The following is a 535,317-nucleotide window of genomic DNA, read 5'->3' as shown; positions in this document are numbered from 1 at the left end:
CGGTAGTAGCACTGTTGACTGGCAATAAGACAAAGAATGTCATGAGCTTCACTGAAACCCTAGCGTGTGGCATTCATACTGGACAGACTGTGTAAGTCATAGAGGAACTCTGCTCCTGAAAGGTACCCTGTTCTGCTTCTGTGCAGGTCAGCTGGCTGGGTTTTGTGGTAACTAAGGCTTCCCAGCACACTCAGTAGAGCCAGGGTTACAGCTAATGGTTCTGATCTTTTGCTTTGCCTTTAAAGAACGAAGTGGTGTATTTATGCGACTGCTGCAGAGCTAACTGGCTCAGTGTAACTGGACCTCTAATGAGTTGCAAAACCAGACCAGATCGGTGGTCCATTTCATTTAGAAGCTGTACTGAGTTCTTCTGCCTATCACATCTTTGTCAGTGAGGTGGTATTTCTTTCTAATCCCAATTTTTAATGATTGTTTCAACTAAGTTGTCTAGTGTCTGAAGCAGGGCACAATGACTAACGGTTCCCATTATTGCCTTTCTTGAAAACAATATATTTGTTACCTTTGGTATCGTAGCTAGCGTTAATGAGTATTTTCTAGGTCGGCCACTGCTTCATCATTAACTTTCTCCAGAAATATTGGATGGAGACAATCTCAACAGGTCTGTTCTGTTCCATTTTTCCAGGTGGGTATGCAGTGTATTTTTTTCCATCCTTTGCATCGAGTTCCTTGTTCTGTGTGCTGTCAGGTCAGCAGGCTGTGGGGTTGATTGGTTAAACACAAGCTACTGTCCAGTGAGTGACTTGAAAAGAGCCTTTTTGGCATGTGGTAGCACAATAAGGAACTTGGTGCAAACAAAAATTATAAACTTAATTGAGCAACCTCACCACTCGTCTGATCAACTCAGGCACAGCCGGTGTCCTCGTGCCGCTTCTGGTGGGTCTGGTGTGCCTCCCCCAGGCAAGAAACCTCCTTGCTGTCATACAGACGGCCCTGGTGTTTTACTCCCGCGAATGTGTATTTACTCTGCACTGACTCCTGGCTAAGACAGACATCTGTCCCTCGTGCAAACTGAAGTTTGATTTCCAGAGAGGCTTTCCTGATCTGAACCCATGGCTACAGAAAGGCCGCAGGGGTCTCTGTAATCGCCTGTGGCGTGAGAGTGTGTCATCACAGTATCATCACACTTTTTTTTTCAGTCATCCAGGAGTTGAAATCCAGCTACAGCAGAATGGGCCTTCAGCTGTGAGAGCTGGCAGTTGGGTGTTGGTTTCCAGTATTTGCTTTGGTCCACATGGGTTAAGTACATGAGACTTTAATTTCAGTTTCCAGCCCTCTAAGTCACAGGTATGTCAAGGAGAAGCAGAGTTACGAAAACAATGTGAAGTCCAATCAACAGGATGGACTCCTGTACCATACCACACTGATGAATGGGATTTGTCCTGCAAGTTATAAGCTACATCCTACAATGCAATCACTTTATTAATTACCTGTGTATTGGCTTGTTCCCAAAGGCTTGCTTTCATATATACTGTTCCTGCAAAACAGAGAGTGATGCTATTGTTCAAGCCATAGTTTCCCCTTTCTGTGCATCTTTTTTTTGCCTATGCTATTTTGTGCCTGTTGTTTCAGCTACGCACTTTGTCTTGCTTCACCCTTCTGCAGAGGAAGGAAGGCAATGAGTAATTGGAAGACTTAGTGAGAAAATGCAATACAAAAGATCCAATATTCAATCCTGGGTCAAGGTGAAGGGAAGAAAAGTTTTTTTATGATTTCTTTTTAATGAGCAAAGATTTGAAGAAAAATATTCAGAAGAGCTCCAGCTGGGCTTATGAAAAGTCCACTTAAAGAAACAAAACCAAAAACTTTGTCCAATGAAATACAATGAGTGCCAATGATTACCCACCTAGGTATTTCAAAAGGGAAGGCTTTTGGTTAGGGAAAAAAACCCAAAACACACAACCAAAAAAAAAACCCAAAACCAAACAAAAAAAGGGGGGGGAATGGATGTACACCAAGTAAAACAACTTTAACCTGATTCATGCTTGCCCTGAAGTCCCTTTCGCCACCCCCATGATGGAAAGTGAAAGGAATCATCCAGCTCTAAAGCCAGTGACATGGTATCACAGGGTACCATCAGAAGCTGTTGCCAGCCTTTAAGTGGGGAATAACTGGAGTTTCTTTGGTGTTGTCTATGAAGCTTCTCATAAATTGATACCTGTCGCAACCTGCAATGGCATATCCCTTTTATCTGGTGTACCAAATTGCTTTCCATTAAATGTCACCTGCCCAGAAACGATGATTTGACTTTAGCTGTCACAATCCACCTGAGGTGAACTTTGATCAACGAGGTAGAACTGCCCCTTCTGGAAAGCTGAAGAGAAACCCAAGAACACCAGCCGCCCTTTAACTATGCTTTGTTGCTACTAAGTTACTTTAACTGTTCTCTGGACCTTGCAAACCTGCATCGTGGTTACCAGGGCTATGACCAGGATTCTCCATGGCCATGTAGCTTGTCTCGAGTATAAAACCAGCGTGGATGAGGCAGCGACATGGCTGAATGAGAACAGTAAAATGTCTGTTAGCTGTACAGCTGGTATGAAAGGTTATGCTAGATGCAGGGCACCAGATAATCTTGTCCCCTCAACTCTGTCACATCGCTGCAGTTACAACAAGGCCTACACGAGAGGGCAGCAATGCACGCTGGTATGCCTGCAGCAGCGCAGCCACGAAGCTAGTTGAAAAGCAGGTTTTATAGGCATATATAGCACATGATAGAGAATAATGTAAAATAGGCAACATTACATCTTTAAATATGTTCTTTCAGAAAGGATACAATAAGTCTTATAAGGAACCATGTCTCAGCCATGGTGTGCATGCAGCTGATGCACAAATGATGCGATTCCTGCAGTTTCCGTGAGGAGAGCTCAGGCCTGGTAGCTTTGTGAAACCTGTACGGATCTGGGTTGAAGCACGCCATTTTAGAGCTTACCCTGTGCCTGGCATATTTGCCTGGGAGCGAGAAGCTCTTGTTTCATTTCCCAGCTCTGCCACAGATTTCCTGTTTGTGACCTTGGCCAAGCTGCTGTAATCCCTCTGGATTGGAGTCCCCCAGCTGTAAGCTTTGAGATAATACTGCTTCATCCCCTTCGACTTTGTCTATATATACTGCAAGGCCTGTGGGGAACAGCATCTCACTTCCTATTCGTTTGGCAGATAGTACCTAGAGCAACGTGGTCCTGATCTTGGCTGTGCCGTCTAAATACTATTGAAATGAAGTATATTTTCATGTCGCACCAAGAGGATGACAAGAAGTTACTCTGAGTTAGTTCTACATTATGTTGAGAGCAAAATGTAGATGCACTAGGGGAGTTGGAGGTTTCTGAAGGTGAATTCTTGTTTAGTTTAAATGGATTTCTTTTTCTAAAGGGGTAAAAAGAAAAGGCAAGTAGAGGAATAAAACGTCCTCATTTCAACTTTTGCTCAACTCCATTCTTCTTGCAAAGTGATGCTGTTACAAGAGGCAGCCTAAATCCTTTGGCGAGTGCTACGTGGAAGTGTGTTGTACCTAATCGACAAAAACTTTGACTGAGCAGGCTGAGATTTGCTTGGTGGTCCTCACTGTTCCAGTGTTTCCACAAGTGTGACGATGTTCTAACAATGTGCAAGCAATCAGTAATCCACCACGACAGGTTACTATTTCACAGTTGTCTGTAGATACCTAAATGCCCTTTGGCATTAGTGGCTGAAGAGAAAAAGCGTGCAAGAGTTAGAATTTTAGGAGGGTGCTTTTTTTTTTGTTCGTTTCCCAATTCCAGTGTTTTCTACATGCTCCAAATAAATTATCAAACAACCACCTCAGCTGCACTTGCTCTGGAAGCCTGCACAGGATAAGCACCCTTCATCACGCCCAAGCGCAGAGACTCAACCTTGCTGATCAGTTCTGAGATTAAAGGTCATTTTAAGGTGTTGCCATCTGAACCCATTTAGGTAATAATTGGTGCAGCTGCTGGTATTTGAAAAGGCAATGAATAATCAGGCTCATCTTGTGTCCTGCTCAATAGTTCTTGCTGCTACCTTTGTCCATGGTCATCTGAGGACTACACAGCAAGAAGCACCTGCTTCTAGGAACACATCTCTCCTTTGGTAGGAAAAGTGGACTTGGTCTGCCCCAGGCATGCAGTCACACAGGACAAGCTCATACTTTGGGTGCTGTAAGCAACTGCAAAACCAGACTCGGTAGGCTAAGAAGCACAAGTACCCAGCGAAATTGCTTGTTTGACATATCTTTGTTTGTTGCTGGAACACAGCCTGACATTCCCAAGAAATCAAATCTATCTTCTTATGTTACTGTCACTGAATAACAATCATCCCAGGTATATACAGTTTTTTTATATATATGCACATACAGATAGGTGTATGCAGTCAAGTCATTGAATACCCCTTTTGTCAGCTTGGGAAACTCTCGCCCAGAGAGGTGAAGGGCCTTCACCGAAGGAGTACGTGCCCTTCCTCTCCCTGTACCTACTTTTGTGTATGGAACTTTCACTAAAAAGTCAGTTCTGATCACACAGAAATACAGAGCTGTCCAACACCAGTTCAGTCAGGCTCTATAGCAAGAGCTGAATGGGCACAGGCATCTCAACAGTGAACAGTACCCTGGTCTGGAATTACTAAAGCAACCTATGGGGAGGGGAAGCTTTCCCTAACCCTTCAGTCAGAGGTTAAACCTCTTCGCGATAGCAGAGGATTTATCTCCCTTCCAAACTAAACAATCTAAGCACTTCAAAAGAAGTGATTCTTAGTCTCTCCTTTTGCAAGTGTGGTACCGGGTTCAACCAACAAAGCTTTTACCTTTGAGATCTAATTATTCTGTTTCAAACTTAAAGCTGTACTCTGCAAAATTAGTGTCTTCATCTACCGTTGATTTTTAGCACACTGGTTTCAGCATATGCAAAAGGAGTTCAGCTCCTTGCAGAATTAAGCCCGTATGTTTTAAGTTCTTTGGCAAGGACTGCGAAGCAGGGAAGTGGAAATTAACAGCAATAATAACAAGCTATTCTATGATGAAGTGTCAGGTTTGTGTTTTCTGGTCGCACAGATCATCAGGACTCCAGTTACCTCTGTTTTTCACCTTCAAGATGTAAAATATTCTTAAGAGCCTGAACTAAGAATAAGGGAAATCTCCCTGGCGTTGTTCCATCTCATTTTGGCCACAGAAACACACGCGCTCTCTGATGCACAGGAGATGGGCTCACCGCATTTCGCTGCCTCCATGTCTGATTAAAACCAGAAGGTGAAAAAGTAACTGAAGGATATCAGTGAAAGGAGCTCTATGTGAGCAATGCAATTCTGGAGTGGCTGTGTTTGCAGTTAAAAATTTGAGCATGTTCTGATTTCTTCTTCAGGTAACTGTACTTAGTGCTTATTGCTTCTCTTGTCAGCATACATAAGTTACCTGTTTTGCTAGAAAAGCCATGCAGCGAAACTAGAAAGACCCAACTGTGATTAAATTTGAAGCCACCCATGACACTACAGTGGTTTGAAACCATAAATCCAAAAAAGTTGGCACTTCACAGTGGTGTTCCTGCTATGGATCGCTATGGCATGGCTGAACTGCAGTTTCACCTACCTTGCAGCACTGATTACAGGGAAGGATCAGGAAAAAAGGGTCTCAGCTGTGCAGCACGCTGTTGTGAGACCATGGTTCTGAACTGCCTTTCTGCTCCTCCCGGCCCAGCCATAAGGTTGAGACTCTCCTGTAATGTGGACGCACCTCCAGCCAAAGGGGCAGGCATGCTTCTTGAAGGCACTGTCACATGGGCTCATCAGTAACATCTGGGGAAAGGGAGGAGATCCCCTCTTTCCAGGCTTGTACAAATACATGTGATTTGACTACACCCACTAAGGAAAATGCTAGGGTGGCCCTAAACCACCAGCATGCCATTGCAGAGCAGGCAGCTTTGTTCCTGGAGAAGGTACAGATGATCCCTGAGTAAAAGAAAAGGGACACGCATAACCTTTTCACCGACTTGACAGGCAACTGAATTGCCCTCTACCCCTTTGAACTTATTGCCCTGGGGTTACTAAACTCAAGCAACCCCATGACCTTACTGTGTACTTTTAAAAAGTTATTGCAGACTCAGCAATCACAGCAAACAGCTGGACTCTTGGAAATACCCTCTGGGCCTGGCAGGACGCTGATGGGAACACACTTCCCACAGATGGCTCCTGGGGCATGGCACACAGATTACTTTCAAAGGTCATTTTAAATAACTGTACTTACCTCGTAATTTACAACACCGGAATTGGCCCCGTGACCGGTTGTGTTAGGCATTTTGCAAAGCTACTTCACGTTTTGCAGACAGACAGATGTATCTTTACTTTCTTATTTCTCTGCTCAGTAGAACAAATCACAATCCAAGCATACAACTTCTCCCTGTAGTGCCAAGGAGCAGGAACACGTGCAGCCTGGGTTTACGCAATCACATTTTTCTGATGGACTAGGAGTGCCCACAAGGGTTGTCTAATGATGGCAGCTTGTTACGCCATGGTAGCTCCTTCTCTCTCAGATGTCAGATGTTGAAGGATGCACAGGCAGCCTTAACTCTGGCCCTTGCCCATACAAATTCCTGTACTCTTCAGTTACCCTGGTAGCACCTGTAATAAGCAGTTTTTGCCTGTTCCACACATATTTCCTATTTTTTAAGCAGTCTGATATCAAACATTTTTTCCTGCTTGTGTTGGTACATACCCCTCTACAGATGCCCCCTTCCCCATTCACTCTGGAAACCGAAGTCCCGGCTGTAGCACGTTCAGCCTGACAGACCCAGCAAACTGCCTGGACTTCGAAACCGGAGCATCTTTAAGAGTCTGCAGCACTGGAAGAAACAGACCTCACATTCATGCTTCCAGTTCCCTAACGCTTAGCAGCTTCTCTCTAGAACAACAGAGGGCACCGCTCTTCACACAAAAAGCGGCAGCTGGAAGATGAGCAGCCCTGCATTTGAATAATAGTTTGGTAACTAGAACATTTCATTCTTTGTAGGTGATTGGGATTGAATATTCCTCCTCCAAGGAGGTTCACCTCTGCGTCTCCTGCTCCCTGTGGGAAGGCTCTGGCCAAAAGCTATTTTCAGAGATGTGTGTACTGTTTCTCTTGTTGATCTTAGATCACAATTAGGTCATTCTATGATTAGATCACATTAATCACAGAATAATTAAGCAGTCACTTACTGAGAAATAGCTTTATCTTATTGATTAGGGTCTTCACTTGGGGGAAGAGGAAACCAGAGTGCCAGTTCATACCCCAGCTCCTATGAAGGTCTGGGTGTGTTCCTATGGGTCTGTAATGTAAAATGCATAAACATTCTGCAAAGCAGGGCTAGAATCTTGGTTGCCCCTCTCAGATGACCATGTTACTTTCTGATCCTTCTGTGCTGTCCAACAGCTGCCTCCCGCTGCAGTCTCCCCTGCCACATGGGCAGTGCTGGCACTGCCAACAATTTTGAAATAAAGGTAGCAAATCTAGTTCAGCTGTTGAAAAATGCACTGATTTGCAAATCTACCTCTGGGAAAGGCTTTAGGGCCGAGATCCAAGTAGAAGGCAGTGATAATCCATCAAAGCCCAGAGCAGGCAGGGGGTACAGATGTGTCCTATTAACTAGTTTGTGTGGCTCTCTTCTGGTCCCACTGGCAGTAGTGAATTCATGTCCCAGGCAGCTGTCCGCAGGGCGGCTGTGGCTTTCATGCAGAACCCAGTGGCTCCTGTGTCCAGACTGTGTCGTGTGAGCAGCAGCAGCCAGGACCAATGACTGCTCTGGGGCCTGTGGCTGTGGTAGGAAACAAACAAGCGGGAGTTGCCTGAGGCTGGTGTCAGTGCCTTTCCCTGGCCCAAGCAGGAGGGTCTGTGGGATCCCACTCACGGTCCTCCAGCCTTGGGCTTTCTGAGGTATGTCTCAGAAGCACACGTATGTGGGAGTACTGGATAAGTGACAGGCAGGATAAGGGAGGACTGGCAGCTCCTAAATAAATTAAAAGTTCGGGTATACAAAATGCATAAGCAGATTCTGCACAGGTGTTAAGCACTCCTTGTGCTAAAGTCCTTTTGTGAAGCTACAAAAAGGCCGGGGTGCTTGAAAGCTAGTCTGGTTTTCCAGCAGCATCAGCTGTGCTAACAAAAGGTCTTACCTTCCCCTACAGACCAGGCTTAGCTTCTATCCACAGACCTTCACAGTAACATTACTGTTTGAGAAGCGTTAAAGTGAAAACACAGCCTCTGCTAAGGAGTTTCCTGATCATGGTTTATTAGCCTTCCAGCTGATGCCCTCAAGGGCTACAAACCTCTTGGTCTTTGTTATTTTCTATACAAGAAAGCCAAATTTTTCCACACCTGCATAATAGTGTATTCTGTTTTGCTCAAAATGCATTGAGCAAAACTCTTGAATGCCAGGACTCCTGATCCAGCTTGTCTTAAACCTTGAATGCTGTCCCCAGGCAGCGCTAAAACGTATCATTTCCCCTAATCTGCAGTGACATTGCCGGCGTTATTGGCTCTACGCACACAGTCCAAAGGCCATGAGTGCTGCTTCACCGTGGTGCACTCAGGGGATTGTGCGTGTGTGTGGGTTGTTAAGGCATTTTGTTTGTTTGTTTGCAAAGGCAAATTCAGTTTCCTCACAAGACGATCAACCCACCAAGCCCACACGGGACTGCCAACACCCAATCGATGCCGGTAACAGGCTCGCCTGCCCGGCGGCGAATTCTGGGTGAAGATTTTCCCGCCTCGGGTGGGCTCTCCCCACTGGGAGGGAGGCCGGTAGGACCCGCAGCCGCCGTCAGCCGAGGCGAGACACGGCCGGAGGGGCAGCCCGGAGCCGCCTCAGCACCCCGCAGCACTCAGGACAGCCGCTGCGGGGCCGCTGAGCCTGAGGTAACGCCCGCCGCTGCCGGCCGCCTTCAGCGCGCCAGGCGGGGCGTGCCCGCCGCCCGGCGCCGTTGCCGGTGAACCGCCGCGGCCCCGCCCCTCTCCCCACCCTCCCCCCCGCCGCCACCGCCCCGAGCCGGCGCCGCCCGCGCGCACGTGCCGGGCAGCGTGCGCGGGGTCACGTGGGGGCGCGCGTGAGGGCCGTTGGTGGCTGCCGCCGCCTGAGGGGCGGGACGTGCGTTCTGGGCTGCGGCGGGGCGGGGCGGTGGGGGAGCGGGACCGGGAGGGCTGGGGCGGTTCTTTCGGCCCTCCCGCCGAGCCGTGGGGCCCCCTGCGGGGCTCAGAGGTAGGCCCTATCGCGGTGGTCTCCTCTGTGAGGCGGGTCTGATCCCCTGCTGCCGCGGCAAACCGACTGCTGCCGGCGTCCTGGGTGCCTGAGCAAAACTGTAAAGGGAATGCAGACAGCGCTCTGGCAAAACAACCGGAAGGACCTCTTCCCGCGTCGGGCTCCGTGCCCGTGTCTCCCAGAATTGTTATCCAGCCCGAACGCGTGTGTTCAGGTGCTGGCTTTAAAAAACAGAGGTAGGTGTGGAGCCAGCCGTGCACTCGGAAGTACCGCAGCACTGCTTTACCTCTTCTACCATCGGCACAAACGCAGATTAGCTAAGCCAGTCTCTTGCTTTACAAGCCTAACATAAAAGATTTTTCATTTTTAGGAGGGCCATTCTTTTCAGCTTCTCGGTCACGTGCAGAAAAGAGTACAACTTGCACATTAAAAAAAGGCGTTCTGTTTCTCTGACTGCTACTCCTGCAAATATTTGGAGATCTTGCTGCCAAGAAAAGTGTTTTTTCTGCATCTCTGGCTGCCTTATTGTTACAGAGTCTGCCCTCGGTGGCTTATGAGTGTTTCTGTTTGTTTTTGGTGGAGGTACTCGTATTCCAGCCAAGGAGAAAAGTAGGTCCGGCAGCTGGAACCTAAGGGCCCAGTCTTACAACCTTTACTGGAAGCTGTGATCTCCATACCACAGAAATACAAGGAATACAGGGTCAGTGCTCGCAGGATCCAAACCTGAAGTCAGTTCAGCGGGCTCTAACCAAGTCCAAAGCCCTTAATGCTCTGACTAGGACCACGCAGATGGACGACCGCTCCCATGTATACGAGCTTCTTTGCAGACAACATTATATGTAAGCAAAGCTGTGTGCCCGCCTGCCACCAACTGCAGGGCTGTAGCCTTAGCAATTTTGTTGATAAAGTACAGTGAGAATAGAATCCACTTCAGTGTTTGTCAGCTGAGTTGGCTCTGTAGTGCAGGTATTACTCCAAACACACCTGGGGAGCCAATTTTCTGCTGAGTAAGAAGGTGCTGTATTTACATAGCTGCTTTCCTGGGGTTGTTCTTTAGAAATTGCTCAGTTGTGAGAGTGACTTGACCACAAGTGTTTCCTTTTTGATAACTGGCTCTCCAGGTTTTGGTCTGGATGGAAGTATTTTAGAATGAGAGCTAGACCCACCTTTGAGCTCTGAGAGCAAAACAAGCAAGATGAAATCAGGAGTTGCTTCCCTCTTCTGGCTGAGGGGCTTCAGTCATGCAGCCAGCAATACCCAGCAGATGCCTGCACTCAGGGAGCTGCTGATATCGGAGGACTGAGGGGACCAGTTCCCGAAACACTCGTCAAAGATTTGTGCTAGTTCGTGTTGTGTAGTTTCTGTTAGACCAAGCACCTGGCTGTGATGAACTGTGAGGGGAAGGGAATGTGGATGCACTTCTAATAGGGAACAAATCTGCATTTCTAATTAGATCCCAGAAGATCTCAGCTGAGGTCAAAAAAATCTGTAGTGAAAATCAGTGCACCTGCTTTTAAACTAAAACAGAACAAATGGGGACAGAGAAACTGAGCTTTAAAAATACATGGAAGTTAAAAAAACCCTGACAACCAGCGGGCCTTTATGGATGCAGAAGAACTCCCCAAGGCCCAGCAGAGCTGCCTGGGATGGCAGTCCCTGCTTTCCAAAACACAGGTGACATCTGGGGCGCAGCAGGAGTGCCAGCCAGGAAGAGGTGCACTTGCACCCCAGGAAAGGGCAGCGGCAGCAGCAGGTGTGATGCCATGGGGTCCCCCGTGAGTTCAGTGAGGCAGAACAGCTTCTGCTGCTCGGCCAGGGGCAGGGCAGCTCTGTGCAGCCCGCGGCACTGCTCTAATTGAGGCTGCGATGAGTTTAGTATTTGTGACAGACTGACAACCCTGGGGACTGAAATGCTGTAGCCACAGGAAGGATGCAGAGTGAAGCGACAGTGGCAACTCACCCTTGCTCACGTCCAGCCCACACGTGTCTAGGACTTGTGTGGCCGCTGCTAGTGGCAGCTGAGCCACTGGATTCTCTCTGCTGCTTGCAGTGAGCTACTGAGACTGCTGTATACCCAGAGATAGTAAACAGAGATTCGGACTTTCTTGAGTGAAACGGGCTCTAAAAGATCGAAGTCTTTTTTTTGCAGAGAGGAAATTTAGCATTTTTGTGACTTGTTCTCTTTGAGGTCATGCTTTCAAATTCATTCCTGCAACTAGCAGGCAGGAAACTTCTCAAAGAAGGCAGAGACTCCAGGGGCTGATGTTTGAAGGGAAAAGGAAATGCATTGCAAGACCCAGGGTACAGGGCAGACCATAAGTTTACCAGTGCTGAGGCGCATGTTGCAGACAGTCCCCAGGCGTGCTGGATGGTGAAGACATTCAGCGTGCCCTGACTAGAAGTGAAAATGAAACAAACAAGCCCCAAAAGATAGACTTAGGACTTACTTCAAAGCCCATTACGCTCGAGGACCCACATTGACTTAATTGGTAGGTCAGGCCTTTCTTAAACAGGGCTGAGAGTTGAGTTCTGTAACCGTAATCCTTGCAAACATAAAACTGTCATTGCCTTCAGTGGGAGGTACATTATATTACCTTCCATTGGCTTAACAGTCTCAACCGTGTTTATTTAACGCACCATAATGGAGCCTTTCATGCCGCTATAATATAGTGGGTAAATAAGACCTGTTTTCAAAGTTTATTGCTTAAGAAAATACATTTGCCAGCTTACATCCCTTATCTTGTGGTTTATGAGAAAATAGAGGATGTACTCGAGCGTATACAGTAAACGTAGCACCCATCTTGCCCTTGTGGCACTTGAGATGTGCAGATGAGAGTCCATGTGTCAGAGGGTTACGGAAAGTAGTCAGGAAATAACAAGTGTTGCTAATATGCGCTTCCACATAAGTGAATGTATATTTAAGCCTGTCAAGCTCTTGTCCATTGCTGGTATGATATTTTTAAACCTTGAGAAAATACGAATCATGCGATTTGGTTTAGGCTTCAAAGGGATCTGAAGAAGACTGGAATTTAATAATTAAAGCCGACTGCAGGGTCCCTCCTGTCATTTGCCTTTTGCCTCCAGCAGCAGTGGGTTATCAGCCTCAATTACAAACCCTTTTTTCCACGTGTTTGCCTTTGTTAGGCACTGGTATTATCTGAACACACATATTTTGTCTTTATGTTTTATGTAATAAAATTTAATACACTCCACTGATGCTGCAACTTGGCATGAAGTCATTTGGCACGTTTATTCCAAGGGCTAATAAAAACAAGCCTTCCTGTTATTGTACATGGTAAATACTGAAAATGATAAAACCCTAGGAGGATCTAGGTTTATAGCCCAATGAAATCTAAACTGATTCATATTCCCGAAGGCTGGAAGTTTGAGCAAGACGTAAAGCCTGGCCCACACTCGGGTTTCAAACCACCCAAGTTGTTCGTGGCCAGTGTGGTTCTTTTGAGAAGTAGAAGTACTTTTATTAGTACTCTCCTAATAAAACAGTAGGAAGGGCCTCGCGCTCACTGAGGCCGATTCCCTCCCTAGCATGAGGAGTTGGAGCATGTGAGCACCTTCATCTCAACATAACTCCGGACGCGTAACCAGCGTTAAGCCGTTCACGTATGCAGGTCAAAGTGAAGTGGTTGGCGAGTTACCGAGTGGAAGGGTTGAACCCGGTTCACTTTCGTTCCTGTGACTAATGCGAGGCGCGGAACAGGATTGAAAGCCAACTGGAGTCAGACGCAGGTTTTTCCATTACCTTTTTGATAAGCTTTGATTTCAGACCACAAATAATTGATTTCAACAGGTACGCTGATGCAAGGAGTGGCCTTCGGTCCATTATCATCACTTTATGAAGAAAGCGCTTCTGTGTGTCCGCTGGTATCTGTACAGATAGCCTGCCTCTATCTTATCGCTTTCTAATAGGAATTAGTTTTAGTATAGCTCCCGTGAGAAAAGGCATATACCTACTTCTTAACGATTCGAACAGTTTAAAAGGAGCGTTTCTTTTTCACCCAATTCGCAATTCCTCCTGTATTTCAAAGGACTGCCGGGATCAACATGAGTCTTGGGAGTTCTCTGTTGCATTTGCGTTCCAGCTTCATTCCTGGTCCGCGCAGCTGCCCGCGCGGAGCTCTTGGTGCCTGAGGCACCGGTAGAGGGAGCGCGAGACGCTTCCCTCAGGCGTCCCTCTTACATAAACATTGGCTACCGTTTGAGGGTTTTCTTAATTTTATTCCTCTGGAACAGGAGGAATTTTTGAAAGAAAAAGGTGATCGGCAGCTCAAACACTAAATCTGTGGAAGCCTTTAGGGTGCTGCGTTTCCATGCTGTGAATTACTTGCCTGTTCCCACCACTCTATTCCCCCTCCCACCCCCCCTGCCCCAAAATGTTCCGTTTTTCCTTGAGGATTTCCCAGCTGGGACCTACATCATTCCTCCAGAGTTTATGATACATCACTGGGTTGTCATACAAGTTGTAAAGTCTGCTCATTGTGAAAAAAAAGCTAGCTTCCATGCAGCACCAGGGCTGTAAAGTGTTAATTTTGAAAAGAAAATTAATATTTTGCAAAAAGAAGGGGAAAAGTAGATGGCGGGAAAAAACGCATACGGTCCACGCGCGTGCTTTGCACTTTGCTGTGCGAAACACGCCTGCCTCGAAGTGGAGTTTGCCAAAGCAAGTTAAAGGAAAACCAAGCAAATTCAGACCCAGGTTAAAAATGTGAAAAGGCATTAGATGATTATCGTCAGCCGCACGATCATACATTTTGAAGCTCAGTGCACCCATTATTATGTATTATCATAAGATTCTTAATTAGTAGACAACCCCATTTTGTGTATTAAAGTTTTTATTCCTTAGTAAGAATTTTTTTAATCACAAAATAGTGTGGAAATATTTAGATAATAGAATTCATGGAGTGCTGGAAAATACTGAATATAAAGATTGATTTCTAATATATCACGTACTAAACTGTTCTAAAACAGCTCGTTTCTTGCAGACAGGATTTATTTTTTTTTTAATAATTTAAGACAGCATAAGCTTGTATCAAGCATAAGCATCGTAACAAAAGTGCAACTTTTTCAGCAAATCCTCCCAAAAGATATTTAACTCAAAATATCATTAACACATATTTTCTCCCTACAAAAATAGCATGTCAGACATCATTAATTGGATGTATTAACAACTATTTACATACAGCCCCTCTGTAGGCCGGTAAGATTTTTTTTTTTTCATAACGTTGTTTAAACACAGCGTTTGAGGCAAACAGTAGCAACAGCAGCAGCAGATGCACCAAACGGACTGACAGACCCCGGATACGGCTTCCTGCGCGCTCCTCGCCAGGCTGTTGTGTCTCACCTCTTACATAACATTCAAGTGAGATTTCTCACAGTGCTACCTTGGCAACAAACTAAAAATATCTAGGCAAGGTCTTGGTTTAAGCCTTATTATAAAAGCTTTATCTGCGTGATTATCTGGCGTCTGGTTTGTCTCCAGAAAGGGAAATCGCGGTGTTTTGAGCATGGGATGAGGGGAGAACCCATACGGGAAACTTACCCCAACCGGTCTAATCGTTTCTGATTGCACAGTGAGGTGTTCACCTACGGCCTCCAGCTTGTGTCGTTCGGAATTTAGGATAAAATGATCTCAGGCTGACGAGTTGCTCTGTGTTTTCTTAGGGGATGGGGGTGGTGGGGTGGGTTTCTTTTTGTAGGTCAGTGCAGAAACATTCGTTTTATACAGCAAGGTTGGGGGGGAAAAACCTCTTGGGAACATACTGAATTAAATAAAGACAGGGTGAGAACAAATGCACTTGCCACACCTGTATAACTCAGCCAGAAAAAAAAAAAAAAAAAAAAAAGAACACAAGGTTACACGATGGGTCTGACCCTCCTTCCCTTGCACACCCAAAACTCGCTGGAGCCAGCGGCATCCCCGGGTGCTCAAGGCACTGCAGGTTTGGACTCAGGGTCCATCCGTCCTCGCTCCAGTTCTCGATAAAGTGCTAGCACAGGTGCTGGGGCCTGCCCTTCTCCTCGCCCCACCGCCCGCACCCCGAACCCACCCAGGGCTCCCGGACAACAAGTGCAAGTTCCCAAGTGGGACTTAGGGACACTGTATAAACCCATTCCAAATAAGGTGCAACATTTAAGTTACCTTATAGAGAGAACAAAAAAAGTATCCTTACTATTTTTTCCTTCCTTCCTTTTTTTTTTTTCCTTAACGTATTTATGCATTTATAAAGCCAAACATTAAAAAAATACTGAGTAGCAAATTTTTATCCATGACGGTCCTCTGCGGGGGCCGGGCTGTGCCCAGCCGCCTGGGCAGCGGGGCGCGGCGGTCCCCCGGGCCGGGCCCCGGCCTCCCGCCGCCCCCGGCCCCGGCCGCCCCTCGCAGGCGCCGCCCTGCCCTCCGTGAGGCAACCGGGGGCGCAGGTGCCGGCTCGACGGCCCCTCCCCGCCCCGCGGCGGGGCTGCCAGGTCCGAGGGGAGGGCGGCGGCGGCGGGGGGAGCCCCTCGGCGGCGGCTCCCGGCCGGCGGCGTCTCACGGGCCCTCGGCGCCGGGCTCCTCGGCGGCCGCGGCCTCCGCCTCCTCGCCGGCCTCGGAGGCGGCGGCGGCCGCGGCCAGCCCGGCGGCGGCAGCGAAGGGGTGCAGGAGGTGGGGCGCCGGGGGCAGCCCGGCGGCGGCCGCCGCCTTCTCGGCGGGGCCCAGCACGGAGGAGAGGCAGGGGAAGGAGGCGGCGGCCGGGGCCGGGATGCCCGGGTAGAGGAGCGGAATGGGGGCGGCGGGGTACAGATACTTCTCTAGGCTGCCTTTATCCAGGAAGGGCTGCATGTAGGCGGCGGCGGCGGAAGGGGAGATGAAGTAGAAGGGCAGGCAGAAAGGGGCCGCCGCCGCCGGCTGTCCGAAGGGGGCCCCGCCGCCGCCCGCCCCCAGGGCCATCAGCGAGCCCAGCAGGGCGGCGTCGGGTCTCACCAGCGCCGCCGCCGCCGCCGCCGCTGCCTCGGCGCCCCGCGCCGCCAGCCCCGGCGGGCCGGGCAGGGGGCTGCCGCCCCGGTCTAGCTTCAGCCGCTTGGGCGCGGGGGGCGAGTCGTCCCCCGACGGCTCCTGCTTGATGGCCAGGGCGGGCAGCGGCCCCCCGGACCCCGCCGCCACCGCCGCCGCCGCGGAGCCGCGCTCGGGGCGCGCCTCGCCCTCCCCGCCGTAGCCGCTGTCCGTGTCCGTGTCGGTCTCGGCGCTGAGCTCGGCGGCGTGAGTCCGCTGGATGACGGGCACGCAGTTAGCCTGGCCCTCCGGCTTGTGGCCCGGCGCGCAGTGTGGGGCGGGCGGGGAGGAAGAGGAGGAGGAGGATCCCTTGCTGAGGGGTCCCGGCGGCGGGGACAGGAGCTGGGGGCCGGGGAGGAACTGCGACGAGATGGAGTGCAGGTGGCCGAGGAGCTGGGCGCATCGCTGCTCTCGGGGGGTCCAGCTCTCGAAGCGGGAGAGGTACTGCAGCACTTCCTTGGCGCACGTCTGAAAGCCCGAGTGGAAGGCGTCCAGGTCGGCCTGCATGGGAGACTTCATGGACCGCTCCCCTGCGGGGGAGACCGAGAGGGGACAGCGTTTGCCCGCGGCTCCGGCGTGGGCTGCCCCGCTCCGCGCCTCCCCCCACCCGCCACCGGTGCGCCCCTGCGGCGGCGCCCCCCCGGGGACCCGCTTACCGTTCTGCAAAGCGATGATCTTCTGGTGCTGCTGCTCCGTTAAGGCTGTTAGAGCTTTCAAGTGTTTCAAAGTCAATTCCAGCACCACCGCTTTCTCCAGGTGGCCCAGCGTCTGCCAAGGCAAGGGAAAGCGGGGGGCGGCTCGGCTACCTGCCGGCACACGCTCGGTCACCCCCAAACGCCGCCCCCCTAACTTCGGGGAAACTGGTCCCCCGAGAGGTGATAGGGCCAGGGCCGCCGCCGCGGGCGGGCAGGCAGCCGCAAGCAGGCAGGCAGGCAGAAGGCAGGCAGGCAGGCAGCCTGGCATCCCGCACCCCCGCCGCCCTGGAGGCTACGCAGCAGCGGGCAGGCTGCCGGCGCCTGCATCTGCGCGTACGTACACCCTCCTCTGCACCTTACCGTCAATTTCAGATGCTCGGGCAGTAAATCCTTCAGCTGGGCAATGCATTCGTTAATCCTGTCTCGCCTCTTCTTTTCTATCAGTCTATGTGGCAGTTTATACGTTTCCTAATTAGCAAAAGCCGGAAAAAGCCAAGCGTTAGACAGAGTCCCCTCGGAACGCCGATCCAAACCAAAACAAATGTCACGCCGACCACATGTCGCGCAAATTATCGCCGAGGCACCGCTCTCCCCGCCGTGCCAGCCCGCTCGTAAACCCGCTCGCAATTCGGGGGGGGAAGTTAAAAGCGCAGCCCCCGGGGATGCTCTTGGGAGCGAAGCTGCGCCGTAAAATTCCGCGAACCCCAATTAAGCGCTGAACAGCCCCAGAAACTTACTCTTACCTTGCTCTCGTCCCTCTTCACGCCTCTTTTGGGTTTGCACATATACAGGGAAGGGTAGTCCAGCCTGGAGGAAAACACAAAAGATCCAGCATCGGCAAGGGCGAGAGCCAGCCGAGCACCACCTCCTCGAGTGGGCAAGCGGACCCCGAGCGCGGCGCCGGGAGCCGAGCGCTCTGCCCGGAGGGCCGGGCAAGGGACCGCCCGGGTCCGCCCGCGGAGGGCGGCGAAGCCCCCCGCACCGCCGGGGCTCCGGCCCCGCTTCCAGCAGCCTCACGGCACTTTCTCGAGAAGACGAAACGCCGTGGAGACCCGAGACGGAGACGCTGCCCTGGCGCCTTACCCTATAAAATCCCTATGCTCCAGTAGCTGCCTCTCCGGCAAGCGGGAGATTCCTTCATCCATGTCTGGCAGCGGCTGACGTTTCGTCGCTGCTTTTGACGGAGCCTGCGGGATGCTGCGACCAGTCTTGGGAGATCCGCGAGCGACGCTGCGCACATGCAGCCTCCGTCCCCCTCTCCCCGTGCAGTGGCGAAAGTCTGCGGCGGTGCGTCCCCCCCTGCCCCAGCCCCTGCCCCCCTGCCCCTGCCGCCGCCGCTCCCCTTGCCCGCCTGGCGCCCGCTCCCCACGCACACGCCCGCGGCACACGCAGGCTGCGCCGCCACTTTGCACCCGCCGCCCCGTGCCTGCCTGCGGGGCACGCGCGCCGCCAGCCGGCCCCGCACCCGGCTCACGTGCGGCGCGCGCCGGGCGGGCGGGGGGCGGGGCCGGGGGGCGGGGCCGAGGTGGTTGGGGGTGGGGGGACGGGGGGGGTGTGTGTGTAGGGGGGGTCCCCGCCGCCGGCCCGGGGGCCGCCCTGCGAGACAGCGGCTTCCCCCACCCGTGCTATCACTATTCACGCCGTTACCGCTCTCATCCTCGCGGTTACTGCCATAATTTTTGTGGTTTTGTTATTTTGCCATTTTTACCATTTTATTTGTATTCGTGGAGGAGACCCGCCCGTGGAAAATGTGCCCACGGTGGTGGTGGTGGTGGGATCGACCCCCTGTCCCGCCGGCTGCCCCTACGGCGAGGCGACTCCCACAGCGGGGCGGGCAGCCGCCAGCCTCTCCCGGGGGGGGGGGGGGGGGCGGGAAGGAGATGTCACGTTTGTTATACGTTTTATATACATTTACAGATGCGTGGGCTCTAACGCGCGCACACGCGTGCTGTTTGCGGTGCGGTGGTGGCCGCCCCGGGCGCTCCCCGGCTCTCTCCCCCCGCTGGTACCGCCCGCCGCCGACCTTTGGACGGGCGCCGGTTCCGCCTGCAATGCCCGACAGCGGCGAAATCGTTTCTGATGTACGTACGGATCTATATGTGCATATACATACACATATATGTATTAAAAAATACGTATGCGTATAAAATAAACATATCCGTGCGTTGACGCTGCCCTCCTGACGGGCAGCCCGCATCCCTGCGGGGCGCAGGGGGTGACATTGGGAGAGGATTTGCACCGGTGCAGCGTGACCGGCGGCGGCATCCCCAGGATGGGGCGGGGACGGGCGGGAACACCCCCCCCCCCGCTTCCCCCCCCGTCCCTGCGCGCCGGGCGCGCCCGCGCAGCCCCCGCTCCCCGCCGGCGGCGGCACCGGCAGCCGCCTCCCTAATCCCGTCTCACACTGGTACGAGCACAGGGCCGGCAACGTGACCCGACCTGCTGCCACATCACTGCCGCCGGCGGCACCGGGCGGCCCTCCCCCGCCGCACTCCCCCACCCACCCCCCCGCCGCCGCCACCGCCAGCAGGCGCCGGCACCCGGCGGCACCGAGCAGCAGCGGGGGCACCTCCCAGCTCGGGGTACCGGGCATGGCACCCCTCCGGCCCCGGGCGGCACCGTACCCCGCCCTCGCCGGGCAGCCCGCCAGGAATCCCTGCTAGCGGAACGGGGGTGCGTGTGGGGGTGTGCGTGGGTGTGGGGGTGTGTGTGTGTGCTGCTGTCCTGAGGAAATGGGATGCTCTTCCCCGTGCCCCGGGCAGCGGCGCTGCCTGTGCGTGTGTCTCTGCGTGCGTGCTGTGGGTGCACGCCGGCGCGGCATGTGCGGCCCTGCAACGTGGGGGGGTGTGGGGGGGTCTGTGTGTGCAGCAGTCCCCCCCCCACGTGCAGTGGGGGTGGGGGAGAGGAGCCCCCCCCCGCCCCCCAGGCCGGGCTGGTGGCTTTTCTCTCCGGTGTCCCCGGCGGGAACCGCAGGCGGGAAGTGTCAGCAGAGGCGATCCACAGAGCCCTGTTTATCCCCACTCGCCCCCGCCAGCCCGGACCGCTTGCCTTTCATTTAGTCCAGCTTTGCTCCCTCCCTTCCGCGGGCTCCGGCTCCCGGAGGCGCGTGACCTCCCATCCCGGGGCGCGCCGCGGGAAAAGGGGGAAGTTTCGGGCTCCCACGGCAGCTAAAAGGGAATTACCCCAACAAACAGAAAACACGCCCCCGCCAGCCAAAAGAGAGACCGGAGCCTCACATCATTCCTTTCTAACGATGGTGCTTTACGGGTAATCTTATCACAGGAAGGTAACTCGTGATTTTTACACGCGGGGGGCTGCCGAAGCCGCGCTGCCCGTATGTAAAGTGCGAATGAGGTTTCAGGAGCAGCGAAGGCTCTGATGAGGTGTTGGAGGCTCCTGCCCGGCAGGCAGGCGAGGGGCACTGCAGGCTCGTGTAGCTCTTTCCCTGTTTAACCTGATGGCATTTTCACACTGTCCGTGCGACTAAACTGGGGGCTAAAAATGACCAACATAAAGGCATGCCACGTGCCTATAGGTTATATTTGGGGGTATCAGAAGGAGAGGCTTGGGGGCTGCTACAGAGGTTGTCGGGAGAATCATCTGCTGCTGGTGCGAAAAGCGAACTGTTCGGTAGGCTGGACTATATAGAGCTGCTCCCTCGGGAAGGGGGACTGCAGGCGGCAACTGAAACTTGCTGGGTGTCGGCACGTGCCAGCAGTAGTTAGCCATGCGGGGTGGCGTCGGTTGCCCGAAGTTACACATCCATGTTGGAGACCTGAGATGGAGCTAGAGCTCTCTTGCTAGTCGGTGGAGGAGAAACAAGCACCTTGTTTCATGCATGCATGTTTCATGCCTGTTTCATGCATGCACATTTCAGGATTTCATGCTTTCAAGCATGAAATTCCTCTACTCCTGACCGGACTGGTCTTTGAGAAAGCATCAAGAAAACTGGAGGCACAGCCTAACCCTGAGAGAAAGCACATGGAGACCTTTTGGGGGAGTGCTGACTCAAAGGGAGCTTGAACTCTGAAAGAAAAGGCATGTTTCCTACAGCTGGTTCCTCCCATGGGCAGGAAAGCAGGGCTTTGCCTAGTTTCTGTAACTAATGTGTGGAGTGGGGTGCAGGGGGTGAGCATTTCTGGAGCACCTCCTTGTGGAGCACCACGAGCATTTCTGGAGCATCTTTGCCAGCTTCATCCCCTCTGGAACAACCTGCCAATCTTCAGATTATGGAAACAATGTCCGGAGTGAGACAGCTTCTAGGAGAAGTCCCAATTCTGGGATTCCTCTGGAATGAAGTGGGAATGGAAATCAAAAATGACCAAAAGATGCAAAACATGAGCCGAGACAGCTGGAGACTTCACAAAAGGAGTTCAAGCAACATCTGGAAGCTTCTAAGAGAGGTTTGTAAGAGGTCACCTGCAGACAAGGATGAAAGGCTTCCAGTGTCCAGAGAGAGTGTGAAATTCTCCTGGAAGATTCCCAGTTTAAAATGGCAAGATGGATCAAAGAGGTGATCAGCAGCATGACTATCATGGAAAATAATGTTTTCCAGAAAATAAGAGGCACAAGAAAAGCTTTGGCCGATTTACAAGCCAAGATGAACCACAGCAAAAAGTTAAGAAACTGAAAAAATCACTCAGAAAAGGAAATCAAAGGTTGGCAGGTCCCCACAGGAAAAACCAGCCTCCTGGTGTAGACAAGGGCTAGCCAGAACACTGCCTACTCCCAAACACTCGCCACCATTTGCAGTCTGCAGGAGGAAGGAATCAGTCTGTCCCAGCTGAATCGGGGCAAAAGCCACGGGCTTTGAGTGGAACACATTTGGGAGGTTTATTTGACTCAGTCTGTAACCATGGCGTAAGGGAATGGCTCTGAAATAGGGTGCCTAGGCACCAGCTTGATGGGTTCAGCTCTTATGGCAGTGAGAGCTTGCCTTCAGGACAAAAGATTGAATTATCTAGGCTGGCTGTATGACTAGAATCAACCATCAAATTAGAGAGAGCTGGTCAGCCGTGTGCTACAAAGTGGGGGACAAAGAGATTTCAGCTGAAGGGTCTGGATCATTTTGGTTGAATAACACGATAGTACTGAAGGCTTCCAGGGTAAATTGGACATTGGCCTATTAATAGATTTTCAATTATAGGATGACCAGATTGAGACCAAGGGAAAAAAGTTAAATGAGAGCACATAAAAACCTGAGCTGGGTGAGAAAAAAGGTTCAGCTGTCCTAGAGTCCAGCAGAGGATGCCTTGGGAGGAGCAGATGAACAGAGCATGCACGTAATGAAAGCTCCCCAGGCCAGTCTCCCAGGTCCCGCTGGCCCGCGGTGCAGAGACTTCCTGAGCCAGAAACGATATCTCTGTGTTTAATGGGAAGCCAAAGACGCCGTGAGAGGCAGAGGAATTTGCCAAAGTGCTTAAATCATGGGCTGCAGCAGAGCATTGGGCCAGGAAGCAGACACTGGTGAGAAAGGTGGTCAGTCACTGGGAGTCCTGTCAGCGCAGCTCTGTGGCTAATGCAGAGAGAAGAAAAGAGAACTTTCTATTTCAGAGAGTGCCACACATACCTCATGTATGTAAAACAAGAGGGGCAGCGGCCATGCAAAAACGCAGCTGAATTCTGAAGCAGAAATAAAATAGCCTGACTGTGGGAAGGTGGTGCGCCAAGACAAGACACGACGTGCAAAGAAGCCTTTGTGGTGTTGCAAAATGGGGAAATGGAGGTAGATCCAGCTTAAGGGGCAGAGCCAGGACCGAGTTTTTGTGCAGGACTGTTACAAAGACCATACAAGGGGGACATTAGTCACAGAGGCTCTCCCAGGCCGTGTGAAATGGGTGATATTAACAGAAATGGCCCGAGGTCTACCAGAGCAGCCAAGCTAGACCGGCACTTGGGCTAATGGTGGATGAGCTAATCAGCCTGAAATGGATAGTGGTGACAGGAGAGCAGAGATGCTTCCAAACCTGGGAAAGTCAGATAGGTGAAACGGGCACTGGAGCAAAAAGTCAGACATGATCTTGTCCTTAGTGCCCTGTGGCTGTAACTGTGTGATAAACACCAGGAACTGTGCCTTACCCCGTCGGTTTGGAAATCCCCTTTAAAGACGTATTTCCAGGGAAGCACACTATTTGCAGGTAGCTGGTCTGCAATGAAACGCTGTCCTGCCTCCCCAGGCAGTAAAAAATAAAGGTGGCTCCACTCTGAGGTCACTTCTAGCCCTGACTGATGGGAGGGTCTGAAACCTGCCTGGAGACCTGGGGCCTTGAGAGGCTCTTACCCAACAGGTCAATCAGATCTTGTGGATGTGAAAGAGAAATGATCCCCATCTGTCTGCTGGATGTTTTCCAGGACCAAGTAAAACCACCTTCTCCCTAAGTCCCCTCTCTGAAGTTGCTGGAAAGAAGCTGTGCCTGTGAATGAAGATACCTTGGACGATACCATTGGGTTCAGTTTGGCCATTCACAATGGATCTGAAAGCTGCATATTGACAGGCAGAAATGGAACTGAAAGATGGGGAAAACTGATTTCTCAACAAAGCCTGATTTGGCAAGTTAGTGATGGTCGGGGGCTTACGTAATGCACCAGCTGCACTGGAGAGGCTGCTGGGGAAGGTATGGCACTCCACGCCAACAGGAGGCCTTGGATGACCTCAGCCTTTCAAGAGGTCTGTTGTGCCTAGGCTGTTTATGGGTGCATGCTGAGACCTTTGACCAAGAAGTGGTAGGTGCAGTTACACACGGCTTGTGATAAGTTCAAGGCTGACAGTCTGTCACTGGTCCTAAAGGAAAGGGAGTTGTTCCAAAAGCAGGTAACATGTGTCCGCCACACAACCGGTGATGGGGAATTTCCACTGAAAAAAACAAAACTGAGACTGTGTGGAACTGGCCTGTTCCCCAGCCATTCGCAGAGGTGCAGGTCGGTAGGACTCTGCCCCTATTCCAGAAAGTTTGTAGATTTGCTAACATTGCAAAACCTTGCACAGGCAAGGTGACGGAGGAGAGCATTTCAGCGGCCAACAGGATGAGATTTAGCAGTTTCAACTAGTGCAATTCTTGCCAGTGGTTAAATTTACTGGTAAGTTTTGTCAATGTTTGCACAGGAGGAACACTACAGTAAGGGTAGACCATGCATCCCTGCAATAGCTCACTCTGTGGGCTTAGGAATCCCAAATGCAATTTGCCAAAGTATTAAGGAAAATAGGAGTTTTGCACCTGCACAGTTAATTACTCATCTGGGCATAAATGGAGTAGCAGTGATTGCTAGTCCAGGCAGCAGTTTTGGGGCTCAGTGCAAACAACGTCATGATGTGAAATGGAAGAGTTGATTCTTCAAGGGGATGAATGCGGAGAAGGGGGTGCTTTTTTCCTCTTTTACAACTCGTAGATGTGCAAATGCTTCTAGTTCACCCAGGAGAACAGAGGCAGGACAATGCCAGGGAGGGACTGAGGGCTTCTGAAACAGTCCATGCCAGAAGGTGCATCACAGAAAGGATCCCAGTAGGACACAATTAGGAAATGAGCTGGGAAACTCAACTGTCCTGGAATGAGGTATACCTTTGGAGCACAATGAAGTGTATCTTTGGAACCACAAGGGAAAAGCATTCTGGTCACGGTTAGAAAGTTTGGAGTGAAAGGTGAAATATTGCATAAAAGTTGTAGTGAATGGAAACAACCTGTAGAGCACCATGTTAGGTAACATCTGGAGCAGGAAGTTCAGAGATTATTCTTTTAAAACTGGCGAATGTTTTGCACCATACTAGGTTTCTATACAATTCCAAACAACCTTAGCTAAACTAAGGGAAAAATCCTGTTGGGTAAGATTCAGGAAGGATGTAGAAAATGTGCGCAGGAGACGAATGCCCCTGTTGCAAATGATGGTCCCACAGAAACACAGAGAGACACCAAGAAATAATATCTGACAGAGCAATTTAATTAATGGGCTGCATTGCCTGGTGGTTTTGGGTTTCTGTCTGAAGCAGATGCTGGGAGCTGCAGACTATTTCACAAAATGCCCTGAAGCTTGTCTGTTAGGACACTAGTGCCAGATGTCCAAGTGAAAGACATCCTCTCCCTCCAAGTCTTAGGAGGTATGGGAGGATTGCACAAAGCTCAAGGGAGATACGCTGAATCCAGAGCATTTCAGCAGATCTGTGAGGTGGTTGGGATCCCTAAAACATCTCCATGTGACCACAGCCTGAAGGGTTGGTTGGATGTTTTTTTTGCAGACTCTTCCAGTCAACTGGTTTGCTCCTCAGAACTACATCAATTGGTAAGACCCAGAGTATTCCAGTCCTTTTGAAGGCCTCAGGAGTAGCAAAGCACTTCCTCGCCATTTTGGTGAAAACCTAAGGACTCCATCATGCCTTTTTATGGAGTTTCAGGAGAAGAACAAAGGGTTTTGGTTTTGTTTTTTTTTTTAAGTGGAAAGCTGGGATATTTTACAGTCTTAGAAAAAACAGAATGAGAATCTTAAGAAGGATAAACCTAAAGCAACACTGTTGGACTTGCTGTACAAGAGCATACAGTACTGACCTGGATATTTCTAGGGGTATACAGAATACAGTGGGGTCCTGAAATCCCACGCTCTCACGAGGCCCATTAGAAAATGTATTAGGGAAAAACGTACTGGGGAAACAAAACTTCAGGGTTTCACTCTTCCTCTGCTCTCCCCTACCTACTGCAAATGTAGTTGTGAAAAGCCAAGGCTGGAGAAGCTGATGCACAAATCCCTTTCCTCCCAACTGGCACCAAATGGGCAGAGATTTGCAGGCAGGCTGCAGGCACACTGAACGCACCTTGAGAGCACTCTGGGAGTGGCTGCCTGGAAGGGAATCAAGGAGCAGAAAACTACAAGAAAGGGGAGTACAGATGGTTTGGATTTGCGATAGGAAAATACCTTACTGAAGCATACTGTGTAATTACAGGTAAGTAAGAATGTGTCATTCATCACTTCTTAAATGTTTTCCCCTCATTCTCTGCATGGTGGGTTTATTAGAGCCTTGAAATTTTGAGCTCCTTCAGGGTAGAGGAGGTGGCTGAGAGGGCAGATGTGGGAGGGGAGCTGAGTCCTGCTAAATCCACAGGTGCAGGACAGGCAGGACAGTTGCACTCCTCTATGAAACAGTAATTGCCCTATCCCAGACACTTGGCGGCAGACAGGTAAGCCTAGTGAGAGTTTTTGGGTGCAAGTGCTACTCAGAGCAGGGTGGCTCTGAGCGAAGACCCAGGCTGTTGTCGTACAAGTCCTCCTGGGTTCAGGGAAGAAGGCTTGGTGTGTTTTATGAACCAGGACCCTAGCAAGAGAGGCTCTAGATTCATAATTAGTTTTTCCTCTTAGCTGGGATAATCTTCAAGAACCCAAACTTTTGGTTTACCTTTAGGGGCAGAAGACATAATAGCGCTTTCTCTGTCCCTTTCATCATAGACCTTCTGCTTAAGATTGTCCTCAGGCCATCCTGCCTGTCCTCTTGCTACACGGCAAGGGTGCATAAGGGTGTAGAGGTCTGGAAGGTACTGGAGTGTTGAGCTTTTTAACTGGAAGGACAGGAGGAGAAATCAGTTCTGGTGGTGCCTGTCTGATTCTGTCACCACCCCAGATCTACCTGGAGTATGCAAGCAAGGAAAAGGCAAGCTGAACTATTCCTTGCTGGCCAAAGATGGGTACCAGCTGCAGTCAAGCCCCGGCCCATAAGCAGGTCTTGCCACAGACACTCAGGAAAAAGGACAGGTGCATTCAATGATCACTAAAAATCTGTTGTCCCAGAGGGAAGGATAAGACAGCCCTTCGACCCACCCTAGCTTGTCAGGAAGTATCCAGGATATCACTGGACCTTGCACCAACTGGGAAATACCCCCTCGACCATTGTGCCTGAATTCCCTGTTCCCTCCAGGGTGCCCTTTGCTCCTAGACCATGTGGCAGGGACGGTCACCTGTGCCAGTGGTGCTCCCTGGGGTGTGCAGTGCCACAGAGAGCTACCCCACAGCGTGCGGGGCTCTGAAGTGCTTGTGAAGCCTGCTTGGCAAGGGTTGCATGCCTGCAGTGTTATTCATCCCCCACTTTGCTTCGCCAGGCCAGCACTGCTGCTGCTGCAGCCTAGGCTTGAGCACTGACTCTGTGCAGTGCCTGGCTGCGTGCGAGCAGTGGCGGTGGCAGGCCTGGCAAGCCTCCCTTCTTCACAGGGAGACTATCGTCCCCTCGGATGCGCAGGTTTCCAGACAGGTCCCTTTTATGAGGATGGATTTCAGCAAGGCTCTAAAACCCAGCCTCATTAACTTGTCTCCCAGTCTTGTCCTTGGTGTCCTGCTGGGGAGGTATTGCATGACCCCCTTTAAGCTGTTGGCAGCCAGGCTTTCAATGTGGCAAGGGGGCCGGGCTGTGTCTGGGCAAATGTTTTCTTTCTGCGGTCAGAAAGCAGGGCTGGGCAAAGGCACCGTGCCCAAGGCACATCCTGACAATGAGCCCCTGCCCACCCAGGCCATGCCGGGTCCCGATCTCCCACATCGATGGCAGGGACAGTGAGGGTGGCAGCGACCTTGGGTCTTCCCCAGGGGTAGCACTTTTCCCTTGGGAGCAGCAGGGACCCTTGCACTGGTGGGGAGGAGCCCGCCCTGGTGGGAAGGAATGGGAGGGCACCAGAAAGAGAGCCCAGGGTGCATCGGCAGGACGGGAAAAAGCTTGTGCCACCCACACAGCCAACTTCTGAGGCATGCTGGCACCCGCTGTCTCCAGCGACTTGACTCAGCATTGACACCCTGCTAAAAGGTGGTGGGAAGCCTGTGCATCTCAGCATGACCGCTGGGGACCCCTGCTCTCAGGCAGTCATTGCTGAGGTTGCAGTTGCATCATGCTCTCCCACACACATGCACACACCCCGCAACCAAAAGGGTCCAAATCATCTTTTCATAAAAGTACCTTACTTCCCAGGCCCCAAGCACAAACCTGCAATGTCTGCTGGTGGCCTTGGCAAAGAGCAGAGAATTAAATCACCGAACCCAAGGCCATGCTTCAGCACGTACCTGTTAAAGCTCATGAATTTATGCCAAGGAAGTCTCACTTGTGAGCTTTGCTGTATAACACAAGCCCCAGTGTACGAAGTCCCAAGCAAGGCAATACGGCCTTGATCAAAATGGTGCTCTCTGAAGAGAAGAGACACCGTGAGGTACAATTACCTGTACCTGCCCTGTGAACTGAGCTAAGGTGGTGGGAGCTCAGCTGGGCAAGCAGTTGGGCAAGCAGTCAGACAAGCAGGACTGCTACTACATGCCCATTCCCCAGCCCCACAAACCTAATGGTGAAGGAGACAAGAAAGCCTGGATTTTTTTTTTATTACTTTCCCATTTTGCAGATAAATATCGTGATTCATGTTCTTTTTTTGGTTTTAAGCACCTTTTCTCAGTGTAGCCAAAACCATTTAGAGGAGTTTCCTGAGGCAACTCTATGCCAGGGAGCCCTTGGGAGTTTGGCTGTCCCATAACACTGTCTCTGCAGGAGAGGGACAGGAGCTAGGCACCGGCACCGGTGTAGTGGCAAGTGCCTGCAGTGGGACAGTACATCTTCTTCAAGTCTCCATCTTCTGTGAGGCTAAAACAGACCAAAGCAGCACCAGTCCACCCACCTCCAGGCACACTTCCCCAGGTGGCTGGCTTTTTAGCCTCCTTTCTGGGGTTGTACACTGGAGGAGTCTCCTCAAAGCACTTGGATGCATCTCAGTGTGGCAAAGTCTATGCTGGCAGTTTGAGATTCTACTAGCACCAGCAATGGATGCCAGCATCAGGCAAATTTCAGATCCATATCTCCATGCCTGTAGAGTTCCAGCCAGCTGAGAAGTGGAGATTTTCTCAGCAGAGGGAGGAAAAAGACCCCTAGATGCTGTGTTGACATTAATCACCCTGCTTATGCCACTGTCTGGCAGCTGAAACCCTGGCACTGTGAGAGCTGGTGGCAGTTTCCAGCCTGGTCCTGCATGCAACAAGGTGTCTTAGGGATCTATAAACAAAGTTTTGATTATTAGGGTAAAATAGATGGTAAAGAGGAAATAGAATGAAATGAAATGGAAGTGCAGCTATCAGCTTCCCTTGAGTTTAACTTGATCTATTTTAATGTAAATTGAGAACATCACATAACTTATCAATAACACTTTAAAGCACTAGTCAGGAACATATTGCCAACACTAGATAGTGGTACGTTTTAGCAGTAGTATCATGGACACAAAGTCCTTTAATATGCACGGAAAACCAAACCTCAAATGGTCTACTAAGAAAAACATTTGGGCCTCATCAAGAAAGTACAGGGCTAGGGGCAGGAAAAAATGCACACCGCCTAGTGCAGTGTCTCGCTGTGTACCTTGGCGTCTTTTTATCTGTTTCTGAAAGTTTTGAACGGCAAGAATAGAAAACATCCATCGCAAAGGTTCTGTGAGGCAAGTTCGTGAACGTGAAGCATTTCGAAACCCCCAGGAGCCTTGCCCAGCTGTCTTATGGTGACCTCGGGCAGGGGGTGAACGAGACGAGCTCCTGATGTCCCTTCGTCAAAATGACTGGAGGAGCTTCACTTGAGTGCAGCTTGCATTGCGGCTCCTGAGAGCAAAAGATCTCGAGCTGACAGGCTTCCCCAAGATTGTTTTTATGTTCATGACATATCACAAGTGGAATAAAATTCCCCTCCCCGGGCAAAAGCTTCGAAGAGGTGCACAGGGTTCATGCCTTGGGAAATACCCCCTCATGTGGAGCCGGTGCTCAGCTGACACAGAGTGTCCCCGTGTCCTTGTGCTGCAGCCCTGGGAAGGCAAACCTCTTCCAGCTCCCAACGGCGTGCTCGAGTTCCCACTCAACACAGAGAGCACTGAGGATGGTGTGGAGAGAGCTGCTTTGATGGCCTGGCATCAATATCAAAGCCAGGTACATGGCCTTATTTCTCACTCAAGGCAGCTGCAGGATGGCGCCTCTTTCCTCTGGAGGGGGAAGCTCGCGCACGGGGCAGGAAGCCATCATGGAACAGCCAGCTCAGGAAGGGGCCAGGGCCAAGATTTTGTTTTTAACCTGTTTCTTGTTTATTTAAGCCTTTGAGGAAGACGAATAAAAGCAGCCACTGACAGAGGCTGTCTGTGTCGCAATCTGAGCGGTGTGTGCTGGCTGGGTCGTGGCGGCGGCGGCAAAAGCAGCCTGTGTGACAGCAGAAACTGTCTCTCTGGTCGTTTGTCATCTTCGCAGATCCACCAGCATCTTGTGCAGGAGCCAGAGTCCTCAAAGCAGGTATCCTGAGCACATCTGCATCAAGCCAGCAGCAGCCATTCAACGCTGCTGCTTTAGTTGGCCACAGGAGAGTTGTGCTGCCTGCCAGGCGGGGCTCTGAAGCTGCCCAGTTCTCCACTGAAGGAGGAATTAGAGGCATGGATATTTTTGTCCTGACTATTTTGTGCAGAACAGGTAAAAGTAACTTGATCCCCATTGCAGAGAGGCATTGGTCCCAAATGGGTTTGCCCCAGGGGCTGATTGAGCCCTCACCTCTGCCACCTGTTAGAACTGCCCGTGCCACAGAGCTTGTTGCCTCCTCCCCTGAAAGTGGCTGTCTTACAGATTTTCTGGCCCTCTGCGCAGCACTGAGAGACAGAACACCACCACGTATTTGATGCTGCATGTGAAACAGCAACAGATTTGCCATGGTCAGCCATTTATGTTGCTGTTCACGTTTCCCCCTGCATTGTTCATGCTCCCCAGTTCGGACTCATGGTTTTGCTAAGTGCAAATTCCCACTCCATCAAAGCGGTGCTCACCAGTGAGACCAGTGGCCCAGATATGGGCTGTGGAGGAATGTCTGCCTCCTCTCCCCCATCTGAACTGGCTGCCACCTACCCTGGCTGTGATCCCACAGTGCACTAGTTTGGGAGTGCACTGGTTTGGGAACCACCAGCTATTCCCTCCCAGTGCTACAGGAGGTCCTTGCTATATGGGGCTGGCAGCCGAACCCAGGGCTGGGATCACTGGGCTTGAATTTGAACCAGAACTCAGCTGTAGAGCTGGCAGATAAACACGCGTTTTCCTATTGCAGAAAATGTAGGTTAGGTAGAGGCATCTTTCTAGGTTGTTTTTAAAGGGCAGAGGATGAGTGCCTGTTTGAAGCTATCCTGATTTTTAAAAAAGGTAAATAAGGTGTAAAAATTGGATTAAGTGAGAATGAGACCATGGGGAGGGCCTGACTGGGGGCTGGGGTGGGAATAAAGTGAGAGCACCCACCGTGGGTTTGGATCCTCTAACTTTTATCAGTAGGAGGTACCTTTTCCTGTTAATCTTATTTTGAAAGGACCCGTGAGGGACCCTTGGCTTAAACCATATGGGCCTGTGCATTTCAAAGAGCTCTAAGCCAATGTTAGGATGAATTTCTGAAATGCCCTGTCCCCTTAAGAGAACAGATGGACGTGCCCTAATCTATTTGTAATTCTTCTTCCAAGTTTGCTTAAAAAGTAAATGAAGACAGTACAAAAATCCATCTGACCAAAAAAACCAGCTCTGGCCAGTCATTTCAGGCTAAACTAATGCAATTATCATTCTTATCCATATTGTCATGCAGTTAGTCCCGCTGAGCCTAGCGCTCAACTGTCCTGATTTTTCATCATAAATTCTCTTTGTTCCTCTTCAAGTATTACTTCTGATTAAGGGCTGTGATTTGAGAAACTTAATGTCAGATTTTAAAGTGACAGCTGATTTTCCTTTTAGCAAGTTTTTTTTTGTATGGATAAGCTTTTACATTGAATTGACATATTTTTGACTCCTTTTTACTTTTCGGTTTCCTTTGTAGATATTCTTCTTAATGTCTCTGAAAAGATTGTAGAGCTTGTGCTCTCAGCAAGGGTAATAAACCCTCTTGCAGGTGTTACTGTGCAGGGGGTGGAGGGAGGGGGGAAGATGTGAAATGGAAGCAGGCACCAGGAATGCAAATTCCCACTGCAATTTGGGTCACATGTCCAAAGGGAATTATAATTCCTCACATGCTTTCTCACACAGCAGGATGCAGGAGCAGAGGGATTGCTTCCTTGGACCAGGCTCCCAGCTCATCTGCTCCCCTGTCTTGTCTCTGAAGGTGTCCAATTGCCAACTGCTGTAAAGCCAGAATGAGAAACTATAACTTGCCTATAGGAAAATATTTTCCTAACCCCAGGCATTTACCACTTGGCATGTTCCCTGAAGAGCTCTGGTTTATACCCCTTCTGCATTATTATCTCAAATGAGGTAACCCTGGAGACATCCACAACCTTTATAAATGCCCATGCACTTTTTTCAGACCTCCTGTACCGTTTGGATCGGCAATCTCTTGTGGCAGCAAATCCCAATCTTGCAATGCACTGCCGAACACACCCCCATTCCTCTGGCCATTCACTGCTCATTTTTAAAATCAAATCAAACATTCCTTTTCCCTTCTACTGAACAGTAACCTGGACTTTCTTGTGCCAGCCTCCCTTGGGCTTTGCTTTCTGCTCTCTGTATCAGTCAGTCAGTACCACCTTTATTAATATTCCCTTCCACCCCCTGGTCTACCTTTGCACAAAAGCTTTCCCATTATTTAGAGCAGGAGTCTCTTTGGCCACTGAGGCACAAAACTGCCTGTCCTCCTGAGGATCCCTCTCCCACCTTTACTGGTGGCCCACCAGGACTGGAGATGTGGTATAAATTATATTGAGGTCTGGGCACAGGGAATTGCACTATAGATACAACCGTGCTGAAATCAGGAGCTGTCTCAGCTGAGTTACTAATAAGATTTCCTCTTGTTACCCTGATCCAGGCCAGGACGTACAGCAGGGACCTCAGCCAGGGTCTGGCAGCTCCTTCCTGCAACTTGTATTTCACCCTGGCAAGGCCAGACCTCCCCCCTCACCATCCCCATGCCACTGAGGTCATTGACCTGCCCATGCCAGGACTGCTAACACAGCTGCACAAGGCCTCACTTGCACCATAGGCCTCATTTTGCAGTAGAAAAATGTAGCCCAAGAATCCCTGGTTGTGAGCCGCAGTGTGGGCAGCGGGCAGTCTGCTCTCAACCATGTTGGCTGGTAGAACACGTGTAAAATGAGGAGCCACAATAGGAGAGGGATTTTAAGGGCAATTAGAGCTACCAGAGACACACACAAAAATCTACAACAGACATGGTATTGTGGCAGGTCAAGAGCAATGGGAGTGAGGGTTGGGTTGGCAGCATCCCTTTGAAGATGCCTGTGAGAGCGAAAGCAGATCACTCAAGTGTTCCGAGTTCAGCCTTGGGCTGTAGCTGCCCAGAGGAGATCTCCTGGGCCCTAGACACCATGCAAAGCTAGCAAGGAGCTGCCAGAAAACACCCATTACTCCAGAGGAGGCTCTCTTGTTACCCATTTAGGCTGCTTATAGATGCGTGAGACAAAAGATTGTTTTTCCTTCTGCCTTGTAGTTTAAGCTCAAGGTTTGATAATCCCGGAGCAGCGGATGTCCAAGGGCACGACTCCCTGTGACTGTGCCCATGTAAAGTGGCCTGTGCTGGCAGGAGGTGGATGACAGTCAGAGATACCACTGACATCATTTTAAGGCTGGGTGAACACACCGCAGCTGGAAAAACACTAAAAAATGGCATTTATACACCTCATACAGTCAACTGCACTATAGGCAGTGCTGGTAGGGATGCTTGCTTTTCAAGTTATTCAAGACATCCCGTCATACAACCCCATTTTCAGTCAACTAAAGCTTTGCCAAACATTTTGAGGTGATTTTTTCCATGCTGTATGGCTGCCTCTGACTTTTTTGAGGGGCCAAATGGACTTGGCCAATGCCTGGCACGAAGCGCAAGAGACAGGGGCAGAAGAGGCTGTTTTGCACCACATCAAGTGCTTCTGGTAACCTTTCCACTGAATGGCTTGAGCATGCCCCTGCTTTGGAGCAGGGATTTGAAATTTGTCAAGAGGGCCAGGTGTTGTGTCAGGGATTTGCCATGGGTCTTTCCATCACTTCCCATCCGGGAAAGCCTCTGTGTCCCCATCACCTCCCACTTGGCCGCGGCATCTCCCTGCTGCTGCCAGTCCCCATGTTGTCTGAGGTGCCTGTCCTCTGCCAGGTGCCTCTCAGTTTTGCAGCCCTGCTAATGAGCCACGGGATTGTTGGTACGGTGTGAGACTACATGATTTCTGTCTTTCTGTGACTTGAAAAACTACATCCATAACGTTGTGTTAAAAATTACTACAGCCTCACAGTGAAATATTGAGAGGTTTAGAAGTGCCAGGATTGAACTGACCTGTGCAAATTCAATTCACTTTCCAAAGCTGGTTTAAAAGAGATGTCTATTGCTACTTTTTTCACCCCACACAGCTGGCCTCCCCATCTGAAGTTTCATGTAGTTTTAGTTACGGTGTATTGATAGCGCCCAAACCTTTTGTTGCTTCTTTCAATACAGCTTGAAGTGGAAGCGTTTGAAATCAGTTGAGATTTCACAAATATTACTGTTGCTGTGTATCCTAAAAGCAGTACTCTTCCTTGCATCTTGCAGAGTAATGAAATGAAAGAATTGTTAAGGACAGAGACCCAACTTTTGCCATTAACCCACCAACCTTTATCTGGATGCCCATGAATTCACGGACTGGCGCAGATGGGGCCCAGCTCCCTGATGCCCTGAATCACAGGATGGCACAGGATGGTCAGTGTGTTTCCAGCCACATGGACTGATCCCATCGTAATCAGCTTTCTCTGTCGTCTGATCATTCCTGTACCAGCATCCTTGTCAACTGATATTTATAAAAGAAATATGTCCACGGGTTTTCATAGTAACAGTGCTACATGAGCAGACAACTGAAGTTTACATTTCCTTTGGCATAGTATTTCTAATATACAGCTATTAATTCCTCTCCAAGGAGAGGATGTATGCATAAGGAAGGACATGAATAATCTTACTGTAAAGGCACTTGCCTGGATTCAGACGGCAGGAGTACAACTCCTAGTTCTGCCACAGACTGCCTGTATGACCTTGAACGGGGCTTGACCCAGCTCGCTGGGCATATTTAGGGATGCATATCCCATTGGCATTACTTGGAGGTAAGCACCTGAGTACTCTGGTGGTTCTGCTACTCTGAGGGTCCTCAAGAGAGCTTAAGCCCACAGAATTAAATTGCTCTGTGCCTCAGTTCCTGATTTTAAAATGGCAATACAAGCAGCTCTTGGTCTTTCTAGGGGCACCTTATCAGACTGTTGAACAACCTTACCTTGACGTTGTGCATCAGAACATCACAGAGACGGAGGGAAGGTACTCCTATGCTCCACTCTGCCCCAGATCCTCTTCCTGCAGGTCCCTGCCTGCAGGTTTTCCAAACGTGAGTGCACCCAGGCTGTTCCTTCAGCCAGTCCACAGATCCCATGTTGTGCATGGCTTTGCTTTGAGGTATCTCAGTCCTCCATTACTGTGTGTGGCAGAGACCGCACTGTCCTAGCACAAGCTTTTTCTCATTTTCTTCCTCTCACCATCTGGGTGGGCTCTGCCTCTTCTTACATAGCTTGTGCCCTCCACAACTCATCAGGCTGGGGACTGAGGTCTGCTGCTTTGCTATTCTCACACTGTGGGACTTTCTACAGAAAGAGAAAGGGCCTGGAAAGAAGGCGGAGCCTTCCTGAGGGATGAGTCCACAACGGCAGAACAAGACTTTCTGAAATTAAAGACCATCACCAAATATTGGGAAAGCCCATGGATACAGTGAGCTGGGATAAGCTAGAATGGGATAGACGAGGGCCCTGTTTTAACACAGGTCCTAAGGAATGGATAATAAGAAATTAAATCTAAGAAATGCAGAGGAACTCAGGCAGGAGGGAGTGACAAAACAAGACAGTTGCAACAACTGCATCTTTGACTCTACCGTCCTTGTTAGAAGATTATGCTCTCAGTCTTGTTCCATTAATAGTTTTCCTTTTGTTTAGCATACAGCACCATGGGTTTCACAGTTATTACTCATGGATGCCCAAGGGATTTGTGCAGGTGAGGAGCTTAACTGTCTAAGGTGTAGTCAGTTTTGTGGGTAATACTGATGTGAAGTGAGCAGCATTTGCAGCTAATTAAAATGCTACACTTTAAAATAATTTTTGCTAATTAATAATATTTAGCAGCACTATTTTAACTGCAATTTCCATGTTCCATGGGGATTTGAACTCTGTTAATTTCCCACTGACTCTCTTGGTGCCATTTAGCATATCAAAATGACCATGAAATTAAAAAAGCTTAGTCATTTTACTTCTCTAGGAATTAATGCTAGCAATAACAGGAAAAAAAATGCTGCAGGAAAAATGTGACCAAATTCAGGCCCTTTCCCCTTTTTTTATCCCCAAAGGCAATTATACTATAGTGCTGACTGACCTAGAGGAGTGCAGAAGCTGCTCTGGGCACAAGCTGTGTTTGCTCTGCCAGGAGGATGATGCAGAGCGCCATGTTTCCCTTACAAACAACACTGTTGTCCCATAAGGCTGGGCAGCAAGCTAGTGCTAAATAGCATTCTCTTGGCCTCCAAATGAGTCAGTCTCTGTCAAAATTGGTAGCCTGATCTTTTAACTCCCACACTGGGCACTGGCTGCTGAAATGAAGCTGCTACCCCTGTGCAATGTCAGACGCGAAACCACTGGCAGAACAAGTGCTAGACCCCAAGAGTGTTGTTTCTCAGGTTCCTGCTCTGCTTAACAGACCACACTGCCTGCCCCTGTAAGACAGAAATGTCCTTTAAAAAGGATGAAGAGAAGAGGGGGAATGTGAGACTTCTGTTTGGAATAAGGCAGAGTGCATTTTCAGCATCTTCACATCATCACAGCAATCCAAACACACAAATAACATCACTATGTGAATTTGCAAGAAAAATTGCTCAGTTATTTAGCAATAAAATCTCAAAATCAGCCTCCGACAGTCACTCTGAAAAACAACGTAAGCATTCAACACAAGAACAATCAAAAATACATCAGTTGTTTCTTTTTTAACTGAAAGGGAAGACTGGCATCCTTTCACTGAACGCATGTCTACACAGATCAATGTCAGCTCTTATTCATTTGCTACTTTTAACTATTTGCTTTAACTTTTAACTATTTATTCCTGATACTTGGGTCTTAGTCACCTAGTCATTGTTATAGCATTAGCATTGTTCTACATGCTTTGATTAAACTAAATTCTGGGTCTTTCTCAGGAGCAGTATGGTCCTCTGTTGTACCTCCAGCATCCTATACCTGACCCTGAACACAGCCCTCCCTAGCAGCCCCCCTCTCTCTCCCTGTTTGCAACAAGAGGGTAGCCAGAAGAGTTACCACCTTGGCTCAACCACTGGATTGCTTATCAACCCTGTGCGCATCATGTAACATTTCCTTGGCTTTTAGAGCCACGAAGCCACATCAATCCTGGTGGGATGAGCCTAGCAGCAAGGATTTGTTCTTCTGCGTTTGTTTTCCCTACTTGTAAACTGAGCATCATAATACTTGCCTAGATCAAAGGGGGTACAGGTAGAATTAAATAATTAATGCATGTAAAGCACTTTGAAAGATGAAAGCTGCTATATAAGTACAAAGTATTAACTACAAAAAAAAAAACCCCGAACCTGGTTACTCATGTAAGTCTCCAGATTATTCTGTAAGAAATGCATTAGATGGAAATAATTGCCACTAACAAATTAAGAGTTAGATTATGTCAAGCCCTAAAACAGCTATGTAGGGGGCCGAGAGCCTTGCCTCCTCCCGTGGCTGAGTTAGGGCACCTGTGTGAGCAAGGAGCCAAAAGTGTTCCCACAATGGGGATTTGGTAGGGAAGGCTCTTCCTGCATCACTGAATCATCTCAAGCAACCATTCTAAATGGTGTAATTCAAATATTGATGGTGCAGTGTCTTACAACAAGCTATGTTTCTTGCTGTTCCCCAGCCTGACTGCTCCAATGGTTAGAAACCTTCCCCTGGTTTCCAGGCTAAATGCACTCATGGCCATTTGTATCCATTTGTCCTTGTGCCAACATTGTTTTAAGTTTAACACAAGATATTTATAGACCAATCGTGTCCTCTCTAACCTTTAATGTTGTTAGGCTGAACAAGGCAATCCCTTCCAGTTTCCTGTGGTTAAGTAGGGGCTCAAGCACCCCACCAAGCACCCTACCAACACTTAGTTACGCTTGCTCCAGTTGCAATTTGTCTGTCTTGGATAGAGGTGAATACAGCTGTATGCAGCCTCCTCACAGGGTCCACCGATACTTGTTCTCCATCATTAATACTTTTCACACCCATGTTGGAAATACTTGATACAGCCTTGGTCACGTTTACCTTTTTCCATGTCCGTGCTATGCTGCCATTTCATAGTAACCTTGTGACCAGCCAAGGCGCTTGAGCCTTTTTGTTTTCCCAGAGAAACTCTGACACTTCAGCCTTACGTGCCAAACCTTACATTTGGCACAACTGAATTTCATCCTATTCCCATTGTTCCCATCCTCAAGGTCACGCAGTTCTTCCTGTTTGATAGGCTGGGGCCTCTCGTGTATTGACAAGCACTCGCATGTCTGTGTCATCAGGAAATGTCAAGATGCACTCCTCCCTCTTCTGTGCGACAGGCAAATATTAACTAAAAGCTGTCCCCAAGCAGCCCTCGGACAACTTCACTGGTAACTGCCTTCTAGATCTGCTTTCAGCACATCTTGCTTTCATCTCCCATCCTGCTATGTCTCACCTATCTTGCAGGGATGGATTAGGTTCTTCCAGAAGGAAAGATGATGCAGGTCCGTAGGGTTTGCTGGACCCAACCAGTGCTTTAAAAGCAATTGTGTTCCCTCGGGAGCATTGCAAAAGAGTCAGAGAAGTTGCGAAGCACTGACATTTCATAACAATGCTAAGCCAAGAAAATAGAATACTCAGGGTAACTTTGGATGGGAGGGAATATTCTTCAACATCTGGTGGAACACATGCAGTATTTCTGGCAGTGCAGAAAGCCTCATGTCCTCAAGAATCCTTTCACATAGAAGGTCACCAGTCTGTAAAAAAGGAGGACATGAAGCCATGTTGTTATTGCTGACCAGAGGGAAACTGAGTCCAAGGAGAGGTGGAGTGCAGAGACAAGGGCCAGGTGGTTGTTTCAGGGCAGAGGTGGGCAGATATCAGGATTCCTGAATCTGCTGTTATGCAGCTCTGGCCTGAGCTTCAGGACTCTTTTTGCCTCGGCTAAAGAGCAGGCAGCTTTGGTCTTTTATGGAGATGATTTACAGATGGTTTGCATCAATACAGCAATGCGGGAAGAAAAGGGATACTGTTTTTGGGGAGTAACCATCTTTTTGTGAGGCAGATTATGGCCCAGCATCTAGTCAACCATGTAGTTGCTAAGACAAACTCAGGAGGAGACTGGGAGAAATGTACCCCAATATACTCAGGTCTTCTGTCTCCAAGGAAGATCATGGGCTCCATTTTCGAAGCAGCCAAAAGGCAGGGGCAAATCTTAGCCACACTGAGGTCGGCAACAAACTTTGATTGGGCTGAAGACATGAGCTCCAGTGCCCAGCTGCTTCAGGGCTCCAAAGGCGACTCTGAGGAAAGCCACCACTTGTGGTGGGGCCTGGTCAGAGGAAAGTCACAACTGCTTGCTTTTGAAAGACTGAGACCTCTTCAGCAGATTCCAGCTGGTGCCTTCCAGAGGACCCAAATGTGTATTTCAGGCAACTGCAGCGCCTGTGAGTACATCAGACCTTGAAGTACAGCTGGAGCAGTGAATAATGTAGTGAGACTACCCAAGTGCCAGCATGAGACCTTGAGCCAGCTGCAGAAACAAAGCCCCAAGTGTCTGTAAATGCCAGAAAGGCTGAAAAATTAGATACATATGCATATGCACCACAAAGTTTGTCCTGGATTTTTGGAAAGAGCACCTTATTAGAGCTGCAGGTAGAATTACAACAACTCAGAAGCACTTCTTTTTCACATATCTCTTGAAAAAAAGGCTTTTCTAGGTTCATTGCAAAGCATTGACTGCACGGGACAAGCCGAGCACGTTTGGCAATCACTGCTATGAAAGAGAGTTCCTTGGCTCCTGCGCCAACTGATTCCTCCATCCTGGCTGTGAGTCCCACCCGTGCAGTCAGAGCTTGGGAGTTAGAGCTGAGCAAATCCAGAGCTTAGACAAATTTTAAATATTGTCTCTTCACCTGGGCATATTTCTTGCAGTCCATTCTGCCACTTTTTGTGGGCTCCTAGCTCTGTGTTCGGGGGTGTGTGAAAGGAATGGAGAGCTGAACAGTGAGAGCCATGCCTTCCTTTTCTTTTTCATCCCATCCTTACCCTGTACAGAGACAGTCCGAATCCTATGCTCAAAGCCCTTATCTGGGCTTCCCCTCTGCTTCCTTACCTCCATGGGTTGCAAGTACCAGTGAGGGGCTGCCTGCTGGGATGGGGGAGAGGCAACTGCAGTTTCTCCAAGGTAAAATGGAGATCAGGAGCCCATGAGGGCAATGCTGCTGCCAGCTGTGTTGGCTGTGCCCCCAGTGGGGTTGCCACCCTACAGCCACAGCATGGGTCCTTGTTCCAGGAGAAAAGCCAAAGAGGGGCTGGTGGTTTTTTTTCTACAGGGAGAGTTTTGCGCTAATTCTGCCTTGTTGCCTGCTGAGCCAGGGACATGGGCACAGGCGCTGCCCCACAGCAGGTGGCATGTGCCCTTGGGGCCCCTGAGCATTGCCTTCACCTGGAAATTGTGAGACCTGTGCCTTTAAATGAAAACAATTTGTGTTATGGTACCAGTAAATAATTATTAACGAGATTGATTCATATGAGGGTGTGAGTGATGGATGTGGCTGCAGCGGTGCTGCTGCAGAGGCTTCTTTCTTCCTCTTGCAGGGTCAAGATCCTTCATGTTACCCCTCTCATTAATGAAAAACAAGAACAGGAGCCCTTGCCCTTCCCTCTGCTGCCCATGGTGCCTGTGTCCTGGTGTGAAGCCCCGGGCAGGTTTCTGGCACTTCTGCATATTGTCTAAGGTGGCAGCCTGAGCCCCACATATGTGTGCGTGCGTGCATGTATGCATTTTCTTGAGCACATATACAGAACAGACCTAACTGTTATCCTTGGCAAGAACATGAGTAAGACGATTTGCCTCTGTTTAACCAAGGAATAATTAACACCTGGTGAGAAAGTATAATGGCCACAGCATCTTATTAACGTATTTTGATGGACAATATCCTCATCAAATACACTTTGAAGAAAGAGGACCAGCTTTCGGAAGGGAACAGAGACTGTAAACTAGTTGTCCCTCCTTTTCAAGCTCCATAGCTCTCTTCAGGGAGATGCAAAGAACCTTGGACTGGTATAAAATAGTTGCTAGAGCATGGCAATGTGTACACCAAGCTGCAGCAGTTAACTTTACCTAATTTCTCATCATACTGCAGCTTCTCGCCTCTTTCTGCTCCATAGTGATTTTGAGGGACTGTCAGTTGTAGCACCTAAGGACCAGCTCCAAGCCTCATACAGAAACATAATAAAAAATTACTTCCATTCCAAAGAACCTGCCATAAGAGTAGAAGGCAAGACAGAAACAGTCAGATCATTATGGACACCTTAACTATTGGTAAGTTTTCTGTAGGAGACCCCCGTAAATGCCTGGGCCACTGTTTGGATTCAGAGAGCCACAGCTGGAGGTGAGGAGCTCCAGGCACAGGACACCTAAAGGAGCTTTAGCAAAAGCAAAGATTTAGGAATTTAAATTGGTGTAGCACAGTCTTTGTAGAGGCTGCAAGACAAAAATTTCTTTCTAACCTAAAAAAAAGACCTGATTTCTTTTGTATGCACAGATTTACCTTGTGGTCAGATGCGACGGCTGGAGGGAGTAAGGAGCATTGTTAAATACACAGCCTCCGAGTGTGGAGTAACTCAACATAAAACAACTCCTGTTCTTCTTTCTGTATCTGTCACCCCATCCAGCTAAGCTGAAGTGCTTCAAACCTTAGTCTCACCCCTAGTAATGCCAAAAGGGCATATGGAGCACACACAAAGAATAATGTGGGTTGGATGCTTCCTCTGGAGGTCGTCTGGCCCAACCCAGTGCCCAAGGCAGAGCCTACAGACACACAAAATTATGTGAAGTGGCCTCAAAAGAGTGTGTCGAAAACAAGCCTCACCTCCAGATGACCTGAACTTTAAAAATGTCCATGTCAGAAGACAGCCTGAATTGCGTGTGTCAGACCCATTTCTAATTGGCCTTGTCTTTTATGTAATTGCGCTTTCAAGAGCTAGATATTATTGTTATCCACTGTCAGTGGGCATCAGTCTTCAGAAATCACAGTGGCTGTCTTCAGACCTCTGCTTTCAGGGAGAATCTTTCATCATTTATTTTAATGGAGAGCCCTCTGTTATTTAGCAGATCGCCAGCGTGCTGAACTTTGGCTACCTGGAGCGTTGGTGCTGCTCGGTCCAGCTCTGTGGTCCATGGCTTACTGTGGGGTGAGGGGAGCAGGGGCAAAAAGAGCGAGGATGAGGCAAGGTCTCAGATTCTCCCTAACGCAGATTGACTTGGCAGGTGGGTGAGCCTTTGGCCAGCTGTGGCACATTTGGTTCCTTCCCAGCCCCAGCCATCACGCTGGAGGTGGCATCTCCAAGGGAGTGCCTGGGTCAGCAGCCTTTTATGGAGCTGCTCTTGGGGCAAAGGGAGCCTAACACCCCACGGTCCTTGGGGCAATGCAGCGAGCTCCGTCCAAGCCTTTGTTCCTTACTAATTCTGCTGCTCTGGATTTGTGCTCCAACCTGCAATTGGCACTTGGCCGGACTGCTGATGCCTTGAAGAAACATCTGTATAAATGTGATTATGTGGGAGTGTGTGTCTGTGTGGGTTCAACCATGCCAAACTGACTTTATTTCCAGTGTAAAAATCGCAGTGGAGAAAAATCTGAGGTTTCTGGAGTCCCATGCAATGCTGTGTGTCTTCATGGGTAGCAGAAGAAATAGGAAAGACTGTGTCATCACAAAGCTGCAGCCCAGATCTTGCCATTTCTATGTCTGATGTTGTGTGTGCTGTTTGGCTTGTCATCACCACCCGGTTTGTGCTGCCTGTTGGCAAAGGGAGGAACAAGAGCAGGCAATGTTTTACAGAGGACAGTGTCTGGCAGTGGAAAAGCTGTGCAACATGACTCATTTTGTGTAAAGGACACAAAATTACAACTGCGTGCCACATGAGAGATGGTAGCTGGGCTGGAATCAAAAAACATCCTCATCCAGGAAGGGTATTCAAGCATGTGCTTAATTTAAGAACACACTTAATCAGGGCCTTTGGGCATAAAAGGGTAATGATTGGTCTTGTGTTGCCGAGAAAATCCAAGTGACATCCGGAAGATGTATTACTCAAGAAAATTCAGTGTTATTTCAGTGTCCTCATTTTATCTTTCAATTTCTAAAAAAGTAGTTCTTTTAATTTCTCATTGCTCGCCAATGCTGTGAATTCTTTCACAGCTGTTTTACACTCGATTGTTAATGCCAAATGGAATCAGCAAATACAATCTGGTTCAGATAATAATTATGGAAGATCAGTCCTGCATCCGCCTCTTTTCTCCATCCCCATTACATTTCCCAGCATGCAAGATACGCATGTTTGACTTTTCAGGGAAAGCTAGCCACAGTGAAAGAACCGTTTTTCCCTCTTGTACATATTGTTTAATCATTTCAAACAAACAATGTCCTTGTCCTCATTTTTTTCAATGTTTCTGGCGCCTAATTTTTTTCTCTATATAACTGTGTATTGCTGCAGACATTAGATATGGCATATATAATTTTAAATATGCAATATGCATTTTTTTAAAAAATTGCAAGTGGCTGTCTTTATTAACAACTGGTTAGCATCCATCGAAGTCCTGAAGCTGTCCTGGTAAAAGCAGGTGAGCTGTCATCCAATCGCTATGTTACTCAAATACCCAAGCAAACAGCAGGAGCAGCAAAGCAGAAGGTGGCTGAAAGCTGCTCCTGTCGGACCAGATCCTGCTGCCCTTCACCATGGGGATGGTGCCTCCCTGAGTAGGGACATTGTACTCAGCCTAGGAGAGGCTCCCTCTCAGCATGACCAGGGCAGATAGCAACTAATTCCTTTGGTTTCCTTGGAAAAACCAAGTGCTCTGAGTGGTGCAGCTACTCCAGACCCAATAGCTGTGAGAAGGCGAACTCTGGTCTACATTGACCACGTTTCATAGTTTCATACCCAAACCTTTCGGTCACTGTACAGAGGATGACCCCTGAGCTGGCCTAGACTTCTCCTGCCTTAAGGACTCTGGATACTGGAATTTTCGAAGGAGCTGCAGGAGGCTGGGACCCAAGTGGATTTCCCACCTGTACCCTGTAGGAGATATTCAGCCTGCTGCCCGTGGAGCATGGCCTCATTTTTGAGATACTTGCTGTGCAGAAAGATATTTGGGCACCTGTTTTAAGAGATATTCTTAGGCCAGGAGATAAGCAAGGTCTGTTACTGACTGTAAGGTAAGTGCTTGTTCATTTTATTGACTTTGGGTTAAATCCTGTTCATCCTCCTCAGGCAATTACTCCCCCTGAAACCAATATGACTGTTGGCACGAATAAAGCAGTTGGATTTTGGTCCCTTTTAGAAGACAATGATCATAAATCTAGCTGCCAGCACAAATCCAGGTGCAAAACCCAGGGATTTTCTTGGGGGAAAAACCACGGTAAAGTTCTGTGGCATAGAACTAGGGAGATGGACAGGCAGAAAGGAAAAGAAAAGGTAACCTCATTTAACTCTAATATTATTAGGGTGGATGTTCAACTGGGCATCAGTAAAATGTGTTCTCAGCTTTGCCATTGCTTCTGTATCAGACCTTGGTGATGATCCTCAAACACCCCACCCCTCTCAAATCTGTGGTTAAATATGATTTTGTGTGGCTTTGAGCCAAGGTACACCAGTGAGCACAAGCTCTCATAAGGGTGTTTAAAAAAGTGGACGATGGTGACAAAATGCCTTGGTGAGAAGCTATGAAAACACGGTACAGTAAACAACATGACTAGGGAAGAGGGTTTTTTTTCAGTTTTTTTTCCCACCTCTAGTTTCTTTTCCTTTTTTGAACAATATATCTTGATCTTGCTCTATGGATGTAGCACAAGAGTTATGTGTGCAGAAAGTGTCTGAAATCACTTTGTTTCTAGTTTTCTTTCATACATTCAGTAATATAAATAACGAAAGAGGATATTGCTTAACCCATAAAACAAAGTGACATCATAATTTATTAATACAGAAGGCACAGTTCATTGCCGTTAAATGCCATAAAGAGCTGGAAATAGAGTAGTTTCTCAGAATGCATTGCCAGTATGTCAAAGGAAAGATTTCCTTGATGCTATCTCAGCATGCGTAAGATCCTCCCCAAGTACTTCAACATTTTGGTTATTCCCCCTTAACTGCTCTGCAGCAAAGGCAGCTTTGCTGGTGATTTCCCCAACATCTGACATCTTCTTCCCACCTTCCCCACTCCTTCCAATGCTTTGCTCCTGTCATTTGCTCAAATTGACTCCTCTATGGGAAGGAAAATAAAAAAAAATACATAGCCAAATGGTGGGGACAGAGCTGGCTGGCGCCCATTTATGCTGCTCCCATTGATGTTGGTGGGGCAGCAGCACAAGCCCACAGGCCCTCCCAGCATCTCTGTGACAGTGGGGACATGAAGCTGCACACACAGAGGAGGGGTTTCAGTGCTCCACTGGCCCCGGTGCAGCTCCTGGCTTGTAGGAGTGCAATACATCAGGGTGTACACACTCAGGCCCTGGGCCAGCAAAGCATTTAAGCACCTGCTTACCCCTAAGCTTTTGAGTAATTCCTCTGGCATGAGCTAAGCGCAGACGTCGCCGCAGCCTCCCGCTTCCCATGGTCTTCCCTTGCGAGGACGTGTGTACCATGGCCTGGCTGAACGCACGGCTGCCAGCATCGCCCCCGGCACGGGACTGCTCACCACCCACCTCTTCTTGCTCCCCTCCTATTCACAGACCTAGTACTCGCTAACTCTGCAGATCCCAGTCCTGCTGACATCCCTGTGGGTGAGCCCCCGGGGAGCCCCACCAGCATCTGAGATGCTCTGCCAGGACTCCTAGCGCTGGATTCAGCTGCAGAACAATTTTAGCGTATTCCAGGAAAAAAAATCAAATACCATTTCCGTTGGTGTGCTGTCCCCAGGCACCAGCATGAGCCAACATATGGACAAAGTGCAGTGATCACATGTCCACAATAAGACATCCCTCTCTTTTTTAGGTAACATGAACAATCTTCCTGCTGCAGATGACTTGCAACCCTGGAAACTCGCTCAGCAGATGTTCAGCTCCATGCACTACCAGTACCTGCACAGAAGCACCAGTTCTCATCGCTGGTCCCTGTCTGCCTTATCATAAAACATGCCTAGCTGTGCTTTTGAAACTTTTGGAAAGAGGCAGGATTCCATTTGGGTCCCCAGGACATTAATTTGAATTTTTATTTGTGTTAATTTCATACTTCCCGTACGCATAGTCAACTCCCTCCCACTGAAATGCACCTATTTAATCTGATTCAGCCGGTATATGAACCGCGCCTGTTGTGTGCATGGTGCTGCGTGGATTCACTGAGTTACCCTCTGTGTGCCAGTAATCCCCAGGGGAACCACGGCGTGATGAGATCCTACCTGCCTGCTCAGTACACACACACAGACGCAGGCACTGGATCGCTCCCAGCTCCCTGGCGAGACAGATTTCCCTGCTGTTCATCAGCTGGCAATGCAGACTTTCTGCATGCTATTTGCCTTCCAGCTCCTCTACAAACATGCATGCACGTGTGCTCTCACACCTATGTAGCCGTGGCAGCACGCATGCTCAGCTGGGTGTGCACAGCCAGCCCCTGTGCAGAGCCGGCGCCTGCATGTTGGCAGTTCACTACCCCCCTTGAATCCCCCTCTTCTCTGGGCTATATGTGGCATTTCGAAGCTCTGACAATCTGCTCCAAATGTTTTCCATATTTGTTCAGCCTCCTTGATTCAAATACCAGGAACAACTCAGCCAGCACAAAGCGAAGCTTTGGGGGGCAAAAAAACTCACACCCCCATCAGCGCGCGCACACACACACGCACGTGAAAACCTAAAGTTCATCGGCATGGGAAAGAAGGAGAAGAAACCCCAGCACAGCACGTCCCTGAATAACCAGAGCCAGAGAGAGAAGGCACCCGAAGGGGAGAAAAGCACCGACTCAAGCAAGACGCAGGAGTCCGCGATGACGAAGAAGAAGCAGAAGAAAACCAAGGGGGATCCCAAAACTGGCCAGGAGGAGGAATCCCACACTTGTTGTGGCTGCCGTTTCCCGCTGCTGTTTGCTTTGTTGCAGCTGGCATTAGGCATCTCTGTAACAGTGCTGGGCTTCCTTATGGCAGGCATCAGTTCTTCTCTGCTAGTCAGAGACACTCCATATTGGGCTGGGATAATTGTAAGCATAAAGTCTGTTTCTCCATAAAGTGCCTTTGCCAACATTAATGCAAGCTGCATGACGCTCCACTTTAGACTAACCAACTGCATGCACAACACCATTTGAGTTATGCTAACTATAAATATTCCTGGGATTAAATATCTGGGTATACTTTCCCAAGGAAACTGCTCCTGCAGAATAACATGATCTTTCATCTTCTTCCCTGAAATACCCAACAGACCTTAAATAAAATATAGGGTTGCTGTTCACTAAATGTATGTATTAGCTTGTGCTTTGCAGTGAACTCCTGCCTGGTGATGCTGAAAAAAAAATGTTGATTACTTACGCTGCCTTCCCTCTTTCCCCACCAAACCATAACAATCAGGTTTTAGAAGTGAGAGCATAACTCTCAACTTTTAGCCGGGCTCGTTGGTAATAGTGAGAGGAGAGAAATGGCTGTCTTCTGAGCTTCCTCGCTGTGCTGTGTTGAAGAACTGCTGCGATTTAACCCCTTTCCTGCCCAGCGCTCCCTGACTTCTCCCGCACGGGAGGGAGAGACTGCACGTGGCTGTGGGGAGGGGGTGGCACTGGTGGATGCGTAATGTGGCAGGGAAAGGGAGCCCGTCCCAGGGCCTGCCGGTGGCTCCTGCCAAGTCACGCAGAGTTTCAAGTGACACGCCAGCCTTGCCGCACGGGCTGGCAGCGACGAGGTAAAGGGCAGGGTCCTGCTGGGAGTAAATAGGAGGCACCGCTGGTGGGGAAGTCCTGGCTGGTCCCCAGCGCCGGCTGCCCCTGTGGAGATGGGGAGGAGGTGTGGGGGACCCGGTGCCATGTGCGGTGCGGCCCCGCTTGTCCATGTGCTCGGGGATGTGTAGCTTGCCTGTGGCGAGACAGGACTGGTGATTATGAGCCTGGGATGTGCCTTGGATGTAATTTAGTATGCAGGTGTCTTCACTAGCAGCAGGCTTCAGGGAAATATATATTGATGTGTTAGCACTCTTTTGGGTGTTGTTAGACTGTAAGAACTCCAAGCAAATAAATAAAACAGCTATGGGAGTACCTCCCATAAATGTAATTCCTTGCCAGTTGGAGGATTATCTGAACACCTGAACTGTTTGGGGTTTGCTGTATTAATCCTGTGGGGTGACCCTCCAACGAGTGGGAGGAGCAGGGCCTGAACTCCCAAAGGAAGAGCTCCTCCTACTGATATTGCCTTTCTTTCTCTTCTGACCATAGAGGTATCTAAGGGTTTAGGGATGTTTCATGGGGTGAGAGCTGCCCTTGCTTGGGAGGAGAGCTTCCTCCTGGGATTTTTGCTGTTACAAGCCAGGGGAGAGTATGGATGATAAAATAGCAGCACGTGACATTTTAACTCCTCTTGTTTATTTTGGTGATTCTGGAGGTCAAATTATGTCTTTTCCGGACAGCACTAGTAGTATCCTAGATTTGAAATAGCTTTTTCACTAGAAAAACCTGGGAAAAGGGTGAGCTGGACTGAACTAGTGTATGGCCAGGGATATGAGAAAAAACATGGAAGCAGCCCCTGGCCCATGTGAATGTCATCAGTGTCCAAACAACACCCATCTGAGACATCCACATATGCCTGCTCTCCCTTGGGGAGGCCTGAAACCCCACCAAACTCACTACTTTCTGAAAACAAAGCTCTAACCCGTATTGTTTTTAGCAGCAGCTGCCAGCAGTAGTGACATTCAGATGCCCACGCGAGGCAAATCTCAGTTACTTTCAGAGTTCCCCCCTGAAAAACAGGCAAAACTCGACACGTGAGTTCCTGAGCTAATCCCCAAACTCAAAGCAAAACTCAGCTCTCAGTTTGGTGGTCATGTTTTGCACTTACCAGCCAGCCAGGACAGCCTCTGAGGGAACACATCTCCTGGGACTGTGATGGCTGTGGGGGTCAGGGCTTTGTTTTGCTTCACGTTACCAGGTGCCCTGGCTATTGGGAAGAACAGTGCACTCTGTGGGCTGCAGGCAGGGTCCCGTGGGGAGGGCTTACTTTACCCACAGTGTGAGTCAGACAGTGACTCTCACCTCGGGGACTCTGGTGGGGTATTGAGTCACCAGCACATTCAAGTGCGGTTTCATTCCTCCCTGGCTCAAAATGGCTTTTGGGGTCCCTCTACTTGCCCTCAGGGTGATGGCAGGGACTATGTGCTGGGGGCACGTGGACAGGCAGGCTCCTGGGGAACCACACTACTCTTCTGCACCCTCAGCCCAAAGAAGGGAAAGAGGGGTGTGATGTCAGCAGAGAGGGTGGTAAAAGTGAAACCAGTGTTAAAGAGGAGAGGTGGAGGTGCAGCCCCAGAGCCTCCCAGCACGACAACGTGTGTAAAGCACTGGCCATGGCTGATGCACCACAGGAGTAATGCAAAGCATGTATCTGAGGGACAAAATGCAGGAGGTACAACATGATGCTGCGTTCACTTTGTTGCTGTGCTGTGATATCTCCATGGAGGTACTTGGTGTCCACTGGGACATTGGACTGAGATGGCCAGGAGCAGCTGAGCTAGAGTTTCTGGGTGTGTGGGTCACAGGGTGCTGTTGGTGAGCTGTGGCGGGGATCATGCTGAGGACTGGCTTCCAGAGAGCTGGGGGAAAACTTGTTCATGAAGGAGGACCCTTGGCTAGGACATCCTACGTGTGGCTAGATGTCCCACAGGCCGGCTCTTGGGCTGCTGTGGGAGGCTGCGTGAAGGGCATATAGGTAGGGAATGGATGACCCACGTGCTGCTCAAGAACAAACCTTGTGGCAGAAAGTGATTTCCAAAACTCATTGATTCACACAGAAATGAGCAACAGAACAGAAAGACGTAGTGTAAAATACCAGAGCATATTTGTTTTAGTAGCATCCCACTCAAGTGCTCTTTTTAAAGGACTTGATTAGTATTCAGAATCAAGAACTTAAAAAAATCTATTATTGAGACCTTTTTAGTAACATTACAGAAAATGGACGAGGCTCATTCCTAGTGTTACTCCTTTGGAATTACACCAGGGTTGGATTTGACCCCATGGTTGTTAATGCAGAATGACAAAAAAATGAAGGAAAATTGCTAATGTGTTAAATAGACCCTGATTGATTGAAAGATTTTTTTTTTCTTCTTTATTAGTGGCAAAATGGTGACACTGTTCCTTGCTGAAAATCAAGAGCTTTAGTGCATTATCATGAATGAGAAAGAACTTATTTGGAGAAGCAGCTAGAATAAAAAGGTACCGAGGAAAACCATGCAAGGCAGTCCAAATTTAACCAGTTTAAAACCTAACTGCCGAGGCTTGTGTGGATAGAACAGGCCAGGGATTGGGTTCATCACCCTGTGGAATAAGTATGGCCAGTGATCCTCTGACGGGGAGTGGAGGAGGCCCCCAACACCGAAGGGGTCCCCCCCAGGGGGTACCTGGCACCTGCAGAAGGAAACAATGTAATTTGCATTGCATCAGAAGCGTTTCATTACGAAACCTGGTTAAAACCTACTAGTTTGAAATGCATTTCATCTGAAATCTGTGGTGCATTAGTCAGAAACCAAAGGAAAGGTTTATGGACAGAAACCACAGAGCTGACGTGATTTACCACTTCTGCCTCAGCTCCAACAACCTGTTCCCTGTAAAATGCCTCTGACACATTGCTAGGGACAGACAAATAAATGCAATTAAAACCAGTGAGGGTGGTGTTTGTTTCACCTGCCTGTAGTCATTTACAGCAAAGGTGTTCAGGTCTGAAGCAGTTGCCTGGCTCCCCAGAGAGACCTGCCCTGAGCACCTGAAACTACAGGCTGGACCACCCCAGCAGTCTCTTCCTTCTTGCTATTTTGAAGGAGCTTGGACAAACTCTTCACAAACCCACGCAGGAGTGCAGGGCTTTATTTTTTTCTGTGTCTTGCCACTGACTTGCTGTGTAGCTTTGGGCAAGTTACTTAAGCTTGCTAAGACTTTGTTATTTCCCCTGTAAAGTGGGGTTAATAATGGCTATCTGTCACCCTTTGCTTTGAGATCCTTGGATGAAAAGTGTTACAGAAGCAATAGATATTAATGGTATCCCTTTTATTCTTTTTCATTAGCTTGTGGCCTTTTGACACCCAGAAGAAGAAACGATGTATTTCTCCTTGAAAAATCTGCTCTTAGATTATTTCCACTGTGATCAAAAGTAGAGAGTATCAGAGCGTTCACAGGCAAGCTCCCTTGCAGCCCTGTTTTGCAGACTCAGGCAGTTAAGAAAGTTACAGAAATGCTCACCAGAAATTATTATCCAGGGTGTTTATTATTTCTGTCAGAAAGTTGTTTTAAATCCCTATATATGTATGGATGGACATAAAATCGGGAATTTTTAAAACATTTTTTAAAAAAATCTGTTTCTCCAGAAGCTCAAGGCAGCAACCGTGGCTCTAGCTGTCATCTACTTTATTGCAAAAATTGTCTCAAAATATATGCTACGGGCTGAGGCCCCGGCCCAGGAGCTATGATGCTTCTCCCTGCTCAGGCCCTTCAGGGCCACATCTCCCCAGGTGTTTCCCCAGGCCAGAGGGTCTCTGAACTTTACTTGAGGGGTAGCCATTCCTTGTTGCCTTTTGTCTGCACCATTCAAGCATTGGCTTCTCTGATGTGGGGCTTCATGGTGCAAAAGGCAGTCAGACCTTTAACTGATAAAGCAATATAATTATTCTTCATTTACCTGCGGTCAGAAATATTTATGTCTCTTTAACTTTTCATACCATTTTTTTAAAGAACCTTTAAAAAATTCAGCCAAAACCTTCACCTAAGGAAACAAATCTTTTGCTTTGAGCAGCTCACAGACAAGGGTGGGTGAGACAAATGAAGATCCCATAATGGCTGGAAAACCCAGCCGTGAGGGACAGTTTGCAGGAGACGAGGGACAAGAGTGACTGTGTTGTGTGGTAGCATCAGGGAACGGTGCAAGACAACCTGTCCATACAAGAGGGCTGGCAGAGCAGTTTGACTGGTTTTCGTGCTTCAGAGGTCTTTTGATGCTTAGTACAATGGGAGCAGCAAACAGCCAGGACTATCTCCCTACACCGTGTATCCCTATCAGATGCTGATGATTGAGATGTTTGTTTAATTGATATACTTCTGCATGAGAGTCTGACTCAGGTGGTGGGTCCTGCCACTGACTCAGTGTGCGTTTGCGGGCCGGTAAACCTGAGTGCCAAAATCAATAGCGGTGCCTGTTACAGGCAGTGCTGACCCAGCCTCTACCTCTTTAGCTTGTCAGGGTCTGTGTTGCTTTGGGGCTGGAAGGGCAGGAAGGGTGTGACAAGCTCCCCACAGCCAGCACCTTCTTTGGCTTGTATAGCTCTTGCAAAGTCATTCTGGCATCCCCAGATCTCAAGGAAGCAGCAGGGCCCCTAAAATTAAGCTGGACTTTTGAAATAGTAGAGGGAGAGGCCAGGGGTTGGGATTTTCACTCTGAAAATGGAGACAACGATGATGGTGTGTACAACTGTTAAGGAGGAGCTTCGAGAACATCGGTGTGAGACGCATACGGAAAGGATGAAACATTGTATGCAGGTGTCTGGGGCAAAAAGGACCTTGCCATGCTATAAAGCAATATAAATTAGAAATTTGGGCTAAGTGTGTCCTGATGATTAGCTGGGGTTGGCTAGGCCTGTGCTCCTCTGGATCAGAGGGGTTTGCTGTACCTGTAGCTGTTCCTATAATGTAGATGGTTTCCCCAGCTCAGTGTAACGAAGCAATTCAAGGGCCACGTTGTCTCTGACCATTTTCCCACAGATGAGGCTCTGTAGATATTTCCACCTAAGAGCCTTTCTGCAGATGGTCTCTCACATGATAAAACAAGACAAACCTGTATGGGTAAGCCCCCATCAGCCTCCCTGCCTTTCTCTTTCTGGATTCCCCCACCCGCTGGATGTAACGTTTTTCCATGGGGCTGGATGCTTTGGCTGCACAGTGGTGGCCCTGCCAAACATCAGACAACAGCTTTATGCATGAGGTAACCTTTTTATCTTCCTAGAGAGGGTCAATAATTGGGAAGCATCCCCAGCTCAAGCGAGAGGCAACCGATCCCCTTCCATATTGATATGGGGGATGACTGACTATTTAAAAAACCCTGAAATGTGTTCCTTTTTAAAGCCTGAAAGGAGAGAGACACTTTCTTGTTAACCCTGACCCCTTGCTGGGCTTTTTTGTTGTTGCTTTTGACACCTTTTCCTGCAGCAATTGTGGAGGTGGCTTTCAGTCAGGCTTTACCTCCTGTACAGCCTTGCCTGGTTTTTAACTTTTACTTGTTATTAGGGAAACCGATTTCAATTTTTAATAAAAGGTGACACTTAAAAACTGGTGCCATCAAAGCAGCTAATGGAAATTATAGTCATGCGGGCATCCATTTTTTATACAAGCTAGCTTCGATTAGGCATGGGCAAACTTCAAAAGGTTTGAGGGAGGACTGCCTTCAAGAAGAGCCTCCAAGTTTAAGTATTTAATTGAACCTTCTCCAAACTATTTGAAACTCTGGATGGTATGCAACGAGCTGTGCTGCATGAAATATGCTATGGTGAGGTTTCCAGTGCTTGTTTACAGCCCTATATGTATGTAGCACCACAGCTGTATTCTTCAGAGCCATTAAATCTCATAATTTTCTAAGAGTAACTATGCATTGATGCCTGATAAGTGAAACTGATACTTTTATTTTGATCAGGTATAGCGTGGAAAACTTTGACGGGAATTTTGTTGTTGTTATTGCTGAAAAATTTTGTTGATGAAATGTTTTCAAAGAATGGTTTGAGAAGGTAGCTGCACACCAGAGGTCTGTGTGATACCTGGTCTAGTGTTGATTGAACCCTGGACACCTCTCTGTTTCAGACCCCTGCTCCAGCTCCAGCCTCAAGGGGAAGGAGGGAGAAAATCAGGGTTCCTGGCTGGGTTATGTCTGTGCAAAAAGCCTAGGTAAGATTTGGAGAGGGAGATTGTTCAAACAGGTTTCCTCAGCCCAGGTAACCTTATGACTGTCGAGATGGTGGTTTTCCACAGCAGGTTTGAAAACAGGTGGTTTTCAAACCATGAGATGTGTTCACATAGCACTCTTAGCCATGCTACGCTTATGTTGCAAATCACTGCTGGCTCTGGGAACATTTAACTTTTTTGTTTGGTTCCCTCAGGATTTTGATTGCCTGGCACCGTATTTCTGACTTAACAGCAGTAATGGACTGCTGCTGCAGCTCCTGGCTTTGTAAGTGATGGTAGCCTGGGCAGTGCTTCGCTGAGGGAATGAAATCTTGCCATAGCACACGTGACCATTTTCACTGCTGGGCTACTGACATAAAGAGCAAAGCTCGTTACAGAAAAAAATATGGTTTCATTTTATTATGAATGTTCATGCAGGGTTTTGATTATTTTACAGAATTTAAAAGGAAGTTGTGTATCTGTCATGGTGCGTTATTGCATGGTTTGAAGGGACCTGAGGTAAAGACATCATTATCTTATTCTGTAGGTGGGGCAGGGATGGCCAGTTATCATTGGGTTTTATGGCTGTTAAGAGAATGGTTTCCTAGATGATGATGGCCTTTGCCTGCAGCCACAATATACATGTTTATCACTCTTATTACAGCTATTATTTCTGGAAGTAATTTATATGCAACTAGACTGTCCTTAAATCTAACAAGAAATCTATAAGAGGAAAAACCATTAAGGTGCAATATCTCTGTGTGGCAGATTGGCTTCTTTTACATGTGGTAGTGAGACCTAGGCTGACCCAAGGCTGATGAAAGCTAGCAGTGAAAGCTGCCTGTAGCACCCACTTTCATTGCCATTCCCTCAAAACTCATAAAGCAAAGGAACATCAGTGTCGCTGTCTGGAACAGGCTGTACAGATGTCCAGCATCAGAGATGATCCTGGTTCATGATGCCAAAGCCATCAGGAACATTTTCCTTATTGCATCAAAGTCTGTGTCCAGTGGGCTTATTAAATTCAGTGGATAACATGGCTTCTCCAGACATGTGGAGGGGAGCTAAGCCTTGCCATAACTGATAAGGCAGGCGAGCCATCAAGCCATGTATCACCTTTGAGTGTAAGCCGGGGAATTCAGAGGTAGCTACAAGAGATAATTTCTTTACCCTTGTCCCTACAGACAGGTCCATAGTGTCTTGAAGTGAGAAACTATGAAATAACTTGTCCACAACAGAAATTTCTTCCTAATTCTGTTTAAAGCAGTTTTCCCCCTGCAGTTTGAGAGTTTATATGCTTATTAAAAAGGAAAAGTCCACCTGTGGGCCTCAGCAATGCCATGTGGCATTGCACTGCCTATATTTGAGAGGTATTGTCCTCCAACGTGTTTGCTTTCTGCCCCTAAAGGTTGTTGCCGGAGATTCTTGCTAACCAGCTCCCATATAAAGAGCAGATGAGCTATACTATGTCTTTGTAGGTGTTTGCAGCATTTGTCTCATGGTGCGGTGTAGACCCAAGATGCTCATTTGAACCAGCTTTTTGCCTCCTTCTTTCAGGTCTTGGTGGATATTTCCAATTCTCCCACTTTATCAGCCTCATGTGCCAGGGTTTCCAAGATGCTCTGGGTAGGAAGTGCTTTTGCTGGAGAAAACCACCTATTCTGTAGCAATACTCAGGCTAAAACTGTAGTAATAACAAAAGAAAACATCAGTTTCAGAAATATACAAGGGAGAGATGCAGACAGATTAGAGCAATCTGTGGTTTTGAAATCTGTCGAAATAAAGCAAAACCACATTAATATGTCAGTGTGCAAAGATAATGAATGCAAACCACAGCGGAAATTTGTGCCCTAATGTTCATTTTTCACCCAATTCTGTACATTACATAACTGTCTTCATCACTACCACAGAGTGTCCTTGTGCCACTCTTACACCTTGTGCTTAGTCCTTACAGGACCAGGCGTGAGCGAGCTGCAGGGAGGTAAGGACAGGGAGAGGTGCTCCCTTGCCTTGACCCTCGTGGTCCTCACTGGGTGGCAATATTTGTGAGCTTTATCCAAACACCCTTTTGCATAGCCACCTATGTTTGTTCCTGTTGGAGATGACAGGCCTATTTTTCTCACTCGTGACACTTTTCAGAAGTGTATTAAGTTTAGTGGGAGGGACAGGGTTGGCCAGGGCAGGAGGATGCCCCGGCACTGGGCTGGGCAGGGTGTCAGCCCCCTGTGCTTCCCTGGCAGCTGGAGCTCTTCAACATGGCGAGACTGGATAAAGTAAAGCTGGTTATGAGGAATTTTGGGTACACAAAGCTTGAGATCGATCTTCTTTACTACTTGAGTTCTGGTTTTAGGATGATCAAGATATGTATAGAAATGCTCCTTGCAAGTTCTGAATGTGAGCTGTGGTACGGTTGCAGTCTCACTGTTGAATCATCTGTTTTACAGCATTGTGTGAAGGTCCAGGCTGTGAGAAACACCCAGTTGTGCTAGTCTGTGCACACATACAGGGAGAGTTGGTTTGCCAATGTCCTGAAGAGCCAAGGAATGCACGCTAGATCTCTGTGGGTGTGGGCATCCTCCCAGGCAAATCAACTGGGACCCAAGCCTAAATGCAGTCGGGATCGGGTCCTGTTCCTGCTGAAATCTATAGGGTCTTAATTTGGTTCTTATGACAACAGGCTCTATCCCTCTTTGGGATGGGGGTGACCTGGAAAATGTCTACTCCTACTTCGATTGTGGTTTAAGAAAAAATCATTCTTAAGTCACTTTTCAGCCTTGGGATGTTCCTGCCCAATGGAAGGAACATCCACTGCTTCCCGCTAAAAAGAAATAGTGTTGAAACTTTTCTAGAGCATAAACTTTTTGTTTTTTCAGTCAACTCTAGTAAAGAGCTGGTTTCCCTGGACTGTGAACTGGGGGATTTCACAGGGTATGCCTTAACCAAAACTAAATCTGTACCTTTCCTAAATAAATACATCTGTATCGCATTTGGGTCTTTTTCTAGACAGTACTTTTCTAAATTTAAATTCTTTCCTGGGCTAACCTTTCACATTACTACCTATTCAGCAAAGGGTGTAAGTCCTTCTGGAAAATTTTGAAATATAGGATCTTGAAATAAACTTGAGTTGAAATTTACTTAGCATAGAAAAGCATATTTCTAGATTTCCAGATAACAGTTACAAGAGCTGATCTAATTAACTGCTATTCTATAGCTCTTTTAGAATCTATTTTATTTGTATAACAAATGCATATTGATTGGTGGCAAGCAAGTGCTAAAGCAAGTTCAATTGCATTTTATGTTGTGTGCTTAGTTAATAAGGCATAGGAAATGTGTGCTCCATGCTGGGATATTGCAATGGCTATTGAAGCACTAGGACATAGGATTACCTAATGCTACTTAGCAATCAGCATCGACGGCATCCATAACGTGCCTGCTGTAATGCAGCTGTCTTAGTCACTTAGTGGGTCCTAACAAATATTTACCAGAGGATTTTTATAGTTTTTCTATTTCACTTCACAGGTATAATTCAAAACTGATCTATTAATAATGTATAAAACAGAAACATAAGGCTGTTTTCTGTATAAATGTTCCACACTTCTGTTTGCTGCAGTGAGTGAATTTACCTTTAAAGAACGGAAATGTAAAACATATATGGCTCATAAGTCTCAGCAACACAATTTTTTACTGTCACTTACAATAATACACATCTTTGATAAAAAAAAAAAAATGCTGATATATTGTTATAAAAGAAATACTTAAGCCTTCTGAAAAATCCTGGCCAAGACTTGCCAGAATCCCAACCCAGTGCAATATTTTATAAATATCTCTCTACAAATGTGCCTCTTCAAGTGTCCCTGAGTATATTATTTAAATCCCAGAGGAACTTTAGAAAGCACGTGCAGGAATGGAAATCCTTTTAAACGATAGTCTTTTGTATGGGAAGCTTTCTGAAGAGGGACATCTGATCCTGCCGCACTGAAAGGCAGCAGGGTGTTTGCAGAAGTTGTACAAGGCACTTGATGGTAGAGGGAAAATTCCACTGTTGGTAGCTGACTCTGCCCTTAGAAATGAATGCAGCTCTGTTGGCTTTCTGTGGGAAAATGGGAACGGGAGTGGGAGAGTGGGCACAGTCCCATGATGTCTCACGGGAGTAACCTGGAGGCAAATCTGGCCCTTGGTTCATGCAAGTGTAAATTCCCACTAGTATAGCTGAAGCAAAGCAAATTTGATTTATTGCTCATAACAAGATCCTTCAGCACCAGATCCTGAAAATACTTAGGTCTAGCTTTGACGTGAGCAGCCCCTTTGGCTCCACAAGAGTTTGGGGATGTAATGATAAGCAAGTGTATTTAAGCATTTTTTTTTTCAGTCCTTGCTGCAAGTTCTTTCCTTCAGCCACTACTGCCACCGGGGGAGTTTATCATTTGGATATTACTAGAGATATGATCTCCTTAAGATTTAAGTTTTATGGGCATGTTAATTGAATTAAAAGATTAATATACAATGCAAGGGACCAAGGACATAAGCGATTAATCCTGAGAAATAAAGCATGGTTGAGTCACATAGAAGCACTATAGGGCAAAAAAAGCCCCAGCACTGAAGGACCTTTGACAAGAAAGGTTATTTTTTCCCCTGACAACCCTGTCAGCTATGGCTGTCAACAATAAAAAGAAGAAAACAAATAAATTGGAGGCCGTGTGTAAGTCATAGGACCAGAATATAAATACACATGACATGGAGAGGAGTAAATAATAGTGACGCTTTCTTTAGAAATGTTCTCAGGCAATACTTCCTATTCATGTCCTACTGAAATGACATGAAATAAAACTTTATGGGAAAAAGTGTTATTAATCACACAGGTTCTTGAGGGACATGACTATTCGTGCGTTGAGAGGCACTCATCCTTTACAGGGCTGCTGTCTACTGCCTTACACCAACAATGCAGATGTAAAGAAAAATTTGGTAATTTATGCATCAGATCGTAAAAGAAATATGTTTAACCATTGCTGCCTTAAAGGCCAGTTACACGTTTTTTGCTGCAGGTCAAGCAGTCCCCTATGGAGCTGGAAGCCTGGATGTGAACAGCACTGCTGTAGCATGCAGGTGGGGATGGGGTTGTGAAGGAGCCCCGCACTCCTGCAGACACCTCCATGCATAGTCCCACCCCTGAGCAAAGGCAGCTTACACCTGGGTCTGCCCTGAGAGGGCAAATCCCACCGCTCTGGGAAAGCAGAACACCTCAAATTAATGCGAAGGCTTCAAAACCCCCAAAGTAAAATGAAGGGGGAAAAAACATATAGATTCTCTCTGTAGTCTCTTGGAATTTAATGCCTATCATTTATAATCAAGATGCTCCCAGAAAGGAGTCCAAAGCTTGCTCCTGGCTCTGTGTGAAGACAAGCCTTAGCACCTTTGAAGGCATGCTGGCTCATCTCAGCTAAGGTCCCCACTAAGGCTCCTCACACCTGGGCCCTTTTTAAAGGCATGATATGAAGTGGCATTTAAAAACACGTGCATGCCATCGACTCACCTATTTGTCCAAGGCAACCCAAACACGCATGGATTCTTCCAAGCGTAGCTCCAGCTGCCAACAGCGCCCTCTCCCTTTGCGGGCACAGCCAGGATCCTCACATGCCCTGATCTGGCCCTGGCAGCCCTATGGCAGCACAGGGAGCCCTCACGGTGCTCCTGGGGACCCGACTCCTCTAGTCCATGCGTGGGGGAAGCTGCCAGAAAGGAGCAGTCCGGTTGCAGAGCTGCGGCTCCTGTGTTCTCCTGTGAAGTCTGCTCACTGGTCCTCCAAAATTGTGGGAGAGGAGAGCACTTGACTGGACTGGAGTGCTTAGCACCAGGGACGGCCCAGAAAACAGTGCTTTGAAAAGGAAATCGTATTTATTGGGCTAGCTTCTCAGGGCAGGAGCTTCCCTTCTTATGTGGCTGGAAAACGTCTACCAGTGAATATGTGCCTCTGCAAATAAATCTCAATCTTCATAATTAATAATAAAGACAGCTAAATGAATAATGAAGTGCATAAATACTTTTCCATTACTGTTAGCCATCAGTAATTACTGCCACAGGGCTAAAATACAGTTTCAGATTGCAGGGGAGATGCCATCTTTGGTAAGGTGTCCACTCTAGGAAAGGTTCAAAGCCTCTGCTCTAAAGTGTGCTGCTTCTTATCCAGCACCAACTATGGTTACTGATTTACAGCCTGTACTGGTGGCATAAAAACCCTGTCAGCATCCAGTGGTACACAGAATGGTGCTTTTGGGGCTTGCAAGCTCAACTTCATAAGCCTTCTCCTTCTTGAAAGTAAGTGACACGGACAAAACCTCAAAACACATCCTGGAGGCTGTGTGCTGGGCTGTGTCTTTGCAGGTCTATTTCAAAAAGTCCCTCTGAGTAAGTTTTTTGTGCCTTGGTGTCTGCAAAGTGAAGGTTAAAGATCTTCCCTCCTCACAAGCACATTCACATATATGAGGCTCTTGCATGCATGGCTGTAGCCCCTACTCAAAGAACTTGACTTACACCCTGCTCCTTGAGTTACAGTCCTCTAACAAAGACAGGGTTTTGGCTTCAAAAAATGTTATTTTTGTGTTGTTGGTATGTTTGTTTGTTTGTTTTCAACTTTGACACATCTTAAATCTCTTCCCTTGCAGGTCTGCGTGGTGTCCTTAGTGGGATTTGTTATGCTTTGTATTTCGTACCAACCTGATGAAAAGACGTGTGTGCAGTTCACAGTAAAGGTACCTTGGCTTCTTTTTCATTTCTTTTTCTTCTCATGTTGTTAAATGTAATCAGAAAAGTTGATACTGGGGATATTTTTAAGACCACATGAAAAGAAGTGAAAATGCACCTGAAATGCAAGAATGATTTTCTGGTATTTTCCAGGCAGCTAAGGAAGAAACTGTAGCCTATAAAGGGGAAACTCTAATAACAAATATTTCAAATCAGAGCAAGATACCTTTTTATTTGCCACATTTTAAGAATTCAGATCAACAAAGCTGGAATAATTTGGGAAGTGTTCAGTGAAAGCTTGGGGGTTACTGATTAAGTAGAGATATTCATAGAGAGCCGAGTAAGAAGTTGGGTGGCATAAAATGGGTCCACTTAAATCAAGTTTTAATTTTTAAAGTGATCTAAGAAGCATCTCAGCAGCTTCTCAGCAGTTTTACTCCTCACTGTGAAATAAGACACTGCATAAGCACAGGCAGATTAAAAAGCATGGCTGGAAATCTCTACCTGCCTGTCTCCATGGTCAGGGAGAGAGAGAGGCTGTACCTGAGCACTGGCAACCGTGTCTCAGCTCACGGTGCCTTGTGTCAAGGTTGGGTATTAGCGAACATGGGAAAGCGTTAGCAAGCCATGGGGACAAGCATTCTTCCATGAGGCAGACTGCCATCTGAGCATCGCAAGAGAGGTGCATAAACCATGCACCATGCCCCACCTCGGTGCCTGAAACTGTGCTTCGCTGACATTGGTAAGCAACTAGAAAAGAAAGGCTGAGAATGCTTGTTCTGGATGGGACATTTTTAACACCATTTTCTGGGCTGTTCTTCCTTATTATTGTAATTTTCAGGGCTCTTAATATTTTGCAGACATATAATAACCAAGAAAAATACCAACGCAAGCAACACAAAAAAACAGTGATTATTAACTAAGGCAGAAGGAAATCAAATGCAAGGAGTGGCTTTTTGAAACCTGGCATTCACCCTCCTTTGGAAATTAGACCCCCATGTGTCTTTTGTGCCTCTCTCAAGCTTCTCCCATACTTACATAAAGAAAGGGAGAAGAAGAACAATCGTTTCTGCCCTTTGATTGCCTTTACATTCTCTCCCCGTCACCTTTACACCCACAAGTAAGCGTTATGGCTGCCCGGGGAACTGCTGGCCTGGGCGGGAGCTGCCACGCCAAGCTTTTTATTGCCTGCCCTGCAGCATTAAATTGAAATTGGCATCTAAGCAGGAAGGGAGTCATCCCTCGTGGTGGGAATGGCATGTCGGGCTGGGCAGCCCAGATGCCTCTGCCACCCACTCTGGCAGTGAGGAACGTGAGCCATCGCCTCCACAAGAAAAGCAGCATTTTTAAAGTGCTCCCCAGGCAACATAAAATGGGTTATTCCTCATCACCTGGCAGAATTAGAGAAAGTCTGCCATGAAAGGCTTCTGGTTCAGTCAATAGCCTATGGACTGTTGCCTACCCAAAGCACCCTCCTCCCCAAAATCCACCTTCCCAGCATTTCCTATTGCAGCATGCCATAGAAGTTGATCACTCCCAGGCTGTTCACCTCTCCTGTACCACATCCCCACCGGGAGCCATTATCCCACAGTGCCTCCCCTCCTTGCTGCCTCTCTGGACAAACGGCTTCTGGTTGCCGGGCACGTAGTACCTATTTTAAACAAAGTAGGAGCCACAAGTCTCCTCTGGGCCTTTGATCACACAGGACTCATCTAAATCTCCAGTATCATGTCTCAGATCTTCAGATGTCAGTAAAAGTCTGTCTCTGAATGCAAAAATGAACATCAGCTCTTCAGCGACAAGGCTGAGGACGCAAAATTACAATCATGAGACAAAGCTGAGCACCTTGTGTCATTCTCTCCTCCTGGGGAGCCTGATGCTTTGCCCAGTATTGTGGCTGGATTCAGCCCTATCTGCCCCAGCTGTCCTCCTGGGGACTTGCTCCCCAGCCCAGGACCTGCACCACGCTGGTGGCTGGTGCCCACCAAGGCTGCATGTAGCTGCTGAGCATCACCCTACAAGAAAATCTTGGCCAGGCTTTTCTGGAGTGCAGTAAGCACCCTGGAATCCTTTGCATAGCCCAAGGGTTACTTTGGGAGGACCACACACACACAGGCCTGGGGCATTTTAGTCAGCCCCCGAGGTGACCCTATGACCACTGCGAGTGACTCCCTCAAGGTACGAAACCAGAGGAGACCCATGCAGTCCTCTCTGCCTTCCCACCTCTCAACAACTGCTGCTTTCATTTCACACTTGCGTGAGCCCTGGATCCTGTTAAAGAAGGAGGTGTTAGAACTGCTTTCAGTGCAAGTCCCTTCCTGAGACTACCATGGGTATCCAGAGCACTCTGTGCATCCATGAAAGAGGGAGACTACCACCCAAAGGGAGGGCAAAGCTTTGCGGGGACAACAGTGAGTCTCCAGGTTGAATTTCAGCCCCTGCCCCATCTCTGCGTCTGCAGAAAACATGCTTTGCTGTACAGCAAAGCAGCATGCCCAGCTGTTATGTGTGTACTTAAAAGAGGAGATCCTCAGCCTTGGGGGAAAAGAAAAAAAAAGAAAAAAGAGACCACATAGGGAAATCTTGAGATCTCCTGTGGACTTCCTGGGCTATCTGCTAATATTTGACAGACCACTCACTGTGGTCCTCATCATGGCATCTCCCACGGTAGTGTGACACACTCTACTCCTGCCCACCCAGCCCCAGCAGCCCACGCCATGACACACACTACGGTTCCTGTTCCCTGCATGGGCCACCACCCCCTTCAAAAGAGGTTCCCTCAATCCACATCTGCAAACCCTTCTGGTTTCACCTCTGATAACTATAGGAAGCCTTTTCCATGAGGAACTCGATCCATCTTAGGTTATTTATTTTCTTTTTGGCACGGAGCAAAACTATTGTCAGTAAATATGGCTAAAATGTTTCTTCCTCATATGAGGAACCCAAAGGAGGGTGGGCTGCCATTCTCTGACCTCATCATATGGTGTCTCTTCCCACTTCCCTTTTCTCCTTCTATTTAAAGAGCAATCACAGTGCCTATCTCTTTGAGGCTGTTAAAAAAAGCATTTTTCCAGTGGCAAGTTCTGGTTCCCGGGCAAAGCTTACTATGCAGTTGCATTTGTGATGTTGAAGTTGCCTCCAGGTCTAGCATGTGATTAATCTGCTGATGGGATCTCAGCACTTGCTGTCTTGTGCTCCCTCACAGGCAGTATTTACATTTGCCTCACCTTTGATATTTGGAAATGTGTTCATTTTCAGCAGCCCGCAGAGAAATTCCTCTGCAAACATCTTGCGAGAATAATTAGCTATTTGGAAATTGCCCTATGTCCCTACGTCTATCTGCTCATCTCTGAGGACTGCTCTAAGAGCTGCCCGTGTATTTGGTGTGTCTTGAAGGGATTTTGAGGTTTCCTTCCCTTTAGGTACACAACAGGCAGATTCTTGTTTACTGTACCTGGTGTGTAGTAGTTTAGGTTGTGTTTTTCATGCTATTTTGTACTGACTTCGAATAGAAATTGGCAGCTAAATAAAATACCTACCAGGGAGAATCAGGCACACCATGTAGTCCTGGCTTAATCTCTCATTTATTAGGGAGGCCTGATTCTGTCTCCTGCTGGCCTGAATCCAGGGACTTCCAGCCAGTCCACTAGGACTTCTGCATCTCAGAATGACTTTCGTCTCTCAGAGATGAGGAACAGTCATCAATGTTTGTCCATTTTCTGTTTTCCCCATCAAACACACTTGTACCATCTTTTAAAATAATGCCACAGGCCTATGAATTACCACATCTTTGTTTGGACGGTGTCCATCGGTCAGTAGTGCTCCCTTCTGTATGCTTTATATGAGGACGTGTCCCCATTTTCCAACTTCACCTTTCCCATGGACCTTTACCTTGAAAGCTGCACGGATGAAGTAATCGTATTTAATAAGAGCCACCCACATTTTGAAGCTGCCCTTGGTTTAAGGCTGCAGGGGAAGTCATTAAATTTAATAGTAGCCAAGTGTTGGAAACTAAGATCTTGCTGTAAGAATTTGGTGATATGGGGGAGAAAATATATATAGTGCTTTAAGATCTGCAATGAGCCCAAATATTTTTTTTTCCAAGCTGGCAACTGAATAGGAAGATTGATTCACACTGTAGATATAAGACGAATACACCAGGAGTGTGAATTTTATCAAGACATACATACTTGGAGTTTCAAGGTCATAAAAAATGCTTTTATATTGATAGTTTGCTTGTGGTATTGAGGTTAAGAGAGAGAGAGAAAGAGAGAAGCTGCTGTTTAAAATAACAGATTCCCAACCATGCCATGTCTCTGACAGATAAAACGCCAAGAAAAACAAATGTTTTTACCATGCTGAACAGAACCAAAAATGCTATTTTGGCTAAACACAGCTTTTAATATACATTCACACATATTTTGTATGCAGCACAGCACCTGCCAGTTCCAGCTATCAAAAGCAAGGGAAGTCCATATGCTGTGCTATCCAAAGGTCTCAGGTGCAACCCGGCATGACAAAGGCTCTGAATCGCTGCTGGTTTCCACGCGTTTGTGGGGGTGGACTCTGCATAGCTACCCTTGATAAAAGCCACCCTATTTTAAAGCTGCTGCTGGTGTAAGGAGTAGGGGAGTAACAAAACAGACTCTTGCCCTTCAACGCCATAGCAGGGACGGCACTGGGAAATGAAAGGCCCTCACTGCTCTTTCATGCCTTTGAAAGATTTCTCCACCTTTATGGGGCAAGTTTTGGAAGGGGATGGATCGCTGCCTGATTTGCAAGTATAAATCAGATTTGTTTGGGCATGCAAACCAAGAGCCGGGAATAACACATAAGCAAAGTTTCAAAAACACCTACTTCTCAGCACAGCCTAGGATAATATGACAGCCCAAGACTCAGTCTGCTCAGCTCTGCTTCAAGGCAACTGCACTAATTTATCTCAGCTGATGACTGTAAGTCTAGCCAATGCAGGTACAACGGTAGAGGGAGATGCTCCCTCCCTCTCTATAAAGCTTCTGGGTGTATAGAGACACAGATTTCTCATCAGGTCTCAAAATTGCAAGGCAATACTAATGTAAAATATGCAAGGTAGGATTACTAGTTCTTGACATGACCTGCTGAACTTGGCATCAGCCGGGAGTTATAGCTGTCTCGCAATTTCTGAAGCACACAATGTCCAGATAGTCCATAGAATATATGGACTCCCTGTGAAGTCCATGTGCATGCATTCATTCTGTGTTCCTCCTTCTCTGTGGAGCTGGAAAAAGAGTGAGTTTTTTTCTTTTTTTTTTTTACTACTTTCTTTCAGCTGATGTATTTCCTCCTGAGTGCCCTGGGTCTAGTTGCCTGTGTTTTGGCAGTGGCTTTTGCTGCGCACCATTATCTGCAAATGACAAAATTTACCTGCGATACCATCCTCGAGTCCTGCCAGTGCAAACTGGACACTGCAGACCCCCTCGGTAGGACCTTCGTCTACCAGGACGCAGCCGACTGTGGCAGCCTCACCAGCATGCTAAACCTGTACTTACTTCTGCAGATGGTTCTCAATCTAATCGCAGCCCTGGTGTGTCTGTCAGCATGCTTCGTGATGTGGAAACACAGATACCAGGTCTTTTATGTGGGCGTTCGGTTCTACCCTTTAACTGCTACTGAAGGTCAGCAAGAGAAAGTATAGGGTCTGAGCTGGTGGGGGGTTGTAGCCAGAGAATGGAAAATGTCAGCATACTGCCACCATAGACACATGGATGGATGAGTGTTTATAAGGTTTTTGACAAGGAAAAACATTCACACAGTTTTAATGAATACATTTTCAATCATTTTAAGAGCATTTCATATGGCTGCTCTTGCAAAAGGTCCCTTGTGATACTATCTAGAGGTCACAAAGTCCTAAAGATGCAGCTGTACAAATACTCACCAAAGAGGATTTTTAATAGCCATAGACAAAATGAGAGCTTAAAAAATCATTGGGAACTCATCTGCAGGGCTACAGCCATTAAGAAATAGGGTCCGTTTCCCTGACAGGTAGATATCTGTTCTTGCCTTCAGAGAAGCTATACTGATTTACACCAGATAAGGATCTGGTCCAAACTGCTTAATTATAATTATGCTGATCATGCTTAGGGAATATATTGTGTCTTGGATGTTCCGGGTATAATCCACGCTAACCTGATGGGGATTTACCATACAGAAAAGTAATAAGGGAGGTCAAGACCTCTTCAAATGCAGGCGGAGACCAACAGCAAAGTGAATACATTGGCGATTGTCATATAAAATATACATAAGAATATTGAGAGTGACTAACGATGTAGGTTACCTAATCCAATTACTAACCAACGTCAGTATGAGTGTACTGACTAATGGTGATTTGGTGGGCCCTGCTTGAGACCCCAGAGAGATTTCTGAAGTATGAGCGCTCAGCACTCTGTGAGAAATGATCAGTTTAAGAAACCTCGAGTTGTACTGCTAAAGTGGGGGACCCTAAATCACTAGTCACATTGAAAGCTATGTTGACATTGCTGTAATTGCAGGCTCCCAAACCCGGCGTCTAGCCAGTTCCACCAATTATACTCCAAGCACAAAAGGCCAAATGCATTTTTGGTGTAACTCCTCTGAAGACAATCAACCTTATACACCAGCAGTGGAGTTGGGCCAACAGCCCTGAAAGATATATTGCTGCAACAATGAATGTTTTTAAAATGAGGTGGAGGGAGGGAAGCAAGAAGAGACTGCCAGTCTCCCAAAGACATCGTTTATAATGACGAGGGCAAGAGAATAATAATTTCTTAATAAGCAGCATAGAAAAACAAACCACATTCAAAGAGTGCTTCTTCACCATGAAAGTGTGGCTCTAGAAGTGCTCTATGTCTTGTTAGCCTTATACTGAGCCTTATACCGAGACAAGTATGTCAGTTTGTCCCTTGAACTGTCATTTCCACTTGCGCAGCATGGACTTCCAAATGTAGGAGCAATTCTGAACCAGAATCATTTTGTACTGCCTGCCGATAGCTGTGCAAGGGCAAGGCAGCTGGTGCTCACGCCCTGCCTTGACTAGGGATTTCCTGATCCCTGCCAGAGCAAGGGTGTTTCTGAGGTGGGGTGGAGCAATCACATGCCAGAAAAACTGTGCCACAATCATTAGCAAGGAGGAAGCAAATAAAATTTCTATAAGGCTTCAAAGAAGCAAAAACTTCCTTTTTCTGCAGAAAAAATACCCACCAGGGAGTCAAACCCCCAGTCTGGCAAAAGCTAGTTGTTTAAGTAGCTCTAATCCTACCCAAAAACTGTCTTTCGTATGGTGATAACACATCATCCCAGGGCTAGATCAGCATAGCTCCAGAATGTCAGAAATTCACAACATAGAAAGTCTCCCATGGTCCACCTAGAGCACTGCTCAGCGTATGTGCTCAAGTTCTTGTCATGGAACGTGCTTCTAGAGTAGATGTAGCATCACCAAGGTGCTCTCTGCCAAGCTGCAAAGTGAGGAGCTTCAGAGAATGAAGATTTTTGAGACCAGCTTCCAAATGGCCTTTTTAATGTACCTAAAAATAACACTCATTAGTAACCATGGCCATGGGGCACATTTGCAAGGGTGCCCATTCTCTTGCCCACGTGACGCCACCCATCCAAAGTCCTAAGCCTGACTCCCAGGCATGCTCGGAGCAAGCTGAGACAGCAGTGGGACGTGCAGGCGGGTTGGCGATGTGAGACCCAGCTGCCGGCATCGATGAGGCCATCCGTGCAGTAGCGAGAACCAGCCTGTCTCCCCCAGCTCTGGCAGAGTATGCTGTGAGGAGCACTCGTGGACCTGTGCCAGGGCCAGCCTCCCATATGAGATGGATACATAGGGGTGCCTCTCACCTGCTGCTTGTACTCAGATGTTGGTTTGTCCCCCATCCCTCACAAGACTGCAGCTGTGCTCTCTGTGGGGCAGAGGATATACCTGCCTACCACCTACGTGACCCTTACTGCACCCTCTCCTCCCTCCGGCCAAAGGTACGGGCTCTCCTCTCTGCAAAGAAGATAACGAGAAGTGGGAAAGGAATTGAGGGGAGGCTGAACGACAGCTGAGCTTTGGGCCTTCCTCCTGCCCTCGCCACCAGGTGCTGTGCCCCGATGGCTGGCGAAGCAAGAGGAAGGCTCTGCTGGCAGACCAGGTCATGCTTCCCACCCTGCCCTTCCCGAAATGTCCTTGTTGTTCAGAAGATAACTTGGTCTGCAACACTCTAGCTTAGGCTGTGCTGCGTGCAGGCTGGCAGCAGCAAGCTGTTGTGGGAGACGGCTGGCCAGCCCCAGCCGAGTGGCATTTCCACCAGAGCTGGGCTTTTGTCTCCTTAATCCTTTGACCTCCATCTCACCCACATGTTTTCACTCCCTGTCTCACATCACCTCCCAGGCTCTGGGCTCCCAGAGGCTAGGCTCGCGTTGCCTGGCCTCTGCCTACTCACCCCTGGGCTTAAATTTGCTGGGACTCCTCTAGAGCACAAAGGACGCAGCAGCGATGATCACAGAGTCACTGCAAGTGCCTTCAGTGCTGTGACAGGGAAGAAAACGGAGATCTGGAGAAGAGTGCCTGCTCCTCTTAGCAAGCTGTGCACCTCCGTAACAGCGCATCCTCCCCTTGGAGCCACCACCGCTGAGTTTGGTTCACTAATCAGCACGTTGCAGCTTAACCCTTTGCTCCGGAAGAAAGCAATATTCATCACATATTCTGTTGGTGTTTTAATGCTTAATGAATAAATATTGGACATTTTGATCTAGGAAAGACTTACTTCTATATTTCCTCTTTATATATCTTAAGAGCATAAAATCAAAACAGGAGAGACGGGGAAACAGACACAGTAGTGTTTGGAACCAGTTTCCCCCTGGGTATGGTTTTGCAACATGTCTTTTGCTCAGACCAAGGATTTTGGAAAGTACTAATTAAAGGATTTTCACCTACCACAGCATATTCAGACAACTCCCAGCCTTTTCCTGGTGTCAGAGTCCACACGGACTGCACCAGGAGAAAGGCTGGGACTAAAAGACTCAGAAAGGACAGAGGTGTTGAAGAAAAAAACCATTTTTTTCTGAAGTCTTGGAAATTTAGTCTTTGGGTGAATTCTGCAGAAAGGGGTAGGATTAAACCTCCGCGGACACACAGAATTTGCGAAGGGCTCAATGTAATTTACTCTCACAAACCCAGGTGAGATTATCATTTGCACCCTGGCCTCTTTACACTATTTTCCCAGTGTAAAGGGGTTGTAAAGACAGCATCAATCATTTTACACCTACTTTATGGCCATTTTACACAGCTAAAAGGGCCCTTTGTGTAAATGAGAACTCAAGCCCTAGAGAATTTAATAGAGAGGAGATCCTTTCTATAGACTGTGCTAGACCCTTTAATAGGGTCTATTCCTGGGATATAACTATCCTCTGGATTTTATAGCTTGGCTTAAAGATCATCAGTCTCAATTTAATTCAGTTCTGCAGAACTTTTCCGAAGGCCGCAACCCCCGGTGACATGCCTGCTCCCCCTCCCCGAGCGCACGCAGACAGTGGTGGTGTTGCGTGGATAACTGCGTGTTTTTTAAAAGGAGAAGCAGCAGCTACCACTTTCCTCTGGCTCTGAGGCATTTTGATGTTGTGCTATGCAAATACTGGAGCGACAATAACGGCAACAAAAAGGGAACTGAGACGAGGTGCCTTACAGTGAGCCAAAATGTCACATTCTCAACCCCACCAGGCACCGAGGTGGCACCCACTCCTGATGGGGGCAGCGGGGCTGCTCTTTGCACCCCTGTCCCTCCCCTGCTGCCACTGGAAGGACAGGGGCTGGTGGGCGAAGGGAAACCACTGCAGGGTCCCAGCCCCATGCCAGGGCTGCCACCAGCCCACTTTTTCCATCACCACCTTCACGTGATGGCCATCTGCACCTCGCTGGCCTGGCCAGCTCTGCGTGGGCACTGCTTGGAGTTTTGCCTTGGAGCTTTCTGGGTTTTTTCATGCTACCAACCAGTGCAATATTTGCTTTGGGGGCCTTTCAAAACAGAAAGCACGCTGCTAGCGTGTGAGAGAAGCCGCAGTTCAGGTCCTCTAAATTTAGAAAGCCAGGATGTCATACCTCCCCTTGAAATTTTCATAGTCCCCTGCACCCCACCCACCCACACACGTACACATGCTTGCGTCTGGAAAATGTTTTTCGGTCTTAGCAAAGGGTGTTGGCTTAGGGGGATTCAAGGGAGGTGCAGAGGAACAACAGCAGTTCAGTCCCGAGTGCGAAGCTCGAAGCCTCCTTAAGGCACTGGCCGGCACAGCAGGCAGTGGGGACCCACCACTCCCAGCTGGGCTCAGGCAGCTGAACTCAAGGATGTCTCCCGTTGTCAGCCTGTAACATAAATCCCAAGGCAGGGCCAAATTTTTCTGAGATGTATCGAAGCCCTTTGCCGTGTCATGTCAGACAGTGCTGTACCCTCAGGTGCCAGCCTCTTCCTGAGTTCATTTTTAGGTGGCCGTGCACAGACTGTAGCACCTGTAGCAAGGACTCCAGGAAGATGCATTTTGGTGCTAGCTTGCTCAGGTCTCTGCAGTCCCCCCTCCAGGGATTTTTGCTTTCTTCTCTGCTGCTTCTTCCTGTAATCACTAATCAGTAGCATTTATCCTTTGCTAAATTGGCTCTGTAGTCAAATATTATAAATGATGATTGCATCTACAAAGACTGGCGTACATTTTTCTTTTGGCATCTGATTTCCATGCCTTTGTCCAAGCAAACAGTTGAAAGGCTCATCTAAACTTCAAACTTGTTTGCGGGGGCTGGGGATTTCTTTTTTCTTTCTTTTTTTTTTTTTTTTTAAGACAATATGGGCAATTCACATTTAATTTGTTACCATAATGCTTTCCCACTCCACAAAGCCACGTTCACATTAGAGCATAGCCATTAAGGCCCACTTACAGTAAGTGACTGCAGAGACACCATGGAGCTGAGACCCACCAAAGCTCACAAATGACTCCCTGCTTCATCCAGGTGCACCCAGGTATTCCTGCCTGGCATAGGTGTCTGCGAGCCACCTTCTGAACGCGAGCGGGAGCCCAGCCTGAGCTGGGAGAATAATTTGTAGAGGGTGATTTGAATACACGCCTCTCCTTCAGTCAGATGTATTATGAATGACAAGCACTGGGCTGACCTCAAGTTAAGGGAGTTACAGAGAGAGACACCGATTAAGGCAGCCCTTGGCGGTGTTAAGAGCTCTGATTGTCCTGGAAATGGGATATTTGAGCAAGGCAGGTTTTTAGCCCCATTTCATTCTCTGTGGCCATGTAAAGAGAACTCTGTTTTTAGATGGCCCAAAACTGATTGAAGAGGGATTTATTCTTACTTCACTGTGGGATTTCTTTCACCAAAAGTTTGATGAGTCTTAGCCTGATCTGTCCTCCATCAGGCTGGCTGGGAGCATCACTGCTGGAGCCAGAGCCACATGCATGCAGAGGGGTGTGGAAGCCACCCTCATAGTTTTTTTGGGACATTTTTTTTCCAGCCCCACAGCTGTAAGTGCTGGCATAGGGAGGGCAGGGGCAGCCAGTGTCCCGGATCCAAAATGTGCCTGAGTCAACCAAGCCCTGCAGCTATCCCCATTTATACCGACTCTACTAGTCACCAGGGATGTGGTGGGATAGTTTAGGGAACGATGGCGATGAAAATAATAGAAAACAGACATTTACACTTTCCCTTCTACCTTGCGAATCCAAGGAGGCGAGTGGCACGTACACGAGGGGAACCAAGGGGAGCTGACGGAAAAGTGAAAACCTCCTGTCCTGTTTCACTACCCAATCCTGCCAGCGTGCTGAGAAACAGTGAAACAGCACAGAAAATAAATCACCATGAATTGGGCACTCTAAATGCTTTGAGTTTTCATGATCCAAGGTGTTGTTAGGTCAGGAACATGAAAAAGAGTATATTTGTATGAGCTTTCCCCTGCTGGTCCGAGTCTCGCAAACACCAGAGCGCTGCATCTGTCGGGGACCCAGCCAGCCAGGCTTTTTGCTGATAGACTTTGCTGTCGCCACAAGAATTGAATTTTGTAACCTAACTGAGCTGGGGGGTGGGGAAGGGCAGTTTACAGGCTGTACTCATATATCCGTATATATATTCTGTTAAGGCTACTGTTTTCAGATTCAGCATTTTTTCTTGGGTACAGAAGGAAATGCTGGGATCTCGGCTTACAAAATTCTGTGCTTCTGAATTAACAGGAGTTACATCTCCACTTCATTTCTAATAAAACTTTTCTCACTTGCTCCACCCAGGTTTCAGTGTTTCTCTTGCTTCTCCATTTTCCAAAGTGGCAAGGCTTTTCCTTGCACGTCCTCCACTGGCCCAGAAAAAAGCACCGGGTCTGCAGGCGAGCAGCCCCTGCTTAGCCAGGGCAGGGGAGGCACAATTTGCAAACTGGCTCAAGAGACTTCTCCTGAGTTCTCCTCCAAATGTGCTCCAGTCAGTGATTATGCTATTGTTCAGCAAAATGTCAAAAAAAATACAGAGACCCAGTGCTTGAAAATCACACAGGCTAATTTCCTGATAATAGGCAACAAGTGGATTTCATTAGCCAAAGCACCATGTGTGGCTATTGCACGGTGGGAGCCGGCAGGCCCTGGCCCTGCGCTTCCCACGCAGACCCCGCTGCCACCAAAGTCCCTGGAAATTTCACCTGAATAAGGGAAAATTCAGGACCTGCAGGCAGCTGCCTGGGGCCCGGCTGTGCTCAGGAGGTGTCATGCTGAGCAAAGGGGGCCTGTGGGAGCATGTGGGATCACTGGGCATCGAGGCTGACCCAGATCCCTAAGGGAAACTGACCCATTTTGAAGGGGTCTTAGACAACAACGTGTCGTATCGACCTACGGGTGAACCTGCACCATTTAGGAATGGATGGCAAGGCTCTGCTAGGATGGCTGTACGTGTGCCCACGTTGGTGCACATGTACATGTGCCCTTGCAGAGAGGGAGATGGGGAGGTGCTACATAACATGAAGCCTATATGTGTCCATACATGAAACTACACCAAAAACTGCTGTGGATAAGAAAGTCACAGCTTTATGTACATGCATGACCATGTGTGAGTTGCAAAAAAAGCCTGAATCGTGGCATGGCTTTACCTGGACAGCTGTGTGTCAAAATATCAAGCCTCGTGTCATGCTTCATTTAACACTCATCTCCCCCCCAGTTTATTGCAATATCCCACATTTCCAGACAGCTCTGGCCAGGGTTTGCTCCCCTCCTCACCTCCACACAGCTTTGGGACTGCAAATCCTCACCCCAGGAAGAAAAAAGCAGGTGGAGTAGAAGATGAATAAAGATTTGTTTGATTTGTCTTTGTCTGAGCACGGCACATCATACTGTAACTTTTTTCCCACTAAAAGAAAGGTACTAATTGGGGCTGGTTTGGAGTTTGATGGGTTTTTTTCTTTCAGTGGCTATAAGAACCTGATTCAAGACCACTGAAATGGATAAAAAACGTTGTGCTCAGTTCAGTGGCCTTGGATCAGCCCACATAGGAATTCATTTTCACTTGCTTCTAGCTGTGGGCTAACTAATATTTCCCAAGTGTCATTAGACCTGCTGCATCACACTAGAGGCAACACTAGCTACTAAAGAAAGTGGGTTGATTAAGGGATAGCCTTGAAGACTAAAAATAATCAGGGAAATAAGAGCCAATGCCGTATGAAAACAAACACGCAGTCACTTGTTATTACAAAGCTTTTCATGCAACGGTCTGCACACTGGTCTCACCTGAAGCATGTTTGTTTTGGACAATCTTAAATAGTACAGCCTCATGTATTGGCAGCGATATACACTGACCGATTCAAGAGCTCAGGCCCGACCCAAAGCCGATGGAAGTCAATGCATTGACTTCCCCAAGCATGCCCCAGAGGAATCATGCTGTGTTTGGAAAGATATGCTGCAGTTAAATACATTGGTCTGGGCTAGATGTAAATTAGCTCTTACAGTACATGTTTAGGGAAAAATGTACTGACATCGTCACTGTCAAATCTAGACGGAGACAAGCAAAATATGGGGGTTGTAGCTAATAGGTATAACAAAAAATAAGAATAAAGAGGCTGAAGGAGAACTTGAGCGGTCAAGGGGAAATGCACCCAGTTCAGGTGAACTCCCTTGGCCCAGACAAATTTCACAGTGCATGTAGTGAATTGAAGATGAAGAGAAGAAGGATGGCAGGAAGTCAGCATCTCACTTTTTCACAAGCCTCAAAACCATCGCAGGCAATGTGAGAAGAAAAAAAATACTGTCTGGAAACATGTGGCATAAACTGGGACAGGGGAGATTAAAATTGGCTTCACCCCACCTTTCCCCCCTCTTTTTGCTCCCCTGCTCTTTGCTAGCATTATCTGGGCTGCTCGGTCCTCAGCAAACATCCAAGTAGCCAAAATATGGGCAGGATTCTTGCCATAACCAAACCAGCCAATGAATGAAATAAGGCACTTGTTTCCTGGAGCAGCAGGAGGGGAAGGGGGAGGATTTAAACATTTCTCTGTGGTGTTGGAAACCCACCTTGAGTAGAAGCAGTCCCTCAGCTCGCGCAAACCACCGGCGCTCCTTTGACGTCAATTGGCAGCCAGCTGGTTTGCACCATCCCAGGCTGGCTGCAGCGGCGTAAGCAAACAGCTTGGCCCGGTAGGAAGGTAGACAGCAAGAGGCAAGTTGAAGTCCTGCACTCCTTCCCTACATTTTACTGCTTTCCTCATCACCTACGGCATTGTTTTCAGATGCATAAGGGCGCAGACCAGTTACTGCAAGCACCTCTCAGGCAAGTGGCACATTGGGTGGCAATGCACAGGTGGTGTGGGGCCGGTGGATGCCAGAAACCTGGCGGTGTACTGGGGCAGGTCTCTGTGCTGAGACCTATAGGACACAGGGCCACCCTGGACCTATGGCAGTGCCTGGGGCAGGCTGCCCAGGGGGAAAGCGATGCTCATGCAGTTACGTGAGAGGTGGGACCTGCCGTCCATGGGGAGGCTGCTGCCTCCATGAAGGGGATGGCTAATGTCCTCCAACCTCGATCTGGGGGCTGATCATATGATCTAATGAGGGAGGATTTGGGAGAGTTTGTTAAAGAAGGAGTGAGATAAAAACCGCCTGTGGGAAGTACTGGGGGCATTCATCTGCTCTCCCCTTTCAGTCTTCCCACCAACCAGTCTCCATTCCCAAAGAAAGCGGGAGCAGGAGAAACTTGATTATTTTTGTCAGACACCCAAGTCTCTTTGCAGAGCATTTCCTGCAGTGCACGGTGGGAGGAAAGGGAAGCGGCAGCTACACAGCTGGCTCCCTGCCCTCCCCGGACCAGGTTTCATACCACAGCCCCCCATCCCAGCCCTGGCCCAAATGCATCCTGCAGAGCATGGCACCAGCTGCGACGCACGGAAGCTGTGTCCTGCCACTGCTTGCAGAACGTGGTGGCCCTCAGTTTCGGGGGGATGCTGCAGCGCCGGCGGCGGGAGGATAAGGCCAGCTGCAGTGGGGAGCGCCTCTGGGGATCACGCACGGCTGCATTCCTGGACTGCATTTTTCAGCAGTGGCAAAGCAACCCACTCTTTCACTTTTCCCACCTGAAAAGACTTCAAAGCCCTTGACTTTCAGAGAAGGAGGGCTCTGCAGTCCCTGCAAGCCAGCTCTGCTGAAGCTGTCCTGAGACAAGCACGCCAAAACGAAGGCAGCCAGAATTGCTGATCAATTTTGAAAGCGAAAGCATCAGAGACCCTAACTCCTGGATAGCATTTCTTTTGCCTATGATGAGGGCTGATCAAGGGTTTGCAGTGTGCGGTGTGATGCAGAACCCCACTGAAGGGCCTGCACCTTCATTCCCACAATCAGTATTTGATCCCAGAAAGAGGGATGCTGTGTGGGGCTGTGGGCTGGACCTAAAAGGCACAATGGACATAGGAGGTTGGACATGAACTTTTCCAAGACAGAACAAGTTTCCCTGCAGTATGTTTGCTGCTTCCGCAGCCAAGAAGTGGGCTGTGAGGTTATGGTGTTATTTCTCTTTACAACACAGCTCCATCTTGAAGACCCCTTCGTGAAGCATCTGGATGCACTTTATAACAGATCTAAGCCCACCGTGGGACTTGCATCTTGAACCCCTTCATTTTATGGCATGGTGGGAGGATGTGAATCCCTTTTTGCAAACCTACTTTTACAAGTTTCAGTTAAAATGCCCGTAAAAAAGGCAGAGGGCCCAGCTGACCCCTGCAGTGATGGAGGAAGACCCAGTTTCGAGGCAGAACAAATTTAGCCACTGACCGAGGGCTGTGGGCTTCACGGGTAGGCACGAGCCCTGCTGGATGGGGGCACAGGGTGGGAGCACTGGCTGCTTGCCAAGCTCAGGGGCTGGCTGGGGTGAGCAGAACAGCAGGCAGGTGTTTCCACGAGCAAAACCTCTCGAGAGCAGCTACTTGCTAAAATAGATGCCACGCGATAAACCGAAAAAGAAAGCCCTACTGCCCAGCTGGTGCAGGCAGCCGCCTGCCTGTGTGCACGGCACAGAGGCGAGTGGTTATTTTTAATCAGAGACAGCCAAAGGCCGTGGGAGATGGTGGGGGCAGCTGGTGGAGGTCTTCCCTCTGTACTGCACTGGGGCTGCGCCCTGGCATTTCCCCTTGCACCTGGGCATCAGGCTGATGGTGGAGCTGGCTGGCTGGAGGGCTTCCCCTCCCCTTCCCAGGAACAGTCATCCTCCTGCAGCCCCTGTCACTGTTGGCAGCACGTTGTCCTTCCAGGATACCCTTGCTGGCAATGCCCGGCCAGCCCCACTGGGCAGGGGGAGTTGAGAGATAAACCAAACCAAACCGCCCACATTATGCTGGATGCAGCAGCACAGCCAAAAATAGTGTATCAGCCCCTCCTGCCTTAAATCATGAGATCAGCCTCCGGGTGACCAGAGTGACTTTTTGTGCGCGTGGCGCTTGGGAGCAGCCAATTCCCCATCCCCAGAGGCATCATGGGGCGCAGGGCACCCGCTTCAGGCTCCTCCACACAAGGGTATGAGTGCTTGTGCAAAGCAGCACCCTTGGAGCCAAGGCCTCGCCAAGCAAAAACACCACCAAGGTATTGTGCAAGCAGTGGGGAATGGGTGGCTTCTGGGCATGCCAGCATTTGCAGCAATGCAATGCATCACACAAGCAAACCTGTCTCTTCTGGAGCAAGCTGTGGCAGCAAAACCCTGAGCCATACACTCCAGGGTATGAAATCCAGCGCCTCCCCTAATTTCACTCCCTTGCCTCTACAAGCACCTGAGCATACCTGTTCTTCACATGCATCAGGAACTGAGGTGCAACAAGCAGCCCAAGCCCACCTTCTGAACCAGTGAATGCCTGAGCATGGCCATGCCATCTGCAAAGACCAGGATGGGCCCAGTATCCTGGTTTTCCCAGCAGACATAACTGCTTGAAACTGGTGGGGTTTTTTCCAGAGTTAGTGGCCATGCATGTTGCAATTCTCTCTCATAAGAAACCAGAGGAAGTAAAAAAAAAATCTACAAGAAAAGTAAAAAAACAGTGGAAATGCTTTTCTACTTCCTCCTCCAAGATATCCAAAATCTCCCTGCCAAGCCCCTGCAAGGAGCACCACCAGCAGGGGAGGCTGGCACTTGGCCATGCCAGTGGATGGTGATGGGAGGACCACCCTCTCTGGGGCACAAATCTGAAGCTGCTCCTCTGGGATTAAGAGATTAGCTGCTGATGGCTATTTGCCTTCATGATGATTATTTGATCCCACACATAGATCAAATGACCTGTGTGGCCCTGAGTACCATGGGAAGCAAAACTCACCAGGGAAAACCAGCCCCAATGCACTGTGAGAGAGGAAACAAAAGAGGGGGGATGACTTTGCCCATAGTGGCCCAAGCTCTCAGACATGAAAAATGTCCACACTGGTATCCAAACTCTGAGCAGGCTCAGGTCTGCCAGCCATCATTTCAGTCATTTAGAAGCCAGCAGGGCAATGCCGCATGTGCCAGTAACAGAGCATAAGCCTGGGAAACACAAACCTGGCTCCGCCACCAACTTGCCGTATGGCCCTGGCGAGTCATGCCATCTCTGTGCTCCTGCTTCCAGGTATTTCCCTCCCTAAGATACAAACATTTTGGCTGGGGATTCCAGTTTCATGTTTGCAAACAAGAGCGTGAATCATGTGGGGTAAACCCACTGGCGTCGGAGCATTTCTGATTTACACCGGTGTAAATTATTGCCTCTGCTTTAAAAAATGTTATTATGCTGGAAGGGGTCCCAGTAATTCCACAAAGGAGGTAGTGGGAGAAGTTCGTTGTAGATGAACTTATGATTTATTTACCGCTGGCTATCATGCAACCACTTCATTTATGCAAGGTTTGTGCTCCACAGAAGGACGACAGAGGACACAAGTGACCTGCAGCCCATTTGGTGCAACCACCTGTCACCAGGGCCATACAGCAAACCAGGCATGGCGCAAATGGAGGCCCACCTTCTGCTCTGGGATCCTGTCAGGCTGGCACCAGCAGGGCAGGGCTGGATAAAAGGCTCACCGTGAGCATCCTGGGGAGTGGGCACATGGGAGAGCAGGGCAGGTGGTTGCCAGAATCACTACTCTGCCCTCCGGGTAAGGAGGGCTGCTGTGTGGTGCAGTCCGTTAGCTGCTGCTCTTCAGCCTCCAAAGCAAGCTGGGCATCTTGGCTTTCTTTCGGCAACTTGTGGAGCTGCTTGGAGAAGCTTCAGCAAAAAGACTTTTTGTGCATGTTAATATTTGAGGTGTCTATAGCTCATGTGGCAAAAAAGAGGACATCCTTACAGTGGATGGTGGCTCCAGAGCACATGGTGCTATATGAACGAGGAATAAGTTGGCTGGTTCCAGCTAAGAAGAAGCTCACAAGGTGGTTTTACACCAGTGCAAGAGGAAGGTAGAAGAAATAAAAGGGGAGGGAGGACAGCTCACCAGTAAAACATACATTTTGACCTGAGGTATTCATTCATCCTTCTAGCAGCAGGACCAGCCACAGTCCTTTTGACTGAGAAAGAAAACTTTCCAAACATAGATTAGGGGTCAAATATGAAGCTCAGACATGAAAAAACTCATGCTGCATGGAGGATGAGGAGGGAAGAAGAAGAACATATGATGCGGGCAGGGCTGGTGCAGGAGGCACAAGCAGGCAGTCAAGGGGCAGCCAGGGCTGCAGCAGCCACCTTGGTACATCGTGCAGGGTGGCTCAGGAAAAGGTGCAGCCCCAGGGGGTGACCCTCCTGGTGGGGCTGCTGGAGCTGTCGGGCAGGCTTTGATTGCCTCTCCTTGAGAAAACACATTTATTCATAGGTAAAAATTAGTATCTAGTCTCCAGCCACCATCAATCTGCCATCTCTCGTTGTTGTTTAATTCACTTAAAGCAGTCTGAAAAAGACATATATAAAGAAAAAGACTCTTCCTTGTTAGTCACCTTCCAGTGATGTATAAACGCTCTGACAGATAATTATCAGTGATATTGATTCTACCTAGGGCAGAAAATGAACAGGTGAGTGTGAAATAGAAAGTTATTTATAAAGATGTAATTGAAACAAAAATCTATCCTGCAGGCTTGAGTGTTTAAGGGGGGAAAAAATGCCTTTGCTGGTATGTCTTTGCTGTCTCTGCTGGTGTTTGGATGCTTCCTTGGGAGTGGGAAGGCCACCTCCCTGAAAACAACTGGCATCACATCCTCACACGGGTGCCGGGGACAGGGGCTGCAAGGGGCCTGGGCTGGTCAGAGCTGGCCCCTGCATCCTATTGCCTGTGCGAAAGCAGGTCATCCTCTTGGAGCTGAGGTTGTTTATTACTCTTCTTCTGAAGTGCAAGGTTGATTTATTTTGATGCTGGTTTAATTTCCCCTCCCTTTTTTGTTAACTGCTTACTGGTGAAACCTGGGAGCACATCTCCAGCAAGCCTTTTTCTCCTTCCATCTCCTAAGCAGGAGGGATGATTACTCTGCGTCCCTGCCATCGTGGCATGGGGCAGAGACGGGGGACAGTGCAGGCAGCAGGCAGAGGCACGTGACTGCGCATGGCAGGAAAGCCACAGGAGCAATCCTTTTAAAGAGGAGGTCTGATTTGGCTATAGAGCCATGGACGCTGTATAAGCAACATCTCTTGGGCCTGCTCTAGGCTGAAATAAATAGCCAGCATGGCAAGAACTGAAAATAGGCATGAAAAGCAGCCACAGAAAGAGACCCTCAGCCCAAGGCAGAGAGGTCTGGTGTGATGTCCATCAGCCTAAGGCGGTGCTTGCTCAACTGTCTGCAGTGAGAAATCAATAGTAAGATACATTTTAAAATGGAAACCAAACTCTAACTGTTGCAAATGTGGCTGTTGGCACTTGCAGTGCTGGGACACGGTGAATTGCCACCACCACCAGTGAATCTCCTCTGGGCAGTGGCACTGGCCCCACTTGCCTCTACCTGCCTGGAGACGTTGGCCTTCTTAGGGCCGTGCTTTCAAGTCCTAGACCCTAAAAGCTGCAAGTCCCACCATTGCAATGCTGAAGCCCTTTTGCAGCTCTAGCGCTCTTGGCTCTGCCAGAGGCCCGTGGGAAGCTGTGCTGTGGCTGCTGGCCCCAAGTGCCGGGCTCGCTTTCTCTAGCAGCTCCACACATCCTCAGCTGGGCCAAGACCTATTTCGCTGGCTACAGACTGGTGGTGACGCTTGCTGGGGAGAGAAGGCTTTTGCCAAATTGTTATTAAATCACAGCTCTATTTATGCCAACATTAGGCTATTTGGGGCTAAATGCACAGAAAAAGTTACGTACCTGGATTGTGCCAGACAGCTCGGGGTGGTGGTGCAGTAAGAGGTGCGTCTTTGGGCAGGGCTCTCTTCTTGTGGCTGACTCGCATCCTTGCCCCGCTCAGCCTCTGTTGCTGCCAGCCTTATGGCTCCCACCCTGCATGTACTGGAGGGAGAGAAGACCTCTGGGGCTGTACTTTTGGAGCTAGCAGATCAGGACCCACTGCAATGCTGAAATCTTTTTGCTGCTTTAACTGTTGGTGTCCAAATCATTTGTCCTCACCCCACCTAGAGCAACCACTTCTGACAAAGATGTGACAGTGGAGAACTATATATAAAATGAGCAATGTGGTTCCCAGGACGCCCCCAAGGTTCCTGGCTGCGAGGAGCTAGGTGCTGAAGCATCACAGGAGGTCACCTCCCCTGCCCCAGTGATGATGGTGAGGGCATCTGCCTGAAGCCATGTCCCCCAGCGGTGGTGGTATACCTGTCCTTATGGAGGAAGAGGCTGCAGTTCCTCTGGGGCCGTCAGCCTTTCAGGAGTGGTTAAAATAATGCAGGAAAGCTTATGAACAGATGTGGTTCCTGCGCCGTTTCTGCCAAGGCTCTGCTCCACAGACATCAGCTGTGGAGAAATGTTTAAACTGAGCTGCAGCGCTGTATGCCTGGCGTTTGTACGTAAACAGCTTCTAAAAGCATGAGGGGGAGTGTGTAGCTCTTTCAGAGCCGACCGGATGGTTCTCTCGCTTGACATGTTCTCTTCTTGAAACAACATCACTTTGTTGAATTTTGTGGCTTTTTATATGGAACAACATTAGCTCATCCAAGTCTGTGGTTTATTTGAAAATGAAATTCCGGTAAGCTTTTGTACCATCTGGCAATGTCCAACCGAATCGGGTTTAACAAGAAAACACTGCACACGTGTGCACAAACATATACACACCAGAAACATTATAATCGTCATAATCAGTAATCGCAGGAAGCTCAGCATCGTCAGGGCAAGGGGAGGGGGAGAAAATCAGTGCCTGATTCAGCTCCCAGCCATATGCCTTCTGTGGGTCTTGACTCCTTCCAGCAGAGGGCATTTTGCAAGCCGTCCCTCCTGCACCACGTCTACCCCTTCCTTCTGTGGCAACGCCTTCGATGTGAACTTCCAAGTACAGCCAGATGTAAATGAAACACAGCTGGGTGAGCTGCAAGACAATGCACTGTGTCAAATTCACAGCTGATGTCAGGTCACCACACTGGTTTCAAAGGTGCGACTGATTTACACCAGCAGAGGACCTGGCCAGACACATTGAGGAGGGACTGAAGCATACAGGAGAGGTTCGGGGCTGAGGTGGTGGCTTCTTGGTTGCTCCTTGCAATATCAGAAGTGTTTTGTTAGGTGGGACCAGCCCTGCATTCCCTCCTAGCTCCTCTGGTCTGGGCTGGTAGCAGGACACACAGCAAGTTCTTGACATCTGGTCCATCCATTGCACTCCTTTTCTCCTCCTCCCACCTCTGTGCACACAGAGGCCTCTGACTGGCAAAGCTGAAGGGAGAGAAAATGTGCCCGTTGCCCAGGTACACAGGAGACCACCAAGCACCCATCTGTCATATTCTCCCCTGCAAAAGTTTTGCCCAAGCTCTCTCAGGCCTCCCTGCTCTTCCACGCTCGGCTACTGACAGACCTGTATTAAATATGCATGATGGCTGGGGCAAGGGAAAAGCAATGGTAGGGAATATGAGGTGCTATTTAGGACATGTAGGACAATTTACTGAGAGCCAAACATAAAGTCCATTGGAGCCAGTAGACTGCTCAGTAGACTGCAGCAGGCACAGCATCCCTACACACATTCACCTCTATAAACTGGGGGCCGGGGGAAAATAATGACTAAATATATGTATTGGCTTTAAATTAACCTCAAAATATGGCAGAGTTCTGCTTTTGAGAAAAAGCAGTGGAAATCTAATGCATGAGCTCTGCTGATGAGCCAGCACCACTGAAACACTTCAGAGCTGTGGAGGTCGCAGGCTGCCCTGTCTAAGGGGACTATTTCCAGCAGCAGCTTCGCTTTTGTATCACAGTCTGTAATTGCATGAACAGGACTTTTGATGGAAATCATTGTAGAGGTCTCCACTGAGGATGCACTGTTGCTTTTCAGTCTGCATCACATGCATTTAAAACTTGCACATGTGTGCCTGAGAGTATTTTTCCTTTGTGTTGGATGTGAGGAGAAACCAGTGACCCTGAGGAAGGTGAGATGCCCACAGCTGCAGCCTGACAGAGGCTGCTCTTGCCTGACCGGTGAGTCCCAGTTCCTTCCTCCGTGCCAGGTCACCAACACCTTATTATCCCCTGCCCAGCCTATAGCTGCTAATAAAAGCAGGAATTGGTTCAGCTGAGAACATCTCTTAGGTTCCTGATTAGAAGTATAAAATAAAATCAATTCCAGCAGTAAGGGCTTTTAACTGAGGAAGTGTTTCTAAAAGGTAGCACCAATGAGGTGCTTCACCGGCTGGGCTATGCATGGGAGGCTGTGATAATCTTGTGCTAATTCTTTTTTTACAAGGATTTTTTTTTTAAAATATATATAAAGTTTTGCCGCCGGCATATGCTGTACTAGCATAGCAGCTCTTCAAGTGCTGTGTTTTCCGGCATACATGTGAGTGACAGCACATAAAACTAGCAGCTGTTATATAAATAAGGCTGGCACTTCCCCTGCAAGCGTCGTGATGGCAGCAGGGAGCGGGGCCAGGCCCAGAACAGCCCAGGGGGGTGATGTCCCTGCCCGGGACAGAGGGTGACGAAGGAGAGGACAACCCTCAGGGCAGCACTGGTCATCACCAACCTCCCCTCCACATTAAGCCATCCATCACAGACCATCACCTCCCTGGGGGAGAAGCCGCTCTGTCCCTGCTGTTCATCACCAGCGGTGCTCCCCGCAACTGCTGTCCTGTAATACAGCAAACAGGTAAAAAAATTTACAAGTCTAAAACAAGAATTTGTGGCATCTCATGGTTATTTTGCAAATGCTGTGTATAAGGATTAAGGTAGCCATTGTTTCAGAACGATGTATATCTTAATGAGCAGCTTAATTGTTTAATTTAGCAGGAGATGGCCAATAAAGTATTAAGAAGCCAAATTTGGCACTTGGCTTCCTTTAATATTAAGATGCAAAAGTCTGATTTGTACTGCCTCTAAATTTGCTGTATCTCAGCATGCGAATACTCCTGAATAATTTAGGCTTTCTTTAAGAAAGCCTGCAATATACCCAGAAAAGATTAATATTCAACAGACGTCCATCATCTAAGTAAATACTTTTTTTTTTTTTTCTAAAGCTGTATTGAGTTCTCATAAATTCCCTTAATGGGACAGAAACCATCCTGGCTTTTGTTCATGAAATTTGTCTCTTTGCCTGGGTTTAGTTATTCAGCAGGAAAACTTCGCCTGCATAAGGCTTAAAAATGTTTGACCCCTTGAAAGAACATGAGGGGATGTTCTTCAAACACTTACCCAGCACCAAAAGAAAATAAAAAAAGAGGATGGCAGGAGAAAAGCCAAGGTCACAGGTCATATTTGAATTTGTAGGAAGAGGAGATGACCACGTCGTGTGGTCATCCCTGGACGGATACGGCTTTGCTCACATGCTCATTTGCTTTGGTGGACAGGAGCAGTGTGAGGACTGATGGCCGCTGCGGCACTTCCAGGCCATACATCACACATACTTGTAGTTTTTCGACACATTGCAGTTAGGTACCAGGACTCCCACATTTCCATTGTTACAATGAAATTAACTGAAATATATGAAAGAGAGCTGAAATGTGCTGTGCTTTAGGTGCAGGTATCAGAAAGACAAAGCCTTCTCTCTGATGCACCTGCATCTGATATACCTATAAGAAAGATGATGTGAGATGGTGTCAGGAAAGGTGTATGATTCAGCCATAACAAAGTGGGTTTAAAAAAAAAAACAACAAAAAAAGACTAGGCTGGGATTATAAAAGAAGCACCAGCTTTTAAATTGGTGTCTGTACTCAAACAAATAATTTCTGTTTGGAAACAACCAGACCAAAGTAAGAATGGGCCTTGGTTATGAAGGTTGACAGTTCAAGTTCCTCCAAAGTCTGAGGCAGTCTGTACCAGGTAGCTCGACCCCCCTGGCAGGTGAGAACCACATTTGTGTTTTGAACCCGGGGCTCAACTTTCTGTGGGTCTGGGTGCATTTGGGTATTAGCCTTTGGCTCACACACCTTTGGGTTCACAGCAGACCTGGCAAAGGATGAATTTCAGAGTATGACGTCACAGTGGTGGATATCAAGTCACAGCAGGGGAGAATTAGTCTCTAAAAACTATTATTCTAAAACTAAATGCCCAAGACTCTAAGGGCTGGAGGGAGTGAATTGCTCATTAGAAATTATATAGTTACATAGGGAAATGCCAGGCAAGCGGTTCTGGTATAAATCACACTGCTCAGCACTTTTAGGAGAATAAGCCAAGTTTCCTTAACTATGGGCTGACCCTTGGAGCATCTTCAGCCTCAGTTGCAGGTGGGTTTCTCAGGATGGTGCTTGTGGACACAATACCTTTTTAAAGAGCCAGAAATTTCCCTGTAAAAGCAACAGTTAAAGCCCCTGCCTCATCCTAGTAGCCTTGTTACCTTAAGGTATTTCTTGCCCAGGGCATGACTTCCTAGATACAGCTGGTCAAAAATCCTTCCTGACAGCAGCACTGCTGGGGAACAGGGCAGTGCCCCCTGGACTGGTTGGGAGTGGGCAGCCTGGCAGCAGGTTGAGCTGGGTGGGATTTGGGAAGGACTTGAAATGAGGGGTGGTGTGTTATGGCCTCTCCCAAGGTCAGAGGGAGTCTGCAAAGTGCAAAATGACTGTTAGTCTGTATTTGGAGAATGCTTGCTCTCATTTGGACGTAAAGCTGGTTGTGAGACCAAAGTGGTGCCAAGGGTTTTGTTTTCTCTCCCTTAGCCAGAAAATATGAACATTGATGTTTCCACAGCTGTGGGCAGGTAGCAAGGGGCAGGAAGCTGCTGCCGATGTTCATGTTTCCATACACTCTGTCACCACTGGAAATACTGCCTCCGTGTTGTTCCCAAATAACCAACATCAGAAGGTAATTTGAGTGCCTTATTATCATTAAAGGATAGTGCTTACATAAAAAACATGCTTCACAGAAATGCTTCATCAGAACCGTGTTGCTCTCATTGGGCTGTCCTCTCCAAGACATGGAACTGACCCTGATGCCTGCCAGGAGCCCCAGCACCTCTGGAGATGCAGGTCCTGCTCCCAGCTCTGGGACATGTGGGGCCAGGGGCACCTGAGCTCCCCTCAGGCCCATGGGCACTGGCTGCACCTGGCCAGCCACTGGGAAAGGTGACATCCATGACCACACACTCTTCCACCTTTCTCGGCCTTGTTCAGCCATGGGATAAAACAACCATAGGTGTTTTCCCAAGCTGTGTCCCTCAGCTTGACATTCCCGTATGATACAAACTTGCCTAAAGCTCGTGAGCGTTTGTAGGTCCTGAGCATTGCTATTTTTCTTGACTATGGGTATGAGGCAACGGGTGAGAAACTCCATGAGCCACCATCAATGGAGGTTTAAAGAAAGAAGAGTCCTTGGGAGTGTTTTGGAAACCAGGGCTTCATATTTCATTGAATTGCTGTGCCTGATGGGAAGGATATAAACACAGCCATAAAAGACATCCCTATGTCTAGTCCCTTCATTTCAAATTGCAAAGTCAGTAAGACTAGACTATTTATTTCAATAAATAGTCAAGGAAGTATCTTCAATCAAGTGACAGCTTGTTCCCATAATGTAATTAAATTTGAAGCTCAATTACTATTGTATAAGTCAATGGCATAGACAGGATTATTAGAGGAAAATCTCCAGGGATGCCAAGACTGGTACAGAGAGGTGGAGGGAGAGTTCAACATGGGCTTTTACCGCTGTGTTGTAAAGCTGAATGAAGCCTGGGCCAGGTCCTGCTGCTGGGCTACACTGGTCCTGCTGGTCCTGGGCTGCACCACCTGAGGTGCATATCAAGCATTAGTCATGCAATTGCAAAGAAAATCCTGCCTCCTCATTGCAAAGGCAGGTGCAAAAATGCCTGCAGGCAGGTGATAGCCTTGAGAAAATCACTGCAAGCTGTACATCAGCTCCAGAAGGTCTGGAGCAGGCACTGTTCCCCACTACATCCCTGGTGCGACTGTACCTGGTGCCCTTTGCCGTGCCAAGTGTGGCTGGGAGCTGCCAGGCAGCTGGAGATGTGGGTGAACACTCCAGCACGAACGTGCACTTGCATGCTATTAGCTTGTTAGCCTGACGGGTTGCTGAGCACCTCTTCTCCCGCCCAGGAGGATGGTTTCTCCAGCTGCGGCAGAAGCGCACAGCCACACTGGGCTGTGCTGAAGGGGCGGAGGGAGGCAAACCCCCAGCACCGCCAGGGCTGAGGGCCTCCCAGGGTGACGGACCAGCCCTCCCCATCGCTCCCCAAGGACAGAGCTGGACATGTCTGCTGGTCTCCAGCTTGCAGCTGTTTTCCCTCGGCTCATCTCTAGTTACTGCCCAAGAGCTTAACTTCATCCTTGGAGCTTCCAAGTCCTTCAGCTGCTTCTCCTGTTTGTACTGAAGAAAGAGAAAAGGGACCAAAACCTAAACTGTGTGTTCCCACTCCAGGGGACAAACAAGAAGAGTATCGTCACATTTATTTGGCTTGGATTGCATGAAATAATTTAAAAAGTGTCTTAAGTTTTGGAGAACCTGGGTGGTAGTCCTAAACATGGGGGTTCAGACAGCACGCTGCTGGGACGGTGCAGGGACTGTAACTGGCTCGAAGCCTCAGTGCAAGGGCACAAGTGCTCAGGGCACTTTTGACCGCAGTGCATGGCTTGTTGGAAAATCAGGATGGGCTTTTCTTCCCCATTTGAATTTGTTTCTGAAGTTCAAAGGAAACGGTGTTTCTAGGCTGCCAACAGATATCTCTAAGATAACGAATATACTTTTCACAAAAATCTGGTACTGTTGGAATAATTTATTACTGTTCACACACAAAAAAATCCCTGTTACAATGCAATCCAGAAATTACATGATAATTTTCTTTCTTAGAAAAAGAAAGGTGCCTTTCCTTCGTCCCTCCTTGCCAAGTTTTACTGTAATATGAAGTAGTCTCTTGCCCTTGTCTTTCCTTTCCAGCTGCCTGTTCATGTTCCAGGTGTTGCAGCTTCATGCTTATATTTCTTTCCAGCTCTGTGTGAAGCAATGTCAAGATTGCACAAAGCAACAGCTTTTTTCGTAAGCCTTTTACCCTCCTGCTTCGACTTTCCAGCGCGGCGCGCCGCTGAAAGCCTAAAGATAAGGGTTTCAGTGGAAGTCAGGGATTTGACCAGCTGCTCAGGAGCAGCCAACGTGACCACAAGCTTTACCACGCCACCACCAGACCACCACCAGTACTTGGTGGCCAGCAGCACGGCGTGCTCCATGCCCTGCTGTCTCTTCATGTGTGCCACTGGGTATGCAATGATGTCAAGGGTGCTGGGTACACATCCTATGGATGTGGACTTACACTCCAAAAGTCTTCTCTTCTCTGAGCAGAGCAGCAGCAACTGCTGCAGCTCCTCCTTACTGCGCTCTCAATGGGCTTTGGTCTCAGTGCTGGGGGATCACCTCCAGGCACGAGAAACCAGCCCAGGCCCCATTGTCTCCTCTGCACTTCATCCGCCGCCAAGGAAAGTGCCAATTAGTGCCAGCTGTGCTGGACTGCTTGTGGCAGGGCCAAGAAGGGGCCTGGATCCGGCCCCCGTCTCTTGTTTTCTCTGTGCAGTGCCTGACTCCCTGAGTCTGCCCATTGATATTCAGGGTTTTCTTAAAAAAAAAATTAAATCCTTATTCAGGCAGCTTGATGTTCGGTGCCCTGTTTTATTTTATATGTTTGAAATATAATAGATTATTATTAAGATGCAGTAATGCAAAAGTAAGTGCCCACACTATGAGGGAGCTGAGAAGCCAGAGTGGCTTGGCTTGGAGGATTTGTAGGCCTCTCGCCCCTCCGCGCTATCTGGTCCTGTGGCCAGTCAATGTGAGCACGCTCCTTCTGAGTCCAGCACAACTGGTGGGAGAAAATCAAAAGGCATCCTCTAAAGTAGATAATGCTGGTTTTCAGATGGTTGCCAGGGTCGGGATGCCACCAGCATAAGCTGTCTGAGATGTCACCAAACAGCAGCTTCACCTTTCCCAGCACAGGTTAGCTCGTTTAGCCACAACTCCCAAATGATAAGGCCCTTTGCTGGGCTTTAAGCTATCCCACAAGACTGAGGTACTTAACATAGGCCCATCGTCTCACAACTGGTGTGCTGGTGAGGGGTGTGCAGGTGTGTTTGAGCCTGATTTGGGACGTCTGTTCTCCTGTGAGATGTCACTCTCAGCCTCAAGGTGCATCAGGGTGCACTTCAGCACCAGGGCACCATGCACACTCCATGCCGTCCTGCCCTGCTGGGGCTGCCAGTGGGTGAGCAGGACTTGGGTACAGCCTGGGACAGTTTGAGCTGAGGCAGTACAAACCGGTCCTATTTCTAGAAAGAGCAGATTACCTTCAGGGTCACAGCACAAGGCTCTGCATCGAGTCTGGCAGAAAAGCTGGAGATGGAAAGATTTTGCTCTGGAGTGGGGGCTAAGCAAATGAATTTTTTCTAAAGCCTTTGCCTCATCAAACAAATTGCTTTCCCCAGCCTGTCAGTAATTCCCAGGTGCCAGTTAGCTCTTCTGGATTCATAAACAGCACGTGGAAAACACCTTAGCCAGTCATTTAGCCATAGCGTATTTGCAATTTATAGCTTACTTCCTCAGAGCCTTGCTAAGTCATTAAGCAGCCTTGTGGTTTGAGCAAAGGTTTAGAAGCCAGGAAAATCTGGGATGAGTCATTTGCTCACGCACTGGTGACCTGAGCAAATCAGTTGACCTCTTTGCACCTCAGGCGGGTTGGCTGTGAGACCAGCCACGAGGCGCTGGGTCCCCTGCAGACGTCAGGGGCTTGCTTGGCTCCAGCCAAGAGCAAGACCCTGGCCCCAGCAGCGACGTGCAATGTGCAGCCTCGGTGTCCCAGAGCCAGGATGCCACAGAGCTGCAACCATTCAGGCTCCCTTGGTGGGGGTGCCAGCCCCAAGCCCTTTGAAAGCCAGGGAAAGACTTTCAGAGATTTCAGTGCGCTTCAGCTCAGGACTCACTCGCTTCCCTCCAGCGTCTGTCTGGCTTTTGAATGGCTTGTATAATAAGTACTAAATGACAATTAAAACATAAAATGAAGAGGGGACCAGATGGCTCCAGGCAACATTTAAAAATACCAAGACTATTTCTAAATGCAGATCTCCAGATCCAAAACAGCCCTGGGCAGACTTAGCTGAAGGTTATTTTCTGGCCTGGCTGGAAGGACGTGTGTGGTCTAAATCAGTTCTCAGAAGATGCTGTTAAAATGACATTTGCTGGCAAAGGCGGGGGGAGGTCTCGGGCAGTCCTGATGACACAGGCGTTTGCTCCTCTCATTTAAGGGGGTTGCCAAAGGCTGTTGGGTGAACAGTGACAAAGGCAGGTTAGATTGATGCCCCTGTTTCACCCTGAGGAAGGTGAAACACTGTGCTGGCGGTCAGATCAGGGGAGAGGATCTGTACAGCATTCTCACTTCCCAACCATCTTCTCCTAAGGATGTGGCTGCTCACAGCATTGAGTATTATTGCTGTGGATACCTACCACCAGCAGTGACAGCACTTTGTTCCCTTCCTGCCATCTTAGCTGATGTAACTTCTGTCTCCAAAACTTTGGCCAGACTGGAAAAATAACAGGAACCTTATAAGATAATCCATCACTTGACTGGGGAAACCGTGGCTGTGAACCTCTGGCTGAGGGAAAGCCATTGGAAAGGGAGTCCTCACCAATAGAACTAGGCAAAATTAAAGGTATTTCCAGAAAAAAAATAGAAGGTGAGCTGGCACCACAGTACCTGCCTAGTGTCATTGCAGCTGAGCCACATTCAGCCCATAAGACAACTTTATGCATGCCCTCCTTGCCCTGGCAGCAATGGGCCTGGGAGGAGGTGGGCATGGGTCTGTCTCCACCGGCTCAGCGGCCAAACATCCCAGCCACCACACAAGGCCAGGTGCTTAGAGATGCGACCTGCTATTACAATGTCCATACTGCAGAATCAGCTTCATATCCAGAGATTCCATAAGACTGGATTCCCCTCCCCTGGAGAGATGGGAACCAGCATGGCCCATGGGGAACCAGGTTTGTTTGAACCTGGACATGGCACTTGGGTTGAAGTTTGAGCCAGGTGAGAACCACCTAGCAGATACACCCCATGTCTTACTCATGTGAAGACTTCCAAGCCAGGTTAGCTACCTTTTCCAGCTCTGTGCCTCAGCTTACAGAGAACCAGATGGATAAAACTCTATGGCCTGCACTATACAAGATGTTCAAGTAGATGATCACAATGGCCACTTCGATCTTTCTAATTGATAGTTCCATTCTGACATGTTAAAAATAAGCTTGATTATCATTTGCCTTTGCTTTTATTTTTCCTCCTTGTACATGCTCCCACCTCCTGCTTTCAGCTGAGCCCGGAAGCAGAAGTATCACATTACTATGAGAGAAGCTAGTTTTGTGGTATTTCCATCCCATCCAGAGCCAGGAAACACAGGCAATTTTGCAAGACAGCTTGTACTCAGTAAATTTCCAGCTCAGTTTATATTTCTGTATTTATTTAGATTTGTGCTAACCATGTAAAAGAGCACTCATCCCAAGTGAGGTGCTGTGGACAAACTTTCAAAAAAGCAGATTTCATAGACCAAGGACCCTGAGCAACAGGCTTTTCACTGGACCAGTAGCTTCTGGCTAAGCGTTGTCTTCTGAAAAGGCACCCAAGATTGACAGAGACATGGGCATTCCACTTCTGATAACAGTAAGTCTTCATAATAGCTCATGAGTAAACTTTCAGTAATCCCCTCCAGTAAAGCCACCATTTCTGACAACATTTTCCTGTACCCTTGAGGTCTTCCCCTGAACTCTCCTTCCTTCCCTTTCTTTTTCTGCATGAGAAATTGTATCTGTAACAGTAATGTGTTACAACCCTCACAGTCTTTGGCTAGGTGTGTGATACCTCTGCTAGCATCTTCCCACATCCCAGCTGAGCAAACAGGGACTTGGGCAGATGTTTATGTTTGCATGGGAAGAGCATGATGGCTCCAGGGACTGAACTCCCCTCTCTTGACTCCTCTCCTCCTTTAGCAGCAAAGTCCTGCCACAGGCAGAAAAATCTATATTTCCCATGGGATGGCAGTGCTCACAACACCAGCTGCTCTACTTGTTTAGGACTGCAGTCAGTGCACCCTTACCTCTGCACGCCAGTATTCCCAAGTACCCTCAGTCTGAGTTGCACGTGCACAAACCACACATGCTCTTCCATAACACATATACCCTCAACTCTCAGAAAGATGAAGGGTTGGGAGGGTTTTTTGGAGGCACCAAGAATTCTGCTGTCTTTATCAAATTAGGGTGAAAACTTTCACGCCAGATAAAGCCACCGTTACAGCTCCCTGGTGGGCTACGAATGGGCCTGAACCAACCTCAAAGCCAGCAAAAGTTGACTTGAAAAAAAACCCCAACGAACTCTGAGCCAACTGCCACCATCCAAGATCAACTCAAGACTAAAAATGGTGGTTTTTTTTGAACCCCGTTTCAAAGTTGCCCTGTGCTCTGCTGAACACAACTGCAGGTCTCTGCAACAGTGCCCAAGTTAACACAGTTCCTGGGCTTTTCATGCCATAATGCTGACAGGGCAGGGCAGGAAGGGCAAGCGAATATACCTTTATTTATTTGCTAAGAGAGCAAATGCTCCTAGGAGAGGATTGTGAAATTCAGGTTGACATATCACAGTTGAAGGCCATTACACAAAATTGTGACGATGTGCCAGAGCCTGTGGCTTATGTGGCAACTAGTGTTATTGGCAACAAAGCCTATAGAGCATGTTGCTGACTTTGGGGGCCAGAGGGGAATACTATAAAGGGATTTGGAACCTTTGGGCTGTAACTGTATCCCCACACTGCTCTTGCCATCTGGATGAAATTGCAGGGCTTTGAATGGGGGTGTGACAGGGCCCACATAAAGCAATGCCTCGGTTGACCCCACAGCCTTGCACATGGGTGTGAGCGTTGCCTCAGCAAAGGCCATGCGGCTGCTGCCCGCTTCCCAAGGCAACGGCGCAGCTGCGACGGTGACCTCCACCACTGCAAGCCACCACAGGGCCAGGGCTCAGCCTGGCTCAGGCAATGGATCTCTGCTGGCTCCCACCACTGGGGCACGGTTTTCTTCCAGCGGATTATGTTAAAATTTGGAACAGAAGCCGTTTATTTCTTCCTATCAACTTTGCCATCTCCACAGTTTGTTTAACAGGCTATAGATGGCTTCAAACTCCAGACAAGGGGTTGAAGATTGTGCAACAATTTACCACAAGAAGGGCTGTTAAAAAAACTCCTGCTCGTACCAAGTCAGATACTGAATGTGTTAGCTGACAACATAATCTACGACATTTAAACAGAGTTATTAAAATCTTAAGGATAAGACACTGACAGTTTGACTGTACTCCTACAGATTTAGCTTATTGGTTTGGCTTCTCAGGTAATGGCCCGTGGTTCTGGAAAAGGCCAGGTCTCACCTTACCTAAGTGGCAGCAGACAAAGGCAGAGACATGGTGAGGGATGGGGGTCACAGAGTAAGAAACCTACCGAACAAATGAAAAAGAGTAACTCTTGGCTGTTTGCAGCAAGAGAAACACATTGAAATAGCAAAGTAATAAAGGCTATTTGTCTTATGCCTTGCAGCTTCCTGCTTCGGACTAAAAAAGTACAGTATATAAATAGAGTGGACAAGTGTGACCCAATGGTAGCAATACACTACTCCACATTTAAAATCCCTAGAGCTTGAGTTTCTTTTGAGCAGTTTGGGGTGATTTTATGCAAATACGGGGCATTCAGTATGGGCACCTGCAAACAGGAGCCACGCTGCTGGTCACTCCTGTGGGCATCCCAGGACAGCAGAGAGGTTAGCAGCCTTAAATCTCAGTTTTCTCCACTTCAAAATAAACTTGGCGGCCCTCCCCAGAAAACAAGAATGCTCTTTCTGAAGGAAACATCCTCGCCTGCAGATGCTTTTGTCACAGCAGCAGTGATGGTGGAAACAGCGAGGCTGAATTGGCCTGTAGGCTACACTGGTGTGAGCCCACTGATGTCTACGCAGCTGATGCTGAGGGAGATACTTGCTCCCTGAAATGCTTTTTGATTTAAAATATACATTTGGGGAAAACATTTTAAAAAATACAAGCCTCGGCATTAGGTCCTCAGTTCTGCACGCAGAACTGCTCCCATTTGGGCTTAGGAGCTTAGTTGTGGTTTGAGGGCTTTTTTTTAAAAAATATGGCTGTAATCTTAGGTTGAAAGTTTACTGTATGAAAACCCATTTTCTCTTAGGAAATACTTTTTGCAGAACTTCCTATTTAACTTTAAAGTCATACCACAGAATATAAAAGAAAGTTAATTCTACCCAGAAACTCAGCAGGTTGGTATAACAAGTGCACAGAAACAACAGCATGCTCTATTTAATAGGATTTTTCTTATTAATTAATTAGTAGGCTTTCTCTCACTAAGAAGAGGCCTCATTCTTTTCCTCATAAATATTGACTTTCCGTAATGAACATAGGTGGAATAAAAAAAGCACTTGTATGTTGTAGTTCTCCTGTCACAGGTTTGTAGGACGCTTCCTTTTTTCACAAGACCACAGATTTCCTCAGCCCGAGTTGTCTTGGTTGAGGGAGACAGTGGGTTTTGGCTGCTTGCCTTCCTCAATCCTTCCACCTAGAAGAGAGGGGAAAACCCTCTCTCTAAGTGCTACTTGAAGGAGCTATATGAAAAAAAAAAAGAAAAACAAAGGCACCAAAAAACTCACACACACAAAAGCCCCCAACATAGTAAGACAAGTCACATCAAGCCTTCAAGCCTTTAACCTCTGCATCTGTATTATTTGAAGGCTGGATTCCCAAAATTAAGGACTTAGACTGGCACTGGGAACATGTGATGGACAGTGAGAGGCTCCTAAGCACCACCAGAAATTCTGTCTTGAAAGGCCGTTGGCTGATGAAGCCACAGATCCCCTACATGCACACACACACCAGCGTGCACATCACATGCTCTCTGCTGCTCACAAGCATGGCCGGCTGACAGCCCTGGTGGGACTGCCCTGCTGCTCCTCTGAGGAACACGAGGACGGGATGTCACCTCGCTTCTGCTGACTGCAGTACGTGGTGCTCAGGATGTTCAAAGCCTCGCAGCGAGTTGCTGATTCCTCCTGACAGACCCGAGGAGGCAGCGAGAGCTAACAAGCCTTAGGCACCAGCGGAAAACCCTGAGGCCGTTTGGCTTGAAACTGTTCCTCTCCACCAGTGACGCTCACATCCATCATGATCCCTGTGTCTGCCCACCTTCAACCAGGGCTGTCTCCAGCCTGCCAGTTATGGACTAAACCAAAAGCACTTGAGCAAGTTACACACCTAATTGCCACCCAACCTTCAGGAAAGGTGGCAATCCGGCCCATTCTCCTCAATGGAACAATTTGTCCCTGAATTAAAATTAATCTTTGTTTTCATTGCTGGATTCAGCCTCCATCCATTCAGGACTGTATGATGCCACCTGCTTTGTCACTTAGAAGAAATGGATGCATACCCACAACCTGGTCTGGTCTGCAAGACGACCAGCCTGGATATCCCAGCAGTCTTCAGTTCAGCAACACGCACTTCCCCGCACCTCTAGCACCAAGAATGAGTGAGACAGACAAATATAAAATGACACACTTTATTAAAAGTTACATTCAGCAGCAATGGACATATTTGCTTAAGGTGATTTTAACTGTCTAGGAGCTTATAATTATAAATCCCTCTAAGGCATTAAAAGCTCTTAGATGTTTTAACTTCTTTGCAATCATTTCATATAAATAGGTAAGGTAAATGATGCTTGACTAAGAAGAGGATACCCCAGCTGCATTAAACGAAGATATACATATAAATATATGTATAAAACAATGATTTTTTTTGTTTTGTTTTGTTTTAAACTCATTGATAGGGATATTTCACAATCTTTAAGGCTTAGGCTCTGGCCCTGCAACTATCATTCACGTAAGAAGTCTCTTCTTTAAGTTACCACGTGTGAGTGTACAGATTGCTCACATGGATGAGAGCTGAAGGGCAGGGCCTAAGCTTTGGCAGAATCAGCAAAAATGTCAAAATGCTCAGGGAAATATATTTACAATCTGTGCAAGTAGCATCACCTACTGTTATTGATTACGGAGGTCTCTCTCGGAAGCTATCAACAGCAGAAAGGCACCGTGGCAAAGGCTAATCAGCATCTGTAAGCTCTTTGATATTGTAGCTCTCCCTTCTGGAGAGCAGTATTTGGGCTCTTGAGCCTTGGGGACATCATCTGGGGTGCGAGACAGAGAAAGCACCAGCAGCACAAAACTGCAGGCCAGATCAGGGCACAAATGCATCGAGTCTCAAGTTTTTCCAGCTCCAACAGCAGAAACCTCCCTTGATGTGCAGTGGTTCATTTGCTTTTTCTGAGTGTAAACAAGAAAAATGCCAACCACTTCCAGTATTAGCCAACCCCCCAATAAATAGTGAGCGTTTAATTTATCTTCGTTCCATTAAACTGTGCTTTATACCTCTAACAAGCCTATGTGTGAGGAAGAGGAAATTGCTCTTGAAACAGAAGCTGTGACTAGATCTGATGAACTGCATAAAATAGTTTGAATTAATACATCTGCAGGATCTGATTCTCTACCAACTTACCGCTGACTTTGTGTGCAAGTCCTTTGGCTTCGTGATGTACAAAAGGTCTAGTCAAAAAGGCAAATCTGGCCTTATGTTACACTGGTGGCTGGTTACTGCACGGTGTGTGGCTGATGCAGACTCTCAGAATCAATTCACTGCAAGTCTCTCAGTGCCCAACACCAACTGGTACATGAAGCCCCATCCTCGCTGACAGATGAGGCTTACAGAAGGGGTTTTCACCACCACAGTGAAGCTGCAGCAGTACTATCAAAACCTCATACAGAGTAAGCATGAAGGGAAGGCACACTCCAAGGTGTATTCCTAAAATACCTGTCATTTATTGAAGACCAACACTCTTCTGTATTCTGCTTTGACCTAGCGGCTTTCCCACCATCAGCTCCCCATGCCACAGCCACATCTGCTCTCCAAAGACCAGGCTGTTGTGGAAAAGGTAACTCCAGTCTTGGAAGCAAACGCGCAGCTATTGACCAGCTCAACCCAGCTCCCATTGCCTCCACACACTCCCTCTGCCTGGGAAGCAGCTGATGTCTGGCTGCGGCGAGGCTGCGAGCCTGGCACCCGCAGAGGAGTTGTAGAAAATTTAGGCCCCCATCACTCACTTTCAGTGGCCTTGTGCTATTTCTGATCACCACCAATTACTCTTCACCTTAGCACGTGGAGGCAGAGCACTGGCTGGATTTGAGAGAATTTCTTACAGGAAAAATAGACCCTAAACTTGGAAATGGCCATCACCTCTCACAAGCGGGATGCTCTGTGGACTAAAGGGAAGTCAACAAGAAGATATTTTCTTTCCATAAAATACACAAATCTTTGCTTTCCACACAGTGTTTTTGAAGGACACAAGTGAAGCCAATGGGAAATGTTTTAACAGCAGAAGAATCAGACCCTAAAGTATATTATTTTTATCTCAGCCACCTCACTGGCACAAAAAAAGAGGCAGCTTCCAAGAACAGGTTGGAATTTGGGACGAAGAGAGGGAAATGCCCTTTCCTTCCCTTCACTCTAGGTCTGTTGGTTTGAACTGCGCCTTAAATAAGATGACTGCGTTTCTTCTGGGAGAAACTAGAGATAGTGGAGCCAATAATATTTTCGCCTTTTATCAAAATGGCTTTTATAACAAAATGGAAATGTTACAGGGGGAAAAATCATTGCAAAAATGGTTTGGTTTAAAAATTGACTCCACGTAACAGAGGTGTATTTTCAGATGCACTGAGGACAATCAGGTACCCAAAACCCACTGAAAACGAAAGTGAACTGGGACCACAACTCTCATTTGTGCCCCAAAAATCTTCTCCTAAAAGACAGAAGAGCCCTCTGGGGCTCTGTGGAAAACCTGCAACTTTTCTTTTAAAGCCATCCCAAGAAATATAGGACACAGCAGAAACCTGCACGGCTGTCTCGGCTGCTGCCTTTTGTAGAGCCTAGAGCTGGAAGGAACTCCTCCGGCGTTGCCCCCCGTCCCCCACCAGCCAGGCCACTCCTGCAAGCCCCTGAAAGCAGGAAGGGCAGGCAAAGGCCCGTGATCTTTAGCTCAGAAGAAAGCTGGCAGAATACGGTGCTTATTTACTCAAGTCAACTCTTGCTGAAGATGAGTTTATGGAATGTAATGACACCATTACAGCTCCATACAGAAAGACATTTCTAAGCTTTTTTTTTTAAAAATAATCCCATACAGGCTTTAAACTACAGGTATTTTTTTTTTTCCTGAATCCTCCATTGGAACTTGAATTTAAAACACAGTTTAACTCTTCAGTATGTGAAATCTCACGGCCACATTAATCGAGAACATCTGAAGCCAGGAGAAAGAAATCACTTCCAGTTACGTTGTCAGTGTTATGTGCATAACATTCCCACAGCTGTAGATCCATTGTGCTCCATGTTATAAATAAGAAATTGCATGGTGACAGCTAAAATTCAAAAGCGTTAATGTTTCTCTTTGCAGCTCTTTTTAAATTTTTTTCTTTTTTTTTTTTTTTTTAAAGTCTTTTGAGGTTTCTCCCCTTTCCCTCCTAGTAGAAGTTACTTGAAGCAACATTATTGCTCACCCAACTGACATATTTATGGTAATTAAAAAATAGTAAATGCCAAGCAAATATGACTAATGTTGCTATTTGGCAAATCAGCCAGAAACGACTTCTATTGATTCCGAACCAGGCTGTTGTATTTGCGTCAATAAACATTTCTCCTTCTTCTGCTCATCTTGGTTATCCCAGCGCTTTAGGGAGAAGTCTGAAGGCAGCTCTAAGGATGCGGCCAAACGCTGCCCCGACCTCCGCTGCGCACGGCAGCGACCACCGAAGCCATCAAGTTGCAGAGTGCAAACGCAGCTGAGCCGGCCCCGTGAATGAATACAAACGAGCTCCCTTGTATCTCTCGCATTCTAGGTTGTGGTCCCTTTCAACCACGAAAAACAGCTACAAATTGTTCCCAGAGCTAAACCACTTAACATCTTGGCACTTGGTTGTTTTTAACTTTGTAACAATAGGCACTGTTCACTCCTCTCAATCTCAGCTTTTTATTCTATAATAAAGCAGGAATACTGATGAAAGGCTAGTCACGGCTTCTCCCCGTGGTATCAGGGTGGTGGCATGTGATGATTCACATGGGGTGTGTTTGATCCAAGAAAGCCCAGCCTCTGCTTATTTTTTCTTTGTTCTGTCATCTAAGGTGGAAAGGCAGAGAGAGATGAGTTGAGATTTTTTTTCTTTTTTTTTTTTTTTCTTTTTACTATTATTTAGCACTCACAGAGCAACATACATATAAGCAAAACAACAGGGAGTGGAATTCTTTTCGTCAGCATTGAAAATTACAAGAGATGCCTTTGAAGTGGGAGGTCTGTTCCCTGCAAAGTATGGACATTTTATTCTGATTTGTACATTATTCTTCTCCAGCAGCAGGTCTTAGAGCGCATTATTTGTGCTGCTGTCACATTGTGTAGCCCTGCAGAGGGTCAGCATTTGCACTTGGTGCTGTACAATCATGGAATTAAAAGATGGTCCCAGCCCCAGAGAGTTTAAATTTAAGCCAGGAGAGAACAGATTCAGCCAGGGGAGGACGAAAAAACCACCAGGACAGTATGGGTAAGCACAATAAGCAAGGGTCTCATCACATCCAGCCTAAACCTTTGTCGAGTTTTTAACGGGGAAAAGGAGTTTTAAAGAGGGATTTGAAGAGGGATAATTAGGTAACTCTGCTGATGCCACTGAAGTGCTTCCCATAAAGAAAACACAAAGACGATTTTCTGAAACTGTAATGAGCAAACCAGAGGTGACCAGCATCTGCAGCAAAAAAGGAGCTGGCCTTTTGATACTGAAGTGGGAGAAAACATGTAGTGTGGTTTAGGCAGGAGCAGGGCTTTAAGGGAGGCCAGCAGCTCGTGCTCCATACAGGAGAGAAGGGGGAGCTGCAGGAGGAGCGCAAAGACAAGGGTGGCACAAGCAAAGCAACAGGCTCAGCAAATTGTTTTTGCAACAGCACTGTTGATATTCTTAGTGGGGGGAAAAAAATCCAAGTGTCAGATTCAGAAAGCTTTTCTACTGATTCCCATCAGTACGCAGCTATTTCTCATGCTACGCCTTTTTTATTGCTGGGTTATGCAGAGCCTGTCATCGCTCCTGCAGTTTTCCCTCTGTCCTCGCACACTCACTGGGAGGATTTCATAACTAATTCCCCCTCGGCTTTTCTCCTTACCTGTTCTTTGCTGTTGCTAATGAAGTACAATTTCATTCCAAGCCCATATCAGTGTATCTACTCAGAAAGCTTACTGGAAGGAAAGATGAAACCTTTCTAAGACAAAAGTCTCTTTTGTAACACTGTCCTGACTGTGACCTGAAGAAAGGTAGCATGTTCACCCACACCCGCTCAGGTTGCTACCCACTACAGGACACTTACCTGTTCCTTGAGCTCAGCAAGCTGACTGGAAAGCTGTTTTACAAGGCTCATCGTTGACTCCAGCCTCTCTTGCAGGTTCCTAATTTCATTTTGCTCATTGTCGCCTTCATTGCTAACCAGGGACATGGCTCTCATCCGGGGGAACCAGTCCAAATTCTTGTCCTACATGGGTATTAGAAAAATTAGTAATGTTAGTAGGGGTTTATGCAGTGCTACCAAGCTGAGACTGGAGAAAGAAAACTCAGAAGGACTTCTACTTGCCGGATGACACACAGCAAGTGACCTTAAGAAGCAGTAAATTCAGAAATTATTTAACACAAGCACTTTTATTCTTGGTTCTCCTTAGCTACAAAGAAGGCACCAACTGCAAAATCTTGGTTCCTCACAGCTGCACCTGTATTGCAGCGTGGGCAGTGTCGGCACATTCATCCGTGGCTCTGGCATGCAGAAACGCCCACTGGGTCAGCTCTGGGCAGACTTCTCTGGTACAGTAGCACAAGGAAAGCCTGAGTGCTCCCCGCGCTTTGCTCTTAAGTGTATGCAGGGACACATTTCCCCACTGTCTCTTCAGCTTGGCTGGCCTCCATCTATTTTGGCTGTCCTTGCAGCAATGTCAGTGAGCCAACATCAGGAAAACAAGATAAGCCAGAGTCCTCTCCAGACTGGCCTGGAGTGTGCCTACTGCAAGAGCAGAGGGACCCTGGATTGAGTTCAGGCGCCCATAACAGAAGATTTGGGGTCCTGGGAATGGCTTAGACTTCAGCATGCTATTCAGATTATACACCTTAGGCAAATGTAAGCGCAACCCCATGGCCGAGGGCTAACCTGTTAAGGACCAAGCACTGCATAGAATAGCACTCAGTTGGGTGTCCCTCTGTTCATGGACTCAGGCTATGAACTGAATCATCATAAAAATACTGTAAACAGATGATACAAGTCAGGAAGATGCTGTGTATCAGTATGAGCCTGAATTGTCTCCATGGCTCAGGGGCACAGATAATTGTGTGCGAAGCGTAACAGACAGAGGAGGCTGGAGGGTGCAAGCCTAGGAGGAGTGGCAACCATGTGGCAAGCAACCTGGTTTGCCTTAAGGCATGAGACAAGGGAAACAGGTCCTGTAGCTGGCGATGGGTTACATCAATGCATCTCTGCCCTCCACCTTGGGGGAAGTGGGAGGATGTGGTTAGATCATATGCATGGTGTTTTGCAACGGGCCTCTACGGACACATGCACTTGACAACTTTAGAAGAGAAACAGAATGAGCTGGAGCGTGTTTCTTCCAGACTCCTGCACTGTGAATGGCCCCACACAAATAGCACTGTATCGAAAAGAAAAGGAAGAAAAGAGGAGAGGAGGAGAGGAGCAAAGGAAAGGAGTTCTTTCCAGAAGTCCACCTACAAGACTCATGGCAGGCAAGAACTGTGCTACTTAAGTTGTCAGGGCTTGGTATCTAGTAAGGTTTTAAGTGCATTGAACTTACTGTAGTCTCAGGCTTTGCCTCACCATGAAAATACAAATGCCACCAATGATTCTGCAGTATTTATAGCTGGGCAGCCCAGGGCAGCTGTACGTGAGCAGGTTCTACACGGGCTGGCCTGGCAGAGCTATGAGCCCAGGGACACATCAAGTGAATACGGCTTTATCATGCTTCCAGAGAGAGTTGCTTTCATCTATGTAGTACTCTGCCCTGATCACCAAACCCTCCCCTCCTACAGCAGCATGGTCTAGAAACAACCAAGCTAACCCTCAGTACGCATGGAAGCACTTACGGTATTCATGTTTTTCCACTATTTGTGTTAGCCCGGTCCCCTGTGTTACCCTGGATAAGACTAAATGCAAAGCCATAAGAATTTTGGCTTGTTTTCTGTTTTTTAACTCAAAACTTCTACTGAGTTTTTGTCTGGCTGTGCAACCTCTGGTCCTGTCACTAAAATGACAAGATGTTCAGGGACGAAGACCCTCCATTACATTCTACAGCCCAGGGCTCAGTCAGCCGTGTGCGCTGGTGGAATGAGGCCTCCTTCCTTGCTGCCCACTTTTTTGAGCCTCGTGATCTCATTATGACAATTTACTGTGGTTACGCATGATGCCATTTTCAATGGGTCATAACTCATTCCAATCAAAACCTGTTTTCACCAGCTCCACTGGTGAGCTCGAAAGGAGCTCACGTGACTCTCCCTGCTGGATATCCCCAGTGGACGCACGGAGCAGCAGACTCCTATTTCTGCTGCATACGTTTCTGCTTACAAGACCAACATTCATTTTCTATGAGTACGCTCCGATATTTATTTTAAATTTATTTTGGCTAGGATCTAGCAGAGAATTCATCACGTGCTTAGCGTTAAGCACAGGTGCACTCATTTATACTAAGCTTAGTTTGTGCACAGTGCCTTTCTGGATCAATGCCTTTTTTTTTTGCAAAATGTTTGCCAGCAAATTTGTCTGCCACTACAGGCACAGAAAGTGAATTCAAAGGAGCTACAGTGAACAGAGCTGCGCTTGTATTTGAACAGTTCCTGGAAAGCTCTAGTATCTGCACCCATTACAGCTCCTCTTGCTTGAAGCACCTGAAGATACCAAACACAGGGCCACACGGTCATGGGAGCCAGCTGAGGGGCTAGGAGCCCTTTTTGGCAAGGCTTACCATAACACCAAAGTTTCCAAAGCCAGGCTGCACAGGGAGAGCAATCTGAGACTCCATCACTGCAGTTCTTATGTTTGAAGAGTATTGCTGCCAGGACTGTGAAATGCACTTTGCTAGTTTTGTTTTCCACCTGCCACTCCCTCACTTCTCCGAGATGCAAGGCAGAGACCACCAACTGCCTTGGAAAGACTTCTGTGGACTGACCCTCCACCGCACTGCAGCATCCAGAGCACCACACAAATCCGTGTGCATGCCAGATGTCCCAGCTCAGTGGGCTTGCCTCTCTTGAGGCTCCCAGTGTCACCTGCTTCCCTCCTCCTCAGCACAACATTAGACTTTCTGGGAAGAGGGATGACCAGGAGCAGGCGAAGACATGGACAGAGCACACAGGACCTCGTCTGTTGCCACACGACGCTGCGGTACTGATGGTGGTTCTTCAGCGGGAACCACTCTGAACCATGTGGCAGCCCATCTCAGCCACCAAGAGCCCCAGAAGCACGGGAACTCAATGACAGACTCTGCTCATCAGCGTGTGCCCAGCTTTGCCTTTCCAGCAATGCTGTGATAATCTCTCCCAAGACAGAAACCCAGTTGTGCTTTAGCTACAGACCAAGAAAATCCGGGCATCTTTTTTGCCAAAATGTGCAGGATCAAGCAAGGACTTGATCCAAGTTCTAAGAGAAGCTGATGGGTTTACATGGACGGGAGATCTCATGAAAAGATGCTACTGACTTCTATAGCTTTTCCTAGCAGCAGAGGGGCAACAGTTCAAACAGCTGACCATAGCTTGGTAGTCCCATGTGCTGTGTCGGGTGCAGGCAGGACTTTGCTTCTTGGTTCTCAGCTGCATATACCTTTAATGAAATCCCGTCCAGCTGTGTATATTGGTCATGCAAAGTATCAGAAAGATTCAAAATTCAGAAGGTCAGTAGGAAACACATTCTAGCCTGCCAACCTGTCTTTAAGTTAAAGATACTTATCTAGCTTTCACCGATAGTTCCATTATAGTGCACACAGTAGGTATGTTCCCTTGCTCAACTGCATGCTTTTGCCAGTCAATATTATCTTACTTTTTGATTGCATTATGAACTGCAGAACTTTATTAAAGGACAGCATGAAAATTAGCTCTGGCGGACAGCCCTATTTGCTGAGTCTATACCACAAACAAACAGCAATTGCTGCTGGGGACAAAAAACTTGATCACAAACCTGCCAGGATCCAGACGGCAAATTGGACAAGGCTCCTCTGCCGAAAACTTTAGTGATCTGTAAGTGTTCACGGGGGGACAGGCACTCTGTGACTGCTCAGCTATGGGAAAACTATTTTTACTTCAAGTTAATTGCTTGCCAATTAACTGGAGGTAGTTAACATGCTTGTACAATCCCAAACATTTGTTCTGGGACTTAAATGCTATGGGCTCAGCTGAGGGTTCACCTTGACCAACTAACACAGGTTAAAGCTGTAACAAGCCTCCACTACGCTGCCGGTGAGCTCCTGCTTCCCCTTATTTGACTGGTGGAGGGATGGGATTTTGCCGGGTGTTAGCTGTCACGCCTTAGCTATTACTCTTAGAAATCCAACCATTTTGCCCAGGATAGAGGTTGCTCAGACATTTTGAACCGGCCTGAAACCGAGCGGCAATTTGGACGAGGGAGGTAGGCTGCTGGCACGGAGCAGGGCAAACCTCTGCAAACAGCTGTCAGAGGACTCAATCAACAGCCACCAGATTAGCGAGAGGTGACATAACTGAAGCAGAAATGAGCTTGGAAAGGGTGAGGTATGTTTAAAAATGAAGCAGCCTCCTGGACACAGAATTAATTGTTAAAATGTACTGAAACCTTATTTCTAAACAACTGGGGCTGAATGCAGTATATTGTTACTGTTATTTCGTTCTTGCACAGGATAGCAGCCCAACCGCAGCAGCCCACCTACGGATCACAGCATCTTCCCGCTCCACACTCCCTCTGCAAGTGTAACGTGTGCCTTGCAGAATTCATATTTAAGTATACATCTGTGTCCAGGGCAGAGAGTCAGCCAGACAGGAAGGCTGCAGGGACAGAAAGGAGCTGCAGCCTCCTCTCTGTCAGTTCAGCCGGAGGGGGGGAAAAAAAAAAAAAAGAAAAAAAAGGAAAAAGGCAGGTGGGGCTAGCCAAAAGGCTGCCGGCCAAAGAGACTGCACATGAGCAGAGCAGACATTTCATGTTGTGATCCAGCACGCTCTCTCCCTTCGTCCTCCCCCCTCAGCTGGCAGGACTCCAGTGGGAATCACAGTTCACCTAGGGCAAACGCCTCTCTGCAAGGTACTCTGGGTACACCTAGCTGCGAGGTGCCAACGGTGAGGGCACACACCTGAGAAATCACAGGGCTTAGAGGATTTGCTACTTGCATTTTCTGAGAAACCTCAAACCCTTCTTCTCAGAGAGGCATGCTCAGAGCAAAAGTCTATGTGGAGTTTGCCTCCTGGAGTTTTCTATGAAACTTTCTCTTTCCTTTCTGTGGGCTTTCCAGGGGAAGGGCAGAGCTAGAGGCTAAGTCCTCCCTTCAGCAAAACATTGCCATTTTTCTGACTTGGCTAGCTTCGGTTGAGTACGGATGGAGAAAGGACTGAAGAAATTTGTTTAGAGTTTCTACACTTTGTAAAAAGTCTCTCCCGAGCCATCCCTGTCCTGTTGGCACAGCCAACTGGCTTCAATCAAGCTCTCATGCTGAGCTGAATCCATGCCTCCAGAGTAATTGGCAGAGGCACGTTTCTTTAGGAGGTGCTGGTTTCACAGGCTAGCAGTGAGATGGATCAGCTGCAACCAGCAGGAAACACTGGGCTGAGCCTTTAAAAAATAGATTACTAGATAACAATGAGAGAAAATAGGTCAAAGAGTAGGACAAGGGGGGTGAAGCAGAGGAGTGAAGACAACTTTAGGCTTAATGCATACTTTCTGCTGGTGCCACTGCCACGGGCTCAGAGTGCCATGCCACCGTCAGCTGTACCAGACTTTCATTTCTCCAGCAGACTCTAAAGCAGTGACTCTTAGCCCTTTCTACCCCGTGACCCCTTGTTGCAACATGAAAACAAGCCGTTTCAGGACTTCCCTCCTATCTATTTGAAAAGAAAAGCGGTGGTGACTGCTCATGACTCCTCCTGGGTTGTGACCTCCCCAGCTGCATGCATCAGAGCAGGAGACGGGCCTCCGCATCCCCAGCCCACTGTTCCCGTCTGGCACAGATCGTTTGCTCCTTGGTGACTCAGTGAGGCAAGTGAGATGGCCCTCTGGAGGGTTATTTGTAATAACGTAATAACGAGGCTGAGAAAACGAGTATGCTTAAAGCCCTCTGAGCTCCTCAGCTAGATGGGCACTGAAGGGTGCAGAAGAGGAGCATGGCCATGGCCATGGCGGTTTGCTACCACTGCCTCGGTGTGCTGCATTGGGCGGTTCGTGGCATCCCACCCTACAACACATGTTCCTTGGTACACAATGAACAGCATCCACCGTGGCAGCCTGGCAAAAGCCCCACATAGCTTTAGAGAGACTGTAGCCTCCCAAGTGCCCATTGGGGCTGTAAAACTCTGCTGCACTGGCGTTGCGGGGAGTCACTGCTTGTTACCCAGTGGCCGCCAGGCCCGAGGAGTGGCACTGCTGGGAAGCACGGCACAGCTTCACCCTCTGCAGCTCAGTTGTGCCCCAGGACCTGTGCCTCAGCGTGGAGGCAAACAAACAGTTGGCATTGCTGCTCTTCAGCAGGCAGCTCGTGTCCTGTCAGGCACAAGAACTTACAGGCCATTCACTCCCCCTTTTTGAGCCAGCACCTTGAATAAATACTTTAGCACCGGGTACAAAGAGATCTATTTACTGAGAAATTATTCTGTATGTCTGAAATGTAAATAAGTCCATCCATTCCCTTCCCAGATCTGTTGCCCGTATAAGCAGAGAGTGATCAGTCCAAAAGACCTTTTGAAAGCTATTACTTTTCTGCCTAGGGACAGAGTCTGGTCCTAAAAGTCTGTAGTTATGTAGCTCCTATAGACACCTTAAAAAGGGATTTTAAAGATTTAAACTATCTTGTGCTTTAGATGACACAGGGCAATAGCCACTTTGTGATTTAATCACAGACAATAATAATTTGGTTCAGTGCATGATTCAGCTAATCCACAATTTGATAAACGTTCATCCTAAACTACAAACCCAAATAGCTTTCTGCAAATCCTGTTTGACACTTTAATGTTAAGACTGCATTTGATAAGCAATCTGAGCTGTACAAGAATATAGGGAGGGAAATTAGGAATTGTTATGCATCTATATGCATTCACAACAGTAATGAAAGGAAAATAAAAATAAACCTTGGCAATTACAGATAAATATTTATGCCACAAGAAAACTTATATGTCTGGCTCGGTCTATACTGGACTGATACATGTTACAGGTTCCACAACTATGGAAAAAGGTAGAAATCTGTTTCCCCTGAAAGAAGGTTGGAACCACAACACAGACCCACCGTCTGCTTTAGCAGCGTCATTGATGCATTTACTTTCATTTTAACTTGGCTGAATGTTTTTGATGGCTGCAACAGAATATATCACCGTAATTCTGAATAATGGTGAGTTCTTCAAGACTGATACCCAGGCCAGTCAGTTATAAATGTCTCAGTGTTTCAGTATCAGCATTCCCACTTGTGATATCCCTGAAAAAAATATGGCGAGGAACGATAATAAACCTCAAATTGCAAAGAATATTCTCTGATGCTGTACGCAGCAGTTTCGATACTCAGCTTGAAACTGTGTAAAGGACCCTGCTTTTCCAAGAACAAACACCCCAAAATTTCTGCTTATCGAACACACCTACAGGACTTGGCATTTACCTCCAAGCAATGGAAATGATTATGAAAATAATTTTTTACAGTCGAGACCATAGGTTTGAATGTGATCTCACACTATTGTTGCGGGCAAAACCATATGCAAATACAAAGTACATGAGTCAGCAGCGTGCCCTTACAGTGAAGAAGGCCAACCACGACCTGGGCTGCATCAGCAAGAGCGCAGTCAGCACGTCGAGGGAAGTGATCCTGCTTCAGCCCCAAGCAACTTCACCCCAGAAGGTGGGAAGCAGAAACGGAACTAAGCAGCTTTGTCGCCAGCGCACTGAGACTGCACCTTCCAACTACCCTCCAGGTGGGAACCCGGGGGACCTGCAGGTGTGCAAGGACTGCAGCCGGACGGGGACTCACAACAGTTGCATGGTGCAACTTCTGGGTGCTTGGACGGCCGGAGCTTGTATCCCGCCCCAGCACTACTCTCCTTGAAGCCACGTTTGCTTCTTGCGTCTTCCCTTCCCTGCAGCACACATTCATTTCTCAACTGTTGATTTCTTCCGCTGTTTCAATCACTCTCTGCCACCTTATCTCTATCATAACCCTGAGAGTTTATATTCTCCTCTGCAAAACTTCAAGAATCCCAACACTACCATCTGAAGCGAGGATTTGGGGCTTAATATTTGTGCCCTTAAAATAGATATAATTATAGATTTGTGCAAAACACAAGTTTATTTTTCCACATTCCTATGTTTTTATGTTGTTAGTGGTTACGGCACATGCTTTAGGAAAAACACTTCAGATTATTAGTTTAAAATAATTAAATTATTTCTGATACAATCCCTGGATCTTGTGCATAACGAAACAACATCTGGTACAGAGATTAGAAAATAAATGTTCTTGGCTTACTTTTTTTTCTTTTGTTAAACAGATGTTGTTGATACAAAATGCAGAACTGTAAATCATAGCCTGCATGTGGACACAGACTGTCACTACTGAGCAGAAATTTACTGTGGCTAGATAGAGATTTGAAACAGCAATGAATCACTGGCTTAGTAACTTTATTCACGTGGGTATGGTTTCAATATTCTGACATTAAGTGCACATGTCCTTAAAAAAAGAACCTTTTAATGGCAGCATGGGAGGCTCTGGTTTAGTTCCAGCTGTCTTGGTGGGGGAAGCACAGCGAAACGCAATGGCAGCCTCTGTGCAGAGGCACCTGGCAGTTCTCCGTCTCCTCCTTCGCAGCACATTGCGGTGCTGCTATTGAATCCCGCAGGCTTGGCTCCCCCAGTGCCAAGAGCAGCCCCTCTTAGTGCCACAGCATTTAGGGCTCCTGTCGCAGGAGAGGGGCTGAGCTGCTCATGCAGCCCCACCACTGCCACCAAAATGCCCGCAGCTCTAACTTCTTTCTCCCTCTTTTTCCCTCACTGCCCCTGACATTGTTTCAGCAAGTGCACCATTCGTTTGCCAGGCTGGCTCATGCCTAGCTGAATGGTAACGGCATTTCTGCTTCCCATTGACTGCATTTAAAGTGAGCAGAATGACGATGCTTCTCCAGGCCCTTGCCATTCCTATCAAACTGCCTGCACTAGCACACTGAAGCCCCTCTTCTCCTGTTCTTCTTTTAATATTGATTTTCTTTTGCAAAACACGCTAGCAGGCGCACTCCAGATACTGAGCTCCAGACAAAAGCCAACGGCGTTAATCCCACTGCAATGTAAACATACCCTGCAGCATCACGCCACTGGTGGGGACAAGAGATGTTGTCTGCTCCTTAGAGACATGCTTGCCATTCAGCTGGTAAGGGCACCACAAATTTTTACCCATTTTTGTCAATGTAAGTGCTGGTCTGATCCAGTGGATCAGGGTCTAACTTCATGGTTAAACTCCAGACCATGACCTCCACTTCATATCTGTTGTAGCACAGGATCCAGGTGCATATTTGTTGAAATTTATGTGGTTTTTTTTTTTTTTCACATTTAGCTTTAATTCTCTGGTCCTGTCACCTTGGTTTTTTTGCAAGTACTGTCCATTTCCTAGCTTTAGCTTCAATTTGGTGTAACAGAATCTTTGGGAAATACAAAGACTCAGCTGGAGACTCATTTTTCAGAGGCTCAGGACTTGACCTTGTTCTCAGCTTTACACAGGCAGAGCTTCGCTGATTGCAGCACGATTGTTCTGGTTTAGGATACTGCCAGAGTCGAGGCATTTTGAATCCTGATCTGAAAGTTCCTGCTTTGGGCCCATTTTGACTCTGATGTATTTTGCACATGGTGTGGTATGAAAAGACAATTTAAAGAACAACATTTTCTTTTAAAATTAATAAGAATTATTACCTATCACCAATGGCCTAATCAGAATAGTTTTTTTAAGCAACAATGTGATCATGCATATGCCACGTATGTGCATGAATGCACATACTCGAGTATCAGCCAGAGGAGAGGAAAAAGATCTAGGTTTCTCTTTGAAGCGTCCCTTGACAAAACACCACCAAGCAATGGCACCTTTCAGCCTTACAGGCCTGAACACTTATCAACCTGCTCTCAGATTGCTTGCTCTGCTCAAATGCTTGCCCATGGGTTTTGTACATTCCTCTGCACGGCGAGCACAACGCCTTCCCTGCGCAGACACGATGGCCAGGGAGAGGCCCCTTGGCAGGTCTGGCTGTGGCTAGGTGACAGACAGATCCCACAAGGTGCCACCTGCCTACTGGGATGCACAGAAGCACTTTTATTCCCATTGGGAATTAGGTGGAAACCAGCAAAACCGGGCCCTCAAGGTGAAATGTCTATTTGTTCAGGTTCGTGTCTCCTGTGCACTGTTTTCAGAGGCTGCAAGCATAGATCAATAAAAGAAAAAACCACCATGGTACTTTGTGAACCTTTATCTGCCTATACTACATTTTCATTTTGTGCTCTTGCTCGCATTGCTAGGAAAATATTGAAATGGATCCTTGGTACAGATCTGCTTTTCCTTTGTTTTTTCAGCCCAGCATTTAAATACGGTTTGCTCTGTTCAATTAAAATGCATTTTCTCTTGAGAACAAGATGATGATCAGTTTCACAAACCTGGAGTTAAAATTTTCCTTCAGCAGCACCCAGCAAAAGGAGAAACAGAGACAAAATGTTTTAATCACATGTGTATAAAATACACAGGGTTCATTAAATATGATTTAAAGTTGCCTGCTTGTTTTGGAGACTCTTTAAAGCTCCTGCTACCCCAAACTCACAGAAGTGTAATGTGATTCCTGATCTATTGAATTTTGTAGGATGGCTGTAGTGGGTTCCATTATACATAAATTGGATGCAGCTAATTTACAATCTCCGATATATACTTTTATCTCAAAATGCCCTGTGAGGCAATTGTGTAAAGTACTTTATCAGGGATTGTTGTTGGTAATATTGCAAGATTTCATGATGTAAAAAATACATCAATGTCATTTAAATTGAACAAAATGGTTCCCGCTTTTTTTCCTGTAGAGCATTTTTAACCATCTTCTCAACAAATTTGTTCAATAAATACTGTATGAAACAAACATTTTGCACTTTGTCCCACAGATACAATTTGCCAACCTGATTGATTTCTTTCTCTACAACTAATCTGATTTCTTTAGGCTATATATCTTCCCTTTTATTAAAGATGATGCAATCTTAGCTTTTTATCATACACACATCCACCACACTAAAAAGAGAGAAGATTCCGTGAACTAGCCTTGCAACCAAATAGAAAAACCTGACACAAATCTCATAAAGCGGATCCCAAAAGATAAATGGCATGATGAGACCAAAGTTATACAAATTCAGAAACTTATCCATGCAGAGCAGTATGGGCCAGGGGATTTTTCTTCCCATGACAGATACAGAAAACAAGTCACTTCATAGTATCTATAATGCCTTGTTCAACAAGCTCACACTAATGTTGCACCCAACTCCCCCAGATACTGCTGCCTCTGAACTGTGAGAAGTCAGAAGCAGAACAACATTTTTTGTAACCTTTCCCTATTTTACTTCTTGCAGAATCTCACCAGTATGTTTTGAGCCCAACCAAAGTTATACTCATTTACTTTTAAATGGTGTTCCTGGTAAGGCAACAACCTCAAACTCATCTCCCTGTTCTTTTACTAATTGCCCACATGTCTTTCGGCAAACCATAGTCCTTCCTTTCCTCAGCATCTGCAGTTATCTGCCTTGGCTGTGGACAATTTTGGAGTCTCTCTCCCATTCAAGAAGCCAGAAGCTTAATACCAATGTAATACAAAGAACAATAATTGTTTTCAAATGTTGCAATAATATTCTCAAACAGCATTGAAGTGTTTTGTGTTTGTTACTTCTCCCATAGTGCAAAATCAAATGAATTCAGTTTACAAGCCTTGGGATCTGCTCATCACATTGTTCCTTTGGGGCTGAACTTCTTATCACTACCTGTGACCCCAGTTAAGGTCCAGTTTTCATTAGGCAAAGCCATACACAGCCAGCCCCCGGAGAATCGAGGCTCTGTTATTGCCAGGATTTTAAGCGCAACAGTAGGTGCCTATCCAGTGCCTTGGAGAGCCTTTCCATCATTTGAAATCATAGAATAAAGGTCTGCCCACACACAGATCCATCCCAGGCCATATGCTTCTTTAACAAAGGGATAAAAGATGACTTTTGCAAGCTGCCTGGAAAGTTAACAGCTCTAGTCTCTGGCAGGTCAAGGCGGGAGTGGATTCCAGCAGGGAACCGCAGCCCGTATCCTGCCAGCAGCACTGCTCGGCTTGAGGGCGCTCCAGCTGGAACACCTCCACTCCATGTTCGTGGGGATGTGCAAGTTTCAAGGAACACAGCCTCATGTCCAGACCCCTTCTCGAGTTTTTAAGGCCAGCAGCAAACAAACAAACAGGAATCCAACTCAGCTCATTTATTTTAATTTGCAACTTGAATGAATTGAAGTTGGAAGGAGGACAAGGAGGCTGTGCCTACACTGTATTATCAAGGCAGAACCCATCTTTACAGCAAACTCAGTCTTTGAAGCCTAAATACTGGTCAACAGACAGGTGGCCAAATCTTTCAAACACAGAGGAAATCAAGCTAAGCTTACAACTGAGCCACAATACCAGAGGGTCCAGGAAGACTAGTGCTGGGTAGTATCAAACCACTGATTCCAGACCTTGGGGGGAAACCCCCCAGATCTCAATGAATATACTTTTGGGGAGCTTTAGGCTCCATTCTGTAACTTGCAATTACTTTACAGCTTTTTATTCAGAAGTGATTTCAAAGGAAAGAGGAAAAAAGGTTTGTGAACAGGGTGCTGGGACCTGTCCCTTTAAGAGTTAACAAGAGCATGAGGGGCTGAGCATGGAGGCAGCGGGGACAAGGGCACCACGCAATGGCATGGCCATTCTCTCACCTAGTCAGCTAGGGGGATGAAGGTTATCAGCGTACCCTCACTACATGCAGCAAATCTGCCTGTGCTGCAGTACCTGCTGTTGATAGCAATCTTTCTCTCGCTCCAGCTAATGGCATCGTTTCTAAGGAGGCAGGATCAGATCCACGGTTTCCCATTCAAGCAGCAACAGGATAATTAATTTTGCCTGTCTGGAAAGAATGTATATAAACTTAAAGCCACTAAAACCTCAAGCTTTTACAATGAGGTACGAAATGAGGCCCACCTTTCCCTTTATTTACCCATACTTCACACATCACCTAGCCAAGCAGGCCACCTAAATTATTTATGGCAGACCAAAGAGCCCATTTCTGGTAGATGCAGAGCCCTTGAAGCAGAAAAGAAGATGCTCAGTTCTTTTGCAGAATAGGAGCTTTGTGCAAAGATGCAAAGTCCTCACGTGATGCTAACTTTTCATGCTTTGAGCAACACACAAATGAGCAGGAAATCAGCTAATTAGGCATGGTACTGTAATTGCTTATTTTATGAAGTGGAGAGGGAGGTGTTCAGCACTTCTATAAGATAATAATGTAGAGGCAAAATTATACAGAGAAGCAAAAATAGCAATGCACTACCTACAGAAATGAACGTTATTTCTGAACAACAGGAAAAGCAACAATAGAAAAATAATTCAATACCTAGCAGCAGGAAAATCAACAATGCCTCAATATATTCTGTAAATGTAAAACTGGATAACACTTGGGTATATGAGGGGAGGTCCTTCTCCCCTCATATACCCAAGCAGTAGTTGAACCTGTGTGAAGCACAATTCTAGCTCTATTTCAGTGATTTTTATATCACCACTTGATAGCTCTGCGATCTGTGAATTTGAGGCTGCCTCAAGAGGACTTTCTCTGCGACCTGGTACACCTAAACTGAAACCCTGAACTCCCCACAGGGCCTGCGTGCATGCAGAAGGATGTAGAGAGCTGTATTCTTGCTCACTCTTCTATTTTGAGCACAACAGAAAATGGAAGCAGTAAATCATCTATTTAGGCATATTTCTTTAATTGCTTATTTTATGAAAACCCAACTGCAGACAAAACCGACATTGTATTTCCTAGGAAATTAGCCTGTCAGAGAGACCTCAGATCTTATTTAGCAGCCGGCTTTTGTGCTCTTGGTATTACTGCCATGGTAAGTAATTACTCATAATGTGACATGCATCATATCAGTCTTTTAAAAGTAATTAAGAAAAAGTTGCATAGCTTAATGATATGTACATACATCTCATCCTTGCAAGTTTTGCTTTGATAACATCTGCTAGTTTTTGGAAGAAGGCCAGTTTTAGAAAGTAAAATAAATCAGTCTTAACAATGGGAGCATTATTAGCTTCCCAAAAGTTACAAACTCCATGCCCCACTCCAACAGAGCATTTGTGTGCACAAGTCCTGGAAGCATTTTCAAGTCTGTGAGTTGTCAGATCAGGAACTTCATGTTGAACTAGAATTTATGATAATGAAGGAGCCTTAAAAATACAGTTTATTTATAGTGAGCCAGTGTAAGAACTGCAGCTCACCATCCCGGGCAGATTTAGCTGTAGCAGTTGATAGGGGTCGCCCCTATCAGCTGTGTGCCCTTTCTCCCTGCTGATAAAGAAGCAGCAGAATCAGTAGCATGTCCTCTCCTCAACCTGTGCAGTTCAGACTGGCGTGACTTCCATGGCCATAAATTTTCACATTAGTACTCCGGGCTGCGAACTGCAGAAGCTCAAGAGCGAACAAACACATTGCTTGTCCTCCCCCCTCTGCTATTGTTGTGGTTAATTGCAACAGAAGGGTATGGTGGACATCTGGGGGAGGAAACTTCTTTAATTGTCTAGGATGAATCACCCGAGCGCATGTGAAAAACACCCGGAGTGTCTCCTGACAACCGAAGTGTCCCTTCTGCAGTATTCATGATACTTTGGAGAGACATTTCTCTGGTTTAGGTCATTCTCTCTACCTGTACCGTGTTTAGCAATCCTCGGATTAATAAGGATTATCTATAGACTAGAGATAAAAATTAGCAGGGAAAACTTTTGCCTCCAAAATTCAAAAAGATGGCAGATAACAGAATAGAAAAATCCTGGAAGTTAGAACTTTTTTTCTTCTCCAAAGAAGTTATATTTTAAGAGCCGAGGTCAACAGCCCTCTTAGTACATATTATTTTATTACGCTCTTTGACAAAAATCGACAGCAGTAAAGAACAGCTTGTTCTACAAACCCTGCTCCTCCTCGCCTGCCTGCTGTCAGCATGCTCTTCCCCTTTCCTTATGGCACTTTTCACTGCCTTCACCTCGCCTGCCTGTATTTCCTTTGGACCTGCCTCCTCTAAAGCCAGGGTTCTCCCATGGTTTTCTTGGGGATGGCCACTGAATACATTGGACATGAGGCTGTGGGTGCATTTGGCATCAGCATTTGGATTTACGTTCACTAACTAACCCTGGGACAACTTCTCACTGCCCCAAGGAGTGAAAGGACAGGCAGCCAGGCTCTCGACCTGCAGCTGTTGGGCTCTGCAGGCTCTGCTTGGCTCACGCTTTTGCTGTTTTGACAGTCAGCTACTTCTGCTGAGGCTGGCCAAAATGAAAATAATTCCTTTGCGGGCCACACAGTGGTGTACCAGGGACTACACGCAAGCAACTCCGGCTCCAGGAGGGAGCTTGTCCTGTCCCTGCTGCTACGCAGCGGGGGTCACAGCCACCTGGAGCGACTCTGGCCAGGACCTTGCACCATTAGTGCTGAGACCTGAACCTGGGGAGCAGCTACATGCTGCACGGCTCACATCACACCTCCGCTCCCAAGGTTGGGAGCACGGCAAAATGCAGGGCAGCGAGGCAGGAGAGAGAAGGATGCCGAAGGGGCAAGGCTCGCGCTGCCCAGCACACAGCATGGGCAGAATGACAACTATTGTGAGGCTTCTCAGTGGCTCATTTGGCGTGATTCCCAGCGCTGCTTCTGAATTTAATGCCCACTTCTGGGCATCTAATAGAAAAAGAAGGCAAAAACATGAGGCTGGAGGTAGGAAGAAAAGAGACAACACCACCAGCTCAATGGCGCACTAAATTCAGATCAATTTTCAAGCTTTGGTATTTAAAAAAAAAAAACCCCAAACCAAACAACTAGAATTTTTCAAAATGGGAAATGCATTTTACCTCACAACATGGAAATGACCATAATATTTGGTAAATACTTCCTTTATTTAATAATTTAAAACAAAAAATAATGGAAAAAGCTGACACTTTCAAAATATTTAAATGAAGTAGTTAAAATATTTTGTCACATTACCAATGACAGGTCATTGCTGTGACACAAAAGTGCTTTTAAGTGAACTGAATAAGAAAAATCACTGTTCAGAGTTTCAGGCTGGTGTTGTTCAAACTGTCTCTTCTTCTTCATACTTAAAATGTTGACGGGAATTTTGCTTTTGATTTCAGTGGAGGTGTTAGGATCCTGAGGATCCTGAAGAGATGCTTAAGATTAGGAATTTGCCTTGCAGGAGGGATGCATTTACAGATGAAAGATGTAAAGGAATACTTTTAAGATACTATCATGGTATAAAAGGCTCATGGTCCCAATGACTGCAACGGCAGGAGAACAGAAGCTTTAATTTCCCACCAAAGATCGCCTTGCTTTAGGGAGATAGTCTAACACATGGCAGCATCCTTTACTCTGATGAATGTAGGCTGGTTTTAGAGCAGTTTTCAGCTGATTGAGGAGTTATGTAATTGCACCAATTACATCCAATTACATAATTAGAGTAAATAAGTAATAATATAATTAGGTGCTGTAATTATGTAGTTATGACAGGTACCACTAATGCTGTTAAAATCCATTATGAAACTTGCTAAGAACTGTGGACAGGGCATGCGAGAACAAAACTTTTAGAGCTTCGTTTGTTGAAGTCTTTCATTCTTCCAATGGGCAAAATAATTAATTTAATTACTATGCCAATAGCCTTTTATTTTTGCAAATGAATGGAGGCACAAATCATAGGCTAATTCATTTGTCTCTGTTTTGCTGCAAAAAACCTCAGTAACTAATAATCTACATTTTTTGCCACCATTTATCTATTTGCAGCTACCAAAGCTTAGGTGAAATCTGCATGTACAAATTGCACCTCTGAAAAGAGAAGTCTAAAAATTTGGATGTTAACCTTCACCATACCCATTATCACATTAAACTGTCTCCTCTGACAAATGGACACAAGGAACATTCACAGATTGCTGTATCGATGTATTACAAGTTATGTGCATCTCTCTGGGTTTGCTAGGGATGGTATTTCTGGTCAAATGGGTCAGATAAGACTTTTTTTTCCGCAGGAATTAAAATTCAATAGGGGAATCATTCATGCAGCTTCTCAGTGCAAATGCAAGGCATGTAGCCAGCTTTTTAAAGTTTCTGTCTTTTTGGATATTGTATAATACCTGTCTGACTTCATAATAGAGGCCTGGATAACAAACAAGTAATAAAACCTACTGCCCTGATTTAATATTCATTAATATTTCACCCGATAACTGATATAAGATAGTGTGCAAGAAGAATGGGCATCACTGGAAGATCTGAAGTGCTTTATTCCCACCAACATCTCCATAAAGTAACTGTCTGAAAACCTAGAGGTGTATGAACTGTGTGTTATTTTACAATACATTTTACGCTTGATGCTTTTTTCTAAAAAGGAAAAATAAAAAGAAAAAAAAATACCTTGCTTTATGAAAGCAGGATAGCTACTGATTACTTCTGTCACTGCTCAGAGTGGTATGCTAAGCACTGAAGCAAATACAGAGCTGCTGGGAAAATCAAACATTAGGAGTTTGCAGCCAACGTCCACAGTCCAGAGGAAGAAAGCAAAAGAAGTCCTCTGCCCCAAGGTCTCTTGAGGCCAGAGACTTGCAAGACAATAGCAATGCCTTGAAACCCACCCTGCAACAGAAATACAAGTGAACTTGGAAACCTGCAAAAACATTGCCTTTGAGTGAGGGGTGTGTGTGACACCACCTACAATTTCTTTCCCCCTCTTTTCACTGGGAAAGTGAAGTTAGATGTGTAAACAATTCCCATCCCTTTTGGCATCCAGCCTTTCAAATAATATTGCAAAACAAGAAAACCACAGTATTGCTGTTTTTTTTTTCAGTCGTGCTATCAGCAAACCTTCAAACCAGATGCTTCACTGATTGGTGGACAAATGACACATAAAAAAGACTGGGAGTCATAATACAAACAGTCATGATTTGGATCGTGCTGGGTTTAGGCAATGGAGAAAAGAGACTATCAGAAACTGTAGACCTTTTCCCTGGTGCTTTGTTAATACTGATAAGAGCTCCAATGCTGCTTTTTGCAATATCTTGCGAGACAGTAGTGGACAAATACAAATAATAGTTGGTTTCTAACTACAGTTGTAGAGGCAGTGAAGATGATACTTGGAGCTAAACTCTACTTTCTATTAAAGAAGTTACTGTAGCATACTCTAAAATTTTGACCTACGTATATTTAAGGATGGATCTGAGCCCTGAAGACTGGATTTGGATGAAATTCTCCCTAAATAATCTGGCTGTGAAAACACAGAATTTGGGTTTGATCCATTAAAGCTACAGAAGCATCCATAAAGGGCATACCCAATCATAATAAAGACTAGTAGTGCTAAGAGAGTTTTTTCAGGAGTATGATTCATGGAGTTTTTTCAGCCATATTCTGTATCACCTGAAATATAAAATCTAATTCCACCTTGTCCGCTTCAAAGAGGTCGTGAGACTGCCCTGTTCTTCCAGCCACCCTAGAAAGATCACTCAGCTTTCAGCCCATTACAAAGTCTGAATCAGCTTCTCTATCTACAGGACAAAAACCATACCTCAGGCTTAATTTCTGCATGGAATGTAGTATGTCTCACATGCTACATTCATTACTATCATGCTGTGTTTCAAACACAGCAAACACATATGCCACATCAGCTCATACGGCCAACAGCTGTAAAACTACCTCTGAGTGTTTTCCTTTTAACTCTTCTTTTGGTCATAAGCAAAGCTGTATCTCTAAATCTCTTCTTCCAGTTGAATACCATACTTCCAGAATACTCACTCTTCCAGTCAGATTATTTTCTTTCATTTCTTAATATTCCTTGTACTATGTGGTATACAAGTAATCTCTGGCTCCAAGAGAAAGAGTCCTTTTTTGTTCACTTAAGCAGTTCCAATTGCTTCTGCCATACAGCACCAGTATCCCTGCAGCGCACCTTCCCTAGATTTTGTACTGGAGAATTTAAACTACACAAAGATACGATTGCGAATCCCACACCAGCCACTTGTAGTTTGTTCAAACATTTGTTTCTCTTTTTTTTCCCCACTCCGCCATTCCATGTAAGCTTTCCACTTCTAGGTCCATATGTACCTCTCCCATCACCCAGAACAACCATTAACTTTCTATATACCCACGGAAAACAAGCCTTCTTTCAGAGAGTTTAAAAATGCCGAAACCTGGATTACTACTAACCACTTAAACAACCGGCATTCTGCCACAGAGGAACACGGGCTTTGAGAAATCAGTTCAGTGCTTGAGGTCACATGTGTTTTGGTGCTCTTCTGTTAATATTTTAGATATTCGAACAGGAGTTCCCACCATTAATGCAAATGTAAAAAACATTAGTGAATTACATCAGAAAAGTCAAACCACTGCTGCCACAGGATGAATAGACTTGCTATGAATATTAATGTATCCCTTGGAATGAAACATTAATACTTAACAAACATACTTGCAAATTTTAAAATCATACAATTGCATACCATTGCAGGGAGAAGAGGAGTAGAGAAGGAATAGACATATGAGACAAGCTAGAGTCTGGAGACATTATTGATTCCACGAATTAAAGTGTGTTTCTGAGATAAGATGAAATATTTTCACGTGTAAGAGGACGACTTGCTGCTATGAATAATTTCTTGTAATGGAACAGGTGATACAAGCATTTGTTTTAGTTTTTCTCTCTTGCCGTCATAGTGCAGAAGTGTAGATCCATTACTGCCTAACAGTAAAAACGCCCTGAGCTGTGCAATGAGATTGACGGTTCAAAATTTCTATGGACATAGGCTGCTCCCCTGTACCTGAGCACTGAATTCCCATCACTTGCCACACCACCTTCCCACATAGTGGTAATAGAATTTACAAAAGCTCCATTTCATTGCATCATTCAGGCATGCACTCCTGTCTAAACCCGAGCTGTTCCACTAATGCAAGTTCTCCAAGGTAAGCTCTGCGTAGGCCTGCACAGTGGGTAGGAGTTGTCTCCTCTAACTTTGGCCAGCTCCCAGTTAGGCATCTTGTCTAAACTAATCATTTATGCTCCCAATGGAGTGAGAAAAGCAATGCCAGGGTGAGTCACTTCAGCTATCCTAGACACCTGTCTTAAGGCAGGATAAATAACCCAGCTTTCTGCACTGACAGGGCAGGGAGCTGGGATCGATTTAAACCAGGTGCCTGACTTGAAGGCAGCTGAAGTTAAAGGAGAAGAATCTTCCTCTTGGCTAAACTGAAGACTAAAAGGGCACCCAGCACTTCACTAGTGATGTTGGGTAGTATGTATAATCAAAGGCTCGATGAAGGATAACGGAGCAGATACTCTCAATAAGAAATATGGCTTCAGAAGTGCATAAACAGCGAAGCCTGATACGTGCTTGGTTACACCCTCCTCTGGGATTCAGACATATGCCAGCTCTGCAACCACAGACCCTGGCACAGGCCCTGAGCAGTGCAATACCTGCCAGGAAGTCCATGGGAAGAAAATGCTGCACCAGAATATCCCAACAGGTACGAAGAATTCCTCAGAAATTAAGGTCCAAGCCAGGCAGTCTTGATAAGCCATCCCTCTCTCTCACCAGAATAATCCCCCTTTGGTAGCAGGCTCGAAATGAAATGTAATCAAACATCTCTCTGCCCCAGTGTCATCAAATTCCTCTCTCTGAATCCAAGTCAATCTCACTGCTTCACGAGGCAGTTTCTGTAGCTCTTCAAATCCCTGCAGCAGCTCTTCTTGGTCTATTCAATAGCTTGTTCAGAGCAGTCATAGGAGAAAAGCACTAGCCCTCAACACTGACCCTGCATTTCAGTGTTCAGCAGGAGACATTATTTTTCTGGACAGCAGCCCAGAGATACTGGACAAAGCCGGAGCAGCAGCAGATGTTATGATGCATGCTCCTCTGCCCCTGGTTTGGCTAATGAGGCAGCAGAACCCACGGAGCATGAGAGCACGAATGCCAAACTGGAGGCTGTGGCCTGTGCCTTCATCCTTTTCATTATGTTTAAGACTGGGCTTTGTTGCAGACTAAGACAAGTGAAAAGATCTTTAAAAATACAGATCGATGCCTCCTATTGTCCAGAGAGAGGGAAAAAAGAAAGATATTCTCTGCTCTAGCTGCAAGGAGCATTTCTCACTTGCATAAAGCATGTGCCCAAATTGACTCACCACAATCATTTGCGCCACGTAGCTCTCCGGGCCAGTGTATTCAGTTGGATCTTTAACTTTGACAAGAACTATAAAGTACAAATAGTGCCACATGTTGTGTTCTGACTTTATATGCTCCTCAAATGAAACGGTCTTGTTATCAAATTTGTCTCTCTCCAGTCCTGCAAAAAGCCATGAACATAATGCAAAAAAATAAACTTCAACATAAAAATATCCAAATCTGTTAAATATGTTAGAGAAAGGAACCTAACTTAATTTAAAGGATCATAAATTTGAAGGATCTTAATTTAAAAGCTATAACCGCATACAGTAACTGCCAGGCAAGAAATACCAGGCCAGAAGGCATTCCTGACAGAATTCTTTCAGCGCAGCATTTATTCTTTTTTGTGATATTTCCTCTTAATAACAATAACAATACAATAAATATGTTACAGTTTTACAGTGCCTTCTATGCTGAGGGCTATAAAGCACTTTACAAGGGTTGGCTCTGATTCTTTCTAAATGTATACTGGTAAGCACACAGCATGCAATCTAGGTCCTGATCTTGCAAAGATTTATGCACACATTTAGCATCAAGCCTGTGAATAGTCCCACTTAAGCTGCGGTGGGATTGTTTGTGCGTTTAAACCTAGCAGCGAGGGTGAGTCTGCAGCTTTGTAGTCACACAGACTTTACAGAGCCGTAGTCATAAGAATTTTTTTTTTCATGTAACAGGTCAAATCTCCGAAGAAGAATACCACAGTGAGGAAGGACAGGATTCACAGATGTTTGCCTCAGTGTTTCAGCTTTCCTCCCTGGATCTCTTGTGGAGCCTTCCACAGACACTAGAGCAGTTGTGCTCAGCACAACCTTCATCCCTGTCAGTACAACCGTGGAAACACCACCTAGCCTACAAGAAGGTATTCTTGTAGGTAGAAGGTAATAGAAGGTATTTCTAAAGTCCCTCAGGGGAGTGAAGGTCTGCCCCTCTTTGTGAGTGCACCTCAAAATAACCATGATTTATCCGTGGGTTTTGTGGCGATGATTTTAGTTTAATTCTTTTGTTCCCTGTTTCGTATCACCTTCTGAAACAGGCAGATTTTGCCGTTGTTATCCTTCTGGAATGCACTGTCCTGTGAAATAGCAAGCTGTACTTTCATCTGCATCACGCTTTGTGAAATAAAGTCAGCAGCTGCACCATCTCCATTAGTGGTGATGATGCGAGTGTGAGACATGGCTCCTCTCCCTCAGATCCTGGATAGAGGCTGTGAAGCCACCTCTTAGCAAAGCTAGCTTTTGACTCCTAAACCAGATCTTTTTCCTACAGAGAGGGAATAAATTTGGAACCAAACTCTGACACATTTTTAAAGACTTCTCTTTGTAGAAGATAACCATCCCTTAGGTTAGGCTTTATTTATCAAGTAGTTCATTTTACTCTGCTCCCCATCAAATGTCTCAATAGCTCAGTAACACCTACCACAGATGAAACAGGTTGTCTTTAGTATTTCTTCCTTCTTCTGCTTTTCACTCCTGAGATCAGCAAATGTATCAATGATGACTCCAAAGATTAGGTTTAGAACAATAATTATGACAATGAAGTAAAACAGAAGATCATAAACAACACGCGCAGCAAACAAGGGCTCCTGAAACAATAATAAGGTTGCAATAAGATACAAAAATAGCACACCTCTGAAATATTAAACAACATTTTCACATTAGCTCAAGCAAAGCTATGCATCTTTCTCTTCATATGCCAAATTCTGCTAGCCTTACTCACAGAAATAGAGAGGGACTACCTATGTGACTAAGCAGAGAGGATTTGGCTTCATGTGCTCTTGTCACTTTGGGACTCTTGTTGTCCTTTACGTGTTTTACACAGCACAAAGGAGAGACCATTGGGTCTACCGGGTGCGTAGGTGCATTAGTGTAGTGCTTGACTGAAGATAATTACCTTGCCAGTACAGGAACAGGGAGATGCAGTTTCTAGTACCCACTGAGAGCAATGATAGCTCTTCTTAATACTGCCTTGTGGCATACAGGGGTATGCTTACAGTATGTCTTTGTGGAATACTACAGACTGATGCCAAGTTTGCACACCAAACAACTGGAAACCAGGGGAGCATGCTTGTGTGATGCTAAGGCCAGGCTACTATACTCTGTGCCCAAGGAGGGTATGCTAATGGTTTTAGCACTGTGCTAATGCAGCCATAAGGGCGTAAGCTGGCTCACAGTGGGCAGGCCAAGCTCGTGTCTTTGAGAACACAACATGCACATTCACACACACATACAGAGACACATGCATGCATACACACATGAAGTGCATTCCCCATTTCATCACACTATTTTTTTTTCACCATAACTACTTCCCTTCTTGTAAAGGCTGGACTGGACTCCCACTGAGTCCAGTCAATAGCAAAGTTCTTCTGTGGTAAACAGGAGACAACACTCAGTGTAAGGAGGAGGAATGTAAAACCCAAGTCCTTTTCTTCACCGTGATAGGAAGTCACTAATTTTCACAGTTTTCTACACATTCATTGAGATAATAGTGCTACCCTTTGTGAAGTGCTTTAATGTAATTAGCATTAAATAACTGCTAAGTGGCAAGGGTAATTTTCAAAGTCTGTAAGTGTTTACAGACTTCATGGGGATGGACTACGGTTCCTGTAGAACCTCCCATTCTATGAGATAGGACTTCCTACTACCAGCAAAAAGGAGCTCTTCCATCGAGGTCTGAGCTATTTGTCTCTGGACTCTTGCAAGCGCTGCTGAGACCCTACTTGTGAATTTAATCCTTGTGTTATGGTGTATGTCATGAAGGAAAGTACTGCTAGATTGCCATTATTTATGATGTTCTTTTCGAACTTAAACAAAAATGCATAAAACCACCCAAATATTATGAGTAGTCCTTAAATGAACTGTATTTTGGAAGAAACTTCTGGAAGAGGACACATACCATGACATATGAAAGTCTGTTTTGACTTCGATGCTAGCTGAGTACAAGTAAACAATAGGACCTGTTCCAGGGCAGATGCCATTCTGAATTTCAGCTAAAAATACAGCTTATGTACTATAGTGGAGAGTCTTGACATATACTTATCAATCAATTCCTTTCAAAAGTTTTCATTTTTAATTCCTAGTGTAATAGAACAGTGATCCAATCCAGCAACGCTTCTTTGCAGTGCTTGGAAGGTTACAATACGGTCCAGTTTTCCAGAAGGGGTAAACTACCACCCCTTCAAGAGTTCCCTTCTTGAAGTATCCTCATCACATCAAGCTTAGCTCTTCCCATTAAATATTCCATCTGGGGTGTAAAAATTACATGGATAAATCAACTGTGTGACATTAGAGCAGACTATATACAGATACTGTCTATAACCTCGAAAAACTGACTTTGGCATTCATGAGATGCACAGGGAGTAATGCATTTCCTCAGCCAAAACACTTACATCTTTGGAAGGCTTTCTGAGCACGTCTCCCACGCCACCACCATTTCGCAGGCCTTGGTTTAACACAGTCACAATGCACATGAGCAGGGTGTCACAGGTCCTCTCTATTCCATCATCCTCCTCCTCTTCACCTGCAAACAGGAAAGCAGCAGCTTTAGGAACCACAGCATCAAACGATCACTCATCAAACAAAGCCACAATTCTGTATTAGAGAAAGTAACTGCAATACACATCTGCCTTTCATATTCTTCAGCTAGAATTTCACTGATCATCCCTATCCATTTGCACATCGCTGCTAGTGACATACTTAGGCACATCAGGCATAATCAGCCTGAAGAGAGGCAGAGAAAATCCCAAGCAGTTCTCCCATAGGTAACTCTGTGCTGCCATCTCTATTCATGGGAGTACCCCTTTTCCTGGCAAGAACTCCCACTGCTTTCAGTATGACTGCTTTTTCAGCGGGCCTCCTAAGAGCACAGCTGACATACAGGAGAAGCAATACAAACACAGAATTAGAAGCACATTCGTAAAGGGATTGTCTTCCTGTGAAATCATTCCTCTACCTATTCATGTACAAGCCAAGTCATGTTAGCATTTCAAATCATTAAGGAGGGGCTGGCTTTTATATGAGTAAATCTGTCCATGATCTTTCCACTAGCACACGTGCCCAAGCACAGGTCTGATATACATTAAATGAAAAGACTCTCCCTGACCTCAGCTTGAAAACTTGGATTCTATTTCTTATCTCTGCTGCAGAGCTGCTCCGTGGTTTTGGCCAAGCCACAGAGGGTACTATTGTGCAGGAGTTACTTGAACGTGCAAGAGGAGCTGGGCTGGAACACCAGTCCCCGGTGGGACTTCGTCCACCCCAGCCAGAATTCCTCCCACCATGCAGTCACCCCCATGCTGCGGCTACATCAACAGCCTCCTTTTGAAGGGCCCTGCTTGAGTTGTTCCCTGTGTCCTGCTGGCTTGTACTGAAGGGTCAGGACCGCCATTTATCCTGCCTTCCTTTCTCCTTAGAGATTCATTTGCTTAAGTGGTGAAGGCAGTGATTCTCACTTGGTTTGCTTCATGTGCTTATTGTAACATAGTTTAATAAATAACAACATCCTGCTGTGATATGCTGTTAACTGAAACAGCATATTTAACAGTCCCAAACCACCACATCTGGGGCACTGAAGTAGACTTTGATAAATTGAATTGACTGAAAGCACTCACATTACAGACAAGCAATTTGGATTTAAAACATGGGTTCCCAAATTGTGGTGTAAGTATCATGATTGGTATTTGCAGAACGGAGCTGGTATCTGTTGCCTTTGCCACCACTGCTTTTGCTACGCAAGCAGATTAAACGAGAAAGAACTCCTGATTTAAGGAACTCTGAGTAAGAAGAAAAGCAAAAGTAAGACGAAAAGCAAAAGTAGACATCAGCATAGATTTCCCTGACTTGATGATCCTTATGGGTCCCTCCCAACTCAGGACAATCTATGATTCTATGGACACAGTTTAACGCTATTACAGACACTACTACCACTAATAACTTCAGATTTTTTAAAAAAATGCTTAAATACTGAAACTGAAAGGACTGAAACAATAAAACCTTTTTTCTCTGTCACATCTGGAAAGTTTTTACTAGTGCTGTGATCTTAGTCATATCAATTAATCTCCTCTGCTTTTGTACCCTGCCTTTACTTCCTTGTCCAAACATTACTCCATCAATTTTTTTTGAGCTAATATCTGTGCTTGAGAACATGACCATGCACAAGATAAATAAAAAGCCTTTATAAAAGCCACGGGTTCTGTTACACTTAAGTAACTACAGAACAAGATTTTCACTGTTCACAAGACCAAGGTCAGGTGCTGGAAACAGTAGATAGTCAGATTCTGGTGAACAGTGAGGATAAACCAGGGCTGTGAATGGGAAGCTGCAACACCAGAGAGAGTTATCTGGCAGACAACCTAACTCACAACTCTTCATGTCCACCAAGATGCAAGTTCAGGGCAAGCCCAGACACAAGATAGCACTCATCAGCTGACTGGCATATTTTTCAACACAGAGAATCAGAACCCCACACTGCACTCAGAAGAGCAAGCTCAGGTTGCTCTTTGCCAGAAAATCAGACAGCAGGCAGCCTGAAGTTGGCAGAAACGTCCAGTGCAGTAATGTAGGCTGTGGGGAGAGTACAAACATCTGCATGTCTACTTTACTTCCGTTCCCAGACATGGAGCAACAAGACCTACCTTCAGTCTGGGAGCCGGATAACCCTACGGGCACATATTCTGCCCCAGCTGGTTTGCCCCAGTGCTCAGCAGCACTCATAACCCAGACTCAGCCCGTTGACACAGACTACGCCCATCTGGTCACAACCCCATGCAACGCTACAGTCCTGGGGAGGAGTGGCTGGAGAGCTGCGCAGCAGAGAAGGACCTGGGGGTGCTGGTCAACAGCCAGGTGAACATGAGCCAGCAGTGTGCCCAGGTGGCTAAGAAGGCCAACAGCATCCTGGCTTGCATCAGGAAAAGTGTGGCCAGCAGGAGAAGGGAAGTGATCATGCCCCTGTACTTGGCACTGGTGAGGCTGCACCTTGCAGTTTTGCGCCCCTCAGTACAAGAAGGACATGGGTTGCTGGAGTGTGTCCAGAGAAGGGCAACGAAGCTGGTGAAGGATCTGGAGAGCAGGTCTTATAAGGAGAGGTTGAGGGAACTGGGGTTGTTTAGCCTGGAGAAGACGAGGCTGAGGGGCGACCTTATCGCTCCCTACAACTACCTGAAGGGAGGTTGTAGCAAGGTGGGTGTTGGTCCCTTCTCCCAGGTCACTAATGATAGAATGAGAGGAAATGGCTTCACACTGTGTCAGGGGAGGTTTAGATTGGATATTAGGAAAAATATTTTTACTGAAAGAGTGGTCAGGCATTGGAAGAGGCTGCCCAGAGAGGTGGTGGATTCACCATCCCTGGAGGTATTTAAAAGATGTGTAGACACGGCACTTCAGGGCACGGTTTAGGAGACATGGTAGTGTTGGGTTGACGGTTGGACTTGATGATCCTAGAGGTCTTTTCCAACCTTAACGATTCAATGATTCTATGAAATGTTGCTAAGGACCCAATGTTGACACTAGCTGAGGTTCAGGAGGGTTTATTTGCAACCAGTTCCAGCCTGGTTTGTTGCTCATTAGTGGCTAGAGAGCACTAGGTAGGCTGTCTTCTGTAATGTAGGTTAAGCACTAAGATCACCCCACAATGTTAATCACAGGGCAGTAAGTGGGATGATAGGAAGATTTACTTCAATGATCCTCATCTGATGGCCCCCAGCTACCTGGCTTCTGGGCCTGATCTCTAACACAAGCACAGGCAGGGGAGACACACGAGTGTCCGTCCACATGGATCTGGCTGAACTTGCACAGAGCGTTACCAGACCTGGGAGTGGATGAGCCTTTGAAAACATCTGCTTTTACAAAGAGGTATCTGTGCACCTTTCTAGCATATGTCTTGATGGGCTACAGAGTGCAAAGAGCCACGTACTGTAGGATGTGAAGTTCCTTTATGTGATTAAGCACTTCACCATGATATGGAAAGGCCTTTGGAGTGAAAGATGGGAGACTCCCAGGGAGATGAGACAAAATATTTTTATGCTGACTGCTCAGGGCAGCAGGGAGGAAGCAGGCTATAGACAGGGGACACTCTCTGAGTAGAGCAGAATGGCTCCCAAGTTAACTCCCTCGCCAGCATGAGCAATGACTGAGCACCTGTTCAACCAGTGAAATTCAAGGTGGAAGCAGAGTCTCACCAGAACAAATGATTAGTGGTGACCTGATCTGAAAAGCAACATATTTTTGTCTTCACTCTGGACCTAAGATGCCATTGAGAACTTTTTATGTTTCTTACAGACAGCTGTGGACTTTTTCATGCTGCTACAACATGAGTGCCACCAAACCTCAGGCTGAACTGCCTTTGCATTCCAACGTGCTCGTGCTCTTATCAGAAGATAGATTTGTCCCAGGAGAAGACTGAAGGCAGAGCACCACTTTTTGTCAGGTCATTCACCGGCTAAGATGAGCAAAACTGTTCTTGCTGATGTTGGTTTTTTTTAACATTACTGGATTAATAAACTTCTCCAAGAATAAGTGACAGTGCACTTAGAGGTTTTGTATAGCCCCTTTTCATTATTAATTCTAAAGAAATGGTATCCAAACAATAAGAAATGCGAGAATTCTGTCATTTAAGAGCTTGGCAAAAGCCACACTGCATCTCTTCTGACTGATCAATTACTCTTTGAATGCAGCAGCTTTGCCAATAGCTCCTTAGACCGTTTTCCCTATCTAGTCAGACAGCTTCCCATGTTGTTTATGAGGCCTGTTTACACACCAGCTGGGGAGAAAAAGCTTACTTTTATAGCCCTCTCCCTGACACCCTTGATCCTAAAAACTCAAAAATTAGTAGTGGAAGAATAAAGCATGTGAAACAGCATTATACTGGAACACAGGATAAAAAACGACCACTTACGTCTGCAGTTTCAGCCCCCAGCAACCACAGGCAACTGTGGCAGTAAATATTTGAATCCTGTAGACCATCCACTGTGCACACACCCACACTGCAAAGGCCACAACACCCTGAACCAAACTTAACATCTGTAGCGAAAGACCAACCATCACAACTGGACTGTGCCACAGGAAGAAAGTAGGAGCAGCACCACTGTCACAGGTCCCTGTCTAGCAGTGCATTTGGCCAGCAAAACTCCTGAGTGACCCTGTGGCCTCAAACTACAGAAGAGGGAAAAGCACTCAGTCAGCTTATCTAGGAAAAATTCTTTCCTCACCCAGTATCTGGTAACTGGTATCTGGTAAGTGTCCCAGCAGTATACACTGGTCAGACCTTTTATTTTAACTAAGCATATTTAAAGTTGACAGGGTCCTTCTGACATATAGATCAGACTCATAATGCAGGTATCAAAGTAAAACCAGCTGGACTCATCTGCTGAATCAGAGCAATTAAACCCTTCACTTGCCACAAGCACGAAGCAACACAACTTAGCTACCACAAGAAAGGCTTGCAAGAGTCTGCATTTCCTTGCATTTGCCACAAGCTAAGAATGCACAGATGGACTGCTGCCTCTGCTTAGCTGAGCCACAGTAACTCATTAAGACATAGTAACTTGGTCCTGGATCTGGGCTCTTAGGTCTTCTGGCTACACTACAACCTTGGCCTAGAAGCATGTAAAAAGTATATACAAAAGCTTGGTGATACATGCTGCGCCATTAAAATCAACTTATGTGGCCCTAAATGGATCTAATAGTTGCACAGTGTGTGCAGGTGAGGATGCTGCAGGTAAGTAGCAAGCTTTTTCTCTCAGCAAAGTCAGCTGGAAAGAAGCAACCTGTATGTTAAAGCATTACGATTCAGCAAGCTCTTTTGGTAACAAAATTAATGCCAATGCAAGTGGAAATCAGGTGTGGGAAGCACTCGCATTAAAGGCAAGCTGCCAACCAAGCTCCAAGCCTTATGAGAGTTGAGTACTTCTGACTTAGAACAATGATCAGCACTTCTCACACTAGCAAAAGTCTCTGCAATAATAATACACAAATCCCTCAGTTCTAACTGATCAGCAGTTTGGGGGAACTTTTGTACTAACCTGGGTTAATAACTGGGATGCTTGTGGAACAGTTCTCTTTCGCACAGGCTCCCACCATTGATGTGAGGGTTGTAGTGGGGACTTCACCAATACCTGCAGAAAAAGCAGGATATAGACAAAAAGACAAATACTGCACTGATACAAAGTTTTAAATCATTATTTTCTAGAAGTGAATTACTGATTTGAAAAGTTGAAAAGAAAAAGCAGAACAAATTATACCACAAATTCCTTCTTCCTCAAACAGTCTGCCTCAACAGCTCAAAGCAATCACAAGGAACAAAACATAGTTTTATATTTACCGTATAAGCACAGCTATTCCCATTTCATCTCCTGAAATTAATGAATCTACATCAAATGCTGCTACTTCTAGTTAGAACAAAATATATTCAAAGCAAGAAACAACTGTCAGATATGAGAATAATGTCAGTTTAAAAACCATTAGATAAATTATTCACAAAAGCTGACAAGAAGGACACCAAGCTGATGTTCAGTTATCCTGAACGTAGAATATTTAAGAGTTTTCAAGGATTATAACACAGTTTGGTACTCATTTGTAAATATGTATAGGTTTGTGTAAAACACTAATTTAACATTCCCAAAGTGGGTAAATGTGTACATCAGCTTGATTTTATCAAACCAATTTTATCTTGTGCTTCTTCAACATTTCTCTGCATTTCAAGTCAGATATACAAAAAGGCTTAAGGAGAAAAAAAATGAAGGCAAAATCATACAACCAAAGTAACAGTGTAAGACAATCTGTGTAACACAGAAAACATCCACTCTGACTTTCTGTTCACGCTACTTTATAAAGAAAAAATTTAAAGCACTTGTCTTGGGATGCATAATGTTCCATCAGTATATTGTCAGCATATTTTCTTGATGAGTTTTTGATCAGGAATGGCTATGTATAAAGCCAGCAAGAATATACCCACGCCACAAAAATCTGCCAAGAACCGAACAGAGAAAACACAAGCACGCAGGAACTACTGTACTGGACCCGACCAGTGCTGGGTGTAGCCTCGCAGCTGTCCTTCTGTGATGGCCATGATTATCTTTCAAAGTGAAACTTCAGATCGTAAGTTCTGTCCCCAAAATGAATGGTAAGTCACATATAAGCCACCTTAGCCCTTTTGAGCCAATCAGTGGGAAGAAGCAAGGTTTGTTAAAGAAATCCATCAGGTTCTTTTTTTTTTTAATATGGTATCAAACCAGCTACATGAGCACACCATGACCATGAGTCTTGAATGAACTTTGCCTTGTTTGTGTGCTTTAGGTCCTGAAATAACAAAGTTAGGAAAGAACTGACAAACACTGAGCACGCATAGTCCGGAGTGGACCCCCCTAATTTTTCTGTGCTCGTGTACAGGTCTGAAGAGCTCAGCATTTGGGAAAATCAAGCCTCTGTGAATTTAGTCACAAGCTATTCTCAGGTATTTATATGCAGTTACTTCTCTACCCATGCTCCCAGCAGGCTGGTTGACAGCGTATACAAAGATCTCAACAGACCAGACCTGGCTTTTTTCTCTAGCAAAGCAAGTCTGTAACACCCTATCCACACTAGTAAAATCTCTCATTCCAGAAAGTTGAAATCGCGGCCTTTCTAAAACTCGTTAAAAACATCCCCACTATTTTAGTGAAGCCAGGATTATACTCTAACATTGATGTTCATGAAATACACACTAAATTTAAAAGATGCTCCAGGAAATCTCCTGTCAGCAGGAGTGTGGATTCCGTAATAAATTTCTGCTGGATGAAGCTTAAGAAGTAATCAAATGAATACATCTACTGGACGTGTTAAGATCACATGCTTCACGCAGTACACAGAAAATACTATAAGGTGCTTTTAAGGCGGGTAGAGAATGAACAGAATCCACTTTGAGTTGCTCTTCCAAATGCTTAGGAAATGTAGGTTTCTTTTTTCTTACAGTAGCATGAGTTAGAAAAGAAAATGTAATAAATCAAGTATGTGTGTTAGATTTTAGCATTTCACAAATAAACCGAGGCTAAAACAACTCTACACATTAGATTTTACCCAGAGACTTAGTTTAGTCCTAAGGTATACAGAATTAGTTCTGCTCCCCCATATAAAAATAAAAAAAATTAAATTTCCTTAGGGGAAAGTTAGGTTAGACAGACAGAAAAGGCATATGTTGGAAGCAAATTTCACTATCAAAAACAATACCTGCAACAGGGGTCCTGATTTTCAATCTGTCAACCTCCATGATAAAGTCATCTTTCAAGAAGAGGAACCCAATGATAGAGAAGAGATAAACTAGGATGAGTGCTAGCACTGCAGTGAGGATAATGGAACGACCATTCCGGGTAACACTTTTTATCACGTTTAGCAAAGTCTCTTCTCTGTAGACCAGATCAAACAGCTGGGAAAAGCAGACAGTAGAGGAAAAATGAATACAAATGAGGCAATATATAGATGCTACATAGGAAAACAATCTAAACTACTGAAACATACATCTAGTCATGTTCTAAATTCTCAGCTTCGTAAGCACACAATTCACATTGATTTCAGGGGCAGCTGGGCATTCTTATAGGAAGAGGAAATCTAGCACAGAACTTTAAATTTTAAGATAGATTATAGCAAATTCCAAAGCCACTGTGTATATATTATATATGACCCTGATCTAGATGTGGGTAACTGTTACCAACAAGATCCATTGTTTCCCCATGTCCAAAACCAGCTTAGATTAAAATTAAGAAACAGTGTCTTCATACTATGGATCTACATGTACAAATTAATTTTTCATGCTATTTCCCATCTGATAAACATGCATGGGTTGCAACTCGAAAATGCACTCATGTATGCAAGTAATTACATGTCTGTAAACTGTTTCTTTGAGCTCATGGTATCATTTAAAAGTCACTCACATGTATGAGGATCACGGCCATCTCTTTTTAGGACAAAGTTAAATTCATTGCACTGTTTGTATAAAACTAGAAACTTCTATTCTTTACACAGCACTATATGCTTTCCTGGTATTTAACTTTAAAGAAAAGTATACATTAAGATAATACCGCTTTAAATGTCAAAGGCCTAAAATAGCAATTGAACGTGCTAAGAGCTTTTCAAGAAACTATAGCGGTTTTTTTCACTTGCAATTCCATTGATGCTCTATAGTGCTTTGGACCTTATCTATAATGTATGTATTTCCACTTCAAAACAAACAGATTACAGACATAAAGTGACACACTATGATTTATCAAAATGGTCCACAGAAGAAGGTATTAGTCACAATTCACAAGATCTGAAATCCACAGCCTTGTGAAAGGATCAATAATAAAGGAAGAAAGAGGAAAGACAGTTATCATTCATTCTGTACATGACAATGCATAAAATGAGGAAAAAATATGAGGGTTTAGAATATTTCCACTACAAAGCGAACACCTGGAAGTAACTTGGAATATGGACAATTATAACATCAATGAATCATGGATGTTTGTCAATAGCCGTCACTGAAAAAAGTAGGTATATAAAATGTTTCTTAAACTACTTGGCACCTTGGAAAGTATTTTAAGGTAGAGATCACCCTACTCATTGAAGGAATAAGAGGTAATTTCCTGTGCATTTTTTAATCAGGAGAGTAACGTCCATTTGAAAAGTGTCCTGCAGGTACAGCCACAAAATCTTGGGTTCTTTGAAATCTGCCCAAACTGTGAAGCTCATTTTAATATGAAGATCTGGAAAGCCTGACTCCAACAGAAGCCCTACCAGAGCAAGGACTGAACACCTGAAAATTTTCATGTGCTTAGCACAACTCTCTAAAATGCTGGGAGCTCACCACTCTTCAGGAAGCTGAGAAAAATACAACAGGAAAGTGAACCCGTGTAAATGACCACAATTTAGTCAGTCTCCCTACAAGTTTCACACGGTCCAGTATAAAGCAAAAGGATTAGAAAACAAGAGCAGTGAAAACACCTTTTACTGCTATTCAGCATGAAGGGAGCAGTTAGCTGAGTTTAGCATAATTTTGTATGATTCATTTTCATTGCACCTGTATCATATTATAAAAAGGCATTCCATCTGGGAAATGGCAACAAAAGAAAATGAAAGTGGGATACATTTAAAGTGATGAATCTTCCTGCTACACCAGAGGCATTCTGTCCCTGCTTCCCAAGTAATACATAGATATATGGGTTTTTTTATTAAGGCTGCAAGATGAACTGAGGAATGGGATCTTTTGGTATAAGTATGATGCACACACCAGTGGGCAACTGCTGTCCCAAAGAGATTATGACTGACACTAGATACAGGAACAACATACACAGAATATAGGTATGCTGGGGAAGGGCGGCAACAAGGAGTGGGCTGTATGATGATTGTCTGAAAGGAAATGAGCAAACTTTCAATTCTAACCCAGATAAAATATGTCCTAACAGAAACAGGTTCTAAAGAAAACAGCAGCTCCTAAGGGGCAGCAACACAACGGTATGCTAAAAATACACATGATTTGGCTCAATTGTCAGGAAGAAATTGAAGACAGCTGCATGGGTAAACGGTATTTTCTATTTTTGCAAAGTTTTCCCCTCCACAGAAGCACATACTTACCAGGAAACTATAGAAGAATTCATGCACACAGAGGCCCAGCATGCAGACCAGGACATACGCTACATGATAGAGAAAAGCCATGTCCATGATGACCGCTCTGTAGCCACGGGTAAAAGTTCCACGGTTCCCCACAAAGCTCACCAGAAACACTATTTTGTTACAAAGCTGTGGGGGGAAACAAAGGCTAGGTTTATTCCATCAGAAAACTCCTGGTATTTGTTTGCATTGCTGCAAAAAGTCTAGATAGGTTACTTTGACTAAATGCTCAACTTCTAGGTAGCTGGAGTCAGATGAGAGAAACTGAACTCCCAAGGTCCACTGGGAACAAGCCCATGAGAGTAAGTGGAAGTACATCACCCACTAACACTGCACTGTGCCTCATTACATTGTGATTTATTTCTATAACATTAGCGAGTAGGCAGGATGGGATTAATGTCATAAGGCATTAAAAAAACAACCGGGGAGTGAATTCCTAACAATTTTGAGTTTAGACTCAAGACTATGTAAGAGCAGCTAGGCATGCTACTATAAAGAGAACAATAGTAACACAACAGAAAGTGTGTGGGGGGTGTGTGAGATCTACCATTTCCTTCAGATCATGTTTTTCAATATAAAATCCCTAAAAATAAATACTGGGGGCATTTCTGGAGTATAGCATTTAAGCAACAGCCTCAGATTCTCCATTGCTCTGAGCTTTGCTTGCATGTGAACAGCAGTGCCGAAGTAAATACGAAAGGGGCTAATCTCATCTGTTTGGTAGTCTAGAACAAGCAGTGAGGACTCAACATGCTTTATTCTTTCACAAATTTGACAGGGGCGAGCACAGCTTGCTTGTCTTTACCATTGACTATGTCTGGGTTGGTTTAAGTATATGACATTCTCACAGAACTGGTGGCAAATATCACAATACTTTGATACCTGGTGCTAAGGTGAATTAGAGCTGGAGCAGTCAGGCAGAGATCTAAATAGATGACTTGTGAGCATGACTGTATATCTTACCAAGCTCAGTAAACATGCAAATTTATTAATGTCTGAGTTAAGAGATCTGGAAAAGGGCTGAGAGAACTTTTAATTTGAAAAAACTTTTTTCTTCTCAAAAATATGTTTAAGCTTGCAGAAACACCTCACAAATTTGTGTCAATTTTGCTGAGCATATTGGTAGAGAAAATTATTCTTTTAACACAAGAAACTGTAAATTTGATTCCCCTTTTTTGGCAGTATTTCATTAAATTTCATATTGTTTTTATTTTTAAAATATTTGCATATGCACAAAACCAAACCAGCTTTTTTTCTTAGCTTCCTATTTTGCTGAATCTGCTGTTTCAGGATGACTGGAAATGATTTATTTTTTTGGCTTAACCAGCGAACCAGAAAAATAAGTTCTTTGCACAGCTCTAATCAAAGGCTTTTTTTAATGGGAGACCCTTAATATCTCCGCTTCTGCTGAAAGGGAAATTCTGCTTGCTTTTTAAGTACTTACATTAGCAGCACCAAGAAGTATCAAGGTAGGACCGAGCCCTATAGTATATATAGACCTGAGAATAACAGACACCAAAAAGGGTCGAATACCAACAGGCTTGGAGATGAAAAACAGCATTGCTGTACAAAACGCCACTGCTATCCAAAGGAGGAGTGAAAACAACGGAGAGAGCGTGCCTGTATAGAGGAGAAAAGGCAATTTGAGAAAGGCATCTTTGGAGAGACCATTTTTCACCAAGAAACAGATCCAAAAGATCAATTCCTTTGCCAATATAGCTAACAAAAAGCGTGCATCACAACTGCTGACCACAACTTGCTCTAACTGCAGTAAGAACTATTATTATCATAGCGTTGTTGATTTTTGCACAGGTAATAATACGAGCAGCTAATGAAATTTCCATTAAAATCTGAGGAGTGCTCAGAGATGAAACAGTTTACCCTTCTCCTGGAGCAAGCTACTGATCAGCTCCCTTCTGCAGGGATCATTAGGGCTCCTCCGGCCTAAATCCATGATTGCTCAGCTACAGAAATAGCCGGTCCTTGGGGTGGCGCAGCAACTGGCACCGCGCTGCAGTGTCCCTGTTTTAGAAAAGCAGCTTTCAGCTGAACAGCTGCGGGTGATCAGCGGGAGCCTCTGCTTCTACATGGGAGGAAGGCACTTGCCGCAACGGGAGGCAGCCACGGGGACCTCAGCAGGAACAGGCAGCATCTGCATTGCCGAGAGCAGCTGAATAGCTGTGCCTTGCTCCTGGGGAGGCAGCGGGTCCCGGGTCTTGCTGAGCTCCTGCAGGCGTGTGCGCCACTGCCTTCAGAGTCAGTCAGTCTCTTTGCTGCTCTGCAAGATGCTGGCTCCAGGCTCTCCCTGAGTTTTGAGTGATGCCCCTGTTTTCCCTCCCTCCTCTGCTTAAAGCCCTGGAAACACAACCACGTTGCTGTGATATAAAAAGCACATTCAGATCTTGGGGCACTGTCACACTTGTATACTGACTTCTATTGTTATCAGATGAACCCGAGAGGTCAGTGACAGGGGAGAAGGGAATAGAAAATTTAGCTAGACTCACAATACAAATCATGCTATCTCTTTGGCAACAGACACACAGCTGAGAAGCTTCAGTGGGATTAGAAAACAATGAGATGGGGCCCTAGCCTCAATATTCAGATGGCATCCAAACTTTTCCAAAGTTCAGGAGTGTTTATACCCTTGGCAGGAGGTTCAAGGTCAGCTCCGTCAGTTTCTTTGCCAACAAGATTTGGAAACTTTTAATGTATCCTAAAAAACAACTTCCAAGTGGATCTGAAAGGTGATGCCAAAGCAATCAGTGTTTCTTTAACAAATAATTTTTCCTTCTTTCCTACTGCAGGTCAAACAATTTCACGTCGCAGGACCCACACCGGTAATGCGTGCAGACATGCATGCCGGAGGCAAGGAGTCGTCATCAGGAGCACAATTTCACTTATGTCATATGATGTAAGAACTGTAGAAATCTACTGAAAGGCAGCATTCTTGGGATGATTAGATCAGCCCAGGCACCTCAGATATCTGAGTATGGGGGGATTTACACAAGGCAAAAGGGAAAAATGGGAGGCTGTGAGATCAGGTTTTGGTGAAGAGGGAGGCTGGAAGTAAGGAGGCTGCCTCATGACCTGCTAATCCCATTTGGCCACACCTATTGTTTATTGTTCAGAAATTGCTTTTGCTTCTACAAGCACTACGAACTGCAATCCTGAAATTTGGTATCACTGAAATCACTGGATTACTGGCACCACTTAAACTAATACTATATAAATCTGCAGTTCAAAATAAGTATTAATGCCTACTGACTGCAAACCAGAGGATTTCCATGAGTATAGATTAGCTATAATTTAGTATCTTAAAAGGTTTCTTTCTAACTCTTTATTTCTCCTCTCATCGCGCATGGGCTCTAATGTGTGTGCACACCGAGTGACTCTTCAGTTTACAAACAGGAAAGCACTAAGTACAAATGCTTCCGTTTTACACAGCACAGCCCTGCAAACTTTGCTATGCAAGGCTGCGGAGATGCCTGTGCCGTGACCTGCAGAGACCACCCTGTAGGGTGAAAGGGCAATGCGGTCTCCATGCCAATATATTTTAATCTGCTGCCTTTCTGTTTAGCCAGCCAACAGGAATGTTTGCTGGTGCCAACTGGTGTTTGTGAAAAGCACATGTATCTACTAGAAGCTGGACTGCTTCCACCAGCCCAGTTCACATGCCATCAGACAGAGGTGACTTTCAGTCACATTACTGACTGGACTGGACACGAATCAAAGACCCAGAGGTGAATAACTCTACTCCCATTCCCAGTATTGCGAACTATTTAGTCTCCTTTATCCCAATTAAGCTTGTTTTGGATTCAAAGAGGCCTCCCGCTAGTCTGCTGTATTTATTTAATGAAAATTTATTATTTGCTGTATTTCCTGGGACATGTGATGAAGCAGAGACAGAATCACAGATTTTAAGCATATTTTTATATAATGCATTTATCCCCTGAAACAGTTAGGTCCTTTTAACACAACAAACTAAATAGTCAAAATCCAACAAGCTAGTTACCAAATCATTCCATTCTGTATGTTTTTAAGACTGCAAGTCATTCAAAATGGTCATTTTTAAGCAATCTCTGCCCCTCTGCTGCCAGGGACAGCCTCCTTAGCTCAAAAGCAGTAACTGAATGTGCACAGTAGTACACTGCAATATGGCAATATAAAAAAAAAGAATTAGCTCAGATTATCTAGATAATCTTCAGCTTAGCAGCTATGTTCCGTCCATTTTACTTCACATTGCATGGGACATGTGACATCCAGATCAGCTACCACATTTCAGACAGCATCTGGTACCTACTTAGAAGATGCTAAATGGCTTCTGCAGATGTGAGCATACCTGAAGATGCAGTTTTATAGAACTGTTACCTTAGAATTGAAAGCACCTAAAATTAAAAGGAAAAATAAAACCAAACTCCACTTGCCTTCATCTCCGTCATCTCCAAAAGGGTAGAAGAGAGCAACTGCTAAATTGATGAATACAGCAAGGTTGAAGGAAATGCTCCCCCAGAGAGAGATGTGTCTGGAGAACCAAAACAGGGGTGGATTATCTAGAAAGGGGAGAAAAGGAGCAATGAATGAAATGAAAGTAGGCAGGAACTCAATCAGTAATGGCCTCAAGGGAATTAAAAAATACAGATTAATGAAGAAAATATGCAGATCTTTAACTAAAATAGACAAATATTAAACACAGGTTTGCCTGAAACATAGTTTCAAGCAGAGCTTTTATCCAAAGATCCCCAAACAGTGTATTATATATCAGAGTTTTGCCTCTGCTAAGATTTTAGGACTGGATCTTTTGCGAAGGAGTCTTTTCACCTGCCTCTGAAACTGTAGCCTCTGTGCATGAAGACACAAAATCAAGCAAAAAAAAAATAGATTTTAGCATGCTCCATGCCAGTCAATCAGAAGACTCAGAATAGGTCATCCAGATGACCCATTTGGACCACATACACTGATGACTTTATTCAAAGAACGATGGCATAGGGAAGGTTGCAGAACAGCAGTATTTTCCCCACCACTGTCAAACTAAACACGTCTTGATCTAGTTTGGGGAACAGGTAAAATCTGGTCTGACTGGGATTTGGTTCTATGGAAGCTGACTCCTTCCTGCCTGATCCTCAGATGTCTAAGGTTACCTGCTGACAAACAGCTCTGTACTCCTGCTTAAAAGGACTCAAATGAAGCCAGGATCTCCCTACGTGAAGTGCTGACAAATACACAGAAATAGTCTATATCCCAAAGAACCTATAACCTAGTCAGAAAAGACTAAAAAAGGAAATAGGGCATGACAGAGTTAAGATTTTGTGTCCAGAGTCACATAAAAGGTTCAGCAAAAAGGCTACAAACAAGATCAGAGGGTACTAAGACCCAGGCAAGCACTTCATATATATAACTGCGCTACAATATGTTTAAATGAACATTTAAAACAAGACTCTATGTGCAATGGTGTGAAAAAATTTCAAGCCAGAGAGGTTTATTTGAAGATGTTGTATTCCTATTAATTACATTTTAAAGTACAGAGAAACTCCTGCAAGTATCCAGAGCATATTCTTGACTTCTTTGCACCCAGCTAAGTTTTTACAAACAGTAGACTCCTTAAGCTGCATATGACTGTCTCAGGCTTTAGTCTAAATAGACTTTAATTGTGATTAGGTAAATATTCAGATTTCATTGTGATAACCTTATGCTGTTGTCTGCTGAGATTTAAGGATTTGGAGCCATTGCAAATGACATGTGTCAATTTAAGCAATGCAGACTGCATGCTAACAGACACTTGGCTAAAGAATGAACGGAGCCTCAACCTGTATTATCTTTTCAAATAAAAAACACATGGAGACTCGTGGGCCATTCCACTGATGAAAGGAATTGAGGAATTTCTGTTCTGAATAAAAATAAACCAATTTTCTTTGCTTATATCATTAGGCAGGTCTGGTCTATGTAAGTGTAGGGTTGGGCTCTTTTATTTGTGTTTCTTTAAGCAAAAACCACAGATACGATTTTGTTACTAGAGTAATTTTTCGACAATATAGTGACTTTTATTCCCAAATAGACTGTGCAGATAGGGAGTTATTCTGGAATCATTTATTTTTCAACTTCTATTCTGGTCAGTTTGTCAGTACAGACAAGTTCTTACAGTGCCACCAAGGCAAGCGGACCCGGGCCGATAGGATTCACACTGAAAACTTACTACTGCCTCTGAACTTATAGCCCAGGAATTGACATTTATAAAAACGGCAAACAACGTTCATGTTTCCATCATATTAAGGATGCTACATTAAACCATACTGCTTTGACTATCCAAACTCCCTGCTGCTCTGACCATAGATGCTGTTCTTCACTTTTTTCCTAATCAGTCGCGTAATGCTGCTGTGAGTAGCTGATGTGTGTCACCCCAATGGCATCTACATTTTAGGAGCGAGTGAAGTGATCACTCTCGTTTATTTTTATATGTACACATGTATAAAATACAAACTTCTTCCTTATCCCTCAAGGATAGTGTAGATGCTTAATTGGTTTGCAGCCTTGATTTTCTGCTCCAAAAGCAAAGGGCAGAGTTGACAGTGGCTGAGCTGGCAGGAGCTTCCTGCCCCCAGGATATCAGTAGCGGCAGCAGCTGCATTCCTGGCAAGGTCTGGCAGCTGTAATGCCCACCAGTGAACTAAACAAGAAACTCAGGGTACCTGGCTTGGCTTCACTGTACCTCTTCTTTGGGTCCCTGCTTTGATCTCACCCCCATGATCTTGACCGTGCCTGTCAGATCTGCAAGCAGCTTAAGGAGGTACATATGCCTCTCCCACTACCACGGGACATATACGGGTATGGGCCAACAGACTGGGACATACTTCAGCCTAGTCAAGCAAGACTGATGTGAACTGGCAAAGGGGAACTGAGTCCATGGGAGTTAGGCAGATTTAAAGCAGCTGAGGTTCTGGTGAGAGATGTTTTTAAGTGACTGACATTTACAAGTTTTTTAATGATCTTTTCAGAATCTGCAAACCTCAAATATGCAGCTACACATGTTTTTGTTAAATATTAGGGGCCTTGGCTTAATTAGGTGCAACTCTATTGAGTTCAGTGGAACTACACCCAGTTCATCCATCCCTCAATTTAACTTTTGGAGTCCAAAACATCATCTTGAACACATTACTTATATTACTAACTGCTTCGTATTATGCCTTTTTTATGGCAGCATGCAAATGTCTCTGCTGACCTACACTCTCAAGCCCTGAACAGTTTTGCCTGTTGCAGTATCAGAGTGAACAGAGAAAAGTGTATCATTAAATTTGAAGGCTTAAAATCAGGTTTTTAGCATAATTAAGCTATTTTTTGAAATTGCAGTACTTACTCCTAATTTTCTTCTGCCATTTCATCTCATTGTACAGATCCTCTGTCTGTTGGAAAAAGTCGTTGACTTTGCTTCCTTGTTCATCTCTCTCTGTTGTGTTGAACACCCGACTTTTGGATTCCCGAGTGAGGAATTCACAAATATTGGGTACAGGGAAGACTATTTGTTCCATTGTTCTATCGTGGCGAACAATCTGTAAATAAAATGCACATTTCTTTCAGGATCAGTGACTTTCCAACCATTTTGTGATATTATTTCTTTTTCAGAGTTCCCCTTTTATTTATAAATTAATGCATAAATTATTTGAACTTTACAATGAAGTTGAACCAATCAATCCGAAAACAAAGTAAAACTGCTTTTCTATCTTCAAAAGCCTGCCTGAACATAAGGTGGCAAGTGTAAGTCTCAAGCAAAACCTAGTTCCAAACTTTCCCCAAATCTAAAAAATGTTCTACTTCAGAATGCTGTGATTTTGCAATAAATTGAAACAAATTTAACCCAGTAAACAGGGCAGAAGTTCAGGGGCCTTCTGCTTGGATTACAAAATTATTTTCTCACCTTGAGTCTATTTCCATGGTGAGATAAGTTGTGAAGGTGAACATGCAAAAATAGCTCCTTGTTACTCAGACAGCACCCATATCTTGTCAGTCTTTATATGCTTACTTGGCAAAATCCAAGGTTTTGCATTGTTTGTATTTCAGGGCCTACCAAGTTATCATCAAGTGAGCTAGATTTTATTCCACCTCACTACACTGTCACCAGACTTGCTTCCCCGTTCTGATCATGGACTCTGCATTATTAATAATAGAGGAATGGGTAGAAACTCATCTTGACTCTTAGACCCATGTCTCTTTACAGCCACCAATGAAAAAGAACCCACTATTTGACTTCCAAATCAAACAAATGAGATACTCTAATATAGCAGATCCATATCTGAAATGCCAAAGAGGCCTAGGACTGCCTTCAGTGGCCAGCAAACAACCGTTTGATGTAGCAGCAATGCTGGGTTCAGTTTCATTTTTCCAGTCACGGTCCTGCATTCAAGAATTCTCCTTTCTCTCTGTTAGTTCATATTTATTATGTGAACACACGAAATACCCACCTGCCTTCAGCCATTTTTAAGAGTAACGTATTCAAGCACATTTGCATTAGAGATGAAGGATAATTATGCTTGTGTCAACCCATGGGCACGTGCAGTACAGGCTATTTTGAAGTGTCCTAAGTAAATAGATTTATCTCAGGCCAGCAGTTGTGCAATGGGACTATGTGGCCGGCAGCTAACCTGGTTGGGTGGGTGAAGGAAGTTGATGGAACATCTTCAATTCCATCAGGGACTCAAATGAAGAGGTAGGCTGCATGTGCTGCTCTACAGAATGATATTTTAAAAGCCTCCCTGAGAATAGAGACCTCCTTATCTGCTCAAGGGACAGGCCATGAGGTTTTAGGAGATTTCAGAAACTACACCAGGAAGAAGCTATTGGTCACATAAAAGCAGACCACAGTGCTTGTTTAAAGCCTAAATATACAACCTACCCAGATAACTTGGCTGATAATTGCTAAGAGATACCTGAGGCGCAACCAAAGCATTAAAATATGTTAAGAGGAGCACTGAGCTGTCCTCTGGACACCCACAGCCATGGAGCTTCCATCTATCCTGTGGTGGATAGATGCCTGACCAGTATCAGGCAAAAAGAATGGTGGGAAACAGAAGAACCCAGCCGCAGCCTGTCTCGATGGCAGCCAGGATGATACAGACTTGAGGCGCTTGTGTTAGACTGCTCCCTATGCATACAAGGTCAGGCCCAACACTGATGGAGCCTGTGAGCCCACTGAAGGTAAAATTATTGGCTCAAATTCAGGCTGGGCCTGTGTGCAACCATACTGTGCAATTTTCATACTTGGCCAATTTTGGACTTAATACAGCATTTCCAAGAGAGAGCCAGATGCCTCTTCTTCCTGCAGTCCCTCACAACAGCTGCCTTTGTACCATAGAAATTCTTCTCCTTACTAAGGACTAGAGATACTACAGTGCCTAACTCCTACCTCAATATCTATAATCCAACGAAATCTGTAAGAGCACAGGAACTGATATAAAAGCTAAGAATCTAAATACCTCTGTGGATCTTGATCTAAATTCAATCCATGGCAGGGGTAAAGTTTCACATAGATAACAGAACTGATGAACCAGACCAAGCCTTGGTCTTTTAAACAAAAGCCATACTGACTGTCTACACCACTTCAAAACCTCTTTGTACTGCAGCCAGGCTTTTAATTTCATCAGTTAACATCACTGGCTTTGAAACTCATGGTTATTTATTTGAGTGATGTACCATACAAGATTATTCTTGACTTCATGACACAGCTACTATCCACAGTCATTACTTCCCTAACAAAACATGTTTGGTAACACACAGGAAAGCTACTGTAAAATGATTATTTGGAGCCACTTTTAACATAGGGGCATTCCTTTTTCTCCCATAGCCGAAAGCATATTGTTCAACCTTCTCCTCATAAATAATCTGCACCATTTGAATAAGCTTTGCTGTTCAGAAGCTTAAGAAGAGGTGATACACCATGCACAAGATGCAAACTTGTCTCACATTTAATCTTCTAGTGAGTAATTTTTTACCTCTATCTGTGCTGTATGATTGGCATAATACCTCAAGGCTTCATCTCCTTCATCTGGATCTGACCCTGGCTTCAGCATCTGTTGCAATGTTTTATTGTGACGAGCCAACTAGAAAAAGAAAAAAAAAAATCTGATTTATGTCCCGCTGCTGTATTTTCAGCTTTATCATCTCCACTTAACTAACACAAATCCTCTTCTCCCCCACCCCGATATACTTACATGCTCAACCCAGTGGGGCTCTTTCCACAGATAACAACAAAAATGTAATTACTTGAGAACAATAGAAATAATTTAGTCTTAAAAAGTCAGCAGCAAGTCTTCAGCTGAGATTTATGAAAGGCAGCTTAGCCTGCAGCCTAGACAGTTTTTGGAGGGCTTTTGACAAATGCCAAAAAATTAGACTGAATGCTTCTTTTCACTTAAGTTTAGACATAAAATTTGCATACCTCTGACTAGGTAATTACATTTACAATTAATTTTTTTCTGCGATTTAAAATGGCTAAACTGTGTTGTAGGTTGGTATATCAAGGCTGCCAGGATAACACCCATAACTATTTCAGAGGCAGCTGGACGGTAGAGGCGGGCAAATACATTCTTAACTGTAGAGTTTATACACATAGCACATACGTACACACACAGAGACACACAAATATGCATCTCCTACAAACCTTTACAATTTATATACTTTACATGATTCATAAAATACATCTTTTCTTGTTGAACAGTAAATATTTTAAATGTTTGATAGCTGCACGAAGTTTAAAACTGAGAATGTTGGCAAATGCATTCATGATGTCCCTTATGTCAGTGAGAAAAAAGACTTAATTACAAGAAATGTGGAAACACTACGGAAAATGCAATTTTGCCTACATCATTGTGAGTGGCTTTCATCCCGAAACTCTGAGGTGTTTCACCTCTTTTAAAGTGGGGGAAACTGAGGCAGGAAAGGAAATGTCCTCTTGCAGGCATGATCCAGGTGTCAATCACTACACCAACCTTACCACAACGGACTAGGCACAGACATCAGAAACAAGGCAGACACAGCTCTCAAAATGAGCACAGGAACTAAGCCACCACAGGTGGATTAGGATTGTACTACATGAAATAACACAGTAAGAATTATAAAATAATTGCAAATCTACAAAAAGAGTGTCAGGGATCAAGTCTAAAAGTAACAATGAATCTAAACAGATATTGTAATAATCTAGCCAGAAAATGATCTCACTCATTTATTTGCATGTCTTACCATCCCCTTTTTATCTATGAATGGCACGGTAAAGATACGTATAAAATTTACTCTATTCATTGAAGTTCCCTAGAATCTACTGATCAAAGTAAATTTTCTTCTGGATCTTGATACAAATGTATTAATTAAAGATGAATAATAAGTGGAATATCCAAAAGCAAGAGAACACCAGAAAGGAATATTCAGGAAGAATAAGTGTACTTCCTACAACCTCCTTGTGGTGAGAAGTCTGCTTTGCCCTGACAGGAGAGCCCTGAGCCAATGTGGAAGAACATCAGCCTTTTATAAAAGGGTCATGAGCAGATATTCAGGGAGACATGCAAAAAATCACATGAGGGTCAACTGCAAAGCAATATCTTTTCCATCTATAGTAGATTGAATAGTTACTTCTTTACTCTATCTAGCAAATGCATGGATAGTCTCATTACACATATTAATATCTTATGCAATTTCCATTTATTTTTAATACGAAAAAGGTTCTTTAAGACTACCTGACTAGCTCTTCCCCTTCACACAAGCCATATAACCCAAACCAGTCAGTAGTCTTTGCAGTATGCCCACAACATCCGCTTAGCAGGACAACCTGAATTCATTTTCTAGAGGTCATTTGCATCCCCCTCAACACATACTCTAGCATCATGGAGAAACAAGATGATCTTGTGGAAACAAGGTAGCTACTGTTTAAAACTTCCCTTTAAATGGTATTACTACTTTCGCCTTTCAGCTTTATTGAATGTCCCTCTGCTTCTGTACTTACAAAAGGGCAAGTAAGAGCACCCAATTCACCTTCTCTGTATCATTCATCATTCTGTACACTACTGTCACGTCCTCTCTTATTTGTCTCTTCTTTAAATTAAAACAATCGCTATCTTTCCCATCCCTCCTCAAACAGAAGAGACTCTGTGACTCAATTATTTTCCTTGTCCATCTCCAAATGTCCTTTACTTTAGCCATATCTCTCCTTTAAGATATGGAGAAAAGAACTGACTAGACAGAATGCAATCACACCCTGCTTGGAGTGATGAATTAGCATAACTAGAAGCAAATACATTCCCCTTTTTAAATCTTCTGTAATACAGAGGAACTTTGCCTGTATCTTGATCCTTTTTTTCTCCAATGTCAACCATTAAGATTTTGAGTTTTCAAATAAATGACAAGTCAAGGATAGTTCTTCTCATATGAGAATTATGCCAGTTTGGAGAAACTGACACGTATAGATTCAGAAATTTTCATTAATACCACAAAAAACTTGCTATAAACATACTTGAATTTGTATACAGAATAGGAAATGCCATTTTTAAACCATATGAAAACTCAAGGTATTGCTTCCTGATATGCTTCTAACCATCTGTAACTTTTACTGTAAAAGTATCTCTTGATAAATATCAGTAACAGAAGTTCCCTTGCCACATGAACTAGAAGGGAAAACCATCTCAGCCCTCTTGTGCTGTAATGGGACTGACTAGCACAGTGTGTTAACAGACTGCTGGTAATTTCAGACAGTGCTGATGCAGTGCATATTTCACTATCAGGTTTCATGTGAACAGCAGCCATGTACTTTAAAACAGTGTGTATTCAGTGATCTTCATTATACTTTATTAGACTGTGCTTTCAGGCAGTGACTGTCTTGTGCTGATGTGCGTACAGAACCTAGCACCACACAGCTGGGGCTTCCCGACACTAGCACTAGTCAATCTGAAGAACAGGCCAGGATCTTCTGTGCTAGCACCACAGATGCCAGCAAAGACACAGCAGAAACAACCAGGGACTGCTGACCAAGCTGGAGGAACTACGGCAGAATTCAGAAGGCAAACTTACCTAAAGGTGTCAGCAATTGTGCTAGGCAAAAGCGCTTGTAACTTCATTTCTTTCTGCTTCCCCATCTCTCTATATCCACTTACCTTCTGTAGTCTAGACCTTCAGACAGTAACCTCAAGGGCAAAGGGTCTATCTATTTTCTGCTTGTATTGCAGTTCCTATGTGGAATGGATTCCTCTACATTGCCACAATAATAAGCACTGCTAATTCTGTATTGTCACAGCTACGATGATGACAGAACAGTGTGGACAGCAATCTGCGAAAGCTCAGATCTGAAGCAGAGGTCCACAGTAAGACACCAAACAGCTTTAGAAATGCTATGTTATTTGGCAACTACAGTGTTTTCTGAAGCTCTGCTTTCATGATCCTTCCTTCGCCCTGTAATGAGCTCAAAGGCCCACACGGGCAAAGGGGACTGTGTCAACAGACTCCTTGATCAGCACAGAGCTTTTTGTGAGATCAAAGACATAGCAATGAAAAGAACAATGTAGTGACAAACTGTGAACCTAAAATATGGAAAGCTTATCCAAGCTGATAATACACCCTAGGTGACAGTCTGTGACTGGCATGTAAAGGCCATGCAAGCTCTGAATGACATTTTTTCATATTTAACTCCCATGATGTAGTTAAGTGTTATTTCTGAAGTGCTGCACAAATCTTCTGGGGCAGCTGAAGGACAAGACACTAGAGGGGCATGGACAATAGCAACTACAGTGAAAAGAACAGCCCCATTTTTTTTGCAAAGCAAAGCTCAAGAATACACAGCAAGCATAACTGATACAAAAAATAACCATTGCTAGAGCCTGAATTTACAAAGCACACCCCCCCCACCAAATCACCTCTAAGGAGAAAACTCTCTCAGACAGTCATTCACTCACCCATCAACCATACCAGTGACAATATTTTAAATGTCAACACTGTATTTTACTACTCATCAAGCCACGTAGGGACGAGGAAACAATAGCATACAATGGAACAGTGATTTCCAAAGAGGGGACATGTAGGGCAATAGCTATATGAATAAAGATCATATGGCTTTCAGTCAGTTCCCAAGGAAGGACTGTTGTTCATCGTGAAAGACTTCTACTTCAGAAATTTAGAAAACACTGTAATAAAGCATCAGCACAAAACGTGAAAGATTGAGGACAGACCAAGAACGCTGAAGACATTAATAAAGAAACAGTAGAGATAAATGACAGAATTACAAGTAATACTCAGTCTAAACTCCTCGCACAACATGATTATAAAATCAGATCTGCTGGTCATCTGGGATTCCATATATGATGAGCAGCACAGAAAACAACAGCAGACCCATCTTTTGCAATTAACAATATACAGACTTTCTGCAGGCTTTTTGTTTTCAAGTCAAGATTTCCTTGAACAAAAATGCAGTTATTTAAATGTTCTCAAAGAAAAAGTGATTTTAAAGCTGTGAACGTACATGTCATCAGCCTGTCAATAACTCATTGACTTGGGATACTAGATTGGTTTTCCAAAATATGTATGTACATATATGTATGCATGTGGAAGAATTGCTGGGAAAAGAGGAAGTAATTCTCCACTTTTCATTAACTCGGTAAAACACAGACCCCTTCCAAGAACATTTTTACAAGAACATGTGAGTCCCTGGTTATTACTTGTGAACTGCAAGGGTCTCCTCTGTAGCCCAGTCCTCACTGGAGGCGTGAGGTCTTACCCAGTACGCAGACAAGATGGTTATCTAAACTCCTGCCAATTTCACTAGGCTTTGCTTCAGGCCCAAAAAAGGACAAGAGTCCCAGAAATATGAGGTAGAAACAGCAGGCTGAAGACTCCCAAATTCTGTGATATCTATTTCACTCTCTAGCATTTTGAGACTGCCAAACCTGGGGGGTAAAGGTGACTTTTTATGACTAGAACAGTATAAAGGGGTCTAAATGGGTGAGCCTTAGTGCCCTCTAAGGGTTTTCATGAAAGAGTCAGTTCACTGGCAAAATGTCAAACATCTTAAACTGATTTGCTAGAAAAGGCCTACGGAGCATTACTATAAGCTCTTGGAAACTGGCTGAAAAGTACAAATAAAGACACTTATAGTTGCTGTGCCATGAAACACTTTATGTTTTAAGTATTACTATTAAGAAGTATTACAAACATCTAAAAAATAGAAACAAAATTATTTTAAAAATTGTTATCTTTATCACCAATTCTCTTGAGTTTCTTCTCACAGTTGCAAGGCAGCAGTAAGGCTGTTATCTAACGGGGGAGACACCTGGCACACAGGCACACCTGACAGGGGAAGGGAACTGGGTTAGGCAGCAGATGGGAGTGTGCCGGGGACTGGGACTCATTTTGGGGAAGGAGCTGAATGTGTGGTGTGCTTGCAAGCTATAGCACTGCACAGTGCCCTCTCTGCCCTTACCCCATGCCCCAGCTCACTAGCCAACCCTCTGATGTGCCAGTCAGCCCTGTCTAACATGTCAGGGCAGAGAGAGGCCAGTACACAGTCCTGGAAGTTCATGAACTACAGGTCTTAGGGAAAGTGAGGCAAGAGCTGTTTGTACAGAACTGATGTCCAATGGATGATATCTGATAGATCAGCTGTAAATTATCTTCATCTCTACCCTGTCAGTAACCAGACGTACTGTAGCACGGGTGTCCAGCCCAAAGGCCAGTGGTCCCTTACCAGGGAGAAATGAGACAAAATGCAACTTGCAGCAACAGCAGAATAACTGCAACTGTTCAGATTAGTTTCACCTTGCTGTGCAAACAGACTCATGCAGCTGGGGCTTATTTACAGCCGCAATCTCTTCCTCTTTTTTCCCCATCAGTCCCTTGGCTCCTGGAGCCAGGCAGTGTGAGATCTGGCACCACCAAACCCCCTCACAAGGGGAAACTCCAGCCATCTCACTGAATGCTTCATTTTCTGCTTAGAGAGCAAGAAAGGATAAAAAGTGTTGCCTGGGGACTGACAAGAAAAACCCCAAGGACCAAGAAACAACAGCAAAGAGAACGTCAAGGGAGTAGCAAACAGGACGGTGAGCCACAGACAAGGACGGGAGACAGAAAATGAGATCCTCTTCCTTGACATGCCAAGACCCTACCACACGCCAGCTCCCTGCCCAGGGCAAATGAGAACACTCCTATTCCATCAGTAAACAAGGAGAGAGAGAAAGCAAGGAAAAAGGAAATCTCATCTTAACCATAACTGAGCAGAAATTTTTATTCCAACTGGCTGTACTAACAGTAATAACAACTTCTCAACTTCCCACGTTCCAATCAAAACTGAATGGTGCTTTCTGCAATACACAGGGCAACTTCCTTTCCAGAAGTCATTACAGTTTTATAGAGCGGCACCTTTGCACTCTACCACAAAGCAATCTGTTAACAAACATTAGGAACAGCAGGGATGGAGCAATGGGAGACTCTCAAATCAAGTATTCATTGATTTCATTTAGATGATTATACTGTACAGAGCAACCAAAAGGGTTTAGAGTTAATCTTCCCCTGATGGCTTGTGGTACATGAGCAGGGCTCTGGGTGGTCCAGAAGCTTTGGATTCTGTTGCTGGGTCTTCCATGGCCTTGTGTAACCTCTGAGACACCACCTCTCCTCCCCAGCCTCTACATGGTGTGCACTACGAACTGTGGATAATAGTGATCTACCTCACTGGGAAGGGAGAAATAAAACACCTCAATGTTATCACATAAGAGAAAACAGTTAAGTAATCTCTATCACTATTATATTTGTAGCCCCCATAGTAATTTTATTGCTATTTTTGCTGTGGTTTTGCTGTTCTTTCATCCCTGATGAAAGCCAGCAGAAGACAAAATTACTTGCTAATATTTCAATGAGCTTTACTTCCATTTGTCTTCTTTGTAATTTCTTTCCAGGCAAAGCTTACTTATAAAAAAAATAAAGTGTATTTGTGGGGAAAGTACAGGTCAGATAAAACGTGTTGCAACAAAACAAAATTAATTTGACGGGGGTGGGTGTGAAACATCTCTGCAGGCTACTTGTAAACAGTCATGGGCAGCTGTGCCTACATAAGCCAAACCGGCTCAATGCATACATTGGTCACATCTGGTTTTTGGTGTACACTGACCATACTGAACATAGGATGTGCACAGCAGTACCAAACCAGAGTGTTCCAACAGGATGCCACAACTGCACTTGTAGACTGCCTCCTATCATTACTGTAATCAAAATTTTGGAGAGTACAGGATGGAAGGACATAAGGAGATGATGGAAGTGTCAGACATGATTATGGGAAGATAACAAGAAAGTTCAATGGAAAAGGAAGAAAAAGAGAACAGAGTTAGTGCAACTAGTCTTCAGAGCATAACAAGGAAGAAGATCCCAGCCACATGCAAATTCTGTGAAAGGCAGATAAAACACTGTGCCCAAAATAAGACCTTACTGGCATGCTCACCAGCATTGTACAGACCCAGTCTGAGAAAGACCAAAACCAGCAACAGACCAGCAAGCATATGGATCCCAAATCCACATAGCAAGAGAACTGTTCACATCTCAAAGCCACCAGCACTTTATATACATAAAAAAATATATGCATAATCCTGAGATAAAAGAGCTGTGAATGGCATACCCCTTTCAGGGGTATCCTTTTACTATCAAGCACTTTACTTTCTAGGTTTCTCTTATTCGGAACAGTGATTCTCTGCAAAATTGCTCTCTACTGCTGTCTAATATGTGGCTTCTAAAGAAAAGGAAGGTTAGCACAAACAAAAGGAGGAACTGATTATGACTCTTATTTTGGGGGCAGTGTGGTGAGGGGAACCACATTTTTAAGTGTTTAAGTGTGGACATATTTCCTTCTGTAAGCCATAAGACTAGAAGATGTTGACTGGCAGTCAACCTCCCTTCCTCTGGCACCCAGAAGGGGTTCATCCTCTTCTCCAGGGTCTACTCAAACTACAGGGAAACCATATCAGTCTCTGACCTGAAGTGTAAGACTTGCATCACTGGCTACCTCCTCACATCCTCCCACCCTTAAGTCTCATCTCACATATTTGCAGTATAGTGCCATGGTGTCTTTTGCACACTGTGACCCCTTAAGCTGGATGCAGTTCACCAACACAATCTATGATACAACCACCAGCTCTGCTACATGCAGGTATGGCTTGGAAGAAAGCCATTGTACATACACTGCACTTGCAGAGGCTGGGATAAGCCATCTACCAATCTTCAGTGAAGCACATTAAGGACGCTGAAGTCCTCAGTTGCAACTTGGTATCACGGCTCAGCCTCAATGATTCAAGCACTTGAGTACGTTATAGCAGTAGCAAAGTAAAAAGTCTGTTCAGAGCCAATCCTGTCAGCATCCCACCTCTTCAAATACCTCTTCAGGTATTTCCGCAACACACAGAAGACCGTAACTTGGTCATTCAGGGTCAAAAACATACGAGACTAAAGTAGCAAGTAAACTGCCGAAGCTGCAATCTATCAAATTCATGAAAGACATGCATTTCCTAATGTGGGGTACAAAATAGGGCAGTTATGAAGTGGAGATGGATGGGAACTGAGAGATGTCTCCCTTCAAATAATTACAGTGGTGAGATTTTCTAGCTTTTTCAATCATGCTGTTGAATGTTTGTCTCACCCTCTAATTAGCAGAGCAAAACATCTTTTAAAAAATAACTTAGGGGCATAAGAACAGAGAGAAGAGAAAGTGAAAAGGTGAGTTGCTCTTCCCAACTCTATTATGGCTACTGTCCTCAGGAGAGCACTTTCACATGGCACCTGTGAAGTAACGGTTCCTGGTGGGACAGCAAAAGGGTAAAAATTTCATCTCTCTCCTCATCAGACCTTCACAAATAATGCTGTTTTACCCAAACAACAAGCAGCTAAATGGTGCTTTGCAGACAGACTCATAGAAAGAAAAGGTTGGAAACACCAAATTCATTTAAGGCTACCACAGATCATCATTCATAAAAGAAATTCTGAAAGTCCTTGCCCATACGTAACAGCAGAGAAACCATTTCTTTAACCCCAGGTTGATTAGATGCTTTTCCGTGTGCAGGTCTGAAGGTGTTTTACTCCTGTAAAACTACTGGTGATTGTAAGAAACTGATCACCTCACTTTTGGTGTAGAAAAGCAAAATCAGCTGCTAAAACTAAATTTCACAGCTGGACACTTTTAATCAGTAACTCTTAAAGCTGCCTCAGAAAAAGTGCAAAGTGGACCTAATTTTCAGTTTTCTGAGCTGTGTTCAATAAGTGAAATAAAGAGGATGACAACTGAGGTAGCTCTGCCTGTTCGTAGATTACAAATTCAGATCTTGTCTATTCTGGAAAACTCTATGATGACTGACATACCTAATTAAATTATGACATCAGAGGAGATGAGAGTTAAAATTGAGCAACTCTGAGGAACAGACATATTTTGACATTCTGATTAATGCTCTTTATTATTGTTAACCTGTAATTACTTCAATGACGACTGAACAATTGAGAGAGATAAAAAAGTACGTCTTTGTTAAAGAAGACGTCCCCCTCTGTTTTTAATTAAGGTGTAGAATTTCACAGTGCAGATATCTGAGGCCCATTAGAACTTCAGTGATAATATTAAGTAAGACCAGACTTCACTTTCATGATATTTCCAAGGTTACCCTCACTTCCCCTCAAAACAAACAAAGCAAGTTCCTCCTAGCTTAGAGTAAAATGTTTTAGTTGTGCTTTAGATATAAGCAAAAGAGCACACCAGTTCATTTGAAGGTCACCTCTAATGCAAAACCTCTGCCTCCAGAGCAAGCCTTCACCTACAGTAGACTATTACAATTCAGCACTTCACGTAATTCAGCTTTCTTAATCAGAGGAGTTTGCTGTTATCTGAATGAAGTAAGTAGCTACATTACATATATCTGTGAGCAGACAGTACGTATACACTGCAGTTGGGGGCAACTGAAAGTACAGTCTACTTTGAAGAGTGACTTTGTAAAGATGGCACTGTGTGGTTCCACATTTATTGTCTCTCAATGGCTTCTGGATTGAGTTTATTCAGTTTACAAGTAAAATGATTTTCAATTTTATTTAACACTCCTCCATGCAATTTCATTCTAAAAGCTTTAAGTCAAGCCGTCCTCTTTTTCACCCATATATCATAACTTTTAATGAAGACTGTGCGTGCCAAATGCAAGTGGAGAGCTCTAGGGTAAGAGTACGGCTTGAGGGCAACAGGTCAAGTTCTCTGCTAGTATAAATCAGTATTGCTTGCCTACTTTCAGTGGAGGCATTCCCATGTAGACCAGCTGAGGATATGGCTAAATGATGATCTATTCCTAAAGCTAAGTAACTGCCCTGCTGGTGATACAGAACCAAAGGAGAACTAAAGTAATTCTCCCCAGCCCCTGCTGCTTCAGACAGCAATAAAAAGGTAGTATGTTTATAACTAATACAGGACTGCAAATAAAGCCTGAACAGAGAATGTCTTAAACAGTATGTCATTGCCGCACAGCCAATTTTCAGAGTAAAACCACAGACTAATGTGAAGATTTCACAATGCAGACATTTGACAAAGAAAGGATATTCCTTCTGGTGTAACGTTTGGGCCCCGACACCAATACAACATTATTTCCCAATGACAAAAAAATCTTGTAAACCACAAAACACAAGGACACGGGATTACAGAAGTTAAAGATAGAAGAAGAAACCCACAAAGCAGAAATATTAAGGCCACCTGTGCACTAGTGGAATGCACAGTCACCACAGCCAAACAGGATATACCCCTCATTCATATTACATATAATAAAACACACACATATGTATAATAGACACTTGATCCTACTCTGGAGAAGTAGAACCAGAACAATGGAAATAAGCTAAAACCTTTGTGGCCAGCCTGCAGTAAAGAGCTCTAGCCTGATCCTTGCAGCTATTAGCAGCCTAAGTCAACAGGACACCAGCGGGAAAACAGAGGTCCCCATGTAGGTCCCTATCAAAGTCACAACAGGATTCTGAAGTTAATGCTTCCAAGGAGAAGGGGAGAAAAAGAAAACCCTGAAGAACAAGTTGCCAAGGTTTTAACCCAAGACCTAACAACGAAGCACAAGTTGCCAAGGTTTTAACCTGAGACCTAACAGCAGCCACAGACATTTGTTTAATCTTTCAGGTGCTCATTAGTGTCAAGCCCCTGTGGCAGTCTCCATACTGTCTCTCTATACTGTAGCTGGCTGAAGGTAGTTATATACCATCCTAATGAGCCGCAAGGAGGGTGATGTGCGTCATTGGCTTCTGTTTCAATCTTGGCAATCTAAGTGTAAAAGCCTTGCAACAGCTTCTGATTCTGCTGACATTTAATTAGCTGGTGTCATTTTGATGCCATAGCCTGTCTCATCAGGATGATAACTACAAAACAACATGTGGAACATAAAAGTTCTATGAGAAGTTTCAGGTCTGGCAGCCAAGGATACGAGTCCCCTGACAGTAACAGTTCCTGGGACCGGTCCCCATTAGCCCTTTGTTTTGGCACTGCTATCAGCAAGAGCTTCTCTGTTTAGGAGAGAGAAACAACAACAACAAAAAAAATCCCAAAAATGCAAACCTCAGCAAAGCCTTGCGAAAAATCATATTCTTTACCTCGAAAATTCTACCTGTCCTGCAGAAAGGAACGTGCTTATTCCACAAACTCACAGCTATTCATCCTGAAAGACCGTTTTACCCTAAAAGATAGATTTGATCATCTTCTGGTGTCAAAAGGTAGTCCTGTTTATTTAAGTACATGTAGTATCTTTCTCCATTTGCCATCAGGTGCTTGGGAGGACAATCTCCAACACCATGTGCCAATGGCTGCTTGCTCACATCAGCTGCAAAATTTGAAAATGGTCATTGCTATACGAAACGTGAGTGATCTATATTTTTACTGAATATAACCAGTGATTCTGGTAAAGTACATCCATTTACACCAGACAAGCTCAGACCTTTTTTTATTTGGGTCTTTTTTCCAAAATCCTAATCTCATACACTAAAGACACCATTTTTTTAGTGTACCAGTCAGACAAGTATAAAAATTCAAATGAACCATGCCATTTTGTTCATGGAACAGAATCAGCTCAAAATCTTTGTCTGTAGAACCTAGGCACAACATAATGTGTTCTAAAAACAAGACACTTATGGGACTAATGGGTTACAGTTTCATTTTTGAGCAAAGCAGGTACCTGAGGGAGGATGGGCAGAAACAGGTCAGCAAGCTTAAAAATTCACTGAAGCAGTGTGGTCCCCAGACCTCAGCTCTTCTGGAGGATCCTTGCTGCAGCTGAAAGCTGCTTCCCAACTGGATGAGGATAAGCCTATCTTTTAGTGCAAAATGCTCTGGGAACTAGCAGCTCCCACAAGGACGGGGAGATCTCTTTTAGGCAAATGTTACGGGCCAGTAACAGTAACACCACCATCAAGGGTGAAGGTGTTCTTGCAAGACTTTTCCACTTGGCTTCTGCGCATCTCTTTTCCATGGTGTAACCACGATGTTATCATTTCAGCCGGTTAATGCCCACTGCGGACTGCTGGCGGTTTTAACTGGTTTCACCTGTTCTCCATCCTAAATATCTTTCCAGGTGTTTCTTTGCTGTGTTGTATAGAAGGTGCTTGTCAATGCACAGTCTTAAGTAATTAATTTTTGCCTTCACCATATACACTTCTTTTTAAACAGGCAAATTTCACACCAAATTTACCCCTGACCACAGTCACACTTACTTTTGCAGAATACTGTTTTGTCGGCTTGACACAATCCAGCCAGTTCAGAAGGCTTTGGATTCTCATACCATAGGAAATGTTACATGCAGTGATCCTATCTCACATTTGGAGGCATACATTCCCAGTGTTACTTCTTGTGTTCCCCATACATTAAACCATGGAAAATCTAATCCCATAATTTTAAGCAAGGTCTTACCCTGGAATCCTTTGTCCTGACTTGAATTGTATGTGGGTCAAGATGAATGGATGGGTACGAGAATTCACATTTACTTTATAGTATATGTTTCAATAAATGTATTTCATTTTATGCATGCACATACAAACACTAGGGAAAAGGAGGCCCAAGGTCTAAGTTTATCTGTCTAAATGTTAAAAAAAAAGCTAAGTGAAGGAAAGCCAGCAGCTGCTCCAAGCTACAACACCAAAAATAATTACCCACAAAAAAACTTAAGCCTTACAATACCTCCCTCACACACATGCACACACTTATCTCCATTTTCTTATGAAAGCTCTTCTAGCCTTAACAATCCATAATACTAGCAGCACAGGAAAGTTTATCTGAAAAATATATGTTAGCATGATCACTTTAAAAGACTCCTGGAGTACTAATGTGGTCAGTGATTATGCACTTCTCAACTGTACTACCCGATAAATGCCAATTCTCCTCATTAGTAAAGTAGCTGGGATCGAGTGAGCATAGGAGTAAATCCAATGCAGCAGTTAAAGCAAAGCACTAGGGATCAAACAAGCTGTATTTGCTTCCAATGACAGCTAATGACTTGCTGTCTACATCTGCTTCTGGCTTGGTGTCTTTACCTGTAACACCGGGTAATACCACCTACTTTAAGAGAGGGAGAAACAAAATTAAAAGCTTTTCTTAATTGTTCCAAAATCCTATAAAAAGTAAGATTAATTCTTTAAATATTTCTGAAACAACTATTATTATTGTCTTTTACTTGTTCTGCTGTAGTACATAGGCGTCCCAGAACCACACAGTTCTAGGCACAGCATTGATTGGAAAATAAAGCTGGTCCTAGCCCTTGCTGTACTCAAACCTGATGAAAGATACAGAATGACATGCTAAACGGAAACCCGCAGAAACAAAAGACTTTGTGCTTCTTAGAGTTTTAAGTATTCGGATAGCTGTTTTTTAAAACCGACTTCAGCTGCTCCTTAGTGAATGTATCATATCCAATCTCATTCTTAAACCAGTCCTAGTTCAAATGTCAAAACCAGTAACTTTTAAAAAATAGCCCATAGTGCACCACTACTCCCACTCTATAAATCCATATCAATTGTTACCATTTTAGTTGCCTATTTAGCAAATGTTCTTCATGTGCCTACACTAATATGCAACATACTGCATGAAGTAAACATGGCAATAAGACCAAGTTGATAAATAGATCTTGATTCTGCTACTAATATATTTAATATATTAACAAATATATAAGGCTGGATGACTTATTTTGCTCAGCCCATTTAAAATTAGCACCAGAGAGGAAGGAGTATGACTTACTCGTGATGTCCAATTGCTACAGTACACTTAGTATTACTTGCAGCAAGAACCTTAAAATTCACAGCAAATTCTGCCTCTTTTTTCTTGGTTTATTTTAAGAACTTATCAATGGAAGAACACTTCCAAATGTGTTAGTCTATCAGAAGATAGTCTGGATCAAATTCATGTTTGTTTATGCTGTATACCTGCATTGATATCAAGCAGTGTTTATTTCTTCTAACCTTATGGGGTGGAGGAAATGACGTTTCATTAAGCCTTGGTGCCACCAGGAAATTATATAAATATTTTTCATGCTCTGTTGGGATTTAAACAAATTTTTAGCTTAATCTCATAAAAACCTCTTCTGTTTACTTGGAGGTTAGAAAGATATTGTGGAATTCTAAGACCTACGCTCCCTCTCCGGCAAGGCATTTAAGCATATGCTTAAAATCGAGCATTTGAGTAAACATTTTGCTTGTCTGAGAGCCTCAGAACACACATCGTGAAAGGGGTGACATGCTAGGTCAGTACCTCTACACTCCTGCAACAGCTTTGGGAACCGGATGGAGGAAGTCACAAGGCATTGAAAATTTGAAAATTTTGCTACAGTATTACAACTTGCTTCCCTACTCCCTACCCACTCACATCCTTCTAGATCAAGGACATGTCTACACAGCTGTACAGGCAGATGAAAGTGCATTTTTCCCATGCTGCAAGCTGACTAGAAGCTATGTAGTTATTTCACATTTTTCTGAGCATCATGAATAAAGCCCCCGCTGAAAGGTACAGCATATTAGCTTGGGCTTCATGCTTGATTTTGACAGCTTGCATCTAGCTGAAACACACAAAGAAACACTCCGAAGTATTTTCTTTTAACAGAAGCACATATATACATGCATGCAAACTATAGGAGCCTGTGGTTATAACCAGTGCTTTATTTTACTTCCTAGTAAATGTAAAGAGGTCATGAACCTCACAGAAATGCTACTAACTCTAAGAAAGATTTTTTTAGTTTACAGACTACTGAAATATTTTGTTATAACTAACAGGTAGCAAGCTCAAGCAGTCACCTGAAAAAACAGTGGATTTCTTTAGCCTTTTTATAATCTTTTTTTTTTGGGTAGCTATTTAAAACTTGATTCTCTCACACCAATGCTTCTGCATATAAGAGGTGAGTAAGTATTAAACTTTATTGTGCTACTATGTCAAAGCTTTTGTAATCTCTACAGAGACATCACACCAAGATGAAGTCTCTTTGTGGACACCCTTACTAACTTTGCAAAAAAATGTGTAGCCTGCTTTAACAGGATCTTTTAAAAGGACAGCAATAAAAATACCACACCAATTTCTTTTGACTGAGGCTGGAGAAGAAGGGATGTAAGAGCTGATGGAACGATCCATAACATACCACTGCCATTCACCCGAGACTACAGTAAGAATTAGCAATATCAGGTTCAAAGTTTGGCTCTGAGCATGACATTTGAACAAAACAAAGAAAACAGGATCTTCTCCATGGATTTTCAAGAGAATTGTGAATGCTCTCTATCTCGCAATAATAGGCTTATTTTTCCAGAATGTGACCTCAAGCACCAGTTTGTGTCACTCCTCCATAAGCAGCTGTAGAAGAGCTATGTCTGGAAGGAGGCCCTACCCCAAAGCCAGGTTGCAGAGTAGGGGTACAGCTCAGGGTAGTTCCTCATGGATAAGTCAGTTCTGCTTTCTCTTAGTGGTGCTCCCTTCTCCCCTCTGCTCATAATACATCGAATAGGAAAAGTGAGGAGCAGCAGCATCCAGACAGCCTGGAGTCAGTGCAGGGGAAGCAGCACAGCTATGGCACGTGGCAGGCTGGAGGAGGATGAAGAAATAAAGGGAAGAAAAGAGGGGACAGAGAAACATGTGAAAGAGATGTGATAACTGTCATGACGTGGCATATTTAACAGTCAGTGTCTTATCATCATGTCCCAGGCTGCTGTGCCCACACACCTCTGTGTGGGGAGAGATGTCTGGGTGTGCACATGTACTTGCATACGCATACCTGAGTATGCATTTGGGGTAGGGGTTGGGAGGCTGTAAAGGAGATTTAGTAACAGAAATCTCAGCCTTGCTTGTGACATATTTATAACTTTCTATGCACTGTGGGTCAAACATTTACAAGAATGCCTTTTGCTTCTGGTAAAATCAACCACAGGAAGGGCAAGGAAGGATGTAGTGGTGGCAAAATGCAGAACCCACCATCGCCCTGAAAAGTGCAACGACAAAAACTGAAAGTCTGAGCTCCCCAAAATAAACTGTCTGTGTTTGAGGGCTGTAACAGCAAAAAGAGGAACTCTTGGTCTTTATTCTGCTGTTACAGAGGGACCAAAAAGTTGTAACTACAGCGAGTGGTCGCAAGCAAGTGTCAGGAAAGTGACTGAAGAGCCACACTGGTTGTAGAAAAAAATAAGTCAGATGAACTGTAAAACTGTAAGGAGCACAACAAAGAAATATTGTGTAAATCAGGTCAGCTAAGCCGAGCGAAAGGGCCAGCCACCAAAAAGCCACTTCAACATAGTAAAGCGTAAAGAGGGTGTTTGGAGAGTGGAGCCAGCAAAGGAACCCAGCAACAATGGCCTTATGGAGGAGGGACCACGCTTGTATCCTGCCCATCCCAGGATGAGTGAAAGGGCAGCCATGGAAAGAGTTTGGGGTCAAAGATCAGTAGTTGCGTGCCAAGAATCATAGCTTTTCATTAGCGGAGGAGAAAGAAAGGCCCCAGATTGCCTGCCCTTCCATTGTTTTGTTTTGATATGGGGCTTGACATGGGTGCAAAGCTATTGTAAGCAGACACATGTACTGTGTCACAGAAATGCAAGAAGAGGTTTTTTTTGTAAAAAGATGGATATTTTTGTAGCATACACAGCCAGTCATGCCATTTAATTCTACAGAACAGGAAGGAGCTTAGTAAATTGCTGTAAAAATATCCAGCCTTATGCAACCATAATGCAGCCAACTACAGATCAGGCATTTGGAATAGCTGTGAGGTGGCATCATGAACCTCCCCAGCACCCTGAATATGTATCCAGCGACAGAGCTTAATCTACACCTCAGCTAGCTAGTGTACCCTTGGTAGTGACCTTGTTTTGTAAAATGACCCCGGCAGTCACTTCATATACAGGTTTAGGCCTATATTCTACCCCCAAAATTTATTCTCCATTGTCACAAACCCTGTTAAGTCACTTAATACAAACTCTAGGCAGAAGACATAACATACCAACATTTCAATTTGGCAGGCATTTAAATTTTCATTAGAAGTATTCATACAAGGAGTAAACAGTCATACAAGGTAAGAAGCTACAGATGTTTTTTAAAAATTCTATCATCTTAGATGGGTGTCTTACGTACAGTCCTAAATACAGCACGGGAGTAGAACATGGTCAACAAGAACATAATAACAAGACTTAGTTATTTGAATGTGCTGCAAGCACGCAAGCATAACTCAGTAACTGGTTTTGCATTCCTTGCTTGAAAGAAACATTGCATAATACTAGTGTAACTACAGATTGCTTTCTTCTCTTTTTCCATTGAGTATTCAATTCCGAGCAACACTTAATAAGCATAATGAACGTAGAACACCCTCTATCCCCATCTGTTTATTGTTTCTTACTTAGTAAAAACATTTTTTAAAAATTTGACCCTTAAATGAAATACCAAATGCTATCATTTATGATATAATCAAGAAATATGAGGTCTTTATATTTTAAATTAAAAAAATAATCTTTTCAATACTCTTAACATAATTGAAAGATAAACTATTTTTGATACCAACTGTTCTGAAGAATTAATAACTTTCAGTGTACATTCTACCTTTACCAGTAAAGAAGCAAAAGTGATCGGAAAAAGCTTGAGGGCACTACAACATAATTCGAAATGAGAAAACAGTAAAAAGGCCCAATTATTCTTATTGGCTAACTAATATATCTAAAATAATAGGAATCTTCTCAATTCAAGGTCGCTTGGTATCACAAGTGAAGCTACTATTTCAAATACAGCAATAATGATAAGGTGATTTATGATTCGGTTGATATAAATGAGCTGTTAATGTTAGAAGAAGACAAAGCTAAGTGGACTTTATCTGCTTTGCTCTACATTGGTATTTCACAGCAATAGAGCCTACCATATCCCACAGTGCCTACTCATACAGTGAGACTGCTTGCTTGTCCTGCTTTCAGCAACTTTCCAGATAAAGTCATGTTGCACACAAACATGAGCCAGAAATCACAAGAGTGAAAGCTCCCCTTTTTGATCAGGCAGGTTTTGTGTGGAGTTTAACCATGTAATGCTTTTGTAGAAGGGAAGTAGTCACATAACAAATAAGACATACCTGATGTGCCAAAATATAGATATTATGGCCAACATCTTTTGGGGAGATGCCATCATCTCCATTCTCCTCCTCATGGTCACATTCAAGGCCTTGGTTATATGCATTCTTCATCACATCCACCTGTAACATAAACCCCAACAAGGAGAGATGAAATAACTGTCATTCTTGGGGAAAAAGCACCAAACACTGTGTTTGAACACACTCGCTTTGTTCAGCTTGTCTGGATGGGTGCCCTACAGTCCTGCAAGAAGAACAAGCAGTCTGAGGAACACTTTCTGAATAAAGACAAGCTTGAAGTATTTATGAAGCTCCAAACTGCTACATTTCTCATCACCAAAACTTCTGCAACTGTGAGAAAGGAACAGGGATGCTGAGCCTTTCTGAACAGGTATTTTCACAAATGCTTTTATGGACAGATCTACAGATACCACAGGTAGAGTCTTGTGGTACTTAGAGTGCAGCCACAATCTCTCTCTGGCTAGAGCTGGCTGCAACATCACTCAGCGTTCTCCACATGGTTTAACAGAAGAAAACCCACTAAACCAAAAGTAAAAGGAAGATACAGATCTGGGCAGGGTGCTGTGGTAATTCCAAAATATTCAAAGCCTCTTACAGGACCAATGCAGGGGAAATCCTACATTCCCCACACTGGGCCTGAACCTGCAGTTGTACCCTAGGGCCGGCCTCATCATGCTGACACGCCACCATGATGATGAGTCCCCAAACCAGCAGGCCACTGGGCTCTGGCCAAGTGCACACAGATCTCCCCACAAGACAGGTTTTTCAGTCACTGCTGTTGTGTGGCCTACTGGATTGGAAACAATTTGTCCAGATTTACAATCTATTTAAAATGCCTAGAGACCTACACAAGTATCATGGTTGTTCCAAAATACAGCAACAACTGTTTGTAACTCTTTCTGTTTGCTCATGAGACATATATATAAAACATACAACATACATACATATATATATAGTATGCCTACATACACACTTCTGTTAGCACTGTTTCACAAACTGTACAAGCTTAATTTCCCAGCCCCTGACAAAGTGTACTTGAAGACAGTCTACCAGAGTATGATAATTTAGTTAGGAAACAATTACAGAAAAGTGCTTGGAACAGGATAAAAATAATGAAGTCGTAAAGACTGAAATCATGCATGCTTGATCCTTTTAAAGTACTTTTTGTGAATTAGTACTATCCTGATACATTGTGTCACTATATGCTGCCAACACTTTTCAGCTTAGACGCAGATCATTTTAAAAATGTTTTAATGACAGATTTTTTTTTCAGCCAAAGGATTTATGAATATTCAGAAGTTTTCTCACCAGTTCCCTTGGTCTCATGTTGAAAAGGATTCTTTCCGCATTCTCACTGTCGTGCCTGCTTTCCATAATAGCCAGCAAAAGCTTGGAGGCATTGTTCTAGAGATACAAAACCAAGTTAATGCAAATTTTAAAATCTATTTCATGGATTAATGACCCTTGCATTTGTTTTAATTGAGATTACGAGTACCACTTTTTTAGCGGATAAGATTTTAAACTACTCACATCTTTTATCTTACTGACATATTTAATAGGGTTTTTTTCCTATTTTAATGTCCGCATACTGTAAGGCTAACTAACTCTGCACGCTATATTGGAAGAAGTATTTTAAATATTGAAAAATATTCTACTTAAATACAGAGCCTTGTTCTATACTGTGCACAAGAAATGAAATCCCATTTCCTTTTCTTATTGCCCACCTAGCAATTTTTGCCATGGCTTTTTTTTAAAACAATACTCAACAGAGGTAATTACAAAAAGTATTACACGAAAGGTTTCATCATTCAGGCAGGTTTCCTTCCCCTTTCGTTTTTATAAAGTCCAACTGGTTATTACTTGAAAGGCTATAAAATAAACTGTTTTCATACATTCTTGGAATTTTGTTTCATTAACAAATATTCCTGGGGGAAAATATAAAGATATTCTTTGTTTTGTCAACTAGCTGCTTTTACCAAGACCTCTCGCAAGGATTAAATAGCATGAGCTTTAGCAGCAGTAACCCAGTAATGCCTTAAACTTCACAGACCTGTCCTACTTCCAGTTAAATCAGTTATTGTGAACGGGACAGGAAGAATGGTTTTGGAGGTTTGACTGCTTTCTGCCAGAGCGTGGCTGCCTTGGTTCACCTGCCACAGCATCCCCTCATTGTGCCCCATTACAGACCAAACTGTGTGAATACTTGGAAGTAGACCGCATACATGAGGTAGGGGCCAGTAAAACCCTGAACCATCATACAACCTCGTTCTCAGCTGCTTGTTGCCAGACATCAGCAACTCAAACTGAAATTTCTCACAGTGAGGGTGTGTCTCAGACGATTAGTATGGGCAATTTCAGAGGAAAAGGGCTCAGCTGCTTTTGGGACTGAGGCAAAAAGGAAGATGTTCTTTTCTGCATGTTCAAGCAACTTCTGTTTTAAGCAGCCTTTGCTTTTCCAAGTTTTGATAGCAGAGCTGAAAATCTGGAGCACTAGAGGCCAAGATAACACAACTGTGCAAGTTGTAGTCAAATTTGTTCTACTCATAAGCATTTTTTAAAATTACATTTTGAGTACTATACTGTAGCAACTTGTTAGTTTCACAACTAAAAGTCCACAGAGTTTCTTCTTGGTGGGCACAGAATCACAAAACCATGCAGACTGGATCACAAAATCATGCCTTTGAGGCTCTCCTCTGGACTGATCTTTCAGCAGTCCCACACCCTGCTCAAAGCAGGGACTCAGGGTGCTGTCTGAAGAACTGAATGGTTCTTTTTCCACTGCAGTTTCCCTTACAATGGTGACCAAGTCAGTTGTGGTAGCATTGATGGGATCTCAAACTGAGGAGGAGGGAAGGGGACAAGACAGGCTGCCAGGGAGCTTGAGAAGGAAAGGGAAGAAACTGTGGAGGAAGGCATCAGTCTACTCCACTCACTCATGGGTGAGGACTTTGAAGCCATTTCCCAGTGCAGACAACCCTGGGGATGGAGAGAAGCCTGCTGCATTGAGAAAAGGTAAAGGTGGGTAGGACATCGTGTCATCAACAGCCAGCTTCTTGCTACTGACTCAGCAGAAGTGGCATGCCATAGCCTCGAATTACAGCAGGCAGGCACATGGCTCCAGTTTTTTCTCTCTGATCGCTGGCATCTGATGTTGAGATGCTCATCTGATGACATGTTCTTCATTTACTGCATGCTTTGAGACCCCAGGATCTGACCTCCATTCCCAGATATCAATGAGAAAAAGAGGTCCGTTACTTGGAACGTACAGTATAAAGTTCTTCATCACACATTAGTACTGCAAAAAATCTAGCCTTCATTTCTCTTTACCTGGGTTCTCATCTCACCTCCTTATAAGAATTTTGGAAAAATCATGTACGAAGCAACTAGATACAGCAGAGTAAGGTGCTATGAGAAAAGCTGAAAAGACACTCAGACAATGTCTCTTCATCCTGCCACTACACAGAGTGGCAGATATTGAGGTCATACTGTGCCAGGGCTTAAATACTAGTCAGTAAGGAAGGCCAGGGGGTCATACTCAAACTAACAAGAGGCAGAACAGAACACTGGCCATCTGTGCACTCAACGAACACCATCTACACCATACACGAAATGATTCGGGACTCCAGTGGAAAATATAATTCATGAAGATGTAATTAATACCACATCACAAACTATGTGCAAAACAAGCTAAATTAAGATGGCATGGGAAAATATAATCCTGTATTGCCTTTGCTGTGGTTGGGCGGTATGAGTTCAATATATAGTGTTCCCCGAAAACAGTGTCTAAGCTTGTTTGTATGTGTAAGTGTGTGGGCCTATACACTCTGCATTCTGTATTTTCACTGCAAAATTTATGTGTTTGCAACTTCAGAGTTGCATATGAGCACTGACAGATTGTCAATGTTAAACATTAACCTGGTAAACTCATGGCTATATTACTTGGATATGTTGCCACTCCAAATGAAAACGAGTAACTTCTTAATTTGGATCTAATTCTTGACATCACATCTGGCCCAGCACTGCGTCCAGTTCTGGGCTCCCCAGTATGAGAAAGATACGGACTTACTGGAACGAGTCCAGCAAAAAGCCACAGAGATGATTACGGGAATGGAGCATTTTTCATATAAGGAGCAGCTGGCACTGTTCAGCTTGGAGAAGGAGGATCTTATCAATGTGTATAAATATCTGGTGGAAGGGAATGAAGAAGAGGAAGCCAGACTCCACTCAGTAGTGCCCAGTGAGAGGACAAGAGGCAATTGACACAAATTAAAACACACATGAAATTCCCTCTAAACACAAGAAAACAATTTTTTACTCTGGTAGTGATCAAACACTGCACTAAGTTGCCCAGACAGGTTGTGAGGCCTCCATCTGTGGAGATATTCAACCAGACACAATTCTGGGCAACCTGCTTTAGCTGACGCTGCTTGAGCTGGGATATTGGGCAAGATGACTTCAAGATGTCCCTTCTAATCCAAATGACTCTGTGGTTCTGTAAAATCAGAATCATTTTCACACCATTCACCACAATTTTTGCTATTTAAGTAAGAGTAAGGCATATATAGTCTCTTATGAACAGGGCTAAACTGGTCCTTGCAGCAATGTCACTAAACTCCATTTTTTTGTTATTACATAGGAAAGATGTTCTCCAAACATTTGACAGCTTCATGATAATGGCAAACCAAAATGGCACTGGAGTTACTGCATCTAGGTCTTTACAGGGACTGAAATTTGGGCTTCAAAAGAACTGCCTGCACGTTCAAAGTTAAATGTTAAAAAAGCTAAGTGTTTTGCTTGAGGGGGGCCTGAATTACAGTGCCATTCAAAAATGTAATTACAGTTATTAAAATCATGTGTAAAGCACTGTTGATTAAGTGTTTCATTGTACATGATATATAGCCATATTAATTATTTTATTAGACATTCATAATGTTGCCAATATGATGCAATGCAGCTACCGTGAAGTATTTGCTGGTTTGGGGGAGGAAATAGGCCATTTGCAATGGAAATACTTCATTTGGAAGGCAAGAAAAGGCAATAACCCAAGGCTCCTCCTGGACAAGTTCTACCCTACTTGGCACACACTATAGCTGCAGAGCTCCTCTCTGCATGCAATGGCACACAGGCCAGAGAAACTATCTATGAGCCTATCCCACTCTCCAGAGAACAAAAAACAAAATTACAAGCCCTCCCACTCTACCTTTCACCCTCCCCCTCACAGGACACTGAGAAGGGAAATAAAATATAATTTACTTTAACCTTGTTTTCAACTTTATTTGACATTATAGGCAATCTGATATATTATTCTTTTTTCACAACATCTCCTTCTCAAGTAAATTTTAAGAAGTTCAGTATAAACAGAGAATGCCTGACTTGTTACATGTCTGTACAGTCTTGATATTTATCAGACCCATGAGATTTTATGCCCAGAACATAGACTCTTTATGCTAGCTATGCCATGTCTGTTTGATAGGATTTTTTTAAAAAAAGCTGAGGGCATACTCCCAAACACAACAGTGGGTCAAAAGGCCTATGGTAGAGAGCCTGATAAGGATTCAGAAGTTGAGCTGAATTAATTTGCAATGTTCGTTTTCAAAGGATGCTGAGTATATTATGCTATGGTAAGATTAAGTAAACGTCAGGCTGCCTAGATCTGTTGCATAGGTATGTCTTCTATTATTACTCAAATTTAAATTAAAAAAATTTACATTTACTATACCTTTAGCTGAAGCACCAAATCCATGCAGTATTTGCCAAGAGGGTTTATGTCATTCAAGATGAGTGCAATTATAATATCAATCCCATTAGATTCATGGGTGGCTATGCAAGTCTGCAAAATAAGAGAAGGGAGTCGGGGGTAGGGGGAAGGGGGAGGGAAGGAGAGGGGAAAAGAGGGAGACAGGACAGGCGAAGGGAGAGGGAGAGAGAATATGCACATCAGCAGATTTCCAAAACAAGGACTCAGAACTTGAAAGACCTTGTAACATCAATGAACCTCCCAGCCAAAGCAGAGCAGCCTGAAAATGTGCCACAAGGGGTGCTGGGGAATGCCTGTGTAACACAAAACTAACCCCAACACTACCCGTCGTGAAGTACAAAACTGGAAAAAAGGTGGTGCAAGCTAAAATATGCTTGCAGTGCATTATGCAGGACTTGGCATCAAGTGGTACAAGTCAGAGACAGCAGCCACAAAAGCACTGCCAGATTCAGCCGAACACACACACAGAGAGACATAAAAGACATGCTTGAATGTAGGCACAATCAAATTTGCACACTTAAATTCTTAATTTCCATTTAGCAGCGAGAGTCAATATTGCTCTTATAGCATGAAGTGTTTGCAAAAATTAAGGTTTTCTACGTGCGCATGCACAGAAGGACATTTCTGGACATGGAATTCAAAACTGTGATTATGACCAACAGTACTTCCGAAATGCTTTTACAGGGGGTCCAGGAGGACCTTCTGAGCCTTGTAAATAACTGTCAGTTTTACAAGCCTATGGTATTTTTTTCTAACAGGTTTATAGGAAAATAGGATAGGAAAAGTTTTCAAGAAAGAGAGAAAGAAGGGAAAAAATGAAAATGAGAGTGTGGAGCATTTGCCTCTGAAATACACTGAATCAGACTTGCAGTTGGTGTGGACAAGCGTAACTCAAATCCCAAGCAACTTCCCAGCAGGTAGATCTAAGTAATTAAAGTGTAACTAATCATTTCCTTCCATTATCAGTGTTATTCAAGTAAACTTGTTGGGGAACAAGTTAACTTGAAACATAGGTTTGGTTTTTTTTTAATCTCCAGTCAGTCCTGTAATTATTCTTTTTTGACAGATTTTCTTCCCATCCATTAGTGAATCAAATATCACTGTTTAAAATTTAGTCCACTAAAGGATTTCTATTTGTTTGTTTTAAAAACAGTAAGTAAAGACTGTTGATTACCAGCACTCTGCACTTCATTTGTGCATGTTAATGAAGTTGCATTAATACTGCATTTATTCCTTCAGCTATTTCTAGTATCAAGAATAGATTGCCTCTGTAATTTCACCCACCGCAATTTTCCCATTGCTAATGGGAACTGTGACAACTTTACTACAGTCCTCTTCGGATCAAATATAGCAACATGTAACTACATCCTTTACCTTTCTATACTGCCTCAGTACAGCACTAGAGACATCTACCAAAAGGCACAGCTATATGACTTAAAAAGGCTGCATCAAGCAAGGCACAGAAGATTAGAAGCATGATCTTTAGCCTCACCCATTTCACTGCTGATATAGTTAAATATGCTGATAGGTAGTATAGTGGGATGGTAAGTAAAACTTTGTAGCAGTTATGTGAATTAAGAAAAGTAAATGTTAGCAACCTATATAAACAGCAGCAAAGGCAGAATGAATGAAAATGAAGAAAACAAGATTATGTATGCAATGTACTTCCACAGCTGTGACTCAAAATCCAGGCCCACAAAGTGAGATTTAAGCCATGGACCCACTGACATGAGACACTAAACCCTCAAAAAAGGACTGGACGCCTTCCACAGAAGCTGACATACTACAGGAAGAGAGTATATTGAGTTCTGACTTACAAGAATTGCTCAGGCCTTATGAAAGCTTGAAAGGTGTAAAGCCTAGTCATAGCAATTACAACTGAATTTATGTTAAGAACAGCAAAAGGTTTATGACAAGCACACATATACCATACATTCAGGTACATATCCACAAGTTATTTGAGCCCTACCTGATTTTCATGGCATGGACCTTGGCAATATTCAGTCAAGCTTTCCAGTGTCTGGTTCACAAGAGCCACATTCCTCTCATTGATGTAAAGCCCCAATAAGCCCAGTCCACCTGTCGTGCTTCCACAGATACAGTCCAAAAACTGAAGGGTCTCACAAACAAGGTTGTAATTTGTTTTATTGTTCTGATGTCTTAAAAAATTCTGGTGGGTGGAGAGAAGGAACACCAAAAAAAACCAAAAAAACCCAAGAGTTAGAGACAAGTCAAACAGTCTTTTTCATGAAAATATTAGAGAGAACAATTTACGACCATATGACCACTGTACCTTAGATACTGAAGTACACACTGCACTGTAGAAAATATATTATGCCTTAGTGCAGCAGTTGAGAACCATTATCTGATTTAGTCTGGAGAAAAGGCTGAGGGGAGACTTTACCGCTCTGTACAGCTACCTGAAAGGAGGTTGTAGCGAGGAGGGTGTTGGTCTCTTCTCCCAAGTTACTAGCAATAGAATGAGAGGAAACGGCTTCAAGCTGCGTCAGGGGAGGTTTAGATTAGATATTAGGAAAAATTTCTTCACTGAAAGAGAGGTCAGGCATTGGAAGAGGTTGCCCAGAGAGGTGGTGGAGTCACCATCCCTGGAGGTATTTAAAAGACGTGTAGACGTGGCACTTCCGGGCATGGTTTAGGAGACATGGGTTCTATGATTAAATTAGTAGAGAAAGGAGGGCTTAGGAAAGCGAACTCCGCAAACATCTTCACTGGCCTTAAATGTCTTACATATGACCTGCGTACCTACCCCATCCACCTATTATGACCCTTCTCCTGGAAGCTTGTTGCCCCATGGCTGAGCAGGGATGGTGACACAATACAACTGCTCCTTGGCAGTGTCAGTGCAGAACGGAAGCTTAGCTCAAACCACGCCCAGCACTGCTTTGAGGGAGGCTGCTGGACGTGGCACTGAGGTATATTTGCAGAAAATTCATTTTGTAAAGGTTGCTATGGGGTCAGTAATTTTTACCAGAGAAATTGATAGCAGGGACACACATAGCATCTTAAAGCCTTCAGTCACAATACCTAGGGAAAGGAGCAGTACCCCAACTTTGCCCAGAAACTTCCTGTGGTCTTCAAGCCTGTGCTAAGTGATCTACCATTTGTGCACAGAAACCATACTAACAGGGACATTTAGACACTTCTCAATTCCATGAGGCTATGCTGCAGTCCCCAAGCAATTCTGAGGACATAAACATGAGCTCAAACAGAGCATGCAAGTGGTTCTTGAAACGGGTTATTTTATCCCTTGGACCAAAAGAACAACAACATTTCAGACACCCCTATACTGTAACAGGAGCCAGGCACAGGTGTGTTTTTCTTGCCTTATAAAGTTCCAGCTCCTGTAATACTTCTTTTGGAGCTCAGCTCAGAAACATTTTACCTGCAGCTCTCGGTTGTGGTTCTCGCACAGCAGCTGAAGAAATCTCAGTATTGGCTGCATGATTGCAATGGCAGGGCTCATGATTGCTTCTTCTGCAGACTTCTCTTCTGCATTTGCAGCATCTGTTCCTGAGCCCATAAGATCTACTTCTGGGTCCATTTCTCTTCTATACACAGAGTAAGCCTTGGACGTTGCAGAAGACGCTTCTGTTAACTGTCCTTTCATACCCTCTTTCAGATGCAGGGTGGAATCCTTTACTGAAAAGAAGATAATTTTCCCTCATTTTTGAAAGTCTTTCGCCTCGTTTGATTAAACAATAAGAAAACAATAATAATGAATGCAACTTTTTCTTTGTTGGTGCCTAACTTTTCAAAGACCTCTAGGCAACTTACAAAGAATATCAAAGCAACATTCATGCAGGGATAGCATGTTCCAAATAAACCACAAACCAGAGTGAAACAGAACATTAAAACAAAAAGCCCTACTATTTCTCTCCCATATACAATAAATGATGAGAACAATGGAAGGACCACAGGGTGGGAAATCAGTTCCTGTGCTTGCTCTTGTGAAATAGCCCCATTAGCAGCAGCCTCTACTGCTTCTCTAAAAATATGGTTCTATATCTTCTACTGGTGTAAACTGGCATAGCTTCACTGATTTCAAAGCTAATTCCTTGCAACCAGCTTAAGAGATGGCCTGTAATTTAGAGAAAAACAGGCAAAAGGTGCGAATTAGTGATGATTAATATTAAAGCTTACTGATCAATGCAGCATAGTATCAATGATGCAGTACATGCGGCTTGAATAATACGCACTTCTCCCCTCTTTTACATGGGTGCCTCCTTACCTCTCTTTTTGGGAACAGATACAGTTAGGTCACTATCATCATCTTTCTTTTTGCTCCCCAAATCAATAGTGTTCACTGTCACTGTCGATCGAATCTCCTGCTGAGCAGCTTTCATGCGGTCATACAGGACTTTAAAGAATTTTTCTGACTTTTTTTGCTCCTTAAGTTGCTGGTAAGTCGAATACTGCAAAAAATACATTCTTCAGTTATCAATCTTCTAAGGAAGAAATAAAACAATACACTGTTTTTTGTGAAACCAATGATGAATAATTACTTCACTTACACAGAACAAATGTTGGCCACTGCCTGACCAGTTCTTTCACAAAGTGATATACAAGGCTGGTAACAAAGATTGACAGCAACATTTTTAAATTTGGATAAAATGGTGAACACTGCTATTTGCAATCTTTAAAATGTCACAATATTACACTGGAAGTTAAATTACTTTGTGACACTCTCCATTTCTCCAGGCATTCTAGAGTTATAATATTCCATCTACAAATAATAGTGAAAAGTAATTGTTATTATGTAACAACAGGAGGAAGCATGTAACATCTAACATGTAATATTATAGCTTAGATTATATACATTTTTTGTGCTTCACACAGAATTGGAATTAATATTTTAGGTTATTAAGTCCAGTCCCTTAGTATTACTGTCAAGCAGGCTGCGTACCATTCTCAACAGTTTACAAACTCTATCTTAAAATAAAAGCCTTTTACAGCCCCTAACAATTCATTTTAGAAAGCTGCGACAAAATCTCACTTCTTTAACATTTTCTGGACGCTCTCTAAGGGTCACAGATTGTATTATCTTTTTTATAGAATAAAGATACAGGATGGGATTCCTCTCATTTAACTTTTATACTCTTGCAATGAGGTATAAGTTGGTTATATAGGCTCCCTTCACAGGCAATGATGAGATATGGGGAAATGCAGGGAGTGATTCATACCATCTCTCCTCTCTTATGATAACTCTACTGACCATAGAGTAAGAATAAAGAATCACCTTATTTGGCTAAAGTTGGGTTAGCGGGCTATCACTCACAAGAACTAGAATCTGTAGTTTAAAGCAGTTATTTTCTATGTACTGGGATACTGGTTTTCTCAAATGGCCAGTTTTTCTGTCTTTGGAAATTTTCATAAATGTCCCTAAATGTTTCCAGAAAATAACAATTTTATTGGTATTATGAACTTAAAATTATTGTATTTTTTAATTTTACAAAGAGAGATATGAAATAACTGGAGATAATAGTCATATGGCAAAAACCAGGTTAAAAGAAGCACTGTGCTACACAGAAAGGGACAGCTGAAAAATGTTTTTTTTTTCTGTTGAAGAGTCTACACTATGAGATACTGCATAATAGCAGGGCATATTTGTATTATAGCAATAAACTTTCCACAGAACACAACTCACAGCAAAAACGTTCTTTTTATTTATCTCCAGACTACATAGATTCACAGAATGGTAGGGGTTGGAAGGGACCTCTGGAGATCATCTTGTCCAACCCCCCTGCTTGAGCAGGGTCACCTAGATCAAGGGGCACATCACCGCATCCAGGCGGGTTTTGAATGTGTCCTGGGAAGGAGGGTCCACAACCTCCCTGGGCAGCCTGTTCCAGTGCTCTGTCACCCTCACAGTAAAGACGTTTTTTTCTCTTGTATAGGTGAAAAACTACATGCATTTAGGTGGAAAACTACATATATTTGAAAATCAATACGTGAATAAGTAAATTAAGTACCTGTGTTTGCGTATTTCCACCTTCAAGCAATGCAATACCAAGCAAAATGCCTTCTGAGAAAATTCTGTCATTTTTGGTGTTTACTATAACATCTATGATAAGTTCTGATGCACCTTCTTTATCCAGAAGGCACTGAATATCAAACATGGTTACCCCAGATTTATCTGAGTCTTGTCCTGAAAATCCACCTGCAAATTAGACAAATACAGACCATTCATGTTTAACATATGTATACAAAAATTAATCTATTAGTAATAATAATTTGTCTTATGCACACAGTAGCAATGTAATAAGTTTAATTTTGAAATTCTGTTTTAGGCAAAATTCCCCTTGATAAAGACAGGATTTTTGTGTGAAACTACAATGTTGGGCTCTAAGAATAAGAAATAAAACAAAACCCTGAACCATTGTTCTGTCGTGATATTCAGACAATAAAGAACTTGGAAATGACACTGATTTGTCCACCAAACCCCTTTTTTAATTCCACATGCTGAACTGTGTGTATGGTCAGTGCTCTGGGACTTTTGAGTCTGCTTTTCAATCTCAGGCCTAATCTATACAAAAACTGTGTACTGATAAATCCTCTCTGGTTATGGGTATGACCTTCTAGCTAAATGCTTTTGCCAATATAACTTCTAGACCATTAACATCACAATGATGTTATTTAAGAAGAGAGACTTGAGTTAATCCAAATTAGAGGTGTGGTTTTAAGGAGCTCTGTTAAATTGTATTAGCTCATTAAATCAACCATCTTTTATTATCACAGATTATCATCTTTCCTGCTATACTAACTTTTATATAGATTTAACTGCGTTTACTTCATTAGGAAAAATATAGTACTGCTTTAATCAGTCAGTACTGCTTTGATTAAACTGATTAAAAGGGTTCAGATTTTGTTTGTGATGAAGTCATCTACACACTTTTTCGAGAGAGAACTAAAAAACCAGTAAATCTTTACTCTCCGATTTGTTAGGGAGCAAAGTTTGGTGTATGGGATATTAAGACTGTAAACATTTCCAGTGTCTACACTGAAGTAGTCAAGGAGGATCAGCTGGGTAACATTTGGAAATACCCACAAATCTGGGCATACCTTTAATATATGCTGAAAATGCAATAGCAAGTATTTTGACCTGGCTCTATACCTAGCTTTTGCCTCATCTCCTACGACATACGCTACTTTGGGTTTTATTAGAAACCACCCTACAGTAACTTCCCGTGGCTTCTGTAAAAGATTCATACAAAATATTAGGTTATAAGGGACCTACAGAGATCATCCACTCAAAATTCCTGCTCACGGGTAGTTAGAGCAGGTTCATCAGAGTCTTGTCTGGTAAAGTTATAACAAGAACTGACACATTCTACAGCCTCTCAGGGAAATCTGTTCCATTGCCTAGCCAGTATCTTTGTGAGAAGCTCTTCCTTATATCTTTTTTTTTTCATGTATCAGTGAAGGATCTGGAATTAAAAAATTTTTTTTTAGTTTCCAGAAACAGCAACATCTTTGTTCAAATGTTTTGTGCTTTTCTGGATTTCCGAATGTGGCAAATTAAAATGGTGGTAACAATTGGAACTGAATTATTGATTGGGGGCATGGAGAAAGTCTCTACTTCAGTACCACCAAATGCACACTAGCCATCTGAGACAAGTTTGTGCAACTTAAAATAGGGGACGTCTGATACTACCTTTCTTCTGACTGGTTACAGAACGTGTTTGATTTATTTACCAACTGAATCCCTGGAGTACTTCCAATGTGCCTATTAGAAAAAATGGTTCTGCTAATTTTGTTCTCTTTAAATTATCTGTGTTGATTTACCTCCCACTTGTGCAGTTTTGCTGTAGCTGGCAGACAGAGGCCCATTCATACCACTTCCATATTCTCCTTTAAAGTAGCGATACAGGAGTATTTTCCTTAAAGTGTTGCCCTTTAAGAGAAAGATAAAAATAGAAGAGTTGTGGCCAATTTCCTTTGTTTGAAAAGCGAGCGGTTTAACACAGATACATAATTTATTAGGTCTTTCTGTTATAATTAGTAAGCATACAAATAGTAAAGCTATCCAGAAAACAAACATCTAATAATCTTATCTAAAAAATCTCATGGGAAGAATTCTAAAGTATTGTCGTACAAACTTTCTTTGAAGTTTCTTTTAAAATTATTGATTATGAATCACATACCTCCACCTCAATAATTTTACCTGGCTATCTGTAAGATGTGTATATTGAAACAAATTCTACAAAGAGCCAATGCTGTGCAGTCAGTGTGTCTGTGCCCTACCCTGCCATGGCAGTACTTTCTTCCTATTTTCTGCAGCTGAGTAGTATCACTCCCTTTTCTCTGATCTCAGATAATCCAGCTGATCATCTTGAAGACACCACATCACATGAAATATTAAAACAGAGATATGACATTTGATAGAATTGCTTAAAAAGCTTCTCTGTATCTCCTTGTTCCTTTACTTCCAAAACCACAACCAGTCAAAATTTGCATGCAGCTCTCTGAATACCTTCCCTTTCATTTTGCATGTGTTCTGCCACACAAAACACATTGAATTAAGAGTCGGGGTACCAATTACTTGGTGTTTTTATTTTGCCTTCAGTCTCCTGGGAACACCTGCAGTCAACACTCAGCTTTACAGAGGCAGTAGGTGACACAACAACTGTAGGTGTATGTGTAACCTAAGTTTTTATAAAGAAAAAAGTACGGCAAGGTCTCTGATGATTACCCACAGAAGAGGAAAAATTGTTCATTTCAACAGCTTGACAGTAAAATGGGACAACTTCTTCCTTACTTTTACTCACCTACTCATTTTAATGAAAAACAGTTCTTAAAAATACACGCACAAGAGCCAGTCTCAGTACTGACCAGCTCACCAGTGCCTGCACATTAGCACAGCAGTCACCTTTCAATAGGAACATCTCTGTGGCCACCACAGACAGCAAGGAGTGAGGAAGTAAGTCCCAGAAACACGTCAAGAAGCACTACTCACACTCCCACTTCTCTGTTAACTTAGCAATATTTCCAAGAGCAACCACATGCCACGGTGGGGCTTCACTGCTTCACAGACCTCAAGGACAATGGGCTTGTCCACCTCAAACAAGTACCAGAATGCAGCATTCTGTATGTCTAATCCAACAACACAAAACAGCCATTCTTTCCTAGTTCTCATATTTTGATGCTTTCATTTGATAATAGTCTAAAACAGAGTTCCTTCAAACAGCCAAGAAAAGTGCAAGGCCTATAGGAAAATATCAAAAGCCATAAATACAAAAGCAGCGAGAAAAATAAAAATCATCACCTACACATCCGCAGTGCCAGAGAATTTATTAGGTGGATTCTCCGGGTGAGCTTAAGCTAGCATGCCCTATGCTACAGAGGAAGACAAAGAACCGGAAGTCTCTGAGGACCTCACAGAGAGACGGATTCCTCCCCAGCCAGTGATGGGGTTTAACCCTGCATGCATGGACAAGGTACACTAACAAAGGTCATAAGAGATTTTGAGACAGCTAAGAGCACCAGCTCCTCCTGCTCAACATCCTGTCTCTAGCAGTGACCAAACACCAGTGTCTTAAAAGGAAAGTGAACCTCAGTTTCCACATCTCCTGAAGAAGCCAGACGTATTATTAAAGAGGAAAAAGTTCCCACCAGAACTGAGAAACATGGACTAAGAACCAAGATAAAGTCCCTTTTCAAACCTTCTCAGGCATATATATCACAGAATCATAAAATCGTATCACACAAATAGGATCCTAGAGCAGAAACCCTTCCTAACTCCAGACTAGGACCCAATGCAGAACGGGTACTGCATTGAGACAAGATCTTTTACTCAGAAAGGCTGGCATTTGCCATACCACTCAATTAACCACTCAGCTTGGGGCAATATCCTCAACCAGCAATCTATGCAGTCTGTTGATGACTAACAGAGCACGATAGTAAATTATACAGTCACAGTGCAGACATGGGAAGAAACACCAGAAGCCATCTATATATAGTTAAGAATAATACCTGTGGTCACAAGCTTTATTGTTCAATCAAAACAGCCTTTATTTTATCAGGAAGAACGTGTAAGACCATGAAATAGCATTTGACTAATAAACTAAATGATTTAGCACTTGGATCTTATTGCCTAGATGCAAGTTAACTGTTGGCAGATCTCAGATCTTCTTGCTGCCTTGTTACCTTCAAAGACACCAGGAGGAGCAGTGATATGAAGATGCTTCTCCAGCTGGCTATGGAATGGGGAATCCTGCTCCACCCATATCCAAACTAAGCTCCCTTTTAGTACTGGAAGGCTGCAATAAGGTCTCCTTGGAGCCTTTTCTTCTCCAGGCTGAACAACCCCAACTCTCTCAGCCTTTCTTCATAGGAGGGGTGCTCCACCCCCTCATCATTTTTGTGGTCCTTCTCTGGACCTGCTTCAACAGCTCCATGTCCTTCTTGTGCTGAGGGCTCCAGAGCTGGATGCAGTACTCCAGGCGGGGTCTCACCAGAGTGGAGTAGAGGGGCAGAATCACCTGCCTTGACCTGCTGGCCATGCTGCTTTTGATGCAGCCCAGTATACAGTTGGCTTTCTGGGCTGCAAGTGTACACTGCCGGCTCATGTCCAGCTTTTCATCCACCAGTACATACCCCCAAGTCCTTCTCTGCAGGGCTGCTCTCAAATCCCTTCATGCTCCAGCCTGTATTGATACCAGGGGTTGCCCCAACCCCGGTGCAAGACCTTGCACCTTGTTAAACCTCATGAGGTTCAAATGGGCCCACTTCTCACCCTTGTCCAGGTCCCTCTGGATGGCATCCTGTCCCTCAGGTGTGTCAACTGCACCACTCAGCTTGGTGTCATCTGCCATTGACCATTACCCTCTGGATGTGACCGTCCAACCAAATCCTTATCCACCAAACAGTCCACCCATCAAATCTGTACTTATCCAATTTAGAGAGAAGGATGTTGTGGGGCAGTGTCAAAGGCCTTACAGAAGTCCAGATAGATGACATTCATAGCTCTTTCCTTGCCCACTGATGTAGTCACTCCATTACAGAAGGCCACTAGGTTGGTCAGGCAGGACTTGCCCTTGGTGAAGCCATGCTGGCTGTCCCAAATCACCTTCCTGTCCTCCATGTGCCTTAGCATAGCTTCTAGGAGGATCTGTTCCATGATCTTCCCAGGCACAGAGGTGAGACTGACAGGTGGTCACAAACGTGATCTTCTCTTACAGTGGGAAGGACTTTGCTCCCCCAGTCTGTCTTGCAGTCCATCAACTCGAGAGGTGTGGGGAGATTGCTAGTGAAGACTGAGGAAAAAAATTTGTTGAGTACCTCAGCCTTCTCCTCATCTGTTGTTACCAGTTTGCCAGTCTTGTTCATGAGGTGGGGTATTACAGAATCATAGAATGTCTTGAGTTGGCAGGGACCCACAAGGATCATAAAGTCCAACTCCTGTCCATGCACAGGACAACTCCAAAATTCACACCATATCTCTGAGGGTGCTGTCTGAGTGCTTCTTGAATAGTGTCAGGCTTGGTGCCGTCACTTCTTCCCTGGGGAGCCTGTTCCAGTGCTCCACCACCCTCTGGGTGAAGAACCTTTTCCTAATATCCAACCTAAACCTCCCCTGGCACATCTTCCTGCCATTCCCTTGGGTCCTATCATTGGTCACCAGAGAGAAGAGATCAACACCTGCCCCTCCTCCTCCCCTTGTGAGGAAGCTGCAGGCCGCTGTGAGGACTCCCCTGTCTCCCCTTCTCCAGGCTGAACAAACCAAGTGACTTTAGCCACTCCTCATAAAACTTCCCTTCTAAACTCTTCATCAACTTCATGGCCCTCCTCCGGACACCCTCTAGCAGCTTTATATCCTTAATGTACTGTGGCGCCCAAAACTGCACACAGCACTCAAGGTGAGGCCGCAACAATGCAGAGTAGAGCTTTCTTTGACCTTCCTTTTCTGGCTGACATACCTGTACAAGCCCTTCTTATTATTATTTGCGCCCCTTGCCAAGTTTAGCTCCAGCTGTACCTTGGCCTTCCTGACCCCATCCCTACACAACTGGGCAATGTCCCTACACTCTTCCCAGGACACCTGTCCCTGCTTTCACTGCCTGTGCACTTCCTTCTTCCCCTTTACTTTGACCAGCAGGTCTCAATTCAGCCATGCCAGTATCTTGCCTTCCTTTCCTGATTTCTTACACCTGGGGATCAAAAGCTCTTGTAGTCTGCGGAAAGTGTCCTTAAAAATCTGCCAGCTCTGTTCTGCTCCCTTGATCCTGAGGGCTGTTTCCCAGGGGGTCCTATTGACTAATTCCTTGAAGAGCTGGAAGTTTGCTTTCTTAAAATTCACGGTCCTAACTTCGCTCTTCACCTGACCCGTATCCCTGAGGACTGCAAACTCCACCAGTGAATGATCACTGCAGCCCAGGCTGCCTCCAGTCTTGAAGTCACCGATTAGCTCACTTGTGTTGGTGACCATGAGGTCCAGTATCGCATCCCCTCTGGTAGGGCTGTCTATCACCTGGCTGAAGAAGTTATCCTCAATGTACTCCAGGAGTCTCCTGGATTGCTTACAGCTTGCTGTGCTACTTTTCCAGCAGCTGTCAGGGTGGCTGAAGTCCCCCAGCAGAACGAGAGCCTGTGAGTACAAGGCTTCCTGTAGCTGGAGTAAGGCTTTGTAAATAGACCCCCCTTGATCAGACAGCCTGTAGTAGATACCAATCACAAGGTTGCCTTTGTTGCCTCAGTCTCTGATTCTTAACCATAAGCTTTCAACCTGCTTGTGGCTATTCTTCAGAGACAGTTCTTCACACTTTATCCATTTCTTGATGCAGAGGGCAACATCTCCACCTCTCCTTCCTCGCCTGTCCCTTCTGAACAGCCTGTAGCCATCAACAGCTGCACTCCAGTCATAGGATTTGTCCACCGAGTTTCAGTAATGGCAACTAGGTCTTAAGCTTTCTAGCAGTATGGTGGCTTCCAAATCCTTCTGTTTGTTGTCCATGCTGCATGCACTGGTGTAGAGGCACTTCAGCTGGGCTGTCAGTTGTGTCACCTTTTTAGAGGAACACCCCTTAATTCCTTTGAGGTGTTTCACCAATGTTTCCCTCTTGGCTCCTACTACCTCAGGAGCCCCTGGCTCATCTCCATAAGACTTCGTGTGCTGCAGCGTAGCCAGCGCATCTCAGAGGAACAGGCTGAGGGCCCTCACTAGCACCCTGTCCCTCTAACCTTGGCGTTTCATCCCATAGCTTGTCATGGGCAAGCCTGATATTATCCCTCTCCCTCTTAGAGTCTAGTTTAAAGCTCTGTCAATGAGCCCTGCTAGCTCATGAGCATAGACCCGCTTCCCCCTTTGGGAAAGGTGAATCCCATCTGACACCAGCAAGCCTGGTGCCGTGTAGTCCATCCCATTACCAAAAAACTGTGAGGCACCATGCTAGAAAACACTGGAAAGACCCGGCTCCCAGAAGAAGTGCCAATCCTGCTGACGTAGGTGTCTGGGTATGCTTTTATGGGAATGCCAGAAAACATAGTCAAGTACAGCCCCATCATGTGGACAGACAAGACAAACTGCTGCCAAAGCAAGTGAGACAGCCATGCCATTGATGTCCTTGTAAACGGTTTCCTAACTTAGTACAGCCACAAAATTAATATTGCCCAAAAGCAAATGATCACTGCAGTAGCATGAATAAGCAGTTTCCAGCAACTATTACTGACACTCACGTTACTGAAGCAGAGGCCAAAAATAAAAGCACACTAGGCAGCACAGTGCTATCCTCCCTAACTAGGTTTCTACACGTGGCAGAAGTCCCCACCTTCCAAGCGGAATCTCTCCCCTGCTGGCTACAATACATTTTCCCTTATACCTCTTATTAGGGTATGGAAGTGGCATGTAAACATCACTCAGCTGACTGCAATCATTCTATAATGGCTAGAACATTGTATAGCTTTGAAAAAAAAACACAGTGAAACATAACAGTCTTATTGTTACCCATGAATACCACTGTATTGTCTCTAACAAAAGCTAGGATAAAGACTGAGGACACAAAAAAGAAACAACTGGCTATTGTTGTTGCAGTTTTAAATACCTAGGGATCGACAGATAAAAGTTTCCAATAGGGAAAAATTATTCCAATAGGAACACGTAGACACAAACAAATTATGTTTTCTCAGTCCGTATTTCATTATACTAGTCAGTCTTTAAACTTGTCTTAAATGCCTTAATACAATGGTTTATTCATTTTTCTTCTCTGAGCCTGCAAAAGGCTAGTTCCACATAAGGATGGGGTGTTCTCCGTGGGGAAGCAATGACTGAGAAAGGTACGTAAGGCTTATCGTGGATACCTGCATCAGCAAGAGCCCACTGTATAATACTACTCAGTGTATAACACTGCCAAAAATTATTTGTCCTCCCTTATATAACTTTGCACATTTCTTAAGGTATTGGAATTATATTTATGGCGTTCAGAAGGCTGAACTAGATGATCTGGTGATCTCCTCTGGTTTTCACTCTACATTAAAATAATGAAGCAGAACTGTGCAGATTATCCGTCATAACACAGAATAGGCAGCCACGTCCAACAAATATTTCTATACTACAGTGGATGATGTTGTAATTATATTCCAGTATTAGTCCACGAGGATGCACAGAATTTAGGCATGTTAAATCTTCAGATTTGAATAACTTGCAGTGAAGTATAAAAGAGGAGCTGGCTGGGATCTCTGGTTTACTAATATATGTTTTCAGAAAATTTGGAATAGAAACAAGATCCCAGAGAACCAGGAGAAATCTAACATGCAATGACACTCTTAAAAAAGTACAAGGGAGTACACTTTTTGTTTATATCAAACCCACTACAGTAAGTTCGATATCAGTTCTGTGAATATCAAAGCAATAGTTAATTTTGAGCTCTATTAATACAAAATTAAAGGAAGCTGCTGTGAACCAATGGCAGTTATAATACTGGAATCATGTGGTAATAATTGCCTCAATATGGATTTAAGAAAAATAGACCTTCTCAAAGTTCTTAAGATTATCTTCTGGTTTTGCTAATAATGAAAAAAGCACTCTAGTTGGATAAACTAGAGTGTGATGGTGGTGTGACAAAATCCTGTAATGCAAATTTTTTTATTAATAACCCCATAAGGCTAGTTATCAAATGCCTTGACAGCTAAGTGACTGACAGAATTCAACACGCAGTTTAAAGCAAGAAATCATAAACAAGAGTATGGGCAACCTCATGAAATATTTATTATCTGCCTGATTTTTTTTTTCAATGAATTGGAAGAATACAGAAAATAATTATTAATAGCATTTAGAAAGGACACAAGAAGAAACGGGGATGAGGTAAGTCACTGATAACAATTTAAGCATAATTTATTAAACTGACTAGAAGCAAACAATACGAGCCTCATTATGTCCAAACCTCTGTATGTCTAGTTATAGAAGTAGTAACAATAAAATGCCGTACACCATAAAATGGAGGAGACTGTTCTAGGAGGCCATGACTCTAGGGAAAAATGGATGGTCTTGGAGAAAAATCAGCGAAGTGACAACTCCCCAAAATCACATGACTCTGAAAAGGATAACAAGAGCTATTATGTAGGATTCATGAGACTATCTTACTTCTCCATATGCAGGGGCATGTCACTGTAGGAATACTGCATTGCAAGCTGGTGTCCCGAATTCAGGAAGGAGGCTGACAAATTGGATTAGGTTTGGAGAAGCTCCACAAGACTGATTAGAGAATAAAACATGCCTTCTCATCAGAAATTCAAGGCTTTCAATCTACTGCACTTATCAGTCTAAACATGAACTACATGAACTCTGTTTGTGACTATCTACATGAGAAATCTGCTAATGGATGACTTCAGTCTACAAGATAAAGGTGTAAGACACACTAGTGAGAACCTGAAGACAGAAATTCAGCTAGAAAAGAGGTAGAGGCAATTGGGTTATTCAGTTTGCAGGTTATGATTTTTTTATATATGTAACAGTAATGACATTTAGCTATTGGAAAAGCTTAAGAAGAGGTGAGATAGACTCTATTGCTGGCAGTTACTAAATCACGACAAGGTGGCTTCTCAGACAGAAACTATTTGAAGATCTCATGGTCTGTACTAGAACAGGCTAGGTGAAAAACATATGTCATCTCACATCATCTATGAAGACATCATGTCACCTCTTCCTGTAGTAAATACAGATGAGGTTAGAAGCCTGGCTTTCTAATAAGGCTGTTTAAAAAACACCTACTTTTACATGTTTCTTCTCATCATTTATAAATGAAATGAAACATGGTAGGGGAAGGGTGAGTTTTGTTCAAGTGGCTTCTGTGAAGATACCAGGCACGGAAGTTTTATAACCCTTGAAATTACAATTCAACTTGCTCTTGAAATGTAAGATGGCACAGACACCTTCTCATCTCCAAAATGGATCAGCTGAGGCACATAGCTACCACACACACGGTGTTGCACAACTGGGAGCTTGGAAGAAAGGCCCAGAGACTTGACCCCTACTATAGCCATAAATTGGAAAATTTCTGTGTTCATGATGCCAGCAACTTCCAGGGGGTTTGCAAGTTGGGGGAGGTTGTTTATTCTGGGGGGGGTGTTCATTTGTTTTTACACAGAGTAAGCTTTTCCCTGGTTTTGATCTTTTTGCAACAAGATGTTTTCATAGCCAACCGATAGTTGAAACGGATGTATTTTCACCAGTAAAATACTACACCCAACAGCAGAATTATTTGCACACTGGGGTGTTAGTTCACCCCAGGGAAAAAGCACGTTTAAATATGAGGTTGGGTCCAGCTGCTGTCCAGCTCTGCTTCCACTAAAATCAACAGGAGATTTGCCAGCAACTTCAGTAGGAGAAGGAGCAGACATGCACTTTGCCTGGCAAAAGTTTTTGTACAACTCTAAAGAAAAGAAAAAAAAGTATGCACCAGACTTCATGACACAGTTCTCCTAGGAGAGCAGAACTGGCCACCCACACCCCTCAGCTGTCCCTCATTAGGCAGAGACGCCCCACATTTTAAATGTGCCATTGTTCGATCCTACACAAATCTGGTATTAATCCCACTTGTCTTAATACAAATTGCCTACATCAGAAATGCTAACTGATAAACCTGAGGTTGTAACTGGTGCAGAGATTCATTAACAGGTTCAGATAAGATAAAGAATCACAAGCACGACCCTTCTCTAAAACCAAACTACAGTGGTTTTTTTTAAACAATTTTTTTAGTAGTCTCTTAATTCTTCTTTCCTTTGCAGTTCCAGGTTCCATAGAAAGCTGGAAACTTAAGTGCCAAAATATTGCAAAACAAATGCTATTGCCAGCCTATTTTCAATATGGATAGCAAAAAGAATACTGGAGACATTGCAAGAAAACCAGTTTTTGCCTGGTAACTGGCCAATTTTGCACCATGAAGAAACTCAGTAAAGTGTCATATTAAAAGAAAGATTTTTTTTTTTTGGCAGTATCTCTGAAAAGTGTCTCCACTATGAATACAGCAGGAGAGAAAAAACAGTTTGGATTAGTGAAAACCTCAGCATTGGGGCATTCAGACTTAGACTGAGAAGAAAACATTTTTAAAATACACTTTGATTTTGTATATTATAAAATTTTACTGTTGACCTATAAAAATAACTCTAGCTGTCATATGCCCATTTTTTTGTCCAAATAGAAGACCTCTACATACAGTCACAACATTTTTATATACAGAACAGGTCTTTGTTGTGGGCAAATATTATTGTTAATCTGTCACTTGTCCTGTTGCTCATTTGGTTACATGGTTTCCATCTGTAGTCATAAATCGTGCACTTACAAAACAGATCATGTTTGCACCTATGTAATTTTTCCTTTGCAACTTTCTGCAGTACAAGACAAAGCATTGAGATGCACAATAACCCAAGTTCTCCACCACTGAAAGAAAACAATGTAAGATTTGATCGTGATTATTTAGAAGCATTTATGACTGCGCCATCAATAACATACTGTAGAAAAAGACCAGCTCTGAAAAGCATACTTTTCAAAGACTAAAATTATCTAACTCTTATGCTACAGGGGGTAAACTTTCAAAGTGATGCACAGTGAGTTATGCACACAAATCCTATTATTTGTTAACAGGATTTCTGTGTGGAACTCCCCATGCTCTGCAAGAAAAATTTACCCCTAAGTGTCCTAATGTGAATATTTACCAAAACAGACACTTAATTTCCAGATGCATACTTATGAGCACTACTGTGCTTTGACGTTTTAATTGAAACAGGTAGCTAGGAAAAAAAATAATAAAAGTGGCCAAATAGTATTTTCATTACATTATTCTGTTTCACTGTGTTGCTACTATGTTGAATTTCAAAGCCAAAGCATTACAGATACCCGATCTACTAGATAAGGGATGCGCTGCAGACGTACTGACTCTCCTATTTTGAATTAGATATGCTAGAATCTTCACTTGTAGGCTCAGGATTTTCAAAGAGACTCAAGAGGCACTTCTGTATTTCACTTTTCACCTGCTCATTTTTACCCAGCACCAGCTCCACTGATTTCTCAGCTTCATCCTTGCCTACTAGTAAAGATTGATAAAGACACTTCAGAAATTCAGAATTTGTTCTAAGGCATTCCAGGTACTCGTCACCACTTACATTTGAAGGAACCTATATATTTTCTAAACCAGGTTATCAGGATTATTTTGCAATCTGAGTTAGCAGGCCTCTGGAAATTTTTCAATGGATTTGACATGAGTTCTGGGTTGTATCCAAATGAGTACTTCATGGTTTGGGATTTTACTGTGGAAATGTCATTAAACTGTAACCTGTGCCACTTTCTGCAATATATACAAATATTCCCAGTTGATGTTAATTACTCAGCTAGAACTGCTCTGTATGTTTATATTATTAAAAAAAAAAATAGTGGTATTAAAAGGAACTAATTCTCAGCATTTACTACCTTGCAAAATAATCATGGGACATGTGCCTTATCTCAGAACAATCCTGAGACCTCATTAAAACCAACCATTTTTCCTCTAACGCCACTCATTCCTGCCTGAACTCCACAACATTCAGTATATGTAACTGCCATTTTCTGTCCTCCTGTGATTTACAGATGTGCTTTTGACAGCGATCAGCAACCCCACCTATAGTGCCCTGAGAACTAGCCTGACAAAACAGCCAACACACCTCATGCTTTGGAGGAACACCCATTGCGTTCTCAGATGAAAACAGATACCAAATTATTGCTGATTTCTTGAACTTCAGGCATTAAGGAGAAAACTAAGAGTGAGGGGGTGTGTGTGTATGTCTATTTCCAAGTATACTTGCATTTTTAGGTGCTTAAAGGCTGTACAAAATCAGGCCTTAAACAGCTTAAAAGACCTGAATTTACTTTAAATTCTTGAAAGGCCAACATACAGAACTGGGCCAAGTGAGTTTGCACTCCTACAGTCTGGCACAGACTGCAGCTACTGCAAAGGAAAACAGCTGGTCAAAACATATTTAAACAGCTCCTATCCATGCAGTAAAATGGGAACAGCTAAAGGAAGCCAACCTTGTGGCAGCTGAGGGCAGCAGCAATATTTAAATTGCCAGTGTTATCAATGGTATATGGAAACACAGCCTTAGCATCCACCTTGCTGGAAAACGAGCACATATCAGCTCAAAAGAATAGCCTGGATGGGATCAAGATACAGCATGAGATGCCCTAAGTGCTGTTTGCAGTGACCGGCAGATTCTCGCTTTGCTCTATACTGCATAGCATGGCAAAGAAAACAAAACACCTTCCTCCATTTCTAGGCAGAGGAGAACAATTCCCACCTGGAGCAAAGACAGCTGCTGCACTGATTTCACTATACCGATGAAATCAGGAGGCATTCAGACTAAGAGAAAAGTAGAGCAAAGTTAGACAACACTAAAAATCCAGCACTTGGTCTTTATTAGCCATCCATTTTGACAAGGATGATTTGAAAATATTTATAATTCCTGTTCTCTGGTTTTAAAAAAAAGTAGTAGTTTGAATAATTTTCCAGTAAACTTAAGTGAGAATTTTCCATTAATGCCAACTCTCCTATTTTTATTATACTTTTCACGATAGCTGGAACTTTAAGCTTAGCACTTAGAGTTATGTGCTTGTATGAAAATTCAGTTAATCTATTAAAAAAAACCCAAAACAACAAAAAAAAACCTCAAACTACACACACCCTCCACATAATTTCTAGCGCTCCTGGTCCCAGAAACAGTACTTGGAAATGTCAAATCTGTGTGGCCAGAGCCAGAAGGCCAGAAAAACAAAAAGAAAAACAAAACCCAAAATATGTTGTTGGGTTTTGATCATTGAGAAACCAAACCAAGTAATTTCATCATTTTTAGGAGCCTGACTTGTGACTTTGATTGCCAGAGGTGGTAAATATCAAGTAAATATTAAGCAACCTTTTCCAGCATATTTTTTGATACTTCGTGCTAAGAGGAGCTCAGATCCTTGCTACTGACTCTCAGCAAGGACGTAGCTGCTGACACTTGGCTATCGTCGCAAAGCATTGCATCTCCTCTTCCTCAAACAGCAAATCAGCACATCTGCTGCCAGTAACGGAGCCCAGGTAACCAGGAATTAATGGTGACCCAGGATTACAAGGTAAGGCCATCCTAGAAGGAAAGGACCCCTTGACAAAGTATAAGAAATGGTAATCTTGCAACTAAAATGAAGTTATTGAAGACATGAGCTCTGCTTCTGTTCTGGCAAAGGCTGTGCTGCCACGTGGAAGAGTTGGGCTCTAGGATAATCTGAGTGGTGAATTCCTCGGGAGGCTGGAAAAAAGCGTTTGGCAGGTTTATTCCTCAGGAATAAGGAATCAGGTCTTGGTTTAGAGCCTAGGTTAGGCCACGCCACCTCAACTCCCATTAATGTAATCAATAAGTAAGCAGGCTAAGCACCTACCCATGGGCCGTGAGGGTATATCCTGGCTTTTACCTACTGATTACAAAACTGCAGTGACTTGATATTGGAACTGGTCTTCCTTGGCATATCTGAAGTTTTTATAACAGTCTCTCTTCCAAATGGCATACAAACATTCTGATTTTTTGAAGGCATCTTTTACCAAGAAAAACTTCTCTGTTTTCAAAGCAGTTCTCAATCTTCCCTTTTAAATTAGAGGCCAATATTAGCTTTCTACTGTTGGAGTCTAAGATTTCATCAGTTCAAACAAATAAACCTAATAATGTCCTTTAAAGAGTGCCATGGAAATAATTCTGGCTTTGCGTAACACTGCAGCAGAAGTTTCATAAACTGTTTCTGTTAGCCAAAGTCGCTGAATGAAACTGAAACATTATTAAGAGAGCAACATTTTGTTTTTAATAACTTTCAGAGGTATATTAGCTGTCATGCCAGAACTCAATAGCTTCTTAGCTGTTGTCTTATTTTAGGAGCAACAGCAATTTCTAAATGCTAAGTTTCACAAGATCAGGAAAAAGTTCTCTTCTAGGTTGAACAGAAATAACACCCCAAATTCAAGCAACTCTAGAATTCCTTGAAAAAATGACCAAAATTTGCTGGAAATTGCATCAGCTGTCCGAAGTTGGAGACAAGGGAGAGATGAAGACACATTTTCAGGAGGCTGTCTCAGCTTTTTACATTCCCACTACTAAAAGACAGATGCATGTTTATATAAAATTTAATATGCAAGCTGTTCAATAATATTAAATTGCCCCTTTATATTTAATATTTCCTAAAATTGCTGACTTATTTATGTCAGAGATAAGATTGCTGCACATGTGCAGTAGCTGTTTCATCATAATATATTTTACTATACATTTATTATGAAGCTGTTGCCATTATAATGCCTAAATTCCTATTGCTTCCAAGGAGAAATATATTATCACTGCAACGTTCCTACATGCACAGCACGTAGCTATGGAAATACAATGTCATATGCTTCTTTAGAGCTGTTAAGTACAGCATAGATTGACGGTGAGCCTGCAGAAAACCTGCTCTGGAAGTCCTACAACAGACTGCAATATTTTCTACTGTGTTTCAAGAATACTGATATCCCCACTAATGACATGTCTCTGCTAAATGCCATGCAACATCCCAACATTAGGGCTCAATGGCATTATGAAAATCAAGATGAACTTTACAGTTCCAATAACTGGAAATTAGACTGTATATGCATGCCAGCCAGTCAGTGCCTTGAATGAATACAAAACAAAACCCACCAACAGTCTTAGGGGCTACATGATTCACAGCTCAGGCTATTCTGATTATTAGTAAAATCCTCTGTTGCTGCATTTAGTTAGCATATCTCTGTGAAAACCTCATTAAAAGGTTGAGTAGGGTGGGATATAGCATAGACGAAGTTAGTGCCCTAAATTAGAGCAATGGCACAGTGTCATCTGGAGTTCTGTGTTTACTACAGGTTGCCATCTTCTAGAAGTTTCAGAGAAGTGCTGGGAGCACACAAAAGTGTGGAAAAACAGTGGTATTAAATATTGAGATTGCTTGCCTTGGAAAAGAACTGAAAAGATGTGACAGAAGTACAGAAATACGAATGGTGAGGAGATGGGGAGGTTGGGAATTCCTGTTTCCTCTCCCACCCAAGAAGGGGCCTTCAACGGAAAGTAAAGATGATTGATGAATAAGTGATAAAGAAATACTTGATAAACCACACGTAGTTAGACAGCAGAACTCATTACCATGGGAAGTCACCTAGGCCAAGAATTCAGCAAGACTCAGAGGATCTGGGCATTTCTATAGACAACAAGCGAAACCAGTTACAATAGCAAATGTTAAAAAAACAACTATGGGAAAGAAGACAAAATCTCATGCTTTACAGGCCACAGATTTATGATCTTGCAGTTAAGGATTACCCCAAGACTTCAGGAAGAATAGAAAACTTCAACTCTGCTTACAGTGGGGATTCTTAGACCTTCTGAAGCATCTGGTGATGGCCACACAGAGAGACAGCACTCGTAATCCTCTGGTCTGATCCTCTTTGGCAATCCGCATGTGTTTAAAAGAGAACATGAAGTGTACCAAGCCTATTTGTACTGGATCCAAAAACCAGTGCGAAGCAACGTAGATTCAAGAGAAACATTGTTTTTATGAAATCTCTGATGAGGAGACACCCAGAGCAGAGCACTGTAGTGACCCAAAATATCAGCTGGAACCCTACATTCAACAGGCAAAAAGCACAGTTCCCATAACAGGAGTGTACATTACTAAAATCCTACATGAAAAAGATCTGCATTTCATGTATCAGTCTTCATCTTTGCTTAGCAAAATACTACTGGTTTACATGAAAACAATGGCAGGTAGAACCACTTTAGCTTTTGACCAGAAGGCAGCTTCTTACAGAGAAGCTCTAGGCTCCCTTCTCAGCAAGACATTCTGCTGGTGTTGACCTGGGTGCCCATGCTCCCTCGCTCATCCAGGTAAGTCTCCAAACTTGCCCTTCTGCCTCCCACAGATGACTTTTCTGTTTTTGTACTAACAAAGTCCAAAATACTTCATCCTCTAAGACACTACAGAATGCCTTTGCATGGCAGAGACAGCCACAGCATCAGACTTCTCAGTTCTGATGACAGCCTACGAACACCAGATCCCTTATTTAGCCCTAAATAACACTGCCCAGAATGTCACCATCATTTAGTTCCTTTGATTAATTACAACTTTGCAATGACTTTGTTACATAAGTTGGTTTCCTATACATATTAAGCGCCTTTCTGTCTCACTGTGAGCCCACTTGATTATGAAATGGCTTTTTGACTGCTAAGGATTGAGTGTCATGCAGATGCTTCCACCTACATACTTAATGTCCTTCTCTGGCCTGAAATTCACTATACGTAAAAACAAGTATTAGTATTCTAGCTGTGGCACCCAGAGCTGCTGAGACTCAGCCAAAGCCTGACAGATTTATGTCGTGCAGAAGGGATGATGTAGAAGACCAGGAGAGGATCTGGATTTTGTCTCTCCTGCTTTGCTGTCTTCCATCTTTTTTCTTCCTTCTGTCCTCTCTGAATTTGCCTTTTTCCTCCCTGTCCCCTGGCTGTACCAATGACACATTACAATACATGTGACACTTGATTTGTAGCTTCTCCCACTCAGTAACTCTGGTAATCATGCCTCCCTGTTTGGTAAAACAGCTCTGGAGGAGACTGTAAAAGGGCAAGCGAGCATTTGGGAAAAAAGCATGTGATTAAAAGTTGAGCCTGTTCCTCCTCCTCCACACACACAAATCATTAACCTGAACACTCAGAAGAAACACACCTGATGATTCACTACAGCAATAGCACTGGAACTGACAGAACAAACCAAGATGAACTAAAATTATGTCAAAAAAAGGACAGGACAAACTTAAGATGGAAGTAAGCTGGCAGGTTAAAAAAAGTTCCAAGCATGGCATTCAGTTGCACAGCAAATTTTCCTCAGACTTTGGTATATGCAGATGAGTACCTCAGATGACGGAAAAAAAATCATTATAGATTAGAACAAACACAAATATTCAATGCACACATATTTTGCAAATCAGCAAGAGGATGGGGAAGGAAGGAGGATAATCTTAAGAGTCTAATCCTGGAGCACCCTCAACTACAAGAGAAATCAAAGGAAACTGAGTATATTGAGCACCTGACAGAGGACCTCGATGAAATCATGCTATTGTAAACTTCATATTAGGATGATTCTTTGGTGGTAAAGCAGAACCTTTAATCTGGAATTTCCTTGCTGCAAAGCCCTTAATGTTTTCAGCACAAGACTTAGGTTTAGTTTCAATAGGTCTGGGCAACAGACATTTACAGTGGCAAAGGCTTTTTATATTGGTTTCACTAGCAGAATGCAGAGGCTCAAATGGCTAATTAAATATGAAATTCTATTTAAAAAAAAAAGTCAGAGCCAGAGTCTTTTTAAAAATACGTGATGTTTTAAGGCAGACTAAATTGAGTCAGTATCTGGGAATGTGCATGCTCTGACCTGTGTGAAAAGGCAGCCAGGGGTACCGTGTACAGGCAAGACAGTTACCATGGATACCTCACTGCTTTAGGTGTAGAAGCTTAACATTACAAACAACTTTGCAGCATTAGGCTACTGGCCTCATAAAACCACTGCAAAATAACAATGAATTCTGAGATAACCATTATGATCTGTTTCTTGACATGTGAGTATAAATCTTGTATCATAAAGCAAAAGACAAAAGCAGGATTGAGAGGAAATGGCCAGGTCTTCCAGGCCTTAATTTACAGTCCACTCCTGAAAGACACTACGGTCCTACGCTCATACTGATGATAATGGGACCTGCAAGTAGGCAGCTTGTCTCAGAATACTGTCCTCCTGTCTAAAGTTTTACCTAAATTAGGACTCCAAACTTGAGCCAACACAACACAGGCAGGACACGCAGCCAGAATTATTTTAACTCAATTATTGATTACAAAAAGCTTTCCTTTTCAAAGTTTCCCTTTAACAGCACAAGTTACTCTGTAAATATCTACCACAAGGCTTATGGTATCATGCATGCTGAGTACATTAAAGGACAGCTGTTTCACATGAAATGTTATACTTTATTCCTACATCCTTCAAAGATCACTGGGTCTTTGTGAGGAGATACTAAATGTGCCTCTTGGGGAGTAAGCTGTGTGCCTACCGAATGCCTTCAGTAGTTGAGAGATGCCATAGATTTCTCAGCTGGACAAGCTTCATGACTGCAAGCCCATCTGTTGGCCTATACCACTCCACCTGGCAGACAGACACTCTCAATAGAAAAAGAAAACCTGCTTCATACCACTGTGTCTAACAGTGGCACACCCCTGCCCACCAAACTACCTGATCTACTGATCCAACAGGCAACCATTTTTCAGACAGTGAATGCATTTGCCTCATCCTTCACCTAGAGCAAAGGTTCACAGGAAATCACTTGGGACGCTTTCTCCTGCTTTTGGTATTAAATTAAATACAGAAGATGTTCAGGTGCAGGCAAGGCTAGTGTTACATTTCAGGGGATGAAAAATCCATCTCAAGGAGATTTATGATAATATAAAATATTCCACAACTAGGAGCTCACATAGATCAAATGAGGTGCTCATAGCTGGCTCTCAACATCACTAATTAAGATGCTTCTACAACAAGATTACAGATGTATTTATTGCAAAGCTGTAATCACAGAATCACAGAATGGTAGGGGTTGGAAGGGACCTCTGGAGATCATCTCGTCCAACCCCCCTGCTTGAGCAGGGACACCTAGAGCAGGGGGGACAGGAATGCATCCAGGTGGGTTTTGAATGTCTCCAAGGAAGGAGACTCCACAACCTCTCTGGGCAGCCTGTTCCAGTGCTCTGTCACCCTCACAGTAAAAAAGATTTTTCTCATATTGAGGGGGAACTTCCTGTGTTCCAGCTTGAGTCCATGGGCCCTTGTCCTGTCATTGGGCACTACTGAAGAGTCCAGCCCCATCCTCTTGACACCCACCCTTTAGATATTTATAAGCATTGATATGATCCCCCCTCAGTCTTCTCTTCTCCAGGCTGAACAAACCCAAGTATCTCAGCCTTCCCTCATAAGAAAGATGCTCCAGTCCCCTGATCGTCTTGGTAGCTCTCCACTGGACTTGCTCAAGGAGTTCCATCTTTCTTGAACTGGGAAGCCCAGAACTGGACACAGTACTCCAGATGTGGTCTCACTAGGACAGAGTAGAGGGGGAGGATAACCTCTCTCAATCTGCTGGCCACACTCCTTTTAATGCGGCCCAGGATACCATTGGCCTTCTTGGCCACAAGGGCACATTGCTGGCTCATGGTCAGCTTGCTGTCCACCAGCACTCCCAGGTCCTTCTCAACAGGGCTGGTTTCCAGCAGGTCAACCCCCAGCCTGTACTGGTGCAGGGGGTTGTTCCTCCCCAGGTGCAGGACCTTATACTTGCTCTTGTTGAATTTCATTAGGTTCCCTTCGGCCCAGCTCTCCAGCCTGTCCTGGTCTCGCTGGATGGCAGCACAGCCTTCCAGCATATCAGCCATTCCTCCCAGCTTGGTATCAGCAAACTTGCTGAGGTTACACTCTGTCCCTTTGTCCAGGTAATTGATGAATATGTTGAACAGGACTTGACCCAGCACAGAGACCTGGGGAACACCACTAGTGACAGGCCTCCATCCAGACTCTGCTCCATTGATCACGACCCTCTGAGCTCTGCCATTCAGCCAGTTCTCTATCCACCTCACTGTCCACCCAACTCACACTTCCTTAGCTTGTCCGTGAGAATGTTATGGGAGACAGTGTGAAAAGCCTTGCTGAAGTCAAGTTAGACAACATCCACTGCTCTCCCTTCATCTACCCAGCCAGTCATGCCATCATAGAAGGCTATCAGGTTGGTCAAGCATGATGTTCCCTTAGTGAATCCATGTTGACTACTTCTGATAACCTCCTTTTCTTCTACATGCCTGGAGATGACCTCCAGAATTAACTGTCCCACCACCTTTCCAGGGATGGAGGTGAGGCTGACTGGCCTATAGTTTCCTGGGTCCTCCTTCTTGCCCTTTTTGAAGACTGGACTGACACTGGCCTTCCTCATTGCATCTCTGCATACCCTGACAATGTTCCTATATTTCTCCCAAGTGGCCAGTCCCTTTCTCCACATACTGTAAGCCTCCTTCTTCCATTTGGGTTTTTCTAGAAGCTCTTTGCTCATCCATGCGGGTCTCCTGGCTCCTCTGTTTGACTTCTTCCTCATAGGGAGGCACCAATCTTGAGCTTGGAGGATGTGGTACTTGAATATTGACCAGCATTCTTGGATCTCCCTACCTTCCAGAGCCCTAACCCATGGGATTCCCCCACATAGGTCTTTGAAGAGGCCAAAGTTAGCTCTCCTGAAGTCCAGGGTTGTAATCCTACTTGTCACCCTGTTTCTACCACACAGGATCCTGAACTCCACCACCTCACGGTCACTGCAGCCAAGGCTACCCCCAACCCTCACATCTTCAACTAGACCTTCTTTGTTAGTAAAGATCCAAGAGCACATCTCGCGTCATTAGCTCCTCCACCAACTGTGTCAAAAAGTTGTCCTCGACACTCTGCAGGAACCTCCTGATTGTGTGTGCCTCACCATGTTGCTTTTCCAGCAAATATCAGGGTGGCTGAAGTCCCCCATGAGAACCAGGGCCTGCAATTGTGAGGCTACTTCCAGCTGTCTGTAGAAGGCCTTGTTGACTTCCTCTTCCTGATCAGGTGGCCTGTAGCAAAGGCCCACAACAGCATCACCCATATTTGCCTGCCCCTTAATTTTTACCTGTGAGTTCTCAACTCGTTCCTCCTCTACCCCTAGGCAGAGCTCAATACATTCCAGTTGTTCCCTCACATAAAGAGCAACTCCCTCACCTCACCTTGCTGGCCTGTCTTTCCTAAAAAGTATGTAGCCATCTATGGCAGCATTCCAGTCATGCAAGCTGTCCCACCCTATCTCTGGAACTGCAATCAGATTGTGGCCCTGAGATGGGACTGCACACAGATCTCAAGTTCTTCCTGTTTATTCCCCATGCTGCGTGCATTGGTGTACAGGCATTTCAGAGAGGTAATTGAGCACATGGGTTTCCCTGGTGGGGAGCACGAGGATCCAGTACAGCCATGCACACCCTTGAGGTGGTTGATCTTCTGATTGTCATTTTGTGAGGCAGCTACGGCACCTTCATCACTCCTCTGGTTGGCCTGGCTTATTCCCCCATTGGATGTGAGGGCATTAGCACTGCCACTTTGGACTGTACCCACCCCTTGCACCAAGTCCTCCAGTTTAAAGCCTGCCTCACCAAGTCGACCAGCCTGCTGCCAAAGATTCCCTTGCCCTTTCTAGCAGGTGGATTACATCCCTCCCTCAGAGGCTACGGTCACTGGGAAAAGTCCCACTGACATAAAAGCCAAAACCCTCGCAATGGCACCAGCCACATTGCCAAGAGTTGATTTGCATGATTCATCTATTATTGGCTGCCCATTTTTCTCCAACTGGTAAAATGGAGGAGATGACTTGGGCACCAGTATTTTTCACTTGCTCCCCAGGGCTTTATAGCCTTCCTTGGCTCTGCCCAGGCTCTGGCTTATAGCACAATTTGTGCCCAAATGGAAGAGGAACAGCAGATAGTAATCTGTGTTTCTGACAAGTTGTGGCACCCTCTCAGCAATGTCTCGGATCATAGCTCCCGGAAGGGAGTAAACCTCTTGTGACTCCTGTCAGGTCAGCAGATGGGCACCTCACTGCCTTTTAACAGAGAGTCACCCACTACGAGCACTCGTCTCTTCTTTTTATGGTATCCACTCTGTGCTGCTGGTAGAGTTGCTCATGAGTGCCTAGAGCTGTTAAAGCTTCGTATCTGGTGGTGGTGGTGGTGCTAGAGGGTGGAGACTGAAGCAGAGCCCTGTATTTGTGGGCCAGACCGTTTCATAAGGCACAGCTGCTAAACAACAATGCGCTGGAAGAGCTGCTAGTTATAAGCTAACAAGCAGAGAAGTTGGAGCTGATCTCAGACGCAGAGAGGTGTGCCTGTCAGGTGCACTCAGCTCATAAGATCCAGCTGAATACAGATGTGCATACCTACAACGTTTCATAATCAACTAACATGCGTTCCTCCAGCTTTCTGCAGACCTGTCTAACAGAGGGAAGTGGACTCCTTCCATGCTTTGTCAAATGTTTTTGGCAGTGGGTGAGTTTCCATAGACTGTAACAGATTTTGCACTGAAGGCACCCTAAGTTTTTGCTAGCACAGAACCCTCTTTCAGCCTTTGTGGCACACACTGTACAAATGCAAGAGGGGCATGAGCAAAACCTAAAGTCTCTTCATCCAAATGACTAATACCCTAGATCTGCCCCACAAGAGACAATTTTTTTAATATCAGCCTTTCCTTGTGCCCATAATTACAAGAAGGAATAATACAGATCACATAAATGCCAAAGTAACTGATTCTATCTGCAAATGAAGCAGGCAGATTTGAAAGTAACATGGCGCCAATGGCCCACTTTGCTTATTTGGGAGCATTGTGGGTGCTTAGGTCCCCACACAGTTATTGGCAAAAAATAATCCCTAGTTTTGATCTAAGCTCTCCCATTAACATTTTTACTACAACTACCTTGGTTTTGTAACAGTAAGGAGCAGATGCAATGACTGAGAAACCTCTAAACCAGTGAAGACCAGTTTCTTGGTGGGCAGGGGTGGAAAACTTCCTACTTTTTATGACTGATCCTTTTATGCTGCTCAGTTAACACAAAGGAGGGGAATCCAGACACCAGCCCACAGCGAACACTGAGCAGGCAATGCTAGCAGCAAGGGCACAGGGAAAGTGTGGCTGGGGTGATCCCATCATGACTCTAATATCATTAGAAACCTTTTCACTGGCTTTAATGGGATTTGGATCAGGTGCAATGGAAGGCACCTTACATTTCCCTGATCTGTTGCTCCTATAAGCACAGCAAACCAATCAAATCCCAAGCATCTGTTTTTGCATGTCTGCACTCCCTGAAGGACACAACCCCCTCAAAATCCACATACAGGCAATCTCAATAGTCATAAGTCAAGTTGATTCGTAATATATTTAGAGGAATTAGTAAAGTAGGTAAGAAAAAGAAGTAAAGAATTAAATATAATATTTTAACTTGGTATTTTCTCCTCTAACGATGTTCCTGGGTATTTTATGTAAACAACCATCCAAAAGAAGCCTGTAAGCGGCTAGGGCTATAATAGTAATCTAAGCATCCAGACAGACAGAAATGAGGTACTGAAAATGCACATTAAAATCTCACATGTAACAGAAGCTATGCTGCATGCCCAAAACCATCACTAACACTGTACAAGTTGTAAGAAGCGCCACCTGATTTTTCTGGATTCTGCCTATGCTACAGTTTAACATCAAAGAGAGTATTTTTAAAATATTTCATTATGTGCAACGTTGGCTGAGGTTTTTTGCTATTCCTTACGCTTCTAATGAAGAGATTAGGTAGATTTACAGCAAGATGTAAACTCCTTGGTGTTTTCCTAGAGAAAGAATCCCACTCCTCCTCATTTAAAAGCTTCTAGCCTTGCTGTAGGTGGTAATTATGTTGAGGGTGAATTGCTGTGGTTTCTGTCTGGCAACACACAGCACTGGCACATGCAATCCCCACACTGTCTGGAAACAGCATTACATCAAACCATCCAAGCCAGTGGCTTACACAACCAGCTACAGCCTTTGAAATCTGTCAGCTCCAGTGACTTGCTACGGGCACTTCTGCTTCTCAGACAACAGCTTCATCACGTTTATCACACAGGTATTGGGCTCCTTTAAAAATAAAATTTGGAAGCATCAACCTTTAACCTAACTTAAAATCTTATGAAAAAAATAATCTACATATCAAACAGCAAACAACTGCTCGATCTTAACAACAAATCTGAACTCTGTTCCTGAGAGCCTGTGGGTGCATCCATGCAACACTAGGGAGACGAACCTCAGAAAACACAAACAAGTCAGCACCAGAAAGGGAAGCTGCACAATGCTGCTAATGAAATTCGTGAAGCTAGGCTAGGGATCCCTAATGCAGGGCAGCACTGCATGCTGTAAGCAGGAACATTCCATAGTTAAATCTAAGAGCTACAGATCAGGTTCTTAATTAAATGGAGTTCTGCTGGGATCTCTGCATCAAAATTAAAAATCTCTGAGAAATCTCAAATCAAACATAGCATTCAACTTCATGTCTCCAGCTGTCAGGCAGTAACGTCACGTTATATCGAGACCTGTGAATAAGTAGTTTCCCCTGAAATCAGTGGGACCAGACACGAAGCAGGGAACTGCTCAGCCCAGGAACAGCTGTATCTGCCCCAGCATCATAGCTGTGTGTTAAGAATGCAACAGCCTAAGCAACAGAATCACTGCATTTTCTACATGATTTGAAAACAAACACGTTGTACTTTAACAAGAAATGCTGTAACTATGTCCTTGGAGGACTGTTGTTCTGTACCGAAGAATTATTTCCCTTCCCTCCCCTCCCCCACTTCCCTCCCCTATGAATTAGTAAATGAATTTCTGCCACAAACCCTCAAACCATATTCTTCCCAATCAAAGAGTAAAACGATACCCAAGAGAGCAAGGCAGCGCAGAACCAGTGAGATCCTGCAGACAGCTAGACTGGATGGAAAGCTCCTGCCACAGCCACACACAGATGGGCACACATGCTCAGAAAGCCTATGGGGGTAAAACAGGACAATACCAGCAAGAGGATTACATCCAAACGACATTGCTGGAAAATGTTCTCCTGGAACTGGACAGCTGAATCATCTGTGACCAGACCAAAAAGGACGATACACAACAAAAAACAGTACATGTAATTTAATAAGGAAGCACAGATTTTTTTTTTTCTTTTTCTTCCCCTGATCTGACACTGTAAGTTTGGAAACAATTCCTGAAGGACAGGGTCCATATTACAGGAGAATCCAGCGTATGCATTTATGGGCCAATATATTACAATCTGCATATATTTTCTGGGGAAATGAAGCCTGCAGTTTTGCTCAGGGTCTGCACTTCAGTGTTTTAGCAAATGGGGGATGTAATGTGTGCCTGTGAACTCAGCCAGAATACAGATCCAAGAAGATAGGATTCTTACAATGTTTTTTTTTTGTAAGATGTAGTGCTACAGGGCCTAAATAAAAAGCTTTTCAAAAAGTCATTGCACACAGCCTGAGAATAAAGTGCTAGTCCCAGCAGTAGCCGCACAGCCGGTATCCACATTGTACAACAATCGCACAGCTCAAATCGTGACTATGAAAGGACAGCCCAAGCAGCAGGTGGGATGGAGGGATGGCAGGGGAGTCCATACCCGAGCACCTCTCTCTCCAATCTGTCTGTTCATCAGCCATGTCACACGGGCTGTTCCCCTGAAAGGAACATCCAGAGGAACAGAGAAGCTAGAAACGCGGGTCCCAAGCAGGGGAAGCAGCTGGCAGGGATCTGTAATTGAATTCCAGGAGGACTCGGTCTATTTTTAAAATTCTCTGTAGGTAGGCTTTTTCTTTTTTTTTTTTAAACAGGTGAACATTTCCAAAACTTGACACAGTTTTAAAGTTTCATTACATACGTCTCTGAGTTCCAGCACCAAGTAAAAGTCATGTGATAGAAGCAAAGCACGAGCAATGAGAATCAGATTCTAAAACTGCAGGGAGGGAGAAGATGAATCAGTTTTATCTTTAATTGTATATTGTAAGGATAAATAACTTTCATTTTGAAGCACAAACACACAAACCTCTTCTACTGTATTTATACCCTAAACTAGAGGGACACTGGTTTTCTACCAACTCCAAAACAAAACAAATTTCATTGTTACTATTTGTGTGCTGTGCTTCTGCAGTATCTGCTAAGCCACGGCTCTGAGGGCACACTGATACCTAAGGAATGACACCCCTACGGAAACTATCAAGATGTGAAGATTTTCATTATCTTCTTTCCGTAAGTCATGTCCAAACCACGTGTCTTCGTTTGACCAGTCTAATGCCATACCAAATCACCGGCAGAGCTAACCAGGACTCCTGACCTGCTCGAGTTGTATTTAGAGCTTTCTGCACCTTTAGAGCTCCTTCGTCTCCCGTAACGCCTGTTAGACGATAACCGGAGTCCTAATATTCTCTCACCACAGCTTGGGAGAAGACAGTCATTTATTCCGAGAGGGATCATGTTGTTAATCTCCCGCTGTCAAGACCTCTGATTCTGCCCACCTGCCTTGGCACTGGCTCCACTCATGAGAGGCAGAGCCTGGGACCACTTCCTTACCCTTCCTTGGATGGGTTAGCGATGGATGGTAAAAGGATCCTAAATGCAGCTCAAAATGGCTAATATGAAGCTGGAGAAACCGAAGACTGCTGAAGCTGCACCGAGGAAAAGTTCTCGTTTCGTTCACAGCACAGTCCAGTCGGAGCTACACTCATTTATTTTCTGAGTTGCTGCAGCAAGTTAAATTCTCTGATGATAATGAGCAGTCACCGACTGCATCACCAACTCATTAAATCAACTCAGTATCCACTCGTTAGCAAACACATTTATATACTCCGGATTTAAGACTTGCCGGCTAGCAGAAATGTAGCATATGATATTTGTTGGCGTACAATTTGTATTATTTTGGTTTTGACTTGTGTAAAATGATCCTTATGTAGCTGCAGTGTGCCTCCCTCTGCCTTTTGGTAGTGCTAGATTATACACAAAGACTGTTACTTTTAAAAAATAGTCAGAGGATAAAGCCAGGGATCATTTTTCAGCGCTTTGCGAGACAGGGTTACGTAACTATACATCACAATGTATATTTAAACATCGGTCTGTTAACTGCGTACATAGAGATAAAGTGAAAGAACAGAGGAAGAGAAATAGAAAGAGAAAAACCTCTAAACACCAGAAAAAAATACCACCTGTGATGCTTATTAATAAAAAGTGACTCCAACAATAACTTCCTCTTGGAAATATAATAAATACAGGATAATAGAATGTGTATCGTATAAAGTAATATTATTTGCTGAATATTCCCCAAACGCACAACCAGTATACCTGATCTTATCAAACAACATTGGATTTTGTTGCAAGCACAGCTTTATAAACGGCTATTTTCTTACTATAGTGGTGGCAGGGGAAATGCTTAAGCAGAAAATGTTTTGACTGCCATGCAATCCGACCGCCTGTAAACAGTCTATTTGGGCCCTTAGAAAGCAGAGAAGATTTAATACAGCTTAAAATTTCAGAGGTTTTGGTTTCTTTGCAGCTGCTGGGCAGCAATATTATTTTTTTCAAGGGCAAGCCAATGAACATTAGCTTCCATCAGGGGAGGAACGATGTGATTTCAGAACGTACTTTGGAGAAAAGATGGGGTGAATGTTGCAGGGTGGGGATGGGGGAAATCGCTTCTCTGCCTTTCAGCTCTGCTGTGTCAATCTGCTCCTCAGCTGCTTATTAATAAAAATAGTTGCTTAAATTTTAAGCGGCCCCAGTTCCTTCACGTGGGGTTTTTTTTCCTCCCCCTGCAGTCACAGGACCTTCTTTTTGCAGAGAACTGGATAAAAGGCAAGAGGTTTATGGCAAGAACATTTGCAGCTTCGTACAGACACCCCTGCGTAACGCCACTAGGGAATCTCACATATAAAATAATTTATGAGAAGTCCTAAACAGGCCACCTGCACGCACAAACTTTAGCGTCTGCAAACCAGCATCCTCTGCCAAAACCGTCAGGCCTCTTGACGGCTAACGGCTAACGTGTCAATCACGCCGAAACCTGAAGTGTCAGCTTTGCTGCCTGCAAAGCTGTTTGGGAGGCAATGGCGAGCCAGGCGGGGACCGAAGCCCTCCGCCAAGCAGCAACAAAACGCTGTTTCTGTGATATTTTGGCGGCGGGAGGGCGGAGGAGGAGGAGGAAGAGCGATGGTTGTTTGTCTCCTTTTGTTGCCGCTGCTGCTGCTGCTGCTGTTCAAGCCAGGTTACATAATGCTCCGTTTCAGGCTCTTTTTGGTGGCACGGTGATGTATACGCAATGCAAATCTCCCCGCCGGAATTACAAGAGCGATTTATCAATTCATGTGCGGCTAATCAACCCATTTGCTTTCTAGTGTCTAACAGCGAGCAGCTTATCTCATGCGGGCTCACGATCGCTCAAAGAAATCTAATTGAATTTCAGGGCCGGGAGCACCGCGCGGGACACGTGACGCGGCCCCACCGCGGGGGGGGCGGGGGGGGGGGGGACAGCGAGGGAGGGGAACGCGCGCGCTGCCAGACACTGCGGGCGTTACGTAACGGCACGGTGCTGCCGCCGCCGCCGCCGCCGTCGGGGCGGGGGGGGCGGGAAGGGGTGGACAGGGGACACCCGGGGCGCGCGCCCCCGCCCCCGCGGCGGCCCTGCCCCGCAGCTCCCGCCCCCACGCACCGCTCACGTGCGCGGTCACGCGCTCCGGGGCCCCTCGGCGGCAGCCAAATGAAAACGGGACCGTTCCTCCAACCGGTCAAAGATCAACACCTCCCCCCTCCCCGCCTGCGGTTGCCAGGCGGAGGCCAGAGGTGTGCAACGTTAAAGGTAACACCCTGCGCCTTGTGCCCGCCCCCCTCCCCCGTCCACGGCCACCCGCGGCCGAGGGGGTGCCGCGGCTTCCTGCCCTGCCGGAAAGCCGCCACCCACGCACGCACGCACGCACGCACACCCCGGGCATCTCCCGGTGCCGCGGCATCTGCGCAGAGGCCTGCCACCGGCGGGCTGACCTCCCGCCCCGCACGCCGGGGCACCGCTCGTCCACCTCCCGCTCGCTCGCGGCCGTGGGCGGCTTTCATCCCGGGTGCGTGCAGCGGCGAGGTCTGGGTAACGGCCCTCTCCCGCTCAGCGCCTGCCTGTCACGCCAGGCATCGCTCACCTGCAGGGATTTTCGACGAACAAGGCAGGCACTACTTAATAACGGACCCAGATTAGCCCTTGGGGATGCAACATGCTCCTCCACATGCCAAAGACGAGGGCTAGATCCGCTTCGGGCAAGGGGCTTCCTACCAGGGCCACCATCTGCAGGTCCGCCTGGCTAAATATAAAAGCCACAGATTGCAGCTGAGTGTGGGGTTAACACACATCCCCGATTTGGGACGTTCTTACGCCAAGATCCAGCCTACCGGCTTGGAAGCTGCGAACCACGCCACCCACGTTCGGCATCAGGGCCTGTATACCACGGGCAGGATTGTAGGGCAGGGTACTACATACAGGTCCCTGTGCTTTGTCTCTTCTTGGATCGCCCTCTTGGGCTGCTGATTTTTGGAGCCACCTTGACCCAGAATTGTTCCTTCAGGAGAATGGGCATTGCAAGTCAAGTTGGCCAACACAGCAGGAAGAGTCTCTGCAGTCTGTACAACTCAAGAAGTGACTGTTTTCAAGTACGCCAACATTCCAGCAAATTTTAAAAAGCATGCTTTTTCCCAATAGAAGCCAACTTCAGAACAAGAATTTATGTAGATAATCCAAAGCCAAGCTTACTAAATCAGTGTTTGTTAAGATTTCATACCATTTTTTCAACAAATCTTTCATTCACAAAGCCTGGGAGCACACTGTTTGCTTGATTTAAGGAGGAGAAAACGGGCACCCTGCCAACTGCTAGGTTCTGCACTGTCATATGCAAAGTCCTGCTTCCACTTTCAGAGAGACCTTCTTTGAAGGTGAGTCATTCGGTCCTCTGGAGAGGAGCCCAAAACAGGAGCTAGCTTGTGATACTTAAACGTACCCTTTGCTGCACTGACACGTGTCCACAGCAACGGTACATCCCTGGGCGGCAGTCTCAGGGCAAAAAGTGATGCCATATACAAGTAGCCCATCGGAGGGGAGATCAGTTCCCTTCCCTTGACCTTCAGCAACCCTTCTCAAACAGAGCAAACTAAGTCCTGGGCCCAAGCGCAGTGTTCATCAAGTCAGAAACAAGTATTAGGGCAATATATCTATTCACCCAAAAAAATAAGAAGACAGGTTGTTTTTTTTTTTTTAAAAAAAAAGACAGTTTCCCCAGGGTGGCTCTTGCTCAAGTCAGATGGGCACTGTAACTTGTTTTAGCTGCACATGTGCTCTTCTAGCAAGAACGTGTCTGAAAGAGCCCCTTTGTGCACTGCTGCAGCTGCCCGGCGGCTGGTTTGCCACCTCCTGTGGCTTTGGAGGCCCCTGCTGGAAGATGGAGATGTACGTGCACGGCGTAGTCCAGGGCAATAAAGCAGCTACTTTTCAGCTGGCAAAGCTGCAGCGGGAAATTAATAGTTCAGAATCGTGCAGAAGGCTTGAGAAAACACTTTTAATTTACTCTGATTTTATTACCTCATGGTTCTTGTGTGGGGCAGAGCCCCAGCTGGCGCAATAGTAAAATCACACTACATAGGGCTTAGTAGCAAAACAGACAGATAGTGATCAAAGTACTGAACTTAAGACACAGAAGCCATAAACTGTTGGCTAGTTCAAAAGAAAACATTATCCCAGCAACACTTCCTCTCCTGCTCTCAAAGAAAGTCTTTCTTCAGCTAAAATTCAGAACAAAACACAGAGAAAAGGAAAAAATGGGAAAGATCGTTTTAAAAGTCAAGGGATTTTTTTTTCCCAGTTTCAAATTGTTTAGAGTTTAAAAATTAGGTTATTACATGTAGAATTAAAGTATATATCAACTAATTGACTTCCTGGTTTGTGTGGGTTTTTTTTTTAAAAAAAAGGAAGTAAAAGACCTGTATTTAGATTACCTGGTATGCTAGAAGTTGCTGCTGAGTTAAAACAAGCTCTTTCACTATCATAGGTATGGAAATAATCTGTTTATATAAACAGCTCCATTTAAGTCAAGTAATTCTCTGCAGATCACACTTCGGAGAGCAAACCCTTCTAACCAACCTCACCGAGCATCAGGTGGGACTCCAGAAGGAGCCAGTTCATCTGTCACCTCCTAATCCTTGCTCAACACGTGTGCTCGGCATGCTCAAACGCAGCCAGCACTGCTCTCATCTGACTCCCTTTCCTTTGGCTGTGTGGCATAGCAGGTTATTTGCACACACAGGCAGAAATAGGTAGCACTTTGCCCAGACTTCTGCAATAGAAATTACTTGTTTCTGACTAAGCATACCACAGACCAAAGTAATCTCTTGAACTTGTTACTCTGGCTGAGGTTTGGGATTTATTTTTCCCTCCATGCAGGCATTTCCACAGAGCACCAGAACAAAAATCCAAACTCACATAACAAAATCCGAGTTTTTCCCATGCATTATGTTATTCACTGTAGGAGTACTTAAATGGGTAGAAAAAGAAGAAAACGACAGCTTAAGCTGTTCAAATTCCATTTTTCAAAAGGCCCCTTCCAGGTCCTTATGGTCAGTTTTATTGTCAGAATTAAAATGACTACACGAACAAAATGCTAGCAACAACCAGGACAAATTTAATAAAGGCTGTGACACATAACCAGAACAATCCTCTGTGCTATCCAGGGTGAATTTACTGACCATCACCCACTTTATTGCTAGCAGTGAATTACCACTGTTATTTCCTCTGCCTCACAAAAGCAACTTAGTTAATATGGGTCTCTTTGCAAAATCAAGGGAGCGCAGGCTGTATATTCTATTCCTCAGCAACATTTCTAGCCCTTTTGAAAAAAACTGCCCTGACTAGTAAAAGAGGAGGAACTTCCCAACATGCAGGACTTGCAGCATTTGTTTAAATGCAAAGATTTTAATTTTTAGAGAGCCATAGTCAAATATTTGTATATTTAGAAGAGTTTGATTTCCTAAAGGGAGGAACCCTAGAGCTGAGAACCTCTAGCCGGTTGTAGCTGAGAAAACACCTGGTTCGAGCAAAGCTGCTTGTTCCCCTGGAGCCAGTAAGAAGCCTTCATACTGAAAGACCAGAGAGTCAAGGTTATCTAAATCTCTTTTGCAGCTGAGACAGACAGACTGGCACCCAGGCCTACTGGATGTGGGACTAATGGGACACAAATGCTACCATATACAACTAAGGAGTCAAAAAATCAAGTTTTCTGCAGGAAAGAAGGTGGTAGTAAAAACAAAGAAGTCTCACAGGAAAAAAAGAATATAAGGAGACATCACTAGTGTAACTGCTCAGTACCTGGGGACAAAACGTTTTGGACAACTCTGCCAAGAGGAATTTTCAGAGTGATACGGTCTCCTCCCCAACCCTAGGTGACAGCTCTGCATCTGGAGTTATCAACACCAGCCCAAACCTTCACAGCACGTTTCCTTTTCTCACAGCTCAGCCAGCTCAGAGCCAGCACAGCCTCTCACTGACATCCACGCCGTGTCAGCACGTTACGCTCGTGACTGTGTACAGCAGAGAGCCTTTGCACGTGTGCACTCCAAGCAAGACCCGAGCGATGGAGAAACTGCAGCGGGAAGAAAATGGATTAATCGGGCCTCACTGGCAAGGTGCCACGTGCTGCCCATGAAAAGCTGTTGCAAGGTAAACAAGGCACAACCTGCACAAAGTGTTCATTGCCATAAACTGAAAGAACACTTTCAGGCTCTGCCCAACAAAAAAGCTCTCTGCAAAAAGCCTAGGGGTCAAAGTGACACCAAGATAATTAAGCTCATAATCCTCAGGGCAATCACCAACTCCAGAACAGGCCCCTCATTGAGCAGGCTGGTCAACGCACATCATTTAGATATTCTGGTCTTTTCCCCGCAAACTGCAGAGGTCAGGTAACCATAAATGAACCTGGCTTTCGTTTAAGTAAACAAACACATTCGTAGTTCAATAAAGCATATTTTCAAGCTCTGGGATTTATAGAATAAAATTGGGAGAACAGACTAAGGACTCAAAGAAATCCCAAATAAACTACTTGTAATTAAAAAATCTCATGATTTCCAAGCCAAATCTCGTGATTTGTTTGTGGCCTGACTCAGGGTTTTCAGTGCTTGGGGTTGGCAACTCTGACTAAGCAGGGATATGAAATAAGAGCGAGAGTGACTGCCTGCCAGGCTTCTGTTTTCCTGGGACAGAAGACAAAGCAGCTCTGACAATTCCAGCTGGCAATACCATCCAGGCGCTCCTCCAAGGCCAAACATGCTGGGTAAAATCCTCATCAGAGAAAAAAAAAAAAAGAAAAAAGAAAAAAAATCCTATCAGAAGCAGTTAGTGTGGTTGCTTAATAGCTGTTTTCCAAAGTTCAATATAGCATATACTTTCTTTTTCTTGAAAAAGGGGGAGAGTGAGGAGTTGGACCACATTACGGACTAATCACTTGCCAGATGTCATTAGTGATGAAGTCCCTTAGAAATTACATCAGTATGAAACAAATCAGAAAACAGTGAGTTTCCATTTCCTCCTCATGTCTGGCTAGACAGAGACTTCAAGATCAGCTTTCATCTACGGCCTGGAATCAACCCTCCTCTGCATCTTGCTTAGTGTGGCAGGGGTGTTAAGCAAGTAATTGCAACCATTAAAAAGAAAGATAGCTCGCTCACTCCTGCTCCCCATCCCTGTCAAATACTGACTCTTTCATTAGGCTTCCCCAGCGCTCCTTCAGCACATTGCAGTAGCCTCTCCCTGCTCCCGATGGAGGTGCATGGCTCCAGCTGGGGTATAACATCTCCAGCCAGGACCCTTGCATCCTCCTGGGTGATGCAGAACCCTGAGCCTTCCCCTCTCTGCTGATAATCCCAAGTGTCCCCTCACATCTAGTATCCAGCAAGACAGTCTGGTCAGAGTAGAATCTAATTTCCACCTTCCTGCAATGCTTGAAACCTCCCTACCTGCTCACAGCGTGATAGAGGAGGAACAGAAGCACAGAAAGAGTCTCAGCAGAAGGGCCTTGCCTGTTCTTACTGCTTTTGCTTCCCCTAGAAAGGCAAGAGCGTTGCCCGTCGATGTCTGAGATACATCTTCAGTGCTTTGTGTTTGGACTGACAAAACCAAATAATAGTATAAACTGAGTTTTTTTGTAGAAACTCAGTTCCTGAAATACTTCTGAATCGTAAATCTTGGACTAAAGCAGTTTATGTAACGCCACCTAGTCACACTGCCCAAGCTAACCATAACTAACCATTCCATTATAATGAGTCCATTATCCCCTGCTTTATTGTATTTTCTCTTAAAACAGAGATCAAAGATTTGGATCTAGTGGCCTCATGCCGATTTCATTTTTATTACTGGCTCCCTAGGTCTATCATAAATATTCATTGGCCATCCTTAATACAGTGCATTGAATTCTGCTCACTGCTATCTCTGGTGCAACTGCAAAGTACAAACAGGGTTGTTGCTCAAACATATTAAATAAAGCAACAGCAAATTTCTGACAACAACAACAAAAAAGAAAACAAAAGAACCCTTTTCTCCTTCCAAGGAAATTCAAAACCAAAGGAGACATTTTCTCTTGCCCCCTCCACAACTGCAGACATTTGACTGCTGTAGGAATTCAGCTGCGGAGCAGCAGCAGATCTGCTCCCACAGACCCGAGACATTTTTGAAAAGTCCACAGTTGCCACACAGTGGTCTCTGCGATACTGCAGCACTCCTCTGTGTTCACCAGTAAAAATTATAAATGCTACCCGGCAGTGACACAGAAACTGCTCAGAAATGTGGACTCTTCTGTACAGCAGCTAATACTTAAAAGGGAGTAGGTGGTGTGTGGGGAGAAATATCCTCCAGGCTGACAGTCAGGAAAAAAGTTTATGCAGTTTTTTCTCCTAACTCCCAAGAAAAACTGCAACGATCCCAAACTTCAGGATGCCTGGATTCCCCATACTCATCAGTCACATGTTCCTTTGAACTCCCCTTTTCACTTAAGTCTAGCTCCTCCCAGCGCCAGACAGGCAGGGTACAAAACCCCCTATTGCGCCTATGTGAATTGCTCCTGCTCTGCGAATAAGCATGGTCACAGGCCTCTCGGGATGTCAGCTGGACGCTTTAAACAAGCGCCAATCACTAAAATTAGGGTGGCAATGGGAATGATGTTTTTCCTCATGTTAAGTAACTCTGAGAGCATTAACGCATATCAGACACTTTATATTCTAAGCAAGAACATCTACTCTGATAAAAACCGAACAATATGGTAGGACACAGAATGCACACTCAAATATTTATCTTCAAATATGACTCCACATGGAAGTAATACGCTGCTTGTTAAAAAAAAGAGATGGTATAGGAATAGATCAGCTGAAATAAATGTTTATATTTATGCACATGAATATATCCTCACACCTGGAGACGTGAACATATGATAAAACTGCTGACTTGTTTTACATATTAACCTACAAGATACATTTGGTCATTGACCTAGCCCCTTGCCAATCTAGTATCTGCTAGAACTTCTACTAAATACCTAAAAAGCTTGGCTGCTTTATTCATTATTTTAAAGCATACAATTAAAACCAGACAGAAAGCCTTGATCCTAATGCCTTCATGATGTAGAATTTGACTCAAATAGATATAGTAAGCATGGAATTTAACTTCTAGATGAACTGAAGTCTTTAGTGAAATCCTTCCCGCCTGTATTCAGAACAAGAACAAAAATAAAATCCAGCTATTGTTGTTCACATGCAGGATCCTGATCAGTTCCATGAATTTTGTACCTGAGTAGGGTGAGATGAATCATATTCAGAGCTCTCAAGGTTTCATTTGTTAAACAGCTCTCTTCCCTTGCGTTTTTTTTCATTTTTTTTTAACTTAAAGTAATAGAGAAGGATGCCAAACAATTTGCAGGCGTTAGGATCATCTTCCTGGTTTGCTGTTCTTAAGATCAGATCCACGGAAAAAAGAAATATGAAAAAAAGATGAGGAAAACAAGGAGCATCCTTATGTCACATACACTATGTAAAGGGGAAATTCCAGGGCAGAAGCTGGTCATTTGAAGTTCAGAGCAAGAAACAAGCTACGCCAGTTTGTTATTGTTTTGGCTGATGCTGTCTAAATTAGTATCTACAGAAATAAATATTTTACAGTATCAGATGCTCCTTTAGAGGAAGGATGATATATGTGAGAAAGGCAGATGATACAAGTTTCAAAACAATTTATCAAACAGGATTTGGGGCTTAATATTTCTGAAACAAAACTGGATAACAACATACCATATTCTTCAAATTTGATAAATGCGAGCTGCTGAGAGGCCACAGTCTTTCAGAAGAAATGTGTTTACAACCATGTGTTTTTTCAGCCTTGGCATCCAGCCAATAGATTTGTTTGTGACTTGGAGAACAATCAAACAAACAAAAACTAACCAAGAATTTGAAACAAAGAAGAATAAGTACCAGCGAGTAGCGAACAGGGTTGCTCATCCAGCTATCACCTGAGCTAAGTATCTTCAAGTCTCTGGGGATAATATATTTGGATCACAGTGACAGTTAACAATTATACATATAAAAGAGAGGACAAAATCATGGATACGCCCAGTCCTGCAAAGTAGTTAGGCACGTGCTTCGCTCCTCACCACATCAGATTAAAGTGCTCTTCCCTTTCACTAGGTCAGGACACTACACTTCATAAAAGGTCAGAAGGGTTGTCTCACACCTGTCCTTGGTACATGACTTTCAGTTTAAAGTTCTTGTCCATGTCAACAAGAGCAATGCACTCTGCCTGAAATTACCCTTTACACAGACCACTAGAAGCACCTCACAACCGGCCCAAGTAAAGTGGCTTTGAAGAGGCTTCTGAACATAAGCAGATGACAGTCCAAAGCTGGATCAAATCTCTGAGGACTGTTACTTATAGAATAAAAAGTCTCCCCTTAAAAAAAGAAGTCATGCTTTTCATATAGCAAGTACTTAGAGGTTTTTGCACTAGCAACAAAATAAATCTATGAATGTACACAATTGGAAACCCAGCAGAATACCTGGGGGGTGTCCCCCCCACAGCGTTGGGGATGTCCCCCCACAGCATTCAGCAATATTCTCCTTTAGTCCAGAACAATGCACATTACAGGAGGGATGAGGGATACCGCAAAGACGAGGGATGCTGCTTCAGAACAGTCTAGTTGATGCCGTGTGTCAAAGCGCCAGAAACCTGCAGCAGTAACAGCACGCCTAGTGGCTGATGGCCTGAGGCACTAAGCACTACGGCTAACAACACCTAGCTAGTACAAACAACAGTATCATATGCCTTGCGGTCTCCCTTTGCTTAATTATTCCAGCTTGAAGCCGAGAGGGGGGAAAAGTGAAACTGCGTTGGTTTGTTTCTCTGTAGGTTTTCTTTCTTTGGCTTGTAAAATGTCAGTGTATGGGTATAATGAGAAATTACCACACTTTAAGGGTCTGACCGCATTTAGCGTTTAGTCTTGCATATCTGAAAGCTCTGATGCTCCTGCCGCTGCAATTACTGGCTCAGAGGATTCACAGCAATAGCAAAGCTTGAATCCTCCACTGCAATGAATCAGCGCAGGCTTTGGTTCTGCAACAGATCACCTTTGCATAAACCATTGCACAGATGGAGGGGATTGTCCCAGTTGCGTTTGAACTTTCTGCCATACTTCATCAGTTAACTGTCGTGACAAAGCCCCACAACAGCGGCATCTGACCATACCAGAAGTACACGCTGGTTGCAGCAACCAGGCTGGCACTGCTGGAGGTAATCAAACATTATTCCTCCCTGCACCTCCACAAACTGTGGCTATTTTTTTAAGGAGAGAGTTTTTAATGCAAGATACTGCAAAAATGTCCTTCACCAGCTGAAATGTACAAGTGATTTTTAAAAAAAATTCAGTATAAACAGAATTGAGCTTAAACATTCTCCTATAGTATTTCTAACCCCTTATTACCCTACAACCACACTAACTTAGTGACACCAGGTAAAAACAGGCTAGTACATACGCATTTTTATAAATGAGCACAAAACAAAACAGACCGCAGAAAGGTTGAAAAATTAAATGTAATTCTTCAGAATGCCTGCAGTGCCACTAATCCAAAATTTGAGTAGTGGCACAAATAAAGGAATTTTGGATCCTGTTCTTCTTCCCATTTAAAATAAGCATTCTTTTAAGGTATAATACATTCAGCAAGCCCCACATATTCAGAATTATTCTCTTTTTTCCCATTTTATTTTCACCTACATATGCTATTTATCTGAATGCTGCCTAATTCACAGATGCAAATAAGTAAAATCATCTGGAAAAAAATGAGGCTGTATAGAATAGAATGCAGTTTAAGTTGAGAATGTCTTTGATTCAAAGGGCTGCAACACTGAGACACTGTAGTGGTTTCCAGCAACATCTGGCTTCGAAGACACATTGAGACGCACTCCCAGCAGAAAAAGACCTGCAGCTCCCACTGGTTTCAGCTTGACTGGTAGATCAATACATCCATGAGCTGGGACTATTGCTTTTGACAAACTCATTGGAGCTTTGTCAACAGCTCCCCATGAAAGGAGTCAGGTCTTCTGGCACAAAATGACCAAGAGCCAAGAGCGGCCATATCAGGGACTACATCTTACAGGAATAAAATACATTTGTATTTACACCAAAGCTGTACTATTTTTTTTGTGTGTATATTTGGTGCTGTTGCTGAAAACAAGGAGAGGATAGCTAACATTTCATGTCTAAGTGGAATGCAGAAACGTTAACAGTGCAAAATTAAAGGCTACAAAGCTACTTCTATGATTTTAAATCATGAAGCTAGTGTGGATATATAAGAGCAAGACAACATTTTTCATTAGTTTTTCCAGAAAAGGTAAAAAGCACAAATACTTATTTCTGACAATTAAGCAGCTTACACAGTCTTTGTTCCACTGACACTTAAAATGCAGTTTTCGATTATTTATACTGTAGTTCAACATCTAAAGCAGGAAAAAACTATAAAGTCTGCATTCTGCAGCACAAGTAACCCTTACTGAAGGGATCAATCTATTTATAATAGTGTTTCCCTTAGAGTTACCAGTTGGCAGGGTATATGGGCGTGGATTCTGCCATATTCTGTAATGCACTATCGTCCATTAACACCCTGATCAGCCAATAACGTTACAATAAACTTGTCATATGCACACGTTACCAGAGAGAGTAGGGTTTTTTTTTTCCCCAGAGACGCTGGCCTCATTTAAGAACAGTTGGGAAAACAGAAAGTTGTCCATGCCCAAGGCATTGACATGCCAGCAGCTAGAATGGGTTAAGAAATTGCTGTGTGAGCACACTTTAGTCAGGAGTTCAAAAACTTCATCCAATTCACTGAGGAAGGGTTTAATTTAAACTTCTGAACCCTCTTTGAAGCAGCTGGGAGGACTCAGCCCTCCTGGCCCACTAGCTCTGTTGTAGGGACAGTTGCTTTCAGCAGACTTAGCAAGATAATGTTAAGATTTCAAACTGCTCCAGTCATCTGCAAAGTAGTCTCATGTCTCAGGTGCTTTTGGAAATGTTACTCAGATTCAAACCTGAGACACGTAAGTAGGCGTAGAAGCAGCATTCACCCAGAAGTTAAACTGAAATCAAGCACTATGGTGAATGACAAAAAAGATTTGCCTAAAAAATTCAAAAATTCTAGACCAAGAGCCTTCTGGTTTTGTAAAATGGGTATAAAAATGGCCAGCAACAAAAAAACCAAACATAGATGGGGCAGGTCTAGTCCAACTCTGTCTCTCCTGTTTCTCTTCTTAAACAGTCAGTCTAAACTAGGATTTTATTTATACCACAGTAACAGTCTGAACAGAGGTAGTGTCGACTTCCCATACACATGGCTTTACCCAAGTGTTTTAACACCGTTCTGGAAGAGCCTTCTGTAAGAGAGGGGCTATAGATCAAGTTTCGTTCTCGTTAGTTACCTAATCAATACAAATAGGACTAAGACTTCACGTAGAACTCCCAGGAGATTGTAATAATCACCCACAATTACTTATGAAAGCCAATCAATGACCAGGAGGTTTTATGTGTCATTTATATACCTTAAGTCACACTTCTGAAATTAAACTTTGATTCCTAACACAATTAGATGTTGCAGTGCTAAGCAAAACAACGTACATGCAAGTACTGCCTCAAAGGCTGACTGCAAGGGCGACCAAGGATGGAGCTAGGAGAGCATGAGCAGCCCTGAAACACACCAGCAAGGTGTGGTGCAACAAGAGTTGAGACGGGATACAGGAACAGGCATAAAAACAGTGCAATAAGCACCTACAGCTGTCTTTTCCTCCTGTTCCTTCAATGAAACAGGCTACATTCCAGCGGTTAAATGAAAGATAAAGACAGTAGAAGGCAAGGTTCCCAGACCTGGATTTCAGCTGTGAGAGGTAGAGGGAAGAGAAAGGGATGAAGAATTTCTATTTCATTATTTAGTCCTTGTTTTTTCACTGTCAGAGAGTGTGCAGAAACTGGAGGTCTACCATTTCTGTCAAATTTGTCATACAAAATATATTATGACGGGTGATGAACACACTCAGGCTTTCTGTCGAAATGTCATGTGTCCCTCTGTAGCTTTGTTCTGGTATTACCATTACATATTTACAAGTATAACTTTTTTCAGTATCTGCATCACATAGTTGAAAAACTTTTCAGGCAGTGAGACCACAGTTCAAAACAAGTTGGAAACATGCAGAAGACACTATTAATTGCACTAGTTTTACTGTTCTGAAGTCTATACCATGAACAATGACTCATAAGAGTAGCAAGCCGGAGAAGAACTTGCAAATTCTATGAGCTTGTTTAAACATTTGTTTGCACTGATTCATTACTTTCCTCAGTGTAAAATCTATGGGACTCAAGAGGAAGCACGAGGGAGAAATTCCGTTTCCTGAAGAGCCCTTCCACCCACCATGGCCTCCCGAGATGGTTCGGGTCAGGGAAGGGGTCTGGGCACCCACTTCCTATGCCCACTCCTGAGAGCCTGAGCCTGGGCTGGCTGGGTGAAGATCCCCTGCATACCAACGAAGCACGCTCCCTCTGGTGGCTTCCCTCAGCCACGCTTTATCAGCATCCACAACAGGGTACAAAGAGCAATTAAAACAAGCAAATTTTTTGTTTGCTTGTTTTAAGTCACCCATTAAAGCGTTGATATTTTCCACCTGTAGTCCTGAGATGATGTTAACTTTTAGTGGGTCTACGCAATTATTTTGGAGAGGTTTGGCAAAGTTCATCGCAGCATGCAGTTACAAAAGCAAATCAGTTTTTTCCATGTGATGCGGTAGCATTATGGACCCAGAAATGTCTTCATTTCTCTGTTCTGCCTTGAGATTTTTTTTATCCTGTCTAGCAGGTTTCTTAGAAGCCTGGGCAATATGTTCCCATGTCCATATGTTGAAATCAAAACAAACAATATATAGTCAAAACAAAGACACTGTGAATGTATATAATTTCTAATATATGGCTCATCTATCATAAAAGAGTGTGTTGGTACTTTCTCACATCGTATGACAGGACCAAAACATTTAACTTTAAAATCTCAAACACCCAGAAATAGGTGTGGGCATCTTAACCACCATAGGCTTCATTTTTAAGGTTAGGTTGGGGATAAGATTGAATTTTATAGATAGTCTGTCTGAATGGTGGATAATTTTGCCAGGTACAACAACATGAATAAGCGCTGTTACTTAGACATCTGAAAATATTTGGGTGTAAAAGCCTAAGACAGTGAAACAGTGTGACACTGGGTTATAATCAATATTTTTTCTCAAGGTAAAGTGAAACCCATGAACATACTTGACTAAAACATGTCAGCTGTCAACAAATTAAAATGATGGCACTGAAAGATGAGAGAATAGCTCTATGATTCATATTTAAGAGTGAATAATAACAAAAGAGTTCAGGGAATACTCAGAAATACGGATAAGAGGAAACCACACAAAAGGCACAGGGATCAGGCTCAGAAAGAAGGGACAGCTGACATGTAAATCTGAATTTAGCTACTGATAACCAACGGCACAGGCAAGATGAAAGAGATATTTGAAAAATTTGGTTTTGCAAGAGAAAACTGGGCAATAAGGGGAGAGAGAGGAGTGCAAGAAATAATTAGGCACTTAACAGGGTGCAGACTATGTCACTTCTCCCCAAAACTGGCAGCTCTGCTTAAACGTTACATATTCCCCTCACACATTTCCGAGCATTAAAAAGTGTGTGGCATACAAGTCTGGCACCACAGGCAGCAGGGAAAAGCTGTACGCTTGCAATTAAAAATCCCTATATTTCCAATTGATCTTATGATAAAGCCAGATGTGACATAAGAAGACTAGTCTCCAGAAATGCAGGATATGCAATATATAATAATCACATATAGCAATACTCGCTACTGCTAATTCACGTCATCTTCCTTGCTTTGAATCTTGTTAAGTCCCTGATACAACACTGTGTAAGGCAGATAGCTTCTTTTGTTCCAGTCTTACTTTCTGCCTTACCACGTTGATCCTAAGTCATCGCATTATCTTTAAAACATGTATAAAATTTAAATCATGTCAGATTCTGTTACTGTCATAGAGTCAACATTTTAATACCATGCTATTAGTTCTATATTTAATACTAAAATGGTAGCAGTACCTCTTCCGCAAAGTTAGTTTTCTTGTCAAGCATTTCTCGTAATGTCTGAAGAATTTTAATGCAGAGCTTTTCTTCTTTCTCCATTAGCTTCTTTGTGTGATTAATCAACCTTAAAGTAAAATATTAAACCTTAAAGAGCATTGCACATTGTTGCTAAGCCATACTACAATTTCTTTATGCAAAAATTACCTGCCACTATATCTTTCCTCAAGGAAAGGAAATAAAAGTAGACAAGAGGAATCATAATTAAAAAAGGAAATAGGACTTTCAAGGTGTTGTGAGATTTTTGTGTCAATTTGCTTATCTTACTGCCCATCCAGAAGGCAGAATTCCACATCCACTTTTTACAAGTGCTTCCAGATTAAGGTCCAAACTTGCTATTTCATCCTTTCTTTATTTAAAGGTAACCATGTATTTATTTCAACCTTTATTCATAGGTAACCAATGTTCACCAGGCATCTTGCAAACTTTAAAAGCTACAACCTTCCAACTTTGATGACTGTTATATTTATTATACAATTATCAAATGCCATCCAGCCAAAAGGATCCCCAAAAACCTTACATGGAAGCGTTCAGCAATGCAGATATTTGTATGAAACCTGACCATTGTTTACATTCACACAACAACTTTACAAGACACTTTCAAGTCAGAAAATGTGGTACATTTCTGACTCCAGCTAAGACTGCAATGGGAGTTTAGGTTTCAGTGACCTTAAGCCAATACCAGAAGCAGCCTTTCTCTCTCTTTTCAGAGCAAGTCCTTGCACTGGCTCGCCTCATTGCTGGAGAAATGTTTGTGAAAACAGAAGAAAGGAGGAAATCTGAAGGCCTTGGACAGGTTTTTTTTTTTCCCCATCAGTACCACTGCTGGGTTATAGTGGATACAACAATGTTCATCAAATTATGGCCTATGATCAGCATACAGCAAAGGCACTGTGGCCACCAATTTACACTGAAAGATGGCACCATTAATAGTTCAAAATCACAAACAGTCACCAAAAACAGGGTTGGGAGGGATGGCACTGCATCATCTAGACCAGAGCTCCATATCCCAACAGAACTGATTATATTTCGATCACTGCTAAGTTAGTGTGTTAATGCCATCCTGGGCTCAGTGGAGACACCGTGAAGGACTCTCCCACTGTCAGCTTCACCAATTTAATGAGCTATGAGTCCAAAACAATGCAGTTCTCAGACCTACAATAGTAACAATACTTTGAAGAGTTACACCTTTATCTCGTGATTCCTGCATAGCTCTGCAAAGCATTCCTTTGCTACGGAAGCTAATTAAATAGAACAGAAAACTGTTTATTGCATTACATGGGCCACATCCAGCAACCCTCAACTTGATTTGATGCTGACTTTGAAAGGAGTTTGGACAGAGGGGGTGGGATGGGACAAGCTCAAAATTTAACTTAATTTTTCTGAACGTATAAAGTATATTGTTATAACACTACCTCTGCAGAATATGCAAAAAGCCAGGGAGTCAGGAGAGCTGCCAAATGCGTTAATTTCCCCCAAGTTACCTCTGTTTAAATTATAGTTTCTCAAGGGCAGCAAGGGCATCTCACTTGAGGGCTAATAAAAAAATTGCAAGACTATTCCAATGTGCAGACTGCAAATAAAACATCCAATGACTCAAGACTAGGCAGGGGTGCCAGTGAAATGTATTTTTAAAAGAGCTATTGGCAGTTTAAAATAAAAATCAAAATATTTATTTGCTTTACCAAAAAAACGTAGCCCTGAGCACCCAACCCCACCTCACTATGAATTCTTAAAAAGTCTGCCATAGAAAGTGTAAGCTTCTGCTGTAGATTTGGACACACTTAATAGCAAAAGTAGCCCATTAAGAAAACGGAAGTAGGTTGAGCCTGTTAGTAGTTTTAACAAGCTACTAACATTCAATTTCTAGTCAGCAAGGCAAGCAACCTCTCTCTCTACTCCACTCCAGATTCCTAAACTGCTGAGAAACATAAAACATGCAGCAAAAGACCTCAGTTTAAGCTTTCAAGATGAACTCAGACACCTACATGCTTAAGTCACTGTTGAAAATCAGAGGTAAGTGCCGCTGAAAATTTTAACTCCCTACCATCTTTTCCAAAGCAGCAATTAGGCCTCTCCTTACACCACTTACTTGGACATGAAAGCACCACATCTTATTCTGGCATCACTCCCCTCAGGAAAAAGAAGTTCTGGACTGTGCAGCACATCAACCAGCACCGAGAATTCAGCTTGCATCATGGGAGTGAACTGGTGCTCCAAGGAGGACACTACATCCTAGGGAAAAGAAGAATGTCATTCGTAACTATGTCTGGCCAAGGAAACCAGAAGAACATTGCTGCGGAGCTGCACAATACTGTGTGATGGGCTATTTAAGCCACTTCTGTCAGCCAGCAGCAAGAGCTCATGTTAACCCAGGTGACAGTAAAGCCTTTCTTCATGCCGCTCCTCAAGGTGGGAGAAGGTGCTCATTACTATCTACCTTGCTGTTCTCCCTCAAATTTCTCCTCTGCAGTAATTCCCACAAAACACACAGCAGCAGTCAAGGTGACGGTGTGCTGGAAAAACACTGCATGTCATACAGGATGTTACAGTGTATCACCCGAGTTGTTGCTTCCTGGGTAGTTAGGGCCCCTCCATATGTCTGGGTCCCAGTGTTTTCTTAGTTCATCAACTCCTGCTGTCATTTAACCACTACATGCGCAAGGTGATCTCCTTATAGGTATTCTCCACCAACACAAATCTGACATAATGGCTCCTAAAATCCCCAGTACCTCCTCTGCAGCCAGACATGTGACCATGTAAACGCAGGAAGGAGATCCTTCTCTGTGAACCTTTGGGGAAAAGAATATGCTTCCTACCCCTCTCTACTGACTTCTCTAGGAGCCGAATTCAGATCGTGGATCAAAAGGCCAGACATATGTTGGCTTCACTTTGCACTGACACCAGAGAAGAGCCGAGCCCTCTGCTCCCCTCACCTAGAAGTGCAAAGGTCACTGTAATCCAGCCCTAAAAATGCAATGAGTCTATTTCTGGTGTTTTCCACATCTGGCATGTTAGATAAATGCACTGCCACAACTACTGCCCAAGCCATTTGCTGCTTTTGTACCTGTAGTTTTTCTATTATATTCCTGTAATCCCAGGCAGGCCCACCAAGAGCTTCTTTAAAACGAGGTCCACTGCGGGCTGACATTCTCCACCCCATGGCTGCCCTCTGCACCATGTTAGAATGACTCTTCATGAACAAGGTGTTGACCTGGCTGTCCAAATCCACTGGAATTGCAATCCCACGGTTCTTTGCTTTAATAGGAAGAAAAAAGAAGACACGTACAGTGGTAAAAACTCAAAAATCTTATGAAGATCATGGCATGCAAAATCCTGATACTCTTGAAGTTAAGGGCTAGGGGGGTCTCACTTCAACAGGTTTTAAAATAAGATCAAAAACCTAAGCTGGTAGAAATCAGCCATAATCTAGTTAAAGAAAGCTGTACCATGTTAAATGATATGAGGATCATTTCCAGTATATATTTTCATAGGTACAGATGTTTATTTTTTAAAACAGAATCATTTTTTCCTAACTTAAAAAAAAGTTAGATCAAGAGATATTATAAGAGTAATAAAAAGAGTATGCATTATTATTATTTCAACAGCTAGTTTTACTCTATTCAGAAGTAAATTCAAAAATTCTTCTTTCTTGTGGACATATGCACATTTAGCCAATTTAACCCAAGTGCAATTTGTTGCTTTTCTGTGTATTTCTCTTGCAAAGACTGTGAGAAATCAAGTGCATACAAATTTTATTTAAAAAAGACTGTCTCCTCTTCTCTCTCCCTTCAGTTTCCTATACAGCCAGGGTTGTGAAACCATGGGGTTCCTGGATGCCACTGCAATATAACTGGCAGTTAATAAACATGTGATAGTTTAACTGATAGTTACACAAATCTAACCAATAGTTTAAAAAAATGCAATCTTTTTTTTTCTTTTAAGACTTGAGGGGCAGGAAGTGACAAAAGAAAGAATATCAGAGAAAAAAAAACCTGACAAAAGTCTTGCACAAATTCTTACAGGGCATCCACTATTGAACTACTATTGCATCCTGAACTGTCATTTGAAAAGTAAGTTTGAAAGACAATGTTAGAAGGTGTCTGCCCTCTCCTCCATGAAAATCTCTGTGTTAGCTACATCTCTCCATTCTACTGGAGATGAGAATGATATTCTTCTATGGTTCAGCACGGGTCGTCTGAAATTCAACAAATAAGCAAGAGATCGATGCAGCAATATCTCTGTTTGAAGGATTAGGTCACATTCCAGTGATTAGGCTTTGTATTCTACATAATTTCACTTAATTTCTATGGCACAGTTTAAATTTAATAAAAACTTACAAGTAAAATTGAGAAGCAGTTCTAGTCCATTTGTAATAATGACCAATAATAACCATTTTTATCAGTTTTCTGTATTGAAACACAGTGAATTTTTAGAAAAGCATTAGCCCATATTACAGTGCTCAACAACATTTCTCTGAGGCGTTTCCCCACCATTCTGCACTAACATGCACGCTTTCCACAGTAGCGGAAGGCAGCGAAAATATTCCACCCCTCCCTCCCAGTACTTAAAACATATACAACTTTAAGTGGTGAACTTGTGAAGTCAACAGATGCCCTTCTTTGCTAAACAGCTTATGCATCAGACCCCACAGGAGTACTTGCAAGCAGAGTCAGGCATACAGCTCTGATGAATGAAGGCTCGTGTGCTGCCAAGCGCAGTGAGTCACAGATCCCAGGCAGAAACTTTCTCTTCCCCCAAATACTCTATTGTAATGGCAGCATTTATTATAAACCTAAATCTGTCTGTGACATCTCAACCCCCAATCTCACGGACTATGGCAAGAGTGCTCTGTGACGCACATCCTCATCCCTTTAATAGCTCCCACAGGTGCAGGGTACACTCCTCTCTTCCCACTGCAAGGGTGTATCCTGATGCCGGACCAGGGCCTTCACCTGTGGATTAGGCTGCTTAACTGGGATCCTATTTCTGCTAGGCACTTTATTTTAAAGCGTTTGCCACAGGGAATTAAAAAAATATTTTTATTAGGTCACGATGGGAAGATACATTTCCCCACAACCATATACAAATCCTCAGCAGCAGATGTGGAGCAGTTTCCACACTGGCAACTGACTTTTCCTTTCCACTATTTGTTTTGAAGGCAAGGTTCCTGATTATCTTGAGGAAAATACCATGTATGGCTGGCCATTATTTCTAATGACTGTTTTTCCATATTATTTGACTGGGTTATTTTAGAAAACACACTTGCCCTGTTGCTGCTTACTGTATTACAGAAGTCCATTAATGTTCTGCCAGTGTGGGTAGGGTGTTGCAGCCTATTATTCCAATTTATTGTGTCCTAATGCCAATCACTGGAATGTTATCGGACAATGCTCACTGCTCAATTAAGTGGTATGTATGCAGAATCCTGATATATCCAGGAATAAATTTAGCAATGGGGAGCATGTTGTTCAGAGGAAAACCCAGACTTCTGCAGTCCTATAGATGCCATTTGAAGTTAACTTCCATCAGTGTCTGAGGAGCAGTCGAGGACTATGATTGTTCAAAGAGTTGCAGCTAATTAAAACTATCACAAAGAAAACCAGAGAGAGAGGAAAAAAATACTCCTTTGTTTTCAACAGTTCTTATATGTATAATTCCATTTGTAATTAAGATTTGTATTGGTTGTCAAAGGGCACTGTTGAAGTCTAAGCTATAAACAAAGCCTTTGTCTTATTTCTTTGCAGCTTGTAGAAAGTTTATCTTTCATTTGTTTCACATTTCATTATTTAAAACAACATGAAACATATTTTTACATTTCGGAAAGCTGATGAACAAATGTGAACATAAATATTTATTTTTAATTTAGGTGTTGTAGGCTGCTTTCCTCTTCAAACTGTGTCAATCTCCCTTAAAGTATGAACATAAAATATTTAAAAGCATGCCTATTTTTGTTCCACTTAGAAATACTTTTGGACGGCACTCAAACTTGCAAAGTAGGGTTAGAACTGGTAGACAGAGGAGTTAGGAAGGGGTAAAATTGTGTCTTTCATCTGACTAGCGAACTTGGGAAAAAAGCGTACTATCTGGCTACATATGTAAACTGGTACCATAGGTATCAAGCAGGATACTTAGCAGGATGGACTAGAACATGTCTTCAGCAAAGGTGAATTCTGACTTGCAGTGGAGGGCATAGTGCAGGCTTATATACTGCCCAATTCCTACCTAGGGCACCCTGCACAGGGTTAATTACACCCAGAATACACTATACTGTTTAGCCAGTCTCAGGAAATGCAATTTGCTGGGAAATCCTTTGCACAGCTAACTCAATCTGCTGCTTACAATTATTCTATCAGCCATAGCCACAGTAGAGCCAGGACAAGCAAGCAGTGGGTACCCATGGAAAGAGTAAGCCACACAGCGCCGCCAATGCAGCCAGGTCACAGTAGAATATCCTACTCTGTGCTGGATGGTTCTGTGTGTATCCAGTGCATCAGCACCTTTCCTCTCCTTTACTGTTTAAACCATGACAAAGTACTCTGAGATGGGGACTTAAAAGAAAAGGGCAACATCAATGTCGAGAATCAAGTAGCTAAAAATCAAGCCGCCCTTTACGATCGAGCTGGACTCCACCGAAGTCCCAAGAACATAGTCCAACTGCTAACAGAAGGGCTGAAACGGGCTGGCTGAGATGTCTTTTGTTAAATTACCTGCACGTAGTTCCCTTCACAGAAGTACAAAAACAGGAACTAAAAGGACCTATTTCAGGAATGCTTGCCAAAGCACTGTCCTTTCACTATACTGCCTGCCTGAGCCTTAGGATCAGTTTAGTACTAAGGATTTCCAGGAAGTTGCCCTTGCCTCTAATTTTTCTTGGAAGCCAATTCTTCAGAGAAATCTATCCTGCCATAAGGAAGCCTGAAGTTCTCCTTGATATTCCCACCTGGTGCTCCCTGATTTTAAATTTCACTCCATTAGCTTTTGTAGTATTGACAGAATACGACAGTATCTGGTGCCTTCACAGCTATTTAGTACACTTTGCACTATCCTAAACCATCCCTGGTGTGGTCTTTCCAGGGGACATGCAGGTATTTCACCCCTTAGAGTGCCTCAAGGAGGAGTGTGACAGGCAATCTGGGTCACAAAAAAGCCACAGCTGTACCTGGCTGTGAAGCCTTTACTCTTCTTGCTGCTTACGCCCCTCTGGTAGTTGCAGACAGCTATATCATGTTCGCCCACACTTCCCAGTTGTCACTTAACCGAGCGATGCATATTTAGTTCAATTAATTTTGCTCCATAAATCAGTCCCTCCAGCTCCTTAATCATTTACTGACTGCTTAACAAATGCATTTGGATGGAGAGACACTAATGCTAGCAACAGCAAGACTTTTTAAGGGAAATAAAAGCTTTGTGTAGACAAGACAAGCCTGCCAATCTTTTACCCTTCACTTGGATGTTTTTTCCCCAACAGAAAATATACGCTAAAATATTTATCAGTCTGTAAAAAGATCATCATTGAATTTTTCTTGCAATTAGGGAAACACAAACAGTTAAAATAGAATAAAATATGTGCTTCATCTGAAATGTATTCTTCTTGCTGTCAAAAAAGTAACAACAGGATAATTATTTTATTTGAACTAAAAATTGAAAATGAAGGTCTAGCATTTTATAAAATGGAAAAAAGATTTTAAAACTCAAATGGGAAGTGAAATAAAGTATTTTCAGGGCTGAATAAATTGTTAAAGGGAAGTTCATATATAGGGACATTAAAATACGCACAATAATTCCAAAGAAAGAATAAAATGTAACCTAGATTTCATGTTTAATGTTTCCTGTTTGTCATTTGACAGGGAAAAGAAAAGAGCTTTAGAGGACATAAAAGCATGGTCAAGAAGCACCACAGGAGAATTTTTTGGATTCTGTACAAAGGGGTATTGGTGAGCTGAAATAGGGGAATAAATACTCAACTAGAAAGGACCTCACTACTCCGTCAGACCATCTGCTCTCTGTTACAGACAACCCGTGCTCTTTAATATCTTTTGAAAAATATATCAAGCCCCATTTAAAAATGAAGCTAGCTTTTCTGCCAGACCTCCTCCCTCCATTTTCTCTTGGCCTGATGACCAAGGACATCCTTCCAAAGTTGGTTCCAAACCTCTGATTTACAATCTAAATTTACTTAGGTTATTTACAACCTAGCATAATTTATGTCCAGTTGTTTTTGGGTCCGGAGTGTCCTCTAGCTTAAACGTCTCTTCTTCATGACTATTTATCTTCCTAAGTACTTTTAAAGAACAACAACACAGGCCTTTGTTTTGCCAGGCAAAATACGTGGGGCTCCTGTATTCTCTTCTTGTAATACAGTTCTCCTTTCCCCCGACCATCACAGTAGTACTTCCTCTGCACCCATTCCAGTTTTGAACTGATGAAACTGCAATCTTAGATGACTCGCCTCCAATTTTGTAGGATGGAAACAAGGATTCTCCTTTTGCTTCTCCTGCACAGCATCCTAGAGTATAATCTGATAACAACTAATGTAATTGGGCTTGCTAACAGATTTTTTTTTTAAAAGGGTATGCCAAGAGAAATTGGCTAACAAAATGCAGGTTACTATCTGCCACTGTTTACTCATCTAAGAAATTCCAATTATTTAATTATTGGTGGTAAGAGCACATCCATACACATACTACATCCTTGGGATACACACACAGTATCAGAGGGAAGATGCAATTTGTAAAAACGTAAGGGAGAAAGCTAATGGATACTACAGAGACGAGTATAATACAACTAGATTCACCCTTGTAGCAGAAAAAAAAATTATGCTCGGGGTGAAGCTGTAAGAATCACCACTTTAATTTAGAAGCAAAGACAGTTCTTTGCATGGGTCCTGAAAGAGTGGTCAGCCCTGGGAGAAAGACCCTGCTCTGATACAACTTAAAATATAAAATCCAGATCTTTAGTTGTGAGGACAGGTGATATTCCCCAATTTTACCATATGGAAAGTCAGTAGCTGGTTTAAAATGCAAACTTTGACACTGGCTCCACCTTTATCTTGCAAAGATTATAAAATGTAGGAGCTGAAAGTCCTTTGATAATGAATTCATTTGAAATAAATTAAACTGTTAGACGTCTTAGTTCCTCTGTTTTCACAAAGATCTGGGGACCTTTTAAACATTTTTCATTTCTAGCTATTTTACCAGTGAGATGGAAGCTGTTCTGATCATTCATTTTTTGGACTGTATTTTCAAGCAAAAGCTCAGTCCTGTGTAATAATAGAGAAAAAGCAGAAGTGATATATCTATAATGTGTTAATTCTCATTACTGTGATAATCTGCTTCAGAAATCCAATAGAATAAGACACATTAATATACATATATTATTTCTTAAGTGTTTGTATTCGTGCCAGGCAGCCAAATGTTTACCGGGCAATAAAAACCTGATGCACGTTAGTATCTGTGTGTTCCAAATCTCTTGGAGGCACAGAAGGGTCTGCTGAAGAAGAGAAGCAAGACTCTATGCTTCTTGCTGAACTGGAGGCAGACAGCTGCCTGTAGACAAAGCAGCAAGTAAAGCTTGAAAAGTTTATGAAGTTTTTCCCTAGTGGTCAAGTGGAGTTGAAGTACCAGGGCTATAAGAAATTAGCTTCTGCAACATATCCTTTTGTTGACCTGGAAGATAATGCACATTCTTACAGTGCTCATAAGAAGACACATGTAATGATCTTAAGCTCTTGAGGCAATACTAACATCCACCTGCCAGCAACAAACTAGTAAGCGCTGAGCAGAATGTACGTTGCTTAAACTTGCTCTGAAATAGGTCTTTTAAAAGTGCATTATTATATGGATCTTGAATATCTTGGGAAATCTGTCTATGATCTTTCTTCCTCCTGAGAATCATTTCTAAATCCAGGGCTATGACACAAAACAAAAAAAAAATTTCATGTTTGTTCTTTCAACTGTATACTACATTTATTTTCCATCAAAAGTCTTTGGTCCCTGCTGCAAATCTGTCCAGTTCTCTCTCTCTCTGATATAGGCAAAATCTTTCTAGAGTGGTTTTTTTTTCCAAACCCTGCTGTGAAACATGAAGGCCCTAACATTAAAGCTGTCAGACTCTCAAGAAAAAAAAAAAAAAGCGCTCACAGATGCCTAGCCAAAATCCAAACCTAGTCCACATACACAGCCAGTAAGAGGCAAAAAAAGGCTGCCCTGTTTGTTTTATGGAAGAAACCTCTGCCTTTTCAAAGAGAAGCACCATTTTGTGCGGTAGAACACCTGATAGAGAAAGGCACTGAGCATGCATTGTAATCCCAAAAGGACCTCGAATTTAAAAGCTTCTTGTACCCCAACCTGGGACAGTTTTTCCAAAGCTTTCAGCAAGGCAGAGCAGCCCTACTCAATTAGCCCAGGCAAGACACATTTGGCACTGTGCCTAAAAATACTGAGTATCTCCGGTGGTTAAAATCTCCACTAGCCAGCCAAACTTTTGCACAGAGGTGTTTGTCAAAAACTCTGCTTCCACTTCTTCTCCAGCTAACTTGCTCTTTAGGGAAATCCCCCTCACTGTTCCATTATACTCCTTTTCTGCACTGTCAAAATAAAATACCAAATAAAAAATGCGTGGCAATTTGTTAATGCAACACAATACAATTTTACCATGCTTGATATTAATATTAGTGATGAATCCTTACACGGTTGTTATGATATGGAGAAGGAAATTGGCAATTTACGTGCTAATGTGTGCTTTCAGGGGACAGCTCTGAGGCTGCCAGGCCCATGGCACCCCCAGGTGATGCCTAGCCTCCCTGCCCCGTTTCCACTGCAGGTGGCATGAAGGTCCCAGAGGAGGACATGGGTGTTACCCTTCACCAGCAGCTCAGCTCCACTCTGCCACACCTGAAGGTGCCCAGGGCATGGCTGGGGTCCCATGGGTGGGAAGCCACAGCAGCAAGAAGGTTGGACCCATAGGACAGTGCAAGAGCATACTTACAAAAAACCAACTGTAAACCATCTCCATAAAACAGAAAAAGGAATGAAACAAAAGAAAAGACTACAGTGGAGGTAGAAATTAAATTCACCAAAGAGGGAACGTAGTCATGTATCTGAAGAAAACTCCAGACACCAGCCATGCCTTGCATCTGGCTTTCCCCTTGGCAGAAGACTTTGAAGCTGTATTCACAGACATTTAACTTAAGAATGAACTTTTGCCAGTCTTAGTTATGTACTGGTGAAGCATCTTTTTTTATTTTAGGACAAGAAGTTGTAAATCTTCCACTTTAACATGGTATTTAAATTTCTTTGAAAGCACGTAACTTATGAGCTACCCTGAGGAACAAATTTGGTCTCGGTGCCAGTGCAAAGCAACATTCCCCTGACAAGGCTGACTGTGTAACAGCAGTAAATGAGTGGGCCTGATGGTGAGGAGTAAGCAGAGAAGCTACGGAGTGGCACAATTGTGGTTTCCATCCCAAACTCCCTGATAGGACAAAACCTGAACAAGCCCAGGACCATGACAGACAATAATGAATGCATCTCCCAGGAACTGAGGGGAAAAGTGATGGGTGTTCTCCAATGCACAATTGCTACGCATCACTGCTTACAACAGCTTGTGCAAATGTAGCCCAGCACAACCAGGAATACCCAGGTTTCCTCAGAGCTTATGGTGTTTTAATATCATAACTTGCTTGAGGTAAAGTTCAGCCATTGCTCAACTTAGCAAACATCTCTCTGACCTGCAGGTTTCACCTAACAACCATATTCAATGGAACAGATTTGAACGGGTTATAAAAGGAATAATTTAGCTTCAGAAAGTGGGATTTCTGAAATCACCACTGTCACAATTTCAGGACAGTAGCATCAGATTAAAAACTGTTCAACTTTAGGTAAGTCTGATCTTAAAACACAGAGAACAATAATGAAAGTAAAACCTGACACTTACCCACTTCAGCCAAGGTCTTGATACATGACTCCACTGAGGCTTTCTGCGTTGGGTTTGGCCAGGTACAGTTGTAAATTCTAAAAGCAGACTGCAACAGCTGAATAAAAACAGGCTGGTGTGTCTGAAAACAAAAGGTAAGATAAACATGGAATTTTACCCTTTAGGATCTCCTCACAACTGCCCTAGGGTCTGACACAACAAAAACCACATGCAAGGGGTTTTCAGCTTGCAGACTTGGGCTAAAATTCCATTAAATTCTCTTTGCTCTTCAGGTCTGGAGGGAACAGATATCAATGCTGTACCCTAAAAAGGCCAAATGATACGATTTTTTCCTCAGATTGCCACTGATATCAGGCAAACACAGTACAGAAGAGAAGGACGGAGGGTTCTTCCCAGTTCTCAGGTATGCGTCCCTTTTGTCATAGGACACAACATTTTTCACATACTAATACAGAGATAGACCATTGTTCTGCAAGGATACGCCCTCCAATGAATTCACAGGAACCAGTAGTAAATCTGACCATATTGAGCTTTCTACTGGTTCAGAGCTTTAAGTGGTAAAAATTAAGAGTAAGTGTTTTAAAGAGGAATTAAGCTGCTAGCCGGTGGCATGAGAGGGGACAGAGAAATTAAAGGAGGATGTAAAAATACAGTATTCCTATCTGGGCAGCAGAAGGTATCTCATTAATGGTCTGAATAACATATTTGTCTGTGTCTCTTTTCCTTACCTGGAGGCTGGTGCTGTTATCTGAAAATGGTGAATTGAAGAAGCCACTCACAATGTTCATTACAGGCTCAGTGACGTATTTCTCCAGAGATGTGTCTGCATGTTTTCGATCTGTGGTTGTGTTACAAACCTACAAGGACGAAGGAGGAAACAATGAGATTTAGTTCTTTTAAATAAGCAAGCTTTACTTTCACAACACATATACTATTTCTTCTTAACACAAAACCAAATGATTTTTATACAATAATCTATCAGAGATAACTATCTTAGAGATCAAGCTGTATTTGTGATAGCCTCTCTCTCTTCATGGAGGTCCACGTTGTCTTTTGAATACCCTTCTCTTCTGAACTAGCTCTTTCTGGTTGGCTGTCTGTTCCTTTCCACACTGTGAAAAAAAGATCCCCCTAAATCAGCACATTGCATGCCACTTACACATTGAGACAGATTCAAGAAGAAAATGGGCCTTTCCTCCCATTGTGGGGCTGGTTGGAAGAGGCTTTAGAGACAGAGGAGACAAACACATTAGATTAGAAAGATTTCATGTAATGTTTAACTTCTCTCTGCAATCAATCACCACAAATGGGTGGCAAAGGTGAAGCTCATTTGCAGGAAAAACGTTTAAAGAAGAGGGGAAGAAAGGAAATAGCATAGTCAATACCAACAGCCTTTAGGATTGTGAACTGTAAGACAGGCAGCATTACTTAGGAAAGCCACATGGGGAAAATAGGAAAGACAAGATAAGAACAATGAAAAAAAAGAGTGGATAGTACTGGGACAACTCTGGAGCACATAAAGATGATTAAATGGTGGGAGGATGTGGGAAGATTTGTACAAAAGATTCCTGAAGACACCCTTTGGTACAACACTAAAAGTTTGTTGCTGCTTAAAGATGTCATGCTTAAAGAAAGCAAAAAAATTACTGAGGTGGATCATATCCTTCAGTATTTCTTTACTTCTTTTCAAAATTTGTGAATACCTATACAGAGTCATCCTGACTTTGCATATGTCAGTGTGAACAGTACTAAAGGGAGCCTACAGAGAGCCAAATGGTGAGAAAGGCAAGACTGGACAATAAGTATAGACGATACTCATACTACCTCTTCAACAGCCTTTAAATAAGCAGTTCTAGTCATGTTTAACAAGAAATGAAAGGCAAAGCTGTTCTCTCCTTCACCAACGGAAGCCACAGACTACCGCAATGTTCTAGGGAATCTGTGTGAGAACAGAATTCATTTTGTTTATAGCCTTCATATTACTATCCGAGCATTTAACAGACAATCAAGAACCTATGTGCTACATACTTACCGTTACATTGCTTTATGGATGGGGAACTGAGTCCAGAGAAGCTGAATGACTTGCTTAAGGTCACAGAGAAAAGTTGGTGACAGAAGCAGAAAGATAATCCACAGCACCTGAATCTCACACAGGGTGCTGTGCTCCCTAATTGCACAGTGCCACTGTCACACTTCGACACTACAAGACAGCAATTTCACCAGGATCATTTTAAGGAAGGTTACTGACGTGACATCCAACAGCACCCATGTTCAGGGGAAAATACAGCTCACAGGAACACAAAAGTATTTTGAGTATAATACACAAGCATTGCATATGGTAGGCCAAGGAATAACCAAAGATAACTTGAGACCTACAGAAATGAGGCATCTTGAGGATATTTGCTTGTCTGCTTTTCTAAAATGTGCCAGATAAACAAGTCATGGCCCCATGTAGTGCATTTTTTATCACCCCAGGAAAGGAAATATTTTGGTCAGAGCAGCAACACTGCTAAAATAGCAAACTCTTCAGCCCTTCCGTTTTGGGAAAAGTGTGACACCACCACCATCACCCTGAGTCCTCACAGAGGTAACAAAGATTCATATAATAATCCAAACTAAAAAAAAAAAAAAATCATAGAACTAAAATCCTCTTGAAGTTCTGCTTTTAATTAACCTGCATGCCAATTTTGGCTGGAACCAGTAGCTCTGAGGCTCAGCGCTTGTGATCCCAATGGGAAGACAGGGAGCTGTGCAGTGCTAGCACGGTGAATTCAGAAATTGCCAAAACTAAATTCCAGAATGCTTTTAAGCTCTCCCCTTTGCTTGTCTAAAAAGCAGAGCCATATGCTGGGATGCCACTCTGCTCCAACACCAGTCTGAAAAATTCCCAGCGCAGAAGGAATTCTGAAATCCTCTCATTTGTTCTTATCCCTCTGCTCTTTGGGGACTGAAAAATGTTTCCCTGTGGAAGAAAAAAACTGAAATGCATGAAATGGAGATGAAGATTGAGAAAGCAGTGTTTAAAAACCCCTTAAGAGGCTTTGGGACTGAAACTCACATGAATAATACTTCAAAAATTCTGCAGAGAAAGCCAGGATGACTTTACAGCTGTCAGATCCTGCCTCTTTCTTTAATACTGCTCAGACTACAGCTGCTGACTTACAGACTGGGCCACACACAGGAAAGGGAAGCCTTTCCTTCAGCAGCAACCACTTTGCTTAGTGCAATGCTTTCAGTCATACACAGGAGAAAGTAGGTTGGCAGAAACTGTAGAAACAGGGTGTCTTTGAAAGCGCGACTGCTTTTGGCAAACTGAATTTATACATGAATCCGCCTCATGCCTGCTTTGCAATGTATCACGTTGTTGAAAGAGAATGACAGCTGGGGACTAAATATTTCCTTCCTGGATCCAGAAACAGATTTAAAAAATGGGTTACTTTTTTTTTTAATAAAAAAGGAAATAACCCAACCTGAGGACAACACTCTCCATCTTTCACCTTAGTGCTCTCTAATAACAGACTCAAAGCTCACAAACTCACCCACTGACAGGCATTTGTAGCAGCTAAAAGAAAAGCATTTCCCCTTCCCCCACGCAAAAGCATCCCTTTTAGCTCACTGGAACACAGAGGATCAAAGGGCTCTTTTTCTAAATGCTTTGAAAGCTATTGTAACATCTTTCATGAGGCTGACAGCATTCTAACTGTCCTGATAGCTACATAACGCTGATATATTTATAACACACAGGCTCTGCCTGCGCCCCAGAAGACCAAACCTGAACAAATATACTCAATAACGTGGAAGATACGGCTACCCACGGGGACCTGGCTGAAGAGTGGGGCAGGCCAGCACACTTCTGACATGCTCTTTTAGCCCTTAACCAGGAAATTAAAAGTACTAATTAGGCACCTGCCCTGAGGGCTTTGCAGGAGAGCAAAATAAACCTGCATTTTGCCATTCAGTGCCAACAGCACACACACACAAAATACAGCATTAATAATACATTCACTCTTCACCTCTGAAGACCTGGAGTCTAATTCCTCTTGTGAGAAGGGGATGTGAAAACAAGCTCAGTGGTCACTAGCATCAGGACAACTCTGCATCATTTGGCATAGTGCAGTTTGTCTCCAGGCTCATGAAGGGAACTGTGGACAGAGCCCTCTTTCTACCTCTCTGCTTCTAGCCCAAGGGCAAAGAAAACTGGTCACCTTCAAGGGCTAGGGAGGGTAGTCTAGAGGGTCAGGGCAGGGACGTGTTAGGAAAGGGCAGCCCAGACAAGGATTAAACAGGAGAAAATACTCCTTCTGCTAAAATCAGCAAGGTTAAAAATCAAAATCCCCCTCCAAGAAGGTTTCTGATCTTAATTTTCAAACAAGCTTGGTTTGTTCAGAAGGGCTTTCACTGTAGAAAACAACCACAGAGACAAGAAAAACAGCAAGAAAACAGGGTTTTAGAGGTCTCATTACTGCTGAAAATTACCACCAAAAAAAGAGCACAAATGTCTGTCTTAACCTGTTCCCAGAAAAAAAAAAAAAAAAAAAAAGAAAAAACCCAACCATAAGTTCTCTTTTTCACAGAGAAAGGAACAGATCCCAGTGCCTATCACAAGTCTTTGCACTCACTCTTCTTTTGGCATAATCCATGGTGTTTTCTCCCAATCTGTTTCAAAGAGATTATTTTGTGGCACACTATTCCTTAGGGGTAAATGTCTGCTGCAGGACTGAAATGAAATTCTTTTACCTTTTTTTCTTTAATTTCAACAAAATTAAAAACAAGAGGAGTGAGAACTTAAGGATTATGAAATATAATGGACTGTGATATGGGAAAAGAGAGGCATGAACTATGACAACATGCTCTATAACATCTCCAAAAGACTGTCCAGCCTCAAGAATCAAATACAGTCCACCAGCCACCAAAAACCTGTGGTTCTACTTCTCGAGTAGAAAGACCAGCTCCATTAGTTGGTATTAATATTAGGCTTTTACAAGAAGCATTACCTGCTAGAAAAGGATATGTAATGTAAGCTGTAATCGTTATGTCACACTAGCTTCCCCTCATGGCTTTACTATTGAATTTTATCATTCCAGAAGTCATAAGACTTCCCTCATTTTCTGCCTCCAAAATACCAGGGAATGGAAGCTTAATTCAGCTTCTGACTTGAAACTTATTTCATCAAGTCATGACACCATGAAGCTCACTAGGGTCCACAGGAATTGCATGCCTTCAGTACTAACTGTGCCCCATCATCTTGCAGCCTATAGTTCGTGCATGAATTAGTATTCTGAAAGACTTCACACCTGCCTTCCGCATCAGCGGCGAAAACATAATGACAGTAGAATAAAAGACAAAGACGGGCCAAAGTGAGACTAAAGAAGGAACACGAGCCAAATAACTTCCTAATCCCCGATCCTCAATGTACCTACAGAGTAAAGCAAGAAGATTACAGATGTGGTGTTTTTTTAATCACCACCATAATGACATGTAACACACGCTCCCAGAAGACATACAGAGACTCTCAACCCTGTACATGCATCCAATTTATTTTTCTGGAAGAAAAGAGAAAGAAACATGGGTTCCAAGATGCCCTTTTAGAAAGAGAAGGCTGCCAGTAATTAGCAAGTTAAATGATGACAAATAACATAGAAATGACCATTTGCCTAAAAAACAAAAAACAAACCCACACTTGTTCTATTGTCAACTCTGAAAAAAATAGTTAATAAAAGAAGTTCACCAAAAAAAGTTATTGCCAGTTCAATTGCCACCCATGACTATACTGTAATATTTAATATCCCATGAAGCTTACCCTTGCCATATCAACAAGGAAGTTCTCAAATAACTTCCAAATATGGTTACTGGCATATATTTCTTTCATTTCCACTTCAGTGTCCACGTAACAGTGGTTAACAAAATTAACATAGGCTATTTTCACCTGTAGGAACAGCAAAAACACAAACAATATGAAATGGAACAGTAAAAACCATTAACATGATGTTTTCTACCTGCAAAAATAGTGAACAATAAAGCTGATCCTTCAAGTACTAACAAACACTAATAATAGTAATAATGCATAAGTTCAGTTCGGAAGATTTAAGGAGAAGCACACAACAAATGCATTAATGTACTTACTGAAAAATCACATGAAGAAAAATGGAAAGGTTTTGCAAACATTCTTACTCTAATGACAAAACCCCCACAAAACAAGCCAATAATAAATCTGACATTTAAATTATATTAAGACTACAAGGGCCTGCCTCCAAAGCCAGGAGCTGTCAAAATGCAGGACATCCCTGCACTTGCCGGCTGACTGCTGTGGGTTGATGCCTTGTGACAGGCTTGCCAAATATAAAAAAAAAAATGTCTTTAGCAGAACTGGGACTGCAATCCCTATATTCCCACAATCCTAATGCAGCACTTGCATTCAGGGTGGGTGTAACTTGGATCCAAATGGAAGAGAAGGGTTCTGCAATGCTGGGACTGCAGCCACAACAGCACAGGGCTTAACAGGAAAACTGCAGTCTCAGTCCTCTCCCGCATTACAGGTCTGCGTACGCGCATCATAAAAATGGGTATCCAGCACCTGAAATGTTTAGGCTAAATATAAACATATGCAGACACACTGAAAATTTCTTGTCACAGTCAAAGGAGAGGAGATAGTTGCATATGTTTAATGCAGTCAGGAGAAAACTCATGTCAGACATTTAGGTTTCATTTGTTTGGGCTTTTTTTTTAATTAGCGTCTGTTGAAATTAATGTCAGGAGGAACTTTTGAGCAAAGCAAATATTTTTCTTTTAAGAAAAGAATTGATCACAAAGGGAGTTTTTCATGGCATGAAAGGAGTCTTTACTCCTGCAGGTCCCAATCTATTGACATGAGCCACATTTTTCCACTAGACAGCCTGCAGAAATCCGTCCAACTAATACATGGGGCCCGAGCAAGCTCCTTGCAAAGACTGTGAAAAAATTTCTTTTGATCACATCAGGTTTGGTGCAAACAAACATTCTCCTCCTGATCAGTGTGAGGTATCACAGTCCTACTGAAGTATGACTGGTAGTAGCTGCAGAATTGGGCCTCAATATGCAGTATATAAAAAACATTTGCTGGACTGCAATCAAATTTAATAAAAAGAGACTTCACCCAAAACTCCCACTGACTTCAGCGTGACCAGAATGTTGCCTATCATTTCCAACAAATTCAGGCAGTGGCAAAACGTTGACTTGACAAACCACTCAGCTGAGTCTTCATCACAGCTACAGCACAAAGTTATCAGAGCATTAAACTCTGACAGTGGCTGGACAAACCCAGGAAAACAAAACAAGGTGTCTGCCCCAAAAAGCTGACAATCAAAGCATAAGGGACAAGGAGTTTTCTTGTTTAAGAAAATACTGGCTGTCCTTTCTCACTTACTCACCTTAACAAACACAGTTTCCAGCCTGTTTTCTGTGCAAATATTCAATTTGCCAATATGTTATAAACAACAAAACATTTTCTGAGATTCTTAAAACCATAAGTCTGCTTCCTCGTTCAGTGAATCTTACCTCGGGTATGCAGTCATCATGGGTCACTACTCTCACTATATCATCCAGTGGCAGAAGTGAATTGCACTTGATCTCTGTGTATACATTCTTTCCTTCTGTACAAGCCGCTAGCAATTCCACTAGAGTGATGTGATATGCTAAGGGTCCGCTCTCGTCTGCTCGATCTCGCTCTGAACACATCATTTGGAGTAGGACTGGAAATGATGCTCTGTCATTGTAGAATATCAACACATCTTCACCACCATTTATCAGCTGAAAAAGATACCACAAAGTTTTAAGCACCCTGCACTGCCGTCATTTTGGACTCAATGATCTTAAAGGTCTTTTCCAACCTAAATGATTCTATGATTTTCTTAATTTCTTATTTTGTTCTACCTTTAAGTATGCAAAGACTGTCTAGCTAAGAAAAAAAAAAAAAAAACAAACAAAAAAAACCCCAAACCAAAAAACCCAGCCCAAAAATTAGCCTGATGTGGCTTACCAAATACACATGTCAAAACAATATCCAAGACAAACTTCTGCTCTTTATCTACACAAGTGCACACCTGGAATAACTCACCAAGGAGTGAAGAAAGCAATTTCTATGTAGCTCTGTGTTTACCTAAGACAGCATGTCATCCTTGTTATTCCTACCATCTCAGTGTGTGCTTGAAGTTAATTAGTTACCCTCATCTCCTATAGTGAGGCCAGGATGCATTATTATCCCTTGACTTGAGGTGCAGAGGGATTAAATCTTCCATGCTACCTCGCACAAAAAACCTGTGGCTCACCTAGAATTTAACCAACCTCTTCCGTGCCCTTGCTCAGCATCGGAAACAAAGGATGATTCTTCCCAGCCTATGCAAATTTGGCAGGTGGTTCTTGACACTGTCAGTGTCATGCCAGCACTTCCATTTAAAACTGGTGTATGTGATAAATATTTGATTTTGCTACAAGCACAATGCTCGTCTCAAGGGGATCCAGTGTGGAGGTGGATGCTGGCAGTCCCATCTCAGCGGATCTCACAGAAAAGTTTTGCTCCAATGCTGTTTTGAACCCCCCCAGACAATGAATATACCTACTGCCAGTGCTGCTCGGTGAGCTCGAGTAGAGCTGGGACAGGACAGTAGTCCTGTCTTCTCTCCATTACTTTCCTTTTAAGCATAATACACTCTCAATGTGTGTGAAAATAAGCTCCCATAAACCCTTCCTAGTACAGAATACACCCTGGCAGCACAACAGCAGTACATATTTTGTAAATAAGGCTCTTAACACATCCAAGTCTATACCTGACATGAAATCCTAGCTTACTGAATTCAAGGGCAGAAATACAGGTGGAGCTGTTGAAAGAAATGGGAAAACAGCAAGAGCAGGAATGAAAAGTAGTCTCACAAAATAAAAAGTCAAGAAACATTTCGTTACATATTCCAGGGTTTCAACATTTCAGATTTTGAAATTACAAGTTTTCTGATTGTGTTTTCCCCGTTTCTTGCTTACTTAAAAATTGCTTTGACAATTGGATAGTGTGAATTATGCATTCTCTCTTTCTTGCAATTCCTATTTCTCATTTATCTTTGGGTTTCTAAAATGCTTCCACTCCTGAGTTTTCAAAACAGACATTTTCTGGGCAATCCACAGTACAGAAATAAAGTTTTTAAAGGCACAAGTGCTTGGAAAGGAGGAAGGAGACAGTGCAGGGACCCAATATACCATTAATTTCCCTGCACTCAATGGCAAAAAAAAAAAGGGGGGGGGGAGGGGGAATATGATTATTCAAAATATTAGAAAATTGACCTAACTTTTTAATACTGATGTCTGGAATACTATGCTCTCAGGACATTTCACATACAAAATCATAAAAAATTAATCCACACCAGGTCCTCTGGGAAAGTACATGGTCTGTCACTTTCTACTAAGTTGTTCACCACATTCCCAGAGTTATTTTCCACTTGTGTACATATTGCAGAGGAGAGGGAAGACAACTCTTTACAGGTTCCCCCAGAGTTACACATTTATGGCAAATCCAGACCTATCTGTACCAGTATTGCTTGATATTTTATCATAATCAAGTCAAACTGACCCCTCATCCTTTCATGTACTTATCGCTGATGAATGAGGAAGAAACACCAGGAGATAGTGAACTTGTGAAACATGATGCTGCATGGCATGCTTGCTACACACTGACTGTGAGGAACCACAAACCAAAGCAGACAATGTTGCATCAGCACTAGAAGAGCTAAGGGGAATGAGGTAATCATCGTAAATGCAAGGACAGAAGATGTTGTCATCCTTTTTCCCCAAGTTATCCACTTTTAAATGTGATTTCTGAAAAGCATCCAAACATTGACCCAAGCAGAGAAAATTAAGTCTGTTTAAAAGCAGAAGAGGAAGAGAAGTATCCAGTGCTAGACAAAGTTCTCACTGAGCACCATGAGCTCAGTGATGGGGGAAAATAAAAAAAGCCAAACAAAAAAACCCAGCAGCATTTTCTTCCACTAAAGTATATTTTCAATGAGTTAAGTCGTCTATGGAAGTATAATGAAGGTTGGTCAGTATTGGAGCAGCTGTTGATGCTCTGTGATGTATCACTCCAGTATACTATAGGTAATAGAAAACTCTACTGCCACATTGATCTGGTTCAAAAGTAAATTCTGCTTTCCCTTTTGTAGTAAAGTTTGCACTGATAGGCACTGTTCTTCCAAGAACCTCAAAGCATGCTTATAATGAGAAAAAGTGCCCTAAGGAACCTTTCACGTCAGTAAACATCATTACTAGCACTCTACAGACACGGGGACCAAGGATAGGAGAACAAGTGAATAAGCCAGGTTGGGAATGTTCAACATATCTTGTAGAAGTACTGTTTTGCAATGGTGCTCCTTCATCTGTATGCCCTAAAACATTTAAATATGATTAGCTTATCCCTTACTCCCAGTAAACAGGAATAAACTACAATATCGTTCCTGTGGGTAAAAGAAAACACAGGAGTAGGTGAGGCATGCTGTACACACACACTCTAGATAGTCTTGTGCTAAATTGCTTATATGCCCCATCTGGATGCACAGAAGTTACACCACTTGTTTAAGGTCACAAAGTACATCTCAGTTGTCTACTGAGAAACTGTCCTGACTCCCTGGCAAGTTCCAAGCATTTGGCTACACTGTTCCCTTTATATTCGATTGCCATTCAAGCGCCATTCAAATTTCACTATTATCATCCTCTTCTAACAAATCATAATTACTTACCTGTAATTTCCTACATTTCTTTAAAACAGATCATCATCTTACCCTCTTTCATCAAAATAGGGGTGCTCCCTCCCCCCAGCAAATTCCTGCAGGATTCACAATGTAAATGTCACATCTGAGTTCATTTTGATTTTCCTCATGCAGTCAGCTTGAAAATGTAATACAACAATTTATCTTTGTGCTATTATAGGTCAGTAACAAAATTTATTTAAATTGAGAAAAATCTAAACTTTTTGTTTGATGAAAGCAAAAACCTACAAGAAGTTGTGGTAGAAGGGGAAAAAATCTAAAAGCACAAAGGCACAAGAACTGTTTGAATTATGTAAATCAAAGGCTTGTAATTGATATTGCATGTTAAAACACTTCAGTCAAATTGAAAAGGTTGAGGTGGATTCCATTAAAGGTTATCCATGTAGGGTGAAGCTTTATTTTCTTAATGAGAAGTTTTTCCTCTTTGTTGCTGTGGAACAAAATTTCAGCAGGGTTTAGTTTTATTCATATGGCAACTAGAGCTTATCTCTGTTTTCTTTGTGAAGAGGTCTCTTAAAAAAAAACACACACCAAAAAAAAGCACTTTGTAAAAAAAAATGTTCCTTGGACTCTGATCCTACCTAGACTTTTCACCGTATTCAACTTTACCCACTTATTAATCTCATTGAACTGTTAACATAATTACAGTTAAATGCACGAGTGTCTGCAAGTTGAAAACTTCATTTATCATGCACACTATACATCAAATCCTAATTGCAGAGAAGTCAATTGGGTATTTTCCTAGTAACTTTATTGGCATAAAGATTTGTCCACAAACCACACTGTGGAATTTACCAGGTCAGACTCCAAATCTAGCTAGTTAAAGCTAGAGTAGCTTTACTGACTTTCACAGAAAAGCTCTGAAACAAAAGAAACAAAAGCAGAAACTTGTATCTAGAATTGTTACACAGTTACATGTTAAAAAATGGTCAACAACACTATTTAGATGAACCTATATGGCAAAACCATGCCACAATATAGCAAATTTGGTGCATAAGTGGGATCCTAAATTACAGTACAGGAAAGTGAAGGTTTATGTAACTCAGATTTCCATGCTACATAATCTACAAATAGACATCTCTGTATCACCATGCTAACACTCATGTTTTCTTTCTAGTAGTTATACAGATGGCCTTACAAAATTAGATTAAAGTCACAAAAACGTCTGCTAAAATATTCATTATTTGTGATACCATTTAAAATTTTAAAGCGATGATGCCATTATATCCCATTGGTATCAAGAGCAAAAAAAGCAACCTCAAAATACTAGTGTGTTAAAAAGACATCACACAAGTGATTAACAGGTGAACCCTTTATTTACCTCTGTCATTACCATGTCCTGGCATTTTTTCACATATTTGCCATCTGCTTTCACAATGGTCTGCAGGAAGCGCAGGTACTCCACATGACGGCCATGGGTCTCAATGCAGTGTACAAAGTGCTGCACCACTCTTTCACTAATTTCATTACACAGAAGGTAATTATTCATGAAGATGTGACGCATGGTTTCAGCTTCCAGGAGCTAAACAGATTAAAATCAAAACAGCCTTATAAGAAGAGCAGATTTGTTTTGAGACTGAAAGATTCACAGGACTCTAGACTAGAGAAAGGCACATTGGTAAAGGGAAACTGGAAAAGTCCAGTGTTCACCAGCCCAGTGATTAAGCAGTAACCTTAGGGCCTAGATTTCAATTATGATGGGATTTCTCCACACTTTCCTATTAGTACAAAATGGTCCTAGGGTGGACATAAACAAAATCTGCACCCACGTGGAAGGTAAAGACACACACATGCATACACACACACACTACAGGGCTAGAGCACTCTATAGGGACTCAGGTATACGAGACAGCTGAGACCACATTCATCCCACTCACCATCAAACTTTGCACTGAGGCAACCAAGTAAGATGATTAGCTACTGCTGGCTCCACAGCCGGCAAATAAATCATTGCACATACAGCCTGATCACTCTCTGAAGAACATCTCTTTCCACATTAACTACAGAGGGAGCCTAAGGCTATGTTTCTATCGGTGAGTAGCATGGTACAAGAGGAACAGATCTGCAGCAAAAAAGGGATGATGCTGAGGACCCAGCATCCAGACTTTACGCATTCTTGGGGATTTTGCTTCAAACTTGCCCTAGTTTGGTCCCTTGGACTAAAGGCTGACAAGGGTCACGTGTGCTGCTAGAGTGTATTTTTCTGTTTAGTGTCATCTGAAAGGAATCCACACCAAGTTTGCTCCACAATGTGAACAAAACCACAATAACTGGGACAATCAGAAGATCAACTTCAAAAGAACAGAAATGCAAGTGCAAGCAGGCTGCGTACTTGGCACCTGAGTTAAGTGTCAGTATTGGATAGGATGGAGTCTGGGCCCTAGTCCCCACTGTGGTCAGCTCAGCACCTTTCAGTAACACCCACATACATATACACACAAAGGGGCCATGACTAAGATTTATTGTAAAGACAATGATTTAATAAAAGATCAAATTTTAGATTAGTGGAATTAAATGGAAGCATCATCTACAAAAATATATGGGTCTCATTCTGCTGTCACACAAGCTTCGTGACAGCATACTCACAGCATCTTCTGCCTTGACTTATAGTCTGTGAGTGAGTTAGGATGAATAAGATCAGAGTCAAGCTAAACATGATGTGATGATGTGACACATGTTCATAGATACTTCCAGTAAATCCCACAGGTAATGTTGTTTTCCACTTTTAAAATGGCAACATTAAAAACAATGACAGAGAGAGCAACAATAAGGGAGAAAAGACAGGAGAGAGAAGACAGCAAGGGAGAAAAGACAAGGACAGAGAACAGAAGGCAGAGAAAGCATACTTTAATGAATTTATTTATTCAGCACTGTCATTTTTCAGCAAGACCAATCTTACTTCCAGTTATAATATTCTCCTTAAAATGTAACACTTACCCCTGGAGTTAAGAACAAGTTGAGATTTTTGTGGAGCAGAACTTGATTCTGAGGATTTCCTCGACAGAAATTCTGAAGAAAAGTGTGGGCTAAATTCATAACTTCATTCATCTTTTCATCGCTCTGCAGAAAGAAAAGACAAACGAAATCAGCTGGACGTACCTAAAACATACTTGTTAAAAGCGTACAACATTAATTCAGCCAGGAACAAACCAATTCTCCCTCTGGCAAAAGCAACTGATCTCGTTTCCTTCAGGGTCCATTAGTGGCTGTACCTTACTCTGAATCAAATTGACAAAAGGGAGTCACAGGTAATAGCACAAACTCAAAGTAAGATTTCCTTATGCATGTTTCTTATTTCCTAGTTTAAAAAAGTGCTAACTGACTTGATTTTCAAAACAAGCTCTCTACCCTGCGTTGATTATAAGCTTTTGAAAAGCTTTAACTTTTATATAGCTACATATGGAAACATATTTATGTGTGCATGTGTGTGTACACCTACATGAATATATATGTTCATACACATACTCCCACACAAATATAGATCTAATTTCATCACCATTTTATATTCCTCTCATATAATATTCTAAGTATGATTTGATGAACCACTTATACAGATAAGCACTATTTTACTGAAGACAGCTGAACCCAGTATCTATATGATGACATTAATGTGTAACACTCAGGAAAATGTAGGCCAGAAGAGGTTTTATCTCCTCTCAATGCTTCCTATAAGATCTAGAAAGATGTGCTCTTTAAAAGGCTATCTAGATCATTCATTTGTATGCTCAGTGCCACTAAATCAGTACAAAATCACATTATCTTCTGAAAAACTTGCAAGTGGAACTAGGTTAGAGGCTTCCACCACAGAAACAAAGAAATTATTTCAGACTTGATCCTTGAAAGCTTTTTATTCATCTTATGTATCTACGATTGCCCTCACATCACTACCCAACAGTGGAATTCAGATACCCTGCCAGGAGCTCCATTCAATCGATACTTCTTACTGTGCAGTGACTGCAGATCTAAGGTTTGCCTATTTCAGGAATGGGATGATAGCACAGTGACATCCAGGTACCCAAGGCAGCAAACATTAAGTTCTTAATAAAACCTGTTCTATACAGGCAGCCATATTTAAACTTAGGCCCAAACCCGTTATTCTTAAGGTAGAAAATGGCATCATCATTTCATGTTTGTACCAGAGTTGACTGAATTCAGTTTAAAAAAAAAAAATTCACATTGACTCTTAGGCCTTTTGAGGCCTTTCCTTTTATTGAGTTCATGTTCTTTAGCACTAAAATTATGAGAATAACCTTTTCATAAGGTATCTGCAGAAGGTCCAAGACTACCAAGTGGGCACCCATATTTTTCAGCAATCGCTGCTGTTGATTCCGACATTTTTTATTCTGAACACAAAGTTTGCTGAGTCGAATCAAAATCTGTAAATAAACAAACAAATAAATAAGCATGCAAGCAAGCAAAGAACCAGTAATGTCACACAAAACCAAACTAAAATACATTCTTTCAAAATAATTACTAAATCTACTTATCAAACAAGTATGTCAAGCAAGTTTCTTAGCAGATATACCAACCTCTTTAACAATATTGTAGTTATTGCTTTTATTGCTGTCTATCTGGGGTTTTTTGGTCCCATCCTCTATTGGGCTCAAAATATTTGACTCCTGTAACAAAGAACACACAACAAGTGGAGATCTATTGTAAATTCCTCAACATGAACTAACTTATTAAATAAACAGCAAGTGAAGATGTATTACAGCAGCTCATAGGGAACAGATAAAACACAGATAATAAAGAAAGCAAGTTGTTTATTCTTTATCCACCAGTCCGGTGAGTGAAAAGATTCACATTCAAGTCCTTCCTTTCTTTCAAATTTCCAACACAATGAGGCAATTACTCTATGCCTTCATGCTTCTGATCTTCCTAAAAAAGAACATGTCCCTATCACAGACTAGACTTCCCAAGGAATTTAGATACTATGAGAATAGGGACCATAAGTGTATTTCAACAGCCATCACTTGGTCCAAAAATCTCTATAACAGCTGGAAAGATTACAAAGTCTGTGTATGTGAACATTAAAAAGTCTGGAGAAAGAGCTTAAGATGATGTCTGTAGTTGAGATGAGTAGGGTGGGGTTCTCAGCAGTATGTGGAAGTAGCACATGGAAATTAGAGATGCTCCTCCAATGAAGAGGACAGGATTTAAAAACAAATGAGAACCTTATGTTAAACTGAAACAGCCAGTCATGACGCCGTATGCTTTGGGCCTTGGCTCTTAGAAAGCCCCAGCTGGGTATGACATATAAGAGAAATCAAGTCAGCAAGTAACTGCCAACACCCACACGCCTTTCCATGCATATCTCAATCAAAACACGGAAGAACATATACAGAAATACTGCCACTTAGAATACGGGCAGTGGTTTGGTTTTGGGTTTGGGGTTGTTTTTTTTCTACTGCCAGAAGTTAAATGGGGAGAGGCAGATTTCAAATAGCATATCCTTGGTCCTAAAGCCAGGAGCACAAGCAGGGATTGTAAGAAAGGTAAGCCCTTCTTAACTGGAAACATATAGAATTGAAAGATTGGACTTTGGATACTTAAATTATTAGGCATGTAGGAAAACTAGCAGATCTTGAGACTGCCTCACAGTATAACCACAAGGATGCAAACCAGTGTAACAGCATAAAAAAAGAACGAAACAGGTGCACTTCTGAGTTTCATCACGTCCTCAAACTTCCTACTGTTCTAGAGAAATATGCTAAAACACACATGTGCACACCAATCTGAACATTTATACCTCTTGAAACCTCAATCTGAGCTTTCTTAGCTGATGGTGAAGATGAGGAGTTCTATAAACCCCATCTGGTCTTAATTTCCAGTAGGGCAAGAACAGCTGCACCAGTTGGCCACAGAAACGGCTTATAACAGTGTCAGCATCACAGTTCAGCACGGTCATGTTGATCTATGCAACAACAGTGGATTTTTATTTGTTTAGGTTTGTTAGTATGCATGCTGCCTTCTCTCTAGCTGTTTAAATCAATACTTCGGAAGATATTTCAGGCTTTTGCTATAATTAACCACCCTCCTCTGCTCTGGGACTGTGGGTTAACCAAGATTAATTTACCTGTTACTTTTATCAGCATTCTTCCTCAATCAAAGTAGTTTTATAATCCATGTGAACTGTATGTCTTATCTGGAAGTGCTGATCAGCATTAAACTGCTGAATCTATCCTTTCTCATAACAAAATAAAAACCTGTTTATTGAACCCATAAGAGTATGCCAGGGGTGTAGTTATCAAAAGGTAATCACACCACTGGGATACCAGAGACACTCAGTTGCATATCTTGCCTCATTACGCCCCATGACAGACATTCTCTGTCACATTTTTCCATAGGGGACAGGGAGTCATAGAGATCGCAGTGAGAAAGGTTCTCATCTGAGTACGCCAACTTTAGGAAATGGTATTTTCTGAAACAAACTACTTTCTCTATTAATAAAATTCCTGGGATATCACTCTGCATCAGTCTTAGGATCCTTTCTTTCTAGCCCCCAAATCGAGGCCCAGATTCCAGCATTCAGTCCAACCATTTTCCCACTGCTGAAATAGCCTCACTCATCTCAGCAGGACAGCTGTGCAAGGCACCAGTCAGCATCACGCTGGCACAGTTTTGCCCTCCACAGGCTGTATTTAATTTCCAGGGACACAAGGGGCACTCTCAGAAATTTCAGTTTACAATCTCAACCTATATATGTTGTTTCAGGAGATGTTTGTTTAAACATTCCTAGAACCAAAGCAAACTGCCACAGACCAGAAAAGGAAGACAGCAAGGTGCTTAAGGGTGCTGCAAGTTTATATCACTTGAAACCTCGCTGAACTTTCTTAGCGGATGGTGAAGATGAGAAGCTCTATAAACACCACTGCACTGTATTCCAGCTTCACCTGGGAGTCCTTCCACTGAGACTATTTCTCCTCCTCAGAGCTATGTTTCTGCTGCTATACCACCAATGCGTCCTCCAGTGACAGGACAATAAAGACCACACTTTCCATAGTCCGTGGTATCTATACAGACTCAACACCCTTCCTAGAACTAATCAAGTAAACAGGCTTTATCTGCTTTTCCCTTCTCAAGTAAGGCTCAGTTCTGTGACATCAGTTTTAGCATTTCTTCCTAACCCTATGTGGTGCCTAATTCATGTCTGACCTAACTCCAAGAACTCTTTCCTATAACTCTGATCTCCAGTTCCTACCAAGATGATCCTGCATGGATGTAAGATTTATAGTTTTTCCTGTGGAAAACTCCGGATACTTTATTTAGAAGAACATGGCCTTTTTTCCACAAATCCCACCTCTGGAGTCACATGACTGGAAAAAAAACCCCAGTGTTTAGCCCCATCAGGTTATGGTAGAAAGGTGGAAACAACTACCCAAAAAGACTCAGAAGGCTAAGGACAAAAAAATATTTGCTTTTTTAAAACTCTTGTGACTATCTTACAATGTGCTTCAGTGAGGACAGAAACTACGGCTTAACATAAAACTGTTCTGGAATGTAATTTAATCCCATGTGCTCACTTTAATGTTGTTTGGGAAAAATTAAGCACAGGCAAATGAAGCATATTACCTAGAGGTTCATCCAGCTCAGTAGTGAATACCCAGCATCCATTCCACAGGGATGTTTATCTGCTTGAAGCTAGCCACCTGCTTCACACATTGTAGATTATGACCAGCACCTCACCTCTTACATCTGACTTAAGATCTCAAAGACCATCTAAAGAAGTTTTGCCAGGTAAAAACATTTCCTGACTGTTAAAGAAAAATGGACAAGATTCTGAGCTTTTGTAACCTGGCACAGCTCTCATGGAATTACTACCAGGTGATCTAACCAGTTGTGCAGATTACATATTACTGTTCTGATAGAATACTCTCTCAGATCCACCAGAGATAATATTGTGCATCTGCTGAAGCACTGATAACCTATACAGACCCACCGATGCCTCGTGGGAAAAAAAAAACCACTGAAAATATCCTATTTAGAGATGCTTCTGTTTCAAAAACATTGTTTTGCCTCTTCTTCCTGGAGTTTCTTTGTTATCAGGGCTATGTGTAGGAATAAAAAGGATCTCATTACACTTTTAAAATGTATTATATCTAAAAAACATTGTAAATATCCTGCTGCAATTCTGTATCCTGTTTCCCCATTACCTTTTCCATTCATTAAATACATAAAGGAATTTTTTCTTTCCTGCTAGAGCTATGCTTGAGGATAGTAAGAAATCCCACATACTTTAGCTCATAAAGGCCAGATTCTTCCCCTGTTCTGACACCACTAAATTCAGCTAAGTTGTATCAGACAACAAGTAGAAATTAGGATTCTCCCTTGAAGTGCTGGATTTTCTCCCCACACGAAGCCACCTAAAATCTGATTTCCCATCTGAAAGGCCAAGTGTTCATCATAGATATCTGCAAACAACCTGTATCTTCTCAATGGTTCTTTCTTTTCCTCAATGCACTGTTTTCACAATGCTGTATAATCTCCACTTGGCGTCCTAGTAAACTTCCCCTGGTGGCTTCCTTGCTCATTTTCTTTCTATTAGGGGAGACTACCATGGAAGAGTATAGGGAAAGTGCTATGTTAGAAATTGCAGTTCTTCAACTCTCCCCAGTTCCTCTAAAGAAAATGGAAATGTGGGAATAAATATTGGTGGGAAAGCATGCTTTATCTATTATTATGCCATAAACCTCAACCATAGCAACTCTTGCAACATTTTGCATTTTCGTAAAGACTCACACTGGAGTTTGGTGCGTACATGAGGACCTCAGCGTTCATCGAAAAACAAAATAAAAAATTTAAATTAATTTTTTAAAAGAAAAAAATCAGGTCTTCATAGTTCCCAATTCAAATCCTAAAGTTTCTCAGATCACGATATACCCCAAGAGTGTGGGGTGGCAAGAGTGAAAAAAAAAGTCTGTTTGCCTACAAAATCTCAATATTCTTAGGTCAGTCTTATGTTTGATGGAGAGTGGATTACTCATGATGTTTGAAAATACGGGTCTGATTGTGCTCCTCTCCCCTAGTTGCAGGAACAGCTCCTGCAACTTCTTTCTGCTCCTTCCTTCTTCCAGCAAGTCAACACAGCTGCCAACATGTGATCCCTAGATTACTTCCTTGGCCACAGAGTGATGCCGTACACCGTGGCTTGCTCACTAGCCAGAAAGAAAGGCAGCTCTGTGACATAAGAATGCAGCCACCGAAAGCAGCCAGAACACTGCACATTCTTGCTTTGCCACTTTCATTAATCAGACCACAAATCTGCAGTTGTTCATTAAACTACCTATCAATATTGAAACAATTCTAGCAGCAAAGGCTTTAAACCCACCTCTATTGGCTCTTCTCCCCCTTTGGTTTGGTTGTCGCCTGCCTCTCCACTCTCATAATTGCTGCTCTTCTCAACCCACAATTCTGATTTTTCTACAGTCAGACGTAGCTGATCAAGATCAGCCTTGATTTGCTTGTAGTTATCAACATCTTGATTAGACACCAGCAACTGAACCTGGAAATACAGAAAATTGTGAAGCTATTACAGCAGTAGCACCAGTGCTTACGCCTAGGTAATTTGCTTGACAGTCTCCATTCTAATCCCCTCTTTTCAGGTGCTTTATGTAACCTTTCCTATGAAATTGAAACACAGCACATGCAGGCTTTTTAGCCCCCATTCATCAAAAACTTTTAACAGAGCTGGAGACTGTAGTTGCCCAAAACAGGATAGTTATTCACAACATTCTCCTGCCTTCTTCAATACACTGCAAAACATTTTCAGCACAAGTACAGATTTACAAGCTCTTGAGTTCTATTCAGAGTTAGCTCTGATGCAGTGACTATGATCCTCACAGTACTAAAACAATACAATTATAAATAGTGTACCCCATCAGCACAGTACTTCAAAAGAAGGGAAAAAAGAAAAAAAAAAAAAAAAGAAAATTATATGACGAGGAATCAGGACATCCAAAGAAAAGTCAGAATGGCCAGTGACTTTAGTGATCACCTACATCACCATAATCACATATTGAAAAATAACATATATTCAACACTGTTAGGCCAGTTCAGAAAGACTTGTTTGAATAGAGCTCATGAACTGACTTTCAGGTTCATGTAATTTCCCACCATCTGAGTGGTTGCCTCTACTAAGATTAATCTCACTTCTTTTTCTGTACTGCTCAAAATTATCTGGGTTTTTTCACTGTTATTTGTAGTTCTTGATTTAGCACGATCTACACATTTCCTTTCTTTGTAATGCTCTTTGCTCTCCCAATATTATTAATGAAAATAATATACAAAAAACCTAACAATAATCTTTACAATAAATCAATAAGCACTATTAAGAAATCACGCTTATGTAAAAGACTACAGTCACATGGCAGATAAGAACACTGATAGGGACATTCTTTTTTTAAAAAGAAGAAATCACTAATTGCAGGCAAATATTCACTGTTTTGTAATATAAAGTTTTCATCATCTTCTTTCTTAGCTTAGTAAAATCTTGTTATTTTACAGAATTTATGAATGCTGCTCATCCACAGATATTCATATTCCATGATCTCTCTAGTCTTTTTTGTTTACTTGTCAATTAGCCTTTTCCTTCCTTTACGAAGCCGTGCTAAACTACTCAACCCTTGCTTACCTGGGAATAACAGCTATTTGTGCAACTAACCAGCATGGCCTAACTTTCACGATCTGGTTGGAGGCCTTTATGCTACGCTGCAAAAACATTAAATAAAAGCTTTCCAGGTCTTTATCATTCATCTGTTTTTAAACAAGAGAAACCTCCACATCTTACATAACGATGAAACAACACGCTATCAAACTCCTGAAATAAGCATCAGATGGTCTTATCAACATATGTTATATAGGGTTACGTAACAAATGTCTCTGTCATCCAGCCCCATGACATCAGATCTCCCCATCCTAATCCACTGACACACGGAGCCTGCACATGCACTGTTATCAAACAGAAAGAATAAAAGCTGAAAAGAGGTCTGGGTCTATTACTCCCTTCCTGTTATTTGGGCCTATCTGTCTCATGCAGTGGAGCACAATGCCAAGTCACCTGAATTAGAACTAGAAACACCACATGAATAACAAGAGAGCTTTATAACCAGCCTAGGTAGCCCTGAAGACAGGGAAGTCTTACTGCTGACACCATTACACTGCTTGCAGAACATGGGCTAACAACTCTGTCTCTGAGGGATCACTACATCATGTCTCGCTGTGCATCCCAGCTGTCACCATGGAGCTACATTTTCAGTAATGAATGCAATGCCAAAAATAACTACTTCTGGGTGCACAACTATAATACACACTAGCACATGTGTTCAACACTAATGAAAAAAAAATGTCTGCTGAATTTGGACCTTTAAGGAAATAACGCTGTCATGCCACAAACAGCAGTTTAGATAAGGTTACTTTGGAAAGACTTTCTCCACAGTCAGTTTCCTGGAATAAAGCTATGCTCATCCATACCTGTTTAAATGCTTGCAGAACTTCTGCTCTCTGGCTGAAGTGCTTAAATAGCAGGTGCAGTGCACCTGAGAGCAAAGGAGGGTAGTCATGCATGATGAGGTGAATGAGGACCCGTAAAAAAGTTCTGCCCCCTTCATCATCAAGCTGAACCGCATTCTTCTCCTTTCTGCAACAGAAATGGGAAAAAAGGACCAAATAAAGCAAAATAAATAAGAAAAAACAAAAGCTTTTGACATAAATAAGCCTGTACACACAATCTTCCTTTGGCAGAGCCCTTAAAACCAAATCAAATATGCCACAGGATGGAAACTATAAATATCACTTCAACATATTTTATAAGGACTTCAGTCCTACAGTTACATGCCGTTGCAGCAATCTTGTAGCAGAATGGACACTATGGAATGAACGTAAATATGTATGAAATGTGTCAAATATTGTGATTAAAATCCATATTGCAAAAACATTAATTTACGGCTTGGATAAATTGTGCCAAGCTCATCCCCAATCCAAATTACTAGAAATAAACAGCATTTCATCAGAGATTAATTTGGCCCTTTTCTTTTCACTCCTTCCCTTTTCAGCTTCTATTAAAATTTAATTTAAGGAAAAATAAGCTCAAAAATAGTAAGAATTGCCAAAAGCATCGTATTTCTGGAATAATATTTATAATCTGGAACAGCAGAAAGCAGATTTACACTTAACATATCAAAGCAGAAATAATGTTTCCAAGAAACCATTCACGCTCTCTGTTCATTTTAAAGATGCAGATGCCAAGGGCTATGTGTTGTTTTACATTATGGAAGTTCAGGGAGAGGACTGGAGGCATTGCGCTCTCTGGTAAAGATTGAGAACGCATAAGGGACTGTAAGAGGAAAGATCAGAACGCCTATATTGTGGATCCTTCTCCCTAGCTCCAAGAAAAAATTTAAAGTCTATGGCCTTGTCTAAATGGAATTCGTTTTTACTAGTATAATTAGAATTATACCCAAAAAATTAAACCAATATAGTGATAATGGCAGTAACTCCCCAGTATGGATATTTTCTGTGCTTTTTTTTTTTTTTTTTGGTCTTGTTCACAGTGTAGCTGAATCAACTTCCAAACCAATACAGGCATAACTTGTGATCTACAGGCCTCTGGTGGTCTGGAAGATGATGGCAAGCGGTCAACAGTTGATTTGAGGAATCATATGAGGGAGATGATTGTTGACATAACTTTCTTAAGAACTTCAAAGACCAGGTGCAACAGCAACTGGTCATGTAATCTATGGGAAATACTGAGGGTCAACAGTAACCTACTCATCCAAGAAATTTGGGGCTACAGGCATGAAGTACACCAGAAAAGGTCTTTCTTTAAAAGCACCCATGTGAGGCATTTTAAGAAAAATAAGTAGTGTGTTTTAGCCCAATACACCTGTACACCACTCCCCAGTTGCCTTTGGAAACAAGTCAAAAACTTTCTACCAACTCTTACAGCTAAGAATAACGGGGTCATTTCCAATCCCATGGCCATCCATACCCCCTGGGCTGTTTGCCCGTTTGAAATCCAGGTCTCCTCTGGCACTTTTCTGTCTATGTAATAAGTAGTCATCAAAGGAAGAGGTATGAAAACACACATAGAATAAACAGAGATTGTCCATGAAAAATATCAACATGAACAAAGACATGGATACAGAGAGATAAAACTTCACGGTAACTTACCTGCCAGCAAACATGGTTTCAGCCTGAGCTGCAATTTCATCTATGTCAGGAACGATTGCTGGAAAACAATCAAAATGAAAATAAATTTTAAAAAGCCTGTGATAATTGTTCAATCTGCACAGGAAAAAAGAACTCCGTTACTCTTCAAAGTCAATGTTATCAAGTAAAGGTCTAACTATGCATTCCTCGACTAGGCAAAATTTGTTATCTGCAAGATAACAAATTCTGTAGTAGGGAAGAAACAGGACAAGGGGCAGAGTTAAACTGTGTATTACTATTACTGAGGGAGAGCCAAACTGTAGTGATGAACCAGAGCCCCCTGGTGCTAGGAGCTGTACAAACCACCACCAGTGACCCATAAATGACAGAGAATATGAAATTTACATATTTTTTTTTAGATCAGCCAACCCCCACAAAGCAGCTAAATGAGACACATGAACTTTAGAATGTTTATCATAAGCCAAATCATTTCCCACACCACCATTTTGCTTCTAATAGCTTTAATATACCTTATTACTTAAGACTTAAGTCCCCTTTAGTCTCCCCTGTTATATAGCACCTTCAATTAAAGCAATTCTCCCCTACTTGAGGGTGGTCAGGCAGACAGCTGTCAGCCTTTGGAGCACTTCTGTGTCCATGGGAACGCTCCCTAGAAGGCCACTGCATTCCCATACCACATTTACCTCACTTACATCTGTCCTCATCCAACCCCAACCATTTTTACATGGCCTACCCTCCAATACATTTGTCATCGTGCAGTGGTTTGGGAAGAGTACAAATAAGATAATAAATTCTCACCATGGGAAAAAGGAATCACTTTTTTTTAGAGGAGGACAGGACAGCAAAAATCTTTGCTTTGCTTAAGATTTTAATTTTTCCACAAGCTTTTCAACTTTAAGCAGCATGCATGTTTCTGGTGTAGTCAAGTTCATTGCTTGCAGTATTCTACACAGAATTATTTTACATTGCAATACAATAGCAACATTTACCTGAGGCAATCCCTGGTGTGTCAGGCGGGGATGTTGTAGAGCTATCAACGTTTTCATTGTTTTCCCCAAACTCCCTCTTATAGATAGACAGCATGTAGGATATTCTGTAGTCCAGTCTAACACTGAGAATAAACTACAAGAAAAAAGTTTAAAATAAGACTTTTTTTCTGCCTTTAGCAATACAGAATAGATTTTTCTGTGGTGAAATGTACAGAGATATATGATTATTTTAAGTACATATGTCCATGGAAAAAAAAAAAAAAGCTCCATTACATCCATCAGTATTCTGTGATTCCTTTGTCCCTCCAACCATCCTGACACATACTGAGAACTCTAACTGAATACTAAACAGCAGACTGGATTTGTCCAGGGGCTCCAGCATGCTGCCTTGTCCTCACTGCCTGTGAGCCAGATGAGTACATCCAAACCCATGTTTCATATTTCAGCTGGACTTCCAATGCCTCATGAAGATATGGAGTGGAGTGGGGTTGAGAGTAAAGACAACAGGCTCAGGGCTTACCCCCTCAGATGTCTGACAGCCAAGGGCAGCAATGCAGCAGTGAAGCACAAGCCTGGTGTTGTCTTTTTTTACATTGTTTTCTCCTCATATCCTCAGCTGATCGCTAGCAGCATGTTCTTCATGAGCTCCTAACAGTGTTGCCAGCATGGGGCAAAAAAGAAGTTTGGCTTTGGAAGCTACCACTGTAATGGCAGCAGGGATCCCCCTCACTCAACTCACTGCTTTCTTCTAATTGTCGGTGCCTTTTGCTCCTCAGCTGCAAAATTGGAAACTCATACAGGAAAAATCCTAATTCAAATCTGGAAGTGCTGCTTTTATATTGGAATTGTGAGGAAAATAACTTGGCTGTAGACATTAGTACCAATTTAAGGACTGACACACATACATCTGACACTTCACTAACTGACTGCCCATCACCTGAGTCTCAGTGTTTCCCACACTTATGCTCCTTGCCCACAGTAAATGTAAGTGTATAGTGATAGAGGTTTAAGATTATTTAACATATTTTACAATCAGTGTGGATAAAGGACCTATGTTAAGTTACCAAGACTCAGGCAACAGGTGATGACTTAGCAAATGGCGGCAACCTGTTTCTTTGATCTCTAACTAAAGTCAGACAAGCTTCCCAGACCTGGGGTACTGTAATAAGATTTGGCTAGGGCTATGCCACCTAAAAGTAAATAAAATGTCAATTTAACAAACAATATCTTTTCTTTAAAATCTTCTAACAAAGAAGTAAAAAGGCAGGTTTACTTTGGTTCCATGATCAAGTTACCCTATAATTGCACAAGCAAGATTTCTAAAAATAAATTTCCCAAGTCCACGCGTATCAACTAAGTCTATCAGGCCATCTGTTCAATTCTGGATGATGGCAGAATAGAAACTGTTAAGTAAAAAATGTTTTTACTTAAAGGAATAAAGAGGATATATTGAGAATTAATTTGTTATAAACTGAACTATTTCTTAGAATAGAATAGTTTTAATCACCACTGTAGGAGTTTTGCATGATAATACAATAAATCTAAAATATTCTTACTGGCCTTTTAGGGTAATAGCACAGTAATAAAAGGTAAAACGATTTAAATTAATCCTTCTTCATTGCATGTTAACCGAAACGGAATTATTTTGTATTTCTTGTGAACTAAGGTCATATATATGCACATTTACTGTGATTCACCCAACATATGACAACGTGCTAATCTGCAGTAATTTGACCAATTAAGATTAAATGCTCTCCAATCCCAGGCACTCTTGCACTGGACGTGCTGTGAAAAAGGAAAGAATGAGACAGAATGTGATTCTCTTGCCTGTGAGCAGACAGGGAATGCACAGGACAAGGTTGGTGTCCTGGAAACATCCTCCTAGGCATCAACCAGCAGAGCAAGACAGTATGGAGAGAAACTCAGTCACAAAACAACTGAAAGTGAGAAGTAATGCACGTGAATGGTATTATTTAGGTGATAGAACTTCATAACAATCTGCCCTTCACCATAAGCCTTAAACTAAAGGAGCTCTGGAACCAAAGTATGCAGTATTGCGGATACTCTCACAATTGATAGTCTTTCGGATGACGAGTAATTAAAGTAATCTAAATAATTTATAAGCAGTCAGAACAAATGGAATCCTTCAAAAGCAACAATGGTACCGATAGATCCACAGAATTTATAGAAAACACTGAAACATTCCTTCAGGGCAAAAGTATTGCAGAAACTGGGATTTGATATACAGAACAAATGTGTGCCACTTCACTTACTAATAGCACAAAGTGAAAATTATATCTCAGGAGGCATGCTACTGTCATATAGCTTGTCAGTTCAGCTGGGAGAAAAATCATAGCAGCCCACAGACTATTCTCAATCTAACAGTGGAAATCTGAAATGGACCTCAAAAGTGCTGCATGGCCTTACGTGACTTCAGTGGGTCTAGGTTCAATTCTGCCCTTCACCAAACTACTATAAAGTCAAATAATCTACCCCAGTGTAAAATCAGTGTTAATGAGACTGGAAACAGACACACTGTCTTCAGAAAACATTAGTGAGACAGACTAAAGGACAAGTTCTGCCTTTTCACAGTTACAGACTTTCTACAGCATTTACTTCCTTCAGAAATTAAGTAGGTGTAACAGAGCGAGGATCACAACTGCACTGTTGTTCACACAGAATAGTATTCTTCCTCATATCAAGGTCTTATTTTTACAAGAATCAGCCCAGGGAATAGTTAAGGATGCAAGTAACGTTTACTTATTCACATAGCAGCAAGTTCTAACTGTGAAATGGCTGCTACGTATTATCCCACCAATTATTATTACCTGCAAAATCTCAATGATTTTCAGTTTGGTGTCCATTACGATCACATCTTCATTGTCTGAGGTGCTGGTTTGCTTGCTTGGGTGAATGTTTGGCTGTACATCAGGTGCACTGATGGGAAATATAGATCCTCTGCTCAGTACCATTTGGGTCATCATCTCTCCTACACCATGGATGGTCCTCATAACATTGTTTCCTATGCATTAAACAAACACATATATATTTGCCAGCAGTAAAGCTTGCTTGCAAAGCATACACCCATGTCATCAAACCCCTTTACAGTCTTAACAGGCATATTGAAAAATAAGCCATCAATTCCTGTCAAAACTCAGGAGAAGGAATTCATTTAAATTACCCAATGTTTTGGGGACAATTTTCTACACCGATTTTCCCAAAGATCATTTCTTACAGGGCAACAGGTGGAAAAGATGCCAAAAGCTTTCCACAGCTCTGCGAATATGTTCAAGAAATCATAAAAAGTAGAGCAAAAGGAATCTCAGTAGATCACCTAATCCACTCCTTTGTCTGAAGGCATATTACCTACATATAAAACAATTTCTGAAAGAGGTTTGTTTCACCTGTTTCTAAGAATATTTAAGCGTTGCATATCCCACATTATACAACATGCCTAGGCAAGCAATTCCAGTAACTTGACTATGTTTATTGTTAGAAAACTTTTATTGTTATTTCCTTAATATCTTCTACTGCTGCAATTTACGACCTTGCTTTTTAGACACGTGGAAGGAGTTCATTTTCCATGCCTACTCCCACTGATGTCTTCACCATGACTACTGCACATAATATATGTGCTTGACAGTAAGGTTGCTTTTGGCACTGCAGAATCTGGAAGGAGTCTATTGAAGTATCTGATATGTCACACTAAGAGAGAGTAAAGATTTGAGGCTGTGCAAGTCCGATCAATCTCTGTATGTGGTCCAAATGACAGGCCACAAACCAAAGCCAGCTGATACAACTAGTCAACCATCCCCCTTCAAAAAGTCCCAGGAGAATGTCAGGCCATGAAGGCTGTACTGAAGGTCAAACTATCATCTGTCATCACAGTGCCGTTCGTAAGTTATACCTGGGGGAAAAAATTATTTTACACTCATGGCAAAAAACTTCAGTCCAGTCTAGTTGCAGTGGAACCTATCAATGATGCCAGTTCAGTAAAATCCACCAAGAAATACCATCTGCTCCCACAGATTATACTGGTCAGTCTTTATAGTGAATTTTGATTTGAAAAGTATCTCGGTGAATCAATGGCTATCTTCTTCCAAAGGTGGGGAGAAGAAAGAACGAGAGTATTGTGCTACCTAACTACATGAATTAGTTTCCTTTCTTGCAAGGCACAGATCTGAATGAATGGAGCAAAGGAAAGGAATGATAGCATCTCTTTGCAGAAAGAGTGCCAAGACCTAGACTACACCAAAGGCAAACAAAAGAATGGAGGAAATGTAGCTTTGCTGAGGTAAGCCTCAATAGTTCTTGTATGTCTTTTAGTACACTTTAATCACCGTGCAGCTGACAAGTTTTACTCACACTGAAGACACCCTCTTCCCAGATAATCTGCTGTAAAAAGCCAAAGCTATATTTTATTTTGTTAGCAATATCCTCCTCTTATGCCCTCCTTTCTTCAATCCATAGAGCTCAAGTACTGCATGCAGGGAAAGAGGATGCCTTCAGCCCTAACTTTAAAAGGAAAACACACAAAGAATTTGCTTTTTCAAAGTGAATGAGGCAGATTAGTGTCACGTTTGAGGTCCCATTTGGCATCTGGTGTGGTGTGCGATCACTCTGAATTGGTCTTTTGAAAATAATACTTCCAAGTCCCTACAAAGGGGGGGGGGAGAAAATGTATTTCTGACTTTGCATGATGTTAGGAAAAAAAAAAAACTATAAGTCAAACTAAGGGCTAGATCCTCACATTAGGCAGGCGCAGAAAGTTCTCCTAACTGCTTATACCAGTATAAAGCATATAAAATCATTCCAAATAACCTTCCTGCAGCAAAAAGAAAATGGTGCATTTTCCTTTCAGATCAAATAAAACAACTGGGGAATATGGTAAAGATATCTCTCCCCACCTCCACACCCCCTTTCTCCCAGTGCACTAAACATTTATTTGCATTGACCATCATTCAGTACACACATGTAAAGCTGAGTGGAGGACCTTCAACCCTTAAAGTAGCTTCAGTTAAACTGATTTCTTGCATCATCTTCATCTTCAAACCATGAAATAAATGACCTGTCCTAAATAAATCATCCTGTCCTTAATGCTGACTGATAAGCCCACAATGAGACCTATAGATTGTGCAGCTGCTTCGTGGCCTCTTACACCCCTGCTCTACACCTCAGTTGAGAAGTCATCATCCTCTCTCTCACAAAATGTTTTCAAAATCCCTTTCACTCAGTTGTATAGACGTGAACATAAATAGAGGCACTGCTATTTGGAAAGCTCAGGACTTCTTTATAAAACAGCTTAAGTCAGTGGGGTTACCAGCTGATAATTAAACCACTTAAGTCTAGAACAAGTCCAGAAGATATTCTTTAAAAAACTAGATACAACTGCAGTTTGTACCAAATGAGGCAGAAAAATTCCACTTTATCTTGAAAAGTTCCTGCCCGCCCTTCAAGACAGAAGTCCACTTGGTGTAAAGCTAAGAAAAAGACACTGTCTTTTGGACAAGGAGTCAGACAGCGTCTTGGGTGGACCACCTCATGTTCTTGGAGAAAGCAAGCTAGGATTTTCCCTAGAGTATACAGCCTGCTTATTTCTCAGCTATCACTGGGTTGCTGCACAGGCTCTGCAGGGGATGGGATTCAACTCCGTCTGTGACCAAGGAATTAGTCACTCTCTCTGCATTTCAGGACCACCTCCATAAATGGGGAGACTACTTTCTCCATCTCTAAAAAGGACAGTGAGAGGCCTGATATAACAAAGACTGGGAGGCACTCAGCTGATGTGACAATGGAGCCTATAAAAAGCATCTAGGAAGTAAAAAGAAATTAGATGACTGCTGTCCTTTCCCCTTACCCACAGAACACCAGTGGTAAAGATGGTACAAACCAGTGAGCGGTAGCTATGAAGCTGCTTCCCAACAGCATTGGTAACAAGGATAAACTCCCTGCCCACAACATTCCTTTACTAGTGACCCTCATGCGACTGGTATAAACAGATAGAGGCAGGAAAGCAAAGGAGGATTAAGTTGGCATTTATTATCACTGCCATTTCAAACTATTTCATGAATGCATAGGAAAGGATTTTAGTGAGAGATAAGCCTACTTAATCCAGTTTAGTATTTACAGCTGAAATGGGTAGTGACTCAATATTTCTGCATTATTTCTGTCAATAACAACAGTAAGACAAGGTGTCATCAGTAAATCCATCCTGGAAAACTTTTTAACTAACTGCCTGATGCTGACCATTATTTTCAATTAACTCAGAGCAGGGTTGGGGAGAACACTCCCAGAGTGAAAATAATACAGCAACTGGAGCAATTCAGCATTCTTTGCAGGAAAGATTTTAACAACTATGTTTTGTAGGGTGCTGATTGAATGTAACCATCTCTTAGGAGTAAACAGCAGTCAACCAACACATTCATGCATGGCAACAAAGCAGCTGACTGCATCTCAATACTGGGAGGAACTGCTCTATTCTTCAAAAGAAGCCATAAGGATCATTCGTGTACATAGAGAGTGGGCAGTAGCTTCTCTTCACAGTAATCAGCACTCATGGTGCTAAGTGTTATGTGTCCAGTCTTGGAAATCTAGACCATGTTAAGCATGGATTTAAATCTCTCACTCACAAACATCAGGGGCCAGCAGAAGTCTTGCTAGTGAGCTGTTTCTTCTCACTATGCTTTTGTGTTCTCTTCACTTTAATACAGTTATCTCAGCAGAAAGGGCATGAGTCTCTGAGGTAAGGCATGCAGAAAGGTTACTGCGGCTTAAAAAGTGACTGACTGCATGTCAGCTAAGCCTGCAACAATGCAAGACAAAATAAACTGGCTCAATAAAAGAGATTTAAGTTCTTAGTATATGCGCACACAATGGCTAAAATAACAGAGCTCTGATCTTAGTTACAGCTGCAAATTGCTTCCTGAATACCAATGCCCAAGGAAAAATTAACTTACTGCCTCAGCTAGTTAACTGAGCTAAATCAGGAGAGAGAGCAAGTGGATGTGAACCTTGATCACTTTAGTGTGCTACTAAAGCTAAGTTACTTTACTAGAGAACTGTGAAGAGAAGCCTGAGCTGTGCCTTCATATGGTACTGCCACGCTTAACCTGCTGATTTCCATCATTGCTGTCTTCTTTGAGGTCAAGTTATTAACATTTATATTTGGTTGAAAAGTGTGGCAGGGAGGAGGTAACGGTCATTGCAATGTTGTAAGGTGTTAGTGAGTGCAACCAACCACTTCTCTCACCAGCAAAGCACTGCAAGAGTGCTCAGAGCTGTGAATGACCAACAGAGGAAAAGAATGCAAGGCAACTTCCATGAATCTTCTTCCATTTTTTTCCAATTTTCCCCTCCTCTCCCCAGTTCTTCCTCTCTGCTTCTCCCTCTGCCGAGACAAGTCAGATGCCAAGAACCTTCCATAAGCAGTGGACCCATTAGAAATGCCCCCTGTTGAATGTACAATCTCACAAGGTTAGCCAGTGGAAGAGTGAAATCACTGTATGTATAAGTGGTAATTTAAAGGAGATGGAGATTGACAGGCACTGAAAAAAGAGGAAACAAGAGAATGCTTGTCAATTTTCAAAGGACAACTGTGCGTCTCCTTTTCATTACTTTTTATTACAGTGATCACAACTTCCTAATGAATATCAGTTTCTGTCACAAAACTGTAGCACATAATCTCATACAATTTGGCACAATTGACAACACAGCGGCCTCTCTGAGAAGAAAGACTTTTCAGAGGAGTCAATTATGGGAAAAAAATAACAACCACCCAAGTAATCGAAACAGTGGATAATTTGACACTTCATTTTCTACATAAACATATTTTCTTTATAAGTAATTTACTGGTTGCAAAAACTCTAAAAGCAAAATATAAAAGTAAACAACGATCTGCTATGTAACACAGTACGGATGGTAAGTGACAAAATACCATATTCAGAAAGAAAAACAACTGTCAAAGGCAGCTGGCAATTCATGCCTTTTCTTCAAATTGTTCCTAGCCAATTGCTATGCAGCATCCTCAGTTTGCTCTCCAGTACTCACAGCATTTTAGGTATTTCACAAACAGTGCAGAGAACTGTGCAGTAGCTGTATGTGAATACACACCGGACAGCCTGAAAGGCTGGCAGATACCCTTAAAGCAAATAGCCCTCTACTCCACAGATATCCCCAAGGCACCAGGGAACTGACTTGCAGCCTTGTTTATTTAAAAATTAACTACATGCACCTGATCTGGTCCCTAGTTGCCACAGAGGGACAGTGTGCTCTTACTAACATTATTGTTCAGTGTTCCTCAACAGAATCCAAAGATGGATTTCTAGGACTCAGTTTTCAAAACTGTTCAGCCATTTTTAACTCGAATAGTTTTCCACAGTGCTCATCTCCCTACTCTGAAATGTAAAAAGTGCCCATCGTTTCAAAAGGATTTAACACCCAACAGCTCTCATTAGGGACTGGAGAAGCTGGATGCTCAGTGTTTCTAGAAACTAAGTACCTAAATAGGAGCTGACACATGATGAGTTCTTCAAGAAATCTAGTACTTAATGACCAGGAAAGACAAATGCACGTGTATCCACTGCTCCAACAACTTTCATTAATCTGCCCATAAAAGCCCAATACATTGTGCAGTCTTGTTTATATAAAAAGGAGGGCAGGAGAAGAGACAAAAAGTTTTGCAGAAATGTAGCATTTCTAGCATTGTCTCAATAATTACAAAGTTATAGAGATGACTCTCTGATGTCATAAAACCTGAGTATGCTTTTGACTAGGAAACCTGACACTTCAACTTCTTCCAAACACCTCCTAGAAAACAATTCCCATCCAATGTAGCAGAGCACAAGACAGACAGCACGTGCTACCAACATAGTTAGCCCTTCTCTGCCATGCCAACTTCTTTCAGAACAGCCCTTCAGGCCTACTCCACCATCTACAACCAAATGAAATCCCAAAGCCTTCTCAGTCCTCCTCAGCCACTCTCATTTTTCCCATGAAATGAACTTTTATCAACTGTAGCCCTGGTGAGGCAAAACTAAATTTTGCCAGTGCACTGGGAAAGCTTTAGGCTGGTTTCTAAGCTCACTGCTGCGTTAGGAGACATCAGGCATGTTGCTGAAAGTCCAAAACTTTTACCATCAAAGTCAGTTTCCAGCAACACTGACCTTGTCTCAACCCATGCCTCAGTATAGGTGTGTTCAACCAGGTTTTAAGACAGTACTTACAACAGCAAGTCACTTTTCCGATGACTGCCGAAATGCAAGCCTTGACTCCAAACAGCCTTGACTTTGTAGATTTCAGTGAGACCTACTCTATTACTCCACCATAAGCTTCTTAAAGTTTCACTGCCATCTTAAAGCATGCAATACTGCCAACCCTTGGGGATCCTCTGGCAGGGAACTGTATATGCAACAATGTCTAGTTACCAAGGGCTAAATTAAAAACCCAATGGCAGCTTTAGCTCTACATTTCTTTGTCTTTGTTGATTTGGCTACATTGCTTCATGCAATTTAATTTTTCTACGTGAAAAGTTACAGCCATTTTCAAGACATATAATAACAACACTTCAGTACCTAAAGGAACGCATTTTATTTCAAACCCTTTAGAGCTATATATTATTTGCCAGAAGCATTAAGCCTTACAGCTCTGTTTGTGAAAGAGGTATTAATTTTTACAGGTTTTCTACAGAATTTGCTCATAAAGACTGAAGAACCTACCATAAATAGGCCAAGAATCACACTTTATTTCTTCATTAAACCATTTTTCTTTGCTCAGTAACTAGCTGACCTCAGGTAAGCCTCACAGGAAACCTAATGCATGACATTAAGGGCAGAAGGTGAGGCCGCTTCTACATTTTATACAGCCCTCAGAACTAATGAGGCAAAACAAACAAAATAACCCACAATAGGCATCACACATTTATTTGCTACCCACCCCTTGAGTGATTCTGGCCACCTCAGCCTCCGCTTACCTACAGTATATCCACAAACTCTCCCTTTTTGTGTACAAACTCACTGCTACTCCACCAAAGTTCACCACCTCCTGACATTCTATAGGGTCTGTTGGTGTTGCCTATCCCCAAAACCACAAAGCAGTGTCAAAAATACAGCTTTCACGCCATGGACATTAGACAAAGGAAAAAATATACACATCAGCGTACTGGCCTTGAAAGTAAAAAGCATCATGGGAATCAAGCCTTCTAGCCAAGTTACATCTATGAAATGGATATTGATTCCTAGAAGACCAATGGTCTCTGGAATCACATTAATGTACAGGCCTCATGATGAGGGAAAGAACAAGGTCGAAAGAGAAATGGTCCATGCCAGAGAATGAAATTCTCAGACTGACCTCCCCTTCGGTCTGACAATATTCTGCACTGAGCCGCAGTTGCTTCACTACAGACATCTGTAACTAACACAGCTAACTTTCCTAAGGGTTAAATCTTTTTTCTCTTGTAACCCTTCTTTTGTAAACTGCTGGCATAAATTATTGCTCCAGTCTGCCAGGCAGCCACTGCCTCATTAGCTCTGCTAATCAAAGTATGCCTCAAGAAGATATTTCAAATTGTTAACTAGACAAAAGAACAGCTAACAGACATGGATGTAAGGCTGAGAAACAATATAGGCTTTTCTGATAGTCCTGAATGAAATCTATTCCTTCTTGGTCACAGAGGAGCCACTGGCATAGTAGAAATGGCAGGTCCAACCTTGTTCTCCACCCCGTTCCAGTAGCGGTTCCTCTACTGGTGCTTCTAAGCAGTATGCATTTCTACCTGCAGCAAAGAGGGCTGGAAGAAAACCTACCTATCTTCTTGCTCAGTTGAACCTAAGGGACTAAGCAGACTATCAGGATGTAACAAAGGGGCAGAAGACTGGACAAGAGTCCCCTGACACACTGATATAACAAGCACTCCTTTGCAGAGAGATGGCAGCCCACCAGTGCTGAAGTCTTCAGGAGAGAGCGAGGTCTTCCCCCCATTCTGACCCCTGCCAAGGTCAAATCCTTTGGGGTACATCACAACAAACCAGCAAAGCTTGCTGTATGACACAGGGGTCATACTCTTCATGATACACTTCAAAGAAATGTTCCACTATCTTAGGACACCTATGGACAGATCTTTAGTCCCTTCGGCCTACAGTAGGGATATCCTACCAAGCTAGAGACCCAGGCATAACATGAAGGACCTGGTATATTTGGCTACCAGTTTGAATAGGTAAAGGGAGGCATCTGTTGAGCCAGCACTGAGCAACGCATTTCATGTGAGAATCACAGAGGCAGGAGCAATTGGAATTTATAGGTAGTTTTTAAAATCTGCTTCTCAAAAAGACTGAGCATAGCCTTCCTTTGCAGAAGCAAAGGGAGCTGAAAGACTGATGTCAGTGGACACAGGCTCAGGAAAATTGTGGTCATTTACATGAGCTCCTGAGGGAAAGACATACTCTGCAGATAACCTAGATTTGTCCCACCAATTTTCAAATTCGTGCCCAGCACTGTGGAGTTACATCCCATGACATATGCAGCTTAAATTCAAGGATGTATTTCCTTGCATGTCATTATTCTCATTCCCAAACATCATTAACTAAATAGCACTAAGCTGTGTGGCAAATGTGTAGCCTGCCTGCTAACACTACCATGTCATTTCATCTTTCAGACCTGACATGCTATAGCTGCATGGTTTGACTAAAATCAGCTATTTGAAAGATCAATCGCACCTAGAGAAAGATGTGCATTTTAATTCACAGGGAATAAATAACCAGTATTGGACAAGGCAGATTGGGTCCTGACTGGAATGATACAGCAGGGTGCCCTTATTAGGAAAGCAATGACTTTACCTTTTAATTAAAACTGCAAGAGATTATAATGTTCTTGAAAGGTGCCAGAATGACAGCACTACTAAATGAAGTCCTCACTTTCTCCTTAAGAAAAAAATGCGTCTTTAGGATGCAGGTAGTATATATTATAAACCCCATATTTTTTAGATTCCGAAAGGAAAAAAAAGAAACTGAGAAAAAATTTCAAATAACCTCAAAAAAGATACAAAGTTAAGACACCGAAAAAAAGAGTTGGCTGCAATATTTTCAAGGCAATCCACTTTTAGGATGCAATCTAGGTAAGAAGCATTTCCAAAAATATACATATTTTCTTTTTCCAAGATCCTCTCACAAATGTTTGTAGCCAACTTTCCCCAATCTGTCCTCATCAAATAAGGTTACACCTGAAAACTACATGCACACTAATTTAATTCTGGTTAAGGTAACAAACAGTGGCATTAAAATCAAGCTTCTTAAAGGAAGTAAGGCATAACGTTAACAATAACGTAAGGCTTTTTTCAGAATCTTTGCAGAACCAATATAGAGAAACTCACACACAACATCAAGGACTACCTCAGCCATCAACGTGAGCCAAAATTTAAGCAAAGGATGGAAGAAGACATCGTGAGGTAAAAGGTTAATTAAGTCTTCATGCAACTTCCACTAAGCCTAAAAATACATCCCATTTTGCAGATTTGCTTCAGCAGTTCAACACTTGTCCTATATACTTCCTTACTTAGCAAGTGGTTTTGCTGAAATAAGTGGGTCTATTTAAGAAATAAATATTAAACAGGGAAGAAGACTTCAGATTGCTGGTTGTAAATTTGGTTGTTTCAATTTCGAGGTGCACAGCTCCAGGCAGGCTTCCCACAGCCAAGACCCACCTCATTCTTCCCCCCACCATTAATATATTTCTACCCATTCCTAAAATCCTGACTACAGATTTCACGATGTGGAGCAGTTGCCAAACCAGTAGAGCCAAGCTCACCAGTTCCCTACAACTCCACATTACAGGTATCAGATGCTGGAAGATTTTGTTGCTACTGACCTGGAACAAATCGATGTCAGTAATGGAAAGGCAGTATACCCTATCTGTTCCCAAATTTATACAGCACTCAGTTTCCCATAGAAATCAATAACTTTTAACAAAACTGAAATGCAAAATCTATCAGGTAAAATAGCTCCTACTCAAGATTCTTAACTTCTATAGAGCTGCCAGTTTGGATCTACTGTAGCTGCAGAATAGGAATTACATAACTTTTCTGTTTGGTCAAACTTCTTCTGAAGTCACTTGTCCTAGAAAATAAACTGCATTTCTGAATAGGCATAATTATTGACAAAATATGGCTGTTAAATATCCACTTAATATTAATCTATGTAAATTCACAATAAGTTAGTGATGAAATTAAAATATACAGAGCCCAAGCTGGTATTCAGTAGCACTTTCCTACATTAGAGTTACAGGATCTGGCCCCTAGTGCTTGATAAAGTTTAAACACATTTGTTCATACCATTAAACCATCAGTCCCAGGCATAATGTCTATCTTTCAGTGTTTCTCAAAACTGGGTTTTAGAGCTACACTTCAAAGCTCTAAGCTCAAAGTATGAAATACATGTTCTTACTGAATTAAAACTAATGCCTAGAAATTTGTGATCACTGACTGGATGGATTAAAAAAGAAAAAAAGGAACCAAAACCCCTCAATTTTTTAAAATCTCCAGAACTAATGATTTACTTCCACATATTCACAGTATATACACAAAATCACAACAGATAGAATCTTAGCTTTTTTTTTAAAAAAAAAAAAAAAGAGAATATCAATGTAATGAGTTTTCCAACTCAGGGAAGCTAACTTTCCTTAAGAGAGAAACTGTGTAAACCTGCACACCCCTAGAGCAATAATGTGTTGGAGGGACACCTACCTGCAATACTCTGTGTTCAAAGGTATGATATGAATGTTGCAACTATTGGACCAGAGAGGATGCTGTGGAGTGAGACCCTTGCTGCAGTCTGGAGAGATATAGAAGAGCAGAATCTGACCTCCTCTGAAGACAGGAAGAAATCATCCTCACACCTAACTGACTGGAGGGAGGGCTCCCACCACCCTGAACAAGGGCAGGAAACAATCCTTCTGTCTGTACTTTATGGAAGTTATGAGTAAGCAAACACTTTCGGTGGCAATCAACGGGCCATGCTGATTTTAGAAAACTCCAATGCATTTTCAAAACCCACTGAGTTACTTTCTATTGTAATTCTCCTTACTTAATAGCCTAAGAGATCAGTATTGTAAATTAAAAGGGACGATAAAAAAAACACGACAGGCAACTGATCAAACAACTAACAGATGTTCTCAACAACCCAGTTTTATAACAGAGAGAGCATATCTGTGTAAAAGGGGAAGGGGAACCTTTGATATACAATGTTATAGGTGCTATAAAATTGAGAAACAATGTATACCTACAGCTTTGCCTGGTGAACAATCCTTACTGTCAGAGTGAGGGGAGAGCTAGATGAAATTCCTGAGACCAGTTTCTCTGTTAGACTGTTCGTTCCTCAGGATCCCTAGTGGGGGTGGATTCAGACTCCACAGGACCTAGGTAACATCAGTACCTTTAAGGTCAGAGACTGATTTGGGTAGAAGTGACAGCACAAGATGCAAAGCACCGTAGAATCAGACCCCCGGTCTTTCCCCTTACCCCAGAAGTACAAAAACATCATTAAGACACATATTCATCTCATTCACAGGCCTGTTCCAGCAATCTTAATACAGCAAGGTCTCCCTGTCAAACACAGACTCAAGCCCAGTCTCAGGTCAGGACTCAGTTATCCTTAGCATCATGTACAGTCCAACACATGCAGAGGCACAGAAGTTCCAGCCCACCACCTCCACTCAGAAAACATAAGCACTTTCTGCACCTTACTGTGGCCTCAAGCACAAGTTCTTGAAGTCTGAAAAGACTGGACACAGAAGCAGCCTACTACACTACAGCACAAGCCAGCAAATCCCCTGAACTCGGCTCTTTCTAACTCAGTGTGGACACATTGCACCTCAGCTACAGCTAAGTGATACCTAGGCAAGGCAGGGGCTCTGTGTGTTAAGGGCCTCATTCAAACCTTCTCATGATCTTGTAGCAAAGACACAATCAGGATGTGGGTGCAAGACAACCACAGGGCTGGTTTTAAAGGACTGCTACCCAACAAAAGCTTTAAAACAGAAAAAAACAACAGGAGGGAAAGGAAAAAGAGCAGAGCCAAATACTCAGCTGGCACAAACTCTCACAGTCCTAGGAATGAGAGTAACTTATGCGATCCAATCTCCTGCCTCCATGGTCTGATTCATTCCTCACCAGCAGGCTCCCACATAAAGCAAGGAAAGGCAGAAGTTACAAACAACGGACATTTCAGCCACAGCAATTGTGTCCTGAATGTCAGCAACTACAGTACCTGCTGCTTTCTTCTTGAGCTTGCTCTCTAATCTTAATCTGCAACTAAAGGTAATGCTGACTGGGGTTTGTGTGGTTTTCCCTAATGGAAAGTAGTCCACTGTTTTGCTCCAGTAATATGACTTTCAGACATAAGTACGTTCTTTGGGCATGAAGTTCTATGAGCTGGTTGCTCAAAAATAGTGAATAGGAGTTACGAAACTGCTTAAACTGTTTCTAAATTACGCATCCTTGTGACATGCATCTTCGCAGCCTAATGCTGCCCATGGGTACATAAGCATGCACCTCCAGAGAAAGGAGGAATGGTAAGATGCTTGGGCATAGCAGTTAAACATTCAGGATCATTCTGTCTCAACTGCAAATGAATGCGCAGTTTGTGTGTTTTAGGACCTGTCAATCAGAAAAGAAGAGGGAGGCTGAAGACAAGGTATGACCATCCAACGATGGGCATCCTTTTCTTTTGTCAAAGACTGTAGAAGGCCTCTCCAGCAAGCCTTACAGCTATTTCCACATAACACTTGTCACTCTGCAGCAAAATTTCAGTGCCTATTTTTAATCCTAGACAGCACAGCCAATATCTCTATCTCTGGTCTCCCTTGAGATGGTAGACATGACTGACAACAGTCTGAGCTAGCAAAAAATCCTCTCTAAATCAATGGGCTTTCTAGCCACATAGTTGGCAGGAAAAGGGAAAAAAAACCCAAACCAACCCACAGATCATTTCCAAAAGAACATCAGTGGATTGCCACATCCTGACCTGAACTGGTCCGGTGTTTAAAAGATAAATATCCATGGAGACAACTAGAGCCAAGAAAGAAGTTTAATGAATCTGTATAAAGGCCAAAGCTAATCAAAGACACAAAAAATTCCACCTTTGTTCCATGACTTTTTTGCTGAAAGAATGTGAGACAAAAACAGATGTGTGACAAAAATTTCCAACAAGGCTCCAGTCAATGGCTGAGTGTTACTAACAAGGCTACTGTGCATCATTTTGCACAGTGGTGAAATTTTCTGCATTCTTTCACACTCATTTATTTGAGAGCAAATTAATTGATTTGCATGGAATTGCTCTGGAAATTAGTATAACTGAGAGCAGGTCTGTTTGCACTTCATGGGTGGTTCTTTCCTCTCCTATGTAGCCTAAAAGGAAAGACTTCAACAGAAATAAAAGGGAACCAAGGATTAAACACACTTTATGGGTAATGAAAGTGAGTAAAAACATTGAATGAGATGTATAACCAGGATTAAAGACTTGAGCAGAGGAGAACTTAACTGAAGAACCACATCTGCATGCTACATCTCCCAATACGCCAAGATTATATCTGGAGTCAAGCTCTGTCCAAAGCCATTTAAGAAGAGAGTCTGCAATGCAGTTTTTTCAGAGACAAAAAAGGAAAACATAATTCTAAGTGTCTGAACATACAGTCTTCCTCTAGTGTCGTAGAGGGACTGCAGCCAGCTACAGCACAGAATCACAGAATGTCCTGAGTTGGAAGGGACCCACAAGGATCATGAAGTCCAACTCCTGTCCCTGTACAGGGCGACCCGAAAATTCACACCATGTCTCTGAGGATGTTGTCCAAGTGCTTCAGCAGTGTACCTCCCTGGGGAGCCTGTTCTAGTGCTCTGCCACCCTCTGGGTGAAGAACCTTTTCCTAATATCCAACCTGAACCTCCCCTGGCACATCTCCCTGCCATTCCCTCAGGTCCTATCATTGGTCACCAGAGAGAAGAGATCAGCGTCTGCCCCTCCTCCTCCCCTTGGAGGAAGCTGCAGACTGTGATGAGGTCTCCCCTCAGTCTCCCTTTCTCCAGGCTGAGCAAACCAAAGTCCTTTAGCAACTCCTCATACAGCTTCTCCTCTAAACCCTTCACCAACTTCGTGGCCCTCCTCTGGACACTCTCTAGTAGCTTTATAACCTTAATGTACTGTGGTGCCCAAAACTGCACACAGCACTCAAGGTGAGGCCGCACCAGTGCAGAGTAGAGCGGGACGATCCCCTCCCTCGACCGGCTGCAATACAGGGCTCGATGTACCCCAGGGCACGGTTGGCCCTCTGGGCTGCCAGGGCACGCTGTTGGCTCTTGTTCAACTTGCTGCCAACCATAACCCCCAGGTCCCTCTCTGCAGAGCTGCTCTCCAGCCTCTCATTCCCTGGTCTGTATGTATGTCCAGGGTTGCCGTGCCCCAGGTGCAAAATCCGGCACTTGCCCTTGTTAAACTTCACACGGTTGGCGATTGCCCAGCTCTCTAATTTGTCTAGATCTCTCTGCAGGGCCCCACTGCCCTCGAGAGTGTCAACAGCTCCTCCCAATTTGGTATCATCAGCAAACTTAATTAGTATTCCTTCAAGTCCTGCATCCAAGTCATTTACAAAGACATTAAAGAGTACTGGCCCTGAGATGGATCCCTGCGGAACCCCGCTAGTGACTGGCCGCCAGCCCGATGTAACCCTGTTTACTATGACCTTTTGAGCCCGACCCATCAGCCAATTGCTCACCCACTGCATTATGTGTTTATCCAGCTGTGTGCTGGACATTTTGCCCAGGAGGATACTCTGAGAGACAGTGTCGAAAGCTTTACTGAAATCCAAAAAGATCAGCTGGCTTCCCTTGGTCAGCCAGGAGGGTGACCTTGCCATAGAAAAAAATCTTGTTAAGCAGGACTTTCCCCTTGAGAACCCGTGATGGCTGGGACCAGTGACTGTGCTGTCTTTCAGGTGTTTTTAAAGAACTCCCAGAATAATCTTCTCCATAGTTTTGCCAGGCACAGAATTGCGACTGACAGGCCTGTAGTTAGTGGGGTCATCCCTGCTGCCCTTCTTGGCAACTGGGACAACGTTTGCCAGCTTCCAGTCAACCGGGATCTCTCCAGATTCCCAAGAGCATTGAAAAATCATTGAGAGCGTCTTGCTCTGACATCAGCCAGCTCTTTAACTACCCTTGGATGAATCTCAACTAGGCCCCATCGACTTACAGGGATCCAGCTGGAGCAGCAAGTCCTGCACAAGTTCGGGGTTGATTGGCAGTTTCTCATTCCCACAGTCATGGTTCTCTAAACCAGGGCTCTGGGGGTCCCAGAACACATCATCGGTTTCGAAGACCAAGGTGAAGAAAGAATTAAATGTCTCTGCTTTGTCTGTGTTCCTGTTTGTAAGGTGACCACGCTCATCAAGTAACAGGCCAATGTTATTTCTGCCTTTTGCCATTAACATATTTTGAAAAGCCCTTTTATACTTTTATACTTTCTTTTTTCCCCTTATTTCTAGAAGATGATCCCTGCTAGGCCAAGCTGGCCTTCCGCCTCACCTGCTTGACTTCCTACATTTTGGGGTTGCCTGCTCCTGTGCTCTTAGGAGGTAGCCCTTAAAAAGTGACCAGCCCTGATGGACCCCAGTACCTTCAAAAGCTTTTCCCCAGGGAATGTTACTAAGTAGATCCCTGAGCAACCTGAAGTCTGCTCTCCTCATATCCAGAGTTGAGGTCTTGCTGACTGTTTTCCTCCTGTTACCTTAAGATTTTAAACTTGACTGCTTCATGGTCCCTATGGCCAATGCAGCCACCAACCACCACTTCACCCACAAGACCCTCTCTGTTAATTAGCAACAGATTGAGGAAGGCACCTTTCCTGGTCAGTTCCTTTAGTACCTGTACCAAGAAGTTATCGTCCAGATGGTTTAGGAATCTTCTGGACCTGTTTGTACCAGCTGTGTGGCATTCACAGTTGACAGCTGGCAAGTTGAAGTCCCCCAGAAGAATGAGATGGCTTAGAGGCATCCCTTAGTTCCTTAAAGGATAACTCATCAGTGCCATCAAGCATGCTTTAGTGTGCACAGCATTGAAAGAAAGACCTTTAGGGGCTTTCAGTAAAGTATACTGGCAGTGATGGAGGAAAGGTAAGAACTAAGCATAAGACTTCCTGGCTCAGAGATGACAGAGCAGCCATTGACAGTCTACACTTCTCCAGAGTGCGTGAACCTCAAAGAAGAAAAGAGTTACGAAGGATGGCACACTAAAGCAGGGCATCTGTAGGAGTGACTGAGCAACATGATGATTAGGAAAACTGAAGGCTGGGAAAAGGCCTCCCAGAGAAAATATAAAATAGTTGTTCAAACACGACAGCTCATCCTTTTCGGTGTTGTGGGCCAGCTGGCAGTGCAACAACACATCAGCCACATATTAAAACAGAATTTGCCGTTAGCCAGTCTCCTCGACCCTTGGCCCACATGACTGTCACACCTCCCTTCCACACACAGAGGAAAACTAAGCTGTTAAGTTTCAGCACTTTCCTGGCATGCTCATTCTTCAACCCAGTTTTAAGCCATTTTAAAAAAGGCAGTGAGACATAGAGCATTGTGTCTTGTGACAGTCCTGGGGTTGTCAGACAGGCAGTCTGGTCCGAGTTAAAAAAATAATATTCTAAACTAACAAACAGATGCAGAGGATGGCCTCATCTGGACTTCCATCTGGTGCTTCTGCAGTTCTCAGACCAGTACATCTTATTCTCCATTCAAGTGAAGTGCTAAGACCACCAAGAAACACTCATGCCGCATGCTATCTGCACTTGCTTGGGATGTTCATCGCATGGGACACTAAGGACTAGACCCAGGTTTGAAAGCTCAGTTCCAAACAAGCAAAGGAGCAGCAGCACCAACGCAGTAACCACAAGTCATGAAGTCTGCAGCTCTGTTTGAAAAGGTTCCTTTTTGGCAATCCATCTTAATGTGTTCTGCAGTACATTCCTGTAGGTGGGTTTAAAGAACCTTGAAAGATCAATGAGAGATTCCCTAAATTATTTCCACCCTAAATAATGAATTACACATTGGAATAACAGTCTTCACTTCTTCTCTCACCTCCGTCCTGAAACTTGCTCAACCTTTCAAAGTATGATGATATAGGAACTTGAACAATATCTAGAATTGCCAGCAGCGTCCGAGTCAGTCTGAGAAGCTCACTAAAGCTATAAAAGCCAAAGTATATGAGGTTTCGAGCCAGATGTACCACCTATGAGAAAAAAAAAAATTAAAAATGAAGTATCAGCAACCTTTGTGGTATTTGGCTGTGCAATACAGTTGCATTTCACACAACAATGTTCAGAGATCCAGATCTAGACTTCATTCAAATTAGTACAAATCTTTCCACTGGTTTAAATGGGCCTTGGACTAAGGCTAGTGACTCTGAAATGTTTTTTAGTTAGACAAAACAATTGGTCAGTCAAATTACCAGAGAGCGCAAAAACAATATAAGATTTAGGAAGGCTTGAAAGGATACAATTGCAACTGGGAAAATATGTAAAATCGAGAAGCAAGACTCCAGCAAACTGTTTAAAGAGGCAGCAGCTGTAGAGAAGATGGAAGTCAAAAGAAGAGTAAGACGACTGTGGTAAGTTTGAACAGAGGTGATTTCAGATGACCAGAGACAGGAGTGACAAAGCTTGAGAGGTAGGTTGGAGGAGGAACTATAAAAGCTGTAAGCATTTCCCCTTTATTCAATATTATTTTAATCTAGAAGATTTAGGCCTGAAGAGTCTGTCAGGAATTTCAAACAATATTTAAAACAAAAGATTATGTTATTCGGAGTATTTCCTTCAGTGTCATATCTTACACAGAGAATTGTACTTATACTGAAGAATCCTGGCATGCTAATTCACTGATGTGGAAAGAAAGGCCGTATTCACCCCCACACATATCCCTCCTCCTGCCACTGAAATGCAACCATCTCAGGAAAAGGAAGGGAAAATACAGCTGTTTGACAGCAGACAGTAATACTAACTTCTGCAGTAACAGTCATCACCTAGAACACTGGAATTAGGAACTGGTGCTTCTTTAGGACATTTTACATGGACACTTATTCTGCAACTACCATTACTTTGAAAGAGCCAATGTCAGACTGGCTGGAATAAGGAGGAATACTGTTAAGTAGCATGCAGATATCTAAGAAGTACCTCAAATGTGAGTTTATTTTTCTCTTTGTCTCCAAAAGGAAAGGGCTGATTTACAACTTCTTTCAAGTACTCTTCTACAAATTCCATAGTTAGTGCAAATTTCCTCTTCATTTCGTTCCTCGAAGAGTCTGTGAAAGAATCATACCTATAATGCAAGGCACAGAAGAAAGAAAAATTAAACACCTCTGATATCAGGATAAGCTGTCACTAAAAAAACCAAACAAACCAATCACAATGCTATAAAATTACTGCCAGTTCTCTGTAAGGAGAAGGGGTAGAGGTCAGCTAATTCTGCATAGATACGCAGAGATGGCAGACAAAGGATGCACAAATCTTCCATCCAACAGTTCCAGGAGGAGTTGCAGTGAATGGGAATAATGGTGACAGGAAAATACTTCAGTTCTGGCAGACAGCACTCAGAAAGTCACTAAGTCTCAGCTGTCCTCTCTGCCCATCAGCCAGAGTTTACTATTTCCACAAGGAAGGCAGCAGATCAGGAAAGCAGCTTGGGACAGTCAACTCCCTCCTTTGCACCACCAACTAGGACTGCTTTGTCATGTATGTTAAAAGAGTTCTTCATCTCACTCAGCAATACTGTCTGCTGCGCTGCTATATTTCTTCCTCTTCGTCTCTTCAGCCAGATGCTCCCCGTCTGGGTCTATCTAGCCCAGTGGCATTGCTCCATCAAATCAATTAAGCCAGAGAGGGCTTCCACCGAAGTCAATGGACCCATCTCCCATACTTAAATTTAACACATGCTCCACATACTTCACTGGATGGAGGCTTTGGCCTCCGTCAACTATTTCCAGGGCAATAGCTGTAGCTAACTGTAAATTCTGGCTTTCCAACTGTAGCTTTCAGTTGAGCTTGAAGTATAAAAATTAATTCCAATCTAGCAAATGTGTAATGTTAGACACAATTAGATTACTTCAAGTCTGAGGAAAGGCTGTTCTGTTTCTCCCCAGCTTGTTCCCTATAAGAACACAGTGAAAAATGAAACCAAAGGATTTCCATTTAAAGCTACCCATGGAAGTTTCCAAGAGTAACAATAATTAATAGCTTTATGTTCTGGAAAAAATACCTTTTCACATACCCGTTGTGTTTACTTTAGACACCTACAAACATTTTGTTCTGAGACTAACCCCTACAAAATGCTTTGGTACTTCGATTTGCAACAGTTTCAACTCACTCATGAATTGTGATCTTAGTAGGGATTTCAGTCCACAATCTGGCATATCTGACAGGTACCACAGATTCCTGAGGATCTCTGTCCACATGCATGTGTAGCATCAGTCGGCAAAAAGAAGCCCGGAGGTCGTAAGGGAGGCTTTCATCAGACATACATCGTAGAATCAAGTCTACCGACAGCTGTGCAGAAATCTGGTTGATAGCTAGATATTGGCGGTCCAGGCACATTCTTGCAAAGAGGTTCAGTTGGTACCTTAAAAAAAAAAACAAACAAAAAACAAACAAACCTAACATATTTCCAACTGATTTCTTTGAATACCATGAAACAACATACCTCAGAATTTCACTTTACAAGCCTGATGTCAGCCTTTCTAATGTAAACGTTAAAAAATGACAAGTGCTAACCAAGGGACCAACTTGCCATTAAAAATGCTAACATCAGGCTCCAGCCCCTGTGCAGACTGGGCTCCCTTTTAAACTCAAAGGGAGCACTGTTCAATGGAAGGCTGAAGCATTTGGACTATTTATTTTCAATCCATGTAAGACACTTCTATCATCCCGTCTCCCCTCTAATCCTCAGTATGCACAGAACATTCCTTCCTCAAAGCACACCTTGCTTCCAGGGCAGCACAACCTAAAAATATAATCCAATAAATAAAACGTAAGAGGCAAAATGATAGAGAGACATAAAAAGCTGTCACGAGCTAAGAAAACTTAAGATTTGTCTAGATGAGACAGCAGAGATTGTGATGCTTCCTGCAGGAAGAATGCCTGAAACAAACTCTTAATCCCAGTTTCTGGCATGACCTTGTTTCCTTTTTTGATATCAGCAAATGAACCAGATAATAACAGCACCAGGCTCTTCAGAGAGTTTACATTTTCTTCCATTTGAATAACAGTTTTACCTGTAGTAGGTAAGAACTTCTAAATCTCCTTTTGTGCCCTCCTTTGCCTCCTGAGCCAGATGCCTGATGGCTTTGCCATGAGGCTCCTTGTTACTGTCAATCCAGTAAAGCCACACTTCCTCTTCGTCAATGTCATCCGAGATGACTGGGCATTCCAAGGGATTGTCCATTTGTGTCGAAACCAGCCTGCAAACACAAATCATTCACAATGGAGCCACTAACAGACTGCTACAAATTTAACAACAGACCAGAGCTAACAAAAAGGTATGTTCTGATTATGGATGCTCACTTGGTCTGAATGAGAATGTCAGCATTCCCTGGGCTCAGCATAAACTTGCAGATGAGTTCCTGAGTTACTGGTATTGCTGTGGTGTTAGATACACACAGGTCTGATAGATAATCCAAGAATCTGCAGTCAAAAAAACACAGATGCAACAGAACATGAGGCTTAAAATACTACACAAAAACATTGCAGTAGAATCTCTAGCATCCATCACTAATATGCTCAAGGGAGCATATATCGTGAGATTTATCAACGTACAATCTTTGCTCATTCGTACTATTGCAACTCACAACCGATAAATATGAGTAATAGCTTTAAGATCCACCCTGAAAGGTACTGAACAATCAGTCAGGGAGAAAAAAGAAAAATACCCCAAAAGTGTGACACTTCTCAGCAAATCAAAGGCCAAAGAGTTTTGCCAGAACTTAAGGGCAACCTGAGGTTGTCTTAAGCTTGGCTGGCAGGGAAGCTCCACCAAAGACCCCTGTACTTGTCAGGAACCAAAAGCAAGAGTACACACTCTCGCCCATCTTCCCCATCAGGTAACACGCGTCTCCCTAACCCAAACAGCACGCAGATGTTTCTTGTGCTGGAGATATCCGTGTACCTCTGAGGAACAAAATTGCACTGGATGAGTCCAAGCCTCCACCTTTTAAAGATGCCTTTAAAAATCTCTGAAGTGGCACAGCCAACTATTAGTGAAGTTCTGGCAGGACCTGAAGACAGGACCTCTGTATTCAAAGAGGTCATTCCACGTAAAGAAGTAGTAACAAAGTTTTGTACGGAAATCAATTTCCTATTAATTTCTCTCTCAAATGTAGGTCTTCTGACGTTTAACAAGGTTCAGGCTGAGGCTTTCCTCACACTTGGAACATTCATTAGGTGTCTGTTTCTTGTCCCTCTTTCATTAAGTCCTGTGTGCATATTAACAGTAGTCCATATTGCAGCCTTTGCCTCACTGGAAGATAAAAAGGGCCTCTTCCCTCTACAGAGGTGCTTCTTTTCATGACATTAGTAGGAGGAACTGAGTATCTCTGAGCCCACAACCCCTCCAGCAAACATAGCTAAAACTGGGCAAGAGGCTCAAGAGCTGGTGGGGGAGCAGATATGAGCAGGCACACTCGTACAGATCATATACTGCACTTCCTTCGAAATCCAGGTTAAAAAATCGACTATTTACTATCAGCTGTTCAAGGATCCAATAGTTTGAACCTTTATAGGTGACCATCCTACCAGAGGGAATCAGAAAATCCTTTCTGCGTTAGCACAGACCACACTCCCCACAGAAGTCTGGGAACTGCAAGGGATGAGTACAGAAAGCAGTTTTAGGGTACACTTAGGAACAATTTTACCCTTTGCTGAAATGAAGCTTTGTGGCAACAGGTAATTAAGAGTGCACAGCAATATTGCATCACGAAGATAACAGTAAGTAAATGGCACATAATTACATGGAATTCTGGGGGATTTACCTCGCTGGAGCTAAAACTTGGGAAATTCTGTTGCTCTTGTGTTTTGGAGCATGCTGCCGCCATTCTTACTCACACAAGCAGTGCTGCAAAAGTCTACAAAACTCTCCATTAAAATAAGTGCCTTCACTGTTCAGATTGCACCATCTTGGCAAGGTGTATTTTTGAAACATTTATTGCTCTTGGACTTCAGCCTTAATGAAGTGAATGGATATCTTAATGCACAGCAATTGCACAATTTAGTTATGTAACAATAAGATGACACCCTCCACCACAATGAGATTGTCAATAAACACTAGAACCCTTCAGCACTGAGAAGCAGCTGACAGCATGTGGTTTCCTCTTCGTACTGACCAAACCCAAAACAGTTTAGCATGGGAGAGGCAATAAGATTAGAGTGAGGCAAAATGGCTGCAGACATATAGAGAATAATTGAAGCTGTGAAGCACCAGTGCCTTGAGCAATATCCTTAATCGCTGAGAGAAAAATGATATTCACAATTACAGAAGACATTATTTGGCCTTCAGTATGTTAATTTCTTATATTTGTATTACTGCAGTAATTTTACAATTTAAAGTCCAATGAAAAAAAAAAAGTAGATTTTTCCATTTAAAAAAATCCGTTTCCTTTATATTCTGACCTAAAGCTAATAAAATAAAATTCCAACTGAGTGAAGTTCAAGGTCAGAATTTTTCATTTGGAACAAGATGTGGTCTGAAACACATGTTCACAGGGATCTTCACTGTCCTAAGCCGCTTTCAGGTCTGACCTGGAATCAGGACCTGCAGGAAAACTGGTGTTAATAGAAGTTTAGAAAAATTGACATCTATGTAATTTGTACCAAGATTATTAGCAGGGAAACCAACAGAAGTGGCAGTTTCATAGAGGAGCTGCAGAGTTATGAGAAATCAAAATTTCTCTTTGTTTCTCTTTGTCCCAATTTTCAAAAGTGTCCTGTAATGTATAAACCTTGCTTTTCAGTAAGCTCTAGTTCTGAAATGCAGATGTGGTCAAATCCCATGAATGACAGGTATTTCTGATTTTCTAGCATGACACTACACATGGTTTTTTGTCTGCCAGATAAAAAAAAAAATTAAGCTGGGAGAGACAACAAAATAATGAATAGCAAGCAGATTCACAGCTACTGCAAATATAAAAGCCTATCAATACAGAAAAAGAATGTAACATGGACCACTTCAAACCTTGGCTCTCGATTTCTTCTGAGTAAATTAACAAACGTCTCTATTTCTTTAGCCGTGATGTGTTTCTCTAGCAGTTTTCTGTTGTTGTGCAACAAAGCTGTGATGGTGTCTTCTGCCAGAATATCATAACCAATCTGGGACTGCATGACGCAGAAGTTCTTAGCAATATATTCCTGAAAAAATGAAAATTCCCATGATGACCTGTTAAGCAGTAATGTTTTTCTTTTAGAAACAGAAGCATCCAGCTCAATTAGCAATCAAAATAACCCTTAAAACTTTCCTCTCTGAACTGGCCTGAACAAAACAGCAGCTGAACACCCAAAATATGTACCCCAAGAAATAGATTCAACATTAGGGATGACGAACTCTTCTTATTCTGTCATAAACCAAAGGAATGAATCCATGAAAATACATACGAAGTTCCAGAAATGGCAACCAATTACTTTAAAAGGAAAAACCAAAAGGTTTTTATCACATTTAAGAAGCTTTCTTTCCTGAGTCTTCCCTCCTGCCTTTCTCTCCCTCCAACATAGAAATATTTCTGTAAAGCATTAGAAAGAAAACAAAGAAGCCACACATAGCAGTTCAATCTTTTATCTCTAGTGCATTTAGTCCTATAAAGTTAGTACAGCTTTTCCTTGCTGCAATGTGCAAAGCACTTGACACCATGTTCTGACATACTTCTTGCTCACAGGGAGTCTCCAGCAGCGGGAAATCAGGCTACCTGATAGAATAACCTCTGGTCTGATTCACTGCCATCCCTCTACAAATACTTAAGCAAAAGAAACAGACAGTTTTGCAGACTTCCCACTTCATAATCGAGAGTCCAGGAGCATTATTTTAATAATAGAAAGCTCATGAATGAAGCAGTGGGCCCCAATCTCAGTCTGAGCCTGTGAAAGTATAAGATGAACCTATGGTATTCATTGCTGATCATTCAATTCATATACAAATGCCTACAAAACAAAACCACTGTTCCTCAGCATGAGGCAGTATATGACAGTAATTTCTTTCTACTAACCTACACAAAACCCAGTCCTTTCACCATTACCACAGAATCCCACTTGTAAGTGCAGAGCGCGATGTTAAACCCAGGATATATCATTACAGAAATCAGGAGGAAAATTATCTTGAATACCACTGACCTGGTTCTTCCTATAGTCCTGTTGGGAATGTCTGAGAACCCTGTAACATAACCTTAACATATATTTGTATGGAGCATATCTCTGGTCACCTAGGTCTTCAAGTCTCAGCATCGATCCTTCACCTTTGTCCTTAAAAGGAGCTTTGAGGATTCCAAATATCTGTTCAAAATAACCGAGAACAAAAACCAAACCTATATTTTTGCTTAACTTACAGCAGTCAATGGAAAAGCCCTCTGACAGGATCAGCACAAGGGCCTTATCAACCAAAGTCAGAAGGGAATCACTGCACCTATCTACGTATGACTAAATACAACTGGGGGCACAATCTCAGACATTACAGCTTTATGCGTTTAGCTTTACATTTTTCACCAACTTGATTGACATTGCTTTCTCCTTTCTCCTATCCCCAATTTTAAACATTGGTTGTTAGGTGCCTTAACTTTGGATAAATTAAGGATGAAAAAGGAAGACAATACTGGCTCCTGTCCAACTTAATCCTTTTCCCCTTTTTTCCTTTAATTTCAGTAGGCTACTTAAAGAGAATATTAATTTTGATTCACATGCAAGCTGGCCCTCATACAAAGTCAAGGATCCATAAGGGCATCAGAGTTTTTCCCATATAGGGAACTCTTGCAGGATTGGGACCATGTTGCAAGCTTGACTCAAATTTCGTCAACAATTTGCTATCAAATGTAGTCTTAAAAGTCATTGATCCTAACAGCCATCAGACATGGGCCCTCATGCTTCTATTTGATTCACAGACTAAGTAGTGACATATCTGTCCAATCCAACCACACACAAACCCAACATGGCAGAAGCCAAGTTACCTAAAAATAACATTTTCTCAGATGACTCTCCTACAACCTGTTTGTAAATAAAAGCAAGTCATTAATACAGTAGGACATACCTGAGCCAATATATTTTGTTCCCTCATTAATTTTTGTCGTTCCCGGTTTGGCTTAGTAATGACCACATCCAAAACTTCCTGCCCATTATTAGGCACATCAGCAACAAAGAAAATGAGATCTTCCAGTAACTTGGTTACAAACCTAGAATGAATAGACAAATCATTATTAATCATTATTATATACATTCATTCAACACTTGCTAGATTCATTAAGAAAGTAAATGACCTTTTAGAACAAGCTTTATCTAGCACAATGCAACTTCAATCACTGCAAAGTTAAATTTGACATGTACTTAAGGATTCCAGACCTTGGTTCAGCAGAGCCTTAAATCCATCACAGGGATGTTTACCAAGGCATTAAACAACAACCAGAGGGAGAAAGGGAGAAAAACACAGGATGCTGGATTGATGCAGAGTATTCAGAAATCCAAAATCTGTATCAGCTGGCCTCGAAGCCCAGGAACAGTAGAAAGACAGACACTCTTATGCAGCCTAGCAAGGATTTTTATCACGGACACAGGTCCATGAAAGAAGATAATGGACTCATTAGAAGAATGAAAACAATCTGCCACTAGACTATTTCCCTACTGACACAAGAAATTATTGAAAAATTACTATATTTGTTTCACTCTGCTACACAAATGATTTGGCAGAAGCAAGTGCTAAAAAGGACAGGGGCAGTAGTAATTCCTCCTACCTTCAGAAAATGCAAAAAGAAAGTGGTCATTGCCTCCTTATTACTAACATACCTTGCCAGGCATGCACAGAGAAAAGTACAGATGCCCACAGATTTCAGTGTATCTCCCCTAAAAGAACTTGCAATCTTTTACAAACAAAACTCAGTATGTCTCCTACCCTGGAGAAGCATCATCTGAATTTGGGCAACACCTAGTCTATAATTACTAAACCTGTAGGCATGCTATGAAAGTGGCAGGAAGATGGCCAGTAAATTTTCAGAGTCATCTCTGGGAGCCAGGCACAAAGCTTCCATTACCCACAGGAGGGCTGGGCTGTTCAGCTAAACCCTCTGAACGAGCTTTAGCTTTAAAAGTCTCAGTCCCGCTGGCGGAGTACAGCAAGGTCCCTCCCAACAGAAAAAGTAGAAAAGGCAGATGTGGGACGGGGCAACCAAGAATAAACTGTTGGGGCCCCTACTAACCTAAGCAGGAAGGTGATAAGGCAAGGAAAAGAGTTTTTTTTTTTTCCAAAGGAAATCACAGGAACAAATAACAGCACTATTCTGAAACCACTCTGTAATGTTTTACGCGTGTTGTACTAATCTGTCAACATCAAGACTTGACAACACTGGGTTGCAGTGACACAGCACTGCAAGATTAATACAGGGATGTCACACCTTGATTATGTTGTATCCCACTCTGGTTCAACTCAGTCATGAACTGGCCCATCAGCTTTTCAAGGCTGAGTACCAACACCCAGACCATTACTGATCTGCCTGTTACGAAAAATCCTCCACCTGATATTAAACAATCTGGCCTAATTGCTACTGACAACCGACAGCAAAAACTCAGTTTTATCACCAAAAACTAACATTTTCAGCAAAAAGCTGTATATGATGCATGGTGGAACATAAGTTACAAATTAACACTGCCAGAGATGCTGTCTAATATTCAGTTTAACCACAGACAACTGAAAACAAATAGCAAACTACATCACTGGCAGTGGGATATATTTGGCTACAACATACAACAAAATCCCTTAATTCAGGGGCGGGTGTGAAGAACAGACACTAACAGTGCTACAGCTGAAACACGGATGAATACAAAAGGTAAACACCAAAATTGTGTAAAACAGGAAAAGAGAACAGGAAAAAATAGAAGTAAGAAAGGAAAGGAACTTCTGGGGTAGCTTCTCGGTCAGTCTAAGACCTCCTTCTATTGCTCCTGCAGCATGAATGTGCATTACAGTGAACTCCACATGAATCAAGAGTCCTGCCACACTCTTCACTGTATAGATGGCTTTCTTGTACATGAAAACCAAATGCAATGGAACGCCATATTACAATTCAGAAGTGGTTTATCAAATGAAATTAAGACACACACTTTGCATTTTCCCAGGGAGCTACCCATTTATTTATGTGGCCAGTGGCTGGGGAAGTGCTGTTTACCCCCATTTTACAGCTGAGATACACAGACCAGCCTGAGGTACAGCAAGGATGCTCTGACAGAGATGGAATCTAATCTCAGGTTAGCACTCTCAATGCTGAAGTGTCCTCTCCCACTTGCCTCTGTGTTACACGGATGTTACGAACTTACCTGTTACTGTGATGCCATGATGTCATGAGTAACCAAACACCAATTTAGGAGGGTAAAAAAATAAAACTCACTAACCTCCTTTCATTCTGGGTTATTGTTCCATTCTCCAGCTTTTTAACAGTTGATGCTAGAACCTTGTTTGCATCATTGGCAAAGTCCAAGTCTCTGACCTCAGACAGAGGAACCGATACAATGGCAAAAGCTTCTTTGTCCTCTTTTGTTTGGCACGTTCCAATCTGCAATAGTTTTTGGTTTAATATGGGTAAGCAATCCTCTTACCTTTATCCTAGTTCTTACGCATACTTGGTATGTTAGAAGTGAGATCACCGGTAGACAACTTCAGGAACGAGTTTGGGTCTTCAACCCCAAGATAGATGTGTTTACCTTTAACATCACAGGCCTCTCTTCATCAGTGTCTATTGGAATGCTGGTACTAGTGACCCAAGTGTTAGTGCATAAATGCCTCAGTCGGACATAGGAGTTCCTAAAGGAGAGCAAAGCAAACAACAGGTTAGATGGATCAGTCCTGAGCTAAAGTGGGCTAGGTGGGATGCAATGCAATGCATGACCATGACATGAGACTTGAAGGCACGAGTCACAACAGCCACTTGTAATAAAAGAGTGAGGGAGACCTAAAAGATACTGCAGCGCCCTTTTCTGTTGTCTCCTTCTTTCTCACCCAGAATAGAGCTGCAACAAGAACAAACAGCATCTTGGGATTATGCAGAGCACTGTTTTTAAGTATTTATATAAGCCTAGGAGTAAAGTATTCCTTACAGAAAAAAAATTAAAAAGGAGAGTGTTATGAAATCCCATCTGAATATATTTCATGAATAAAACCAATTCTTTTCTTATTATTTTTCTCCACAAAGTAATGAACCCTTTCAAGCTGTCACAGCACAAAAGCCCGAAAGTAAAACTGACCATGGTTTCACAGCTTCACCATTATGATCTGCAAACACTTGTTCCGGGAGCAAGCATTTACAGTACCAGTTCTCAACTGAAAATCAAGTGAACAAAGAGCAGACATGAGATTCCTCTAAATTCTTTCCATATGGTAATCTGTGGTATTATCAAAAAGCAGAGCTGAGAAATCAATTACAATTTTTACTCTGAATTCTATTTCTTAAATATATTCACTGTGGTCTTCATTTACGCTCTCCCTTTCATGCTGATGGGCTTTGAGTATTCCAGTAAGCAAATTATCTGGCAAAACTTAGCATGGCAAATACAGTTCAAAGCTGCATACATCAGTATTTGCGGGTACCCGGCTTTAAAATCCACCCTCATAACAACTAGCCCCAAGTGTCTGCACGCCCATTCAGTCACAGCCAGCACCATATGACTTATCCAGCCAATCTCAGCTAAGCAACACAGTTGAAATTTCAAATATTCACAATTAAAACCCAGAAGCCACTTGCTGAATTCATTTGAATAATAAATGTGTTCAGTGGCATCATGATCTGTCAGGGAAACAGAAGCCCAGCTCACCATACACGTTATTGTGTTGGGAACAATTCAGTTAGATCTATTAGCAGTACAGTTTTTTCAAACAGTGCACAGGGCTCAATTCTGTCCTCACATATATCTGTGCAATATTTAGCCCATTATTTTTCTCTTCACAGACTCTCTTTAAGTGTCACTTGTTTTATCGTTATAATTATATTACCCAGTCACAGCAGCAGTATCATGTTTTATACATCCCTTGTTTATCCATGAACACTCCTCAAATTTTAACTGAAGGATAATACTTGCTCGTGTTTGATTTTTTATCTGCTTTATTCACCAGCATAATGCTAGGAAGAAACCCTGTCAACTACTACTTTTTGCCTTTTTTTTTTTTTTTTTTTTACCTTGGAACCAGGCAATCAGCTCTCTGAAGCGTGGTGGCATCCAGTTCAAAGAGAGATGCAATGTCATTTCCATGGGGCACAGAGACCAAAGTATACATAATCTTCTCCCCTGCTTGGCGTTTCTTCTTTGAAGCAGGAAGGTCGCCGTCTCTCTGCTGATTAGGCACAAGGGTTATTTGCTTGCATCAGGGCCCATTATAAATTCTCCAATTACCTTGCAGACAAGTAATACATCTGAATTTTTTATTTATTTTGATTTTTTTTTTTTTACATTCTAGTAAGAATGTACCATGACAGGCTTTGGAGTGTGTAACACAAAGGATGCACTTTGCCCCAGGTACATGGGGTCTCAAACAGTCATTATAACAACAGCAGGTCACAAGCTACAGAGAGACTTGAGTACTGTATACATTATAACTTGACACCTACAACTTCAAAAAACCTGCGGTAGTTGCAGACCCTTCACTCCCAACAGATGTAACTACACAGTGCTGGTTTGGAAAGGGATGAAGTTAAAAGAACTAATGAAAATTGGATATTTTTAAAGGGGGGAGGGGATTAAGAAAGTAAGCGATTTGCCTAATCCCACTGTTGTTTAATTTAAGTTTGCTCACTTTTTCCTCTCATATGGTCAGAATCACAGCAGCACACTTTCCAAACAGCAAGAGCCAGAATATCTACTCCACTCAGATCAATTTGTCATTGGAAGCGGGGGGGCACAGAAAGCACCAGCTAGACTGTATTAGAAATCTTAGCACAGGCTGATAATGCATTGGAGGCTGGATTCAACATAGGTCTGAGTGTTCCCACAGAAAGTGAAGTTGGCTCCCTTCAAGTAGCCTAGCTTTCAAGTGACAGATTTACATAGTGTTGGTGCCTCAAAAGAGGCGTGCAAATCTAAGGTGCCCATCTTCCTCCCACCATCTGCTGAGGGTCCATAGGATTTTATGACCCCGTGCCACTAAGCATCCATCTTCATCTTTAGCTACCTACACAACTCTGTCTTCACAGATGCCAAATCGTACCTTCCCTAAGCACGTATCTTTGCTTGGAGGAGTAATTCAGAGTCTGTGCCCGTTACCACGCAGCAACCAACAGAATTACTGGCATAAGTAAAAGCTGCTCCTCTGGGGTGTTGAGCTACACATATTACAAAAGACTAATAACCAATTAAGAGAGTGGCAGCCCAGGGCCCTTCACGTACACAAAATATATCATGGGGGGAAAGGGAAAGATGGAATGAAGAAAGCCAAAAGAGAAAAATCAAACGCTGGAAACCTGAAATACTATTATAATGATTTATAGTGCACCATTAGGGAAGAAATGTACAAAGCAATGTAAAGAGGCTAGACTGTACTCAGTTTGCATTAGTACCTTGATTAAAGCCAAACTGTAAGGGATAATCAAGGGCAAAGCTTTGATTATTCATATTGCCAATTGATTAAGGAACAAAATCAAGGATGAGTGAAACTATGTAAGAAATAGCTGGGTGTAATCTTATTTCAAGGCACTTTTTTAATCCTTCCAAAACATCAAATTTTTTTCGTTATTTAGCCTAAAAAAGGCCAGCTTCCCATCCCTTCTGTGTAGGATAGAGAGTGTAGGAAAAAAAGAGGAAGAAATCCTCTCAGAAATTTTTCTTAGGCTTATCTAGTGATTACAGTATTGTCACTGGTTTTTGAGAGGAAGGCTTGCTGAGACAAAGGGAAACCATCTCCTGTGTCTTGCAAAAGAGTAAACTGTATCTGGCAGTCCTCACATCCTTCCATGCCCCACGCCCAAAAACATTAAATGAAATTGCACATGAAAACTTAACCTGTATGCAAGAATTGAGAAACCAGCCAAAGTTTTTGTGATTTCCATATACATCTTGTTTTACGAACTCAGGATGAGACACAAACTGGAAAGGCAGGCAAACTATAAGAGAATCCTCTTTACACCTTAATAGGTGTGAGTGAGAGTCTAACTTCAAATTAAAATCTACTTCCTAAATTTCCAAACAAAAATGGAAAACTGGAAAACCAGTTTAAAATTCAAGAGGTCTGTAAAGGGGTAGATGGCACAGGATAGTTTAGAACAGCATCCAGGCTTTTTGATATTTCCCATAAGTTACATTCAAATCTAGTTAGGTTTCCCAGAAAGTTACCACTCTACTATAATTTCCAAACTGAAAAGGCTGCTATACAGAAAGGCAGGACTCTTCATAATTTTATACATTTTTTTTCCCTGGGGATCTGGTAAAAATACAGACAAAAATATGAAACCATGTTCTACTCTGTGTTATGAAGGGTTTTTTTTCCCTCACTCGTGACATAGTGTCTGATCACCTCCAATAGGTCATTCAGCATGAGCATACATGCACACGTGCAAGTTTCTACAACAGGAGGCAAAGTCAAAGGCAAGTCTCTTATGGTTAAGAGGCCCATGCTAACCACTCGTACTGTGGAGAAGTTCATCCTGCAGTTTCGGGCTGACTCCCCTCACTCACTAGTTTCCCTAACAATTATATAGATGCAATTGAGGAACAGAGTTGGCTCATCAGGCCTAAATCCTGCCAACCAGCCTTGGCAAGGTCAAGTCAGACCTGGGGTATGAGCAACAGCTTGTTTTCTATAAAGAAAATCCACTTCAACAGAGGGCAAGACAGTGTCTGTAACACTGCTAACTGCAATGCAAAGTTTGGCTGACCAAAATCAGACCTATACAACAGCTGTACGGTATTTTCAGTCTGGACTCCAGCACAAACCTCAGAACTCTCTTTATAATGTTACTTTAGGATTTCACACACATCTCAAAATCCAACCTGGATTACAGGTGTTAAGCACTAGTCAATGAAAAAAACCCCATGTAACAAGAAGTGACCCTAAACTTGACAGCTCTGAAAACAAGTTACACTTAAGGAGTACATGAGAGACAGCACAACAGTCATCACATATGAATATGCATGGTTTTATGTCTGAATTCATGTCTGAGTGCGTGTGCCCAGGCCTCTGTGTGAGAGAGAGAGAACACACACACACACTTGCACATGGAGTTTCGTATGATTAATTAAATTTAGTTAGCAGTCATCAGAATCTGTACTTAGCCATTACTGAATCAGCAGATGAGTCTATATGAGGATGTGGAAAGAAGTGAAAGACTATTTCAAATTAATTAGACAATATGATCCGTTCAGGAGAAGCACTGCATTCCTAAGCAGATTAAAACAAGATGACATTTGCTCAGGTAAGAAGCTGGCATATGAGCAGATGCAGCCACCAAAAGTAGATTCAGTGAAGAGAAGGGAGGAAAAGAACTGTAAAAGGTCTCAAATGTAGAGAGAAGAAAATTCAGCTGAAAGCAGTATGAAGAGAAAGCCAATAGTTTCAGAGATGTTGGTGATTTGGTCAGTAACAGCCAAGGAAAGCACTCCCAAGACATCTTTGTTAAAAAAAAAAAAAAAAAGGCAGAAAAAAACTACATGCTAGGAGTATAGAGAAGTGCAAGAACTGTGGGTAAAACAACATTCGCAATTTTTCACTGAGAAAAAAATTAGTTTTGATTGTCCCAAACTACTGGCAAACTAGTGACAGGCTGTCACAAGTCAAATCAGATACACATCCAAGGGGAAGAAGGTGGAATCACCTTACTCTGTCGTGCACTGGTTAAATCTTTCACAAGGATGAAGGAAATGCTCATTCAGCTCCTCTTCTGCCTGGCAGGAGTTGGAACTACACTTTCCGAAAGAATGACACAGTCCAAATACCAGGTGGCACAAAGAGCAGAGTCAGCCCGCTCTGCCTAACAAAACCTAAGTGTCTGCCCGACTAGAGGGCTGTTAGCCCCCGAGTCGCCAGCCTCATTCTGCAGCGGTAAAGCAAAGCACTCTACTCACATGCACAATGGGACTCTGCCAGGAGGGGAAATGAAAATACCCCTACCATACAGCCAGCAGCCCCGGCACTCTTCCAGGAGGAACTTGGCTAGGAAAGGGAAGGCTGAGAGTCCAAAAAAGGAGTCCCAGCTAGTGAAAAGAGTCATTTTGGTGAGGAGTGGAAATACTGATCCAGGCTCACAGCAAAGTCCATAACTCCTGGGCTACTACCACTGATCTGCGGTGCATCATACCAATTTAATAAGAAGCTTAACAGAAGAAAAAACACCCAACAGACGCGATATGGCATTTGCAATTTGAAGGGCAAATCTAATGTAACTGGAGACAAATCCCATATTGTAATCACAGACAAGATGATCAGGTACAATCAGATTTGTCTTTTTTGAGACTTGTAGCCCAGCAGATAACCCTTCTTCACAGCTCATAGTATAAATTGCTAGTAATTGTGACCTATCCCAAACCCTCATTATTCACCTCAGCTGGGTATCATACCTAAAATTCAGGAGATTTACATGGAGTTTGCTTATGGAGGGACCTTCCTTTCAACTGAAAAAAGCAATACAAAAACATGACAGACCTGAAATACCTTTTCTTTTAGAAACCCAATCTACAATTCCAATCGGTAAAGACACCTCTTGTGGCGTAGAGACAGACAAGGATAATGCCCTGCTGCTGAATGAATACATTAAGCTGCACTACAGATTTCAGCAGAAATTAAATTTAATAGCAGCCAGAGTTCTGAAAATGCCTGTTAAATCCAGTACAATGTGGTATCTCAATATGTTAACCCAGTTTAGGAGGCTCTTACAAAACCAGCATTTTCAGAGAGTGGTAATGTGAGCAGAACTCCATAGGTTAGATGATTTAAAAAATTCTATATGAAAAGAAAGTCAAGTAAATTAATGGACAGCCTTGCTCCTGCATGTTATGAAGCCCTGGCAGACAGCACAGCAGTTAGCCTCCTATAACACCTTCACTGTTGACTCATTTGTGAGTCATTGCATTTTTAGCAGAGACATCACGTTGCAATTCTGTTGTTAGGAGCCAGAGACATTCTGTAAGAAACAATGTATGTGCTTTCAGAGCTGATTCAGACCTGTGTGCAGCAGCAGAATAATAATAATGTGCTGGCATCCATGTCTCCTCTTTTACCCCCAGCCTATCAAGTGGTCTGACTACTGGCTTTATATAAGCAGAGACATTGCCATTTTAAAGCTGATGATTTTTTCTATTTTCTTTAGAAATGTTTTTCAGATTTTTTTTATTGCCAGGTTAATTTCTAACCAAGACTTTCAAAAAACAATACATTCCCCAAGCCTATTCTACTTGTGTTACTGCATCACCTGTGTCCCACATTATAAAATTTTAATTAAACAAACTTAGTTGCTGAAAGGTAAAATTAAAAAAAAAAAATTACAGTGTTTATCAGGAAAAAAAAAAAAATCACCTGAGTTGGAAGCAGGAAAGAAAACCTTGACTTGCACAGCTGTTTGGAATTCATAAATATAGATAAACAGAAGTCAAAGGAGGTATGTTAAATTGCACTCAGAAGTCCATGACAGAACTGTCCCACTTCTTTACAGGAAGAGTAAAGGCATACCAGTCTTGATCCTAAGAAAAATCTCAACAATAAAAGCCAGTTTGGAACTGGTTAGGATTAGCACTCTCTCATGAAAATGCAGACAAATGGAGTTAAGGTACCTATTCAAAGACAGCCTTTAATACAAAGGCATTAACAAATGCCAGGTTCCCAGCTGTTCTTCACATTTCCCCAATGTTGATAGCATTCTTCTGGATGCTGTACATTTCTGTGATCAGAAATAATAGACTACTTTGCCTCATAAGATAACACCAATTTTGGCTTTAATGGGAGCTCTAACACAGAGCACTGCATTTTGTTGCACAGTACACTACAATCTCCTACACTTCAAGAGAAGAAGCAGCCTTTTTTTGGCTAAGGCCTTTAAAATTACAGAAAGGTCTTCCCATTTAAAAAAAAAAAGATCTTCTGGAGTTTAGATGTGAGAAAAATGCATATAAAGAATACTAATAAACTCATTGTAAGGTCAAATTTTACCAGAAATAAAAGCACTATTTCACAAGACAATTTAGCTGGATTCTCAAGAAATAGCCCATAAATGAGCAATGAACTGCAGTCCAAACGTAGCTTTAATGCTTGGGAACGAAAGACCTGGTTACTTCCAGTAATACTTGTGTTCTCCAGAGCCAAAACCCTTTCAGACTTTGAATTCACTTAAGGCAAGGCAAAAATGCGTTTGGACAGAACCTAGGTGCCTATGCCCACTACTGCATCACAGAAAATCATTCTCCATTGCTGCTTCCTAAAATTCAGTTGCCTAAGCAACTGTGATCAGGACTTGTAAACCAGGCAGGGAACATGCACAAGGAGCCCTATCGCACATTTAGGAGTTAAGGGTTGGCACAAAATGCACAGATGGCTGTGCTGCCTTTAAAACTCAGACAACAGAAGAGGAACTGGTACCCTTTTATCCAACAGACTAGCAGAGGAAAAAAAAAAAATGACAGGCTGCAAGGCTCAGTTTCTTCCTTCAGCTGAAAGGATTCAGGTATGCATTTCCCGTTTCCCTGCTACTTTGACTTCCAATTCTGCTGGGGTAGGTCCATTTCCACCTCCCCCTCTAGAGCAGATTTACTTCACGGGCAGTATTTCAAAATTAATTGCTTCAAAAGATGAAAAAGATGATGCCTTTGCAGTGAATCAGTTAGGCAGTCACCTGGCAGAAGAAACACTAGATGAAAACCACAGAGCAAAGAAAGCATGCGTGCTCCAGGTTATGTGCATATTGGATACAAGACTGACACAGCTGGCCCATAAAGAATGCCAAATATTATAAGATTCTTGTACTTTTGAGGGATAATTCAAAACACTATCATTGTGACATAAAAGAAATTCCTGCACAGGGATGTGAATCTTTTCTGCTCAGTTGCTCAAGGCCAGAGCAAAGGCTTAAAAGAGCCATTGCTGACTTATGCTATTTCCAACAAGACTATAAAGGGGTGAAGGATCCAAACAGATTTCTATCACTCTAAAAGCACCTGTAGGCTTGGATTTACATGGAGGTGTTACCAAATATTGTTAGTTCTTTCACAAAACGTTTTTCACAAGAAAGTGCTGACCATGTAAACGAATATTTCCCCAGAGACATCAGTTTTGGTCATCCACCAGTTCTGATTAAATTTTCATTGGAAGTATTTGTCCAAGCTGATTTATCTGATCTGGATTTTTGGTTGAAACCAATACCCAGACGGATTACGCCAAACTGTTAGAGAAGTCACCTTTAACATTCATGTCCAGGTTACTCTTGTGCCTTCTTCATTACCCAGTCCAGGGAATATTTCACTATTTAGACAAACTGGAATTGCTAGAGCTGGAAACCCTATACTATATCTAAATTAGTATAGTGTGATAAAATACCATTGGATCGTTGGTGATGATGACCTAATATCTATCCTATACACGTTTTCATAGGTCTTACTTCAGACTAGCTGCAGTCTGGTTTTCTGGACTAGGCACCCATGAAAGGTTGGAGCACAGTAGATACATTCCAGACGTGTGTGTATCTTTTTACTTTCATCCAGCAGAACACAAATTTACATGCTTTGAGATTGCTCTGCGAAGTTGAGTGTCTTAAATAGGGAATAATAGGAGATTTGATTCAGAAGTGCTGTCATGATGTGAACTACAATGTTAATGCCAATGCACATCTATGAGACAAGCTCACAGAGCAAGAGCATGAAGCCAAGCTTTTCCAAGGAAGCACCCTGCTCACTGAGGTATTCCAGAACTTATCTCAATTTCCATTCAAAAGCTCCAAGGGCTTCAAATGTCATTCCAATACAAGAGAGGAACAACTGGTGGAACTTCTATATTTTCGTAAGAGAATTCTCATTTCTCTGGACAGCCTAGCTGTTATTGCTATATCAGCATTAATACCAAATACCAGGGAAGATCGAAAACCAATGTTTCCAACTCTTTAAAAAGTCTCCATTTTTATTAAAACGGCAGTCTTGAAGGCATGCGATTATGTAAGAATCTTGGGTTTCATTTCAAGAAAAATAACAATTTCTTCCCCATGCAGAGAAAAACTTCAAAATGTGTTCCCTAAAAGAACAAAAGCCAGAAGGCAAACGAGAAGAAATTAAACTGAATTATTTTGAAGACTATCTCAGCATTTTCAAGGCAAACTCATGAATTTGATGGAGAAATTATTCTTTTTTGGACTATTTGTCGTCTCAGTAATAATAAGATTCCCCCCAGGGTTTTAACTCCACTTCCTTCACACGTTAAAAAACTACTACATGTCTGGCCTTGGCTTGTTAGTTAGAATTAGCTAGCATGCTCTTGACATTGTACAAGGCAAAGGCTGTTGCCTCCCAGGCAAAGGGCATAAGGCCTTTGTCCAACCCATCCACACTGCAGCAGGGACAACTTGAATCCTTGCAAAGCTGTCATGCTGGAGTTGCCTGAGGTGTGGCAGGGCTCACACTAAGCCTGTGCCTGAATATCTGCTTGCATGTATTCAATACAGGCAATAAAGAAAGTCTCAGCATGTTCTTAGACTTAGAGCCACACTTGACTGACAAACATGCCCCAAGGGGCCTTGTCTCCACTAGCAGAGCCTCTGAATTGGTACTGGCACATAAATAATCAGACTTGCTTGTCCCTGGTTTTCTTGCTAAAGAGGGTGGTGGGTTTTGCCATGAAGCGATACATCTGATTTAAGAATAATTAATACATTTCATATCTGCAATCATCAAGCAGAACAGCTTCCAACTAATGCCAATTTGATGCAGAATTTCAATAAGTTTCTTATCATTTGCCTTATGCGAGGGAAAACTTCCTGTAACGCCAGTTCTGAGTTGCACCCTCACTTACACAGGATACAAAAAACAATCCCAGCAGCCATAACATGCAAGTAAAAGGAAAGCTATGAAGGACTTTCATATGTCGGGCTGTACTGGGTTAAGGATACAGTATTCCCCAGATTATATGCAACATATAAATTCCACTTACCAAAGCTTTTCCTTCATTATTACCTTCTGGATAGTGTGGGTTAAGCTGGAAAAGAAAAGAAGTCAAATACTATCTCGATAGCTTTTAGACATTTCAGAACTTGGGGGGAGAGGGGTTGGTTCAGTCCTCTATTGTGTATCCACCATGCAAAAGGACAGTGGAGTCTTTAGAAGCAGTATGAGAATGAGAGTATACAAATTACCGATTCAATTTCTGACTGACTTAACTGGCTATATCCTCACTTCAAAGAAGTGCATCTTGCAATCAAGCTTGTTAACTCAAGAGAGGAATCTCAAATACCCAAAACCAAAAAGAATGATGGAGAAAGCACAGATAGTTACTAATCTAAACACAGCAAGTTACAGTCACCCACACACATACACACACAACCACTTCCAGGATATATTGAGATAAAAACTAACATGTTTAATGTCTATTGAAATTTTACAGGAAGGCAGTGAACTAAGAATAAACACATCTTTGAAACAGGAATGGCGATGCCACTATAGACAAGTGTTTAATTACCCTGTGATTCTGTTTAACCATTATCGATAGGGATAATATTTTCTATATCATACCAGGATTATCAAGCATTAATAAATAACTATAGTAGTATGAGAAGCTTGGATGAAAGACACTATAAGTGTAATGCATTACTATTTAACAGTGTTTAATTTTATTTTACTTTTGACAAGGGAAATATGTAGACTAGAAGATGAGGGATTATGTAGGCAGATATATATTCAAATAAACAAACACACATACACCCACACAATGGCTGCACATAAAACCTTTCAAGATTTGACTTACATAATGAAACAATTTTGCCTCAGTGTTTGCCATATTCCCAAACATAGGATATGTCTTCAAAGCATTGAAAATGCTGAAGTGAAATTATTAGTTATATAAGGTAATTCAGTTTTTGAGCAACGACAGCATGTATACATCATACAGATAAGTACAGTAATTTTCTTGGCTTGAATTTGGCATTACCAGTATGGAAGAGCCAGAAGTGAATTGCACAGGGCAAGCTGAATGAATCTCTGTAAAACTTTTCATTACCACACCATCATACATGTAACCTTACAGAAACAAATATTGTAAAAGCATTTTTATTAAGTTTATAAGGTTTTTATTAATACTGTTTCATTTATACCCCATTTACCCCAAAAGCCCAGCTCCTCTCCACATCATGAGCCTGAAGAAAGGAAGAAAGCTTTTTTACATATTCTTAAAATTGCTGAAAATAACTTCCCTCTGTGTCATGACTTGATGTGTTAACACAGAAATTGCCAAAGGTTTAGTCTCCTGTCTTCATTTCAGTATTTGCATTAGCCACTGTGTTACCCTCAGAAATCTAATTTAGAGAGCCTGCTTTCCTCCCTGCACTGACACCTATCCCGAATTTTGCATTTTGCTCCTCTGTGACATTCTCACACAGTCAGTCTTCTAGCTCCAACTCCCACCTACTTCTGTTATAAAGCAACAGGAATGGGAGATGAACAGTGAACAACAGACAACTAGAAGATCTACATATATGCATACGTGTATATATACATCTATATGTAACTGTTTTCCCATAGTTTTGGTTTCTTCATAAGTTGTCACACTTTCAGCATTACCTTTGCTCACCTGACACCTTAGAATAATTCTAGTTGCCCATTCTAACATCCAAGCTCAGCTCTCTACCTTTGGTCCTCCATCAAGAACAGAAGAATTATCAGGCAGTGCCCCTTAGTCACAGCCACACACAGCAGCCTTTCAGCACAGCTGCAGAGAAGGTACAGAAAGGCTAAATTTGATCCTACCTTCAGATTCTGCAGGTATTAAGTAAGCGAAAAGTCTGGGTCATCTCAGGTTTGTCACTAGACTCAGCACAAAGAACCATGCAATGAGGACTAGATCTTCAAATGGAATAAATCTATGACGTTTCATTGAAGGGCCCAAGTGAATACAGTCTACCCAGTATGAATTGGGCCCTGAATTCTGCTATTCTTCAACTGTTTGCTTTCAACATAATGATGCTTTAAAAAAAATACAGCAACAACAGAAGAAACTAGGAAAATCTCTCTCCCACGCCACTTCTTGCCTACTTTAAAAATTACTAAACAGATTGCCCTCCAATTTCCAAAATAGTTCACTTGTGGACAAAGGCTGAGGGAGACAGAAGACTCAAATGAAAAATAAAGTGCATCCTTAATGATTTTTTTTTGCCCCACTATAATAAAAACAATAAAACTAAAAAGATGTTGTTCAGAGAAAGTTTTGAGATGCTGACGTTCAACAGTAAACACGACGGAATGCAGTTTTAGGGCTGACGTTTGTGGCCCCATTTTTAGCTGTGCTGAGTAGCTGCCACTTTCATTTTCATTTCAGCTGAGGTTGTTGGTGCTAGCACCCCTGAAAATCAGACTATTAGCTATTATCCCATACTATATTCTCCAGGTAGAGGGACATAAATCAGGTAGTGTTGTGTGTCATAACCTGTTCCGAGTCCTTTCCAATAACCAAATACAGCAGAATGAGCTAAGGACACGGTGACAGTCTTAAGAGTCCAAAATCTGTTGCTTTTTCTGATTTATGTAAGATCACCACTATGTTCTTCAATAAGCCTCCAAAACAAAAGAATCCTTGAAAATAACTACTTTAATTTTTTTCCCTTGTTGCTGATGAAATCAAACAAAATTCTTTGCAGGTGTTTAGAAAGTAAGAACACTACGCTAAAATGGGCGTCACTTAAGCTCAACCATCTTCAAGCCTTTTTTGTGTCATTGGATGCGTTGAAGTTGCAACGTTACTGAAGTGCAGCTAAAACACAGTACTGTACCTTTCCGTAAAATGCCACTGGAAGGTGCAGTCAATACACAGCAAGAACATGATGCATTGTAAACTGCAGAGCTCAAGCAAGCATGATTGCGTAAATCATTATTGAAATAGCTTCATTATGTGGGGTTTGGGGTTTTGGTTTGGTTTGGTTTTTGGGGTGTTTTGGTTTGTTTGTTTGTTTGCTTTTAGAGTGTATCTCCAACAGCTTCTTTTCCCATGCAGAATAATCCAGAAATCTTAATGCTCCACTGCTTGTTTTTCAACAAACTTAGGTAGACCCATTTTTTACCTTCCCACAGATGGGAGAGAAAAAGGTATTACAAAATGAGAGTTCAGCTTCCTCATGGCTGAAAACTAAATATCATCAAAGATCTTGAAACTCATTTCACGTTATGGGACGCTCATGAGACTCACTATAATATCCCAACACTCGCCCGTTGCGTAGGGCCACATAACCTAACCACCTGAGTAAACGGCAATCGCTATATGGCGGTAAGGAGGTGCAATCTACACCGAGTAACGCAGACTGCATTACTAGAGAATAACTAGCGAAGGGCAGAGAAGAATTCACATCAGTGAAGCTGTGAACTGGTCGCCTGGTAGTAGTTGTCCTCCATCCTTCATGCCACTGCTACATAGAAGGCCAGCTCTATTGTGGGGAATTTGCAGCTGGGCAAGGCTAAAGTAATCAGCTCTCAAGCTTCAATGACAATGATTTATGACACCACAACACTTCATCTTCTTCAGTTGCTTATACAAGTGAACCAAGAACCACCTCTACAGATCCTCCAGCCTACATAAAATCTCCTACACTCCAGAAAATGGAGATACCACATCAATTTTTCTTTCACATCACAGCACCATGGAAGACATTATGGTTTCACACACACAGGCTAAATGTTAACACACTAAGAGTGCACTGTTAAGTGACTTAGGTGCTGCATAAGCTCTTCCTCAAGTGAAGGCCCTATTAACAGGTAAGTGGCACTGTAACCGCAAATGCAATTTGCACAATATAGTTCACAGGAAGTATCTGGGACCTCAACTTGTCTTGGACTCAACATACTGGGGAGAAGAGGGCTTGGAAGCAGCCTAGCAAACTCGTCAGCAAACAAGGACAGTCAGTGCCCTGAAAAGGCCGCCACCACCACCACCACACAAGATCCTGTTTTTACACGCTAAAATCGACTATTTTGGCATTTATAGAAAGATTTGCAACTACAGAGAAGACAACACATTCTTTAAGTCGAAACAGAACTTGCATTTACTTGCACACTTTAAGAAGCCAAATTCCCAACCCACGATCTACACAGGGTATCTGCAAGAGCCTGAGGGTTCAGGTTCAGCATTGCAGGTCGTGCTCCTAGGTGAAAATTTCATTTTCAGCCTTTGTACATAGTGGCATGTAAAAAGAGTAGATGTATGAATGCATACACATACCAATATACTCGTACTGTGGGAGCACCAGAAGCCCCCAGTAGAGAATATGTGTGACAAACATAATAGAAGCCAGCTTTTACAGGTGGAAAACTGAGGTATAAACAGAGTCTTTAACCATTTCTGGTTAAAATTATTTGCAAGGGCAAGGAAATTTATTCCTGAATTTTTGCCTAATGCCTTCATAATGTGATCACGCTCCTGTAGAGTTGGCACAGTAGGAAGACAACCTTTACCTATGTGTGTTTGTGGGTTACTTCTGGTATGTGGTGCTCAGAGAATGCAAGTGCCCTGCTAATCCTGAGAGGTATCCTGTTAGATCGAGTGCCAGAAGTCCCAGGCTCTGTCACCTCTACTAATGACGTTCCTACTGATTAAAGTTAGTCAAAGTTATATGTTATAAAGTTTTCAACACATCAGACTTCAACACTGCATAATTTCCTGAGGTTCTACTATCGACCAGAACAACTTCTCACGAATACGTTATTCCCGGCTTTAATTTTATTTTTGCATCTTCACATAGTAAGATACACTTTACAGTCCATCAACTGAATTATAAACCCCAGGCCATAGTGTGGACAGTTTGGCATTTCACCTTTATACTGAATGCTGCTTTCCTAGACAGAGGAATGCACAGGAAGCACCCAAACAGGCTATTTCTGGACACTTTTAATTAAGGAGAGGGAACAGTTTGGGGAAAGAAACACCCATGCTGATTTTAATCAAGTTTTGTTGACTAGGTAAAGGATATTTAAAACATCTAGTCAGGGAAAGAATAAGATTGCCAAATTTCAGCTAAATGAGCATTTTAACAACTTGGTTAAAGTCCACATTTATAAAGCAAACCCTGACAGACAAAGAATAAAAGGACCTAACTCAACACATGTAAACAGTTGCCATTTCATTGATAACCAGCCTGTTAACACATAGCCTGTTACCCAATCAACAAGGGCAAGTGTTTCAGAAAAAAGAGAAAGCCACCATAAGAAAAAAAATCCACTTCTCAAATCTTTCATCTTCATTAGGCTTGCTTTGTTCTTTGTTAATGTCATACTGATTAGCTTTCAATAAATCTAAAGGACTTCTGCACAATTTCAAAGACTTCAGTGGTATTCAAAGGACTTTAACTGTCTTATTAACTTGCTGGAGAAAGACTGGCTATGACTCTACCTCGATAAATCCCATTCAACACTGCCACAGCATTGACAAAGTTCCTCATAATCATCATCCGAGGAAAGTTTAAAAATCTTAAAAGGCCTTTTATTTCAGGATTGTATTTTGCTGCTGTTTTGCTTATGAGCCATGTCTTGGCAGATGAAATGAGTTTCCAGGGAGCACTGGGAGAGCTGAATCTTTTTGTCTGCTTCAGGCCCCCTGTGCAGCACAAGCAGAGTGAAGTGGGCAGGGACAGCCATCCCGCATCGGGGAACTACCTGCTAGTCAAAAACTTGGATGAGAATCAGCTCTGACATCTTCCCGTCCCAATTATTCACCCTCATCTTAAGAAGAAGGGATAGTTCATCTCGATGGCATTTTTAGCTGCTGTATAAGCAATGGCAGGCCAGTGCCTTGGTACGCCTAAGTCACCACTGATTTAAAGGTCTCACATCAGCGGCATAAGCTGGAGCTACCGCAACATGTAGCTCTACATTAGGCCAGGAGAGACTGGTAACTGGGAAATCCCTTTGCTTCTACTGTGATCAAGGGCAAAGAACCTGACCACCCACTGACACCTGGTGCTCAGTCCCACACAGCCATATCCCATTCTGCAGAAGAAGTCAAAAGAATGAAAAATGTCCAAGACATCCTTTAGTCTAACCTGAATGCTGGGCCATAACCTCAGTATGAGCTTCAGCAGCTCCATGCCAACATGTGCTATATGAAAAAGCATCACTTCAAGCATTATGTACTAAATATTAATATCCCATACGCCTTTCAGTGGTTCTCCCAGAAATAACTAGGGATGACTGAATTAGACATTACTGAAATTTCTACCATTAAAAAAAAACAAAAACAAAAACAAAAAACCCACCACAATTTAAAAAAAAAAAAACCACACCAAGGGAAGCCTTCTAAACCTCCACCCACCATCAAAAATAAAGAAAAAGAGACACAAATCTAATTGAATAAAAGCTTCTTAAATAATCTTGAAATAATAAGCACTAAAAAAATGCACTAAAGTACAGACTACATGTCTACATTTGCTGTTTTGGAACACATCAAAATGCAATACCAGCAGACAGTGTATTTTTAATAACAGAAGCACTCTTTATGATGACTAAATGACAATAAATGCTGCATTAATGGCTTTACACCTCCCTTCCTCTTAAAGCTCATAGGTATACAAACACGGCTCAAATGTAGCCAGCTTCAGACAGAACCGAAAAAGCCTAGCTACACACAGGCTTACAGATCACTGCTGCAAAACTGGCTAGGGGAAAAAATCCTTCCTCTGAGATCCAGATTTCTGAAGTTATTTGCACACCGACAGATGCATATGTTCCTAACATCCAAAGTCAAGACAAGTCAAGTCAAGAAATTTAGCTGCACTCCCAAGATTCTTAAAAACCCTGGAAAATCTAGCCTGGGGTTTTGCTGGACGGATGGCTTCTAAATCTGTCACTTTAAAAAGCCACATACGATTCTGCGGAACAGGTCAGACTGGCTCTGTAAATCAGTAATCCATCCTCCTCCTCCTCTAGTCTTTGGATCTCTTCCATCTCTTCATGCATAGCTGTAAATTATCTTTCACTCCTTATAGAGCTTTAAAATGAAACCACACTCACCCTATGAGACAGTGAAAAACAGAAATAAGGTTCACAGTGCCGAGTTCATCCTGGCACCTTGGCAAGCCCTTTTTCTTACAAAAACCTTTAATCACAGAGTCCAACAGATCGAAACTAATCAGAATGCTGTATTAACATTTAACGAAGAGACTGGAAAAAAATTACTCAAATGGAAGATTTTGAAGCAACCTCCAGGTAAGGAGGTCCTGCAGTATCAACAGATTAAATGTTTAAGCAGATGAGTGAAGGCCTTGGTGGATGCTGCCACCTCCTGGTACCTTCTCCAGTTTGCAGACTGTTATCCTTGAGCAAAAGGTACGTTGTCATCTTAAACAAGGCCACTTTTATCCATTTATTTGCCTTACTACTTCCAAAGGCAGAAGGAACCACAGAGCATTTACCACTAATGCTTTCCTCCTCTGCATGAGCTGTATGATCAGTGAATTAATGAAATTTTCTGCAAAGGCTTGCTTCCATGTCACCCTAAAAAATACCACTGGCAAACAGTGGTCCCTTTTTCCTTCCTGAATACGAAAGATCTCTGTCAGTAGTCCAATTTCCAAAAACTGGGTATCAAAAGGCCTAAATTAGGCCTAAATGATGGCCTTGGAATATCTAATCTCAGTTGCCTTAATAAAACATCCTATGCAGTACTCCATTTTCCACAGCAGCTTCATAAGGTGAAAGAAAAATAAGTCCATAAAACTACAGAGAAAGTTTCTCCAGGGCTCCAAGGGGTTAAACCCAGTTTATAGCCTCAAGTTTAAGAACCGATTTCCCTTTTACAATTTTTGTTTAATCTTAGCTAATGCTGAGGATACTATTACTCATACAAATGTGTAATCTTTCTTAAAATCTCATTAAATGCTTTGTTTTCTATTCTTGTGGCAGCAAGTTCCACTTCTTTACCATGTCCTATTCAGAAGGCAGGAGGATTATTTTCTATCAATTTTAACTTGAACATGCACTTAGCTGTCTTCACAATGATCCAAATCAAGTGATTACTACAACAGGATTAAGTTTATTATGCACAGTATGGCTCTGTCCACCCGGATAAACACATATTAAAATGATATATATATAATATGGCAGGCTAATATTTTTAATACTGACACATAGCAGAAATCCATTTAAACGAATGTAAACCAAGATTAACAGCAGTTCTCAGTATAAAATGAATGATGTACATAAGCTTCTCTGAAAAGAAACTTGGGCAATTTTGACAGAAAAGTAGAGTGAGATAATATGGGAAGAAATTATTCAGGAATGACGAGAGAAAGATGAGTAACTTTTACTGACCACTGATTCAAGCGTTCTCAGCAAGTGGTTTACACCACCACAAGATGAAATTCTGCTGACAGTCCCATAAGGCAAGACCTCTGATGCTGACTTCAGCAGTTCCTGTTAACCACCCCCAACACCACTTGTGCCCCCATGCCTTAACATGACCCATGAGGTCAATATCCGAGACACCCTTGACCCCCGAGCACATAAATGCACATGTTCCACTGACTTCAAAGACAAGGCTACTCCCAAGAGCTTTACTGAACGAGGGCCTTTATATGTGGAAAAATTTGGTTTAATGAATGAAGCGCCCTACAAGTCAGAAAAAGTATGTTTGGTTCTGCCATTACCTCTGAGCTCACTGCTCCAACCTATTGCATTGGCCAGCCTGTTCTCACTCTTCTCTTTCATCTAGAACTTCAGGGCACAGATTACCTTCTGGAGCAACACCAGTACACTATGCACTACCTTAGAAACACAGTACTAATTTGAACGCTTGTTTATGACCACAATTTTATAGAATCACAGAAGGTAAACATTAAGGCTGCCATCTTACCTGCATTATCTTAATTCATTAAGTATAGCACAGTTAATTCATCATTAAGGACAATTACCTCACCAGATTTACTGACATATGTTGGCCAAGGTATCTAGTAACTCTAGTTTAATCTATTCAGCTAAGTAAAACAGAATCATCACAGATTTTTCCTTACAAATTCTGCACTGATTATGTACATGTTCACAATGTTTCACAAGCAATGTACTGTGGCTTATCTATCGTCAACTGCAGTATCCGAGACTAGCACGTGATTTGATATTTGCATATATATTTTGTGATTTTTTTTTTTAGCAATATCCATCTCACCTGAGAAGTTTAATATGACATGACACGCTTCCCCTGCATTTCTTGTGTGTGTGTATATGTATACATGGGCACACATGTTTCTGTTTAACACCGTCATACAATAAATGTTAACAGTTTCCGTACAGATTACCCAGTTTAGAAATCACAGAACTGGAGCTGCTATACACATGGAGAACAATATTAAAGGTGCACGTTTTGGTTCAGCACAATCGATACACTGATATTCAGTTCAAAGAGACTTTTATCCTGGTGATTAGAATATTGAAAAGATTAGGTGTGTTCACGAGAAAGGCACAGCTGTGTGGTCCCAACCTGCAGCATTTGGAAGGCTGTTCAAGTAAATTGCAGCTTGCTCCCACACTCAGACAAATAGATTTGGGTACAATCTGTGTGTTGCACATGCACTGAAGAGCATTTACAAAAAAATTTGGGAAAGTCTTTGTTACTTTGAAGCATTCAATTTTTGCCTAACCTTATAGCCTCTCTTCATAAATATAAAAATTCAGAATAACTTCGGTCATTTTGCTGTAACCAGGGCTAAAAAAAGCATCTTCCACAGAACTTTTTCTAAAAGACTGCTGACTCTGTGAAGATGAGAATAAAACTTAGCAGCCTGGATCTTAGCTGGTGGCTTAGTGTCTAAATCTCCTGCTAAGGATCTGGCTCAGCTCTTTCGGGTGAAATCAAGCCCTTTTGACACTAACGGCAGAACTCCCACTGTCTCCAAAGAGGAGAATTTCTCTTTCCAATTTTTCAGCTCAGTATTTGGTTCCACTTTTTTATGATTTCGGTGCTTTGGGAATATCTGATCCAGTGGCTTCAGGTTTCCAAATGCTGGACATTTAGGAGACATTACCACTTATGTAGATTTCCAGTGTCCGAAGTCTTACCACCAAACATAAAACCCTTTCTTCAGCATAACCTTTCTGTACCTTAAGTAACTGTCTGAGTATACATGCATCTGATGTGTCAGTCCATGTCCTTGGGTTGTGCACAGTAGTAGCAGAATGAGAACGCAGCTATTAGCAATTAGCAAATGTCTTCCACTGGGTCTCCTTTAGCAGTGGGTCTTTCAGGGTGTCTCACCTTCAGCCCATAGTCTCGCAGTAGGGTCTAGGTTGCTTTATGGTATTAGTTGTCTTAAGGAACTTCAAAGCATATTAATGAAAATTAGCTTAAGTAATGCCAAGTGGAAAGATGATTAAAGAAAATGGTACTACTTGAGACTGTGTCAGAAGTATCAGAGGACCCTTAGTCTTTCGAAGGTAACAAAAGCTGGACAACTATCATTCTTAGGAACATGGAATTCAGGATTTACACATCCTGACATCATTCTCTCAAGTTTATAAGAATTAGATTTACAAGTACTCACCTATATGTTCCATTTACTGAACAACTGTATTGCCTCACTTTTTTTTAACTAACTTACTGTAGTATTGAAACACCTTTAAGTTTAATAGGTTTAAATTCCTGAATTCTCTAGGGCAAGTGTCTTGACCTTTCTTAGTCCCCAGATCATCCCCTGACCTTAACAAGCTGCAGTGGCATCCCTTCACTGCATGGCTCAGACCCACTGAGTCACAAATCAGGCTGACCGGTTACATCTGGCACAGGAAGCCTCAGAGAAAAAGAGAAGGCACAGCACTGCTCACACAAGGTACAAGCCTAACTGCAGAGGAGCAAAAGGAGACACCCAGGTGACGGACACTTCTGCTCATTGTCTGAGACTTGACCCATGCAAGATTCCACTGCAGAAGTCTCCATGGTACACACCAAGCTAATTTACAGAAGGATGAAGTTAAGAAAATATGGTTATAAACAGTGATTAATTCTGATTTACAATAGCTCAAACTGTGACAGAAACCGTATCATGAGCCAACAACAGAACGCTTAAAAGATTCGTGAATTTTGTTTATGCATTTGTACTTATTATTCCACTCTTGATATCTTTATCACAGAGGCTTAAACAAAATCAGGTCATGGCAATGTGTGACACTGTTGATAATCCATAGCATGAGTAATCTTCCTTTGCTGCAAGAGCACAGATAAGTGTTCCATAAGCTTTGCCCAATTGATTTAAAGTTAGCTCGTGCACATTAGGTGTCTGTCTGCCTGTTCATAAATCTTTGATGTGTATGTCTGGCTGGTGTGTTGTGCCCAACATGTGAACTGTGTAAAATACAGTTCACAGGTTTTTATTACAGCGGTACTTTCAGTATCTCCACCAGTGGGTATTTTACACTTCATAGATACTGTAGCTAATGCTGCTCTCCAGTCACAGCATATCACCTCTGTTCAACTCAAACGCTCTTCCAGCTCTCACTCTACTGTGCCAATTGTACTCTCCATATTACGAGTCTTCCTGATGGGTATTTCCTTTCCAGAGCTAGACCTGAGTTTAGGTCCAACATTCAGTGAAGTGATACCTCTTTACCTGAAGGTTTTTCTCCTGAAAATCCCTGAGCAGATGAGGTATGGTGGGAGAAGGAAACCCATCAGTCAGAGCGCTTGATGCCTTTCCTGACTCTCCATCAGCCTAGCTAGTCTGAATAAAATCTTTCTACTAGGAGCATCTCTCACTGCAAGCAAAGAAAAAGGAACCGTCTCTTAGGTGGGAGTCCTGGTTGTTTGTTGAAAATTAGCCATTATTAGCCAATATTAACTACACAATAAAGCCAGTTGGCTTCAGCCAAGCCCAAGTATTGGTGCAGCATGGGGGCAGCAGTGTAGAGCAGACCACGTGAGGCATGTTGGCCCACTGCCTCTAAAGGGATGGTGCTCTTTGCCACTCAGGCCTATCAGGTTTCTATCTTACACTGTGAGCTACACAAAACCAATGAAACGCTCCAAATTACATTCAGTCTTAGATGGAAAATAATATCAGTATCTGTCCTGGTGGTCTACTGTTTATTTTCACACTAGTTTGACATAATTAGAAACAAGTAAAGGTTTGATAGCTCCTGTTTGCTCTTACTCTGAGATCAGTGCAGGCTGTGACAGGAGCTGGAGAGTAAAAGTAGCACCCTGGGAATACTAAGGACTTGTCTGCATACAGAAGTTGTACTGCTGTAAACGTAACTCAATCCAGTTAGAGCAAGTCTTTTTTCAAGGATTCCCTAACATATAGTGATTTATACTGGCTCTTGTAGTTGTAAATTTTCACGCTCATGCTTGCAAGCATAAGTCAAAGAGGCAATCTTGCACAGACTTAACTAAACCAGTGGGGGAAAAAAATGCTTTTCATTCCATTGACATAACTTGGACGCAGACCAGTTCTAATATGGGTTAGATATGACTGTAAAAGTTCACAGCTTCTTGCAACCAGGGGAAAATCCAAGGCTCTCCCATTTCATAAACTTGGTATGACAGGCACAAGATTTCCTCAGACCTTTCTTACCCAATTTTTTTCTTTTAGTCAAAAGGCAAGAGTGCAGCAGCAGAACACTGCAGCATGCTATGACCACTATGCACTGTCATGACACCAACAGTCATGACAAGTTTGTCCTTCCCCAAGTTTCTACAGAACACAGAGATGCCTTGGACCACATGCTGGCTGGCTGAGATCAACACACTGAAATCAGCACCACAGAAACATTTTTTCAAGAAGTCTAGAGCCTGCAGGGGAAATAAAAAGGAATGACAGCTCCTGAATCCGAGCAGTTTAGAGTATCTGTTCTAGTGCCTGCTTCTCTGATCAAGCTGAATGATTCACCTTGCGTTCAGTTCCACTCCAAAAGCTTTAATCTGTGTATGGCTGCCTGAGCCAGCAAAGAATATTTGACTGACCCCAACATTACTTCCCAAATCAAGGATAAAGAAAAGCAGAGGGATAAATGAATCCAAGGATTTTCAGTGTAAATATGGTGGATATTTAACAGTGGTGTTTGACCTAGCTGCCATTACAACAAACAGCAGATTCAAGATTCAACAGCACAGTTGAAATTAAGGTTATATGTTGTCTTGAACCCACCTACTAGTGTCCTGTAGTTCAGAAAATTTTCTTTGCAACCGTTGGATACAGCCATACAGCATGACACAGCAGTGCACATCCAATCCTCCCCGTTCAGACCTGATGTGAGATCTTTTCAGAGACCTACATCATGGACCTACCTGCTATGGCATTTCTGAATTAGCAGGACATGTAAAGTACTTGGTTAGGCAGCACACAAACACTTGTTTAATTGACATGCTTACCTCTGCAGCTAAATAGTTGCCAGTTGCCAAATGCTTAAATCTAAACAAGCTATTCCACTGTCCTGCTCCTCCCCGGCAAGGGTCATGATGGACAACCTAAAATGAGAAGTACAGATTTTAATTGTGCTCCTCAAGATCTTATTTAGAACACTGACATTTCTTACAGCTCATTCCAAATAAAAATATGTAAACTACATAATTACAAATAGTCTACCACAGAGGGGAATTCTGTGCTCACACTAAGCCCACCATAGATAACAACTGCTTATATTTAATTTTTTGCCAGGTGCCAGGAAATAATACTCCTATTAGTTTACATGTTTTCATTAATCTACTCCCTGCAAACACAATGAGCCTAATTTTGCTTTGAAGTGACATGGTGCAAACCTGGAGCTCAAGAAAGTAGGCGGAGCTGCTCTACACTTACATAAGTGCTTCTTAAAAGCAAAACTCAAACCCTCTTATATTATTTCACCACTTGTACCAGTAGTATTTTTGACAATACTATGGGCTTCTGATTAGTTTTTGTTCAAGTGATAAAATACCCTATACCATTTGAAATATTCCAGGTTATTTCTTTTTCCCCTTGACTGAGCTGTAGCTAATTTGCTACCTTCAAACATAGCAGTGCCTGTCTCTCTTAAGGTGTGATTTCAAGTAACTACAAGTGCAGTATACTCTATTCCATACAGTCCTTACTCAGACAAAAATCAACCATTTGCCTGAGTGAGGAGCTGTTTTAAATGCACGAAGTTTGTTCAGCACATAAAACTTTTGGATATAGGAGTTATATTACTATAATAGCAAGGGTTTGAGACATACCAGTTTCCAATGTTCCTCAGTTACACGAAAATAAATTTGCTAGTCGTCATCTCAAAATCACCCCCATTCAGTGACAACACCTTTATTCAGCCTAACTTTAGACCAATGTTGATGTGCCTTGTTGCAGAAGAACGGACTCGATCACATTTGTGAGATTTCTTGTCTGTCATGAATTTCAGTCTTCTATATTGCACATGAAGCCAAATATAAACACCCAGAACTCAGGATACATGAGTGTCATTCGATTGGCTTTGATAAAATTACACCATTTATGTCAAGTCTGAATTTGAGTCTTCATCATTTTAGTGCAGGTAAATATAGTAAGAAAACATCCTCTCTCCACACATGCACAGCAATAAAGCATCTCTTCAGCGTTCATCCTACACAAACCACTTCATAAAATAATAGTAGTTATGGAGGTGTATGATGATATCAAGATGCTAAGAATGATTTGTATTGTGGTAAAGTATTTTTACTGAACCCTGACCTTCCAGTCCCACAATATTTATGAAAAGAAAAATATACCTCTATTTCCCACAAGGCTTTAGAACTTGTTGCAGAAGTGGCTGACTGGCGTAATGTAGTACGAAGGAAAATATGTTGTTTCTTCTCATATTCATCACAGGTCAGAAACTTCTCTTGCTCTGCATGAAACAGCCTAACAACATCTCCCTAAATTAATATGAAAAAGGAGTATTATTAAGTGGTAGGCAAAGCCACTATATTCATCCTCTATATCTGTACTAGCTCCAGTGATGTCAACATAACTGATGTGAAGAAAATATTTATTAGTTTCCTATTGCTGGAGCGGGTACCAAGTGCAGAGCATTACAGTCTTGGTACCGAGTCTGGAAATCAAATGAAACAATTCATTCCTGCAGGAGACCCATGCACTTTTGTGGAAACACAACTTGTTTCAGAGCACTGCAATGAATAGTGGGCAACAATTAATCTAAAGGTTATTATTAATTCTAGCTAGCTTTACTAAATTGATTTTTAATTTATAATTTCTCTTAGTATTTAGGGAAAGTGAATAGATTTTTCTAACATCGTATTATCTCATCTCTTCTACTCTGCAACCCGAACCAATGCCCCCTCCCTATTTCTTCTGCTGGCATCATTTTTGATTCCTTCTGCCTCTCCCCAGGGCTTGAAACACTACCCCCAAATGGGTCTACACGGATATACCATTTTCCCTTTCAAATTCTTCCTCAGAAACTGCTGGTACCTTAATACCTACTGAAAAATAGCCAGTTGCCAATGACTTATTAAGGTACAAGTGAGGACAAATTCAATGTGTTCCTTGAAAATCAAAATGTAAGTGATCTTCATACCTGGAGGCATGAAGCTGTGCAATCCCTCAGCATTTAAAGCTACATTGTCTTATTACAGATATTGTCACCTTTCATGCCTCACTGCCTTCTGTAAGCTTGTTATACCTGCTTTTAGCATCTTGGTGTAAATTGAGGTGTCACAGCTCTTCTTTATAGAGCCCTCATCATTCTGGGCTTGCACTTCATATTTTCTCACAGATCCTGAGATCCATGGGAAATCACAGATTTGAAGATTTGATCAGAAATTATCAAAGGGAGAGGAAAGGGGCTGGAAGCTAGCACAATCCAGACAATTTCACTTAGTAAGACAATAACACAAAGGAAAAATTTTCTGGCTGTTGAAGGACCATAGTCAGGGATCCTCAACAGCTCCAGAGAGTCCCCATTTCTTCTTTTATTCACCATGTAACATTTCTTTACAGTCAAATATGGCATGATTTTTCAGATTCAAAAATCAATGAAAAACTCATACTTACTCCTTTCAGTACATCATCTCGATAACTACTGAATTTCATGAACAAAGTTATTTTCCAGCTTGTGTTACAGTTGACAGCATTTACCTTTGGGGGGGGGGGAAAAAACAAACAAACAAACAACAAAACTCACAATTATAGTGTTAAGGGGTGTTCTTTTCTGTTTGAGATTCTTCTAAAAGACCACACCACATCTAGGGTGGCAGGGGGCATGGCTTAGCTACGTATTTGTACAGTTCCTAACATGGGTCCTAAAGCTCTCAGGTGTTAGTAATAATGATGTTGACAGAGAAGATTCAGTAGGCAAAATGCTACTCTGTCTGTTGACAGCCTATCAAACACAACCTCAAGACCTGTTGGAAGAGAACTGACTCCTCCATCAGTGAGAGTTTCAAATACTCAAGCAAACCTCACAAAGCTTTCAGTGCCAGGCAGAACCACGCCAAGAATATTTCATATTGTTTTTTTGAGGCCAAGCTGGAACTAGTATTTAATACCAGCATCTAGCCCATGGTGGGCTCTGGTTGCCAGTAAAGAACAACATACAATACATCTCAGATCAGCAGCTATCCCCCCTCCCTCCACTCAACTCACCTCTTTGCAGCCAGGGTTATCTAGAAGCTCAATGTTGCTGGCATGTAGAGGCTGCCCTGCGTTGACTGGCATGAGAACAACTTTATCTCCCACAACAACCTGGAAGTCAGAAATCAAATGCAATTTAGACCAATGTAATTATCCAATAAAATGATGTAATGTTACATTTTTAGAAAATTACTCAAATGCATGCTCTAGGAATGGCACTCAGTGAATCTATTTGCAAACAACTCACACACCAGCCCTGTTTGCCCGTGCCTCTGCAACTGCTTGGGTTCAAGATTTCACACTAATGAATCCTCATATTCTCAGTAAGCATGTCACCCGGTTCAGAAGAAACTTGAGCTCATGAAACAGATATGAAACTATGAATTCCAAGAGCAGTTCAGTTCATCTAAAAGTTACTTTAACTACTCTTTATCCCATATATGCTTCCAGCCAAAAGGCAGAGAAAGCTTAGAGAATAATCTATAGTCAGACAGCAAGACTTTTCCCTCCCTTGCTGTCAGCCAACCTTCTCCCATCAATGTCTGTGGACCATCTTCTGGCAAATGTCACGACACACTCAGGAGTCCTGCTATTTAGACTGTATGACTATAATCTGGAAAGGAACATAAATAACTGGAAATTCAGAGAGAGGCAAAACACTCTGTTTGTTGCTCCTTAACCGGTGTTTGGAGCTCAGCACAGGCAGCAGCTACATCAGCTGAGAGACCGTCTCTCTACAAAAGCAACTTCTAGCTGACTCCCTGCAAGAAAATTCCCAGGCCCTTGCAATTCTTTAGCTATACAGACAGGGAAAAAACAATAAATGAAAATGTCTTTGACCTAAAAAGTGCTTGAGACGTGCATATGGAGAATTAATTCATACCTGGGGGGAAAACTTTAACAAAAAAAAAAAAAAAATCAATCCACATAGATTGGTTGGCACTGGGTCCTGATTTGCTTATGTTGTTCACAGCAATTTTAAACACACACACACAAAGACAAGTGGCTACATGTAATTTTTGCTATATGAAATGCTGCACAAGCCATGCTTTCTTTTGGAACACAAATAAACAAAAATGCTTTCTGCATTGATCAGCACATTTCCTATGAAAAAGCAGAGCCCAGTTCAGCCTCGTGCAACTTCAATGTGGGTGAATTTGGGCCACTTATTGCAGAGGTGAAGAATAAGGTTGCCTGTTCGCTACAAACACAGCTAAAATAAACAGTAGCAAAAGACAGTGTCATCATGCTCAGACTACACATAGAAATCCTATTTGATCCAAGTAATGAGAGGGAGCTCACTAATGGTACCAAAATAATGACAAGATGCCTTTAGGATACATTACTTATGCAACGCATTCCTGCATGCCATGCTTCACACAGACGTTACTTACAGCCCGTTTTAAGAAGTTATGACCAGACAATTCATTAATCAAAAAACCATCAGGCTTGCATCCTGCAAAGTGGAATCAGGACTTCAAAATTATTTCAAGTACACCAGGACTACAACAACTTAATTAGTAAGAGAACACATCATTGAGCATCTTATTTAAAAAGAAAAAAAAAGAGGGGCAGGAGGAAAGTATCTTTGAATGCAAGCCTGTGACTACCATGGAAGTAACCAGACGAAAAGAGATGTACACAGCTACTCTGCTGTAGGAACACATCTGAGGAAGTACTGTTATGTGGGGTCATGGTTTCTGTTTCAGCCTCCTGCCCTGCTCCAAGTCCACATCAGTAACCTGCTCTCAATGCTGGCCAGCTCTGCCAGCTGCCACAGAAGCAACGAGACATCCTATGTTCTTTTCCTTTCTTCTTTTTCTTCTTGCTTCAAACCTCTATAGGTGGTTGGGAAGGAAGGGATAGAGGCAATTTCACAGCGCTTGTTTCCTATACACTCTCTACTAGCGATGCAGAAAATGAAAGCAAAGAGGGGATCCTGTTCTCTCATACATGGCTGCCTTAGGCAAGCTGCAAGTCTGCTTTTTTGAGGTCCTCCCGTCCCCTACCCAGTTATTTCTGGCTCTAGCATGCCCAAAACACTGGAGGCAGAGCACTCACATGCCCACATGCCAATATTTCTGGCTGTAGAATTGTACTATATGGAGATCACAGAAAGCAGAGCAATGTATTCCCAAGGTTTTGCTCTGCAAAATTAAAATTGACACCAGCTCTTTCTTCTCTTCCTTAGCTACCCTAGGGCACAACCAGGCACAGTATGCTGTAGACTAGCAGTGGTAACAGCTTGACCGGTCTCTGGGACTTCTTCCTTACATATAGGCATGAATTCATTGAAGTTGTATCAGACACACAGCTTTTGAGGATTTCATTCCTGACTCCATTGACATTGCTCTTACCCTTCCGGTCTAAATAAGAAACTTCCAAAGAATAATTAAATCCATAGTGTACCCAATGAAAATTCAACTTCTGAAATCAAGATAAACATACAAGGTTCTTCAGTCTTGGATGTAGCAGAGTCGTTCCTATACAAGGTAATTTCTAAATTCATGCAGTACTACTTGTTCATGTGTTAGTGGAGAGGGTACACTGAGAGTGGGAAGAGCCACAGCGAAAGCTGACTGCATTCCATCTTCTGGGTTGGGGACCAGCACTGGCATCACTTAGAGTGATTCTGTCATTCATATAATCTCAGTAAGCCCACCTGACAGCTACATCTACACCACAATCAGGAAGTAGGAGCAAATACTCCAGTAGAGGTGTATATCACGAAGACTGGCAGTTCCAAACAGTTTTAATATCTGTGAAGATGCAGTAGCAGTGACTTCAGTCTGCACTAACTATCCAAGTAGGTTACCAGGCACACTGAAGGCTCTGCTACTACATATCCATTGCTTTCACGTTGTAACCACACCTGCCAGTGGCACTGCTGACACACTTCAAAGATAGGGAGAATTAATAGAACCTTCCCACAGATGGCTGCGCGTTTCCCAAGTCCAAGACCACCTCCCTCAGCATGCTGCAAAACCAAGCTTTCAAACCACTAAAATGGCAGAAAACTGAAAATGCAATCCACACAGAGCTAATCCTGCTATTGGTGCATATTTTGCTATTCAGTCAAACTGGAAACAGCTCTAGTCTTAATCAGTCATATTAATTAATTAATCAGTCATTGAAGGAAAGCTGGTAGATGCTTAACAGAAGTCTGCATAAAATATGGCAGTTATGCCAATTACTGTGAATTTTCAGCCATATTTTTTCATTACTTTCACTGACTTGCATAACTAATCAGTTGCTAATGAACGTAAGTTAACCTTCCTTCAGAAAAATAATTTTTAAAATATTTCACAAGGCTAAACAACTGTGATGACTTACCAGAGAAGTCACACGCACAACTTCCTATATCACAACTTCCCCAAGACTAAACCACCTTCTCTTTTAGGATATATGGCATATTTGGGTCTACCTTGCCTGGGTTATCTGACACAGTAGCGGTCATCCAAGTAGTAATTCAATACTCACTTCTACTGTTCTAAAGATTTTCTAAAATGTGCTTTCTTACGGAATTCCCTCATTATAGCACAGAAACTGAAAATAAAAACACTCTGAACTTCCCAAATAGAATAAGCGCATGATATACCAAGCTAACTCCATGCACTGAGAGGTCAGAAAAGCATACAAAAAATATAAGTCATTTAAAAGCTAACCTAGTGGGTGGGCAAAGTGGCCCCAGCTTATGTGATATTAGGTGCTTTGTGGGTGAGTCCCCCAGAAACTAGCCTTTTAATGGGCACATCTCTGGGAGTAACTGAGAGGGAAGGAGTGGGTACAAGGCTGGAGCCTCTTTCCATCTGTGAGAGGCAAATGAAGGATTTCCCCCATCGCTTGCTACCCCTGTCCCCTTACAACAGCAGCATAGTGTCTCTAACTGTTGAAGGGGTGGAAATGTTATGAGAAAGCTGCCAAGGGACTAATGTTTAGCACTGGAAGTTTGCAAAGAAAATTATCAGATCTGTTTGGGCCTGGTAGAAAGGAGGAAAGACTTGGATCTTGAGACTTCCCTCTGTAAAATATAATGGCAAGCTCCCAGCTCTGAAAAGCAACACCTGACAACAGAAAATGAGCAGCAGGCACGTTCCAAAGGAGGTCATTCAGTTAGGAGTAAACCTGACAGTTTCCCACACAGCCCTTGTAGCTCAGAGCCTGCCAAATACAGCCCTACAGCGAACAAACTAGGAGAGAGGTCTGCCGAGCAGGACATTACAGCGATTGCTGCAATGATCTACGGACTTCAGATCAGCAAAACCGCTTCCAAACTCTTCTGAGCCCACAATAGTGTGAAATTGAATCAAAAACTCTATAGTACTGAGGATGACTTACAAGGCTTAAGAACATTCTGCTGCTCTCAGCAGTAAGGGCTCACAATGGCTTTGCAGATCACAGTCTAGGAACCCCAGGTCCTCACTCTGGAAAAATGCACTTACTTCCCAGGCATGAGAAGTTAAGAAGATGCCAAACTGATGTTATTCTAAGAAATTAAGCCAAAATCTTAAAGCAATAAGTCACCTTTTTTTTTCTTTCCAAAGAGGGAAAGGAATACCAGGTTAACATCTAATCCACAATGCTTTTCCCCAGCTGAAAAGCCCCAGAGAGCTATTCATGTTTTGCTGCTTTTCTCTGCAACAGGCTTGGGGAGAAGGGGAGCTTTTCACATACCCTTCCAATCACTGCACAGAGCAGGGAAAGACTAAGACTTTAGGGACTTCTGACAGGAACTGGGAATGCAGTCCTTTCCCTCCCCACAACAGATTGCCAAACAGGAGCTGCATGAACCACACTCATCCTGGATTGCATCCAGGGTAACCACAAAGTTAATGAGAGAAAATACAGGAGAAAACAGGCATTCCTGCCTGCAATCCTGAGAGGGCTCTTTCACTGATTACTTCCAAAGGGAGGGTGGCCAAACATTCCCAGCCAGGTCTACAATATAAAACCACACAAGTTCATCATGTGGCCTTCCCAGAGGCAGATCTGAACTTTCCACAGTGGGCACTTAACCAAGTCAGAGCCGACTGAATGAAGAAATTAGTTTTGATCTCATGGCACCACTCTCAGATCTGCAAAGAGCTCTCCTATATATTCTTCCTCTTACCTGTACACAAGACTCCTACCCAGAAAAGACCCACCAGACCATCCAACCCAATTCCAATCATACATACCACTCTCATGTTGAAGGGAGATACAGATTTAAAGAAACCTGATGTATTTCCTAGAGACATTCTCTGCTGACCTCTTGAAATAAACGTTGCCCAGAATATTTTAAAAAAACACTTTAGAAGAAAATTTGTACTGTAATGTAACCTATGACTTATTATCAGCTTTGTAAATCTGCACAGAACGAGTGGACTTAGCAAAGATGCCCCAGGACAGGTCAGCAGATGTTCAGATGAATATGGCCACATTTCAGATTCCAGACCATATAATTTGGTAACAATTTCTAGTTCACATAAAAGCTAATAGTCCCAAGCACTGTTTAAAATGAACTTAATTCATTGTGATTTATGCCAGTAGCAAAGAAGCCATGTGTCTTCTGGAAACTTTCTGCCTTATCCCTTTTATACACTCAGTATTTCCACTTACATTGTCACCTTCACTCCTCAGTTTCCAGAATGGCTGGATATAAAACCAGGATCCCTCATTCCCTGCAGCATCCAGAGACACCCGCATAGCATTCTTCTCTAGCAGAGCTGGCAATCTCTTGTTGACTGTGAGGTACTTGTTACTTTTTATGTGCAGTAGCTGTGAACAAATAATAATTTACAAAAATTAGTACAGCTGTTGCTTTTTCTAGCTTCAGTCAAAAGAGGAGGTGCAGGCTTTCACACTGTAGTGATTTTTCATAACATACGTAAAGACAAAATCACAGTACACTGCATTTTAGGAAAACAGATGTTATATCAGATTGAAAGAAATGTGTCAGCGATCAATTTTACAGCATATACTACACAAGTAGGGCAAGGGTCCATGAATAGCGCTACCTTCACGGATTTCATCCATTACAGGAAAGTTGTACTGCACTTACGAACATAACTTCTGTCTCATTTATATGTCATAAAGTACAAATTACTTCAGTGATTTAAAAGGAGCTGCACAGCACCTCTATAATACGATTTTGAAATAAATCTTGAAAATAAAAGGTACATATTTACATACATATTCCAAAACGCAGCAGCAAAAATTACACATAAAATTTATATTATGACATATTATTTAAACATGAATAGGCAGCACTTCTGGTAGGCTTTAAAAAGGACAGAAAAATACAGTATTGTAAACTTCACCAAGTTGTGTTTACCTGACCCTTGACAATCCACATTACAGTGGTTAGTTTCATTTTCACTGTAACCTTGAAATGAAACAACTGTTTCCTTTCCAGCTCTGAGGAAGGCAGATGGATTTCAATAGGTTTACCTGTATGACATTGCTATATTTTACAATTTCGCCCAACAGCTTTCTGTTCTCGCTTTCGTTCTGCTTCTGTTCCAGTTCTGCTGCATGCTGCAAGAGAATGATTATTTCTTTAAACTCTACAAAATCAGTACCTGTATTCAGCTACTGGAACAGATAGTGTAAAAAGGAAATGGCATCACATTTAAAACACCTCATCCAATCTGCAAGCTTTACTGCACTGAACATATTAGCACCCAAATCCTGCTGCAGCATGATTTTCTGAACTATAATCACCTAGACCCTGTGTGTCACGATTCTAGTTTTTTATTACCCAGAAGAGAAACTCAGTCACAATTTATGGATCACATCTGAGATGCATGCTATTTTAAAAAATTTTCAAGCACAAAAAGTCATTCTAGGTGCTTTATTTCATCCTGAAAGAGGAAAAAGAAGGGCCTATGATTAGCTTCTCCCTGTCACAATACCTTTTAGTTGTTGGGGTTTTAATTGCATACAAATACATTGACTTCACATATAACAAAGCAAAACTAGTAGGTCACACATTGCAAAATCAAGGCTAAGTACAATAGTCTGGGTCAAACACAGCCACAGAACAAACTCTCAGCTCCTAACTCTAATTGCTGTGTAGCCACACACCATGTCCCTTCCTTCCTGTTTTTAACTGGAAGCACCGGCAGCCTCTCCACTATCAAGCAGGTGTGATATGTCCTTGATTTCACTTAGTCTTAAGCATTCAACAACAACATCAGGCCAGCTCTTTTTCAGAGACAGAGGAATTGCTCCATCCACACCGTATTTGATGCAAAATAGAATCTGCCCAATGGTTCAGAGAAGAATCACCTAGACTGAAAGCAGAGACAACTGCAATTCTAACGAATTTCCAGACTAAAGCATTGAAAACATCTCTTTGTCCACCCCTCTGCCTAATTCCTGAAAGGACTTCTAAAATAATAGCATGATTGAAACCAGGGCCCACTCCTGACTTCAACAACTCCATTTTTACTTTATAAAACTTTTGAAAGCAATATTTTGCTTATAGCAAAGGCACAACACTCCACCCAAAGATAAAAACCAGGGCAAGAGCAATCAACGCCAGTCAGGAGGTAGGAGAGCTAAGAAGAATATAAACTTGGTACGGTGACATAATAATACCCATCACAATGGTTCCCAAGACGCTTACTGTTCTTTCTCATTCTGTCGTAATTCTACAGCCTGCAGACTGAGATAAGATTACAAATACAGATGTCTCTTACTTGAAGTTTCTTCAACAGTGCTGCTTCTGTATGGTTTCCTTGTTTGGCTTGCTTGGCTTTCCAGTACTGCTTCTGGGCTGAATATCGGTTCATAGGACACACCTTGAAAAGGCAGTCTGTGGAAGATTGAAAGAAATACTCATAAGTAATGCTGAAAGACACTTCCTTCATTTGTACATATGCTTTGGTTGGTTTTCTTTTTCCAGAAATGGCTGGATACCAGTGTTTAAACATAGTCACCAAACAGCTTGATAGCAATGATACCATAAACATGATGACAAAACATCTGAGTTGAACCTAAACCCCTTGGTGCCCCACATGTGCCCACTCCATGCAACCTCCCTGCAACCTCTGCAAGAGTCCAAGGCTGTGAGCCTGCCATAAGTAAAACTGCCTGCTGCTTTGTTAGCACTCTTTGCTGCAGCACAATGTTACAGATGCACTGTTTGAAGGCATGTGAAATCTTGAAGTGCTGCTTTCTGTATGCCTTACTTCTGGGTGCCCTGCTCTTTCTGGCACTGCTGAAACAAAGGATTGCATGGGCATTCAGCTGCAAGCCACCAAGGAGGTTAACACAGTGTTCGGGTCTACATGAGCCTTCACTAAGACTGATTAAGAAAGAAAACAACCTGCTGGCCACAATCCTTTTAATGCGGCCGAGGATACCATTGGCCTTCTTGGCCACAAGGGCGCATTGCTGGCTTATGGTCAACTTGTTGTCCACCAGCACTCCCAGGTCCTTCTCAACAGAGCCACGTTCCAGTAGTTCAGCCCCCAGCCTGTACTGGTGGATGGGGTTGTTCCTCGCCAGGTGCAGGACCTTGCCCTTGCTCTTGTTGAATTTCATGAGGTTCCCCTCGGCCCAGCTCTCCAGCCTGTCCAGGTCTTACTGGATGGCAGCACAGCCTTCTGGTGTAACAGCCACTCCTCCCAGCTTGGTGTCGTCAGAGAACTTGCTGAGGTTACGCTCTGTCCCATCATCCAGGTCATTGATGAATATGTTGAACAGGACTGGACCCAGCACAGAGCCCTGGGGAACACCACTAGCGACAGGCCTCCATCCAGACTCTGCTCCGTTGATCACAACCCTCTGAAAGGTCTGTCCCAAACTATTAGCCCTCCATATTTAAGTCTCAGATGGCCAAGCACTCTCTGAGAACTAATCCACCCCAGAGGAGAACAACTACTGAAGAATTTCCTCCCTGGTCCATGTCAGTCTCTCAGGAAGGTAGAGATGGGACTGAAGCAACTAGTCCCACCTGACCCCCACCCACCCAGCCGCAGCACAAGCTAGAGCCAGGTAATAGTGATGATGCATCCTACGTAGAAGAGGTTTTGTGACAGGGCTGGATTAAGAAGAAAAAAGTTCCTCTTCTGATCCCACAAGCACATCTTGCAGCACTGACACCCCAGTTTGGCCAGAATCAGCAGCGTCACTTCACTGCTGGTCATCAGGCAACTTTCCCACAAAGAAGAGACTCTGCAACATCACTGGAAAGCCACATTGCACAGAGTATGGCACAGGCTGCTCCTCACAAAAATACAAAAAAGAAAAAGAGGAGAACAAACGTGCTAGCATGTGAGCAACATGAATTGCTTATTTACCACCGCACTCAACACAGTTAATGGCATGCACATGACATAGCACAGAATAATTTGAAAACAGTCCTCCCTACACTCAGCTCTCCTGCTGCCTCCTCTGAAGAGACTCTCTTCACAACAGCACTGTATAGTCACCCTTACCTCTGTTATCAAAGGAGCTGCAATATGAAATAGCAACCGCAGTATCAACACTACATACACATTCCCGTTACATGCTGGATCACTGTGTAGGTGACCCTGCTGGATTTACCAACCTTGCATTTCACTTCTAAACACAGTGTAATCTCATCAATCACCCATTATTGTCACAAAAATGTCAGCAGGGAAAGCTATAGGGAACTATCCCAAAGTCATGGACTGGGTTTGTTACCACTAAGTCAGGCCAGCAGCAGACGGTTTCTATTTTATGGTGCTGTCCTATTCATTATCTAATTCCCAGACCAAGTTTAACATCTGCAGTTGCTAACTACCTAGGACTTGTTCCAGCTCTCCAATCCACAACAGCACATGTGGAAAGTCCCATCTATCATACATGTAATAAGTTTCCTATCTGTTCCACCCGTATGAGTGGAAATTCAATTGTCAAACTTACAACCTCTCTGTAGGAGATGCTAGATACCAAGGCAGATCCTATTCTCATTTTCAACACTGTCAATCCAATGGAAATACTCTATCAAACGGGGAGGAAAATTACATCTAGCTCTTCTAAGATACATCCTCCATATGTCCTCCAACATACCCATCTCTTCACAGTCTGTGAGGGGTTACTGAAACCATGTTATAGTAGGAACACCTCTTGTAACATAACAGGAGAGGGAAGGGAAATCTAGTGTGAAGACTGGCCTTGCCTTTCCTAAGTAAAAAGGAACTCATTTAAAAAACAGGCAGTGCTCTCAGCTACAATCAGGACCAGCTAAGCACAGCTATCTGATGTTGGGGCTGCCAAAACCACTAGACTAAGACCATGCCACACATTCCTCTCACTGCCTGCGCTCCCCAGAGCTGGTAGTTTGTGACAGTGCTGGCTCTCAAGCCATGAAATAACCTGCAATGCTTCTACTTCTGCAAATATGCCGTTTGGCCTCTCATATATTGGCCATCATTATACCAAGCTTTTCATAGCATTGCCTCTTCCCTTCTAGCAATTGATCTTCCTCTACTATTCATAGTGGCAAAGCTTGTTCACGCAAAAACACCACCAGTGGCAGAACTTTTTTTGGCACTGACCCAAAGTCCTCACCAATTTGCACCCTAATCACAGCCCTGAGTTGCTGCTCCTAGGAGAAAGTGTTGCAAATCTTTACCGAAGCAAACCCAGCCACCGTGCAAAGGTGTTTACTTTCACTTCAAAGGAGAACATTGACAATGAGAACTATATCATGCAACCTAGTGTACATAACCCCCAGGTAACTTTTACAATATCCCGTACATCAAGAAGGAAAACAAACAAACAAAAAAAACAATTACAAAACACTGTGCAGTTAAATCGTACTATATGTTGTATGAGATTTTACTTTGTGTTGGGGTTTCAGCTCATATGACAAAAAGTCCTCTATTGTTTTCTGTAACAATCTATAATTGATGTGCCTTCTCAGAAGGCTTCATGAAACACTTATTTCTCTGAGGTAACAATACCTTCTTTTTATAGGACCAGTCTTCATTTCTCAGTTACTCCCCACACATCCTGCTACTTGAGTAAACGCACCACTTCCCATCCTCATGCAGAGTCTCAAAGCACAGTGCTACCACGCTGCAGAGAAATGCAAGATGTACATGGATGTGCAGTCACTACTGTGTGGGACTGCCGCCAAAGGTGGGTGAATTTTGCTTAATGACAGTTCTCAAAGAAAACAAAATGTAGAGCAGGCACCAGATCACCTCAGCCACCACACAGCTCCGTCTGTAGCCATGCTGCACAACACAGCTCTCCTGACTTCCAGTCTAGTGTTTTAAAAGTTGAACTACCAAGAACTTTTTTTAAAATCAGTATTATTTCAATTGCATTTTCCTCAATTTATAGACTAAAAAAGATTCATACTCTTTGTTTCCAGACAAGCTTTTTCCTATTTTTTTAAGATACCAGAAACATTAAAAATAGGCTGTCTCATTTTTTTTTCTACTTACTTTTATTAGAGTAACAATAGGAAACTATATAAATTCAAGCTTTGTGGTCCTAAGCGGGGGAGGGGGGAAAGCAGTGCCTGCTCTAGAGAAGCTACAGTTTAAATAAACAGGAAAAAAAGAGAAACTGAGGCATGAAATTATAAAGCAACTTTCCAGCACACACAGAGTAGATCAAAAGCTCAGCCCTCCTGGAGGTCAGTCTAGCAACCAGATCATGAGACAGACCATCTCTTCTAACTTCTCCAGACATTTTCAGATAGTCCTAGTTCCTAACTCATTAGTTTACAGAGTTTTACATAAATGCTTCTCTTCCTGAGGGCACTAATTAAGTAGGCACTATCAAAGGTAAACAAATAGCTTTAAAGCAAATTGCTTAAAAGTATCAGCCAGTTTCACTTACTAAAAACTTTCACGCATTCAACTTCTGCAGTTTCATCAATTTTCTCATACCCACAAAATCTTCCAGGCAAAATTTCAATTACTTGTGCACAAAGTGAAGATGGAGAAAATTAGAAACATCGCCCACCCCAGCCCCTGCACACAGTTTTAAAACAATAAAAATCACTTCAAGTTTTATTTACAAAATGGAAAAAAAGGGGAAGCTTTCCCTGGTCACACTCCAGGCTTAACCTCCTACACTACACCTTGGCTTATTAGCAAGTAAGAAAGTATGACAAATTATAAGTGCTGAGACACATACCAATTGCTTATTTTATGGGGCAAAAAAATTACATTTATTCATCAGAACAAACAAAAGATGGAGAGCAGCAACTCCCAGAGTGCAGAAGATGATCCACAGAGGATGCACTCAGCACCAAACTGCCCACCTGCTTGTGCCTGTGAATGTGCACAAAATGCCAGTCTTCTAAAGGCAATAGTGGGTGGAACAACCACACACAGCACATCCTCTGAGCAACAAGCAACTACGCTCAGGAAGTCTGAAAAGGAAAATAACTCATGTTTTGCCTTTTAAATGTTTCTTGATATTGGATAAAGATGGCTTAGAACAATATTTGTCAGACGATTTCTCCCTCCGTGCCCCTCCCTTTGTTTTTTTTTAAGTGTTAGAAATTCAGCTCTTGCCCATCATGGAAGATTTCAATGATTTGCAGATCTAGAGAAATTATCACATGGCTTTACTTAAACCAGCAGGCTGGCAAATGGCTAAGTGGAAGTGACAGGGCTATTAAATCACAGTGTGTACAAATATATGTGTTTCTAAAAAAATACAGAAAAGTAAAGAAGAGCTGAAGTGAGAATGGGAAGGGAGGAATGCGAGGGAGCAAGGAGTGGGGCAATGAAGAGTCCTAAGGGGGACAACAGAAAAAGCAATCTGGAGTCTGAGAAGAAAATGAAAGCTGTTACGGAACTGAGAAACAAGAAGAACACACAAAGACAAACCAAAACAATGTAGGAGAAGGCAAGTAAAAAGGAAAATGACAGACGGCAGAGGAAAGAGTAGGAGGATGAAAGGAGAGAGTGCAGAGGAACGTAATGGAAGGAAGAGAAGAGGAAAGAACAATGTCACAAAAAGCCTAGAACAGACTAAAAACTGAGAGCAAAGCAAGAGGAGGATATCTAGGAACTCAAACATCACTCTTCATTGCAGATAACTCCAGAAAAAGGGGTATAAAATGTAGGGAAGTTTAAAGCACTTTAAGAACTTATGTAATTTTCCATTTAAAATAGAAGAGAGACTTGTGCTTGTTTTTCAGAGTTGATTAATTTGATTAACAAGCAGGTCTTATCTGGGCTATTTTACACCTTGGAAGCTGAAAGTGTTTCCCACCAGAGATAACAGCATCAAGCTGAAATATGTTTAAGGTCACAGGTGAACGAAAATTGCAGTTCTATTTCTCATGATGTGACTTTTCTTCAGAGGTACAAGACTTCTGGCACACACCGTTCTTCCTTATCTCTATGAACCTGGCCCTGCAGCAGGGTAAGCACTTCCATCATTAAGTGCTTTAGCTCTCAGTAGCTTCGGTTAGAATTAGGAGAAGCAGCACCTGGTTTGATCAGTTTCTTAAGTTCAACTGCAAAACAGTAAACGCTTCCCACCCCCCCCCAACAGACTTCAGGAAACACGCGTGGGACCAAATTCTACCCTCCTTTGCACTGGTGCAAATCTGGATATGCACATTGATGAACACAGAGCCAACTCCAGGTTCATTCCAGTGTGACTGAAGGGGAAATCTGGACCACAGTTTCTTTGTACGGATGCAAAATGAAAAGCAACCACAGCTTTCCTTAGCTTAACAATACTCTGTTTTGTAGGATGTTCTGAAGCAACTAGAATAGCTACCACCCACTCAAAGAGATAGTAAACACATAACAAAAATGAAACTGCTATTTTGGGACACCTCTTTACATAGGCTTTGTGTTCAGGCCAACAGCTCAGTACCTAAACTTCATCTCTGAGTGAACTCTGTAGGAGGGATACAAGCAGTTAGAAAACACAATCCCCCTTTTTTTTTTTTTTTTCACTCTGTTGGGGAAAGGGTTGATAAAATATTACCAAATAAGAGCAAACATAGTCCTCTGATGTTAATTTTAAGAGTTAGTGCTTGGAATCTAAACATCTTGTTAGAAACATGCCTTTCTCATACTTCTTTGACTCTTAGGTCGTGCTCTAACCTCAAATCAACGCCAGTTCAGCTATCAGTGATAAAAACATTGTAAACCATACAGACAGCAGTTCCTATTACTAAAGAGGCCCTACTCTTCCTGCTGTTAGATGCTATTTTTAGTTGTTTGTGTCTAATCATTCAATTAATCATTCATGCCTAAGTCGTCTTTTTTATGTCAAGAACCTGCTTAAAGCAGTTTTAGTTTGTTTTATTACCTTTGCCATTTTAATTGAATGCTATTTCCCAGAAGATTCGGGGGGGGGGGGGGGGGGGGGGCGGGGGGGGGTTGCTTATGTTTCTTGGTTATAAGAACATTTAGCAACTCTTTCGCCTCATGCTCTTGAGCAGAGCTCAGATATTTAACAAAGCATGGCAGAAGTCTGCTTTTTTGGTTGCTCTGATAATACAGACACCTCTGTGCTACCAGGCCCTAAATCCCAGTTAGACAGCAAGTTTCTCCTGTGTTCTCAGCAAAACCCCTGCTATTCCCACACTTAGAATCTGACTTGTAAGACAAAGGAGAAAACAACAAAACCAACGGCTTCACCTTTGCTGCGGCCATTCTCCTGAATGCCACTTGAGCACACGTACCTGAAGCGGCATGAAAATGCTACTAGATGCGGCCCCTAACAATATAGCCGTGATGTTATAGCACAGTGGGCTGCATCAATTAAGGTGGCAAAACTCAGTTTTTCACTACTTTAATTTCTCCTATAGATGTTGCAGTTCATCCAAATTTGCGTGCTACCACAATGCTAGCAATAGCTAAGCAAGCCACTTCAAAATTAGGTCAGATATGGGTGCACCCTAAACCAGAAACAGGTAAGGCGTGACAGGAAGAGAGGCTGCTGGAGCCACAGGGAGCTAAGAGGCAGCAGTGAGGAGGAGGAGGAGGAGCAGGAAAGCAGCTAGTAACAAGTCTGGGGGCAAGGAGGGAAAGGGAGAAGAGGGGATCCCCAAGAAGTGGAGGATCTGAGTTAGAGGAAACGAAAGGTTAGATGCTCTGGGGAGGAGGGAGCAGAGGCAATTACAGATAAGGGGATGTGTTATGCAAGCAACAGACAGAGGTTGCAATAGCGAACAGAGCCAAAACTGTCTACAACTGACACAAAACATTCCCTTGCAGAAGCTGGGATGTAACTCAGGAGTACAATCCTCACATTCCCCCAGCTGCAGAAAGCAGCCACATATCTCATCTGTGTCGCATCCCCTTCTGATATCTGTTCTACATACACATGTAGTACTACCACCACTGATGGCATGCCATTAGCACCAACAGTTCAATAATCTTGCACCCTGGATCACTTTTTAAAAAAAATCCACAGAACACTATCAACTTTTTCCTTCTTTGCCTTTTCAAGTTAGGAATGAACATCACAGAACTGCAATAAAAGAACTCTACTGAACTGAAATTAGAAAAACAAGCCTTCAAACGTGAGGCAATGAAAAAATTAAGGTTGTCTTTTTAACCTCTGTTCAGCTCCTTGATTGTAGGCATTCTAATGTATTCTGTATTTACACTATCACATGGCAAATCTCTTCCATTGTCCCCTGTCTCATCTAGAAACCTGGATATGTCCTACTCTGGGAACACATCAGAGTGGTGAAGTGACAGAAATACCGTCCAAAGAATCCCCACATGAAATTTTGTGCAGCCTGAAAGCTGTGAACTAAACAAGTATTTGCAGGCAACGAGAGGACAAAATCACAGTTAGGTAGCCTGAAAGCCACACTGGAGAACTAGATGCTATCCCCATCTCTGCTATAAAGTTATTCCATGACATCACATAAGTGACTGACATTTATTACTATTAGTTTCTAAGTATACATCCTCACTTTCTCAGTTTCCAAGATCTGCCGATGTGCTGAATGCTCACAGCTGGAACTGGAACCAACTGCTGCTGGTTCCTGAATATTTAATGGAAAAAAATCTTGAATACTCTGGGAAAGCAGAACTTCAGTCTCTCAATGTTTTAAACGTAACTTTTTTACAATAACAACACATAAATACTACAGTATAATAAACCCTGGAAATAAAATAACAACGTTAAGAATGTCAGTGCAACCCCTTCAGATAGACAAAAGCAGCCACGAAACATGTTTCCCTTGCTCTAAAACAAGCAAACCACAACTGTCTATCTCATAGCAAGTGCGAATTCAAGCCCATTTAAGCCAAAAGATGTCTGGATCAGGCTAGTAAAGCTCTGCTTTGGCCCAGCTAGAGCCAATGGCTTAAATCAAGTACAAAGACTGAGAGGTTTTATTTTCTTCCCTGCATATAAACACACAGAACTTCTGATACCACAGGAGTATTTTTTAGCATTCAAGACATAAAAACTTCATGTTGTCAGTGCATCGTTATTTTTTGCAATAATCAAAACAGCAGAATTACCCAAATCTACACGGTCACGTCTAAGCAAGTTGAGAAAAATCAGATACCATTTTAAGCAAAAGCAAAACAAAAAGCTGACAAAATATTTGGAGGTAGTCCTTAAAATGTTGTCTTATCTTTTTTAAAAAAATAAACAAACCAGCAGCTCAAGTAGTTTTCAACCTCACAAGCTTGTTTGCCATTTACAGTAAGAGGAGGGCTGGACCAAGGAGTTTGTCACACAGCGGGGGATCAGCACTTGGTATACAGATCAGAACAACCGACTCTTGGACTCTTATAGAAAATTAGTCCCTTTCCCCATGTTTTCCACCCACCCCTCGTGCCTTTCCTGATTTGGTATTTAGTTCTCAAAATCTGTCATTCACATACCAGTTTGAAACTTCAGCAATGTGTTCACAAACCATGAAGGCACCTGGGAAGTTACATGCCTGGTAAGGCAAAGTGCCTAAGGAGCTAGAACAGGCATCAATCCGTCATTCAAAAAAATAATTATCCCCAGTTACTGACCTCTGAACTTCTTTGGAGGATTAGCAAGGTCACCTGCCTCTGGCTGAACCACACACCGGTCATCCACTAACCTAGAAAAACAAAAGTTATTATGCTTACTAAAACATGCATTTGACACCAGCGTATGTAAATGCAGAGACATACCTGTCACACCATAGGTACAGAAGCTTCCACATTTCTCCAATTTCATTAAAAAAATACCTGAGAAGCTTTATTACTCAGTTATTAAGCATAACCAATAAAAGAAGACTCTACATTTTCCATCAAGAAAGAGGATTTCTTCTATTGCACTAAATTACAGCCTATATTTCAGATCCCACTTCATTTAAATCCATTTAAAGTCCCTTTCGCTACACCATCTACATGGATGTTACATGTAAAATTCTTGTTTTCTTTCATTAGAGCCCATTAATCTGAATCAGAAACAGTTTGGTTTTCTGCAGTCAGATTTTCACAGCCATTACCCCAGGGCATAATCCAAAACCCATCAAAACCAACAGAGAGACTCCGAGCCACTTAAATGAGCCCTGGTAAAAGAGCTCAAAGGAAAACATTGAGAAGGCACACTTGTATCTGATACAAGAAAGGACATTTAAAGCACTGCAGGTTAGCTTGGCCCTACACTGGGGAGCTGTCCCATGCTTGCAGATTCCCATATCCCCAGTGAAGACTTTTAAGGGGGTGCACAGTAAGCAGCTTTCATGTGGGTACAAGAATATATATGGAGCTGCTTATACCATCAGGACACGCACGGGGGTTTCTCCAGTGACTTGCTGTTTCATGACACTTTTATCTAGAATTTGAATCTGGAATCCGACAAAGCACCTTGGATTTTAAGTCTTTTCTGCTATTCTTCTTCACCATTTCCTATTTTTTCCCCTGAGGAAGAATTAGCATGTGGAATTAAGATTCAGCTCCAATCAAAACTGACAGGACGACATTTTCTTTTGCTGAAAATAATAAGCATTTATTTAACCCACAGCAGAAAATCTAAATAACAAATCAAACACATTTCTCACAATATTTTAGGAGTTAAATAAACAATAAAATTAAAAAATATAAATTGCTAATCTTATCACAGAACTTCCTAAACATAAGTTCAGCTTCCTTTCAGGAAGCATCCTGTAAATAATCTGCCTATTTCAAACAATTATTCAGGAAAATCATGTTTAAGGACACACCACTACCCTGCCACTTCACAACAACAATCTTACCGGCATTTTCTGTGAGAAATTGCCAGGAAAAGCACAATTTGGGTTCAGCCAGATTACACAATAGATGTATTCAGTTTTCACTCAAGTTGATGAAATCTTTGCATCTAGGCATAAGCACAGCACGACCAATCCCCCAGCAAGCCCATGAATTTTCTACCTACAGCAAGTTGACTGCTGACAAGCTGCCAACTGTGGGTGCAGCTCCTAGAAACAAAAGTGAAAATGATAAAGAATTTCAGAAGTCAGGAACTCTGATCTCATAACATACTTGGATGCAAGTGTGAGGTGTCAGTGAGGAAGGAGAATTGAAGTAACAGTTCCAGGAGAAGGCAGGGGACCTGCCATGGCCTTATGGAGTTGCATTTTTCACAGTCTAGGTTAGGCCATACTTAACAAGAACGAAGTGAGGTTTGGAAAGCAGAACTTAGGAAGAGTATGTCCTGCAAGACGTCCTCTGTCTACGATCTAACGGGCCAAAGCTTCCTATAAACAGCACCTAAAACCTTGAGTCACAGAAGAAACAGGGCTGGAAAGGACTACGTCAACAGAAGCTTTGCCAAAGGATTTTAATGCTGATAAGTACTGCCCCTCAACAAAACCCCTCAAAGGCTTTCTGCATGAACCCATAAGGTTTCACCCTTAAGAACTGTCAGGATGGAGGACAGTACGTTGGAAGCTAAGCATAATTCACAAGGAACATCTTGTGTTCCTTGGTGACAACTTGTGCGCCCTCCTGACAACTCTAACTGTGGATGACGCGCAAAGCTTTCATCACGGCACCACATCACCATAACAAAAGCCATATAGGAAACAAGGTGTTGGATGTTGTTTGTTTTTCTCAGCACCTGCACACTCTCTGAGCCAGTTAGCTGCAGTATTCAAATGTGTTAGACTTCCAAGGCTCAGAAAATAGACATGAAACAATTAATATCAATCACTTTCATTTAAGCATTCTCTAAAGGCACAAAGGAAAGGACCATAAGAGAGTCCTGCAGCCATTAGGAACCAAAGCCACCAGACAAGACCGAGGAGAAAGGAACTGCTGCTACTCCCATCCTATAGACATGAAATGAAAGCACAGAAAGATTAACTGACACGTGGCAGGACAGGGGCATGACAGACCAAAAACATCATCTCCTGAGCCCTTGCTCAGTGCCTCTGCTTCTGACACCTTTGTTTCTTACAAAGTATCCTACAACACAGGTCAAAAATCTGAACAAAGTATTGCTTTGTCTATATAGCAGTCTTCCAACAATTTAATCTCAAAAATTTCCATATATATAATGACATTCATCCTGTATTCCTGCAGTACGTCCTTTGAAGAGCTCAGCAGCTACTTGTTTACTGTGCAGTTGCTTGTTATGGCACCGTAGTGAGAGCCGAGCTGCACGTTGCACATGACACAAGACTTCAGCCTGTTCTGTAGACTGGCACAGAGGAGGCTCTTCAAACACAGACCACTTCCTCTGATACAGAATTCAAAATATTCAAATCCCACTCTTTATACCGAGCCAAAAGGCAGCTGTTGGTTCATTACTGAAGCCTGCTAGGCGGCTGCACTAAACCACCATGGCCTTTGTAACCTGCAAACAATCCATTTGAGGTGTGTGAAACCGAACAACAGGCTTGACTACAAAAGGTCCTGGGCACCTGCAGCTTCTGTCAGACCACAGCACAGCATGTGTTAATAACACTCACTTGCTGGTAGGCATAGGAGGCCAAAGGGCACCCAACAAGACTTTTCTGATAAAGGCACAATTTATATATTATACCATCAAATTTGCTCACTATTTCAATACTGATCTAAATTATTATGCCAATATTCAAGCCACTGTATCATCGAAGAAGCTTTGGCAAACTTCAGAGGGTTTAACTCTTCAGCTGGACTGCAGACAATACTGCTTTATGCCCTCTGTTGTTATTCAGTACCTGGCAGATACAACATGACTGCACTTCAGTTTTTTATATGTTGGTGGCAAATAAATGACAAAAGGAGCTCCCTACGCAAGTATGATAGGATTTTTATTTGAACAAGTGTTTCCCTGAACACAATAAATATCTGGTTTATGCACAGTGCCTCCAAGTAATTGTTGCATTGCTGTAGTAATTAAGTTGTAGAGTAGTTGACCGGTGCCCAAGAGAAATCATCAGAAAAGTCAAAATAATAATTATGGCCCTGGACTTTACACATACCCCTTTGTATTCAGTAATTGCAGAATTAGTTTCAGAGCCTAACAACATTCATAGGTTTGCTCGTCTTACATGCCCAGTCATTCTCCCACTGAAGCCAGTGAAAGTTTTTCCACTCGCTGCGGGGGACGCAAGGGCAGTTCCTCACCAAGCCGCCGCATGCAGCCAGCCTCACAGACTAGCAGGTAGTTAAGCCATTAAGATCTCACACTACAATGTACAAAGTCACATTAAACAAGAATTAAAACTATCTAAACCAATGCCTAGGAGTTAAGGTGTTCTTCTCGCACACTACAAAAATAAACGCAGCTTTCAGCTGTTACCATTAGCCAGGATAGTGCACCGTATCATGTGAAGTGGTCAAAGCACAAACCTGTACAGAGTCCTGCATCTATCCTCCTCTCCCTTCATTTTCCCCCATCATTTGGTGGGGTTAAATCTGTCCTTTCTCACCACACGCAAAGCCAAACGTGTATAAGCATTCAATTTAGTAGCATCTTGTAGCAATGAATGCCATGTACAAGGCAGCACCCATGTAAACATATTTACAAGCAGTTTCAAATATAGTGCCTCTCATTTTTGTTGTTTCAGCAACAAAGAGACAGGATCAACTTTTCCCAAAACTATTCATCATTTGTATCCAGAATTTGTGTTACAAACAACTTCAAGCTTCCCATACAGCTTCTAATACTGCTCCGCTCCCTGGGTGCTGGGCAGAAGCAGGGAAGCAATAACTTGCAGTAATTCCCACTAAATCTTTCTATCAGGTAGAACAGCAGCCTTTGCAGGGACTTTCACTTGAAGAAAAAACAGAATGAGTCTGTGAAGAACCGTTGGGGACTCACTGTGTATTTAGGGAAACAGGACAAAGGACGTACCAATAGGAGGAGCAGGACTAAGCAGTAGCAGTATAACTGATAAGGCAGGTATGTTAGCAGAAAAGACTCATATGATTCATACCTGTAAACCCAGGTACCATATGCTGGATGGGCCTTTATTTCCTACAAGCTCCTCTGATTACCTAACACAGGCTAAAGGTAAATACACCAACGGTTTCTAGGAACTTGCAGATGTAGCGCAAGGGTCCAGGAATAGATGTATAGCAATAATCCTAGAAAAACTGTTCACAGAGATTAGGCTCTTTTATAATGTAAGATGCTTTTTAGATTGTCCAAGAAAGCAGACACATAATATTAATTTATCTTAGCTTTGTGCCCTCAATTTAAAAAAAATATCATCCTGAAATGTATTTTATCTCTTCCTACCAAGAGACTTCCACTTTTCACAGCCAATATCATTAAGCAAAACAATACCTAAACAAACACACACGACAAGCACACAGACTCTTTCATCCATGTAACTACACATGCATGTGCGTGCATAACTTATTTTTTTGAACAAGACCCAGCTACTGATGTCTAACTATTCCAATACATGGGGATGAGCAGAACTCAGCTTGGTAGAGTATTTTACTCCTCAAAAAGCTGAATAAACTAAGCTAGAGGCAATGTCTTCAATCAAAGACACTCTCCCAGTTGCTCAGCTTTTACTCTCTTAATGGTATCATCATTTCACTGATATTCTGAGCAGCATAAGGCCTGACAGAAGCAGGAAGAGGGGGCAATGTTGACAAGAGATATCGGCAAGAGAAGCTGGACATTTCAATTGCCAGTGGAGCCAAGCAATACCTTTGTTCAACATCAATTCACAAATCGTGCTGAGGTTACATCCCAAAGACACATAACCTCAACACCACCTCATGAACAAAGGGCCCACCCTCAAAGCCTCCGTTCCTTTGCTCCTCAGACATCCCTTCACATACAGTGTCCTTATCAGAAACACTCCTTCAGAGCACCTTCCACCCCACACACTTCCCTTCCTAACTGCAGCTCTCACCTACAAAGCCTCTCCCACACTCCACAAATCCCAGCACACAGTAACCACTTGGGAAGAGAGGTGCTAGTCATATCACTAAGAAGCCAACCAATAACAAACAATAGGTTATTAAAATGTTGGTGCCCTGGAAATCAAGCAAATACCTAAGTGCCAAAACAATCAGGTCCACCCAGTTCTTCTCCAAGTCCACCCACTTTTCATTTCATTGAGCCTCTTATCAGGCATCTAGGTCAGCCCACTTCTTGCTTGCTTCAAGTGGTCTCCTGCCAAAAATCTCCAGTCATCATACCTCACCCTTTCCAGAATGTGAGTTCATACTCCTTTTTGACTACCAGTCCTGACTCAAATGATTTACAGCTCTATGATTTAGCTCCACTATATGAAATTTGTCCTTTTTCCTTTCTCCTTGCTTTCCAAAGCCAAATTTTTCATCATCATCTTTTCACATCTGCTTTGTTTCAGGGTCTCCTACATTAACCCCAGCTTGCACAGAAAATAAAAGGAGCCCTTCTATAAGTGCAAGGAAGATATTAAGCCTCTGTACCATTTAGGAAGATTTCTCATTAAAAATCCCTTTTGATAAATGGGAGGATCACAGTGCACAATATTTAAACAAGAACTGTACTACATGGCAATGCGGAGCAGCAGCACAGAGACTAGAAAGTCTGACTTGTTCCTGCCCCAAACCTTAGCAATTTTATCCTTTCCTTTCTGAACAAATTTTAATTGCTACAAACACAAAGCTTAAAACAGGTTGAAAGAAGCTATTAAATTAATACCCCTACTCTGGGAAAACAAACTTCTATGCATCTAAAATATTCCAAACTTCTCCAAGAGTCTTAACCAGCAGACAAATTTCACCATAAACCATCCTCAGTGTAAAACAAGAATGTGGGTGCATTTTATTTCAGCTACACAGATCAGGAACACTCAGCCATTCTCACCATGCTGAAAAATCCTTGCGCAGGTCACTTGGAATTATATTATCAACTGCCATGGAGACAGAATGGCAGAAGGCAAGATACCAAGCATATACTGGGAAACAAAACAGTAGCATGCAAACAGGCAGCTCCACATTTGCAGTAACAGTTGCACTAATAATCAGCCCTAAAGCTTTTTTCCTTATCTGATGGTGCTTTCATATATTCTTGTAACCATACCTGCAGGCTTGCATGTCAGAGGGGAAAAAAAAGAAAAGACGATGTTTTGCCTGTTCAATTAAATAATCCAGCTATAAATCCTGAATGTCACTTTGTTATTCTTTTGTATTGTATTATATCCAGTCATGCTTTTAGCTTGTCAAAGCTTCAGAAACCTATTCAAGTAGAATTTGTTTATTCATTTTATAGTTAGTTACATTTAAAACATTGTGCAAATTAAAATAAATTACAAGAGAGTTAAAATAAGTTATTACCATAGAATAAAGTGTTATTTGGAGACTACAATGGAGGGGAGAAAACATTATTTTTACATTTTAGTCTCAATTTTGCAATTTTCTTGGCCTGCCTAACAGGTAATTCATTTCTACACAGGGAAAATGGTACTGAACTTAGCTTATGCATACGATTTTTTGCCAAGTAAATCACAGAATGGTAGGGGTTGGAAGGGACCTCTGGAGATCATCTTGTCCAACCCCCCTGCTTGAGCAGGGACACCCAGAGCAGGGGGCACAGGAACGTATCCAGGTGGGGTTTGAATGTCTCCAGGGAAGGAGACCCCACACCCTCCCTGGGCAGCCTGTGCCACTGCTCTGTCACCCTCACAGGAAAGAAGTTTTTTCTCATATTGAGGGGGAACTTCCTGTGTTCCAACTGGTGCCCATGGCCCCTTGTCCTGTCATTGGGCACTACTGAAAAGATATTTACAGGTATCGATGAAATCCCCCCTCAATCTTCCCTTCTCCAGGCTGAACAAACCCAGGTGTCTCAGCCTTCCCTCATAAGGGAGGTGCTCCGGTCCCCTGATCATCTTGGTAGCTCTCCATTGGACTTGCTCAAGCAGTTCCACGTCCTTCTTAAACTGGGGGGCCCAAAACTGGACACAGTACTCCAGATGTGGTCTCGCTAGGGCAGAGTAGAGGGGGAGGATAACCTCTCTCAAGCTGCTGGCCACACTCCTTTTAATGAATCCCAAATAAACATTCACACAGAATTTCAAGATCCTCACATCAATAAAACATACATTGAGTCACTTTTCAGTGGTGCCAAGCATACCTATTTTCTGCTCTCAAAAAGGGACTTGGGAACTGGCAAGGGGAGGAGGTGTGCCAGCCCGCCCCTCCCAGCTCACTCCCCAGTCACACAAACTGCTGCTACACTTCTCCAAACTGCTGGTGCTCGGCTCCCAGGCTTGTTTTGGCTTCAGCCTCAATACCTTTGAAAAAACAAATTACTTTCCCATAAAACCAAGGAAATGTCTGATTTCTTCCTTTTTTTTTTTAATATGGAAAGTAAAACTATCATACAAGGATGTTGTGATAGCCTAAAGGCATTCGATAGAAGAAAATCTTGCTCAGGAAAACAACATACTCTTGAAACATTCTTTTAAAGCTAAAATAATGGAAAGGATAAAATGAGCATTTGGAAAGCTTTCTGAAAGCAGTAGTGGCTTGCAGAACGTAGACCCACCTACAATATGCATCACCTGGGAGACTGGACAATTTTTCCATTACTAACATTTTCTTTTTTGGGTGAAATCCTGGCTCTCTTTAAACTTACTAGCAAAATATCTGCTGATGTCTCTGAGACCAAGATTTCACCCCAATGACCCTACCTTCCCAGAAGTGTACTGGGAGGGTGAAGTGCTGTTTAAATAAGGAGCAGCGTCAGCACCAAGTGCACAGCTATATGTGAGACTCTGCAAACAGAGGGAGCACACCACCACCACCAGCAAGCTCTCTACTGCCAAACCAATCTCACCAGGGGATGGGGTGAAACGTGGTGTTCTGGTGGCCTCAGTTGAGCCAAGTAAGCGTAAGGCGTCTAGCTCAAATGCATCATCTAAGACCCTTTTTCAGTCAAGACCAAGACACAGGCACCTCCAGAGGGTAATAACAACCTACTCTAGGGCAGATGTGTAAAACAGGAGGATGAAACATCCTCTGGACGCAGCCTTCTTGTCTATTTGCTATTGTCCATTTGCTACTTGTGTAACTTTGACATGACTATGCTTTGGAAAACCATGTGAAGTGGGACCCGCAGCCACCTCACGATGGAGGTACTAGCGTCTGCAAGGCTTTCCTCCTAGTTCAACCTGAACACCTGGCAATAATTTTTCTTATGCCTGGCTGAGACACAGATGAGAAACCCAGGTGGACCTGGTTGAGATATGCCTCCTGCCCCCACGCACCTTCCTTCTGCACACCCCTCAGCAAAACAAGACTGGTAACAGAGCACTTTTGGGGGTGCACACTCACTGCCAGTGTTTCCAACAACCAGAGGAAAATATTATGTTAATGTACCTACACACAGGATACAAAAAATATGCATCTCTTGAAGTCTGCAGTCTTTTTTTTTGTTTGTTTGTTTTTTTAAATGATAGCCAGTGTGACCCACAGTATACTATCAAGGGTGAAGATTTTTACGCTGATGCAGGTTGTCTCAAAAGATTCCAGCCACTGAGGTCTGGTGGAATGAAAGGGAAAAACCTTCCCTCAATTTCACTTAAGCTCACTCAACTATTGCTCACAAGTGTGAAGGACTGTTTTAGTTAATTGTAGAGAAAATGAAGAAGGTAAAGAAAGCTGTATTAATTATTACATTTTTTGAAATTTGACCATTTCAAGACAAGACCTGAAAAAGTGGGACACTGTAGAAGTGAACATATGTATTAAATATTGTAGGTCTTTGAGCATACTTTCATACATCAAAATCCAAAAATGCCATCATATGCTCATAAACTGTTCAACAGTCTATTTGCAGTATTATTCCACATACTGTATTCAACTGAGGCTTTATATTCATGTTCTTCAGGACAGAGGCCACATGCCACAAATGTCCACGATAATCTCCAAATACTCCCTTTATTTATTTTAGGAGCATCTGAGGCATCCTTCAGCAAAGTTTATAAGTACCATCTAACTTCTGCAGCTCTCCTACTTAATCCTTACTCCAACTAGCCACACATTGAACACAAATACTGTAACAAGTCCAACACAAACACAATGCTTACTTAGAAGTATATCAGAAGAATTAAGATTAAACATGTAACTTTAATTCTGCTTGCTTACACCTTACAACTACCCATAAAAGTTCTGCCACGCAGCTCTCCCAAAGTAAAAAAGCACGGATAAAGTAGAATTACTAGGTATATTGATATAACGTACATTAGGAACACCGATGCTGTGACCACTGCTAACTAAAGTGGGATTTTCAGGACTATGCAAGCCTGCATCTTTACATGAATTTCAGTTCACTCATCAGTCCCTATCAGACTGGCACATAATGACTTTAAGAAAGAGGTCCTATTCAGAGCACCACTGGTCTCAAAATTACGTAGACACACAGAACTCTTTGCAGGGTTACCTATTCAACCAGAGACAGCAAAGCAAAGCCAGCAGTAGAGAAAAAATAATCACAATCAAGAAATTCTACATTCAGCTTGCACCAAAAGAATCTGTGATTTTTGCTCAACTTTGTCTATAGCTACGTTGCACATATTTGTGAACACCCACCTGAGAGGACTGTTTTGAAGAACTGTGCACTAATGAAAGGAATCAGAAAGGCTGAATTTGCCACTGTTAACACCTTTTAATGAAATCGGAGAGAAACCCAGAAAAATACTGTTGAAAAATACCAATATCTGTCCAGTGATCAAACAAGTGACTTCAACACCGAAAACAGTAATGAAGGCATTCACACCTACACATCAAAATAACACCACTTATCGTATAAAGGAAGCATAAGCAAAAGGAGAGAATCAGGAAACTTATATTTGACTGAAATACCATAACGTAAAAATATTGTTGTTTAAGTAGACAAACCAGCCTCCAATGCTACTGTAAGGTCTCTAAGGAACCTCAGCAATTTCTGGGTCAGTAACATATATATAGACAAACACGTAAGTACACAAATATATACATACAGAAATACATACACACAAATTACAAATTCTGCAAACACAACTTGGAATCTAGACCCTGGAAATCAAACCAAGTTCTTTCTCCATTTTGTAACATAAGCAGTAATAATCTGGCAGACCAACTGATGTCATATTACGTAAAAATGTGTATGGAGAACATTTCTTAAGCAAAATGCTGACATTTTACACTTTTTGCAGTGATTTCACACAGCAATGGCAAATCTTATATTCCCAAGTTTTTGCTACAGTTAAAAAAAAAATCCCCTTTTTTAGATAACACAGATACAAAAATATTCTATATTACAAACTTTTTTTATGTCAGGATACCAAATAAAGGACTCACCCGATTTCAGAGGCCTTCAAATGGTGACAAGTCCTGAGCTAGTATAAACACGTGTAATTCCACGGAAGTTAGTCAAACAGCACTTTTCTACAGCAACTAAGCATCTGACCCAGTGCTTTTTATATTCTCTCTGTAGTGCACCTTCCTTTGGTATGTACTAGCCCCAGAGGCTGTTTTCAAGGCCAGCCGGCACTATTGTGCCACCGCAGCCATGCAACACAACTTGGGAGCCCACCAGTTGCGGCCCCCTTCTGTGTGGCTTGCTATATATCCTGGCACCGGGGACAAACCTGGGCTTTATACCGGGAACATGAAATTTCCCTAACCACCTTCCTGCCGAGGCAGCACTCTAGAATTACAGCGCTGCCCAGTTTTGCTTTCAGATAAAAGGAGACGGCTCTCAGTTTAACAGCGTAACCACCATCAAGCTTGTAACCCAACATGTAATTCAGCTCCCAAAATCCTGCTGCTGGTTTCAGCATTCACTTCTGCCTCCGGGGACAATAACTTGGTTTGCAGGAATTCGCTGAACGAGGTCTGCTCACCTTTTGATACGTGTCCAGCTCTCACAGATGATAATAAGAATTATGCACAGTTATTAAAGGATAAGAGAGCACTTCACATCAGCACGTGTTCCAATCCTCTCAACAAAAGATTTATTTTTTTTTAATTTTCATTTTTCAATGATAACAGTTCACAAATCTTGGCAGGTGGGCCAGGTATTTTGCATAGTCTCTTTGCTTTTCTGTTTCTTCTGCAGCAAGTTAAAAAATACCGTCCAAACAAAAAACAGCTGAAAAGTTACAGTGACTGTATTTACTTGTTTCTGAACTGAGCGAAGCCAGTTTCCTACTGGGAGAGATGATTTTGGGAGCTGTTCCAGATTCTCTCTGAACTACTTTCCCAGTTGCTGGGATCAGCTCTCGGAACCTTTTGCCACACCTACACCCAACCTGTACATGCTCGCTTAAGAGAGTTACACGTACCAGCGCTAAGCAGCAACCTGAAGAGGAAATGCTTGGGAAAGTTCCCTCCATGGGGGAAGGGGTTGGGAAGCAGGAGAGTCAACAAACAGCAGCCATAAGCAAGATGGCAAAATGGTAGCTTCTGCACAGGTTTATGGGCACGAAGGTAGAGATAGAAAAGAGCCAATGCATTGCTGTGCTGCTTGTGTAAAACTTTCATAACTACCATTTTAAAATGGGAAAAGCCCGTAATAAGCAGGTTCAAGCCTCAAAACTGCTTCAGATCTTTCTCAAATTGACCACAATGCAGGTTGGCATCCCCTCTGGTTTTAACGCAGTGAGGCTATACTCACAACAGCAAATTTAATGTGCCCAAGAATGCTCCCAGGGTCTGAGGCCAAGTGGCATGGAAAATCCCACATCTGCCTCAGCAAACCTTAGCGTTTGAGCTAGGATGGCTGCACGCTCCAGGAGGAGCTTCTAGGAACCCTCCAGCCCCATCCTGTACAGGGCCTGGGGACAGCATTAGTGCCAAAACACACCAGTAAAGACTGTTAGCAGTTTGCTGGTACAGACCATTGCCTCTCAACACCCCAGAGCACATGTGAGCATGTGTTTATTTATTAATACAGACACAGCAGAACTTTTTTAAAAACAGCCTCACCCTTGACTTAGCGCTTCCACCTGCGCCCTCAATATGGACATTATGTTGAGCTGGGACAGGATGGGATTTGTACCACAACATAAATATCAGAGCAATGACTCTGCTGAACACCAAAGAGCATTGACACTTGGGCTGCGCTGTCAGTTGTCCAAATGTTATATCACCTACTAAGGTGTGTCTTAACAACAAGCTCTGTTACAAAGAAGTAAGTTTGGCCCTTTATGTTAAGGCCCTCCAGTCCTGCAGCATTCTTTTCAGCTGAAGGAAATGTTTCCAGGTCTCCTCATACAGTCTATCCCGACACCATAACAGAGGAAAAATGCCTGCAAGTAATCACTTACTATTTGGAGAACTGGAGTCCTTTATCACTTACATACATTTATTGGGAATTAACGTGCAAAGAGCAAAGAAATCACATCTTCTAGAAAAGCCTGAACTTCAGTGATACAGAAAGTGGAAGAACGGCACCCATGCCATTTTAAGTGCACTACTGCTGTACACACACTTGCTAACACTCATGTTACAATCCCATTAAATCCATGGGTTTTAAAGATGCGGACTATGTTTTACCTGGGAAAAAGGAACATGGTTCCTCCTTCTGGATCAGTGAGTGGAAAGCACTGTTATTCTCAAATACAATGCAGGCACACACAACGCACCTTCTGCCTCCTGTGCCAAAGTATATATCTCATAAAGCAAAGGCAAACCAGCTAGAGGGTTACAACTAACTTGTGTTGCTTTGACTTCAAAAGCTTTTCAGCCAACTCTAGAAGAACTGTGGTGGTATCACAAATTTATTCCAAATCTAGCTATTTTTGGTATCTTTTCTATTAGTCTACCTCTGGATGCTGTATGAATATGTATTTTAAAACCTTCTGCTTTCATTGAAAAGGAAAAGAGCATGTGTTCGTTGCTGTCACCACTACCCAGATAAATGTGAAAAATGGGCTCAAGCTCTGAATGTTCAAAAACCAGAAGACCAAGAGAACAAATCCATGCATGCACCAAGTGAACAAATCTATCCATACACACACCCCCACCCCCAATGAACAAGAATGGTGGCCTAGGGTCAACAGATGAGCAGAAGGCTGAGGTACTCAACAACTGTTTTGCCTCAGTCTTCACTGGTAATCTCTCCCCTTACCCCTCCCAAGCTGATGGACTGCAGGGTGGACACCAGGGCGATAAAGCCCCTCCCACTGAAAGGGAAGATCTGGTTCATAACCGCCTGAGGAACCTGGCTGTACAGAAGTCTGTGGGACCTGATGAAATGCATCCTGAGGGAATTGCCTGATGCAGTTGCTAAGCCATTCTCCATGATATTTGAAAAGTCATGGCAGTCAGGTGGAGTCCTTGGGGACTGGAAAAACGGAAGAAAGGAAGACCCAGGGAACTGCCATCCTGTCAGCCTCACCTCTGTGCCTGCAAAGATCATGGAAAGAGATCCCTCCTAAGAAACTACGCTAAGGCACATGGAGGACAGGAAGGTGATTTGGGACAGCCAGCATGGCTTCACCAAGGGCAAGTACTGCCTGACCAACCTAGTGGTCTTCTATGATGGAGTGACTACATGGTGGACAAGGTAACAGCTATGGATGTCATCCATCTGGACTTCTGTAAGGCCTTTGACATAATCCCCCACATATACTTCTCTCTAGAGAGATACAATTTGATGGGTGGACTGTTCAGTGGATAAGGCATTAGCTGGATGGTCACATCCAGAGGGTAGTGGTCAATGGCTCCATGTCCAGATGGAGACCGGTGATGAGTGGTGTCCCTCAGGGGTCAGTACTATTTAATATCTTCATCAATGACATACACAGTGGGATTGAGTGCACCCTCAGCAAGTTTGCAGATGACACCAAGCTGAGTGGTGCAGTTCACACACCTGGATGTCATCCAGAGAGACCTGGACAAGCTGGAGAGGTGGGCCTGTGAGAACCTCATGAGGTTCAACAAGGCCAAGTGCAAGGTGTTGCACCTGGGCTGGGCCAACCCCCGATATCAATACAGGCTGGGGGACGAAGAGATTAAAAGCAACCCTGCAGAGAAGGACTTAGGGGTACTGATGAATGAAAAGCTGGACATGAACCAACAATGCACAGTTGCAGGCCAGAAAGCCTGCATATACTGGGCTACATCAAAAGCAGCATGGCCAGCAGGTCAAGGCAGGTGATTCTGTCCCTCTGCTCCGCTCTGGTGAGACCCCACCTGGAGTACTGTGTCCAGCTCTGGAGCCCTCAGCACAGGAAGGACATGGAGCTGTTGGAGTAGGTCCAGAGGAGGGCCACCAAAATGATCCGAGGACTGGAGCACCTCTCCTATGAAGAAAGGCTGAGAGAGTTGGGGTTGTTCAGCCTGGAGAAGAGAAGGTTGCGGGGAGACCTTATTGCAGCCTTCAAGTACTTAAAGGGGACTATAGGAAAGATGGGGCAAACTCTTTAGCAAGGCCTGTTGTGACAGGACAAGGGGCAATGGTTGTAAACTAACGGAGGGTAGATTTAGACTGAATATAAGGTAAAAATTTTTTACTGTGAGGGTAGTGAAACACTAGAACAGGTTGCCCAGAGAGGTGGTATATGACCCATCCCTAGAAACATTCAAGGTCAGGTTGGAGGGTGCTCTGAGCAACCTGATCTAGTTGAAGATGTCCCTGCTCGCTGCATGGGGGTTGGACTAGATGACCTCTAAAGGTCCCTTTCCAACCTAAACCATTCTATGATTCTATGATAACTTTTTTTAAAATATCACTATTTTTCAAACCACTCTCTTTTGTTTGTTGGGGATCTGACTCATAGTTTTCAGAAACAAACAGGAAGCACTGCAGACATCTCCAAGTATTTCCTCTCTCCACCCTCCCACCCACCCTCCTTGTCTTTTACTTTACTTCTGGACACTTCACATTATTCCTTTTGCTATGTCAGCAATGAAATAGCGCTGCTCTATGCCAGCTCCAGCGTGCTAAGGTACATGAGACCTTCTTTTGCCCAAATAAAAAAGAAAGGTGCCCTTCCTCCCCTCAGCAGGACAAAGTGTGGCTTTCACACCAACCCCCTCTACATCAGCTGGGAAAGCGAAGCCCCTCCACCAAGCTTCACTCCACTGCAGCCACCGCAGCCTACAGCATCACATTGGCAGCCCCTTCTCAGCAGCCAGCGACAGTTCCCTGGTTGCTTTGCCCTAGTAAGCCCGGGCCCCAGGAGATGGCAAGGGTAGAAGCCAGCTATCGGGAAGCCAGGCGCTGGACGTGACCCTCCCCAGTGCCCCCCTGCAGGGGAGTCCCGCCGAGCGGGACTTGGAGCAGAGAAACAGGATGAAGAAGTATTAGAAGGTAATAAGCCAGGAAAGCTTTTTTACCACACTCAGTTTATTACAGTGCTTCCTTTCATTGTATACATGGGGGGAAAAAAAAAAAATCATTTCCCCTTCTCCATTCACCACCAGGACCTGTCACAATGCTGGGCAAGCAGCTGCTTAGTGCTGGCCGGCAGGAGGCATTACAGAGGGAAGACCTCAGGGTCAGCTCCTCTGCACCCAAAGCAGAGTCCCAACTTCAACCTCTGAGGAACCACCAGAGTTTTTAAGCTTGCCGTGCTACAGCAAGCAGTTTTCAATGACCATGGGTGCCCAACACATGCCCTCAACCAACAGGTAGGTAGAGAAGGGGCAAAATCCTACATGTGAGAAAGGCAGGCGGTGGAATGGCACACTGGCAGAGCTCCAAGGCCTCAGGGAGATGAGGCATGAGGGGACAGGAATCCTGCACCTGCTGGAGTGATGGAGGGAAAAAACAATATGAGCAGTGAGAAAAGAAAAGAAAGGACCTGGTTTGAAGACGACCTTGCAGCTACCACAAGGTAGCTGGAGCAAGGTGAGAACACTGTGGGTGATGGAGTAAGTAGTCATCGTTACTTACTCTTGCATGACCAACTCTTGACCAGTATGGTGGTGACCATGGAGGCATGCAATAGAAAGCTACCCATTTCCCTTTTTGGAGATGTCATCTCTCTCAGGCTACTTTTTATTTTTCCCAGGAAGAATATGTTCCACCTTTCAGGGTACTTAGTGTATTCCATCCCTTTGTGTCAGCATAGTCTTAAATGCAACTACAGGCAAGCCTGAGATCCTGAGGCTTATATCCATGCCACCCTGGTTCCCATAGCAACTTTGACTGTACACAACCTCCATTTAAAAGGTCCTGCTAAAATCAATCTGCTATTCTGGAATAGTATTCAGCACAGTAAAACTATTCTAACTTTTTCCGTATTGCTCCACAACCCTCTTGGACACATTATCACAAGAAGTTAACCCTCTGTTGGCACGTTAAGATTAAAAATGTGCTTACTGCCTTAGCTAAGATTCCATATTCATTTGTGCATAGTAAATAATACTATTCAGCTATAAGCTGATCTGAAAAGATAGTACAGCACTGCACCCAAAAATCAGCTCCATTTTTATCACCTTTCCAGATTTTATTACATCATCAAACAGCCAATCGACTATCACTGTGGTGCAACTTTGTGCATGGTTACACCATTCTTTCTCCAAGTCAAACAGCACCACGTTGTCTGGGATAATCTCATCCACTCACATAAACAATTATTCTGCTTATTTTGATTAACACTTCCGTTTAAGAGGACACTGAGATGCTGCAGCCTGAGTGGCAGAAAGTCTGGCGTCCTGCTAAAACAGACAAGCTTTTTCTCTGACTGGAAATCATAGGTGCCAGCCTTGCCCCAAGTACCTCTCTGAAGCAGAACTCTCTATTATCTTCTGATTTGACACATGGAAATAAACCAGCATGTGTTTAGGTGATGCCTGACACTTTTTTTGAGTTATGAGACTCATAGATCACAACATTCAATAAAAGGGCAAAGTTGACCCAACTTCAGGAAAGGGCAAAAGTAAACATTGAGCTAGTTCATTCATTTCAAGTTACAACCTTGCAAAGCCTGACTGTCTCTAAGCAACAGTCAACTCCGTTAGCACAAATCATCTACTAAATTGTTTAAGTATATGAACTCATATTGCTTAGAGAGAGCTAAGAAGCACTCATATAAACTGTTTTGATGGTGAACAGTGACGTGCAGCCACTGATAAAAAATAGCTGGCAGAGTAAATTTATATCCACAGCCTCAGTCGTCTGAAAAACTATTCACCAAGTCAAAAGGCACAACAATCTCTGATACCACAGTTTACTCACATATAAATTCTTCCATCAGTATAGCACCCTAAATAAGATATCAGAAGTTAACTGCTCTCCTGTGATCCATCCATTAAGATATAAACAGATATTGGTTAAACCAAAATAGTTAATGTTTCTTAGAAAAATGGAAAGCAGAGACAAAGATTTATTCAGCTGCATATATGTGCTGCTTGCTACTCTGGCAACTTAAAAGGAGTACAAATTGTTCCTGCACCTCATAATGTTCAGTTCATCTGGTTGGTCTGCAGCTTTGTGTTAGCAATTACGTGAATTGGAAGTGAGCTTAAGCCTTTGTTGTTTCTTTTTTCTAATCTTCAGATTGAAGAGGCCTTAGAACATACTGCTGTTTATTTTTACCTTTCAGGTTTAATTTTTTATTCTAGGAAATGAGCACTGAAAATAACTATTTGTTTGTATATAAAGCTCTGTGTTTATACAAAAGAAAAGTTTATATCTAACTTGGCATCTGAAATTAGCAAAAGGTTTCACAGCACTTATACTCAAAGCTGTGCGTGAGTTCCTGCCAACTAATTTTGTACAGATCTTGTAATAGCTGTGGAGCAGAGACTTTCAACTAGCATTTGGATCAGATTCTCTGCTGACTTACTCTGGCAATGCAGTGTCCAGAAAACACCCGACAGGCAAGGGCTTAATTAACCACCTGCAAGGGATGGCACACATATCCCACTCCCCCTCCTCTCAATACACAATAGCAAAGGTGGCAAAAGTAAAATAAGGCTTTGCAGCACCCCCCAAACAATCCCCTCTGGCCAAGACCCATTTGAAAGCAGTTGCTTCCACATCAGGGCTAATGTGAATCAGATATTCCAAACACGATGAAATTCATCTGGCCACTCATGTGCCAGTTTAAGGTGGGAATACCAGCCTCAAAAAAGGAAATCCATCATCTCCAGAACACAAAAAACCACCAGCCAGCTGGGGCAGTGTTGAAGTCCTGTCCATCGCCTCTCCTTGGAGAGTTCAGCCTTTACAGAAAGGATCTCGAGTCATTTACATAGAATACTATAAAGAACCTGTCAGCTTCTTCCAGGCAATCCTCAGTCCTTTCATAAGCAGTGTCTATCCCAAGAGATATACCTTCAATTTAGGGACTGGGTAGTGGTGGAGTCATCAGCCTCCTTAGATAAAACCCCAATCTAGGCAAAGACCAGAGCATCTCCTCCTTCCTGCAAACTAACAGGAAACCAAAGCTCATTGGCATCCCAAGACTCAGACTCGCTTAATTTTTCAAACTACCCTAGAAGCAGAAACTGTGCATAGTTAGATTGACTCTCCAGTAACAACAGATAATCACCTGTTATCTATTGTTTGGGTTGTGTGACCCCTTAGTGCTCAAATAAAGATACCCTGGAGCATGCCATTGCCAGCACAAACTCTTCTTTCAGGATGCCAGAGTTTGGTTAATGGGGACAAAATAAGTCTCCTGTTTCTCCACAGCTGACACAGTAGATTAAATGCTGGAAACAGGGAACCACAGTGAACCACCTCAGGCTGCATAGCCCGGAAACTAGGACCAAACACCACATGGAAAGAGCTACCAACATACTTCACTGAATGCACAGGAAAACTGTACTCCCTCTTCTCTTCTTCACCAAGACTAAGTAACATACCTCATGTCACTCAGAAGACTTCAGTCCCATTTTATATGGAAAAGAACCAAGAACTCATGGAAGATACATAAAGTCCAGCTTACAAAACAGATCCATATTTCTTCTGGTAGCAAAAGTCAGGGAGAAAAAACTGCACATATTTTTAACAGAAATAATAAGTGCCTTTACCAATCCTCAGAAAACAAACACTCAGTTCTGATCCCTCTACCATCCCATAAAAACGTTCGGTTCTTGAGCAAAACCAGCCACAGAAATTCCAAAACTCCTTCAACAGGTAACATCATCCACCAACCTAGACACCCACAGCCAAGGTGTAGAGACCACTCTGACAGTATTACAAGATATGTGAAGACATTTCCTCACTCAGGCAAGTCTTGGAATACAATATCTTTGGTATCCTCAGAGGACTGAAGTGATTGGAAAGAAGAGCTGACAAGATATTTTCAGTCCTTTTGGGCTAAAGGGATATAATGCCTCTAGTTCTATGACCTCTGCTACACTGAGATAATAGATGAAAAGCAGCTACTGAAAAAAACCGCTTTCTTTCACCCCAGCTTGCTGGAAAGAGTCTTCATTCTTTGATCTGGACATGAACGTGGTCTACTTAGTCCATGTACTTGTCACTACAAGCTGGACTATTATAACACATGTATCTCAACCACATACGAAAAGGAGGCACAAAGTGCAGTTGAGACTGAATTCTCCTTGATTCATTACGTCTCACTCACATCCAGTCAATCCCTGGGACTCCACACGCTTTCTTGTAAAAATGCGCCCAAGAGATGTTCATGTCACCAAACAGGCTTAAACAAGCTTTTTCCAGTCTAGTGTTTGATCTTCTGCATAGTCCACATCACCCAAAGTTTCCTTATTATGAAAGAGATTTGCTTTGTATTGAAACAAACCAACTTCTGGAGTATAATTCATACTCTCATCCGCTTCTAAGTCCCTCAAAGGCAATGGGATGTACTGTCCTAATTTCCTTGGGTCTATAAAATATGGTAGTTGAAGGTATGAGTCCATAATGATCCTTTCTACCACACCCATCAGACTGTGCACACCAAGATACTGCATTTTTTATGGAAGCCTACAGTCTCAAAGACTTACCAAAATACTTTGAATTTTAAATTTTCCTTTGATCCATAGATGGTTTACTCTTGACTCTAAACCTACAAAAATCATTCAGCAAAGTCTCTTCTATTCCCAGTGTTCTTTCGTGCCTGACTTCACAAGCGTCAGGAGATTTTGTAAAATAAGTCATGCCTATGTCAACAGACATTCTCTTCAGCAACACGCTCCACTGATGCCCCCACAAGATACTGTTGCACTGGGGCTCTCTCTCTTATCTGTCTTGCAAACATCACATTTCCTGCACCATTTTCCGCATCCTGTCTATACTTCACCAAATCACACTTTTTTCAAATTAGCTATGACTCCTGCAGCCCCCTCCAATTTCAGCAGTTTCAAAGCCACAATACAATTTCTGAACGAATATAACCACCTATGTACTACCTAATTTCTAAACTCCAAGATTGCCTGATGTGACCAGAAAACTTTGATCTTGCCACTCTGAGGGGATTCTACACTTTAGAATGATTGCAGCAGCCAATTATCTCCCCAAATGCTCCCCAGGAAAGCTTTTGGCTGCTCTGAAGTCCATTCCTTGAACAATACATTCTTTGGGTGGATGATTCAGGAGGTTTTGCATCTTACTCAGGAGGTTTTGCAAGTTATGAGAAGGAAAGAAAAAGTGATCTCTTTTTCAGCAGAGTCATTCCTTGAAATAATCCTTTGATCTTCTGCCTAAGGCAATATCTGCAACTGGCCTCCAAAGACTTCATCTGGGTGAGGCATCAAGGTCACCCTGCTGCTCCCAGATCTATGAACAGCTGTGAAAGCACCGCCCTATTAATTCCTACAACCAAAGGGTCAGCTGTTCTCAAGATGCCTCAGCATCATCCTTCCTTAGATAAATTACAATGAAAATGTCTGAAATTTTAAGCCTCAACAGTTCTCCCCAAGTAGTTTAAAAATTTTAATATACTTCGTCACCTTCCAAACTCCCCTTTGTCTTCTCATACCTACGTTCCCACACCTGGATAACTGATCTGCAAGGTCATTTCTAAAGGCAAGTCTCTGCCGAGGCTCAAACGCAAAGCAATCCAAAGCTTTCCTCATCCACATTTTGTGGAAAAACAAATCAGGACCACAGCAAACATACTTCTAAACATCCCACTGACCCACCTTGCTGTTTGAGAGTGGGTATATTGCCTGCTCATTTCCCAAACTTGTCCAGACAGTTTTTAATTGCTGCCCATAAAAGCTTTCACTTTCACCTGCAAATCATCATTCAAAGTGTTCACTAGGAATCCTTTTTGCTTTGACTCCTCCTGATTCACCCTGTTCTTTTTTCAGATGACATTTTTATTATTGCTTTAATTCCATCTGCAAGGCTTCCAGTTCTTGCATTAGACATCATATCAATTCTCTCTGGTCTCTTTTGAAGGTGCAGGGTCTTTTCTGTGATTGTTTCTTGCACCATGTCTCCTCAAGAACGCCAGTCACGAACTTCCGTTTTGGAAGTTGGATCCATCTCATGATACCAAGTTATCGCTAGTCACAAGCAATGATGCCAGTTCTGGGGACTTAAGGGCTGTTTCCACTATGAAGAAAAGCTTGAGATGGTGTCAAGTATTTTCTTGATCATTTATTCACAAATAATTTATAAATTCTTGTTTACCTGGACACAGGACAAATCAAACAGCAGGAGTTTCTTTGATTAGAGTTTTCAGAGAGAGAACTGTGCACAGTAGCACACTCTCATTTTTATTGTCCTTGGGTCAACACATCAGGTTTTCTCTGATTATGACAGGTTTTTGTCCTACGTTCTCTGCACTTCTACTCACGCCTGTATAGCTTGCCCTGTCGATGCTGAATTTCTTTCTAAGAAGCTTCTTGGGTAACACAGCTCAGCTTTTACTCAGGCTTTGCCAAGTGTATGTGCTCTGGGTGGTGACTTCTATTGCTTCAGCTATCTGGTTGCAGAAAGGAGGAAGGATTTTATCTTGCACCTCCATTACATATGAAGAACAGTAATTATACCTACCAATATCAATGAGGTTCCACCCAATATATGAGCGTGACAATAAAGCCAGCAACCGTAAAACTCTTTTCAGCATCATTTTTTTCTTGCAATGATAAACCTCATTCTGCATCTTTAGATATATACTTCAAAAAAAAAAACCACAAACCCACATTTGGCACATGGAAACTTTAATAAACTAACTAGTTTTGTCACAACTGGCTTACTCCCATGCTTACCATTAGATAAACAGATATAAAACAATTTATGCAACTTAGCATTGAACATCTTACCAGATCAACATTTATAAAGAGAGCCCTAGCCCAGAACTTGGAGGCTTTGGTTATATCCCAAAACTTGTCAATGACCTGGTACAAGTCGCTCTTCTGCTTGTGTCCCACCCCTTATTACAGTATTTCCCTTGAAAAATAGTTCAGATCCATGGTTGAAAACTCAAACCAGCACCGTCCCACTTCCAGTTCTACTCAAGTAAAATGATTCTATTAAGAGCAGCATAACTACAGTAGACAGTTTAATCTGCCATGGAAAGGAAATGGAGCAGATGAAACTGTCCCACAGACTAGGGGTTTGACTCCACCAGCCTAATGCTTCAAATGAGGTGTTATAACAGAACTTCACATGTAATGGTTTTACTATATCCTAGACATTACATGGAGCGGGGAGGGAAATACAGTAATTGGTCCTTACATTCAGTGGCAGAAAAACCTGTTCAACTACAAAAGTTAATACAGACAAGACTTATTGCCTGCCAGGTCCTGACATTGTTTTGTTTTTGCAAGCGAAGCCATTGCTAACACAAACCGAGCGTACCTCTAACCCAAATCCTGCAGCTGCCCAGGGTCCATAGCAGTGCCCTCTCTGAAGAGTCAGATGCCTGCCTCTGATTTCATAAGCAAATTCTAATATCTGGTTTGGTGCTCCTGAAAATCCAGCCAGGGAAGTAGAAATATTAACGTGGATCCTCTTCAACAGGTTCTTTTAAAATATTGCCTCATGACGTATTTGCTGTTTAAGTCTACAGATTTGCACATGTAGGACCTACATCTCACACCACCTATACAGCGAATAACACCATGAAACTTTGCCATTCTTCCGTTAGTTGCTTTTTCTGAGTAAAAGAATATATAATATGTAACAAACTGTCACCTACAGCTTGACACAAATTATTACCTCCTCACCAAGAGAAAAAAAATCCACTAAATTTTCTGTACCTTATTTTGTACTTTTATCATTTCAAGGCAAGGATTATTTTTTCTGTATTCTAATATTTTTTATAAATAACATGCTATGATGACAGCAATGACTTGTAATGGCATCTACAAAGATACCTGAAAATATTATTTGAAACTTGGGCTTCCTGTATTCACAGAACTAGTCAGCTTTACTGTTCTTACAGCAACACTAAATTCCAAAATATTTATTACATCAGGTCATTATTTATGAAACTTGTTTGACAATAAAGTTTGACTTACTAAGTTCTGCCTTCAACCTGAGAAGCATTATGGACAAAAACCCGATGTAAAACCTCATTTTAGAAAAACGAAATTCTACAAAACTCTCCACTTAACACTGACTTTTCAGCTCTCTGTGAGTCAAGCTCACTGGGCCCTGTTTTTCAAATGTGGAACAGGAGTGAAGCCTACAGACTGGCACCCCCACAAGTGGCAGACGGCAAGGAGAGGACCGTGCATTCAGCTGAAACTGCGTGTACCCTAGCAAAAGGCAATAACCTAAGTTGGAAATTGTCCAAGATATCAAAATATATACTACTAACAGGCAGTTAACCTTTTTCTACTCGGCACACTTTGGTTATTTTTTTAAATTAAGGATTTATTTTTTAAAAAAACTTTCCAGGTCACCTTAAAACTTTTATCTTTTGATCAGAAGAATGAAACTTGCCTAGTCATGCATTTGAACATTTTTCACCAATCATAATTGTACAAAGATCTACTCTCAGTGTTTTCCAAACTGATATCCAGTCCTTCCCAATACTTTTGTTTCCTCTATTTATAGTTTCTGAACAATAAAAAAATATTAGCCAGATTGAAAAGGTGACTGAAAATATTTTAGCAAAGCACACTACTGTTTCAGTTATCTGGAACAACCGGAGAGCCCGTCAGAAATCTACGCCCAGCTAACTTTAAAATGAGATCAACAAGGTCATTCAAAAAGCATTGTTTCCAGTCTCAAGTACTCACATGCCATCAGCTAGCCCCACTGCCTGCAAAGCATGGGCTCTGATTTTAAGTTAGTGGAAGAAAATTACTACTAAACTCAGGGCACTTCGTACACAGCGTTTCATTTGTGACCATTCCTGTTTTCAAGCTTTCCTCCACATCCATAAGGGAGAAGCTGAGGATATCCAAAAAATTCATAGAGCCCCAGGAGTTGGGACTTTACAAATAATGTCAGGTATTGCAAGATATAGGACAAAACTATACTGGTCACATTCAACTTAGCTGCCCTCTAAAGCTGCCTAGTTAAGTTTTCCACATCACAGTGTTCAAGATTATACAGCTACACAAAATTTCACAGGCATCGGGATGTAGATGCACACTGGAGTCAGGCAAAATTCCCCACACTGAAATGAAACACGTCCTGCAGGAGTGGCTGGGGATGCCTCAGTGCCTCGTGCCTGCTGTTCCTCCAGCTTTCATCCAAAGCACCCTCAGGGGGCAGGCAGACAGCTCGGTGGCCTAGAGCCTCCTGTGCTTGATCTGCCTCTGCTCCGCACACAGGAATACTACAACAAGTTTACACTGAAAAGAGGAAAAACCCGAAGAACTGGGTTGCTGTCTTTTAACTGTGGGCAGTAGGTATAAAAATCTGGGTCTTACCATGATTTTAAGCCATTGTTTTCCTAATCCTGAGACTGCCCCTGCAACATTGATTAACTTGTGTGTGTCAAGTGCAGGGAACAAAAAGCTGTTTGAAATTCAAACAAGTCTAAAAGAAAATCAAGATAAGAAGTCCAAGCATTGGATCATAACAAGTTTCTGTATTTTGAGATTCACATAAAAAGCCTTGTTTCAGGGTTTGTTTGTTGATTTTTTTTTGACATGACATTGATTTTTATCTGCCAGAGGTCAAAGAACAAAAACTCAATTACTGCTTTAATATAAATCCTCTGTAGTAAGCTTAACTTATAGTGTCAAATTATAACAACCACACTTGGTCATGCTCTTCTAGCCTTCTTCTGCCAAGTTATTTCATCTAAATTTCAACTCCATGCCTTCACTCATGTGGTAGCACCAGACTAAAGCGGCATTTTAGATCAACTGTCCAAAACGTACTATATAAGATCACCGAAGTACCACAATTCATTAAACATAACTTTAGTTGTTACAAAAGCACTGGGCATCGCATGCACTTAGCAAGTCAGCCTTACATTGCAAACAATAGTATGGGACCACATCAGTAAGGACTCTTGCGCTTTTACACAAAGAATTGTGTAAGGTACCACAGGCACTCCCAAAGTGTAGGAAGTCAAGCCGGCGAGGCAAAAGGCCAGCTTGGCTGAGCAGGGATATTCTTCTAGAAACAAGGAGAAAAAAGAAAGTATATGGCCAGTGGAAGGCCCATTGCTCGATGAGAATGGTCTCCTCACAAGTATTGACATAGATACGGCAGAGATGTTTAATTCTTTCTTCGCCTCGGTCTTCAACACCGATGGTGGGTTCTGGAACCACCCCAAGCTAGAGAAACGTGACTGTGGGAATAATAAACTGCCAATCAACCCCGAACTTGTGCAGGACTTGCTGCTCCAGCTGGATCCCTGTAAGTTGATGGGGCCTAGTGACATTCATCCAAGGGTAGTTAAAGAGCTGGCTGATGTCAGAGCAAGACCCTCTCAATGATTTTTCAATGCTCTTGGGAATCTGGAGAGGTCCCGGTTGACTAGAAGGTGGCAAACCTTGTCCCAGTTGCCAAGAAGGGCAGCAGGGATGACCCCACTAACTACAGGCCTGTCAGTCGCAATTCTGTGCCTGGCAAAACTATGGAGAAGATTATTCTGGGAGTTCTTTAAAAACACCTGAAAGACAGCACAGTCACTGGTCCCAGCCATCACGGGTTCTCAAGGGGAAAGTCCTGCTTAACAAGATTTTTTTCTATGGCAAGGTCACCCTCCTGGCTGACCAAGGGAAGCCAGCTGATCTTTTTGGATTTCAGTAAAGCTCTCGATACTGTCTCTCAGAGTATCCTCCTGGGCAAAATGTCCAGCACACAGCTGGATAAACACATAATGCAGTGGGTGAGCAATTGGCTGATGGGTCGGGCTCAAAAGGTCATAGTAAACAGGGTTACATCGGGCTGGCGGCCAGTCACTAGCGGGGTTCCGCAGGGATCCATCTCAGGGCCAGTACTCTTTAATGTCTTTGTAAATGACTTGGATGCAGGACTTGAAGGAATACTAATTAAGTTTGCTGATGATACAAAATTGGGAGGAGCTGTTGACACTCTCGAGGGCAGCGGGGCCCTGCAGAGAGATCTAGACAAATTAGAGAGCTGGGCAATCGCCAACCGTGTGAAGTTTAACAAGGGCAAGTGCCAGATTTTGCACCTGGGGCACGGCAACCCTGGACATACATACAGACCGGGGAACGAGAGGCTGGAGAGCAGCTCTGCAGAGAGGGACCTGGGGGTTATGGTTGGCAGCAAGTTGAACAGGAGCCAACAGCGTGCCCTGGCAGCCCAGAGGGCCAACCGTGCCCTGGGGTACATCGAGCCCTGTATTGCAGCCGGTCAAGGGAGGGGATCGTCCCATTCTGCTCTGCACTGGTGCGGCCTCACCTTGAGTGCTGTGTGCAGTTTTGGGCACCACAGTACATTAAAGATATAAAGCTACTAGAGAGTGTCCAGAGGAGGGCTTCGAAGTTGGTGAAGGGTTTAGAGGAAAAACCGTATGAGGAGTGGCTAAAGGACTTTGGTTTGCTCAGCCTGGAGAACGGGAGACTGAGGGGAGACCTCATCACAGTCTGCAGCTTCCTCATAAGGGGAGGAGGAGGGGCAGGCGCTGATCTCTTCTCTCTGGTGACTAATGATAGGACCCGAGGGAATGGCAGGGAGATGTGCCAGGGGAGGTTCAGGTTGGATATTAGGAAAAGGTTCTTCACCCAGAGGGTGGCAGAGCACTGGAATAGGCTCCCCAGGGAGGTACACTGCTGAAGCACTTGGACAACATCCTCAGAGACATGGTGTGAATTTTGGGGTTGCCCTATGCAGGGACAGGAGTTGGACTTCATGATCCTTGTGGGTCCCTTCCAACTCTGGACATTCTGTGATCCTATGAAAACTGCTATTTCTTTCTGAGGAACTGACTTTTTAACTCATTCTCTTGGGAGAAGGTAGTATTATTATGCATTTTCCTAAACAACACCGAAATCCCTGGGAAAAAGTATCAAATATTCAATTGTTTGAGACCATACTAGCCTCAGCACAGACCTCCCCTATTTGAAATATCAAAGTGAACAGTAGCACTGACAAGCTGATTTCTGCCACATGGAGCAATCTGAAAAGAAATAAGACAGTTTGCCAGTAACTTTCATAGCTATTTTCTGTCAGCAGGGGACTGCAGATCTCTCAACAACTGTCCGCCTTCTTCCATTCCTCTTCAGCCCTACTTCCCTTCCAACACATGCTGCCTTTTATACCACGCACATCAGTTACTGCCCCACCACACACACCTACCTCTTTCCATGGACCATGGTTCTACTGACTTCTCTACCACCTCACCCTACATTCACCAACACACCCCTCTGCGCCCATCACTCCCCTCTCTTCTTCTTCATCCAGGGGCTAGCGAGGGAGCACTGAAAGGACAAGGGAAACTGTTTTCCTGTTTCCTTTTCTGCAGCCTATAGCAACCCCATGGTCATTCATCAGCCAGTGCGAGTAACGGCAAGGAAAATCCTGCTCAGGCAATGTGACATACCTGTGAAGTCCACGATGGGCTGGGGCAGCTTCAGCATAGGCAGCATCTCAAGTTGCCAAACTCCAAAACATTCCTGCTAGCACGAAACAACTCCCCAGACTAGAGGCCCAGAAGGCAAGCTACTGAGCAACAGGAAGAGCAGTCATGGACATGGCTTGCAAAATCTGCCCAAAGTTTATAATGACAATTCACTTAGCTTGCTAAGTCAAAAGGTAAACCTGAGCAGAAGAAACAGCACTGCAGGAGCTCTGGAAGGGACAGCTCATTCTCAGGTACACTGCAGGACAGTGCAGCAGTCTCACATGGACAGCCCCAGGCAGCCCGGCTTGGTCAACACATTAGGGTCCTCTTTCCTTTATTATTAAGCAATAAATAAGAATTGTTTTAAAAATCACATGCTTTGGACAATGTATTGTTTCTATTCAACAGCAATCAAAAAATTGCAAACAAATGAGCATAAGAGGTACACAGATACTCGGGCACAGAAAGACAATTGGGAAAACAACACTAGAGCAACAAGACTACTCCTGACACAATCTTTTGGCTACCACAGCCAAAATCGACCTTCAAAACCTGAAGCGATAACTAATACAAGACATGAATAACAAGTACATATTAAGACTGTGTTTTCTCTCTCTTTTGCTTCCCGTTTAACTGTTTCCAATTTTGCAATCAAAACCATTACCTTGCTAGAATGTAATTTGTTGGTTTAAGTTCATTTCATATTTGAAGTGAACTGAGGTAGTGAAAACAGGAATTATTTTTACTTCTTCAGAGACAGGGGACACAAAGCAGTCTGACAGCTGAAGCTTTCCTGTGCTCCCCAGGGAAGGAAATGTTGGCAACCCATATTCACCTCCCACACAGCTGCAGGTCAGGTTGGGGCCTCTTGGTGCCCAGTGCCAGAAGAGAGGCGAAGCTGACCCTGCCAGGTAACACCCACTGCCCTCTGGCAAGAGGCAAGTACCAAGACAGCCCATACAGTCGTAGGGGTCTGAATGAAATCCTTCCTCAACTCACTGTTGTCAAAACCTAGGCAAATTTCTGAAGGGGCAGAGAAGGACAAGCCCTCCATGCTGGCGGAGAAGTGGGTCTGGGGACAGCGCTGCAGCTGCAGCTTAGGGAGGCTCTCGACACACAGCTGCAAGATCCTTTTTTATTTTTTTCTTTCAGACAGGGATAACCAATGCATTTTTGCTTATCCTGTTCTCACAAATGCCATTTCACTTGAAACTTTCCACAGAAAAACATTCGGCCCCAGGCATCTACCTTGGGTCCAAAAAGTCAAGGTTTAGCATATTTATAAACAGCTGAAACCAGGACCTATGTCAGGAGGTGTCTGCAAATCCACACAGCGGTGGAACTATTGATTCAAGTAATTAGATGGAATCAGATTTACAAATAACAAATGAAGATTTAAAAGAATCAGTCATAAGGGGTTTTATGTCCTTAATTAATTAAAATATGCACCTCTGAATAAGTGACAAAACACAACACAGACAAGGCAAAAAGTAAAATCCTGAACTACCATTCATTTTCCTTTCTCCATTTTTCCAGAAATATCCCTAATCAAGTATATCAAAGTCATAGGAACTTCACCTATCTCCCTTTTGTACAAGAAGCAACAGACCTTTCAAAGCAAGCAGAAAACAGAGTTTTAAGTGCATTTAACAGGCGTGCAGGGGACATAGCTTTGTGCTATTGCCCAACAAACAAGCTCACGCTTCAGCCAAGCAGCAGCAGCCTGCACCACTAGGAGCAAGGGGCAGCGGGTTTCAGATACCTCGCGGCACAGTAAAACACCTGACTGAGTAAAGGGTCACGTGCTTCTTAGGAGATAATGTTCCAAGCTGGGGAAGTCAAAGTTTGTTCTGATTCTCTCTTCTGTGGCACATTTAAAATATGGGATAACCTTGATTTCTAGTGAGTCCGAGAACCATGGAGAGGCTGTTTGGTTAATCCCCACATTATTTAAAGGAAGTTAAATCAGACTTGAAGTCACGCAAGTTAAACAATCTCCCCTCTCCTTCCTGACTACTCCCCACATTACACATAGCCCAGCTGAGAACTGCAGAAGTTGTAATAGCCACACCACTTGTCTCAATTAGAAATTCAGGTTGTCTCTTACTTCCATTACTACCACACAGCTTACAGGTAAACTCTCTTTTACATTAAATCAGTTGGTTCTTTCCCTAACCCCAATTTTCTCTCCACTACTGTTTGATAATGAGCTCTTTGAACCAAGGATATTACATTTTAGCACACATTCTCATAAATCATAATACCGTAATTAAGCCTAATCCTATGTTCCTTCACACCCAACCTGTGCTCTGTGTGTGAAGAGAACTTCTGAAACAAACAAACCCCCTCCAGGGCTCATTACTTGCTGCATTCCCATAAGGGTGCTTTCTGGAAAGCTTTGTCTCATTGTTTATTTAAAGACAGCATCAAAATAAGTTCGTTATAAATGGCAAAGCTGGAGCAGTGCCTAATTGCTTATGTGAGTGGATAATTACAGAGGATATAAGCTTTCATATATGTATTGAATTGCAAGGTATGCAAGATACAGAGTTATATGTCTACGTCTCTGCTTATGTGGCATTTACTGTAAGATCAATTAGGGTATTTAATAATGTATATACTATAGCTTATGCTTAAGAAATTTATCACAGAAAAGAAATAACACGATATCGCTGAAAAGTGTCATATAATGGGCCAAATTGTGTTCCCAGGTATGTTAGCATACTTTCAAAGTAGCTGCAGAATTCAGACCAGACATTAGGAAGACAACCAAGAGAACGTATTCCTGAAAATGCTAATCCTACACAGTATTAAAAAAAAAGTTAAGAAACACACACTCAAAACTGTCAAATCTCATTGGTACCATCAGTCTGGAGGATAAAGTACCTAGCTAATAGAACATACAAGTACTGTTGCAGCCAGGAAAGCTGAAATTCATCTTCCCTTCCTTCTTCTAGGTATTTACTTGAGTCTATATGTATCAGAATTAAATAATGAGTAATTCTAGTTATGCTACTCTCACTTTCTTCAGTATTTTTATTCTTTCCTGACTAATTACGTTTTGTCAGCTGGCACAAGAAAGAAAAATTTGCTATCAGTTAAAGGACATAGACTCTGTTCCTTAACTATAGCTTACATTTTCAGACAGAAAGAGAGAAGGGTAAAAAAAAAAGTGCACTGATTAAAATATTACATTGCTGTGTTGTAAGTATCACCAGTCACTGCATCTCTTCTCTTAGCACCATTCCTGAGGCCACCAAGATGACACATTTTAGCCTTGGTTGCATTTGCAATATTTGGATTTTTAGTGTTCCATAAGCACTTTCTCCGTAATCTTGTCTCTTCACAAAGCATGACTGACTCAATCTGTGTGTGAAGTCCAACTTCAATAAGGCAACTAATGCACAAAAGCCCAACAAAGGAGCCTGAATAACACTGTGATAAACATTTCAAATAAAGTTCTGGCAAGCACTTCCACAAATTAAGAGAAATTGTTCAAGAAAACAACAACATTAAACTCAAGAAAATGAGTCCAAACACTCTACAACACAATTTTTCTGCTTATTAGGAACGAGTCTCAGCACCCCTCGACATCCATGGCCATAAATTACCTAGCAGGCAGCTCCTGCTGCATGCTCCATTAATTATGTTCCATGAGGTTTCTCGCTGCTATGGCACAGAAGCGCATTTATAGAGGTGAGACAGGAATGCAGCTACTGATGGTGACTAACATCACCTTCGTCAAACTTTCCAACAGCTGATGCTGGCCATTGTCCTTACTTACTTTTTTCCCACCTCTCCAATTGAGAATACTCGTTTCCCCTTGTACTGATGGGTGATTAATAGCAGCTCTAATTCCCAGCACGCATCACTGCCAACATTACAGCCAAAATATCGGCGAAGGTGGTCTCGAGGTTCAGACACTGGTCTAGGACAACTTAAGATACCTGGATTCTTTGCCTACCTCCTGTGGGACATAAAGCCTCCAACTGTGCAGAAGCTAAAACACTAAAAGCTCAAAAATGGGGAAAACCCCCAAATTTTTAGCACAGTGCATTAATCCAGTACCAAATATATCTTGAAGGGGCAGAAAGCTACCCATGGATGTAAATACCTTTCCCAAAACACTTCTTTTTCCTGTACTAAATTGCAAGTCTATCAGTTTATACATTCAAAATAATTCTCTTTTTTAAAAAGAAAAGGGGGTGGGGGGAAGCTCAGAGAGCCCTGAGATTGGGAAAAACAGCTTACACATCATCAGCACCTCAGAGCAGCATCCAAAGCCAGAATAAGCCCAACAGCAAGGAGAAGAAAGAGCAAGGGATTGCTTGGACTCGAAGTACCTCAAGCATCCAAAGACCTGCAGTAGCCAATGGAGAACAGTGAGCCCTACAACCCTCCCCTGTACCACTACCCAGAGATGCCCCTCTCTACTTGGCATCCACAGCCTGGAACACACTGCTGGAGATGGGTGGTTTTATTTCTTCTTCCAAAGACTAAGCACAACCCCTCTCTCTTAAAACACGGATACAGGAGGAAGAATTCGGAGCAGCACCGCCTGACTTCCCTGCCCCTGCCCCCATCCCACGCTACAGCGCAAACCCCAGATGCGGAAGAGAGGTTCAGTTTCCTCTTCTGACTAAGAGGAATCCAACCTGAAAGCAGAGCCCTCACACTCACATCCAATAGCTGTTTAAAGTAAAGAAATAGTTCAGAGACAAGGACAGGAGCACAGGTTTATTCCAGCTCAAAGAGGTACCCCAACCTTCTGGGTCCCATTTACAGAATCTCATCGTTCCAGTGATTCTCAAACCCCTTTTGTAGAAGGAGGTGTGGAAAGGCACTCCTGCCTTCACTTAGCACCACTCAGCACACTCACCCCGACACAGGGTTAAGAGGCACGGATGTCCCATCTCCTAAACAAGGAGGTTAAGACCTCCTAAACTGCACGAGAGGTAGATTTCCACCCTCAGGTTATAGCAGATATTAACCTGACCCTAACACTTCATCTGAATAGCTCAGATGCACCTTTCTCTTGGCTGTAAGTTTCCTGGGGAAACGGAGCACATGAAAATTTCTGCACTAGCAAGTGAGCAAAAAATATTCTAAAACACTTGAAACAGCATTTGCTTAGAAATCTTCCTCAAAACTGATCTGTTGAGCTGGTTCAACTTTTCAAGTAGTAAGGTCTGCTGACGCGATAGACCTCCCCTGCTTGGAGAGGTGCTGTGCACTTATTTATAGCATAGCCTCGCTCACGCTTTGTTTAACAAACAATTAGCGTTTGACAGCTTAAAATTAACAGGACTCTCTCCCTGCTGCAGAATCACTAGGCCTGAGCTGGATTTCAAGTTTTTGAAATGGCATGAGACTACCTGATGGACTTGATAGCATAAGTGACACATGCGTTTGCCCAGCACCTTCCAGAACAGCTACCTGAGCAACACAGGCTGAGCAATAAAACAAGGACCAGCAATCCGTCAACGGAAGCAAGACAGCAATCATTCCCACTCCCACCCCACTTCATCCTCACCAACAAGAGGCACCTCTGGAAGATGAGGCCACCTCTTTTCAGATGCTTGCAGACAAGAGGACCTGCAGGAATGCGAGAGATGCAGGAGTTTAGCAATGGTTGCACTCCAAATGTGCAGCTGGGCAAACTTCTTCCCTGACCATACAGTTGTTTTTGCTGCCTCTTGTGTTGCTGCAACTGGTCCAAAGGCAGTAATTGCAATAGCTGGCACAGATGACATGACTTGGCATTGCAACTTTAAATTCCTGTCCAAGCTCTTGTACCACCAGCAGAGGGGTCAGCATTGCCATTTAGTAGACATGGGAGTTTTCCATTGGTGACTTCACATTTCCTTCAAGGCCTTCAGTTCCTCAACTCCAGCCTCCTGGCTCTGCAGCTGCCTTTACCATGCCAGGGAGCTAGGCACACAAAGCTGTACTGAAAAACTAACAGAGCTACATCAGCATTCTTGAACTCCTGGACTGCCATGGGAGAGAGACACACACAGGAGCCCTGTCTCATCCAGGTAGTTTTCCTGAGCTGGTTTAGCTGGTGAAAAGAGAGCCTGAAGAATCTGTTAGTTAGGGTGTTGGCTTCAGTTCAATTATTTCTTCTGGTAGAAAGCTCCCATGTGCCTTAGGCAGGCTTTGATCTTGGCTTCCCATCTATAAAACTGAGGGTAAATGTCCTGCCCTAACTCCAAGGGATGAGATTGCGACACAGGAATGCCAACACGTATTCAAGTGACAAGCAGTTGTACAAGCGCCACTCACAGCAGAAACGTCTGTGACTGCAGACAAGCAGGTGCTCTCAGAAACGAGGAACGTTTCTCAGCATAATGAAAAGTAAAAGTACAGCAAATTTAGCTTCCTCAAGGTAACAGAACACAGCGACGAGACAGAACAACAAAACCAAACAGCTCAACAACAAATTATGCCCACAAAAAAGAAACGCTGAGGTTACAAGAATAAGAAACAGTATCCAGTGATCAACAGTTGCAAAAAGCAAACGTTTTCAGACAGGATTTAAAATAACAAGAGTCAGCAAAACAAAAAGAGATGTAAGACAAAATAGAGAGTCACAGATAGAGAAGGCACAAAATTAACCAATAGAGGAACAAACCATGGAAAACCACTTATCAACAGATGAAATGAGCAAACAGCAAGGATAGGAATAATAAGATAAAAAAATATAAAGGACCTTGAACACCACCTCTTTTCCAGTAACAGTACCTCACCAAGTAACTTAGACAGTCACTGTTTGCATTTTAATACTGCCCTTACGTCACCCTACAGTCCCCCACTGAAGAGATCTCAGGGCACGGGGAGCCTAATCCAACACACAGGAGCGATACCCAGCCAGGCACATGTTAATTAGCAACGGATCAGCCTTGGCAAGTTTAACTGTTATTCTGAAGGTAGTGCTAACGTTTGTGCAGCAAACGACGCTGATATTTAACTCGAGCCTGAGCTGTCTTGTGAATTGGATCACTCCAATTCACGCAGCGCAGGAGATGTTTCCACTGACAAAGGTTTAAAGACGTGCTTACTTTGGACACGCCACAGAGTCACCGAAACTACCGCAGCTCTCTTACGAACATCAGAGGGAACCACTGCACCCTCGGGACGTGTCACTGCAACCAAGCTACGTGACGGTTTAAAGAAATATATCAATGTATTCCTATCGTCACTCACTGAGGCTTTCTGTCCTGGATTCCAAAAAGGTGATTTAAAGTGGTCAAGGTCAATAAAAACCTCAAGCAAGCAGGAGTATTTCAGCGAAGCGGCCATGGCTAAACTACATCTTTTCACTCTGCAAAAAGAAAGAAGAGCTCAGGGAAAAAAAGCAGCCCCGTGAAATTAAATATCTCATCATAAATATCTGACGATTAACAACCGCAGATGAGACTTCAGGCAAACACAAACCAGAAATAAAGGGGTGTACGTTTAACGAGCTGATTAGGACGATAAGCGGGAAAGCAAAGTTTTCGCCCTTCATGTCCTTTGTCAAAAATTCTCAGATGTGCAATAAAATAAAGCCTCCCCCCACCAAAAGGAATTAAAAAAAAAAATCCAAACAACCAACCCCAAAGATATTAACTACAAATAACGACTGTATTAAGCCATTTGGGTACAGCACAGGGTTACTTCTGTGGAGCGGGTTGTGGCAAACGCCGTGTATTCCGGTTCGGGCTGGCCCGGCGGCGCAGCGCCGGCAGGAGCCGCGCGGTCAGACCCACGCGGGGCCGCCGCCACCGGGCACCGCCGCCCCGCTCCGCTCCGCCGCCGCCCGGGCCCGGCTGCCCCGGGCCTGTGCGAGAACTTCTCTCATCCCTCCCCTCCTCGCCCTCCCGCCCCGCCGCCGATCGCTTCCTCCTTTCCCCTCTCCCCCGCCGAGACGGCGGCGGCGGCGGCAGCGGCAGCGCGCGCTGCCGCCCGCTTCCTGTGCGCTGCCGGCGGGTCGGCACCCCGGCACGGCGCGGCGCGGCGCGGCACCCCCACGCCCAGACCCCCCTCCCCCGGTCCCTCACTCACCCCAGCGTGCTGATGAAGCCGTTGACGGAGCCCTCCGCGTACAGGGACACGATGTCCCCGATGTACAGAAAGCTGGACATTTTCTCAGACATCTTGTCTCATTTTTAGTTGGATTTCGCACGCCTGCCCTGTGATTAAAAAAAAAAAAAAAAAAAAAAAGAAAAGAAATAAACCAAAAGCGACGCGGGGTGAAGCCGAGGAGACGAGGCACGGCGGCGGCGGGGCGGGCCGGGCGCTCAGCGCGGCCCCTGAGGCGCGGCGCGGGCTGACATGAGCGCGGCGCCGCTGCCCCCGGCGGACCGCCACGGCTCGCCTCGGCCCCGGCCTCGGCCCCGGCCCCGGCACGGCTCGGCCCGGCCCGCCGCGCCGCCTCCTGAGCCAGCGCCCGCCTCCGCCTCCCGGGGCCGCCCCGCCCCGCCGCAGCCGCTGCCAGCCCCGGGCAGTGGGGGTACGGGGGGGTCGTAACCCCGCGGAGCGCGGCAGTGCCTGGGGCTGCGGGTCAGGCTGCTTCTCCTCACCCGCCAGCCGGGAGAGGCGCTCCGGAGACCTCCGTAACTCCTCAATAATCCCCTGCGGGCCGGGGACAGCCCACCGCCCGTGGGCTCGGGGCCCGCTCCGTGGGTTGTCCGGCTGTCAGACCAGACCAGACCAGAATCTGGAGTCTCTGGGAGACTTTTCTGCCGAGGAAGGAGGAGAGGCCGCAGCCCCCCCCTCCCCGGGCTCACCAGAGCAGGGGGCCACCGGCACTGCCCCCCAGCACGCTGGAGGGGGGCCCTGCGGCCGCGAAGGCTGCAGCCCCCACCTCCGTGGCAAAGAGGCTGGCATGGGGATGCGCAAATCCACGCTGCTTCGCTTTGGCAGCCAAGACCAAGGACCAGCCCATGAAACGGCACGTCCCTTCGTGGATGGAAGTGTTGAGGTCAAAGGAAAGGCTACGGCCAGTGTGGGGTTCTTACTCTTAAAAATATTGTGCATTCTTTAAACGAAAACATCCCCACCAACGGTTTTAAGAATCAAAGTATTTCTACTTTTTCTGATTTTTCAGCTATATTTTATCTCCCCAAGACAACTCTTCTAATTACAGGCAAACTCAGCAGTAGTACTGGTTACCCAGAGTATTTTTCCAACAGATTGTTTGGATTAAAAAAAAAAAAAAAAAAAAAAAGAGAGAAGGAAACTGCAACTCACCCAGGTCTAACAGCCTGATCAAACACTAACTCTCCTACGATAAGAATATAAAATGTAAACGATAAGAATATGACATCAGAAACACCGAGTCTTCAAAGTAAAAAAAAGTTTTACCATCTAGATGTACAGAAAAAAAACTGTTGTGCCATTCTAGAATTCCCTTTTTTGCTCTTTTATGGTGAATATTTTGAATTTGTCTCCACCAAAGATCTGCACTTGCATTCTGCTTATGTACACCTACATACATGGGCCCCTAGATCTGACACTTCACCAAATTCTTTCAAGTCAATCTCCTGGAGTAACCGCAATTGTTAAAACGTTTCTGGAAATGAAATACGAAGAGGACAGGTGCCAGCGCCCTTATTCTGGAACCAGCCCCAGCACAGGAAAACCAAATATGAGGTGTTTCAAACTACCCAAAGCACACATATTAAATCCCAAAGCTGGACTAAATTAAAACATACCAGAATTAGAAACTGAAAGTCAGAGCACAACAAGGCACTGAAGGGGGAGAGAAGCTAAGGCTCCCTGCCCACATGCCGATAAGTGAAAAGCATTGACCCAGGGTCCCTCCCAGGAGAGGGACTCCCACACAGAGGGCTCAGGCGTTTTATTTCACGAAAACCTGGTTCTGGACAGTTTGAACCCAGGGCTGGGCCACAAAGGCTTTACAATGCATTGACAATATCCTTTGCCTTCCTGATTCTGTTTATCTCGGCCATCTTATACCAGGCTTTAATGGCCTAATTAAGATACGTTAGCCAGGGAGGTTTCGTGTTTCCCAGCAGTAAATGAAATCCTGGCGTGGGAGTTTTCCTGAGGATGGTACTTCAGAACTTGGCGGAGCCCTGAATTTGCCTGGCCTTTGTATGCCTGGGAGCAAATCCCCATTTGGGACCATTCACAGCCAGGAAGGTCCAACTCTTTAGCCTAAACGGGCCATTTGAAGTGTCCTTTGATACCCGAGGCATCCCTGTAGGTTGTCAGCAGGGAAGCAGGACTGCTTTGCCCTTGACAGCTCCGCCTGCGTGTGGGCAACTGAAAGGGGCCCATGTGTTTTGGCACTATAAGAAGGTTAATTGAGGTCACTTTAGAAAATATTTAGCATTTGCTTGCTGTGGCAAAGCTCAACCTGATAGGAGTCCTACACTTGCAGTCGTCTTTGCCTCCTTCCCCTTGAAGGAAATCAATGCACAGCCTGCATTCTCCTTCATTTCTAGGCTTGTTCGTCTTGGCTCAGGCTGGAGCATGCCAGCAGCTGAAAGCTGTTACCACCTCATAGCTCTCTAGTGAGATACATATATTTATGAAATTAACTGGAAATCTCAATCCAGTTCCGAGCAGCGATGGCTATTAACTAGATATGAGTCACATGAAATCAGCGTTTTTGTGCAAAAAGTGAGGTCAAATCCTGAAGGCAGTCAAGCACTTAAGCAAATGCTTCATTTTAAACCTGTCTCATTGAAACAGTCCAACAATCTCATTGAAGTTACCAGATTATTTGCATGCTGAAAATAAGCAAGCACTCACCCACTTTTGTAGGCCAGGTCTTAAACTGGTATGAAGATCACCCTGGAAAAGTAGATCCAAGGAACCCTTGCTGATCGTCTCCTTGCAGACAGAAAACTTGAGTGACGAGTGCTCTTCTAGCATTTTTAACAAGCATTAACCCTCTTCTATTAAAAATAATGATTGTGCCTCTCTGAGTGCTAGTTTTATAAAGATAGTATCTGGAAAAATTTAATTAAAATGAAGGAGATTTTGACATAACAAGTCTACACAGAAAAAAATAAAGCATGGTCTGAGATGGTAATGGAATATTGCTTCATTTATCTGGAGCAGAAATAAACCAAATTGCTTGATAGTATGGATCTTTTTACTACAGTTTTTAACCTTGCAACTAGCTGCAGGGTGAAGGTGAGGCTGCTTAGTCAATAACTGGAATATGTTTTCCATCAGTTATCTCTGGTAATCTTTTGTTTCAAAGCTAGGAATACAGGCTTCGCCGTGAAACAGGACCCAGATGCACAAATCATCAGCTAGTGCTGACAGACTGCCCCAGTGCACATATTATTCTGTACGTTGTGAAAGTGAAGGAGTCGTTCTTACTCAACTTTCATTTCTAGTCTATTACTTATTTTCAGAGAATAAAATATTTCTAGTGATGTTTGTACAGGCATTCTAAAATTAGAACTCTATATAAAAGTATTTGGCAGAATTTTAATGCAGGGAAATTTTACCATGATCCCATGTCCTAGGTTTTGATGTTCATTCCGGCGCTGAAGCATAGAAGAGAAGCAGTGTTTCCACGGAGATGTTAATAGAAATACCCCACTGCAGCATTGAGCATCCACTTTAGGTGTGAAAATACACAATATTAGAATGACCTCCGACTGGAAAACTCACCAAGTAAATAGGCTAATGCCATTGTATTCTTGCTCCTTTTCCACCCCTCACATCTTAGGAAGATATCTGAATTTCCTGCTCATCCTGTCTGAACAGGGAAGGCTCCTGAGAAGTTGAATATTTTATGGATTTGAGAATTTTTCTGATTGGAAAGGCTTTAATCCCACACCTACACCACCCACCTCTGGTATTAAGTTACAGATATATAGGCCGCTTCAGTGAAAGCAAACTGGACCGGTTAGAGGCTTATACAACAGGCAGCATTGATGTTTGTTTTCATGAAAGCAGAGGATAGTGCTTCCCAGCTGCAGGGGAAAAGGGGGAAGAAAATAATGCCTTTAACTGTTTTAATACAATAGATATAGATGGGACCAGGCCAAAACCCAGGGAGGCACCCCAGAGATTTAGCATGCAAGTACGGGAAGTTTAGACCCAAAGGTTTGGGTTCGTTTCTCATCTTTCTAATGGGGAGGTGGGGTGGGGAGAGAAGAAGAAATATCAGACCATGCCAGACATTTTGATATTTAAAATCCAACTCTGATTTTAAAGCCCATCTGTAGCTGGAATATTTTTAATGCACTTATCTCAAGCAACACACAATTAACAGCTTACTTGAGGAAGGCCTGGCTATAAAGGTACCTAATGAAGCTGGAGACGCCCATTACCATGTGGATATTAATATTTGAGACAGTCTAGCTCTTCCTTGAGCACAATGGCATTTGAAAACACGTGGATGTATAAAAGACAGCATTACTTGGCCTGCAAGTTGGATCAGAGAGCACCAGAACAGCTTATTTTGACAATACCCGCACGCAAGAATTGATTTATTGCTGGTAGTGCTTTGTTTTATTTTGCCTATAGCGAACGTCAGAGTACTAGATGATTTCTTGATAGATAGCTAGCTGTGGGGACTCATTTTGCCTTTTTCTTGTCGTGGTAGTTAACTCTTTACTGATGTTGTTTTAAACAATACATTGGTATTGATGCCATACAAAATATTAATCATCTGGTTAAAAATAAAAGAGAATACCCTGGGGAAAGAGAGGCCTGACAGAGATAAATGTGATTTATTAACATAATAAAACAGGAGTGTAGTAAATCATGCAAAATAAGCATCATTATTTGGTTGAGAATGAGAAAACCAGAATATGGAGTGTTCAGTGCTAGCCTACCCACTTTATTCAACCTGGCTTAGTAGGAACAGGAAATTCTAGCTAAATTCATAACACCTAGTTTTATGAAGGACTTCCTACTGGAGGAAAACATATTTTTTCTCAACTTTAGAGGTGACCCTGAAAATGAACTGCTCTCACAAGTGTCAGGCGAGGGTAGGAGCTTTGCATCCTCACTATATCCAGGCACACTCGTTCACATTATGGTGTGCGTGCATGGATGGGGACTGGCTGACTTGCTCTTCACTACATCTGAATTTACAAGAGCTAATATATGTATTAATTCAAGTATTTAACTACTCGCTGGTTTGCTATAATAATCTCTTGAAAGAAACAGACTTAGTAATAAGGAAAACTGAAGTTATTTGTGACTTAAGTAAAAGGAGTTTAGATTAAAGAGGAAGCCTGGATGCCCTTCAAACTGTGGCACAATACAACAGCTATGTAAATAAACTTCTGAGAGCAGCTCCAAGCCATTCAAGTGAAGATATTTTTCCTTACGATACATTCAAGCCTTTTGAAGTAAGTTTCCAACTGTTTAACGACCAAAGTTGTTCATTCAAAGAGGCAAACACGAAAACTCGACCAAAGCAGAAAGTACAATGTGCCTTTTCTTTGAAAATTTCTATATAGAAAGGATGCTTTATTTAGAGGATTCAGGAAGTTGAAGCGTTGCCTTCTATCAGCTCGCGACCACAGAGCGAGCATCAGGAAGCGCACAAAAATGAACTTACTATTCCTACGTGGAACAAGTGCCAACGGTTGCACCAAGTTCGCTTTCAACCTTGCAGAACTCACTGCCAGCCCCTGCAGACTTGTTAATCAGGCTGTGTCTCCTGGGGTTTCTTTTCTGCCTGGCCGCCTAAAACTGAAGCCTTTCCCTGCAAAATAAAGAGAGAGACATATCTTGTTTGCATTTTCTTTTCTGCTGGTTGTCATGAGACTTAGGAAGGTTTAAACCTGAAAACACAGGGGGGAAAAGTGAGTTATCTTCATAGAAGGAAATAAATAAAAAAAAAATAGCCTCCTTTTCAGTCCTAGCCCTCTCCTAACCATGACCTATGCAACTGAAGAATCAGCAGACCCGTAGAGTATGATGGCTGTAATTACAAAGCAATTGTGTTTTGAGTCCTGCCATTAGTTCCATATTACCAGCTGACCCTATGGCAGCGGTCACCGTGTGGATACAGTGTGGTTAACATGCAGCAGTTCTTTAAAATAGTTATATATTTTAAATCATACAAGCAATGCTGAACATTGATTGATATATCTCACTGAAACTCAATATCTTCATTTCAGAGTAAAAAAATTGCAAAAGTTTTGTGCAGATTACCACAATGAAGTGTAAGAAAAGCAACAGCTCTAGTAAGAAGCCTTAATGCAGTTATATTTGCAAGCTGGATGAAGTGGCAATAGTTAGTATTCCTAAAGAATACAGCTAATGTATTAAAAAAAGTGAATAATCTCTGTAACTGCAGTATAGCTGCAATTTAATTGCAGTCATGGAGCTTGAAAAGCCTACCTGAGGAATATCTCCCTACCTTTCTTAATTTTATCACACAGAGCATCAGGAAAGATGTTTCAAACCTGTGGAAGCTTTGCACTTTAGGCCCGCTTAAAAAGCCTTGTGCTTTCTTCTGATCAACAATTTTTTTTTCTTATTGAAAAGCTTTTACTAAAATTAAATACTGCTCTTTTTTTGCAGGAAATCTCTCTTTTCACTAGCATACTTGCCATGTTACTCTTTAGACAGAAAAAGAAAAAAAAAAAAGGGCTGGGCCAGCTTTTTAGGGTGTTTTTGTTTGTTTTGGTTTTGACTACATTAAAAATTACCAGAGGAGAAACACAACTTCAATTCGTTTTGCTCAAGGAGCTGTCACTAGGCCCATCCTTCCTGGGCCACAGAAGCATTTCTAACATTCGGGATGAAGTGTGCTGTCCTTTCTGGTCTGCGGTAGTACCTGCTGGTGAGCGCATCTCCGGGGGTACAGCTGGGTTTAGGCACGGAGGCGGTGGGGAAAGCAGCTTTTCTCAGGAGACCCAGTCTTTCCTCGTGACAGCAGGGGCCACAGATCTTCATCTTGGGCCTATTCTGGCTTTCAGATGGGCAAAATAGAGTGAAAATAACATGTTAGGAAGTTGAACACGAGTCAACAAGTTTTGGGTAGTCGGCCCTGCATTTCCGGAGAAGTCATTTAGGGAGGCCTGGAGGCATTAAAACCCAGTTAAAGAATACTTCCTCTCACTCACCCCTCTCTAAAAGCACACCCAAATATCTGATGTTTCTCAGAAATATGTTGGGAAGGAAAAATTAGAGATCAAGAAGGGTTTATTTTTCCTATTGATTACTGTGTCTGGAGAACTATTTGATAGGGAGGTACAAGAAATCCTCCTTGACAGTCTCAGCCCACCATGCCCTCACCTCTGATCAGCAGTGATGCATCTGGATTGGATCCTTCCAAAGTCTCTTCTACTTTTACCTGTCCTAAATGCAGATTACTTTCCAGGATATTATGGAATGATTTAATTAGCGCAACCAGATGATGGGGCTGGGATTCCCAGTAGGCAGAAAATGTCTTTGAGGACAAACATGGACCAAGATTTGAGGTTCGCACCACCAATGTTTCAAAAGGATTTCATGCCTAGATGAAGGAAGTGCCTTACATGGGAGGTGTTTGCAATGGATTTCTGTCATCTCAGCCCAGTTGTGCCCAGGAAGTAAGAGCTTGAATAAGAATGGATTCATTAGAAACAGGGTGGATTTTTTTTTTTTATTAATACAGAATTATGGACATCATCAACACACTGGTGCACTTTTGGATTCTCAGACTGGAGTTTCTCTCTTCTTACCAGTCCAGAATGCAGTGGATTGAAACTCAACATGCTTTCAGACAAAATTTGTATCCTGAACTGCTACATTTACCTGGAATTTAGAAAAACAACAAAAAAAATCCTGCACACTAATTACATGGAAATCCCTGAAGTGCTTTTTCATTTAGGAATGCCTCGTGCATTTACCTCTTTCGCCCACCATGCATCAATATTTGACATTGCGCTAATGGTGTAAGTCATGAGTCATGAAAAAGCTGATACCCAAGAAGTCTGCATTAAGTTCATGCCTTGTCCCTGAGGAGTTGGGGTTTTTTTGTTTGGGTTTGTTTTGGGTTTTTTGTTTGTTTTTTTTTTTTTTATGGTGGGGTTTTTCTTTTTTAGTATGTTATTCATTTGGGTGTCTGCCTTAAATACTTTAAAAGGTAGGATAACACAACTGAATCATGGAAGGCTGAGACATGCAATTACATATCCCCTAGCATCATAATATTTAAATTGGTAAGCCATGTGCACACCTAAAGAAATCCCTGTTTTAATACTATACAAAAACTGAATCGGTGAAATAACCTCTTATTTCTCTGTAGCCCTTGCAAGATGCTTTGCATCTTAGTAATAGTTGAACTTAGAAATGTGGACACGTTTAGGAAATTAGATTTTAACTAATCTGTACGCAACCGCAAAGGAGTGCATTAAAAAAGCAGAATCATTACTCATCATTTCCATTTTGTCAATCTAAAAGGAAAAGTTAGCAGCAGATAAAATATTCTACTAGTGAAATGGGCTTTTAAGAGGCACAGAAGAAATGCATATTGTTAGCATGTCATAGGCACAGAAACTAATAAGAACAAAATTTTGAAATGCATACAGATACACTTAGCACTGCACTTGGCATTATCTCCTCAGTGCACTGCAATAACATTAAATTGTTGATTGAAAACAGACGGGAAACATAAGTCAAGCCTGCCAGCGACATCAGCACAATTAGCACCTCTGTTTCACAACCATGGCTCCACCTGTGGGAACTGCTATCTTTTCAGTGGCAGGGACATAAGTAAGCAAACAAAGGCGATGTCATGCTTGTTGCATGCTTGTTATTCAACAGCTGCAAGTGCTAAGAACATGCTCACAAGATGCATGTGGAGCAGGACTGCATCATATCAGGGCACAGGCTGGATGGAGATTCACCCATAGGTTTACTAGAGATGTAGCATTTTAATGAGAAAATAAGAGCGTAAAGGCAACAAGACGACCTGAAAAGAAAAAGTTGGTTTCTACCAATTTTCTCATCACAATGCAATTTGCTGTCTGACATCTAGGAGAAAAACATACTTCCTGTGGCAACCAAAGCCTCTAGAAAGCCCCTGAACTGCACCTCTGCCAGGTGGGGCCATGTGGCAGCTGTCCGATAAAGCAAAAGGGGAACAGGCAACTGCTTCCACAGATGCAGCAGAATGGAGCAGAGCGAAGATACTGAAGTGATGAACCATTCTCCAAGACTGAGAAGGTGGCAGATGATTTGGTTCATCCTTGGTGTCATTTCTACCACAGTAACATGATACATGAAAAAGCAAAACTAAACCAACATTCCTGCAGCATGCCAGAGACTGTGATGAAACCCCCTCTCCCCAGTACGTGCTGCCAAGCCACCGCTGATGTGCAGCACAACTGTGCCCCAAGCTTTCATTTAATCCTCGCTCATCTCTTCCTGCTTATTACCCTTGTTACCTCACTCTTTTCAGTCTCATCAACAGCTGCAAGGCCACTCCATCCTTCCATGGCAGGGACAGGTAATGTCTGTCTGCTGCTGCTTCCTGATGTCCTTTGTTTCTCCTTTTCAGCCCCTGGCTCGTGCACACCACCTACGAACATCTGGGAGCACAGAGGATTTTGGAAGCAGTGGAGAAAAGAAGCCCTCCCCCAGCAGCAAGAATCTTTCAGTGTATTTTGATAGATAAAAGTTTCCTCTTGGCTATCTCATCTGAAAAACTGGTTTATCCCCCATTGCCACAGTACATAAGCACCATATTAGAGAACATATCTTGACAACCTCCATTTAAGAAAGCAAAGTATTGCCTGAGTAGAGCGCAGCACAGGTGAGGAATGGAAGAACTGAGATATCCGAGAAGATATTTATAAATTTAGCCACTGAGAAGCAGGCATTTAGGAAGATTTATTTATTTTTGTGAACCAGCTGAGCTGTAGAAGCATTTGCAGAGAACAACGAGACACTGGTGCTTAACTTGTCTATCTACCTTTGAGAAGTCTGAGAGGTTCCTACCTGAGTCTCAAATGCTATTGAAAAGAGCATTACGTGATGTCTTCAAAGGCAGTGACAAGGCACAGTGGTGTTGTCTCCAAGTCCCAAGTTGGTGCTCGAACAACGAGGAAATCCCCGCACGAGGAAATCAGCTGGATCTCGTACTTTAAATACCAGCGATAGAACAGGGAGCTGGTGCAGGGGTGGGGGGGAGGAGTGTTTTATTTTAAACTCATCCCATAGAAAGAGAGAATGCACACTTGACTGACTGGTGTAGTCCTCTAAAGACAAAATCAAATTATTAGTGTTCTTACCACAGATCTTCCACATCCAGTTGCAGTGTCTATTCTTCGTCACAAATGCTCAGAAACCCTGCAGAGTCAGAGACAGACAGCCCAGAATGAACAGGCTATGACGGGTCAGGGACAGGATGTTTCTCCATGCTAAATATTCCCCCAACAAGTTACGTATGTGGTGCAGAACCACAGGAGGAGCGCAGGGATTGCTGTGGTTTATTCTGTGTTACAGGTTTTCAATTTGATTTCTACAGCTAGCGTAGAAGTATGATACTTCTCTTGATGCTTAGGTTCAGAAAGCTTATATTACAAGGTAGCAAACCCTGCTGAAAGGCTGTCATACACATGGCAGAGAATGTCCTCCTTTATGCATGAGGTGCAGTGTTGGCTCAGCCAGGACTTGGAGAAGTTCAGTGTTTCCAGTGTACCAGCAGGTACACACAGCTCTCCTCTCCCTGTAAAAAGAAATCATAGGTTATTGTGCAGAGAAAGGAAACTTGTTGCTTTTCTTCAGGTGCCAAACTAATAATTGGTATTTATTCTTCAGAGTGCTGTAATACCTTGGAGCCCTTGGCAGTCATTACAATCCCAGCATGCTGCACACTGTGCAGAGAGACCAGGCAGCAATTTAGCCTTTACATACGACTTCAGGTAAGGGCTAGGAAAGAAAAATGAAAAATTGGTGGTCAAGAGCACATGTTGTTTAGTCCCTGAAATGAAGAAGAAATTTTACCATTTTCAATGGGCTTTTATTCAGGTTGCTCATCTGGGTGTGGTGCCTACTGGTCTATCTCAGAGACCCACGTGCACGCACACACGCAGCCTCATCTGCTGACAAATTTCTTTACACCATCACACATCAGTTTACTGGTTGCAAAGGGGATAATTTATGTACCCTGATGAAAATCAGTGAACTTGCTACAAAATTCTTACGTGTACTTCCAGAAAAATACCAGTGTATCAGTAACATACAACAATGTTAACGGCAGAGAGAGATATCCCCAAAAATGAAAAGTACGATTCAAATTAAGGGGAACACCCAGCAAAAAAAAGGAGCTGGCTTATGTGTTTCTAACGAAGTTAAAGATTAAGGGGAAAGACCATAAACAGAGAGCAAGAGGAATCATGTATGGTTTGTATTGCGTGTGCAATTAGCTGACTGTGTATTGCATAAAGCTCAGAGTACACCAACTACAGCAGGGAGCTCTTGGATGCTCTTGACTAGTAGCAAATCAGCTACATTTCATTATTTCCCACTGATGCTCTTACTGGAAGTATATTCAACTCATTCTTAAACAAAGTCTTTCCTGTACCCAAATGGCAAACAAATCACTGATTAACTGGAGAGATAGCATACCCAGATGATTTGCATCTATCTAACTGCACCTCAAGTCATATAATTATGCGTTGTAACACCACTGTGAAGGGCTTGAACTAAAATTCCCCAAAGACAAAGCTCGTAATTGCTGCAAAATGAGATTACTAATTTATTTTTTAGTATTACCCCCCGAGGGGTGTTGTGATGCCTGAAGGTCCCCAGTCTCCAAACCAGGAGTAAATTAAACTCTAGCCTTATCCACATTATTTTGTGTTTACTGGGTTTTTTCCCCCCCATGTGCATGGGACTGCTTTCAGCCCATAGCTATAGAAACCAAGGGGCAGACAAGGCCAGAATCAGAGTGATAACCCCTAAGCCCTCATTGCTCAGCCTTCACAGTGAGATGCAACAAACAAATGCACTGTGGACAACTGCACTCCTGGCACCAGGGTTTGCATCCCAACCCACCAGCTCTGCAGCACAGGTCCTCGCTACTAGACCTGCAGAGCGTTACCATTTCTGCATCCACAAAGGACTCACCTCTGCGCTTCCTCCCAAGAGCACCGGGGGTAAGACAACAACTCCAAACCTGTATAAAGGCAATGGCAGGTAGGATAGGCAAGTTGTGACTGCTCTTCAACAAGCTTAAAAATTATATTTATGTGACAGTTATTTGGGAGAGGGAAGCATTACTAGTCATAGCTTGGATTTGAGACAGGAAAAAAGTGAAGCAAATATGACTTGGATTGGAAAATAATTTGGCTTGCGGCACTTTTTTTTGGAGCATTTATTGATGATCGTTCAAAAACATTTGTTTGTAACTGCTGCACATCCCTAAAAGCACTCTGTGGTAAATAAGTCTCCCACTGCACTGACCACCTTCAGCAATGCATTTGAGGAGCCACCTGCCAGCCTCTGCCTCAGATTTGCTGCCCAGTCCACCCCAAAACACTTGGCCTTAAACATGGGAAAAAGAGGGAGAGAAAGAAAGCTCTAACTCCCAGCTGGTGAATACTCCTAATGTTGACAAGGTCCAAATAATTGCATTCCCCATGCTCAGTTATGTTTATTTGCTACCTGCTGAACAGATGGGAGTCCTACAATTGCAAACATATATATAAGAAATCTCTTGAAAAACAGATCCAAGGACTGCCTCAGAATGAAGCCCCCTCTTCCTTCCCAGCTCCCACAAGCTGGCCTGTCTCTGACCAGTCCAAAATTAGAGGTTGAGGTGTCTAGCAACAGGAATCCCCTCCAACTTGTATTTGCCCTGGGGTGAAGAGACAAATGAGATTTCTTCCAGCCTTTCCTCAAATTGCTCCTGCCAGGGAGCTGCCCTGGGCTGCAGCCAGCTAAACCCTTGGAAGAGGGGGAACATCCTTTCCAGACCCTCTAATAGTACAGTCCCAATGCTCAGCAATAGTCAAAGTTGTGCAGGGGTTGTTAATGGTTGACACTTTTCCTGTTAGGACAAAAAAATAAGGAGCAAACCAGGCAGTGGCTGTATTCCACTGCCTAAAACCAATGTTGGCCCAGATGTCATGGAAGGGTCCAGTTCTGTCCCTCTGCTCCAGAATGATATATTAGAACGTGAAAAGGTTCAAAGAAGGGCAACAGTGGTAAACCAGCGTCCATTAAAAACAAAAACCCCAAATAAAAATGCCAAAGCCTACAACAAAACACACTAAGTGCACAAACGTTCTCCAATAGCCTACCACACCAGGACTGGCATGCGGAGAGTTTCCAGGGACTGATGTTTGTCCCTCTCTGCTAATGCAACTAAGAGGTGCAGAGCAAAGCCACAGAAAGGAGCCACACACACAATAATCAGAAGCACGTGGTCCTTTGCACAACAGGCAGCGCGTCTGCAGAGCTCCTTCCCCCAGGATGTCGTGCAATGCCAAAAGTTTATATGGGTCCATGGGGAGACTGGAAAAGTTCACAGAAATTAACCGAAAAATGGTTGTAAACAGACACACCTTATATAGCTCATGGGTTTCCTGAATTACCTCGAGGAAGCATCACTGCATACCTACCTTGTTCTTGCTTCTCTGCAGGTATCCACATCTGGCCATTGCTAGGGGAGAGGATCCTGAGCCAAATGAATCACCAGCCTGAGCTGGTGTCACCGTTCTTGCATTCCTGTCACTACTGAAGAAAATGGCTAAACTTCAACTGTTTTTAACAATTCTGGTCTTAAAGCCATTCAACTTGCTTAGAAAGGCTAAGTTTGTAAAGCAAGTTACAAAAAATTTGGCATGCAGCTTGCAAAGCAAAGACAACTACCATCATCATAACTTGCCCAAAGGAAATCCCACCAAATAAACACTATATATAAATGGAGAGATAGTCTTATTGCTACTAGCAGACAGAGTTCTTCCTTGGGATTTGTCCTCAGCCCCAGCTGAAGCCTGGGAGAAAGCAGTCAGGCTCTGCAGTGTTGTTGAGCATTTTTGCACAGTGGGATTCAGGCTGCTTTGTAACCTTCATGCCAAATTTTGCTCTCCATTTGCACCCCATTGGCTTTCATCTGGGTTGTCTCCTTGCTTAAAAAACTAACCCAACACACACAGGTTTTCAGCTGCATAAGAAAAGCTTCCCACAGTAGAGCTTTCTTTGGGGCTGTCAAAGGTGGCGTCCTATTCCAAGGGCTGGATGTGAGCAAACACTGGAGCGTCTCATCATTGCCTGTAACACCACAAACGAGAAACAAAGTGACGCCAAGGGCTGTGGCCTGCCAGCTCCCGAAACAAACCTGAAGCCTCAGATGTGCCGTGGGAAGAACTGCCTCATGAATTTTGGATGTGTATATAAAACGGATCTCTGAAAGCAGAGCAATCCCCACCACCACTCCCAGCAAACCTCAGTCAGACAAAACTTTCCTTCATGCTTGAGTTGGAATTTAGCCAGAGCCAAGACCAATGAATCTCATTTCTTGTTGTTTGAATAAGGAGAAGCACTGCTGATATCCTGGCAGGGCGACTTTGCCTGCCCTGCCTGCTCTTATGTCACAGGAACCAGCTGTAGAGACAAGATGTTTCGCTCAGATCGTTTTCTGTAATTACCTAGACTATCTCTTGTTTACCTTGGTGGAAACACTGATATACGCAGGGCATGGAGTGTGCACCTCTGTTTTACCTGCACTGGCAAAAACACACAGAGTGAAGATTGAGAGATTAAAAAGAAAGCTTTTTCAGCATTCTGGCTGAGCTGCTCTGGAAACCCTAGGAATTTGGGAGCAAGGATGTGCATAGACAGGTCTGGAGCGGTTCAAGCAGCTGCTGACTTTGCCAGCTCATCTTCCAGCTGCACCAAGCCAAGAGGGAGGATGCAACATAGAACATCATCAGCCTCCTTTAAAAAAGGGGGTGATGAAACGAAGCACAGCATGGTTACCCTGCTGCAGAGCGGCTCCTCAACAAGCACAGCTCTTGAAAGCCAGCGTCACAAACGGGGGACTGAGGAATCTGTTTTCTACCATGCTGGGGTTGCAGTTTCCGGCTTGGGTAAGGAGAGGTCCTTCCCTCACCCACCAGCAGGTTCTCTTCAAAGGTGTGAGCTGCTGAATTATTTTCAGAGTCATTTTGTCCTGTAAGCAGTACCTGGATTAGCTGTGCTGCATACGGTCATTTGCAGACCTGTTTTACCTCCAGTTATCCCCAGGAGATCATGGAGTCCCTGGTTTGGAGCAGCATACGTTTGCAGCCCTGATACCTGCCCAGCAGCGGTTTGGCCTAGTGGAAGAGCTCAGGATTTACATCCCGATGCCCAACAGAGAAGCAACTCCACCATTTGTTTTAATGATAACTGTCTAAAGATTGCTTGGGGGATCTCTGGGAGCTCTCCAGCTGCACTGAAAAGTGAGGAGAAAGCGGAACAGGGGGTGCTTCTTGCTCAGCACATGCCTGGCCTTCTCCAGCCCACCGGTCCCATCGGCTCACCCACCTCTGAATTTAGTTGCTACAGTCCTGGTCAGTCCTTGTATGGGCCATGCCAGGGCATGAGAGGTGGGGGCCTCTTCTTGGTGTCTCACATGCCTATGCTCTGCTACTGTATGTTGGTGAGGCAAAACTACTGTGCTCATCCTTTATCATGGAAGGTGCTGTAATGGGGCATATCAAGGAGACATAGCTAGACTTTAATCAGACTCTGTCATTCAAAACCAAAAATACAGTTAGCGAAACAGCAAGGCTTCAACCCTTCTTTATCTGCCTATACTCAGGTGGGAGAAGGGAAAGGTTGCACAGGAACTTCTGTAAAAGCACAAAGGGAATTTTTACAAGATCATTTCTGAGGTTCAAAAATTCGCTTAATTTTACAAGACGCTTTGTTCCCCAGGTACAAGTAGCTGGTATTATTTAAATCGCTGTATACTTAGAAAGAAAACACTTTTTCTAGCTAAAGCCCAAGTTATCTCAGGATAAAAGTTACAGAAACACAGACTAGGACCATAGCCTCTGCTGAGCCACTGCGATGTTTGACTCTTCCAGTCTCTGTCCATTTTGCCTACCCTTTCTTAGTGTAGTTTCCATGGTCTCATCACTTACCCATTTTCCATCCTCTGTGACCACTGGAGTTTTCCCTCTCCCTTCTCTGCTCCTGGGCTTGCTCCTACACAGGCAAAACCACCAGCCAGGCTACAGCAGATCAAAAGATCCGAGCTGTCAGTATTCAAACTGTCTCCAAAGCAGATAAAAGCGGTTTGCCTGTACTCTAACTGCGGAGACAGTGAAAGGCAGTTTTCCCACGCAGCAGTGCATTAGAAGAGTCACTGACAACATGAACAAGACAGCAGAAAAAACTGATCCGTCTTACAATGGCAACTTCACTATTTTTCACCCTTTTCTGGTAAATCCCAGTTGGGAGACAAAAATAAACATCATTGGAGAAAAAGTCTTCAAAAGCATAAAACCAGCACAGAGCCTACAGTAGCTCCTTAAGCTCTCAAAATAAAGTTTTTTGTTTACAGGTGTCAAATTCCCAAGGACAAATATCCACCTCACTTATAATTTTCTTTCCTGAACTGTAATTTATCTACTGAAAACAGAGATTAATTCCCATGCGTATCAACTCTCTGAAAAAAAAAAATATGTTTTCCTCCTCCTTTTCTAAGAGAAGAGCCAATACCAAGGATTTCAGATTCTGTTTTTTCACCCACTGTAAGAAACAAAAACCTTAGGTCTGAAGACCACCAAGCTCTAACGAAAGATACTGGATTTCCAACATTGCATCCGAGACAACTCTTAAAAGTCTTTTTGAGGGAACACATCCAACACCAGGATGACCTGTGTTAAAGAAAGAATACTATGTGAGCAAATAAGTACTTTTCTCTCTTTGCAAGAGAGCCTGACACAGAAATGCATTACAGAAATTGTTGTGGGGTTAGTTTTGTGGTTTTTTTTTTTTTGGGGGGGGGGGGGGGGGGGAGGGGGGGGGAGGGGGGAGGGGGAGGTTGGGTTGTTGTTGTTTTTGGTTTTTTAAACCTATGCTCCAAAGTTGACACTACCTTGTCATCCTAAGACTTGATACCCCTTGCTGTTCCTGGCAAAATGAGCCACTTAAAATGCAGTTGGACCCCTCCAGAAATAAGCATAAACTGCTTCCCTGATCCTCCTTACCAGGAGACTCTTGAACACTCTTACTCTTTCCTTAGGTTACTTTGACAATAGCTCCTTTGCTTGAGGCCACATTGGGCTGGTTTTCAGGGTATGGCCATCTGGTAAGAAAAATAAATTGTTATGTTGCTCTGATTACCAAGTAGAATAGTAAAGGGATGTAGACTGAAAAAATAAACCATACTTTCAAAAGAAATAAAAGCTACTCCATGACACACTCAAATATTTGTAACCACCCACCTCCAATGCCACTCTGCAACAACTTAGGGCTGCAAAAATATTCTGAGGGAGAGGACAAAAAAAAAAAGTTATCAGCAGGAATTCTGTTAATTGTCACTGAAAGCCTTTCGTTAAATCATTTCCTGTCCTCCAAATCCAGCTGGAAGCATTCACCAGCGAGAAGGCGAACACACAATCGCACAGCCCTGCTGCTCGCTGCCAGACAAACGGAGGAAACTGCGTCCTATCATAAATCTGTCAGTCATGTACCAAATGGGTATCATGAGGGCTGGGTTTTTCTTCCCCCTCAGTTATCACTTGGCACACATAGAGAAGCAGAGTCTGGAGATAAACTGTTTGTATTGTAGGCTTTTTTCAGTGGTCTAGTCCCACAAATTCAACCTCTCGCAGACCCAGAGCAGTGAAAGAGGCCGATCCATCGAGGAGGGAATCAGAGGGAGCTCGGGACTTGCCCATAGCCTTCCTCTGCTGCTGGTCTGCAGGGTGAGCTTAGAAGATTTCTCCTTTAAAAAAAAACAACAAACAAAAAAACCTACCCAACAACAAAAAGCCCACCCTACAAAAACACAAATCCAAATAAAACCAAACAGTCCAATAATACTGCCCTTCTTTTTAGGTGCTTTCAGTGGATGAGCTAATGATCAACGATATCAAGAAGTATGATGTTTATTTAATGCAAGCTGATCATTGTTGTTTTGATATGTCCAGGCATATTCAAGAAATAGGGAATTAGGTAGAAACAAAATAAACTAAGAAAACATCTGTGAGTTTCAGTAGCAGAACCATACCCAGACTTCTTTCTCCATACAGTTGGTCCTGAAAAAAAAGTCAACATTTGCCCGGCGGCCTGGTGCTCGATTACATGTAAACAGAGGAACAGCCACAAAGTCAACCAGTCCTGGTGAAGTCCACAGGACAGACCAGGGGTCAGAAGGGAAATGGAGACACCAAGAGGTAAATGGCAGGAGCTACAAAGGAATTTGGGGAGGTCTGGAGGCCATTTGGCATGTGGACAAGGGGAGTCTGAGCCAGGGGTGGGCAGCAAAGTGCGAGGAAAGCCCGTGGGTGTGGAAAGAGTCCTTTAGGCAAACATTTTGGATGCTGGAGGTTGCTAGGCAGGGTCTGGGTGGGTGCCCAACAACAGGCACCCAAAAAAAATAATCACTGAAATGCTTTGCTGGTCCCTGCCAGGGGCAACTCAGGCAAAGGCAAACACTGGCAGCCGAGGCAGGATTGAAACCCAGCTCTCCTGGCTCCCAGTCCAGCACCCAGCCAGGAGGCTGCAGTGGTACTCTCACCCTGCTTACAAAAGGAAACAACAGTGAAATCTGTTACCATGGCAGCTTTTAGAGTGGTGACTGTTGCAGGAACAAACATTGTGTATGCAAATAAAAGCATCCAGGCACAACAGCCCGCAAAAAAAAAAAAAAAAAAGAAAAAATTATAGCAAATAGCCAGACTAATATTTGCAAAAATAAGAGCCTGAAGTAAGGCTCCTAGATCCATTGCTAAGTCTTTAAATGAACAGTTTTGTTTCCAGAAGCTCCGTAGATCTGCAAGAGAAGAACTTCAACTTTTCCTAAAAATGTATCTAGTTTATCTGGTGCCTCATCAGAGCATCAAAACCTACTGTTGAGGTCTGGCTTTGAAAATGCAGCCCCACAAAGGCTGCTGCTGTCTTTTTATAAGAGCAGTTACTAAGCTCAGCTAAAAGCTTTTTGCATTATTTCGTGCATAATTTCATTTCAAGCAAGAAGCATTTATACAAATGAAATTGTTTTGGTTTTCTCCCATCCCCCCAAGTTCAACACAATTTATAGTCTGAGGTCAATTCTTATTGTGCTGCACCTCACTCTTTGCACAACAGCATAGGGTAGACATGGGTCACAGAAGGCTTCTTGGCCTCATCTTACATTCAAAGAAAACTCCACCAACTAATGGGTACAAATTGTGCTTCTGTTTGGAGGAAATCCCTTACTGGGGAGCTAAGAATGTGTCAGAGGTGCTGTGCAAGGCTGCAGTGCATTGACAGACCTGTAAAGGAATGTGCATGCACAGCGTTTTCCCCCAGTATACTTGACTCCAGCTCTGTCACTTTCCTGAGTGTTAAATTCACTCAAAACCTCAAGAGCTGCTTTTCCCCCACCCCACTCTTTTCCCCCCTATGACACTGACAAGCCTCAATAAAGACCCTTGAACATGAACCCCAACATGAGTCACACACATGTTTACCAGGGTCTTGGAGCATGTCTCAACCCAGTCTAAAGTCTGACAAATTGTTTTCTCTTTAATTTCTAGCTTATTAAATATTTAGGCATTATATTCAATCCCCTATTGAAAGTCCTGGCTTCATCACTGATAAGTAATATGACTCCTCAGAGACATGAAAGCAGACTCATGGCTATCTCTCCATAGAGGCCTCAATAACTCCGCAACCATTGGTTTCACACAAACCCAAGACAACGCTTTTCCTGGGCTCTGGTTTTCTAGGCAACACCTGATTGCACCTACAACAGGGAGAAGACTGGCATAAACTGAAGAAAAGTGGGGCAGAAACTGAATCCCAGAGGTAACTGTAGGCCACCCCAATTGAAAGAGAGCTGTCAACGTAGTCATTAAATCAAGAAGGAACAGAAATACTACTTCTACTGTGACTATGATAGTATCTCCTTTATTTTAAGGAGAAAAGTATTTTAAAGCGATATTGCACCTTTCCCCCCACCTTTTGGTGCTTCTTTGTAACAGAGGCAGCCTAACATGTTTTGTTGAAGATACACATTTTTATTCTGCTCAAGTGTTCTTAGAAATAGCAGGACCAGCTTGCCCAGACAGCCCTGAGGGATGCAGAAAACCAGTAGCCTTTTTAAAAAAAGAAGGCTTCCAGGAACTAACCTTCCACCTTGGCGCCATGAGGAAACAAAGCCTGTGTAACTGCAGCTTGCCTGTCCCCTCTGAGAACCTGATCCTCAGCCCCAGCCAAAAATGTCTGACCCCGTTGTTAGCCAGTTTAGAGCATTTGGAAGAGGAGCGGAACTTAAGGATGCCTTGAAAATTATGTTCTTTCAAGTTTTTTTGAAAACTAGAAGTTGGGTAGAGGACAGAAATCCAAAAGCGTGCCCTCACTGAGGGAGGGGAAAGCCAAAATCAGCCCTGCTCGGCTCCTCACTGCTCTTCCCCATGGACGATGTGGCAGAGACTGAAGTTGAGATCATTAAGAGAGACAAAAGGGAACTGCAGAAAAACCTGAAGGAAACCAGACTCCATTAGCTCTACTGCTCAGACAGCAATTTGTTTAGTTAATTGCCAAAGTAAAACAAACATAGAAAGAAAAACATCTGGGAAGAAAAACTGTAAGAGGGATCTGGCTGTAAATCTGCTTCCTATCCCCCATCAGTCAACAACCTCTCAGTTTCTGCAACACAAGAAAGGCACAGAGGTTTCAGTTGTTATTTGTTTGGTTTTTATAAAGAGCACTTTAGGACCCACTTTAAACAACAAACAGGGTTGAAGGAGGGCAAACAGACCAATTGCCCCATTTTCAACACTTCTGAACCCAGCTAAGGGTGACGGAGGTGCACTGCACACCCTAAACCCAGCGAGCCTCTCGTGCACCGGGCAACGTTGCCGTCTCCTCTGCGTCTTTCTCGTTACTTTGAGGCAGGGCTGAATTAATTCTCCTTATGAGAAAGATCCACATCTGATCACAGGAAATGTGATTCTTCCTTCTTTCCAGCAAAGCAGATAGGAACCATCTCACATAAAGACAGAGCAATGGCAACAGCATCTGCCTTAGTGGAGGGACAGAGCTGGATTTAACAGAGAGCTTTGAGCCAGATTTGGGGCTGGTGCCAGGGGAAGGGAGCCCTGTCCCAAACTGTCACATCGGCGAAGAGCAAGGCTAAACTGAGCCCATTGAGCAAGACAAAAAACATTATGAGGTTATTATAGCAACTTGTTTGAAAATCTGCTGTGGGAAGCCAGTAACGCTGGCTGAATGCAAAAGCTGAGCCCAGGAGCTGCAGCAGGCACCATAAATAAGGTTCTGTCAGCGTGCCCATTATAAACCTTGTGTTCCTTGTTTGGTACATAACCCACTCCCTTAAAAAAAAAAAATAAAAATAAATAATCACACAAGGCTGGAACTTGGCACACCAGACTCCATCCTGCCCCGGTGTTTGTACAAACCTCAGCTCTGCTGAGGCTCCTCCATCCGACAAAAAAAAAAAAAAAAAAAAAAAAAAAAGGGCAGGGCAGGGGGTGAAAAGGACTACATTGCCAAAATATTTCAGTCAGTAGCTCCATGTGGCATGAAGGACAGCTTAGAGTAATATCAGCTGATAGGATTTCTAAAATCCCTTTTGAAGTGATGGCTGGTGTAAAGCCAGAAGTCTTGCTTTATGGGCAGCTCTAGCACCACCTCCCACCTCCCTTCCCGCAGAGCGCAGCATTAAAAACAAAATCTTCCTACAACAGAGCATCTTTATTCAAGCCCGTCTAGTGACCTTTTCCTTATTAAATAGCTAATAACTTAGAAAAGGCCAAAATTTAATATCATTTCAACTTTTATCAAAATATGACCTTTCATCAAAAAAAAAGGAAACTTTGAATTCAATCTGTTTTCCTCATTTTCAAAGGAGTTGAAATGCAAAACAAAAAATGGCACTTTAAAAAGTGAAATCATTGAAGTAAATTCTTTCTTCTTAGTTTTTAACTCTCCCTAGGGAAAAAAATCTAGGATGAAATAGTGAGGACTTGCCTGAGCCAGAAAGTTTTATCTGCTAGATATATAGCTGTAACTATGCAAGTGCCTGAGTCGTTTTACTACAACCTCTTCCAGCTCAGTTTAAAAAGTTTGCAATGTCATAAGCTAAGCTTTTAAGAGGAAAAGAAAGCCATAATTCAAAAACAAAATATCCTTGTAGCAAAAGAAGAGGGTTCACAAGGGTAGTTAAAACCAAATTTAACCATGGTATAAATTCATACCTTGGCTTTCATGTTTAAACTTTCCCACGTAGACAATTTCTTAGAGGAAACATAAGGGTTTGGGAGGGAAGCAAGGTGGGAAGTGGAAATACTTTCCCAGTACAAAGCGGAATGGGAACTAGAAGCAAGTAAAAACAAGGTTTAAGAAGCTTTCCCTCAGATGTCGTTCCTTTGTCCTTTCTGCTCTTTCCTCTGTTCTTTTTAAAGTAAGAAAAAAAGAAAGAAAACCTGAGGCAGCAGCTCAAAGATAAACATCAGCATGTTTAAAATCTATAAAATTATGGAATTTTTTTTTTTAATTTTGAAGTAAGAAAAGGCATGAAAAGAAACCCAACTCTTTTTCTGACACTTATCACAGATACCAAAATTTTACTTTCTTCATAATTTGTAGGAAGCCACACTAGACATCTGCCATTTGACCCCACTGAATAGGCAAGGAGGGAAGCGAAACCTCAGTGATGACACTGGACTTCCTCCGTATCAAAAATAAAGTGTGCATCCCGGCTTTAACACAGCCCTACCTGTGGATAAGGAGTGAGCTGTTAAAAGTGACCCTACTTAAGAAGAGCAGGGTAAAATGAACACTTCTTGGAAATTAGTGTGTCTTGTGCCCTGAGACTTTTTATCCCTGTGCAGAAAGGGTGCGTTAGCATGATTCCACTAGTTCTGGCTGGCCTGTTATACAGCAGCGACATCGGTTTAGATACGCAGGAGCATACAGGCTCCTTTCTTCCATCATGTGCATTTATGTCTTTCCCAACACCCGGTTACCAGGTTTCTGCCTTCCAGAAATGGACAAAATGCTTATTGCAACAGTCCAAACAAAAACTTCTCCCATATTCTGGGTAAGACTCAATGCACCAACAGCCAATTTGCAGGCGTATATCTATGTTACATGGTATGTTACTATGTTACATCTATGTTACTAGGCAACTCCAACGCAAGAGCATTTTCCTGGAATATAAGAGAAATCAAAAGGAAAAAGGTGGAAAACTCCTATACTGAACAATTCAGTATAAAATGTCCTACCACCAGACTTCCTGTTATGTCAAACCAAACCATTCTGAAACTGCCTGGCAAGTTATGAAGGTGTGGACTCCAGGGCTGTCAGCACTGCCAGTTTCAGACATTCAAAAAAAAATAATGAATCAGACCTCCTAAGAGAACCCGAAATATTATTTTTAAGTCACCTTCTGCTTGCCGAGTTTTCTGGGGATACTGGAAAAATATCTAGATTTCCTTTGCAGCAGAGAAGGCGGCTGGAATATCAACATGTCTTAAAAGGAAGTTAAAATTGCTTGATTCCAGGCGCTGGGACTTCAAGAGGTATAAAAAACAACCTCATTGAAGAAAGTTGGCTTTGTGGTGGAGGCCATAAAACTCAACCATTCTAGGCTATTTTGGATGTTGCAGGAGACCCTAAACCCCTTCAAGCAGACTTGCTAAGCATTGCAGCAAAGTATTGGCCATTTCCTCCCCCCTTCCTCTAAGCAAGAGTGACATGAGTGTGCCTTAGGCGGGGGCAGCACGGAGAGGCAGGATGGTCGCGATTTCCATTTTACAAGCTTGTGTTTCCCCTCCCTTGTTTGATCACAGAGTGTCTTGAAAAAAGAAAATAAAAAAACACACAACAAACAAAAAAAACAAACACAAAGAAAGAAGATAGGGTCTCCTTCAGTTGTGTCCTTTGCTGTTGCAGATAAAAATTTAGGGGCGGTTTTTTTCCAGTTTCAGAATCATAACTGTGTAAATGTAGTACAGACTCATAGGAAGAAGACTGTCTTAAGCTAGAAGTGAAGCACGATAAGTAAGCCATTTTTGTCATTACAGTTACTTACGGGTGCTCCAAAAAGAACCCGCCTGATTCAGGTGAGTTTTGGATTACGCTTACCCACTTTTATCTATGTACCTGGTTCAACTGAGTCTGGTCATGAAATCACATGAGAAAAGTTATTCCACAAAAATTCTGATATTTCTTGGTTCGGGTTGGGAAATAAATACTTTAAGCCTGGAGTCCTTGTTTCTGTATCAGCTACATTTTTTCACAAGTTTTCCTGCATTTAGCCATAGAGCGGCATTTTAGATAGTGTCTGGTTTTATCAAAAGGCATTTACCCAACAGACTGCCACAAGCCTCTGCTGCAATTTAGCTAGAAAATTTAATTATGAGCTCAGTAATTGTACTACAGCAAGAATTACAGCAAGTCTCCAGAGAAGTTTTAAAAAAAAATCTAATTACTTTAAGCTTCCCTAGCACATTCCTGCAAAGTTTTAGTAAGTTTATATCCAGAGCACCAGGATAGCACACAACGTGGAAATATTCTGCCTCACCTGACGCTCCAGAGCAAATACGACATTTGCTGCTGTCAAAGCCAGTAGGTCAAAAGTTACAAAGGAGGGATCCAAATAGGTGAAATGCTCACTGGCATTTCCCCACCTGAAATGGAGGTGGGTCCGTGAGCTTTGGACCCCTGAACTGGGGCAGGCGTTGCACTTCCGGAGGTGGTTTTGACTGCTTTCAGCTCACAGCAACCAAGGGATCTCAGAGAGTTCCCATCATTTTAGAGCACACTGATGATTCATACATGGTTACACGGCAATATTTACTAAGCTCTCAGGAGGCAAATTCATTAGAAGAGATTAGTCAGCTGTCAAGCACCCGTTCCCTTGCATAAGAATTATATTCCCTAAATAAAAGTTTTCATCTCCAACTTGAACTTCCACCCTACCACCTACTCGCTCTTTTCATAATCAGTGAATGAGGACATGCCATTATGTTTTTAGAGACTGCAGAAGAAAGGAACATGGGAGACACTGACAACAAAAAAATGGAGATTTGAGTGCTGCAACTTGTTTCTCAGGGTAACTGAGCAAAATCAAATACACACAACTTTTTGATTTATTCAGAGCCAATCACAGCTGCAACGGAAGCAGACTTAGCTGGATACGGATTCATCCCTGTTCAATAGCAGCCAACAACCTCAAGCACATTCAGGTTTTCTGTTTTTTCCAGAGTATACTTCCAGTAGGACACACTGCAGGCTCTCATAAACCACTCTGTTTCAGGAGATACCACACAATTTCTGTCTTTACATATGACTTCTTAGGAGCATCGATTTACATTATCATTTCTCGCTCTATCCAAAGCATACCCCACTCATCACTAAAACGGAAGGGATCTGCGCTATGGAGCATGACAGAAAGCTTGGCAACTACTAGAAAGCACACTGCGAACACATCCACAAACAGAAGGAAGAAAATACTTGTTAAAAACCAGCAGAGCAAGACCTCATTCCTAGATAGATAGCCATTGATTTTTAGAGGCAATGCAAAGAAGGCAGTGGTTTTCAAGACATCCTGCTGCAAGAGCTGTAATGAGAAAGGAGTACTCACTGCACTGCTTCTGCAGTGATCTGAGTCCAAAAGACTGTTCATGCTTTTCCAGCTGTATCACTTGGTTTAGTAAATGTTGTTGCTGCTGCCTACAAGTATTGTCGTCTTGTGTGCTTTTAAATAAAGCTATCCTAAGCAGGACAGACCAAGCATATTTTATGCCCTTCTCATCTAGAGGTTGGAAGCCACTCACAGGTTTGAGCGCCCCACACCTGCAGGAAGTATTTTACTACTTATTATTGCTTTTGTCTCCTCTTGAAAAAGCAGCATCAAATGTAGAAAGCCAGAAGTCCAGCCCTTGATGCTAAGAAACAAAGGATATTGACTCTCAGTCTGTCTTTGCCCTCACAATTTACTTGCCATATGCCATACTCACCTTTCCCTTTGCTACCACTATGCCACAGAATCCTGGCAGGTCAGGTTACTGTGCTGTTTATCAGGCTCTTCTCTAAGCCATATGTTGAAGGCCCCCTTGATGAGGCCCTAGCATAGCATTTCATCTCCTAGAGACCAAGTGGGCTTTGGTCATGACAGAAGCAGAGATGGGAGCAACAGCAAGTCTGAAGGAAACAGGGTTAAAAAGCATTATGAACTGGCTTTGTGCTACAGGGTGTTTTCTCACGAAAAACCTTCAGCTGAATGGAGCAGCAGTGGTAAGTACCAGGGCTTTTTAAAAGCCTATACCCCTCCCCAGATGTCAGTGTGGCCCAGACAGACCAGCAGGGCTGTAACAAATGCAGTGTGAAGCCTTGCCTCATTTGACAGCTTTCCGCTTCCCCATGAGATCAAGTTGACTGATCTGAAGTGCAGATGGGTTTGGTTTTTTCCTTTTCCTTTCCCCTACAGCTCTGAAGCGCAATGAAGCAGCCGGCTGCCTGCTGCACGCAGCCCTGTACGCCCGCTGGGTGAGGATGGATGCCTGCAGGGACCCAGCAGGCACCCACAACAGGTTTCCTGCCTCAGGGTCCCCTTTGCTCCCAGGAACAAGAGTCTTACCCACGCTCCCTCTTCTCTTTGCACAGGTATCTGTCTGTGTAAACATGCCTGTTGTGGTTGCCAAGGGATCAAATAACAGACTTGAAGAAACAAAGAGCCTGCAAGGAATTCCAGATGCAACCATCCTTATGGGAAAAACATTCTATTATCCAGTGCCAGTATTTGCCTTTCAGGGAACGGTAACTCAGTACAAGGTAATGCTATTAAATACACTTCCTGGTACAATCCTCCAGCAAATAGGTATTCTCTTCATGTTTAAAATGAACTCATTAAAAAACTCCTTCTAGAGAAGTGCCTCAGATGTATTAGAAATAAGTAGAACTGACGGCAAAAACCTCACCATCACTCACTGCCAATGTAGCAGTTACATATTAGGCAAATAAACAAAACCTCCACGACATGTATTTTATCTACCTGCACTCTGAAGAATGCAGGGTCCTAAAAATGGACAATAAGTATTGCCACTACATTAAAAAAACCAAGCCCACAAAACAAGCACTACACAAAAATCAAGGCACTGTGGTTTCTAGATTTTTAAATGGGTCATTTGTGGCTGTTCTTGGACTTTTGTCCAGTTAGAAGTTGCAATATGTATGACTAGAGTAGTAGCACCGTTTCCTATCTCCAATTCTGCTGTCCTCTTATGGAGCAGGTCACTTTAGCCAGTGGTGCAGATTTGCCAAAATGGATGGACTTCAACCCCAATACAAACACGCTGCAAGGACTGCCAATGGCAGGGGAGAGCGGAGCATACCTGCTGAACATAGCTGCCTCTGGAAGGACGCATGCCCAGAAAACACCAGAAGCTGCTGGAAATTTCACCATCCATGTTCAGGACAGCACCTTGTTCCTGGACACGGAGGGAAGCTTGAATCACACACCAAACAGCTACTAGTGAGTACTGCTAGCTTCCAACAGCTATTGCCCTAATCATTGGGCGGGTGGGGGAAGAGATGGGTGCTCCCTCACACAGGGTTGTTTTTTTCCTACCATGGAAATACTACATCAGGGAAATAAAAACAAAACAAACAAAAAGCCCCCAAAATATTGAATGAGCACATGTTAAATCTAAAAGCAAGAGGCTTCATTGCTCCAGTGCAGTAGTGCACAGCAAGCACAGACATGAAGACTGCAAGCCCAGCAGCACTGGGGCACTGATTATCCAGGTGGCCACTGTACGGGTGGCATCCAGCCTCCCTGCCCCAGTTAGTAACTGGAGCTCTTCTGTCAGCAGGGAGAGAGGCAGGCTCCCAGGAAGGCTCTGAATTGCCTCCACAAGACACTGCCTATTTCCAGTGACAGTACTTTCTTAATGTAAGTACCTACATTTGATGTCTAATGGACTGGGAACATCTCTTAATTATTTCCAATTCAGACCCTGCTGCTGTGTGCTACACAAGCAATGAAATCAAACTTAGTGCTCACTGAAGTTAAATGGGAAACATTCATATATCCAGTAGGATGAAGTTTTGGACTAAGAGGTAAAATTTTGAGTTATGCATGTGCAGAAGATAATAGACTAAATACAAACAGGTGTCTTCACAAAACCAGAGGGGCAGATAAACAACCCTTAACCAATACAATTTTGGACTTTCAGTATTAGGTGTGGGAAGGACGTTCCCATCACTTCTGCTGAAATCATTCTCTCTACTGGAGTAGAAACGCTGGAAGTACAGGAACGCCTCCACATCGTGTACACCATGGCCGAATACCTCCACCTGGACTCCTCCCTACTAACCCTGTTGCAATACACAGATTCGGTACACAGAGGCTTGCAGGGCTTGACCGTACTGGCTGAAGACACAGAGCACATCAACTTTACAGTGAACCATTACGTAGGACTGTCCTGGCCTGTGGAGTGTGGAGGGTTTGCCATGCTCCGCGAATTCAGCCAAGTCCTGCGACACAACATTGACTCACGTCACCTCTCACAGCTGCTGGGGCATGAAATTGCAGGCTGGAGAATACTTAGGAGAGGTAATTCTGAAAGAAAGTCTCCAAGACAACAACATAGGCGATTAATGATCACGCCAACACCTACATTAAAACCAGTTAGAACTACCCAGAGACCAGGTGCAGGAGATGCTTCCAGGCCTTTGTCCTCTACTGTGCCAAGCTGCTTACTCACACAACTTGCAGTACCACCTACTCAGAGCTTATCATCTTTCTGTGAAGAAAATATAAAAACAGCAAGCTACAAGATGCAGAATAATATCCATCTTATAAGTCAAGGAAGTTTGGACACCTTTGAAATGGACCCAGCACAGGACGTGCCAGCTAACCCACCAGTATCTATTATGTTTGCAGACTCCAATTTTCCAGATCTTTTGCCTTCACTGATTACTAAAACAATGCTTCTCTTCACTGAACTGGAAGTGCTGCCTACTAGAGCTTCTGGCACATCCTTGCTGTTAGAGCAGCCAGAGCCTCACCTGCCCGAGACAGACTCGTATTTTCTTTCTAGTAAATCAGAAGTATCCACATACCATTTCCTACAGGACATGACTTCTGACACAGACCAGCTTTCCCGTCCCATGCACACTTGGGTGATAAACACTCTTCATGAACGGCCTCATAGCTCAGCAGAGGCATTTCCTGCTAAGACAGAACATCACGTCTTTTTGCCAGAAACAATGTCAGTATCAGAAGTGCCAGACTACAGTGACGAGGCAAAAAGCCACCTTCCAGAACGTGGAATGCTTTCTAATGCATCCCTCTCTCCAGTAACACCCCCTTCACTATTCCCAAAAGCTTCAGCAGGAGCCACAACTTCGTCTGACTTCACATTTCCCATCGATGATGCGTTTCCACCCATGCTAGCAAGTAGCAGTCTGAGCCCAGTGCTCACTAATGACTATGAACAGTTATCTACGCCTTTTATAACTATCCCACAGCCCAGCAGGTTTCCATTTGCTGGAGAGCAAAGCACAATTTCTTCTGTAACCCAGGATGAAGCACAGACCCTCTATCCCAAATTGAATTGCAGTCCTGAAGCCTCAGCCTGCTTTTCTAGCATCTTATACAGTACTTTCCCTAGTAAAGCTGAAGCATCTTACGAACTACATCTGAGCATTCTGTCCCATCCTGATACTGCTCCAGTTCTTACTCTCCCAGTAGGCTTTTCTAGCTTTGACATGTCTGAGCTATCCAGACCAACAAATATACCTCATTCTTCTTACAGCAGCAGCATGCTCAGGACAGAGATGCAGTCTGCAAGTATTTTATCCAGCAGCACAAGGGAATTGCATTCAGATGGAGATCTGGGAACAAGGATTTTGCCAAATGTCACCAAGCCTACTCTGGAATCACACAAAATCTCAGACATCAAGTCGGATGCTGTAGAAGTACCTCTGGTGACCTTATTTAATGCCCCTTATCTGCCCAGCAATATACCAGGTATGTTTAAGATTTGACTTTCCATTTATCATCTTTCCTGCCCTGAGAGTCCTGAGAGAATAGTTCAATACAGTTTTTTCTGCAGAAGCACGGCTTCACTGCACTAAGGATGTGTCAGCAGCGGTGCCCCTCATAAGGGAAAGTAATTTTTTCACTCAGCTTGGTAGAGATAATGGCTCAGCTGAAAAGTCAGACTCAGCTTTGGCCATCCCATCTAAGGAAAGATGTGGACTCATTGAAAAAGCTCCAAAGGAACACAAGGATGGCCAGAGGTCTAGAAAACATGACAAGCTGAAATAATTAGTCTAGAAGACTGAGGAAAAACACAGGTTTATGTAACAGTTTGCTGAAAAGATGAAAGAAGTTTTCTCAGTATCCCCTGGGAACTGAAGCAGTACTAATGACCTTCAACTGCAGTTAAGATTATTTAAGTTAGACATTAGATAAACTTTCTCACAGTAAGGAAATAAAACATTAGAAGAGATGCTTGGGGAACATTGTGGAGGGTTTTTAAGATCAGAACAATAAATATTTATCAGAAATGACACAGAAGTCGTTGAATATCTTAAGGAGTACAGAATTAGACCAGACACCCTTTATAGTCCACCTTCTCCTCCAAATGCATGAATCTGTGACACAGGCTTAAGTATATACTAGACTACAGAGATGGTATCTTTATAGGACCAGTTAGGGAAGTTTGCAGGATTAGGTCTGAATCAGCTTGTATTACATCTGTAAAAAGGCACACGTGGTAGATCTTAAGTACTTACTAAGTGCAGCATTCAGAGCCAAACTATTCCTTCATTCTAGAGTGACCTGGCTGTCCCTATTTTTAATGCATTGACCTTGTTAATGCCCTTCAGAACCATCAACTTTGTAAACCTTTACTAGACCTACGTTAAGTCTATACGGTCTTGCACTACAGGTAGTCTGAAATACTTAGGTTTGCAACCAAGTGAGCACCTGTCAAAGCCCACAGATGGGCAACACAGCCCCAGCACAATACTGTTACTAACACTCTTGCATACACAGGCCATCTATAGTTGTTAAAAAATATCTTTCTGCTCCAGTGAGAGAAGCCACTTGGGTAAAATGTTGCCCCATTTTCTAAATGGGAGGTTGAACTCTAGCTTCCTTCCCATGGTCCTTCCCATACTGGCAGACGCTGGCAAAGAGTTTTCAATCACATGCCACAAAAGCTTTCAAATTACATTCCCAACCCTATAGCAAATTATTAACCTAAGACCCCTTTTACATAAATCTAAACAATCTTTCACCCTAAAAGGGTAATGATCATCTAATTTTCACAGAGGCGGTTCAGACACTACGGCCATCACACCCGGATCCAAGCATTTTGCTGTTTCCCACGTCTGAAAGACTACAGTCCATGGAAAGTGGATGGATTCTTCCTCCATTTTCTGTTTCACAAGAGCTTCAGAATATAACCCCAGGTAAAAAGAAGTTTACTTCTATGATTTTAGTTCTGAACATAGCTGTCATCAACCTTCTTATCTATCTTGCAAGGCATCTCTGGTTTCCTATACTAGAACCCACGCAGTCCTCAAACTGTTCTGTAGTAATCCCTCCCTATTATTTATATTAGGTAATATATACAGAGAGGATAAGATTAGTGCATGATTTTACTCGATCTTGCAAATTGGTCCCTATCCTAAAGTGTAGAAAACACAAATAAGTGAGATCCAGAAATAGCAGGAAGAAGGGAACATTTTTGTCACAGGTTGCAGGAACTCCCCGCGTCCTGATGTTCTCCCTTACTCCTTGAGCCTGCCAGCAAACTTCACGTAAGTCACAGAGAGAAGATTTCCTTTCAAATTTGTCACCACATTTTATCATCCTACAGCTTAGTTGATGTCCACTCGCATATTCACAGGAGCTCTTCTAACTAGGCAGATGTGCAGCACTTGAAGTGATCCTGCCCCAGGTAGGGTGTCCACCACCTCCAGAAGCGGGGAGATGCCGAGACACCCAGTGCTTGCCTGATTAATCTGAAATTATTCTTGATGCTAAACACAGCTCAATGGTATAAAGAAAAAAACCAAACATATTCTCATAAAATTCCCAAACAAAAAGATGAAACAATAACATGTTTTAATTACCTCATACATGAGCTCCGTTTCAGAATCTGCTGACGGAGCACTTGGACATCAGGGCTGGGAACAATTCTTTGCAGAGTTAAGAGTTGTTTCTTCAGGAATTGTGTCTGTTTCCCAAGAGGACACTTCATGTGGAAACATAATCATGAGCTTCTGCACGTTCTGAGGATCTCAGCTTGTGCAAGCACACTCCCAGGGGCTCCTGCAAACTTAATGTTGGGAATGAAGGCAAGTCAAGTTAACGCCTGATGACAGCCCTGCTAATGAGATACCTGTGCTAGAGTCTTTGATAGGTAAAGTATCACAGTACCAGGCAGGCTCCTGCTGGGCAGTTTCAAACTGTAATCCAAACTCAGATTTTAGTAGACTATCCAATCGTACAAGAAAGGGCCTTGAAGTTTACATAAGCTTTCCATAACACAAAATGCAAATTAAAAAAATTCAAGCAAAAACAGGAACACTGCCCTTATTTGATATTTAAAGCATTAGAAATGAGACGTACTCAACTACCACCACAAAGTAAATGCATCATCTGAGAGGCATTTTGTGATACTTCTATGTAATAGTTACTAAAATAAGATACTATTGTTTGGGAGGGCACTATACAAGACCTGACTAATATGCTAGACTAGCAAGAAGAGTGCTGTGCATATTTACAACTCTTTACATAAACATATATCTAAATATGCTTAAGCAAATGAAGTTGTTGTTAAGATGCGATCAAGGACAATGCTTTACAGTACTGTTATAAGCTGAAGTTTCAGTAGAAGCGAGGCAAGTCCAGAATGTCCCTTACCAGTCTCAGCATCTGCCATTATCATTTGCAGATCAGAGGCTGTGTGAGGTGATGGGCACACTGTCCATTGAAAAAACAAATGTCATCCCCCAGCTGAATGAGGGCTAAGAAAGGACAGCAGCTGAGGTGGCTTGCTTCTGATTTACAAGACATTAGCCATTAGTTATCACACAATCAAAAATCTGCTTTATTTTGCAAAAAGATATTTTATCTTTTGTTTTCTATATTTTAACTTTGAATTAAACTGTTTAAGGCTAAAATCTAAACTTGACCCTTTTTAATTGCTTCAGATTACCCTCTGATTATATGTTGAATTGGTCTTGCTAGTGTCGGGTTTGGAAAAAATACAGATTAATCAAAACAGAGTGCTTTATTGGGTTTTAGATGGTTATCACCCATATATTTTCAGTCTAAGTCTCCTAGGTACTAGATTATGATGCCCACTTAAGGATGCTACAGAAACTCTAGATTACCAACACATTTCTATCTTAATGCAGTCAGAGAAAGTATTTTTAAATAAATCTGTAAATCCTCTTCCAGAATTGGACTGTAAGTGGTTGCGATCCGTTACTCACTTTGTAGGAAAGAATGATTTGCAATGTCTATCACAATGGGAAATAATCTAAGAGAAGCAGCGTGGTGTTCTGCTGACCCTAAATAAAATCCCTAAGTAGTACTGTTTCTCAAAAAGGAGCCTAGACTGCAATGTAACACTTTTCTTCTGAAAAGTGGTAGATGATATTACAAGGGACAAAAGCCACAAAACTGCATCTCAGGAGGTTCAGACATCAGGAAAATTTTTTTCACTTGAGGGTAATGCAGCAATGGAACAAACCACCCAGACTTGGGACCCTTCATCCTCAGAAGTTTTTAAGACTCAGCTAGGCAAAAAGCCATGCTTGATCTCATTTCGTCTTAGCTACAGCTCTGCTTTGAGGCCTATGAGGCTGACAAGATTTCTTTGCTATCGTTCAGCATCAGATAAGTATTTTTTTCTCGTCATAATTCTTTCCTTTTCTCCCTCCTCTCTAAAGGGCAAGCAAACACTTCCCCAAAGGTTGTTCATTCCATTAAATTCCTAACAGCAACTATCGGATGCCTCTTCTTGTTTCCTATACCTGCCAATGCATTTTATGATGAGGAAGATGGCAACTCAACTCAGTTATCTCTACAAATCATGCCAGCTGATGGCTCTCCATGGGGATCAGAAAGCTGGCTGCAATTTAACGCCTCTCAGCAAACCATGCATGGCTATCCCCTTGATATTGATTTCCAGTATTCACCTCAGGAGTTTGTGCTGTCTGCCACGGATTCAGGAGGACTGACTGCGTGGGAATCCTTCACCATTGAGCTTCTGAAGCCCACCAATATACCATGTCACCTTTACACCATCAGAACAAAAAACAGCTACTACTCTTTCCTGAGAGACAGGAAAAGGATTAGTTTGTTTTTAGAAAAGCTCTCCCTCTATTTGAACTCCAGCAGTCCCAAAGACATCATGGTGACCGCTCTCAAACCTGGCTCCACAGTAATCTCATGGTATAACAGTTCACTGTGTACAAGTGCCAACAGATCTTCCAGCTGGTGCGCAAGAGATGAAATCCAGGAAGCGCTAGAGAAATTAAGAGCGCTGGATGGGTATGTTAGCCCACACTTCGTCCAAGCAATGTTGCCAGAATACAAAATTGCTGCCATTTTCAACATTTCATATAGCGAAGTCTGCTTTCCCACTACAAAGCCATTTGATGCATCTTTCAAGAGTACTGTGCCTACTCTTCAAGACAAGAATGACTCCACGATTAGGAACACTCTATCTGCCTTACTAAGCAGTCTTTGTGTCACTGTTGGGGTGGTTCTGATAATATTGGTTTACTGGTTTTGCAAGTATCACAAGAAGATTCCTGGATCACAATCCGTGACGTTTCAGAGAAACTCCCAGTTAAGCCAGGCTGATGTGGAATTGGATGTCCTGAAGCCTCATAAAGCACCTGTACACGAGTGCAGGGCTTCACCTTCACCTCAGTTATGGACACCACCCCCGGTATCACTTACCGCCCAAAAGCAGTATTCTAGACGGCCTCACGTTATACCATCTTTCCAGCCGCCAAAATACCAACTCCCTCCCCGTTATCAGGAGGATCTGATGACCCAGAATGACCACAGCAACATCCACAGACTTAAGTTAATATAATTTAAAAGATCCTAAGAGCAAACCTACAAAAAGACAATTTGTACTAGAGTATACTATCCTTATTACTCAGGAAAAAGTCACAGGCAGTTAATGATTTTAATCATTTTCCAGTTTAAAATAGAACATACTTAACTTACACCTGACAAAGAGGCAGTAGCAAAATCAGATCCCTGAAGCTAAGCACTGAAAAAAATGCCAAGTAGAGCAGGTAAAGGAATCTAGAGATGAGGTGGGTAGAGTGATACGCCCGTACAAGTCAGAACAATAAAACATATACCAAGCTGATCCCGGTTAGAATGAGGGGTCACAGCCAGTACCAAGTAAAACTAACCCCATTATGACTCCCTGATTCACAAATATTCTTTTTATATAGAAGAGGCAGAACTGGCAGAAGGACTGTCACAAAACACGACGCTTCCACTGAAATGCAAAGGCGCTACAACCCTTGAGTCTCTATGCCATCTTGGAATTTTAGATTAGTATTATAAAAAAAATGCATCCAGTAATTGCCCGTCTCTCACGGCTGACATTACCTCCATCCTCAACCTTTCAAAACTTTTTTTAGTGTTTCTATTAAACACATTACATATAGCATTTATAAAGGCAGCGGTAGTAGCTACTTAACATGAAACTCCTCCTGTTAGGTAATTGTATAATGTACTCTTCAAAATAAATTTTGAAGTTACAGGCTTGGTTTCTTACAGTAATACTGGCTCTCTTGTCTGGTTCCACCCATGACAGTTCAAGGACCATAGGGAAGAAAATGTGTAGAAGAATTTCTAAAAAATTTTCAAATATTTTAAAATCCTTTAATAGATTAACATATACAAAATTTAATCCATAACTTTGTTATGGATTAAACTACTTAATCTATAACTTCCAGTTTTAATCTGTAAACTGTTTTAGAACTGAGATAATCTTCCTTGAACCCGAAAGCACAGTGTGAAACAGGACTGAAGTACCGCCAGTACCACAGCAGAGAGGAAAGGATGCACGTTCACAATGCCCTTTCCGGAACTGCCACAGGACTTTGCTGGAGAAGGTGGGTCACCAAAGAGCCTCACACCACTGACATCACAACTCTGGAGATGTCATTTCGGTGAGCTGCCTAGGAGCAAGAACTCCCAGGGTAACTATCCCATCATGGTGTGCTCTTGCTGGCATGGTATGTAGTGGCCACCTACTGTTCTGATGAACTCTGACTGAGCAGAAGGTATAGAAGCCACCCCCTACACAGGGCAGCCCAACCACAAACACTGCTCTAGCGCAGTGAGCAGACACTAGAAGGGCAGCGAGTTACCCAAACAGCTTTTGCAGGCTCAAGGACACAGGCACAAATGCGTACTCTAACTGTAAGGAAATCCGGCAGAACTGGATCCAGTCTGGGAGCAGGGTGCTGACGAGTCCAAAGGGAATCCAGCCCAGGGATAGCTCCAGCACAACCAGGAGATAAGAACAGATCTCCAGTGGTCTGCTTTGAGTATGTATTGCAGCTTAATGTTTGCAAACAACCAGATGCCAGCATGACATACCCGTGCAGGTCCCTGCAGCCTCTGCTGGCTTGTCTTCTCTCCAAACTTGAGATTCACACACCCAGCAATCCCAACAACACTACAGCTCAGCCAGTCGCCATGCCACAGAAGGGAATCTGAACAGCCACAAGCGTACCGAGAGCTACAGGACCGAAGTATTTGAACAGATTAAATAACATCTGTGTGTACGCTGTACACGTACAATCCACCTTTAGTTAAAACATATTTGTGGAAGCAGGACAACACGTACTAGTTAGCTGTGTGTGTGATAACGTTGCTAACAAGTTATGTTCTTTCCTTGGGACAGCAGTTGCCCTGCGAGTATGATGGTAGTGACAGGATTTACATCTTCTTGCATGAACGAGTAGCCCCTGTCTGGGTTTACAGTGTTGAATAACTTTTTGGATAAATACATATTCCTCTAGATAACTACTGCAATGCTTTCCAGAAGCCACCCAGCTATAAACCAGCTCTATAGTTTGATGTAAAAAGTCAAGAAAGCAGCAGTAATTCACTGTAGTCAATCATCCAGACATAAGATTGGTAAAATGTAAATCTAAACAATTCCTGCAGAAAACATCAGCCCTTGTAGTGTCTCATGTCTCAGTAAGACCCTTCAGGTACTTAGAATACAGGCCCACAGTCAACCCCCTCAGAGAATCAGGCCTCATTCATTTAATTACTTAACAGTCTTACCTGGCAGATGTTCCAAAAGTGGAAAATGTAGTTAGTAAACAAGCTAAGCAAATACATATTTTAATTGCAGGTGCAGAATTTTTCTCTTCCTCTAATGAAGTATTTAATTGCTGAGCATATTTAAGGACCACCATGGAACATTAATGGCACATGAGGAGATGCAACACACAATTCTCCAAGACACAGGACAAGCTTTTCAGTTATACTTCTCTAGACTAGCAACAAATTGCAGAAAGCTGACATTTACATGCTCCCCAGGTTCCAAACCTCAACACTCCTTTAGTAAGCAAGGGAAACATCCAGACTGATATGCAGTAAAAATCTCATAAATAAACCCAGAAACTTATGAGAAACAATAATTCCATGGTAGTTTTCTCCATCAGAACATTTCAGACAGGGTATCAGGAGATGTGGTGACGCAGGACATCCTATTTTCAATTAAGCAGTGAATATAAAATCTTCAGACTTTAGGATCTCAAAAAATTACACATGTAATGTGTATTTTATTTGTGTGTGTAAATATGTAATATTTATATATGTATGTATTTATGTAAAAGCTTCAGAAAGAAGTTGTGGAATATGATAAAAAATATTATGCAAGTACTCTTTAATCACTCTGTAAAAATGGTTCTAAAATCATTTAACAGAAAACACATCTGCATCACAGTGGCTAAATAATCACCTTGAAACTCTAAATGGTACTTTAACACAGCTGAAGAGAAGACCCAGCTACTAGTGTACGCAAAGAATACTCGCGTGGTATTTGTTTTCAGATCTAGTCATCACAAACTATGGTATTTAAAGTCTCAGGTGAAGAAATACAAATATATTAATTTAGTTTCAGAAAAGCTCAACTTCAACTATAACATATCAAAACCTGTGAGACCTTCAGTTGCTTAAGCAAGCTAGAATAAGGCAATGGTTGCAGATCAGAGGAAGGCTGGTATACTTGTAGAGCTTAGCTATTCATCTTTCCTTAGCCTGCTCAAGCCAACCCATCTAGAAGCCAACCCAAAACCTTACAAGGGATTAGATCACAGATATTCGGTGAGAGAGTCCTCCCATTTGAGAATTCTACTCTCCATTAAGAGAGAAAAAGGCTCTACAAAGAAACCGAAAACAGATCATCTACTTTGTCATTTCATAGCCATTGATATTGAGTATAAGTCTCCCCATGACATTCAAAAAGCTTAGACCTAAAACCAGAGGTGTCTTAGAGGGTATATTTCATTAAAATAATAATCTAATGATCAGCAAAAATTTTATTTGACTTTTGCAAACAAAGACTTAACTCCAGCATAACAACCTGAAAGGCTTTGCTTTCTAAAGACCATTTCTAGTCAATTTTTAGAAGTCCTTAAACCAACAATTTTTATCTGTAAAACCACTCACACTCCCACCCCTTACTTGAAAACCAAGGCTGGCATTTTCTCAGCTCAGTGACTAGGTACTCAGCATGCAGTCTTTTCCATAATTCTGGACTCCTGAGGAAGTTTCATATAAATAAAGTATTCATGAACCAAAATTAACAATATTATCAGTTAACTGTCAATGACGTGATTTTTTTTTTTTTTAATAGCCAGTGATTTTGAAATATTAAACAATACTTAAGGGAAAGAACTTGAAATTCTGCCTAACATTTTTGGTTACTTGATTTCATCCATGGCAGCACAGGTTTTCTTCATCCTAAAAAAGTGACTGGAAAATACTTCAGGACAGCGCCTATTTGCACACTATTCATTTAATATGATATGCGGGTTTGATATTTCATAGCAAAAATAAGAATAGAAAAGTGTAAAAACCAATCAAAACAGAGCTATACAATCGTACTGAAACAGTACCAAGATCAATTCCAGCATTAAATATTTTTGCTATTCAGCCAAGTTCTGTCCAAAGAAACAAAATTAATCATCACTGCCGGCCTGCTTTTCCGTTTTCTGTTGTTTCCATTCTGAAATGCAAGACAACAATTGGTAAGGCTTGTTACTGGAAACACAATCAACAGGCTAAGGAAAAAAAAAAAGATTTAAATATTTTTTTAATCAATGTTTTTTATTTCACTAACCATCCTGTCTCTCCCTGCTCCCAACATGCACAACCTTATCCCCTCTTAATACTTCTTTAAGCAGCACTCGGTACATAAAGGAAGTTTCTGCTAAGAAACTTTCCAGCACCAACTGCAAAAAGCTATCCACTATCAACCACACCAAAAGACAGAAGTCTATATTCATGTGACTACAGAGAACCTACTTCTAAAATTTGATCTTTAGCTGTTTGCTTCAAGGTCTTCACTTTCACCCTTCTTACACTGATCATTGACCACCACCATCTTATTTACTTAACAGGGGGTTGGTTTGGTTTTTCAGTATTTTTTGGAAGAACATGGACTACTACTGTCAACTTCATTATAGCACAGCATAAGACTCAGCCACTCTTATTATCAACAGCATTTTTATATTAGCCAGTCCTTTGAAAGCTAAAGCAAGCAACAGACTGGCACAAGAAGCCTCAATTTAGCTACTGTTTAACCCCCCTGAAGTTTAAGAGTTTTGCTGCAAGGGCAATCACTAAGGCACCAGGAATACCATTTATCAGAAGTCAGCCTTGCTCAGCACAGACGCCAACAACTGAAAAGCAAACACTACTGTAGTTCTCCAACAATACGGAGAAACAAAGGAATGTATTTATACATTTTAAGGCTCAAAAGACTAAGGAGTCTTTTTAATGCTCTGAAGTATTCCTCCATACTGCATATTGACTACTGCTACGATATTTACAGTGATGCGTTTACTGATACAAACCCATTTTCTTCTTTCAGATGTTGATATAGCTCAGCTTTATTGTTGACAGAGTTCAAACGACCAATAAATTCCTGGTGTTTCCTAGAGTTGGCAGTATTAATCCTGTTGCTCCATAAAGACAGCAAGGACATTGGCCCTAAAATTACAAGTAAGAAGAGTCTAAGTGATTTAATTTCTGAATTCTTAAACATTACATCATTATAAAGGCTTAGAAGAAATTGCAGACTATGGTAGTACAAGATATTAAAACCACTAATATTAAACAACCTTACAACAGAGGCTAAACAAATACAAAAAATGCAAACTGGTAACAGCCGAGTAGTTGCTTCATAAGAAATTGACTTTGCTTCAAATGCAGAATCTGAACATCAGCTCAGCCACTGCAACAAATGATAATACCTCACACCAAGGAAGAGAAGTCAGGGAGAACTACCCAGAACTACTGCTCAGGCATGTTTATGTTCATTAGTCAGCAGGAAACAATGACTTCTGATACCTGTCCTGAAAGAGTATTTTTGACATACAGTAGCTCAAATAGCACCAGCAGAAATTTGTCCAACCCCCTGTAAACCCAAGAGCCTATCAGTAGGCCCACACAGTATCTTGGTATCTCTTTTTATGTAGATCTGTTGAGGTTAACATTTATCAAGAATTTCTCAATGTTGAGTGTTTAATTAAAAGTTATCCTCACTGACTTAGCTTTACTCCAAGAAGATTAATCTCATTACTCATGAAAATACAGACTGATACAACAACTTGTATCTCTAAAAGAAATACTGTGTTGCGATTCTTCTGGCTCACCTTTCGCCTTTTCAACTGCAGGCATTTCATCCATTGTAATAAGAGGCTTTTTGTTGGGAGGCTCAGGAGAATCAGGGGAATCTTTGATAACTTCAGCTTCTGCTAGTTCTTCTTTTTCACGATCCAAGAGGCCTTTTAACCTTTTTGAGATGAAAGGAAAACAGTGAAGCAAAATATGCTACAGCAGCACATATGATTCTTGATACCATTCTGTACTCCCCAGTATACACAACTCAAATCATAAGAAAATTGCTTTTGACCCCTTGAAATGGGTGAAAAACAATAGGGAACACTAGGCAAACAAACCTCTGGATAAAGCCTTAAGTACAGGGAAGAATCATAAAATATGATTTCTCTTAAGTTAGTTAGCAGTGTTTATATTGTTGTTGAGGCAGTTGATCATTCTGAGTTTCGAAGGAAAGACTAAGTAACAATGAATACAAAAAAATACCACACAATTTCCTATTACATTTTCTATGTGAATTCAGACCTATTCTATGCCAAATCCCTTTTATCTCAGTCCCCATTTTTGTTCCACATGTGAAAGTAAAAGCAACTGTAGGAATAGGTTTGATCATACACAGAAAGGCATGAAAGGTCATCAGCATGATGACAATAACATAGGTGGAAACGTCCTCCTATCCTAAGTGATCACAGCATGCACAAAACACATGCAAATGAAGCTTACTACTATAAGTGGTTTTTGATCTATTTAGAATAGCAGTTTAAAAAGACTGAAAACAGAAGAGACTGACAGATGCTTACAACTTAGACAAGCTACAATAACATGAATTATAGACAGTAGGTATACAGAATCAATCCTGACATTCAACTAAAGAGAAGAGCCAAATCCATCTGCATTATCTACCTGAACACTAAACTGCCTACAGCTGAAGAGAAAATAATGCCTGTCCCAAGTTTTCCATATTTCATATTAGATGTTAAACTGCTTTATGGAAATATGTGGTGTGAATACAATAAAATCCAGCTTGAGGAGTCGCTGCTGTTGCAAAGCCCTGCTAAGTGGTCAACAACTTGCCCAAGAACCATGCTGCTTGTAAAATATGTTAATTTTAAAAGTCTGGTAATCAGGCACTATGATCAGATGCCCATTTCCCAAGCTTGGTAATGGTGACTGGTCCAAAAAACCCTGGGATCCTTACTGGTAGTCAGCCAAGGTTACAAGCATGAACACATCAAACTGAAACCTGCAACTGTTTCACTGCAATTCCTCTCCCCTTTGAAGTAGGGCAGGACAAAATTTTTTATGCTATAGTTTTATTTCACTTTAGAAAATCTACCTTTCTGATTCTTGCCATGGCTTATCTGATTCATAGTCTTTGCCCAACTTCTCTGACTTGTCTTCTTTGTCTTCTCTCTTTCTACCTCGTTTCTTGCGCTCCTCTTCTTCTGGGGGTTTGCTTCTGCAAGCCATCAAACATTCTAAGACTCGCTGGTGTTTATCAGAGTTGTTTATGTGTGCTCGTACAAGGGTCTCCAATTCATTCCACATAATCCGGTACTGCTCATCCCTAAGCAAGGCCAGAAAAAAAGATATTACATACAGGATTACCTAGATCATTAAACCATTGAAGGTTAAAAAACAGACCTTAAAAAACCAAAAATAACTCTGAACACATTCTCTGTCCTCTTGTACTGGAGGTCTATCCATATGGGATTACTCCATCCTTGCAACTAGAATCCACACAGCATATAACGTTTCCCAATTAACATCCAGAATTAAGTTTAAATTGAAAGAGACTATGTCCACTGAAAACAAATCTCACTGCCAAAAGGCACTTCTGGATCCTTTCAGGTGTTTGTTAACTATGTAATATCAGGATATGCAGAGGGCCACTCAAGTACTGGCATGCAAAAACAACTGCTATTTAACTCTTCGGATAAAAAATTTAGAAAGAATTGTACCATGCTACTGTAAATAGCTTCCAGTCACGCAGGCAAATCTTCAGTAGCTCAATTTCTTTTCAGCCAGTTCTTGGAAATACAATGCACACATCACAACAACTGAGATACCAGGATATTCTATGATTGTTTTAAAGGAGTAGCCCATATTTTAAATAACTCTTTCAACAGAATTTGACTAGTCTAATATAACACGATTTTAAAGCAGTGTTCATTTATAATACGCTTATGTTTTCCTTTTTATTAACTTTAAATTATTCCACTTCCTCTGTCCTAGCTTGTATCAATCTCCTACCTTTCCTGATTACTATCTTTGCTTTCATATTTTGTAACGTACAATTCTTGGGTATTAAAATGATGTATTTTTTTCCTAACATACAGCAATATCAGTACTGTAATAGCCCCAAATGATGCAGGCAAAGTATTCACAGCATTTGTTCTGCACACATACAGCATTTAGTTTACTACGTATTACCTTTGGCCAAATTTTTAAAAATTTGGTATGAAAACAGAGTCAATAAAGTATTTCTGAAAAAAGTTTAGCATTAACAAAAAGATATGCATGTAACCTTTTTGGACCCTTTCCTCTGGTACCAACTGTTGAAATTGGCAATGGATCATTTTTCCTCTCCATGTCTACCAAATTGTATATTGTTTTTTGACAGTTCAGAACATCCTCATCAGTCATTGCTTCTTTTACAATCACACTGGCTAATGGCACTACCTGTAAGACAAAACAAAAGTCAACAACGAGAAAAACCTGTGCATGTCGCAGGAGAGAAACAGGAAGAGCAAAGAAACCACGGAACACCACACAGCAAAAACACCCCCTCTTATCCTCAATTTAGTAATAACTCTGAGCAGGTATAAGCAGATGAACATTATCTTTACCTGGCAGCACTGTAGCTGTCAGGTTTAAAATATTCTACCCTATTCAGATGGCAGCGCAATAATCAATCAGCATTAAATACAGAATACTAAGTGACAATAAAGCTGAAAAACTGATTCTGTGGCAAGTGATTTATCATAGAGTTAACATTCCATCAAGTGGCAAGGTGAAACTTAATCTAGACCAGAATGAAAGGTTACAAACCCCAGGTTACTTACAGCTTGCATGTTGAAGATAGTAGTCTGAGAAATAATCATTGGCCAGTAACGAGTATGTTTCTCTAACTGATCTTTTGCACGTTCCAATGGAATTTCAAGACTTCCATCGATCTTATATCTGGGCTCTAGAAAAGGAGTTAATCGGTTTTCCCTCATAAATTCACCAAAATCCTAATGATAACCAAATAAGATACAATTAGGAATTTCTCTAACAAAGTAACTTTCACTGAACGGGTGAAACAGCATAGTCTTGCTTATTACTAACCATGTACCATCCCCACTGCTAAATTGGACCCTAACAACCAGAGCCCTCTTTCCAGCTTTCAGATGTACATTATTCGCGGTGAATACAAGAGCAGTTGTATAAAAGTATGGGTTAAAAACTGATGCAAGGTTTTTTATGAGGAGGGCCTGCTGGATCTGCAAGGTATTTAATGTATGGTAAGAGTTTTATTATGTTTTTCTGGAAACCATTTCTGCTTGTTTACAACAGATACAAAGGATGTGTTAAAAAAAAAAAAAGAAAAAGCAAAATGAATGCCAGCTGATCATCTGATCCACATCCAGGATTCAAAAGCTGACAATTTCATCTTTTCTATTTATTGTATGGACCATTCACGTGCAGTCTATCCTTCTGACAATAAGCAGGATATAGCCCTATGTGTATCCAGCCCACAAAAAAAAACTCGCCAAGAAAAATGTTATTCTAGAATCAGAACAAACTTTAAATACTCATGGTGCACAAGGAAGGAAGTACTTCCTTGACACAGAAAGGATTCTATGAAGCAGGCATAACAATAAGCAGATGCACTACTTTATACCAAATATATATCAGTAGTACAAAGAAAAACAGTTTGACCATGCAATCCACTCCAGCCCTCCAGATGTACCAACATTTCCTTTACACATCTACTGCACTACATCTCGTCGTGTGAGATAAGCAACAACGTAAGAAAAAAAAGAAAACAAACAATCTTACTGTAATCCGGTAGTCAGTGACTCTTCCACCACACCCTTCGCTAATTGATGGGGGATCTTCTAGAATTGATCGTGAGCTGCTTAATACATGCAGAAAAATTTCTCCTCCATGGCTGCTGAGCATGTGACTGATTACTTTAGAGCCAGATTTGCGTGGCTGTTCCAACAAAACAGAACGACCTGTTGGAAAGGAGATCAGTTTCATTAGTTACTGCACACTGCAATTTTAAATTAAAACTACACACACCCAATACAGGCTTGTACTTAGCCAGTAAGACTCTGAATCTATTGAAGTCATGTTTTCACCTAGCTGAATAAGAAACAGCTATCTCCTTGAGTATTTACTCCATGTCTTTACATGGAACATAGTGTCATATGCTCTTAAATTTTACACAGAACTAACAAAAAGCCTCTCTCCTGCACCAACCAATCACTTTCTCTGTTGGACATTATTCTTAGGAAAAATACATATCGGTAAGACATTAGAATGATATATTGTGTAAGGGCAGTTTGCTATTTTTCATTATTACATATTATGTTGTATACGAAACTTATTTGGCTGTACTGCAGAAACTCTCACATTAAAAGCGACCTCTAAAAAGTAAGAAAATAACCTAGGCGATTATAAAAGGTATCAATTGATACTACTTGTTAGTGCTTAAAATGGATACCATTTTTCAGACAGAGAAATAAAACTGCCTTTGTCTTATTTCCAGTAAAATACACTAAGCATAAAAGGCTGCATTCTCCAAATAAATGTTTGTTATGAGGAAGCAAAATAGAAGATCAGAAGAGAGCGGTTATCTGAAATATGCTATTAAATTGGTTCTAGACATTCTTATTAATCAAAGTACTTTTTCTGTACAGAACCTTTAAAGAAAAATACATTAAAATACAGTGTTTAATAAAACCACTGCGCATTTATTTAGACATTCAAATGACTTGACTGAAGAAACATCCCATTAAAAGGACGTTTACAGTTAGCAAACAAAATTGCATTACAAAAAAACCCACCACACGCAAATAACGTTGACTACATGTTATTTGTTGGGAAGAAACAGCTTTGGCTTATCTTTTAACATGTATTTAAACGGCAACCTCTTATAGAAAGATTATTCAATACAATCGGCAAAATCTTGCAGATAAGCAAAAGATAACTAAGTCTAACCTACTTTTTTGACCTATCCCAGTACACATAGGTAAATCTGCCTCAACTGTCCAACATACTTAGTTGGTCACAACCAAGTTAAAAAAGCTTTCTGAGGCTGCCCAACATCTGCTAAAAATCAGGCATAGGCATCAGTTGCTAATATTTTTCAAGAGTCAGAGTAAGCATTGGGATCGAGTCCACTGTCACCTGCTGAAAGCAGTGTTTCCTACTAAGTAGTATAGAGTGAAAAGTATTCTGCATTTGGATTCAGAAGAGAACTACCAGAATTCAGTGCTTGCTGCTTTACATCTTTCCTCCCATCCTCAAGTTTCAAAACACATTCCACTTGCCTTTGAGTACATTTAACAACTTGTTTCTTATTTACACGATACTTTAAAACAAACTTGACATTTTTACAGTATATAGACATTTAGCGCTATACAAACCAGAATGTGCAGCGTGCTCTATTCACAATATTAACAATTAAAACATTAAATAATTAGGCAAGGACACAAATTTACCATTAAGGAGAAAGTTGGTAAGGCATGAAGAAGGTCTGCTATTTACATCGACTGGTGAAATTCTGTATGCTCCAGTGCAATAGTGTAATTCTGAAAAATAAATGAGTAGAAAAGTTGAGAGCGTAGTTCCACGTACAGAAGAAAAACCATCCCACAAAATAAGAGGAGAGGGAGGCGGCAGCTAATCCACAGTCAGCAAAACTAAAAAGTCTTGATCTAAAGGTTTGCTCCTTTCACCATCTCCTTGCAATTGTTCCAGTATCAACTCCAAGAACCGAATACATTCCCAGGCCCTATTTCCAGCAGGACCTCTAGTTCTTTATCTCCTGATTTATTTCACTGTAGAGTCAGCCTGCTCTTATTTCTCTAATCTGTATTTTTGACCTGCTGGCTCAAAGATTCAACGTGTCTTGCTGATCATCTACAGGGTGCATTGGCTGAACAGCCAGGTGGTTCCTGTGTCACCCCAAAACTTTCCAGTTTCTCCTCTACTCAGATTTGGGTAGCAATCTCTCCCTTACTCAGATTTGAAAGTTAATATAAAAGGGACTAGTCTACTGCTTTTTACTTAGCACTCTAAAGATTTCACTGAAGATAGTACTGTGATCCACCCCCCCACCCACCCTCAGCCCGAAACAAAAATTAAACCAAAAAAGATTCAATGTCTCAAAGCTGCTAAAGCATTGTGGAACTGACGATGTATACTTGGCCCTGTGGGAGGGACAAATAGTTACTGAATATTGTAGTTGAGGAACAACTTCATGATACTTAACAGGAGACTGAAAAAAGCTGCATTACTACCCCTCTCACCTCTTACACAAACCACTGACTAGCCAAGATCAGGAGAGCATCACGCAACCATTAGTAAAGCAGGGTGCAGTCAGTAGCAAGGTTTATAGAGCAAAAGGTCAAACCAGCGTTAAGCAAGAAGTGAACTACCTCCTTGTTCAGATCTTTAACAGTGTAAGAGAGAACAGTGTTGAACACACGTCAGAATGTCAGTTTTGTAAGATACTATATTACCTACCCACACTATTTGTTCGAGGAGTACACCATTTTAATGTCACAGTTTCTTTAAATGTGCCTTCTCTGCTATTGCCACCCACATGATTATCACCTGCAATATAAAGTCAGAAAAACTGTGCAATCAACCATATTTTCTTTATTACAGCAAACCCCTCTAAACTTAAGGTAAAAAAATTTAACATTAGCATATACAAAACAATCTGATTTTAAAAAGTCAGATATCCAACTTAAGCAAAGAAAAGTTATAAGCAGTAGCAGTTGAAAAAATAACCTTTTAAAATCAGCTGTTGCATATATTTTAGAAACCAATTCATCAAACAAAATACTGCAGCTCCAGAGTATGTTCCATAGGTTTGATTCAACATTTAGAAAATTATAGATATGTTTTGTTTTGTCTGTAACAGGGAATTATTTTTCTTCTAAAATGCCTCGGACTTTTAGACAAAATCTTTTTTAGTTTTCCAAAAAGAAGTCAGAATCCTTAACAAATGTTAGAGCTGATCATTTCTTGTGCATATTATAGCCCTGAGTCAAAACTGAAACTGATCTAAAGGCATATTTGATAAGTTGGGCTTCCTGGGAAAGTATTTGGTCTCATCCTCCAGTATCTTTGCTATGTCAGACTTAAATCTGAACATCTCTCAACATGTTTTACCAGCTGTAGATGTTTTATCATTGAAATACTTTCATACAAAGCCTCACTGATAACTGCTCTGGCAAAAACCACTTGAAGGCCTTAACACAGACATTACCAAAGCTCCTTAATACATTAAACTACATTTCTACCAGTGATTTTTACGATTCTTCGTGATCTTTGACGCACATTATCTCAGGAAAGAGTTAACTGAGTTTTGCATGAAGTTTCAGAATTACAGTAGCATAGTCACTTAATATGCTCAAGTCCATAGTAATTGGGAAGAATGAGACATACATCAACATGCAACATGCATGCAGTATGTTACGGTTTAGTCTAAAGTCATTTACTCTCAAAATATTTGTTTGATTTGCTTATTAGTCATGCAGGTAACTTGCAAAAGATGATTTCTTTTTCAGTTAAAATAACTGGAATAAATATAGAAAGTCTCTTTCTTGCTATCTAAAGGCCAAATTTATTTAATCTAAAATAATCACACAAATAAGATCAATGTGATTGAATTCCTACTTTCCTTGCACCAGTGCCATTATAGCTCAAAGATTTATTTAAAAATAAAAGAAAGCAAAATACAGGATTTAAGAACAGGCTTTTTCCCCTCAAAGTTCTGATGGACAAAAATTTGAAGAGGAATTGCTTTGTCAGAGTTTGCTTTTGACTTTTACTAGCAGACTTATTCCTTGAGCCAACAGGTATTACGAAACTATTTCTGAGCCCATACAATAAAGTTTTATGCTTTTAACATAGTAACACAAGCTCAGGTGAGTCTGAATTCATTGCTGTAACATCATAGTATTTTTTTCTCAATCTTCAGTCCTACACTCCACTAAGATACGGAGCACAGCACTTGCAGATAAGGAGGAGTTACCTCCTTTTCCTCAAAGTAATGGTAATCCCCTTAAGAGGAAAAAAAAAAAGCAGTAACTCCCCAAAATGGCTAGTTATGGACCACGTGATTTCAAACTTCAGAAAAGAAATATCCACTCTTTGTTAAATAACTGACATAACTAACTCATTTGTTAAATTCTTCACTTCTTAGAAGTAAAACCACGATCAACTCTCTAATATGCTTTGGAACAATATATTTCAGATAGTAAAACAAATATCTACAGCGTCTATCTAAATACATGTACCCTACACACAGTACATTAGACTAAGCTTGTAATGGTACTGAATCACATAACAGAAGTTGCAATTGATGCAGTAAAACAAAGTATATACAAGCCATTAAATCTTCAAGCAAGGCTTCAGCGCTGAAAAGGCATACTGTTTAAGTATCCCACACCACAGTGGCACAGGCGGAGGGTTTTTTCCCCCACTGCTTGGCTTTGCTTTTAATTCTACTAATACAGAATTTTTAGCCTGACTTACTAATAAAGTTTTACATCAAGGACCGTTTCCTGAACAAAACAGTTTTGCATAAGGCTTACCTTTGTGTTTTTCTAACCTCAGCTGACTTATTAAAAATTCAACCTCAGAGGAATACTAGGTAGTAATTCCCAATTTCCAAAAATGATACTAGGTATTTCAAATACAAGAAGAAAGCTCAAAAGCAAAAAATAACCATTGTCTTTTCCAAAGGAATTACTGTCATACACAGGCCTATGGGACATAAGTGATGTCAACTATCATTACCTAACAGACAGATTAAAAGTTCATTTGTGCACGGAATAATTTTCTACAAGAGATACTTTCTTTGTAACATCACTGCACATCTGGTCCCTCATCTACTTTTTACAAATCAGTACGAAATTGACACGCCCCTCAAAACTCACACAAATATCATGAACAAATGTGAAACATTGTTTGATTAATTTGACATGTTTTTTCATTGTTACATCCTTATTACTATATTAAAATATGCCAGTAATGAGCAAACCTCCAACGCCAATGTTACAAGTCAAGTTCTTGGGTTGTAAGGAATAACTGAAAATACGCTAATCATGCCTGAAATTTACATCTATTTGAAATTTGCAATCTGTCTTTGTGAATACTTCTAGGAGGCTGATGAAAAGCCACTTTGAGAGGACTACTTCTACTTACCACTCTTTAAAAAGTCAACGTGTGCCTCTTTGTGATGAAGAAGCTCCACATCATAGTTGGCTGATGTGTTAGCATGTTGTTCTTCCTTCAAAAGAAAAAGGTAGAAAGAATAAATATAGTTATTTTAGCTGGAGGTGACTATTTTCGTACATGAATGATTCTACATTTACCTTTCACTCCAGCAGAAAAACAAAAAGTCTCCAAAGTGCATCAGACAACAACGGGATTGCAATATTGAGGAAACTGTTTGCTCTCTGCCCTGTTTAAAGATGCAGCCATCTGCTTTTCCTTTTTTCCACTTTTGAAACCTTATGGTTTTATACAAATATCATGACAGGGTGCATAGGTTAAAATATAGGTAAAAAATAGACTTAACTACTTTTGTTTAAATTAGTGGAGTTAAGGAAGCCTATGACATATTGAATATTACCAGCAGTTACAACTTACTGAGCAGCAACAATTGGTCACTGCTACAACTACTTCTCATAACTAAAAATCTCAAGAATCCAAACCAAAAAATACATTTCAAACTTATCATAATTTCCTTGCACTTAAGATACATAAGAAGTATACAAGTTTATAATTAGAAAAATGGATGTTTGTAAAGAGGACACTGCATCTTTGAACAGCTGCAGAGGACTGGCAAAAACAGAACAGTAACCTTGGTAATTTATTCCAAGTTAAAAAAGAAAAAAAAAGAAAAAAGAAAAAACCACAGAGAACCCAACATACTCTATTACTATAAGGACAAAGGCAGAAGGGAGAGGCATACCAGCAGCACACAGGTCAGAAAGTTACAGACAAGGTATTTGCAAACTTAAGTCACATTTATGCCATGACCCATGTCAAAGTTTCATTAAAGCTGTGAAAATAACTTTTAATTTCATGTTTTAACTTATAAAATCCATACAGTATTGCTAGTTTTCAAAGATGCAAGTAATGATTGACAGTATTAGAACTTGATGAATTTTTTTATATCGGGGAAGTTTATCCGCCCCTGCCCTTTTTGTTTCTTTGAATACAGACACTTCCATTTCAATTGCCTCTCGCTGCCTGATCAGAAAATTACCATTAAGTTAAATAATATTTGAAATTCTTAGTTGCGCTGACTTCCCTCCCAGTAGCAATAAAAAAAAAGATATTCAAAATAGGGACATAAACAACTTTGAACAGAAGGTGTTTAATTTAATATCTTTCTTAACCAGATATATCCCCTGTCCCCGTTTCTGGTTTATGGATCTTCATACTGGAAAACCTACTGGGAAACCTTTAGTCAAAAATCAACTATTAGTTACAAACACCTTTATGTAGGGTGGGCATGACAATGAAACAGAGGAAAAAGAGACTCACTATGCCACTATAATGCACAAGGGTCAAGAATATCTAAACACAACTAGAAAAAGACAAAAGAATCACAGACAAAGCAATCTGAGGTAAATAAGATTGTATTTATATAAAATAATACAAACAACTGAAATAACACTTGTATTGCTACATCAAAAATTGAGATTCAGCAATACATTTTGTTCTGTGATCCTTCTTTACTTTTTTTCCCCCTTCTTTATTTTTACTAACCTGGTCACAGACATTGAATGTGGGCTAATAAAAAAACAAAACAGAAAATATGATATGGAGAGAAAAACAATGTAAAAATTCAATTAAAATAAACATTAAAAGTTTTCAAACAAATTTAGAAGTGATGCAGCTAATTAACACAAAGCTATAGACACAATATTACCTTCATAGGAATGTTAGTTATTGTGGTTGAAGCCAGATCAAAGTGCTGTTGTACTAAAACATTCAATTTCGTAGCCAGATGCCGTCCTGCACGGACACTGTGCACTTCACTGGTTAAAACAGGTGAAAGCTAAAATAAAGTCACAGAGAGTATTAATGGATTAGGCTCTAGTATCATGTAACAGTATTATTCATTTGAAACTTCAAAATAATCACATTTATACAGCTAAATTTGACTATGGGGAAAAGCTACCACCCAAAAAATCCACACCATGGGAAACTAAGAAGGAAGGAGCAAAAGTTACTGTTTGTTCAGAATTTTCCAGGTTATGCCAGTTTCTATAGTTGCAGTTACTATAAATGGTCAAAAAATTAAGTGCGCTAAAAAACTTGAGTTATTACTTGATAATAGGAATAATTAGTATCACAACACGGGGAAGAAATCCTCTTAATGGCAGCTCTGGATCTAGTTTTTCCTCTTTTACCAGCTGAGTAACAGGAACAAAGTAATTTTTGTACACCAACCTGTAAGTGCATCATATATACACAAGGGAAACAAAAGCAATCCATAAGATGCATTTCATTTTTCCCTAGCCAACAAGGACATTTGGGTCTAGGCTTTTTTTTAAAAGAAAAACAAAGAAACCCCACCCACCCACCCACCCCAAAAAAACCCAAACAAACAAACACACACCAAACCAGTGATAAAGATGACTGTCTTACAGAGGAAAGTAGTAGTCAATTTATTCTCTTCTGTTCAGAGTTTCATTTTTTTAGCACAACTACAGAAAGGTTTTGTAGACAACAATATCCGTCCTTTTTATTTATGAAATAATATGCAGGACTAGGTACCTTTTATGTTAAGAATGAGACTTTTTTCCTTGTGTCTTTTTTCTTTCTCAAAAAAAACCATCACACCCAAGACTATCATTCTATGGTATGAACAGACTTACTTCACAAAAAAAAAATGAATCATGAATTATTAATGCAAGAAATTAAGTCACGAAATGAAAAAAGGGGATACTGTACATGCACAAAGACCACAAAACAAGAAAACAAAGCATACGTTTTGGATGGCAATATGCAGGCTGTCAACTTTTCAAAGAATTACCACCTGTACTTTTTTCCTACACCTTATGAGAGGCTCAAAATGTTATTGCTGAATACTTAATTTGCACTATTTTAAGTCTGATGTGGTTCCTAATCCTTGGATAAATTTTCTCATTTTAAGCTCCTTACCTCTTTTTTAGGACGATCTGAAACAAGGCTGTCTTCTCCAACTGGGTAAGTGTGGATTAAGACCAATTCGCATTTCTGAATCTGCATTAGACTTAAAAACAAAAACATTCTATTTAGCCTGCAGTGTGGCAGGCTATCTCCTAGAAGTCAGATTAATTCTGCCAAGATTAATCTCATTTCCACAACACAGAATCATAAAGATGTATTACAATGTACTGTTTCAGAAAGCATTTTGTAGAAACTAGGTTACATTAATGATTTTCAAGAGCACATACCTGAAAACAAGTTTTTATCAGAATAAAAAAAGGTATAACATTTCTAGCTCTTCAGATATTGCTATAGCACCATGTTTCTTTTTGGATGTATCAATGGAATAGATCCTTAACTGGTGCAATCTGTTCAGCTTCATTCAACTGAAAACTGACACTACAGAGAACTTGTGTCTCCAAGTATGTGTGCAGGTATTAATAAGGGGATTCCAGTGAACATAAAACAATTACCCAAATAGGATGCTTATCTCCTAATGCGGCTGGAAATTTGAAGAGATCAAGACATTGTTCCATGTCTCTACCTACAGGAATGAGACCACTTTTCCGTCTTTACAGTGGACTTCGAACCTGATTCCCCGGGGCAGTATCCTTTACACATACGCAAAACTGCAATTGTGGCAGGTGAATATAGGGGAATCCTGCTTCTGCTATTTAAGTGCCTAAGGAGCAACCAAGAACAGGTTCAAAAACTACTATACACTTCACAAGGCAAAACACAGTCCCTGGGCCAAAGAGTTCACTGTTTAATTAGACAAAACATAGGGTGGAAAAATGACTTCTCCGAGGAGATGCAACCTGTATTTCAAGAGATTCCTTTATCTCAAGGGAAGTGTCAGGCAACACAGTAATTTAGGAATTAAAAACTAATTTCAAAGTAGTTACCTATTTTAGTCAAAGAAAGATGAATGTAAAATTAATGCAGTGTTATCAAGAAAAAAAGCATCAGATGCATTACTCATTACAAATATACAGCATATGACAAGGCACAATTAAAGTGTCTCATTTTGGAGCAAGGTGTAGCAGGTAAAAACTTAAATAAATACTGTCCTATGAGGGGAAAAGACAATTCTGAAAAGCTAATGATTATAGAGCAGCTCTAAGTCAACAATATCATAATTTAGCACCTGCTATTTTACACAGGTATTAATCCAAACAGTTCATTAGAATAAGTTAAGCGACAAAGAGACATGCATATTTCACAGAGGATATAACAGGCACATGCAGACTAAAGAAACTATGTTTGTAAAAAGTATACTCACTGATCTGAATTAGCTGCAAGCTTGTTGTGGTCATGAATGGTTTCCTGAACATAATCCTCCAGCATCCGAACGTGACTGTCACTAGAAAGAAATGTTATAATTTCTTTTTATTCAGGATAATCAATCCTCCTGTTCAAAGCAACATGCCACTAAATGCTTTCCTATTTCAAGTGGGAAATTTTTGGTTTGTTACTGTAACAGACCTCCATAAATGAAATTTTTAATAAGGCAAAAAATGATCTAACAAAGAACACAAAAAAGCTAACTACTTAGGGCACTAATTCATGACAATCAATGAAAGAGTTCTAAAAATATATATATATAACTTTTTTTAAGTGGTGGAAGCACATGATCATACATACCTTTTCGCATTAGTAATACAGATTATTCTTCCTCTGTTTCCAACACGTTCTGCATTCTCCATGAGCATGGTTCGAGCCTCATGCTGGTATTCTGTTATTTTGCAGAGTGCTTCAACTGCTGCAACCAGACCATGAAGTATGCTGCAGCACTCCGGATCTGCCCGAGGATTAGGTGGCCCGACAGCTGCCAATGCTGCCATCAACTAGTTAAAAGAAAGAAATTTTACTGAAAGTTACTTTCCAGCCATTTGTTAAAATGCTTTTCTCAGTTAAGAGAAAGTCAACATTATAACTTATTTTACTAGCAAATTAATATTTTTGGGAGAAAACCAAGCAGAGCAATTAAAGACCATTATATGTTGCCAGCCTTCCAGAAAACATTTGGCCCTAAATTGTCCTTTACAATTAATCTATTAATTGTTTTTAAGCCTTAAGAATATAATATTCTCATTTATTACAGAAAAATACCTGGCTATAACAACAAGTTATATCCAATACGTGAGAGAAAATCTAACATTATCAGTTGCCATCTGCTTTTATTTTCTGAGAATTTGGAAACTCAGTTCATGCCCAAAGTAAATTTTTCAGAGGAGGAGCACTTTCAGTATGAACCAAAATGAGAGCAAAGAGAATATTTACAATTTTTTTTTTAAACACAGTTTATTTGCCTATGAGGTAAATGAAAAAAAAAAAGAACACCACAAAAACCAAACCACCACAAACCAAAGTTAAAATTCAAGAATTATCACCGAATTACAGAAGAAATACATAGGTGATTTATTTATAACATTTATTTTGATATATAACTCCATACTCAAAGCTACTGGATTCTTTTTAAATTATGTAAAGCTGCCTATAGACCAGTCCAGCCTCACAGGCTACCTCCTAAAACTCTGTTACACAGTAATTTCAGACCAGATCCACCAACATTTTAATTAGGGAGAAGTTACTACTTATTCCGCAATTAAAGACGACATACAAAACAAAAGAACAGTTACAAAGCATACCTCCTGCAAGTTCTGATCTTCTTGAGTCCAAGAATTCAAGACATGAGCCCCAGAATCACTCACAATGAAATTTACCTAAAAGGATCAAAAAAACACGTGTAAGCTAACAGCCAATCCATAGAGATGACAGCCATTATGGCTACTTCCCCAAATCCAAACAAACACAAATTACACCTCTTTCTTCTTATACTCTGGAGGTATGTGCAATGACAAGCCAAAGTAAAAATAACACAAGCACAAAAAGCAACCACTCCCGCTATATTCAATTATCCCTTTAGTAACGTTATTCTATTTATATTTTAAGCCACTAAATCAATCTCTACGCCAAATTAGCATTGCAAGATGATATTATGAAGTATTTTAATAATTAGGTAATACTTGCAGTAGAATAGCTACAAAATAAAATTTTAGTACCACAATATTGCAAATCATTCTCCAAAGACTGTCACAGTAGATCATGGGGGTGAAAATCTAGCAAGATTTAATGAACATCACATAGCAAAATATGTTATAAAGGTGACAAAAAAGTCAAGACAAAGCATATAATGGGACTTGACTGTATATTAAATGCCCTAGAGTTTAAATAAAATGTTTGCTGTCTGAGAACCAGGACATGCAATCCATCAAGGCAGCACAGCTGACGTGCATCAAATCACTGAACTATTGGAGATATTTGTCAGTGTCCGGCCTCTTCCACAGCCACTCTCTGACACAGCCAGTATTCCAGTATTACTACTGTGTACCAATATCACTGTCATAAGGTTGTTTAACTTCCTTTTTTTTTTTTTTTTGGCTTTTTTTTAAAGGGTAACTAACCTTTACGAAATTGCACAATGGTTTATTCAATAATGAGAATGGATCTAAAAAACCAGGGATTAGTTACCATTATTTATGATACAATGTTACAGAACCCACCAGGCATTTATTTTTCTAAAGAAGGAGCTGTGTGCCAGGAAGGTCTCCCACTTTTTCAAACAAGTGGCTTCAGGGCAATCCTACCTCTTCCTAAAGCCCAGAATTCCTTCAAAGTTGGCACCAAAAACCTTATGAAGCACTACAAAGTGTGTTTAGAAACAAAATTCCATTTGAAGCAATACATCACTCAAGCTTTTGTAAACTTATAGCTCAGGAGAACACAACCGCAAATCTGTAAATTACCTTAAAGCACCTCTTCTCATGTTTTGCACTAAGTTACAACGCGACATTACAACAATGAAAGGTCCCAAAAATAAATATGTAATGGGATTCATATACTACTCAAACCAACTTAAATAGCTATCAAGTGTATCAACAGCACAAAGAAATTTTTATATAATAAATTATAGTTGATCTTTTAATCTAACCAACAGCTAATGATATTAAAAGACTTCACTAGCATGGGAAAAATATCCCTCATACTACAAAGTATCATATGCAGTATGGCTAGAACAACTTACCAGTTTCTTGAAAGGAAAAATATCATACATTATTCTACAGTACTCCATGGATGATTCCACTGAACAGGTCCATAGTGATTTTGATATGGGTGCTAGAGGTATAATTCCTTGGGTCCGATTCTTTACTAACATATCAAATTCAACATGTTGTCTGCAGGATTCTGCCATATATGGGCAGTGATCCACAACGAAAACAGTTTTATGAGACTCAGAAAAGATTTTCATTTTCTTCCTAAAAGAAACAGATATTAAGATCAGAAAGAAATTGTGCAAGGGGAAAAAAATCACATCACAGAATTAAAGTGCAACTTATATAGTATAAAGTTCTTTTGCTGGAATATACAAGTTTTAAAGAGGTTACCTCCTACAGTATTTAGATTACACATTGCATACATCAGCTCCTCAAAACTGTTGAGCTTTTAAAAAACCACAAGTGTTCCCATTTTAAGAATCTATTTACATAGAGACAAATATCCTCTAGAACTCTTACTAGTCCATATATTTAGTATCTGGAATTCTAATCAGTCAAGACTATTTTTCTTGCAAAGAAAAAAAATACAGGAAACGTGAAAGCATCCTGTTGACAAGGCAACAATGAGGCATAGTATTACCTTCCCCACTTTCCTAATTAAAATAAACTTTAAAGAAACAAAGTATAGAAACTGCTTCTTATTTAAACCCAATTTCCTAAAATAAGCGACGTGGAAAAAAAATAATTTATGATTAGGCTATACAGACCTTGAATTAACATAAACATCAGACTTGTAAGTGGATTTTCAGCCTCCACTTTGCTACGTACATCTTTATTTTTAAATGAATATTTGTATCTGTACTTTGATCTCTCACTGACAGACATACCAAGTCTGAAATTATAATGTAAACGTTTCTTATCCAGCAAGACTTGTAGGAGCACCCCTCGCATTCTTCCCAGCTATGAAGCCTGAAAACTCCGCAATGAGGTGTGATGCATTTTCCTGTTTCACATCGATAGGCTGGGTTTCCCTCTCCTACAGCATCACTGAAATAAATGCTTTTACTATAACATGAGATAGATACTCGTGTTCGGGTGGACATCCTAACCCAGAGACCCAAACTACATATGAAAATTAATCTTAGACTAGCGCTACTTAGACCACTAATCTTAAAGCAAAGGTTCCTCATCAAACTTTTCCAACTTGTGGATGTTTCCATGACTTCTCTAGTGTAAAAATCTATTTCGTCCACGCAAATGCTGCTGAATGACAGAATACACAAAAGCAAAAAATATAAAAAACTAAAACATCTAGGATAACGAGGGTTTAGGCAAGCCAGGCTCGGGGCAGCATCTCGCTCCGGGGCGGGCAAAGGCTTCTCCCCCGCACTCAGCAGCAGCTGCCCGGGCCCCGCGCCCTCCCCTTACCCCGGCAAAGAGCCGGGGGACCGGGCCACGGGGGGCCCGGGGAGGTGCGTCCCCGCCCGCCCGGGGGAGCGTTTCTCACCTGGGCCGGCTCCTCCTCTGGTGCACAAGTCCCGGGCCCGCTCCGCGCCGCGCCCGTGCCCGGCCGCGGGCTCGCTCCGAGGAGGAGGAGGCGGAAGGGGGGTGAGGCCCGCGGGGCGCCCTAGATGGGGTCGGGCGCGGGCGCCTCCGTCCGGGCGACCTCCATGCCCCTCCGCCCGCTTCCTCCGCCGCCGCCGCCGCTGCCGCCGGCTCCGCGGGGAGCGCGGGGCCCAGCTCCTGCCTCCGCGCCCGGCGCCCGCGGGGGTGGGAGAAGCGGCCGAAGCCCCCCCCGCTCCGCCCACCCCTGAGGCCGCGGGACCCCCGCGCGGCCACTTACGCCGCTGGCGCAGCGGCTCCCCCAGCGCTGGCGGGGGGAGCGCCTCTCCCCTCCTTCCTCCCTTACCTCACCTCACCTCGCCTCGCCTCACCGGCCACGGCGGCCACCCGGGCCCCGGCGGCTGGCCAGGCTCGCTCTCGCACTTACTCCCCCCCCATACCCGCCCCGGCCCTGCGCCTGGGCGCCGAGCCCACCCTCCCCGCCCCGCCCGGCGCGGAAGGAGGAGGAGGATGATGACGACGATGATGAGGAAGAACCCGCCGGTCTCGCGAGACGCCAACCGGTACGCGAGGAGAAGCACCGGTAGCCGGCGGGGCGCCTCTCGCGAGAAGTGGGAGCGGCGGCAAGGCGTCCTCTCGCGAGAGCTCCGGGCGGTCTCTCATTGCCCGGTGCCGCTGGCGGGTGGGGCGGCCGCCCTCGCCTCACGCCGCCCCGCCCATTGGCGGGGACGCACCTCCCCCGACCCTCCTCCGCTTCCCCCCCCCGCCTACGGCCCGCCGCCATTTGACAGCGGGGCGGGCCGGTCAGTCGGGGCTTCACCCCCGGCGCCGGGCGCTGCCGGAGCCGCCGGCCATGAGTGAGTGGTGCGGGGGGTGGGGGTGCCGTTGCCCAACGGACTAGCCTTGGGGCGCGCGGGGAGGCGTGACGTCACGAGGGGTGCGAGGGAGGAGGAGGAGCAGCTCCCCCTTCCCCCCCCCGGTACTGCTGGCGGGGCGAGCCCTGCCGCTCGCCTTTGGGCAAGGAGCCTTCATCGGCCTGTCGCGTGCCCGCCGCGTCGCGGCCGGTGCCGGTGTCGCGACAGTCCTGACTGGCGCGCGGCGGCACCCCGTCGCGCGGCGGCGGGGAGCAGAGAGAGCCAGCTGCTACCCCTCCCTCCTCCTCCCCTCCCCCCGCGCAACCGGCCGGCGGGAAGCGGTGGGTCCGGCCGGTGCCGCGAGCGGGTGGCGGCGGCCGTCGCCGGGCGGGCCCGTGCGCTGCGGGAGGGAGGGAGGGAAGGGAGGGAGGCTTCTTTGTTTGTTTTGTGCCGCTGGGAGCGGCGGCGGCGCCTGCTCAGCCGGTGGCACTCGCCCTTCGCACGGGGAGCGCCGGTGGGCGTCTGCACCCAGCCTCAAACTCTTAGAAGCTGCAGCCTGCCTCAGCCTTGCGGAACCGGTAACGGTGGGGAGGAAAAAACCGAAGCGTTAAGCTATGGGAAAAGGTAGTTTTCAGTAAGGATGTAAAAGAGGCAGAGAATATAGGAAGGCTATAGTTGGACAAAAATCTTTGCTCTTTGGTTTTTTTTCTTTTTTTAAGGGCAGCCAAATTTGATAATGAAAGTAATTAGTAAATAGCAGGAAGTGACAGGAAATGAATATGTAGTAGCGGTATTGCTATGTTGTTTGAGTTGTTGCTCTTGCTACCTGTTGACCCTGTTGGTAGGATTGCAGACTAACAAATGTGTTTGCAGCTAGGCATCACTCGTAGGGTAGAGTTCAGGAATCATTAAGTATAGCTGCTATAGTGCTCATGCTTGGGGAAAAAATTAATATACGATAAGAATTGGTTTGAATTAAATATATTTGATTAATTGGTTGGGTTTTTTCCCTAAATGTCCGGGTTAACTTACTCATTGAGATCTATTTTAGGATAAGAAAAAAGGGGTTTTTTGTTTTTTATAAGCAGCCAGATGAGCAACTAGAGGAAACTTTAAATTTCCTCACCCAAAGGAATCCTGGTCAAGATTTGGAGCCACTGTGAATTACCATGATAGAAATTATTATTCTCCTTCTTAAGACACAAATCCTGCCTGAAAACGGGAGACGGCCTCTGGCCTGCTGAAGCTGCTGCGCTGCGAGGGTGGATAGTCGCTGCCGAATTTGTGTGGCTGCATTCCACACGAGGCACGCGTGTGTCTTCCCCAACTCATTTGCTGTGAAAAGGAATGCTGGTGGCTTTGCTGCAGACGAGTTTCTTTTTAGCTTCTGTGGTTGAGTTGGGTCAAACTGAGAAAGTGCATGGGAGGATGAATGCGTAAAGTGTTTAAAAATTTATATCGATGCATACAAATTATCAGAGGTGTTAACTGCATTGCACTCTGAATGCCAAATGTATTCCAAGCTCATGGAGAGGCCTGAGAGGCTTTCTTTGTACCGGCTAGAGAATTCATGACCCATGAATTGAGATAAAGACTGTTCTTTCAATTCTCGTTAAATACGGGCCTGATCAAATCAATTCCTGTAACAAAAAATCAATTTCTGTAACCGGTTAGCCAGCTAGTGAGGAAGGTTGTCTTTTGTCTGCAATATTTTTGTAGTCCAGCAGGAAAGTGAGACGAGAATTGGAAGAAGGGAGGAGCAAGAAAACCCAATGCTTAAAAACAATGCAGGATGACACCCTATCTAAATAATATTAAAGAGAACTTAAACTGCTAAACCAGAGTGAATAAATTAACTACCTGTGATAACATACCAGTCTGCTGAAGAACTTGATTCATACTTCAAACACATACATACATCATATAGAAGTTAAAATGAAAACCCTAGCTGACAAACAGGAAGGAATTAACATTACGAATGTGTATAGGAAACTTGTACATGTTAAAACGCTGATGCTTTCGATAACACACGAATCACAGAAAGCAGGTTAAAATAGTTGTGCTCTTCACATGCACAAAGCTCACTTATGGAAGCTCCTTTGTCAGTAAGCAAGTCTCAAGCTTTCTGTGATGGCAGGGTCCCTGAAAGACCCCATCTACTTAGAAAACGTAAACTAAATGCTTTTATATATGTGCTCCTCAGAGCAGGGGGAGCAGCTGATGAAATTACCAAATTAAAATGCTTTTGAGAAGCTAGACCTTGCAGGATGTTCATCGTGCACCAGGCTCTTCAGAGAGAATGTTCCAAGCTCTGCTGCTGTCATGCTTAGTTTTCCCCCACCGTAATGCATGAGGGCAGGATATTCCTGCTGTGTTTGTAAATCTTCTGAGGGGAATGGTGGAACTTCTGGTACTTGAAGTATCCTTACTTCTGCTACTTACCCAGGGCAGTGGGAAGAGGTCAGCTGGAGAAAATGGGAAGGTTTCTTTAAGCTTGGCTTAAAGATCCTAGGCTATGATTTGTCAAGGTGCCTGAGTAAGTTAGAAAATCAGTTTGGAGCACATTTTTTTCTGCTGTAGCTCAGGAAAGGCTCACTGGCCTTTTGTGCTTAGAAAAATTTCTCCTTTATCAAACGACCTGGCTAAGAAATGGATGCAGTTCATCTTTCAGTACCTTAGAAGGTTTTCTGAAACAATTTTCGAGCTTTATATTAATAAGTCCCATATCTCTAATAAGCCTCTACAGTTGCTGTCTGATTGCTGAAGAACTGTTCAAGGAGTTTAAGTAGATTTCCTTTTCAGCAGAAGTAGTGCAAGGTTTCTTAAAAGAAAGTAAAAACTTGGGCTGAAAATCTCGGTCTTGAAACTTAATCTGTCAAGAATGAATATGAAAAAATTCAACATAAAGGCCAGTGTTTTGGAAATGCTAGTTCATACAAGCATTTTTCCAGTTTAGCAATTCTTGCAATAGGTAATCTCTGCTCACAACTGCTGCAGTCAGAAGGCTGGTATTTTAACTATGCAGTCGGTTCTTTTATCTTAGCTAAGTTGCTGTCTTTTACAGTTTAATTCCATGCAGTGAAGTTTGAGTTCATTTATAGACATGAAGAAAACACAGGCCTTTAGTTTTCTGAATTTTCCCCAAGTAATTATCTCTACTCTGTCAGTTTAAGCTGTTCCTTCTCTGCTGATTTAATTCATCAAAATCTTCCAGCCCACTGTAGTCCTTTGCCATTCTCTTTTGTGCTGGATTTATACCTCTCAAATATCTTGAAGTATATTTGAGTAGTAGGAGGGCACATTAAAAAAAAAAAAGGTAGTACTGAAAAATTAGATCATTAATGTAATATTCTTTTTTTTTTTCCTCTGCTACTTACAGAATGACAGGCACTGCTCAGTTTCCATATGTTCAATAGTCTTCCTTTTGCACCTAATATATTGATACTCTCCTCACAACACAAATTTTACTTTCATTTCCGTGCTCTGATATATGGTCTCAACAGCAAATAAAAAGGAGAAAAAGGAAAGACAGACTTTAGGTTGTTATTAAGATATATAAATTTTTCCCCACTGCTGGAAGACAACAAAATGTCTGGATGTTTCTGAAGGAAAGGTTGTATTCATCTGCTATAGACTAAAAAAAAGAAGATACGTATCACATAGCTGTTCTCTGTAAAGCAAAGAGGTGGTGGTGTGAAAATAATGTCTTTCTAATCTTTAGAAATGAGTTGCACAATTGAAAAAGCCTTAGCAGATGCGAAAGCACTGGTGGAACGGCTAAGGGAACATGACAACGCAGCAGAAGCTCTTATTGAACAGACTACTGCTCTTAACAAGCGGGTTGAAGCAATGAAACAGGTTTGGTTTTCAACTTTGTTTACTCTATTAAAAGAACAACTTGGAAACATGTAGTTTAAAATAATTTTTGTGTGCTACTGTACAATGTAGAATCAGTATGTTATTTGGTTAATGCTTTAATACCATGCTAAGTATTTTCATTATAGGTGTGACTGTGATCTAAAAATAAGCTGTTTATATATTTAGTTTGGTCCTGTGAAGAAGTGTTCTCTGTTATTCTAGTTGAAATACTGAAATTAGCATTTACTTGAAGAACACTGGTAGAAATGGGGTTGGTATCTTACAAACCATTGTATGGTGTCTTCTGTTTTGCTCTTCTGTGAAATACTACTGTTTCATTAATGTCAGCATGCACATTTAATCATATAGAGGCCCTGTCATGCTTTCTTCTGTTCAGACGACTTCATCTTTTCACAGTCTCCTTTTGTTTCAAAGCAGCCTCTTAGACTTATTTGTGACCATTTCCTTTCTGACATTAAGCTATTCAAGGCGTGTTGTTAGATTGAGCGTGACTTTTACTAGAGAACTTCTGGAAAAGCATGAAGGTGTCTACTGACTTTCCATATGGGGGTTCATCCTGTCATTTTAATAGAACACAGGATGTGTTAATGGGCCTGTAAAATAATAAAACCCTGCATGTGCTTCATCCCTGTAAAACTAGTCATGCAGAGGCTCATAACTTGAAATCAAGGATATGAAGTGATTCTGTTTGTTAAGAGTTGGGATCCAATCATTCAGGTCCATGTGACTTGTACCCATACAACCTTGTGGTTTAAGGTATTGGGAAGCCACAGTAAATATCTGGAGGTTCATACCTCGTGGTTTTTCTGTACCTTATATATATCAGTTTTAAATTACTTGATGGTGAATTTGACCTGCATTAACTGAAGATTAAATAATGCCCACTACACACATCTGAGGTATGAAACTTCTCTAAAAACAAGGTGATACTTTTGTGTCCCTAAAGGGCAGTATGTTAACAACACCTTCAGAAGTGGCTTTGATAGTATTCTTTAAAAACAAGCAATATCTTGCTGGTTACAGACTTTGACTGATGTTAGAACTGGTCCTTTGTGACTTGCTGAGTAACGCTTGCCTTCGGTTACTCAAATATGTTGTGACTGCGTTTTGTGTTTCAGTTTTGTGTTGGTTTTTTTTTTTTAATAACTAGTACCAAGAAGAAATTCAAGAGCTCAATGAAGTCGCAAGACATCGTCCTCGGTCTACGTTAGTGATGGGTATCCAACAAGAAAACAGACAGATAAGGGAATTGCAACAGGAAAATAAAGGTAAAATGTGAATATTCTATCCCTTACAAGTTCCAGCCTGCACCACTGGAATTAGTGAGATTTTTACCATTGATCTATTCTCAAAAAATTGTGTAGAAGAATTTTTTTTCTTCTAATCTCAATCTGTCAGTTTAACAGATCATAATGCAATCTAATAAAGAGTCCAAATGTCCAACCACTGGGACTGTGATTAACAAAACAAGAGAGTTGTGGAAAAATACTTTTTGAGTCCTTACCTAATATTCAGCACAAGTGATGAGATAAATATAACTTACTTCTCCAATATAGGTATCTATTTGGAAATGTGTTTTCCCACCACTAAAAATAATTAATTTAGGAGCAGTCAGGACAAGTTGTAGTGTAAGTGCATTAGTATAATTCCTTCTGGAATTCTGTACACTAGGAATATACTGTTCTTCCTGGAATACCTTAGGTATTCTAAGTTATATTCAGGAAAGCAGTCAATGATCTTAGTTTGTATTAATCTTGCCTTTTCTCAAGGGTTATTTGTCCTTTGAGTTAGTATATTTTGAACACAAGCATTTTATTTTAGCAAGCTGCAGATTAAAATCAACCTGTAAACTTCTTGCCAGCTTTTGTACAGTGTTGCTTATAGTGGCTAGAGCAAAGCCCTTCTCAGACACACTTGAGACAGCTTATATCGCCAAAGGGACTGAATATGAAGTCATATTAACAAAAGACCTTCTGTTCATGACTGAACAAGAATTTTCCCCGGGTAGTCACCACTGAAGACATTTGCAGAACCTATTTTATGGTGCAAGGAGAGGGGACACTCAATTAAGGGCCTATTTCAGTTTTCCCAAGCTGAAGTACTTTTGCATTTTGTTTCAGTTCTTTTCTGCTAAACTTTAACTGAATTTAACATTATGTTGGTAGAACTTCGCACATCTCTTGAAGAGCATCAGTCTGCTTTGGAACTCATAATGAGCAAGTACAGAGAACAGATGTTTAGGTTGCTTATGGCGAGCAAAAAGGATGATCCAAGTATAATAATGAAGCTAAAAGAGCAACATTCCAAGGTAATGACTTTTTTTTCCTTTGGGGTTTTTCTTTTTGTTAATGCCTAAATTAGTTTGTAGTGGATCAGTTCAAGGCTTACTTTGCCTCGGTTTTTATATCATTTTACTAACAAGCCTAATCTTTATAATCCAGTCCATGAAATGCAAACAGGAAGTTTGGATCAGTCTAGTAAGTCAACATTACTAGCTTCTGATTTATTTAAGCTTTCATCAAGTAGCATTTCATTACAGTATCTACTTAATATACTATTGTTTTGCCTAGGTCTTTAAGGCAACTGCCCTGTTATACTTCCAGGTGCCCGTAGATCTCAGTAACATTCAAACGTTTAGACTGGCTTCAAATTACACTTGTGACTCCAGCAAATAATTAGTAAACCTGTACTTGCTGGGGAGAGTAGGAGGAGTAAGTTTTTTCAAACTCAATATTCAAATACTTTTTCCCCTAAATAGTGTACATTAAAAAAAAAATTAAAAGGTCTTTTGAATATTGAATAAATGCACACAGACTTCTCTTTCCTGCTTTAACCCTTGGTTCTTGTTTTGGTGCTGATCAGGATTGCTAAGCAAAATCCAGGGCAGCCTGAGATGCTTGAAGGGTGGTGAAAGTTGCTGATATTAGGTGTGCTTCATCTTACGGCTTTTGAAAAACTAGAAAAGCAAAGTGCCGTCAAGCAATGTTTTTGTAAACTATCTTAAGGGAGGTATATATGAGTATTCAGCAGCTTCATATAAGATTAATACAGGTTTTTATAGCATTAATATATGGTTTGGTCTTTTTAAATTATTTTCAGGAAAACTCATGATTCAGATTGTCACTAACAGATCTAAACAGGAGCTTTCTAACAAAGTATTACATAACATTTTAAATTAAATGTAATCCTCTCAGAGCAGCGTAACTGTAGACAAACATCAGTTCTAAGTGTTTGATAATCTTTGACCTCAACAAACTAAGTTTGCAAAGCAGAGTTAGGGTCTGCATACTGGGAAAACAAAGTTTAAGAATTTGGTGTTTTCTTATCTCCTTACAAAATCACAGGTATGTAATTAGTGCCACTGAAAACAATGGGACTGCTTAGATTGGCATGAAAGAATTTACTGGATTAGAACTACATCCTTAACACCTAAAAGAAGAGAAGGATATATATATCCTTTTCAAAGAAGTTACCTTAATATATAGTATAACATATCTTACAGCCTCCGGAGAGGGTAAACTTACATCCAAGACAAAAGGGTAAAATAATATCCACCCTGAAATGGATTTTGAATTTTCATTTAGGAACACCTCTGTGGATTAAAAACTCGAGGTTAAAAAAAACCCACCAAACCACATTGAACAATATTATTTAAACAGGAGGTTTAGGCTTCAACATTTTGGTTAAATCTGATCCCGCAAGAATGCCTGGTGAAGAGGATTTATCGCCCTTATCTTGACACATAGGATTTCTGGAATTTCATTATTTCTTCTTCTGATCAGCCTTTACATTCAGTAACATTGAACAATCTTGATGCAGTCTTTAAATACTCCTGTTAACTACGAAATCCATCATACATAAGGAATTAATCTCACTGTTACCACTGTTACCAGTAATGGCTGTTCTCTCAAGTGGCAACTCTTAACTTTAGTGCCTATTTACAAAAGACTTTAAAAAAAATCACTGATTTCTGCAGATCAACAAGCACCTCCTTTAAAGAGGAAAACCAATTTCCTTTAGCAGTGTTGTATGCATGAGAGAAGCGCTTGTTGGTAGGAATGACCCTGATCTAAGTGTGCTGTTTGAATTCACTCAGCTGAAACAAGGCCTAAAAATGCATGGGGTTTGGTTTTGGTTTTTTTTTTTTCTCTTTGGAGAAAAAAGACAACATATGGCAAACAAAAAGGAGAGCGATACAAAAAGCATTCGTAGGTGTTTTGAGGCTGTCTTCATAAAGAAACACTTTGGTTGCACTGTTTTATATGACAGCACCTAAGTTTTACACATCTGCCTTCCAGACTAGAACCTTACAGTTTTGTGTTAGCATCTGATCGAACATTAGTGACCTTGGAACAGGCCCTGAATCAAATTGATCAAGAGGCCACATAAGCTGGCAAAATAGGAAGTAGGGAGGACAGCAGTATATCTAAAACCCACTGACTCCTTCCCAGTCCTTCTCAAGGGTACATCCTTGCCCACTCATTCTTTTACCACTGATCACTACTTCCTTTCATGCTAAATGTAGTTTTTCATTGAAAAAAATGTTTCACATAATGACCTTCATTGGAAACTGAGAAGAAAATAAAGATTCACAGCAAGTTTGGGGTTTTCCCCCCCCATTCTTTTTTTTCCCCTCCACTCTATGCCGTGAGTGGGTATTTAATGAGTAAACAGCTTTGGGAATTGGAACAGCAGAGAAGAAAGGATGGAAAGGGCCAATGTTCATTTTAGTAACGTATATTTGTTTTGATCAGGTAAAGTTTATGATTCCAAGTGAGTCAGTCAGTTTTTTTTATGGTAGTTTAATCATTTCTGGTAGTCCAAAGGCAAGCTGCTCATCTGCTAGATGTATGGACCTCCAGTCAAACTCATAATTTAAAGGTGGGATTTAACTTTAGTCTATACTGTTCTCCACTTCAGTCCTACTGTTCTGCTTTTCCTGATATTAGTTAGTAACTATTGTGAATTTTGTCCAAAGGTCAGTTTAGACATGGATAGGCTGGGATGATAGTAGAGTTGGGATAAAGGACAAGTTGAGGAGAAGACAATGAAAACTAAAAGCTTCTGGAAATACCATTGAAACATTTGTCTTAACAGCAACAAATGCCAAAGACGTAGGCCCTTACCTAGGTCTGCCAGGGAAGAGCAGTAGTGACCCATTAAGCGTTTCCTGCTGGTAGGTTGGCCAGCGAGAAAATAAACTGTCACCTGAACCAACAAGGTCCACGTAAGAGATCACTTCTCTGCAAACAGTGAAGATTATCGAAAATCTCACTTCTTTGCAGAGGCTGTTATGCCTTTGTAAATGGCTTGTGTCATCCCACTCGTGGCAGTGGAACAGGACAAGAGCAAACCAAACTACTGCTCTTTTTCCTCTTTCTTGAATCATTCTGCGAGATGTGGTAGGTAGTTATTTATAATAGCAAAGTACCCTGCCAGCACTAATGGGTGGACACAAAGAGGCCAATGAGGACACAACAATTTTTCTTACAATTCAGCAAGGACAGAGACCTCTGAAATTCAGATCCCAGATAAGCTGGAACTGGATTCAAGCGGAAGTACAAGGACACATCTGGGGTCCCTAATATAAAATATAGTAAGGATCATTCATCTGGTCTTTTTAAGAGATAAATGCCCCTCCACGGGCTGATACTGGCTGTACCAGACTTGGGATCAGGTTTAAAACAAATGGAAAGAGTGTGGCAAACTGAGCTGTTCTGAGGTGAGTTCAGTCTGCCTGCATATCCAAAATGACATCCCTCAACTCCTGCAACACAGGAAGGCCTTGTCAGAGCAAGCACACAACTAACTTGTAGCCGTTTGGAAGATGTGAAGCTATGGAAGACAGAGTCATTTAAACTTATATAAAATTCTAATAAAAGGGATCACTGCCTGGCAAACCAGATTTATTTAAATAAACAGGGCCACAGCGGCTGCTCATGCTGTAAAGTTATAGAGAACTTGTTTTCTCAAATTTAGGCTGCGTTTGTGTTTTTATTAAGTGGCAGGCAGTCAAAATGCTCATTTAATGCTTTGCTTATTTTTAATAATGCAGAAAATATATTACTAAGGCTGTCATTATTTTAATTTTCTGTCTCAGGAGCTGCAAGCGCACGTGGACCAAATTACAGAAATGGCAGCGGTAATGAGAAAAGCCATTGAAATTGATGAAAAGCATGGCTGCAAAGAGCAGGAACGTATCATTCAGCTTGAGGTACGTATGCGATCATAACAGCAGCGGCACAAATAGCAGGGGAGTAAAAGTTTCCACAGTTATTTATATTGAGTTACTGTATCTCTTGTCAGTTACTGCACCTGTCACTCACACTGCTAGTTATGCTTTCCTTGTTGGGAGGACTGTAAGTGCTGTTTTCCCCACAGTAGCTTACTGTCAGGTCTTGCATAGATGATACTTCACCACCGGAAATCAGTGATTTATATTTATATACAGGCTTAAGCCTTCTCTTTTTTAAAGTCTCGGTGTAGCAAAAAAGCTAGTAAAATAATACTAATTCATCCTAACGAATAAGACACTAGGATGCAAATAATAATAATAATAATGTCCACGCCTTTGGCGTTTAAATATTATTGTTTTAATAACGATTTTGTGCTTGGGGGGGTCTCAGTTGCTTGTCGTTAGAGAGTCAACACTATTGCTCTTTAATGAAGTGCTAGCAAAACAGTTCATTATGGGGCAGGTGTGTGGAAAGGAGGGGAGATTATTTTAAATGCAACGTTTGAACTTTATTATCCTCCTCTTACCCTTTTTTGGGTTTTGAGCTTTGAGGGTTTTTTGATGCTTAATTGCCCATTCAAAAGAGCAAAAGGGTCAGAAACCTAATGTTCTTTGTTTTAGAAGATAATATAGCACTACCTGACTGCACATCAGTATTTTAATCCTTATACGTATGTGTGGAGTAGAGGGGAGGGGAGATCATTAACGTAGTTATCTTGACGTCTTTCTGGAGTTGGGTTAAATGCCTTTTCTTTCTCTGGTTATAGCAAGAAAACAAAGGCTTGAGAGAAATTCTTCAAATAACTAGAGAATCATTCCTGAACCTCAAGAAAGAAGATGCATCAGAGAGTACGTCTCTGTCAGGGTTAGTAACAAGCAGTGATTTGAGCCTGAGGAAAAGCTAAAGACTGTGGAAGTCAACAAGCTTCAGTTGCACACTTTACAAACAGAGCATCAGGGGTCACTTGTCAAGCACTTGTTACTGAATAGGGCACCAGCAAGCTAATGCATCTTAAACTCCTGTTTAGTGGCTTTTATACTGCGTAAAAGAAATTAAAAATGGTATTGTACAAAAATCTTAGCGACAGATTAATTGCCATAGATCTAACTTCAGTAGGAAATGGATTAATGCACTTACTGAATTGGGAATTATTTTTATATGAAGTAATTTTACAGATAAAAGACAAGATTTCACGTAATTTATGTAAGTTATTGCTCATCCAAAGTTTCAGTGCACCTATTATATAATAAAGGTAAGACTTAAAGTCTGATCTCTAGCTAAAAAACAGTAACTTATAAATATGCTTTGTGCATGATCCACACCACATTTTTTTTCCTTTTAGTAAGTTTTTCATAAATTCTCATTTTACAACAAACCTGCATAATGGAAAGGGGTCATAGGCAGCATAAAACTTAAGGCTTTCTCTTATTTAGCCACAGGTTAGCCTGTTCCAATATAAGGTCAACTGTTTAAACATAAGGAATGCTTTTGCAGTTCAATATTTATTTTTTTTAAATTGAAAAGAATTCTTTAAAATAAGTATACTTAATTGTATTTTCAGAACACGAAAAGAGCTGCTCCCACTTTATTGTTTTCTGGAATACAGGTAGCATAGCATAGTTCTGCCTTAGCTTGTACTTTTCTGAGAAAAACCACCAGGCTCAGTTCTCTATAGATAAGAAGCCACATTAGTCCCATCTATTTCTTCTCCAATTGCCTGCCCAAACTTCCTAACTGGGAAGTGGCAGTTTGAAAGCAGCCAAGCAGCGGCGGCGGCAGCAGCAGAAAGGTTGTTGGGGGAAAGAGGGAGCAGCTCTGTGGCAAAGTTGGCAGCCTGCAGGCCTGTAATCAATACTCTTAATTTTTCTTTAAGTACAAAATAGTCATCGAGAAGGTTTTTAAGGAAGTTCCAGGTACATGTTATGTTTGCACTAGGAAAAGTTTCAGTATGTTATACTGACAAATAGACTGCTCACTCTTAATCCTGAAATACTTGTAGAAGTGAAAGGAATTGGCTTTTCTAGATCGAAGCTGGCTTGTATCATCTGTGGATACGATGGGAGTGCTACACCGGACAGGCCTGTAGTAAAGAGGGGCTGAAATAATTCATGTTTGGCTTTTGTGTGCCTGACCACCACTTCTTGGTCAAAGCAGCAAGAATGTTCCTAGTATTGATGCATATCATAACTTTTTGTCCAGCGTGTTAGTATATTCTTTACCTGGAAAGCCTACTCAAAGCAGCAGAGTGAATGCTTTCAACCACAGAAGACTGTAGATCTATGAACGCCACCCACAGCTGAACAACTTGTCTAGCAAAATGAGTTGAACTCCTAGTCTGAAATAACTATTACTTAATCAAATTTGATTTTCAGTTACAACTAAGTGCGTCAGTTTTAAATACAAACTTCCTTTGACTCAGTACAGCTTCCCTGGGCTCAAGGTAGATGCACCACATGTCTTAGGGTGAACATTCAGTTTGCAGTGGACTAATTTATAGGGAGCTAAGTATTTTTGTTCTGTTGCTGCCCTCTTTCCCGTAGTGCTTTTAAGAGAAAAAAGTGACACAGTGAGAGAGAGGAGTGTTCAGCAGAGGAAATAAATGCTAGTTTTCAATTAACTAATAGGTATACCAGGGAATGCAGTTGAAGGGCTCACAAAGGACAGGTAAATCAAGCTCTCCATGTTTTCACAGTGGTTGTTTTTTTTAATAAATGGAGAAACTGCTACTTCTCTTTCCAGGGCTTCTTAGCTTGTTTCTAGGCTTAAGAATATATTGAAGACATTCATGTGCATGGGGGAAAAAAAAAAAAGTTTTAACCATTTCCAAACTTGCTAAATGTCTGGGGGGAATTTTTGGGGAACACTTTAGCTCAAGCACGAAATACACTTGTCTGCTACTGTTATCTGTAAAACTTTGCCAATGCTTCTATAATTTAGATTTGCATTTCTACTGTAGCTTGCAAGCTGGTGACTTACCAGAAGCAACATTTTTTTTTTTTTACTGGAGTATGTTTTGTTGTTGCAAACTTACCAGAAGTTGTAGGTGCAGTTAACTAAGTTACTATTTTTAAATGTGTCTTTTCAGACATTGACTGGTAACAGAGGCATTTGTATCCATTTAACACTGACTGCAGTTTCATGGCTGACTTTCTGGTTTGTCTCTTAAATACCATCTCCAGAGCCGTATAGCAGAGAAGGGTAGTTAATCTGTGGCAGTTCTTTAAGGTTGCTCTATTATGAAATAATGCTTGATTAGTGTTTATTTTTGTAAATTAAAAAAAAATGTGACTTAATTTATCTACTCCTAGTCTTCACGTTTGATACGTCTCCCCGGTCAATCCCCTGACCTGATCATATTAGGATTTTGAAGAACCTTCACAGTGTGTGGAGTGACTATTTTTCATTGCATACCTGTTATTTTTGTAATGCAGATGGCTTGAAAAGAATTTATGGCTAGAATTGTGTACTGTACAGTAAACTTATTTTATCAATAAAGTTGACTGAAAATACAGATGTCTTCATGAGTAAAGCAGGGTGCTGAATCTGAGATGGGCCTTGTAACACATACGAAAAAAGACATCATTTTGCCATTTGCTCAGCTTATTCTTATACTTTAAGGCAGGCCAGCCAAATTTCTAGTGCTTTTATTCATGTTGCTATGTAACAAAAGAGAAAATCCCTGCATAATGTCTTAATTTTCTCTTGGAAAACTAACAATCATTTCTGCACAGGTAGTTATTCATCTTTCAAATGAACCACTGGAACTGTTTATTAATAGAAAGGAGCAATAATGATAAACAGCAGTCCGCTAGACTTTTGGTCACAACGTATTTTGGTACAGATAGGATGTGATAGTTGTGCTTTTTTCCTTGAAGATTAAAAAAAAAAGTCACGGTGACTTGGTTTGGGCTCTGGGTTCCTCTCTGTGATGTGTAGATAAGAATGTCAGTGGATTACATGCCTAAGCTGACAACGTGTTTTCTCTACTTCCCCATGATTTCTCAGAAGAGGGACTTTTTTCAGTATTCTAAATTCTGTGCCTGAAGGCAGGTAATAAACATCAAGCTAAGTCATGAATACACGTAGCGGCCATTCAACTGAGGTAAAACTGAAGGGCAGCTTAAAACAAAATTGGGCTGTTTTGTACAATTACAAGCTTTAAATAGCTTTCGCTTTTTAACCAACACATTGGAGTAGAAGGTTGTGTTAAAATACAGAATTGACGACGCTGTTTCATGCAGAATTGTGTTTGCTAGGGTCCCTCTGTAGATACCCAAAATAAGACTTGCAAGTTTTCAGTTTTAGTTGGTAAACATTAAGCTTTAAAAGCACTTCTGCTGGTCAAAAAAAAGAATTTCTCAATCTCCTCTTTGAGTGTAAAGCATGCACTTGTTCTTTCGGCAGATACTGATGTCTGAGATGACAGGTGCTTCAGCAGGCTAACAGAACGCTGTGGCACTGGTCACAGGATGACGGGTTGTAGACAGTGACAGTGGGAAGATGAGACAGGAGAGCACAAGAAATCCCAACTTGGAAGTGAAGGAACGTGGTAGAGGAGGGAAGTTTTGATGTTAAACAATTTCTTTACCAGCCTTTTCAACATCATGCTGTTGGTAACGCTTAAGTTCTGGAAGCAGCGTCAAGCTACGCGCTGCCACTAGTGACCAGAAAAAGCAACAAGATGCAGTGGGGACACCATTCAGCTGCAGGTGCCCAAAAGCTGCCAGCACAATTGTCACAGGTGTCTGCTCAGAGGGATTCCGTTTCACTTGGTGTGCAAACAAAGCAATCTCGTTATTGTGCTAGAAAAGCCTATATGCTCTCCTGCACGTATCCCCAAGCCAGCACCAACGAGCAAACGCCTGCTGCTGTTGTTTAAAGAGCTGAAAAGTAGATTCTGTATAATGTCAGCAGAGGACCTCTTGCTAAACTTACCCTTCCAGAACACCAAGGTGCGCTGGGAGAACCACGCGCAGCAGAGAGCTGGTTTTCATCACGCGCACATACCTGGTGGAGGTGTAGGTTACATTCAGCCTCACCTTTGGCCCATCCCACATTTGCGATGCTGTTGAACTTCATACTGATGACAGTAGAGCAGACTAATTTAAACAAAATTGTTTAGCTTCCACATATTAAAGCACGCTGCAAAATAAAAACAGATTCTATTTAACTGACTGCCTGAGAAAAGGGCCTGTTGTTCCCACTGCCTGCAACCGCCTCCCTTCCCCAGGCACGGTCTGATGCAGCAGCGTGCCTATTGGGAGCCAGTGGGGCCACACCTTTGTATCGGAGAACATCATTATTTCCCAAGTTCAGAAAAGAAACAACCTCTTACATCTAGAAGAAAACCTCAAGCCACTGCTCAACATGGAGGGAAACGCTTCATCATTCTAGTCTTGAAAAAGTACATGCCGGCAACGCTCCTCGGACACGACCTGGAGAGCAGTGGCACAGGGAAACAAGCAGAGCTCCAACTGCAGTCCCTTCCCATTGCCCTAAGGTGAGGTTTTATCTTTCTTATAGAATGGCAGAGTAACTAGTTTCTCTACAACGTTCTCACCACCAAAAATACCTTAAGAAATACATTTGAGGATGGTTATTTCAGTTATTTCAGTAGTGACAAGCATTAGATACGTTTTTGAAAATTCAGTTGTTGGAAGCTCAGCCAATACAAACTAATGGGTGCCAGGCAATTGGTGTCATAGGTTTGCCGGTACTACGCTCAGGAACATAGTAAGCGATTTTTAAAATGAATCATCATACGCAACTCACTAAATTACTGGCTAGGCAAACAGCAGCTGCCTCCTACGATATATACTATCTGTGCTTTTTTGCTTCCTGCATACAGCTTCCCTCCCCCCCTCCAGAGCATTCAGGATAAAAAAATAATATGAATCCTGCTTATTTTGAGCACAGTAGATAATTTGTTGTTACAGCAGAAGGCACCAAGGATAATGTGGAAAAATTGCAAAGGGTGCTTTTTTTTTTTGACAAGGCAGACTTGTGAAGACCCAGCTCTGAAGCAGGTAAGTTGTATGCAACCATTTTTTCCTCCCACTCCCTCTCACTCCCAAAATGAGCTAATTTATTGCTCTCTTTTGAAGTTGTCTTCACCCAGTATGCATGAGGGTATAAAGCCTTGCATACTCAAACAGGAGACAGCTGTCTGCCTGTAGCTACGTGCTAGCAGACAAGGTCTGAGATCAATTAAAAAAAAAAAGTTAAAAACAAGCAGCGTCCGCTTAAACAAAAAAAAAACTGTATTGGAGCTGTTGTGTCTAAAGAAAACAAACACCAAAGCCTAATAATCAAAGATATGGGAGGGGGCAACCTAATCAGATCAATATTGATGAAATTCAAATAAATAGGCAGGGATATGTCAATGCATCTCAGCTGCTGAGTTAGAACACATTGACCTAACGCTTACAATACTTCTCTGTAGGATATTTACTCACCAGAAGCTCAACACTTCCTATTCTGACTGTTCACTGAATAAACTGACCAGAATCCAAAGTTATACTAAAGCCCACCACCAAGTACCACTGCAAAGATCACGTGCAAGCCTGCAGCACGCTGCCGCCAGTTTTAGGAAGAGAAATGGAAAGCTCAGAGGCTTAGCGGAAAAAAAAGCATATTTTGAAATGGGGCATATTGCTTTCTCAGGAAGGGCTTCCTGGTTCTCAGATAAAGGACCGCTCTAGGCAAGGGCAGAACGAAAGCTGAAGAGCCGAACTAGGGTGAGAAGCATCAGTGAAAACTTGCAAAACAAAGGCTTTGGGAAAGGCCATTTCTGCACACATTCCAGGTTGGAATAAGAGACAAATACAGAGGGGACCAAAGAAATCCTTTATGCCTCATTTATTTCTTTTGCTATCGGAAAGCAAAGCAAAGTCTGGGGAAGGCTAACTCTGCATGAGTTCAGGAAGCAGGAAGGAGGATGTAGCAGATGACCAATAGGTACCAGATCTGCAATGCTGAAGGATGATTTTAGCCCAGGCTGCCGAGACGCTGCAAGCCAAAACATACACCTTGCACTTCAGGGTTAGGAGCAGGAGTGTGCTAACCTAGTCACCTAAAAACCAAAGAAAGAGTTAAAAAAAAAAAAAAATACATTAAGGCCTACTTAAGGAGTTCTGTTAAAGAACTCACCAGGAGCTCGAGAGCTGACCAGCTCACCCAAGAGCAGCAGCAAGGAACAGGTCTGACATGGGACACAGGAGAGACCTGCAGAGCAGAGGCAAAGGGTCCCATTCTTCCCTCCGCAACACACGGCACTCAGACAGGCAAGTTGTAAACCATTTTCTCTCCTACCCAAACCCTGCGCCACCAGAGGTCACTGTGTTTGGCTGGGCTTCATGACTATGCCCTGCTAGGAGCATCAGCAGTTTTACCTACCTGTTAGCCACGTTCGGTCCTTAGCCTCTGATTAAATACACCCTCCCTGAAGAGTTACTGATGTCTATGCTATATTACAACGGGATTTTGATCCTCAAGCGGTTTTAGACTAACTATTGCTTTACCCTCTGTTTCAGTATCCAGTTGCTTGGGGCAGTTTCAGCAATGCCCAAGTACCTCAGAAGCAGGAAAACAAAACAGCTTGAAAGCAAGCCACCAAACAAGCCAGGACACGTTAAAGTCTCTCTCTGACAGCAATAGCATTAAGGTGTCAGCCAGTTAGTATATTTCACAGGACTGAGTTTTTGTTTCAGACTGGCACTCCACAACGTTCGCATTCAGCTCAGGCTTCTCAAAGCCAGGCTCACAGCCACAAACAGCAAGGTATTTAACAAAGGCAAAGTTTTCTCAGAAGTCTCTATCATGGGTTTTACATAATACCCAGCAGCTGAGCCCCCAAAATGGTTCCGAGTGCTTTCTAACCTGATGTATTTGGCGTATTTCTACCAACCAGCTGAGAAAATCCAAACTCAAGGACTAACACCTTTTCATCTTACCAAGCACTAGCAGCATGGACTATTAGCTTGGAAGATCTACACCACACCATTTGCCCCAGAAAGAAGAGCCACTTGCATAGGATACATAACTGCACAGATGACAAAGGCACTTTTATGTTGTGGGCCCCTTCTGTAATTTCCCACAGCCTGCTCCAAATCAAAACACAAAGCTTAGGAGAGGGGAGAGTTTGGAGGGGAAGAGGACAAAGCGCACCTATGGAACGCATGATTTGTTTTTATCTTCAGTCATGCTTTCTGAACATTTGGAGAAGCAGGTAGGCAAGCTGCCTTACACATGAAGCAGAAGTCAGGCTGGGTTTCTGATTTTAAAGCGAGGAAGGAGACACAAGAACAAAAAAAGATCTGTTTATTTGGAAAGATCCATGTCCTCGAGTCCACTTGTGCCACAGCTTGTTCAACTGCTAGGAGAAATCAGCACGGGTGCAAGAGCAGAGGGAGGAGGAAGACAGTTTCTCCTGTGGATTTGAGGCAGGGCTGGAATACATGCAGACCTAGGAAAGCTCTACAAGCAGCTAAGATAAACATCACAACGTGATCATTACAGCATTATTACAGTCCAGCAAAGACTGCAGAAAACTCAGTAAAAAGTATACTGGAGCCATCATGGCAGGAAGATTCTCTACAGCAGCAGGAAGTAGATCAGCATCACAGCCCAGGAGGCTTCAGCTTCCATGAAGCTTCAACACATTTGATTTTACAGGGGAATCACTACCTAGAAGTAGTTTAGATTTAGATTCCCCAGAAGCCTCAGATAGAATTGTTTTAAGCTAGCTACACTACCTTGCAGTTTTGCTAACACAGCAAGGCAGCAAGCGCTTCTGATGAGATTCTGCAGTCAGAACAGAGGCATAGCAGGGTAGGGTCCAGTTCCCCTTTTGCCAACTGCCTCAGAGGGTACACAAAAAAAGCGTCTTGAAAATTACCCCTTCAACAGCCCAGTACACTGATCAGTTAATGTGTTCCAATTATTATAACTGTTACTCACTATGGCTTACAGAATATGGAAGAAAATTCCCATATCACCTCTTAGCAGTATCAAAAAAACCCAACCAACAATGACAAAAAAAAGACAAAATCTCCAAGTCAGGATCTCAGGGGGAAAAAAAGAAAAAGGTCAAAGCCCAGTTCCTACATGGTCTTGCAGGCAGCATCCAGCCCAGAAGTGGATGGCAGCCATCCCTTTGCCCTCTAGAACCTCATCTGACAAAGCTATTTAAAAAAAAAAAAAAAAACAAACCGAAAAGGCTCTTCAGACCATGCACTTCCTCACTGGTTTCACACAGAACTTAACCACACTCTCAGCCTCTGGGTGTCACTAAGTACAGTAAGTCCTTACAACAGGTCAGCTAAGTTCACCTGCCACCTCATTCCTTGAGGGGCTAAGACTAACTGTCCCTACAATACCAAAGGCAGAAGCTAAGTTATAAAAGCATCACTGAATTCAAAGAGACCCCTTTGGTTCCAAAAGTCTTTCAAAAGACATCTTTATTATAAAAGATATAGAAAATTAGAGTTAAACTTGTTTCTTCCACAATGTTAATCACAGCAGTTATAAAAAAAACCCAGGTAAACATGTTTAAGAGCATTTATATACCAAGTGTTTGCTACTTGCCATTGAATACAGCAAAGACATGCTCAGTATCAGTGCAGTAAGGGCAGCCAGCGAGCATCACTGCCAGAGGCCAGGGAAAGAGCTCCTCATTTACCCCCACGTGCCACACACCAGCACAGCGAAGCAAGACCCAAACTGCAGGATCTCAGCCTTCCTCTGCTGACTGAAGCAGGTGTTCCAGCTCCAGGCAATCATGGGATTTGTCTCTCTAAACATCAGATCAACTCAGTCACCTCAGATACTATGTCATCAAGCTGTCACTCAAAGAAAAATGGCCAGTAAGTAGAGTAATTTTAAAGTAATTAGTTGAAATTTAAAACGCTCTGGCAATAGGAAGGAACTAAGCTCACAGATAAAGTTCTTTTGCCAGCTTCCTCAAAGAGTTGTTTCTTACATACTTACTACCAAGAACTTAAAGTGGTGGCCGAGAACTCAAGTTTCCACCACCAGGTTATTCACTCGTGGTGGTTCCATGCAAGTAGCAGAACAGCCATGCACCTTCAGACACGAAGGACTATGCACTTTGCTGCCCGCACTAAAGGTACAAAGACAGTGAGACTAAGAAGGAAGAGCCACTGTAACCTGTATCAAGATAGAGAATGCAAGACTTCAACTATCACTTAATGCATCACAGATCACCACGTAAACTCTGAACGTGAAGACCAGGATGAGGCATGGGGGGCAAGGGCAGGTAAAACCAAGGACAGCCTCAGGACTGCTTGTGCATTTCTGTGAGCCAAACCCACAATGCTCCACTTTGCCTTTTGAAAATGGCTGTTTGTTTTGTTTTTACAGAAGTGAATAAAGCCACCGCATGAGATCGCAATCCTTCACTGAACACAAGAGTGGTCCCTGGTCTGTTTTTATACTGCATTCTGCTTTGGGCAGATGCAATCCAAATTGGTAAGGAACATTTTCAGTCAGCAAGGATCCTGGTCAGTATTTTGCTAGCTGGATGCTGTTTTCACCCCCTAAAGGCAAAATTAAAAGATGTATTGATTAAAATTAAAAATAGTGTTTAACCGATTCCAGGAAAAAACTGCCATTGGCTACCAAGAGCTTATTTTTTTCTTTTATAACAGTACCACCAAAAAAAAAAGATTATACCAGAGCAGAAACAAGTCAGGCTTTCAAGAAAGCAAACAAGGAGGCATGCCTCTTGTGTTCTTTTAGCAGTCATCTCTGCACAGAGACCAGATGACCAGCTTGCTACAGAACCATCCAAAGGCGAGGGACAGTCTTCTCATCTCAGATCACGTCCACTTCCTGAGCCCCAGTGTGTGCACTCACAACAGTTAATTCAGTGCAGTTTAAATTCAAGTCACTTAGTTTAGCTTGCAAAGTTCAGTAACGCTTCTTGGAAACAATTGTGTCTGCAGCCACACATTTTGTACCTGCATTAGAAGGTGACGCTTCGGTTCCTGCTAGAACTCCTTCTATGCATGGTCCTTATCTCTCATCCCTCACAATTTGACAGGCTGCTCACTTTCAGGAGCGAGTCAGGCAATATTTCAGCAGCAGTTTCCACGCTGCGAGGGAAGAACCAGCATTGTACAGGTTGCTTTCTAAGGGCTGTTTTATACTTCACATACCTAAACATCAAACTCAATCGCCACAAGATAAATACCTGTACTTGACCATTAGTACAAGAATTCTGCAGCTAGACATACATGTTACAGTAGGCTGAGTGGGCCACTGAGGAAAGAGTCAAAACAACATGTAGTGTACTGGACAGATAACTTCTCTTCCAGGTTGGGCAAATATGATCCTCTTATTAAGCAGGACAAGTTGGCAGTGGTAAATCCCACACCACTGGCCGGTTTGCTGGAGATCACTCATCTCACCATGCCTAGAGTCTTCCTCTCTGTTCCTACCAGTTATTTGGCAGGTTACAGAAGCAACGGAGTTCTTTCCCCAGCTGGCTGCTCTTTCTGAAAAAACTCTTTGATATTTAGTAGCTTGTTATGGATCCTCTCTCTTAGGGGAGGGATATGATGGCTAGGGTCTAAGACATTGGTGCTTCTGCGCTCCCTTTCCCGCTTCCAGGTGAAGTAGGGATGCGGTGGGAAGGGCACTTCACTTCTCTCTCGGCGAAGCTGCACAGTTACTCCACTGAGGGCCAGCATTGCCCACACTGACAGGATAATAAAGTCTGGAAAAGAAGAAACAGATTCCTCTATCAAAGCAGAACATTCCTTCCTTTCCCAAGCACAAACACTGAACAAGTTTAGCAACAGAAAGGAACTAAGTATTGTCTCTGCATCCTCACATGCCTGGAGTAAATCCATGGAAAAGGCAAGAACACACAAACCCACATGGATTCGAGATGTGTCTGTTCAGTCACCATATTAGGCCTTCTGACTGCCCACTCTGCAAACTCATCAGCAAGGTGGCAGTCCAAGCCCGAGAAGCAGCTTTCACAAGGGCCTTTCTCACATAACACGTGCTGGAAGGTTGGTGCCTTTGAGTCTACCCAGTAGCCTTCTTTTGGAGGACTAGTATTTGTCATCTGGGTGTTACATCTCGCACCATACTTACTGAGTTCTCCTTTCTTCCCCTTCCTACCCTTAACACTCACTGTTTACAATGGAACCAAAGAGGCAGTGGTTTCTCAAGCCAGCATTTAATACAAGTGCTTAAAAAAAGAAGATGTCATAAGAGCAGTACTCACCATTTGTTTGAAAAGGCACATTGGTGTAAGCTCTGCTGAAGTAATCATTGAGGATCCTTCTGAGAAGGTCTAAGGTGATGTAAGCAAGACTTGTGTAGACATAACAAGCAATAGCTAGGATCACTGCATAAGAGCCTACTATTCCAGAGGCCAGTATGTTCAGCTAGAGGGGGAGAAAAAAACCCACAGCTTTAAGAGACTGATAAACACTCTTTATTCCCCACCTCCTTAAGGCAGGATTTTGTATCGGTTCTCCTACAAGAAATTGGCTGCACACACCTGTTATGCAGACACCCTGTTAAGACAGCAGAAGTTGACTAAATGCAAGTGCTAATGGATGCTATGTGCAACACTGCAAAAAGTAATTCCCTTGCTTACGGACCGTTTAGCACAAGTAGGGCTGAACAGGAACCCCTTAGAGCTGGCCCTGCGCTAAGCGTCATGAAGCTGTGTTAAGTCTTCTATACATATCCCACAGGACCACGTTTGCATTAAGTAGTCCGACACCCCTTCCTCCCTCCTCCTCAGGCAACAGTGCCGATTACTTACAATTCTTGGGCAGCCTACAAAAAGCACTGGAATCATCAAGGCTACAGAAGAAAAGGTCACCCAGAACACAGCATCATCACGGAAGACCCTGTAGTCTCCTGCAAAGACACCATATTCCACACATAATTTACTAGTTAGTAAAACGTTTCCTGGTTTGGTTTGTTGTTTGTTTGTTTTTTTGCAAGCAGTTAAGGGTGAGCTTTTTTCCCCCCGAAGATTCTCTACATTCAGAAGTATCTGGAGTACAGTGTGGAAAAGTTCAGCTTTTGAGCTCAACCTGATTAGGATGCATTGTAACACAGTTACTCAAAACAAAAACAGAGAAAGAATGTCCTAGTGAGAAGAGGTCCTGCACTCTAAGTTGGGACAGCAGATCTTGTCCACGAAACAAAGATTTTTTTTTTTTTTAATGAGGTATATGTTACTCATCTGGTAAGACCGAAAAGTACCAGAGTTGTTCTCCATTTTATTTTATAAGCCTCTATAGTCTTACAATCTATAAACCTGCATCTATGTAAGTTGACTCCAGGGTACGGTGCAAGTGCAGCCGTCACAACACAAGGCAACAAACTCTTCTGGATTTAGGAGGAATTAAGTCACTCAAACACTACTATGCTCCCCTCGCTTTCTAAGCCTCTGTCAGTTAAACAGAGGGGACAAGCTGACCCCCAGATGAGTCACTGTTTAATGAAGAGCAAACAGGGGCTGCATGGGTTATCACAGAACTGTGGCTTGAATCAAACACAGATGACTGGAGAATGAAAAGCTGTCCCACCAAGGGATCTTAAGTAGAGGAGTTTTGAGATTTTAAAATTACAATAGAGAAAGCAGCGTGCTGATGCTCTGATGTCCCAGAGGGATTCCAGCTCAGCAGCCTTGCTTTCTTATAACCAATTTGTCTAATGTTTCTCTCTTAACAAGGTCATTCTAGAGACCCTGATGATGTCAATCCAGCTGCAAATACAAATTTGGCTCTTACAGTGCAGTGTTCCCAGAGCCTCACTCTGTGGTACCGCAAAAGATAACAGCAAGAGCTCCTCTTAATCCATGATGCCCTTATGCCTGAAGCCTCCAAGTTAGAATGCAGATTTTCTACTGTGATTTGTTCTGGATAGAGAACAAGACAGTCAGCAAGTGCTTGCCTGCCACAGAGCTGGTGTCAGATTGCGGAGATGGCACGCAGCTTAGGTAGGAAGAGCCTCAGCAAATTCTCTGCAGAATAAGCAGTTTCCTCTTCCCACCACTGCAGATTCCCTAAGTAGTTTTAATTACAGCACACCTGAAAGGCAGCTTCAGGTACATCTCTATTCCTCCCAACACTGGAAAGAGAAAGTTAAATATAGCACCTAGATAAACCAGGTAGTGGCATTCATCTTAGAGCCTTGCAGTGTCCCTGTAATACAGCAGGAACATATCACTTGATAGCCAGCACTTTGCAGCAGAGTATTTTAGTGCATACCTAGTGGAGTAAAGAAGACTGTTGATGAAAAGAGAAATCCCAGCACAAGTCCAATAACAAACATAGAGAGTAGGACAGAGCCAAATCTCCACCAGCTTGCAACCAGGAAAAGCCCTCCAATGATTCCAGCTACTGCCGTCAAAATAAGACGCACTGAAAAAGAAAAGGGGAAATTCCAACACACTGAAAACTTCAGTTACTGCAATAACTTATTCAGCAACTTTACTTACATGCTTGATTTTGCCACCTAATGAAAACTTTCTGAAAAAAGCCAACCAAGAGTACCAGTGCTTGCTTCATGTATTTCAGTTAGACTCCAGTCTGCAACTGAGGATGTGCTACCAAAAGCATGGTATAGGACTGGGATTAAAGTCTTGCTACTCTGTAGATTAGTACCTTGCATTCCCAGGGCAGTTGTGGTTGCAACAGCTAATGCACATGTATCAAAAAAGTAACCACACGAGGCAGGGCAAAAAACAAGAGGAACTAATTCTTGCTAGTCTAACAAGCAGGATGCAGACCTTCCACTCGATCATTTTACAGATGAAATTTGCATTTGACCTGAAAATGAGGTCCACCCATTATGAAAGAAGTAGGAAGGAAGTATGTTACAGGTTTTTAGAAACTCTGGAAACTTGTATCTTCCTTGGATAGATACTGAGATTTGTCTTTTATAATTGCAGCTATTAACTCTGCATCACTATTTGGTGTCAGAAGCAACAGTTACTCTGTTGCTTATTCAGCTATTATGTTAATCAGAGCTCATTTAAGTACCCAGGTATCACCCTCCTAGCCTTCCAAAGGCTGGCCAACAACAAGCACAAATGAGATTTTACTTCAGGGATTCATAACAACAATACTTTGGGAAGAGCACAGGGTATCCTGACACATCTACTCACCATCATAACCAAGGCCAGTTACCCTTGTAATGAATACAAAGAAGAAGAATCCTGCAAATATGAAGCCCATGAAGAATAAGTCTACAAGAGAAGGAAAAAATATTTAGTATGCTGTCATCACTTCATGCCAAGCTGGTATATCAGTACATCTCCAGACATCTTCATGTGACAACAAGTAAAGAACATATCAGCTCACTGGCTGAGAAGCACAGAAGGAAAACCAGGCAACACTTTGTTCTGGAAAGGGGTGTCCTAAACACTTCGAACAGTCAAAAGATTACATATTTGTATTGCCCAGCATGCACCCTAGTTCTAGGTTTCTGTTCTTTGCACACCAGAAACTTCTTGCTCCTTGCTTAAAAGCTCTGATCCTGTAAAAGCAAAGCAAGGGACCTCATTGGCACGTAATCACTATCAAGTGAATCTTAATACTAACACCACCATTCTAAGTTACAGCAAGTTACACCTATGAAATTCCAACCAGGCTTATAAGAAAAACATTCAGTACCTGTTTTCCAGAATCTGTGTCCAAAAAAGCAAGTGAAGAGACCAAGAATAGCAAAAGCAGTGAAGAACACTTTGGTAGAGAGTTTGCCTGCAAGGAGAAAGAAAGGGTTACTAGACCATTCCAACTAGTAGTCCCAAAAATGCAACTAAGGTAAGGTCAGGTTTCTGTCACTGAGTCTACTGACAACTTAACAACTGCCACTCTTTCAGGCACACCATGTGAGCAGATCTGCAATGCCTGAACACCAGTTATCTTGATATGCTCTCCAACAGAATACTGAAGTAGATTTCTAAATCAGATTGGAACAAGAGCTTCCTCCTTATTCAAAAGGCTGAAGTTTCTGTAACAATAGTTAAGCAGCCTTGCTGTTTGTAATACTGATTCAGGTTTGCCTGAAAATTCTCTGCTTAGCTTTAAAAAAAAAAAAGGGACATCCAATCATCTATTTAAAAAAAAAAAAAACAAAAAAAAACCCAGCTGTTGCCTGGGTCACTAATCTTGTAGCACTACAGACTTTTTCACTGCAGCCTTCACCATAGTCTCCCATTAGTGCATTCTCCATGCAACAGAAAGGACCAGCAGCATCCCAGTATGGCTCACCTGTCTCCTAGGCAAAATTCTTAATGGTATTTAAGCTATTTGAAACAAGTAAACCACATCTTCCTAGTTCTCTGATTTAGAGAAAAGAGGTTTAGCCTAGATAATTTGTCTCATGTTGTCATAAGCCAACACTGAGTTTGACAACAGTTACTTGTGTTGCAGTATATAACAAAATAATAATGAGAATAAATCTTACTTTATGAACTGTATTCTACTCACTCTTGTCCCTTCCGCAGTCATAACAAGAGTGGCAGCTTTGCTCTTCTTCTGCTCACATTCTATCATTATATAGCTTTGTACAAAGTAGTGTGGCTTTGTAGTCATCTCACTATCGCTGGCATTATCTTCATGCTTATTTTAGTTGACTAACCCCTTTTAAAATATTTGTAATTTACCATTCCTGTTAGCACCAGCACAGTTAGAAAAATCAGGCTGGGCCCTAGTCTATTTCACATTTTACTACTTCAGTTTCATGTGCAGCATCTACAGACCTACAAGTGATTTAAGATTATGTATTCAGTTTAAACAGAAAAAGCTAGAGTGGCACTACAGAGTTGAACACTATATATTTGCAAGCCACTCTATTAAGTTAAACCTTCAATTGCTAATAGTTCTCCTTAGTCGTATTCCATTATTCTAGAATTTCTCCTCAATCAAGAAGTAGACTCTGTCATAAAGGAATAAAATACATTAGTGTAGAACAAAGAGCTCCTTCACACATTTGAAAAAAAAAAAAATCTCAGAAGCACCTCTCAGCATGTTGGAGCACAACAATCTTGAAATGAGTTCACAAGGACATAAAAGTCCCAACTTACTGAGAGAAGAGCAGTTATCCACCAGGTCAGCAAAGCTGCAGGCATATGTATGCACAGGTATGTATGCAGCAGAAGTATTCCAAAAAGGATCCCATACTATGACATTGTAGATCACACCTTGTCCAGGAAGTGAGGAAAAGTAGATGTTGGTCTTGTCATCAGTTGTCAGTGTAAGCATCTGGAACAGCAAAGAATATTTTTAATTGCAAGGAATGGCTTGTCACTGTTGGCATATTGATGTGTCCATAAAGCTGAGGGAATACTCAGCAGCTCAGATATGACGATCAGCAAGAACTGCGTGCAAGAGCTCTCTTATTCCGAACCCTCTCAGTTTTACCAACTGAAGCATTAAAGGCTTACAGGGCAGACTCCACTTCCTCCAACATTAGTTTGTTTTCTGACAGGGGAGAAGATTCTCTCACTTACGTGCTTTGCTCCTCCCCATTTGCAGACACAGTTCAGTTTCCCTGTCAGTCTACTAACCCAGGTCTGGCCTCTGAAGCAGGCAAGGCTGCCATTCTACTCCCTAGCAAGGCCAGACAGGTCATAGCCACTGAGATTCTCCCCTCTCAGTCCCTTCCCATCTCTTTGCTGGAATGAGGGGATGAAACATGCAGCAAGTGTTTGCTCTTGCATATTAAATCTCTTTATGCCACTCCAGTGGGACCCGTTCCTAGTCCAGATCCACTACACTCTCCTCCCTCCTCTCATCCCTGCATTCCCTGCCCAGTTCTCAGCATCTGAGGATGCCAGCCCCCAGCATCTATCAGACATTGTAGGAGAGACTATCAATCTTTGCCAGAAGTGGCTTGACTTCTGGATTTGCAGACACTCAGTGGCAGTATTGCTACAGGCAAGCTGGCCTCAACATCACTGAAGGAGCACTGTGGCTATAGTATTCAGCAAGCAGGAAGACACTGCAAGAGCAGCTTGTTTCATTGAGAAGAGTGCCAGACACAGAAACAGGGCAGTCACTAACATCTACCTAATATCAGAACCCACAGCAAGAAGCCTCAGCTCTCCACATTTCAGGCTGTGCTAACTAGCCACCCCTATCCTAAAAGACAGTGGTTGACATTTTGCATGCATCTCTCACTGCGTGCTTCCTAGCCAGAAACCCCAGATACGAGCAAGAAGCCTGAAGCATCAGCAGCTTGCTTATGTCACCACTCAAGGAAAATAAACACAGGGGAGGAAAAAACTTAAAATGGTGCCACTGCCACATGCCTGGTATACCAGTGCTTCAGACTTACTTTAATGCCATTTGCCTTGATACTTTGCACCTCAGACATCTTCCGTATGTGGTTCATGAGTACCATCTCAGAAAGATCATTCTCTGGTAAGAAGTACTGGTAGACATCATAGCGCAGTCGCCATCTGGAGTTCTGACCAGTCCCTGAATCGCAGGATGGTGGGTTTGCTCCTCTACAATTGAAGAAAAGAGGTCAGCTATGTGCCCAGCACAAGCCCCCAGATCTTAACATTAGAAGTCACCCGTCTGAGTTGGCAGTATTTGGCTTCTAGTCTTTAGAAGTTAACACCAGCAACTAATTCAAAACTAGACTGTAAATGTTTGTGAGCACAGACCACAGCAGTATTATGCAGAACTACCCTGATGCAGGTAGTATCTGTGCTGGCACCTGCCTTTACATTTAGAGGCTTCCTGTGAGTGGTCATATTCCAAAAGGTCGCAACAGCCAAAGATCACAGCACCACTGTTTGTTCTTCCATGCATGCTATACATAGAGCTCTGAACATAGCCTTCCCCATTCCCTGCCTATCACCTGTGACATCAGACACCATTCAGGAAATAAGGCCCTATAGCTTGAGGTTCCAATATTAAACAAAACTCTATGTCACTGGCATGCTTCAGTACCAGTAAAAGAATAAAACTGGCTGTAATGCACAACTGTTCCTCAAACATACTAAGTCATTTTGTGGAATGGGAAGATCCAGTACTTGCTGACTGCTTGCACATCTGGAGTTGCATAACCTTTCCCACAAGATGCAACTCAACTTCTGTGTTACCTCTCCCTCATTTACTTCTGAGTTTGTTGCAGCAAACAAAATTTCTGCCAGCAGCTGGAAAATCAGCCTTTCCAAGACAGTCTTGTTTTATGACCTTGGCCAAATAGCGGACAAAGAAGGTATTGCTCAGTGCACTGAAGAAGTTTTTCCACAAACCTGGTATATCCCAAGTTTGCAGGGGCAAACTTGATGTGTGTATCAACCAATGTATAGTCTAGGTAAATATTTGGATCCACTTCCAAGTCAAATTCTAGATTGCAGCCTCCAGGAATAGGATCTAGAACAAAATAAGATAGTTGTGTAGTTTTTACTTCCCCCTTACACAGCGTGAAAAACATTCTAAGACCTCAGCAATCCATGTACTTGCAGGCATAGCCTGCTAGCTGCACACAAAGCTGTCAGGTTTTAGTCCTGCAGACAACACAAGTGGTTTCACTGCAGTTTAAGACAGGTCATGATAGACATGCACAGCAGTTTTCTGCTCTAAGGCTGAAGTCGCGACAAGACTGTACAGTACACCCGATATACAACTCGCAATTCAGCAGTGATACTAAAATTTTTCAGCTCATTTCAAAAGAATTTCTGGCATCTCCATCATATATTTGCACCATGTAAGAACACCAGCTATGAAAGGACACTTCATTTCACAGTTAACTTGTAATAAGCAGAGCTGGTATCCCTTAACAAATAAGAAGGGCATACCTTTCTCCATGTAGGGAATAGAGATAGCTGTGCTGAGCACCTGGCTAGCATCCAGAGACCGAAGGTACCATGTACATATGCTCTGTTGAGGCCGAAGGATGGAAACCAGTCCTTTATCTACTCCGGTTCCTGAGCTGTTCATGGATGGATTCTGCACAGAAACAAATTATATAAACAAACCTTCTTCTTGAGAAGATTTCTACCACAGCTTGATGTATTGCACAGGAGTTGCATTCCTGCCACAAACCTGTAGGGCACACATTTCGGTGCCAGTTGCCACAGATGACGAATTCAGCCCTTAACTAGCTAGTAAAAAAGGAAGATGGAAAAAAGGAGCTGGAAGAAAAAGGGAGTGGCCTCCCACAGCACAAACTGACTAGTTCAGGCTTAAAAACCCAAGTGATAAGTTAGAGACTACTGAAGAGTTAATAATCACAAGCAAGTTGCAGAGAGATCTAGCTAGTGGAAGTATACTGCTGCACAGCAACAGAGTGACCAGTGAAGGTGTGAAAAAACTGGAATACCCCTCACAAAAAGTTGTGAGCTGTCACTAAAGGCATTCTGGCAACCGAAGTGCAGAAGCACCTCACAATCTCCACCAGAATGGAGATGACTGTGGGACAGCTGACTAACACCAGCCATGCCAGACAAAAGCGCTTGGGGCCAGGTCAGCTACTGACACAATGCCCAGCAGCACCGCCTTTTTCAGAATCAGGGCTCTTGAGGAAAGATCAGGCAGCAATGGCAGTGTCACACTCACACGGCTAGAGCAACCAATTGACCTGCAGTCAAATCTATTTTTCAGCATGGAAAATGTGCTTTTGTCCAAGGTGGGCAGACTTACCTGAGGCAACACCATAAGGAAACTCTTTGGACCTGGCAGACTTTAAGGCCTGGCTCAGCTTCATATTTCTAGGGGCAGGCCAGCCCTAGAAGCAGTGCAGCCATATTTATGCAACGCTGACCTTTGCCTGGTAAGGCCCATGAATGCAAAGAGAGTCTGAACTGACAGCAGAGGATTCTACCAGTGGTAATCAAACACTGAAGAGGTGTAACAGTAATGCCTTAGCCCTGTAATCCTGGCTATTTCACCAGTACAAAGATGACTGAGCTGGGTGATATGTGCTACAGATTATTCACCTCCTAAGCTTCCCAGAATACTCCTTGGCACTCAGTACTGATGGGGAGAGGGAAACTGGACGGCAGCTGTCAGATCTCTACTACCTTCAACTTAGTCTACATGCTGCTCAAATACCACTTAGAGACTCACAGCACCATCCCAGTAATGATGGGGACAAACTGAGGCTGATGTATAGCAGTAGGAATGCTTATATTTTCGGCTAGGAGAAGGAGCCTTCACTGGAGTACTATGGAGGAATTTCTCCATGTGCCACCAAAGGATAATTAGATTCATGGCATGGAGCTGGGGTAACACAACGTCATATCTGTAGTGGCTAGATCCCAGCCACATAAACAGCAGACAACTAAACATCCCAAAGTGAGCATGTTTAGTGTATAAGGTATATCGCAAATACTTATCATGAATCTGGTTTTAATGTGACAAGCTGATGAAGAGCAGTCAGCAGTCACATGTCAAAAGCACCATTTCCACCAAGGACAAAGAGCTTTGAAACATTTTCAAGCCAGTTCTGATATTCCTTTAGCATTCAGTCTTCCAGAATAGCAGCTATGGCATATAAATACAAGAAGCTAAAATAATACTGCCTAAGAGCCATGCAGGTAGGATATTCATATTATTTATATAGCTTCAGTTCTATATTCCTACATGTACCAGAGCCAACTTCTTTGTTGAAAGAAGAGTAGCGCTTAAGAACAGAAGTGACACTCTTACCGTACCTTATCAAAGGATATCACCACATCGCTTTGCTGGGCATGTACTTGAAAAATAACGACAGTCACATTGCTTGCAATGTTCCTGATTACAGCTTCCACTGGATTGGTCTGGTTAAGTAGCACATTTCTGAATTTTCCCAAAGACAGCTCAAGAAGACCTGCATTACAAAAAAAAGGAAGACACTTATTTTCTGCAGAGGGAAGCAATTACCGAGGAGAGCCTGGAAGCTTCCAGTAGCCCAATGAGTCAGCTGTGAACAGAGCAAGATGTTGTTTTATACTACTCTAATCCTGTAAGCTGTATTAAGGTTTCAGAGACTACTATACACAGAGCTATACCTACACGAACAGACACAGCCAGAGAACCTGCCCTGTGGCCGGGAACTCACCTAAGCACATGGGCAGCACTTCCTGCCAGGAGCTCAGTATTTGATACAATTGAGCTCATGAGCAACAGACACTAGCTGCAACTGACCAGCTAGTGCTATCAGCAGCAAGTAACAGTCAGTACAGTAAAGACAGGATACTGAGGACTGCTTTCTCTTCGGCAAATACAGTCAAGTATGCTTGTATTAGCCAGCCAACTTGCACAATACCTGTCAGACTTCCTGGGTGAATTCCCAGACCATGGGAGTTGGAGTCAACTTCCATAATGCAGACACAAATCTGTAGTTTACACGTGTATACTGACCCGCTTTCAGCTACTTCATGTCTCTTGCTCCCACACTATTCTTATTAGGACAGTTGCACCCTGATATCTGTATCTAAAGACCTGACTAATTTTTCCAAGACACAACAAAGACCATTTCTTCTTACGATGAGCATAACCCCATGACCCACCATCGTTTTAATTAAGAAAAGAACCACGTGACCTAGAATATAAGATTCTTTGAGAATCAGCTTTGGCTTGTCATTCAAGTCCTGCAAGAAAGCCTGGTTTCTCCCTGTGCTGGGCTCTTGAGGGACAGGGACTGTCAAGGGAGGAAAGAGAAGCAGCTGTACAGAAGCCACAAGATTCTCTTTTGTTGGTGGTTAGCAGGCAGACTAGACACTTGCAGAATATGCACAACGCCTTTCAAGTTTTTCCCTGAATTCCCCTGCATGCACACACAGTAGCCCAGCAGACCTAAAACTTATCAAGCCTAAACACATACACAGTACTTCCTCAGTAAAGTTGCCTCTTCTAGTGTAAAGGGTTGATGCTGTCAAATACTCCAACACAAGCAGAGTAATCCACAGCACCATCCCGTATACACTGTTTCTCATGACTCAGGTGGTCTCCCATCCAAAAAAGGGATACAGTCTTCTCATCCAAAACTGTACTCAGTATTCTAACTCCTTTCCTGTTATTTTTCACTCTCCCCTGCCAAGAATTGGCATCTTTGGCTAGCTTCTTTGCCTCTTGATGATATGTTAACAGAGGTGAGCTCCTACCCTCATACCTCCTCCACTCACCTCACAGCAGAGGAAGAAAGCAGAGGAAAAGCCCAACTCATCTCATCCTGCTAACTTCAACCCTTACATGCTCACTCCCAAAATCCATTTAATACCAGTACTGCATCACCAATAAAACCCCAGCTGAAATACAGGGATCATAAACAATCTAGGAGCAAAAAAAAAAAAAAAGATTCACCATTTTTCTGTCCCATCATCTGCAGTTTGTGTTAAGGTAGAAAAAGTTTCTACTCCAAGTTTTCAAACAGCAATTAATGTAAAATTAGAGCTACAAAAAAAGCTTTGTGTAGTCGTCTGTTTCTGGTAGAGTCCCTTGAGCAGCATTCAGGTATCCTCCCCTTCACAAGACCTCTTTCCTCCTTAGCTCTTTAGTTCTACCAGAAATGCAACTAGCAGTACAAATGCCAAAGAAAGGCATTCAAAAGGCACAAACTATATATCTATGCACTCAAATTTGGAGTGAAAGCTTAGAATCCAGAAAAAATATTTGCCTTTGATCTTTAAGAACTGCAGCACAGTTTCCTGAAACACAAGATTTTCACACTTAGAGGTTCTTTTAAAGAGAAAGCTGAAACGATATACATCCTCTCTGTGATCTACATCAAGGGGGGGGGGGGGGGGGCGGGAAAACCTGCATTGCTCTGTCTTGTTTCTCACCTCCACTCTGTACTCATACCCAGAGGCCTCTGCATAAATAAGAAGAGATCTGTCAGCAAGACATGCAGCTACTACTTCAACATGATCATGAGACTCTGAATGTCAGAGGCACTCTCTCAAGTTTAATTAGTGTGGTAAATTAAGGCATGGTGTTCTACATTGCTTTACTGTTTGCATAATTGCTCCTGAAACAGTACATGTGACATACATTTTAAACCAGAGTCTGGACAGAAGAGCATAGATTCAGGGTGCAGAACAAGAATGGTTACATCCATCAGACAAGTATTTTTCAGCTTGTTGTTCAAGGAGCCTATGAACAACACTTCTAGCGAGGCTTGAAAGATCACTAAAAGGAGAGTTCACAAGTACTGCAGAGCAGCAGAACCTTCCAGGAAGTTTGCTGGAAGAGCAATTCTACATGGCCACAGACTACAGGACCCTTCCAGCCTTCTTTTTCTGTCATTTGAAAAAAGTCACTGGTGGTGCTCTGAGGCAGTAAGGTAGCATGGAAAGCAAGACAAATTAACCAACTCACAATTCATTGGGCCTACTGCTACCGCTAGTTCTCAGACAGGCATTAGACTACCTGAGCCATACAGAGTTCAGTGTTGTCAAAGACGCTTTGAAGGAGAGGTACTGAGACCTCCACGAGCACGTAGCACTGGCCAGAGCATGAAAGCTGCTTCTTTGGGCAAGCTTTGTCTCACTGAAGGTAGTACACTGAACAGGACTGCAGGTTCAGCAGTACATGCAGCAGATAACACTACCACAAAAGCGACATAGTTGATCCAGCAAGTCAGGAACAGAACCAGGAACAAAATCCAGGCAGCCCAGCCTTTTTTTAATTGCTTCACTTGCTTCAAATAGTGAAGGTCTGGAAACACCCTCTAAGATGCCAGGCTATCCCCTCTTCCTTGCCTTGAAGAGAGAAGTATGACAGTCACTACATGTCAGAGTAGTTTGGGGTTAGATACAAGAGAGGAACCCTCACTGCTACAGAGATTATCAACTGAAAACATACTCCAAAGGAAGTCAGCACTGCTGAAACTGAGCTAGAGTAGAGCAAAGCTGGAGTATTGAGCATGTATTACTTGGTATGCTAGCACCAATACTAGAACAGGAGCACAGATAGTCCAGCATATAAAAAAAACTGATGAACAGAGGTGGACAACAGCCTGCTCTGTCACTCCACATTGTATCTTTACTGGTTTTGCCCTGCATGTGGGAGAAGAGACAGCAAATGAGTTGAACCTCTCACGACACTTGCCCCTGACAAAGAGGTTCTCTACAGTCAGAGAACATACATTTCTACTCTGTGCCAACCAATTTACAGAGGATATGCAGAATAACCTCATGTAAGCTTTAAGAGGCAAGAAGAACCTTCCAGTGTATGGAGTATGTCAACAAGCAGTCACATGAAAACATTTAATGGAGATGAAATGCAAACTCAGACTGAAAACTAGTTTGAGTAGGAAAAACACGAGTATGCAGTTACTCAATAGAATAAAGCCAGCAGCCATGTTATATCAGACCTGTAAGGCCATGCATACATGGATGCATAGCAGAGACCTGATACAAGGTCTCTGTTGTCCCACACTAGTAAAACCCCAAATAAAGACACCATCAACCCCACCCCCAAAAGAAGCAAGAAGATTTATGAAATCTTCTAAATTTTAATTGCATGTGTACTGAGACTCATGCTTGGAGCACAGTTTCATGCTTAAAGCAGACTGCCACAGAATGTGGCTTGTCACCAACTGTACCACTCCCATCCCAGAAGGCTATTCTGTTCACCAAGTTAGAAGTCAGGAGGTCTTCTATGGTCTGAAGAGTGAGGGAAGAGTACACATCTCACCTGCTTACAGTTTTACTAATCCACTTCAATTATCAGCCAGAACATGCAAGACCTGACCTCAGTCCCATTGCTGGCACTGTCGATTAAGATGCCACTTGCACACCTAGGCAGTAGCGCTTCAAGATGCAAGTGACCAGCTGTCCAGTACATTCAGAGAGCTGAACAGCTTTGTGTGCACTTCTTAAAAGTGTTGTCTCTGCATAGACTAAACAGCTAGCACAAATGGAGTTCATCCAGATAAGCTTCCTTTATGAAAAGGGCACTGCTCAATCCTGATTACACTATAAATTCACTTTAGTTTTTCCAATGCTAAATAATCTAGCTTGGATGTAGCAAACAAGGCCAGTTGCACTCCTACTTCATGGAGGTGGAGCTCCCTGGGAGGTAACAAACATGATATATAAAACACTCCTGCACAAGTATGAAGTTTGGAGAGCTGCAGCCCATCAGAACCCCAGAGAGGTAATATAGGTCATCATGCACAGATTTTACTTATCAGCACTTCTAAAATAAAGCAGGATCTTCTAGCACTAGGAGATAGCAGAGCCCATCCCTGCAAACCTGAGTGTCCAAGACTGAATCACCACAGGACAATTTCAAATAAGCAAACCATTAAGCATGTGGCCTTGTTTAAACGGCCTAATGATCAACTAGGCATGGATACACAAATTACACAGGTTAGTCCCATATTCATTCTGCCTTCTTACATACTGTACAAAAATTACTCAACACATGGCCTGTTTTCAATCAAGTCTGTGACAGGAATTGCTTGTCAGCATCTCTTAACATAAATATTAAAATCCAAGAACACTGAGCCTCCATTCTCAAACCTGCTTGCCACCATCAGGTGCCAAGGCTAAGCTTCTAGGGCCTGCAAGAAGCAGGGAACACTTGGCTCTTTGCTAAGATCTTGGGCATGAAATTGGGGTGGGGGGAAGGGAAGAAGTCTTCCATGCTTGGGACTGATTCCAAAACCTGTCCTGCAGCCTTGAAAAGCATCCAAAGAATAGATTTCTCCTTTTGGACAATTAAGCTTCATTAAAGCCTAGTTCAAAAATGAAGAAAAACTAAGAAAAGACTTCTATTAGCCTTAACGTTAGGGACTGCTTGCTTATCTCCAAATTATCTCTGAAAGGAAACTGGTTATTTTTTCCTTTATTTGAACAGATAAGAGTTTAACCAGAAAAAACTAAACAGCTGTTAAATCTTCACGAGCTCTGATCATTACAGTACACTTACCTCTGGATGCCTATTTAAGTCACATACAGGATCACAGGGGAATTACAAAAAAAGTCCAAGCCAAATAAAGTCAAATTACATCAGCATGGACAACAAGCAATTTTAGGAACCAAGCTCTAAATTATAGGGGGTTTTGCTCATTTCATGAATTTTATAGGGACAGTGGTTTTCATCCCACAATTCATAGGGTGTGGGGAACCCAACACCTCCTGTATGTGGTTAAAAAAAAAAATCCTGCTATTAACCTTGGCCCATTTCTCATATAAATTCATGGGTAGTGAATGTCACCTTGTTTCCTTAGAATAATACAACTCTACACCGGACTCATCAGCCTGTATCAAATCCCTGCGACAGCATGGTCAAAATTAGCCCAGCATATCCATGTAAGAGTTAAAATTACGGCGGTCATAGTAATTAAGCTGTAAAAAAGCCCGACAAAGAAAAAAGGGGGGAGGGGAATAGGTTCTCCCTGCCCACATCAAAGATTAAGATAACTATGAACATACAAAACTCTCCTCCAGCTCCGCAGACAGCTGCATCTTCGCTTTAATCTTCGCTCTTGCTCAACACCCGAGACAGCAGCAGGTCGCCCCACCGCCGCCTAGGACACCCCCCAAAAGGCTCCGCAGACCCCTCCTCGCAAACCCCCTCGCCCCTCCATCCTGATAGACGTCGACACGGCCAAAAACACCCTTCTCCCCAGTACAACCCGGGCTCCGCCAGCCCTCCGGTGCAATGGCGGCCACAGCCCACAAAGTCGTTTCTCCCTCCCCGCACCGCACTCACCTGAAGTACCGCCATGGCGCAGGACCCCCAGGAACCCCAAAAGCACCAGGGGGGAAGGAAAGAGCCGCATGGCGTCTGCGGAGGGAAGAGGAGATGAGCCTACGAGCGGGCCGGGGCAGTTAGGAGGCGCTTAAAGCCGGGCGGGTCCTGTGAGGCGGCGCTGTGCCCGCCTTCGCCGGCGCTGCGCCCGCCTCACAGGACCCGCCCGGCAGAGGCCGTTCCCGCCACCCCTCACCCACCTGCACTAAAACAGAGGTAACGGCTCTAACTGCCGCCCACAACGGCTTTTATGCCCCCTCCCCAAGCCACGGCCGCCGGCTTCTAGACTCTAGGTGAGGAAGGTTGAATTTTAATTTTTTTAACGCAGCCTCATCTATCTCCCCTATTGCGTGTATTTTTTTCCCCAGCTTGTTTTGACCCAGTTTCCAGTTAAAATGCAAAAGGAAGCTGTCGGTCTGGCATAAGAACACAGAGACGAGCGCCAGTCCGTGTCTATAGCTATTTCAGATTCAGGGGTGTCCTTTCTTCTCCCTGCCTTTGCACTTAGGAAGGCAGCCTTTCTCTGTCAGGTTATGTAGTTTGCTGAGGTTATTTTTGTTCTGCTCAACGAGGTTGCTGTAAGTCACGATCCACGAGATATTAAAAGTCTGTTAAGTTTTGCATTTACTGCTGTCATAGCTGACCTGTCTGAGTGAGACCTCGGTCACTCTATTTATTCACAGCTCACCATTCCAACTGCTCACCCGTGGCTTTCAGTCATAGGCAAAGAGTGCCTGCAAGAGGCTCGTCTCGTGCCATGAGCCTCACTTATTCCAGGCTCAGTCCAGCACCCATCCCACTCATGGAAATCTAAGGAAGAACCTGTTGACTTCAGTAACAGTTGTAAAACCCCTTCAAAACCTGTGATAGGTTTTGGCCTACAGTGCAGTACCTTGGCTTTTTAAGACAGGAGTGTGATAGAGCCCTGCATCCCAGTTTACATGCACAGGCCAACAAAATCCTAACCCCAACCATGCCATCAGGAAAACACTTCTGTTGGCAAAGAGGGTGGCTGTAAGCAGCAAAAGAGTCTTGCTGCATACGTATTGCTGCCAGCTGCCTGCACCCACAGCACCACCGACAAGCTAGCCAGGAGAAACTCCTGGAGGTCTCCAGCCCAGCTGGCCCCTCAAAGCCAGGCAATAGCCAACACTAGAGCAGGTCAGACAGGGTTTTGACTTGCCAAGCCTGAAGACCCCCACAGGCAGCAGGTGTCCAGCCTCCGGGGTGTCCTGTCCCACCTGCCTGGTGCTGCAGGCGTTCCCTGATGCTGAGCCAGCTGTGACCCCCTGGGTAACCAGGGGAGGCCCCTGACTGGGGAAAGGCCGACGTTGTACCCGGCTTGTAGAGGTAAGAAAGAAGGGGTTTAGGAGCTGAATGACCAACAGCTACATACCAGACACATACGGACTGGCACAGATTGGTATTTATTCACCAACCCATGGGCAGAGAGGACTCTTGCTGGCTCCAAGCCATTGAGGATGCTATGTCCCAGGTCTTTTACTGGTCCCAATATGCTAGACCCCACGTCTGCTCATTTTGGGGTGTGAGCAAAGCACCCAAGTGCCAGTGCCGGAGCCAGTGTCGTACCACAAAAGCTGCGCCCTCCATGGCACACTGGCCTTCCTGTGCCAGTAACAGAGGAATTAGGGTTTTTTAACGCAGTCATCAGCACGGACTGGCGTTCTTGAGAGAAATAAACAGGACTGAAACACCAGTTCCTTCAGTCCCCACGCCCGGTGCCTCCCGCAGCACCCCCGGGGCCAAGCACCCTGTCAGCCAAAGCCAGGCCCTGCCCGGCCCCAGCCGAGCAGTTCAGCAGCGGCCAGCCGCGGGCGGGAAGGCAAGAGGGGCCAAAAAGTGGCTCCCTGTGACTCTGAAGCGGTGCGGGCTGATCCCGCTAGCTGCCCCTGGAGCTGGTCCCGCCGCCGGACCGGAGGACCTCCTGGCCTGCAGGGGGCGCGCCACGCCGGTCCGGTACTACCGGAAAGAGACCCGTGCCGTTCCCCACTTCCTTCCCCGCCCAGCCAACATCCAGGCGCCCTATTGGCTCCGGCCAGGTGGGCGGTGGCGGCGGAGGCATCATGGCGGATCGGTTGACGCAGTTGCAGGACGCGGTGAACTCGGTGAGGCGAGCGTGGTTGTCCCCGTTCCCCCAGCGCCTGGTGCTCTACTTACTGGCCAGGCGAGGCGAGGCTGGCCTCCCCTGTCGTGTCCGCTCCTGTCTCCGCCGCTGCGTCTCGGCCACGCTGCCGTTGGCCGCTGGTGTCTGAGGGGGTGCGATCCCACTGGCCGCAGCCCTAGCGCTGGCAGCTCCCCGGGTAGGGGGGCATCGCTGCCGGCCGCCAGGGGTGGCGGCGTGGGTGGGCTGGTGCCTGGGGCCCGCTGGGACGCAGAGCGAAATTGAAGTGGTTTTAGTGGTGAAATCAATTAACGATCTCCTTACTGCTTGCAGCTCGCCGACCAGTTCTGTAATGCTATCGGAGTGTTGCAGCAGTGTGGCCCCCCGGCCTCTTTCAGCAACATTCAGACAGCGATAAACAAAGACCAGCCTGCTAATCCAACAGAAGGCAAGTCTGGCTTTCTGTATCTCCTAACAAGATGTGAACATGTTCTGATATAGCGCACTCCATAGTACAAAACTTGTACTCCTTTTCATGCACAACAAACAATGCCACTAGTAACTGGAGGATTGGTTGAAGTTAAGTCATAAATTGGTGTCAGTTGTACTTGCTGCGTAAGGTTGTGATAGTAGAAGTGTGATTTCAAGTGTTAAGTAAGCATTGTGATGTATTTCTGGTGCTGGTTTCTTTGCATGGCTACAGTCGCTCCACAGATATAAACCATTTTAATAGGACTGCTGCAAGAGGTTGTTAGTGAGTTGTCCATTACTTCCAACAAGTCTTTTTAGAAAGAGTTAGTGTTAGTCTTATGAAATTGTGTATGAGTTTAAAATTCTTCATGTCATAAACTTATAATTATTTGTGTTTCTCCATGCATCATCTGCTTATGTAATTAATTAAGGAATAATGGCACATTGAATCTCCCCGTTGACATTTGCCATTTTGTTGTTGGCTGTGTTGGGATTGTGTGGTTTTGGGTTTTTTGAGAGAGGCAAGAAACTGATCAAAGACACTGAAACTGGGAAGCAAACTAAAAGTTCTCTCTGATTTGAGAATTTCAAATTAGTATTTAAATAACTATTCTAACTCTGAATATTTTTCTTACCACCTTTTTTCACTTTTTTTTTTTTTCTCCCCTGAGAAAATGTTACATATTTCTTGTATCAGGTTAGGTTTGTCTATTCAGTTATCAGGGGAGACTGGTTTGGAGTGCAGTGATGTGCTTGCTAGGACAGTTGAATCCTAGTTCTCATTGGTCTATGGCAATTTGCTCTCTGATACTGAAATTACTTGGAACAGCCAGCTGAGAGGCTTGTTTACTTCCTCATTGGACCTGCTGCTGTCCTAGGTGCCGGTATCAGTGTGGTGCCAGGAGCTAGAGGCTTTGTTAAGGTCTTAAAATGGTAGGCTATGACTGACTTCTCTTTTGATCTCTCTTTTCCTAAAATTCTCAATATAGTGACTTCAGTAAAATCATACAGCTGAGTTAGCCATGCTGATGAGGCAAAACAAAACTACCAGTTATGTTTCTCTAGATATCTAAAGTCTTAACAAGAAGGCCTTAAAACTCTTTAAAGGACAGTCCTGTGGTGATCCTGAGTAAGCTTTAAATGGATATGCTGGTTTTGTTGTTTGGGTTTTTTTTAGTTAAAGTCAAGCGTACCTTTGAGAATGCTACTCTCTTTTACAGATTTTTTGCTATTAGAAAAAGTATTTTCTCTCTTGCTTCCACAAATCTTCTGTGAACGAATCAACATAAAAAATATGTAAGATCTTAAATTATAAATGGAAAAGGGCTGTTTGAAGATTTTAGTGGCAGTAATGAACTTAATTCAAATTGGACACAATTCCACATGGAAAGGTTTTGTTTCTGGTGTATGGTGCCTCTTACTAAAAGTCCATGCAGTTCTTTCAATGATATCGCTGTTAAATTAAGGTCTGTTATAAACTTCCAACACTTTCCCATTTCTTAGTGGATGAATTGGAATTCTTTTTTTAAATTAAAATGAAATAATCCATCTGTTTGACTCACTATCTTGACATTGCTTCTAGTGTTCTCTTTTTGTCTAGTGGCAGATTTCAAGGCAACGTTTGAAAAGTTAAATGAGTTTCTAGCTATTTCTCAATGCGTAACGTAGCGACGAGGACACTTAATACTGGTATTAGTAATTTCTTAACTGGCTCACCATGATGGAGTTCTAGCTATTTTCTCGTTTGTACAAAGCTCGGCCCTTTGTACAACCAGTTACCTCATTTGATCTAGGATTGGAATCAAGCTACCTTCATTTTCTAATATGCTTGAGTTCCCATCAGTCGTGATGCTGTTGTTTTCTTCATGTAGGAGGATTTTTAACACCTGTGTACTTCAGGTCCGTAGAATTTTCTGTGCTGTGTATGCAGAATTGTGCTTATTGCTAATAATGTACTGAGTAGGCTGACTTTTCTTTTTTACAGAGTATGCCCAACTGTTTGCAGCATTGATTGCACGAACTGCGAAAGATATTGATGTTCTGATAGATTCCCTGCCTAGTGAAGAATCGACAGCAGCTTTGCAGGTAAGAGTGTTCTTAATTAAAATATCCAAACATAACTGAAGGCAAACTTTTTCCTTTTTTAAAATATACTTTTTACTCTCTAGGCCATGTAATATTTAAAAATTATTTTAACATAGGCCTGAATTTTTCATGAGGGTACCCTGTAAGTACTTCGTAGGCTTAGTGGAAATACTGAACTTGCATCTAGCTCTCAATAAGATAATACACATTATACATATTTTAAACTTGGTTTTCTGTTTGAACGCTTAAAAACACAGTGCTTTTATTATAAAACCTCAACACTGGAAACTTACCCCTTTATTTTCTCCTAGCTGCTCAAATATTAATACAACAGATGTAACAGTACTTATGCATTGTGGGATTTTTGTTGTTCTTTTTCTTCCCTTGGATAATCTTTCACGTTCTCTCTTTCATTAGGAGCACTTTTCATTTGGTAGCCATGGAGCCAGCAGGGTACCCTTTAAGTTCTCCAGCTCTGGCACCAAACAGTTCTTTCACTTTTCAGTAATAAGGTGTCCTTCTTTGGACCAGCCAGGCTTGGTGCTTTTGTTTCTTGCTCCTTTTCTCTTCAGACCAGAGGTACTCTAGAAAGAGCTTGGGAACAGAGCTGGCCACGCAGCTATTAGCAGGTGTAGCCAGTATCACTGCCTCCATTTCTGGCCTGGCAGGAGCTGAACTGCTGCAAACAGCTTATGAATCCTTTCACAATACTCAGATGATTCTCACTTCCAAAAAATGCCTTGGATCCACAATTCAAAGAACGTTGCTCTGTTGGGGTTTGGGGTTTTTTTGCCATTATTTCTATAGATCTTGACTAGTAAATGGCATCTTTTTTCTTTTTGTTTCTGCTAGATTTACATCAAGTATTTTCTTTTTTAGAATGCAAGGGTATGTAGAGAGTGCTGTTTCTCTGAGAGCCCTGTAACTGCTTTAAGATCACCTGAAGGTTTTACGCCAGGGTTGATAACCTGTAACTACTCAAAGGCATTTCACCGAAGACTAGTACTAGAGGTGCCTGCTGGGCCAAACGCAAATGACTTGACAGTGACATTACATTTGGTTTTAAACGGAGAAGGTTAAATTTGGAAGTGTTGCTAGTCACAATAATTGCTAAACGTACTAATTGGGCCCGTTAACAACAGCATGATTTTATGTATCTGTGTATTTAATAGCTGAAGACAGCTTTCCTGTGGCAGACAAATTATAGGCTTCTTCCATGACTGAGCAGGGTCTGATCATAGCGACAGCTGATGCCAGGAAAGCAGGGTGCTCCAGAAGGAGGAGTTGGTTATCCAGTAGGGCATGCTTTCCTTCGAGGTGGTGCTTCGAACCACTTCCTGCTCTGTTAATGCAGAATCTCGTTTCACAAGGATTTCTGATCTTTTCTGTTTGGTGTGGTTTTGAGATAAGTGAGCTTGGATTCTGTCACTTACTGATTATAGTTTTGATTTTTATTTGCTGCTGTTTAATTTGGTGCAGTATTAAAGGTAAATATTCTGACATTCTTTAAAAAGACTGCTTTGAAGGTGCTTGCAATACTTTACACAGTATAGTTTTTGTTGAGAAGTGGTCGACAAATACTTGGCTAACACAGATGTACTTAGGCTGATATATATTTTTTTTATATACTAAGGTTGTCTTGGTACGCATTTCAAATCTGAGGCTCGTCTTAAATTATAAAAGGGGCTGCTACACTAATACCCAACACAATTTACCTGTCCTTGTTGAGTTCCCTTGTGGTGAAGCTGGTAGTATGTATTCTGCTCAAATCTGTGGCTTAGCTGCAGTCAAGTTTTTAACAACTGAGACTGAAGTAATTGAGCTGGATTCTAAATTGCAAACTCTTACCTTTTGTTATCTTCCTTCTCTGACCCTTCTTCCAAGGCCTGCTACGTCCTTCATGTGTATATTAAACTTCACTAGAGACATCAGTGTTGCAGAACAAAAGAGGAATACGTGGACAGAATCTGCCAGTTAATTTAAGCATGGCTTCTTAAGGACCTGTATATAAACCTGAATAACTGCTTCAAAAAACCTATCAATCTGAAACTATTTGGTTTGCCTTTTCTGTTATCAAGTTAGAACAAGTTTTAGTAGTTTTAAATTTGGTAAATATTTTAAAGTTAAAATGTTTTATTTCACTAAATTTTGTCTAAATGAAAAGCAGTCTTGTTCTGAAACAAAATACTGGAAAAAGGTTAAACTATATAGTTTCATCTGAAAAACTCTATCGAGCAGAAACATTTAAATAGGTTATGCTTATATCTTGCTGAGCACCTTTCAGTAAAAGAGTGGGATGAACGTTCACTTATCAAGAAAAGCTGTACTGAGCCAAGTCATAATAAGAAAGAAGCCAACATCTCTGTGTCATGGGGGTGGGGTTTGTGGATATGAACTCTTTTAGGCTGCCACCTCTAAGTTTCTTTGAAGTGGCTAGTATGTAATTCAGGGGCTAAAGTGAGCATCTTCCTCTTTTCTAGAGAGTACTAACTGTTCCATCACCATCCTTTAGCAGCAAAGTCAATTTTGCATTATACTTGAAGATCCTTACTTTTCTCCCTTTTATCTTAAAGGCTGCTAGTCTGTACCAGTTAGAAGAAGAAAATCATGAAGCAGCTGCCCGTCTGGAAGAGGTGGTTTATCGTGGGGATATGCTGCTGGAAAAGATACAGAGTGCCCTGGCAGATATAGCCCAGTCGCAGCTGAAGACGAGAAGCGGAACGCACAGCCAGCCCCTCCCGGACTCGTAGCGCCAGGGGGCAGCGCGCCCCTGCAAAACCGAACCGCGGCAGGTCCTGCTGGCGATGCAGCTCTGTGCCCAGGGGGAGCTGTGACAACCAGTCCTCCCCTTGGGGGGCTCTCGAGTGCTCTGAGCCCCGGTAACAACTTCTTTTATCAAAGCTCTGACTGCAGGTTTTGTATGAGAAACATTTATTTTGTGGGATCGGTGGTTCTGTTCTAGAATTACATGTGTTGATGTGTTTCCTTGACTTAAAATACTAATTTCTGAGCTTTCTTTTTTGTTCATGAGTATGTCTGACTTGAATCTGATTTGTTACCTTCACTACACGGGCCTTAGTCCCTAAAGTGAACTTGGAAGGAAAATATATTAAGAGTATTTGTGTAATTTGCTCACTCCTACTTTAAAACTTCTGTGTTCGTGGTATATTTTTTTGTAAGGCTCGAACACAGACACACTTGAATTTGCCAGAGTTCCATGGAGGCAGTGCTAGACAAGGATGTGACTACAGTGGTGGCCATCTGTTCTAATTAACAGAAATGGTAATTAAACATTTGTATTACTACTTGGCTGGTTTACCACCCTTTACAGAGCAAGTGAAAGGGTAAGTAAACTCTAATGTTTGCAGAGTAAGTGTTCTTGCCATTGGCATCTCATTTTTTTAAAAAAATTAATCTGCAGGTATCCGATACTGGTATTTATTATTGTTTGTAATTCACAAATGGGTCTTTGACTCTTATTGCCACTGACATGCTTACTATTACTTGCTTGTGCCATTTCTCTGCTTAGGCTGATATGCCACATTCTCGTGGCAGCTGATGAATGCCTCTAAAGCAGACAGTAATGAGGAAGCATTGGATGGCTGGGAAAAAATTAGCAATGAGGAAACTGAAAATAACTTACCATGTAAGGTCGCTTTTCATTGTAAGTTGTGGCTGCCACGTGAATGCTGTGCTCATAAGCAGCAAGAGGCCTGTCGTTCCCAGCATGCTCTAAGGAGATTTTTGGTTTTATCTTCACACACGGAATACATTTTTTGCCCCTTGTTTTAGGATTCTAGAAATACCAGTATCTCTTTTTACATTTGAAAAAAAGGCCACCAGTTCAATGCATGTGCTTGGAGTTGAACTGTTCTTTTGAGTAAGCAGCCTTGCATTATTGTAGGGTGCTGTTTATTGCCACATCATACCTGTTCATTTCCTGATCAAAACTACCTACTTCTATATGTTGGATGTGCTGTCGTTGACTTGGAAGTTACATGCATTGCTATTGCATATAGAAGGTAAGAGCAATTAAAGTATGTCTTTAGCGTGCTGATCCTTGAGGAATTAGATGCAGCCACTCACTGGACGGCACCGGTGAAAGGAAGAGTATAATGTGGCACAGGATACATCTTGTACACAGCCTGTTTTGAGGATTAAAAAATGCAAAGCTGTTCCTACCTGTAACAACTACTGGAGCTGAAGTATTTAATTGGACAGGTATTTAAGTATTTATATTATTTTGTCAAATTTACATATCTGTAGTGTAGTCTGCTGTTGGGAGGCTCTTACACTATCCAGATTCCATAGAAGGAAAAACAGTTGGGGAGGTGAACAAGCTACAGCCAGCCCTAGTTCTGTAACAGGATCTTTATGAATAATAACTGGGCTGTGGTAATTTACAAAGCCATGTAGATATGCCTGTGTCCTGGGAGGCTTGGGGGTGGGCAGGTTTTCATTTGAAGTCAGTCATGGGGCCTGGTTTTTGGTTTGGCTTGTTTTCCCTAGAAAAACTGTGTCCAGTCCATCTCAAGTTGGTTGGGTGGGTGGGGTGGATTTTTTTTGTTGTTGGTTGTTTGCTTTTAAACTAGAGGACTTAGAAAACTTAAATATTTGGGCTTTGCTTGTGGAGTTGGTTTTTTTTTTTGAGATGTGTTAATTTGAGATTTGTACATTGCTGGAAAAGGGGTTAGACCTTCATAGTAGATTCTCTGGTATTGCTTAATACGTGCATCACCTCAAATTTGTTAACTTGGAAACTTCCGCTGTGGGAGATGGTGTACTCTTCATTAACAATATCCTTCTTTTAATTTCCTATCCTTTTTGTGCTTGAAAACTGCTGTATTTCTGCAGCCTCATACTGTCTAGTTCTGGAAGCTTTTTCTTTTAGTTGCTGTTTATTGAATGTGCTAGGCCACTTTAACATAAAGTGTGTATCAGTATTAAACAGTTAATCACACTTACAAGTAAACCTTAGCCAGAGGTTTAAGCTCCCTAGTAAGTATGTGTGGTTTCGCAGTACTTGGGTCTAGTTTAGTGAATGTTGCCAGTTTAGTAGAGATGCGGTTTCTGATATGGTTAAAAACAAGTATCACAATAAAGCAAGAGAGCCAAATTGCTCTTTTCTCCTAGAGAAATAATGTAATATTTTGGTGAGTGAGTAGTGCTATAAGATGCGTGACCCCGCTAGTTCTTGTATCTTGTGTTGCTGGACTAGCTGTTGTAAATCTTCACCTGCTCTTTCACAGCCTGCAGCTCAGTCAGTAAGGTTGTATATCTTTTGCTGGGCTCTGACACGTAGAAGGGGGGGAAAAACGCCTATTTGCTATGGCTGTCGAAGGGACAAAGCATTCGATTGGGGCTTGGAGATGTGCATTCCTTTGCTCGGTACCATAGATGTGCTGGTTTGTCTAGCCCCTGCTGTTGGGGCTTAAACACCTCTGTATAAAAACCAATGTCTAATGCTGGCGATCTCCTTGAGGGGGGTACTCATGCTAGTGTTGTAGGTCATGCAGGATTACTGTGTCTGTACTATTTAGTGCCCCAGCTTTCAGTTAAAAAAAAAAAAAAAAAAGGTGGGGGGCAAATGGCTCTGGAAAAAGGCATTGTATCGTCCCTGAGAAGTCTTGACTGTCTGCAAACTTCTAATACTGAAGAGTGGGAGGGTGGGGGAGAAATAAACCCTACGTAACAGCTGCTAACAAACATAACAGGTTACATGCCAGAGAGCTGTAACGGGAAACTCTGGTTGAGACAAGAGAGTAAATGGATGTAAAGCATCGTGGGAAGAAAAAAGTATTGAGCAAGATATAAAATGGTTCTGCGTATTATCTTGGACAAGGAGTACTGCCCAGTGAACAAATTGTGCTATGAAGAAAGATAGCGCAGAACATAATGGAAAATTCCATTGAAAAACAATCTCAACCACTTCAAATGAGCAGGAGCGTTTCATGCTGAGAATCCATACAGCCCACTGGCAAAGATGTTGGAATCAATTTAGTAAATACAAGCGGCTGATCAAAGCTTAGTATTCTTTACTATAAACAACCATGCTCGGAGGGAAGGAACACCTCGCAGCAGCTGTTCTCATTTTCAGATACAAGAATATGGAGGAGCTAATACACTTGTTTTTAAAGATACTGTAAAAAGTACATTAGCAGTATTCTACCTTCATGTCTTTAGGAAGCTGATCCAGACATATTATTGCAGCTGATCTTTGGCAATCTGGGAGCTCCTGCTGTGCGCGGCATGGGGAGGGTGTCCTGGCTGTCCCCACAGATTTGGTATCAAGTGACTTGGGGAGTTTGCAATAATACAGGCCAGAGCCTGCCTGGCTGGGAGCAGCTCTGCTCAAATGGCCCAGGGGTCTTGGCAGGCAGCAAGCTGAATGTGTGCCGGGAGCTGGCCCTGGCAATAAAAAAAAGACCAAACAGCATCCCGGGCTCTATTAGTGGGAGTGCAGCCAGTAGATTGAGGGAAGTGATTACTTCCCTCTGCTCAGCATGTGTAAGACTGCATCTGGAATACTCTGTACAGTTTTGGGCTCCTGACATCAGAAAGATGTTGATAAACTAGCAGTTCTGCAGAAGGCCACCATGATGGCATGGGCTGGAGCGCCTCCCCGGTGAGGAGAGACTGCGGGAGCTAGGCTGGGAGAAGAGATGACTTTAGGGACGCCAAGCAGGAGCCTGCCTGTACCTGTGGGGAGGTGATGAAAAAGAGAGGGCTGGGCTTTTCACAGTGGTGCATAGGATGATGGTCAGTGGGTGTAAATTGAAACAACAGAGGTTCAGGCTGGTCACAAGGGAAGGTGTTTCACCATTAGGACAGTTAAGTTTTGGAATGTGATCCCCAAGGAAGCTGGAAATCCTGGGAGGTTTTTCAAGACTTGACTGGATAAAGCTCTGAGCAACCTCATCTGCGCATGCAGCTGACCTACCTTTGAGCAAGAGGTTGGACTAGACACCCGAGAGGTCCTTCCGACCTGAATGATCCTAGGGATACTGGGTGCATTAATGGTTTCAGAAAGAAGCAAGAAAGTATTAAGGAAAGTTGTTGTCCCCTTTCTAGAAAGGCACATCTGGAGGACAGAAAACTTGAGGTATCTGATATCAGTCTCATTCTTTGGGATAAGATTTCGTGATGTAGGTCTCTGCACTGGGAGGCCGCTGAGTTGACCTTACGTGCGGTGTGAAATTCCATGCTGTAGTGACCCAGGGTTCCAACAGGTGCCCTTGGAGAGCACGGTATGCAAAATCCCCATCCTATACTTACAGAAAACTGATCCATCAGATGATGCTGACTCACTATTAGACAAAGGCAGACTCTAAAGAAAGAAATTGTATTTGTGTTTTATATAGCTTGTTATGTAGTCTTACATAAGAAATAATGAAAGCCCTAGTTTCAGGCACCAAACCTGAGACTAGAGCAAAAGCTTTATTCTAATTTTTTTCTTTCAAATCTATGGAAGAAATGTTTGAATTACTTTTATCGACTTAAGAACAAATTGTTGATTGACTGACAGGACCTTTTAACCTCTAACACATAGGACTATAGTCTAGCAACAAAGGGCACAGAAAACAAAGTTTGCAAACGAGACGTGTTTTATGCTCCAGGTATGTCAGCTCCTGTGCTTTATGTGCTTGCCATCAGCAGCATCCACGGTGGAAATGATCTCCAGGAAGTTTTTTGTCTGTTCTAATGCAGTTAGTGTAACATACTTCATAGAAGCTTCACAATTATTGCATGCTGTTTGTGTACGCTTACATGCAGGCTCTATGTTTATTCTTGTTTCTTGGAAAGCTTTGTAGGAAACCTTGCTTGTTCACGGTAGCTAAACAAGCAGAACAGGGATTTTGTATTCTGCCTGCTGCTGTACCCAACCAGCATAGCCAAGTAGCTAAACACATTCAACTCCTGCTCTGAGCACAAAAGGCTTTTTAGACTGTCACCCTGTTTCTTCTGAATCTCTGTTTATAGCTAACATTGAGGTAGCATAGCACAACAGTAGAAACAGAACTCCCCCTGACTATTTTAACTTGATATTTACTTGCTATAAATATTACCAGGGTCCTGGATTTAGCCTTCTCAGCCTTATACGCTTCACTGAAGCCCAAAGTGAATTAATTTTTGTGAAGTGGAAATTTGTAGCTGAGTAGGGAGCGTGCAATTTAGCTGCAAAACATCCTTTCTCCACCCTGCCTGCTTAAAAAGAGAAAATTGAAATAGAAGCTGTCTTTCAGGAAACAACATACTTCATTCTATGGCTGTGTGGGAAAGCACCTGACTATAAGTGCTAGAGAAAAAAATCATTATTGTTTTCCCAAGTCATGAACCAAGGGAAACAAGACACATCCATGAAGAGGACAACACCCTTGCAGCTAAGAGCTCAGAAGAAGAGGGCTTGTGCACTGAGACCCTATTAAGATTGTCGAGGTGGGGCTTCTGCAGGTGTCTCTCTGGTGCCTTCTCCAGGTGTCTGCAGAATGGTGAATAGGAAGAAGTAAATGTCTGCTTGCTTGGTGCCTGGGGAACTGCCTTCAGCTGGGAAAAATGGGAATGCAAATTTTATTTCAGTGCTGAAGAAGAGGGATGTTAAAAATGTCAGGACAGTTGGCACACAATTGCACACAACCTAATAAAGTGCACCTTTCTGAAAGAAAAGAAAAAATACTGTTTCCTCTCCTTGCTGCCTTTTCACAGGTACCAGGAAAAGGGTGGGGTCTGTTTACAGTCAGCCTGCCATTTTGTTTTGAATGCTTGTGTCAACGAACACTCAATATAAGCAAGTATTAATTTTGAAAACTGGGCAGTTTTCAGATTCTGCAGTTAGATAAACCTCTCTGGTGTGACAGTGAGCACTCTACGTGTTTAATGAACCTGGTATTGAAAGGAGAGTTTTGACAAAGGAGGCTTTCACTTGGTGGTGGTTTCAAAATTGCAATATGCTGCTGTCAGAAAGCTTTCTCTTGTGCAGTGATACAATGACAGTACACTAATTTATCCAACTTCTGCTGTGAAAAAGCCAGCAGAATCGCCCAGCTGTTGTCAAATGGCATTTGATGGAGCGGAAGTAGACCCTTTAATTCAGTGGGACTACATCTCTGTGTGTAAAGCTAAGAAAGCATCTTAACTGTCCTAGGCTCTGTAAAGTGGGGCATGGGCCTTTCCCTTTTTTTACTGTGTGATGTACAAAGAAAGAGGCACAGTGTAAAATGGTGGAAGGGAAACACTGCAGTGAAGAAGAAAACATTTTAGACAACTTCAAGGGCAGTGAGTGAGTATGTGATGTCCACCTAGCATCAGACCTCCTGGTGAGGTACCTCCTCCTCTCTCATGGGGCTCCCACTACATGGCTCTCCCTACAGCATCATAGTCAGGGTTGGGGCTACAGTGTGGAGTGGCCTTTACCCTCTTGAACGTAGAAGCAGAGTCACACCTAAATAGGATTCCTAAAGGATGCACAATGTGGTCCTCCTTCCCCAAAAGCTACTGAGTTTGAATGCAAAATTATGCAACTGGTTAAAATTACACAGTTTTAACATGTACTGCAGGAGCCAGCTATGAAAAGGTGCCTACAGTTGATCTGAGTGATGTGTTCCAGCTCACTTCAGGCATCCAAGAGCCCAAACCACACTGCTTTAGTAGATGTTGCTAGCAAAGGAGAGCTGAAGTTCCTAGGCACTACACAGGTCTTGGAAGTTTTCGGTGTGTCCAGTAGATGCACAAAGAGCTCAGAGTGGGACCTGCCCTGGCTTACGCTGACCAATGATAAGGGGAATCCTTTCCATGGCTCCAGCAAGCTGTGGAGGAGGCACCTGGTGTGCTTAAAGGGAGTGAAATCCTCTAATGAGGCAGACTGAGCAGCTCGCTCTGACTTGTTTTGGTGTGCTCAAGCGTGCAAAGTGTAATTCTACTTAGTGCACTACAATTTCTCAGCTGAGAAGGACTGTTTGCTTCCCTGTCTTGCTTCCTCTCCAGGTATTTTGCAGCAGCTGCAGGTGAATCAGTATACAGCCACCTTCACCTGTGTGTTTCCTCCCACCTGGTCCTTAACTGACTGGTTAAAAGTAATTAATCCCTGCCAGCCTCTAACAGGAGAAGGAATTCAGGTGGTGACACATGATAAAAGGCACTGTTCTGACCTTAGGTGTCACTGGGGAGTAAGGGATCAATTTTCTTGTCTCAAAAGTTGTATCATGAGCTTATATTTATGATTTAAAAAGAATTGCTAGGTATCTGTAGATGATGGTATTTCTTAACTGTGTTACTTGTTATTTATGACTAAGTCATGTTTAATTGTCTGTCATGTAATGGTGGATACTGACCTGATCTGAAGTCCTGACTTTGGAAGTCCTGGCTTTGGAACAGACCATAAATTGGTAGGCTAAAATGTAAGAAAGGCACTTATTACAGGGATACTGTATCAGGAAGAATCCTATGGAGCAGCATCAGAAATTAATATGACCATTTAGGGTAATTAAGTGGTAATATTTACCATAGTAAGAAAGAGTATGCTTATGTTCTGCACAGCTCTTTGTGCTTAGTTGCTATCAGAATAAAGCTGCAATAACATAACTTCTCAAATAATGAAGTGTAAACAGGTTGTAGGCTGCCTTGTAAAGGGAACTTGTGGTTGTTTTCTGTGGATAACATCTGACACTGAGGTGTAGCAACTGAACTTCAGCAGTTCACCATACGTTTTCCAGATTTAGCTGTCTTCAGCAGCAAATCATGTTACAGTTTATGGTTTTTCAAAGAGTGATGTTTTTTGCGACCCAACTGTGAACACAGCTAGAGCTGGGTGGGGTACATGAATGCTGTGGCTTGCTTTGAAAACTCTCCCTGGTGCTGCACTGGTATGTCTGAACCACAGGTTCAGGGTTAGACTGATCCTGAAACTTAAGTTCAGGAAGACATGATCCCCAATCTTAGTGACAGGGGTTGTTAAAATGATTTCTTCCCTCTTTATGGCATGGAACTGGATTATTTCTTAGGGCTATCCAGGCACTCACTACTGTAAGGAATGGGTACCTTAGTGCCCTTGATCACCTGTGCTTGCTTCCTGTGGTACTCTACTATTTGTGGCCCTTGGTCATTGGTGTTATAGCCTTGTGGTGTGAGACGCTGTTCTGTGGTTTCAGTGTCTGGGGTTGTGTGACTGGATCCTTATGAACTAAATACCACGTGGTGGTGTGCAATCGGTCTTGCTCGCCCTGGCAGCCTCATTCATTTTCGTCCTATGTTTAGTCCTTGTTATGGTACTTCCTATCTAACCTATGCACAAAACCTGGCCTCTGTGGTGTTAACAGTCCGTCAGAGATTTATTAAAATAGCCCACTGAGGTCAAGGGAACGTCCTTTCCCAGAAACGATGTGCAGGATTGTACCGGAGTGCTTGCAAGGAGACACTGCACTGCAGAACTTTTAGTTTTCCCTTTTACTTGTGATTCATAATCCTGACGTACTCAGGAACTCCTATACCAGACACAATAGAGCCAGCTGTTGCACTTGGCAGAAACACATTGTTCTGGTAGTATTTTAACCCTCCATAAACCTATGCTGAGGAGAGAAGTACGACAAAATTGTTTGCAAGGAGGCACCTTTCTTGGTTGTGACCACCCTGGACTGTCCCATAGAGCTGGATTCCTTTCTTTCAAAATCTTCGGATCACTCCTTTGAGAGCACATCTTCAGCCTTTCAGAGTAGAACAACAGCAGTTTGACATAAGAATTTAGAGTAGTGACTCTGTTTAAACTGTTTGCGGTCACTCTTGCTTACAATTTTTGCAGGATACCCTATGCACCGCTCTGTAAAACACCTTTGAGGACCCATGCCAGGCTTTTTTCTCAAAGATGTTCCACCTTACCTGGAATCACTCAAATTGTCATTAATCCAGGAAGACAGATTGAGAACACGTGGATGTGGCTCATACTCTAGCAGTATGAGTACATCCACAGGGGAGAGGAAAGACACCAGACCTTGCACAAATGAATGCACAGAGTAGAAGTGCTCCAACAGGAAAACGGATGCAAAGATTCACCGCTTCAGAACAGCCTGTAACCCTGAAGTTAGGGCCCTGTACTGGAACGTGAGTAGCCTAAGCTCGAATCCCCTCAGTCAAAATGGATCTCCCTGCATTGAATACAATATGTACTGAACGTGAGGGCTAGATAGGGACTTAGAAGGTACAAGGAAAGGATAGCTGTGTGGGATGGAAAGGACAGCAAAAGAGTATTGCAGCAAGAGAATGGGGATGTAGTAGTCCCTTGGTGATAATCACGCTCTTGAATAACCCATTAAGTTGAATTGTGCATCCCAACAAGTGAAATATCTGCATAGCATCTTGTGGCAGGAGACGCATTCATTTTGAACTGGACTAAAGAGACAGAATTATTTTCTGTGGCTCAGATGAAACAGCCAAATATGGCTGTGACTACCTCTGCTATTTGCTTTACCATTTTTTCACCTACTTTTTCTCTGAAATTAGGTTTTCATACAAGAGACTGTCCTGTCATCTTGATCTGATGATTCTGTGACAAATCAAAATAAATGTAATTCATTATTAAGGAACTGGGAAGGCAACAATGGAATAAATACCACAGGTCCTGTACAGATCTTGGGGTGAGATTAGTTTAACAGATGCATACTGTTTACCTGATGAAAAATGTAAACTTTGGTATTACTTTCTTTTGGTAATTTTTAAGTAGATTTAGTTTTTTAAGTAAATGCTAGAAAGCGAGATCTTAAAACAAACTGCTCTCATCCACAAAGAAGGAAGAGTGCAAGCGTTCTTCTGCCGCCAATACCCCATCTGCAGGGACAGGTGTTATTCTTTGTCCATTCAAACCCCATGTTTTGCCTCAGAGCAGTAGGAAGGGATTTCCCTTGTGTCCTTAATTACAGTGGCTTTGAGCAGATGATCTATGCAATGAACCATGTTACCACTTCATTTCACACCGGCCACAAGATGAAATTATGTCGGCTTTGGACAAAACTGGCCATTGTTACCGTAAATGTGTACGTCATGGTGAAGGATGGTGCAAGTTAATCAATTGACAAACCAATTGAGTTCCCCAGTGCAGGCAGAGACCAAGACTCCACCACACACCAGCTGCCCCTGCAGTGCACCAGTATAAAAGGAGCAGGGAAGAACTAGGGCCTACTGTAATTTGACAGGAGTTTAATGAGGCAGGTGTGTCCCTTTGCCACTGGGGATGGGTGCACAAGGATGACCAAAGTTGCAGTGTGCTTTGGACATCAGACTAAAGTATAAACCTGTATTTTTAAAGAGTTTGCTGTCTGATGCTGATTTTCCCCCATGCCTGCCCCTGTCAGTGAGGTGCCACCAGCTTGTAGGCAGCACAATAATCCAAAAACAATGAAAATATTTAATCAGGTTAGTAAAACTTGCATGCCTTAATATTGCAAATGATTGAGATACACGATAAATAAACCTTGTGAAATGGGAATAAGCTTGGGGGGGGAATGCCTGATTGATTGAAAAGTTGAGAGGGCCAGAATATGTCAATAACATGCTTTAATTACTCTTTCTGTTACTGCCTCTGTCACTGCTACAGCTTACAGAAAACTAGCTCTGTAACTGGCTGTATTTGGAGGTAGAAAAAGCAGTCTAGGATGACTCACAGGTGTCTGGAAAGGCAAGAATACTTGTCTCGTTGCATGTTTCATCACAGTATTTTCAAGAAATTATCGTAGAATGATGTCACCCAAGGAAAATGTCATCCCACAAGAACTGCCCACAAGTTTGCCTTTATTGAGAAGGTTGAATAGTTCAGTCTGTGTTAATGGTTAAACTGACCAGACATTTCTCACTAATCACAAGTTTCATTAATGTCTTTTTGGAGAGCCAATGGGATGGGTTTTCAGCCTCACATCATTCCCGAGTCTGCTATGTTTACTTATTACATAAGTTTGCAGATACCTACTTTGGCATATCAGTGTTAAAAATAGCCTCAGGTGCTGAGCAGGGAGATGAATAATCACATTTGAAAGGCTTCAGGGAGTTCTCAGATTCACTCCACAGGCACAAACATTCAGATAGATACAATTCTTCTTAAGAGAATTCTTAAGAATTCTTAATTAATTCTTCTCTTAAGAGTAGGCTGGCTTGACCTAAATACTCAGGTAACAGACTTTAACCAGGAAGCCACTAGAAACAGCTAGCTAGATTCAGTAGCTAATTAAAATAAGTAAACAAAGAACAATTAATAAAAACCAAAAGGTGAACACTGTGCACAATGTCTTGTTATTGAGTACTAAGGTCACCGTAGCATCCTTTAAAAACTTCTCTCCACCAAAGGCTGATCATATGCTACCTAAGAACCAGGGTGGTTCTGGGGTGCCCTCTACTTCTGGTCACTAAATTATGTGCTGGTCCCATGCCTCCTGGGGCCTGATGGGTTAAGGCTATTTACAGACTCAAGTATTTCTAAGTGGTCTCCAACCACTCTGAAAAAGAAAATTATTATTCTAAACTGTGGTATGTAATTAGAGCAAAATTATTCTGAGTGTCAGAAGATGGGAGGTAGAAAGAGGGAGAAGAGGGACTCATTGATAGATGACAAACATAATAAATTACTGCAGGCATCACACAACTGCTTGATAACCTACTATTTCTGAATCTTGTCTCCTTGAGCCATCATCCCTTCTACCTTTAAATCAAGTTTAAGCTAAAGTAGCTGGATTCATCACCTTCATCTCTCAGCAGAGACCCATGAGTGCTCCCCTTCAACCTGGCCTTTCCTACAGCCACTCTGCAAAGCTTTTCTTTACATCCCATCTTTGCCTGGCTTAAATTTATTTCTACCAGTCTGTGGGTGTCTGACAGGTGGTGTCTGTGTCTGCCAATCTCCAGTGGCACCCTCACTCCAATCACCTCCCTGTGCTCCCTGAAAGGCTCTCTGGCCTCCAGGACCTGGCACAGCTGACTTCCCAAAACCCATCGGCCTTGCAGCTGGCTCTGCTGCTGAAAACTTTGTCATGTCGCTATGTAAGCAGTGTTTTCTCCAGAAGAAATCTCTGAGGAGTGAGAATCTGTAATCAGCAGCTTCCAGAGGAGATCAGAGGCATGTTAGCCATGGGCTTTATTATGCCTGTTTGTCAAGGTTTGGGGAAAGGGATTCTTTGCCAGAGGTGTTTGGAGAAAGACAGAAAGAAAAGAGTAAGTAGGTAATGTTGACCTTCATCCCTCTCCCCACACCCTTCCTCTTTTTTTTCCTCCCTTATAAATACTTATTTTTGCTTGTTAAGGTCCAAGTTTCTGTGAGCTTATAGTTCCCTCCCAGCCAGGATAGATGCTGTGTGTGCAGTGGTTTATGGAGTGACAGTGATTTAAAACTGCTCTAAAATATGCTTTTGAAGCTCTGTCCCCTCTGTGATTTTAGGCAGAGTATTTTCAAGGTGGCATTGCTGGTTTCCTTAAATGGCAAGTAAGCAGTTTGCTGAACTTTTAAAAGTACCTCTGGCTTTTTCACAATATAAAAATAAGCCTGCCTTGACCTATTTTGAACTCATTTCTTAGGAACACAATCTCAGTTGATGTTAGAGGCTTCCAAAACCTTTCAGGAAGCATTTTAAGTACAGTGCATTAGACTTAGCCTTCCTTATGGCCCTGATTCAGCACTTATGTATGGGCACAACTTAATGTGTTAGCACAATATCATTTGCTCCAAGTTATGCATGTTCTGAACTGCCTCTGCTGGGAAGCGATGGATCAGCCTTCTGATCATGTTCCCTGTCTGCCCCCAGACTTACTGGAGAAATGAATGATTCAAGAAAGGGACTAAATCAATTGAATCCAAGCTAAAGACTTCTTTAGAGAATGCTAGTGTCAGCTGGAGCTGATATAGCCAGCTCTGTTTGTTGGCCCATGCACGCTATGCAGTAAAACACTTAGCAGTGGCACAAGCTCCAATCAAAATGCCAGATCCTAGCATCCCCAAACACAAGGGTAGACTGGATCCAAGCTTGCCTTTAATGCACCCAGCTTTCCCTCAGCACTGACTGAAGCCCTTTGTCACTTTGCTGGAGAAACCCCTCTGCTGGAGAGGCAGAGAAAGCCATAGTAACTGCACTGTAGAATAGAGGTGGTTCCTTGTCCCCCTGAAGGAAACTGCGGTGGTGTTGTCACCCCTGGCCTTAGGCTGTTGGCCATGTCCATAACTGAGCATTTCTGCTTCTGAATTGGGAATGGGCAAGCCCAAATGTAACTGGTCAAGCACTCTCTAGATTCCCAAGTGACACATTTCTTCACACAGTAAAACCTCTTGTCAATTATTACACACAGTTATTACTGGATTTGATCCATAAAGCAATAGGCAAGTCAGGGTCAAAACTTGAAGTAATGCATGAAGTAATGAGTTAACTCCTAAGCACGTTCTTCAGCTTTATCCCTAAATGTTCAAATCCCCTCCTATAGCTCTGTGCATATAAATATGTATACAGGCACCCACACACACACATCAACGTTTGTCTATGAACACAAATTTGAAGTTGTATTTAACATTTTCACAGTATTCTATGTGCTACTGAAAGATAAAATGTTAAAAGATACCCAAGGAAATTATAATGGTAAGGGATCATCTTGCTGTCCTACCACTTGTGGTCTCACAATTATGACAAATTTCTCTAGGCTGTGCCAGCAAAGGACAGAATAAGTGAGGATCACTTATCACTGAGGCTTCACTGACTGTCGTTTCATCTCCCTCCCACCCCTCCTCTATCTCTTTTCTTGGATCTTCCTCTTGTGTTTTTTTCCCCCCTTCCCACTTGTCTCCTCACAGGATATGAGTAACTGCCACTGAAGTCAAACCAAGTTACTCACTTCCTCCGTCAGGGAACTCAGATCCCTAAAGTATACGTTCTGTAGAATCACACAAACATGCCTGCTCCAGAGTGGGAATGAGCTCCAAGAGAACAGCCTTGTAAGGTTTCTAGCACTTCATGGTTTGAACAGGGTGGGAAAAAAAAAATGCTGTTTCCTGAAGAATTTTTGTGTCTGGAGAGTGAACCATTACAAGAATGAACAGTCATACCTTTAAAAACTGATGTTGTTATATAAATTGTGTGGTTTCATGGGAAAAGGACCATAATCTTGTATTTACTTCAACATTTCTTATCAGTTCTTGTTCCACCTACATTGCTTTGTCCAGGAAATTGTTCAGCTAATTTCTGAAATAGAGAATTATGCTGGACCTCAATGGGCACAAAGTTTTGTATTTACAAAAAAAAATGTATTATCAGAGTTAGAAATATGGGCAAATCAGTTTGTCAGATCTGAATAGTCCCACTTGTCCATGGTCTTCAGAGCTTGTTAGGAACCTCCCCAAATACTCGTCTGAATTTTAATGTCTGTTGTGTCTATACAGAGAAGATCCTAAAGCCCAGCTAGAGTGAACTTTGCGTTTCAAGCAGACTGACCACATCTTTATATACTTACTCACAACTTCCTTTTGACCTATGAACCTCTCTGAACCATGGCCTTACATCCCCTTCTGAAATACACCATAGAGCTGAAACGGAGTAACAGTTAGTGCTTACTGTGTCTCCAGGGAGCAGCCTGGAAATCTCAGCGATGATCAAGACAGGAGCTGTTTTAAGATAATGCTGCGTCATGCTTGCATGTGCTTGTGGTAGGACTTCAAATAACTCTTTTAACTCTAGGCCTTGGATGAAGGCTAAAGATAAGAAAGACAACCTCTCAAGATGGTTTCCTTACATGGAAAACTCCCATTTGACTGACCCTGCAGGTGATAAAGCCTGTAGTAGCACCTGTGGTTATGTTTTCAAAGCTAAACTAGGCACCATGAAAAAATGCAGGCACAAAAATTATAGAAAACATCCACTCTTGGTATCACTGGATCATATGCCAAACTCCCAAGGACAAAACAGATGCCTTTCAGTCCTACAGAAAAAGAGTTTTCTGCTGGGCTGCACGGTACAGTTCTTAGCTCCTAAAGCTAAGCTTACTGCCTTCAGCCCAGCAAGTTTTACTTCAGGGTTTTTTACCTTTCTCCCTGTCCATCTTTTACATTTCCTTTTCTTTCCCTGCTTCTGCAGTGTTTGCTGTTCAGAATATTTTGAGTTTCTAAATGCGAGTGACTGTTGAGAGACCTCTGCCACTGTGAGTGGAGTCAAAGCAAGTGATGGCTTTGAGTATGAGGGTTCAGACACAAAGAAGGATGCTGCCTCTACCCCTCCACAGAGCCATAAGAAAACCAGTACAATCATTTGCAGGCTCAGGGGTAAGAAGAAGCAGTACAAAAGCTATTTCACAGAAATACATGTGATTTGCCATTCATACAAGACCAATATCTGCACTTGTGGAAGCAGAGGTAAGCCCCAGTACCTGCAATGTACAGGATAAGAGCATAGAAAAGAAACAGAAGTTTTCAGCATAAGAGTGACTTTAAAGTGCAGTGTGTGGAAGAAACACATACAACACAAAAGATTTATTCCTGCTTCACAAAAAAGGTGAGATAATGATACAGCTGTCAGAAACTTCAGGTGTTTGTAAACGTTTTAGTACTCCAAGAGGTTGCTCCCCTGCAGAAAATCCTCAGGATTCCCGCAAATCCACCTGGAGCTAATTAAGCCTTCTGGAAAGAAAGTACAGAAAGGCTGTGCTTACCAGTCACCTCCAGATTCCAGCAGAGATGCTAAAAACTTGTCCGTGGGGTTTCACTGACATGTCAGAGCAATATCTGAAAATGCTGCTATCATGAGGCTTGATTTCTGCCACAGGAGGAAAGTCTCCTTACAGAGCCTCCTATACAAAGTCTCCGTTTTCTGTCATCTATTCACTTGCTCACTTGTGCAGCTTAGAGTGCTTCATCCTTCAAAATAGCATCTGCTTTTAGGGAATGCTGTCAGACTTCCAAAATCTCTGCCATAAGTACTGCCAGAAGTGTCTCAAACCTTTGCTTCGTCCTGCTCAGAGGAAGAGCTGCCAAATGGGAGCCAAGAAGCACTTGCAATGCAACAGAGAAGAAGGTTTGCACATCTCTTTCCTTCATGGTTAAATCCCAGCCTCAAGGAAGTTGAAAGCTGAAGTACCATCAGCCCTCCCCAAGTGTATCTTGCCAGGACCTTTTATAACGGACCTACACTGATGACCACTGTTTGCCTCAAAGGTTCCTTAACAAATCTTTTATCTTGCTTTTTAGAGATTAATCATGCTAGTTCTTTTCCTGGTACGAAATCATATTAAAAACAATCTTGGAAAAGTCATCGCAGGCTTTTCTTTTTCCTGTGGGAGGAAGAAGAGCCATCCCGTTGGCGAACTCTAATTGTTTTTTCCCTCCTAAAATCCTTTTTAGTTGCTTTAGTTTTTGTTATGTTTAAAACTTTTGAAATAAAAACCTCTTCAGTATTATTCACCGTCAAAGCACTAAAAACTTTTTTTTTTGCTCCATAATACTGTTCCTTGATTTGTATCTTGAAATGGTTTAAAGCATACCAGAAGAAGAGGCTGAGAGGGACAAAGGAAGGGGCAGGAAAGAGAATTAAAAGGACCAGAGGCAGATGGGGCACTTTGAGGATCCAAAAGTTCCTGAATTCTAATAATTCCATCTCTGCCACGGGTTAACTACCTAGGTAATAGGAGAAGAGAAAGGACTGCTTAATTCAGGCTATGTACTATGGTTTACATTGGGGGGAAAAAAAAAAAGGCAATAACTGAGAACAAACAGAACACAAATACTTGGGGAAACAATTGGGAGTAAAGATGTCTATGCTAAAGATGTGATTCCCTAGCTCCTTCAGGGAGAAGCTACGAAAATGGTATTTCTGACACTTTCCAGAAATGTCTCAGGAAAGCCAAAATGTTTGATATTTTATTCTTATTATTTCTGAACAAGAAAGCTGTGGGAAAAATAGATTTTTACCTCTGCTAGGTTTTCTCTGTCAGAAAGACGAGTGCCTTTATGTGTATGCGTGTGTGCGTGTGTATATACAGCCACAAGTCCAATTTGTTTTTAAGCTTGAAGGTCACCATTAAGCAAAGATCATGGCCATAATATTGAGTTATATTTAGGGACAAAAACACAACAAAGGAACAGGATAGTCTGTATTTTGTCAATGTCTGTGACACTTTTATTACCTATTTGTTATTGCTGTGTTATGGGAAAGTCACTGAAGCATACATTATTATTCTCTAGTCCATCTTCATTCCACATGCTTCAAAAGCAGTTAAATGTAAAATTTCAGATTAGCTGTGGAAATGTCTGCATGTGTCTGAAGCAATTTTCCTTCCAGCCTGCCATTTGTCACTGTCTGGGAGATAAAGTGGGGTCGAGTCGCTACTTGACCTTGTGCTTTTTCTTCTTGGAATCCTTGACTAAGACCAGCCATGTGGGTAAAACCCCATCCAGATTTTTAAGCTCTTTCTCCATTTATCAGTTATAAATTAATTTTCATTCTTTGTTTTCAAAGTCGGTATCAAGCTGCCCCAGGAGTCATTTATATTTCCTGAACAAGCATCCATATACCCATCATCCCCACCCAACCCTTCCTCATGCCCTGATTCTTCCCAAGCTGCTTCAGCCGGTACTCTGCATATTCCAGCCTTAGAGAGAATTAGGTAACAATATGGCTACTATTTAAGAAGTATGTTTACTGCTGCCCAATGAAAGAATCCACTGAAGTCAGGAAAACATCGCCAGAAAGGTAAATGAAACTTTGTACTGGTCTTGTAGGACAGCTGAAGAGAGGTCACCAGAAGGAAGTACTCTGTATGGCCATGCTCGCTCCCTTTGCCAGTTACTGCATGCTGAAGCTGCCTGGGTCTTGTTGTCTACACAGCTTCTTTCCTCAAGTGAGAAAGAAGATAGTTATAGGAGTTAGTTGAAAGGCAGCAATTACCTCAGCCAGATGTTGCCACAACAAATGCTGGCTTGCTGCAGTTCAGGTTGTTTCTCTTTTGACTTGCTCTTTGCTTGCTAAATTTGTTTATCTGAAGTTGGAGCCAAGAAACCCTGGACATCTCTTCACATCACAGCAGTTCCACAGGGGATCCTTCCTGGTTTCACGTGGAAACTTAGGAGGCTTCAGGGAACACTTACAAGCCAAGGGAAATATTCAGCTTGACTTGAACATTTGCAACTATGAAACTGAGATTCGGATTTCAGATTTACAGAGCAAAAGAGTCCCTGTGCATCCACCCCTTCAGAGAGGGCACCTGAAAGCTCCTCCTGCAATGCAGCTCCACAGGGGTGAGGTAAAAATACTGATGCTGACATTCCCTCACACAGATCTGAGAACACTAGTATATGGGACTGTTTTGCTGCTGAAGCAGATACTTAAGCAAGTGATATCTCTACTTTCAGTTTATATTTTTGTGTGTCATTTTATCACCTGACTGGCTGCTCTCAAAACTAGCCTGTCCAATTTAACACCACTCTGGTCTTCACTGCTGTGTTTTGCTCTTTCCTGCATTTATACACATGCACCCAAAGTCATCGCTACACAAAAGCTCTTCTGGATTCATCAGGAGTTTTGGGAAAGGTCCCTTCACTGCATCAGAGCAGACTTGCTTGATAGAGATGTCGTGGCACATTTCCAGACAAATTTGTCACACACAGGATGGGCACTCTGAGAACTTGGTTTGGTGCTTTTGATCTTGATCCTTCAGGATCTAAAATTTTAGGAAGAAGATTGAGATCAGATGTGAGAGTTTTCTGTTAGCTTGATATGGGTAAGACTAATAGACTTAGATTAGCTTAATCTTATTAATAGTGTTATGAATGGACTAATACTCCTTTTATTATTAGGTAAAGGAGGCAGAAAGAGAAGTGTCTTTAGGTGTGCCATTAGTTGGCCACATGTTTGTAATACAGATAAATGCACAGTCACTCTTTCTGATAGGAACTGCACCCTTCCCATTACTCTGTAATCTGCTCCCGTGCTTCAGAAAAACTGTAAAAATATGACAAAGGTCATTTATTTCATTTTGCCTTCTCTGGCTGATAACACACTGAACTGACTTTCCTACACCTGCCTTATTTCTGCTGTCCTCTGAATTGCAGTTGTACCTGTAAGAAGGGTTTGTGGTCCTGATTTTCTGGAAAATATGAGCTACTTAACCAATTTGTCCCCTCAAGGAAGCTTTTGCAGTCCAAAACATTTCAGTGCGATTACAAGATGATCTCCTTTTTCTCTCCCATTTCCTTGTTTGCAGTGCACAAACATGACCTCACACATGCCAGGACAAACAGACTTCTTAGTCATCTTGCCTACAATTTCTGAGGCACTGGCTCAATACCGTTTACTAAATGTAGGCTAGCTAGATCCCTTTATCAGAATAAAAGCCTCAGCTCTGGTCTTTAACCTGAGTTCCTTTTTTTTAACAAGTAACATAGAAAATGCTGGTTATGTAGGAGGACCACTCCAATTCTCTTTTTCCCCTGGAAGCTCTGCTGTGTGAGCTTATTGCTCAGGCTGGAGTTTCAGCACATGTAAATGTTGACCCTGGAAGACGTGCACATTGCCACATGTTCGTCATCAACAACAACATGTTGCTTGCCTCCACTCCCTCACCTGACATGCGCGGCACAGGCTGCTGAGGGTGCAACCTCTCTTCTTGATTCAAACCACACCAACAAACCAACCACCGCACCAAGCAGCAAAGCACTTGCGTGGAAGGAAATCCCAGGCCCAAGGGAGATAGGTGCACTGCCAGTCACCCCAGCACTGTGATTGTGCTTCTCTGCCATGCTGAGGGAGATCACAAAGGCTGTAAAGGCTAGAAATTCGTTGGTCTTCAGTTACCTCTATGTACCTTGGGCTAAGATCATAGTGGGATGTAATAATGGGGCCAAATTTTTAGATACTTCCATTTCATGGAGGAGTTCATAAGAGAAGATACAGCCCTTGACTTGGACCTGAGCAGTGCACAGTATTTATAGAGGCCAAATATTCATTACAGATATGCTGAGCTTCAGAAAGGGGAACTGTATAAAAATGAGGAAGTGTTTTAAAAGGAAATAAAAGGGGCAACTATGAGAATTAAGTTCTTACAAGCTGGATGGAGGTTGCTGAGGGCTCTGCCAGTACATATCATCTTTTCAGAAAGGCTTGAAGAAAGGGCAGAAGGTAGCCATCTTTGTTAAGCAGGAGAGCAAGAAAAGGTATTAGGAAGAAGTTCAGAAAGCTGAAGGCATGTCCAAAGGGAGAAAATAGAAAGGATTGTAAACTCTGGCAGATTAAATATAAAAATGTAACAAGGGTGGCCAAAAAGAAGGACTTTGAAGAAGAAATCACAAAAATTATCCAAACTACCAATAAACTTTTTTTAATACATCAAGAGCAGAAAACTTGCCAGAGAGTGTGCAGGTGCAGCTAAGGACTGGGATGCCAGAGGAGTTACCAGCAAAGGCACTTCGCATAAAAAGAAAAATTTAGGGAATTTCCCATCTTGAAACTCATGTCACATCCAAATAGACCTACAACTACAACTATTACCTCCAAGTGCAAGGTCTTGCACCTGGGTTGGGGGAACCCCAGCTATCAATACAGGCTGGAGGATGAAAGGACTGAGAGCAGCTCTGTGGAGAGGACTTGGGGGTACTGGTGGACGAAAAGCCGGACATGAGTCAGCAATATGCGCTTGCAGCCCAGAAAGCCAACTGTATCCTGGGCTGCATCAAAAGAAGCGTGGCCAGCAGGTCAAGGCAGGTGATTCTGCCCCTCTACTCCTCTCTGGTGAGACCCCACCTGGAGTACTGCATCCAGCTCTGCAGCCCTCAGCACAGGAAGGACGTGGACCTGTTGAAGCAGGTCCAGAGAAGGACCACAAAAATGATGAGGGGGATGGAGCACCCCTCCTGTGAAGAAAGGCTGAGAGAGTTGGGGTTGTTCAGCCTGGAGAAGAGAAGGCTCCAAGGAGACCTTATTGCAGCCTTCCGGTACTAAAAGGGAGCTTATACGAAAGATGGGAACAAACTTTTTCACAGGGCCTGTTGCAGTAGGACATGGGGCAATAGTTTTAGACTAAAAGAGGGTAGAATCGTCCTAGATATAAGGAAGAAATTGTTTACAATGAGGTTGGTGAAACACAGGCACAGGTTGCCCAGAGAGGTGGTAGATGCCCCAACCCTGGAAACATTCAAGGTCAGGTTGGATGGGGCTCTGAGCAACCTGATCTAGTTGAAGATGTCCCTGCTTGTTGCAGGGGGGTTGAACTAGATGACCTTTAAAGGTCCCTTCCAACTCAAAATGTTCTATGATTCTATGCTCAGCAATGGCATTTAATGCATGTATCTCTTTGTGGAGCTAGTCCTAAGTGACATTTGTAAGCACAGCAAGCACGTGCAAGAAATGGGAAATTAGCCAACATCTTCCAGGAATTAAACCAATGTCTACACTAGTGCTTTCTGTCCATCTCTAACTCCATCTCAACAGGATAGATTATCAACCTATGACATCCTGGCCTGTGTCCTTGGATTTTACTGATATCTCTGTGTCCTTGGGTTTTACTGCTGTCTCTAACCTTTGTGTATTACAGTACTTGCAAAGGATCAATGAAGAATGAACTCCATTTCTACCCCCAAAAATTTACGAATTACTGTGTTTCATCAAAAGAAACAACACTGAATATGATTGCCATACTGTGCCACTTTGCTAAATGCAACAGCTCACCATATAGTGTTTTGGACTTATGGAAACTAGTGCCCAAATTTGCGAGTAAATTAACCCGGGGAAAAAAAAACTATTTTGAGGATGTAGGAGATCACTTCTCCTATTTTTGCTTTTTGGAGAAAGGATCTGAAGTTTCCAAGCTTTTTGGGCTGTCACACTTTAATTTTTCATGTCTGTAGCTAGAATAACTGGCAGAAGTTTGTATCCTGTTCAAAGAGCAGGTTTTCCCTAGTTTTATGATTGTAAACACACCATGACCTTTAGACAGAAAGAATATTACAACACGTAATTATATGGAAGTGAAAAAAGAAAAGCTTTGCCTCTTCACAGATAATTTACTGTTGCTTTTATGTTGCCCTGCCTTGTAAAAAGCCTTTGTGAGTTGTTTCTTGCCTAATGCTTCTACAGTAGCTCTCCCTTGAGTTTCTTATCTGTCCTCTAAGGCATTCTAGATAAGGTTTATTCCATACACCTGACTTTTCAAGCACCTATTTGCTGCTGTGCATGCAAATCTGTCAGTGAAAGTGGCAACTACAATGCATTTCAGATGCAGCCACATGAGCATCTTATTTTATTCTGTTTTCTGTATGAACACAGGGTCATTTCTATCTTGTTCATCCTCAGAAGCTTAGGGGTAAAACTGTACTTTCAGTGTATTTTTTCCAATGAATATTTATCTACACAATAGCCTTTGGGAGTCTAAGAGATTCCAAAAATTGGAATTCACATACACAGATCCTTGCCATAAAAATAATCCTCTTTTTTTTGAATGAGGTAAGAAAATACATGCATTTACTGATCAGACTATGACTGGTTTTTAGGTAGAGAAATGCAGTTACTTGTTAGCCATTCAAAGACATTTCAGGGCATGCCTATAAATTCTCCTTCAGTCCCCACAGTCCAGCGTATCATAGGCTTTTTGCCTACTTTCTTCTGGAGCGTCCAGCTGTAATGATTTGAGGTGAGGTCACCAGCCAGTTCAAAGGCCTAATGACGGTTTGGAGTGATGGGTACTTCTCTGAGGGAGACCTGAATCCCTGCTCAGATTCCAGAGTGATGGACACATGCAGAGAGTTTCTGTGAAGCAACATCACCATCAGCCCAGCCTTACTACAGTTCTGAATTTTCTCCCTTTCATTATATTTTAAATAAAAAAATTAAAGCAGGGAGAGTCAGGGGACTCTTCACTTCATAAATGGGTCTGTAGGGGATATCTCTAATTTAAAAAGCTATTTTTGGAAGAAAGTATGTGCTGTATGAAAGCTAACTTCAGTAACTGCCCATTAGTCGTATGGACATATCCCCTAATATTTCTGTAGGGCGTTGTAAATCAATAGAGAATAAAACAAGGTGACTGTCCAGTGAGAATGCTCATTTCCCTTTGACCTTCACCAGTATTTCAGCTATAGACCTCTGAGGAGCTCTTCTGGTTTGGTGATAAGATTACACAGGTGAACACTATCTGAAAGGGAGAAACAAAGGAGAGCATTGTCTCAGTTATTAAAATATGAGACCAGCTTTGTTTCATCTTGTGCTCTCTGCTGACTCACTTTGACCTTGAACAAAGCCTCTTTACACTTCCCTGACTGTAAGAAGGGGGTAATAATATTTTCTGCTTCCTGGAATATTATGTGAATATAGCTCAACATTTCTAATGCACTTGTATGGAAGATACAGTGGGGACATGAAGTTCTTTTTCTATGTAGGACAACCAGGAAGAGTAATAACCATGACGTCTGTAGTGTTGCAAGCTTCCATTGAGGATGTGGTATCCCACCCAGGACACTGCCTTTTTTACCCCCTTATAATTATAGGTTGGGGATTTTTTGTTTGTTTGTTTGTTTGTTTTGGGTTTTTTTTTTTAAAGATTCAACCAAACAACTCAGCAATTCCAAGATTGGAGCTAGGAAAGAAAAAACTGAATTTTTTGTCCTGTTACAAATATTTCAGTGATTTTGCTTAGAGAGATTCTGGCATTGCTGTCTGATTTGGGGCAGTGTCTAGTTATTTGGTATAAAATCCCTTTTAGCATATATTACTTTCAGTCACAAACACTTGAAAAAAGCAGTTGGCAAATGCTCAGTGGTGCCTAACAATGAAAAACCCTGGAAATGTCACTCCTGTCACACCTGAGCCTCTGACAAGGTTACTGATTTGATGGTGGAAACTTCAAAGTTCTGAGAAAACAGTAGCAATGTTTCAGGTGTGAAAGGAGACCTGTATTCTGATATGAGGATTTAGGAACCTCTGTGGTCATGGGCTCTGTCTATGTTTTTATATAGGAGATGCTACTCTTTTGGACACGTCAGTGTAACTTTGATTCCTGAGAAGATTCTGGAACAAGGTGTTAAAAAAATTACTTTGTAACTAAATGATTATAAACTGATTAAAAAAATAGCTAACAAGGATTGTGGAGAATGGGTCATGTCAAGCCTGTTTAATTTCTGCCTTTGGCTGGTTAAGTGGCCTAGAGGGGAAAAAGGCGGGGGCTACAACTAGTGTGATACAATCTCAATCCTGGTGACATTTCCGACACTTCTCAGTGACATTCCCCTAAGGAAACTATTGAAATACAGTGTTGATGTCGTTGTGAGAAGAAAGCATGCAATGGTTGGAAACTTGCTCTCAAAGAGCACTCATCAGCTCTTTGCTGTCAAATTTCAGCCAAAGTTTAGTGGTGCTCTGTCCTGGACCTTGCTCTGTTCAGCATTTCTCTTGACAGTTTGGAGGACCAATGAGAGACTATGGTCATAACATTAGTGAATGGGAGTGGCATAGGTCAAGGTTGCAAGTACTGTGGACATGAGCATCAGAATTCAACACATGCTCGAAAAATTGGAGAGAATCTGAAATCCAAACAAGCTGAAATTCAGCAAAGACAAATACAAAAGTCATCCTCCTTAGTGAAGAGAAATTCAGCAGACAAGCACAAATTGGAAGTTATTGGCTAGGCAGCATCACAGCAGAAGAGGGAGATTTTTCTGACTGGACCACTCACCTACAGTATGATTTAAGGTAGCATTTTTGTCTCCTAACATCTACATATGAAGACAGTGAAGCACTGGAACAGATTGCCTACAATGATCGTGAAATCTCCCCTGTTGGACATTTTAAAAGAACAAGTGAAGCAAACATCTTTTGAAGATTTCTACATATCATTCACTACATAGTCTCTTTTTATCCCCTTGCAATTCTGGTGTTCTATGATCCACACTACAGAACTCGAGCTAGGTGTAATGTCAATAATCAGATACTGCTGAGAAAGAGCTGAGCTTTGTTCTGACAATAAAACTGTCTTTACGTAGGCAGCAGTAGCAATTGTTCCACTTTCTGAAGTAGTGGTAAAGTCCCAGCTGGAGTCCTTTGTCTCAGCTGGAAGCAGTAAGTAGACACAGACGAGGGAAAAGCACAGAAAAGCAACAAGCGTGATAAGAGGTGCAGAAAATGTGACTCATAAAAAGGAAGGTGAAGGCACTGGATTGAAAAGAGAAGACTGAGAAACAGCACAGCAGGTTGGAAGGGATTGATGCAGATGGGGCAACAGCTGTAAATTACTTTGCATGTCCATTTCAGGAAGGGCAAGAAAGAATCAGTTTCACCTTCACCTAAAAGATTTAGGGAGGATATTAGGTAAGTCTTTCTATCTGAAAGTGTGGCAAAGTGTCAGGACGTACTACCCAGGGATATTGATTTCTTAAAGTGAAGAAAAGTGTCAGGGATGGTGTCCAGATACTTTTAGCCTGCTTCAGCGCAGAATGTTGGATGAGATGATCCCCTGAGACTCCTCCTAGCCTGCCAGATCTGTGAATTTATCTTTGGCAAGCATTTATTTTGGCATGTAGATAAAGTATGGGGAAATGGAGCCAAATGAATATATCTGGAAAAATCACTGACTTTGATAATGAGTGTGAGCCCTTTCTGAAGAAAAGAAAACAACTATGTTGCAACATGCCACTGTCAGGATGATTTATAAACATCATTACTTTTATGTTGTTTTTGCAACTTATACCCTTCCAGGCTACTTTTAAGGCCTGAATTTGCTTACAAGGGCCAGGCCACCATGTAACTTGTAGTGTTTTTGTCCTGCTCTTATTTATGCTTTGATAAGTCTCTTGAATTTTGGAGGACATCTCTCGTGAAGCCCTGCATGGGTCAAAATATGCTGTGCTTTCAGAAACAGAACATGAATCACACAAGAGTTTCTTTTGGTTTGCCAATATGGTAAAATGTATATTGGAAGCTCATTCCATTGACATAGTTAAATACATTTATGGAAATTCTTATCCTGCAGATTTATTTCTACTTTGCTAAAATCAACTGGTAAGGACTAGGACTGCTGCCAGAACATGCCTTAACATCAAAAGCCTTCTCATCCTCCTTCAGCATCTGCTTAATTGAGGCTGTAGAAAAAGTGTCTGCTCCTTTCCCTCTGTTCAGTGGTGAAAAGAAACTGCCTTTGCATTTGATAAGCTGGAAAAGGTGAAGTATTTAACTGTTAGGTGGAAGATCATCCAGTGAATGTGAACCCAATAATGACACTGTTTCATGTGTTTCTACATAGAAATCCAAGTGCAGTATATACATGATCTTTCAAAAGCCAAAGAAATGGCCTGCTTTTCCAGTTAGCTGTATTACTGTTTAGTTTCTGAGAGGCAAACCTGTTAGAGACTTTTCATTTTACCATAATACCTGCAAAGATAATCTTTCTGGAGGAAAACTGATTTCATGCTGTATTACTGGACCTGTTGGCAGACAGAAACAGTGAGCCTCCCTTTCTCTTTTCTTAGCAGAGGTTTTGTCAAGAAAACATCCCTTACTGCTATGCAGTGGCACTGATGTTAGAAGAGCCATAATGACTCTGGGATATGTATCATGGGTGCTGTGAACTGTGGAGTTACATGATGAAAAGATGGAAAATATATTAACAAATGCTTTAGCCAGAATATCCACCTTTTCTGAGATAGAGAAGGTACCTTAGAGCTAGAAATTCTTCCAATAATTGGCCTTACAACTACACATTTCAAAGTAGGCATCCAGCAGCAGCTGCTTCTCTGCATGTACTGGATTAGTTTTTAACCTCTGAAGATACTGAAATGGTATGCTGTACCTGCAGTGACCTAAAAGCAATCCTCTGAGAGAGGGCAAATGGTTTTGCTTCTAGACCTGTTGGGTTATTTTCTGTGCCTTGTTCTTTTCACCTTCAGCACAAGGACTGCTGACCCAGCCAAGTCCTGCCAAACTGGGATGGGCAGAGCAGAGATGGGACGTGGCAGGACAGGTGCTAGGACAGGGTGAAGGCAGCAGTGGTGGTGGGTCACCCAGAGTAGCCTTGAGGGCTGGGGACATGGGTATGAACTCGTTTACCTTTGTCATGCCCCACCATATCACTTGGCAAAGCTGTCCCAAGCCCTCCTGACCCAGCAAGGTGGAATAGCTGCCTCAGCTACCTAAACAGCTCCCACCTAGCAAGCTCTGAGCCACGTCCTGCTGCCTCCTGCTTACTTTGGATGCACACCATGGATTTCTCATGTCAGTGGAAGAGCTGAAGCTGGTGGGGAGGACAAGAGCAGTGCTCTGGCTAGATGGGAGAGAAACATCGGGGAATTTCTGCCCTTTGGGAACAAAAAACGTAGGCTCCCAGCCCCATCCTGGGTTTGCCCCACATGAAGAGTCATGGAATGGGGAGCATTTGCAGTGGTACTTGATGCATGGTTTTATTTGAGAGCCTGGGATCACAATACTAGATTTGCCTATCAGCTAGACTTAAATGTATAGGAGATCAAGGCTTTGATTCAGGAAAACATTTCAACAAGAAGTTGTGCCTGTAGCAGAAAAACACTTCAAGGGCTATGCTGAATCTCTAACAAACCCTCTTCTTTGATACTGTAAAATCTCTGTCAAGAAAGGCAGATTTGTAAATGTCTTTAACAGCACTAGTTTATGTAGTTAGAACAATGGAATAAGAAAAAATGCTATTAGAAGGGAAATTAAAAGTATATGGAACTTATCAGAAACATTTTAAATATATTTACATATGGAAAGCTGTGTCATAATCCATCACTACAAATCTGAAATTCCCGTCAAATGCTGAGGGACATTTTGTCTTAGTGAAGACTGAATAACTCTGCCCTCCCAATGGCATGGTCTGATCTTCAATCACAGTGCCTTTACTCTAGACACTTCTAACAAATACATTTACCAGAGGTTGTTTTTTTCCCTCTTCACTTTTTTCTTAAGCCTCTTCTGTAGTTTTGAAACTTTGAGGCTTCCTACTTTTATACTCAAATCTTATTACACACAACTATATATAACTGAAGGATGAGCTCATCCTTCCCTTTGATAGAGGACGGCATAAACCAACCAACTGGCTGGTACGTAAAGCCAGAAAAAACTAAAATACATCTTTGAGTACGGTTATGCATTGGAACAGACTAACACAGAACACAGCAAATTCTTCTCTGGAAGTCTTAAAACCAAAACTAGTTCCTTTTCAGAAAATAGGCTTTAACCAAAAAATGCATTACTGAAGGAAATTGCATGAAGTTTAGCTGTCTCTGTTATGGAGAGGGTCAGATAGGATGATACTAATGGCTGTTTCCAGCTTTAGAATTGCTAGTGCTTTATTGAATGAGCAAAAGAGTGAATTTTAAGTACTCAATTATTCCAAATGGAAACTCCCTTGCATAATGTGGCACTGTCTTTTCTCCTGCAGTACCCGATGAAATTGTTCCTTCCCAAAGATAAATAAGGAAGTATGTCGGTTTTCCCTAGGATCTTTAAAATCAGTAAGCACCCAAAGGTGTCTTTTTTCTGTTTATTTCTGGCACAGAAATGATGAGGATCTCTTAAGGTATTTTTAGAAAAAAAAATCACACTTTTGTAAAATATGCATTATTTTCTGACAGCAGGATTTAGAGATAGATAGCAATTACTCTGTATGTACGTATGTCACTGACATTTTGAAAGTTGACCTGTTGCTGATAATGGAGAATGCTTCTCATGGGAGAAGAGGTAAGGAGCATAATATTAACCTCATATTTCAGTGAAGAAGTAAACATTTGAAAGCCTATGGGGGATGGATGACACAGTCACAGATACAGCTGTAACACAAGCCAAAGGGTCATTTCGTATTTCTGACTACACCTTTGAAACAAACTGAGTAGGTGTTTAATATTAGGCCTGCCGTTTTGGGAGCGAGCAAACTCTGAGAGGTGTATTGAAGTGTTATGCCACTCAAAATGCAAAGTGCCTGGAGGGCCCTGATGGCTGCTCAAGTCGTTGGGGGGATGAACATGCCACACCTTTGCACTTCTTCACAAGGGCCTGAGACATCTCCCTCCTGCCTGAGGTCCTCTCTGCAGTGCTGCATCAACATTGCAGAAGACAGTTGCAGAAGGGACTGACTCCTGGCCCATGGTTCAAATGCTATCGGTTTATCTGTTGCCAGGCACTCGTATTCTCCAGTAATTAGTAGTACCCCCAGCAGGAAATTTTTATTGTAGCACGACCCCTCATCAGAGTACTCAAATTTATTAGACCAGGTAGTATAACAGGGGTGGGGACATTTGCAAGGAGACTGCCTTATCAAAAAGAGGGAGAATTTGCTTAAACAAATAAAGTTTCATTGTGCAAAGTAGAATCATGGAATAGTTTGGGTTCGAAGGGACCTTTAAAGGTCATCTAGTTCAACCCCCCTGCAACAAGCAGGGACATCTTCAACTAGATCAGGTTGCTCAGAGCCCCATCCAACCTGACCTTGAATGTTTCCAGGGTTGGGGCATCTACCACCTCTCTGGGCAACCTGTGCCTGTGTTTCACCAACCTCATTGTAAACAATTTCTTCCTTATATCTAGGACGATTCTACCCTCTTTTAGTCTAAAACTATTGCCCCATGTCCTACTGCAACAGGCCCTGTGAAAAAGTTTGTTCCCATCTTTCGTATAAGCTCCCTTTTAGTACCGGAAGGCTGCAATAAGGTCTCCTTGGAGCCTTCTCTTCTCCAGGCTGAACAACCCCAACTCTCTCAGCCTTTCTTCACAGGAGGGGTGCTCCATCCCCCTCATCATTTTTGTGGTCCTTCTCTGGACCTGCTTCAACAGGTCCACGTCCTTCCTGTGCTGAGGGCTGCAGAGCTGGATGCAGTACTCCAGGTGGGGTCTCACCAGAGTGGAGCAGAGAGGCAGAATCACCTGCCTTGACCTGCTTGGCAGAAACTAAATGCTTTTCCCCATGGAACTGTGCCCAGCCCCTTGGCTGTGGGCAGGTATGCTTTGATAGCTTCCTCTGTGAAAGGGGAGGGGTGTTTGTGGGTTTTATTTAATACCTTTATCTGGAGGTTAGCACCCAGTGATCACAATTTTAACCTGCTAGTATGCTTCTGCCATTACACCCCAATAGGAGGGACATAATGTGAGCAGGGGTTAGAAAAAGACAGGTTTTGTTCCCACCAGACAAATCACTTTACTTTTCTCTGCCTTCCTTTTCCTATTCCCAGCAGCATCCTGGAAGGCTGCAGTCCCCAGGTAGGAGAGATATCATAGCTTGACATCACTGGGCACCTTGTTTCTAACTCCCTGGAGAATTGGAAGTGGCTGCTGCTGTCTGATGATCGAAAGGGGCTTTCCTAAAATGCTACAGTCCTTAGGTCTCCAGGACCACAGTAACTCTGCCAGAACTTTCTTATGGTCTAAAAGGAAAAATTTGTGATGGAGGATTTGTGCCGGCCTTCCAAACAATGTGTTTTACACCCATTCTTTCCATCATTTTCCTCCAGGAGAACTGGGAGGAGACCAGGCAGAATGCTCCACCTGCACTGACCAACAGTATCACCCTTCTGAAAAGCCAGGCAACCACACAGTATGCTAGCACACCAAGAAACCCTGGCACTGCACAAAGGAGGATGCAGAGACCCAGCCCAGAAAGGGGTACTCAGACATACCACCACCCACTTTCCTCCTGACTGGGAAGAAGAACTTTGTAGTTGGCACTAGTTTTATTTGAGAGTCTAATTACTGTACAGATATTGATTAGCACTTAAAATGTGCAGCTCAAATGGATGTTTGCCTCTGAATTGCTGTTACTGTAGTCACTTACAAGAAGTCCCACTTCCTTTTGAGATATGGTGTGAATCCACAAGGTACATGGACAATGGGCACAAGATCTTCCTTCTGGAAGGAGCTTACAGTATCCAGTGGATAGAGGTTGAGTTTGTACCTTGTGTTCCTTAGAAGCAAAAGGATTCTCTTTTCCTCCTGCACAGACCATCTCCTAAAAAAGAAAGGACAGAAATAAATGTTAAACACACCAGCTGATATCACCATTATAAAAAAACAAACAGAATAAAATGGGCATATTCAGCTGTCTTAAATACCACCAAGTGTCATCTTTGTCTTGTTTCCTGCTGTCTGACTCCAGACACTCTCCCTCTGCACTTTCCTCAGGCTTTCTGAATTGCTCTCTAGAGGCACTAAACCCACTACAGGCACAGACATTTAGGTGGAATTTAAGCTAGCTGGAAATGGCCCAAAGCAATTTGAAAATATAAGTTAGAAGGCAGAGACACATAAAAAGAAAGAAATGTTCTCCTTGTTCATTGATATTCTCTGCTACTTGAAGACCTGATGTGGACTAAGTGAATGTCTCAGATTTCATGGGACACTGTTTTCCTGTAATATTCATAAGGCGTTTTTCTTGCTCTGTTGTCATTTTGGGATCAGATCTTGGCCAAAGGAGAAACAACTCTTATACAGTACATGGTATATTTTAATTTTAGTGATAACTGAAACTCTAGTCAGCAGGTTTTTAATCCATGGAGTTCTCAACAGCTACCCCAGAAAGGATCCTCACTCCCTTTCCATGCAATGAAGCAGGCTTTATAAATCCACCAGTATTTCAAAATATGTCCTCTCGCAGGAGAGAAATCATTCCCCTTCTTTTCCTTCCCAGCCATCACTCTTTTCCAATTCAGCTTTTATCTCAGGGAACAAAGCCTGGTCTATCTCACTCTTTCAAGCAAAAAGGAATGAATGTTCCTATGGGCCTAGATCCAAACACACTGAAGGTAACACAAAGTCTCCCAAACAATTCAACTAGCTTTGCATCAAGCTCAACAAAGATAAACATATGCAGTCTGTGTAATGAAAATAAACGAGCATCCAGATTTTAAGCCTCTGCCAGCCCATCCGGTGAAACTCAATGAGGCAGATGCTGTCAACTTCTTGACTAAGCCAAGCTAATAATGCTATGAAACAAGTGAGGAAATCAAGCTGCAGGTATGTGCTGCTTCTGAGTGGCATAAAAAATTGGCAGGGAAGAGCATCCTGGCACAAGCGTGTGAGCTGCAAAACAGCTAAGTTGGCTCCATAGCAAACCTACACTTTCCTAGTGAACCGAAGATTTACAGAGACTCTTGCTTGACAGTGCATCATAGTGATGCCATCATCAGCACCATGGTGTCCAAGTGAATAATTAAAGCTGTATAACTGCATGAGAACATTGCAAAGAAGAGTAATTCTTTAGAAGATGGCTTTTTATGGAAAATGGTCCAGCTGTAGATCCTGTTATGCTGGTCTGCTCTTAGGTGGGAATTGTGGTCTTTTATCTTATAGCTAATGAACACAAAAGGGTCGGCAAAATGACCAGTGTCTTACTTTGCAATGCTGTGCCAGGGGCAGGGGAGAAGAAGCTGCATCCTAAAAAAGCCCTGAGGCAGGAGAATGGCCAGGGTCCCAGTGGTTTACCTGAGGAAAACATGGTGCAGGAGGGAATCAGCTGTGTTTAGGAGAGACTTGCAAGAAAAAAAGCTCTGTGCTTCACAAAGAAGCTGAGCGAGGCAGCAGCCAGTTCTCTTCCCTTCCAAGTATCTATCTGCTAGAACAAATACCCAAGAAGAGTGTCCTGCAACTCTGTGCTGCTGTGATACTCCTTCCTTGCATGACGCTAGAAGGTGAAAGTTCCTGACCCACTTGTGTAAGACCACTGGTGATGGGAACTGGTCATGAAAGATCCCATGGTAGCCTCAGCTGGAAGAGGAACATCAAATCCCAGCTGATGATATCATTGCCTATGCAGATTCCCTTCTCACCTCTCTGCCCAGCTTAAAAAGCATTCCACAGCCCTCATTTTCTGCATTTACACTCTCCAGGCTGCTGATTTTCTACTCTTTCCCACGAGAGAGGTGCTTTCCAGCAGCTGCCAGTTTCTACTGTGGAGAGGTGTCATGTAGATACATTAATTGATTGGGAAGAGATTTAAGACAGTCAAGCAAAATATCTAACAGAAGTTCAGAAAACTCCTTTGATTGCTAGTCCCAACATTTAACTCCAGGTAGCATATTTCCAAATGTATTTCTTTTGTTTCTATGCTGGCTGTAGTAAGGACTAATACCAAACAATCTCTATGTACAGAAATCCTACGTGAGTTAGGTCAGGCTGAAACAACACATAAGAAGGCATTCTGGCACACTTCACCAGTGTGTTTTCTGCCCCTTTTCACCCAGTCCCTACACCTGAGTCTGCTGGAAAAGGCGCTTGGAGAGGTCTGCTCTTCCCAGGCTTCCCCCAGCTGGTCTAACATCCTTGACCAGCAGAGTGAAACACGGCCTTGGCAGAAGACAATTTTAATGGGTAAGTCTAGAATTTTAATCCCAGCTGCTATAACTCAGCATACATTTTGACTTGATCTATAACCCTAATAAAAGCTACTTCCTATCAAGCTAAGCTGCACAGAAGTGGCTGCTATTTTACTGGGAAGTAAAAAAAAACAACCCTCACATATTACAAGAGACTCTGAGCCATCAGATGTGCTCTCCAGCATTTATTATCTGATTTGATGTGTTAATGGCTGGTTATTCTCATTAGCTGTTCTCTCGATTGATACAAGCTGTTTTTCTGCACTTAGGCTGTGCAGCCTACTGTGTAAAAGTAATTAGCATGGGGCCTATGGATTAACTGGAGAATCAGATGTCAGCTGTGTTTCTGTTCTCTAGCAGCGGCCTGAAGGAAATGATGCTTCTGCAGTGCAGTTAGCTATGCAATGTCAGCCCCTGGCTGAGATGAAGACACCTATGTACAAACAGGAAGGCAGTTGCTGCCCTTATGAACTTGCGCCAGGGAAAGACAAGACAAACAAGGTGGAGGTGAAGCAGAGACATAGAGATTAAGATATTTGTTAAACAAGAATATGCCAAGTGGGAGACAGGGCTCTGCAAACATGCTGCTTTGTAAAAGAGCGTTGGCTTTTAAGCAGTGTCACCTGGCTGCTCCACTTTGCTGTGACAGATCTGTCCTTTGTGTTAAATTAAAATTTTCTACTATGTAAAGGAAACCTGTGCAAGGATGATCGGTCACTCTGTACCAAAACCAATAAAAGATTAAATAAGAGAAAACTGTGGAAAGCTACATAAGCAATTACAGTGCAGCAACTCCTGTCTCATGAGGCCTGACATTTAAGCACACAGACGTTCTCTTGATGTGTGTGAGGTAATGCTGTCCTCGAGGGCAAAATCATTTTAAGCGATACGATTGCAAGAAATATAGTACTTCACCTTATTCTTAAACCATCTGAGAACAGAAAGCCTTTTGTTTTGTTCCTTTGTAGTTAGAGTGGGTGCAGGGTAGAAGCTGGAAACTGAAAGCATGAGCCACACCTATGTCTGATGCTGAAAAGGGGTTGTCTTTATAGCTGGAACAAAAAGCTAACAGCTCTCAGGCATAAAATCCTTGTCCAGGCTGTGTGAACCCTTTTTGCTGCCACAAAGTACTACAAAAGGTATGGCCAGATCCTAGAAGGCACTTGGAAAGAGACCTTGCTGCCCAACATAAGATCACTTGGGTGCTGCTGATGGATGAAGCAAGGCTGGTAATAGTGGCCTGCCTCCATAGCGTGCCCAAAGCCCAAGTAAAGAAAGGCAAAAAATAGCACATACCAAAAGCAAAATGTGAATTTTCAGGTTAGAGGAAGAAAAGCAAGAGGAAAAGCATAAATAAAATGTTGGAAAAGCCAAACCTAGTGGCTCAGCGTGGGATATTAAAAAGAGTCTGAGTATAAGGAGTGAAGAAAACCACATGGGATCACAGGGATTCAGGCCCATCAAGATCACTTTGAAAAGCCTAATTCAACCCAGCCTATGTCTGTACCTAAAATGAACTTGCAAAATTGAAACATGCCAAGGAAGCCATAGGGGCTCACCATGTTCAGTGTGAGGGACATAGGCAAGAGAAGGATGTTGTCATTGATGTACACTGCTCCACCTGCAATACCATTTGCTGGTTCACTGGAGAAGCTGGTCAGCTGAACGCAAAGGTGCAGGCACACCATGGCAAGAAGAAAGCAAGCCACTCACCCACCACCCCCAGCATCCATATTGCCCAGTGCCTGGTGTGGCTGTGGTAACATCGTTCCAAGGCCACTGCTATTGCACTCAGATTTTACAGTAGAGTCTTCTGACTGTATGGTAACATGTTGCTATTACCAATTTACAAGTTTAGCCCCCTTAACTGCTAAAAGTGTATCTATAACCACGTTCTGGTCCTAAAACTAGCTCTAAAGCACATCATTAGAGTAGCCATGGTATGGATGTCATCCCCCTGCTTTGAACCTGCATGAGGCCAAATCAAGGCTAAATGACCTACACCTATGGATTATGGCATCCAGTTAATGTTTACTAGAACTCCACCTAAACAAATCATGACTACACAGACCTGCCATATTGACTGACTCTCAGTCAACGGATCTTGATATACCCAGTAACCCACCAAAAACATTACTGGGTCCTTTCAGAGGAACCACCTAAAGACACATTGCGCTGGCCTCAGAGAAGGAGATTACTTAGTCTATAAAAATATTAATAATCTTTTAGGATAGCAGGCCAGGAACTGATCAGCAGAAGCATCTATTATTGTGCCCTCAACCGGGAATATTCATTATCATGCCCAGGCTAAAGGATGGTAAAGATTTGACCTGTAATGATGGTTTTGAAGGTGTGTGCAATACATCAGCTGCTACTAGCAAACTTGGTTTGGCCATATGTTGGAGTCGATATGGGCCCATCCTGACAACTGCTGATTATGCATTCACTTTGAAAAGATCGCTCTGAAAAATCACTGCACTAATAGAAGCCAGGAGAAGGAAGTTGGGGGGATGAGTCTGGCTCTTGTCCTGCAGCTGCTCTACAAGGGCAATCTCACTAGCTGCAGGAAAAACAGAAAGAAACCAAGTGACAGTACATTGGATACACTGATAGTGATGACGAAGGGTAAATCCTAATCTGCCTGGGGCATAAACAGAGTTGCATATTAAAGCGGAGGGCAACTGTCATGATTAGGGGAAAATGCTAAACAACACAGCTGCACAGAGATCCTAAGGCAATCCCACCACTCCAGGGTAATCACTCACCCTCCAGGCCAATACTGAGGGAGTATGCACTGGTGGCCTGCAGAACCATCTTGCATTCACATTCTTATAAACTCAGGCAAGCAACCCCAGCCTCTGAGGAATAATCACGATGGGCATAATGGGATAAAAGTAATATTATCTGCTCATTCCCATGATACCACCCGCAGGCAGACGCAGAGCTCAGCGGTGGGTCTTCAGAGGCTGTTTCACATTGGTAACTGGAAGATGTCAGCCACAAGCAGCTGTGACAGCATTTTAAGCAAGCCAAGTGGTAAATTGATGGCATGTAGTGACACAGATTCAGTCAGCCTCAAAACAGCCTGATTGGGGGCAAGAGAAGAGTGAGCCACATGCTGCCGTCAGCTGCGCCATCGTGTGTGACAGCTGGAGGCCCCGGGCTTTGCCAAGCTGTCAGCCATATGGCAGATGGGGTAGAGAACCATTAATCTACATCCCCACAATGAATCTCTTCAGATAATGTAAGCATGGGGCCATGTTAGCACACTGCAGATTTTGCTTCTCTTCTCTGTATGAAAGGCAAATCCTGCACTCACATCCCACATACACTTGCCATTCAGGTAAGTGGGGAAATACTTCATGGTGCCACTGACCTAACTGCATGAGTGAGTGACCCAGCAGGATGCATTTGGGATGGCAAGGTCCTGCTAGCCATGTGTCTGAGCCACCCTGCCAGAGCTGGGTACAGCCTGGGGCTCTTGCCTTCCAGACAAAGTGTTTTCTTTGAAGTCTTAGGAGGGTGATAAAGGATAAACACAGAGCTAAAGTTCAAAGGATTTGAATTCTAGTTCAAGGGATTTGGTTCTAGGGTTCAAGGAGGATTTGAATTTGGCACCAAAGCCATTGAAAGGGGAGCCCTCTCTATCCCCTGAGCTAGGAAGCTAATGTGATTGCCCTCTTTGATTTTTGCTTTTGAGTTATTGGTCTTGGTCTTCCCCCAGGGCTGAACTACAGAAACACGCTGGGATGCAGCACTTCAAATTCCAGACAGACGCTGTAATAAAATGTGGAAATCGGATGCAAATTATTTACTACATTTATGATACCACATTATTTACTGGTACTGCAGTTTGATAATCACAGCAATAATTTTCAGATTACCTTTGCTCAGCATTCACTCTCTTTTATGAGTGCCGAAATGTTTCCTGTTCTTCAGCAGAAAGGATTTCTAAGACTTGTGCTATGCTCATAAATTGAAACAATTTGCAAATGACTACAGAGGCCCAGCGAATTTAAGGCTGGTTTTCAAGGGCAAAAATGGCGGTGAGGCATTATTTCTTTACACACACCAGGACATTCAAGTAATGATTTGTTGCAGACAACACAGGAAGTCTTATGTAAAACACTATTAAATTCATGGCTCCTAATTCCCAGATAGTGAGGAAAAATAAACAAAAACCCACTAAATCAACTTTTTTTAACTAGCATTTACTTGCTTCACATACAGAAAGAGTGGCTGTAACTCCTTATCTGAAGTGACCCAGAACCCAGTATAGTTGAGATGAATATCTGCACCTGATAAGCAACCCTGGGACATCTGCTCAGTATTGACTTGCTTAGGTCTAGTTGTTGGCTAGGACACATGGTCAGCCAGGACACCAGATATGTGCTGGGAGTAGGTGGAAGATCAGAAATATGATCCTGGGAGCCAGTATCTTGGCGTACTATATATCCAGGCAGGCAGTACTGTAAAGTTGACTATGAACAAGAAACTTTCCTTTCCCATTAAATCAATTATCCATTAACAAATTAGCCAGAACAACAAGATAAGTTAGGTCTGAGTAATTCAGAATAGACACATCTAGGCAAGACATCCTGAGCCTCACAACTTTTAAGAGAAGCTCAGGGAGAACAATCTCACAGAAACTATCCTCCATCAAAATGATCTGACTCAATATGAGGAGGCACTGGAACATAATTATTGCATGATGGTCATCTTTCACTTGAGCTTTTCTGATGTCTACACCCTAGGATAAATGCAGACATGGATTACTTAACTGGTGATGCACAGAGCCATCTATAAACAAAAGCACATTTATATGCTTATTATGTAAAATGCAATAAAAATAAAAAAGCAAACCCAAACCAATGAATCACTTCCTTGAAAGTGTTTTGCTTAATCACGTGCGTGGTCATGCTTAGTGACGCTGTTGTGAGTATGCTGACACATCTTCAGCTTAGTTTTCTCACTGATTAAAGGAGAAATGTCTGTGGAATACTCATTCACATTAGCAATTTAATGTGTTGTCTCATTCTTGTGTTTTTGCTAATTAAGGATATTGTGCATTATAGGATAAGATAGCAGGTAGCAATCAGATATTAACTGTGCTCCACGCTGTGTAATACATCTAGCACAGATGAGCAGAACAGAAAAAGCCCGGAGCGAAATACAAACCTGCTCACACGCTTTCTAGGGTGCTCTTTGAACTTACTATGACTAAAAGTGATTGGCCCTTTTACACACCTTTGGATTGCAGCCTTGGTTGTTGTCACACTGGGATGAAATTTATCTCACCTCACTTTGCCATCCTAAAACACAGGTGTCTGGGCTACCTCTGTAGGCTGCCTTTCAGGCTGATGGGGGAGAGCAAGGCACCTCCTGAGCACATGCTTCCTTTGAGAGTGGTCAAAGCCAGGTGACCAAATCCCTCCCATGCCTCTGTACTCACACAGGCTAGCAAGAACTGTGCATGCATCAGAAGGAGGGCGTGATAGTGTATCTGTGGAGAGACTCTTCACTGGTGCTGGAAAATACTTAGTATTTACAGACCTATTTGAAGTATGAAAGCCAGATCCTCAGCTCATATCTACTCACATACACTTGCAAGGGCCCCAGAAACTTGCAGGTACTGAGTTCTCCTAAGGATTAAGCAGGCAGCAGAGGCAGTGTGTTGTCGTAAAATATAAGCTAGCATAGTCTTACTGTAGCACCTTTATGCCAGTATTTCCATCCTTACTCTCACTGCAAAGTCAAATTTGCTCCCTATCATCCCTGCACCATGAAACCTATTAGTCTGCAGCATCCACTAGCTGCTACTCATCCAACACCTCATCGGGCATTCATTTGGTGATTATGTGTCACTTGAAAACCTGTCCTTCCTTCCTGTGCTGTGAAAGCAGTGATGCTTTCAGTAACACAAACCAGCTGGGTTTAACAAAGTCTGAAATTACTTATGTATTTCAAATTCACTATCTGTTTTTTTCTGGAGCCTGTGCATTTCACAGGACGTTTATTACTCAGCCACACTACCCTTTGCTGTATTACAAAGCAGGCTTTTGCTCGCAGGGCAGAGTAGATGTTTGTATTCACAATCTGCATTTATTTGACAAACTCACAGTGAGGGATTCTGTTCTACTGTAACCACATATCATGTTATTTACAGACAGGGTAACACTAATAATTAGTCTAGTGAGACAATTAGGCAAACACCATTAATTATCAAGTGTGTAAACAAAATAGGTCTAAATTCATGTTCACAAAGCTGAACAGCTGACCTTTCCACCATAGCAAGCCTTCACATTTTCTTTGCTTTTCTTGTATTTGCTGCCCCAGTTGTGAGGTTCAAACAGACCACAAGATGCCCCTCTTGCTGTCATGCCACTACTGTAAAAGCTGGTCCCCTTTTCAGACAGTGCATAGGGAAGAGATCCTGCCTGGTGGTCCAACATGCTCTGCAGGAAATTGTCAGTGTCAATGAATTTCTGACGAAGCCCAGGCTGGTTTCTGGGGGAAAGATGCCTGCCAGGATGATTTACACTGCAAGACAGCCTGCTCCCTGTTTGTGTGTCTGTCTGGCACCTGCACTGCTGTCATGGCAGGCAGCTCGGGTGCCAGCTTTCCCAAGCTCCCAGCTCCTCAATAGCCTGCCTTTGGTAATAGAGACATCTGTACCCAAGACCATCCAACCCCTTGGCAAAGAAAAGGCTCAACTTCCCACTGAATGTGTGTCAGCAACTGCTGTCTTTGGACCTCAGTGTTCTGATTGCCTGCAGTTTCTTATATTTCAGGTGACATTTTTCACCTCTTTATCACCTGAAGGGTCTGCATTTGTTTATTAGGTGTATTGTACTGTCCAGGATAGTGCTGGTTTCATTGCTGCCAGCAGAATTCAAGAGATCTTAAGAAACAGCACAGTCTTGTCCTCAGCTGCCCCCTTTTTGTTATAAAGTCCTCCCTTTCTCTCAAGGCTGAAGGTATCTGACCTGTGTTCAGCTACTCTCATGGACCACACATATCAGAAATGAGACGTATAAAACAAACCGACTGATGGGCTGGGGGAGAATGCTATGCTGGTGCGACAGATAGCAGCAAAATGTGCTGTACCCACAGTAGGCTAGGAAGGTTAGGGGAAGAGCATGAAGACAACCTAAACACATAAGACAGGTGGAGAGTTATTGGCATGTTTTAATGATTCTCTGCACATACTGAGCTTCCATCTTAGGCTCCTCCTGGTCCCTGACACACAGAGACTGTCAAGAGCTCAAGCTCCCCCAACCGGATCCAACTCTCAGAAGTCCATCACTCATCAGTGCTTCTTGTAATACTCAGGGCCAGATTTTCGGCTGATTCAGCTGATTTTTTGAGAGCATCGGAATGCCTGACCCTGTGTGGAGCACTCAGATACCCCAAAAATCCTGCCAAGAAGAATAAAGTGCATGTAGGACCCATGCTGGTAAACCATAGCACTCCATAAACCAGAATAAAGCAGAGAGTAACCTCTTCTGGGAATTCATACCCTTGCAGAAAAAGTATTGGTTTGCCAGTGCCACGGAGGCTTAGTGAACATGCAGCTTCCCATTAAACATGTCATCACAAACCATGAGACAGCAATCTACCAGAAGCTATACATTTTTATAATAATCATAAGGATCCATAAGATCCATCTAGTCTTTTGTTTTTCCCTGATACACAATTTTTTTTTTACCAAGAATCAGCTTTCAAATAGTAGAAGCAACTTTTTTTTGGGTGGCTGATCAGCCCATTCAAATTTTGTTACCTACTGAGGCCTTCACACTTTCCTGAAGGATCTCCTCTGTCCACTTGAAATTTGTGTTTGATGGAAACACTCTTCAGCCTCCAAGTCTAAAAAGTGCAGGTTTCAAACACACCTGGTTTTCTTCTGGGTATACCTCACTGTGAAGCTCCAGAGAAAGATGGCATACAATAGGTTTGCATTGGTCTACGTGGCATTTGCTGATCTGCTGGAATCAGAACTGGAGCTAGTGCCCATCCATGAAGCACCTCCCATGAAATGCCTTTTCAACTATAAATGAACCTTGAATGGAATTATTGAACAAAAGCAAAGCTTCCCAAGGGAGCTTCTCCCCTTCCTTGCAGGAGCCAAGGCTACTTGCTTCTGCACTGGTAAATTCCTGAGACACCTGTATTTACCTGTTACAGTAAAGAAATATAGGAGTGGTCAACCTGCCCTTTAGCCCCAAGGCATCTGCAAGACAAAACTGGCTCTGGCTTGTTCAGTTCTGATTCCGGAAAAACAATTAAATCAAACCCTGAACCACCCACAAGATGATGAAAGATGTGCTTTACCTGCCTTCGATAAGTATTTCATCACCAAATCTGTCACAGGTGGGAACACAGACTCTAGGTTGCAGCTTTTGCTCTGCTGCTCTTCCTTTACTTGACAGTTCCTCGCTCCACTACTTTTTCATGAAGGGTAAAAATGGGAGTGACCCCAACAAGAGAAACTGAGATAGGCTTAGGCTAAAACACACACAAGCCTGGCATTAAGAGGCCTATTTTAGCAGCCCCACTGCAAACTAGTAAACTTGTCTTTTCAAAGCAAATATCTGCCTTAACAGCTGTCTTAACATATAGCTGAAATACAATGCAGTTTCTCTTTGTTTCTGGGCTTTTTCCTTTTCCTTAACATGGCAGTGGCTTACTTGGATTAGGCACCAGACTCAAAGAGTGAATTTATGCAGAAAGAGAAGCACATAGAGAATCACCTACTTCTATCTCTCCATTGACTTTGAGGAATAACCTTGGGCATACTCCTCTGCATTTCCTCTGGCTGGTTTGGGGAGTTTCTTGCTCAACTTGTTGCTTTCTCTGAGTCTCATTTTCCAATGTCCATACTCTACAAGGACACCTATACAGGGCGCCTCAGTTTCTAACTTGGAGCCCATTAAACTACACAGCATGATAGACCCCATATCAGAGTTACATACTACAGTGCATAAACCCATTCACAGATTGCTGTCCCACAGAGTTTGTAAGGCAGACAGGAAAATTTGATCAATCCCACATTCATGGCTTCACTCTTTCCAGCACTTGAAATAGTAATAGAAAGACAAACTGAGGGTCTGTGAGTATGAACAGGCAGTGTAAATTCCTTCTTCTCCAGCTTAAATACCGCAGTCACCACAAGGTTTCTGTTGTCGTTATAAATCCTTAGTCATGCAGCTTCCACCCCTCAGCTTTGATATAATAGAAAACATAGGGAACTAATAACTTATTACCGTGACCTCTGCACCGATACTGATGCTTCATGATGCAATTCCTGTGGTTCAGTTAAAGCCATCTTCTTGCTGTAAAATTCCCATGTTGCATTTGAAGCATTTCACTTTGATATATTATGAGCTTTCATAGGTGATAGGTGGCAGCTGAGGTGAGATCAATAAATACAAGGCCTCTCTACTTGTTCCAGCTTTGAGCTCCTACCTAAAGACAACCTGCAAAGGGGAAAGATGTTGGGCGTATTCTTTTTAGTTTCTCTTCTGATGTAAAAGCGGATATGAAATAGCTTGACTTTACTTTAGAAATATCAAGTCTTGCTTTCATTTCCTTACTGGAGATTTCATTTGGAACAAATTCTACTTCTTTTAGAAGGAGTTTTTAAGCCTTCTTGGAATGAAGCTAAGGGAAATTTGACTGTGGTTGCTAAACACTCAGAGGATAAAGAACATGAGAAATGTAAACTGTAGTGACAGGAGAGTGCAGAATTAAGAGTCCTAGGGAAACAAATTAAGTAAAGTTAAACATAGGATGAAAGCAAGATACTTTTTAGTAAGTATAATGAAAAGCAGAAATATCATGTAAAGAAAAACAACCAACACTATTTGCTATCCAGTCCTCTTTAAAATTACATAAAGCAATTACTTTATGGAGCAAAGTCACCAACCAGTAAGGGAATACTCAAAAGGATTACAAAAATATCAAGAGATAGTATAAAAGCGGGAAATAGAAAGTATGTATGAGACCATAGACAAGTTGCTACTGCCTCAGTTTTATAATCTCCCATCCTACTAACCTTGACATTACAGTCCTGTTGTTTTGCAGAATTACACAGTGACTGCCTTAAACACAGTAAATTTACACAAGCTGGAGAATGGGAAATCATTTAAAATCTCTCCCAGTAATGACTGGCCACACTATAAAATTCAGTTCCTCAATTATGAAAAGAGCTCAACCCAGTTAAACAACAATATTTAGCATTTCTACATTTTTTCACTTGCAAATGTTTCACAAATATTATCCAATTTATGGTGTAGAAGATATTCCCAATCCATTCACTTTTTGGCACAAGCTGCAAGTTACTGGCCACGCAACAAGCTCTGCCCATGTTCCTTATCCACTCCGGTGCAAAGTCAGGTTGGTGAGCCCAGTTGCTTCCACTGACATGTACGAGGAACACTCACCTGTTCTCTCACAAGCTATTTGGTAGCTGTTGTAGGGAGAGTAACCTCCTTCAGAGGGACAGCAACACTCACAAGGGATGAAACAAAGGAGTATTTTCAAGTGCTCTTTTCTGTAATGCAGATATGTTCCTCACCTCACCTTTGAGACACAAGTAAATCTTGTTACTCCTAATGGCAATAGCACTCCTGTCTCAGAACTTCTTTCGGAGTACCACTGCAGCCTGAAAAATTTCCAGCCTGTTCCCGCTTCTATTAAAGGTATTGACAAGGTGAAATGATGATTTATTGGTCCTGAGTTTCTGCATCATGGAATTTTGGCAGCAATAAATCTCTGTCCAGAGAGATTATGTAATAATCTGAGCTTTCTACAAATGACTTAATGTTTCTTGGTGATTCCTAGAACAGTTCATATTTCCTAATTGAAGGAGGAAATGCATGGGCTATTTTTCCTTACCATGAATCAGTTTCAGAAAATTGTTAGATTTTTTTTTTTATTGCCTTGTCCTGTCTGAGAGGGTAAATTGGCCCAGCTGGTCATTAAAAATAATGCAATTTCTCAACATTTTCCATCTGTGAATTTTTAGGTACCTTTGTGACTCATACGATATAACCAAATGGAATAAGACATAAATCAAAGGGCCAGATCTGAATCCACACACTCTACCCTTCTGAAGGAGTTTGAGGCAAACTTCATTCCACCAGCATTGGCATTTTGCAAGAGAGCTTTCTGTGGTAAGATCTGATTCCTTCAAATATTTGTGAATACACACAAATGCACACACATGCACATGCAGACTCATTCTATAATTTGCACCATGTCTATGCATTTCTGCGATCGATTCTTCTAAATCCTGAAAATTGCCCATGGGATACCTGCTTTATATTTGGTTGATATAAAGCTTTAATCTGAATGCAGTAATGCTGACAAGTAGTATCTATTTTTTAACAGAAGTCGGGGCTAAGCGTCTTTCCTAAGGCTACCTAGTGAATAGATTCCTCTAGCCTTTATTTCCAGTTTTCTGCACTATTTTGCAGCTCTGTGTTGCTAAGAACTAATGACTGCCTTGCCCTTTTTAGGTTTCCCTCTTCTTTTTAAGAGTGTACTAATAAACACTTACACTAGCTTCCTTTTCTTCAGGGCTCATCACTTCGTCATCTCAAAGAGAGGAAAGCTTGAACAGAAACAACAGAGCTGAACTCCTTGAACTTTAGGGATAGCGATATCTGGATTCTGTCTCTGTGCTTTGTGACTCACACCTCTTTGCAGCTTTGAGAAGTAAACTAAGTAGATTGCCTCTGTATCACCTTGCTGAGACAGCAGCCAAGCTAGCCAAGGAGTTCTGTCTTCATGTAAATGCCTTACTGCAAGAAACAAAGAAAAACTACAGGGATCATCTGCGAAAGCTACTTGTTCTGCAGGGCAATGCATTTTACCATTACAAAGAAGTGGGTGCAGGGAGAATATACATTACATTTCGTCACTGTCCCCTCCTCTCCTGCTTATTTCTAGCTGGCCCAGCTGAGTAAACTGCATGAACGCATTGCTGATAGTAAGGCATCAACAAAATATTCCATGAAGTGTTACTGTATGAAGTTCACAGTTAAAGTGATCCCTAGTTCCCTATGCAAATCAAATTTACTGAAAACTTGCATTTCTTGCTTGCTGATTTCTATAAAAGTATATAAAATGGCAGTGATGGGGTTAGCTGAAAAGCAGTGTCCACCCTTTGCATCCCCTGAAATATTTGCTGGACGCTTCCCTCTAGGGATCAGATCACCTTTCACTTGAATGAACAACAATGACATTTCCTAAATTTTGGCAAAAAAACACCTCAGCAAGATCAAACATTTAAGTCTCTATGTCCACTTAAAGACTTATGTCCTTGGAGGACACGATACAAATGAAATCAGAGGATCTATACACAATTTTTCAGGCCAACTTCCTTCCTCTTTTGGATGAACATGAGAGGGCTTCTTGGAACTTCAACTGAGATAACTTGACATTTTTTTCTATGATTAATTCAGAAAGGGGTCACGGCTATGGCAAAGAGTGAGCGAGCATCAACGATTGTGCTTAGATTAACCACCAGGACGTTAGCGCTTACACCATCCGAACTGGAAATCCAATATCACGCAGCCCAGAACCAGCCCACACGTTCACTGCTGCACAGTCCCTATCAGCTCTGCAGGTAATCTCCAGTGTCAGCCACGGTACCAACCGCAGCTCTGGGTCAGCACCTACAAGGAGTCAGACAGATGCTGTCTCAGCAAACCCAGAGGTACACATGCTACAACAGGAGAGCCCATGAGCTCAAAGGAAAGCAGCTTACTCTCTCGCTCCTCAACAAGGAGATTTTCCTTCAGCATATCTTGTGAAGACGCATGCTAATATCCTTAGTGGTTGTCATGTTTCTTCCCCAAGTCAGGTAAATTTTAAAAAGCTCCTTTTGTGAGGGTGTTAATAGGACTGTACAAAACAAATTGCCTGCTGTCGGTCCCCTGCACCTAGTATATATTGTGAACTTTGAGCTTCTCTGGACGGGAAAAATTTATTTCCAATATCTGGAAAAAGGCCCTGTCCATAGGCAGGGCTATAAATAACAGCAACTAATTCAAGCCAGTGCCTATGCTGTGTTCTCTTTAAACAGATGAGGAAGGGAATGAGTAATGAAAATATAGTTAGTGGTATTTATTATTGACTTGCCTTCCTCACTCTGTCAGTTATTGCTGCAGGAGGCCCACTGCTCCATGACCTGCTTCCTCTCCCGTCCTTCCCAAAATAAGCTGCACCAAGGCCAAAAGTTCTACTTGTTCCCAGCTTGCAATTAGGAAAGTGGGATGAAGATCCATTCCTACGAGATTAAGGGCTCTTCTATAGCAGACTTTTCCTTTCAGACCATAGCAATGATGCACTGAATGTCCAGGTCAACAATTCCCATCCCCGTCCCACAACAAAAACGGGAATCCTTAGATGCAGCCCCAGTGCACCGACATATCTGATGCTAGATGTTGGACAGCTAGAATTATGGAGAGATCCCATAAGCCTTTCCTTCTCAGCTAACAAACATGTGGGACCAGTTACTTTCATGGTGTGAATTGTGTGTTTGTGTGCATGGTGGCACTTGAAGTAAGCGCTGGCTTGCCCTGCCCAGAAGCAGTGGGGTTCTGCAGTAAGCTGTTCATCCCCATAAGCACTCAGAGCCTGAAAGCAAGTGGACTGGGGAAGACATTCCAAAGTTGGGCTAATTAGGGAAAATGGAGGGAATAATTTCCCCACCAAATTGGTCTCCTTAACATCTTACATAGACACATGGTTTTTCCAGATTGTTCAACCAATTGATGATGTTTTGCCCTACATTTAGAGCACAACACCAAAAAGAAATTCTCTTAACTTTGACTAAATCTTGCCCTATTGACCAGCACAGGCTTGCATAACCAGGTTTGCTTTAAGCTTTCTTTACACAACTTTTTTGAAAGTAAAAATCACCAACAACTTATTGCATTTCTAGTTCCCTTTAATTTCAAGTGTCTTGGCTTAGCGAGACCGGCAACTTGGCTTGCTCTTTCTTTCACCCTTTTATGGCCATTCTACTAGTCAATTTTCTTTAAAACAATAGTCCTTCTCTGTATATTTAATAAAAATATCATCATCAAAATGCACACAGGCGAAGAGATGTGAAACATGTACAAAAAGTCCTTTCCCCCTCTAAAGAATAACTTTGAAAAACAGATATTGTGGTGATAAAATACATCAATGAGAGAGAAGAGCTGATGCGTAAGTGATAGAGTTGCTGTCCTCAGTGTCATCCCTAAAGCTGTGACCTCACATGTGCACAGGAGTCGTGGAAGCTTCATCCCACAGGTCATGTCAGAAGGGAACAATCCCACAGCAGGAATAGGAAGGTGGAGGTGACAACAGGTTAGCAGAGCAGCATCCCTTGACTTTAACATTGTAGGACTGAACTTCAGCTGTTAACTGTAACTAGGTAAGTGTTGCCATGTTCTTTCATTAACAATGATCTGGATGGTGCCTGCTTCTCTCAATTCATTATCTGAAAAGACCTTATTCTGGCAGTAATGAGGAGTATTTCTCCTTTCACTTTTACATTTAGGATGTCTCTAATGACATCCGTTCCTGGCAGATCTCAAAACTAGTTCACACTTTAAGAAGGGTGTGACAAAAATTTCACAAAGGGGTGTAGTCTTGTGTGACTTATGTCTAATTGAGATGCTTTTGTTCCTTTTATTTTTGATTGCTTCACTGATGTCACCGCACACCTAAGAATATTATTACAGGCAAGAGCAATAGAAATTTGTCACCTGCTTCATGCCATTGCACCATGTAGCCAACAAGTCCTTGGGAATCTAGTCTGGTTATAGCTGATGCATTTTATGAACAGCATGCTGATATTGCAGATCTCAGGCTATTTGCCCTTTCTTATCAGTGCTTGTATCTATCTGCTTCATGAGGTAAGTCCATGCCTGCAGTGAATGGGGCAACTACCAAGCTGCTGTAAGAAAATGTGACTTATTACTGTTCTGTAAGAAACTAGTACTTTTGGCTACTTGCTTTGGCTCAGATAAGGCATTGCATGGTGCTTTAGACATGATGGGAGGAAATTTTGGCAATTTAAAACAAAATCAGGAATTTTTACCATTAGGTAAGTAAAAATTGCTGGACCAGATGTGGTAACACTTGAAGTATGAAGTAGCTTTACCAATGGGTTACTTACGAATTATTCATTGGTGAATGTTCTCTTTTTGAGGGTGTTCTTAAGTGGGATTTTTTTGTCAATTCTATTCAGTTCAAAATAGTTCTTGGATGGGGTAATAGCACAATGGCATAAGTTCTGCCTTCTTGGATTTAGTTGTGTTGCATTATTATATTTTTGAAAGTCCATCTACAGAAAGGTGATTTTTACTGGCAATGGAAGTAGTTTTTCATCTTCTTTTCAACTAATCAAGGGTAATACAGAAATCCTGCACTAGGCTGCAGACAATTATTTGTAAGTTAGTGATTAAAAAAAGCACAAATATAGTGATCACTTGGCTAAAAATGATGGTTTGACTTAGTCTGGCAAGCCAGAACAGTACTAGGACAAAAACCCTGCTTGCAATAGATTTTTTCTTGAGTGAGGAGAAAGCAGAGGTTGTTGCAGTGTTTCAGTTTCCCCAATATTTTGTAGAACTGTAAGGAATTCTTTTAACATATATTTTAATAAAATAGACAGGGCCTTCCAGAGAGGGGACGAACGAGCAGAGCACTTTGATTAGCATCTCTTGTGATGAAACATATATTACTGTACACCTGAAGTTAGTATGGGGTGTCACAACTTTGGATTTTGGCCTAAGCACCCCAAACCATTGCGTGCTTCAGTGAGCCTTTGGTGAAGTCCAATCTCGCTAAATGTTTTATCTAAACACTTGCCTAAAGTATGTCCTGTGCCCATTTTGGCACCAACTGATGTCTAACAAAAATCATACTTAAAAAAGCAAAATCAGATGAGACCAGAGGAGAACAAAACCAATCTCACAGACAGCCTAAGACACACATTGACAGTGTTTCAATACCTGCATGCAGGTGCCAGAAAACCTCTAATGATCAATAAAAGAAAATACAAGACCTGACTAAATAAATGCACCATTCAGTATGCCTTCAAGAGCTCTAAACTCAGACTCCAGTGTATGTTCTAGGAGAAAACAAGATCTCTTAGCCAGATGCCTTAACAGGAATACATTGCAGTAGTCCTAGAGCTCTCCAGAAAGCTTCCAGGTGATCACAGAAGCTGAAAGCAGTGTAATTGAGCTAAACTTTACAGTATTCATAGGAACACATGGGAAAGAGGAGTTTTCAGATATATTCGGGACTATTAGAGGTTGCAGCCAACACCATTTACAGGGAAGAGTAAAGAAGAAAGCATCCCTTGCTGGTCATTACTGAAGAGCATTTTGGGGATTATCAGCTGCAGAAGCAACTCACAGTACCAGCTATGAGGTTTAAACTGTAACCAGTGGATTAATAGTTTTGGAACATAAAATACAAATGCTTTCAAAATGAAAGCATTTGGGCCCTGGTAACACAGGATGCAGAGAAGGCTGAGTTAATGAATGCCTTCTTTGCCTCGGTCTTTACTGCTAAGGCTGGCACTCAGGCATCTCAGCCCCCAGAGAAGAGGACAAATTAGGACAGGAAGACTTACATTGGTTGAGAAAGACTGGGTCAGAGATCACCTATGCAAGCTGGATCCTCACAAATCCATGGGTTCTGATGGGATGCACCCATGAGTGCTGAGGGAGCTGGCAGATGTTCTTGCTGAGCCACTCTCCATCATCTTTGAAAGGTCGTGGAGGACAGGAGAGATGCCTGAGGACTGGAGGACAGCAAGTGTCGCTCCAATCTTCAAAAAGGGCAAGAAGTAGGACCTGGAGAACTATAGGCCAGTCAGCCTCACCTCCATCCCCGGAAAGGTCATGGAGCAGTTCATCCTGGAGGTCATCTCCAGGCATGTAGAGGACAAGAAGGTTATCAGAAGTAGTCAACATGGATTCACCAAGGTGAGATCATGCTTGACCAAACTGATAGCCTTCTACGATGGCATGACTGGCTGGGTTGATGAAGAGAGAACAGTGGATGTTGTCTATCTTGACTTCAGTAAGGCATTGGACACTCTCTCCCATACACTCCTCACAAGCAAGCTAAGGAAGTGTGGGTTGGATGAATGGACAGTGAGGTGGACACAGAACTGGCTCAACAACAGAACTCAGAGGGTCATGATCAATGGAGCAGAGTCTGAATGGAGGCCTGTCACTAGTTGTGTTCCCCAGGGGTCTGTGCTGGGTCCAGTCCTGTTCAATGTATTCATCAGTGATCTGGATGATGGGATAGAGCGTAACCTCAGCAAGTTTGCTGATGACACCAAGCTGGGAGGAGTGGCTGTTACACCAGAAGGCTGTGCTGCCATCCAGCAAGACCTGGACAGGCTGGAGAGCTGGGCCGAGGGGAACCTCATGAAATTCAACAAGAGCAAGGGCAAGGTCCTGCACCTGGCGAGGAACAACCCCATCCACCAGTACAGGCTGGGGGCTGAACTACTGGAAAGTGGCTCCACTGAGAAGGACCTGGGAGTGCTGGTGGACAACAAGTTGACCATGAGCCAGCAATGTGCCCTTGTGGCCAAGAAGGCCAATGGTATCCTCGGCCGCATTAAAAGGAGTGTGGCCAGCAGATCGAGAGAGGTTATCCTCCCCCTCTACTCTGCCCTAGTGAGACCACATTTGGAGTTTTGGGCCCCCCAGTTTAAGAAGGTTGTGGAACTGCTTGAGCAAGTCCAGCAGAGAGCTACCAAGATGATCAGGGGGCTGCAGCACCTCCCTTATGAGGAAAGGCTGAGAGACTTGGGTTTGTTCAGCCTGGAGAAGTGAAGACTGAGGGGGGATTTCATCAATACCTATAAAAATCTAAAGGGTGGGTGTTAAGACGCTGGGACTAAGCTCTTTTCAATAGTGCCCAATGGCAGGACAAGGGGCCATGGGCACAAGTTGGAACACAGGAAGTTCCCCCTCAATATGAGCAAAAACTTCTTTCCTGCAAGGGTGACAGAGCAGTGGAACAGGCTGCCCAGGGAGGTTGTGGAGTTGCCTTCCCTGGAGACATTCAAAACCCACCTGGATGCGGTGATGTGCCCCTTGCTCTAGGTGTCCCTGCTCAAGCAGGGTGGTTGGACAAGATGATCTCCAGAGGTCCCTTCCAACCCCTACCATTCTGTGATTCTGTGAAAAGAAGGGATTTGAACCTAAAGAAAAACACGTCACTGGATCTTCTTAGTCTACTCTCCTATCTATGACTGATGTCCTTTGACCTCACTAGGTGTGCTAGTCATGCCGACAGCCACATGATAAGCAAATACTACTTGCATAGAGACCCATTTCCCAGAGCCAGTTACAGAAAGGATCATACAGCATTTTTGGCATACTGTAAAGTGGAGGCTCTCATTGAAGTAGCATAATTATTGTAAAAGATTAATTAAGGAGAAAACAAAACTACTTGGAGGGGAGTTACAAAAAAATGACAGAGCCAAATTCTCCTCAGCAGTGGCAGAAAGTATAAGAAGATGTGAAGGCCACAAACCGTTCTGGGAAGTCCAAATTGGACATTAGGATATGTTTTTGGCGGAGGGTGGAAAAAACACTGGAGTAGGTGCCCTTGGAGGTTTTCAGGACATTGCTAGACAAGAAGACCTGTTGTAGTGTTGGTGGTAGCCCCAGTTCAAGTGGACATTTGGACATAATGACCTAGAGAGGTCCCTGCCAGCCTATGTCACTGTGCTACAGGTTTACAGGCACAAACAGACTGTGCATCTATGAGTTCCATGCACCAACAGAGACTGGGGGCTAACCAGCTGGAAAGCAGCTTTCGAGAAAAGTACCTGAGCAGCCTGGTAGACACCAAATCAAACATGAGCCAGCAATGTATCTTTGCAGCAAAGAAGGCCAACAGCATCCTGTGTTGCATTAGGAAGAGTGTTGCCAGCAGGTCGAGGGAGGTAATCTTTCCCCTCTATTCAGCACTAGTGAGACACATCTGTGGTACTGTGTCCACTTTGAGTTCCCCAGTATAAGCAAGACATGGGTGTACTGGAGCAAGTCCAGTAAAGGGCTGCAAAGATGATTAAGGGACTGAAGCATCTGTCTTGTGAGGAGAGGCTGAGAGCGCTGTGGTAGTTTAACCTGGAGAAGAGAAGGCTCAGGGGGGACATAATCCATGTTTATAAATACCTGATAGGGACATGTAAAGAAGACAGAGACAGACTCTTCCTAGTGAATGGACAAGAGACAATGGGCACAAAATACAAAGGATAGGAAATACAAAGGTAGGAAAAAACTTTTACAGTGAGGGTGGACAAACACTCCAACATGGGCACTCATTGCCCAAAGAGGCTGTGCAGTCTTCATTTATGGAAATATCCAAAATGCAAATGAACACAGTCCTGAGAAAACTGCTCTAGTTAACTTTCCTTTCAGTGGGAGGTTGGAATACAGGAACTCCAGAAGTGCCTCCCAACCTTATTATTTTGTGAGGCTGTGACTCCACAGCTTTTGTTTTGTCAGGATTATGTCTGCTGGTATGTTTGCAATGTGTGGTTAATTCTCAGCTGTTCATATACTGTAATACCTGAGTTGAGGCTTGACCATAACACACACTCAGAGATACCTGGGCTGGCTCTGCAGACAGCCAGGGTGGAACAATGAAAGTAACATCTAAGGCGCATTTTGGTGTGGATGATGCTACGCTTTTCCAGGATAAGCTGAGTTTAACAGCTTTTACGGATCAGAGTTCAGGCTAGCAAACTCTGCTGGCTCTAGCTGCATTCTGCTCCTAGAATCAGAAGCACTGGGCATCTTGATTCAAGGTCAGCAGAAAGTGGTGCATATGACGTTATATTGCGGCTAGCCTATGCCAGAGCTACACTGTCTGTGTGCCTGTCTTTAGTTCCAACTGGGCTGGCCATGAATGCCCTTGATCTGGACCAGGCCTGACTGCAGACCTGCAACATTGCTATGGACTTGCTTGGTGATCACTGGCTGTGTCTGACCCTCATTATTGACACTGGGCCTAACCCAGACTTCCTAACTCATGTTCCCATGGACCTGCCTCATCACCATAGACTCCCCTGATGATCTGGACTCTTGGTTGACCCCAGCTGTCATCCCTAGTGCTGCCCTGCTCTCCTTGCTTGGAGGCACTGGGACAGGGCCTGGCTGATGAGGCCCTGGTCCTACTGGCCATGGCATCATGCTTGGCTTCCCATCCCTTGGGGAGCAGCTGGCCCCTGCTGGGCCCTGGCAGATGAGGAAGGAGAAATGGTGGCACACACACACTGTTGCCTACTGAGGAAAGACTACCTGGGCAGCTAGTTAGGCAAACATGGAACTGCACAAGACTTGCTGGCTCTGAAAAATGGGAAAAAATGAAGCTTGTGAGAATGTCTGACATGGTTGCACTTCTTGGAGAAAGCTGGGCAAAACTATAGCAAGCCAACAGGAACATGTGCCTGGTGAAAATGTCCTAGAGCTTTGAGGGTTGGCCCCAAGTGACTAGCTCCCCTCCTCCATTAGCAATTTATGGAGTTATATCTTACTAGCAGCTGCTTTGCCACCACTGCTCACATCAAGAAAATAGGAAGTTATGTCCGCAATATGCCTGTAAATATGTGAAAAAGGCTCCAAACTGAGGCCCTATCAGATCTACAGAATAGAAGACTGACAGAAGAGACCCTTTTAAAGACAAATCTTCAATCTCTTGACTCAATCTCTCAAGACTATTTAAAGAGTTCCTTTTTCTTCTGGAAAGATCTCTTGAGACTTTTGCCTTCATGTTCTGTGTCTGTGAGCCCGTAACACTCTGGCCTGCAGAGGTGAAAGCTTTATGTTGTGACTTCCAAGAATGGCTTGGTCCATAAGCTGTAAAAGCCTTGTATAGCATGAGTGTATGCATATTGACACTGGAGATGCAGATCTGACTCAGTTCACTGTGTATACGTGACCTAATTTTAAATTTGGCACTGCCTTGGCACTGCCAGCACTCTACCGGCAGCAGCCTGGAGCTCACAGCAGGCTGCCAAACCATCCCGATAAAGAGGGCATCTGCAGAGGTGATTATCTGAACTGATTTCCAGGCTACTCTGTCTAGGCTGCTTCCTATCATCAGTATCCCAGGGCAGTTAACCTGTGAGAGTCAGGCTGGTACTTCAGCAGATGATGTGTGGTGCCAGAGCTAGTGTGGTAAGGAGTAGGGTCCCCTCTGTCCAGTAGAAGAGGAGCAGCAAACCCAGTTTCCCAAGGTGCTCATGCTCTATATCTGCCACTTCCCTTGCTGACCCTATATCTGGCAGAGATAGGAAGCACCCAGTCGACTCCAGCCCCTCCTCTGTGAAGCAGGAAAAACCCCTAATTTTGCTACTGCAGTTGGGATACCTGCAGACAACTTAATTGTCACTAGTTTCCAGGCTGGGTGGTTTAAAACTTGCTCCGGGTTGCCTACATTAAAGCCCAATCACAGAACTGTAAAGAGGTCGTAAGTGTAGACTGTAATGCAAGTGGAACAATACGTGATGGTCAAACTGACAAATGAGATTTCCCTGTGTCCCCTAAACAGTGGAAACAGTAAACATACAAACAGGACATGGTATAATGAAAAAGTGAGTAGCCAGAAAAAAAAAATCTTCACTTAAAGATATAAAATATGTGTTCTTTAAATCTTAGTAATTTTGTGTATTTTTTACTAGTAGGTAAGCTCGGAAAAACCTCAGTGACCCTCAGTGAGTTGGGGGTTTGTGTATCTTTTCAGTTTCTAAAGAGTAAATATCATATGTTCAACTCTAAGCAAGAGCAGGAGTTGGCACAGAGACAGTTCATGATAAGGAAACACCTCCATCTCCTCTCTTACTGCTATCTAACACTGGTGTCAGTGGGCTTTGACTGAGGCTTGGAGTGACAGAAGGTCGCGTAGGTCAGGTTCAGAGAAAGAAACCTTGAAAAAACAGGCAGAAAATGAGCACCTTTGAGTATGTGTCTCCATTTGTCTTCAGTTATCTGTAGCAGGCAATAAGAATGACAAGTGGGAAAGGGAAGAGGCCACTAACAAGAACTTCTTACTTAGGTTTGTATGTCCTCAACTTGGAAATAAAACTCCAATGAACTCTATAGTCCCCACAACTAAAGAAATCAGATTTTTGTCTATTGCTGTTGCAAGTTAAATGCTCTTGCTTTATTTATTAGCTGATACAAATTGCTGAAATTTGCAGAAGGTCATCCCTGAGCAAGGTAACAAGATGAAAAACTACAAGGATGCAGAGATAGCAAAGGGGGAGTAATGTATATGTAGCTGGCAATCCCTGACCTGTGGCTACACTAACAAGATAATTACATGAAAAATGGCAGAATTTAGAAACATACATAACAAAAGAGGGTCTCTGACAAAATGGAGTTGATGACTGAGGTAGAAATTATTAAAGCAGCAATATGATAAGCACCAAAAAGAGTAACAGGAGGGATGACAGGACAACAGTTAACCAACGTGGGTTGTTTCTTTGGGAGTGGATGAGCATGGGAAAGAGGAGGAACCTGGGAGAGTGAAAAGGGGACTATAAGGGAATGCAAATGATCTAACAGGGACTGGCAGGAGGTACATGCAACAGCCCTGCTCTTGATCTCTGCAGTTCAGAGGACAACAAACCTGCTGTTTCCAGCTTACTCATGTCCGAATTGCTTCCTTGGTCAGGAGGGACCTGGTGTATTTTAATTTGTCAGGGCCTTCAGACTTTGCCCCATTTATGTTGTAGATATTCCTGTGCCCAGCCCTGTCTGTGGCACTAATTCCCAGTTGGATCTCTGATCCATGTTGTAGGTAGCTTGTATCCTGTCTCCTGACAGACCTCAGATCTATGTTGTAGTCTTGTCTCCAGTTCTGTCTTGTGCTGCTCCTGACTGGACTCCCTGGACAAACTCCAGACCTCACCATCACCTTGCGTTGCTGGGACTGTTGATGGATGGTGCACACCCTATTCACATACTGTAGGACCGCAACGTGGCTAGCAAGGGGACTGTCTGTGCTGTGGTTGCCCTTGGCTCCAGCTTGTCCTCCCTCATGAGGAAACCCTGCTCTTGCTGCTCCCTGACTCTACCTAACATCAACAAAGGAACACCTAGAAAGTAGCGGCTAGTATCACCATCAATTCACACCTTTGTCTCCTAGTATAAATAAAATTACTCTCTAAATTACTTTCCAGATTGTATTTATTGCAACAAACGTTTATGAAAACTGAGTTTGTCCATTCTTCTTCCCCTTCAGCGTATTTGACCGGTTCTTTGTGTCTGAAATATTTTCGTCCAATAAGAAATTTCTCCAGCTTCTCTGAAGAATTTGGTTGGTGTTTGCTTTTGTTGCATCTTTCCTTTCCATATTCACTGCCATGTTTTCTTAGCATACAATACTTAGGGTGCAGAACCAAAGGCTTCAGTCCTGATTTAACAGTTGCTCCATGGGGCACTCCTCCACCCCTACATGCAAAAGGACAGGAGTCTCATTAAAGAGTAGGGATTCCCAGTTAGTTCAGATGATGAAAAATTTCCAGCTTGTGAAACAACCTTAATGTATGCAACCTCTTTGGAAACAGCCTCAGAGCTATTGTTTTACTAGGAAATGCTGCTGTCCCAGGGACACAGGAGACTAGTTCAGATAATAAGAAACCTAAGAGGGTTTTCATCCATGCTTACTCTTTTTTGTATGCACTCCCTATCACCAGACTGATTGCTTTAATAGACTTTCACTAATATAGGGTAGATATTTGACTTCTGGTTGTCCTTCCAAAGCTACCCTTTTGTCAGTAATCCTTCTGAGTATATTGATTTTTTCAACAGTTTTGAGCTAACTCAGGTGGTCAAGCTGTGGCCATGTATGGATAATTATAGTGGAAGGAGAAAAAGGAGTACATTGATTAACATTCTGTTCCCTTTAGAGAGACAAGGAAATTACTTTGGCAGCTCCAGATTCACTGACACCCTGCTGGCAGCTTATTGCCCATGTTTTCTGAATTGCAATCATATTTGAAAAATGTGGTTGATTCTTGGCTGTTGGCTGGGATGGTGAGAACAGAGTTCCAGGGATTTGACGTTTGATGCCATTTTAAAAAGGTTTTCTTCATTGGGCCCCCTGGGGCCTTTCTCCATAGCAGTCTTGAGCATTGCAGGCTTAATTACTCGCTCTGTTTCCATTCATGCACAGCAGCCTCTGCACAGAGCTCTGCGCTCCTGAGGACTCCAGAAGAATTTCATTGGCCGTAATGACACTCAGAAAGATCCAGCATTGTACAACTGGTCCTGCTTACTCCTCCATGACCTTATACTTATTCAGAGACAAAGCAGAGAAGGCTCTGGAATAAGTGCACAGAAACCAGGAGATCTTTTGTTGGTTTATATTAAGACCTTAAACCTAATTTTTTTTCTTTAGGGTTCTGCCTCATCTTTATCAGACCTAACTGTTTTCTTCATGCTGTGACAATTACTTGGATTATTTTCATTTAAAGATCTGATCCCACAAGATAACTGGAATAGAACAGAATTGTTTTCCTTTCTCTGCTCTCCCTCATTAGTAGTCTAAACAAGTGTGAGGCTGCATTAAGTTTGTAACTATTTTGTTAGCTCGGAATCACTTTCTTCCCTTCTGCAGATGGAGGCTGTGGTTAGATCATTATATTCCAGTGTGTGGTTGTGGTATATTAAAAGTGAAAAAGCTAGTTATATCATTTATGTTTTCAATTACCTTGATAGTGAAAAAGAAGGACAACAAAGGTAAGTCTCACAAAGAAGAGCAGCAAAAAAGGAAGGAAATTACTGTTTGTTTACATATTTTTTACTACAGAAGTAGCCCAAAAGCTACCTAATCAAATCTCTGTGCCAAGAGGCTACATTGGGAAGATGGCAGTATCACTGCAAGCTCTGCCTGCAATACAGGTGAGACTTTAAAATGTCGTCCAATTTATTCTATATGTCTTCACAGGGTGACTGTCTCAATTTCTTATGGGCTTGACCTACAAATGCAATGGTTGACCAGTTCCTCTCCTTAGTAAACTTTGAAAACTGCCACTGGAATGCTAAAACAATTGCTGAAATCTTCACAGTAGTTAGCACTTCATTTGAAAACCTTCAGAGGGTCACTTTTGAGATGAATGGGAGGATTGCATTGCAGACTGGCCAGACATTCAGGCAGATACCCTACTGTATAGGGCAATACTTGTTCTTTATTGACATTAAAAGAATGCAAGCGATCTTTCTGCCACAGGCCAGTACACTCAACATCTTCACATGCCACATTTAATTACACTGACTCTGTGTGTATGTGCTTATATGTAGGACAGACAAATGGAGAGTCAGAGACCCCATAAAATTTATGTAAACCAAGAACTAATTCTTGATAGTTTATCATTACTTCACCAGCAGCACAATTCATAGAATCATAGAATTATTAAGGTTGGAAAAGACCTCCAGGATCATCAAGTCCAACCGACAACCCAACACCCCCATGCCTCCTAAACCATGGCCGTCTACATGTTTTTTGAAAACCTCCAGGGATAGTGACTCTACCACCTCTCTGGGCAGCCTGTTCCAATGCCACCTTTCCAATTCATCTTTTAGTAGAAAAACAGTACATTTCCTGGATATTTATAGGGACTATGGGAGACATGAGGAAACTGATTCTTATTGCCCCATTTCAAATTAGAATTACACTTTGATTTTGAAATGTTTTGTCTGGAAGCTCCTACTTCACATTAGATGATACATATAGCTAAGCAAATTTGTGAAGAAGCCAGGTCATGTAAGAACTGACCTTTGCCATGTTGACGACTATTATTTTTATATCCCTGTAGGTTTTTACTGCATTTAATTGATGTGTGAGAAACACCCAGACCTCAACAGCTGACAGCTCTGCTCCTGCAAAGAGTTTTCTCTCTCTCTCTCTCTCTCTCTCTCTCTTTGCACTGCATAGCAGAGTCAAAGTTTACTGTTTACTGCCAAGGTTGCAGAATTGCCCTTTCTGCAACTTTGGCAGTAAACAGCGCCTTCCTTACTAGCAGCCTAGAGCTTTGAGGGAGGAGCAGAGGTGTAGGAGAAGTGCAGTTATGGTAGAAACAGCAAGGGTTCAAGCACGTGGCTTCAGTGCTGGCTGAGAGGTGACACCTCTCAAGAGAGAACCAGATTAGTGTTAAAAATTCAGGAGACTTCTCATGTTATTAAACAGCAAGCAATACAGGAAGTACCCCCTATACTGTTCAGTAAGGAAGAGTCAGTAAAGAAAGACAACACAAGGCTGTGCTTCACACACTCTAGAAACAAAGGAGAAGCTGTGCCAATCCGTTAGTGGGTCAGGAATATCCAGTAGGAATGTGCAGGGACAGTCAGGTACTGCTAAGGGGACTTAGGAAACAGGTTCAGCTCTGGGGAATGGAGCTGGAAGACAATGAGAGAAAGGACTGGAAATGTAAATCAAGAATGCAGCAGAGCAGGGGTTGAATCTTTGTGTGCATATTTAGGATGGAGTTTTCAGGCTTTCAATTTTTCCATTGAAACGGAGGGTAGTGGGGGAACAAAGCAGAGGAAATTAAATAACCAAAGCACTAGACTAAACCCCAGGATTTCATCACCATCATCTCCTTCTTTTCTGTACTCATGGTTTTGTGAGTTTTGTGAAAGTTTGGGACGGGAGAGCTGCTTTAAGATTTTTGAGCACTTACAAATTTGCAATGCTGCATTAGTCTTGGATTAGCTCAGCTTTGGGTAAGAAATAACTCCACAGTTTTTTCTGGTGATGTCTTTACACTGTCATACTTCTTCCATCATGGAAACAGTGGGTCTGCTCTTGAGACTCCTTGATGCTTGGAACTGTGGTTTTCTCAGGCTATTTGTGGCCCTTGCTCTAGCGTCTTCCCTCACCAAATACTCATCCCTTCAGTGTAGCTCCTCTGAGGCATCTGCAGCTGGACCATACATCTTAGCAACAGACTGCCTGAACATGAATGCAAGCTTATGTTCTAAGAATATACCAGCCACTTTTGGAAAAAACTTTCATGGTCCTAGAAAAGTTTCTTCACAACCCTGGTGATGTTTTATCCTACTTCCTTGTAACCCATCCCCTTACCTTCCATACTGACTCCATCCTTTGAGCTACAGACTCTGAAACTAATGGCAGGTTTTGATTCCCCTGCAACTGGCCACCCATACGTGAAGGTATTAAGAGGAAGAAGGGCCAGAAGTCCATGGTATTTAGGCAGAAAGCAGGTATTTGCATAGGCAAATTTCAGCCCCATTCTGTGTGACCAGACGCAAAACCCTATCCTGTGACCTGAAGTGTGGTGTTTCAAGTTACATAGAAGAAATATAATAGGTCCAATCCCAGCCAGCTTAGTCTTCATGCCTCCTGTGCCTATTTTGTTGTCCTTAGTTCTTCTATGAGAGCTACCCTATGCTGTGATGCCAGCCATCCCTTCCAAGCAAGAATGTCTTCTCCCTAGGCTGTTCCAGAAGCCTGTGCTCAATGGGATACCTCCTGTGAGTATAAAGACTTCAATATCAGGGTTGAAAAATAGATAGCAGAATGTAACAGCAAGTCGCATCATTTCGTTTACATCTTGATCCAGTTTCTTTTCTTCTTAATTTATTCTAAGAGCTTTATGTCAGACACCAAAGCTGAACTAGATAGCTGTATAGCAAAGACAAGCAGAAAACAAACAGTAACTAAGAAGGCAGACTGCATGGTAAGATTGCAAGATACAGATGATCTCCCGTGTATCAGGATAATGTGAAAATAACAATAGCTTTAGCAAAGAATCTGCAGAGAATCTTTGCTAA

General features: G+C 42.8%; 8 protein-coding genes and 1 long non-coding RNA gene across 19 annotated transcripts; 4 read left to right on the top strand and 5 right to left on the bottom strand.

Moving 5' to 3' along the window:
- Positions 1-14,062: 14,062 nt before the first annotated feature.
- On the bottom strand, positions 14,063-18,445 carry BHLHE41 (basic helix-loop-helix family member e41). 2 transcript variants are annotated; one of them, XM_075113657.1, is made up of 6 exons: positions 18,347-18,445; positions 18,057-18,160; positions 17,717-17,780; positions 17,334-17,441; positions 16,935-17,046; positions 14,063-16,808 (listed from the first exon to the last, which is right to left on the bottom strand). In XM_075113657.1, the coding sequence occupies exons 2-6, from the start codon at positions 18,116-18,118 to the stop codon at positions 15,778-15,780; spliced, it is 1,377 nt and encodes a 458-aa protein (XP_074969758.1). In that variant the 5' UTR covers positions 18,119-18,160; positions 18,347-18,445; the 3' UTR covers positions 14,063-15,777. The 2 variants fall into 2 exon arrangements, with proteins under 2 accessions (XP_074969758.1, XP_074969757.1); XM_075113656.1 differs by lacking the exon at positions 18,347-18,445 and having other exon boundaries at positions 18,057-18,264.
- Positions 18,446-46,892: 28,447 nt separating this feature from the next.
- Positions 46,893-69,775, top strand: SSPN (sarcospan). The gene is made up of 3 exons (XM_075113646.1): positions 46,893-47,373; positions 60,939-61,025; positions 66,326-69,775. Exons 1-3 carry the CDS (start codon positions 47,047-47,049, stop codon positions 66,689-66,691), a joined length of 780 nt encoding a protein of 259 aa, XP_074969747.1. The 5' UTR covers positions 46,893-47,046; the 3' UTR covers positions 66,692-69,775.
- A 29,824-nt stretch (positions 69,776-99,599) lies between these two features.
- Positions 99,600-369,114, bottom strand: ITPR2 (inositol 1,4,5-trisphosphate receptor type 2). 3 transcript variants are annotated; one of them, XM_075113616.1, is made up of 57 exons: positions 368,793-369,114; positions 332,503-332,573; positions 323,248-323,363; positions 321,995-322,081; positions 321,164-321,322; positions 315,578-315,676; positions 314,987-315,070; positions 313,702-313,848; positions 312,355-312,450; positions 298,963-299,007; positions 290,033-290,187; positions 288,564-288,663; positions 288,255-288,415; positions 285,907-286,048; positions 285,000-285,158; positions 283,855-284,027; positions 281,193-281,312; positions 280,904-281,089; positions 280,000-280,251; positions 278,811-278,955; positions 277,720-277,870; positions 260,445-260,638; positions 257,617-257,749; positions 256,628-256,685; positions 254,930-255,095; positions 252,789-252,962; positions 247,990-248,079; positions 247,711-247,836; positions 246,398-246,520; positions 244,782-244,982; positions 240,210-240,461; positions 238,477-238,602; positions 233,405-233,533; positions 232,677-232,797; positions 223,807-223,997; positions 222,832-222,974; positions 220,698-220,806; positions 178,656-178,764; positions 176,843-177,030; positions 175,102-175,285; positions 174,256-174,512; positions 172,822-173,022; positions 170,814-170,924; positions 166,403-166,498; positions 165,077-165,196; positions 146,474-146,581; positions 143,845-144,037; positions 140,921-141,046; positions 137,941-138,116; positions 136,461-136,625; positions 134,082-134,277; positions 131,900-131,992; positions 126,269-126,399; positions 124,300-124,465; positions 122,844-123,004; positions 101,546-101,707; positions 99,600-100,316 (listed from the first exon to the last, which is right to left on the bottom strand). In XM_075113616.1, the coding sequence occupies exons 1-57, from the start codon at positions 368,882-368,884 to the stop codon at positions 100,230-100,232; spliced, it is 8,106 nt and encodes a 2,701-aa protein (XP_074969717.1). In that variant the 5' UTR covers positions 368,885-369,114; the 3' UTR covers positions 99,600-100,229. The 3 variants fall into 3 exon arrangements, with proteins under 3 accessions (XP_074969717.1, XP_074969726.1, XP_074969735.1); XM_075113625.1 differs by lacking the exon at positions 298,963-299,007; XM_075113634.1 differs by lacking the exons at positions 332,503-332,573; positions 368,793-369,114 and adding an exon at positions 326,485-326,507.
- A 4,321-nt stretch (positions 369,115-373,435) lies between these two features.
- LOC142066301 (uncharacterized) lies at positions 373,436-394,968 on the bottom strand. Of its 3 annotated transcripts, none has more exons than XR_012663665.1 (5): positions 393,430-394,968; positions 378,962-379,398; positions 378,116-378,259; positions 375,520-375,654; positions 373,436-374,439 (listed from the first exon to the last, which is right to left on the bottom strand). It is a non-coding gene; the product is annotated as an uncharacterized LOC142066301 (long non-coding RNA). The 3 variants fall into 3 exon arrangements; XR_012663667.1 differs by having other exon boundaries at positions 375,520-375,650; XR_012663666.1 differs by lacking the exon at positions 393,430-394,968 and adding an exon at positions 379,504-379,782.
- Positions 394,969-395,040: 72 nt separating this feature from the next.
- Positions 395,041-404,691, top strand: LOC142066255 (uncharacterized). 2 transcript variants are annotated; one of them, XM_075113504.1, is made up of 6 exons: positions 395,041-395,144; positions 395,514-395,681; positions 396,140-396,381; positions 397,085-398,883; positions 400,194-400,334; positions 402,828-404,691. In XM_075113504.1, the coding sequence occupies exons 1-6, from the start codon at positions 395,079-395,081 to the stop codon at positions 403,982-403,984; spliced, it is 3,573 nt and encodes a 1,190-aa protein (XP_074969605.1). In that variant the 5' UTR covers positions 395,041-395,078; the 3' UTR covers positions 403,985-404,691. The 2 variants fall into 2 exon arrangements, with proteins under 2 accessions (XP_074969605.1, XP_074969616.1); XM_075113515.1 differs by lacking the exons at positions 395,041-395,144; positions 395,514-395,681 and having other exon boundaries at positions 396,318-396,381; positions 397,147-398,883.
- A 2,763-nt stretch (positions 404,692-407,454) lies between these two features.
- On the bottom strand, positions 407,455-428,267 carry INTS13 (integrator complex subunit 13). 2 transcript variants are annotated; one of them, XM_075113530.1, is made up of 17 exons: positions 428,190-428,267; positions 426,305-426,536; positions 424,869-424,943; positions 423,862-424,064; positions 423,500-423,580; positions 422,191-422,281; positions 420,953-421,081; positions 419,215-419,299; positions 416,521-416,610; positions 415,494-415,583; positions 413,824-414,002; positions 412,845-413,015; positions 412,307-412,461; positions 411,116-411,346; positions 409,815-409,954; positions 409,014-409,149; positions 407,455-408,163 (listed from the first exon to the last, which is right to left on the bottom strand). In XM_075113530.1, the coding sequence occupies exons 2-17, from the start codon at positions 426,527-426,529 to the stop codon at positions 408,124-408,126; spliced, it is 2,121 nt and encodes a 706-aa protein (XP_074969631.1). In that variant the 5' UTR covers positions 426,530-426,536; positions 428,190-428,267; the 3' UTR covers positions 407,455-408,123. The 2 variants fall into 2 exon arrangements, with proteins under 2 accessions (XP_074969631.1, XP_074969639.1); XM_075113538.1 differs by lacking the exon at positions 428,190-428,267 and adding an exon at positions 427,783-428,104.
- Positions 428,268-428,480: 213 nt separating this feature from the next.
- Positions 428,481-442,318, top strand: FGFR1OP2 (FGFR1 oncogene partner 2). Of its 4 annotated transcripts, none has more exons than XM_075113583.1 (6): positions 428,481-428,695; positions 432,414-432,550; positions 433,722-433,839; positions 434,737-434,879; positions 438,672-438,785; positions 439,574-442,318. In XM_075113583.1, exons 1-6 carry the CDS (start codon positions 428,692-428,694, stop codon positions 439,709-439,711), a joined length of 654 nt encoding a protein of 217 aa, XP_074969684.1. In that variant the 5' UTR covers positions 428,481-428,691; the 3' UTR covers positions 439,712-442,318. The 4 variants fall into 4 exon arrangements, with proteins under 4 accessions (XP_074969684.1, XP_074969668.1, XP_074969661.1 ...); XM_075113567.1 differs by lacking the exon at positions 428,481-428,695 and adding an exon at positions 428,826-429,033; XM_075113560.1 differs by lacking the exon at positions 428,481-428,695 and adding an exon at positions 429,179-429,316.
- Positions 442,319-448,248: 5,930 nt separating this feature from the next.
- Positions 448,249-466,617, bottom strand: TM7SF3 (transmembrane 7 superfamily member 3). The gene is made up of 12 exons (XM_075113550.1): positions 466,470-466,617; positions 460,481-460,635; positions 458,624-458,774; positions 458,078-458,198; positions 457,147-457,318; positions 455,894-456,071; positions 454,479-454,565; positions 453,971-454,051; positions 453,072-453,224; positions 451,613-451,710; positions 451,064-451,226; positions 448,249-450,544 (listed from the first exon to the last, which is right to left on the bottom strand). Exons 1-12 carry the CDS (start codon positions 466,537-466,539, stop codon positions 450,282-450,284), a joined length of 1,692 nt encoding a protein of 563 aa, XP_074969651.1. The 5' UTR covers positions 466,540-466,617; the 3' UTR covers positions 448,249-450,281.
- Positions 466,618-468,577: 1,960 nt separating this feature from the next.
- MED21 (mediator complex subunit 21) lies at positions 468,578-474,335 on the top strand. Its single transcript, XM_075113494.1, has 4 exons — positions 468,578-468,634; positions 468,964-469,078; positions 471,086-471,186; positions 473,760-474,335. Exons 1-4 carry the CDS (start codon positions 468,593-468,595, stop codon positions 473,934-473,936), a joined length of 435 nt encoding a protein of 144 aa, XP_074969595.1. The 5' UTR covers positions 468,578-468,592; the 3' UTR covers positions 473,937-474,335.
- The last annotated feature ends 60,982 nt before the right edge of the window (positions 474,336-535,317 follow it).

The sequence above is a fragment of the Phalacrocorax aristotelis genome, chromosome 1 (genome assembly GCF_949628215.1).
Source record: "Phalacrocorax aristotelis chromosome 1, bGulAri2.1, whole genome shotgun sequence".
Lineage (NCBI taxonomy): Eukaryota > Metazoa > Chordata > Aves > Suliformes > Phalacrocoracidae > Phalacrocorax > Phalacrocorax aristotelis.
Note: the sequence above shows the minus strand (reverse complement) of the source record. Positions and strands in the feature narration are given on the sequence as shown.

Coding starts and splice junctions, on each gene's coding strand:
- BHLHE41 (XM_075113657.1), bottom strand. CDS start 18,118: ATGGATGAAGGAATCTCCCGCTTGCCGGAGAGGCAGCTACTGGAGCAT. Junction 17,781..18,056: donor GAGCATAGGGATTTTATAGG/GTAAGGCGCCAG, acceptor GTTTTCCTCCAG/GCTGGACTACCCTTCCCTGT. Junction 17,047..17,333: donor CCGAGCATCTGAAATTGACG/GTAAGGTGCAGA, acceptor TTGCCTTGGCAG/ACGCTGGGCCACCTGGAGAA.
- SSPN (XM_075113646.1), top strand. CDS start 47,047: ATGGGAAAGAAGGAGAAGAAACCCCAGCACAGCACGTCCCTGAATAAC. Junction 47,374..60,938: donor CATATTGGGCTGGGATAATT/GTAAGCATAAAG, acceptor CTTCCCTTGCAG/GTCTGCGTGGTGTCCTTAGT. Junction 61,026..66,325: donor GTGTGCAGTTCACAGTAAAG/GTACCTTGGCTT, acceptor ACTTTCTTTCAG/CTGATGTATTTCCTCCTGAG.
- ITPR2 (XM_075113616.1), bottom strand. CDS start 368,884: ATGTCTGAGAAAATGTCCAGCTTTCTGTACATCGGGGACATCGTGTCC. Junction 281,313..283,854: donor AGAAGAAATCGAGAGCCAAG/GTTTGAAGTGGT, acceptor TTTTGACTGCAG/ATTCTTGGATTATCTATCAG. Junction 278,956..279,999: donor ACTAAGATCACAATTCATGA/GTGAGTTGAAAC, acceptor CTTGCATTATAG/GTATGATTCTTTCACAGACT.
- LOC142066255 (XM_075113504.1), top strand. CDS start 395,079: ATGAACTGGCTTTGTGCTACAGGGTGTTTTCTCACGAAAAACCTTCAG. Junction 395,682..396,139: donor GAACGGTAACTCAGTACAAG/GTAATGCTATTA, acceptor CTTATGGAGCAG/GTCACTTTAGCCAGTGGTGC. Junction 398,884..400,193: donor TCTGCCCAGCAATATACCAG/GTATGTTTAAGA, acceptor TAATTTTCACAG/AGGCGGTTCAGACACTACGG.
- INTS13 (XM_075113530.1), bottom strand. CDS start 426,529: ATGAAAATCTTTTCTGAGTCTCATAAAACTGTTTTCGTTGTGGATCAC. Junction 422,282..423,499: donor CTTGCAGCTAATTCAGATCA/GTGAGTATACTT, acceptor TTTGTTTTTAAG/TCTAATGCAGATTCAGAAAT. Junction 415,584..416,520: donor TCCTCGAACAAATAGTGTGG/GTAGGTAATATA, acceptor TTTATTTTTCAG/AATTACACTATTGCACTGGA.
- FGFR1OP2 (XM_075113560.1), top strand. Junction 432,551..433,721: donor GGGTTGAAGCAATGAAACAG/GTTTGGTTTTCA, acceptor TTTAATAACTAG/TACCAAGAAGAAATTCAAGA. Junction 438,786..439,573: donor AACGTATCATTCAGCTTGAG/GTACGTATGCGA, acceptor CTCTGGTTATAG/CAAGAAAACAAAGGCTTGAG.
- TM7SF3 (XM_075113550.1), bottom strand. CDS start 466,539: ATGCGGCTCTTTCCTTCCCCCCTGGTGCTTTTGGGGTTCCTGGGGGTC. Junction 451,711..453,071: donor AGTCTTCTTTACTCCACTAG/GTATGCACTAAA, acceptor GTGTCTTTGCAG/GAGACTACAGGGTCTTCCGT. Junction 450,545..451,063: donor TGTGCCTTTTCAAACAAATG/GTGAGTACTGCT, acceptor CTTCTTTTCCAG/ACTTTATTATCCTGTCAGTG.
- MED21 (XM_075113494.1), top strand. CDS start 468,593: ATGGCGGATCGGTTGACGCAGTTGCAGGACGCGGTGAACTCG. Junction 468,635..468,963: donor TGCAGGACGCGGTGAACTCG/GTGAGGCGAGCG, acceptor TACTGCTTGCAG/CTCGCCGACCAGTTCTGTAA. Junction 471,187..473,759: donor AATCGACAGCAGCTTTGCAG/GTAAGAGTGTTC, acceptor TTTATCTTAAAG/GCTGCTAGTCTGTACCAGTT.